A 461105-nucleotide genomic window follows, 5' to 3' on the forward strand; every position below is an offset into this window, starting at 1 on the left:
CCTGGGATAGGTCCTGGTCTCACTTCCAGGGTCCCCACAACAGATCAAGCCACATAACTGTTACCCACATTCAGAGAGTCTAGTTCAGTCCCATGCAGGTTCCTCAGCTGTCAGTCCATAGTCCATGGACTCCCAATAGCTCTGGTCAGATGGCTCTGTGGTTTTTCCCGTCATTATCTTGACTTCCCTTATGCACGTGATCATTTCTCCCTCTCTTTGAACTCCAGGAGCTCAGCCCAGTGTTTGGCTGTGGGTCACGGCAAAAATTGTTCATCAGGGAAATGCAAATCTAAATGACTCTGAGATACCATCTTATATCTATCAAAATAGCTAAGATCAAAAACACAGATGACAGCTTATGCTGGAGAGGATGTGAAGTAAGGGGAACACTCCTACATTGATGGTGGGAGTGCAAACTTATACAGAGCAATCATGCCACAAGGACATTTGCTCAACTATGTTCACACAAGCATTATTTTTTGGGGGAGGGGGTTCAAGACAGGGTTTCTCTGTAGCTTTAGAGGCTGTCCTGGAGCTTGCTCTGTAGACCAGGCTGGCCTGGAACCCACAGAGATCCGCCTGTCTCTGCCTCCTGAGTAATGGGATTAAAGGCATGTGCCACTCCTACCCGGTGCCAAAATTAAGTTAAGCATTTGGCAGACATTGGTGAGTTTTGATAGATATTAGTGACAGGCAGGAGAGAAAGAAGGATTCCAAGACATTCAAAGAACCCCCTCAATGATTGAGAGTGTGCTATTATTATTTTAATATACTCCTTGAGATTATATGTCCTTAACTATTTGTGATACATATGTAACTTTATTTTCTTGGTGTTCATATATATTGATTTAATAATTTTCCATTGTAAGAGAAAATTCACTAAAAATTCCAAGTTTTGGAATTTGTTTTTAATTTTAAACTTTATCCTTTATCTACTACTCTTACATTCTTATTCAGAGGCTCCCCATTTTGCTGCCACTAACCATGCCTCTCTATTACCCCTCAAAGAACACAAATCTGTACCACCAATGCATGCACCTTGTATTAGTGCATTTGCATTACAGTACACGAGTAAATGTCAGAGGACAACCTGCAGGGGTCTGTTCTTTTCGTCTGCCATGTGGAGCCTGGGCTTGGTGGCAAAAAGCTTTACCCCTTGAACCATCTCTGTAGCCCTAGTTTCCATTCTTGAAGTAACTATCACATGTGATTAACTTTAGAGGATAAATGAAACAACATGGTTCATGTGAGGTGAAAATTGGGCCAGAGGAAATGGAAAGTGTTTAGTTTTAAAAACAAGGAGATCAACATTTTAGCAGGTAAGGGAGCCCCTGTAATTGAAATGAACTGGACTTTATATCCTAAGAGTCTAGTAAGAAGGTTCCACGAGATTTCTGGGCAAGACAAAGAAGCTAGCAAACAATATAAGCAGAGAAGAGAAGGGATGTTTGGGGAGTGCCAAGCAGTTATAATACCAGAGACCAAGAAAAAAGAGGAAGTTAAGGCCACATTGTGGAGATACTCAAAAGTCATTGTCATCAATATGTCACCAGCTAGTGTGAGGTCTGGTCCTCTGTCCCTCAGAGAGCTATTATTTTCATTAACTCTGCCATATGCATATGTACTGCCTTTCCCTACCAAGTAAGATCCTTTGTCACATTGACTTAGATTTACAGCTTTACTTAATATATTGGTTGTTGAGTATAAATAAATTTCTGGGACTATATAGTTTCTTTTACATTTTATGTATAGATATCTATTATTGATGATATTAATATTGCATGATCAACCTTATAAAAACTTTGTTAATTATATGTTAGAGTGTATATTGTTTCTATAAATTGAATTGGTTAAATACTCTTACTTCCTTAGGACATTTCAAAAGATTTCTGTCTAGACATTTCAGTTTGAATACGGGCTAAATCAGAGCCTACTTTTTCAGATACTAATTCAACCATGGTGTACTGGAACTGCAGAGCCCTTAGTAACCATCTCTTCCCCCTTCCTCTCCATCGATCAGGTTATCTCAAAGTCACACAGCCATTTACTGGCGATGCCAAGGCTAAATCCTAGTTTGGTGTTACCTTTCTACCACCCAAAACCCTTTCTTATCTAAGTAAGTGACAAATGTAGAACACATAAAGGACAATGTATATTAGTTATTTAAAAACTTCATCTTATAGACCACAGTAAAATGTATCAAGCAGTTCTAAAATTCAGACACACTTGTGTACTTCTAGCAACAACATGACATGAGTCAACATGCTAAGTTTCTAATGGATCAGATATATTTATTACAAACCATATTCTCAAATTCCTCCCATCAAGACTTAAAGTTAACCTGTGACAGCATTGAGAAGAAATATAGGACACTTTTTACAGTAAAAGTATTTCCTTTTTTCCAAATGGCCACTTAGTCTCAGTGTAAAGTGGAACCTCCACAGATCAACCTGGGACTATATATTGAGGAGCATAGCCCAATACTTGGAGGCCTAGAAACAGCGGTGGCTATGTGATGTTAATAGCACATGTGGGTCATTTAGAATAATTAATTAATTGTTAGAATAGTAGTGTTTGGGCTTTACCTTAGGTCCCTGAGCTATTTCTTCTCAGGTTCTTGGTCACCCTAGCAGTGTCAGGTATGGGTTCCATCTTGTGGAGTCGGCCTTCAGTCCTATCATCAGACATTGGCTGGTTACTCTCACAAAATTTGTGCCACCATTGCACTAACGTAACTTGCAGGAAGGTTTGATGCTGGGCTGGCGTTTATATTTCTAGTGTGTGGAGCACCTTCCTAACCCAGAACTAATTTCAAGCTAATAATCACTTGCCACTGAAAATGTAGTTTCCTCCAAGGGTGTTTCACTGGGGAAACAAACTACTCTTAAAGGTAGGCTGCATGCCCAGCAGTTAATGGCCAACAGAAAATGAACCCAATGGCATCTTTGAAGTTTCCTTGCCTCATAATGTGGTGTCAGGGTTCTTCCTTCTTTTTTTTAAATTATCTTAATATTTTTACTTTATTTATATATTTTTCTTCTCTCTTTTTTATCTACTAAAGTCCTTTGCATAATATATTATTGTTTCCAGTTTAGTGGGGTTTTGTTGTTGTTGTTTTTTCAGTTAAAATTGTTTTTATTTATTTAAATTAGAAACAAGCTTACTTCACATCAATCCCACTCTCCTCCCCTCTTCCCCCGCAGCCCCCAACTCTCCAACCCTCCTACCCAATCCCCACCCTGCTCCCCAGGGAGGGTGAGGCCCTCAGTAGGGAATCTCTAAAGTCTGTCATATCATCCAGAGAAGGGCCTAGGCCCTCCCCCATGTGTCCAGGCTAAGAGAGCATCCCTCCATGTGGAATGGGCTCCCAAAGTCCATTTGAATGCCAGGGATAAATACCGATCTACTTCTCAAGGCCCCATAGATTGCCAAGGCCTCCTCACTGACACCCAAATTTAGGAGGTCAGAATAAGTCCTATTCTGGTCTCTCAGCCATCAGCCTGGGGGTCCATGGCCCCTTGTTCAGGTCAGTTGTTTCTGTGGGTTTCAGCAGCCTGGTCTTGACCCCTTTACTCATCACTCCTCCCTCTCTGCAACTAGGTTCCAGGAGTTCAGTTCAGTGTTTAGCTGTGGGTGTCTGCTTTTGTTACCATCAGCCACTAAATGAAGGCTCTAGGATGGCATATAAGGTAGTCCTCAATCTCATTATTGGGAAAGGGCTTTTAAGGTAGCCTCTCCACTATTGCTTAGATTGCCAGTTGGTGTCATCCTTGTAGATCTCTGGAAATCTCACTAGTGTCAGATCTCTCCTCAAACCTATAATGACTCCCTCTATTATGGTATCTCTCATCCTGCTCTCCTCTATTCTTCCCCTGACTCAACCTTCCTGCTCCCCCATGTCCTCCTCTCCTCTCCTCTTTTCTCTGTCTCTCCCTGCATCTCCTGAGAGGATTGGGAGCATGGGGGTGGGAGGACAATTTAGTGTTTGTTTGAGAGTGCAAATAAGTAGATCTGTTTCTTGTGCCTTCTCTTGGGCTTCTATTTTTCTTTGTTCAATATCAGTGTGTTAGCTTTTGTGTTATTTCATTATTATCCTATAGTAGCCTAATTGCTTTTTGACAGGAAGGGGAGGATGGATCTGAATGAGAGGAGAGGTAGGGAGGAGACAGAAGTAGAGAGAGGGTAAACTGTAATCCGGATATATTATGTGAGAGAAAAAAAATCCTATTTTCAATAAAAGAAAGAAAAAACAGCATATGTTGGGGTATTTCCCAAGATAAAATAGAATTAATCCTATTATCATTTAGAGCAAGGATCCTTTCTATTATTAATTCACCTCCAGGGCTCTGCTGTAAGTACTTAATTCTGGAGCCTTCTTTAGGGAAGAGCCTAAGATTTAACTCCAAAGTGAGAATCACACCCCTAGAGAAAGTAGCCAGGATTTAACTCCTTACTCTAACACAAACACACCAGGAAGCATGCGATATGTGCTCTAGTCCTTATAGAAATGTTTGATCAGTTCAGACTTCAAAAGAACAAAAGGAGCCCCCTGGGGGCGGGGGTAAAAAAGAAAACCTCAAAACCAAAAAAGGGCTCTAATCAGCAATTCACTTCAAAGCTCTCTACTGAGGGGTTTCTTTCTCACTCAAGGTTACAAAATACAACAAACAAGCAAGATAAAGCACAAATCAGGCTACGGAGAGGCTGCCTCTCACTTGGTAGGCCTTAGAGAACTTATTAATAGTTGAATGTCCTTTGTCCTCTTCCTCACTCTTGCCAGCCCTAAGGCTCCAAGCTGCTTGCTCTCTTCAGCTTGAGCAACAGGAGGTTGGGGAACTGAAAAGCCGCGGAACTAGAAGCGAAGTGGGCGGAGCGGACAGGGGGGGTAAGAGAAGCGGAGGACCGGTAGGCCTCGTTTCCAGGCCGCGGTCGCGGTCGCGAAGGGATGGAACCCCTACGTGTCCTGGAGCTCTACAGTGGCATTGGTGGCATGCACCACGCGCTGAGAGGTGAGAGCCGACAGAAAACTTTTCAGATTCCCTCCGGGCTGCAGGTTCCGGCTCACGCACCGCCGAGGGGCGGAGCGATGGGGCGGGACCTGGTAGTAGCCGACCTCGGTTGCCCTGGAAACCACCTCAGCGCCGCCCTGGTCCGCCCCTCAAGGCTGCGACTCCCCTACTCTGGCCCCAAGTTTTGTAGCCTAAGCCGCCTGGGAGCCCCAGAGTACTGTTTGTGAGGCAGGATTCTTGGGCCTGTGAAGTCAAATGAACCTAATTTGGTTCAAAGTTAAAGGACAAGGCGAGCCCTTTGTCCAGTGCCAAGACCCAAATTCTAGGCTGGCCGTCGCTGACCCCGGGGGAAGTCACGAAAACGGGACGGGGTGGGTTGGAGCAAGGCGATGATAACTACAATTCAAGATAGAAATTTTCAAGTACTAGGGTGTAGGGGAAACAAAAGGGGGAGGGACCATGGTTAAGTCTGTGGAAAGAAACGTGCCTTCTACAGGCCTACCCAGAAGCCAGAGAACTGGGATCAAATTTTGCAATAGTGCAACTTTGGCCTTACAGTTTCGAACCTGTTACTTGGTTTTAGATGTGTGAAATAGAACTTCCAGAAAGGGACCTCAAGAATCAAAGATGAAGTGCCTGACACATTGTAGCTATTTAGAAATTAGGTTGCTGTCAGCTTAATTTTGAGAGTAGTTTCTTTGTCATCTATCCTCTTCTTCCTGATATTGACTCACTAACAGTTATTTTGTGAACTCCATTGCCATATACTGTATGCTAGACACCTATATGTAGTGATAAACGTGGTGTGTGTGTGTGTGTTCTCAAGTTGCTAAGACAAGGACAAGACAGAAACTTCTCTGCTTCCCTTTTTAGTACCATGAGTAATGATAGGCTAAGAAGCATACAGTTTCTAGTAGTTTGTGCTTTTACATGCTTTTCAACAAATATTGATTTTTCAATCTATCCTAGGTTAGAAATATTACATGTTTTACTACTTTTTCTGATCTTTACATTCATTCATCATTAAAATTAAGCAAGCTAGAAAAACTTGTACTATCTGCCTTATTAATTTTGCACAGTCATAGAATGTTAGCATTTCCCCCCATACCTTGAAACTTCTTTAATTAACACAATTTAAAAGCCACTTAATACTTTACTATAAGCTATATAATACATTTTGAACTTGTAGATTTCTCCTAAGTTTTTTTCCCCAAACACAATGTGCTGCAAATAAATTCCTTAGTGTAAATCATGATTCTTTTTTTTTCTTAAAAATGTGCTTATGGATTTTGGATTAATTCATCCAACAATGAAGGTTAGAATCACAGTCGTTTCTTATCTGGACTATGAGCTCTGTTTTCTGGCTACCCAGCTGCCCTCCTGTCTAGGCTCAGTGGACTTGGTGGGCTTTCTGTGTTCCTTCACTCTTCCAAGTCCCTTCTTAGTTCTAGCCTTTACTTTTGCTGCTGTTGCCACTTGGGGTGTGGCATACACAGACTTTTCTGTGATAGCTTTTTTTTCCCCACCCATCTTATGTTAGTTAATATATGGCCTATTAAGAGATGCCTGCCCTGTTATCCAAAGCAACTTTTATACTCTCCCTATAACTTTGGTTTGAGGTTTGCTTGTAAAAGAGGTCTTGATCACATTAATGCAAATATTTTTCTAGTGTTTATCTGTTTGAGGAACTTTGGTTTTAAATTGATCTGTAATGAAATACACTCTGGTGTTTTCTAGTATTTTCTAGCTTATAAAGATTCGTAACAGTGACAGAAGGCTTTGGCTTTCATTATGTCAGGACCTGTTAGGACTCTAGTACGCTAGCATACTGGTAGACCCAGTATCTCAACTTAGGTCTGTTTATCAGATCTTTTAGCCATTCTGTGTTGCCATCATTGATTCCACTTACTAATGTATTTGAAGAAGAGCAGTAGTAAGAATGTTAAGCCGGGCGTTGGCGGCGCACGCCTTTAATCCCAGCACTCAGGAGGCAGAGGCAGGCGGAGCTCTATGAGTTCGATGCCAGCTTGGTCTACAGAGCCAGTTCTAGGACAGCCTCCAAAACAATACAGAGAAACCCTGTCTCAAAAAACAAAAAAAATGCTAAATTCCCATTTGTCTACTTCTAGACAATGCTTGCAATGAGACATTTTATTGTTGTAAATATGTATCTATACACAATACATACACACACCAAAATGTATCACTTTGTGTTTGAATGAACAGTTCAGCAGGAGCAATTGTGTTTATAAAGTCCTATAAGCATTACCAATATTAGTTTTCAAAACATTTTCAGTATCCCAGACACAAGCATTGCATCCACTTAAAAATATCTCTACACTCCCATCCCCTTTCCTCAAGCTACTGAAGTCTCCATTCTACTTTGGCCTATGAATTATCTATTCTAGATATTTCATAAGTAGAAACATCCAACTATCTCTTGATGTCTTGCTTATTTTAACACTTCATGTAATGTTCACAAAGCTCATCCATGTTGTAGTATGTGCTAATACCTCATTCTTTCTTATGGATGAATGATATATTGTTGTACATATAACAGTCTTGTTTATTTATTCTTTATTAGTAGATATTTAAATTTTTAGCCTATTTGCTATTATGAATAATGTCTCTCTGAATGCTGGTATATGAGTATCTGTTTGGATTCTTGCTTTGTATTCTCTTGGGTATATACTTAAGAATGGGCAAACTCCAAATGTGTTCTGCTTCAGTATCTTCTTCCACAAAATGAGAGCACGGAAATACCGCTATATCAGTAGGGAGTTGTAAGAGTATAAATTCATTTTTAAGAGGTATTTATTTATAGTCTTGGAGTTGGCTCAGGGGTCAAGAACACTTGTTCACCAAGCCAGAGGACCTGAGTTTAAACCCAGGCACCCATAGGCACCCATGGAAAAAGCTGGGCATGGTTACATGTACCTGAAGGCACAGCATTTTAAGGGGAAGACAGGTGGATCCCAAGAGCTCACTGGTCAGCTGAAAAGGACATCTGCTTCACTGAGGGCTGTGTCTCAAAGCAGTGGAAAGCAGTGAAGGAAGACACTGAATGCCCTGCTGTGGTCTCTGTGTGCTTGGACACATGCGGACAGACAGACAGACAGACAGACAGACTCACACACACACACACACACACACACACGAGCACACACATGCACACATGGACAAGGCATTTACATAGAACTTAAAATGTAGGAAGTACTCAATACATACGGAGCAACTTGTTAATCAGTCATAAAGTTACAGAAAGTTATTATGTATTGCTTAAAAATATCTATGGAAGAAATTGATAAATATTTGAAGTTGCCTGACTGTTGAAGGATATTTGATCACACTGTGAATGAACCCCAAGATTGTGTTATTTATTGGAATAACCTGTTTGTAGTTGTGGTGTGGCTCAGCCCTAGCACACACCTTTAATCCAAGAGTTTTCTGCTTGAATATTGTAAACAGGATTAAATAAAGTCAACCATAGGTCAACAGGCAGAACAAGCAACCAGTTAACAGGAAATAAGCATAAAATTATTAATTAAAAGCCCGTAGAGAGTAAGAGGGAGTCAAGAGGATAGATAGAGAGATGAATAGAAAGTAGAAGGGAGGTACTGTGAGTCTGGGGATATTTGATTGGGGGAGGGATGGATAGACAGACAAGACAGATTTCTAGGACAAATGCCGAGGAGGAAGGTCAGCTGGGTCTGAGCTAGCAGGCTTTCACTCCAGCATCTGGCTCCCAAGTCTTTATTGGTAAAATCAAGCAATTGAGATTTTGTTAAAAACAACACCTGGCCTTCCAATATCATGTCTTTCTTTGAGAGATAAAATCATGCCTTTAATTTGAAGTCAGATGAGTAATGATTGACTCCATAATGCTTGTGTGAAAATTTGGAAGTTATATAGTGTTTCTTAGTGTAGATGCCTTGTGAAAGTTAAGAAAAAGATGTAGGACGTATAAAGGTACTAGTAAACGTTTTCTCCCCCCCCCCACGTTAACTGGTTTCACTCTGGTGTTTCCTTACTGATAGAATAAGATCACAATTATGCTAACTTTATACATTTTGTACTATAGAGTTTGAAATTCCCACTTAATATTGATGAAAGGCATATGCTTCCAAAAAGAATTAACTGTTAAACAAACAGGACTCAGAATGATGAATTGAAACAGGATTTTCAGAGGTTAGTTTGGGAGATTTTTATGAGTGATGCCATAATTGTTTATATATTATATATGTTTTACACACACACACACCATGTGTGTGTCTGTGTGTGGGTGCTGGAGGAGGCCATTAGAGGTTGTTAGATTTCCTGGTGCTGGACTTACAGGGGATTGTGAGCCACACAACTTAGGTGCTATGAACTGAACAGAGGTTTTCTGGAAGAGTAGTAATTGCTCTAACCACTGAGCATCTCTCTAGCTCCTATAGTTTTATTTTATGGCAGTTTTAATAGTTAACTGGAGATGGAATACTATTTTGTGCTCTCCTATTTTTTACATTTGACTTTTACCTGAATATGTCAAACATTGTGAAAGTATTGATTATTGACAAAACATTGTAATATTTAACACAGAACATTGTAAATATTTTATACTGGTGGGACATTTACCAAATTGTTCTGTTCTCTCAACGCAAATTAACAAAAGACTCATTCAGAATCTTCGTTGTTGAAGTCTGTAATCGACTGGATCCCATTCATTTACATGACTTGTTCACTATTTACATAGTTTATTTCTTTTGAATTCTGCATGTAAACATTAATTGTTTTCCTGTCTGTAAAGGACTGTAAAGAACGTTAACTTTTTTTCTTTTCATTGAGCCAGTGGGATCAAGTCATGCATTGCTTTACCTTGCTTATGTGTGTGTTCACAGCCTAAAAGATGTGTTTCGAGGAGGAGCTTTTGTTGCTTATCTTTGGTATTTTCTTCTTATTTCTCAGGCTCATAACAAAAAGGCCATTGAATTCTTTTATTCACATATCAGAAAAGTTGTCTGTTTGCTTTGTACTGATTATAAAAGTAGTACATTTTCTGGGTCATGGTGGAGGATGCCTGTTATCCTAACTTTCGAATATGAGCCGGGGGAGCAAGAGTTTAAGGCTAGTCTGGGCTACATGGTGAGAGTATGTATGTCTATAAAGCCAATTTACACTTAATAAAGCAAACCAAGAAGCAGTTCATTCTTACTGTCTCTAAAAAATTGAATAGTACAAAGAGGAAAAGATGCTGTCTCCTTCAAATTTCATCACCTTCAAATTTCATCACGAAGATAGCCTCTGATAACATTTGCTGTTTTCCCTGTTGTGATATGCACAAACCACACACATAGACTTCAACGATTGGGCCATGACTCAGCAGGATATTCTGTAAAGCTTTGGCAGTGAACAGGATGGTTTTTACTTTGTATCAATAGATGTGGATTGTCTTTAAATGTATCTGTTCTCATACATGCATGCAGTTCACAAGTATATCTTCTCACACTTGTCCACATTTTTCTTTAGTACAAATTTCCAGGTAACTAGGTCTAATAACTAGAAAAATATGTAGACTGTAGGACTGAAAATATTACATGTTCCTTAAAAAACATCAGAGATATCATTTACTCACTGTATTTAGTGTCCACATATAGAAATAGGTTATGAGTTGGTCTGTGGTGAAGTTCCTGCTTCCATCTTGAAGAACCCTTCCTTCTTAACTCAGTTTAGGGCACCTGGGAAATGTTGATTAAAAGATTGTGTTTTTGTTGCAGATGTGTAGCTAGTTGATGAATCGGGTTGTTGTGCGGATAGGGTCCTGCCCTGGGAGCTGACATTTACAATGTATTTCCTCATAGGAGCAAAGATGTGTCAGTGAGCATTCACTGGAGTGGCTAGTAGGGGTGTTTTCTGCAAATGAGACTCACCCCAAACTAGTTGGCATAAAAGTCTTACATACAGACTCATTTAAAGGCTGCCTTTAAATTTGGGGTAGAACTTGAAGTAGTGACCCAGACCATGTCACCAGGAATTATTTCTTTATACATCTCAGTTTTACTCCATATGGATTAGCCACATGCACAGCCATCCTGGGTTTTTATGCTGGAGCTGGGGATTCAAATTCAAGCCCTCATGGTTTCAGAGCAAGCCCTCTTACCCAGTGTACCATCTCATGAGCTCCCAGTCTTCAACTGTGTAGTTAACAATATAGTTGTTAGCAAGGCAAATAGACAACAACAGTAAAGGAATTTTCCTCTTGCATTAGTTTTCTGCTTCTAACTGTGAATTTGACACCGAGGTCTTGGTCAAAGAATCACAGGTCATGGAAGATGATCTGAAGATCCACCCTCTTTTCGTAAATACTCATTGAATATTGGGGACAGACAGTTTTATTAGAAGTTTTTTGTTTGGACTATCTTCCTGCAAATTAGACAAAACAAGTAATACATATTTTTGGGGAAGGGCTACCCCGCCCCTTCCTGTTCTCTCTTGTCAGCCAATGGGTTGATAACAAGGCCAGGAAAATTTTGCTTTTCTCAGTGCTGTTCTGAGGTCATACTTTAGTCAGTTTTTACTTAATGTTTATAGTGGTGGTTAAAATACTTTAGTCAGTTTTTACTTAATGTTTATAGTAGTGGTTAAAGCCATCTAGTTACTGTTGCAAAAACTTTCTGCCTATGTAACTCTAAAATCTCATAAAAAATACTACTGAAATTTGTCTCTGAATAGTTACAGCTTAAATTTTCTCACTGGTCTAATTTCCTAGCTTTAATAATGATAAAAATTATACCACCACCATTACTATTTTGTCTGTAACTTTTTCAGATAAATGCTAAGTGGTGGGTGGGATTTTTAATAAATACCGAGTATCTCCTGTTGCTAGAGATTTTATTGACTCTGTTTCATTTATTTTTAATAGGAGTCCATTATGGGAACTGTTTTAAATATCCATTTCATTAACGAGGTAATTGAAGTTCAGAGGATTAGTACATTTATTTCCCAACACTGTGTAGCTTGTGAGAATTTCAACATGAATTTCCCTTCCACTGTTTGCCCACTGTGCAGTGCTGACTGCTTGCCAGGGTGTCTCTTGATGAGCCTGGTGTTTATAAACTCAGTATGGATGTCATCAGCCAAATGCAGCTGTTTACTTTTAAATTAAGATGACATTAGAGAGAAATTTAGGTCCTTAATTGCGCTGGTTTCGGGCTGAATGCTTACTACCCACCCATATGTGTATCATATCAGACCATGCAAATGTGGAATGTCCCTGTTGTCATCCATCATAGAGTCCCATTGGATGGAGGAGCTGTTTCAGATCAACTCTTAATTTCAGCTACCGATATTTAGATACAAAATTTTTAGGGGTAGTGTCTGCCCTGGGAAGTCAAGACTCCATAACCCTAAAGATAAGGATAGTGTCGGTGCTGTGTCACACTCTGTGGGCCTGACAAAACGGACTTTTGAGTGACCGTTCTCTGTTGATTTTCTGAGGACAGCTCCAGGGCAGCATGAGTATCAGACAGGAACAAGGTGGGTCTGGAAGGGGGGCTGTGGTGGCTGCTTCTTCACAGGAACACTTCATTCATTGAACTTTCCGAAACACTTCCGGGAAAAGAATTTTCGTGTCTCAATTTCCTTTCTCAAGTTCCCCTCAGAATTCATCCCTGCATTTTTGAACTGTGTTGTATTTTCTAATGTGACATCTTTACTTTTTATGCCTCTAAGCTTCCTCATGTGTTCCTTTTTATACGGTGACTTGTCATCTCTCTCTCCCATGACACTTCTTCATATCCTCTTTGTCTTTCTAAATTCTATTGAAAAATAATATTTAAGTTCTAAGATGCAGCGTTAAGGGTGTAATCAGATCTTACCCACATATCTCAGCATAGTCCTATGTGGTGTGACCTTCTGTACCAGTGGGGTGTTGGCAGCAGTACTCTAAGGAGGGCTTTGACCCAGAGAAACATGGTTGTCAGTTAGCTAAACTTGCAAGGCTTTCAGAGGAAATTAAGTGTATGTGTGTGTGGGGGGGGGTGTCTTGGGAGTGGGGAGGGTCTTAGTTTTCATTTTATGTGTCCAAATAATTACTTAACAGTGTCTAGAGTATAGATATATAAACAACTTCTAAGAAAAGCCAGGGAATATATTTGCTAATAGCAATAAAATCATTTGGAGGTAATTGTATGTATGTATGTATGTATGTATGTATGTATTTATGTATTTTGGGAGGCATGTGCTGCATGTCCATTTATGTGGGGTGTCTATTCTCACCCCTGTGTGGCTCCTGGGATCAAGTGAATATTGTCAGGCTCAGGTGGCAGAGGTACCTTTGCTATTGTCTCAGTGGCACCAGTTGACAAGTATTTTAAATTAGAAGTCTTTACAGGTCCACTTATACCCAGTGTTGTTATTCCCAATTAAGCTGTCACTCTGAATGAAAGAATAGACCTTGGATATACTCATCTGATCTACCAGTTCACAACTAGAGGTCAGTGTTAACATATCTACCTGATTAAATGTCTCAGGTGTGAGTTTGAGGTCATTCAAACATTTACCCAACATTTATCAGGGCCATATCAGAAAGTAGATGATAAAGAAAGACAAAAGTTCTTAAGCATCTATTTCAGCATGAACTGCTTAATTCTACATTTTAATTTAAAAACTTTTGATATTTCTCCCAGTAGTAACTATTCATGAGCAGTTTATCTATTAGGCATGGAATGATTTGCACCTTTTACTACCAGCTAAGTTCTTCCCTGCAGCTTCTCCAGAAGCCTCAATCAGAAAAAGAAGGAAACTATTGCCACTTAAAGGTAAACTTCAGTCTTCAGAAATGGAAACATAAATGTCCTTGTCATTTCCATATAGATCATACCTTACAACATTTACAACAGTGTACATTGTGTTTCTCTGACAAGAATGTCTCACCTTTTTAAAAAACTGCTTTCCTTTAGTAAATATGAAATCCAGAATATTAACTGAAATGTCATGGATGAAACCCATGCACAGCATTGGATTAAAGGCCAGAAAGCACATCCCCCGCTCCCTCTACTTCCAGAACCCTGCTTGGGTTCCTTTCCCAGTTCTAACTCCTTTGAGAATTACTTGGGGATCTCAAATGAGGGAGCTCACATGGCACAATTCTAGAGTATTCTTTCTACCTCTACATTTTCAACTTTGCATTTTCAAAACTTGTCTCTGCTGTTCAAAGGTTTTTGGAGCCTGTGGATTTAGAACATTTTATTAGAGAATATTAAGATGGCTTTCTTTGAAGTCCAGTTTAAGATGTTGCCAGAAACTGATCAGCTTGCTTTTTATATTGTTATACAGAGTTTAATTTTCCTAAGAAGCATAACTAAACATGCTTTAAATACCTAAACAATTTTTTTAAAAAATCAAGTTGAAGTTAGTATTAGTAATGATTTAGTACAGAATGAGCATCCCAATCTAAACAGAAAACTGTGAAATGTTCCAAAATCAAAGACTTTTTAACAGTCAACTTGAAGCTATAAGTGAAAAATTCCACTGGATCACATATAATTAGTTAGAGTAAAAAAAATGCCCAGAAACCAATTTTATATAAAATTATGGCCATCGAGTTGGTTCACCAGTGGCTCAATGAGTAGAGGCTTGCGCACATGTAATAAACCCTCAAGCTATCTTGCTATGTATATACAGATATTTCAAAATCTGAAACATGCCTGGATTTCAGACACTCTTCCTGTGTGTGTGTGTGTGTGTGTGTGTTTTCCTAAAAGAAACAACTTTTCTGATAGTGCAGTAGGTTCTAATTTATAACTATGTAAAGTGTGTGCCCAATCTCTGAGAGCAGTGCATTTACCATTGACTTTAAAACTGAGAATCACTTTTCAGTTCATCAGGTTTTGGATCTCCATGTGAAACACTCATTTGGAAGTTGCTTTTTGTCTGGTTTTATGTCCTCTGGGCATATAACACAAGAACACAAAATTACTTATTGACTATGATATGGATTCAGCACATGATTAGATTTTCAGTCAACCTGAAAAAAGATGAAAGTCATGCTAACTACCTCCAGGCCATCCCGCCTGCTTTGGTGGAGAACAGCTGCACCATGGAGATTGTCATCTATCTCATGTAACAAAGTTGAATTCTGAGTTCTCATAGTGGTCAGTGGCTAGAACTAGTAAGTGTTGTGATTTTTAAAATTAATCTTTGTATACCTTTTGGCTTAGAAACCTTTTTGCTTTAGGGATTGAAGTCTTTTGTGCTTTTAAGCAAGGATATAATTTGTAACCTCAACTATAGCCTAAATCAAGAAACTAGCAATTAAATTTAAAGTCAGTCAGAGGCAGCCACCTGTGGTTTTAAGAAGTCTAGTGCCAGTGTGTAAGACACAGAGGACTGTCATTTTCCACAGAAAGGAAGTACCTGTGGGATAGCTGAGTGATTTGGGCCTACTAGAAGCAATATTTACTTGGAGATGCTATGCCCCTGTTTTCTCTTTTCTAGGTTTCAGTGGCTTTCCAAACATAGGGGTCTATCTTTGTCTTTTGTTCTATGATCTGCACAAGGGCTTGCTTTGTGAGTTACTGCTCCTTGGACACTGATTTTCCTTCTCTTTAAATGTCTGGACCAAGTAAAGGGGATTGTTAGTTAACAAATGGCTACTAAAGAGAGCTGTTGGACCTACTGTGTTAACCAATGTTTAAAATTCCCCATGTTTTCTACTGATTTTGAACAATGTCTATGCATAATTGATTTTATACATGGTTTGAGGTAACAGGATGGTAGCCATGAGGTATAGCAACAGCCATACTTACAAAGTTCAAACTTTTAATTACAACCAAAGTACTTTCAGATTCTTTGAATCTGAAGCTGTATTGAGAATGTGTTTCCTTGGTAGCAAGATGTACCATAATATGAGTGTTTTATCTCCTCCTCTTCTTTCTAATGAATTTTTAAAAATTAAAAACAATCTTATTTTACATAAACTCCCAGTTTCCCCTCCAGTCCATCCTTCCATTTCCTTCACCATCCCCCCTTCCAACCCACCCCCCCATCCACTTCTCAGGTAGGGTGTGGCCTCCTCCCATGGGGGATCATCAAAGTCTGTCACATCATTTGGGGCAGGACCTAGGCCCTCCTCCATGTGTCTAGGCTGATATACTTTCTCAGTCTATCTCTTATGCTCTGTCAAATTTTTAGGCTCTGATGCTTTTACATTTGGACACCAATGAATTGACCTCATTTAAAAATTAAACTCTAAGCAGGCTGCTTCTGTTGTGTATGTTATATCTCAGTGAAGCTGTTATTACAAAATAAACTTACATTAAAAGCATTTTCAGTGGTATTGTGATTAAGCTTTTTCTTAATAAGAAAAGGTGGGAACATATGGCCATTTATTTATATAAAATTCTGAATAATAGGGCTTCTAGAGTGTATTATGTGTTCCTGTTTTTTTATTTAACTTGGAATAATGTGTTTGGCATAAACATGTGGCTTAATAAGAAAGGAAGGCTGTCATCTAAGAAAATTGAAGTCTTAGTCTTAGCACACAGCACGCTGCAGAGTTCACCTGGAAGTAGTGCTGGAAACCCTACTTCCTGCCTGCTCCTATGCCTGGTACTTTACTGTGGTCTGAGATCAAGCTGGGTAGCTAAGGAAGAAAGTCAGTGCAGTGCTGGATCCTGCTATTTCAGCTGTTCTTTATGGTGACCTGATATTGAAGACCTCTGAAGATATTCCATTTGTTATTACAGAAAGTCATATCCCTGCACATGTGGTGGCTGCTATTGATGTGAACACTGTTGCCAATGAAGTATACAAGCATAATTTTCCTCATACACACTTACTGGCAAAGACAATTGAAGTGAGTATATATTATCATTTTAATACATATAATAGCAGTGAAAATGCATGTTTCTAACAATTCCTAAATACTGGTTTCTTGTGGCTTACTTGGAAAATAAATCACAAAAATGAAAGTTTAAGAGAAGAGGAATGAATGTTTTAAATTCTATTAAAAGAGAGTAAATTATTTAAAAAAACTCACTTAAAGAGTGAGGTCAAGGTTTTGATCTCTGAAAGAAAAGATTGACAGGAACACACTTAACTTACAGATGCTTGATCCTGTAGTGACAGTAAACTTCAATGGTTCACATTCGGTTACTAGTTATGTAATACTTGCAGCACATGGTAACAGTATGGAAGGGGTTCTGGACTGTTACGTTTTGAATGCTCATCAACAAACTTGTCAGGGTTAATTTAGTTCACCTAACATGGGCTCTGATTTAAAAAGATTATGAGTAGTAGATGGCCAACACAAAATGAACTCAATGGTATTTTTGGAGATTTTGTCTTATAATGTTTTGACTGAACTACCTGAACTACTCTTTTTTTCTTTTTTCTTTTTTTTTTTTAGTTTGAGTTTGAGTTTTTTAAGTTTGAGCTTTGCTTATCTATATGGTTCCCAACTTCCATTTTTAGGTGTTTTGTATATGTGGTTTTTTTTTTAAAAAAACTTTTATTATTGGCCTGTTTTCTAAAGAGAAAGAATGCATGTAATTGGATGTTTAGGAAGGTGGGGAGGATCTGGGAGGACATGAGGGAGGGGGAATCATGCCCAGAATGAACTGATAAAAGAATTATTTTCAATAAAAATAAATAAGTAAAATATATTAACATAAACACCCCATTCTTTCCGTGTGTGTGTGTGTGTGTGTGTGTGTGTGTGTGTGTTATAGAGGTCTCATTTAAGGCTGAACACGGCACAGTCTCTTATTCTCTGCACTTTGACCAGTTATCGGTCTCTGTTAACCTCCATCTACTCCTCCATCTTCTCTGATGGGGCTTCAGAAATGCACTAATAATAATATATCATCAGGAATCCGTTTAGTACTGTGTCATTTTAGCAGAGTAATAGTAGTAGCTTCTCACCTAACACCCAAGACCTGTCTAGCTACAGATTTTTGACCCTGATTACAGTACAAGATATGGTAATACCTAATAATAGTGCAATTCATAAGCATCATGGCCAACTGGACTCAATATACTCTTCTCATCATGAAGGTAGCAGTATAAACACATTCAGAATAAAAATATCCAAAATATATAATTCTGAATTGATTCCACAAACGGATTTAGGTGTGTTCGGTTCCATAATTTCTGTGAGATAGCAAATGGTACCACTGGTTATTTTATTTATTTTTTTATTTTTAAATTAAAATTTAAATTAGCAACAAGGTTGCTTCACATGTCAATCCCAGGCCCCTCTTCCCTTTCCCTCCCCTCCTCCCACGCCCTCCTACCAACCCTCCCAATAGCCACTCATTTTCCAGGGAGGGTAAGGCCCTACATGGGGTGTCCATAGTCTGTCATTTCACTCAGGGCAAGGCCTAGACCCTCCCCCAAGAGTCCAGGATGAGAGTGCATCTCTCATTGTGGGATGGGCACCCAAAGTCCATTTGTATGCAAGGGATAAATAGTGATCTACTACCCAAGGCCTCCTCACTGACGCCCACATTCAGGGGGTCTTGATCAATCCCATGCTGGATTCCCAGCCATCAGTCTGGGATTCGAGAGGTAACCCTTGTTAGGTCAGCTGTTTCTGGGGGCTAAACCAGCCCAGTCTTAACCCCTTTGCTCATCAGTCCTCCCTCTCTGTCACTGGGTTCCTTGAGTTCAACTCAGTGTTTAGCTGTAGGAGTCTGCCTCTGCTTCCATCAGCCATGGAATAAAGGTTTTGTTTCCCAGACTCTCTGGCAGTAAGATTGTAGGCTGGCACTCCCCTGATTCATGTCTAAAATCCATAAATGAGTGAATACATACCATGTTTGTGTTTTTGTGACTGGGTTACCTCACTCAGGATGGTTTCTTCTAGTGCTATCCATTTGCCAGCAAATTTCAGGATTTCATTGTTTTTTTTTTTTTCTGCTGAATAGTACTCCATTGTGTAAATGTGCCACATTTTCTCTATCCACTCAGTTGAGGGGCATCTAGGTTACTTCCAAGTTCCGGCTATTACAAATAATGTTGCTATGAACATAGTGGAACAGATGCCCTTGTTGTATGAATGTGCATCCTTTGGGTATATGCTTAAGAGTGGAATTGCTGGGTCTTGTGGTAGGCTGATTCCTATTTTCCTGAGGAATCTCCATACTGATAACCAAAGTGGCTGTATGAATTGGCACTCCCATCAGCAGTGTAGGAGTGTTCCCCTTTCTCCACATCCTCTCCAGCATAAACTGTCATTGGTGTTTTTGATTTTAGCCATTCTGGCAGGAGTGAGATGGTATCTCAGAGTTGTTTTGATTTGCATTTCCTGGATAGCTAGGGATGTTGAGCACTTTCTCAAGTGCCTCTCAGCCATCTTAGTCTCCTCTATTGAGAATTCTCTATGTAGTTCTGTAGCCCACTTTTTAATTGGATCCTTTGGTGTTCTAGAGACTTGCTACTTGAGTTCTTTGTAAATTTTGGAGATCAGCCCTCTGTCAGATGTGGGGTTAGTGAATATCTTTTCCCATTCTGTGGGCTGCCTTTTTGTCTTTCTGACTGTGTCCTTTGCCTTACAGAAGCTTCTCAGTTTCAGGAGGTCCCATGTATTAATTGTTGACCTCAGTGTCTGTGCTACTGGTGTTATGTTCAGGAAGCAGTCTCCTGTACCAATTTGTTCAAGGGTACCACCCACTTTCCCTTCTAAGAGGTTCAGTGTGGCTGGATTTATGATGAGGTCTTTGATCCATTTGGACTTAAGTTTTGTCCAAATGGCGATAGACATGGATCTATCTGCATTCTTCTACAAGTGAGCATCCAGTTATGCCAGCACCATTTTTGAAGATGCTTTCTTTTTTCCATTGTATATTTTTAGCTTCTTTGTCGAAGATCAGATGCTCATACCTGTGTGGGTTAATATCAGGGTGTTCAATTCGATTCCATTGGTCTACTTGTCTATTTTTGTGCCAATACCAAACTGTTTTCAGGACTAGAGCTCTGTAATATAGCTTGAAGTCAGGGATGGTGATGCCTCTGTATGTTGTGTTGTTAAACGGGGCTGTTTTGGCTATCCTGAGTCTTTTGTTTTTCCATATAATGTTGAGAATTGTTCTTTCAAGTCTGTGAAGAATTTTGCTGGTATTTTAATAGGGATTGCATTGAATCTGTAGATTGCTTTTGGCAGGATTGCCATTTTTACTACATTGATCCTACCTATCCAAGAGCATGGGAGATCTTTCAATTTTCTGGTGTCTTCTTTAATTTCCTTCTTTAAAGACTCAAAGTTCTTGTGATACAGGTCTTTCACTAGTTTAGTTAGTGTTACCCCAAGGTATTTTATGTTGTTTGTGGCAATTGTAAAGGGTGATGTTTCTGTGATTTCTTTCTCAGCCCTTTTATCATCTGTATAAAGTAGGGCTACTGATTTTCTTGAGTTGATCTTGTATCCTGCCACTCTGCTGAAGGTGTTAATCAGCTGTAGGAGTTCCCTGGTAGAGTTTTTTGGATCACTTATGTAAACTATCATATCATTTGCAAATAGTGAAAGTTTGACCTTCTTCTCTTTTCTGCATCTAGTGAGATGATCATGTTATTTTTGTTTCTCAGCTTGTTTATATGGTGGATTACCTTGATGGATTTTCGTATGTTGATCCATCCCTGCATCCCTGGGATGAAACCTACTTGATCGTGGTGAATGATTGTTTTGATGTGTTCTTGGATTCGATTTGCCAGTATTTTATTGAGTATTTTTGCATCGATGTTCATGATGGATATTGGTCTGAAGTTCTCTTTCTTAGTTGTGTCTTTGTGTGGCTTGGGTATCAAGGTTATTGATGCCTCGTAGAAAGAGTTTGGCAAAGACTCTTCTGCTTCTATTGCATGGAATATTTTGAGAAGAATTGGTGTAAGCTGTTCTTTGAATTTCTGGTAGAATTCTGCACTGAGCCCATCTGGCCCTGGGCTTTGTTTGGTTGGGAGACTTTTGATGACTTCTTCTATTTCCATAGGGGTTATAGGTCTATTTAAATTGCTTATCTGTTCTTGATTTAATTTTGGCAAGTGATAGCTATCCAGAAAATTGTCCATTTCCATTAAATTTTCGAATTTTGTGGATTACAGGTTTTCAAAGTATGATCTGATGATTCTCTGAATTTCCTCAGAGTCCGTTGTTATGTCCCCCTTTTCATTTCTGATTTTGTTAATTTGTATGTTCACGCTCTGCTGTTTGTTAAGTTTGGAAAAAGGTTTGTCTATCTTGTTGATTTTCTCAAAGAACCAACTCTTCATTACATTGATTTTTTTGTATTGTTTTCCTAGTCTCTGCTTTATTGATTTCAGCCCTCAATTTGATTATTTCCTGGTGTCTACTCCTCCTGGGGCAATTTGCTTCTTTGTATTCTAGAGCTTTCAGCTGTGCTGTTAATTCTCTAGTATAACTATTCTCCAGTTTTTTCATGTGGGCACTTAGTGCTATGAACTTCTCCCGTAGCAGTGCTTTCAAAGTGTCCCATAGGTTTGGGTATGTTGTGTCTTCATTCTCATTGAATTCTAGGAAGTCTTTAATTTCTTTTTTATTTCTTCTTTGACCCAGGAGTGGTGCAATTGTGCATTATTCAATTTCCATGAGTTTGTAGGGTTTCTGCAATTGGTGTTGTTGTTGAATTCTAATTTTAACACATGGTGGTCTGATAAGATGCATGGAGCTATTCCAATTGTTTTGTACCTGTTGAGGTTTGATATGTTGCCAAATATGTGGTCGATTTTTGAGAATGTTCCAGGTGGCGCTGAGAAGCAGGTGTATTCTTTTTTATTTGGATGGAATGTTCTATAGATGTCTATTAATCCCAATTGGGTCATAACTTCTATTAGAATCTTTGCTTCTTTGTTAAGTTTCTGTCTGGTATTCCTGTCTAGTGGTGAAAGTGGGGTGTTAAAGTCTCCCACTATAAGTGTGTGGGGCTTTATATGTGATTTGAGTTTTAGTAATGTTTCTTTTATGAACGTGGATGCCTTTGTATTTGGGGCATAGGTGTTCAGAATTGAAACTTCATCTTGGTGGATTTCTCCTGTGATGAGTATATAATGACCTCCTTCATCTCTTTTGATTGATTTTATTTTACAGTCTAATTTGTTAGATATTAGGATTGCTACCCCAGCTTGTTTCTTGGGTCCATTTGATTGGAAAATCTTTTCCCAACCTTTAACTCTGAGGTAATGTCTGTCTTTGAGGCTGAGGTGTGTTTCTTGTATGCAGCAAAAGGATGGGTTCTGTCTTAGAATCCATTCTGCTAGCCTGTATCTTTTTATGGGCAAGTTAAGACCATTAATATTGAGGGATATTAATGACCATTGATTGCTCATTCTCCTCTGATTTGGAATGGTTGTTGTTGGTGGGATTATGTGTGGAATTCCACCCTCCTTTTTTTTTCTTTTCACTGTTGGTAAGGTGGGATTATCTAATGCCTATGTTTTTCTGGTTGTGGTTAACTTCCTTGGGTTGGAGTTTTCCTTCCAGAACTTTCTGTAGGGCTAGGTTAGTGGATATGTATTACTTGAGTCTTGTTTTGTCATGGAATATCTTGTTTTCTTCATCTAAAGTGATTGAAAGCTTTGCTGTGTATAGTAGTCTGGGCTGGCATCCATGTTCTCTTAGTGTTGGTAGCATATCTATCCAGGACCTTCTGGTTTTCAGAGTTTCCATGGAGAAGTCAGGTGTGATTCTGATAGGTTTGCCTTTATATGTTACTTGACCTTTTTCCTTAGCTGCTCTTAATATTCTTTCTTTATTCTGTATATTTGGGGTCTTGATTATTATGTGTCGAGGGGACTTTGTTTTTGTGGTCCACTCTATTTGGTGTTCCGTAGGCTTCTTGTACCTTAATTGGCATATATTTCTTTAGGTTGGGAAAGTTTTCTTCTATGATTTTGTTGAATATATTTTCTGCCCCTTTGAGGTGGTTTTCTTCACTTTCTTCTATACCTATTATTCTTAGGTTTGGTCTTTTCATGGTGTCCCATATTTCCTGGATGTTCTGTGTTAGGGATTTTTTGGACTTAAGATTTTCTTTGTTCAATGAATCAATTTCTCCTAGAGTATCTTCAACACCTGAGATTCTCTCTTCCATCTCTTGTTTTCTGTTGGTTATGCTTGCATCTGTAGTACCTGACCATTTGCCCAGCTTTTCTCTTCCCAGCCTTTTTTCAGATTGTGTTTTTTTTAATTGTCTCTATTTCAGTTTTCAACCCTTATACTGTTTGAATTGTTTCTTGCAGTTTTTGCTTTGTCTTTTTGTCCATTTGATTTATTTTTTTAATTTTTTGGTTTGTTTTTTCTTCCATTTGTTGCATTTTTAGTTTGTTTTGTCTTCCAGTTCTCGAATATTTGGTTTGCTTTTTCTTCCATTTCTTGCAGTTTTCCTTTGCTTTTTCTTTAATTTCTTGAATTTTTTTTGGTTTGTTTTTTCTTCCATTTCTTTGAGGGATTTTTCTATACCCTCTTTTAGGGCCTCTATCATTTTCATGAGGTTGTTTATAAGGTCATTCTCTTCTGCTTCATTTGCATTGCAATGTTGGAGTCTTGCTGGTGTGGAGTCTCTAGAATCTGGTGGTGTCATATTTGTTTTTCTGTTGCTGAGTGTGTTTTTGTATTGTCTCTTTCCCATCTCTTCTTCTAGTGGGTGCAGAAAGAGCCCCTTACTGGTCTGGTGGTTAGGAGAATGGAGTTCCCTTTTGGTGGGTGCAAGCAAGTCCAATACTCTGGTAGTTCTCCTCTTCCTGGTCCCTAGTCCTGGTCCCCTTGGTTCAAGAGAAGGCCAGGAATCTGGGGTGTGTGTTTCCCACCAGGAAAGGAGGCTCTGTAGCAGTCCCCAGGCAGTCCCCAGGCACTGCAAGACAGGCCCGGTTACAGGTCCCAGTTTGCCTGGTCCTGTTGGTAGAAGAGAAGGCCAGGTATCTGGAGTGTGTGGCTCCCCCCGGGAGGGGAGGCTCTGTAACAGTCCCCAGGCACTGGAAGGCAGGCCCGGATACAGGGCCTCGTTTTCCTTGTCCACTGGTTATTTTATTAAAAACTTCATTATAAAATCAATATTTAATATAAAATATAATAAATAAATATTTTAAATTAGATGTAACCAAATATAACTCAAATCACAAATTATCCGTATAGTACCCACTGAATGTTTTACTTTCAATAATTTAATATCCTGTCTGCTGTACTCTAAGAGAAATCATAAGAAACTATGTATATTTGGATCTGTTGAGATGCCCAGATATGTACAAATAGAAGTTTGAGGCATTCAAGCTTTAATTATATTTCCTTGTTAGCTTTAATAAATAATGGTAAACTATAATTATATAAAATTATTGGAAACAAGAAAAGGGTTGGGGAAAGCACTTCTAGCTCACTTGAAGGAGAATCAGTATATCAATGCATATGTTTGTAAGGGAATAAGACTATCTTTTTATTTTATAGTACAATCAAGAAATAACGTGTATGTGTGTGTGTGTGTGTGTGTGTGTATGATACATGACTTTTATGTATTCACATATTTATGCTACGAAATTGTTAAGTTGAGCAAATTGGCATATTCTTCTGTCTACATTCTTTCTTTGTGTGAGACTTCTGAGCAGGTACAAACTACATCACCATGCTGTACAATACATCACCCAAACTCACTCTGGTGGTTTACCTGAAGCTTGGTACTCCTCGACCACTATTTTTCAACCAGTTTACTTTTTGCCTGTATGAGTTTGACTTTTCACTTAACATGTGAGGTCATAAAAGTATTCCCCAGAATCTAACTTAAGAGAAAACACTGACTTACCTTGTGTCCCCGAGGATCCGCACGAAGGTGGAGGCTGTCACCTTGCTTAAGGTGTGAGGACACAGTGAGTGGGAGGCCAAGAAGTGGAAACGTGCGTGGTACTGAGAGATTGAGTAGGAAAATTCTCTAGGTCTCCTCCTCTCTCTAGCAGGTGATTTCTGATAAGCATATTTTCAAATGAAGAAATGAATTCATTTATAGTAAATGAACATTCTGGGACTAGGAAAATAATTAGTGTGCAAGAGCATGGTTATCCAGGCACAAGACCTTGACAGCAACTCCCTTCAGAGACTGGGAGACTATAGTCTTGACTGTGCACTGGGTCTGTCTTGAGGAAGGCAGCTTTCTCCAGAAAGCCTGCCAAAAGGTCATTATTGTCATCCATGGTCAGACTGAGATATTACACATAGGTTCATAACCAGCGGCAGAAAGCTGTAGATAAAGTCAAAGTACTCAGCTAATTTAGATAGCTAGTGAGAAGTCGCTGTGGCTAGTGTGTGAATGTCATGAGCAGATACTTCATTGAGCTTTTTCTTTGTTGTATACAACAATGCCTGCCATGTAAATGGTACTCACAAATAATAATGAGTTGATTCATAAAAATTGCTTAATGAACGAACATATTGTACTTACAAAGTGAACAGAGAAATACCAGGAAAATGCTGATAAAAGATGAAAGGGATTCAATGCTGACATTAGATAAATGATGAATTGGTAATTCGTGCATAAAACACCTTCACAGGGCAGGGCAGGATAAGAAATAGTCAGCTATAAGTTATCATTGTTTATCAACACTGTGCTACAAGATAGGAAAACTATTAACTTGTGAGTACAGACTCCATAGTTACAAATAAAACAAGAGCAAGTTGATCAAAAACACAGAAGGATGCTCTCAGTGCGCCCAAGATGGGCTTTCCTTAGAAGTGCACCAGTGTCAAAAGTAAGGATTCTATTGATATGGTTTAATGAGATCCTTGTTGAAAAGAAGAAAACTATGTCTGAAAGCCTTCATAAAATGTGGTGTCTTTTTCTGAACATTTTAATATTTTGTAGCAAAATTAGAAAAATAAGCACTTCTCAAGATTCATATGCTATTTCTTGGCCTTGTGCATGTCACTAACTTCTGATTCAGTAGAGACAGCTGACACATTCCCAAGCTAACTCACTCTTCACAGAATTCAGAGCATAAAATTTCCTGCTTTATCAAAACACTTAAGTGGGTTAGAGATTTGTTATAATAATTAGGGAGGTTGTGATACAGGACTATTCTTTTTACATTTCTGGCCAAGAGTGCTTAATGAGAATTGGCAAATCCCTAACATGTGTTTCTCATTGTTTGTCTTCTATGTGTACACACATATGTGTTTTTATATGCATGTGTAATTGGAACCAATTAGGTATCATTTTAATTAATCTTGTCCTCTTACAGTTACTCTGCTAAATTGGCAGTACTAAACTGACTATCCTGGTTGTTCATTATATCACACTTGAGAAACAGAGAAGTAAATTGATAAAGAGATGCTTAAAGAGTCCCCAGACCTTTGTCAAATATGGTCAATTACAAAGTAAAGTTTTACTTGGACCCAAAACAGTAGTGTTACACCCGAGACCTAGGGGAACAAGCATGGAGAAAGTCACTGTTTTTCCTAACAAGATTGCTTTGGGAAGTTGGTGTAACTGAAGCTGCACTGTGAAACCCTGTCTTAGGTAAACCTATGATTGCTGATGTCCTTAGTTCTAATTGTTTAATATTTTTCTCTTCATTCTATGTCTTTTTTCTTCCAAATGTTCATTCCTTAGGGTATCTCACTGGAAGAGTTTGATAAGCTATCTTTCAATATGATTTTAATGAGCCCCCCATGTCAACCATTTACAAGGTATGTATAATAAATATTTTCTATTGTGGAAAAGTATGTGCGGGTTGAGGGTATAACTCAGTGGCAAATACTTGCCTAGCATACATGAGGCCCTGCGTTCAAATCACAACACACACACATACACAGTTCACCACAAATAAGAAAAGAAAGGGGAGAGAAAGAGGAAAGAAAGGAGAAGACAAGAATGAAGAACTTTGAAGACCATAAGCTGCACTTTCATAGCTTTAGAATACTTTGTAAATGTACCCTTTCATTCACTCATATTTATAAATGAGCATCAAGCATAGGAATTGACAATTGTAATCAGAAGAGCAAGATAATTTGATCAACAGTGTGTAATACTATGTTATAGGTATATCCAAGGTACTTTATTTTGTTTCAAATTGCCTTCATTGCTTTTAACTGTTGAGCTTTTGAGCATTCAGAGCCAATTCTAATTAGTGAAACTTAATTTCCTTAAGAAATATTTCATGCCGGGCAGTGGTGGCGCACGCCTTTAATCCCAGCACTCGGGAGGCAGAGGCAGGCGGATCTCTGTGAGTTCAAGGCCGGGCTGGACCGACAGCCTCCAAAACAATACAGAGAAACCCTGTCTCGTAAAAACAAAAACAAAAAAAAAAAGAAATATTCCATTTGTATATTTCTTATGTAAAAAATTGAAAACTAGTTTAGCATGTGTTTGCAAATTGTGTATTTCTCAAAATTAACATTATAATTCAGGTTTTCTCATAGCCACAGTATAATTTCTCATTTTAGATTTATATAGTAACTGTTAACAATGTGTCCTAAGGAATCGTGTCTTAAACCAAATTCATTTTCTTTATTAAATAAAATATTTATTAAATAAATTATTTTAAGTAGCTATATTGATAGAGTCTTGTAGATTAGAAACTGAGTCACAGAAAAGTTAACTTCCCTATGACTATACAGTTAGACAAAGGTCAGAACCATTATTTATTAATAATTTATATATTTTGCATTAATGTTACTAGCTGAAGTACTATATGTAACAAATATTTTGATTTAGATGAATATTCTTATGCTATTTTTTAGCATCTTTGAACTTGAGGAAGCTAATCTTCCTAAAGGTTATTGTTCCCATATGCCATACAGTATGCTTGATACTGTACTTCCTGATCTTTGGAGTTTATCATTGAAAGGAATGACTCATAAATTAGTGTTATATGATTGTGACATTTGATACTGTGGGAACTGTGAAAGTGCCATGAGAACACTGAGGAGAAAGTGGCAAGTGTCATGCCCAGAGGGGAATTCTTCCAGAGTTGCCATCAGATTTGTGTCTGAAAGCGGGGTGGGGGTTTACAGAGAAGGCAGAGGACATTCCATATGAAGGTAGCTTTAAGCATATGGGAGAGTGTGGCCTAGTGTGCAGATAGCAGAATTCAGCTGAGTGTGTGTACTGCAGCAGTGCGCCCAGGATCTCCTCTCCTAGTCTTCACTGTATGTTAAACTGATTTCCCCTGCTGATGTCAGCACTGATCTATAGTTGTCATCTGAACTCTGGGTGGAAGAGACAATATAAAAGCTGAAGATTTCTGAGGAATCTGTTTAAGTCCATTTTAATCCCCAGCCATAAGCCTCAGACTCACTGATAGATTGACAGAGATGCCCTGTAGCTTAGGACCATGAAGCTACTGAGCGCTGAAGTGGAGACCCTGACCCTTTGATCCTGTTATTCAGACCCCATCCAAGTGTTCCTTCCTACTTGAACCTTGGCCATGCTGTGAACTTTGTCTGGTTGGTTTGCTAGCCCAGGGCTACGAGATTCCATGTGCTGACCCTAGGTTGTCTAAACCCTGAGATCAAGGGTCTGTTTACACAGGACAAGATTATCTCAGTATCTCTTATTGTCTAGTCTGCTGAAATGGTGGTTATCACCAGTGCCATCTGTCCCAGATTACTACATACCCAACCAGCTTGTTTTTCTTTCTTTTCTGTTTTGTTTCTTATGGTGAAGATCAACTTTTTAAAGTTCTCTTAGTTAACTAAGTCTTTTTGGTATCATATACAATTTTTGATAAACTTTTTTTGTGTTTTCTTTGCTTTTTTAGAATTGGCCTACAGGGGGATATGACTGATCCAAGGACTAATAGCTTCTTGTATATTCTAGATATTCTCCCAAGGTAAAATTTTAAATTTTGTAAAGTTACCTTAAATTTAAAACTGTGAGTATGGAAGGATGTTTGTCATTTTGTAGAGATTAGCAGCTGCCACATGCACCCTTCTTTTGTCGCAACTAATAAAATGACAATAAATGTTTCAAAGTGTCATGCTTGTCTCCATAGTGAGTGACAGAACTGTCAGTAACCAGTTTTGTTGCCTCTGTTTATTCAGTCTAGTCATGCAGATGTTGCCAGTGCTGGTGAACGCTGCCACCATGTCCACGTGGCAGCCAGTGGCTGAATGGCAGGCCTTGGAGTTGTGCTGTGCAAAATCCCCGAGAAAGTCACACTCTGAGAAGTCACTCTTCCAGTGTAAACTTTTTCAAATATACCATGCCTTGGGAAAAATGAATAAAATAGGATTTAAAATTCATTTAAAAAATCTAGAAAATTACTTAAACCTCCATTTCTCACAAGTTGTGATTTTGTTTTTACTTCTTTGTAATGAAATATTTGTATTTATGTCTGTTTCGGTTTTTAGATTACAAAAATTACCCAAGTATATTCTTTTAGAAAATGTTAAAGGATTTGAAGTATCATCTACAAGGTAAAAAAATATATTTGTCTTGCATATGTTAGATTGGGAAGAAGGTGTGGTCAGAGTGTAATATATGAAAGAAGATTTAAAAACTAAAATATTTCCTAAATTGCAAAAATAAATAAAATAAAATGCAATTTCTCAAGTAATGATTCTAAGTGGCTTGAGTAGAGTTGGGTCTTTCCTGGTGATGAAGTATTGTGTATGTAGTTATATAAGGATACCATATCTCAGCAAGGGCTGGGAGCTTTTCTCTCTGACTTCTTTTCTCTTTGCAGAGGGCTGCTGATACAAACGATAGAAGCCTGTGGCTTTCAGCATCAAGAGTTTCTATTATCTCCTTCCTCCGTAGGTACCACAATTACAAACCCTTACACAAGTGATCATTGACGGGCTTCCCCTGCTGGGAATTTGATGTAATAAACAAAGTAGATCTATTTTTAATATTCCATATATTGTTAAATTGGCTCAGACATGGCTCTTACTTTCTGAAGAATGTGTTACATGCTTGTTGATTTGCTTGTACATAAAATAGACTCATTAAGTTTCCTACATTTTTCTTTTGGAAAATAAACAATTGCAGGTTTTGAAAATAAATGGAGTCTTACATGTTTGAATTAGGTGTCCAGCATGACACAGTGCTTACAGTAATCCTAGATTGAAAGCAAAGTGGACATATTAATTATAATTCCTTTTTTTAAGATTTATTATGTATACAGTGTTCTGTCTGCATGTATTCCTGCAGACCAGAAGAGGGCACCAGATCTCATTACAGATGGTTGTGAGCCACCATGTGGTTGCTGGGAATTGAACTCAGGACCTCTGGAAGAGCAGCCAGTGCTCTTAACCTCTGAGCCATCTCTCCAGCCCTATAATTCCTTTTTGTTACATAACATTAGGTTGCAAACACTGGTTTCTTTTATTTCGGAATTCAAAGCATTTGTTATATGAAAGACTGGCTTTGTAAATGTTGCTGTGTTTGCCATTGTTCTTTTTAGTTTCTTATTATCATTAGCTGTATTATATAGTTCTTTGTTCACAAATGAAAAGAAAATCTAATTTAAAAATTTAATATATGAATTGTCAAAACTGACAGTGTAACTAACTGATCTCTTTAGCTTTATTTCAAATCATTGACTCTTCTAGAATATAGTAAATCCTCTTCTTTAAAAGTAAAAGTAGTAACAAGAATATGTGTATTTGAATTTAATGCTTTTACTACCATTACATTGTCAATAACAAATACAAAATGTCTCTATTTCTTCTTACTTGTGAATTATGACCCATGAATACATGAATTGGCTGGGATAACCATCATTCAATGAAAGGTGCAGAGCAGCAATGTAGCTGGCTTACATTCATCTGTAGAGAAGTCTTCCAAACATCAGTAGCAGCATTTGCTCTGGCAGACAAGAGGTTCATATCTCTCTGCCTATTTATGCTAGGTGCTGATGTTGCTACAAATCTCCCTGTTTCATATGGTAACTAACCTTTCTGTTTTGCTTGCAGCTTGGCATTCCAAACTCAAGGCTACGATATTTTCTCATCGCAAAGCTTCAGTCAGAGCCTTTACCTTTTCAAGCCCCTGGTCAGGTATTGCTGCTGCTGCTGCTGTTCTGTTTACTTGTGAATGAGTCTCAGTTCTCCAGTTTCTTCTCAGTAACTACTTAGGGCTTCTATAAACTATAGAGTTTATAATACAGGTCATCTTCATGTCCATTTCTAGGCCTCTGCTTCTCCTAGTGTTTACTTTTATCTCTCTCCTCTCTTTAGTTTACTTTTTCACTAAACTAAATAAAACTAAAACTCAAAAAGGCTTTGTAAGATTAAAAATTATCATTAATGTTGTTATCCCTTTTCTCCCCCATAACTTGAAGGACAGCTGACTTTTACATTTGTCATTTCTCTTCCCAGTTAAAGCCATCGATTACTTCTGCTAAAATGTAACATGCTGACTTTAAAATGGTCTGTTTAAACATATTTACTATACTTTCCCTGATGCCAATATTACTTAATTGGTTAAAATGTAGTGCTGATTAGTATAAGCTGATCATTAGTGTATATAAATTCTCAATTGCCAAGTTGGGGTTCTTGGTGAATAATTTTGTGTTCTCATAAGAAATGAGGGGAGAAACCTGAGTTTCAGTGGCTCAAAGAGCTTTGCTCTGCATAGCCATCACCAGTAGAGCTCAACAGCTAGTCAGTCTGCTAGTGAAGACCAGTTACTGTCTTGACTCTCCTGTGACAGATGTTCTTTCTCATACTGGACAGTTCCAGAAACAATGTAAAAAGTGTGTTAAGGAAGACTTAATCACTAAAAATTCCCTAGGTATTTTTCTCATTTGTAAAATAGAAGTTTATTCGAGATCATGAGTTTCCAAATCAAATCCTTCCCACTGCCCACCCCACCCCCATGGGACATACATATTCTTAGTGAAAAACACTGTTTTGTTTTACGTTTGAGGATGTTGCATTTCCTTTTTAAAGAAGCAGCTTGGTAATCTTTAGTTCTATGCACATTCTCCAATGCCAATATTGCTTTTTAAACTTCTTTTCCAGTTGTGCTTCTATGTTTATATATTGTGAGCTTTTCCATTAATAAGCATACCAAACAGGAATTTTGTGGAGTAAGTCCTCTGCAGCTTACTTTCTGTATGGCTTTATGATAAACAACTTCTGACAACTTATAAAAATACAAGCAAACCACAATGTCTGTCTTTTTAATGTCAACCTTATAGAGACTAAAAAGGTTTCCATGTGTTCTGTTGACACTATTGATTTATCTCTTATTTTAAATAAAACTTTTGACAGTTTGTGTTTTTTAATTTAATGCCAGATACTGATGGAGTTTCCTAAAATTGCAACTCTCCAGCCCCAAAGCAGTGCAGTACTTGCAGAAAATACATTAAGAGTGAAAAGACCTGAGCCAAGCACCTGCTTTGGTAGCAGCAGTACACAGCATCCCGGAAAAGATAGCATTCTTTTTAAGCTTGAAACTGCAGAAGAAATTGACAGGAAGCACCAGCAGGACAATGACCTGTCTGTGCAGATGCTAAAGGATTTTCTTGAAGATGAGAACACAAATCAGTACTTTTTACCACCGAAGTTACTGCTTCGATATGCTCTTTTACTAGATATTGTTAAGCCTACTTCCAGAAGGTCCATGTGCTTTACCAAAGGGTAAGTCTGAAAGCAGTTCTCTCCATTTTGTGTCTCAAATCATGCTTCGTAGCTTGTCTTTTAGCTTTTCTCAGAACAACAAGTGTTTGATCAAATGTTTATCTTAGACTGACTTCTTCCCTAATTGCCAGTAGAACAGGAGTGAGCATTCCTCATGCAGCACATTCTGGGCACCACCCACAAAGTGTTCCTGGAAGACAAGGTCATTTGTGAATGACCTTTGTACAACTTAGTTACTTGTCTTAACATGATTTCTGTAGTTCATGAATTGGTAATTTTACCACCTTTCTTTCTGTAAGACACATCAAACCTTACAGAGTGGTGTCTATCAGTGTATCAAAAGAAATTATATTTTAGTTTAAAGAAATAAAATTGAATCATCCAGTTACAATTTAAATCTAAAACTTAAATAAGTCTTTAAATGTATTCTCATGGTCCAAAATTCAAAAGTTACTAAGATTATAAAACTCCCTACTACATCTGTCTCTTGGACATCTAGTGTCTTTTCTTACCAGCCTTTGGTGTCAATGTACTACTCTACGGCCTCCCAAAGGTGTTATTGCTAATATTGCTTCCCAGGTTGAAAATAAAAGAACTTTTTCTTACCGTGGCAACAGTGGCCATGTTACTAATGTCCCAGTCACAAACTGAGACTTGATGCCACCAAAGTTTACTCTTGAGAGCCAGTGAGTTAATTGGGCTTCCTTCCGGAGCACAGGTGAGGGGTTACTTAAAGGAGTATGGGTACTCCTGAGCCCTGGCAGGCTGCACCTGGAAAGTCTTTTTTTTTTTTTTTTTTTTTGGTTTTTCGAGACAGGGTTTCTCTGTATTGTTTTGGAGGCTGTCCTGGAACTCTGTAGACCAGGCTGGCCTCGAACTCACAGAGATCCGCCTGCCTCTGCCTCCCGAGTGCTGGGATTAAAGGGATTAAAGGCGTGCGCCACCAACGCCCGGCTCCTGGAAAGTCTTTACCCAGTAGGGATGATGGCTTGCCTGTGTCTCACATGTGGGGGATCCCGTATCTAGTCTTCCCTGGACTGTGTACACTAATCTTCCCCAGTACCAAGTGCCATGAAGGCAGAGTCCACAGAACAGGCAGTAGGGAGCAGTGGATATGCAGGTGAAGTCTGTGACCCTCCCCACCCCTCCCCAGGATGCAGAAACAGTCAACAGGCCCAGCTGGAGGAATCTTTCATAAGAGGACACAGATGAATTTCCAAAATGGTGGCTTCTGGCTTAGAGGATAGTCACTCCTAGTCCTCTTTGGATATTGTTGCCATGGTAATATAAAAATCCTTTTTATGTTCATGGTAAAAGAGGATCATAATTTGTCTTATTGGTTACCTGTAGTTGAACATTTAGTGTTTTGCTTTGGGTTGTTTCTTGACTTATGACAAATTTTGACAATTAAAAAAAAATACTTAGAGCCAGGCGGTGGTGGCGCATGCCTTTAATCCCAGCACTCCGGAGGCAGAGGCAGGTGGATCTCTGTGAATTTGAGGCTGAGCTGGTCCGACAGCCTCCAAAACAATACAGAGAAACCCTGTCTCGTAAAACCCAAAAAAAAAAAAATACTTAGAATAATGGGGAAATTAGGCCTTTTAGGGAAAAAAAGCTAAAGATGTTGTCTCTATTTTGCTCATGTCTCTCAACTTCATTCATTGGGTAGGCAGTTGTGTGATGTGACAATTCAAACTTTTTGCCTGCTAGTTTTTAGTATGTGGAAAAGGAATTACTTTCCAATGGCCATGTAGACTTAGGATGATTTTATGATCTGCTCCCTTGCTTCTAGGGGAAAGAATTTATTACTTTAAAAAGACTCCACTCAGCTGTTGTCTGTTATGAAGTCCAATAGATTCTGTTTAGGACTCTCATAATATAGCACTTATCAGTTTTGTAATAAAAAGCAACCTTGATATTCCTTTGTAATAAAGATGACATAAAGGAAACCTTACTGTGGCAGTCTCTTCTGATAAAAATGGCACACACATGCATAACTGTGTACTGAATGTGAAAAGCCAGTGTGAAACAGTTATTTTCCCCTGGTGTACTTTTCTAGTCTGTAGTTTAAATCGTCCTTCTTGTGAAAAGAAAGTGCTCATGTGATGCAAAGCCAGCTAAGCAACAATAGAAAAATAATTCTATACTTTTCATTTCTGAAGGATCTTATACTTCTTATACAATTTTAAAACTAATTAATTCTTAAATGAAAATGATAGTAAAAGGATACTGGGCTAGTGAGAGTTAAACTCAGTGTCAGTGAGCCATGTCTGTGTAGAATTAGGGAGCCAGAGTTTTCACTGCTCAGAAGACTTATAATTCAGTCATTATAAAAATAATAGCAATATGATTTCATCGTTGCATTTGGTTTAATGTGGCAGGTAACTTTGTAATATAGTGTATACTTTCTAGCAGGTAGCATTGCAGATATGACATTAATACATCATTCAGTGGTGTTTGTACAGCTCAACTGCCACATTTAGTTTCTGAGTTTAAATAGAATTATGTCTTTTGTCTTATTTTAAATCACAAAGCATATTTATATGATATCATTAAAGTTGTTTCAGAAGAATATAAATGTATGTCATTCAAGAAATATTTTTTCATTTAAAATATTTTTTAGAAAGAGATCTTAGTGGATTCTCTGGTCAGTACAGTGTTTTCCATAAGCAGAAGGGCCAGAGTTAGAACCCCAGAACACATGTCAAATATAGCTAGGCATAGTGGTATGTGCCTGCAATCTCAGCTCTGGAGGAGTGAGACCAGCAGATCCCAGGGCCTTGCTGACTGACCAGTTTAACCTATTTGGTGTGTTTGATACCAGAGAGATCCTGTCTCCAGAAAACACTGGGCTGTGCTTCAGGCATGACACCCAGGGTTGTCCTTGGAACTTCACACACATGCGTGTGCATGCACACTTACATATACATAAACAGTCACACAGACTCACACATGGATACATACACAGAGGAGAGAAATTAAATTAAAATATGGATCTATGTATATTATTCATGGATTATATATTATTCATGTCAATTTTTCAGGTATGGAAGCTACATTGAAGGGACAGGCTCAGTGTTACAAACTGCAGAAGATGTACAGGTACCATGTATGTTTTTAAACCAAAACTTTCCATTTAATAACATTAATTTTCATATTTAATTTCAGAATATTAAAATAATTTTAAATGTTCAGCTGAGAGTGGCTATGTATGTTGATGATACATACACAATTTCTTTTCTGTGAGGTTATTCTTTTACTTACTGGTTTTCTTGTTAGCATTATGAAATTGACTTAATTTGACTCAGCTTCCTATATGTTTTTATAACTTCCAATTTATATATTTACTGATGTGTCTTGGTTTCCTGATCTGTTCAATGTGAGCCTTTCTTTTTCCAAGTCTGTTGCCATTATTGAGCCACTTGTACAGCTGCTGCATAGAGATGCACACTTGCACATTCTGCTACCTTGTGGCCTAGCAGATTGCTTGTCCACTGCTCTTAATGCAAAGTCTGGTCCTACAGTACTTCTTAATTTCTCATGCATTTTGTAACAGATTGAGAATGTCTTCAAATCGCTTAATGATTTGCCTCCGGAAGAAAAGATAGCTAAGTTGTCAACACTTAAACTACGATATTTCACACCTAGAGAAATTGCGAATCTCCAGGGATTTCCTCCAGAATTTGGTATGTGGAATCCATGTAGATCACGTCTTTCTTTCCTTTATTAAAGCTCTCAGAATTTCATTAGGAACTCACTTGTGTATTTTATGAATGAATTCTCCCTCCGTTCTGTGTGGCAGCTTTGGCGTTTTCCTACTGGTCTGCACTTCAGTCATGTCTCAGTCAGTTCCCTCCTGACCCTGTTTTTCCTCTAAGTCCAGTAATGAGTCAATCCACTCAGGCTGAGGTGCAATTACTAATTCCTTCAGGCAGTGGGTAGAACCCCCTTTCTATTTACATCTTTGTTTCCATAGGTCTGAACATGATCACTCTATATGAGATGGGGGGGGAATACCCTTCAATTGGCTTATTTTCCTGTTATTTTTATTAACTCAGGGCCTTAAGTATGCTACACCAAATTGCATTCCACTGCCCTTCCTTTTGTGTTTATTTTTATAATGAGACAGGTTCTGTTTAAGTTGACCAGGCCTACTTTTTAAAAACCCAAGTGGTCCTTGAAACTCATGATCCTCCTGCCTCAGCTCCCCGGTAGCTGGGATTACAGACTGTACCAGCAGGCTCGGCTAGGCTCCACTGTCATTTTCACAGTAAAGGGTAGTTAAGTTAGCCAGTTGTTGGGCAGGGGTTGTATTTGTGGTTGTTTTTTTACTTGGGCAAAGATACATTATCAGTTATTTGCCTTTGTTCTCTACTATAAGGAATGTAAGGGGCACTCAAGAGCTTCAGGGGATCTACAGCAGGGGAATGCACAAACAAAAGCAAAGATAGAGGGAAGACAAAGTCCTAACTCCACCGCAGTGCAGGAAATCCAGGGATTAGGGCCATGAAGTCTGCACACTGCCCTGTGTGCTTACAGTGACCCCAAGCCCTGCCCTGTCTCATTGTCACCAGCACTCTCAGCTCTAAGAGATCCATGTTTTCTTACAAGGGGGCTCAGATTCCCCATACCTGGCTAGACAGACAAAGGGAAAACTAGAGCTACCCAGCATGCCTCCAGGGCTGAGGAGGACGAAATCTAAGAATTTTGCTTGAGGATTTGAATACAGAAGGGAGACTTTTTTAAGTCCAGTACATTTGTAATATTGGTGAATGCTTGTAAGGTGAATAATGGCCAAAAGAGATTAGGTTTCTAAGTAATAAACCTCAGATGAGGTCTTGGAACCCAATCCTCTTGTCCACTGACAACAAGCTGGCTTTCCACTTAACTGCTCTCAGTATTTGCTTCTGTGAGCATAATCACAGCTACCAGGCTGATTTTCTACTCCCTGTCTTTTAAAAGTTTATCATTGTTGCAGTTTGTACTTACAAATGTAGCTGTGTGTGTGTGTGTGTGTGTGTGTGTGTGTGTGTGTGTGTGTGTGTGTGTGTGTAACAATAACAATTGAAAAAGAAAGACCATACTTTTTAAAGGGGAGAGGGATGGGGCATAGGAGAGGTAGATGGGAGGAAATAGAAGGCAAAATGCTGTAATTATATTCTGTTTTTTTAATTTAAGAAACCTTTTTTGGTCATCTCATTCGATCCTCAGTGTTTTAGAGACTGTTACTAAAGAAAAGCAGACTTGCCTTGTTTAGTACATGTCAGAAAGGGAGAAAATTGTAGGAGATGAGGGTTGGACTCAATTCTGGCTGCCAGGCTGCTTTCCTAGTTACTATTTTTTCATATTTTGAACCAGCATACTACTTAAAAGAAAGGCTATTGATTGTCTAATCAAAATGAGTTCCTAAGTCTCAGTACACTGACTATTTTACCTCTAGAGGTGTGGTCACCATGGTAATACTGAAACTCGGGAAGGGGTTTAGAGGGCCAGAGTTAGACCAAGCTACAATCTTTGTTCACCTACTCTACCTTAGAAAAACTTTTCTCTTTTACTTTACTTGTTTGTAAAATGTAGATAATTGTAACACCTATTTTATGAGGTATTATGGCAGTTGACTGAGTTAGTGTATTTAAATGCTTATATAATGTCCTAGGAAAATTATATTGATTTTAATTCTTAAGTTATAGAGAAATAATTTTAAGATACATATGTGCATCTGCCATGATGTGTGTGTATACATTGTAGGAATTGGTTCTCCGTTTTTACCATATGGGTCTCATGAACTCATGTCTTTAGGTAATGGCACTGAGCCATCTTGGTGGATCCAGAGATGGGTACTTTTCATTTTGTAAATTTCATGAATACCTTTTGTGTTTTGAAATTTGAGATAAAAACGATAGAATTCCTTGAGTTTTTTTCAAACACACACACACACATATATATGCATACATATATGTATGTACATATACATACATATGAAAAGTCTTAATTTTTATTCAATTTAATTTGTAACATTTTTTAGGTTAAAATATAATCACATCATTTTCCTCCTTCCCTTTCATCTCTTGAGCCCCTCCCATGTGTCCCTTCCTTGTTCTTTTTCAAATTCATGGCCTATTTTTTGTTATTGTTACATATTTTAAACTGTTGAATGTTCTTTTAAAATATATGATTGCTTGTGTTGACAATTTCTCCCAGATCCTATTATAGAACATGACACAGCTATCTTTCATGTGTGCTTCCAGCATTGACTGTGGGTACAAAAATGGACATGGTGTGAGCTTTTTGTCCCCTGGCAATAATGGATTCATATCGATCCTTCTGTTCATTTTGTCCTGGTGTCTTGTGACCGACAACTAACATGTCTGTGACTAGCTGGCTTTAGAAGAGAGACACAACCTTTCCTGGGAGAAAGCAGCCGCCTTGACCTTACACATTCTGTGTGGTTTTGTTTTTGAAGACTATCATTACTTTAATATATCTGTGCTTTTTAAAAATTACATTTTAACTTAGAAACTATAATTTTTCCATCACTTAGTTTGGATTTTAATATCTCTCTAAAATAAATTCTGTTTCTAAACTCACCCTTCCCTTTAGTGTAGTCTTAATATTGCGAAGGATCATTCCCTGAGATAGTGTAAAAGGTTATTTGTAAACACATTTGTTTCTCTAGTTTTTGGAACTAATCTTTGAGATTAGTAATGTGCTTACCTGTGGCTCACTATCTGTTGGATATAAGCTTTACAGTCATGCTTAATTGCAGATGACAGCTTTATTGAAGTAGCTATTGCTATCTTATTATACAGTTAATATAGAGTATAGTATTGGTGAAGCTACTTTACCTAATGAACCTTCATTACAAATATATGAAATTGTACTATTATTTTTAATTAATTTTATTTAAATTAAAAACAATCTTATTTTACATACCAATCCCAGGTCCCTCTCCCTCCACCAACGCTCCCATACACTCCTCAGGGAGGGTGAGGCCTACCATGAGGGATCATCAAAGTCTGTCACATTATTTGGGGCAGGACTTAGGACCTCCCCTGTGAATCTAGGCCAAGAGAGTTATCACTCCATAGTGAATGGGCTCCCAAAGCCCATTTGTGTACTAGAGAATGTTGGTTCCACTGCCAGAGGCCTCATAGACTGCCCAGATCCTGCAACTGACACCTACATTCAGGGGACCTGGTTCGGTTCTATGCTGGTTCCCCAGCTGTCAGGCTGGGGTCTGTGAACTCCCACTTTCTCAGGTCAGCTGTTTCTGTGGGTTTCCCCAGCATGGTCTTGACCCCATGCTCATCACACCAACCTATCTGCAACTGGATTCCAGGATTTTGGCTCAGTGTTTAGCTGTGGGTGTCTGCTTCTACTTCCATCAGCTACTGGATGAAGGCTCTAGGATGGCATTTAAGGTCATCAATCTCATAGGGGAAAGGTATTTAAGATAGCCTCTCCACTGTTGCTTAGATTGTTAGTTGGGGTCATCCTTGTGGATCTCTGAAGATTTCCCTAGTGCCAGATTTCTCTTTAAACCTATAATGCCCCCTCTATTACGGTACCTCATTCCTTGCTCTCTTCTGTTCTGACTCCTAGCTTGACCTTCCTGATCCCTCATGTTCTCCTCTCCCCTCCACTTCTCCTCTCCTCTTTCTCCTACCTTCCTTCTACTCCCCCCATGCTCCCAATTTACTCAGGAGATCTTGTCCCTTTTCCCTTCTCCGGGGGTAGGGAGTGGGCCATGTATGCCTCTCTTGGGTTCCTCTTATATCCTAACTTCTCTGGGGTTGTGGATTATAGGCTGCTTATCCTTTACTCTATGTATAATATCCACTTATGAGTGAGTACATGCCATCTTTTTCCTTCTGTGTCTGGGTTACTCAGGATGATTTCTTTTAGTTCCATCTATTTGCCTGTGAATTTCAAGATGTCATTGTGGTTTTTTCCCACTGAGTAGTACTCCATTGTGTGAATGTACCACATTTTTTTATCCATTTTTTGGTTGATGGGCATCTAGGTTGCTTCTAAGTTCTGGCTATCATAAATAATGCTTCTATGAGCATAGTTATTCTTAATGTTCTTTATTATTTCCTTTATCTTATTGTCTAGTTTTCCTTTGCTTCCCTTGTTATGCCAAATCACACTGAATAACTAAATCAGAGAAAATCAGTTTATGGAAGCAAACTATGAAAACCAACTATCTACAGAATATATAAAGAACGCTTACAACTCAGCAATAAAAAGAAAATAATCCAACATAAATATGTGAAATGATTTGAATGCACATTTCTTCAAAGAAGATAGACAAATAGCCAATAAACACATGAAAAGGCTGTTAAGCATCATTAGTTATTAGAGAAATGTAAGTAAAACCACAGTGAAATATTTCTTCATATTTACCAGTGAAGTGAAACAGTGCTAGCCTCTCTGCATGTATTAAAATAACATATGACTCAGCAGTTTTACCTCTAGATAAATATCCTAGAATAAGCTTCCACAATATATATATAATTATATATAATATCCCAAAGTAGAAACAACTCAAATGTTTACCATCGAATGAATGAAGTTTGTCTTATCCACTAAATATTATTAAGTAATAAATAGTAAGTACTGGAGTTTGCTATAATGTGAATAAACCTTAACAATATAACTGTAAGAAGACAGACATAAAAATATCCATTGATTGCATGTATAGGAAATTAGGGTAGCCAAATCTGTAGTGGCATCTAAAAGTAGAGGTTGGGAATGGACATAGACAAGGAACAGGGAGTGACAGCTGATGGGTATAAGGGTTTTTTTTTTATTTTGAAGTAATGAAAATGTTTTAGAACTCTATCCTAAAATGCATGAAGCATATACTTTAAAGTGTAAATTCCATGGTATGTAAAGTAGAGCTCTGTAAAAGTGTTGTTAAATAAATAAATTTACCAAGAAAAATAGGAGCAACCATTTTTCCAAAGTGTAATAGCACATAGTTCACCTCATTGTATTAACATTATAGCATGATGTTACACAGTATTCAGGCCTCCAAATTCTCATTTATTTGTAAAACTTCATGGTCATATTAGCAATTTGCCATCTTTTGTGTTTAGCTATGAGTATACTTTCTGAGTATTGTGTCCTTAGACAATTTATGCTTAACACAAGCACAACTACAGTGTCACAAGGTAATACATTGACTGTGCTATTGCCAAGAAGATGTGAATGTGTTTATAAAATGACCATTGTGCCTTTACTAAAAGGTATTTTTTATTTCTGGAAATTAGGATTGCAAGTGACTGTACTGTAAACATCACCTCTGTTTTCTAGGATTTCCCGAGAAGATAACAGTGAAGCAGCGTTACCGTCTCCTTGGCAACAGCCTCAATGTGCATGTAGTAGCAAAACTCATCACAATCCTGTGTGAATAATTTGGATGTACCTCTGAAAGGTGTTATAGTATCCCTCCAATTCTAGACAGTAATTCTAAAGTACTAATTTGAACTAATTCATATAAAATTTAACTAAATTATTTTAATAGCATTTTAGTGGGTAATTGGGAACTTACTCAATGCATTCAAATTGTTTTCTTAAATTTGTATCACTGTATTCCAAAAACTTCACTTTACTGTATCGCTTTATGGGAAAATATTTTTATAAAACTTTCAAATATGTATATTAAGTATCTTTCATATGCTACAAGCAAATTAAGAATGTTTAAATTTTTATATGTTTTTTAGTACTTTATAAAGTATGACATGAATAGTATAATGATCTTAGAAAATCATTTTTGTATGTTAATTTTAAAATTGTTTTATGTACAGAGAAACGAAGTGGTATGGACCTGGAAACATCATCCCTTCTGAGTAGCTTTCGTAGTGTTGGAAGATGCTATGCATGCTACTGGAAGGAAAACAATCGTCATTCTTAACTAGCCGTGACTGCAGGGAGCTATAATAATGGCCATCCTGTTAAGATGTGCCCATGAATGTTATGAGAATAACCAGCTGCTCTCTGATTTGATTTAAAGCCTGATCCATGAGATGGAACCCATGTCTGACACTGTTGTCTGGTTCAACAACCTGAGTCCAGATAGGTCATGGGCCCTAGGGGGTAACCTACTACTATTATTCTGATAAATTAACATAGTATTAAATGATTTCTGGTGGCTTATTGTTATATCTTAGATTAGTGTTCCCCTCAACACTCCTCAGGGAAGCTTTTTGCAGTAGATGGCAATACAGAACCCAAAACTGGTTAGCATGCAGAGACTTAGAGACTCGAATGCTCAGTCCTAAATGGGACAGATCACACTCCTCCCTGCCATGGCTCAGGGATCATTGCAGAAGAGGGAGCAGAAAGATTGTAAGTGTTTTCTAGGCACAGCAGGACAATGCACACGTGAACTCATAGCCGTTTGTGACAGCATGCACAACACCTGCATGAGCTTGAATCCCATACAGGGTTCCAGCATTGAGAGTGCTAAAGTGGGTATCAAGTCACATTCTAGCTGAGAAGCTATTGGCATTTGATAGCTGCTGGAAGAGAAAGGGTCGATTTTCTTCAAGGGTGTGATTCCTGGTATGCGGATCACACTCCAGGGCAGGCTTATACTCAAGAATATTCAACACAAATTGATTTTTTAAAAAGAAGATACAAAGTGAGGTATTGGGGAGGTGAATATGATTCAAATAAATTGTACACATTCTCAAAGAATTAGTATTTTAAAAAATAAAACATTGTTTTAAAATCTTACTGTTTGTTGTTAATTTGTCCTAACTGAAAACTAATTCTAATTCTAGTCTATTAAATGTTTTACTGAGTTCCAGTCTCTTTTAGACAAATACATACATTTTACACCAAATTATCATCATCCAAATAAGACATCAGTCTGAAGAACTGAAGAATATACTAGAAAAAATGCTCATAAATTCTTAATTATATTTTTGTCAAAAGGCCTCAGAAATGCAAGTGAATTATCTTCAATAATCCTTTTGTGTGTGTGTGTGTGTGTGTGTGTGTGTGTGTGTGTGTGTGTGTGACCGAGTCTCACTGTGGAACCCTGGTAGGCCTTGCTATGTAGAACAGTCTGGCTTCTAACTTAGAGGGATCCATCTCTCCCAACCTGAGAGCTAGAATTAAAGGCCAGTACTACTAAACCTGGCCTCTTCTTTAATCTTAATCTGAAGATAAAAACTCATTGTTCTGTCTTCATTTACACATCCTTCCTTCCTTCCTTCCTTCTAGTTTATTATTACCAGAGTGTTTTTTTCTGTGTCAGCCTTTGGGTTAATTTTGTCTGTCATTACAGCTTACTAGCAGGAGGGTATAGAAGAAAAGCTTTCCATCATTTCTATATGGTGCTACTCCATCCTTTGAAGTTGGGATTACAAGGTTTGCACTACCACACCTGGCTTTTAAGGAAGATGTGCCTAGTTGGTGGCATGAATGTGAGGAAAATGAGAGCAACTGAAGTACACCCCTAGACCAGTTTGGGCTTTTTTAAGAGGTAAATTTATTTGTTGGAGAAGATTTCCAGTTGCCCTTAACAGTCTGCATGCCTACTAAGCACCCATGTAATGATGGATGGTACTGAGCCCAATGCAGACAGCTCTAGTTGCACAGTTAGAGGGTAGAATTCTCTCAAAGAAATTACATCCTGTCTTTGACTTAAATCTGAACCTCATTCAGATCAGCATGTTATCTAGGAGAATTCTGAGGAGGAGAAATGAAACTATGGAGAATTAATCCTGGTTTAGTTTAGTTAGCTTAGCACATAATAAAACAGTTCAGCCAGCATCACACATGTGCTAAGTGATGCATTATTGTATCTCCATCCAAACCAGTTATTTTGCTTACTGTTTTGTTTTGACAACATGATTATGTAGAATCATGAAGTTTCCACGTATTCAAATGTGCTTTCCCATGTTGTTTATGTTGCTAACAGAAATATGGCTTATGCTGGCGTTGTACCTTAGTGACAGTGAGCTCAGTGAGAGATAAAGAATTTCCATGGAATTTGCCCTTCAACTGGGAGCTGCTTTAATTATGCAACTTTTAAGGACCATTGCCTATGGCTTTGAACTTGGAGTGAAAGTCACAGGCTGAGTAGTCTCTGGAAGGCTTCAATTATGATGGTTTGGATTATTCTTAAAAACCTGAACTTTGGGCCTCTTTTTTTGTTGTTGTTGTTTTGGTTTTTTTGTTGTTGTTGTTTTGTTTTGTTTTGTTTTTACGAGACAGGGTTTCTCTGTATTGTTTTGGAGGCTGTTGGTCCAGCCCGGCCTCGAACTCACAGAGATCCGCCTGCCTCTGCCTCCCGAGTGCTGGGATTAAAGGCGTGCCTTTGGGCCTCTTAACTAGCTCATCTTTCCTGTCTGCTTTTTCTGCCTATGCGCCCTCTACACAGTCATCATGTCAACTTGACAAGAGTCCCTGATCTGATTTTTTTCATCATTCGTGAACTATGTCTAGCATATACCTGTAATATGTCATTTGGAAGAAACCCCTACGTGGTTTACAATAAACACCACATACATTTTCCCTCTTTGCTACTAAAGATCTGAAATTTCTAATAGAAGATATTTTCTCTGGGTGTTTCTATTTCTATTGGGACTCTTGGGATATTTTGCTACAGGATATATACTCTTCAAAATACACAATAATGATTCAAACTATATCATCTTTTTGTGAGTTTTTAAAATTTAGTATCAATTTATCCTGCTTAATTTGCCTCAAGAATTAAAATATTCAACTGTATATCGTGCACACCTTTAATCCCAGCACTAGAGAGGCAGAGGCAGATGGATCTCTGTGAGTTCAAGACCAGTCTGGTCCACATGGTAAGTTCCAGGACAGCCAGGGCTATGTAGAAAGACCCTGTCCCAAAGGAAAAATTAAAATATTCTTTAAATACAGATATGTAGAATAATAAATATCCAAAGAAAATTCTTCCCCTTAGTACATACTAGGTGCACCTTTATGACCTCCATGTTAAAACTCAGGAGGCAAGGGCACTGTGGCACCTTGAAACCCAACATCCGTAGGAAAGAAAAGTCATGAGTGTGTTAGAGAGACCACCTTCAATGAGGAGAAAGTCTGTTCCTGTGGATTCCTGATAAGAAGCTAACCTTGAACATAGATATCAGAACCTCCAAAACAGCCCTGGGGAAGACTTCAGGCAAAGCTGGGTGGTGTCCAAGCAGGACTTGATCCATACACGGGGCAGATGTCAGCATCCCAGCCTAAATTATCAGAGAAACTCCTTAGAGACTATCAGCAGCTTTTAGATTTTAGACAAATAGCATAATATTTAGAATTTTAGAGCTCCGATATATGCATCTAATCAGATAGGACTATTTTTGTTATTTTGTTTCTAATTTAATTCTCAATTGTAAAATACAAAAATATAATATTTATACTAAGTACTGATTAATGAGATACTTGGAGAATTAGAATTCTAGTGTTTTGTTGACCTGGACTACAGCAAACTTACTTAGAAATAATTTAAAAAATTACTGCTTGTAAGCTTTACACATTACTTCTGAATTGACTGTTTTTGTCTAGAATGCCAGAATGTTGAGGGATTCTCTAGTGTCTCTAGAACATTAAGGTTCCTTTCCCGCCACCCCCTCACTGGTGAGAAAAGAAAATTCCTTTTTTCTTCCTTCCTTTTTTTTTTTTTTTTTTTTTTTTTGAGACAGGGTTTCTCTGTGTTAACAGCCCTAGCTGTCCTGGAACTCACTCTGTAGACCAGACTGACCTTGAACTCACAGAGATCTACCTGCCTCTGCCTCCCAAGTGCTGGGATGGGATTAAAGGTGTGTGCCACCACCCAGCAAGAAGAAATTCTTATGTAAGGAGTATGTGGTAGATATTTTCTCTCTGCCTTTTTTTTTTTTTTGTAACTTTTGGGTTATTTCTAGTCTTTTCTACTTACTTAGAGCATGGTTAAATTCCGAAGCCTCAAAAGGAAGCAGGATAGTGCTGGCCTATGGTACTTACAGTCAATACGGGGCACTGCCACTGTTAAAGTGTGTAGGAATTCTCCAGTATAGTGAATTTCATTGTGATATTTTGATACATGCGTATAAAAAAGCACTTAATTTACACCCTGCCCCCGCTGCCCTCCTTTCCCTGTCTTCTTTCTCTTAGCTTTAAATGCATTTGCTCAAGAAACAAACATGCGCTGTTTCGCCGTCTCCTTTCCCGTTGTCAAATAAATTTGTTTTGTATTTAACATAGCTTCTGAGTCTTCTTTTAGTTTCTAAAGAACTTTATCACACTCATTTATTGTGTCTTTATGTGTGTTCTTGAGTGCATGCACATTCCATGGAATGCTCATAAAGGTCAGAGGACGACTTGGCAGGAGTCACTTCTCTCCTGCCATGTGGGTCCTCGGGTTACTGGGCTCGGTAGCTGACTCATCTCGCTGGCCCTGAGTCTGACTTTCGGAGCATCCAATACTTCCCTCAAATACAGCACAGCTGATTCCTGAAGTTTCAGAAACTCTTATTCTCCCTATAAAAGGGAGCATAGACGATTTTACGAAAGCCAGAAGAGAGACTGTTGTCCCCAGAGAACTCTCTCCTCTTCACCCTTCACTGCTCTCAGTGTCTTCGCTTATGTGTACATGGTTTCATGGTTTCACCCTCTGCATTTGGATGGCATTTGGTGTCCGTTCGTACTGGGAAGGATTGAAATCATGAGTGGAAGTGGTTGTTTAGTTGGGCTGGTTCTATAATTAGAGGAGATCAGCTAGATGGGGAGAGAGACAGAAAAAGGGTGGCTCTGACTGCGCTCTTAACTGCCCTTGGAGATTTAGACTATCCCTCATTGTCGGGAGCACTTGTTTCTCAGATTCTCATCCTTTCTTACACCTCTTCTCTTTACTGATGACATTCAAATGAGTCCAGATCGGGCATTTCTAGAATCTTCATGCTAAGCATTTCTCAACTGGGATGGAAGCTGTCACATCAAATTTAGCAAGAGACAAAAAACCTAAACATTTTTATTTTAAAAATCAGTTTTTATGACTTCAGCAGTTCTCTTTTATGGTATGTTAGTTCTAGCCTACCAAGTTCACACCCCATATACTAAGGTCCTGGTCATTTCCTTTGCCATTAAAAGTTGCCTTTCAGGGAAAACTGTGATGAACGGAGATGCCTTATGCTCTCGAGAATATAAGTTGCCATGAGAGTGAGAGTGAAGATCTGTGTGCAAGGTGTATGTGTGCATAGAGTTCAACATCAGGTGTCTTCCTCTGCCTCTGCCACTCTATACCTTGGTTTTTGAGACCAGGACTCTCAATGAAATTGGAGCTCATCATTTTGACCAAACTGGCTGCCCTTGAGCAGTGATATCTGCCTGTTTCTACCTACTCCCCAACACTGGGGTCACAGGCACACATGTTGGCCTTTGAAAATGTGGGTGGTGAGGATCTGAACTCAGGTCCTTGTGCTTGTGCATCAAGGACTTCCTCATTCACTGAGCCAGCTCCTCAACCTACAGTGATGTTTTTAACACTTTCCCCCACACTATTTACCTAGTAGTACTGTCTCATAGAAAATACTCAAGTATTTGCTGAATGGATGTAACTATAGTGGAAACCCTACAAGGAGGGTATCACAATATGAAGTTTAAACTTAAAGCCTATTACTGTCACTTTTTCCATCTCCAGGTAGCCAAATTTAGTCATGTTTGGAACACATGACCATAAAAATAACCTCTATGATACGCTTTTGCTTTAGAGAGCATGACAGATAGAAACAAATCTTAAAATGCTGTGTTTTGATTTCTAGGCTTGACCAGAGAATGCAAATTCATCCTTGTTTCTCTCTCAGTATGATTTTAGACTATGTGTAAATGTAATTATATAATAAGACAAGAGGTAGCAGAACTCGGCCGATGGGAAGAGAAACACGAGCAGGCATTGGTTCCCATGGCTAGAGAAATGACAGTTACAAGATGTCTTTTGACATCTCCGCCACACAGAAAAGGGGTAACTCAGTGTCAGTAGTCCCCATCATACACCCTAGAAACAGAAGGCAGCTGAGGAGGCTCACTGCACTCTAGTCAGAACTACATCTTGTTTATAACACCAAGACGATGGCATCATCTGCTACCAGTGTGTCCAAAGCCCCATGGAGAAGCATCCAAGCACAGTTCTCCACTTCCCTGCCAGATTGCAGATCCTATGTCTGCTCAAGGGTTTTCAGCCGATTGTCATGTCAAAGGAATCAAACCACAGAGAAGCCTGACCCTGGAAGTCTTCCGCACTATGGTTCCGCACTATAGACTCTTGTCTATCAGAGTCATCAAGTTAGCCTGGCCAAGGAAGATGCTGCTTTAAAGCAGTAGCATCAATGAAACATTGAGACTCCCATCAGGACCAAATAAACCAGGCAGACCAAAATAACAAAAGCCCTGCAAAGTAAACTGCCATCAGAATAACAGTTCACGAATGTAAGCTAAGACCTCTGCAGTGAACATAAATATACAAATCACCTGCTAAAATAAAAGATTAAAGTGGGACCCAGTTGTATGGTGGTGTATGCCTGTAAATGCAACACTTGGTAGGCTGGGACAGGAGAATTACAGGTTTGGGGCCAGTCTGGCCTACAAAGGAACTTCCAGGCTACTCTGGGTTATAGGAAGAATTTGTCTCAAAACTACAACAATAAAATAGGACCCAGAGTCTCATAACATATAATAATCTGAAGTCAGGGACAATCACAATTTGAATGAGAAAGACATGAAAAGAGCAAGATATGCCAGATGCTGAGAAAATTAGTTAAGTTCCAGCTTCATTTCCATTGTGGTTTCACAGAACACAATCCCCTACCTCCTCACCTTTTTCCCTAGAGGACAAAGACTGCATCATTCCCTGTTCTGTACTCAGGACCCCTTTCTCAGCTGACAGCAGTGGGTGCCTAATAAATAATTGTCTGGTTACCTGATTTGAATATGAATGTGCTGGGTATCATTATTGTAATTTCTTTCATGACTTGGGGAAGTTTTTAATAATTCTATTAGTCAGCCAACACAGGAGGGACAAGCTGATGTTATTGGGAAAAGTATTTAATGCCAGAATCGTGTACAAGTCTTACAGGATTGTTTATGACTCTTCTAAACATAGGCTAGGAACTGTTGACAAAGCCTGATTTAGCAGTGCCTCTGTAATAAACATAGACTAAGCCACCATAAAGAAAACATCCAAAGGGGCAAAGGCTTTGCTTTATATAGATCTTAGAATAATGATACTGGGAAAGACTTAGAGGTGAGGTCATCCCATCCTTCTTCCTGCCCTTGATGACAACACCTTAAATCTTCCCACAGCTTGGTTCTGCACTTCAATTAACAAATCCCCTGACAAAGGCAGGCCTTTGGAAATCATTGGCCTTGTTAGGTCACCCCTATCATAAATCACATAGGCTAAGCATAGCGTCCTCTAAGATAAAGGTGTCTCTGTGAGCCCCATTTATGTGTATCTTCTTAATTAAAATCACAAGAGGTCTGAGGAGTGCCCAGGACCAGTGAAATTTGATCCCTCCATAGAGATACTCTCATTCTCTTGCCTCCTATCATCAAGTGTAGCATTTGTTGAAAATGTACTTAACCTTCTTTGAAAAAAAAAATCACATCCACTGCATTACTGCCTTCACTTAGTTATTCACGCTGGAGTCTAGGTGCAGGCATCTTCAGTTATAGTATAAATGGTGTCTATTTTCACTCCATTGTGAGAATTTGCGTAAAATAATAATTTTATCCTTTTAAGTTGGTGGGGAAAGGATTATTATGGGGAATCCACGGATGTGTCCACCAAAGATAAGCCTTACCTCAGTACTGCACACCTTCATCCAGCTTTGACTGGGTCCCTAGGAAGTGCTCTACTCCCAGCTGTAGCAGCAGGTACAGAGCTGTGTTATTTTCACCTGACTTTTATCCCAGAAGTTTGCATTTAGTTTGCTCTATGCCCTGTTTGTAAGAAATTCCTTACTCACAGTAATGGGAGACTGCCAGGACACGCTTATGTTTCTGGAACATGTTAACTGAGGAAGCCTATAGTACATGGCATGTTATCACACATGTCATCAACACCCCAGTGTTTGATACTGAAAACTTTATTCTCTTCCTTTTCCTCTCTAATTAGGAGTTTTGGGATTATCCTTGTATCTTTTTTTGGCAAGATTATTATGGGTTAAAAACAAAAGTATATCAACTCTCAATAATATATAACAATCTACTCGCTAGGGACCATTACTGCCAACACTGAGTTATCCACATGTAGTGATTAACTTGTGCTTCTTTCTTTATTTTCCCGGATGATAATTATGGCCACTATAGTAATGAGCATGGAGAACAAATGCAGGCATTATATTCTATGACTCAAGACTCAACACAAGAGAGGATTTGTTCCTTTTGTAGGTGATAATGCACTTCCCACGAAGTAAGCAAGTGAACAATTTTAAGCTAAATGCTTTTCCGTAATTATTTCATATTATCTTACATGGAAAATTAAGACAATTGGATCAATGCTGTATTTCCAAGAAATTTTGTAAAAAAAAAAAAAAATCACTGCAGTGGCATGTGTAAACATAAGGTTTTTAAAGTTTTTCTTTTAGTTATGTATGTATGCATGTGTGTCTATATGTGTCTGCATCGTCATGGGACATAGAAGAGCCATTAGATCACCTGAATTTGTAGCCTTGCAACATGAGTGCTGAGATTTGAATCCAGGCCCTTTGGAAGAGTAGAGCTCTTAATTGCTCAGCCATCTCTCTAGCCCCATACTTATAGTCTTAAAGCAATTCTATATCCCTAAAAAAAGACAATAAGTTAGCTCTTTTAAAAGTTAAAATAGACCATTCTAGTCACAATATTCCATTTAAAGACTAAAATCCTGGTTAGTTCTAATATTTTAAACAGATATGAAAATGGACTAAAAAACACACCAAAATTGAATGCCAGGAATAAAAGGCAATGGAAACTATCCCAGGTCTATGAGGGTCTTGTCAACTACTTCAAGTCACCTCTCCATCCAAACACTGTTTCCATGGCTTCCATACAGACAAATCTCTCCAGATAAATTCGTGAGACTGTCAGAAATCTCACATAAGGACTGCAACATCCATGCTGCCTGAGCGGCTCCCTGTGATGCCAGAAGGGTCAGCCGATGTTCTTCAACCTGGCACGTAAGCCTCCTTCCCATGTCTCCTTTACCCACTTTTCTCTGAGATGACGCTGCTGGACCAAGTGAACACTACTGTCTTAGTCTTCACACGCTTGACTTTGAGCATCTTTCCCAGTGAGAAGCATGTTGCTTTCCTGACAGTCTGCTGGGGCACAGTCTGTTCCATGTTGTCGTACCTGTCTGTATGATGCACCTTCTCTATTGCTCCGCAATTTGCATGGCAACTTTAAGCTAAAGAAGGCCATAAAGGTTACTTTTTTTTTGGAAACTTCCCTCATTTTTGAGGGCTTTCTGTATCTTCAGTGAGTGTCTGTTAAGGCTGTAAGACCTTAGACAGACACTCACAATAGAATTTGTAAGACAATAGAATTTGTATAGAACCCCCCCCCCCCAACTGACACCCACGTTCAGAGAGCCTAGTTTGATCTTGTGCAGGTTCCCCAGTTGTCATTTTGGGCTCCATGATCTCCTACTTGCTCAGGCCAGCTGTTTCTGTAGGTTTCTCCAACATGGTCTTGACCCCTCTGCTCACCACTCCCCCTTCTCTACTACTGGATTCCAGGAGTTCTGCTCAGGGTTTGGTTGTGTGTGAATCTCTACTTTTGCTTCTATTAGCTACTGGAGTTCTCACTTTTTTAATGAATAGAAAATACTATTTCTATTAACAAGTTATAAAATGAAAGATTTAGGATCGAAGGAAAAAATATTTTCTTAACAAGTACAACCACAGAAGGCAAAGAGGTAGAGTCACAGGAACTTTGAAGAGTGATGTGAGAAAAATAGAAATACAAGTAGAGTTACTTGTGTGATCATGAATGTGGGTGTCTTTAGAGGGAAAAGTTTGATTCAGCAACCCACAGAAGAAACGGGGATTTTTGAGCCTAAATTGGGCTCCACAGGCACACTGGAGTAACAAGGTTCTGGACTAGGCTACTTCTAGCTCTTTCCTATCCCATGTTAAGTGAGTGGGAGAAAGGAGACTCTAAGGCAGTTGAGGGGTAGAAGTTCCTCCCATTTGTTTCTTGGATGGATCTTTCCTTTTACAAATGTCCTCTGACTCTCTTAGTTATTTAATGACACACACCCTAGCCAAGTACAAAGCATGAATGTTACCTCCACAATGCTTCTGAGGGAGTATGATCTGGGTTGTGTTTTCAGTAGGTATTATTGCTAAAATATCTTTCTCACTGTCTGTCATTGGCTTGTTCACCATCACAGCCAGAGCCTCACATCATGTCTCTTTTCCTGTGCTCAAGCCTCTTACCCTGGACCTGAGACTTCTCTAAGCAGAGATGCTGTAGGAAGCAAACATGATCTTGCTCGTCTTTTCCCTGGAAAACTCTCATAGTCATCCATCCTTTCAGAGCTAAGTTCATTAAGTGGCGATTAAAGAAAGGTCCTCCTTGAGCCGGGCGGTGGTGGCGCACACCTTTAATCCCAGCACTCGGGAGGCAGAGGCAGGCGGATCTCTGTGAGTTCGAGGCTGGGCTGGACCGATAGCCTCCAAAACAATACAAAGAAACCCTGTCTCGAAAAAAACCAAAAAAAAAAAAAAAAAAAAGAAAGGTCCTCCTTGATATGACTTCTTTACCATGTTAAAATTTCATCTTCCACACAGATGCACACCAGCTTTCTGGAAGTTTTGTACCCCCTCAAACCTCCTAAAAACTTTATGTCCTCCATTTCTCTCTCTGAAGCTTCAAACCCCACTTTTCCTGAAGAAATACATTTAGACTCAAATGGGACTCCGAGCTAAACTTGCCCTGCCCTTCTTAACCATCATTACCTCACCCCTCTACTATAGTCTAATGTTTCATGGTGTGGTATGGTATGTATGGGGTGTGTCTGGTGTATGTGTGTATGTTGTGTATCCTTAACATGTTCTCATTACAATGGCCCTTTCTTGACCCCAAATCCACTTCCTGTGAAGTTCTTGTATATTGTTATTTACTCTCATGTACACTCTTGATGACCCCATAGGATTTTCATTTGTGAAAGATTAAGATTAAAAAGTAGAGGCAGAACTTGCAGTTTAGAACATAAAAGGAGATGAAGTGGTGTCACAGGAAAACGCCAACATTGTGCCAACATCTAGGGAAACTTAAAGACCAGAGAAAAAAGAAAGTCATTCAGCTTATTTAACACTCCACTTGGGGAAGAGAGAAAAGGGGACTGAGACATCTGTAAGAAAGACTGTGGGGCTAAAACTCCAAGAAGAAGGTGAGGCCAGAGGTGAGGGTGGGAGCAGAGGTTAAGACACCATAAATTATTGGTTTATTAGTGATGCTCTGACCATTTGCATGGAGCATTGGATCCCACCTGAGCTCCGTATAGCACCTGGTATCTTTGACAAAGCAAAGTACATTTGCAACTACTTGGCTAAAGACATGAAAGAGAACAGAGGCCAGTGAGTGTACGCCGAGAGGACAGCAAACACCATCAAGAACTTGGTCAGGACTAATCGTTTTATTTTAATGGATTAAAGATGTGTATGGGGGGGGGGTTCTTGGGTGTTTTAGGCAACAAATCTCACATTCAGTTCCTTTCCCCAGTATTTAGTCACTCCTAAAGCAAATCTTCCTTATTCAAGGGCCCAGCTGCTAGCACTGTGGTGACAAATCTGCTCCATCCTGTTTTGAGGCTCCTGTTTGGCCCCACTGTTCTTGAAGATTCTTAGACTGAAGTTAATCTTGCTTTCTATCTCTTAAGGTGGAGTTGTTATCTACGTTCCGGATCCCACGTGCCTTGTCTCCAGACAGCAGTTGACCTTTGTTCTACTCTCCGATCCCCAGCTCAGCTATTTTCTTCACTCAGAGTCCACGACGAATGGCTGTCTTTTGGAATTCACTCCATAAGGAGATCATGCCCTCCTACTTGTACCTAATGTTTTCTCACATTAAAATATGAACAACCACGAGTTCTGTATTTTGTTGTTAGTCTACTCATCTGTTTGTTTTGCTTTAAGGAACCTAACCCTGAGAGAAAGTGGAGAGTGAGGGATAAACTTTATCTGTTTATTAATATATGGCATGATAGCAACATTGCATATGTAGTGAGCAGTTCTTACACACCAGAGATTAAATGTGCTGTGCACTTTTATGACCCTTCAGTACTGTGATCCCTTTTCTGCCACATGAAAACGTGACGAAGAAATGAGTGGGGACCATGAACCTGGACCATGAGCCTCAGAACCCAAGCTTTTCCCATCAGCTGTAAGCCTTTGGAGGAAAGCACTTCCCCTTATTTTATACTACATTTATAGCTTCAGGAAGGTGACTGATACTTTTAGTAAATGCATTCTGGATTTGAGAGTAGACAGGGGTTTAGTTAGTTAGGCAAAGCTGGAATTGCATGGTTGTGGAGAGGAGGTCGTTCTGAAGGTCATGCATTGTAAAACGGTTTTGCTTTTGCTGGAGAACTCTGCATACAGCAAGGGAACAGACTGAGTGATAATATCCCAGAGTGCGCGATTGATTTTTATATTGCTTCCAGTGTCATTCGAAACAGAGAGTCTGACTTATCTATTGATTTGAGGAAACGCTGAGTCAATGAGCTGGATGTAAAATCCCCAACTCCTCATCAGAGGTCAGCCAGACCTTGAAAGAATTTGTCTAGGTTTTTTTTTCTAACATAAAAGATGTTTAAGAGTCACAGACCTAGATTGGAATTAGAATAAAGATTTTTACCTTGTTGAATAATAGGCACAATATTAAAATGGGAAAAATTCAGTAAAAGAGAGAGTTTTTAATTAAGATCATACAGGAGACTTTGGCCCTAGAGAGGTCTGCTGTGTCAGGGATGTTTAGGAAAAGTGTAATCAGACCTACAGAGTTGGAATTGTCCTCTGTACAGGAAAAGCCCAGCCTGCCTTATCATTGTCCAAACTTGCCGAATAGTTTCCATTGTCCAACTTCCCTCTTATCTCTGTGCCAGTGGTTAAACTTCAAGCGTTGGGTCGTTGAGTAACATCTATCTGTTATTATTTATGAGAAAGCTACTGGGTGCTTTTCATAGCATTCAGTACTAACATCAGTATTTCATATCATCCTTTTGTATGGTGGCTGTGGTGGTTTGGATGAAACTGTCTCCCACAGACCCACATATTTGGCCATTTCTTCCTCAGTTCCTCTCACTGTCTGGAGAGGTTCAGGAAGTGTAGCCTTGGTGGGAAAAGTACTGGAGGCAGGCTTTGAGAGTTTGAAGATTCCTACCATGGCCAGTTCTCCCCTCTGCTTGCAGTTCAAGACATGAGCTCCCGGCTTGCTGCTCCAGTCTCCATGCATGCCTGCTGTCATGCTTATCCACCATGATGTTGATGGGCATTTGTCTATCTGGGACCAGAAGCTCAAATAAACCCTTCCTTCTATTGATTGCCTTGGATATGGTTTATCACAGCAATGGAAAGCATTGTAAATACAGTGGCATTTACAAATATAAGACAAATTGTCTTTTTTTTTTTTTTTGGTTTTTCGAGGCAGGGTTTCTCTGTATTGTTTTGGAGCCTATCCTGGAACTTGCTCAGTAGACCAGGCTTGGTGTTGAACTCACAGAGATCCACCTGCCTCTGCCTCCCGAGTGCTGGGATTGAAGGCGTGCGCCACCACTGCCCAGCCCAAATTGTCATTTTTAAAAGGTAACAGCTTACACTCATTAGAGGTCATCTATTTTCAACATTCAATTCTATAAATCATACAAACAAGGTATCAAGTATTTATTATTTATCATAAATGTTCCCTCATGGTTTCTTACTGACAATGCCTTCCATTCAACCTTAGACATCTCCTGATTAGTTTCTATTAATGTAATTTTGTCTTTACTGTATTTTCATATTGAATTATACAGTCCGGAATCACCTACTGTAAGTCTTTTTTATGTCATTTATAGCTTATTACTTGAAAAATACTCTTAAACAAATGAATAGTTTTATACAGGTTGTTAAAAAATAACTGCAAGATATATATTTGGAAAGACTTGAATTTAGATATGTTAACTCTTAAATAACATTGGTTATCTAATAGCAAATGGTCAGTCCTGAAAACATACATGCAAGAAACATTGCAGGAAGAGCATAGCAGGATTGGAAGGCAGGAAAGCAGAAGGGGAAATGATGTAGTGGTATTGTAATTAAAGGCAGACAAAAGATTTGAACAGACAAATCACCAAATAAGATGTACAAGTGACACAGATAATAAAAAGATTTATAATATCTCCAATCGTTGGGAAACTACCACGTGAATCATAACGAGATACCACTGCATTCTAACTACAATGGCTAGAGGTCAAACCCCAACAATGCCAAGTGATGGGCAGAGTTTGGGACAACTAGAGTGCTTGGACATAATCCGAGGTTCTAAGAAAAGCAGCTTCATTTAGACTAATAAAGCTGTAACCATTTACCACATCTCAGCAATCACCTTTAATATTTACCAGAAAGAACCAGAATATGCGCATTGACACACAGACCTTCCAAAATGTTTGTAATGTTTTATTTATGATAATGCTGAACTGGAGCCCACTCAGTTTGGCTGATGACTAGATAGGCAAGCAAAGGCATGAAATACAATGAACTGCTTTTCTATAATAAGAGAATGCAATCCATGGTAAAACCAGCCAAAGGGGTAAACTCTAAAAGCACGGTTTAGTGAATGAATGGAAAACTAAATGCTATATAGTTCTGCCGTAGGAGCATCTCAGATGTGAGGCCAGTAGGTCACATTGTGAGACTATGTCTCAAAAAACAAAACAAGACAGCAACACCCAAACATGCAGGAGAAATTTGGAAGACTTTAAAACCAAAATAAAAGTAGTGAATATCTGAATAACATAGACAAAGTATGTTGTATACTATACTGTGCAATTATCTCTGACCACAGAGAATACATTTAATTATGTGCATATTAATCAATACAATGGTAATTACCAAGGGATAGCTTTAGAGTTGAGTTTTTAATGTGGTTGTTTCTCAAATTTTGTTTTGCTTTCTTTTGTATATGTTTTACTGTGTGTTCATGAAAGGCTATATCAGTAACTAATCAGGACCTCTCCAAATACAATATAACACACCCTTCACTATTCCAAGTAGTTCTTTTAATTTCCACACAGAATCAGAGAGGGACATGCATGGCCCATGCTCTCAAAATATGTCATTCAGCTGGAGAGTCCAGCCCAGTGTGGAAGCTGAGTAGTAGATTCTGTAGCCAGTCTATATGGCTTAGGAGAAGAGGAAAAGCCAGCAGTCCTGGGACCCAGAGATGGGGATTCACAGATGCTAGTGGTGTCAACAGTTTTCAGGAGATTCCCTGAGTTCCACCTCCTCAGGGATGCTATCCTGCCTGCTATGGTATGTATGTCCTTTTCCTCCAGTCTCTTTATGACTTCACCCTTTTATACCACTTATTTTATTTGAGAGTAGCCTGTACATTTATTTCTTTGCATTCTCTTTTTGTCTTCTTGCCCCAGAATTAAAATTCCTTTCATTAACTGACATTTCCCAATGCATAACACAGTCTCACATAACATAGGTATTCTAGAAAGATCAGCTCAGTGAAATAAAGTCCAATTAACTAAGAGTGAATTAGGAGGTAACAGTAAAGGTCTGAAAAAATTATTAGAAATTAACCTCTAAGAAAAATTTCCTGTCTGTCATAAGGGTGAATTGATAGAACCCAGGTAAATTTCAACATAGAGATTGGCACATAGCGAGCCCAGAACTGTAGCAACAACAAAGGCTAAATCCCCTCACCACAGCAATAGCATAAGACATACCCACTTCTTTGGCTCCATCTCTGATAATTTTATCTTTCTCTTTAGCAAAAAAAATATTTTACTTATTCAACCTTCTTGCTACTCTCTCATTTTTTTAGTCACATCCCAAGAACATTGGGGTTTGAACCAAAGGCCTAATCCTGAAATAATATACTTCTTAAAAAGTGTCTTAGGGTCTAGTAGTTTTGGAAATGTTTCAGTTCTGTGTGGTTTTGGATACAGCAAAATGATGAAATGCAATTTTGGATTAATGAAATTTTAGAATTTTTATGCTCAGCCTCAAATACTACATACTATATTGTATTCATATCTCTGTTTTAAGCTATTTTGTGTTTAAAATTATGTATATGCATGCAAGTATGTGCACATGTACAGGAGTTCACATCGACCAAAGGGTAAGAACTCCTTGGAGTTGGAGTTGTAGACAGACAGTTGTAATCTACTGGGGATACAACTATGGTCCTTTGGCAGAACAGTACATGCTCATAACCACTGAGCTGTCTCTCCAGCCATTACATCACATCTTTCTCTTAAAATAAACAACCAAATCTTTCACCATTTGATCTCAGTATCAACTTGGAGAAAAACCCACTTGAAATATATTTTCTTTTGTTTGTGTTAGTTGAATTATAGTGGTCAAAAAGTACAGGAGTCAAATACTGTCATATTTCTCCATTATATCAAATCATGCAGCTTTATTTGAGAAATTAATATTTTAAAAACTTAGATGGCAGTTCAAATTTTTTTTTCTGAGATTGTCTTTCTGTATTTTTGAGGACAATGAATTTAGATAAGAGACATCTTTTCTTTCCTTGAGATGGTCTATTTATTTATATATTTATTTAGTGTGGGGGGGGAGGGAGGGAGAGAAGGAAGGTGGGGGAATGGGGGAGGAACCTGGATCTTTGTGATTCCCCAAGTGGAAGAGAAAGAGAGGGAATCAGAAGGATGAACGTAAAGATCAGCAATCTGGGGCAAAGATGACTCTTCTCCAGAAACCTCTAGAAGACGACAAGCTATTCTTACAGTCAGTTCTGGTAGGTGCAGCTCCCTTGAGCTTCAGTTGATTTGGTCAAAGCCCATGTTGAACCAGAGCTCTGGGGAGGGCTTTGAGCTGCTGAGATAGAAAGATTGGGGGCAATGCTGTAGCTGTCTGCGGGGCCTGTAGGCCCTGGAGTTATGCCTCTTAGGAGTGTCCTGGGCTCTGGGAGCTTCGCTCTATCATGTGCAGCATCTACAGGCGGCAGAAACTCCAGACTATCTTTATTTTGATGTAAAAGTCACTGGAAAATACACATGGCCATGTTTCAGCTTTGCAGTTGAGTGACAGTAAGTGCCCATGCTGGTACTTCAACCATCACTGCTATTCCTCATCAGAGCCTTTCACCTCTCCAACGTGGATCTCCACATGCATGAAACAGTGAGCCCTCATTCTCCTGCACTCTGCTCTGTGGGAACCACCGTTCTCTTTCTGTATCTTAAAACTTGACTAATCCAGGACCTCCTAAGTAGAATCTTACAGGGTATTTTTCATTTGGAACTGCTAATTTACTATCTTCAGGGTTTATCCACTTTGTAGTGTGTGTCAAATTTTCTTTTTTTTTATGGCTGAAAGACATTCTATTGTACATTGGGTATGGCAGTGCAAATCTGTAGTTCCAGCACTAAGCTTGAAGCCAGCCTACCCTACATTATCACAATAAAATAACCCAAAATCCCATCGTCTGTGTGTGCCCCTTTTAACTGAGTCATCTGGGAATGAGTGCTTGTGTTAATTGTGTCTGTTGGAAGTAATACTCCTGTGAGCACAGCAGTGCAGGCATCTTGTTGAGTCCCTGTTTTCAATGATTCTATGTGTAAACCTGGAAGTGAAATCACTGGCTCAGATGCTAAGTGCTCACTGAATTTCTGAGGAACTTCTGTGCTGTTTGCTGGAACAATAGCACCATTTGTGGATGTTTGTAAGTCTTTTCTGGGGGGATGCCCATTCAGTTCCTTTGCTCGTTTTAAAAATTGTGTTGTTAGTTTTGCTGTTGAATTGTGGGAATTATTTTTAAATGCTGGATATTAATCTTTTGGTACTTATGGCTTCCAAATATTTCCTCCAATTCTTTGAGTATTTCTTCTGTGACAATTTCACATGCGTGCATCACACATTTTGATCATACTCACCCCCACTGCCCCTTCTATCTTCTCCTCACTGAGCCCCTTCTTTCTAACACGTTCCCTTCCTGTTTCCATGCCTTTCTGTGGATGTTCCCTGCTTCGTTTAGTTAGGGTAACCTACAGGAACATGGGTAGGGATTATTTTCCAGAGCGCAAGCACCTCCACAGTGGCTTCCCACTGATGAAAGGTAGTTCCCTCTGAAGTCACCTTTTAATTCTCTTGGAAAGTGTCCTTACTGGTGTGCAACAGCTTTGAATTTTGACATAGAATCTTTCTCTTCTGATTTCCTTTTCCTTTTACTGTTTTTATTTTTCTTGTTCAGGGACAAGAAATGATTCCAAATTCAGAGGCATTATTTCCCCCTGTTTTCTGCTATTAGTTTTTATAGTTTTAGTTCTTAAATTTAGGTCTTTGAGGAGCATTTAGCAGTAACATTTATGCATGATATTAGATAAAAAATCAATTTCTTTTGCAGAAATTCTATTTCTCCACCACTATTTGCCAAAAGCCTAGCGTCTTCCAACCAAGGACTCTTTCCGTGATGTTCCAAAGCTGCTGGTTACTGTTTCAAAGGTTAAACAAATACTGATTAAGTTGTGCATCACTTAAGGTAGATTTTGACCCCTTACGAGTTGAACAGTACTGGAGATCTAAGATCATTGACATTCCTCAGGAAGGGCAAAATAACTTAAGCCTCCTTGGAAAGCCCGGAAAGTTAAAGACTATTCTGCCGATCAAAGTACAGCCTCCTCCGGTTTGCCGCTCTCAAATCCCCAGACTCAGTTGGCTGGAGTGGTCTCCCTCTTGCCTGGCGAGCTGGGAGGCTGGTGAGGATCATGTCCTCACATTTTCTCTGGGTTTTTGCTACTTTTTTGATGATAGCCAAATTACATGGCGCAACCGGACAACTTGATCCAAAGCAACAGAAAAGGATTGCTGATCTCCACCAGTAAGTAGACACGTGGCTCATTTCTGCTAATGGACTCGGGTATGTCTGTCTGTCACAAGTAACCAGAGAAGCAGAGTGCAGTGTTTCTTGCGGAAAGCAGTGATGGTGGAAAGCAAACAGGGAGGAGAGTAGGCTGATATAGGAATTGTTTCTTATTCACAATTGTTCTCTGCCCACTTGCGAACGAGTCACATCTGCAGTTCCTGGGAATGATCATTAAGAAATTCTCAGAGATCGAACAATAGACAGACAGAGGAGATTTGGCTGGGTGGAATGCAAGGTGAAGCTATAGAAAGTTTATTGCTATTTAGCCAGAAACTGGTTTAAAATTTAAAACTAGATGTGCTAATTACTGATAAATTCTCTCGTTGAATTATATAGGCCTCGGATGACTACAGAGGGGGGAAACTTAGTGTTTCTTACAAGCTCTACTCAAAACATTGAATTTAGAACTGGATCGCTGGGAAAAGTCAAATTAAACAATGAAGACCTTGGTGAATGTATACATCAGGTAACACACTGGAAAGATGCAGATGTTGCTCTGTGTGTCCATCTGCTGTAACTTAGTTGTCCAGCTCAGGATTGGTTGGCACCTTGAGTCCTGAGTATAAGGAACACAACTGGAAGGAAGATAAGTTCTTAGAAAGAAATCATATGAAGGCTTCATGGTGGGGAGACAGGGATCAATTTCAGAAGAGGAGGCTCACTGTGCAGGGGTGCAGGGTTGGGCTCCACAGTCCAGAGCAGATCCAGAAAGCAAAACCCCAACTCCTCCACTGGGGAGAGAGATAAGGAGAGGACCAGACATTTTCTGCAGCACCTTTGCCACGGCAGAGGGATCACTCACTCTCATGCAGTGTTGAATGTTTCCAGTTCTCAGTATTGATGACAGCATGCTGTGTGTCAGTCATAAGGTTGGAGCCATTTTTCAAAGCTGTGTCTGGGTCACACACTGGTTATCGTTTGACTCTCAGGGCTTTCCCATGAAGGTGTTCATTATTACTCCACTTATGAGCTACAAGAGTGATTAAACCAACTTTTAATATCAAAAATGCACAATAAATGATTGGGGCAAGATTTAAAATTCAAAAAGTCTCATTCAAAACCATACATTGTTGTGGTATTGGGGACTGAACCCAGGATCTTTATGCACTAGGCAAGTCCTCTATCATTGAGTTACATCCCAGCCCATCGTGCTTCTTAATAATAAGCACCCTAAAATATTAGTATATCATGGGAATGCATATAGAAAAAGCATTGGTGTGTTGCTATAGAAGAGAGTTGATGGGATTGTGCCATGCCTATTTTGGCACAATATTATTATTGTTATTATTATTATTATTATTCTATGTGGCATTTCTCTGGTACTTATAACAGACAAGGCTTTAATGCTTGCTCCTGTAAGATGGAAATGTTCTTTCCCTACTGTTATTCATCTCCGTGTTCTCCATTTCTTTTAAAAATCAGATACAGAGAAACAAAGATGACATCATAGACTTAAAGAGGAATGCAACTGGTCTTCCTCAAAATATACTTAGTCAAGTCCATCAACTTAACTCCAAGGTAAGGCTAGCACACGCATCGCACACACTGTAAGAGCAAATGAGATCTTGTTAATCCGACTTTTTAAGTAATGCACTTTTCAGGTGATGTATTGACTCCATCCTATCTTTAGATGTATGCATTATAATTGTGAACTTTGGGGTTAAGTGGCATAAATGTAACTGAAAGGTAAAGGGTGGTGGCCGGCAGAAGGCAGGGACTTGTTGCAAGGCTTGGCTTTGCTGGTGTCCTGATAGCATCTTCTTTACCGATGGAGGGGGTTATCACTGCCATTTGTGCCACAATCACCACATAAAGGAAACAGTGAGTCAGCTTATCAGGCCTTTAAAAGTTTACATGGGGGGTGCGGGGACGGAGAGAATAGGATGGAAAGGAACCCGAGAAGGGAGGGAAACAAGGAGGGGGAAAGTGATGAGTGAAAACCAGAACAAAATGGCGTCCCAAGGGAGAAGCACAGCGAAGGTCAACACCACATGTGAGGTGTCTGAGCTAACTGACGCGTTCTCTTCTACAGCTCGTGGATCTTGAGAGAAATTTTCAGAGTTTGCAGCAGGTAAGTCCTGTGACTCGACATTCGCTGAAAATACGTAAACACCATTTCTAAGGTAGGAATGGCTGTTACTCCACTGCAACCCTAGTGCTCAGGAGATTGAACAGGAAGATTGAGAGTTTGAACCCAGCTTGTGGTATATAGTGAATTATAAACCAGCTTGGGATACATAGTGTGACCTTGCCTAAAAAAGAAAATTTAAACAAACAAAACAAATAAGTAACAAGCCGATAGTCTTAAGGGATAGATGGTCAATATCAAAGACTTGATTTTCCATTGATTCCTGTTCCAACTTATGTCCCCTAAGAGTTCCCTGTCCTCAGGCCCCTCCCCTAATGGCTCTCCATTAGTCATGCTGCTGTGGCCTTACGTGTATACTCTTAGACAGCTAGGGATCTCCCAGCTGTCATCAATAACTGGGATTCAAAAAGCCACACAGCCTCTTCACATTGAGCTGTGAATTCTGGGGGGTGTGCACAATGTTCTTAGTTTCCTTAAAACAAGCTGGTAATTCAGCTTGAAGCACTTCCCAGAGCAAACACCCTCCAACCTTGCCATGTATATGCAGTTTGCCTTCCTCGTGGGTAAATGACTAAGGCTTCTGTTGAAACCATAACCTTCTTCCCCCAAAATGTGTAGAACCTATTAGTACCTACAATTCCACATGACATTTTTTTGCAAGTTTCAATTAATAGTATCAGCTCTAATTGTCACAATTTATTTCCACGGCGATTCAAGCATTGTCTCCTACTTCGGGAGTTAAGTTTGATGAACAGGTTCATGCTCCCTTTTTATCCCTGACAATGGATTGCCCTCAGCCTTGTCTCTTCAGGGAATAGCTGTGCACAGTTGAGGGAGCAGGAAACAGAGTGTTGTGGAGCAAAGCAGCATGGGGGTTTTCTAACTTCTACAGTGCTTCCCAGATTCACTACTGGTCAAGAATCGAAGATTATGATCAAAATGAGTTTCTGCTGTCCCCTCCCCCGCCACTCAGGACGAGTTTTTAGCGATTTCAAGTGTCAGTTGTTTCCTGCTTTTGGATAGGACAAGGACTCCATGGTCAGCACAGTTGCTCTCCATTGTCTTCCTCCTGTTAGCTGATTTCCCTTCCCGCTAGCCACCCCCCCCCCAGTCTCTGGCATTTTAATCCCTGGATAGCATTGCTTTTGTTCGCCAGAAGACTCCTAAATTTGTGGCAAATGTTCTTAATAATGTCCTTTGATCCTTTAATGAACACAACTCATTGTGGTTCTGGAACAAAGACTAATCAAATGAGGGAAGAAAGCAGAGTTCATAATGAGACACACATGTAGTCCTGTGAGTCAGGACCACGGCAGAGAAAGAAAGGGCCGTGTAGGAAAGAGTGCTGGGCCAGCTGCTGACCTAGCTCTGAAATTACCCACAGACCCAAGTCGGTTTTCTCTGAACCTTTGGCTATACATGTATATGGATATAATGAACACTCTGACCCTGTTTCAAATGGAATTTTACTAAAGCCAATATAGTAAATTGCCCTGATTGCATCATTACTTGCCCTCTATGAAGCAGCTGCCTCTGCACCCCCAAGTCTTCACAAACTGTACAGCATTGAAAGTGGTAGCCGGCGAAGGGTGAGATCCCCTTGTGGGATCTACCTCTATGCGGACAAAGGTAGGCTTGTTTGCTGTGCTGGTCTAAAAGCAGTCAGGTGAGCGGAGGGCGGCAGGTGTATCTTAGCTGGCCACATTTCAAACAAAGGGGCTTGGAGAGAAAAGAGTTCAGTCATCTGAGCCAATGGCAGGAGGGGTGGTAATAAAAGATGATCAGTTTTCAAAGGCTTATCTAGAGGTGCCTGAGATAAGACCACTAGGCAAAAGGATGGAAATTTCCATTTCATTTTCTTAGTGCAATAGGAACATCCATTTCGATGTCCACACTTGAAAGCTTTATTCTTATGTAGCAGCATGCATTTTTTTCAGATGAATGATGCTTCTAAGGAACAGGGAGTCATCTCTCCATCCATGTCTAAAGTATGTTGTAGTGTTAGGGAAAATGAGCATGACTGATATTTTGACAGGAGAAATGACTTGAAGGGGAATGTGAGTCATTAGAGGAAGTCTGGAGGAAGCCCTGACCCCAACTGCAGCCTGCCCTGCAGTGTGTGCTGAGGACAAGTACCTTTCTCTCACTGACTTTGTTGCCCTGTTGTTTTTCAGAATGTCGAGAGGAAGGTTTGCAGTAGTAATCCCTGCCTCAATGGTGGCACCTGCGTCAACCTGCACAACTCCTTTTTCTGTGTCTGCCCTCCGCAGTGGGAGGTGAGTCACATTGTCTTTGACTTAAAAGTCAAAGACCTGCGGGCAGGTGAGTCAGCAGCGGTGTCTTTGTCCTCATTCAGACAGATCTAATTATCCACCAGTTTCTGAGATTCTGTGAACTCAGGGGTCAGAATGACTTGTGCCAAGTGGAGGTAAAGTTGACTATTTAACCCACTGAGTCCCGGGCCATCTAGAGCAGCTCTCTCAAATGGGTAGGTAAAAGGTAAGGCATGGTAGGGCTGTTAGCACGGACTTTAGCAATTCAGCACTGGAGAGCATGGACTCGGTCTTGGAGTACATATGGAATCACTCTTGACCCCTTTTGGCAGTAGTGAGGTCACTGCTAGCAGACATCAACACAAAGATCACCAAGTAGCTGTCCCAGGACTCTTCTATGGAAGAAGTCTCCTTGTGTGGCCACTGTGCTCTTGTGAGGAGCTCCTTCGTTCCACGAGGCGCAGTCTGAGCTCTAGAGCACTCTTAGCCCAAGTTTAATATTAGTAATGTTGTTATTTGGCTTTACCAAGGAGTTACCACCCACATATAAGTCATTAACATAGTATGTAAATATTATCTCATAAAAGCCCATGTCCTCTGGCACCTGACTGAGTTCTTTACATCTCTGCAGGGTCTTTTCTGCTCAGATGATGTTAACGAGTGTGTGATTTACTCGGGAACACCCTTTGGCTGCCAGAGTGGATCCACCTGTGTGAATACAATGGGGAGTTTCAGGTAACTTTTTTGAAAATATTATCATGTATTTCTGAAGGAGAACACCAAACGATAAAAGTATCAAAATTAATATCTATAGTACCAGAAAAACTAGGGGCCCCATAGGAATTACTTGACTTCTATTGAACATATCCATAGATATTTTTGCTCAAATCAATAAGAACCTTTCACTCCATGAAGAAATCATTTTGGCAGCATCTCTGAGGAAAAAGGTGACTGCCACAGAGCAGTCACCAGAGCATGGTGCAAGCTGAACTGATGCCTGAGCAAGAAACAGAGCCATAAAGACTCACTCTAGGTTAATAAACTCCACTCATGCAAACTTCTGCTAGACATATTTATAAATTCAATTATTGCAAAGCCCACAAGGACCTCTACCTTAAGTCTAATACTATGTGATCTGAGTTACCATAGGGCACCATGAGCTAAGGCATTTACAAAAGCCATGGCTTTGAAGCGACAACCAGTGAACTCATTTAAGGCCTTTGCTGTTTGGACTTTGGATCTAACTGAAAGATGCTGATGTCGCTGCTGTCATTCACCTGCTGGCTCCAGCTGATTCCCTTGAGAGCATCAGTTCATGGTTTCTGTTTATGGGCGTCTATCAAGCAGAAATTCACTTGGCGATATCAGTGACAACAGTCACAACTTGACTCCTAGCACATAGAATTGCTTGCCTCCCCAATATCCAGTAATGCCCTGGAGATTAGATAGGATTCCAATCCCCCTTTATCATCACTGTCCTTTGGTGTATTCTGTGCCAGTAGAGTGAAGACTGCATGGGTGGAACAGGGGCCATACACACAAGCCATTGCTATTGCTTTTCAGAGCATTCATTTTTACTTCTACCCCTGTAAAAGTGGAAAGGGGCCTGGGAGCCTGTAGCCTACACAATCCAGAACTCTCCATTGCATGTCAAGGATGAGACACACACAAGGGAAGGTGAAAGGAAGAGGGAGAGAATGAGAGAGTGAGAGACGGGGGAAGGAGAAAGGGAGACGAATAGTTGATTTGTTGAGAGCAGTTTCTCATTGGTAGTGTCCCTTTGCAAGGCAATATTAGACTTCTTCTTGTTCCCAGTGCAAAGGAAAGCACGGGAACTTCTTGTGACTCTGGGCTGTTTATTGTCTCTAGTCTCTACCCCTCATGGCTTTGTTGGGGAGCATCAGAGAGCAGAACATTTAACTATGCCCTCTTCTTGGTATGATAATAGTCTATGAGGCCTTGAGGATCCCACTGGGGCACGAGTATCTTAAGCACCCGAATTCAGGTGTATCCCACAATGTGTGTATGTGTGTGTGTGTTTTCCTGTGTGAGTATGCATACATGACTGTTAACAAACGAGCATCCATGTATATGGAAGCCAGAGAACAACCTCAGATGTCTCTCCTCAGATGCCATCTACCTAGTTTTTTTTTTTCTGTAAGGTTTATTATTATTTCATTTTATGTGCCTGGGTGCTTTGTCTATATGTACGTCTGTGCACCACCATGCATACCTGGTGCCCACAGAGGCCTAAGAGGAATTTTCTCCCTGAATTTGGAGTTACAGATGATTGTGAACTGCCTTATGGATGCTGGGAATCAGACCCAGGTACTCTGGAAGATCAGCAAGTGCTCTTAACTGCCTGCCCGTCTCTCTAGCCCCTCATCTTTTTTTTTTTTTTGAGGCAGGGTCTCTCATTGTTTTGGAAAAATGCCATGTAGATTAGGCCAGCTGTCCATCAAGACTCAGGGATCTCATGGCCCAAACCAAGATTGTAAGCACAAGCCACTGTGCCTACACCTTTTTAAACCAAGATTGTAAGCACAAGCCACTGTGCCTACACCTTTTTAAAAAATTGATTCTGAGCATGACATTGTGCTTACAAGACAAGTCACTGGCTAAGCCATTATCCTTGAGTAACAACTTGAAGGGATAAATTAGGGTACATAATGCTCATGCGTGCAAAATCTAGTTATTACTTTGTCAATTCGTATGTAATAAAACAATGAACGCTTACCCATTTTTTGAATTTTGCTAATTATGTGAGGTTAAAATGCTTAATAGTCAGTAATTCACTGAGGTCAGACGCCCTTTTGGGAAACCGCTGCACGGGTTTGATAAGGAAATCACGAGCCGCCGTTGAATGACCTGGATCTGCCGTGTGTGGGTGTGGTGGGCAGAGCCGGCTCCAGGGTGAGGCCAATTCAAGTTAAAAACTCCGTGGGTCAGTTTAGTTGGGGGAAATAGGATTCTTAACACTTAATCTTAACAAGGTCAGTAATGCATAATTAAAAATACCTTTGAGAAGAGGAGACATACGCAAGTACTGATGAGATGGGGGTCCCCGTTTCTTAGGCAATTTTGGGCGGGGTAAAAATTCTTCCTTAGAGCGGTGAGAGTAGGATAAGGTAAAACTATTGGCTTGCACTAATTCTTGTGCCTATGAGAGCTAATAGAAAGATGGTTTTTCTTTTGTTCATGTTACTGTTTCATCTTTATTGTAAACGTTGCTTCTGATTGTTTCCTGACTTGCTTTATATGTAACACAGCTCTTGGGGTCTGACATGGTGACATTGGTAGATGATGTATGTACTTAGCGTAGTAGCGCTACTATGCTTTCTAGGAAGAAAAGATGCTGTGTTTGTTCCCCAGGCACATGAAGCTGATTCGGCATATCTTATTTTATCTCCATATCATTAGTAGATTGTAAAGCATAATCCTGTTAGTTAAGTATTAAACTTATTATCTCTTTCAGTTACTTAGTATACTGATATTGAGCCATGGTCTCTAAAACAAGATATCTAAGACTATGGAAGGATAATTGGTATCTTCTCAATTGACTGGAAAGCCTAATTTTAGTCTGCTAGAATGAAGCCAACAATAAAAGGCTTTTGCAAGAACTAGTATGACACAGTTAGACATAGTTGCTGGGGGGGGTGATGACCTAATAGGATCCCTGGATCCTATGATAAAAGAAAACGGAGTCCTGATTTCAACACACACACTGTGATATGCACATACCCACACTCAAACCCACACATCATATACACACATACACACACAATAAATAAAATTTAAAAGAAAATTTTATCAAAGGCAGGAATATCAGTATGGTGGTTTTAAAACACATATGGCTTTTATTATTACTTCACAGGTATTTATATGATGATTTACCCTTTTCCTTCAAAAGTCATACTGGGTCACTTTGAAAACATACTTTACATGCAAATGCTGTTATATTAAAAAGACACAGTTGTAAATTCTTCATACTTACTTACTTTACCCATGAGAACAGAAATGTGACATGGAAAAATAATGGAGCTAGAGTAAAATGGATTTGAGTTTTGATTTGGCTTCTCTCAGATATTAGCTCTGGGGCTATAGGCAATGCATATCTGTAAAAAATAAGATTAAAGTATTTGCCTTTGAAAATCATGACAAGGAAGCCTGAAGTAGTTTACTTGGTTTAGTTTCTCCTCCTCGTCCTCCTCCTCTTATTATCTAAATTTAAATGAAAGAAGTCTACCGTGTATCTGGTTAAAAAGAGTCTAAGATTGGTGTATACACATCTCCAAGTGATTATAGTTAGGCAGAAGGCAGTGGGAACTAAGGAGAGAGGGTTGCCCTCGGGTACATGGCCACAATCTGCTCTGCCATCTTAAGTAATTTTCCAGTGATTAGGCCCTTAGCTGTAAGAGAAGCATACTACAGAATACTTGCTAGAGAGGAATGCTTTTAGAAGGGTCTTGAGTTAGTAGTAGGCAGAGGTGAACAGGAATATGTTTGTTCATGATTTTAATCCGAACTTAGTCCCTGGTGTTCCCAAACATTCAGATATTCCTTATATGGAAAATACAGTTAGAAAAACTTGTAATGATTGGTTCTGATATTTTTTTTACATGTCAAATGTATGGTTAAAACAGAAAAATATTTAGCAATGAATCAAATGCTTACATATGTATAAGAAATGCTCAGTGTTTCATGGAGCTACAGCAATAAATTCTTTTAATCTCAACTCATCGAACAGTACTTTCAAAGGTCAGATGTCTGTAAACCACGGGTGACATTGAGTGGTAATTCTCTGAGTTGATTTGCAAAGATAACATGTTCACTCAATGCTCTGCTTGGAGAACTGGAGAATTTTACTTGAAGGCTGCAGCTGACCAAGCTGCAGTTCTGGCTTATCATTAACAGTATCGGTTTGCAATGTGGATATTTCTTACTGATGCTAATAGACAGCTGATGGTAATAAAAACACAAACGCTGACACTGTGCTCTTGTATAACCAACAGATGTGACTGCACGCCTGATACATATGGACCCCAGTGTGCATCCAAATACAATGACTGTGAACAGGGCTCTAAGCAGCTCTGTGGGCATGGTATCTGCGAGGACTTAGAGCGAGTGCAACATGGACAGGTGTGTCCTTTCCCTCAGTGCTCCTTGTGGAAGCTATGGTCTTTCCACATCCTGTTGGTGACTCTGTACCAGCACGGGGCTGGGAGTGACCATACAGGTGAAGTCACTTCCATCCCTTCATAGGACATACACAGGCAAGGAGGGAGATGTCATATCCAGAAAAGAGGACTCAGAAAATAGAAAATAAGTCTGTCATGTAAAATATGAAGCTCCTTATTATTCCTTCACAAGTCCGTGAGGCCTGACACCTGACCTGTGGGTCTAACAGTGACAAGGAACGCAAACATTACGGGTTATCTTGTCAACAAGGCCACAACAATCCAGATGTCTGCAAACCATGGGTGACATTGGTGATTCTCTATGAGTTGATTTGCAGAGATAACATGTTCACTCAGTGCTCTGCTGGGAAAACTGGAGAACTGTATTGCTCTGGCCTTGAGTCCCTCCTCCCTCCATGAGTGGTGCAGACTTTATGGGTCTACATCTCTAGTGTCTCTCTCTGCTCTGGGTCCTGTATGTCTAGTGCTCAGGGTAGCCTGATCAGTTTTGCTTTTCATAAGAATTTTAGTTATTTATTCTTAACTAATTTTAAAATTTGTTATATGATAAAAAGAAGTTCCTTCTAGCAGTAGGGCAGTAGTGAAGGAATGAAGGAAGGGGTAGGGGAAAGAGAAGAACTTTTCAAAAAGGAAATGATTGTCTCAAGTCTGTGCCTACTTGGTGTTTATCCCTTTAAAAACGTAGCCAACTGAGTTCATTGACTTTAATTATAGCTCTTGATTATTGTTGCTCTCTCCTGGGCATCTTTGGGATAAATTATAGGATCCTCTGAAATAAAGATGTTCCCTTCTCCATGGTCTAGTCTAAATGCTTAAATCACATGGGAAAGAAAAGAACTCATTCAACTTGCCCGATGGAAATGTTAGTCAATAAACAGTTTGGGGTTTGGTGAGGTTCTCCATTCTTCCTGGTTGTTTACTTACTTTACTGTTTTCCTGCCAGGCACGGTTTAGCTGCATTTGTGAGGCTGGGTGGACAACGGCACCAAATGGCATCGCCTGCACAGAGGACAAAGATGAATGCAGCCTCCAACCTTCACCTTGTGCAGACCATGTGCAGTGTTTCAACACCCAAGGCTCTTTCTATTGTGGGGCCTGCCCAAAAGGTACATTGTTGTGGACATATCCTAGGCTCTGAATGCCACACAGATACAGTACCAGAATCAATTTCCCTCTACTAATGATGGATAAGAGGATCCTTATTTAGAAGTGTCTAAACCTAGCTACATGTCTTACACAAGATCATCTCACTGCTAGAGCAGGTCCCTGGTGGAGCTGTCAGGTGTGTCAAAGTGTTAACATCCTACCTTGGGGCACAACTAGACATAGAATTTGAAGGGTCTAATCTTGCATTGTGGTGGCTGTCAGCTGGATAGACCAGTGGTTAAAAGTCATGCACTATAACCCCACTTCTCCTACTGACTAGCTATCTGTAAATTTGGCTAAATTCCTTGACTATTTTGTGTCTCTCCTATAAATCAGAGTTCTTGCTTTTGTGTGTCCTTGAATATTCTATACCCTTGCTATAAATAGAGGTAGTCAGTTTTCTCAGACTTAAGGACTGAGTCTTTAAGGGAAGTCATTGTGTTAAGTTGCTGAAGAATCTGAGCCTGATACTCAGAGATGGCCCAAAGTTTGAATCCCAAGGTTCCTCTCTTATGACACAAGATCACCAATACCACTTGGCACAGATTTGTAGGGCATGCGTCATGAACAAAGCACTGTACTGGGATGTGGATTAGCAGTGACCCAGACTTCAGGGAGCTTATAGGACCACTTTCTACTTCTGGCTAGACTTAGAGAGTGGCTCATGGATGGAAGATCATAACAATAGCTATTTTCCCATGCAAATGCCATTAAAACGTCTAAGTATAGGCAAGTGTTACAATTCTACAGCTACAACAAATGCCAAGTCATGACAAGAGGACTGTTTACATTTTATATACGAGGAGTTGAGGCTTGGAGAGATTAAATAACTTCTCCAAGTACACAAAGCTTGCAGTAGGACAGATCCAAATCCAGGTCTGCCTGATCCTCGATGTGAGCTGAGCTGTAGCACATTCTGTTGCTGGCACACCAAGGCATGTGCGTACCTAGTGCTTTCAGTTAGAGATCTGTAGTTCAGTGAGTGCCTGCAGGTGCTGGGTTAGAACTAGCAAAGCTAAGGAGAAGGAAGAACCCCCCTCCTGTCTCTCGGGGGGGGGGAAACTTGCAAATAGTTGAATTCTCAAAGGTAATTTATGATGGCAATCTTTGAGTGATGGAAATCAGAAAAACAGATGGTTGAAATTAAAGAACAGGCAGTATGTGCTTAATTCTTCTTTTCCTTATTTGAAGAAAAAAACTAGACACAGAAACTTATTAGAAAGAAATTGAAAGAAAAGTTTTTGCTTTCAATCACTACATTTTCCCCAAGTTTTTTTCTATATGCTGCTTTTAAATGGAAGGAACGAGAAGAATACTTGTATAAAAGGGGAGCAAGGTACCATGTCTTGAAGATCATCATTAGGAGCAGAGTGCATTTCCATCAGCTAACCTATCCATGCTCAGACACGATAATTTCCTTGTCAGTATATGAAGGGATGACACACTTAGATTCACCATTATAAGTATGTTAAAGATTTGAAGAGGTTTAAATATGATATTCAGATAATGAATCATGAGAGTAATACTAATGTTATTATGATTGACCACAACACAAATATCTAAAGATGACTCCCTCCTGACCTTCGTCTCATCCTCCGTTTCCTTCGTTTGTAGAAACATAGGCACAGTTTTAAGCAATTCATAGTTTTATTAATATCCAATCAATAGTCTACAAGTGGACCCCATTTACCCATCACCTTGCCAAAATTAGATTATATACATTTAGAAAAATTTTTGGACAACCTTTTAGGAATCTCTCATTTTAATCTATAATTTTGTGCAGAACAAAATTTTCTTCATTAATTTTTATTACTCTTTAAATATTTAAATATTAATTAATTAACTTGTGTTTGGGGTATATTCCATAACATTCCTATTGAGGTCAGAGGGCAAACTGGAGTTAGTTCTCTCCTTCTATCATGTGGGTCCCAGAAGATAGCCTTAGTGGTAAGCATCTTTAACTACTGAGCCATGTTGCCAACCCAGAACTATTTTGTGAATATCTTAACTATCTGTATTTCTTCCTTGTTAACAGTGCTAATGTTGCAAATCTTCTCAATATTTTTTCTAGGCTGGCAAGGAAATGGTTATGAATGCCACGATATCAATGAATGTGAGGTAAACAATGGAGGCTGCTCTGTGGCTCCGTTTGTCCCCTGTCAGAACACGCCTGGATCTTTCGCCTGTGGGAACTGCCCACCAGGTACTGCACCAGGCTTCCTGATGCCACCCCTGCCAATACACTTCAAACAGAATCTGTGCTCACTTTAGAATGATTTCTAAGGAAAGGGAAGGAAAGGTCCAGAATGTTTAACTCAAGGTGTAGATTCAGCATGCAATAGTACAGCAAAGCAAGAAAGGAATAGAAAAATGTCAGCAGCGACAACAGTGAGAAAATACAGGATGGGGGAAATGCTTCTGTGAGAATCTTTTGATCCAGCACTCCAGTGTTACCATACATATGTATTTATTTAATACATGCACTTGCGGACTGCTCACAGACTAGGCTTGCAGCATTCATACATGTTAGTTTCCTTATCTTGCGGAAAGAGGTCATTCCGACTATCCCGTAGTTTAAGTAGAACTAATCTGCAAGAAGTTCTTGACATTGTTTCTCGGCTTCTGTGGGCTTTGTTCAGGTTTCAGCGGTGATGGAAAAGAGTGCAAACCCTTGGACATCTGCTTGATCAATAATGGAGGCTGCCACCCACAGGCACTCTGCACCTCAGCTCTTGGTATAGGTAATTACTCTCCCCTCTTTGTCCTTGGATATTTTAGTCAAATCCTCTCAACAATTCAATATTCTAAAAATAAGGGTTTTTTCTCCTTGAAATACCTTTGAGGCAGATAAAAGTCTCACTCTGTAACCCAGCTGACCTTGAACTCATATAATCCTCCTGCCTCAGCCTCGCAAGTGCTGGTGTTATAGGCATGAACTACCATTTACAACTGTCAAAATTCTGATTTTGACCTTCCATCAAGAATCCAAACCATCTCAAAACCCTATACATGTTGAAATGAGAACAGTCTGGTAGCTTTGAATGATTTATTTTGACTAGAAGTCGTTTCCCGTGATAATTAATCCAAATAATCAATTGATTTGTAAACAGGATGGAGAAAGGGAAAACATTCTTTTATGACTCTTATTTCTGTGCCATTGGCTGAAATTTGCCATCTGGCTACACCTGACAGCAGAGAAAATATAGCACGTATTTCAAGTATCATGGATCCAGCTAAAAGAAGGAGTTTACTTCTAGGAAAGGGAAAGTGAATCTTAATGTATCGTTTCTGCATGAAATAGGGCAAGCCCATCTGTACAGCAACACACCTGTCTGAGAATTGTATCATTGTATGTCCCAGCCAACAGCTGGTGGAATGTTTATGTACCCCAGCTCTGACAATCACAGCTGTCATTTTTTGTCTTGATACATTTTATAGCCAAGAGTTAATTGTTCTTTTCTTTTTATGTTGGTTTGAGACAGGGTTTCTCTGTGTGTATCCCTGGTTGTGCTAGAACTCACTCTGTAGACCAAGCTGGACTCAAACTCACAGAGATCCCCCTGCCTTTGCCTCCTAAGTACAGAGACTAAAGGTGTGTGCCACTACTACCTAGCTTATTGCTTGTTTCTTTTAAAATGTGCTTTTGTGTGACTAGTGAATAATACTGTTCACATTTTATTAATCACCTTTTCTATCTGCTCATTTGCTTCCTTATTAATTTGCAATTTTCATTTGTACTGAGGAAATCATCTCCACAGTACTTTTTTCATATCATGTTGTTATACTTTTGCACTGGTATTTTCTATTTCAAGGCTTAATAATTACAAAGAATAAATCCTCTTCTATTAAATAATATGTAACATTCCCTGATTTTTCAAATTTCCATTTTTATTTTTACTAATGCATATTTAATGTGCATATATGGATAAATATATATATATATTATATGTACACATGTTTTATATCATCTTTATCTTTTATCTCATTCATGTCATAATTATTAGTGGTACTGAAAGATTCAATCATTTTAATTTTTGACCAACTTCTTCCTTTGACTGTTTATATTGACATTGCTTGAGTTTTCTAACATGGAAGCAAAGAGCTTAGAAAAACTGTTGAAGAAACATTGGTGTTTGAATTTTATTACTATATTATTTTAATCTGTAGTTTCACTGAAAAAATCCTTTGAATGCCTTAAATTCATTTTTCAATGAAATAGTACGTAGGTATAGTCTGCATATGCATGTGCCTAGAACATGAAAGCTGCCCATTGCATGCTAACTCTGTGCTATAACTGGGGCCACATCCTTAAAGTTTCTCTTGACTCTTACAATCACAATGTGTATCCCTGGCCAGGACAATCTGCAAATGCTGTATTTTTGTCTGTGAAAATATAATTTTTTTTTTTGGTTTTTACGAGACAGGGTTTCTCTGTATTGTTTTGGAGGCTGTTGGTCCAGCCTGGCCTCGAACTCACAGAGATCCGCCTGCCTCTGCCTCCCAAGTGCTGGGATTAAAGGCGTGCGCCACCACCGCCCGGCGAAAATATAAATATTTATAGTAGTATCTGCTTATAGGGTTGTCTAGAGGATCAAGCGATCTTTCTATAAGTGTCGACACATACATATGTATATTACTTGCCACAGATACTGTTGCCATAAAACTCGTATTTTCTACTAATCTGATGAAGAAAACCCATCTTCCTTTTCACCTTCCTTTCTTATCTGTATGTAGCTCTAGATCATCTGTCATATGAGATGATAGCATGATTGCAAACATACATATAAGAAATTAGAAACATGGTGGAGTGCTTTAAGGTAAGATGGGGAAACAAAGATTTTCATCTTTTTTCCTCTTTATCTTGCCTGCCCATAGGAATAGATGCATTTGACCTTGATGGGTTCTTGTCTAGACACCAGAGTTGAGTTTCATGACAGTCTCTGAAACAAGGATCCCTACACTTACACATCCATTTTTATTTCTGGACAGGGTCTTTGCCAATCTGCACTTGTCCTCAGGGATATACAGGAAATGGTTTCGGGCCAAATGGATGTGTACCCTTCAGTAACATTTGCTCAAGTCACCCGTGTGTACATGGACAGTGCACAGTGAGTCTTGCTCCTCCTGGGGAGATTAAAACTTGGAAATAATCACTATTTAATTTGTATGATTCATAAGTTTAAAGATTATGATTCAAACTTTATGCTAAGGTCTCTCATTCACAGGTTACAGATAGGTAGTAACCAGTAAGCTGATTTTTTAAAGATTTATTTATTTGTGTGTGTGTGTGTGTGTATGTGTGTATGTGTGCCCTTGTATGGACTAGTGTGCATCACATGCATGTAGGTGTCTGCAGAGGCAAGAAGGTGTCATGTTTCCTAGACCTAGAACTAGAGGCAGTTGTGAGCTGCCTGGTATGGGTACTGGGAATTGAATCCCCGCCCTCTACAAAAGCACTAAGCCTTTATAACTTTGAGCTATATCTTCAGCCGTGACGTATTTTTTTTATCAGTGATTTTTAGAATATTAAGCAAACTCTATATTTTATGGGAACAAATATGACTAATTATACTTAGTAATTAATGAATTTCTCAACTGGAGAATATATGCTATAGTTTAATTCTTGTTAAATATACACCTTATGCTGTTGTTACTTTCCATGATTTGTGCTGGTTCTGTTATACAGTCTGCCCATTTGTTTTATAGTATGATGCATTTATTTTCTCCTTAGGACACATTATCTGGTTATTTCTGTAAGTGTGACTCAGGCTGGTCTGGAACCAACTGCACAGAAAACATTAATGAGTGTGTGAGCAACCCCTGTTTGAATGGAGGCACCTGTATCGATGGTATCAATGGCTTCACTTGTGACTGCACAAACTTCTGGACTGGGTATTACTGTCAAACACCCCAGAGAGGTATGGAAGACATCCCATCAACCGCAGATACTCTCAGCTTAGGGACCTTGTCTTCCAATAAGCCTGTTGCATATTTGCAAATGTAACCTGACTTCTTACCAGTTTAGGTGTTAAGACATAGATTTCTCCTTGCAGAGATAGCATAGAATTCACAAAGTAGAAATTTATAAACCTCGTTTTAAACAAGAAACATTTTCTTCAAAAATATTGTTAGTATTTTTCATGTTTGTTATATTCTTTCAGAATGTACCATTTACTTGGGACCTTCCCTTTTTGGTTTTCCTAGAGGGCCACTTCATGCATAGCAGGCATCTAATGTTCACAGAATACCCTTCGGCCTTATTTATCATTCTCCTATTTGCTGATGCCTTGGTTCTTCATCATCTCTTTAATCAAGGTTTAGCTTATTTTTCATTAATCTTCCATGAACATCCTTTATCCTATCCATATCACCATGTTTTTCTCTAGTTCCCTAGAAATTCTCTCATTCAAGCCAGGCAATTTTCTTTTGCTACTTAACTCCATGGACCACATGAGAATTACCACTTTTATTTGGGCTATTTCCCCTCATGAACTCCACAAATCCTTCCTTTATTTCCCATCCAGATGCATCTATTACTTCGACAGCACACTCAGGCTCCTCTAACTACTCCACCCTCTCTCTTCTTAATCCTGCGCTGGAATCAGTGCATTTACTGGGGTCTTACTGCATGTTTAAGGCAATGATAAAATATCGAAGCATAAAACATCGTCTCCTCCTCCTATCTCCTCACTGTATAGTCAGGGAGCTAAGTCTGCCATGGAACAGCAGGAAGGGGGCATGAGATGGCAGAACTAATTCTGTGATTGAATCACAGGGTAAAGTCTAGTTCATCAAGGTTTGGAGAATGGCAGCCAAAGAAAATAAAGGAGCCGAGTGAAGTTTGTAGACAAGGTGATGGGTATGAAATGGGCTGTGGATACAAAGCAGGGTGTGGCTTGATGTAAACTGAAAGGGATCAGAGAAGAGGAAATTTCAGAGTGGGAGATGCCTGGCCTCTTCCTTTTGAGAATCTATGAAAAGCATAGTTTATCTTTGTTTTTGTTTGTTTGTTTGTTTGTTTTCAGCTTGTGGAGGGATCCTCTCAGGGACACAAGGAAGCTTTGCCTACCAGAGCCCTAATGATACATATGTTCATGATATTAACTGTTTCTGGGTTGTCAGGACTGATGAGGAAAAGGTAAACGTAATCATTGTTGTCCATAACCAGATTTCATTTGTATGTCTAAAAATTCGATACATGAGGCATATATAATCATGTGTATATATACATATAGATTATTTATGATGATAATTCATATTGAATATTTGGTGAGTGCTAGACTTTGGGCTAGACACTTTGTTCATCTTTCTCTAACTTCATACATATTATTTTGAATAATCTTTATTTTACAATTGAAATAATAGAATATAAGAAGTTTTGTCATTTTTTAAATAGTACCTAGTTTATAAGAAGAATAGAAAAATATTCAAGTCAAGTTTGGTTCTAGAGTCCATTGTGGTTTTTTGTTTGTTTACCTCTGGTAAGGAAGGATTCCCAACATTGGGGGATCTAGCTTTTAGCCAGTAGTTAATCTGTAATACCATGCTTTCACTACAAAAGTAGTATTTGAAGATGACCACAGACCTCAGTGGACTATCATGAAATGGTGGCAATTGGTATTAAGATGATTCCTTAGGAAGCATTTGCTCTGTGCTTGATACCATGTGTCCCTTATACATCAGTGTACTTTAAACTCTAAAGCTAGGAATTATTAACCCATTTTATACATGCATAAAGGGGGTCTAGAGCTTTTGAGACATTTGTCTAATATGTGGGTTTTTAAATAACATACTTTTTTTAAAAAAAGAAACAGCCTCAGGCCATCTGATTCCAAAGTTCATGACTCTGAGCCCCTTCATGAACACTTCTGAACCCATGATTTCTATTTTCATCGTTCCTCAATACTCAGATTTCCAAAGTATTTCTTTTCAAGTAATTCTTAGACTTAAAGTGGTATGCCTTAATACATAAGATACTCTCTTGAAATACCATTCAATTTCCCCAGCAAAATAATGCTATAGAGAACATTGTGTGAGGGTCAGAAAATATTATTTTCCCTTAAGGAAGGACAGCCAGTTGTAGCTTGGTCATTACACAATAGAATAAATTCCAGAAAAGTTTCCCACTGGGTATGTTGTGTGAATTTCCTTCCTTCCATTTAGTTCTAGTGAATTCCATTTCCTGACATTGAAAATATATTTTTCCAAGGAAAAGATTTTATGTGAAAAAATTTATATGTATATTACCTTTTTAAGAAAATTTATTCCATTTTTCATGATATAATTTTATATATTCTTTTTATACATTTTCTATATTGTTTATATATAATAGAATAGAAAATATAAGCAACTAATTAATATTTATTTGATTTCCATTTAAATTGCTTCGAGTTAGAAAATAATATAATTAGAGGAAACATTAAAATTTCTAACATAGAATTTTCAAAACATCTAGAAATTATTTATCCTAGCTGAATACTAGTGTGATTTTAGATTCTGGTGAAAATTAAATCATAGCAGCCTTCTTTTATGTTAAATAGGGCTATCAATTTAAGATCTTCATGATATTCAAGATGTGCACTTGATGGCCCCATTCTACATTTGTGCTTAGTACTTTAAGCATTACCCTTGTCCTGCTTTCTTCTCTGGGCTGTTTGCATTTTGATGGTGTCCAGCCCCTGAAGGCCTTCCCCTGGCCCACTTACCCCACCCACACTGGAGTCTTAGCTAGGCTGAAAACCCTGTGGCATCAATGTGGCATGGGGGTAAACACATTCCACAGGTTCAGGGTAAATTCTCAGGAATGTAAATCTCAGACATTTGGACTGAAGGTATTTTTTTTTCAAATGACCATTTTTTTTTTTATTTAGAAACACTCCTGGCCATACACTTGATAGATTAGTCAGTTTGATCTATATTTATTTCATTAAGAGTTTTTTAAGTTGACTCGCAGTGTTAGTACATTTTTTGTGTGTGTGTGTGTAACACAATATGATCATGGTCATTTGATGATGCATGCAATATATAATGAATCGATTAGGGTAAGTAGCATTTCCATCTCCCCAGGGACTCTTTCATATTTCTATATGAATTAAAATTTGGTTTGAGTGATTTTAAAGTCAACCCTGTACATGTAGACTTGCTGCACACGTTGAGACTTGCACCACTAGGGCTCGGTGGTTCTACCTATCTCTTTATGCTTGCTTGGAACAATCAATTTGGCATTAACGTGGAAACGCTTTTATGCTCTTCCAGATTGTGCATATCACTTTCACGTTTTTTGACTTGGAATCGTCAAGTAACTGTCCCCGAGAGTTTCTTCAGATCCACGACGGAGACTCCTCAGCAGCTTTCCCACTCGGGAGATACTGTGGCTCCAAGCCCCCACAGGGGGTCCACAGCAGTGGCAACGCTCTCTATTTTCATCTCTTCTCTGAATACTTAAGGCGTGGGAGAGGCTTTGCAGCGAGGTGGGAGGCGAAGCAGCCCGGTGAGTGTGACCTGAGAAGGACGCAAAACAAACTTTCAGAATACTGTGGCGTTTGGGGGACCTAGAAATAATGCAACATTTCAGATAACCAGTTTAAGAACTAATAATGTTAGAATGAATTTGATTTTGAATTTAAGAACAGAAAAATTGGTATGTGTCACAAAGTTTAAAATGCATGAGTAGTAATGAGGGCCTTATTAAATTACAGGACAGAGTTTTGTGAGTTGTTTTAGTACATTTTATATTTGTATTAATTGTTTCAGAACTTAATACAATTTACCTTTAATGTATTTACTTCCTCTCATCCCCCTAATTTCTCTCAGGTCCACCGTTACCTTGCTCACTTCGTGTCACTTTCTTTTCTTTTCTTAAAAAAGTAATTCACCAAGTCCAGTTTGTGTTCCTGTACACTCCTAGAGGTGGAGCCGTCACTGGGGCTGTTGGAGTGACGGTCACCAAAAACCATCAAATCTGTGTTTCCTTTTACGACGCAGACTTTATATCCATTCAGAATGTGATTGGTTGCTCCATAACTGGTTCATCCTGCTTTGGCACCCATGAACTTACCGTGTTGTACTTACTGCAGTTTACAGGGTTCACAGATGAATCCCACCCCCCCAGTAGCCTGCATAGAACCTTCTAGAATTGTGAAATCTAGCCAACAGGGAGGAAACTTCCTCGATTTCTCCATGTCCTATGACGAAAGGATGTGCTGTCTTCATCAATAGGCTCTCACCACCAATCAGAAATACATTTTTATAACATCTACTAGTAAATTTACTACAAGAATGTCACTGGGGACATTGTCTGTTCATTTCTGTAATAGTCCTTATTTAAATGACCACTTGATAATTATTTTTCATTGTTCTTAGGTATTTGTTTGTTTTGTCCCTGTTTTGTTGTTGTTGTTTGCTTTTCTTTTCTGACATAGAGTCTCACTGTTTGGTTCCAGCAAGTCTGGAACTCACTTCATGGAGCAGGATGGCCCTGACCTCATGATCCTCCTGCCTCTGTCCTCCAAGTGATGGAGCTGAAAGTTTGTGCCACTAGACCCAGCTGTTCTTATATTATACTCAGTTGGGACTCGCCTTTTATAAGCTTTTATCTGGTAAGGTTTCATAGATTTCAGTTAAAGTTCAAAGATTCTTTTCTATTTTTCATGTACCATCATGTCATCTGTGAGGAAGAATATTGTTAATCTTTAGTATTTTTTGAACTTGTACATATTTACTTATTGCCTTGGCTAAAACCTGTAATATGGTGCTAAGATAAAGTAGGGAGTAGAGTATTTTGTCTTTTTCCTGACTACATAGGGTAAACATTGAGTATTTTTTTCATTGAACACAATGTTAAATGTAAATTTTTGTAGGTAACTTTTTATCAAACCAAGGGTATTTTCTCCTATTCCAATTTCTATATAGCATATGACTGAAAAGTTCAGGGTTATGGAATCTTAATTCGTTTATTTTGTGGGCCTGAATTTTGGAAAGGAGTCAGCCGATTCTGTAGTTCTTAGAAGGTCCAAGTGGTCTACTCAGTCAAAATGGGTCACTTGACCTTGATAAATTGAGCTCTTGTCTGAAATGTGAGACACTGGGTTTGAGCCCCAGCACTAAGGAAAACAGCCTTTGTCATATGGACAACAATATTTTCTTTTAGATGACAGTTGTATCAGACTGTTGCCCCTCTAATAAGTGTTCTTTTATGTCTATTGTCATCTCTCAGAGAAAGCCCTACAACAAAGCCAGGCAGGTGCTGACAGCTGTAGCCAATTCTTTAAAGTCACATTGTATTACTTCTGCCACTTTAGTGTGTTGAATCCATCTCAAACCTACTTACATTGAAGGTGAACTTTACTCTCTCCCACATTTAGAAAGCTTAACTTACTGTTGCTTTTATAATTTTCCTGAGATCGTGGCTTACAAGGTTTGGAAAGTGGTTTCTGGGAGGTGGAGGAAATTGATCCTCAGAGTAGGCTGGCTAGCTAGATGAACCAAACTGACAGACTCTAGGTTCAAGGGAGAAGGCTTGCCTCGATGTGTAAGGTGGTGTGTGATGAGAAAAACACATGAAGTTGAGCCCCGACCTCCGCAAACACACACACAGGTGTACATCATGCACTCACACCCCACAAAAATGCATGTTGATGTATGCACTGAAGTGAAGAATTTTACTGTTTTATCTTTATCCATATGTTTTAATGTATATTTTTACAGTATTCAGTCTAAGATATTTTCCTATTTTTATTTTGGTTTCTCAGTGACTGCTAATTACCGGTGTGGTCACTTAGTAATGAAGCAGTATACCAAGTATTTGGAATTGCTTCATGGACTAATGTTTTTATTTTGGTATTTCCAATAAGGTGAGGAAAAAACTTGTATTTTGCAATATTTGGATATGACCATCTATATATGTTAGCTTAGTCAATTTGTTCAGTAGCTTTGTTCAAATATTTTATTTCTCCAGTGACTTAAGATGTTTGCTCTACTGATGTGAGAACTGTACTGAGATACCAAGCAGTGATTATAGAGCTCATTTATTTTGTTCTGACAACTTTGCTTAATACATTTTATTTGATTTTCCTTTTCTAGTTATTTCAAACATTTATTTTTTTCCTCTTCCTTCTGTGTGTAGTGAGAATGTCTAAGAACCGCTCTCTGAGTAAATATCAGTTATACCTTGTTGGGCTAAGTATCGCTACCATGATGAGCATTAGAGGTCCAGAGTTGAGGCTGCAGTGTAACTTACTGCTCTTGCTGCCTGGAGTACCCCTGACAAGGATCATTCTAGTTCCTGGGATTTTTTCTCTTGCTGTTGTTGGTGTTCCTTATCTTTTTTGGTCATCAACTCCACACCAGCCCTATACAATATGGATTATTGATGTTTTATCGCCCCTCCAGGCTCTCTCCTCAGCCTGTTGATTGCTTCTTTTGGTGTGCTGAAACATTTTATTGTGATGTATCAGGTTTTCCTACTAATTATAGACTTTTGTTGCCTGTGTGTTTTTGGAATCATGTCTAAAGTGATTATTCAGATCTATCATATGGATCTTTCCTTCTAGCTTAATAGTGGTTTTACAGGGTCAGTCCATATATTTAAGTCATTTACACCATTTTGAGTTTGTATTTCCATAAGGTATGAAATAATGATCAAGTTCAATTCTTCTGCAAGTGGAGAACCAGCTCAATCAACATTTATGACGCAGGTTATCCTTTCTCTATTGATTGCTCTTAGCACCTTTTTCTAAACTCAGTCAAGTAAGAAACAGATTTATTTTTGTGTTTTCTATTCTAATACATAGAACTAGATGTCTGTTTACATACTACTAATATAGCTTTGATTAGAGCTGCTTTGTATTTTTTTTATCAAGTGCTGTGATATCTCTAGCTTTGTTCTTACTCAGGATTGTTTTACTCACTTGGAGTCTTTGTAGTTTAAATGAATTACAAGACCAATTTTCTGTTTCTATGGAAAATAGCACTGGAAATCCGAAGGAGGTGACATTGACTTTGTAGATCACCTTGGGTCCTAGGCTGTTTTTAAAATAATACTAATTCTTCTAATTTTGAGTGTATATCTTTCCATTTATTTGTATTTTACTCAATTTCACTTAGCAGTATTTTGTAGTTTTCCGTCTATAGATATTTCCACATTTTTGGTTAAATTCCTCATGAGGTGAATCACTTTTTGATGCTATTTTGAATGGGATTTTTTTAAAAAAAACTTCTTATTTTGGATAATTTATTATTAATATATGCATTGTTAATGAATAACCTGTAGCCTTCCTGAATTAGTTCATTAGCTTATTTTATTGATTTATTTTTGGTGGAGCCTTTAGGGATTTTTTCTGTATGTAAAAATACATCTCTTGCAGGTAGAGAGAAATTTGCATTCTATATAGGGTTATTTCACTTCATCTTCAAGCATACCCTTAAATACATGGCACCAGTATTCATTGGACCAACAGTCAGTCACTTTTATGCTCTCACCCTAGAAGAATATTATCACACATAAGATTTTAAATTTCCTTTCTGCCAGCCTTTAAATCTGCCCTCTCATTGTCTCTGTCCTCCGTAGTTTCTCTCTGGAAAGTCTATTGTAATACTTAGGCTGCCATGTCGTGCCTTCTAATATCCCTGCTGCCTCTCAATATAGACAAGGCTATGAATGTACTTCACTACTTTCTTCTTTTTAAGTGTAATTTATTTTCTTCAGTGCTTTCTTATTCTTACATTCCTTTCCCCCTTTCAATCAGTTCTTCTTTTTTTAAAAGCTTGATTCATTTGTTTACTTTCTTTTGGAAATTTTTGGAATGTCTAGGTATACAAGGTCCTGTTTCTGCTCTGTCCATGTAATGTTAAAAATCACTTACCCTGTAAAGATGTTTCTGTTGCAGATAGCACATTTTAATTTTTCCTCTGGTATTTTGTTTTTTTCATTTACTGATATTCATATATCCTGATTACAATTTCTCCTCTACTCCTTTTAGTTCCTCCCCTTCCATCTAGGTCCACTCCCTCTCTATCTCTCACAAGAACACAAACAGGGAATATAATATGATATGATATGATGTGATGTGATGTGGTATGGTGTGATATGATGATATGATAAAACACAAACTAACCATCAAAAAATTAAAATTGTCTTCAACAAGACAAACCAATAGAAGGAAAAGAACCCAAGAGAAGGCACAAAATAGAGGGTCAGTAATCCCATAAAAACACTAACCTTGGAACCATAATATTTATGCAGAGGACCTGGTACAGATCCATGCAGGCGGACACTGTGCATGCTTCCTCAGTGTCTGTGAGCTCATATGCTCTTTCATAATGTTGACTTAGAGAGCCATGTTTTCTTAGTGTCCTCCGTCCTGTCTGACTCTTGGATTATTTCTGCCTTTCTTTCCACGGGGTTCTCTGAGCCCTGAGGGGAGGGATTTGATTGAGATACCCAATTTATGGCTGAACGTTCTAAGTTCTCTAACTCTCTGCTTAATGTCTCATTGTGGGTCTCTGTATTTGTTCCCATTGACTGCAGGAAAAAGCTTCTCTGATGATGGTTAATCTACGAGTACAGAAGAATGTCATTAGGAGTCATTTTATTGATGCTTTTTTTTCCATTTTTAAGGACAGTAGTACTTGGTTTTCCCCTAGGTCTCTGGTCCATCTATTCTCTGGTTCTTGGTCTCCCAAGCAGTGCTGGGTGTGGGTTGCATCTCACGTAGTGTACCTTAAGTGAAATCAGACGTTGGTTGGCTACTCCCACAAGCTTTGTGCTACCATTGTCCTAGCATATCTTGCAGTCAGGACACCATTGTAGAGCAAAGAGTTTGTGGCTGGCTTGGTGTTACATTTCTCTTTCTGTAACTTGCAGAGTACTTTCCCATATTAAAGATGCTAGAACAAGGAGGAAGAAGATCTATGTAGGCACCAGCTCAACTTCCCCATGTTCAGCTGGCTGTGTAGGCACTATCTTTAGAAATGGGGTCTTGCCATAATTTATGTAGAGCAACCTACAGCTTTGTTAACAGCCTGGGTTGATCAGGACTCCTTTGACCAACAACTCAATTAGATGTAATCCAATCCGATACTAGAAACTTCATTTGGTGACAAGACATGTCCAGTTTTGGCTTTGTCTCCTAAGTTATTTGATGATTTCATTTAGATCTCCTACACACACACACACACACACACACACACACACACACACACACACAAGCACACAGGCACGCGTTAGGAAACTTCTATTGTATCAGGTTTTTACACTACTCACTAATTGGTCCTTAATTTTAGCTGTCTCTCCTTGTATTCCATTCCTCATCTCCCTCTTCTCTTTAGTCTCCTGTCCCCTCCCTGCCCCTACTGTTGCAACAAATACCTTGTATATTGGCCTTATTCCAACTTTGTCACTGTGCCTTTGGGATTGTTCAGTCAAAAAGCATGCATAAGGTTTTGCTATTTTATGTGACAAACTTATTTGCAGTGGTCATTATATATTCTTATAATAATGTGAGATGGTGACTATTTCTTCATAGCCAGTCTAGTAATTTGCTTTTAAAAAGTCTGAACATTTATCACTTGAGAGTAAAGAACCCTTAGCTGAGTGGTAGCAGAGATCCTGGACAATTTCCTACATGTACAAGGGACACCGGAATCTTTTCAGTGTACTCTTTCTCCGTATTACTGCTCTTTTTTGAAATTTTCTACATTGTGGGTGATAAACTGTTATATATTACATCTACATTTGATCTTTAACATTTTACATTGATTATATTATTTTACAAATTAAAAAGTTTTATACTCATAATAGATTTTTTTCATAGTAAAGTTTGTTTATTTATGGTTGAATGAGCCCCAAATTATTTGTTTTTTTTTTAATTTTATTTTCCAGTTTAAATTTAGATAAGAAACAAGGTTGCTTCACAAGTCAGTTCCAGGTCCCTCTCCCATTCCCTCCCTTCCTCCCGTGCCCTCCCCCCCCCCCCCCCCGTTATCCCCTCATTTATAATAGATTTTTTAGTTAAGTTTTACAAAATGTACTTTCATCTGATCTTGGATGTTCCCTGTGAGGAGAAATGAAAACTGTGTAACTAATTCTTTCAGGTTTTGCTTTGGTAATAAAAGCTTGGTCTGAGTAGTGTGTATAGTTACATGAATATCTTATTTTATGTACTTAAAGCATCACCTTAGAGCTGGGCGTTGGTGGCACACGCCTTTAATCCCAGCACTTGGGAGGCAGAGGCAGGAGGATCTCTGTGAGTTCGAGACCAGCCTAGTCTACAAGAGCTAGTTCCAGGACAGCCTCCAAAGTCACAGAGAAACCCTGTCTCGAAAACCCAAAAAAAAATCACCTTAGTTCATTTCTTTCTTAAGGTATTTTTATCAAAGTCTAGATTAGTTGGTATTTCTACTTTTTGATTCTATAGTAACATTTCTTACTAGTCATCACAAATTCTTTATTGAATAAATGTGACTATTAAAGAGAAAGTTTTCTTTATAACATTTCCAGTCATTGACCATCACATAAGGAATTGGCATGGTGTGCTGGAGATGTTGCCAGGAAGCCCCATTCAGTGCCCTACTTGCTTTATTCCTGAGACAGTGACTTAATCACTCTGTACATTTAAATGTCTACATTTATAAAGTGAACAATGTATTTATTTTATAATTTATATATCATATACTTTATATATGATTTATATAAGACAATTTATTTTGTAATATATAACATACAAATTTAATTTGTTATCGTATATGAAAATACTTCTCAAAAGAAAATTATGTGTTCCTTAACTGTTTTGAAATATAAAGTGTTCTGGTTTGTTGAAGGGTATAGGGCTGACAGAAGTTCCAGAATTTTTAGAGTTAATATATAGAAACTAATCTTGTAGGATAAAGAACTGAATCTATATTCACATTATTTATGTTTCAGAAGACTCATCTCTGTGTTTTAAATCACATAACTATACAATGTTCTGTAGGTACAGAGTTCCTGCATGGATGACTTGTTTACTTATTAGTTTGTAGTAGTTTATAGCTCGAAGGACTGTGCAATTTATGAGGGCCTCTTAGCCTAATTTCTTCACAGTTATGTAAAAGATCTTGCCTTCTGACAGCAGAGTCTATGAGAATTTTGTGTGAATTTAGCCCACATGTGAACTTGGTCATTTTCCTTCTTATTTCAGAGTGTGGGGGCACACTGACTGGTGATTATGGATCTATTACATCTCCGGGGTATCCTGGAAACTACCCTCCAGGAAGAGATTGTGTCTGGAACATTATAGTCAGCCCTGGATCCTTGATAACATTTACCTTTGGAACCTTGAGCCTGGAGAACCACAATGACTGCAGTAAAGATTACTTAGAGGTAAAAAAAAAAAAAGGAAAAAAACCCTACATTTAGATAGGCCATGGTTTGATGTGATTAGTGTTCAGGACATGGGTTAAAGATGCCCATGGATGGCCCAAGTTTGTTACCAATACTTAGATAGCTGATGCTAAATCCTTAATCTCAATCAGGCTAGTTTGTTAGTCCATTTCTAGGTCTGTCTTGAGTGTGGAAGAAACTGCCTTGCCTTTCCCCATCCCTAACTAGAGATTCAGGCTCCTGGAGTGGGAATAAATCCTGAGCAATGACTGTCTCCTACAACAAAGATTCCAATTTTTAGTCATCCAGGGCAAACCCTTAGGTTGTCCTGCCACTTGATTTTAGTGGCCCATAACAATTCTGTGAGAAGGATTGTCTGTGTTAAATCTCACTGGAAAATGTTGCAAATCTCCCTTAAGAGGAGCAGAGTCAGCCTGCTTTATCCCACATAGAGGAGGAAAGGGCCTGTTACATTCACATTCCATACACAATTAGATCCATCAAAAACGTTGCTCTCCACTTGTAGACTGGAAAGGTCAGTAAGGAGATTGAGTTCTTAGGTGCTTCCTGTACTTTTGTCACTGTAAATTTTAGCACCCTACAGCACTGCTAAAGAGTCAGTGAGCCTTTCTTAGCCCATTAGAGAAGGATGGAGTGCTGTGGAATTATTCATCAAGGATGAAGGATGCAGCTGCCAAGCAGGTCTCCAAAGCTGAAGTCATTAGTCATTAGCAGTGGTAATAATGGATTTGAAACCTTTGGGGATGACTCAAAGATCAGCTTCTCCTTGGAAAGTCTTAGCAAAATATCCTTTTAGAAGTTGGCAGTAAAAAGTGAGTTATTGTGAAATTAATATTCAATAAATTCTATCAAATTAAGATTAAAGTCTTTTTATTCTTACATATTAATTCCTGAACACCACATTATAGAAAGTATCAATCATCCAGACAATATTGAACTCCCTCTCATTCCTCATCAGTCTTTCAAGGAACTAGTTACAAGTAAAAAAAAATGAAGTAGCATTGCCCTATAAATTTTCTGTCAATGGAAAAATTAATTTGAGTAAATGAAATTGACCATATGAAAATATTCTTCAATTCACTCACTCCTTGGTGTTCTATATAGCATAGACTTTTGTAAATGTGTTAGAATTATTGAGCAGTCAATGTGATTTTATTCGATGCATAAAAAAGCCAACAAGGGTTTATAAGGAATGAAGATTACACAAGACCCCCCAGGTTTGAACCTCAGACCTGCTAAAATAAATGGAGAGTGAGGGGGAGAGGATAGGAGAGGAGAGGAGAGGAGAGGAGAGGAGAGGAGAGGAGAGGAGAGGAGAGGAGAGGAGAGGAGAGGAGAGGAGAGGAGAGGAGAGGAGAGGAGAGGAGAGGAGGAAACCATTGAATTGAGGTTACATTGGGGATGTAACCACTTTAGAATCCGGGTAGATGAAATGGTTCAGCTGGTTAAAGCACTTGTCCAGTAAGCCTGAGAACCTGAGTTTGATTACCAGATCTGACAATGGAAGGGGAGAACTATTTCATGATTGTTGTCCTCTGACCTCCATAAGAATGCTATGGCCCACAATACACATGCATGCTTATAGATACACACACATACCTCCATGAACACACACACACACAAAGTGTGTATACATTCATCTATACCTATAACTCACACAGACACTTTCACAAGCACCAAATTGACACACTTGATGAGAACATAGGAAAAGAGTTTACACAGATGGCATACAGTGTGCTACCGTATACAGTGCTGAATGACCATCTCAGCTGCGCTTCTAAAGCTATGTCTATCCTCTCCCTCCTGCATCTCTTCACAGCTTCATACTCACCCAAGTGACACAGCAGTTCACATCACTACTATTCAATCTCCTATTTCCTTTGAAATACTCATTTTCTTCTTCTAAATTACTAGGATTTCTTAATTTAGGGGACAGGGAACCATGAAAGAAAACACTAATTTTACATAATCATTTAAAAATCCAAAGCATGCATTCTGCTCCAGAGTTGAAATTCCAGCCGTAGATGAGGCATTTGACAGGACCGTGAAGACACATTCTTTACTGAACACTGTGTGTGAGTTATGCATATGACAGGGAAACTTCCTAAATGATAGATTTTGCTAATCCAGTACTTTAGATTTCTCTGTCTTGCTGCAATACCTAAATGACAGATTTTTCTGAAGCTTATGTCCCAAGAATTTTGGTTAGTGAGAACCTGACTGCTTCCAACATAATGGCTTATTCTTTTGTTTTAGATTCGAGACGGGCCTTTCCAGCAAGACCCCGTTCTCGGGAAATTCTGCACTTCTCTGTCTACCCCACCGCTCCAGACTACAGGCCCTGCTGCCAGAATTCATTTCCATTCTGATGCTGACATTACTGACAAAGGTTTCCACATCACCTATCTAACCACACCCTGTAAGTATCCTGCCCACACAGACTGACTGTACACTGGAAGTGTGGTGCTATGGTCACGGCAGCTTGCTGTGGTGATGCCTAAGATGAAGGCTTTCTTAGATTAGCGACATGCCTTCGTGAGTATGTCTCATACCACTTTAGACTCATTCTTCATCTCCACAATGTTAAGTACTATAGTACTCCTTAACCCTTCAATAATGGGATCCATATTAAGGGATCCATAATTGTAACAAATTCAGAACTTCAGTTCCCTAGTAGCATTACTGTTTTTTGTTGCATGCATTATTGTTTATGAAAACGGTGCAGCCTGTTTGAGAAACATCTAGCTTCATTCTTGGTTCAAGTCCAGTGCCCAGAAACCAACTTCCAGGAAGCTGTTCCAGTTCCTAGAGTTTGCTTCCATATACCTAGCTATGATGCTTTCAGTTACATTCATACCTGGAACAAAGAACAAAAATGAAATTCTCTATGATCTTCTTTAGAGAATTTTGCTTTTAACTCATGGGGTAAACACCTTGTGTATCTCTGTATCAGGAAAGATAGTAAGGATTCACATTGGTCCCCTTTTCCCATTGCTTTGGCTTCAGGCTGAATGCACGGCTATATACACACATGCATATATAATCTTATAATGAGCGGCATGGACTTACGCATGGTGTACAAAGCAGGGTGGTTATTTAAATGTAGGCACGAACTATAAAAGTTTTGAAAACTGAATCTGATATATCAAGCCAGAGGAATATCATCCCAATGACCATTCCTTCCCTCCTTTGTTCTCCTCAGCGGATCTGCACTGTGGAGGAAACTACACAAGCACGGAGGGTGTGATTCTCCTTCCTCCCCTGACTGGACCTTTCAATCGCAACAGGCAGTGTGTATATCTCATCACACAGCCCGAAGGAGAGAAAATAGACATCAGCTTTACCCACGTGGAGCTGGAGAGCCCGTCGGGCTGTACTCACACTTACATCGAGGTAACCTTTCCACCCACTTCCCCTTGTGGGACACCCATTACAGCTTTCACATTCTGCAGAGTGGTGGTATAGATCACCAGAGGGCTTGTCAGAAATGGCTCTGAACCAGCACCTTGGGGCGTGGGAAACTGCCAGGTGAAGCGAGAGTTCAACAACAAGTATTGTAGGGCGTCTAAAAGAATCTGTCTAACACAAACCCAAAGAGGTGAAACAAGAGCTTGATAAGGGAGCCAGGGAAGCACTAAAAGGAGAGTTGAAACCAGAGACTCATAATAGTGCTAAGTTATAAGCTGTACAATGGAGCTCTAATCACCAAGACACATGCAAGTTAGTGAACATAACTAGATTTACTGATAGGATTTGAATTTCAGATAGATTTCCTAGAGCAATTTTATACAACAGACATCACAACATAGAGAGTCAGATATTAGCTCAGATTGCCCAGCCAGTCTTGACACAGACTTATGCTAACTCATTAAATCCTCACATCCTTCTGTTTTAATCTCCGTAATCCAAGGCTTAGAGAAGTTAAGTTATTTGCCCATAATTGCTTAGTGAGTAGCAGTTTGAATTTAGGAGTCACACTGGTCTCTTGCAAGAACAGACTTGTAATAGTGTGCCTTTAACCACAGGAGTAGCTTAGACTTCCCTAGAGTGGATGGCTCTGTGAGTCCCACACCCTACTCTCAAGTCTCAGGAGACTGTGTAGGTAGGCATGGTAGTTGTCCAAGACAAGCACAAACATCACTGTGACATGAAGGAACTCTGCAGAGTTTCTGTGTATTCCTGAAGAGGTTCTTCTGTTGGCTATAGGATCTGTCAGCACATCTGGAATGATAGACCCTCTGTGTCTTTGAGGAGCAATCTCTGTGAGTTTCTACCCATCTAGCAAACTCCGTTAAATTGTTGTGTGGGGGGGAATCACAAAACTGGCCCTTAACAACTTAATTTTGTAGAGCAGAGTGGCTGAATACATTGTAGTTAGAAAGGTACTGGGCTAAATGATCTAACTTATTACTTAGTTCTGTGGTTAGAGGTCAGGGTAACTTTGGGCAGTTCTTTGAGTACTTCAGTTCCTACTTCAGTAAGATGCCTCATCTATTTCTGTAACGTTTGTGATAATAAAACCAAGAAAAGAAATGAGAAAAAGCCCTAAAGGTTATTACAAAGTATTATAAAAATATAAGGTCTTCTAGACCAAATTTTCACTTTTGCCCCAATCTTATCAGTTCAGAATCAGCCAGTAAGACTCTTCCATGTCTAGCCATACAAGTGTTTACATTCTTATGTGTGCACAACCTCATAAGGTTTTGATGGAAATTATAAAAGAACACACAGGTATGCATACATGCATACACATGCATGCACACACAGACACACATCTCAACTAAAGTTTTTACTTCTAAAGACACAATTGCCCATGGTTAGTGTGACATGGTTACAAAAAGATGAGTTCAAAGGGAGATTAACTTTTGGGTAATTTGTTCTTGCCTAAGAGAGATTTTAAACTGTATAGAACAATACGATAGATGTGACAGACACATCTTTCTGGAACACTAAGCCTTGTTTCTCATTAATATTTCATAAGTGGCTTAAGCCATCAGGACTACTCTAAATGAAGGACACAGGAGGTAGTAATGAAAGTTTACATTTTTATTCCAGAAAAATTGTAGGCTGAGTAAGAATGCCTATAGTGTATGACATTAAGTCTGAGGCTTAAAATAGGCTATAGAGGGAAAGGAATGGAATTTTATACCCCACACTCCACTCAGGGAAACTGGATCCTTACAGGAGAGGCTGGTGGAATGGGAGGGCATGCCTTCTAGAGAAACAGAAGGGTTTCTGGTTAACTCTTCCTTTTTAGAAATGTGCTGCATCCTTGCACAGCCTCAGGGGCCAGATCTGATTGGGATGGGGAGAGAATGAACAAAAGCAAACACACAAATGTGCAGAAGAGCCGGGCTCAGGTGTGCTGTGCTCTCTGATGGAGAAAATGAAGCCTCCCAGAAGTACAGCTTACTAATTATGTACAGTTGGGCAGAAAAGCAGGGTTATTGCATACAGGTGAACATGAGGTGTGTGATTATATACAAATAAACAAGGAAGCAGAACTATTATATACCAAGGGGTCAGGTTTAGTTGACCCCAGCAGGAGCAGTCTCTATAGGAGAGCAGCCTTCAGGCCGTAGATATCCACATGGAGAAAGCTGTGGTAGACATTCTCTGCACACACTGTCAGCATCTGCACATACACCAGAGCAAGGCTCTGCCATCCCTCTGAGCCTCATCCTGGGGGCAGACTTTGCCACTCTCCTGTGGGTCTAAGGCTACTGTTCTTGAGATGGCCACATCCATGTCAACAGCCCACATTCCCTCAGGATTTTACTTGCTTGGGACTTCCTCTACTCCCCATAGATATTGAAATAAATTCTGCCTGTATGACAAATTTTTAAAAAATATTTTTAAAAAATAATATAAAGAAGTCAGATGAAAGAAAGTATGGAGCTCTTGACTTCATCTCTGCTACAACGGGCATGAAATAACTTTTCTGGGTCTACAGGTAGGGAGTTAGCAATACGAACATCCAAGAGAAAGGGGATGCCAGGTACAGTGGCCAACACAGCCCTAGAGACTGAATGATATAAAATATGATACACCAAAAAAACAGGGACTAGAATCATAAAAGAGAAAAGAAATAATTAGGCAAGCATTAATCCTGTGTGGCCATACAAGCTGTGGTAAAGAGGTTGGGCTGTGTTCTGAGAGTCCGGGGAGACTACTAACAGGATCTTAGCACTGTGCCTGCCAGTGGTGGTCACCACCAAACAACGATAAGAATGATGGGAAGGAGAAAGGGAAGCTTGCATGCTGTGGTTTAGAATCAGGAGAGAAGATACTCTAGGAAAAATGGGTTGCATTGTCTTGATTTTTAGAAAGTAAATTTTAAAATCTGATAATTCTATTGATAGAGATATTGGAACCAATACTATTTTATGAAATCTTGTTTGCTCTTAAAATACTGAAATGCTGGCCACAAAGTAGTCAAACATGCTAATGAAGAATAAAAATCAATAGCCAAAAATAATGATGATGATAGTAATATAATTAGGCCATGCCTGATGTCACTCATCTTCTATCCCTTGCATACCATTCTTTTAATTGTGGTGAAGCCACAGTCCTTCCCCATTCATCTGTATTAGCTGAACATTGTTTTTAAGATCAAGTCCCTCTGCCACCAAGTTGTGGATCGGCCTGCAATTCAATTCACGGAGAGTCTGGTAACACATTTAATGCTACCATATGGTCAGATTTTGTTTTCAGCCCTTGGGTGGGGCAAAACTCCTAGTTTTAGCATATTTGGTTTGCTTTGATTTAAGCTCTCATACCTAAATGGATTTTAGAATTTGTAGTATAAAAACAAATCGGGATAGTTAGCACACAGAAATGCACATGTGTATTAAGGCTTGGCTTGGAGACCTGATCTATTCCAGATGTCAAAGTCTGCTGCTTACTCAGCTCTACAGTTTGCACTTAAAATTTCATATGAATTATATTTTATAGCCCTGTTAATCTTAGCTCTCTGCACAGGAAATAGTTCCTTTATAAGAACTTGGGTTTTAATGGGCAGTTTTTCTTTAGGAGCTAGTTCAACCTATAAATGCCATTTGCAATACTTCATAGGCTAAATATCCTGGGTTACTCATTATATCCTGGGACTCTGGGGTTCTGACATTCAGTCTTTACAAAATAAATAAATAAATCCTTGAGAGGCATACAGCAATACTCAGTTGGTGAAGAAGTTACCCTGCAAGCTAAAGGGTCCGTGTTGGATCCCTAAACAGTGTGGTGGCACACATTTGTAATCCCAGCACTGGGGTGTTCGGAACAGAAGGCTCCCTGAGGTCAGCCAGTTTAACCTCATTTGTAAGTTCCAGAGCAGGGAAAAACCCTATCTCAAAGGAGGTAGATGATGTTTCTGAGGATGACACCTTAAGGTGTCCTTTGACCTCCTCTTGTGCACTTACACACACACACACACACACACACACACACACACACACGAACCCTCACATACACATGTACCTGTGCAAACACAGGCACCCACGAACATACAGTGAAACAAAGTAAATCCTTGAGAACCCTGAGCCCTGGTCACAGAACACTGGCATCTAACACTGGCCCTGTGATCCCTTTGTAAATGTGACCACTAAATTAATGAATTTATTGTACTCCCCTGCAAATGAAAATTGCATGGCATACAAGACTTTTTAAAAGAAGAGAAACTTTGTTACTACAAACCCATTTTCAATATCAGTTATCTTTCTTCAGGTTGTGCTATAATAAGCAATTAATAACATTCCCCAGGCAAATAAAAAGTGATAACAAACAGAACATATCCCACGGTTCAGTACTGTGTTTATTTTCTGCCCCTGTCAACATTTTAGTTTGGGATCTGTTCTGCTTGAGGCTCTGCTGCTGTCTTCTAGGGCTTTAGCTTTGTAGAACCAGGCTCCTGGAAAGAATAAGCAGTGACTGAGTCACCCAATGACACCAGAGCCTCTATGAGGAAATAGGTTTGTCTTATCCTCAGGTCTGAGCAATTCCTGCAGTGAAGCTCACAGTCATGGGAAGGACTAAGTGTTAGTGCCCCATCGGGAGACATGACAAGTCTCACACAGAGAACAGATATTCAGTCCTCTCACATAAAAGAAGCCAGCGATCATGAAATACAAAACCATTTCTTCTAGTTTCCAAGCACAAAGAAGAGAGTTTGTTTGTTTTTTTTTTCTTTTTGATGAGAATATGAATTTACAAGTGCTAGGATATTAACTACAAATTGAATTTTGGGTCAGTTAGAGCATTTGATAAATTTTGTTCTAGTATCTCTGTTTAAAATGTGGTGGTTAAAGTATTCCTATGCCTGGGATCCAGGAGAAGTACAGGTTTTCAGAATTAATAATGTTTCCTTCCACAAGGAGAGAAACACTGCCAAAATCAATCGCACCTTCCAGGCTGAGTGCCCTTGAGGCCTGTAAGTTCCTCTTATGACATCTGGATGGCAGCTGCGTTCCCCTTGCTAATGTCCTTGAGTGTCACTGATCAGGACCCAGGGGACCAGCCCTCTTCAGCTTGCTCTGATGCTTTTCTTCCTTCTCGTCATCTTCTAATGGACTAATAGAAATGAGAGACAATGATCTCAGAGGAAGCAAACAGAACCCGAGGGATTAGAGGACAGGGCACTGTCTTCCTCGTGTTTCATGTATTTTAGTCTTCAAGAGCTGTCCCTGTTAAAGACCGAATTGTTAGATTACACACTTTCGCATTAACTGGCCAGCAGGAATTTGTCAAATACCGTAAGCACCTCCCTGCAGAAGGTTTTGTTTGGTCTGCTTGGTTGTCTTCTTTTTGCTAGATACTTGAAAGGACACTTTCTCTTCCCTCTGAGACTTTCCATTCTGTCAAATAGCATGACTTGACTTAAGTCTAAGAAATTTGTGTTGCAGATGTCAAGAGCTTAGAGTAAGGAACTGGAATGAGCCTGACTCAGTGAGACAGCATGTGATTAGCTCACATGGCCCAGCCTTTAAAACAGTTTTAGTTCTTATCTTCTCAGAGCGTCCTTGGCTATGGATCCACATGCACATCTGTCTGCATCGCAGATGTTCTTACAGTAGCATTTGCGGTATAAAACTGTGATGTATAGTGACCCTTCCAGACCTTCGTACTTCTACCAGTTTTGGATGAGAGGAACAATGTCACAATATCCCACCAACCTTTCCTTTACTACCCACTGCCCATAACCTAAACAATTCTCACCGACCTCAGCTTAAAAGACATGTCTCCTGAGCACCCCTTACCTCCCTGCACGCATCTTATTATCATTTTGCTATTCTGAAATGAAATTCCATCTACACAGATTCAACACATTATATACAAAACCATTAAGTTACGAGTGAAATTAAGGCAACAAAATTAAAACCACATTTATTGCTATGTGCGAGATGTCTGGACAAGTTTCGGTGTGAGATAGGACAGAGTCAGCTGTTTGTCTCCCACACTGCCAGGAATTCTCCTGAGTAAACTCAGGCCGATGTGGTGTGGACTGGTGACTGCTCTCTATGAAAAGTGAGAACCTCTTGCTAGCTATCAGGAAGGAAGAAAAAAAAACTACTTTTTTCATTTGTATTCTACTGGTCATCCTAGAAAATTGTGAATATTATGAATTTCTAAAAGTACTTTATGTTATATACATAAAACTGGACTAGATTAGTGCACAACAGCAAAACTTTCACCTAAGTGAAAATCACACAGGATATTAGAGAATCCTTGTGTGTGACTGTTACCTTTTGGACTGCCTAATGGTATGAATCTTAACTATTCTATACTCCTCATGCCCCCACCAACATCAGAATAATAGTTTTAAAAAATGCCCTCATGTTTTCCCAAATGCCTAATTATAGTGCCCACTGTGTTTAGCACAGGTTAAGTGACTGTGCTAAGCTCCGCTCCTGCACGAACATCACTTTTGCCACAGCTCCAGAGAATATCTGTGCCTGTCTCAAGTTTGTACTAGGGTACTCCGACACCACAGGGCCCGCTGCTTGCAGAGACCTTGATAGACCAATGGAGAGTAGATTAATATTGGGGGTGCTCCATCCTCCAGAATAACTTCATGGAACTAGAGTCTCTTGTATATTCTTTGTACAATTCCCAACTGTGGGGAGAATCTCCAGGGTTCTACCTTTAGAGATGTCAGAAATAACAAGAGTTCTTTAGTTGATGTTTTATTACCAGCAGTCTTGGGAAATTTCACTGCTGTCTTATAGATTCCTTTCCATCTCATTATCTAGGCTTAGATGTAGTAACTTACTAAGATTATTAAGTCAGGAGATAGATGACAGATGGGGACATGAACTGGGTCATTGACACAGTTTGTGGCTACTGCACTGGTTTAATTTTTATTACATGTATTTATTTGTTTGTGTATGTGTTGGGAGTTGCACTACAGCACGCATGTGAAATGGACAGACAGCTTGCAGGAATCAGTTCTCTACTTCCCCCATGTCAGTCCTGGGAAATCAGGCTTGGGTCCTCAGGCTTGGCACCAGTGCCTTTACCCACTGAGTCAGTGATCTGTAAATTTAGTTTTCTAGAACTATGTTTGGATTCTGTATGTATATTAATAAGTGAAATTGATCCATTTTTTTATTTTTTACTGTTTATGTTAGAATTTGATAGTAGAGAGTTGTGCCGGGACTGGGAGCCTTTGAATAAGTGATATGCGGGGATTATCTGTTCCTTAAAGGTTGAGAAGGACTTAGCAAATATACATCATCTTCTCATGGTGCTTCCTTCTCGGTGAAGGAACCAGGTAGCGATATTCCACTTGCCCATGATGCGGTATTCCTATTTCCCTTTTCTTCAGATCCTTTAGTAATTTATATAATTTTATGAAAATAATCTATCTTGAAAGTTCAAAGACTGGCAAAGAACTGTACAAAGAATTACAGTTAATTCATTGTATGTTTCTTTGACTCTGTGTTTGTAATGTTTATAATTTTTATTTCGTATACTTATACATATTTCTGATTTTCTCATTTGTCTAAAATTTGCTTTTGGTATCCCTGTTCTCAACCCTCCTTTTAAAAAGCTGTTCTTCAATTTATTGATGATCCTGCTTCCTTTTGTAATTATTAGGTTTAATTGTTAGTTTTTACATTTTCTTTTAATGGTTTTATTCCATTGTTAGTATTGATTCTCTAGGTTCTCTCTCCCTCTCTCTATATATCTCTTTCCTCATCCTTCCTCCTGACTTTTTTTTTTTGGTGATGAACACAGTTTATTGCTTTAGTTGCAGATTTAGTTGAACTTTCATCTTTTGATATGTTATATTCTTGGCTTTTGTTGTTTGGGGAAACTTTCTGCAGTTACAGATTTATTTCCTCTTTGATATTGTGGAAATTATTAGCACATTTTAAGAATATGTAGGTATGGACTGTATTGGCTAAATATTTTATCAATATTTGGTATCACTAGTTTGTGCTACTTCTAAATATTATATAACCACTACCTAAATTAAGGTTTTATTTATTTTGGATGTACTATTGGCTAGTCTCCAAATACTACCTGACTACTAAAGTGACTTTAGCAGTACAAATCCTTCTTTACTTTTCTGCTTAGGTTGGAGACCACAACAACTTACTTGGAAATATCTGTGGCAATGCAGCCCTGCCACCCATTAGATCATTATCTAACAAAGTATGGATCAGGCTGAGAATAGATGCTTTAACCCAGAGGGCAAGTTTCAGAGCTGACTATCAAGTTGGTAAGGAAACTTGTGCTTTCTTGTTTGTGTGCATGCATGTGTGAGTACGTGTGCATACTGTGTGTTCTGTGTGTGTGGGGGGGGTTCCCATGGAGGCCAATACATTGATATTGGATCTCTTCTTCTATTCTCTTCCACCTTATTGAGACAGGGTTCCTTACCCCCACCCCGAACCTAGAACTCTATGATTCAGCTAGATTGGCTGACCACTGAGCTCTCCCCATCCCCAACCATCCTAGAGCTGGGATTGCACACACACCATTGTATCAAGCTTCATGGGTGCTGGGGAACAGAATTCATACATATGCAGCAAGCAGACCCATGTTTTCATCCCTATCTATTTTTAAATTGTTTTACTATTATGTTACTATTTATGTTAATGGGCTTTTTGTCTAAACGAATGTCTGGGCACAGCATGTGTACCTGGTGCTCTCAGAGTCTACAAGATTCCCTGGGGTTGGAGTTGAAGCTGGTTGTAAACTGACACATGGGCACTGGGAATCAAACCCAGATCCTCTAAGAGCAGCCAGTGTTTTTAACTACTAGCCATCCCTCTAGCCCCTTAATGGTGCTTTTTACTTGTTTATTAATGTCAAATTTGCATTATTCTAACACAGAAAATATTCCCAAAAAAGTGTCACACTCTGATGTTTCTTTAAGCAGAGTTTGATTTGTAATGAAATTGAGGCCAAGAGTTCTTTATTTCTAAGAAAATATGGTTATCATTTTTCCATGTATAGCTTGTGGGGGTGAATTAACAGGAGAAGGAGTCATTCGCTCACCTTTTCATCCTAATGCATATCCTGGACAAAGAACCTGTAGGTGGACCATCTCCCAACCCTCAAAACAAATTGTTCTCCTCAACTTCACCGACTTCCAGATTTTAAATTCCCCCTGCGATACTGATTACATTGAGGTAAGAGTGAAGTATCATTGAATTCTACTAAAGGCATTATATGCTGTTTATATGAAAAGGACCATTGCTTGTACAGACCAATATCTCATAAATATAGACATGAAGTTTCCTAGCAGAATACTACTTAACAGAATGCAGTATGTACATGATTATATACCATGATGAAGGGAATTTTTACTAGCATGTGTAGAATATTATTATGTCCTAAAAATCAGTGAACATTATAGTACAGAATATAACAGTATATAAAATAAAAGACGATATATTCACTTAATAAAATACAAAACAGAAAAAAACCCACTTGACAGATTCTACCTGCTTGTTATAATAAAAACAGTTTTAAAAACTGTGGAAAGAGAAACTTTAATTTGATATAAGGCACCAAAAGCATACAGATACCATCATATACAGTGATGGGGGTATTAATGCTTCACCTCCATGATTGGTTGAAAAACAGGCATATCATCTCATCACTTCTGCTCAGCAATGTGCTGAAAACTCTTGTTAGAGCAATGACGCAAAATAAGATGCACCCTGAATGGAAACAAGAAATAAGACTTGTTCTACTCACAGTTCCAAAAAGTGACTGATTCTGCACCCCTCCACCACCACCTCCACACATATTGATTGTTTTACCACCAAGGGCGACAGTTTTCCAAAATAGATATCTCATAAAAAATTAACCTGGCTATATCTACTTTTCCTTAGGTTGGTGGCAGTTCTGTCTTAGGATCTCCTGGAAATGAAAAGTTTTGTGGCACAAACATACCATCCTTGTATACATCTCTGTATAATGTTCTCTATGTCACATTTGTGAAAAGTTCTTCTATGGAAAATCGTGGCTTCACGGCTAAGTACAGTACTGAGAATTTAGGTAGGAACATGTCTTCTCTCTCTTCCCATTTTATGCTGCTATCAGAATAAATGAGCAGTTAAACTAGGGATGTGTGTCTATGTGTATAAGGCCCTGGGTTCAATCTCCACCTCTGGAAACACGATTTCATACAATAAATGAATTATATAAAATCAATTATTCTGTGAAAATTATGATGTACACTTAAAAACAAAGACTGTACTTTCAACAAATACTTATCAATGGTTATCATGTATCCACTAATAAAAGAGAAGACTAAGTTATCATACATGGCAAACAAGAAGCAACAGTTTTCTTTTGTGCTTTTAATAAATTGTGATAAGCACATTTTATTTTGGGACCTGTGTACCTTATCCATTAACTGTTGTTATTATTGCTATTGTTATTATTTTAACAGAATGTGGAGAAGTTTTCACAGCAGCAATGGGAACCATTGAAAGTCCTGGTTACCCAAATATCTACCCAAGTGGTGTAAATTGTACTTGGCATATAGTAGTCCAGCAAGGCCAACTGATTCATTTGACGTTCGATTCATTTTATCTGGAGTTTCATTACAACTGCACAAATGACTACCTGGAAGTTTATGACACTGTTGCTCAGATATCTCTTGGGAGGTAAGAGTGCTCAGTTGTTTACGCTGAACTTTAAAACATAACATATAGACTTTTCGTACACAGATGAACAAAGTCAGTATGGCGCTTACATCGTTATATATATACATACATACATACATGTGTGTGTGTGTGTGTGTGTGTGTGTGTATTCTCAGGTCTGTGTTATAAATTGGCAACGTATTTTGACCTTGCATACAGTTATATTTTGAAATGAAGTACATGAAATAATAAGGCCTACCTTATTGAGAAATACATGATTTAGCATAGTTATCATTTCACTGGTAATAACACAAAATATCCACCTGATATATATTTTTAATGATATGATATGTCATCAACTATAGTCACCTTGCCATGTAATAGATATCTTGGGATGTTCTCTCCTTTCTATCTGACTTTTACCAACATCTTGCCTTCCTCCCCAGTTATCCTTAGGCTTTGATAAGCACCATTATATTATCTACTTTTTAAGAATCCATATATCAGTGATATCATGCGGTACTACTAATCCTATGCTTGGTTTATTTAGGTTAATATAATGGCCTCTAAATTTACCTACTTTGTTCTGAATGGCGAGATTGCATTCCTTATGAAATAGTGTTCTATGATATATATAACAGCGCCACATTTTCTTTATTCATTTATCTATGATGGGCACAGAGTGTTTCTATATCTTTGCTATTGTGCATAAAACAGTAATAAACACAAGAGTGCAGCTACCCCTTCAGTGTACTGCTTTAATTCCCTTCAGATATAATCTCAGTAGTAACATCACTTGACCATAAGATAGTTACATTTTCAACTTCTGAAGAGCTTCTAAATAGTTTTCCACAATGGTTCGTTCACATTCTCACTAACCATGCATATGGATTATTTTTTCTCTACATTCCCAACAACAACAACAAGAACAAAATCTCTTTTTTATAACAGCCATTATATCAAGATGAGTCTGTGATAGAGTTTGAATGAGAATAGCTCTATAGGCTCTTATGTTTTAATGCTCGGTTCTCAGTTAATGAAGCTATCTGGGGAGGATTTCAAGGTGTGGCCTTATTGAAGTAGGTTTGGCCTTGTTGGCAGAGAGGCATCACTAGGAGTGGGCTTTGATTTGAAGTTTAAAAAGCCCACTCCAGCCCCAGTGTTTTATTTCTCTGTGCCTGCTGTCTGTGGATCAGGGTATAAAAGGCTAAGCTACTACTCTAGCGCCATGCTGACTGTTCCTGCCATGGTAAGAATGGACTAACTCTGCAGCTGTGACCAAGCTCCCAGTTAAATGCTTTATTTTATGAGTTGCCCTGGTCATGATGTTTCTTCACAGCAATAGAACAGTAACTAAGACAGTGATAATATATCATTGTGGTCTTGAGTTTTCATTTCCTTGTTAATGAGCAAATAACTCTCATTTTTTTCATAGATTCATGACTCGTTTCTATGTCTTGTTAGAGATAATGCCCAAAATAATTGCCCATTATTTTGGTCAGATTATTTGTTTCCTGTCATCATTATTCCTCATATATCTTGGGTATTAACTGTTTCTCCAACATATAGTTTGCCAGTAATCCCCATTTTATGGGCTGAATCTGCATTCTGCTGGCTTCAGCTATGCAGAGGATTTGAAGGTTGCTAGAATCCCATGTGTCTTGGCTTGCCTGTGCTTTTGAGGTCATTTCTGTAGAAATCCTTGTCCAGATCCCTATCATAAGGTGTTCTTCCTGTGTCTCTAGTCTACTCACTTCACTTCCCACATTAACTCTTTAACACTCTTGGAGTTGATTTCATTTTTTAATTTGCCTGCATATGCATATTCATGTTTTCCAACATTTAGTATCACATAACTATGCAGAGTCTGTACCTCTATATATTGATTATTTCCAGACCTTCTAAGTCTGTGATACAGTTATAATTATTTTAATGTCTTTGCTCATTCAATGGTTATGTAATTACATACTATGTTTTAGTTGATTATTCCCTCTCATTATGAGTTACACTTTCCTGTTTCTTTTGTATTTGATGTGTGATAGGTTGTTAAGAATTTTTAACTTTATGTTTTAGGCACCAACGTACAGTTACTAACCTCTATGTAGCTGCTGGGAATTGAATTTATACCCTCTAGAAGAGCAGACTGTGCACATAACTGCTGAGTCATCTCTCCAGCCTACTTTTCAAACTTGTTATATATTCGTTTCTTTTTATCTATTAACTTTGTAAACTTTTCCCTTTTTAAGTTAGTCTCTACATTTCTTCCTTCTGTTTTTTCCGCTTCTCACCCTCTTTTGCTTCTTACCTTAGTCTTCCACCATTTGATTTTTTTCTTTTTCTTTTTTTAGAGTAATATCTGGGTACTTTTCACCATGACAAAAAATGCAATTTTTGCTGAGGGGAATAAACTTTAATGATCTTGTTTCTATTTAGGATACATGGCCATGTGTGCACATGTATTTGCTAATTTATCTGCCTTCAGTCTCAGTAAGATGGTAATTCTCTGATGATACTAAAATGCTAGTCTACACTAAACTTCAATTCTAATATTTCTCATATTCAACACTTAAGCTTATTTTTGTTCCATATTATTTTTTTCTCTCTGGTCCCAAGCATGCATTGGTTTGAGATTTCTATTTTTCTAGCCTTTTCTTCTTACACATATTTCTCAAGATAAAATATCATGGCATAATATCGTCATTTACTCTAGTTGTGTTTTAGGTATTACTAGAATAGACTTTCTGAGTAAACTTCCTTTGTTATGCAGGAACAATGATGTGGTTTACCAATTATACATTTACCTTTCCACAAGCCAGCTGTTTAAGGACAATAGGCAGCTTACACCAGAGGTCACTTTCCAGACACGGCGTTTAATGCTTTATACAGTATAATAACTGATGAAGATGTTATGAACTATGTGAAGTAGACAGAGAGAGTGAGGCAGAGCAATTGAGCTATGTGCCCAAAGTCATGATGCCCCGGGGTGACAAGACTGACTGGGGCTTGTGCTGGATGAGTTTAGGTGCATTGATCTTTTTATCACAGTTCCATTAACGAGTTCCTTAGAATGATAGTAGCAAGCTAATGCTGCCCCTGCTTAACTTCCCATTTATGTCAAGGCACTCAGCTGGACACACAACTCTTTCAGTCAGGGAATCATGAACATGCGTGTTTATGCTATTACTGAAATGTATTTGGTTTTAAGGTTGATAAGAAAGAGATAATAACCCATTATCATCTTTACATGTCCTAAATTTTTGGAATATCAGTTCAAATATACTATGTGTCTAAAAATCTGTTTATCTCTTCTTTCTTTGTTTGGAACAGATATTGTGGAAAATCCATCCCACCTTCTCTTACTAGCAGTTCCCATTCAATAAAGTTGATGTTTGTGTCCGACTCTGCCCTTTCACACGAAGGATTTTTAATCACATATGAAGCATTTGACGCATCATCAGGTAACACTGTTTCTATTGCAAATGAGATCTAATGTCCAAAACACAGAAATACCTGAAATAAAGTATAAAGACAATGCCAACCTTTTTAAAAATAGGGTAATGCCGCACTACCTGAGCTGTGTGCCTTTTTAGGGATTCTGGGCATTAATTTTTGTAGCATACTTATAAAGATACACGTCAGAGAAAAGTAGCATACAGCACATATCCACAGCAGGCACATGGTACCTCTACTTGTCAAGCATTGCACATGTCTGGGGCTGGATGTATTTTTTCTGGAAGTCTTGTGTCCAGCCATCTTTGAGGTATTCTTATCTACAGTTCTTCCTCCCATAATAAGTAAATAAAAAGTTCTCTCACTCCAAGTCCCTAGCTAGCTTTCCACTTTCTTCTCCTCCAGGGAGTTTGGTCACTGTGCTTTGATCCAGGCAAAAGTAGTTCAACTTCTATGTTGTGGAAGCTTGGCTTTAGAAAATGAGAGTACACGAGACTTGTGTGTGTTCATCTCTGGTGGAACTCCCTCTAGCAGATAGCTCCTTATCCAGCCCAAGCACATGGGGAGTCAAAGCCCAAGGATTTAAAGTATAGTGTGTTGTGTAATTGACATTTTTAACTGGGCCTTATTCAGGTGGTTAACAGCCAAAGACCAAAGTGGATTTCTCAGGAAATTACAGTGTGTGCGCAATTTTCCATACTTCTGTAGTTTCATCTCTCTCATATGTTTGGCCCTAAACCACAGTGAATATTAGATTTGGAGTAAGTCAGTTGAGCTTTGTAAGGCACAATTTTCTCATCTGTGTAATTAAAAGATTAGATGTGATGATCTTGGAAATGTTTTCTGGTTCTAATCCTCTATGAACATAATTTTAATTTGCTGCATGAATAAACTCATTGTATCTTAAGTAACACACAATTCAGGCAATGCCTCCTGGAAATAGCATGGAGATCTTCATAATAGTACACAAAATGAAACATAGGTCTGTAATGACTGAAATGCTTGTGTTAACACCACACCAGCTTGGAAGGCAGTATGAAGGGAAATGACAGCTGAGAGCCATTAACAGAACCTGGGGAGGAGGATGACAAATTTAAAACCTAATGAAATTGCTCAGAAAGATAAAACATAGGCGAAACTCACTAAAGTGAGCTAAACAGGAAGGAAACTGATAGGGAGACCAGAGTTTGGAGTAGGCTCAGCTACAACGTATGCTCAGAATGCGTGGATGGACTCAGTCTCTCCCAAACCCCTCTAACACAGAAGAACAAAGGAAAGAGAAGAAATGAGAGGGGAGAAAAGCCAAGCATTAGAAGAGAAGACACTGAAGGAGCAACTGCAAACACCCTCTGCCCTGCTTCCCCGTGTTAGTCATTACTCCAGCCCCTGCTTGGTTAAGAATAAGCTGAGTCACAGTCAAGGGAGCACATTCTTTCTGTCCCTTGACTGTTCACTGTGTGTCTGCCTTTTGCTGGATGAACTCATGGGACTGGTTAACACAGTCACACCATTTGAAATAGCAATCAGATGATGGGACCCAGAAAGTCATTAGGGTGGCTGGATTGCACGAGTTGCTGAGGCCGGCCCTGTGGTATGGCTCAGGGCACAGCTGGCTCAGAAGACTGGGACAGAGGTTAAGTGGGTGGTGCCCAGGCAGTTGGCTAGTGCTCCCAGGAGCCTTGGTGAAATGAACTGCTGCTGGAAGGACAGAGGTGAGGGCTGTTTTTTAGGGTAGCATGTTTTTTCTGGGTATTTTCTGAAGACTGAAATCATGTCAGACAAAAGCACCAGAGGACACCCAATCACTGGCCTGTAGGCTATTTTATTCCTCTGGCAAAAGTTATTTTTTGAATGGTGATGATAGTTTGGAGTGCTTAAGTCTAGTTCCTTAGCACAGCCCATAGACATTCCCCCCTGAATCTGTCCCGCCATCATTTGATAGAGTCAAAATTTCCAGATTTGAATCCAGTTACACTTCCATCTGTAGTTCCTGCCATAATGCCATGATGTCAGTCCTTAAATATGTGGTTTTTGGAGGAAGGAGATTGGCATGTTGCTCACACTCTCACTCTCTCCCTAAGCATTCTGCTGCAGCTCTCATTCAAATGTGTCTGGGCAGATAAAAACAAAAGACATAACAAAAATAATGGTGTTCAGCTGGGCAGTGGTAGTGCACGCCTTTAATCCCAGCACTTAGGTGGCAGAGGTAGGCAGATCTCTGTGAGTTCAAGACCAGCCTGATCTACAAGAGCTAGTTCCAGGACAGCCTCCAAAGCCACAGAGAAACCCTGTCTCAAAAAACCAAACCAAACCAAAACAACAACAACAACAACAACAACAAAAAACAGTGTTTGGTAGAAACTCATCAGAACTCCTTACCACTGTTTATAACTCTCAACATTTACTCTCATGAAATAGAAAATATTTAAATAATATAATTGGTATTCTTTACCATTTAAGTTGTAATCATATACTATTAACATCTATTACTTTATCCACTGATCAAATATAGAACTATTAAGATAGAAACTTCCAAGTATAAACAAGAGCAGAAATGAACTTAAACTTTAAGATTAAATGATATCTATTTAACAGTTACTCTTACTTTTCAAACTAATTCCTGATTCATTCATTAAAATGTGGAGTTGGAAGAAAACAAAAGAGTGGAAAGTATCAGAGTTTCCCTACAAATTTGGCCATCTTGTCAAGAAAGTACAAAGCACAGTCTACCTCCAATTAATCTTTGAATGAGGGAGATAGTAGTCTAGAATGCTGAATCTGTCATCTAGGAAAAAATAGCTCACTTGTTTAAGAGCCAAACTAAACAACCAGGTTTCACTATGGAGTCCATTTCTGTTGTCATTCACAACAGGGCCACAGTAGAACTGTGGTGAATGTTTCTTACTTTTTACAAAGAGAAGAGCTTCACAGTTATCCAGAGATGTGGCTAAGACTGGTCCAAAGTACAATATTATGAACAAATATAAATATAAAAAGGTGGATCCATTGGGATTTCCCACCCATCTAGTTGCTTCTTACACCCCATTGAGTATTTAGTGCTAATTTTCATCAGTCATCTTGGAATGATCCCAGAAAGAGAATGCATGAAGTTAAGAAATGATATCAAGAAGACCACAGGGAATTTATTCCAAGAAATGGGCAGAGAGGATTCTGTTCCTATTTTTAGATTTCAGTGTAGTAAGAACAACATTCTCAGATTCTAATGGTCATTTTAAAAAATCTTCAGAAAGAGGAGGTTGTCCTGTTATAAACTCAGTTATCAGAGTTCAGTTAGAAATTCTGATTAAGATCTAGAGTAAACTTTTACTGAGAAATTCAAGTGGATCTAATTGAGTTCATATTTATAGTTTATAAAAAACTATTACAGAATGGCATGATAAGTAATTTTGCTCATGTTTGAAGGTCCTATTCACTGTAGACTGAAAGTGAGGCCAAAGAGAGTCATAGTCAGTGACAGCTTGACCTGGACTTCCTTGGCAAGTGTCAGGCCTTGCTTGTATACCTCAATCTGAATCTGATATTACATGCCCAGATATTTTGTGGAAGTTACTTTTTCAAATGTATTAATCTCTTAAATAGTTTCATCTAGTAAATCTTAAATATTTTCTTATGTTTGTGTGTACAAATAGCCTAGCACGTCTCTTCTGGGTTTGTGTGTGTGTGAGCATGCTTGCATGCCCGTGCATGAGCAATCACTTATGTGTTGGTCCTTAGAATTAAAACAGTGCTTAACTGTCATATTTTTAGTCCCTTACTAGTCTAGGTTGACATTTCCTCTGTAGAAAAACTAGGAATTATAGGACTGTAGAGGTGGCTCAATGAACAAAGTGCCTGTTACATAGGCATGAGGACCAGAGTTCAAACCCCAGGTACCATGTAAAAAATAAAGCTAAGACTGATGTAATCTACACCTGTCTTCTCAGTGCTGGAGGGGTGTGGACAAGCCACATTCAGGCTAACACCAACAGCAAGCTTAGGGACTCTTTCTCAAAAACTAAGTGGAGAAGTGATCAAAGGAGAAATCTGACAGTCAACCTCTGCCTCTGCACAGACCCCCCCCACACACACAAGTGTACCTTCACACAAGAACACACTTGCACACATACACAAAAAACACAAATTAAAGAATTCAGGATTTGGAGAGTTCAAATTTTATCGTGTGTCCAAACTAAAAGAATTTTAAAACGTCATTTCAAACAGTCTCAGTCCTTTCCCTCTTTAACTAGAGGGGTTGTCTATGCTGTTTCACAGCACATGGAAAAGTAAAATGAGACATTCAGTGTAAAAATTGCATTTCGGGAGGGGAAGGATAGCTCAGTGATGTAGTGCCTGCTTGAGCTGAGATTCCTGCCACCTGTGTAAAAAAGCCAGGCATGATTGTGATCTCATGCACCTATGACCCTGGTGCTGGGAAGGCAGAGACAGGAGGATTCCTGGAGTCTGCTGGACAGCCAGCCTAGCAGAATCAGTGAGCTTTGGGTTCAGTGACAGACCCTGCTTCCAAAAAGTAAGGTGGAGAAGTGATGAAGGGAGCACTGGCATTGACCTTTGACCCTCTCATGCACACACAAGCATACACATGAGCATGTATGCACAGAGACACACAGATCATATAATAAGGAAAGGCCCATGGCCTTGCCAGATTTAAAATGGGACTGCTGATGCCCACTCAGTTCTATAACAGCTGCTCTGCTTGTATTCATGATCATTTGATGGGTCATCTGTGAGGACAAAGAAGAGGCTGATGGGCACTGGACCTATCTTCTCACAGAGAGTGCACACAATCTGTTCTTCTGCCTGGAAAAGTCTTTGTCCTTTTATGGTTAATGGGCTTCTGTTTCTTATCTAGGAAAAGTTTCCTTGTCAAAATTATGAGGACTTCCTCTGTGTGTCTTCTAGAAGTTTTATAGCTTGAGCTTTTAGATCTGTGATTCATCTTAATTTCCCAGTATGGTGTAAGTTAAGTTTCCAAGACCATTCATTTAAAAAATGATACTCAGCTGTGCAAGGAAGTGTCTTGGCCCCTATCTTCCCCAACTATACCCCTCCCCAGAATTCCCTTTAAGCCATTGCTGGCAGCAGTTGTCCATGTGCATTATGTCAGTGCTTCTGGGATGCCATGATGGCCACATGGGGCCTAATAGAAAAAGGACAGTCCAATATATAACATTACAGGTTCCTGCTCTATAAATATGTAGAGTGGCGATTTCTACAATGACATATCTTTTACAAAAGTTTTCTTTTGGTGACCTTAGAACCTTTGCATTACTGTACACATTTTAGAAACAACCTTTTGTTTTTTATCAATTTTTTTGCAATTGACTGTAATTCTATTAAATTCATAGATCAATTTGAGATTACAAGACATCTCAAATTATCTTCATTCCATATTTTTTGCACTGTGTAATTCATTCCATATTTAACTTGCTGTCTCTTCATATTTTCTCTGCTTTTAAATTCCTAGTGTTGACTCTCACATTTTCACTCAGCTCATCATGTGTAAATAGTCCCGTAACTTGCTTGACTGTCACCAGGGACTATACACTCTACACTGTTTCCTTTGTAGAACGATTTTTAATGACAGATTGAATTTCTTTGATGGATTGAGGTCACGAAAGCACTTTTTTCTTTTGGGTCAACCATAGCAGTTTGTGGCTGTGAACAAATTTGTCAAATTTATTTGCAGTTTTTGTGAATCTGGTCTTTTACTGATTGGAGACTCTATAGTAATTCTTCCTTTTTTGCTCTTTATTTCTATTCCATTTCACTTGATTTCAGTTCTCATCTATGTATTTCTCTTATTGTGTTATTTAATTTGTTTCTCTTGAGAGCTTGTCCAAAAGTTCTAGTAGATTGGGCATGAAGCTAGTCTTTGACTATAGAGTGGTGGTTTTCAGTCTTCTGTTGTATAGGGATTTCCTCAGATCCAGAGTACAAGTGGAACAGAGGGAAGGACACACGGTTGCCCACCTAGACAGACTCACTATAGCAGTCCTTACAGCAGATGGCCCTCAAGTCCTGTTTACTTTTCTTTTTCTTTGGATGAATATTAACTATTTTTTCTGGTTGGAGAGATGATTTGCTTTAAATATATGAATAACTGGCTAACACTAGAAACTATGTGTAAACTCATGGGTTTGTCAGTTATGTCCTAAATTCAATGTCCAGTTCATTAGTGTGATGAATTTTATCACTGGGTATGGGGCATTTAGGATAAGCCTTTTTCCATCCCTGTAGCATTCTCTCTCATCCTCACCCTTTCACCTTCATTCACTCACTCCTTTCTTGCCTCCTTTTTGGATAAACTGTCACTGTGAGTCCTCTCAATTAAGTAAAGCCTTGATTTTTCCAGTAAGCTCAAATGTTTGATAAATATTTATTACTTTAGGGGTCCACATAGATAGTAGAACCTATAACATTTTACATGTGTCCTTGTGTTCCCAATACTAATAATGCACCCCCTGCCTGATGATACATGGCACAATTGGGGAAATGTAACTTCACAGCCTCAGCATTTATTTCATTTGCAATAAAATATAATAGCTCATTCTCTCCTACAGCACGGTTAAACTAGACTTTCTTTGTAAAGCATCTCAGATTGTATGGGCATAAGGGAGTGATGGGTTGCTTATTGAACAGAGTCTGAAAAGACTGAACAGGCAAAATTCAAACGCACTGGAGCATTTGCTGTTTAAATTAGGATGCAGCCTTCCAGGTAGGCTGCTAATTATTTCATGGTAATAATTAAACATACTCTTCAAAATTACATTTTTCTTAGGCCCATTTTATTTTGAAATATAATGATGATTATTACCACACGTTTATGGCAAGGCGGACACTTTAGCTGCATCATCTCATTCTCTTAAAACAATTCCCAAAGTTAGTAGCCATCGCCATCACGGAAATGAGGGATCTGAGATAAGGAGATGAGTGGCTTGCTTGTTTCCGTAGTATGTCTGCACCTGAGACATACTATGTATAATGTTTTCCATTTTCTCTGTTTCTTTTCACAGTGTGCTTATATGACTATACAGATAATTCTGGGACACTCACCTCCCCGAACTTCCCTGAACGTTACACCAATAACCTGAATTGCGTCTACAGGATCACAGTGGGATTCAACCGACAGATTGCATTGAATTTTACAAACTTCGCCTTGGAGAACAAATTGGGGAAAAATTGTATCGATTTTGTGGAGATCAGGTGTGGGCTTTAATTTCATTATAACCTTTATTTTCATCAATCCCAGAAAAGATTAAAGGACACATGGAAAATTTTGTAAAGTTATCTTATACATCCTTTATTATAACATGAAATTTGTCCTTTTAAGCGTGATATAGAAGAAGAAATTGTAAAGATTTGATGATTATTTGAGATTTTATTTTCTTGATTTAAATTATGTTTACATGCATGTGTGTGAGTGTGGTTGTGTTCATGGAAGTATGATGCCTGTGGAGGCCAGAAGTGGGTGTTGAGTCCTCTGGAGTTGCAAGTGGTTGTGAGTTATCTGTTGTGAATACTGGGAATTGAATTCTGGTCCCCTGTAAGAGCAGTAAATAATCTTAACCACTGAACCATCTTCTTGACCCCTGATAGTTATCTCAAATTCTAACATCAGGAATATTTAGCAATAAACATCAGATTTTATTTAGGAATGAAACAGATATACTATTACTCCATAAAATGTGATACTTGCTATTGTTAAAATCTACTTTCGTTTCCATTGCTGTGATAAAATATTGACTAAAAGGAACTTAGGTGAGGAAGGCTTTATCAAAGTATACAATTTCAGGTTCTAGTCTGTCATAGCAGGTGAGCAAGGTGCTAGGAATTCAGCTAGTCATATACCACAGTCAAGAGCAAAAAGAAATGAATGCATGCATATTTCTTACTAGATTACTTCATTATTGTGCCCTGCTCTATTTCTCTGTGTCATATAGTTCAGGAACTGCTGCTTAGAGAATGATGTCACCTACAGTGGGCTGCACTCCCACAGACATGGCCACAGACCAACCCAGTAGTCTTATTAAGATTCCTATCCCAGACGATTCTGGGTTGTGTCAAGTTGATAATCAACACCTACCATCATAGTCAAGCACCTTCATTCTTTATGTAAAACCAATATAAGGATTTGGGTCTTTGCTGTTTATTTAACCTAATTATATCACTAGAATTACTGGTATAATAGCAACCTTACCTTGTTCTTAAATAATAAATCAAGAACTGTAAATTTCAGTGCTTGAAATTTTCTTTTACTACTTGTACTTGGAATAAATGTATTTAAAAATTATATCACTGGCAATGGTATATAAGTATATATCTACCTATATATACTCGTATATGATTACATCAAGTAATACTAGGCTGATTATTTTGGTAAGCCACTGTATCAAGTATTTTAGTTACCACTTCAAATTTGGAATCTTTCAATATATTATAATAAATTTTATTCTTTGCTATAAGGATACTAAATTAACAAATTATAGTTGAACCATATCATGCTAAACTGACATAATTTTATTTGATGGGAGGGGGAGTTTAAGAGTCTCACTCTATAGCCTGAGGTGGTTCAGAATTCACTAGATAGTCCAGGTTGCCCTCAAACTCACAGAAATCCTCCCAACTCAGCATACTGAGTGCTATGATTATAGGTGTGAGCTTTCATGCTCAGCTAAATTTTCTTAATTTATAACAATTAAGCACTTGGCATTAACATTCAATGGATCATCTTTTTAAAAAAAATACCTGTAGATTTGAAATCCTCCAAACTTCTTAGGAAAATAATTATTTCCACAATTGTCCCAAATATTACCAATATGTTATATTACATCTTGAAGATTTCTAAATCAGTACGAACTATGTAATATTTCTTTAAAATTAAAAATATTGGTTTATACTATGGATAACTGGTTCCATATTCTACCTTCTCTGGTCTATTTGCCAGAGGCTTTGAGAAAGTGAATCTCAAACACATCGTCTCTGAAACTGGTGTAAAGATGCCATACAAGCCATCAGAAACAGACACTCTTTACGAAGTCATTCAAAGTCTAGTCAGTAAAGAATAAGACCTAAGAACTTGACCTTGTGTTATTTAAAGCACCGTTTAGGTGCTGAGGAGATTGGCAGTTCATCTGCATCCCCATACTTTGAGTATGTTGAATGCTTATTGTGTGTTGCAAACTGGAACTTAATCCCTTTTCATTTCTGTACCTGTTACAGAGATGGAGGCTATGAAACTTCACCGCTCCTTGGAAGTTACTGTGGCTCAGTTTTGCCTCCTCTAATCATCTCTCACAGTAACAAGCTATGGATAAAGTTTCAGACTGACAGCTCAATCACAGACTTGGGTTTCTCAGCTTCCTGGGTTGGATCGTCAACGGGTATGTAGCAAAGATCAGGCTTTTTATTGGAGAAACCAAACTGATTGGTTTCTTCGCTGTCATGCCATCACCACTCATCAAGTAACTTTCCTCATTCTTTATAATAAATTCCAACATCACAAATGTCTTTGGATTAACTACAGCATATATTTTGAAGGAAGAGGAAAGTTATTGTTCCCCAGGAAATTTTATCAAGTTACTTGTCTTGAGTAAAAAAATGAAAGCCTGTCAATGTAAAGCAGAGCTTTACATGATATGCTCTGAGATGCTTTAAAGAGAAACACAGGTTGGGCATGGTGGTGAACTCTTCTAATCCCTACCCCAGCGAGGGAGGCAGGAGGATCCCAAGTTTGAGACCAGACTGGACTACAAAATGTGTTCTTGTCTCTGAAAGCCAAAAGCTTGAGGTGTGAGACTCGGTGATGGTAGAGCTCATGCTTACTGTGTGTGAGGCTCCGAGCTCCATCCCCAGCACTGGAGAGGTCGGCATAAAAAGAGGAGACAAGTTGCTTCAGGATGACTTAGCCAAGGCTAATCTCGCAAGAAGAAAAGACCATATTTCATTCACTTTTCCCCCTTGCAGGCTGTGGAGGCAATCTCACCACCTCCACAGGGCTGTTCACATCTCCCAACTACCCGATGCCCTACTACCACAGCTCTGAGTGCTACTGGCTGCTGGAAGCCAGCCACGGCAGCCCTTTCCTGCTGGAATTCCAAGACTTTCATCTGGAGCATCACCCCAACTGCACTCTGGATTACTTGGCCGTATGTATAATGAGTCTCTGTGCCATTTGATGCTCCCCTCTTACTCAGTGCACAAGATGCATTTAAAAATATTTTAAGATTCAAAAAGCAGCAAGATTTAAGAGGAGCATTCAAATAAACTATTTACACAAATTAAAACCTTAAGGAAATGTGAGGAAAAAATGACAATCTTCTACATAGAATGTACTGAGTGACTTGATACATTAATTATTTAAGATATTTTACTATTAACCAGAAAGATTTGGTAAAAATATCCTGAGTACTTATGGACTTTGTCCTGACTATATCTATAGGACTTTATATATATGTTGAAAATTCATTGAGGTCAATTACAATAGACAGTAAACTCATGTAGCTATATCGTTCTATAGTTCCTGTAATTCACCTTGCTCCTGTAGAATCCTGTAAATAAAGTGGGCTGAAGTTTCACAAATTATACATTTTAGAATAAAAAAATAAGACATATCACTTATGGTCTCAAAGTTTGTACTGGACTTCCATTTTGTGTGTTCAGATTTCAATCTCAGTTCACTTACTTATTGTCATACATTTCAGTTATTGCCCAAGTTTAGAGACACACTGATATAATTTAGGACTATTCCTTTGTTAAAGAATACATACATTTTGTCCCCATTTCTTTACCTAAAAGTCCTTTATGTTCATAGCTTTGACCATCTAATGTGCAAAATGTCTTATTAAAGGTTTACGATGGCCCAAGTACCAGTTCCCATCTGATAAGTAAACTCTGTGGAGACACCACACCAGCTCCCATCCGTTCCAACAGGGACAGCATATTGCTGAAGCTGAGGACAGATGAAGGGCAGCAAGGACGTGGCTTTGAAGTAAAATACTCGCAGAGTAAGTACAAATTCCAGCAGCACAGAATCCCCAGCTAACATTAACTAGTGGTTTGAGCCTTTGAAATTAGTCTCGGGTTCTTATGTGAAAACTTTGGAGTCATTAGAAGGAAAAATGCATACACATTAAACCCAATTTTATATCACTGAAGTGTCTGGTAGACCAGGAAACTCAGGATAGTTTTTGCTATGTAGACAGCTGTAGTTCAGCTTGGGGTCATGCAACACTCTATTGACTCCTGGTTCTCACTCATACCACATTTTACAATCCTTTAATGAGACATTGGTCCAGTGAACAAAGTAACCTCACAGCCTAGGTTCTCTCCTCTGTCTTAGTTTTACTAAATAGAGAAGCATGCGTTGGAAAGGTATGGTCTTTATTGTGGACCATATCTTTCCATTCCCTTTCTTACCCACTTACTCCACTAGGCATCTGCGTTTCTATGTATAGATTTGTTCTTCAGAAATTAATCATCATTTTATATACAAACAGCTTCTTTATGCTCCATGAGGTGTACCTGTTTGATTTAGCATGTGTTAGTCGCTTTAATTTTGTTATTGCTTTGCCTCTCTTTCTCTTGGTTATTATCAGGTTATTAAAGCCTCTCTTTTTTGTTTTGTTTTTTTTTCTCCTTCTAACAATTTTTATACACAGAGTATCAATCCTTACAGATAGAAGCAGAGGCTGGGGATGTGGATCAGTTGGTAGAGTACTCTTTTGGCATGAAGGTCTAAATTCCATCTCCAACATAAAACTAAGTGTAATAGCAGGTGTGTAGGATCCCAGTATTTGAGGAGCTGAGGCAGGAGGATCATAAGTTCAAGGTCATCCTTAAGTATGTAGCTAGTTCAATGCTAGCCTGTGCTACATGAGATCTTGTCACCCACCAAAAACAACCAAAACCAAAACAAAACCACTAAACACTTGCCATTTGAAATTGGAGAGTTTCTGGGCAGTGTGATTTGTGAGAAGTGAGAGTAACCTGTGTGGTGTTGGAACACAGACTGTTGCTTTGCCCTGACCTCCGAGCCTGTGATTCCTGTTGCCTATGGCCATACTCTCCCAAACATATCTAAAGCAAAAAAAATATCATTGAGAAATCCTCTGTTAACAAAAAAGTAGCCTAAAGACTTTCAGGAGAATTCACCTGGGTATCATGTCTGCAACAGAAATGGAAGAAACTGAAGGGTCATCCCAGAATCTTTAAGCGGGGCCACCACATTCAGTGTGGAGTAGAAAATAATCTAAGAACTACATTGCAGAGGCAGCACTCTCAAAGAAATGCTTATTTTATCATTTTCTTTTATGGAACATCACGAATAAAGAGAAAGAAAGTAATTTTTAAAAATATAAACAATGAGAAACGTTTACTTTGTTCAGGTCATTTTGATTGGTTGGATTTGGTGCTTAATCCCAGGGTTAAGCATAGCTTAGAGCTACTTGTGTGGTTTTAATGAAAATTGTTCATAATTTTATTTCTTCTTTCCTATTTGTGCTCCTTCTGTGCACTCGGAATTTCAAGATGAGTAACTTTGTTGAGACTCAGAAAGACAGCTGTATGTCCTAACTGTTACTTTTGTACCATTCACAAAGGCCATGTATTGCTAACTGCTGAGTTCAAAGATCAGAATGATCTTTTATTCCAAATGTTAAAGACTCACTACATGTTTCTAACTGAAGCAGAGAGATCAGAGTAGAGCCAAGTTATTTGTCAAACAATGTATAAGAACTAATGTCTATTTTAATATAGCTGTTCCATTTTCATGACAGTTTAATGCTTCAGTTCACCTAAATATTATTTCACATTTTTCTAAATGGAGACTCCTTCAGCTTAATAATGGCATGCCATGTATACATATATATTTTTTAATCTAGTGGGGAAAATCTTGATGTCTTCTTAAACAGGAATCTCATATGCATCTCAGAGACATTATGACATATGTGGAAGTTGTTCTTAAGACTTATGGCTGTTTTTTCCTTCCTCAGCATGTGACAATGTAGTAATAGTGAATAAAACCTATGGCATCTTGGAGAGCATAAATCATCCAAATCCCTATGACCTTAATCAGCGTTGTAACTGGACCATCCAAGCAACAACAGGCAACACTGTGAACTACACATTTCTGGAATTTGATGTAGAAGAGCATGTAAACTGCTCCCTGGATTATTTAGAGGTAAGTGTTCTGAAGCTCAATAAATAATTCTATCTTCATATCAAGCAAAAAAAAAAAACCAATGCTACCAGCGTTATATGAATGCGTGTGTTTCATGTCTCCCTTTGCACCATGTTAACCTTAATCTAAAATTATTACCTTGTTTGATCTCTATACATAAGAGAAGATGCTTGACCATGTTTAGTATCTGATTTTCCTGGTACTAAGTATTATTTTTATTTTTAAGTTCACTCAAGTCAATATTCCATTTGCAAAATAGACATTTTATTCATTATGAAAATAACCTTCTGTAATATTAATTCAAATTTCTTTGTGCAATCTTATGCAGTAAAAGTTGCTTTAGTATTATATGTAGACTATGAGGCAATGTAGAATATGAGGTAATCTGCTATTTTTATCATGGGAAATTTCATTTAAGAAAGTTGTTATGGCTTGTATATGGAACCTTTAAAAATTATTCTGTTTATTTTAGTATTAATATCCACACGTGTGAATATTAACTTAGATCCTGGTTTATACTCTCATGTGTCATGCGACCATTTCATTTAAACTATTGGCATATATTCGACATCTATTTTCTACGGTTAATAACATCACTTGTTGAGTCAGCTGACACATTACTTTCACTTACTTCTTTGCTGTTAGCATATGACACACTGCTGTGTCCACATCTGTTGCTTTCACTGGAAATCTTTTCTGAAGTGAAGGGGACCCACTCTGACTATATGGGCCATTTTTCCCAAGATTTCCACCAACTATATGACTATGACTTAGTGTAGTTTTTAAAGGTTACTAGAGCAAGGATGTAGCTAGTGGCAGAGTGCTTGCCTGGAATGTGCAAAGTCCCAGGTTCAATACTTGTTGCAAATATACATGATTTGTAATGTTTAGAAGTCTCCCCTGCAAAGATTTACCTAGCCAGCACTTGCAAGTTGAGGCCATATTCCCAGGTGAACAAACCTTGCAAACTTACCTAACTCTCTTTTACTAATGTGATTATACTGTTGTTTGAGATCACCATGCCTTTTCCAAGTACTTCATTAGCTTTAAAAACAAAGAAGTAAGAATATTCTTTTGAGAGACTTTTGCTTGGAGTCAAGAACATAAGGAGATTCCTTTGTTTTGGGGAAAGTTCTTAGGATTAACAAAAACAACAAAATCAAACAAAAGTTTACCCAGGTGTGGTGATTCATATCTGTAATCTAAGCACTTGGGAGGCTGGGGAAGGAGGATTGTCAACCTGAGGCCATCCTGAAACATAATAATAAGATTCTGTCACAGTAAAAAAGAGAACAATCAAGCAAACATAAAACACTTTTCATATGTAGAGAAAAAAGTGTGTAGAAATAGTATTCACACATCATAAAGCTATATATATACTAACTTCCTTAAGGAAAAATGATGCATTACACAGCAAATTTACAGGCATGAAGTTCTAATGGCATTTGTTGTTGTTTGGCTTTAGGTTTCAGAACAAGGTCTCCTACTGTAGGTCAGGTTAGCCAAGGTCGGTCTTGAGAGCCTATTTCTCTGTCTCCACTATTGAAATGTGGGGATTGTAGGTACAAATCATGACTAGCTTGTTAACAGTTTTAAGGTCCACTTAACTTCCCCTCAAGTTAGATGCCTCCAGGAGCTCAGGAGCTACCTTGTTTCTATTACATAACTGAAGTATTCGTTTCTCCACATATTAGATTTTATTCACGATTTAAATCGCAAGTTTTACCAGTTAGAACTCTCATCCTATCCTGAACTTGTAATTTCTTCAAGTTCTTCAACTTTGACTAAGTCCTTACCTTACAATGAGACTTTGTACAGATTTATGAAACTGAGATTAAATTGTCACAGCCATATTTCAGCTGTAGTTCGATGATAGTAATTAATGAGAAAGAGCTGAATTCCACACTAATCATTTTGTAAATTCCTACACATTCAGTCCAGTCCTACAGCTTTGGGCACCATGGTTGGTGCCCAATGCAATGGAAGTCGAATGTTGGGTGTGTAACAGACACCATGCTAAGTGGGCACCATGGCTGTAATCTGAGATGGTACAGTGCAGAGAGCTAAAGAGAAGAGGAAGGGAATGGACAGACCTTTATTTGGGAGGAAGAGTAGGGAGGAAATGAAATGAACATTCCCAGGAACTATGCCCACTTCTTTGGACAAGCCTGCGGATACAATGGTAACAAAAAAATCTCATCAGGTCATTTTTAGAGGTGCTTGAAAACTAGAATAAGAATACTTGTTCCAACAGCTACAAAACAACTCATTAGAAGCCCCTTGTGATGGTGGGCCTGTCACGTTCCAGGCCCGTCATTTCTCTTGTGCAACATTGATGGTGAAAGTGCAGAAAGACAGAATGAGAAACAAAAGTTCAGAAAAGCCTTCCAAAGAATGACACTATTGCCAGAGGGAAGAGAATCTTTTCCATTGCTATAAGCCAAGGGGCAAGACCAGAGTCATAGCTGCAGAGGCTGATCTGTGGCGGAAAATTTAAGAACCCAACCATTTAAGGAGAAAAAAAGCCACAAGCAGAAAATTCTAGCTTGCATTATTTTAATAACTTCTAGTTAAAAGTTTTTTTCCCCTTCAAGTGACTTAGCCAATTCCCCCAATGAGTGACAATTACTGGGCCCAGAAATCAATTATTTTGAAGTAATAAAACTGAAACTATAAAAAGACTGGATTAGATCCAGCCCAAACCTCACTGGGAAAGGAACCTACCTTTTATTATTTTATCCTCTGGCCAAAACAAAACACATGGCTTAGAAATGAGATCTCAGTGGGAGTACAGGGTGTTTTTTTAGGGAAGTTGGACATTGCCCATGCAGCTATATGAAGTCAGTCTCAAGGATTCAGTCTGTGTTTCATAACATGGTCTCATTTTTGTCCTGGGTCTCCATTTAGAAGACATTCCTAATAGGTGACTGAGGATACAGGGAGAAGCTGTAGATTTGGGAGAAATCAGCACACTAATGAGTAAATGCCCCTGGCAGGTGTGAAGGGTATTAGGTCAATGGGGGTAAGGGAGTCAATGTTGAGAAGAGGATGGAGGAAGGGGGTTGGTTCAGTGAAACAAAGAGGATTATGGGAGGTGTAATAGATTGTGATCAGAGTGGTCCAGGCAGGTAAGGGCTGTGACAGTTCCTTGGAGGATTAGTGTGATTGAACAGGGTTGTGTTGTGAATTAGCAGGGGGTAGATGGCCATGAGGAGACATGCTGTGCAGAAAGTGAGTGACTGGGTTCTTTGCCTCAAACCAGCATAGGAGACAAGGCCTCTTTTCTCTAACTCTCTCCTACATTTCTCTAACTGGTCCTCATGTGGCAAGCTTTCATGGGAGTCCCTCTCTACTTGTTCTTTTGCATGCCAGAGCGTCCTAAATGTGGCCCCAGAACTGGCTAGGACCCCCCACTAACCGGGACAGAGCTGCCTTCTCTGAGAGGACATTATCTGGTTAAAATGTTCCTGGTACTATAGGCAGAAGTTACATGAGGTTTATTACCACCCAAGTTATATCAAGATCTGTAATCACCCAGCTGCTTGTTAGGTCGATTGCTATAGCTGATAAGCTTCATGGCTTTTAAGTTTCATTTACCTAGGCTCATATAGTTTAAAAAAGTCCAAAAGGGCATTACTCCTAGTAAGTTATGTTTAAATATCTGGGCATTTCTTCACTTTATGATCCCCCTAAATCCACATTCACTACTCTTTAGAACATTATTTATTATCTATTACTTATGGGCTTTACAACTGTTTCAAAAATAATTGACAAAGAGTTGGAAGAATGAGGAGGTGGGAAGGGTATAGGAGGAAATGAGGGAAGGGAAATAATCAGAATATATTGTATGAAAAGAAATTATTTTCAATTAAAAATAATTGATAAAAATGTCACACAGGGTGGCACCTGTTTCAAATACTCTCATACACTGGTTTTAGTTTAAATGGATATATTGTTGAAAATTTGGGGGCTATCACTATTTAAATAAAACCCAGATTATTATAATAGCTACTATTTACTAAGCATGTATTATAGCTGGATAACACAGGAAATGTTCTCATTTTACAAATAAGAAGAGTTATATAGGTGTGAGTTTCCCATAGTAACTAAGTAATAAGAGGCAGGTGTGCTGAACACCAGGCACTGTGCCTTGGGCCAGTGCCGTTGACTGCAACACTTCTTCACAAATCATATATACTCTTTCCTAACTTTCCGTTACCTTCACAGAAATCATGAGAAAATAAATGCCCATGATCTACTCACATCTACTGTTCTGACACTGTTACCAAGAGGGATGGATGCTGTTTTCCCATGTCTTTCACAGAAATGGTCTTTTATTTTGATAATCATAATTTATTTGTATATGCTAAAATTACTTCAGTGTCTAATTCAGGGTATCAGCTGAAGTCCCTGTCAATCTTACTCATTTGTGAGATGTCAGAACAAAACTGTCCTATGTTTTGCAAACTGAAGGACATTTCCTATAGAACTTGGGCAGTTCTTCTAGCATTTGCTTTCGGCATCATAGTCACGACAGATGCATCTCACAGTAAGGCAAGCGAAAGGATTAGTAATGTTTGCTGTGGGATCGCAGATGTGAGGGGCATAACCCACAGAAGAGAGCCCAAGAGTCCAGGAAAGCCTGAAAGTGAACTCTCCATCGTCTTTCCTTTCCTTTTGTGAAGCTCTGTTGGGCTCCATGGCTGTTCCCATCTAAAACTGCAGTTTCTACATCCTTTTCCTTGCAGCTTCAACAGGAACACTGAAGTCATGACTGTGCAGTGTACTAACCTCAAGCACTTCCCATCAGTGGCTCAGCATTTAACACTTAGCAACAAAGGTGTGGGTCCAGCTTGCATACTCATGGGCAACTCTTGAGGTGGTGTGAGCAGCCCTCCTCACATGTGATATCTGTAAGCAATGGCAAACATTCTGAGCAGGGTCATGATTCTGCTGTCACTCTAAGATATTTGACAACAACCAAGAATTCACCATGATGACAAATTCTTTCTGTAATGAGTAAGTACTACAGAATAGAGTCAGAATAGAGTTCATTTATTCCTGGAGAGACTCGTGGAGAGATTTGTTTCGTGTAACTCACCTACCTCCTGAACTGAAATTCTGTCTCTTCCTCCAATTCAGAATCAAACTAACTCTCATCTCCCTCCACTGTGTCAAGTTCCTCCTTATCCGAAGGCATCACTTAGTCGACTCAGTCATCCTTTTACTTACTCTAACCATAACTTTAAAAACTAGGACCCTTTTCCTAGTTACAATAGACCACAGTGTTTAGCTGATTTGTACATGAGCTCATAAGCATAGTCAGAAAACTTCACAGGTTGGTCAAATTTCTTCAGTGTCTTCCCCTTTTGTTAACCTCCCACTCTCACATCATTTCTGACTCATGGGTATAACTTAATCTTTAATAATATGTCACTTACTTGGAATTTTCTTTTCTCTTTCTAGTCCTCCCCTTTAAAACAATACTTTTTCTCTTGACTTATCTTGAGATAGATGGCCTTCTATCTCACTTTAAAATCAGAGTCACCCAAATCTTAGGTTCACAACTGATGTATTCAGCTATTCTCATTCCTTATGGACAATTTGTCACTTGGTTCCAGTGTTTTGTTGCTCCCACAACAACTCTTCCTTTTACAGCAGTAGTACATCCAGAATAGCACTTGTCTTCACTTTCTGAGAAATAGGCATGCAAATAATTCAACAAGTCCTATTGTTTTGTCAAACCAAGATATCTAACAAGTACCCACATGGCTGACTGGTCTTCCAGTTGCCATTTCTGCAGATCATTTGGGTGCACCAGTATGGTGGTATCATGTTCCCTTTGTAGAGGCTGCAGTCTAGGAAGTGGAGAGGTGACTTAGTGGTCAAGAGCACAAATATGAGAGCCCGAGTTCAGATCCCACACCACACCTAAGAAAAGGTGGAAGACTCCTGCGGCAGATCACCAGGGTTTGCTGCCTTTCTGCCTAGCTGAGAAAAAACATGAACCTCAGGTTCGGTGAGAAAGGACACCTGATACTCACGACCACTTCATGTATGCACAGAGTTCTCACACATGTGCACAAACACACAGATAGGTAGATAGATAGATAGATGCATGCATGCATAATACATACATACATACATGGACACATAGATAGATACATAGATAGATAGATAGTAAGACAGAACTTTAAAGAAATTGTTGTCTCTATTGATTTTAAAAGTTACATTTAAACTGGCCATAAATCTAGCTGCATTCCAAAATCAACTAGTGATCTTATTCAACAGAAAAGCATTTTCCAAGACCCTACCTCAGATTTCACCAGAACCCAGAAGTATTCCAGCATACAAGACCCCTCTAGCCTTTGGCCAGTGCTAGAGATCACTGTAGCCCACTCTGTCATGACTGATAGCAATATCTTCATTTCAAAGCTCTGCTGGGAAGTTACAAGTGTTCTGATAGGCATCTTAGTATTTCTACCTTTGTGTACAATTAAATATTTTTCTTTAAAGTGAATCTCACTTTCCCATAGCTACAAGGGTGTTTGTGTTCACAGAAGGCCTTATAATGATGTTATTACAGCTATCACATTACATAAACAATGTCAGCTTGATGGTACAATGCTTGTATTCAAACTCTGAATTTTGATGCCTATACTTTTCCTATTTGGCATCTTTGTCACTGTAGTCTTTGTCTTAGAGTTTCGATCTCTATGATGAAAGACCATGACCAAAACAACTTGGGAATGAAAGAGGGTTACCATAGCACTACTCTTCACCACTGAAAGAAGTCATGGAGGAATTCAAACAGGGTAGGATCCTGGAGGCAGGAGCTGATGCAGAGGCCATGAAGGGTACTGATTATTGGCTTGCTCCCTCAGGCTTGCTCAGTCTGATTTCTTATAGAATCTAGGACCACCAACCCAAAGATGGACCCACCCACAATGGTCTGGGCTTTCCCCCATCAGTCACTAATTAAGAAAATGTCTTACAACCAGATCTTATGGAGATCTTTTCACAATTGAGGTTTCTTCCTTTCAGATGATGGTAGCTTGTGTCAAGCTGATGTACAACCAGCCAGCACAGTCTTCTATCCCATCCGTTCTGTCCCTTTCCCTTTTCAGCTTATGCCAGTGCCTACTGTCAAATGCGATTCTCTTGCATTTCTCTCCGGTGTGTAAAATCTCTTGCATCTCTTGCCAAATCCTTACTGCTGTCATCCTGCTCACCAGATGTTTATATCATTATATATTTCACTCTCATGTCCTCTTTTCAATTGCAAAATAACCACTATACCACAGAAACTTTCTATTGCAAAACAATGCATTTGAAATAAAGAATGGATTGAAGGACTCATCACCAATGTCCCTGAGTGCTCCAGTTTGATGCCACATTCCCTATATCTAAGTCCTAAGTAATGTTTCCCATTCCACAACTGTGAATCACATGGTATCATAATTACCCAATGCAGTGCTAGCTGCATTTGTGGAGAACTCATGTAGACTTGCTGATGCTTCATGCAGCAGTGTTTATTTTTTTCAATTATATCAGAGTCAAAACAGGTACTCTTAGTTTTCCACATAGTGATGCATGAACACAGACAGCAGGGAAGTCAATTCAGGGTACCCACATAGCTATATGCTACAGAAGTTGGTAGACGATTAACAGGAGCTTTGTGTTATAGTGAATTAGGGAAATGCTGAGTCAAACACAATTCAGTAGAGCTGGTTATTTTGCTTTTCCTTGGTTCTGTTACTTCTTCAAGCTGTGACTACCCTACTATGCACCATTCAGATGGCAGGATATATTTTAGACACCTAGACTGTGGAGATACAGCCGTTTATCATTAGTTTGTGTGTGTGTGTGTGTGTGTGTGTGTGTGTGTGTGTGTGTGTGTCATAATGGATGAAACAGATGCTACCATATCACACCCTCCACATCCATACTTACATACCCACCCCACAGGCTATAGTCTATAAGACAGTGTTTCTAACTATGATTAACAGATCTGGACACAGTGATGTCCCGATGTGTGGAGACCAGGGCTCCTCTGTGTGAATCTAAGCAGCCTGGTAATTGCAATCTCACTTCCTGGTTGGAGCAAAGCAGAGAAGCAAGGGAGACTCTGCCTGAGCAGCAATGGGACTGCCTCTCTTTGATCTGCAGGGCTCCTCCTTGCACACTTCCTGAGCAGATGAGTCACACTTCCTAGAACTGTCCTTCAGAGGAAGTCCGCTTCTAGGACTTCAGCATTCTGCTTATGGCCCAGAGAAGCAAGTAGGCCACCTGCCACTCACAATCGAGTGTAAGCAGCAGCTGTATGCCAGTCGTTCAGGTTCCTTCTTGACAGCTGCTGTGAGACACCAGCACTCTGCTAGGATAATCTAAACTCAGAGCTTTTAAGTGGAGCGACAGGGCTTTGTCATAAAGCAATCCAAGACACAAAATGATGACTCCAAATTATCAGGGTAAAATGTGATTTTTAAAAAAACTTTAAAAATTTAAGATATCTTTATTTTAATGTGATCCAAATTGTTTTGGGGGTGGGGAATGGTGTCTGATGGCATATACCTATAATCTAAGCACTCCAGGGGCTGAGGCAGGAGGATCAGTTTAAGGCCAGACTGCTACATAAAATCTTGTCTTTGGGGGATGGGGAAAAGCTGCTCTTTCTGACCATCCTCATGATGAGGAATTTTCAAGTGACTAATGTGCTATACTTGATGAAGAGGCACAAGTCCTCAAAAGACAGCCTGCCCTTGGGTTAAAAGAGCTATGGTTTCTGCTCTCCATATCCTCTCAGATTTGAAGCAAGGGATACAGATGACTAAGAACCAAGCCTATCAATTTTCTGAACTACCTATGAGCCACTTAAAAATCTTTTTGTGTGCTCACAGCTTGAGATTATTTCCCACAGCAGTTCCCTCTTGGTATGTCCCCACATCTTTTTTTCCACACTCAGGCCAAAGGCAGAAAAACACAGAAACATCTGCTCCCAGGCTCGCAGGCACACTGCACTGGTAGGACCACGTTTGCAAGCACGCTGCACTGGTAGGACCGTGTTTACAGACACGCTGCACTGGTAGGACCGTGTTTACAGACACGCTGCACTGGTAGGACCCTATTTGTAGGCACACTGCGTATGAGTGGGAAGGTGATGGTTGCAAGGCTGAATTTCAAATATTATGAATCCCAGTTGTGGATTTCTGTATACTTTTTAAAGTGAGGAAGGTTTTCAATTACAGCATTATAGGTGTTATAGCACATATATGCAATATACATTAGCTTTTTAGCTGACATGTAATCACTGCATTTTCATAACCATTTTAACCTATCTTGCAGGACCCCCCTCCGCTTTCTTTTCTCATGTTTAGAACATGTAGTGACATTTTAATTTCAGTTCTTATTTAACAGCCTTCCTCTTTCTGCTGTGGCAACTTGGGGAAGAGGCAGGTGCAAGCACTTTAGGCCTCTAAGGCTCAAGGCTCTATGATTTCATGTTTTTCTATCAACTAGACTTTTCTCTGTCCCAGAGTCCATCTGCAGCAGATGCAGAGACTTTTAGAAGACACAATAATATATTTTTAGAGAGTTTAGTGTTTCACTATGGCAAGACACTTGGCAGGAGGAAGGCTGCAGCTTATGGAATTAACCATTTATATATTCACAGGAGAGTATTCTTGGCTTTCAAAGCTTTTCCCTTCTCCCTGGGGAAGGAATTAAGCACACACTGCTTCAACAGTTGCTATAAAAACAATATTTATAGAAGATATTTAGCCCCTGAACTACTAATTTTTCATGAAGAATTATAATAATAATAAAAAGGTTGTTACCACGAAAAAGGAAATAATCAGGACAAAAATGGTTTCAAGATTATGCTGGAGCAGATTGCTTTCCATAACTACTTTTTAGGACAACAATGCTGATGTTTGATCCTGAGTGCAGAAACAAGATATGGAAATAGCAGAACATTTTTAGTGGGCCAGCTGGGTGTCTGACAACTGAGAGGAGTGTGAAATTCTAGCATAGGGAAAACATTACCAAGAAGTACTTATATTATGATGTCAATAGTTCCCCAAAATGAAGCATTAAAAATAAATTTATCTAATCAAAAAGAACACACAGTCATTGCAGGAGATTGAGAAAACATAGAAAAGCCTAGAGAAAACAAAAAATCAAGTCGTGCCACTACTAATAATATTTAACAGTATTTATTTCCTGTTCTCTTTTATGTTTATCTTGTTTTAATATTCATAGATTATCTCATGCATTCTACCTTATTATGACACTTTTCTGTGGGACATATCTATTATGTTTGTTATTTTCCATATTCTCATTCCATTACCACAGTGCAGCCTGCTGTGAGACATTTAGTATCCTTTCAATTTTCACTTTTCAAAACAATTCTGAGATAAACATCTATATAGTTAAACATTAGCCTAAATCCATGGTTATACACTGATCAAAAGAATAAAGCAAAGCAAGCAAAAAACCCAGCAAAAGAACCAAAATCAACCAGAAGTTTGGCTTCTGATGTAAGTGGTTCATAGAAAGCAGGATTTAAAACTAAATGCAGTAAGAGTAGATGGAGAACAGCCGGCCCACAGACAGGCCACTAAGCCATCTGGATTTCAGATAAACCTCTAATTCAAAGTGGTACAAAATAACTCGGAATGTGGTGTCCTGCTGGTCTCTCGCTCGCATGCAAAGCCTGGCATTATGAGTAATCATTGACTTTAGATGAGTATTTCACATTTCCTGTCCCACCTTAACAGCACATGGCAGCATGACTTTTCCTGTAGTGAGGAGATGTGTGTGAGCCTCTGACACCAGTGCACTATGAGTGAGTAGCTGCTTGTCAAGAGAGGCACCGAGCCTCCAAAGAGCCATGGTGGAGCGGTCTTGAGTGTATCCTACACTAACAGCCTTCTTCAACATTTGCCTAATTTACCTTCTGCTTCTCAATGATATATCCCCAACTCACCCTGGGTTTTTCCTATTCCTGATGACAACTTTGTATCTGACCAAAACCCTTCAAATTTAAAGTAACTTATAAAGGTCTCATGCTTACTAAGAAAATGTGTGTAAAACTTAACAACATCAACGGAGAGGGACCTGGAACTGACTTGTGAAGCAACCTTGTTTCTAATTTAAATTTAAATTTAAAAATAAATAATAAAAAAACCTTAACAACATCCATTAGGATTAATGTTGTACTTCAGATGTGAGATGTAGCTCAGAGGTGGAGGAGTACTTTCCCAGCCTGCACAGTTCCCTAGGATCATCTTCAGCACTGGGAAATTAATCAGTTGATGCCATAGGCATTCTACAGGGTCTTTGGGGGTGGGGGGTGCAGGTGTTTCAAGAATTCAGCAGCTCCAGCCTTCTCGTGTTCTAAGGCCAGCAGGAGCTGCAGGGTAGATAGGAGAAAGGTCACTAAAATAAGGAAAAGCACTTTTTGCTTCAGCATGCCTAATCCCTTCTCACCTCATCATGCTAGTCTCAGCCCCTTCTGATGTCCTCTTTCTTATTAGGCCACCCCCAGCCGCAATGGACCACACTTCTTCCTGCACACACACACACCTCCTTCACCACACACAGGATGATTTGCAGCTCGATCTACACCCAGAGTGTCAGGGATGGCTGCAGTGGCCACTCAAACCAAGGTTGCCACGGTAACACAATGCAAGAAAGGGCAATCCATCTCCAGGCTTGATTCATTTCTTCCCTGTCTTCTGAGCCAGTGACCATTCTAAGTGCTAAACATGAGTCAGCCTCAGCTGTCTAGACTCATATTTCATTTTGTAAAGTTACTTTTGGGTGATTTCTTTGGCGGAAAAAACCCTAATTTGGTTCCCTTTACATCTGACCAAAAGTTGAAGAACATTTCAAACGTGCTCTACATGTCAGGCCTTGTCATTTGTCACAAAGCTATAAGAACCATGTGACACCAAACTTACGCATTCATAAAGAAAGTTTAGATTCAAAAAAGTTAAGTAATTTCTTCCAGACTGTGTGCTAATCAAAATTCCTATAGCTAGACTGTTCCTGACTCTGGCCACGTTGACTATGGATGTCCTGACAAGGAAATGACTTGACTGCTTCCATCATTTAACTTGACTTCAAAAGCCTGTGTAAGAACTCCTCAGGAGTTTAATCAGCTTCCTTACATTGACTAGAGTCTCCCTTTATATAGAGAAATGGGAGTCTCTGCTGCATCTGAAAATTCTTCACAGCAGATAAATTATGTCAGCTCCCTCTTCAGATCTGAAGGAGTTGTCCTTGGAAGTTTCAAGATTTATATATAATAGGATGGAATTAAATTTTCCCAAGCTTATTCCAATTTTCATGGTATCATACAAGAAAGGCTTCCTTTACTTTCTCTGTCTTAAAATTAATCTTCTCCAATAGATAAAAGTGAGGTTTACTTCTAGACACACTTCAAGAAAATAAGAAAACATTACTTTTGATTATGGTTGTGGTTCAGTGGTACAGTGTGTGCCTAACCGGATTTGGACTTCAAGATCAGGGGGGAAAAGTAAAAAGGAAAGGAAAAATAGTACATAAAGAATGAATTCTGTGTTAATCTGAAGTAGAAAGGACTGCTTTAGTTGTCACATTCCTATTCTAAAGATTTAGGAAAATGTCTGTCTATTGACCTACTCACATGTGGCAGATATTTAATTACTATTTTCATTCATTATAGTCACAAATTTTCAAAGTTACCAAAGGGCATCATAAAACAAGTCAAAGAGGAGACCCTTGAAGACCAAATGTCTTGAAGAACATGTTCGTGAGAGTTCTTGGAGTTAGTGAAGGGGGGGGGCAGGATGCTGTGGTCAGAGCATGTAGCACGAGGCTCTGCTCACTTAGAACCCAATTTTCAGTGATTCTGAAAGTGCCCACCAAGCCAGGGGACTTTTTCGTTGGTTGGTTGGTTGGTTGGTTTTTAAAGATAGGATCTCTTTACACAGCCCTGGCTGTCCTGGAACCCACTATGTAGACAAGGCTGGCCTCAAACTCATGGAGATCCACCTGCCTCTGCCTTGCAAGTACTGGGATTAAAGGTGTGTGCCACCATACCTAAAAGTGGGGTGCTTTAATCTCCAGGCCAGTGAGATGGTTCAGTGAGTGAAGGCACTTGCCTCTAAGAGGGTGGCAACTTGAGTTTGATCCCTGGAAACCATGGAGGAAGGAGAGGATTAATCCCTCAACCTTGTCCTCTGACCTCCAGAAGTGCATCAACACACATGACCCCATACAAACATCACCCACACATATACACATGCAATGGAACAAAATTTAAAAAGCAAACAATCTTAAGTGGGTCGGTGAGACGGATCAGGAGATAAAAGGCACTTGCTGTGAATACCTGATGAGCTGATTTCAATTCCCAGAAGCCACATGATAGAAAGAGAGAATAGATTTCTGACACTTTTCTCTAACTTCTGCATGCATGACGTTTCACTTGCATTCCTGCACTCATGTACATGTATCATACACAAACTCACAATAGTAAAAAAAATAATCAAATTTTAAGGAGCCCTAATATCACAATAATTGGACTATCTCTGTCAGATGTTGATATGCTATATATGACTTCAACACTTTATCATCTGCTTTTGGGATCCTCAATATTGAGAGGGGCCCATGAATCACTTCATATTGTAACTGGAGTCTGAATTTGCTAATGATCTTCATGTTTGCACCTGGTTTTCATCCACACAGAGGAAGTAACCAGGTAGCCTGGCATGATGGGAAGTGTGGCCTGGTCAAGAAATTCCCTCTTCTCTGTGTGTCCCAAGAAGTGTAGAAATTTTTGTTGTTGTTGGAGTGGAGGTGAGGGACACTTGAACCACAAACATTATACATGAATTGTACTCCTAAAGGAAAAACTGAAAAGATGGACCGCAGAAGGCCTTATGATATACAGTTTCACATTTGAAAAGTGTTTGATGGCCAAAGTGGCAAAGTGAGAATCTTTTCAAGTATTTTAAGGAAAGAGTCTTTTAGTGATACAAGTTAGAACTCATATTCAAGGTGAGGAAATCTCACCCGTAGCTTTTAGTTTCCTACTTAGAACTTCTTAGTGGTTCTGTGGAGTAGATCCTGGACTTGGTGAAAGCAGAAGAACTCATGGTTTTTGCCAGGCCCAAAACAGCAAGTTTTCTGGTCGTGGCTATGAGTCACAGCTGGAATGTCCTGTGGTTAACATTCTGCACTGAAAACAGAATCAAGAGCAGCAAGACACCAACTGGTTTCCATGGTGACTGGCATTTGTGTACTTTGAAAAATGACTGTTACTTTTTGTGTGGTGAGTTTACTCAGGAATGAATTGTGGAGGTGACATTAGCCATCTGTGTGAATATAAGCAAAAAAATCTGATTTAATTAAATGTAAATGTTAAAAGGACATAAGACTGAGGGAATTGGGTGGGTTTTCCCCCCTCTGTCTAGTAGAAGTATTGTTGTACACTAATAAGTTCATTAATTTATCTGACATTTTATTTAAGGATTTTCAAATATGTCCACTTGATGTTTATTGTAATGTATCATTCCCTTCTTCCAAGATGATAAAGAACACTTAGTTGTCATTCATCAGTGTTTCCACAAACCCATCCTCCTTGGCCACCTGCCCAGTCCAGTCCAGTCCCACGCACAATGCGTTACTATAAGATCACTGGCTTGTGGCATTTAGGTGATCTTCTTTAGTGAAGAAATCCCATTAAAAGGAAAAAAATTCCTCTATCTCATGTAAAAGGACACAGCTCTTAATCCTGTTGAGCTAAGGAGAAAACCAATGCTCTATAATGTATTATAATATATAATGACCTCATATGGAATCACACACTATGTTCCTCGGCTTGCTGCTATCAAGGGCTTACTATAATCCACGGGGTTGAGGGTGCTTATAGTTATAAAGGAGTTTACCTTAAATTTTGCAGGTTAAAGATGAAGTAATTTCAGCTTTGGTCAGTAAACCACAACCCAAAGTTAGAATCTCTTGGGTTTAAAGACTTTAAGCTGAAAGACTTGTTTATTATATCAATATTGGGCAGCAGTGTATTTATTTTTGTATTCAGTTTCAAAGTAGACTTCATGCAATAAAATTGATGAAAACTCTGAAATTAAGAGAAATGCTCTTCAATGAGACAGTGACTCAGGAGCACTCCTAGTGCAGCCTGTCTTCCTCTTGCCCCTACCTCCAGCTTGCAGAGGACAGAGCCCAAGACTTGAAGTGAAGGGCTTTGGCTTTTGTTTCCTTTTTTCTGATTATCTTGTTGTGTTTGCTTGCTTGTTTTCTTCCTTCATTCCTTTCTTTCTTCCTTCCTTCCTTCCTTCCTCCCTCCCTCTCCTTTTCCTCCCCCCTCTCTCTTTCTTATCTTTCCTTTGCTTTCACTCTCCATCCTTCATGTGGTTTTTGTCAATATGTAGCATTCTCAAAGTTTCTATTACTGACATAAACACCATGTCCAAAAGCAACTTGGGGAGGAAAGAGTCATTTCCAACCCTCGGTTCCTCATCACAGTCCATCACTGAGGGAAGTCAGCAGGAACCAGAAGGCAGGAACTGGAAACAGAGGCCATAAAGGAATGCTGCTTACTGGCTTACTCTTCATGGCTTGCTCAGCCTGATTTCTTATAGCACCCAGGACCACCCGTCCAGGGATTGCACCACCCACTGTCAGCTGCTCCTTCCCACATCATTAATCAAGAAAATTCTCCCTCCCTAGGCTTACCAAGAAGCCAGTCTGGTGAGGGTATTTTCTTAATTGAGGGTCTATCTTCCCAAATGACTCTAGGATACGTCAAGTTTACATAAAACTAGCTAGTAATGTAGTATACTAGAAACTCAATAAGAAATGTAAGTTTTTAAAGTAAGAGTATTTATAAAAAAAGAAATAAATGTAAAATAATAAACCTGAGAAGTGAGTACTATCCTATTTGTTTACTTAAAACTCCTGGATTTAGTAACAAGTGGTGAGTGGCATATTGGATTCTGGTTCACATTTTAAATCTCTGCAGACCTTTCCCACATCTCACAAATATGATGAACAAATAGTTGAGAATTTGATGAGATAGACCAACATTCCGAAATCATGATTTGTTATGAACCTGAACAAGATGACACCTAGGTCCCCACTCTGCAGAATGACTTCAAAGTGATCCTTTACTGCTCAAAATTATTAGATTGATATTTACAATTGTATGATTCAAATTCTTACCTAACTCTACAGAAATAGTAGTACATGCTAAGTCCTTAAAGTAAATGCACTGATGGCAGAAACCAGAGTGTTCATTCACTGGATCTGTACTGGAATCCACCCTCATAATACTCTGCTTTTAACAGAGGGAAAGGAAATCCAGGAGTTGCCTGCTCCCTAATGAAACTCACAGTCAGTAGGGACAAGAGGATGCTGTGCCCATCAGTAGGAAGGGAGGGGTAAGAGGTGATGCTGTGCCCATCACTAGGAAGGGATGGGTAAGAGGATGCTGTGCCCATCACTAGGAAAGGAGGGATAAAAGGTGATGCTGTGCCCATCACTAGGAAGGGATGGGTAAGAGGTGATGCTTGGCCCATCACTAGGAAGGGAGGGGTAAGAGGATGCTGTGCCCATCACTAGGAAGAGAGGGGTAAGAGGTGATGCTGTACTCATCACTAGGAAGGGATGAGTAAGATGATGCTGTGCTCATCACTAGGAAGGGAGGGGTAAGAGGTGATGCTGTGCCCATCACTAGGAAGCGAGGGGATATGTCTGCCTGCATAGAAGGACAAGGGAAGTGCTAAGGTTTCTTTAGGCATGGTGGCTCACCCCTATAAACCAACCGCATGAAAACCTGAGGCAGGTGAATTGATAAAAGTTTAAGTCATCCTAGATTACATAGTGAATTTTAAGCCTTCCAGGGCTACAGAGGGAGACCCTGTCTCAAGAAAAACTAAAATAAAAACTTGAAGTGGGATGTTACATTCAAAGGTGAAAAAGATTCACATCTAATTATTGAAATTAGGAAAGGTATCATTGAAGTACCTTGTAAAATTTGGCTGTAAGGTTCTTATGTCTGAGTCAGTGTGTTTAAAGCACATATATCACATTTTAGTTAATAAAAGAACTTCATCAGTTTGAAAGTCATTGAGTCCATATTATCCATGTACTCATAGATGCACCAAATGTGCAGCCACTAAAACAATAGTACCCAGGGAGGGTTGAAGATAAAGGTCAGTGACAGAGTGCTTCCCAGCACAGGAGACAGGCCTGTCCTCAGTGGGAAAATATACTGGAAAGAAGAATCAGAGGACAGGCACAGTGGCCTTTAATCCCAGCACTCAGGAGGCAGAGGCAGGTGGATCTGAGTTCAAGGCCAGCCTGGTCTACAGAGTGAGCACCAGGACAGCCAGTACTATACAGAGAGATTCTCAAAAAAACAAAACAACAGCAACAAAGAAACAAAAACAACAACAACAAAAAATGTGCAGTGTTTTTACTTTGTGAAATTTCTCTTTGGTTTCAGCTCTATGATGGACCACAAAAGATAGGACGCTACTGTGGAGAAGGTATCCCCCCATCAGGAGCCACCACAGGCTCTAAGCTTCATGTACTGTTCTATACAGATGGCCTTCCTTCACCGAATGAAGGATTTAAGATGCAGTGGTTCGTTCATGGTAAGTCATGTGCTGATCTCGGTTGTATTAATAACTGTTAAAGTAGAAGTGATTCGGACAACTGCTTGAGCAGGTGGTACAATAATCTGCCTTAGAACAGACGCTTTACAAAGTGGCATGGGAGTCTCCCAGGCACAGTAGACAAGAAAGACTTAAGGCTCACCTTGACATTTGTCAGAGAAAGAATAATCAGGATAATGTAAAGAATGGGAGTCAGAATGGTCAGCAAAGGGAGGAAGGAAGGGCTGGGATGAGAGAAACAGCAGATAATTTGAGCTGGATGCTGGAGTCCAGGCTCATGCCTTGTATCTGCTAAATGGAGTAGGGACACATTGAAGCCCACCTACAAATGAGTGGTTGAAGAAGCAAGCAGAGGTGATTACTTCTCTAAAAGTCATTATTAACAAGAGAAATGAGTCTTCAAACTTGACCTCTTATGGGTCAATCTACAGGTGTATGGTCCCAGAGCAATGGTTTCAAAACGTAATCCCCAGTAACAGTAGCAATTTGAAGAACTTTATAAAAATGCAAATTCTTAGCCCCTTTCCTAGACCTACTGGATCATAAACTATGAAAGTAGGCCCAGAACAGTATCTTAATTGATCTCCCTGGTGATTAAGATTTAAAAGCTATTGATCTAGGATAATCCAACTTCCAAAGAGCATCAGAGCAGTAATTCCCAATCATGTAATCATGGTGTTAGGACTCATAGTGAATTTCAGTAAATTGAAGAGACATAGAATTGCAATGCTATACCAGAAGTCTATCAGATGCCTAAATTGTAATTCTCCTGTTAAAATCAGTGGAAAGAGCAAGTGAGATGTCTTAGTTGGTGAAGTGCTTGTCTCACAAGTATGAGAATGTAGTTAAATCCCTTAGCCCAAGCCAAGCACAATAGCATGCCCAGTGATGAAAAGATAGGAACTGAGGATGAGCAAAACCTTGGAGCTCACTGACCAGCTGGCCTAGCCTACTTGGCAGAATTCTAGATCAATGAGAGAGACCTTGTCTCAAACAAAAGGTGGGAAATCCCTAAGGACCAGTTCTCACCTCACTATTATACTCAGACCTCTACCTGCATGTGTATTCAGTATACATTCCTGGCATGAGAGTGCATAAGTAAATGCACACATAAACAAAGAAAGGGGGAAAGGGGAAGGAGAGAGAAGAAAGATACAGAGAGGGAGAGAGGGAGGGAGAGAGAGGAAAGAGAGGGAAAGAGAAGAGAAAAAGAGAGAGGGGAGAGAGGGAGGCAGCGAGAAGCGGGAGAGAGAAGGGAGAGATACAGTGCTTTTGCTAGCTGATATCTTTATTCAAGAGGCTGCTCGCCCTCCCCTCCAGGCTCCAGCCACACTGGCTACAGGCCACCCTAAAGTGTGTGATGGGATGGTCGTTACTGGCTGCACCCAGCTTACTGTATCATTGGTTCTTCTAGCCAACATGCCAAGTCCTCTGCTGAAAGCTCTAACGTCTTGTTGAGCCAAGATTTTTCTTTCACTTCTATTTGGAATCTATCTTCTTTTAAGAGAGTCAAAGACACTCTCTGTCTATTCTCTTTTCCTGTTTACTATTGCAAAAATTTCCCCATTTGCTGGAAATTGGCTAAACTCAGAGCCAGAGTTATGCAACAATATGTTACTAATTAGGGCCAAAACTGGGGAAAAAAATTAACTCTGCACTCACCACTATTTATAAATGGGACTTGACAATAATCTTCTGGAAGGAGATCATCAACAGTTTAAATCAATACAAAATTCATTGATGTCACGTGTTATCATCATGCCATACTTGTATGTCTTATGTCCTGCATCTGAACCATGTAATTTGACATGGCTAGAGGGGAGGAGTCAACAGAGTAAGTCAGGCAGAAGGCCTTCACTGGGAGTAGTACCCTGATTGTCTATTAGATAAAACCTGAAGACAAAAATTGTAAATTGTCATTCTTCCGATTATTAAAGCTATGAGTATTGGGGACTATTTTCATACCAGATACCATGCTGTGACTAGGAACACAAATCTATGTGCACACCCTGAAACTGTTCAATTCCCACAGCCATTTCACGAAAGGGAATACATTGAGCATGCAGATGAATATGCACAATTAAATCTGACAAGGGCTGAAGGAACATATTGAAGCAAATTGGATACTATTGGGACAAGCAGGCAGGCAGGTAGGCAGGTAGGCAGGCAGGGAAGTCTATGAAATTGCAACCTCTGAACTAAAACCTGAAGAATAAGCAGGTGCTATCTCACCAAATGGGAAGAGAAAGGAACCACCCAGTGATACAAGGATGCAGGGGGAGCAACAAGTCACAGGTGGTTAGAATCAAGGTCAAAGGGTAAAGCACTAAGGAGGCTAGAAAGCTGAGCAGTGGCTACCGCAAGCTGGCCCCATAAGGCGCAGACTCAAACCATAGAAGCCAGTGTCTTCCAACATGCCAGTCTTTTATTATTCATAAAAGCAGGTCTGGGTTAGAGTCCCCAAGGATGGAGGAGCATGACAAGTTGACTTAAAATACAGGATACAATACAAAATGCAAACTAAACATAGTCTCCATCACTAAACAACAGGAGCGTGTTTCAAGCACTGCAATGCTAGTCCATTTCATCACAGTGTTTCTCTCTCTCTCTCTGTCTCTCTGTCTCTCTGTCTCTCTGTCTCTCTCTCTCTCTGTCTCACACACACACACACACACACACACACACACACACACACACTGAAAATACTACAATGTCACCTGGTGACATAATCTGTGGGGCTCCCCCAGGTTTGTGCCGCCATCCTTGACTGAAATTCATCCTGCAGCATGTGACTCTCAGTCTTCACATGCAATACTGATACTCTTATATGTGTTTGTGTGTGCATGAGTGCATATAACACATCAGCAGACGAAAATCAAAGACAATTCTACATTGTCCCTCTGGGCTTGTGTTCAGAGTCAACAGAGGCTTCAAGATCCCTAGCCTGACCTGTCCCTAAGCATCTCTTCCTTGCCTGGCCAGGATGGGTGATGTTAAAGCTCTCTTTCCATTAGAATCAAATCACAGGAAGCCCTTTCCCCACTGGCTCCATTCCAGGCTATGCTATAAGAGCTCTCAGCAAAGCTTGTACAGCCCAATGACAATGACATCATTTCCTGAATACTGTGGCTCAGGAACCCTACACACTTCATTCATTTTGCTCAGTAATAAATAAATCCGTTTACCCAGTATGCCTTTTTGTCAACAGCACAAATCTTCTATTTTCTTTAAGAAAATGGATCTGCATGCAGGCTTTCTCTGTGGGTACATTTTGAAAGTGGCTCTGTGATTGCATGATAAAGCCCACACTGCAGCGCCCTTTATGCAGATCTTCAAAGAGAATCCCACCCTAAAAGAAAGAAATGGCCACGGCCAGCCGCCCTGCCTGGCTAATCGGTTCATAGAATTCAGCATTGACAGCATTGTCCAGAAGCTGAATTCTATCCTGGGAGCCTCAGTCTGGGCTGCTGAAGGGTGTATAGAGCTTTCCATAAGTTGTGTGAATAGGCGCTCCCAGCCAGCTGCACACACCCCTCCGCTCTCTCCCTGCCTCTCCTGCTCCTGGAGGCCTCTCCTCACTTGGCAGCATACAAACAAGGTCAAGGAGCTTTGTGAACAGAGAGCGACATTTGTAAAGGCAGCAGGCACTTCAGCTAGGGAGCCAGCAGGGGAAGAGCTAAGTGCCCTGTGAGCAGGAGGTGATGTCACCGTGGGCTTCCACAAAGGAAAGTGTGGCCTTTTCTTTGTGGAGATAGATGACATCATCCTCTCAGATGGGGGCTACTCCATTCTTTTTAGTTGTTAATGAGAGTTCTGGGACCCAAGAGTTTTCAGAAATTGGTTTGGGGGAACATTTTAAAACATTTTTCAAGACTCTCCATGAGTGATTAGATTTGAAAGATAGTGCCTCATTGGTTAACTGGACATTCAGGCCCTGCACCCCGAGTTTCTCCAAAATTTACTTTCTAAATGCTAGTCGGGAACCTCCGTAGGGTCAGCGATGATTCTTTTCAAACCTCATTCCAACTCTTGGTCAATAGCTTGTGGCTATTGTTGGTCTTTCAGGGGAATACCTTCTAATTTGACACTTTTATTTGTTTTTGTGACTTGGAATTGTGAGCTGGTCTTCTGGGAGCACTCAAGTTTTAACTGTTGTGATTCTGTGATTTTTTTTTCTTGCAAACATGGATGCTGGGTGTCTAGTTTCTTAGAGTGAATGAACTGGGCTCTGCACTGGTTGCAGAGGGATGGTACCCTGCATATATGATCCCTGTTTTAAAAACAAAACAGTCTTATTCTTTAGAATATATAGATAACAGCATCCCAACACAGCACAGGCACATGCAGTACACAGAAGATAGAATATCTCAGTATTCAATGCCATTGAGGAAATATTAGAAAATATCTTGAAAGACTCCAGAGGGGGCCGATAATGAACAGAAGCTTGAGAAACACTAAGCAAAGCACATGATAGTAACTCAGGTAGGACTGGCTATCCAATTGATAAAAGACAAGTGCAAAAAACTTACCATTTTTGCTGCCACTGGAGAAAGACCATAGACAGATTTTTTTTCTGTTGCTAGGGATGGATTTCAAGGCTTTGAACATGCTAGGCAACACTCTGTTGCTTTGTTCACTGCATCCCTAATCATCAGAAATGGATTTTATTTTGAGCACTGGGATAATAGGTGTATAGGGAAATGTAGTGACTTCACTGATGTACATTTTGCAATAATAATATAGACAGCTGGGACTTCACAGGCACACAGAGACAATGGCCTGAATTAAGAGCACTGGCTGCTCTTCCAGAGCACCTGGGTTCAGTTCTCAGCACCCATATGGCAGCTCACAACATGTAACTGCATGTCCAGGGGATCCAGTGCCCTCTGACCTCTGTAGCTGCCAGGCACATACGTGTGCACTGACATACCTGCAGGCAAAACACCCATACACATAAAAATACAACCTAAAACTAGATAGAGATAGATAGATAGATAGAGAGAGAGAGAGAGAGATAATAGATAGATAGATAGATAGATAGATAGATAGATAGATAGATAGATAGATATAGATGAGGATACAGAAATGCACACAAAGAGACAGAGATAGAGGGACTGTTGGGGAACTATAATAATAGAGCAAGGAGAAAGAACAGGAACAGAATTTGAGACAGCAGCTTATTAGGAGGCATGTGGAAACTGGGATAGGCAGACATGATGTCTTATGAGATGCCTATGCGTCTATGCAATGAAGAGGGCATTTTAGTCAGTCCAACGTCCCCACAGAAGATCACCTGGTGCTTGTTGCCACCAGTAACCATAGACAGGCAACCTGAAAGGAGACTGTACTTCTATGGAAATATGAGTTCCAATTTGAGCATGCAGAATTCAAGATCCTGTGAAATGATTGGAAGAAGTGTCCCTCAGGGCAATGTCTGTGTGCCTGCCAAAGTCAGGTAATGATCCAGGGTAGAAAGATGATGATGTGGTACATCTGGTGAATTCAGCACCATAAACATGATGGCTTTATTTTGTTTTGTTTTTTTTATGACCAAGACTTCTAAACTAAGAAGTACTACATTAGTCTTTGTCCCCAAGTGTACATAATCTAGTAAGGAAGGAACTTTGAAAGACAAACAGTTTAAACACCATATCTTAAGATATGTATGAAGATGTGACTATCCATACAGATAGTCCTGGAGGCCTGTGGATATGGAGGCCTGAAGCTGATGCTGGGAATAACCCTGAATTGTTCTTCCTCTTCTGCCTTACCCATTGACATAGGGTCCTCTTCAATCAAACCTAGAGCTTACTGATGTATCTGCTCATATATCTGCTCTTGCTAATCAACTTGCTTTGGAGATCCTGTCCTCTTCCTTCAGAGGCTAGAAATACTGTGCCTATCTGGCCTTTTTTTTTTTCAGATTTATTTAATTATCATGTATATAGTGTTCTGCATGCAAGTACACCTGCATGCCAGAAGAGGGCACCTCATTATTTAGATGGTTGTGAGCCACTGTGTGAGTGCTGGAAATTGAACTCAGAACCTCTGAAAGAGTAGCCAGTGTGTAAGTCCATTATGCATATCTTGTCATAACTCTTCTAAAGGATATTATTATTTTGTGTATTATGTGTCTGTAGTGTACATTGAAATATTGTATAAGTAAGATCTGCATATGGATGATGGAACCAACTACCTAAGTGTCATGCCAATGAAAACACCAAATAAACCTTGAACAGTGAAAAAAAAAAAAAAAGAGTAGCCAGTGCTCTTAACATTTGAGTCATTTCTCAAGGCCCCATGTGGGTTTCTAGGTATCCAAAATCCAGTCCTCGTGCAAGTGTTTTAAGCACTGTGTCATCTCCCTGGTCCACTACCATTGTTTTAAAAGCAGGGAGAGGAAGCTGTCAGGAAAGGATTACATTAGGAGAAATTGGAGAAATGGTGACAAAGGGGACCTGAGGGGAACCCGTGTGGACTGTCTACTGAAAGAGAAGGATACAGACTTGCAAAGTAAGCAGGCTAAGGGTCAAGGAGAGCTGCTGATGAGTCCTTAGAGCAAAGGAGAGGGAGGTGACACGGTCAGCACTGTAATGATTGCTACTGCAGAACCGCTGGCCGCGTTCTCTTTCCCTGATATGTCCTTCAAAGCTACAGCCTGGAAATCATATCTGCGTCTTCATGTTTGAACATTGTTTGGGGACCTATTAAATTAGTTCATGATTACTCTTTTGCATCTGTCTTGAGCCTTGTTTATTAATGGTGTTTGCAATGAAAGTGGTTTTATGAATTGTGGTCAGCAAAGACCCCAATCAACAAAACTGGCCTGTGCATCACCCGCTCTGGGAGAGCCCTTCCTTTCAGTTGGTGATGGAATTATTTTCCCAGTGTTACTTCCTGCTAAGCTCACTTGTGACCAAGGTACACCTCGCTCATGCACCGAACCAGCAAGTGACTGGAAAGATGAGAAAAGAGATGGAATCCTGTCATTGGTTTATGGTCATAGTGTGCTGTCACATAAATTGTTTGGTTTCGACAGAGGTGTTAGAAAAAGCAAAGGAAGAGCCACTACTTGGGTTCACATTCCAAGGAAGCTGTCTAGCAGCTCACTAAAATTTCCCCTCAGATATGCATACAACACACATAATGCAAACCTGTGTTCGTATTTTGCCCACTTTGATATTTTAGACTTCTGTTTTTGTGATACTCTAAAATATTTTTAGAGGTGAAGATTAGAAATGAATACTGCATTAGTACAGAACAAAGTTCTGAATTTTGGTTATGATGCCATAGTTGATTTTTTTTTATTTTGGCAAATTCTCAGTTGTATCTTCGTTCAAAACAAGTGAAAGTTGCTAATTTTAAAAATCTGTTTAATCAAGACAGACAGTGGTGCCTGTGTGTATTTCCAGATATTTAGGAGGCTGAGCAAGAACTCACTTGAGCTCATGATTTAAGGTTAACCCAGGGAATATTAGAGCAATCTTGTCTCAAAACCAAAGAAACAAACAAACAGCAAACAAATCTGTTTCTCAATAACACTGTTTTTGGAGTAATTCACTCAAAAAAGTTCTGGAGCTTGTTTTGCCTTAGGCTCAAGAGTTTTCATCGTGAGTACTGTGATCAGAAGTAATGGCAAACAGTGCAGATCTTTCACAATGAGTGGAAAAGCTAAATCACGGCCTTTTTGCCTCCTTGACAACAGCAGTAAACACACACACACACACACACACACACACACACACACACCGTTGACTTTTATCTAATGTTGGCTCTGAGTCTGTACAAAGGGCCGTTAGTGCCTTATATATCCCCATTCCCACATTGCTACTGTTTGAAAACATCTGAGTTCTATTTCCACTGCTGCTTATTCAAACCGTTATAAAACGGAAAAAAAATAACCCACAAACAATCATGACCTTCCAAAATCATATATTGCACAATTTGAAATATTCCTTGATTTGGGGCCAAAGGGAGAGTTTTCTCAAATCTTCTATTTGTGTTCTGGTTTCCTAGCAACAAAATCCTTGATAGCAATTGCACATTTTTTTCCCGGAAGATTCCAGCTTTTTATACAATGTGGAAAAGGCAACTACAAGTTATTTCTTTTCAACTTCAAATATTGTAACAAACACAAATGACCAAAATCACACATAATAGCCATTATGTTCAGTATGGACCATTTTTATCCATATTTCTTAACCATTAGGTATCTACTGATTCCTTTTATGTAAATATCACTGTGAACTAGGCAAAACTAACAATAGTCATCTTCTTCTCACCAAATAGAGTCTGTGGTGTAGGACAGAAATTATAGTGTAGCAGTTAGCAAACTTTTATATATGTATATACATAATGAGTGATACATGACACTTAGTTTCTAATGCTTTTTCTTCTCGTCATATAGGCTAAACAATGTAGGTTTAACCTCCTGAGAATAATTTTAAGTCTGTCTTTGGGAATTTTTAAACATTTAATTTATTTGTAGTATCCATTTATTTATGTGTGTAGTGTGTAGGTGCCTATACCATAGTGTGCATGTGGAGGTCAGAGGTCAACTTATGAGAGTCATATCTCTCTTTCCACCATGTTAGTCGCCAGCAAACCTTTGCCTGTAGAGCCACCTCTCAGACATTAAATCTATTTTAAGTTATTAATTATGACAAAATAAACTTATAAACTGCACTGACCTGTGAAAGTTAAGTTAAAATGTGATTAAATACTTAGAACACAGACTTTACTGGCATTTTGTTTATTCTTACTCTTGGTGTTTTTATTTAAAAATGATAATTTCAATGCACTGGATACTTTAAAATGTATCATATCTCCTTCTAATAATTCTATGAAAGAAGCAACACTGTCTCATATTGTAGAGGAAAATGACTGACGAATGGAAGTAACTAACTCAGACTCAGAAGTCCAGAGATGATGGTATCAGAACAAAGAAACCTTTGGCGTCTGGCACTGAAGTCTGTGCTTTAAGTAGTTGCCTGCTGTCTGAAATCAACAATTTCTCCTACATGTTTCATTGTGAAAAGGTGACACTACACTGTAATATAAAGAAATGCAGTAGCTAATGTTAAAAGAGAATTCTGTAACAGTAAACATTTTAAAGGAAATGTATAGAGCCTTCCCCCATGTAAGTTATGGTCTAGTTTTAAGAGTTCCCCACAACATTACACTATTCATTTTGTCTTTCATTTCAAGTAGCAATAAACCATGGAGTTCTGTGGTGAGGTCTCAGCACACTGTCAGGCAAAGGACTAGTGCAAACTCGCCAGGGTTAGTCTGTCTTTCCACACATCTTCTTTCAATGCATTGGTCACACTCATGCTTGCTAACAAGTGCTCCACCACTGAGCTGTGCTTCAGTCCTGTCCTGATCCATTTCCATAATGTTCTGTTGGAGTCACCACACATGACTGATGGAAGATATCTTGCAAGGAGGACTTGCCTTACAGTAAGAGTGGCTATAGCAGTCTTCAGAAAGGCTGGATTGGCTCAGCATAGAGTATGGAGTGGGCGAGTGTGCTGACTTTGCTATTTTGCTTCCCTTTAGAGAGGGACCTAGGTTGGCTGGCGGGCTTGCTATGGCCCTGGATGTAATATTAACATAAAGCAGTTTTGGGCTCCTCTATCCCTGTAACCACAATCTCTGTTGCCATCTTTCATGGTCTTTCCTCTTCTGTATGTCTGTCTCCAAAGTTCCCTCTTAGGGGACAGCCTAGTTGAACTTTAGTCCAACTGTAAGGTGTGGCCTCTCTTTGACTACATCTGTGGTGGTATCAACACCATCAGCATGGCCCTGCCTGTTTTTGTGCATTTTCTGGTATGGAACAACCTCCATGTGGAGCAAAGTTTGAGAACTGAGGGCAAAGAGAAAAGTAGATTTGGACAGAAATGGGTGAGGCAGAGCCCGAGGCTCCTTGAACTTCTCCCTAGAAAAAGTTGTCCAACACAATGACATTGAAGAATTGAAGGTTATGAAGACTTTAAAATAAAGTATGACTGTTGAATTTGCAAATGCATGAGGGCATGACTCCTCCATCTTTGCCTGCTCCTAGGGTTTTGTGATGTAGCTATTAGTAGCCTGTTGTATGGCTTTTTATTTTGGAAGACATTTATTCTATTTCCCTGATTTTATTTCCTTTGCAGACATTTTATACTACACTTGTTTAGAAATCTTAACTAATATCAAAACTGTCTGAGAGATAGAGAGGAGATAGATGATAAAGATAGACAGAATGAGTGCAATCGATGGATTGATTTATCCTAGAGAAGGGTACGCAGATAATTTCTACTGGGAAAACATTTCCAATCTAACTAGACATTCAAAATAGAAATGAGTAGATTAGAAAGAAGAGGGTACAGTTTATCACAATGAAAAGATGATGAGACTGAATATACTTCCCTGGGATAAAATGAAAGATGTTTATCCTTACGGACAGGAAATTAAACTTTATATAAAGTATGGTCAGCCCGGATTCATTTCTTTTACTGGTGTACTAAAGTGAAGTACTTCAATATTCAGACCTAGGACATGCTAGATAGATGTTGCTGTTGGCTTAATCGTGCATACCATGCATCATATAGCGATCCTGTCATTTTTTAGCTATAGGTAGCACTGATTTTGAAACTTCTGATTTTTTTTGTCCAAGTCACACACTTAATGATATGGATTTGTTTGGTTTGCTTTTGGTCTCTAGTATTAAAAACAGTTAACTTCTCTCTCTCTCTCTCTCTCTCTCTCTCTCTCTCTCTTTGTGTGTGTGTGTGTGTGTGTGACTATATAGAAATCAGTCAAAATGTATTATTACAAAGTGTGGAGTAGGAGTGATATTCACATGGAGGATGAAATTTTCTAGCTCTTAATGACTTCTTTAATCTTTTTTTAAGTCATTGTTTTACTCCTTGATTTCCCTTAATGGGGTGCTGGACCCAGGGTCTGTTGCTGGTTTCCTCAATGGTAGATCTTTTCTATTTCTAACCACATCCTTGTCTAACCATCATCTAATATCCAAGATAAATAGGAAGTCAGTACAAGATAAGGGAGGAAAACTTACACATCACCGTCTTTCCCATGTGACGCCCAGAGCCGTTGCCACCTCATGCCTGCCTGGGACTTTGGTTGCCTCATTTATGAGCAAAGGAATGAGATGTATTAACTTCTTGGGCTATTGTAATAAAGTACTCAGGGTAGGTGACTCAAGACAAAAGGAATTTATTTACTTTACTCTAAAAGGCACAGATCTAAACTCAAGATATTGGCAATGCCATTCCATGAAATGGTACCCTGGAGAAGAATCCTCCTCCCTCTCCAAGATTCTGTTGTCCGCTGGAAATTCTTGGTTTTCATGGTTTATAGCAGCTTTGACCTTAACTTCTACTTCTAACTTTATATGGTTGCCTCCTCTCAGTGTTGTGTTCACTTTCTTTCTTCTCATGAGGACATCAGTTATGTTAGATTTCAGCCGCACCCTAATCCAGTAACCTCTCTTTGAGGTGATAACATAGCAAAGACCTGCCTGTCACATGCTCAGGTTCCTGGTGGACACAAATCTGGGGAATGACTCTATTTACTCCAGGATGTTCTGTTCCACGACTTTGGATAACTCTTCTTCTGTGACTTTGTCCGTTTCTTTGTTTCTGTCTCCTTATTTCTTGCTTTTCCTTAGGAAAATCTCACATTTATTATCTCTGAAGTCACAGGCAAAGACAATCTCCCAAATTTGTTAGGACTGACCAGACTTTAGAATTTGTAGATTAATTTTCTAGGGAATATTTGTGGGTCAGCATTTATCTGTAAGAAAGAGGGCACAAGCTAGAATGATTATGGAATGAAGTAGAAAAGAGAACCAGGAAATACATTACCTTGTCATGGTTTGGACCTTCCCTAAATTCCCAGCTTTTCATTGCTAATTTCCATCAAACCACCCCTGCCACGTCCCTAGTTCTCCCTAGTTCTCTCTTGCCCTTCCTTCTCGTCCTGTTGCTGAACTTGCTTTCTTTTGAAGACAACTAAAATTTCTGTTCTTAACAGAACTCTCCAATACTGTTTCTGTTGCATTTGACATAAGCCATGAGTTTTAAAATTCCAGTACAGAGAATAAAATAAGGCTCTTCCATGGATAGTCTGCCTTCAAGCTTTTGTGCTTGTGTATTTTAAGTAAAATGAGTCAGCCAAATACAGGCAGAGGCACAAAGAGGCCTTTTTATGTGATAGAAGTAAATTGGCCTGACCGATGAGCCCATTTCAAGGTATTACAGAACAAAAGTCTGAATTTTTAGGTCACAGAAAGACTATTAAGTTACAAGTCGATATCCAGTTGAGTATGTGAACCTTCTCATCTTGTTGCGTTTAACATTTGTTTTTATCGTAGCTGTTGTTTTTACTGTATTCCAGCTCTCAGTCTTTCTACCATCAACTGCTGATTACTCACTCTCAGACGTGACCCTCAGGAAGTAGAGCATAGAGTGCGAGGGTACCCGGGAAACTGGCTTCCCAACTCCTTTTCCTCCAGCATTAGTGGGCTCTGGCCATGTTTGTTCCATCCCAGCACTGCTCCTGATGAATTGGCTTCTGGATTGTAGTGTTAGGAAAACACCAGATGTGAAGAGATGACAGTTTGAGTGATCCTGGGGCACAAGAGGATGAACTGAAAACTGGCCTAAGACCGAATACACATAGGAGACCCTTACTATATTTTCGTGCTACAATTTAAAAACTCATAGCTTGTCCTAGACAGAACACAAACAGAATTAGATGAGTTATTTCATGAACAGAATTTTTAATTATCTATCCAAATAGACAGACTTGGCAACAGCTTTCAACTTTTCCTTGTTGAGCGCTGTAGGGCAGCGTGCTTCCTGCTGATAAGGAAAATGCTTCCTTTCAGCTGATGACTGGGATTTGATTTGAAGGAGAATAAAATCAGATTATCAGTCACTGGTAAAGGTTTTCTAAAGATCGACTGTTTAAAACTGGAGAAACATGTGAGTGACTTCAAAGTCCTATTGTCCTGTTCAGTGGCTGCCTATGACATTAATGTATTGGACAGTGTCCGATTTGCCTCAAAGTCAATGACAAGATTTTTCTCTGCTTCCTTTTATCCAGGTTGCTGTGGTAATTCTTTGTTTAGTCAGTGAGCAGAGCAACCAAGAGGGTAGTGTCCATTGTGGTCCTTACGGTAGTACAGCCTGTCACTCTGGCATGGAGACAACACAGAATTAGGGCGGGGGTGTGTGTGCGTGCATCAGAATAACTGAAAATTTTTCCTAGAGGAATTCACTAAGTGACTTGAACTCACAGATCATCTCTAAAGTGAGCCTTGCACACCATTCTTGCCTATCTCCTGTAGATAGGTTAATGTGCTTATTAAAAGCATTTTGAAAACTGCACTGCCACATACATAAAAAGCACGCAACTTAATGAACAACGAATTTTGTATCTTTTCTCTATTGATAGCTAAATTATTAGCAAATAATTTTGCTGCTAGTCCCAAGATTTTTATAGTTTGTTCCCGTGCCTAGTAAAGTCTTGCTAGAAGACAATAAATAGTACAAGTCAAGCAACTGTTCTATTTAAGACACTTTTCCAGAAACCTTATTTTGACTCTTTTATTAACCTATATAACAACTCCCTGAGTTAGGGACTAGTATTCATGCAGCTGATCTAAAGATTAGGGATAGTAAATTATCCATGAAGTATCATAGTAGAATTGAAGTCCTCTTTGTCTAATGTCACAACCCATATTTAACCCATGTATTAGACTGTTTCCAAAAGGGTTTGACCTAACATGCTAATTAAACAGTTACAAATATTGTTCTCCCCATGAAAACCTTTGACAAACTGGGTGTAAGAAGTCACATCCCTGTTCTACTAAATTTGAAACTCTGGAAACTTTTTGTCATGCTCTTGTTCTCTCATTAGTTGATATTTTTGTCATGTCAGATTCTCCATGTGGAGCCCTGGCCTTTCCTAAGTCAATTTTCACCTATTTTAGTCACAAATTTCAAGTTATTAAAAACCTCCCTATTTCTTCTGTGTTTTGTTATTCATTCAACCACAAACACAGTGTGACTATACAATGGAATCACCTTCTGTGTTATTTCCAGGTAACTGTTGAGTCATGAATTTTTTTCATTTTCAGTGTTCTCTTCTAATCCCTTTCTATGATGTTAAGTCTCAAACACAGTGTTGCCAATCTCACAAACTATGACATGATTATTCATTTATTCTTGTTGGTATTAATATCATTTAGGAGCCAGGTGTAGTGGGGCACACCTTTGATCCCAGCACTCAGAGTGGCAGACAGATCTTTATGAGGTCAGCCTGGTCTATATAGTGAGTTCCAGGCTAGCCAAGGGTACATAATGAAACCCTATCTCAAAATTAAAAAAAAATGCAAAACCAAAATATGTGTAAAAACTCTAGAGGGCATCATTTACAGGCTACTTACTCTAGAAGCATGTACTTCCTGAGCTCAGGCAACACTGGGGCCTGTGCTATGTTCAAATATGGATATTTCCCTAAATTACAAGTGAGTGAAGCTATTCTGTTTACATGCTAGGGTTCTTGATAACCATTTTATCAAATAAACAACCCAGTGAGAAAGTCCTTTGAGAGAACGAGCTGGGAGCTCATGTATCTCATCTCTGCCTCTTAGGTTGAGTCCATCAGCCAATCATATCCATTATTTTAAAATCAGAGTTGACTCACTTAAGCCTCTGCATTACCTTTTCCCCATTGTGTTTTCCAATTGTTTTAGGTTTCTTTGTAAATTCCTTTGCACCTGCCAGGATAGTAACATCCTGCCCCCTCACTGGGTACTGAGATAATATCAGATTCTTGGCTCAAGTCCTGCTTTGAAAAAGCTAATCAATAAAGTATAGATATATATATAACTCACTTTTTTAAAAATAAAAACTTATTGAAATTAATCTTTGCAAATGAAAGAAAAAGCAATAATGTCTAATAGTGTAAATCCTAAAAATGTATGTTATATTCATGGATTTGTTTTCTAAGAGATTAATGTGCTTGTTCCCTGCAGCAATGCTTCTCCTAAGGCATATACCTAGTACTAATTCTTTCAGTAAGTGAACAAGCAAATGGAGGAAAATGGAAAACTATTTTGCTTTTTTTTAATTTAGAATAACAAAGATGTCATCACGTCCCTAACATAGTTAGCAGAATTGACTTTATTTTCTAGACATTTATGGTTTCTACCATAAATATTGCTAAATTCCATTTTTAATTTATATTTGATATGAACTTTGAAGTCAAATCTACTACCTTTTAATATGGTAAACTACAGAAGTAATGAGAACATGAAGAAAACAAAATTTGACAGAATTTTCAAGTTTTAACAGTCTTTCTCTTATTTTTTTTCCATAACAGTTTCCTAACAGGGAAATGATTTCCTAAAACTGAAAATATTAGAATTTCTCTTCAAAAACACACACACATCCTCAGTCACTATTGATAGAAGCATAAAATGATACACTTAAAAGCAATATTTCATTCCTATTATTAAGCAAACCTTTCTTATTCTTGGTCTTGAACTGTAGGAGAGGGTACTGTGGATCCACAGGGAGGTAACTGTGGCTTTCAAAGCCACACTGGAGTTAAGAAACTAATATCACCATCCCAGTGTACAGGTCACAGTTACCATCTTGCTAGGTGCAGAGAAATTTACAAGGAAACCTAAAACAACTGGAACAATGGGAAAATGTGATGCAGAGGCTTAGAGGAGTCAACTAGTTTAAAAATAAGTGGATTTGACTGGCTGATGCAGAGATGCACTATCTGAGCTCCTAGCTTCTTCTCTCAAAGGGTTTTCTCATATGGTTATCAAGAACCCTAGCATGTGAACATAGCACAGGCCCCAGTGTTGCCCTAGCTCAGGAAGTACCAATTTCTAGAGTAAACAGACTGTGAATGGTGCCCCCTAGAGTTGAGCAGGCATACTGAAGAATTGTGCAACTATGCTGGTTTTAGCTTCAGGAATATTTTCAGTGTGTTTTTTACAGTAGGAAAAATATTTCCTAATCTTTGATTATGCTTATTTTTAGAACATTCTCCACACTCTAAAATGCCAATGCTTAGTTTTAAATAGGTTATTTTTCAGAATGGGATTTCCCCTTCCCCCTCTCCCCCTAGAAATAAAAGGAGAAACATTAGAAGACTTAGGAAAGGTATTGCCTTGAGCTACAGATTTAAAGTCTGGGAATAAAAATTTCAAGTGGAAGTAGGAGAAAAGCATATGAAGAAGGTGCATTGTGGGAACTTTGAGACAGAATCAGGGGCTCGCTCCTTCCTGAGTCAATCTCAGGTGTTATAGGCCGGGCTCAACTTGCTGTGGAACTGACATTGACCTTGTCCCTCCTGATCTTGTCTCTGCCTCCCCTGCTGGGACTTCAGACATGCACCACCATGCCTGGATACAATCAGGTCCTTTATAGATTTGAAATTCTGCTGTTGATTCAGGACCTTGACTTCCAGAACCCACTGTCTTCCTCCTAGGGGTTTTCACCTAAAGCTAATAAAGAAAATCTAGGAATAAGATTTTCCTAGTAGGAAAATCTAGTAGGAATAAGAACTCAGAATTAATATAGGAATAAAATAATCATTATCTCAAAAGAATAAATTGAATAACTATGATTTCCCTCTCTTGCCTTTTTTGCTAGGGATTAAAGCCAGGGCATTGTATATACTCAGCATGTGTTTTACCACTTAGCTATAACCACACCCTTCTGCTTTATGATGGCAAGACTAAACTTTATTGTAACTTTTCTCCTATAGGAGGCATTGCACATCCTCCATCACCTTTGGTGAGATGAAAGTTTAAATATTTTCTGGCCACTGTTTACCACTTTGCACTAACTAAGCTTTTTTTTTGTGTTCAACAGGCTGTGGTGGGGAGGTGTCTGGAGTCACAGGCTCCTTCAGCAGCCCTGGGTACCCTAACAGCTATCCTCCCGACAAGGAGTGTATCTGGAACATTCGTGTGGCCCCAGGGAATATCATTCAGCTCACCATCCATGATTTTAATGTGGAATATCACCCAGACTGCAACTATGATGCCCTGGAGGTAGGAAGTCAAATCTTTTTTGTTGTTGTTGTTTTGTTTTTTTCTTTTTTTTTTTCAGTATATTACAAAATCTAGGGTAAAACTGGAGAGAGCCCACATTCATTCCAGTGGCTAGCCCTGTTCTATTCTTAGATGTTCTAACAAGTATCTCCTGTCTGTGGATAATGTTAGTAGACATATGGGATTAATATGCCAGTTGGATCTCTCTCCTAGTAGTGCCTGGGGGCCTTGGCCTGGACTGGTTTACTAGGAGGTAAGGAGAGCCAACAGCAATTGGGGAACAACGAGAGAAAAGAACCGGGAAGGGTTGCCTATGGAAGGAAGGAGTCACGGGGAGCAGGTTGGGTTTGGTCTCTTTCAGGGATGGAGAGGAGGCAATTCATTGGTCCCTTAACTGTGGCCCCTGTTGATAAAGACTGTGCTTGGGATTTTTAGCAGTTCACACTTCTACTTCTGGTCTGAAGAATCTCCCATAGAGAAAGCATTCTGCATTTGGAAGTCAGTGGGAAGATGGGCCCCAGCACACTGACCACCTGTGTATTGCTTTCATAACTGCAGCTGCTGCTGGGGTTTTGGCCACTGTTCTGCTAGAGGTTACAGCTACAGCTGCTATGGGGGGAGGGGGGTCTTTTAAGTCACTTAGTGTGGCCTTTATCTACAAAAAGGTCTTTGTAGATAAGGACTTTCCCATACTTCTTCAAGACTTTATCTCAGAAAATTAAGGCAACCTTTGAGAATTTTAGGCCTTAAAGTTGGTGATAATCAACTTCAGGATATATCAGCACATTGAATGATTTCTAGGCACACACACCTCAGCTATGGGGACTACTATTTCACATCATTCTACAGCTAATGGCGTGTAGACTTCATGAGGCTTGGCGTCTGGTTTGTCGTCTGCCCCCCCCACCCCGTATTCATAGTGCCAAATGCCTAGCAAAGAGTGAGCACCTGATATTTGTGAATGAGCAAAAGCATCCACAACTATGATTGACACTTGGTAACTCTGATTGACACATGGTAACAACACACATTTGGAGCACAATGATTGTACGCAACCACATTCACATTTGAATGTGAACAGTCCCATGCAAGAAAAGGAGGACTCTGTCCACATGTTATCGTTGTCAAAATCAAGTCTCACAGTTGTGGCCTTTTCTATGACCACCTGGATGGTGGCTGTTATAGGCATGGATGGCACCTGACGAAAGCTTCCAGTTTCATGTGTCACAGGGCATAGAAGTAGACCAAGGATACATGGTTATACATAGATGGAGAGACAGTTTTTAAGAAAAGGAAATGAGAGTGGGTTAGTGAGCTGAGGGAAAATCTAACTCTTGAGAGTAGTGGGTCCCAATGCTCATCACCTTCATAGGTCATATACACAGCTCAGGCCTCTCCCACACTTGTATTATTGTACCTGTTGTGCTCAGATCTGATGCAAAAGCAAAGAGTCTTTAATTTTACAAGTTAACTCGGGTTCCCTCAACCATCCAACACAGGAAGACCTGGAGCAGCAGTGGGGCAGGGAATATATTGGAGTAGAGCAAGGGGAGTGTCTGGGAGTCCACTAGTTACATAGCAACAGTCTCAGGATTGGTGTACCTCCGGGTTTGGGAAACCTGCCCTGAGTTAATTGGTCAGCTGTAGCTGCAAGAAGGTTGTTATTCCTAGAGGCCATTCCTCTGGATTCCAGTATTATCAGTGTAGCACATCCAGAGACCACCAGCTAACTTCTTCTTGGTTCCTTGCCACTTGGAGGGTAACTGGCTTCCTAGTGATTAGGACAAGGTTGGGCAAGGTTGGAGACTCAGCACATGCTGCTGAGTCAGGGGCCTATGTCTTGTTGGGTCTTTTCTGCAGCCTGTCATGGCTGCCAAAGTAGAGGGCTGGGCCCTTCAGTATATCCTGGACTTTCCTTGGGCAGGATCTCAGCTAGAAGGGGAAGAGTTTCAAGGCTTTCTCTGGCAACTGCTGTTTTCCATATGTTAAGGTTGATATAGTTTTCTCCAGTGAGAGCTCTCCTCCACAAATGGAAGGCCTATGAAATAAATTCATGAATTTGGTAGCCACTCACTACTTTATGGAAGCCCGGGTAAAGTGAAGATTGAAAATAGCAGAGAGGACTTTATAGGAAAACTTTAACCCTTAAAGATTATTTGGTAAGAAGAAATGGGGTTCTCGGGCCCTAGTGGTGGGTATAGTCATGAGGAATTACATTCAGCACCTCAGTTCCCTCTACAAGGAGGCAGTGGTGAGAAAAGGGAGGCCTTGAGTCAAATCTATATCCCTGTCTGTGGCAGTACTGCTACTGCTTCATGCCTCTGTACTGCTGGAGGAATGGTGTTTAGGAGAGGACATGGTGACTCCTGAAATTCACTCTTAAAGCTTGAAGAAAGCCCCATAGGATGCTGAAGTCATTTCCTCTACCAACAAGGATACTATTTGATTGCAGAAAACCCTTGACACTTGCAAAGGGCTGGCAGCTGATTTTCCGCAGCATTGCATGTGGTTCCAGGTTCCAAGCCCTTTCTTGTCATATTCCAGAGTACATGTGATTGGTGCCCACTTGGCAAAGTGTAAATGGATTCATTGTGCTTTGGGTCTTGTCACACCCATTACATGAGAAAGCAGAGACAAGGGGTGTTCTCTGTAAGCAGCCTCAAGAGCACAGGGACAAAATGAGAGACTCCAGGCAGCAAGCAGCACTTTTCGGGACAGGCAGACCTGTGCCAGATCAAAAATGTCTGTGACAAGAGGTGGCAGTCTGCTTGGATTTATGTTTAGTAGGACAAACGGACAATTCTGTGGGCTCCCAGCTTCTGCTAGGAGCACAATTTGAAGGACTATGTCAAGGTCGGGTGGCTATAAAAAATAATGCCTTGGTCTTTTCTCTGACAGTGCTCATCTGGGGGTGGGGGGGCAGCTCAGCTGGGGGGATCTGTAGTGAGTTGGCGTTGATAATAGCAGCGAGAGGAGGATTTTTTTTTAATTTTCTTTCTTTAGTCACTGATAATACATTGACTGTGTGTTTTTAAATCTGTTACCCAGATAGACGTACTCCAGAAACAAGGGTAACTTTCTCAACTTGTACACTTCTTATCCTACTGAACACAGTCAAGTAGGACTTACTGTCACTAGACACTGAACTGTCTGGGATCCACTGAATTTTACCAGGAGTGACCTTGTCCTTTAAAGAATTATTCTCTACAAAGTGGCCAGTTGCACAAAGCAACAGCCATAGAGCTACTCATAACCCTGGAATGCTGACTTGATCTTCAAAATAAATGGAGCTAACAGAGCAGAAAGCAATGTTCAGAACAGATTAAAACTACAGGCTTTGAAATACTCCCCATCCTGGGCATTTGCTAAAAACACACGTTAATCTCTGATCAGCGTACCATTTCTTCCCCCCACGGCGTTTAGTCACAAGCTGGAGTGCAATGAGTCACACCCTGAAATTCTTTCCATCCTTTCCCAGTTTGACCATGTGCTAACTATCAGTTTTATTTATGGGAACCAAAAATCACCATCCTGTTGTTTGGTTATGGAAATCCCAGGCTGATTTTGTTTCAGTCTCCAAGAAAGCTCTGGGCAGAGCCTGGGGAGGAAATCCCCACCCTGGTACAATAAAACAAGACAATTGCTTGATGTGGGCAGCTTGCACAGCCAGGGAGGGCCTCTCAGCAATGGTCATTTGTGAGCTGAGCCCAGAGCCAGGGGAGGCAAAGAATGTCCGAAGTGGTGGTATTTATTCTTTTGGAGCCTTCTAGGCCTAGCCAACTCACACCCATTATGTTTGTGATCTCAAGGGGATACATGAACAGGGAAAACAAAGATTATTTTGCCGATTTGTAAGTTTCTTTGTCAGCACTAAGGGCCAGTGCAATGTTCTCTGGGAATACATGCTGGGGACTGCGCTCTGGGCTGAGGTAGGGAGGACAGACATGAGAAAGAGTTCCTTAGCAAGATGAGCTTCCGTTCACATGCACATACATGGGAACAGGCAACAACGGAGGCTCTTCCCGAAGCCTGGCTTTTCATGGCACTTTCAGGGCCTCGCCAACAGCAAACATTAGTTCCTCCTAATGAAAATAAGCCCAGAGCAATTGCCTGCTTCATTCCTTTGCAATTACTGTGCTTGTGCTCAGCCCTCTGGGGGGAACAGCGGTTTCTTTTTCTTCAGTGGTTTCTGCCTGGCTGGGGGTGGGGGCATGTGGGGTTGGGGAGATAATCACACAAAAGAAATCATTATAGATTCAAGTCATATACTCACTCCTCCTCCAAAATGGGTTTCTTGTTCTCACTGTCTCCCCAGGGAACTCTTGAGTGAATTCCCTATCAGTCAGCTGAGGGCTCGAGGGTGAGCATGGAAGTGGGCTGGCGTGGGAGTGGGGGGGTGGTGGTGGGCAAGGGAGATTGCAGAGGAGCAGAGGAAAGAGGCTCAGCTTGGAGAGATGAGGGGTTGCAGCCCATGACGTCTCACCCAGAGATGCCTTCCTGGCTTTGACCCTGGAGGCTGTGAAGACTCAGACATCATTACACTTAAAAACTGTCCCCCAAAGTGCTCCGTCTTCTACAAAGCAACTCTGAGAAGACCTTAAAGATGGCAGTAGGGGTGCCAGTGTCTTCTCTTTAAGTTGTTATGTCCCCTCACCCCCAGTCCCACACATACCTCAGATAAGGAGTGTATGGCATGTGAGATCTCCTGGAGGTAGGGCTGAGGAAAGGAATCGCTTTCCAGCAGAATGTGCCACTGAGTTGAGGGATTCCAATCAGACATATAGTCAGGCAGACTTGGGGTGCCTGGGAGGGCTGCAGTCATGTGGGACAAACTTAGAGGGTTTCTACATGGGAGGTGGGAAATCCTGGCCATGCTCTTCAGAGCAGGCCTAGGAGACTGCACATCACTCCTGTGATGTCCAGAGTATCCTTCTGCAGGTTGTATTTGACTCCCTCTGAAGAAGCAAACCTGTTATGTTTGATTTCTAATCCTAATAAACATTCGATTTTCAGGGTAGATGGAATTTCCTAAAAGTGTAACTAGAAAATCAAAAGCCTTCGGTGAGCTCAATATTTATAAACAAAAATAACTTTCTCCTGAGACAAGACTTAGAAAATATGTCTTTATACTGTACTATATGCAATGTCTCTGTCAGAGAAAGCAAGACATCTCAGATATATGAAGAAGAATGAAAATATAAGGAAAGTTCTGGAATAATCTATGTGTTCTAACTTCACTGTTGCATCTAATGAAGCAAATAGGTATTTTATGAGTGACAGAAATTTTGTCTTCCTGAGGCAGAAGGGGTGCCTATAAACAGTTCAAATTTATAGTTCATCTCACCCAGGGAGACTGAGTACAGTCTCTAGTCATAATAGATTCTAAGAGTTGTTGCAAAACAGCAGCTCAAGAAGAAGCTGAAATGCCCATCTTTAAATTTTAACTGAAGTCCTTTTCTGTGCCTTGTTAGATCTATACAGGCCTTGATATTCACTCTCCAAGGATAGCCCAGCTGTGTTCCCGAACACCATCAGCAAGCCCCATGCGGCTCTCCAGCACTGACAATGAGCTAGCCGTCCGATTTAAGACTGACAGCAATTTAAATGGAAGAGGTTTCAATGCTTCATGGCGAGCAGTCCCTGGAGGTAAGTGATAAGGGAGACATCCTGAATTTGAATTTTACAAAATAATTGGAAGAAAGCGTGAGAGTTACACCCTGGTGACTTTGTAACTTCCTGAGTAACCAGTGTTGCTTTGACATATTGTCTTCCTTAAAAGTCCTGGTGGGTTACCTTTCTCAGGATATAAGTAGGCCAGCACTTGTAAGAGCAGAATTGCAGAGTCGTGATGATTGGAGAGACTCGTTTGCTGAACACATGACTAGTTCCTATTCCCCATGTCACAACTAAACATCAGTAAGTATCCAGTTACCTCATGCCATAGAGTAGACTTTGGATTCTTTGCAAATGTCAAAAGAAATAAGCATTAAATGTATCAAATCCAAAATTAAGTGTTGCAATAGTGATTTTCAGCCCAGGATCTTAGGTTGTCAAAATAAGTTGCTTGTGGCAGATTTTTAAAATTACACATTATATCACATTTTATTTTTAGCAGACACACACTATTTGTGGGGTTAGTAGTGTCATAGAATGGCTACTATATCCCAGGTACTTTTCTAGCTAATGAGGATTATCTAGTTTAATCTTTACAATTTACACTGTGAGAGAAGTCTATTGCACACCCTCATCTGACAAACTTGGAAGGGGAAGGAAGCTTAGAGAGCTTAGTGACTTCCCCAAGGTCCCATTGCTGTATGCTAGTGCAGAGATGTGACACAAGGCCACCTTAGGCCGCTTCCTTAATGCCAAGGCAGTGTGGAGCTATATGAAATCTGTCTTAGAGTGAATTACCTATTAATTTATATGTAGAGCATTCAGGTTAGCCCTGCTGCCAGCAAACACTGCTGAAATTACCTATCAGTTGCTCATGTTATCATAAATCCAAGGAACAATAGTTAACATTGATAGACTTTGCATTAACAGATATTTGATAATACTGTAAGAATTAAACACATCTTAAGTAATGTATTCTATCTGGAGTATTAACAATTTCAAAAGCAGACAATAAGTAATGTATAACGTTATATGCTGCTGGACTATCTAACATTTGAAAGGTGATTCTTAGAGTATGTGATGTAGAGAACAACAAAGGGATACCTTGTAGCCCGTGAAAGCATGAATTCATCTGTCTTTATTTTTGCTGTTATTTTTATTTTTTTGAGACATGATTATATTTAGACTGTGGTTACCTCAAAGTTTCCATACAGTGACAGATAACTTTGAACTTCCAATCCTCCTGTATCCACCTCTGGAATACTGGTGTTATAGGATGCATGACTATGCACAGTTTATGCAGTGCTGGGATTTGAACCCAGGTTCTTGTGCATGGTAGGCAAGCACTAACTGAATTATACCCTTAGCCAACATTATTATTTTAATTAACTTTTTTTTTTGGTTTTATGAGACAGGGTTTCTCTGTATTGTTTTGGAGGCTATTGGTCCAGCCCAGCCTTGAACTCACAGAGATCCGCCTACCTCTGCCTCCCGAGTGCAGGGAGTAAAGGCGTGCGCCACCACCGCCCAGCTATTTTAATTAACTTTTGACACCAACATTTATAGTATTTAAAGTATTTAACTCATATTATCCATGTCCCCTTATTTGTCTTGAAATGAATGAATTAATGTAGGTATTTAGTTCTTTAACGTTTTAACATAGAACCGACACAGTAGTCAAGCCTGGTAGGATTCTGTTCACCTGTGGTATTAGAACCAGAGGAGTTACAATTTTGTGTCGACGGGATTCCTCTCATGACTGAACTGGGTTTCCTTCTTGCAGGTTGTGGTGGGATTTTCCAGGTTCCTAGAGGGGAGATTCACTCTCCAAATTACCCCAATGGCTACAGAGCTAATACTGAGTGTTCTTGGGTCATTCAAGTTGAAAAACATCACCGTGTGCTCTTAAACATCACTGACTTCGACCTTGAAGCCGCAGATTCCTGTATTATGGTAAGTGGCACAAATTTCAAACATTGTTACTATTGAATGTGAGCTAATATTGAGGATGTACTTACTAGTTTGCATGTTTTCCGTGTCAGGTTGTAGGAGAGTCAATTCCTAGCAACTTTAAACGTAAGGACATTGTAGTTTTGTTTGTTTTTCTTAAAATCTGGTTATGGAGGTTTGTTCAGAAGCTGCATCCCTGATCTAGCATTATTAGCTTTTATTTTTATTTCACTTGACATCAAGAAATAGTTTCAATAGCTCTATCTCATTCTATTATCTGAGGAAAGAAAGAAGGGACAGTGTGTGCGTGTGCATATGTGTGCGTGCGTGCATGCGTGTGTGTGTGTGTGTGTGTGTGTGTGTGTGTGTGTGTAAAGGGGAATTTCTACAAAACCTCCTTATGGGCATGACTGGCCACAAACTAGAGCAGGGAAGCCCATTTGGAGACTCATCATAACTAGCTTAGATGGGTTATCATTAAGCTTCTGTGGTTCCTAGAGAGCTTTACTTTTCTTATAATCAGAATTTTTCAGTTTGCTACTTGAACAAATAAATACTCTGATAGGACCAAACAGGCTGGGAGATTGGGGTACAGAAAGGGACGCAGCTATTAGTGGATTTAATGATAAAGGATTGTTACAGCTACCAATGACTAAAGCTCTCTGACTTGAAATGAATACTTTGTAGTGAATGTAAGAATGGATAATGTTTTCTTCAACTTTGTACTTTAAAAAGTTTTGGTTACTGATTTTCAAGCAAAAGATTTTCCTTGTTCCTTTTGTTTATAGGTAGTTTGCGCTAATATAAACCAGACTTTCTTGGTTAATAAATCTTCCTATTTTAGCTTCCTGGCAGTTCCTTACATACATGCCAACTGGCTAGTTACTTTTGAACTTGACTCAAGAAAATCCAAGTTTTTCAGTGTTGCAAAATCACCAAGTGTCCATTTTAAGTATTATGTTACAAGGTTGGATCATTAGAAAAGTTCACTAGACTCTTGACTGTATACTTACCCCCTAACCAAGCCTTCAGAGTCCAAGTGGGCAAGGTAGTATATGTAGGACATCCACTCTCCTTAGTGCTAATTTGGACCAACTCTCCCGGAAAAGAGTATTTAAAATTGGATGACATTTAAAAACAGCTTTCTGAATGTAGCAATGTCTCATTTAATATGTGAAATGTGAACACAGTATTTGGAACAGTCTTTGCCCAAAAGGGTTTTGACCATTCAAAAAAGGTCAACAGTACTTGTGAAGGCTTTGGGAGCAATGATGACAATGAGCTCAGAGCCCAGTTAGGTGCAGGTCCTGAAAAAAACATTATTCCTAAAGTAAAATAAAGGTGCAATAGCCTCTACAGTGATGGCTTCCCAGCTTCAAGTCAACTTTGTGGTCCCCACAAATTTCAAGATAAAGGAGAGCAAAACTCATATTGTTTAGGTATGGGCACTGGGAGAAGCAATCTGAAGTTTTCTTTAAGGGGAGAGAGAATCATCCTAAACCCCCTGTATGTTTTCATGTGCAGTAGCCAGCAGCCTGTTGAAGGCATAAATGAGACACAGAAGAACAACGGGTAACAGAAGCAAACTTGATGTTATGCCCAATACTGAGGTCACCAGACACAGAAGATAAAATATTTTAATAAAGAATGGGAAACTATGCAAAGCCACATCACAGTCATAAAAAGAGAAAACTGAAAATTTTAGAATCCCCCCCAAAAACCCTACACTATCTAAATTAAAGACTCCAGAATAAGGGTGTTTGGGAAAATTAGATTAAGTAATGAAGTGAGAAGTGATGAACTGGAGGACAAGTCAGAATAATGAACACAAAGTAAGGCATAGGTGAACGAAAGACTAAAATACAGAAGAGGGGCTCAGACACATTAGGGATGTGTAGAAGAAGATCCTAGAAGAGAGAAAAGAACAAGCAGAATAAATAGAAAGGCATGTTTGCTTAAGAAAATCTTAAAGCAAGGGGAGGGGTGTAGAAAGACTGTCTGAAAATCCTGTAGACTAAATGCTGACTTTCTACAGCAATAATAAGAAGCAAGCCAACAAACAAAAGGCAAATGGAATTTAAGTTCTGCCTAAAGAAAGAAACCCTATAGGCTTGCAAAATTTATTTACAAGCAGAATATGAATGGATACAATTCAAAGAAGAGCCTTCGGTAGAAGTTAGGATGGGTTGGAAGCATATTGTCTACCCATAGACAGGGACAACAGCCCCTTCTCCACTTCCTCTTCCCTTAGCACTCACAGTGTAGACAAGTGGAGATACAGCTCCTCCTTGGCATATTCCCTGATCCCTAGAGCTCAGCACACAGCATCTGATCAGGTCAAAGCCCAGGTTAGAGGCATGCCCAACTTGGGTGTGTTTTCCTTCCTGTGCTCATGAAATGTTTTTTCCATGGACCTTGTGGACATACACAGATAAAAGTTTGTGTTAACTACTGACGTATCTCCATGCACAGCAGGGCTTGCTTAACCAACCATGGAAAGAGAGAATGGGCAAGAGGAAGCAAAACCTCAAACGGGATCTCATCAGATGTTGGAGGTGTGCGAGTAAATTGGCAGACAAGTTCTAGGAGGGATTCCACTTGGCAGAGACATCAGAACACAGCATATGATCATTTGAACATGTTGTCAGTATGAAGCAGCTGGAATAGCCTAGACAGTGGGCAGAAGGGTGCTCAGAAGCAGATATCCTGAAGCACTTGGCAAGTTATGATGTAACTAGTGAACTGCACCAACACGGAGAGACACTGTAGAGCATTGGCTTAGAGACCTGACTTTCTGGTAGGATGAAGCTGGTTCTATCTCAGATGTGGTCATTACTAGCTGTGCTGCTTGAGAAGAGTTTGGCATTCAGGTTTAGTCTCATTGACTGGACTAAGTTAATAGGGCGGGGGGTGCTATGCCGTATTATGACTTGGGTTATTTGAAAAGCCGTGTTTGCTGTCAAAGAGAAACTTTTGACTGTGGCCTTCAGCATGGTTCTGTTACTGATGGCTTATGTGGTTTCAGACAGGCATGTTCAACGAGCAGGAGAAGAGGCAGCATGCAATAATAGGAGGGTCAATGGGCTTAGGGATAAGCTGGGAGGCTCTCCATCTCTGACACTGGGCCCCAAATGCTTTAGATGCAAAAGTTTAAGAACCTCCCTAGTGGAATTCTACCTTAGTACCCTGCCATAATAGTCACAAGAAAGCAGCAGGGAGTGTGACTCATTTGGTTCTGGAAACTAGAAAATCTTTCACACTGGAGGTGACAGTTAAGTGACAGAGAGCACACAGTGAGGCAGGGGTAGGGGAGGCCGCCAGAGAGTGATAGGGAGGAAAATAGCAATGGATGTTAGAACAGAAAAAGGCAAAGACTTGTGCCTGGAGTTTAGACAGTTGTTAAGAAGCATGGAGACCTAAGCCAACAGAAGCCCTCCAAGTCAAATCCTTTTCCACGCTCTAGTTAAAAAGAAAATGAAATTATCTTATAGATAGATTCAGTACATTTTCCCACATAACAGAGGAATGACTTACTCAGGGCTACATTTTACAATGAGCATTGTAAGGAATGAGTTGGAAGAGAAAGAAAGAAGTTTCAATAAAGACCATTGAGAATCAGTGGGAATTGCTTGAGTGGTACAGTCTTATTCTGGGCAGTTGTCTTAGGAATGGAAAACAGGGACCATTCATACTAGAGACCTGTTAAGTTGAAAAACTCATGGGCCAATTATACAGTGGAAGATGAGTGGGTAATAGAGGGTGTGGGTGAAGAACAGGTCAATGACAGTGCCTTCACTGAGTAAAGAATTAAGCTAGCTGGGTTTGATAGGAAGCTTTTGTGTTTAATAGCTACCCTATAGGGTTCAGAGTTTAAGTTCAGTGTCAAGGTGGAGGGGTCTTATCTTAGTTAAAGATATTTATGTAATTGTATATGTATTTCTAGATCGGTAGTTCTCAAAGTCATGGGAGTAAGTGTGGTCACTTACAGGAAAACAGGGTAAATTCTTAGGGGTCATGACACCATTGAAGAGGCAAAGGAAAGGTCAGAGAACAGGAACTAAGTAGAATACCAGGGACATAGGAGAAGAAACAGAAAGAGTAGTCACAGAGAGACCTAGGGCAAAGTTTAAGGTTAAGAATGGGTGACCAAAGGTGTCACATTCAGCAGAAATGACAGCATAAGAAGGATGGAAACAGTCACTGGGTTTGATAGCCTTGTAAGTAAAAGGTCGGTGTGTGTAGTGGTGGAAGACTCTAGATCACATCAGGATAGAACTAGCCGGGCAGTGATGGTGCACACCTTTAATTCCAGCACTCGTGGGGCAGAGGCAGGCGGATCTCTGTGAGTTCAAGACCAGCCTGGTCTACAAGAGCTAGTTCCAGGACAGCCTCCAAAACAACACAGAGAAACCCAGTCTTGAAAAAAAATGAAGAATGTACACAACTTCTTGAGTGCTCCAAGAAATTATAGACATAAATGACATAGAAGGATAAAAGGTAATAACCCATGGATAAAAGTAACAAATAAAAATTATTTTAAAAGTCATAGGAAAACTATCTATCTATATCTATACACATAGATATAGATATATATCATAAAGATGAGATTCTTGTGAAGAAGGAGCAGCCAAATGCAAGAGACAAAGAAATTGTTGTAGTCCTGTTATCAATGCACAGCCTTGATGCACAGTATTATGGTTTGAATCTGAGGTATCGCCCAAAGGCCAATAATTTCAGCACTTGGTTTTAGCTTGTAGTACCATTTGGAGGGCTGTGGAGCCTTTGGGTGTTGGGGCAGGCCAGTGGAAGTAGGTTGCTATAGCATCCACACGAACGTGACACTTGGTTGCTTTCTGGTTGAGTTATCCAGCTCACATGCCCTTACCACCAGAGTCAAGCCCCTCCCCGACCATGCCCTTTCTGTTGTGATGAGCTGAAGTCACTGTGAAACCATCAGCCAGGTTAAGTCCTTCCTCCCTTCAGCTGGCCCTGTCAGGTATTATGTCACTGACACAAAATTAACTAACGCAAGGACCCCGAAGGGTCCTACAATTGTACATTATTAGATTGAGAAATTAGAACACATGACCTATTCTTTTCTGATTTATACATTTATGTTGTTAGTGGCACAAGCTTTGTATAAGCTAAGTCATCCTTTCTTATGTAATTTAGAAATTCCCTTACAACAATGTAACTAAGTATAAAAAAGACATACAGGTAAACTGGGAAAGAGACCTGCTGCACAGTCACCAACTACACTGGCTTAGGGGAACACGATGTCTGCAGAGGTTTGGAACCAGGCAGGGCAATGCTCTGGTGAGGCTGGAAACTTGGCTTTAAGATACAGTGAGTTGTCCAGGGACTCATGAAGGCCAGCATTGAGACCCCAGCCATTTGTCTCTATGGCCAGATGGATGCTGGATGTGAAATACACCCTGATGTCCAATATCTTACACAAGAACCTCTGTAGCTGAAGCCTGTACAAGGCCAATCATTCATGTTGGAGACACCAAAGGCAATTTCTTGCTCCTGTTGCTCAGAGTCATTAGCAAAGGGGAGAAAGCAGCAGCCAATGATGCTTTAAATAATGGTTGTATTCAGGGCATTTTTAGTAGAGCTCAAGTGTGCCATCAACACCACAGTTAACTGTGCTTACATGGGACAAGTCATCCTGTTTTTGTAAAAGATGTAGTCATTAGGATGATTATAGTGGAAGCATCAACAGTCTTAGAGTTAATAATGATTCAGGATGCTGAAGTCAGGACAGACTACAAATCATTTAGTGTCATCTCCTTAAAAATCTCCTTTAAAAAGTGACTGATAGGGTCTGGGCCAAGGTGCAGTACACAAAGGAAACCCTTATCATACTCCCTAAAGTAAGAATAAGTACTTTGGTAAAATGTAAAAGTTGACTTCTAGTCATGATGAACCTGGACTTGAACTATCACTGAAAGAAAAAAATGTTATAAATATAAATAGGGAGTGTAAAATGTCCTTGGTTAGAAATCAGCCTGTCTAGATTCCATTGACTGACAATCAGGCTGGTTGACTCTCATTCATTCATTCATTCATTCATTCACTCATGCACTGTTAGGTGCTGATTATGTGCATTCACTGCTAGGTCCTTGGTGTTGACTATGCCCTGAATGCCCTGAGGATCTTAGTTTGCTAAGGGCTCTGGGATGCTGGAAGGCTAGGGAGAGCATCCAGTTTGGACTCTCTGAGTCAAAAGAGGGAAAGGTGGGTGCAATGGACAGTAGGGACAACATCTTGTCAAATCTGACCCACGGGACCTCTCACATTCAGTCTCTGGAATGCAAGTCCACGGGCTTTGAGTGGCACCCTCACCTTTATGTTCTGTGTACACAGATGGCTGCTCATCTAGAAGGTAGGGTGGGCCCACAAACAGCCCGAGATGCAGCACTGGGCCTGAAGGCAAACTTCAGCATGCAGAGGAAACAAATTAAAAATTAAAAATAGAGCCAAAGGCCAAGTTAAAGGCTTCCTCCCTTTAGTGGTTTCTGTCAGATGTTTATCGCTGGGATGCACAATTAGCTAAGGTAATAAAGTAATAAACACTGCCCATCTCCTCTCATATAACCACAGCGGTCTGCACCCAAAGGCAGCAATGTGAAGCGTGAATGCCTAATAGACCAATGTGAGTAATGAGTGAATGAGTCTTTGCCATCTGTCTTCCTGCTGGGATCAGTGCATTTTAAGATTTGCCTAGGACACCTGTGGGATTGTGCCTCAATCCGCTCCCTCCTGGCACTATTATTGATATAGAACTTCATTACTCTGAGCCGCATGAGGACTTAGGAAGCATGACCCAGGTGGATTTTCTAGAACTTCATCCTGCCACAATGAAAACAAAGGGAAACCAATGTATCTTAAAACTTCTATTAAAATGGTGAGGGTACCACACAGAGCTGACCCGGAAGGTAGACTAGGAGTGGGGTGTCAACAAATGTGGTTGCAAGTCCATGCTTTCTGTTCTCCTGATTTCCAGCTTCCTGACCTCCTCTGTCTTAGGGGATGACACAGCATGAGTTAGGCAGCAGTGGGACCTGCTAACTAGGGAGTGGCTTTATGTGTCCAGCAGGGGAAAGTAGCTCCATCATGTTTTCTGTCCCGAAGGCTACGTGTTAAAGTGACCTCTAACTGCCGGTTTAATTGCTTCATTAGAATTTCTCTACTGAGCTTTAGATTCAGTCTGCAGTTCTTATTGATCTGGGAGAAAATGGTTGGGCTCAGCCTGAGAGAGGGAGGAGGGAGGAGGGGGGAAGGGGAGGGAGGAGGGAGGGCAGCTGAGGGGCACCCAGGGCCCCTGGAGGCTGACCTCTGTTTCCAGCAGCCTCTTTGCTCAGCGCAATGGAATGTCTGCCTTGTGAGAATCAGCGCAGATAAAAAGCAAGCAGAGTGCAGGCCCATCCTGCCCTTATTTGCAGGGAGGATACACTAAGCAGACAGAGCCGGGGCCTCAGGGGGCATGCGAAAGCTAACTGGTTTGGTTTTGTTCTGTTCTGAAGCTTTTGGTGACTATCTAGGAGAAAGGAAGCCAAGTGTCTGATCTGAATGGAAACAATCCAGATCCCCCAGCCTCACTCCAAGGCAGCAGAGCTCAGTGTTCATATTATCTGCCTACAACACCCAGCGTGCAACAGGGCAGGCACCAAATCCAGCATCCACAATTTGTCTTATTATTTTGTTTTGCCATGCAGTCCATGATATGTTTGCTTTTAAAAGGAGCCAAAGGAAGTAGGAATAACAGATGACTGAAGCTTCAGAGAGACAAAAGGAAAGGGCCTTTAAATATTTACTGTTTTACAAACGAATCCAGGCTAGTCACCCTTCCTTCCTCTCCCTTCCTCCTTAGTACCCCCCTTCTCTTTTCTCTCCCCTCTTATCTCCCTTCCTCCGTTATCCCCATCAAACATCTTAGTTTGCCCTGAGCTGCTTGAGTAAGGTCTTTGAAATGTTTGCTTTGCGATTCACTTTTGATAACCTGCTTAGCCGTTTCCATGCCCATGCCAAATCAATCTCCAGTAGCTGTGCCAAAGCAAAGGAAGGAGTTGAGCTGAAGCCAGGGCTCTCAGTTCCTGGGCCAGGGTATTTACCATGCTCAGAGTCTCTTTAAATGCTTCCTTTTTCAGGGGTCTCTAAGTCATGGTTTGCAGACACTGCAGGTTTTTACATCTCACAGTCTATGAAAATGTGAAGCGTGAGCCAGCTAGGGATAGTGTCGAACACGAGCACAGGAGCAGGAGTCCTGAAGTGCCATGTGACGGAGCAGTGTGCTGGGAAATGTCACTGCCCGGAAGTCCTGCTTCCTTTCTCTCTCCCCTCAAGAAAAGCGCTTGCAAGGACTCATGTTTCCACATCCTTCCCTGGTTCTATTTGTGACTAACAGCATGGACAATGTCCTGAGGGACTCCCCGTCTTTGTCATTTAGTACTTCCTCTATCTTGGAGCCAGATCTGAAGCTGGGGATTCCATTAGCGGCTGTGCTACTGTGTATAATGCAAGAGGGTGGCTCATGAGTTCTCTGTTCTCAAGGTTGATGTTGTACCTGGATATTGTATAGATGAATGACGTAACTGCGCCATGATATGGGACGGTTTTATTGTGCATAGGAGAGAGAAATTATCCAGAGGCATCTGTAAGAGTCCAGAGAGAAAGAGTAGACTGAACATGGCCAACAGACTGGACATGGCAAGTGTTGTCTGCAATGAGGGGAAAATATCAGTGGTAGAGAATAGGAAAGCATAGAGAGAATAGCAGGGGCCTAGAATGGTGCAAATAGCCAGGTTATAGGAAGGGGAGGGAAGGGCCAGGGGACTGGCACAGGAGCATTGAAATGTTTAACAAGTGCTTTGAGTGGGGGCTGAGGGAACCTGGAGGCTAACATGGAACTTGATTACTCTGAGAGGTACCAGAGGTACATGTTAATAGAGGATCTATTTGTCCCTTGTGCTGGAGGTGAGGGAAATGACTCCTCTTGGCAGAGGGGAACCAGCCTCACAAGTTTCTGAGGAATGCTGGCTGTCATCTAACCCCAGAAATCTTCCCACAGTCCAGGTTGAGCTCAATTCTGGATCTTTGGAGTGCCTTCTGAAGTTTGGGGAATTGGTTTCCTTTGGACCTGACAATTAGGAATTAGTTCTTTTACTACCTGAGTGTGTTCCCCTCCTCCACATCTCTGTCACCTTCTTAAGATTCAAAGCACTTGAAGCAGGAGGCCTGAGTTGCGGGAGTTAAAACTTAGTGAAGAGTGAGGACCAGGTGGCCAAATGAAGTCAGGGTGGCAGTGAGAGAGGAAGCTGGGTCAGAGACCTGTGATCAGGCCTGGGAAGGGAAATGTACAGTTTCTAGGGCACCAAGATCCAAGAGCACAGCGGTTTTAGCAGTCAGAGACATAAATTTTAGGTTTATTTACTAGCCTAGACACTGGGCTGTTTATTAGACTCCTCGTCAGGATTCCTGAGGGAACAGGAGAGATGAATTTGCCAGTGAGAATGAAGGCAAGGTGGGCGGTAAGCAGAAGCTTCCTCTTCCTGTCTTTTTATGTGAGCTTCTACCAAGCAATCCAGAATTTGAGTGAGTCTTCAGACCTCAAATGATCCACAGGAGGGTGTGTTCCACCTCAAACAATCCAACCAAGAAAAACCCCTCACACGTATGTCCAGATGATTGGCTTTTTATTAATTCCAGATAAAGTCAAGTTGACAGCCAAGATCACAGCCCCTAAGGATGCTTTGTTGCAGTTTTAAATGATCAGGAAGTTTCAACGATTATCTTTCCAAAAGGTCATGGGGATCACACTTAGCTTCACAGAATTCTGGCCTCTTAATATTTGAGCTGAGTGAATGCGACTTGATTTTATCTTTTCCCTTGGTTTAATGATAATCAGTAAGATGCCAGGAAGACAGGATTTATATTCCGTGCTGCTAGTAACTGTTTGATTCCAAATCACTTACATTTTCTAAGTCTCAAGTTTCCAAACTGCATAATGAAATGAGGCCATTAGAAGAACACACACACACACACACACACACACACACACACACACACACACTCACACACACACACAATGGTACTTATCAGTGCCCCATACTTGCATTCTGCTGTTACTACTAAGTCTCCCATTGTCACTACTTCTACCATGATTAGTCACACTATGTTAAAGGTCTTAGTTATCTTTTTACATTGTGGACCTTAGGAACCCAGAACTGAATTCAGAATCCTCAGCTCTTTGCTCACTATCACTATTAAATCACAAACAGCCCCCCCTTTGTGTTTAAATTCTTAAATTATAAGATATATAACTATTTTTCAGTCTTCGTTAAACCATCCTAATGAAATGCAGTTTTATGTATTAATTGGGTGTGTATACATATGGAGGTCAGGAAACGACTCATTTGAACTACGTCTCTCCTTCCTTCATGTGAGTGGCTCCCAGGGATCAAACTCCAGCCACCAGGCTTGTCTGCAGCTGTTTCTACCTGCTGAGCCATCTCGCCAGCCCCCACTTAACACATTTTGTTAGGGTGCAATTGCATTATTCCGCTTTTTCCCAAAAGATTTGCAAACAAGCCAAGGAAACAAAAGCATAGTGCCACAAATGGAAAGAAAATACTTGTACATTCCCAGCTTCTCTTCATGGAAAGCTCAACTTGGAGGTTTTAGAAGTAAAAGTTGTGTTACTGCCAAAGATGAAATTCATTTTTGCCCTGCAGTCATGAGCTTTGGTCCATAAGGAGTGACTGATATTTCCATCAGGCTGTCATGGGCCGTTTAATCATAGTGGGGGTGGGGGTCCTCCAGGCTAAAGCATTGATTGCTGCTGGCATCCACATCAGTGACGAATCCTTCAGTTCTCAAGGGTAGCCACCAGTGACTACTTATCTGATGTAGCCCACAAAGCTACAGGGCTGCTCACCTTGCCTTTTGTGTTTGGTTTCACACTTTGGAGACAGCACATGGCATAATGGCCGTCGCTGGGAGACTGAATTGAAAGATGACACAAAGCCAAGGCAGAAAAAAGTGATCAAGGCAAGATCCAAACACTAAAGCACCCAGAGGGAGCCTCCAGGCCTGAGGAGAAGAGACGGACTCAATAGATACATCAGAGAAGGCTGACAGCACACTGATCCACTGGGCTGGGAGGCAGAGGAGAGACGTAAAATGTTTTGTCATGAAAGATTTGTGCTATTTAATAGCTACCTGCTACACAAACAATATACCAGGAACTCTCTTAGTTCTTTTGACTTAATTCTTGTAATTCTCACACGTAACATTTGATAAAGACTACTATTAGTTCCATCTCACAGAGGAAGCGCCTGGACAATGATTAGGAAGCACAAGAAGGGGAACAAGTTGTCCCCTAAGACAGAAGCATCACCTCCATTATCGCAGTCCCATACTGAAGTTTGAATGATGCTGCGCTAAACAAGACTGTCTTTCCCTCTTAAAAAAGTCTGCTGTTAGCGCTTCAACAGCTCATACAGTTCATCAGTAAAAAATAATTTTCATCAACACATTATACACAGTAAATTAACAGACTGTCACTGTGTTTTCACAAACGGTCACTCTGTTAAGACTCTAAACATAGAGCCCCTCCTCCCGGAACTGCAAATGTCATCAGCTGAATGTCTCACTTGAATGACTTTTTTCCCTAATGCCACTTGGTATATGACAAGGGAGACATGTATTAACCTGACAATGGTTGACATTTACTCAAATCTCATGATATCGAAATATCAAATATGAAAATTCCCAATCCATTAGCTCAGTTCTTGCTCCTAGCTAGGGCTCGGAGTTTGGAAAGAACTGAGACATTGCAACTGGTCCTGTTTCCGAGATACTCGGGGCTGGAGGATGAGCACGAAACCCTTGGCCCACCTTATCCTTTCTCCTTCTCTCACAGTTTGAGGGAAAGGCATCTGGAGCTGAGTGTGCCCTGTGACAATACCCCTGCCATTCACTCCTTGGGTCCAGAATACAGTAAACCTGACATGACAGCAGTCACAGGGGACTCCTACCCCCTGTGAAGAGCTTCCTACTGTTGAGTCAGCTTTATTTTTTTTATTTTATTTTTTATAATCCACTTCATGAAGGAGAAGGCAGCATTTTCTTAAGGTTTTTCTCAACCCAGTCCTCTGTTCTGAGGAACTATAAACTGACATACGTTTGAGATTTGTACATCTCATATTTACTAGCTATTATGTGTCAGGTTCTGTACTTTTTCTTTCTTTTTACATACTTAAATTACATTCTGGCTTAGTAAATGTGTATGCTAGAATCTTATAATTTTACCCCATCCCCAGTCCTCTGAAAAGGATCCTCTTTCCCATAGAGATGTTTACCACTTAGCCATATCTGCCTATGCTTATTGAGAGCTGTGCTGGCTGGAGGCCATGAACATGGTGGTTGCTTTTTCTTTTGTGGATCCAGCTTCAAAACTCTTACTTCATTAATGTCACCTAGAAGAAAAGAGTAAGTTGAGAGTGTTGCCGTGTGTGTATTCTACTCTGGAATTAACCTACTTAAATATTGGGTTGAAAAAATCAATTCCCAAGTCTAGTGTTGGCAGCAGACTTCAGAATTACTTAGGTTATATGAATATAATATGCATATATCCAGCGGTGACACAATTTGCTAACTGTGCTTTGGGAGCTAAGTAGAAATAAGGGAACATGCATATTGATAGTTTCATGACAATAGACCTTTAAATAAGCAGAAACAGAGTTTCCCATATTTTCTTTCTTACAGTTTTTCCTTGTAGCTTTGCAAATTAAAATTTAAAATGCGAGAATGTTGTCTTAACATTGCAAATGTTGAAAGCACTCTCAAGTAGGATTGATATTTCATATGCACTTTTAAAATGCTGTCTAATTGCTAGTCTGAAGCTTTGAAATTTTACAAAATGATAATTAAGTATGCATTATTTATTTATTTAGCCAGTGTCTTACTATTGTAATCCAGGGTGGGCTTGAATCTATGATCTCCTACCGCAGTCTTCAAATTCTGCTGAAACCAGCACATGACAGACAATAAGTCAGCTATTACAAGTGGTTTTAAAAAGAAACAATGTTATGTAGAACTTGATGAGTGAAGACTCATGCTCACTAGCTATGTGATCTTGGATAAGTTACTAACTTCTTTTGGATAGGGCATAATTTCATAATAAGCATACTTATTCCACTTAATTTAAAAGCAATCACATGTTGTTCAAGAGTAATTTGAAACATTTGTAGTTATGCTTATGAAATTATAACACATGCACAGACAGACACACACACCTTTGATATGTTCTTAGTACAAAACCTCAATTCAAGGACAAGAATGGCTTGTGAAGAGAGGCTCAAGGAGGGATTGTTACATTGGGTTGGCCTATGGGCACATTTACTGGGGGTTCAACTTACTGATATAGGTACCAGCCCACTTTGGGTGGCATCATTCCCTAGGGAAAAGGCCCTGAGCTGCGTAAGAGTAGTCAAGCTGAGCACAAGCAAGGAAGGGGCTATGCTCTTTTCTTGAATGTGATGTGATTAGCTGTTTGAGGTTCCTGCCATGACTTCCCCACAATGACAGACTGTAAGCTGGAATTGTAAACTGAAACACTCCTCTTTCTTCCCTAAATTGATTGTCAGGTTATTTTATCACAGCAGCAGAAATGAAACTAGAACATTTTTTTTCAGTGTGGACTTGGAAAAGGTTCAAGTTTCTGTTCTTTTGGGAGTTAGTACATACTTCATAGAATCTAATACTTTACCAGAGTTTAAGAAATAGAACAAGTTGGGGGCTGGAGAGATAGCTCAGAGGTTAAGAGCACTCACTGGCTAGTCTTCCAGAAGTCCTGAGTTCAATTCCCAACAACCACATGGAGGCTCACAACCATCTATAATGAGATCCCATACCCTCTTCTGGCATGCATACACATAATAAATAATTTTTTATCATTTTTTATTTTAATTTTAAATAGCTTGTTTTACATGTCAATCCCAGTTCCCTCTCCCTCCCCTCTTCCCGCACTCCCCTTCCCCCCCTCCCTCCCACCCTATTGCCAAATCCTTCCACATAGGGGATATCTAGAGTCTGTCATTTTACTCTTGGTAGGGTCAAGGCACTCCATAATAAATAAATTTAAAAAAAGAAATAGAACAAATTAAGAGTTGAATTTGTGATGGTTTATATGTTGTTTTGACTATTGTTTGTCTAAAAGAAGCAATCATATCAGATGGGACACAATATTTATCAATATTTATTTATTCTGAATTTTTCATACATGGAAACAATTTATTTTGATCATAATTATCCATTATGTTCCTTCTTCCTCTTCCTGGATCCCTCCTCTCAGCCCACTCCCAATTTCAAGCCCTTTGTCCGTTTGCTTAATAACTGTATAAACTGTCAGGATGACTATTCCATGGTGTGGTGAAGAAGAAGGTTTTTTGTTTTGTTTTGTTTTGTTTTGCGTTTGATTTTTCGAGACAGGGTTTCTCTGTATTGTTTTGGAGGCTGTCCTGGAACTCACTCTGTAACTCTGTAGACCAAGCTGGCCTGGAACTCAGAGAGATTCATCTGCCTCTGCCTCCCCTCCCGAGTGCTGGGATTAAAGGCGTGTGCCACCATCGCCCGGCAAAAGGAGGTTTTTTTATAGACATAAGAAAGAGAACAGCCAGAGGCATCTAGAAGAATCCAGAATAGAGAAAAAGAACCATACTAAACATGGACAGTAGACAATGAGAGAGGAGAGAATAACAGGGAATAGAGGACAGAGGAAACGTAGTGAGAGACACAGGGGCAAAGCATAAAGAACGCATACTGAGGATAGCAGGGTTTTAAGGAGAGTGGGTGGCTGGGGGGATTTAGGGTAGGGTAGGGTAGTGGGTAAGAAGGGATAGCATGCTAGCATGCACTTTGAAATATGTAGCAGATACTTGTGATACTGAGTCTGGAGGCCAACATGAGCTTGGATATGCTGATGGGCAGCACAGGTAGCCATGTGTCCCTTCTGCCAGAGGTAAGGGAAATGGCTCCTTCTGGTAGACAGGAACCTGCTTCACAAGTTCCTGAAGAATTCTGACTTTTATCTAACCCTCAGAAATCCTCCTATATTACAGGCTGGGCTCATTTATGGACATTTGGAGTACCTTTTGGATTTGGGGAATTGGAGGTTATTTATTTATTTAGTTTTTGGCCTGAAAATAACCAGGGAGTATATGGCCACCATACATTTATGAGTATAGAGTTATACACTGAAGCACAAACGAGGTCCATTTTACTGAACGAAACTGATTCATACTTTTCCATTAGTCATCAGCTGCCAGTAGCCGCCCAGCTAGGGGGTGGAGCCTCTTGAGTCCCTCCCTTATCCATGTTGGGATATTGACTCCCTTGATTGTGTGCAGGTCTTGTGCAGGCAACCACAGCTGTGTGAGTTCACGGATGCAAAGGCCCAGTCATGTCCAGAAGACGCTGCTCTATGGCAGTCCTCCCTGTCCTCTGACTTTCACAGTCATATTTGCCACCCTCTTCCTGAATATACTCTGAGCTTAGGGGAGAAGGTGTGACACAGATGTCCTATGGCTGAAGACTCTCTGCAGAAAAAAGTGACTGGTCAAACTGATAGGAACTGAAAATCATATTTTGAATTGACAGAACATCATTCAATTTTCTGTCAATGTTTGTTGAATAAAAATCACTTTTAAAGTTTCATTTTCTGAATATTCGAATTTAAAATGTGAACATTAGATGAGGAAAGGGGGAGGGAGAAAGAGGTGCTGTTCTGGAGCCAGACTTACTTTGCATGTATTACTGTAAAACCCTGCTCCCTTTCTCTGAGGATTTAAATCCTATTGCCATCTGACTCCTGTGCTTGCACAAGTCAATTCAGAATACCCTCTCAAGCCTGCTTCTTTAACAGAATTCTGATTATAATCATGACTAAATTTTCCAAGTTATTTGTGAATACCTCCCTTACTTTAGGTCCCTGAATTTCTGTTATCTCCCCCAATTCTTCTAGCAAAATATAAATGACAATTAGTTTTGAATGAACTAGTCATAGTTTAATTTATTTCAGATACTTACTCTTATTATAACAATATATCAACCCTGTTCAACAGATATCTTTTATTGGACAAAATAGGAGTTTCAATCTAGACCCTAAAACCAAGTTTTTGGACTCAAAGTGACTTGTTCCTTCTTAGGAATTATGTAACTTATACATTACTTAAGACTGTCTATGAATTTGTTGATAAAGATATAGGTAGAGAACATTGTTGGATCACAATGAGGAAGGCTGAATCCAGTTTCTAACAGAGTATGTACTTTGTGGTAGCAAGTGTTACCTTGCAAACATAAGAGACAGTTCACCCCTGGTTTATACATAAAAGTGTTCAAGAATTCACGCTAGCTTAGAGTACCAAACAGATGTATAAGCTCTGGTTTTACAGAATGATGCAGAAATTTGGGGCACATATAATGTAAACTTTACTCCACTGGCACAGAAGATCTGTCAAAAGAGTTCCAGCACAGTACTGGTCAGAGATAGAACCCAATACATGACTTTGGATGAGGTAATTTCCTCAACCAAGCTACTCCCACTCACATAATTAGAAAAATTCTGTCGTTTTTCTTGCTCATTATCTATGAGCCTCTGAGGAGCAAAGAGTTCCAAGAATGTTGTATTTCTAACAATGCACGGTTGTTGTCTCTCACCTGTTTTGCTTTTGTGTTCAAATTTGCATCAAGCATTTTCAATACACATCATGGGCATGTACTCATGGGCATGAGAAAAATGAGGGCTCTGAGAAGGTCAGAACTTATAAAGGTAATAGTGATATTAGCAGAAAACCTCACATTGAAATCTAGAAATGACCAAATATTCAGACATGAACTTGGAACTCTACAACAAGAAAATGAAATGAAACCAATTGTTCTAGATCCAGCCAATGCAGTGTTTTACTGGTTCATTGATATGCAGATGGTCCACAGAATATGGGCCTTACAGATGTAAACTTACAGTACTGAGAGTTTTCTGTCTTCCATCTTTGTAGACATATGATGGCTCAAGTTCTGTAAATACCCGTGTCGCCAATGTGTGTGGAAGACAGAAGCCACCTAACTCCATCACCTCCTCAGGAAACAGCCTCTTTGTGAGATTCCAGTCTGGCTCTTCCAGACAGAGCAGGGGCTTCCGAGCTCAATTCAGACAAGGCAAGTATCCTGTGGGTCACCTGAGCCCTGGAGTGCTCTAATGATACCTGATTTTAAGAGTTGATCAGAGTTTCCAACTTAATATGCAAATGTTCAGATAGGAAGACTTACAAGTATTGTAGTTGTTCATACATTTATATATCTTTGTCTACCTTAAATTATGATGATGTCTCAGGAACTGTACATCTCTTAAGCAATGTGTTTTTAGAATAGTGTTTAATGGTACAGTACCAGTGATATAAAAAAAGTATTAGGCAAATTAATTTACCTAGTACCTATCCAAGGAGATACACAACTGTAAGACTTGTTTGTAATGCAGTTAGACTCTGTCTCCACAGAGTGGTTCACTTCGTTGCTGAATCCCATAGTTTCCTATTGTTTTTGTCCTCAGGTCACCACTTCTCAGTTTCCTCTCTCAAGCCTTTTCACCCATTGCCTTTCACCAGATTTTTCTCAGAGAATAATCTCTTGTTTTGCCATTCCCTTTTTTATTTAAATTAGAAACAATCTTATTTTATATATCAATCCCAGTTCCCTCTCCCTCCCATCCTCCCATGCCCCCACCCCCACACCTATCCCACTCCCTATCCATTCCCCAGGGAGAGTGAGGCCTTCCATGGGGGATCATCAAAGTCTGTCACATCATTTGGGTCAGGGCCTAGGCCCTCTCCCACGTATGTAGGCTGAGAGAGTCAGAGATTAATCTTTATCAAATTGGCAGACATGGAAGGAACCCAGAACTAGGAGGGATTATTAATTGGTCTGAAAGGGGCCATGTTTTTTATCTTGATGACTCAGATCATTTACTTCAAAAATCTTTTTAATTAAAAAATTGCACATGTGTTTATGTGTATGTGCCATGGTGTACATGTAGAGGTCAGAGGACAGCTTAGGGAGACTCAGCTCTCTCCTTTCGCCATGTGGATCTCAGGGATTGAACTCGTGTCTGTAGGCTTGATGGCAAGTGCTTTTACCCGTGGAGCCATCTCACTGGCCTCACTCAAATAAGGTTCGCCGGTTTAGTTGTCATGTGTCTATTAACATTCATACTAGTAGATGTGCTGGTACCGTATTAGTAAACAGTCCTAGATGGAGAGTGTTTCTGAGTCTGTCTCCCAAAGGTGCATTCTCAGAAACATTAGAGCAAGACAATAGTGTGCACGTCTACCATTCCCAGGGATTTCGAAGAAAAAGGAGTACTTAACATTATTTTTCTTTACACTTAATATGCCCTTAAGTGCTTCAGAATAAAAGTATGCTTTCATCCCTATGTGATCTTTTATAACAGCCCCCCTCAGACTTACCCACTCATGCTCCATCTTTTTCCCAAATAACTTGTAAGAGATGTACTCAGATCACAGAGACTCCTGGTATCTGTCCTTTCTCTGTGTGGCTTAGAAGATGAAAGCCAAGCCACTCCAACTGTTAAATTCAGTCCCCAAACCTGCCCTGACCCTTTTACAGTGTTGCTTGCAATATGGTTTAAGCCTCACAGGCTTCAGTCAAGACTACAGATATGGCCTTTCTCCATGTCGGGCTGCCCAGTCCCTGTACTCTTCTCCTCCTCTAGATCCTGGTTCAGTCTTGCTTTCTCTGGACACTGGGCACTCAAGAATGTAACACACTCTCCTCTCCTTGTTTCCATAGAGCACTGAGCTTCTCTGGTTAACTTGCAGTCACCTTTATAAATTGAGTGTTTTCTAGAGAAAATAAAGCTCATTTATAAACAAATCACCCTTCTTGTAACTTATGAGGAAGCAAAGTGAATCAAGACCAAAATATTGGTTGAATGATTCAGACAATTCACAACCACTTAAGCTGTTGTTCTATACCATGTCCCTACTTCCTGTCATTGAGAAATATTAAAACTGTGAAGTATTTTCTAATTACCTGATGCTTTATGTGCAGCTTCCCAAGCAGAGAGCTTTGTTGACCTGCATGTTGGAAATAAGAGCATTTTTCAGTCATCTAATAATTGTTTGGTGTCGTTGGTAGAAATCACAAGTGTATGACATATATGTTTGTGCTTCCCAGAATGTGGAGGCCACATCATCACCGACTCTTCTGATACTATTTCCTCTCCATTGTTCCCTGATAAATATCCAAACAATCAAAACTGTACCTGGATAATTGAAGCTCAACCTCCATGTAAGTAGCAAAAATAAAAGGGAGAGGAGTATGGGGCAAGGGACACCTTTGGGAGGCCTGGCTGTCAGTGGAGCGCTTACCTTTTCCATTTAACAGTTGATGACTGACCTCTTTTGTGGAAGTCCTGCTTCCTGGAATGCATGCAAACAGTCATTTTCTAGTCTAGTAAGCAAACATTTTTAAACTGATTCATATTAATTTAAAGGGATTTTTAAGGCTGGGTGTGGTAATTCTATCACTCTGGAGGCTAATCCAGAAGACTTATGAGTTGGAGACCAGTCAGAGCTCAACAGTAAGTTCAAGGTCAGCCTGAGTGATATATGGAGACCTTGTTTCTAAAAAAATCCAAGAGCTGGAGAGCTCAAAGTATAGCTTAGTGGACTAAATACCTACCTATAAGCACTGAAGCTCCGGGTTTGGTGCTCAGAACTACATGAATCAAGAGTGGTAGTATCAGTCTCCAAGCCTACAGAGAAACCCTGTCTCTATAAACAAAACAAAACAACAATGAAAAAAAGAGTGGTGGTACATGCTTGTCATTCCAACATACACTGAGGTAAGAGAATCAGAAGTTCAAGGTCACCTTCTATTCATATCCAGTTGGAGGCTAGTCTGGGATCAGTGAAAGTCTTGTCTCAAAAACAAACAAACAAGCAAACGAACAAGGAGAAAGGACTGAGGATGTGTCTCTTAGAATACTTCCTACCTATCATGCACAAAACCATAGGTTGGCCCCAGCACTGTTAAACAGTATTTGTGTATATCTTTGCTGTACTGGCAGGCATGTGAAATTGAGGTCATGAAAAAGTAATTGATAGACAAACAGCTCTTGATGTGTATTCCTGAGCATGGTACATGCTGAATGAATACATGAATATGAAGAATATAGTTTGGAGAAATAGCTTACAGTCAGAGGATATGATGTCACAAGCTATTGACCAGTAAAGGGGAAACTAATAGCAAAATCTAGTCTCTCCAACTGTGTACAGATTTATTAAATCCCAGAACAGGCCTAGAAGCACTCAATACGTGCTTACTTTCCTTTCTTTATGGAATCTGAGAATTCTATTACCTGACATGATAGTAGTCTGTCCACATTTTACAGGCAGAAAAAATGAGATGGCCCTTATAGACATGGCAGAATGGCTCCAAACAAAGCAATCCTGGTCCTATTATGAATCCCATTTCATTTGAACCCTGCCCTCCTTTAAAGTTTCCGAGAAGACTTTGTGATTTCAGACACAATATGGGAAAGTCATTAAATTTTCTGCTCTGCTCTCTTGTTAATGACCTGTGTGAAAAAAAAGTACAGTCACTTAGGCTAAGCAGGTCTCAGCATAAAATAATATACAAAAGAGCTGGGCTTAAATATTATTAAACTTAATTTAATTGTTATTTATTGTGAAGTAAAATTCCACAAATTGAGAGTATTTTGTGGCCATGCATGAGATGTGGGAGCCAGTGATATAATTCTTAGTCTTTGTGGATGGAGAGGGTGGAGCCCCAACAAAGCGGAGGAAGAGAAACCCCCTGCCTGGAGCCCAGCAGCTTTGTGCCTACTGGTTATTTTCTAATGAGCTGTGAAAACATCCAGATGAAAGTTCTCACTGCAAGGACAGCAACAGGAACAGATCCCTTTCTGAAGATTAGGGACGCTGGAGAGGACAACAAAAGGAAAATGTACCCAGGCACTTGCTGTCCCTTACACGATTCAAAGCTTTCTTGATGGATGATTCAGAAGCTCTAGGGCACTGGTTGTGACCCCTAAATAAGCTTGAGTGTGCTAGGAGGCGTGTTCTGTGGAAGAAGGATGTTTTTGTACAAGGAATCAGAAGAAATCTCAGTAAGGAATCAGAATCTAAGAAAACTAATCTGTGGAGGAAAATACTTAGGAGAGGAATACAACAATGGCTGGAAAACAAAACAAAACAAAAGCCTAAGGCTATATTTTCCAACAAGACAAGACATTTCCCAAAGGCTCTGAGATGAACTTACCCAAGTGTCCTGATTTACCACGACTGGCATTTGGGATTCTACAAGCATTTTCAAAAGCATGGATTCTGCTACTCTTCAAAGGAAGCCCTTTAAGCATGAGGCTGAGCCCTTAGCTCTGTTTACCCACCCCAGCCCTGTGCAAAGCTGCCAAATTCCTTGCTTCCCTGCTGGAAAACCCTCCTCTGAAAGTACCAGAGGCAAAAATCTCTCTGTTCTGCTTGCCAGTATTTTATTAAATAACCAACCCTCTTCTCTCTCTCTCTCTCTCTTTTTCTACAGTCAATCATATTGCCCTCTCCTTTAGCCACTTTCATCTTCAAGACAGTACAGATTGTACACAGGACTTTTTAGAAATTTTGGATGGCAAAGACTATGATGCACCTGTCCAAGGTACTAGAGACTCAATCATTTACATGTGTAGTCTTGGCAAGTATTGTGTGTGCGTGCGTGCGTGCGTGCGTGTGTGTGTGTGTGTGTGTGTGTGTGTTGGCATTCAAAGCTACAGTGTTTCCAATAAGCATAAAGAGCCTCAGAAGTCACATAAGAATAATCAGAGAGCAGGAAAGCAAGATAATGTGGGACTCATTTATGTTCAAAAACAGTTTGTATATTTCAGTTTGTTTCTAAAGTGCATGTTACAGATCCCAAATTATAATCTGAAGCAGTAATGAAACAAAGACCATTTCATCAGTAAACAGAAAATTCAGAAATTTCTGGCCAGTACTTTAAAATACTAGTTATGTTCCATTGGAAATGTTTTCTCTGTCTCCAGAGGAAGGAAAAGATTTTAAAATTAATTGATTTAATTAAAAATTCACCAATGTGTTTGCTAGGCATCCCAATAAGTTAAAATGTATGTGACATTGCTTTTAAAATGGTTCAGACAAAATAACCTTAGATGCATTCAGTTTTCTCTATGGGCATTTTGCCATGGGAGTGTCCCTCCTTCCACAGGAAAAGCTCTGTCAGAGGAGACTGCTTTGATTCCTGTGCCCATAATGGAGCACCAGGCATACCTCTCATTGTATTGTCTGAGATATTAATCCATTATACTGTACCGAAGACAAGGATGTGTGACATAACACACACTCTTACCCAACCACCTCCTGTGGAGTACTGTTCTAAGTACTCTGTAAGTGGGAACTCAGTCTTTATATCCTTGTGACATGAGTTTAGTTATTTCTAGTATGCCCCCTCTTCATATGGGGAAACTGAGTCACAGAGCCCCAAGTAAATTGTCTCAGGTTACATAACTAGTAACTGGCAAGCCGGTCGTCGAATCCATGTCACCTGATCCGCTGTCTCCTCTTCTCTATGACAATGTACTGAGAGTCTAAGTGCATTATTGTCTGGTCCCTACTTGGTTGGAAATATTTACTTGAGTTAGATTTGAAGTTTGGTCACATTAGCTTTTCCTCTGTCCCTCTATTTTTTTTTAAATCAGGTTTATAATTCATCCTGGTTATGCTTGTATCTAGAGTTTATCTTTAGTGGCCAGGCATTGTCTCAAACAGAACTCTGATGTAAGTGGTTCTCATTATGATTTCTTATGTGTGCCTGGTAAAGATACGTGTGGCCTCTGCCACGCCATTACTCACCTCCTTGTTACTCTTTTCATTCTTTAGGCCGTTACTGTGGCGCCTCCTTGCCCGGTCACATCATATCCTTTGGCAATGCCCTGACACTGAGGTTTGTGTCTGATTCTTTTGCCACGTTTCAGGGTTTCCATGCCTTCTATTCTGCATCAACATCAGGTGAGTAAGAGGCATTAACAGATGACTGCAGGGTTAGCGGCGTTGGATGGAAAGCTTTGGTTGGTTATTTAGGACTCTTTTAGTTTAAAGTTGGGAGCCAGTTTTCTGCAATTCCCTTCTTCATAATTTAATGTTGTGTAAATTCTCATAACCACAACATCTGTGAGTGAAGAGAACAGGCTGGAAACCGGGCTGACTTTAGCTACACCTTATAGTCCTGGAGACTTGTTCTCTAGGGTCACAGCAATGTGTTTGCCAAGGTGCTCCATGACTGACAGTTTGATGGAAGTTCATAGGGACACAGAGCTTCACGGTTAATCTGCATTTGATGGTAGGGTCAGGTAGGTCTGGATTGACAGGTCCCCTGTGTAGTGAGGCACACGGGTGGGGAAGGGACACAGTGCCATCCAGCACTGTGGTTCCTGGCCAAGAGGGGCTGTTACAGCCCAGGTTTGTGTATCAGTGCTCTCCTCACAGGGAAAAGCTGCAAAGTACCTTCTCTTCCAGGGAAAGCCTGAAAATCACCCTGACCATCAAAATCAAGTGGCTGCAGGAGTAAAAACAAGTTCCTTTAACCTACATTTCTAGTTCACAAGCAGAAAGACTTTGAGAAAAGGGTCCCCTCTGGTCTACCATACAGAAGAGCTCTTGGTTTTCTGGTTTTGGAATCTTCCCTCTATTACTATATGTGACACAGATTTATTGTTAATGTGAGATGAAAGTGCCATGTCCTTTGCATATGGCTCCAAGGCTCTTCCTCTTGTATCTTGTGGTATCCTTTATTTGGCCTTTGCTCTGAAGCTCCCTTTGTTTCTTTGACTTCCAGTTTGCGGTGGAACCTTGAACATAGCTCATGGAATCTTCAACAGCCCTGACTACCCAGCGGAGTACCATCCTAATGTGGAATGTGTCTGGAACATTGTCAGCTCTCCTGGAAACCAGCTACAGCTGTCCTTTCTGTAAGTCCTTTGCATGGGTGTGTTGTCTCGTGCTGGTGAGTCTGCAGGGAGGAAGCACTGTTACTGATAGGATGGGTAACCAGCATCCTGGTCCAAGCCATCGCCAGGTGTGGCGGTACACACCTTTAATCCTAGCACCCCTGTGTAGAGGCAGGCAAATAAATCTCTTTGAGTTTGAGACCAGCCTGGTCTACACAGCATGCTCCAGGACAGCCAGGGAGACATACAGACCCTGTGTCACAAAATTAAAAAGAAGAAAAAGAAAGAAAAGAACGAGCAAATATTTATTTACTGAAGATATGTTGGGGTATTTAAATTATCATTTTGAGTTCAAAGTCATATGCCATATTATATTGCACGTTATTGGAATCAGGTTGAAATCACTAATTCTTTCTTATTGTTGCTTTTCACATGTCCTCACTGTGCAGCCCACCGTGGCCTCAAATCTGTGATCCTTCTGCCTCACCTTGCCATGCAGGGATAACAGGCATGCGTGGCACTATCTGGTTGTTGATTTTGTCTTGAGAAGGATGTAAATTCTCCATGCTGGGAGAAGAACATTGTTTTCTGGCTCTTCCTCCTAGTCATGCCCGTCTGTGCAACAAGAACTGATTAAACTGCCATGGGGGGATGTTTGCGATCACCTTTGTTTTCACTGAAATTGTGACATTTCTTATGTCGCAGGAGATTAAACAAATATCCATACAATAATCTCCACATGGTGTGTGTTTCCATTCAGCAAATGCTAATCAGTACCTGGAGCACACCGTGGACATGTAATCCTTCCCAAGGGGTGCTTTACAGACAGTGGTGAGGGAGGAACACTCCTGTCTCAGGGATGAAGTCCAAGATCCTCCATGCAGCTTGTTCCGTGTAACTTGTCAAATGCATGAACCTCCTTTTTGGCCTTTTTCCTCCCACCTCTACCGTACTCATGTTGTTCACCCCTCCGACAGTCAATGGTTCCAGGAACAAGGTTAGATACTGGGCGTATCTAACTGCTCTCGGTTCTTGACAAATTTATTGAAAAATCAACTTCAAGATGCCAGTGAATTGAAGAAAGCTCAAAAGATTCACTCCCTCCTTAGGATATTAATGAACTTGAAGGACCCTGGTTATGTTAAGGATACTAAATTTTAAAATACATATTTCAAGACCATGACATAGCAGTGTTCTGTGAAGACTTTCAGTATTTGCTGTGTCTGAAGAATCTCCTGTGGTGCTTCAGAGACAAGCTCCCTTACCCCACCCACATTGGACTTCCTAGAGCTTAGGTGGGAAGAGGGAACTTCAACTGAAGACTTAGCCAGTGGGCGTGCCTTGCTAATCGATGTTGGCGGGCCCAGCCCCCTGCAGGCCTGAGCTACAGAGGAAAGGCAGCCTAGGTGGCAGTCTGTTAGCAGTCCTCCTTCTTGGTCTTTCCTTCAGTCCCTGCCTCCAGGTTCCTGCCCTGAGCCCCTACCTAGGTCTTTCCATATGAGGGACTGTAACCTATAAGCCGAATCAACTCTTTCCTTTTTAAGTTAGTTTTGGTGATGGTGTCTGTCACAGCAACAGAAAGCAAATGAGGACAGAAAGTGTCATCCATTTTCCCAGCTGACAGACAGTAAATATAATTACTGAATAGAGAACTCTTAGGGACTCCATTGATAACCTCACTCACCTGTGTGAAGTTTGACTCCTTTGTGTCACAGGCTTGAGTTTTATTGTTAAAGTGGCCATTGTAGACTGCAGCTGCTTTTGCTGTGTGTTAATGGTAATGAGAAAGGCTTTCTGGCAAGGCCTGGGAGTTACTTCTGCCCTCATCTAAAATACTCCCAGATGTGGAACTAGACCTCTTCCCTGGGGTGTGTCAGAAACATCTGAAACCCATCAAGTTCCAACAGAGGGTTTAGATTGTGGATGCTGTGGCGAAACTGAGCAGGGAGAAAAAAAAAATGGATAAATTATGGTTGGATTTGCAATGAAAAGGAGGGGGCAGAAATAAAACTTATTTATTCTATGCAACAGATATTCAAAGTAATGAACAGATATCGTACTTTATGCCAGCAGAAGGCTTTGAGGAAATGGTTGGTTTTGGTGGCTGAAATGAGATAATGGGAACCAGAAAGCAGATTATTTTTGTTGCACGTTATATTTTTACTGAAAGATCTTAGCCAAAGGGTAGATTTGCTTATAAAGTGTACCAGTCTGAAACAAAGACTTCCAAGAATAAAGCTTTTATAAGAAGTTTGGTCAGACTCTTTTAAGTATCACTGTTGTAATTCCTGATGGAAAGCCTTCCCTGTTGTTTCTCCCCGGAAGACAGTCTGATCATTAAGAAAGACCTTTCCTGTGTCATCTCCGGGATCACTGGTCAGAATTTTAACAAGCGTTTAGATCACCAGAGATACACTAAATTTCACGGCCAAAGTCAGTTGCTGTTTAGGGCTAGAGATTCTCCCCCCACCTCTGGAATATATATTTATCTATTTTTCATTGAAAAATATTTTTCATACATTATATTCTGATTTTGGTTCCCCTCCCCCAGCTCCTCCCAGCTCCTCCCCACTTCCCCACCAACCCAAATCCACATCTTCTTTTCTCTCATTAGAATACAGTCACTTAAAGTAATAATCATTATAAGTAAAATAAAAGCAAACAAGCCAGAGTAGCACAAAACTGACAGAAAAGAAAAACAAACAAACAAGCTGAAGGAGAAGCACAAACCGAATCTGAGACGCATGCGCACACAGAGGACCTGTAGACAGGAAATCCGGAATGTAACACATCAGCAAAGGATCTGCAGCGGAAGGAAAGAAATGTCCAGACAAAGCATGTGGGGCCCAGATTCTTTATTTCAGATGAGGTTTCAGGAGGTAGTAAGGTTGCTGGACCACACACCATGGCAGGGTAGGATGCTATGAGAGTGAGGCTGGGGAGTCGCCGCCCTCTGAGAGCAAAGAGGATTCACCTTTCTCTTTCCTCAGAAGCAGAGGAAAACAATTTCAGCATAGTTCACACCGGCCATAACACGAGTGTACTAAAACAGAGCCTGAATTATACTGCTTATCTTGTAGGTTTTGCATTTGCTTATTCCAAAGTTCCAAATAGTGTTTGTTTTCTTGTAAGAGTTTTATATCTCCAACATTTTGAGAACATATAAGAAAAAACTGTTAATTTCAGCATATGAAAAAGAAAGAAATTGAGTTCCTTTTTGTTACTTGAGAGGCAATAGCCAACATTTTCAGTATTGAACTGCTTTGGCCCATGAAGAACAGAAGAAGGATTTGGCTCCCCAAAACTGGTCAGGATAATCTCAAATTTATTCTATCAGTTCACTCTGTTACTTTTTGTTTGTTTGTTTCCAAATTAGATCCTTCCAGTTGGAGAACTCTCGAAACTGTAACAAGGATTTTGTGGAAATCCGAGAAGGAAACGCCACAGGCCGCTTGGTGGGACGATACTGTGGAAACTCTCTCCCTGGCAATTACTCATCCATCAAGGGACATACTCTGTGGATCAGATTTGTCTCTGATGGCTCAGGCAATGGCATGGGCTTCCAGGCCAGGTTCAATCAGAGTAAGTAGGTTTGTTACCATAATGGTTTCCAGAATGTATCCTACAAACTAGGAATGATGACAAAAGTTTCGGTAATATATTAACTAAGAATAATCTTATACTCAGCGTTCATTTCTCAGATTGCAGAATAATATACCAGAAAGACCCAACTATTATTGATGACTCACTCAAAGAAAGGAAATTGTGCTTGATGCTTTGAGTCTTCTTTTTAGGCTCCAATTTCCACCTGCTAGTAATGTTTATAATATCATGCGAATGGGCCTTTTAATACGGTCCTGGCAGATAAAGTTCTGTCAGACATGTTTCATTTACTATTTTAAATTTATTCCTAAAATTAAGACCTTTAGAATTATTTTTCGAGTCGGCTTATGCATTTAGATAAAAAATGTGGGCTGTTCTTCCAATTTAGATAAAATAGTAATTATTTTTATTCTTTAACTCAGTTTTTCCCATGACTGACTATTCTCTGTGTTGATTTACATATAGAATTTTAAAAGGAGAGAAAAATTCTTTTCTTTCATAAAACAAAGCAAAATTGGTAAAATACAATTAAGGTGTGAGATGACACTCCTACTCCCCAAGTCCCCTGGTGCCAGAGATGTCCTTTTCTCATGGGAAGCTGTCCCTTCTTTTCATACCCTGCAGCCAACTAAGGCTGCATTCAAGAGTCATCCTTCTCCAGGAGATAATAGCCCAGAAAACCAAAAGGGAAGCAGTATTTCTTTCAGTGGTCAGAAAAGAAATCCCAATCAATTAAAAGCCTATCCTTTCCAACTGTCTTGCCCTTTGTTTTTGTTTTCATCTAATTAAAGAACACTCTAAATAGGTCTGATTTACAATTCTGTTTTTCCTCCTAGTATTTGGCAATGATAATATTGTGGGAAGTCATGGGAAAATCGCATCTCCCTTATGGCCTGGAAGTTACCCCGATAACTCCAATTACATATGGACAGTAAATGTAAATGCATCTCAAATTATCCAGGCTAGAATTTTGAAGATAGACATGGAATTAACATCCGACTGCAATTTTGACAAATTAAAGGTAAGTTTCTTTATGAGGGGGGATGCTTATATATTTTGATGGATACTATTGAAAAAATAAGCTCAAATTCATACCTATTTAAATAAATAAAAGACATATGTAATGGTCCTATCATACCATAACTGCTGCCTCACTGTCATCTATATAAAATGATTTTTGTATTACATTTGTTATTTTCTATTCTACATAAAATGCGTTAGTTACTCTGTGAATTCCAGAGAACACTATCATGTCCCTGAAGCCACAATCCAACCACTCTTCTTGGAAGCTCAGTACTCAAAGTAGAAGTCAATGACTGTTGACATGATGCCCAATAGCTGTGGGAATAACTAGGATGTAATTTGAAATAAATAAGCTTAGTAGAGGATTTTTACAATGAATTATTTACAATTATTTGGAGATTATCACAAAATGTCTCTAAATAGGTAAGATAGTATTTTTAAGGCAGATGGAATAGATTAATAGATTTACTAAGTATTTTGAATATGGGAAGCTCCATAAGCTACAGTTCTTTCTTTGTTACTAATTCTTTTCTCTCTTAGAGTAAGACCCTCTGTACAATAGGTTGTACTTTCCCACCCACAGATTTGATTATAAGCAACTAAATATGATATAGCCCACAAGCATGTTTATTAGGATAATTCTGAATGGAGCTATATAGAACACTTTAAATTATTTATGGCAATATATTTAATGTGACTTTCTGTTTTAAATTGAAGTAAAGCATTTTCTTGAAATCCTTTCTATTCTGATAAAATTATAAACTACAAACCATCCTTTAAATTTCTCTTTTAATGAAGAAAAATATAGATAATTGGCTAGTTATGATGCTTTATTGTGTTTTTTTTTAACATGCAGATTTATGATGGGCGCGACATCCATTCCCGCCTGATCGGCACTTACTGCAGTAACCAGTTGTTGGAATATATTAGTTCCAGTAGAAACTCTATGACATTCCAGTTTTCTTCTGACTCTACCATCTCAGGGAAGGGATTCCTTCTGGAGTGGTTTGCAGTAGATGCTTCTCCTGCAGTTATTCCTACCATTGCTACAGGTGTGTTTGGGGTCTTTCTAAGACTCTCTGTCTATCTGTTTCTCTCTTCTTCTTCTTCTTCTTCTTCTTCTTCTTCTTCTTCTTCTTCTTCTTCTTCTTCTTCTTCTTCTTCTTCTTCTTCTTCTTCTTCTTCTTCTTCTTCTTCTTCTTCTTCTTCTGTGTGTGTGTGTGTGTGTGTGTGTGTGTGTGTGTGTGTTCACTGGTGCCCTAACATTCCAGAAGAGAGGTTGAGTTTCCTAGAGATGGAGTCACAATGGTTATGAACTGTCTGACATGGATATTGGGAACCCAATGCAGGTCTTCTGCAAGAGTAGAAAGTGCTTTTAACTGTGTATTATCTCTCAGCCCCAGAGTGCAACCATTTTTGAAATACTTCCAAGAGAAGGGCTTAAAGATGCTGCTTTTCCCCCTATAGGTTCTTGTGGAGGATATATGATGACAGGGGATACTCCTGTCCTTTTGTTCTCCCCGGGCTGGCCTGGGCAGTATGATAATCGTGTTGACTGTACATGGATCATCTATGCTCCTGGTTCTACTGTGGAACTCAACATTATCTCCATGGACATCGAATCTCAGCTAATGTGTGACTATGACAGACTCATCATAAGAGATGGTGAGAAACCATGTAGAAAGCACTGTTTAAACTCTTATGCACAGTTACAATTAGTTGCCTTTGTGCTTGTATACTAGCGCCACCACATTTTGTACAGAATTTCATAGATACTGTAACCAATAAAGCCATAAAATGGAGTAAATAGCTACAATGTTTAGAGAATGTAGGGAGAGTACTATATTACCTATCACAAAGTGTCAGGGATAACACATTCCTCAGAGAAAATAAAGGCCTTTTGAAGGGAGACACAGTCTGGAATTTCAAGCTATGCTAAATTTTTATTGATACAGTGAAAATAGATACTAACATTTGTATTTGTAGCCTTAAGATCCAAATTTAAAACCAGTAAGTATCTAAGATAGGCAATGTACCCATTTCTCCTAGATCTGTGGGTAGAAGAGTTAGAAATGAGAACGTTGTAGTGTTGCTATACATTGATGATGGGGCAGGAACCTTGAAACTATACAGTATACATGCAATTGCCCTTCCTACTATGCATCAACTAAGTACAAAAGGACAATTGGGAGGCCACATCCTTTATATCAGTGTTTCTCAGTGGCCCCCAGAATACCAATGTCTGCATCACCTGGAAATGTATATTGTCAATAACAGCAAAGGTGTTTGACTGTAATATTCAAGAAATTGCTTTCTTATAGTCCCATCTGTACAAAACCTCCCAGTGAGAAACATTGCTTGGTGGAGATGTGCATCTCAATCTATGGAGACTGGACGCTAAGAAATAATCAATCATACCCTCACAGACCTTCTGTCCTGTGAACAATTAACTTTCAGCACACATCCAGAATATCTCCTCTTTCCTGACATCAAGGCATCCCTGTATATACTAGATTTTATTTTTACAGTGTAATTAAATGGGTGCATCGTGGCACACATGAATCTGAGTGTTCACAATACAATTGAAACCTTTTAGAAATCTTCAGGAGGGAACTGTATTAATGGAGTAGCTTGCTTGTTCTTTAAAAATCACCATCGACTGAGTTGCTTGTCTTGCAAGCCTGGACGCTAAAGCACACTCCTTGGATGACCTGTGCAAGCCTGTTTTATCATCTGTGAAAGAGATGAATGCTGCTCCTGAGGTCTTTTCTCCCCCAGCAGCTTTTTATGACTATCTGAAAAGGCAATAGATGTAAAATTTGAACAAAAGTTCAAGAATTTTGTAGCTACAGAATCCTTTAAGCTTTGCTTTACTTAAGTAGACACTTCTGACATGTGTTCTATCCATTTTCTTGCTCATAGGGTGAGTTGAAAGAGCTCAAAAATTGTGCTTTGTGCCAAAACAACAAAAGCATTTAGATCAGTGGGGCAACTGATGCACATGGGTCTCTTTAGTTCACAACCATGAATAGATGGCTTATAGCTTCCTTCCTTCTTCATCTGTTTATTTGCTTCTTCAAAAAAAAGCACGTGTTGAGTACCTGTGTCAGTTGTTGGGTATTTTGGATATTTTGTCCTCTTGCACTGTGTTAAACTTCTATGGAATTAAAATTTACTTTCCTGTTATTTTATTTTTTTGGATTTTTGCCCCACTAGTTATTTTGCTTCTGATTGGTAGGCATGTTTGACATTCCAAAGCAAATATGCAAAGTCCATTGACCATAAAACAGTGACACAGACATCATGTGCAATTGGTCAGTCCTCATAAATCCTTGGCACATGGCCATAAAATGGCACAGGGTCCTGCAGCAATCTTGGTAAACAAGCCAGTCAATCTCCCAATTAGGATTCCTTTTTATTGTTTAAAACAAAATCATTCTCTTAAAGACAACACACATCAAATTTTATGTACTAAACATTCTCCAAAATATTTCATAGAACTATGCTGAACATAGCAAGTATTTTTTTGATAGAAGGGAAAGGATGAAAGGAATAAATGAGGGGAGGAAAGGAAGGAGAAGAGAGAGGGAGAGGAATATTATATGAGAAGTCAGTAATTCTGGACTTGGATATAGCTTAGTTGATAGGGTGCTTGCCTAGCATTCTAGAAGACCTTGGTTCAGTTCCCAGTGCCATACAGCCTTGTAATCCCAGCGCTCCCAAAACAGAGGTAGTGCATCAAAAGTTCTAGGTTATCCTCTGTTTGTTACCTTGTGGGTTCAAGGTGAGCCTGAAATAATCAGGACACTGTCTCAAAACCAAATATAAATCAACCAGTAATTCCTTCTTGTAGTCTCACTAGACATATCATCTTGTAGAGGAAGTTTGGGGTACCTAGAGTTAATCTGTCAGGGTTAGCGTCATTGTTGACTTCTGTGCTCTTACATATGGTAACCAAGCTTGCGTCCCTCATAAGACTCCTTCTCTGGTGATGATGACAATAATACCTATCTAACTGTTTTCATCAAGAAAAAAGTTAGAAACCATATGTAAGGCACTTAAAAGGGTTCATAGAAGCTGCTCAATAAATGTCAGGGTTTTATAATTTTAGTACCTGTTTCCACATCTCTAAGACAGTCAGGCTGGCCTAGGGAATCATCAGACTTTCTTCTAGGCCTGATATTTATGGTTCCCAGACTTATTTCCCCTTTAGAGATGGGTCTTTGGTCTAAAATTGGAATGTTTAGCATTTGCAAGTTTATCAAAATGCCCCAGAATTAGATTTGGAGACTAAAAAGATAAGTAAAGATTACTGTAGTTACTGAGTTGTGTAGCCACTGATGAACGAATTAAATAAATAATCATGTAGGGATAAGCACTGTTTCACCAGTCTGGGGTGGTATTTGGAAAATAAATAAAAATTAATAGGTAAAGCCCAGTGTCACTGAGAAGTAAAACATGTATTGCCATAAATGGACCAAAATTTTATAGCTAATAAATACAGAAAGTCAACAAAAATTCTGTTCCAAGCTTCTTGCAAAAGTTCATATTCATAATTGCCAGTGTATTGCTAATTACATAAAAGTAGAAACTGGCTTCTCAGCATTTTTAAAATTACACACACACACACACACACACACACACACACACACACACACGTTGCTGGTTATGTAAAAGAGCACATTTCTTTATTCTCAAATTCTTTCTCTCTTTTTTTTATAAGATTAAAATCTGCCAATTTTCTGTCTTTATCATTTTCCCAGCCTAGTCTGCTATAATCCCCTGTATCCCATTCAGCTTCTGGTTGAGATAGCTAACAATTGGTTTGTTGGACATGTATATCCAAAGGAAGCAATAAGAAAAGGGACCACAGATTGGCCTGACTCCCTTTTGTGTCTCCTCCTGGGAACCACACTTGCTGGGACCATCTTTATTCATCCTCCATATAACCATAGTTCTTTTACCACAAAGCAAACAAAATCTAAAAAGTAACAAAAATAAAATCATGTCTGGGCTGGGGAAATGCTCATATGAAGCTTCCTTACCTCCTAGTGAGCGACCTCTATGAACTCAGATCTAGGCTAGTTATCTTCAGCCATCACAGCAGCTGAGACGATAGCCTCTAACTCCCACTCATGTAAACATGGCCCTCCATCCCTTTCCAGCCTCAGCTCCCCTCTCTCTGAGTTTCAGTGCCAGGAAGAGCTGGCTGCCAGGTTTAGGAAGACAGAGAGACTTGTCCCAAAGGTTTTTAATGACAAGGGTTAAGAAAAGGGCAGGCAGGTCATGGCAAGTTGGAGCCAGGACGATGTGAAGTTGGCTGTCCCTCTTACTGAGAACACTATTATCTCCTGGGCACTTGGGTGTTCTGGGAAAAGCATGTGAGTAGTTTTGGCTGGGCTGCAAAAGATGGTGGAGTAGATTCTTAAGACTGTATTTTCACACTGACATTTTCCTTCTTTGGTCACAGGAGAAACTAACGTATCCCCAATCCTGGCTGTCCTGTGTGGCAGAGACATTCCCGGGCCCATCCGGTCAACTGGAGAGTACATGTATATCCGCTTCACCTCAGATGGCAGCATCACTGGAGCAGGCTTCAATGCCTCCTTTCACAAAAGTAATGTGGTCAAACGCTCGCCATTTAATTTCCTCCCCGCTCCTCTCTCTTCCTTTTCTCCTTCCTCTTCTCCTCTAGCTTTCTTCTCTCTCAATTCTTTCTGTCCTCCTCTTTTTTTCATGCATTTCTCCCTCCTCCCCCTTAGCCCCCTCTTTTCTTCCCTTCCCTTCCTCTCCCCTCCCCTCTGCTCTCCTCTCCTATCCACTTTCTCCCTAATTGCCCAAATCATTTTCCCATGCTAAGATATAAGTTTAAATCAAAAGTCACAGGTACCTACTACATCATGGTGCTAGGTACCAAGTCCGCACACAAACCAGAGTTGTCACTGTACAAGAGTGTCTCTTGTTCTTGGGTGTCTGAGTGGTACTTCCCACTTCTGTAAGAGGTGTGTTCATGGTAGACACAAGAAAAAGATATTTAAAATAGCTTTCACCCTAGCTAAGAGTTGGACCTGGAAGAGAATACATATCCATAGCCCATCTGAAGAACTATGGATAACATACTGTATCCCACTTAAGAAATAACCAGTAAACATGATACAGGAGACACGTTTATGAATGCTTTGAGTGTGATAGAAAGAGTCTGTAGGTCTTAAAATAGGGACTTGGTTAGTCAGAGGATGTGTGTAGTATATGAACTGCTTTATGTGTCATATAATTGAGATTTCTCAATACTTGACACCATGTGAAATCTCATAATAACATTGAAGTAAAGCTAGATTAACATTAAAGAAATTGTCTATGGAATATTGAAAGACAGTTATGTATGAAAAAATTAATTTTAAAATGGATTCTTAACCTAACATTAAAATTAATCTAGTAATTCCTTTCCTGCTTAGATATAGCTTTTATAAGGATGGAGCAATCATAGGAAAATGATCTACCTTACACTCAGTAGAAGCAGGCTGTGCAGAGGATCGAGATTGTGCTTTGGAATTAGAGCTCAAACAAATGTCTGTCTCTGCAATAACTTGTGTGAAGTTTCTTTATTTACTTGATGACAGGCTGCCTAGTACTTGACAATGACAACTTAAGGCCTGCTTCCCCACTCTTCCTCAACTCGCAATGTCTAATATATCATTAGCATCTCATTAGACAGATAGACAAAAAAGCAGATAGATAAATGATAGATGGATAGATGATTGATTGCTAGCTAGATGATAGATGGAAGGATGGACAGACAGTAGATTGCTAATTAGATGATAGATAGATAGATAGATAGATAGATGATAGATGCACAGATGATCTCCAAAGCCTTTCCATTCTTAAGTAGCAGAGTAAAGTCTGCTCTGCTTCTTATATAAGCTCACCAAGCTACTTTCTGAATTGTGCATGCTACCTCATCTAGCCTGAGTCCCAGTGATGGCCCTCTTATCACATCAAGCCTTTACACTGTTTTCTGGATTGCAATGTTTGTCTTCTCTGAGCTCACCCAGTTTCATTCCTTATTCCATCCAGGTCTCTGCTCAGATATTACCTCTCCAACTTCCCTAGCAACAGAGTACATCTTCCCCTCACTTTTCTTTCTTGAACTTACTACTATTTCACATGGTATATATTTACTTTTAACATGCCGTCCACCTCTGGAAAGCCAGTTTTTGTGAAAGCAAATGGTCCATTCTCCATGACTCAAATCTTAACTACAACGCTGTCAGTATCCAACAGTGTGTGCTCATTTAGTGGTTGTGCCTCTAATAATTTCTTATTCTTTGATCCCAGTTTCAAATTTCTCATCTGTTGCTTGCATTTTAAAAATCTCCAATTGGGGGGTGGGGAGAAAAGTATAAAAACCTCATTGTCAATATCATTTGAATAACCTACTTTTCTTTTTCCTCTTGGGAAGGCTGTGGCGGATATTTGCATGCAGACAGAGGGATTATCACATCCCCCAAGTACCCAGACACCTACATTCCCAATCTCAACTGCTCCTGGCATGTTCTGGTCCAGAGTGGTCTGACCATCGCTGTCCATTTTGAGCAACCTTTCCAGATTCAAAATAGAGACTCTTCTTGCAGCCAGGGGGATTACTTGGTGGTAGGTCATGCTTGTTACTTTTTGTGGTTAACTGTCTCTGCAGACTTAATTTCAGCATTCTTAGTATGCAAATTGGTAGGACCTTTAACATTCTTTTGCAATATAAAGGATATTGCATAATTTTAATCTCTTTCCAGCTAAGAAATGGACCAGATATCCATTCTCCACCCTTGGGACCCTCTGGAGGAAATGGTCGTTTCTGTGGAATTTATACTCCATCAACTCTGTTCACCTCAGACAATGAAATGTTTGTTCAGTTCATTTCTGATAATAGTAATGGTGGTCAAGGATTTAAGATCAGATATGAGGCAAAGAGTTTAGGTAAGTACTTCCCCTGAGAATTATATCTATTTTTTTCCTGAGATTGCTTGATTTTTGTTAAGATAGATTTTAGGAAAACAATGCCAAATTTTGTGTGGTAAAAGTTGTGACATTAATAAGAACATCTGCCTATGATCAACCTGGGACTTAGAGCCTGCTCCATACACTAACTATGCCCTACGATGCTTGTAAAGTGTAGCCATTTGTAGTTATCAGGTGAGTAAAAGAGGCTTTGGATTTTCTAAGTTGTTGGCTTTGTTTTATTTTGTTTTTTCTAATTACTGGCAAAGTGAATTCTCCAAATGAACTGATCTTCATGGACCCTGGAATCCTTACTCTTTCTGTAATGAAATGTCTTAGTTAAACTTAGTTACAGTAGCACAGTAAAGGCTTTGGGTGCCCCCTTCATCCTCATTTGTGTTCTTCCTTTGTAGTAAACACTGTTCTATGATTCTATTATTACTCATGTATTATTGTATTGCAGCAGCAGTCTTTCTACAATCACCCTTACTTACTTATGCTTACTTACAATTGTATTTAATTTTACTGTAATTATTTGATTTTCATGACAGTCACTTTTTAATAGCATTTAACTTAATGTCAGTGTAGACTAAACAGCACAACTAAATCTCCACTTGTCCCCTCAAATTCAATATCATGAATGATTATGTGACCTTAATCCTAGATTCTTGAAAATGCTTCAAAAGGTATATTGATTGTATTGGAAATGTTTTTGTTTGTTTGTTTTTGTTGTTATTGTTGCTATTACTGCTGCTGCTGCTGCTTGAAATCGGGTCTCATATAGCCCAAGGTAGCTGGAAATTCTCTCTGTATCTGAAGGCGACCTTGAATCCCTGATCCTCCTACTTTGACACTCCAAATACTGGAATTATAAGCATGTGTCACTGTGTCCAACAGAAATCTTGTGTTTTATTACACATTATCTCAGATGTGAGAGAATTCAGAATGGCAGCATCATTTTTTTATTTGGGAAACAGAAGGAAATAAAAAATTTTTATCAATCACCCCCCCCCAAAGCATTTAATAATTCATGCAAGGCCCAAGACAAGTAGTGTGTTCAGTCACCGCCTAATGCATTAAGCACTGGCTCGCAGGAAGCTGGTAACAGCTCTGAGGGCAGCTGTGCTGCTGTTCGAGGTTGGCATTTTCTCTTACATCCCTGCCTTCGTGTTGGGGATTCACAGTGAGTTTTGAATGGGCCGGTTTGACCTCCTGCAGGACCCAATTTCCTAGTTTGTTAATGCTAGGATTAGCCTTAATTCTGTGACAGTTCAAATGAGCTAAGTGTACTTTCTTCTTAGTTCCTTTCTAGGCCCATTGGTCATGCATCTATGCTAGTGGCCATTATCATCTCCCTGCCTTTCCTCGCACACATGACTGTCCTTAATATTAAGATCCAACAAAGGTCTTTTGTTTTAAAAATTATTTGGGGGCAGCCTCAAGAAATATGGTCATGCTTTGCTTGTCTCCCCGTACTTACTAAGGCAGACTTCTCCCCAGCTCTCTTCCCGTCGTGTCTGCATCATGCCATTTCCTATGTCTTAAATTATGTTTTGCTGAATAGCTCTTGGCATCACTTGCTGAGCTTTATATATACTATCTTTCCCCAGAGATTTTTCTCTCCACTGTAGTTGATTCATAGTTCTGTGGCTCTGTACTAAATGTCTTTTATTCTCACCTGATTAATTGGCTTGTTAATTAGTTAGCTAAACATTTATAAAGAGCTTCACATTGCACATGCTACCAAGTTCCATCAAGAGGCTCCACGCAATGAAGGAGAAAGACAAGCAGAGGCCGTTATTGTGCAACATAGTAGGTTCCAAATGGAAAAATGCTCCAGGATCTGTAACCACAGGGAGAAGTGTAGTTGGATGTTTTCTCTGTATCTCCTGGTTCCACTGGACCAGATTCTCTCCCTCCTGCTGGGTACCTGCTGATGCTTATGAAATAATTACTCAGAGACTAATATTAAAATTATAATTTTTGGCCAATGGTTCATGCTTATACTGACTAACTCTCACAATTAAATGAACCCGTTTCTATTAATGTGTATATTGCCACAAGGCTTACCAATAATGCTCTGGCATATTACTCCTTTGTTGAGTACATGGCGTCTCCCTGACTCCAACTTCATTCTCTCTGCATCTTTGTTTGGAATTCCCACCTAGCTATATCTTGCCTTTCCATTGGTCAAAACAGCTTTATTCATCTACCAATAAAAGCAACACATATTCACAGCATATAGAAGGACATTCCATATCAGGGAAGATATATCCAACTGATGGAATCATAGAAGAAAGGAGTGAGCAGAGATTTGTACTTTTGCAAAGAATTATGTAACATGAGACATCTCAGCATTAGAAGACAATTCACGATTTTTCAAGAATTTACTATGTTGGAGAATAGGGTCATAAGGAGATGATTATGGTGATGAACCACATGTGTATCGTGATGCTAAGGGCCATTAGAATGACCCAAAGATAAGTTTTAAATACTGAAAGGTTTAAATACAAAGTGCTACGGCTTGACCAGAACAGAAACATCAACATAGCTGCATGATTGGAAGAATGAAGGAAGAACCCAGATGAAAATGTAACTCAGGAAAACCTGCCACGTCCTGAACTAAGGCAATGTCAGTAAGAAGGTAGAAAAGAGTCCATGTTGAAAGATGTTATAAGTAGGGAATCCAGTGGATTTTCAGGTGGCTGGAAGGTGGGAATGGAGAGAGGGGATGAAGGAGCATGAGTAACAGCTAGGTGCACACAGGTGCCAGATTGATATATGTTCACCCTGAAATCCCTGAATTACATATTCTGAAAATGTCTGGTAGGCTGTTGAAAAAAAGGGATGAGAAGATTGGTCTAGCCTGGACTGACAGAGTGTGGGAAGAGCTGACAGATGCAAATGAATTTATTCTGAATAGTAACAAACAAGGGATTGAAAGTTGACATGACCCTGATTTACCTAGTAGCCATGAAAATGGAGGTTAGGTCAAATATAGGTAAACAATAAATGACTACTAAGGAGGCTAAAGACAGCCCAAGATGATTTGACTCCAGACTGCAAGAAGTTCTAACAAGTCAATCAACCTCGTAGAACTTCAGTTTATGTGTTCATGTGATGCTGCATATACTTTACATTATCATTTTGTTAGCTTTAATGAAAAGTAAATTTTTTAGTTAGAATAGACATTTTGGATGTGGGCATCGTGGTATGTGTCTATAATCCCAGCTCATGGGAGGTGGATCTAAGAGGTTTAACATTTCAAGGCAGCCTCAGTGACATAGACAGGGTTTAGCCAAGACTATCTCAAAAAGCAAACAAATGGGATAGAGAGATGGGTCAGTGGTTAAGAGTACTAGCTGTGCTAGCTGCATTTTCAGAGGACCTGGGTTCAATTTCCAGCACCCATATGACAGACCACAGTTGTCTGTAACTCTATTTCCAGAGAATCTGATATTCTCTTCTGGTCTCAAATGGCATCAAGCATTCATGTGGTGCATAGACATACTTGTAGACAAAAACACCCATACAAATAAGGTACAAAATGAAATCAAATTAAAAAACAAAAGAGCAACCCTGCCCTCACATACACACATTTCAAAAGAAAACACTTGACCTGGTGAAAAAAGCAGAATAGAGGGTTGACAGAATAAAGAGGGACATACATCGTAGCTCATTTTATAGGAAAGTCTAATTGTACTTGCTTAAAAGAGCATCAGGATAATTCAAATGAAAGGAAAAATAAAGACAAATTAACTGCACACAGCACTTGTGAGGCTGAATATATTCTCATTCTCCAGAATGTAGATTGATTTAACCTTTTCTTGGCAGCCTGTGGGGGCAACATCTACATCCATGGTGCTGATTCTGATGGACACGTGACCTCTCCGAACTATCCTGCTAATTATCCCCAGCATGCTGAATGCATTTGGATCTTAGAGGCACCTTCTGGGCAAAGTATACAGCTCCAGTTTGAAGATCAATTCAATATTGAAGAAACACCCAAGTAGGTCATCTACATTTTAATGTTCCTCTAACCCAAAGTTTATTTTTTTTAGCTGCCATATCCAAGACAACTTATTTCTTCTTTGCTCAGCGGGTACCCACTGCCCAAGAAAATATAGAGACAAAGAGATAAGTAAATGTCTGAAGCCTCAGTGCTTTGCCTGGCAACTACTCCCATGCTGACCTTCAACACATCCTCCAAGAGACACTGGGGGTGACTGTTCGAGACTGATGGCATTTTATTCTCCCTCCACAGGAAAAAATACAACCTCTGTTAGATAAGTATTTTTTCTTCGGCCTTATAGTGAGTGTCACAGATAATAAATACCTGCTTAGCAAATAATTTGTGTGGTGTGACGGTAGAGGCCACCAGTGCCACCAACAGCCCTGAAGCAAGCACTCTACAATTTCCCAGGCTCGTTTGCATCAGGATTCTTGAAGGGTCACAACTCAGAGAACATATATGACTCTGCTGAAAACCAAGGGAAACTATATAGTCTGTGAAAACAAAGCAAAATTATAAGCCGACACAGAGATCTATAGTTTCTTTTTTCTTTTATCTAAAATATTTCTGTATTTGCGTGAATGAATGCATGTCACAACAGAGCTACTGATCACCACTTTTGACACTGAACATGATATGTTTTTCCAGAAACTAGCATGGACTCTCTAAGTTTGACTTTATTAAGAAACATTAGTAAAAACTCATCTTCTTTTATAGGCATAGAGAGTGCAGCTGTGCCCCTCAGTAGCCATAATCATGGGACTTCCAAGAGAGGCTGATATTTCTCATGTGAAATATATGCAAGTAACATGTCTGACAAATTCTACTTTAGTTGAATCCATAGTCCATCTGAAATGACTTTTATGTTTGTAAGACAAAGCAGTGTATATAAAGAACTAGCTCCCATTTAAAAATGCCATAAAGTTTAAAGAGCCTCAGTTATGTTATCTTATAGTACAGAAATGATGACTAAATATTGTCATTGAATAAAGAAGTCTTGACTAACAACATAAGTCCAAGTAACTGTTTTTGTAACTGTGATCCTTTCTTTCTGTTAGCTGTTCTTCGAGCTACCTTGAATTGCGTGATGGAGCTGACTCAAATGCTCCTGTGCTTTCCAAATTGTGTGGGCACTCCTTGCCTAGTATCTGGGTATCCTCAAGAGAACTTATGTACCTGAAATTCCACACTGACAGTGGTTCCAGCTACATGGGATTCAAAGCCAAGTACTCCATAGGTAATGCTTTATTATCAAACCTGAAAACAGTGGTTTGAGGAAACACTGAAGCCTAACCACACTGTGCCTCTCACCTGCCTAATTTTAAGACTCAGAAGAAGGCTATGAAGAAACTCACAATGTCATCACCAGTTTTAAGTAATTTGTATTTTAACTTTAGTATTTTATATTTTTCCTAACTTGTGTATAGAAAGGTATTTTCAGTTATATCAAGCTTAGCTTCTATCTCTTACCATGAAATAGGTATACTATACTTGTAAATAATAAAATTTCTTGGTGGTTCAACAACTGCACTTGGACAATGACTTAGAACACCAAGCATCCATGGAATGGTTCAGCCTTTTCCTCCTGAATCTCTAATGCCAAGCCAGTCACTCGATGAAAAGCACATTATTCCCCTGGAGTTTGGTTTCTTTATTTTAAAAAATGAGCCATAATCATACATATTGCAGATTCACTTCAAGTATATAATACCTTATATCACATATAATTTAGTGTCTGGTGGGTCTGAACTCTTAGAAAATGTGTAAATCAGCAAAAACCCAGAAAGTCTAGTTTTAACAATATTTATTATGTGCAATTTACCTGATAGCCTAAGGTATATTGTGTGTAGGTTAATCTAAATATCACATCCAACTGATAAGAAATAACTCAGTAGGAATTTTTAAGCCCTGAGAGACTATTTACTTCAGTGCAGTATGTACTTAGTTAACCTAGAGAGGTAGATACCAGCAGTCACCAGTCAACCATAGCCCCTTCCAGAAGAGTGCAGACAGTGTTTGGAATCAGCAGCAGAGGGTACCAGGCAGGCCTTCTTACTCCACCAGTTGCTTCCTGGATGAAATTTACATACAAATAATAGCTCTTACATGCTGTCCCAGGAGAATGGATGTGATGTTACAGTATGTGACATGCCATAGTCATCTTCCATTTCTCACAATGAGTAGGCTTGAGGTGTTTTTCTTTCTATCAACAGTAGATTTCAAATATTAGGAAAGCTTTAAGCAAACATTTTCAGATTTTTACAACTTCTGTTAATGCTCACTTGGCTCCTAAAAGTTTAAATTATACTGGTTTCATTCTGTAATCCATAATAGAATATCATTCGTGTGTGTTTGTTTTTCAGCCTCCTGTGGAGGAACAGTCTCAGGGGAAAATGGAGTCATTGAGAGCATTGGATACCCAACCCTTCCCTATTCAAACAATGTGTTTTGTGAGTGGCATCTCCGGGGCCTCCCAGGACACTATCTTACCATCCGTTTTGAAGATTTTAATCTTCAGAGATCCCCTGGTTGTGCAAAAGACTTTGTGGAGATCTGGGAAAACCATACCTTTGGTCAGTGAAAATACTGCTTTCTTTGAGGGTGTTTGCTTCTTAATCAGTTTATTCAACCTCTGAAGTATCTTTGCTTCTGAGAAAGGCAAAGGCGTGTGTGTTGTCATCAGAGAAATGCAGATTCATGGGCCCTGGACAAGACCAGCAGTTCTTTTCCGTGATTCTAACAGATTACAATGGATGCTTATTATTGCTATAGCTGTTCTATATTCATCTTGGAGAGCACGCTGAAAAAGCCTTGTACTGGGATGCCTTCCTCCTCCTGTGGAGACCCCAATGTGCTGCATGTGGTTATTGGAAGAGTCTCCTGAAGCATAAGGAGAGGGAAGGACAGTGTGTATCATATAGCAGTATAAGAGGCACTTGGATTGCTTCTTTAACCTTGTGAGCAAGCCTTCCTCATTAGGCAGAGATAGACTTACCTAATTGGCTCTACTCTTTATACATCTGCATATATTTGAATATATTGACTTTTGTTCATGATTTTCATAACAGTGGTTGCCATGGACAAACGATTTTCTCTTAAGATATTTTTTTTGTACGTGCAAAACAATGTAAGTAAACACTGACAGAAATAAATCACCTGGGCATGTACATAATTAATTATTTGACTCTTACAGGCAATCTTTTGGGCAGATATTGTGGAAACTCCATTCCTGGCAGTGTCGACACTTCTAGCAATGTTGCTTCAGTCAGGTTTGTCACAGATGACTCTGTCACTGCCTCGGGATTTAGACTGCAGTTTGAGTCCAGCAGAGAAGGTGAGTTCAAAGACTTATTAGAAAAGGTACTAATCTCCTAGAGGATAGGCAGTACGCTAGGCACTGATATCGTAATAATTTGAAAAAGAAAATGTGATTCTGTCTTCTTGACTCTTATGAGGAGCTGAAAGCTAGATGCTAATAAACAGTCTTCAACTAATGAAAACTTAACGCTGGAATAAATGCTGCAAAGGAAAGTAACTGTATCATGAGAGATGCAGAGAGGAGACATGGCTTCTCTATAAAGCCCATCTTGAGAAACTGGTACATTGTAATGCCCTAGAGTTATCAAGAACTCATGTTCCTAAATGCCCTGATGAGCTCAGGTGAAATAAAGGTCATGCAGAAAAACAGAATATTGACTTTAGCTTTCCTAAGTTTGTTATATTTATTGGTTTTTACTACATCCTGGGCTCTGATAACAATTTTAGCGCTGCCAGTGGACTGCTTTCCATGGAAGCAAATGTTAAGTATTGACGGAGACAAGAACTGAATATAGATGTAAATATAAGAAGTCAAGAAATGAATACAGATGAACGTTCTCATACATGTGGAGACAAAAAAATGCGGCCAGTAATTTTGTCTAGATGGGTCATTAAGAACCAATTTTTAAAAGCATCTCTTGTGAAAAGAGATATTTTGATTTAATTTTTTCCTTTCTGTTTTTCAGAGTGTGGTGGGAATTTACGTGGCACTACTGGAACATTTACCTCTCCCCACTACCCAAACCCAAATCTTCATGCCTGGATCTGCGAGTGGACAATCACTGTACCAGAAAACAGGAGGGTTATCCTAACCTTTACCAACTTGAGGCTGGCCAACCATCCATCCTGCGACAATGAGCACCTCATAGTAAGTGTTCTCTGCAGGCCGGGCACTGTGTTCCATTGTGTCTGGAGGGTATTCACCAGACGTAGTAATATGAAAACTCAATCAAACTATTACCACTTATGTAAGTACATTTGAGACAAAATTCTGAGTAGCTTGCGTAGAACAGAATCACCACATACTGCTTTCAGAGACTGTCATCCATCACTGTATGCACAAAGGTTAAATGGGGGTTAAGTTTTCAGAGCAAACCATCACTGTATATGACAAAAGAGGATAAGCAGATCACAGCTAAGCACACAAACAAACTTCATCGGTCTCAGCACAAGCATCGATGAGGCTTACACAGATGAGTGGTCCTATATAATCTCATTTTCTGCTAGAGGTATTGAGAGACCCTAGGTAGAAAGACTGCCGTGTTGCCAACTTCAGGTGTGAGAGGCCTGTCCTCAGTATTCTTAGCTTCCCTCAGCTGAAGAAAGCAAATGAGTCCCATGAATATGAATATCAAATACGTTGTTGACTCTGAAGTATGTCTGACTGTGTGTGTGTGTGTGTGTGTATCAACATACATGTATGTATGATATACATGCATCCATATATGTACTTATCAATGTAGCTATGGGTAGATTAATAGACTACCAAGTGGCATTAATGTTACTATACTTCTCTACCCATCCTGTTCCCTTCTCCAGTCTTTTGTTTTGTTTTGTTTTCAAGACAGGGTGTCACTGTGTTACCCTGACTGTCCCGGGATTTGCTCTGTAGACCAGACTAGCCTCAAAGTCAGAGATATACCTGCCTCTTCCTCCTGTGTGCTGGTATTAAAGGCGTGTGCCACCATGCCTGGCCTCCTAAGTCTTTCTTATCTGAGTAAATAATAGTTCCAGTGGCTCAAGGAAACAATCTTAATGTTTATTTTGGAGTTATAATTCCTACAGCCATTGGTTGTGCCTTAGAAAATATCCAGCTCTAACATCTGTGTACCCTCTGCTACTGCACCATTCCTCACTTGGACTGTTCCATCAGTTCCTGATGGTCTCTGTCTCTAGCCTTGTCTTCCCACATTCTCAGCAAGGCAAACCAGGATAATGTTTCCCATCTAAACAGAATTGTGTTCAGAGTAGGAGTGTATACTAGTGGTAGGAAATTTGCCTGACATGTATAAAGCCCTGGGTTCAACCCTAAGCAATGGAAAAACAATGCTTTATCATATCATATATCATATCATATCATATCATATCATATCATTTTCTCTTTGAAAAAAATCTTCCAGTGACCTTTCATCTCATTCAGATGAATCCCAAACCTTAACAAGGTGCACCCAGGCAGATGGTACCTGCTGGCTCTCCCTCTCCTACCCCTATACCTTACCTGCCCCCACCCACTATGACCCAGCTGCCCTAGCTTCTCTTTTGTCCTTTGATTATGCTAACCAGCTCCAACATCAGGCCTTAACGGTGGATTATGGCCTCTATCTAGATTGTTAATCCTAACATGGCTGTCTGGTTATCTTTTCACTTCCTGTGGATCTCTATTCTAATGACTGATCCACACCATCTCACTAAGACCTTACGTGAAGCAAACCCCACCTTCACCTGGCCCTCCCCGTGTTGTTATTCCATAGCATTTCATGCCAGCTCTGAAGGCCAGAACTCAGTTTCCTTCAGTGAATCCCCAGTGGCCTCTGTACTCCTGGAGATAAAGGTTTAATGAATGAATTGTAGAAATAACATTGTTGGCTTAAAAAAAAAAATAAAACAAGCACCTTTGTTTTCAGTTTGTTTGCTGCTAAATAGTAAATTCCAAAGATTAAAGCCTCCCATGACATCCCCTCATCACTCTCTATTACCCTAAAATTACCTCAGTGAGCCTTCAGATTATTGTCTCAGTTCGAATAGCTAAAGTGCTGGAATGTTTTCCCCAGACACTCAGCATGAAACCAGCGTGTTTTTCATATATTTGAGAGTCAGGAAGTGCTGGGTTATGTTTTTGTTTCTCTTTTCTTTCTCTCTCTTTTTCTTTTGTTTTTTAGATTTTTTTTTTTTTGAGACAAGGTGTCAAGTAGCCCAGACTGCTTAGAACTTCAGCATGTAGCAGAGGATAACCTTGAATTTCTGATCCTCCAAATCTTCTTTCAGAATGTCACAATCCCTGGAATGCACCACGCATTTGTTTATAGAGTGCTGGGGATTGAACCCAGGTCCTGTGCATTCTAAATAACTGAATTACATCCCCACCACAGTGTTGTTCGTTTTTAAATTGCATTTTATTTATATCTTTATTGTGCATGTATGTTTATGGATGTGCACATGCTATATCACTCGTGTGAAGGTTAGGTTTGGTGACAGACACCTTAATACTCAGCCATTTTGTGGCCCAAAGTTGCTAGTTATAAAGCAACTTATACTATTACTTATTGCATGGGTATATAAACAAAGACATAGGAGAAAAAAAGATTAAACACTCCCCATGTACTATACTTTTATGTATTGGATGTCTTTCTGACTCCTGCATAATTTTATATAGCTTTAACAAAGCAATATAAATTCCTTTTAATACTAATTTAAAATGTTTTCTAATTAAGTATAATGGCAGTTTAGTGAACAGTATCTTAAAAGTTTAAAAAACAAAAAATACCTAATTTTTATATTCTACATACCTATTACTAAAATTTTCATGAATATGCTATTTCTTTTTTGCCCATTGAAATTATGTCTGTGATTTAAACCATGTTGAATTGAATGATTATTCAATTGATTTTACCACCTAAGACTGTATATGACCTATAGGAAAGATTAAATGAGTCACAGTTTTAGAACTCAAATAATAAAATAAAATTGATACTAATGGTCACAGATTGCAAAACTAATCCTTACTTATGACCTATCCACTCCTAATCATTGAAACCAGATGCATCTATTCTCCAGGATTCTAGCTATTTCCTGTAGTATTTATGCCATTATATCCAGCTAACATTCCTGTTCTGTACCTCTTCAGTTGGTTTGGGGTATTGTGGCCACCCTCTGTATTAGTCTGACACTGCTCAGCCATGTGTGGGGGGCTGTTTTCAGGGCTGCAGTGGGAATCAGCCAGCTTGCCCCTGGTTTGTACCTGATAGGGGGAGTGTGGATCGAGAAATCTCAGGTAAAGATGCTTAAGAGAAAGACAGAGACACAGGGTAGAGTCAATGAATACTGAATGCTCCAAGTTTATTCTTCACCATTCTTAAATACCTTAACCAAAAAGGGGAACATGGTATTATGTATACGGAACAAACAGACTTTCTTCCTCAATTCTCCAAAGATTGGGTAACCACACCTTAGATTCAATTTCTCATTATCTGGCCTTGAGGGTCAATAGTAACTCCTCATACCAAATCTGTTGTTATTTAGGTAAGACACCCAAGGCCAAGATCGAACATCCTACTGTAGCCATGCCTCAGACCTTTAGGTCTTATGACTTACTAAGGACAGTTTTTAAACTCTCTGACCATCTTTACAGGCCCCGAGACAGGGTGTCATCTACCCACACCCTACTAGAGAAACTGAGGAACTAGCTCCCTCCCATGAGATGTGCACACAGGGAACCCACAGTTTCCATATTCTGCCAGCTTCCCTACAAAGCACACATGTTATAGCTTCCACAGTCGTGGCCCTTTGATGTTCCAGCTGGGTGATTATGGAAACTGCATTCAAGTTAAGCCAGGCCCTGTTCTGTGGCCACATTTCCTTGAGCTTTTATGGATGTTAGTCACTAATTGTTCTACACATCTTCCGCCAAAGGCATACATGTCTATTTTTATCACCAACACCCTGCTGAAAATTCTTGTCCATCTGTGGCAATCCTGATGGGGGCTATTGTTTTGGGATTTCCCTGTACCATGATGTTTGTAGCCTCTTCATTCCCTTCTGGACTGGCCACCTGGCTTCATGATGCTGTACATTTCCTTTCTCAGTCAGTTTCCTGTTTTTCCATGAGACATATGCTCTTGTAACTCTCTAAGGACACAGAGTGTGGATGGTAACTGTTGAGTGTTCATGTAAGTCCTGCCGTGCCATTACCATTTGAATGCACATACTAAACTATTATAGAATCATCATTTGAAGCTTCTTCTTACTGCTGTTAAGTTTCATATTGTTTCCTTCGTGTTCCATCTCTATTTATATTGGTCTCTGCATTTCATATTCTATGGTTCCCCGGAGCCCTGGTTGGTTACCATTCGTATTTAAGAAAAATGTGCAAAAGCTGATGGGCAGTTCGGCACACATACTTGAACCTGGTAACTGGACTTTGTGGAAGTGAATAAATACAGACCTTGTCCAGTAATTAGCAATCTGCAACTATCACAGCTTCAGATCTTTCCTCATTTCTGTAGGGGGATGTCCAAATCCATCTCTGTAAAATATGTCTATGTCTTGTTGTTTACTTTGCCCTTTTATGCCAAGCAAGTGTTTGAATTGCCTTTTGCCCACCCTCTGTGTACTCGAATGCTTAGCCAAAAAGAAGGAAAGAAAACTTAAGATCTGCAAGTGGCATGGGAGCTTTAAGCACACTGTTGTTTGTTGAACACCACACCCAGCTGGACTGAACTTGAAACTCCTCCAAATCCAGCAACTGGTCTGATGACTCAGAAAGAGGAAATGAAAGGCTGCACCACACAGCGTGTGGGGTCATGAGACAAATGTCCGATTTTGTTCCTGCTCCTAACAACTCAGATCTTGTCTTGACTATCACGTGCCTGCTCCTTCCTTATGTCTTCTGAGGCTTGTAGTTTCTGCCCACAAAAGACCTTAGAGGACAAGCCCTGAGCTCACACTCTGGTTGCTTCTAACTGGAGAAAGGAGTCCGTACACTGGTGAATGCACATGTCGTTCCAGTTCTCTGCCACGGTCAGCTACATAAGAAGGAAGCAAAAACCATTGATCATTGCCTACAGCATGCCCCATCAGCCTTGTACTGGTTATAAATGCTTTCAATTCTGAGAACTCATTACCCATTCTTGTTCATGGCAGCATGAAATACGAATTGTATTTTGTTGTTTTGCTTTGTGGTTTACTATCAGAATTTTAATCCAAATTCAAATATTCCTAGTTCTTGGAGTTTCCACAAACTACAAATCTCCTTACTCTATTGTCTGCTTTTGGAAAATGGAGGCCTAGTCCATGCCTGAGAGGGAGAGGCATGGTGATGTTCAGATAAGATAATCTGAGTAGGCAATTAGCAGCCTCTGGCTTTGTGTCTGCACAAGAAATGATGGAAACCTTTCCTCTGGTCCTGTAGCTGGAAGGCATTTTAAACCAGAAACCCCCAAAGAGTTATGTTCACTCATTAATTACAGTAACAGGAAAAGCTTGCATCCCTTGGAGTAGAACTTGTCCTACTCCCTCAAAGCTTTTAAGCTGATATTTCCAATTGTGAGCCATTCAAATCCTTTTAAAGATTAGGAATATCAATTGCCGAGTAAATTCTACTTATTTATTTAGAAATGGTTCTGAGCACTGAAAAGCATTCACAAGGCTTTGTATAGAAGTTGTCACACTTTGCCAGTTGCAACAAAAGCTATTGATTGTATTTTGATACAAGTAAAAATCCAGTTTTTAAAAGTCAAATGAGTAAGAGCACATAATTATATTATAATCTCAAAAATAAAAACTAAAAAAAGTTAAATCAAATGACTAAGAATGTAGCTCTGAACCCATAAAGTATCAAGAAAGAGCCATTATATTTACAAAAAGGTAGATTTATGTTTTAAATAGCTTTTTAAGGGGCTCTGTGGTTCACAGCGTGTACTACTCTTGCAGAGGACTGGAGTTCAGTTCCCAGCACACACTTTGGGCAGTCACAACTGCCTGTGACTCCAGCTCCAGGCAAATCCAATGGCTCTGGCCTCCTGGCTCCTGCAAGCACCTGCACTCACATACACATAGCCACACCCAGATATGCACAAATACACCTAATTAAAAACAATACAGAAAAGTTTGTTTAAAAGTACTTCTCAAGGTATTTACAATAGATGAATGATTATACATTTGAAATCATCTAAGGCCAACTTTCAGTTTAAGTGGGTTAAAGCTTCCAAGGCACAATTAACGAAACTACATGTCAGCAAACTCTGAACTATAAAGAAGGCACAGCGGCACATTTATCTCACGTGAAGAGCAGGGTCTCCTCTTGCCAAGAGCAGAGTAGCCTCTTATTCGTGACCCATGGCAGGAGGACATTTACAAATCTTTCATATTCTTGACATGACCCTAAAACCAAAAAGTATGCTTGGGGCAGCTCAGTGACTTATAGACCTGGGGTAGGGCTGTTTCTGTTGACTGCGGTCTCTTTAGAAGGATGTGCGTCTGGGCTGTGGTGGTCATCTCCTGAGGGATATTGCAGCATAGCTACAAGTCAAACTATTTTTCTAACAGGTATTCAATGGCATTAGAAGTAACTCACCACAACTACAGAAACTGTGCAGTCGTGTGAATGTAACCAGCGAGTTCAGATCTACTGGAAACACAATGAAGGTCTTATTTTTCACCGATGGATCCCGGCCGTATGGAGGCTTCTCTGCTTCCTATACCTCCACTGAAGATGCAGGTGATGTAGGAGGCTGCAAACTCACCTCCCTCAGTCAGACTCACTCAGTGCCCCCCCAAACACTGCCCCAAACAGCCAAGCCTTCTGTTTTCTCTGGAATGGTCAAAGTATACCTGGGATCTTCAACCCAAGAGCAACATTTTTGAGTGAACAGAAAATCTGCTTTGTGGGGCGTTGGGGGAAGCAACCATTTTAGTTTCAGAAAAAAATGTGTATTGATTTTTTTATAACAAAATTTTATTAGATTTCTTTGTAGCAAGATTCCTTATAATACCACTGCTAGGACTGAATCTGAACCCACAGACTCTGATTCATTATTTTATATTCAAGAAAACTCCTACTTCCTAGATAACAGTACCACAGAGTAATTAATTCCACAGATAACTGAACACGTGTTATTGGTTTTTGTTCACCCACTTATATATGTATATTCAGTGAAAATAATAAGCCAGGCTGCATTTAGTATAGCTTATCCCAAAATTAAACAACATGTGGCTTGGATTATAAATATCCTCTGCCTTTTAGGTTTGGTGCCATTATCCAAGGGTTTTGTATTTTAGGAAGAATGAAAGTAAATACATCTTTAAAAAGTTGTTCATTTTATTGGTTTAGGAGACATTAATTACCATAAAAGAAAGAGTGGGTTTGTTTGCACTCTAGTGTTACATTATTTATTTGATGCAAATAATTATTGGATCAAACAAAATTGTTCATCAAAAACCACTATGACCTACCAGTGGTTTGTGCATTTTGTTCATTTTTCTAAGTTAAATACTGAATGAATAATATGTCTAAACTTGGAGATATTGATATGCAACTAAACCATAGCCATATTCTCCATTCCAGAAGCAAAATAAAGCGAAATCTTTCCTTCATGAACCCATTGACATTCTTCCTACAGTTTGTATGTCCTTTGTCTGCAGCCTGACTACATCTTGAAAACCAAACCCACTATTTATTATTTCATTCATTGTGCCTTGATTGTTGAAATCTTCTGTTAAAACATGGATCTTATTACTCTCTCTGTGCCTTTTATTGCCTTAGTGTGTGGTGGATCTCTTCCAAGTATCTCTGGTAGAAACTTCACTTCTCCTGGCTATAATGGAATCCGTGACTATGCAAAGAACCTAGACTGTGAATGGACTCTCAGTAATCCAAATCGGGAAAATTCATCCATTGTTATCCATTTTGTAACATTTTCCCTTGAACATCATCAAGACTGTGCACTTGATGTCCTTGAGTTTCGAGTGGGTGAGTTCAATCAAAGAATGTGTTTTATCACTTCTCTGCATATTCTTCTTATTCCTGGAGACAGCAGCAGGAGTCAAATGGCTACTGTCTCGGTACACAAGTTACAAGGGAGCGTTGTCAATGCAAAGCTAAATTCTGTATTCCCAGATAGGAAATGTGACCTAAGAACTGTGGGTGAAGAAGAGTTTCCATCGCAGGTGTCCTGCATGGACGCTCACCCGAATGGGTTCCAGTTAGTCTCTGTCCTATCAGTGTGCTCCACTAGTCCTTGGAAACTAAGCTTGGTGTCATCAGACACTGGCAGTCATTTTCTGAACTTGCAGAACTCATAGTGAGGTTGTTCAATTTTGGGGGGGCTTAGAAGTTTGAAAACCTCCCACACTGTACCAGTGTGGAGCAGCACATGGGAGCTGTTTGGGGAATATCCTCAAAGTCATTGCTTATTTTCCTTATAGAAAAGGATGAAGGCTTATCTGATGAACCATAATTCTCTTAAGAATTTTTTAAAACTTTGTGTTCATGGACAGTTGATGATTCCAGTTCCTTCTTAGAGTTCAAGTGTAGATGATGTAATGAGTGTCCCTCCATTGTCACACTGACACATCCTTCCTAGTCGACAGAGGAGGGAAATAGTATTATAGTGCTCATACTGTCAAATGTTGATTGTGTTCTCCTTAATTTCCAATGCTAAAGAAAAGAAAACTGAAAGTGGACAACTATAATAATCAGTGGTGTATATGTTATAGACGTATATTATATACTATATTATACATTATTATAGTCATTGTGTTATTTTAACACCTTTTATTTTAGGGGAGGAAGTTATTCTGCAAAGGTCTTTCATAAACCTTTGGATGGTAGAGAAATAGAGGAAATTGCAGAGAAGAGTAATAATCTTAGTGTCTTAGTGTGGCTACACAAATGATAACAGCAAGTAAGAATAAGTTGTGTCAATGCAGAAAATAATGGTATAATATCACATGTGGTGTTTATAATAGTGTGGTGTTGTCAGGGTGAGTAACATAAAATAAAATTTAAGAAATCAAATGGGTTATGGAATGCATTCCATCTCTATACTTTTAAAGATAATTTATATACATCCTTAAATAAAACAATGTAGTCCAGAGGTGCATCACAGCCACGCTACACCAAGGTCAACATTGGGAAGACCTGGCGGTTACTGATGGCCTCCTTTGAGAACATGGAAAGCAGGGCTTTTATGAAGGCCTTTGATACAATCTTGGGTCACAGACCATGGATTCTCTCTTTTTTTCTTTGAGACAGGGTTTCTCTGTGGCTTTGGAGGCTGTCCTGTAACTAGCTCTTGTAGACCAGGCTAGTCTTGAACTCACAGAGATCTGCCTGCCTCTGCCTCCCGAGTGCTGGAATTAAAGGCATGTGCACTACTGCTTGGCTAAGACCAGGGATTCTTGCACAAGAATCTTCCCCACTTTCTGAGGCCCATGGGTATAAACGTGGAAGTGGCTATTTGAGAATGCTTTCTGTGAAATGCTGATAAACACTACCTCTACCTGTTGTTAGGCCACTCATAGAATAAAGCAGGACAGCTGCATAGTGTTCAGTTTCAGTCAGTGAAACTCGGTCTTCTCTTCATGCCCCTGATTTACAGACAGTAGACCTGCTCTATTTCATTGATTTATAAGGTCAGTGGTGTCCATCTGACAGAACAAATAGGGAGCAGATAAATGTGCACTCTCCAGGTACTCTGTATGTGTTAACCAAATTTCTGGGAAAAGCAATCTTCATGAAATTTGTTCAACTCAACCCTGACAGTTCTTGACCCTAGTGCAGAATATTCTGTTCATTTCAGATGATCAAACGCAGTGAAGAATCTAGAAGTTTGGGCAATCATCACCTTTATTCTAAGAGTGTGTTTGTTATCGCTATTGGCATTACATTCCTCCCTTACGAAGCACACAGATAAAAGGGCTATTAAGTGATTGCATTTCTGTTTAGATACGTGAAAGTTTTGAAGACGTAGATTGGCAGTGATAGTAAAGGCATCTCTACACCCAAACAGTATGTCAGAGAACTCTTTGTGTGTAATTGACAGATTCTTTTGAAATGTCTGCTACTCTACCAAGATTGAAATGTATCAAGGAGTATCTTTTGTTTTTATTATTTGTTCCTATTAATAACTAAAGGTATTTGTCTGAAACCCTGTAAATAATGTCACTTGGCATAATATTTTGAACAGGTGATGCTGATGGGCCTCTGATAGAGAAGTTTTGCAGCTTGTCAGCACCAGCAGTACCCTTGGTTATCCCCTACTCTCAGGTGTGGATACATTTTGTCACCAATGAGCATGTAGAATATACTGGATTCAATATAGAATACTCCTTTACAGGTAAGCCTGAAAGATATCACATATAGCTTTATAGATTTATGTCTTACTATACAATAGTTTCCTTGATAATTTCAATAAAATATTTCAGGTTAAATTTTTAACTAGCTGTTACTGATACCAAGAAAAGAGTTTTATGAGGTTTTATATATTTGCCTTTATTCCAGGGACCCTACTATAGTCCTACAGTTTAACGACTTTGATCCCTACATTTCTCTGTGTAGACAATTCTGTTTTGTTTTGTTTTATATGGTTTGGCTTGGTCCCCAAGTTTGGTCTCAAATTTACATTGACATGTTTTCTCTTGTAAACCATTCTCACATTTTAGGATAAATCCTACATGGTCACAGTTTGTGTTTTATTCAGATTACTGCATATTTCTAATAATGTTGTTAGGCCTGCATGTGTGACGTTCAGAGTTTATATGTAGAAATTCAATCCAAGTTGAGTAACAGACTGCTTGTCTTGGTCACCAGAGCTTTTGTTGTTGTTTTTGTTGTTTTCTGCCTACTTTCACTAACATGACAATCCTTTCAGATTTGTGACTATGTTTCCTTTTGTGAAAGTCTAAAGTCACACTTCCTTTTCCTGCCTTGTCTCTAAAACCTTAATTCCCATCCTAAATCCTTATCTTCCTTAGAATCCTCTCTGTCTGCCACACTTTCTGTTTGGCATTGCTCCTCTGTGTTTGAGTGTACTTCTTGTTGACAGATTTTAGAATCCCACTTCTCTTTCTGTTGAGTTTGACTGTGAATCAACATACATTTTGCTATAGTCTTATGTACTGTTCTTCATGTTATAACCAAATGCAGACAGATTTTTTTCCTTTGGGCCACCAGCTCATAGAAAAACACACAGAGACATATTATTAATTATGAAAGCTTGGCCTTAGCTTAGGCTTGCCCCATTAGCTCTTAACTTAAATTAACCCATATCTTTTAACCCATGTTCTTTCATGTGGCTTGGTTACCTTTAATCTGAACTGACCTTCCTGCTTCCTTAACATCTGGCTGGCGACTCCTCCGTCTTTCTTCCCAGAGCTCTCTGTCCCCAGAAGTACCACATAGCCTCTTTCTGCCTATCTAATGGTCATTCATCTCTTTATTGAAGTCATCAGAAGGTACCTTGGCAAAAACACATCTTCACAGTGTGCAAAAAGATTATTCCAACTCAACCAAATGCATGGTTGAAGGAGGGAATAAGCTCAGACATAATATTCTTGTGCAAACATTAAATCCATTGGTTATTTTTTTACCCCATTGAAATAAGAGTCAGACAGAGAAGAAGCAGTGTTGCTTATGTTGAAAGGCAAATCATATGATGTTATAGACCTGTACCATATTTTTAACCTGCTACAATAATCTGCTCTTTGAAACCTAAGTGCTTGATATGAAATGATGATGTGTTTGATTATGGGGCTGATCATTTCTTCAGACTTACCTATATGTATCCATAGTCTGGTATTCTCAGGAAAGTCAATGCCTTTTCATTTGTCTATAGTACATTGTTAGCTATTCTGTGCCTAACTACTCTCCATTTACAGAAAGACAACCTACTAGTTTCTGCTGAGTTGAGGCTGTCTGTACTATGGAATTCTGTTTGGTGAACACTATTTGGAATTCAATTCATTTGTTTCTATTCTTCCACTGTAACTTTGCTCTCATTCAGGTTTTTATTTATTGACTAATTGATTGGCTGATTACGTTTTTACCAGAAAGTATGATGGTTATCATTAAGTATTATTTTGGCTCTGAGAGTATTTTCTTCTCTCTTATTTATGGTTTACAAATCTCATTTCAGATTGTGGTGGAATACAGACAGGAGAGAGTGGAGTGATATCAAGTCCTAACTATCCTAATGTTTATGCTAGATGGACCCAGTGTTCATGGCTGTTGGAAGCCCCAGAAGGACACATCATCACTGTGAGTTCTTATGGATGGATTACTAGATCATGGAAATGGTGTGTGTGTGTGTGAGTATGTGTATGTATGTGTGTGTGTGTGTGTGTGTGTGTGTGTGTACATGTGACTGTGTGTGAGTGTGTGTGTGTCTGTATTTATAAATAAGTTATTAGTATACGCTTTGGCTTTATAATCTGATAATTTTTTCTGTAAAATTACTTGTCTAGAGTATAGATCTACCAGTCTACAATCAATGAAGACTGTTTTCTTTTCTCAAATTAGGAAAACATGTATGTAGAAGGTAATTCAGCTTCCAGGAATTGGCAAGAAGTGTCTTTCTAGCCTACTGGTTGCTAGGGCTCTCCCAAATGACTCTACTACATGCTAAAAATAGACTCTCTCTAAATTCCAAAGAGAACTTTTAACAAGGAAAACAGAGTGAAGAGGAGAAAATAATTAAAGAGTCATAGATACAAAGCAATGCGAATCATGACAAAATGAAAGCATCTGTAGAAACTCTGTGTGCTGGAGGTGGATGGACTCCTTTACAGCTCAGGATGGCTCATCATGTCTCTTCTCTTCTGCAGCTCACATTTAATGACTTTCATCTTGAGGACGATCCAACTTGCTCTGCAGACGCGGTTACTGTCAGGAATGGTGGTTACCCTGAATCACCCGTCATAGGACGGTACTGTGGATGGTCAGTCCCTGGGCCAGTACAGTCTGGTTCCAACAAGCTTGTGGTGACTTTCACCACAAACCGTCTGGGGCAAAGTCGTGGATTTTATGCTACATGGAGCACAAGTACTTTAGGTAAAACAAACAAACAAAAAAACCTCCTCTATACTTATCATTTATTTTTCATAACTAATTTAAAGTGTAGTCATTCCATAGTACTGAAGGGCTCCAGGACTCCACTCAATAAACAAATCTAGAGGTGTTAAAATTCCTTGTGTGTGGTGCATGAGTGTCCTCCAGAACTTGTAATTCATAATACAATATAAATGCAATGTATATAGTTGTGATATACATATTGTTCAGGGGCTAATGACAAGAGACAGATAAATAGTCTCACTCTCAGCTAATGAGCAGAAATTTCAGAAAGCTAAGACACAGTCTACATAGTGTGTGTGTCTGTTGTCCCTAGAGACATGGTGTTTGATTGAGAAGTTTGAGGATAAAGGTGACCAGATGAAATCTATGGTTTGGGAAAAAATAAAGCTTGTAATTGACATTGAATCAAAAGATAATGGATGTGATTTGTTAAAGTAGCATTGTACCTATGAAATATGAACCTTGTGAAAATTCTCAGAAGCTACAAGTATTTGTATTGAATAGTTAGGATTTTAGTAAATCCTAACCATCACAGAACAGTTCTTTGTAGAGAGTTTACTAATATGAAGATCTCTATAGAATCTCTTCCATCTCCTCATTAAACCACTAACTACTCCTGAAGTCATCAGGGAGTTGGAGATGACCCACTGCCTCAAAAGCAAAGGATTGAGGCCATGTCCCTTCATTTAACCTCACTGTTTTCAATTCATCCTTTTCTTTGTTATGTCTTAGGTATGTGTTTTAAGGTTATAACAATAATTCTAGATTTTCTTTCTTTGTATTTCTGTGATTTATTCAGAACTGTCAATCACTTTTAACATGAGCCAGGTTACTTAGTGGGATGACTTTCCCCAGTTCTAAGAAGCCATTTTCTCTAGTTTGCTCTAGTAGACTAAAATTACAAGAGATTACACAGCTATATTCGTGTCTGTTTGTGGTAAGAAAGTATGGAGTAAGTGTGGCCTGGCTATCTATCTACCTGCTATACAGTCTCAAGGAAAGTAGAAAAGATGGTTTGTTTGGAGACAGAGTGGGGGTCTGTTGCTATAGTCTACAAGACTCAAATCAAGCACCTCAGCTGGGTTGTGTGGGTATCCCCAAACAGTGACGGCCTTCTGTTTTTAAAGCATTTCATATCTATGGGCCCCTACTTAGTTCCTGCACCAAAGATGAGTCAGACACAAGAAAAGATGAGTTATGACTTCACATTTAGAATATTCTGTAGCCATCTTTGGTCTCTAAATTTGATATTTTATCTTGAAGACTTACTATTTTTAATGGAAAATTTCCAGGTTGTGGTGGAACATTCCATTCAGATAATGGTACAATCAAATCTCCTCATTGGCCTCAGCCATTCCCCATGAACAGCAGATGCTCCTGGACAGCCATTACGCATGAGAGTAAACACTGGGAAATTAGCTTTGACGGCAATTTCCGAATCCCCAGCAGTGACAGCCAGTGTGGGAACAGCTTTGTGAAGGTCAGCGTCCTTGTTTGTTTAACCGGTTTTGTGAATATAAGCATTTTGGCTACAGAGGACTCAGTTGTTTCTCGAGGTGCAAAGAGTACAGTTTTACTGTTTGAGTTGCTTAGATGTGAAAGCAAGACTCCTCAACTGTTAAAAGATAAGATTTGAACCACCAAGTACATAGTGACCTGTAGTCTTCCATCTTCTGCTCTGGTTAGAGTGACTAAATGAAGGAGATGTTTTTCCTCTGACCTTCTTAAATTGTCATGGACATTGAAGGATGATTTTTTTTCCTCTTTCATTTTTTTCCTCCCTCATTCCTTCCCTCCTTTCTTCTTTCCATCCTTGCTTTTTCTCTCCCTTTATCTTCCTATTTTTGTCTTGCTTTGCTAAAAGAAAATAAAGTATAAACAGCATAAGGTCTCATCACAAGGAAAATTTAACATATGCTATAAAAATGACAGGAGATTGAAGTAGTCAATGATAACCTTTGTTCCAGATGTTAAGAGTCCCTACTGTGAAACAACCATGAGAGACCTGAATTAAGAAATGATGGTTCAGGAAGTTAGACAGGAGGCTTTCCTCTAAAGCAGCTTTCTCCCTCATACGGCACTGATTTTCACTTCCTATTGACACGGCCATCACTATATAATAAGTTCACTTTTGCATGCAGTACTGTATCACTGTAAAACTATGCCTTTCGGTGGAAAGACTCATTGGCCTAAGTCCTATTAGCCAGAAATATTTTCAACTCTTTCATACTTGTCACCCATATGTATTTTTATGATTTAATTTAATGTTTTAGTTTCAAAGTGCTTAACTATAAAATGAAGAGAATGATTCCTACTTCAATAGGGCTGTATTAAACATTAGAATATGACATAATAGTGTAAAAACTACCTAGTACTTGGGAATATAAAAAAAATCACCTAATGAATGGAAATGTCTTTTTAAAATCAATATTATTATTTCATATTATCTCTCAAATTGTTTTACTTCACATTGATATGTTCATCTTACTTAAATGAAAGTCTAATCCTTACAAAATATGCACATAATAAAATGGAATTAATATATACTGCTTTTAATTGCTTTTACCCCATAAAGAGAGCTCTCTTTTCATAAGGCGAGTCAACACAAAGTGTGCAAACTTACATGAAATCTTCTAAATTATTCGATGGGAAAAAGTCAATCAGTGAAACTGCCTGGGCTCATCCTTCCACTGGATAGAAGGGAAATCCTCTGAAAGTGTCATACAAGCCCAGTGCCAACAGAAAATGATACCAGTTGGTAACTGCCAAAAATAAGTAATGCAAGAAATACTATATTTCACTGAGTGTAAGACTTTCCATCGACAAGAATGTGATACCTGTGCTGTGATACTCTTGTTTATGCCAAAGGATGCTTTTGTGTAGATGGAAGTAATGAGGAAAGAGACCCAATGACAGCAAACTACCCGGAGTAGGCAGGTCCTTAGTGTCTCTAAGTCAAGGACTCTTTTCTTTGTCATAATTTAGCATCTTGAAAATTACTGTTAATATACAATGGAGAATTTTTAAATTCCTTTATAAAAGCAAGCTAAAGAAAACATCCATAAGGCACTTGCCATTAAAGATTGTTTAAGGGAACTTACTCTAACTACCCAGAATGGTATGGAAATGAACCTTGGAGCATAAAGAAGAAGGAATCAAGAAATGAGTAGAAAAGTGTGCATCTGGTTAGAATATACCTACACATAGAATATATGTTTATGAATTATATTTAGTGATTTAAACAAAAGCTTATAATGGTTATCTGACAATGAAAAGTAGTCAAGAAACATAAGTGGAGGTGTGGAGGTTGTATTTCGACACTCCCCTCAGAATGGCCCAGTGTGAATGCTGGAGTAGACTTCAGTGATCATATATGTACATTTTAACACCCAGAACAATAAATTATCAGAAAGGATATGAAGGCCTATGACAAACATTACATCTCAATAAAAGTGGGATATCTAGGAAATCAAGAAAAAACACACATGTGGATCAAAGAATACAAGAAGAAAACAGAGTGCAAATATGTGGTTTAAGTAACCAATTAAAATAGACAGATTAATGGAGTTAAACCATGATGCTTGTGGAAACAAACTCACTTCAAATCCAACCATACAGGCAGGTTAAAAGAAAAGGATATAAAGCCATAAAGCATGGAAACAGTAATTCTTTTACAAAGCAGCAATGACTATATTAGCTGCTAAAATTGAATCCAAAGCTTTAAAATATTGCTGTAGAAAAGAGACACCTTTCATGAGAATAGAACAATCATTCTACCAGGAAGATGAAATGAGACTAAATGTTCTTTCTTGAAACAATAGAACCAGAAAGGCGAGAAGCAAAGCTTGATAGAGCTATGAAGGTAGCTCTTCAGTCGGGTTAGGATTTCACCACTCTGCTCTCAATAGCTCATAGGGGAGCCAGCTAGACAATGCACCAGGACGCAAGGGAGCTCTGAAGCTGTGAAGCAATAGGATAAAACTGACAGATGTAAAGAAACCACACATCAGCAATAGCATAAGCATTTTGGATGTCTTTGTAACATGCCAGCATAGACCACACACTGAGATTAAAAAGAAAGTGAAACCTCAATAAATCAAAGAGCTAAACTGCAGAGAATATTTTCGCTGATGGTATAAACTACAAAGCCATAGCAAAAAAGGGCTGGCCTTCCACACAGCAGAATAAGCAGTCAGCTAAAACAGCTAGCCAGAATGAGCATAGGAATCGAGGTTTTAATCACTCCCCGAAATGGCATAATCAAGAGGTGAAAAGGGCAAACGTGTGGGCTCCTCCCATCTCACGCGTGGAAAGGTCAAGTAGTCAGCATAGAGGTGGCAGTGGTTCACAGCTGTGCGAGCCCCAAACAACAACAACAACAACAAAACGATAACGACAAAAACCAAACAAACAAAAACAGAAAATACCAAGGACTGAGTTAAAGTGGAAGAAAGCATTTTCAACTTTCTCCCTTCCCCTCACAAGAGGTCTTGGCAAAGGTGCCTGTGAAGGCTTCAGCTGGGGTCTGCTGAAAAAGAGACTCCCCAGGAAGGTGCCTGGGCTATGAATGCACCTCTGTATGAGAGTGTACTTGATCACCAGGGCCTGAATGGAGCATGTTAGCTCAGGAGGTGGACATAGGGCTTGGCAGGTTACCCTTTTATAACTGTCATTGGCCAGGACTAAAATTTCAGAAAGGATTTTTTTTTAAATTATTGAGTGCTCGATGTGGGCAAGCCAGTGAGTTTTTTTGTTTTGTTTTGTTTTTTTTATTTAAGTTAGAAACAAGGTTGTTTCATGTGCAGAAATAATTTTTTGACAAAGACAAAATACACTGTATGATACAATACACTGACATTTAACACCTAAAAATAACCCATGGGTCAAAGAAGAAGACTCAAAGGAATTTTAAAACCACATGGAAGGAAATCAAAGAAAATAAGATCAATCAAATATATAGATTATGGCAAAAACTTTAAGAGTAAATTGGTAACACTAAGGACTTTATGTACATTTTAAAAATAAAGTCAAAGCCAATAATTAAGAAAATAATTATGAAAATAAAAATTAATGAACTTGACAACAGGAATACAATAGGACAAATCAAGAAAATTGATAAATGCATTGCAAGGCTGACAAAAATCAAAAGTGCAACACAAATCACCAGTATCGGATAGGGATCTTAGTGAGAATTAAAAGAGAGATCGGGGTATTCCTGTGGACACTAAGAAGATTTTAGACTGTGCACAGCGCTCTCAGCTCACTTACACTAGTCACTTCTTTCAGACCATCACAGACTTACATGGTCAAAGGCGCATGTAGTAGGCAGGGTTACCTAAACTCGACCAATCAGAGGAAAACGTCACTGTCCAGCTCTACAAAAAACCAAACACAACCTCCTTAGGGCAACCAGGATGAAATAAACCACTTAAAAACCAGCTTTAAAATCATTCTCCAAAGAAAATATTCCAGATTTTTGTGTGACTTATTTAGTCTTCCTCTTTTTTTCCCTATAGAATTAAATACAATTATATTCGAGTCTAAACCTGTTAAAATATTGGCAGGTGAAAACTGATAGCATTAAGTCATGTTTTTTACCCCATCAGGTCTGGGGAGGAACCTTGAAGACCAATGATACTCTGTTAGCCACAAGCTGTGGGGATGTGGCTCCTAGTCCCATTGTCACAACAGGAAACGTATTCACTGCTGTCTTCCAGTCTGAGGAGATGCCAGGCCAGGGCTTCTCTGCATCCTTTGTAAGCCGTAAGTAGCACTGGAGTCTAAACCTTTGAGGAGGAGGGGCAGGTGCCTCAGACTGACTTGGGAACAGCGGGAATCAAGCCTCAGGTGCTGTCTACCTTTTCTGTTTTGTTGATGGAGAATCTTTTTTTTTTTTTTTTTTTTTTTTGGTTTTGGAGACAGGGTTTCTCTGTATTGTTTTGGAGGCTGTCCTGGAGCTCGCTCTGTAGACCAGGCTGGCCTCGAACTCACAGAGATCCACCTGCCTCTGCCTCCCGAGTGCTGGGATTAAAGGCGTGCGCCACTTAAATTGTCCTGTAACTCACTACATTGTCTGGACTGGCTGGTCAGCCAAGCCCCAGGGGTCTTCCTTATTCTCTCGCGCCACAGCTGGAATTCCAAGGGCACACCACGAAGCCTGACTTTGTTTTCACCTGGATTCTCACACTGAGCTCAGGTCCTCATGCTTGCAAGGCAAGCACTAGACAGACTGAGTCATTTCCCCAGGCCTGCAATTCACTTTCATATGTTTTGTTTCTTTACATGAACTATATTTAATCTTTGATAATTTATCTTCTTAAAAAGAGACTTGAAGGGTATTATGTGACAAAATATCTACTACTTGTCATCTAAAATTCCTTATGATATTCTAATCAGTTTTTATTTTGCTCCCATATAGAATTATAAATCATAGTTATTCTCTTGGTGTTCTTCCATTTGGAGTACTGCAAGAAATTTTCTGTAGAGGCTTCAAGAAAACGGCAGTCTTACGTCTTTCTCTTTATGAAATAGTTGCTCTGGATAATAATGACTATCCTGATGATGGGTTTTTTAAATCTATTCTTGTGTAGGATGTGGACGTAGGTTCACTGGCTCCACAGGTGACATCATTTCTCCAAACTTTCCAAAGCCATATGACAACAACATGAACTGCACCTACTTCATCGATGTTGAACCTCAGTCTCTGGTCATCCTGACCTTTGTGTCCTTCCGTTTGGAAGGTATGTCTATTCTTTTCCAAAAATTAATTAATTTTAACTGAGAAAGGTATATATCTACAGTGTTGATATAGGGCTTTGATAAAGATATTGATATAAGGATAGCTTACAGCATGACTATGCAAGTTAAAATACCTAATAATATACAATTTTGGTGGTGAGAACATCTAGAATCTATTTTCATAGCAATATTCAAATAGATGACACATCATTATTAATTATAATCTCCATGTTGTACAGAAGATATACTGGATTTATTCCTTTTGCAAGAATAAGGCTAAGTATTATGATCTTTGATAGACATCTCCCCATCCTTTAAGATAGTGACCACTGTTCTATTCTACAAGTTCAACTGCTTCAGATTTCACAGAGAAATGAGATTGTGTGCCTTTTGTTTTTCCTGTGTATGATTTTTTTCATTTAGCATAATGCCTTGAAATTTATTCATATTGCCATGAAATACAGTATTTCCTTTTCATAAAGAGAGAATAGTACTTCATTATGTTCATTCTCATTCAGCTGTCTGTATATGTGTGTCATTCTCTTTATTCATCAGGAGAAGAACTCTTGAGTTGATTTTTGCCTTGGCTATTATGAATAATTTTACAACAAACATGGAAGAATAGATTGGTTTTTACCACACTGACTTCATTTCCTCTGGGTGTGTGCCCAGGATTGGAATTGCTGAATAGTATAGGCCTATTTTTAACTTTTTGAGGGCCCTCTTTCTCATAATGGCTTCACCACTCTAAATACCCACATACTCACCATCACTCATCTCTTGTCTTTTGATAATAGCCAAAGATTCAATTTATTTCAAGCAAACAAAAAATAGTTAAGCCATTAATGAGAGACATGTAGGCAGAGTGTTCTAAAACCACCACTTGAAGACAATAATAACCATGTTCTGAATGGAAATATAAATGCAAATAAAATTACAAATAAAAATCTTTTTTATTTCCATACTGAGGACTGAACTTTGATCAGGAGCAGCAAACACCTACAACTAAGCTGCGATCACACCCATTACTTCTTGTTTGAAAACAGGATCTCACTAAACTGCCCAAGCTGATCTTGAACTCATATGCAAATCAAGCAGGCCTATAACTCCTGCTTCAGTCTTCAGATAAGCTGAGGTCATAGGCCTGGCTTCTTTCTGGTTTGTATAGAGCAAAAGGACCATTTTATATAATCCATCCAGAATTGAAAAGATAAAATAATAACTTTAAAGACACAGGCACCACATAAATTTGCTTAAACAAAATGCATCTGGAGCCTGTTATATTTTACATAGCATCTATTTTCTATTTTTTTTTACCAACATAGAGGATTAAACTGAAGGATATATTCCAAGTTTGTCAAGTGATCTACCTCTGAGCTAAGTCTCCAGGCCTACTTCACTTTTTGTTTTGAGATAAAGTCTAGATAATCAAATGGCCATGAATTTGCTCTATAGACTTAATGGCCTCAAACTTGCAATATGCCTCAGACTCCCAAGTAGCTGGAATTTTCAGGTCTATGCCATTATGTCAGGCTCATAGCTTTTAATTTATTCATTTTAAGGTATGCTCTACACACATGCATTTAAACATGCAAATCTACAATCAGACATCCACTGAAAATGATCCAGTGAGAGAAGCAATTGAGTCAGAATAGGCACTCAATCAATATTGAATGAATGAGTAGGTAGGGAAGATTAGAGTCAGCTCTGCTTCTATGAAATAGCACCATGAGGTATCCCTTCATCTAAGTTCTGTGATCTTCACCTCCTGACTTCTGATTCCTCAGTGGGAGGGTTCCTAAGCACATGCTCTGCTCATTTCCAATTCTAGAGTAAGGGCTGTTGGTAGATAAACAGTAAGGTTGGTTTACGCTAGATATTTTTGAAGACAAGAATAGAAAACTCTTCAAGTGGAGAGGTGTTTTCACCTACACTTGGTCATGATTATCATTTCTCATAAATCATATATTTACAGACAGCAATTAATTTGTAATTCTGTCAAGATGCTTCTGCATCTTCAAATCTGAAAGAATACATGCACAGTAGGCACATTGAACTAATGTGGGATCAAGAATCAAATCCAGCATTGGTAATGTTTCCCTGTATTGTGCAACTTAATAATCTTACACATTTTTGCTAACTAAAGGTATTTCTATAGTCAATGTGGTTGACTAAATAAAACAAACCTAACACAAAAGATTACATCCCATGATTCTGTTGTGTGAAAAGTTCAGAATAAAGAAATAATACACAAAGGAAGCAGTCTTGTGGGACTAGGACTGTAATACAAAGAGCAGAAGAGATAAGCATTGAGTGTCATTGGACACTGGTCCCTCTGTAGTGTGGTCAGAATGTAGAATTGGGAAGACTGTCACATCCTTAAAGTACTGTGGGAGTGTCAGCTGGGAACACCTTGCCAAAGAGCCTTTGGAGAAACCTGGAAGACATTCCTGTCTTAGTTCTGATAGTTCAAACTCTAAAATAGTGTTCTAATGAAATGAACTATTCACATATTTATGCATAAGGATGTATTTTTTACAATGAGTTTAGTCACTAGAGTCATAAGAAGGTTAAAACAATTTATTGATCATAAGGGTTTTATTGAGCATGGGTTGATAACTTTTACATTAGAACTTAATGTATCCATTGGTAAAATGTCTTAGAGGACTACATACTTACATATGATGCTGTTTCATGTTATTAAAACTCAGGTCACAGAAAGAGTGCTCCCATGACATTTGGAGAGCAGCACTCACCTACAAACACAAGTACACAGCAGCAGCAAACATTCCCTTAATGCTTTGAAAGTTGCTTTATGCTGTCTTGCAGGAAGGGAGGAGATCAAGCACCCCTTTTGCTTTAAATTAAAAGACAGTGTTGAGGCAAATTTACAATCACCAAAGCCCTGAAATTGATGTTTTCGTGAACATTGGAAAGGGCTGTCAGCAAACATCAAGGAATTTCTCATGGGTCTGCTCATGGGCACTCTATGTAAAGTTTTTCTTAAGAGCAGCACTAGTGACATTGTGAGCTGCATGGGTTTTTTGGGGGGGGGTGTTTTTGTTAGTTTATATTTTGTTTTTGTGGTAAGAGGGCTCAGAGTATGGGAATGGTCCCAGTGTATTAAAACCTGTTTAACAGCTTCTCTGGCTTCTATCTCATTCTCCAATGTTGTGGCAAAAATGTCTTCAGACACCACACCTCCCCTTGGAGGCAAGTTGCCTCTGGTTTATAATCCCTAGATAAATAGAATGATTCTATATGGGAAGGAAATTCTGAGTAACAACTGAATTTACTTATTATGGAGTTCTATATGCTTTCTCTTTTCTGTCCAGGTTTTGTCTGTTGGATACTATTATTTCATTTGGAACTAAAGTTACATATTGATATAGAAAACTATCTCTTAATATTGATTGTACTTTCTGAATCAATTACAGACCTGTAGTGTTTTATCTGTTTATAACATCATGTGTCTACAGCATTTCTGCTCTGATGTTGGTCATTCTGTGCTCTGTGTAGATCGCTCAGCCATCACTGGAAACTGTGATCATGATGGTTTGCACATCATCAAAGGTCACAACCTGTCTTCCACTCCTCTTGCGACCATATGTGGTTCTGAAGCCTTACATCCTCTCACTGTGAATGGCCCAGTGTTGCTTAACTTCTATTCTAACGCATATGCCACAGACTTTGGATTCAAGATTTCCTACAGAGTCACCAGTGAGTAACTATACTGATGTCATTTGGAATTGTTTTCTTGTATAATTCACATTAGAAGATTTTGTTATGATTCATCATATGTCACCAACTTAAAGATTCAGAGACATTAAGGGAAAAATGATCAATTAGGTACATGATACAAAGGTAGTTATTTTTCCTTAAAAACAAACCACTGGGGACTGTAGGGATGGCTCTGTGGGTAAAGCTCTTGCTGCTCTTTCAAGCAAGGTTTGGTTCCCAGTACTCACATGGCAGCTCACAATGCCCTCTTCTGGACTCTGTGGGCACTGTCTACATGTAATGCACATACAGACATGAAGGCACACACATATATGCATATTATTAAAATAGACACTTCCCCATCTGAAAATAAAACAGAATATTGAGGTTTATTTTGTAACAATGTGTTATCCAGCACAGCCATTTCACAAAACACAAAACTGTTCCTGGATCTGCTTTTCTTTGCGTGGTCACCTGTCACCTGAATAGCTAATGGTAGGAAATAAAATAGTTTCTCTTCAAATAAAGTAATCTACCCATCTACAGAGAACACCAAAACATGTATTTACACATGGAAAGAATCTCATGGTTTGTTCTCTGTCACTGATGTCTGGCTCCTGACCCTTGGCAACCAGAAAGCGTGATTCTGTGATATTTCCTAGGCCTGATTGCATCAATAAAATAGAAAACATATTCCCTCATGGTCTGGATAAAGAGGAAGGGGATTTGTTCTATTCTTAACTACTGCTTTGGAGAATTAAGCCCCTGATGTCTACTCTTATACTCATTTACCCCTTCTTTTCCTAAAGTATAGTTAGTGAGCACGGTTCAATCCCCCTTTCAGTGTCACTTAAAAAATGTTGCTGCTACTGGCTTCAAATCCTGGTAGCATGTGGAGAAGTTGTTCAGTCACTGATAAGTTTTCAGAGATTGTGTAATTGACAATGAGTGAAATAAAGCAGCTTCTACCCATGTGACATTTAATTTATGACTGCTATGTTCAGAGGTTTGAATGTATGAAGACTTTTTTTTGAGACAGGGTTTCTCTGTAGCTTTGGAGCCTGTCCTGGAACTCGCTCTGTAGACCAGGCTGACTTCAAATTCACAGAGATCCGCCTGCCTCTGCTTTCCAAGTGCTGGGATTAAAGGCATGTGCCACCAACGCCTTTTGGCACAGGAAAGAATCTGCCCTGCTAATGGGCAGATTTGAGACAAAACCAAACATACAAAAGCCCTAAATAACAGCCACAGATTGTATCTAATCTTGGTGATATGTTAGTGGAGAGTGTTCATTGGTAACTAAAGAAACATCACCAAAACTTACAAGCTTTGTATAATGTTAGAATTATAAAACAAATAAACACGCTCATGTGAATATGTTATCATGTGGGAACATCTGATCCTTGCTAGGTACAATCCATGGAAAAATGATACCTTATTAGTTATAATATGTTTTGTGATGATTATATTGTTGACTGCTTGGTATAACAAAGGGCTATGGGCTGTTAACGGCTGGAGTTAGAGCAGGGAGTGGGACAAATATCCTCGTGTTTATTGAATACAAATAACACAAATTTGAGCAAGTATAAGCTTTACTAATCTAACAACTAAATACTAATCTGTAGAACCTAAGAGTGTGGCATTTGACCTTTAACTGACTTCTAACATTTCACATATGACATTATATCCCTACCAGAGAGGACCTGTGCTGACTCGGGTTTCTACATTGCAGTCTTCCTCTATGAACAGAGCACACATGGAATTCTCCCCTGCCTTATCTGAGAATCCTGTTGCCATGCCATCACTCTGTCAACCTATCATTTAGAGTGAAGGGACAGACATGCCCAACATATAAAGTGTTTGTTCTTAGTGCTTTAATTCTGTTTTTTCCCCTTAGACTTCTTCCCCTCCAAAATGTGCTTAAAATATTCTTCTACTACATTTCTCTCTTTTTTCTCCTGCATGGGAAACTCGAAATGATTCATAAACACAGTGAAGGAGGTGTAGGTCATCTAAAGAACAATCAATATGAACTCTTACTGTTCTAGTAAACAATAGCTTAGACTATTCCCCCAAAATATTTGCCCATGTTATGAATAATAATCATTATATGCACATTTGCTTGTCTTCTGTTACAGCCTGTGGTGGAATCTACAATAAATCCACTGGGCTCATTAGGAGTCCTTCAGACTCATCCACCAGCTACCCCAACAATGTCTACTGTGTCTACAGCATCTCTGTAAGAAGCAACAGAGTGATTCTGCTTAGGTATGTAAGACACATTGCCTTAAGAAAATGTTTTCAGCTCTGATCACAGGAAAGCTACCTCACTTATGGCAAGTATGAGTTCTCACAGTGACCTGGCTGGAATCTAGAGAAAGGTAAAGGGGTTCCATATGGCAGGAAAGCCAACCAGCTGGCCTTCTACTCCTCCACCCAATCCAGGGGATTGAGATTGAAATGTTAGCTTGACCAGTTAAAACAGTCCTTGTAAATTCTCAACAGATTTAAGAGCTTTGTATAACAGCTGTCAAGCTACCAGCCCTCCTTACCATCAAAGAGGATACAAAGGACTAGGAAAAAAGTTGCCATTTGTTCAACATTTATTATACACAAGAAGCATTGTTCAACTCTTTCCTCAGATATTTTATTGTTCTGTTAAAACAGTCATGAGAAATATGTAAGCATACTTGTATATGTGTCAGGAAAAGGTCACACAGCTTCCTCAAAGTAACACATATTTAAATGAAGAGTGAAAATCTGAACCCACATCAGGTATACTTCTAGACCCATGTCCTGAGTAATTTTACCACCCTTTGTCTCTTGAAGATAAAACTTTATTCCACAAAGTTTATTTTTATTTATGAATCAAAGTAACTCTAAATTGTTGCCTTATGTGACATATATTTTGTCACTAGTAAATTATTTCTCTAATTCTACTTATTCCAAGTAAAACTGGTAAAGAGAATGCAGCCTCCATTGTCCAAAGGGATAGCATGCTAGTTTTCTTTCTCCTAAGATGGTTTATTTCCATCTCTTTAATTTCACTGATACCTAAAATGTTCAGCATGTAATAGGAAATCTCAAAGGCTGGTTGGTGGGCAGTATAGAGTTTTCCACATAGAACTTGAGAAGCTGGGACAATGGCTACTCGTCCGTCCCCTATTTGTCAATGATAGCTTCTCCCCCGATGATTATGCACTCTGAAGTTTACATTCAGCATTTTGTATGTCCGTTGGGTCCATGAAGTATAAAGCAGGACTCATCAAACTGGTTTAGCTCCACAAGAAGAAACAGCATGCCAATCCCTCCTGAGACTATTTGTGAAGAAAATGTGCTCCTGTAAGTTTTAGGATTAAAAGAACAAAATCTACCAGACTAGTAGGAGGAAGAGGCCAAAGAAAGAACCCATCCCAGAATGGAAGTATAGGCACAGCATGTGGTAGTGTTTGTTTCTTACATGTATAGGAATGTGCAGGCTGCTGTACCAACATGGCATGAGATAAATGGCACAACAAAAATTCTCATTGTTTTAGAGTCTGGGAGGCTCAAGATAGACAGTTTCAGCATCACATGACCATCCACTTTCTGATTCATAGAAGGAAGCCCCTCCTAGCTGTGCCAGATTTGTCTTTCAGTGGTAGAGGATGGGAGGCCATTCTCAGAGCTCATTCATAAGAACATCATTCCATTCTCAAAGATTGCTCTCGAATAACCCAGTCACCTCCAGGAGCCCTTACTTTATAACACTGTCAACTCAGAGTTAAGATTTCAGCATAGAAATTTGGAGAGAAACATCCAGATAATCATTGACAGAGACATAATATGTATGTAAAATGTACATACATGTTTCCATTTTCAGCCTGACCCTGGAGATCCATAGTCACATGCATTTTTGACAAATTATTTACAGTGTACCTTAATTCTATGAAACAGATAGTGTTACATGGATTGTGAAGAGGGACATACTAGTAAAGCAAAGCCTTCTACGTCGGCTCTGAAAATGGGCTGGACACACATGGGGAAGTGGGCTTTTCTAAGAATTTTCCATGCTTTTGGGGGGGGAGTCAAAACAGATTTGAGTGCCCCCTGAAAACTCAGATTCTTGTCATTCTTTTTAGATTCTTCTTCTGTAAAAAAATAAATAAATATGTTGTCTCTACCTAATAAAATCAAATCTGTCAAAAATAACAATTAAAAATAAATAAAAAATGTCATTGGACAGCATCTTCCTATTATTTTGCCATAATAATCTTCAAAGATAACAGCAAATGTTAGATTTGATGCAAGGGATCAAGAATTTATTTTGCCTGGATCTTCATCATTAGTTTGAAAACATTCATCTAACTAGCCAAAATCTTTTAGGGTACGACTCAGGGTTATTTTAGTGCTCATAAAAAGGAAATGTTTAGCTATTTGCTTTTTCATAATTATTCCATATTGCCATACTGTTCATTAAGTCTCCTAGTAAAAATTATTGAGTAGAACCAAACCTACCATATGGTTCCAAGATAAAAGTACATATGGGGTCTTCTTTTTGAGGGTATCTAGGAATAGTTACTTAAAGCACTTGGGAGGCAGAGGAGGCTAATTTCTGTGAATTCAAGTTCAGCTTAGTCTACACTACAAGTCCCAGGACCCTGTCTCAAACAAACAGACAGACAAACAAACGTGGCAGAGCACAGGCCTGGAATACAATATCAAGTAAGGCTATCACAGGAAAAGACAGGATGAATTTGTAGGGAAGGCTGGACGTGGTGGAAAGCAGCCCGAGGCATGCGGTTTAGCACTTTACTTCTCTGTGGTACCTGAGAAGACCCTTGGCCAACTGTGCTCACTCAGTGGCCAGGGCAGGTGGGAGCTTCACTCTTGTGTTTGCTCCTGTGGTCCTCACTGCAGCAGAAAGGCTGTATGTTAAAACAAGTAGTGCCTTACTCTCCGCTGGCATTTCTGTAGCCAGGGCAGGTCCTGTGTCCACACCAGGCTTCGGTGTGTGCACATTCAGTTATCCCAACCCAGTGCTAGGAAGGCAGGGCAGGGGCTGTGTCAGGAGCCTCCAGTCATCAATCCAGGGATCAATGTATGAACTTTTTTCTTTAGATCAGTTCAATGGCGCAACAGAATATAGTTCATTCCTTGTTATCACCACTTCATTTTTTATAAGAATCAAAATTACTCCATATTGTTATTTTATAAAACCATAACTTAATTGTTCTGAGGACACGCTGTATATCAGATGCAGCAATTTGGCTGTATCATATTGTTGCCTTTGGTGTTTCTATAAATTTCATTTTAAAAGAAGGAAACAAGAGACTTAACGAACCACAATCCAGCTATATAAACCAGAATTTCTTCTATTTGTCTTAGCATTCTTTATATAAATAAAAATAAGACAGCAATATTTTAGGTGAGATTAAAAAAACACCTAGCATGTTATTGGGGTGATAGCATAGGCCAACTTGTCAGTACTCATTCTTAGGAGCTATAGGCGGGTAATGGTAAGAAATGCTGGAAGGAGTCATGCTTCTTGAAGGTGTAGCCACCAGTAAGTTGTCTTGTTCAAGAAGGAACCCCCACCCATACTTAGGCAAACAACTCTGGTGAAATGCTATAGAACACAGCAAAAAAAGATGTGAACATAGTGACATGATTGCTGGAAACAGGAGGGGTTCAGAACGAGACAGGTGGGTGGGGGAGAGAAGATCAAACTATGTTATGTGTGCATGGAATTGTGGAAGAATAAAAAATTATCTAAAAAATGACCTCATTTGAACTTAGGCCTAGACTGTCTTGAAATGTAGAACTATATTTTATTCATCTTTACATCCCCAGCTCCTATCACAGTTATTAGTATATTACAGTTACCCAGCAAATATTGGCTTCACGTTTGAATACATTAGTAATGTCTCGCTTATAAGATTTCTTTCCAAGTGAAGCTTGAATACTGCGTTGTCAGTCTTTTGCTTTATAAGGACTGCAGGTTCTCATTTTAATTTTATAAGAACTACTGGTACACTTTTATGGGAATACCAAAGAGGGCATAAGTAATAACCAGATGTATTTTACAGGTTCAGTAATTTCGACGTGGCTCCCTCCTCCCTTTGCAACAATGACCACCTGAAAGTTTTCGATGGTCCTAGCATCGGAAGTCGGCCTCTTGGAACTTTCTGTGGTTCCAGTATTCCACAAAATCTTAAGAGCACCAATAACAGCTTGACCCTGCTGTTCAAGACAGATTCTTCTCAAACCGCAAGAGGTTGGGAATTACATTTCTGGGAGACATTAGGTGAGCATTTGAGACAAGAAACTCTTTTTCTTGTTATTCCTACTTTTCTGCTTTATTTAATCCCCTCCCCCAGCTAATCCCAGATGATTTTTATTTAAACAGAGGAAGGCTCATTGACTGTGGTCGCTTCATTCCTAGAGTGGTGAAGAGTCTTGAGAATGTATGTAATGATTTTATGACTGTAAAAAAGGAATGCTTTAATAGCCCAACAATCTCAGGAAGGAAAGAGGAACTTAGGCTAGAAGCCCAGATGGCCAATGCTCTAACTAGCACAAGTGGGAATGGAAATAAAGAAAGGATTGAAGTACCAAAGGTCTTTAGAAGGCCAAATACATCAGAAAAGTAGCATTTGGAGCATGCTGAGACATTACAAGGGAATGCAAGTTGAAGATGTGGCCTTAAGGGCAAGTTGTTGGATGATGTCACCTTTGTAACATCAGGTGCTGCCTAAGTGTATTCTTAGTGCAGGAAGAACACTGTATTTAGTTTGCCAGATTTGGAGCTGATGGGCCTGTCAAGTACATAAGTAGAGATATCTAAGAGATGGTTGAAAAGACATTTGGCCCAGATAGGGTGGTCTCAGAGTCATTGTGAGATGGCAGGATGGCTAAGTAGGAGGATAAAGTGAAACCAACAGCCCAGTTTATTGCCACTGCACATGAAAGATAATTATTATCTGTCTATGTGAGCACAGGAATGCCAGTCATTTAAAATAATCAGCTCTCTTGTTATACTAATTGTGTAAGTGGTGTAATTTTTATTTGACTCTGGGAAGTATTTTGATTTTTCCTTGAATATTGCTGTGACTAATGTTCTGAGATCTAACAGGTCTTCAAACATATCCCATTCTCTAAGAAGATTCAGAAAGACAGGACTTTCCCAGGTTTTCTCTTTGCCCATGGTCTGATTCACCTCCAACTCTATGACACGAAAACAGAGAATACCTTAAACTACATTTTCTATGTCATGTTTTTATGAATTTATTTTTAAAAATTATTTTATTTATTTATATGTGTGCCTATGTGCATGTGTCTGCATGAGTATATGTGCACATGTGTGTTCTGATATTCTCAGAGGCCACACAAAGGTACTTGGAGCTGCAGATATGGGTATCTGTGAGCTGCACCATGTGGGTGTTGGTATCCAAACTCTGTGTCTCAGGTTCTTGTGACTGAACAGCATGAGATCTTGACTATGGAGCCATCTCTGCAGCCCCATTAACACTTTCCTGGAGGGAAGGTTTTTCTTGTTTTATTTGTTTGTTTGTTTTTTGAAACAGGAGACAGGGTTTCTCTGTGGCTTTTAAGACTGTCCTGGAACTAGCTCTTGTAGACCAGGCTGGTCTCGAACTCACAGAGATCTGCCTGCCTCTGCCTCTCCAGTGCTGGGATTAAAGGCATGCACCACCACCACCCGGCTCATTTAATTTTTTTTCACCTCATCCATTTAAAACACCCCATCTTTTCTGTAAGAAGACAGCTACTCTCTGGATCAGACTGACTGCTTATTTCCAAGGCTATTGATCTGCCTGGAAAACAACCCCTTCTCTGGGTAAATAACTTATGTAACGAGGAGACCACTGTAGCCCTTGAATTTTCTGTTTAATTTTATCTCAACTAGATCCCTAAGTACATATTTTGCATTTTTACTGTTTAGATTATGCAGTTGATAATTTATGCATATCTGCTTTAATTTTCCAAAATTCAGTAAAATCAGCTTATTTACTTACAGTGCAGCATCTGCCTGTGTATTTGCTACTTTTGTATTTCTTGTCGATTGAGGGAATCTGGCGGAACTACCCTTCGTGGGTAATTAGTAAATAGATGGTGAAATTGAGTCTCCTTTCTTCTGTGGAGTTGTTGTTCAACTGGGGGTAGATGAAGGCAAAGCAAACGCCAGGAGCTGGCATCAACCATGACATAAACTTTCTCACATTTCCCATGAGTGTCACTACAACATGGGTAACTGAAGTGAAAGAAGGGAGTCAGAGAAATGATTGCACTGAGCTCCCGGACCCAGGAAAATGAAACTATCCAAAAAGATGAGCATTTTTCTGGACCAAGTACTCATCTTTTATCAGACCACCAATGGCTCTGAAATCCCACCCTTTCTGTGAGCTTGGCTGATGCGTGTCTGCTCCACAGGACAGAACTGACACAGAGTCTTTCATGACTGCTCATTATGTTACACACAGATCTTCCAGATACAGAGCTAGGTGTGCACATTTGGTACCATCGTCATTTCATTTTTCCTCTCTCTTTTCCCGAGTATATACTTTTATATACTCAGCTGTCATCCTAGCTCTCACTTTTACCCCTAAATGTACTTTACTAAATGCACAATACTAAACTTGGCCCAAAAAGGTTTTGGGGCATAGGGATCAATGAATAGCCCCAGAGACAATTAGGACTCCCTGATGTCCAGAGAGAGAAATGCCTGTCCCTGGAGAAAAAAAAAAAAAACTACATCAGGGACCTCAATGACCAGAATCACATGTTTAAGCTTCCTGCCTCCTGCTGGTCATAGGAAATATGTCGAGGATGGAGACCACTCCCTATCTGTCTTCCTTCACCTGGCTCCTTAGTCACGTGGGGGTGAGTCAGGCAGCATTAAGGGACTCAGGGACTGCTGTGAGAGAAAAGAATGAATACAAAACACATGTCTGGCCAGGACAGAATGAATCACAGGTCAAAAAAGGCAGGGGTGTGGCCAAAGGGAAAGAGTTGTGTGCCAGGCAGGATTCAGGTACCCAGGATGCAGGTGACTCATCATACCACTGCCTGTGATGGAGCTTTGGAGAAACCCTATCCTCTCTATGCTCAGTTTTTATCCACCAACGAAGATCAGCTTGAAATATTACCACTTTCTATCCCTTAAGAATCTATTAGAAATAACGTAGATTAGTTCCTGGACTATACCATAGCTGTCCTAAAATATGTTTTATAACTTAAGTCAAATCAGAACTTAAATTCTAATTAAATCCTAAGGCTTGTAGAGGCCTCTGATATAAATAAACGTTACTCCATCAATAGTGACTGTGTAAATGAATTGAAGAATAATAGGTAAATTATGCCTACTTTGAAATTACATTTATATGTATCTGATATTATATATTATGTAATATTATATATTATACCTATTTATTCTCACAATTGATTCACCACTCATAGAGTGAAGTTATTTTACAGGGAAGAGAATGGAATCCCTTTATTCCAGTTCAGGAGATACTAGATCTGATTCAATATTGGATTGCATGAGCTTTGTCTCTGGATCTGTTATCATATTCTTGGGAAACATCTCTCAAATGTGCCAAAAGTGCAGACAATGGAAGGGGTGGAAATAAAGTGGGAAGATAAAAAATGGTTGACTTCCAAAGGGGAAATGAAAACCAGAGGTTGCAGAGAGCCTGGGGCCACAGAAATGATGATCATGGTCTCAGCAAATGGAGGAGACTCTCACATGCCCACTTGAGAATTCCACTTCTAGTTATATTTAGCCTTCCCAGTTGTGGTGTCAAGTTTAAACTCAGAGAGGCACTCCGAAATTGTGTAGCGTGACAATAAAAGAATGCACTTTCAAATATTCACTGACATTAAAAGTGTGTGTGTGTGTGTGTGTGTGTGTGTGTGTGTGTGTGTGTGTGTGTGTGTGTGTGTGTGTGTGTAGGCACCCCTGAGCTGCTGGAGACAGGCTGCCAACTGCCCTGACTTCCAGAAGACAAGTGCAGTCAGATAGCTGGGTTATCAGTTGAATAATTTGATAAATCACTACTCACATAACTCTCAGGGAATCAAGGGTGGGTTATGACTTGAAAGCAGCCAGGGGATGTCTGGGTTTTTAATGTCATTTGCTTCCTTTTACAAAGCCTGAGAGTGAGATGAGCTGAAACTGTAAACCGATTTAAAGAAAGCTAGACTAACCCCTTGCAAACCTGCTTGTTTTCACTGTTGATTAACTGTCCCCTGAGGATAAAGCTAAACACAAGGGTATCTGCTGCTTATTCTTTGGGAACTCACTGAAAAGAGTATTTGCATTTGCATGTCTTAGAATGTGTGATTGGGATAAAGAAAGCAGCTAGTGCAGAGTTCATCAAAACCTTACAGAATCATGTAGGAGAGGAGTTAAATATTAGATAAAGCAAGGCAAAGGTTTTAATAAACATATCCCAGTATCATCTACATCCATTATTCTTTCTCCCTGCCTCCGAATGACTACATTTGCCCTAAGTCTGGAAGGATAGGATTGTCTGTCCTTGAGCAAATAGGGCAGATAGATGGCTTTTAGAAACCAAGCTATGTTCATCTTTTCATTTCATTCTGTTTTTAAATCATAAGATGCCAGTCCTGAATAGTACATTCATTTTTTATTATTGCTACATAATGCTACCACATAAAATAGTTACATATTTGTATATGGTGTATTTGGAACATAAATAGTATATAACCTTTATATATTTCTATTCATAGTCACATGTTATATAATATGTTAAATATGTGATATCTAAATACATATGACTTATTTAACATTTATATTAATAAAATTATACTTTGAATATAATTTATGCAGCTTACATAATTGTAAATATAGCAAGTATATGTATTTCATAGATATGAATATATATGGTAAAAACAACCATCTTGGTGTTGATAGAAAAATGTCACATCTGTCATCCTGGCTTTGCATGACATAAAGGTGAGGCCCAAACACAGTTAAGCACAGATATATAGGGAGTCTATCTATATTGTAATAAGTGATAATAAATCTGTATGACAAAATTAGTAGCCCCAAATTATGGGCTCCAATTTTGTGATTTTTTTATCCTAGGGTTCTGAAAAAAATGAAGGGATTTAGATATTTTATTCTGTTGGTATAACTCTGGTTGATACAACTGTCAAATAGTTGTGTTTAAAAGTGGGGGAACTAAGTCACAAGGGAATTAAATGACTTGTCAAGGTCACTTAGCAAGTTCCAAGAGGAGGGGAATGGATCTGTGTCACCGTCAAGTAGTATGACACCAGGGTAATGAAAGTTTAAAAATATCAGCTAAATATTTAGTATGAGATAACACATTAATGAAAACAAAAACTCCATTTCCTTATTTAAATTATTATTATAAACTATTGGTTGTAGGATTTTATTTTGTAAATTTCACCTCATATCATCATCAATTTTAAGACATCCAAGTAATGCATGACTATTGACTTTGATTTTCTTTAAACAGAATGTTTTCCTTTTTAAAACTTCTGCTTATATAATTGTTAGTAGTCAGCAAAATCATATCCCCTTTAAAAAGGGAGTGTGCTTATTAATATGTCCTGGACTCTACCTTTTATCCCTCTTCCCTTTGTGTTGTTACACAAATGATCTGTTATTTACTTTAGCTCTTACCTTACAGATTACATTACTCATCTGTTGCTTTGCTTCCCTGGTGTGGCCCCTGCAGACCAAAGAACATAACAGCCCACACAAGTTTATCTTGATGCGTAGAGTGAACAAGAACAGATGGCTTCATTTTCCCCACCAAACCCCTTTTTATATGGCTCTAAGTCTACAGCTGAATCAGTGAGCTCCAGGCACAGTGAGAGGCTCTATCTCAAGATATAATATGGAGAACAATTGTGAAAAACATTGGCCATTAGTTGCTGGTCTTCACAGGTGTGAATCATCACACACACACACACACACACACACACACAATTTTTTAAAAAATTTGCTAATAGCTATAAGTTGTGCAGCTACTCTTTATCAAATTGGGAAACTCTCCTTCTATTCCGAGTTTTCTGAGAGTTTTTATCATGGAGTTAGTTGTATTATATTCTATGAAATCCCTCCTAGGCACAGTAGGTTCTTCAGAAACCACGTTGAATTCTCAAGTGAGTTCACAACCCTGGATCAGTTGATACTGCAGCTGTGTAAGTCACACTGAGCTTTAACTCCAAACTAGGATTGTGAAGCTCAAGCCTGAGTTGTTGAAGAGAAGCCACCATGGCGTGCTCTGTCTTACTAGGGCACCGATTTTCAGATGCATTTGTGTCATGCTTCCAGTGCTTTTGACTGCCACCTCCAGCCACAAAGGGTACCAGGCAGCAGGGATATGCTAAAGGCAGGGTGATCATTCTCTGAAATGCAGCTGGTCACTAACCTCGAGAACAGCAAGAGTCCAGAGACAGAGAGATAGCATCCTAAAGACCTCAGGAAAGTGCCAGTCACAAAAGTGTCAGTCCTCACAATAACTTTGTGATAAGTTGTCTCCCTCCACTGAAGCCTCTTAAGATGTTTCTCCTAGATAGGGCAGCTATTTTTTCTCTTATCAAACAGATGCTGCCTTGTGCTTCACCCTGAAGTTTAATCATTCAGGGTTCAGTTACTGAGTTAATTAAGTAGATCTGGCTGGAAATCTCCCTGCTGAATGTGCGTTTATGTCTCCAGCAGGGTCCTCCACCCCAAACACTTTCTTTCTCTGGAGAAATCGCTCATTTGAGTTAAATGTTTCCAATTTACCATAGACTGCTACAGTGACATTTGTTCTTGGGTACAGGTCATCAAAGTGGCTCTGACAGAGTGTGACTGTTAAAGTAGGTGCTGGTGGATAAGCACTTTCTAAACGGTGGAACCATATGTGGTAACGGAAAAGATGATGGATTTGTGATGTTGAAGCAGAGCAATGTTGTGATGTCTTTATCAGAAGAAAAGGAACTTCTAAATACCAGTACAGAAAATAGAGATATTTTAATATATGGGACTCTTCCACAGTCACAGATCTTATTATGTCCTGTGACTGTAGATATTTGGGCACAGCAATGTGACTATAGCACTTTCTGACATTGCATCCTCATTTTGTTAAGATTACTGGTTGCTCGCCTCCAAGACATGCACATTTGAGTTTCCATCAACCTTAGGAGGAAATGAAATGTGGAAAAGTTGCACTGTAAAAATGGGGCATTATCTACAATTAGCATTTCCAAAACACTACAAACTTCTATCCACTCATATAATATCATTTTTTCTTTAAATTACTTGGCTATTTTGACCAGGGTTATCTGATAATATTGTTTAATATTAAGCAATGTTAGCTTCTCATCTTATTTGTTCTCTGTGTTTTATGAATTCTGTTCTCTATAGTAGTTTGATAACTCAAAGAAGTTTTCTGTCTCTCTCTCTGTCTCTCTGTCTCTCTCACTGTGTGTGTGTGTGTGTGTGTGTGTACGCGTGCGCATGTGTATGTGTGCTATTGCCACAGTGACACTGTGTAGCCAGCCATCCAGATGCCAGTTACTTATAACTAAAACATTTATTTTGATGACTTATGGGTGTGCAGAGTCACTTGCCCATCTCCATTCCAGGAATACCTACCTTATGGCATTACTTTTATTAGTAGTGGTATTGCTGCTGTTGAGTAGTAAGTGTGCATAATGCCATTCACTGTGAGAAGAGTCATCTCATCGTTCTTTAACATCTCATTTTTGAAGCTGATATATTAGGAGTAATGTACACTCAATTCCAAGGCTTCACTGTCTCTTGCCGATTGTCCGCTGTAGCAGTGGTCTCAGAGCTGGCGTCACCTCCTCTGGTCAACTTCTCCTTACACGTGATATGCTACTGCCAGACACAATTCCAGATTAAGTGATACCGCTACTTCTCTGATCAAAAAGCCTTTCAAAGAGCTGTCGTTTAGTTGTTATTACTTATCTAGAGGATTCAAGCTCATCCACAGCACCCACAGAGGGTGGTGGTACACAGAGCCTGTATCTTCAGCTCCAAGACATACAACTATGCAATCCTCTGGCCTTGACAGGCACTCACACATATGCAACTCTCACTCACATCTATAATAAATAAGAATAAAAATAAATCTTACCAAAAAAGGCTTTCAAGTGGATCCCCACCATCCATAGGATAAAATCAAAGGCTTTTCATGCCCTAGTCTTGAGCCTTGTTATGTCCCTTCATTTGCTTCGTGGTTTTTCAGAACAGAATTGTGCCTTCCTACACATACTTTTTGTTTAACATTGGACGAGGAGCTTCTTTCAGCCTAGACTAGATGATCTCAACCCTATTTCTACATGTTCTTATTCTATGCATGCTTAAGGCCCGAGTTGAATATGTTACTGGAGCATTATATAGCCTCATAGCAGCTAGTTGATGACTTCTTGCAAAATTAATTTTTTCCTTTCCCTTTTAGGGCATCTAATTCTCTTCACAGTATTATAATTATTCATATGTTATTTCTATGGATTTCAATCCTAAGTGTACTTCCTTGGAGGAAATATTAAATAAACATATATTTTCCATCTCTTTAATAATGTAATTGTTGCTTCCTGCTATGCAGGCCAAGAAGTTTACTTAATTGGTTTCTTTATGTAACAGCCCACAGCAGGGTAAAAGCTATTCAAGGCCCAGGTCTCTCTGCGTTCTGCAGGCGTGTTTCATGAGCTGATCCACCAGCAGTACACAGTGTGGCTATGTGCCGTGCTTATGTTTCAGATTCAATTTGACCTGTATACTAGAGGACTTAGCTTCTACCTTTTCCCCGGGTAGACATGCAGGCATCATTAGAGTACTCTGTGTCCTGTAATTTGGTTATGTATTACTAATTGTTGAATTTAAATGTACACTTTTCTCTAATGAAGTTCTTTTTTTTTTATGAAGTTCTTTTGTTCTCCAGTCTGTCTCCTCATGACTTGGTTTTGGAAAAGTGAAAAAATACAGAGAATGTAGTTTAATGTAAACTAGACTACAGAGCTAACAACCTCTTTCTGTCAGACTACTTAAATGAAAAATGGGTTGGGAGACAATTTTCTTAGAGGTAAATCTTCATAAATTCAATTTTTAGTTTTGGCAGTGTTCGCAAAAGTAGAACATAAGAGTCAGGCATGTGCACATTTTCCACCAGTTTTGTTATGCAAAATACTCAATTTTCAGAAAATTGAGTATTTCAAGGTTGGGAAAAGCTTGAATAAATCACATGAATAGTTTCAGAGAGGCACATGCATGTACCTTAATGTGGTGACTTGCTCTCAGATAACTATGCATGCTGAAAAGGAGGCAACTCCTGCGGGTTATGGGAATAAAAAGAGTAAGTGTTTTAGTTATGGTTTCTTTTGCTGTGAAGAGACACCATGACCACCGCAACTCTTATATAGGAAAAGCATTTAACTGGGGGGGGGGCTTGTATTTCCAGAGGTTTAGTCCATTCTCATCAAATTACCACAATAAGCAAGGAGCCAAGAAAAGCTGAGAAACGCATGTGCATTCCTGCCAATGCTTGGAAACCTTATTGTTCACAAATACATGGTAGAAAGTGTAATCTCCCCCTTTCAAAAGCCTTCCCCATGAAGTTAAGATCTTTTTGTTCGTCTGATGCATCTTTGTTTCCACAGGACCACAGAATGGATGTGGTGGATACCTGACAGATGACAACAATTCCTTTGTCTCTCCTGATTCTGACTCAAATGGATTCTATGACAAAGGTCTGAACTGCATATGGTACATAATTGCACCTGAAAACAAACTCATCAACCTCACCTTCACTAAGTTTGCTCTGGAGGCAGCATCAGGATGGGGAAGCTGCAACTACGATTATGTGAAGGTAAGACTGCTACACTGTAAGAATCTGTTCTAAAACACTGTGTTCCAGCTTACCATCTAGAAGTCTTCAAAATGGGAACACTGTTGCTCACAGTGGCTTCAGTGTATATCACAGGGGCTGGTTTCTTATTCAAGCTCCTGTTTGCTATCATGACTCAAACTTCAAGTGACTTCTCACATTCACTTCAAGATTCGGCTTTGTCCTGTTCACTGCCTTGTAAGGGGTGATCTATATGAAGACAGGTGCATGGAATGAGATTCTCAAAGGGATTTGACAATTCCTAATATAATTAACATCTGAAGTGCAAATAGAAACACCCCTTCATCCGTCTGGTTTTTTTTCTTCTGTTTATGTAGATGCCATCCAAAGCTTCCTAAAAAGTTCAGAGAATCATGCTTCCTTAGACAGCGTGAAGCCATACAGCCATGCTCCCATTCAGTTCTAGGAAAGGTACCCAGGGATGCAGTGGCAGGACCGAGATGAGGGGAGGAAAGAGATGAGTGAGAAAAGCCTGCGACAGCAAGGAGCAGAGCAGTGCACAGAAGTCAAGGGAAGATGATTTTCCAAGTGATGTGTGGGTGGCCGGTGCCCTTAGGCTGGGCTACGGGCCAAGAAAGGCTGTGCTGAAGAAAGTTATTTCACTGGATGAGAGAAGCATTTTAATAAGACGTTGGGACAGAAGCCAGTTGATCCGAGGGAGTTCATGAGGAACTAGAGATAACAAAGCCTGGTATGATGTGTGTCCATCCAAGCTCAATCCTTCTTTAAAATGAGACCCAAGTAGCCAGAACAGCTTAAGATGTTATTTAAAACCCTCTTCTCTAGGTTACCGAAAAGAAATAGGATTTGAATGCAGATAGTAGGTTGACTCAAACCCAGCTTTATTACCAAATAAGACTCTTAATTAACATGATTTCTTATCACTCTATTTAGTTTAAAATAATCATACAATAGTAGCAACTATGCAAGGCTATTTTGAGAATAAAAATTATGTGTATTAGGGTGTTGCACGTTATGTCATATAATAATTCATTGACCAGTTTAATTCCATTTCCCCCCTTTGGTTATTTCCAAGTATGCATAGAGATTGTGGAATTTCCTTTTCTTAAAAATACCAAAAATAAGGATAGACAAGAAGTCTCAACAGGTAAAAGCACTTGCTTCATAAGCCTCAACCCATAGTGAAAAGTAGTCCTTGGTATGCTGCAGCACGCATGCATACACCTATGCTTATATACATGCATGTCACACACACACACACACACACACACACACACACACACACACATACACACACACCACCACCACCAAAAACAACAACAACAACTAATGAATATTTTAAAAGTGATTCATCCAAAGAGTGGAAACTTAACTCATGTAAGATATCTTAGGTCCTGCAAGGAGGCAAATTTGTTGACTTGATTCTATTTTTTTTTCAAGACAGGGTTTCTCTGTAGCTTTTCAGCCTGTCCTGGAACTAGCTCTGTAGACCAGGCTGGCCTCGAACTCACAGAAATCTGTCTGCCTCTGCTTCCCCGGTGCTGGGATTAGAGGTGTGCACCACCACTTGATTCTTAAGAGAGATTCTGTGAGTGTGATTTGGTAATATATAAGAACGTGACCCTATGGACTTCCTAAAGCCATTTTGACAGAAATAGCAGCATCAAGAGGAATTGTTGTTTGCTAACTTCAAAATGAAATCTTGATATCTATCTATCTATATCTATCTATCTATCTATCTATCTATCTATCTATCTATCTATCTATCTATCACAAATAAGTGCTCTTTGGGGCTACTATCCTTTCCAGTTTTGGAACGCAGCTTTATCTACTGGCAACTTCCCCAGTAAGGAAAGCACTGGGAATGTGAAACTTGAAATGTCTTCATTAGAGAGATAGGCCTGTGCAATGAAAGGAACAACTTATTTCAGCTCATGGTTTGAGGACATATCTCATCATGGCTGAGAAGCCATGGCAGTAGGAGCATGTGTCAGCTGGTCACATTATGTCCGCAGTCAGAAAACAGAGAGGGATAAATTCTGTGCTCGGCTCATTTTCTCTATCTGTATTCAGTCCAGACCTCCAGGTCATGGGCTGGCACCACCCACATTTAGAGTGGGATCTTTCTAATTCAGTTAACCTAACCCAGAAACTCCCTCACAGACATGCTCAGAGGAGAGGCTGGTCCCCTAGGTCATTCTAGATCTTGTTAAGTTGATATCAATATTTACCGTCACCTTTTAAATCATCTATTAAATATTGTAATAAAAATCACACTCTATGAAAGCTAGGTTGACTCAGCACTCTGGATAGTGTGCAAGCCAGATTATACCATAAAGATTAAGTAACTGTTACTATGATAGTCTCTGGGTCTTGAATGCCCCACCAAAACGTAGCGGTTAAGAAGGCACATCTGCCAACATAGGGACTTGTTAGGAAGGTTGGTTACTGAGGACACCAACCTTTGAGAGGACACTCGAGCCCCAACCCCTCCTTTCTCTCTTTGTCACAGCTTCTATGCAGTATGCAACCTCCTCCAGTATGTCCTTCTGTCACGATGCTTTACCTCATTACAGGACCCAGACGACAAGCTCTGTAACTATGTCACTACAGAGATTAGTCATGCATGGACTGAGACCAGGAGACAAAGTATATCATTTTTTTTCTCTTGAGCTGATTTTTATAGGCATTGTGTCACAGTGATAAGGGATTCTAGGAAGTAAGGTGTGACTGGGTTATTGTTCAAGGCACCATAGACATGCAATTCCTATCCCAATGTCATGCAGGGTCTCCCACAGTGGAGATTTAGCATTGTCAGAGAACAGAAGAGAGATAGAAAGAATGTTGGGTTTGGTTGCACAGAAGTCTAGGAACCATGCCAGTAGTAACTCTGTATCTCCAATTCTTTGTGCGACTCTCACTTTAACTGTAATTGAATGACTGTCATGGTGCACAGGGCCACTTTCTATCCAGTGCTGGCTTCTCCCTCATACTTCCCTTCACATTTACCAGTCTTAATTTAAGACCCACGTCTGATCTTGTAGAGTGAGATCCAAGCTTCTTGGCATGAATTGGATGGTCTTTCACAACTCTCTCATACCCAACACACTTCTTTCTTTTACAGCACGTATTTCCCCTGCTGTATTTGACGTTTTTTATCTTTCTTTGTTCTTTTTTGTATTTTCCCATATGTATTTGTAAAAAATATTTACATAGAGAAATACATATATACATATGCTTACATTACTTTTTGCTCACTGGCCAGTGAGCACTGTGAAGGTACAGAGAGTGCTTTTATGCCTCTCCATACACACAAGACCCAACACAAGCCAGGCACGTGATACAAAACTGGAAAAGCTTTTGATAATCGTGAAGACCACAGTGGGTGTAATGAAACTCCATTTTTTTTATCAGAAAAAGTACATTGTCCTAAAGTTGCAACTCTTCTTTTCTGTAAATCGAGGGTGTTAGTTAGATTGCAGAACTCCACTTTTCCACTCTACAGGAATTGAAATTATTCATATAGGAGAGACAGTGCCATCTAGTGGTGAGTTTATTTACCCTTTAATTTTGAAATTCATCTTCATTTTATAACAATGTCAGAGAAGCACTGCTCTAAGATCTTTGATCTGATATGGTTCTGCTATGAGTTCATAATACAGAAACTCATTATTGAAGTATAATTAAGATCAGTGAAATATAAACAAAAACAAAACCTATGTTGTGTTTTAATACAGGGTTTGAGGGACATCTATCTAATCCATCACTATTTCCTTGGGTGTTTGTAAAAGACTGTGAGGGCCATGAATGGTTCTTGGTGCTGGACACACTTCTGAGCATAGCTCCATGCCTCTATTTGTGCAGTTCACATTCTTGCAGAGAGGGAGCCCAGTGAAAGAAAATAAGCAATAGAGAGGATACAGTTTGATTGCAGTAAAACTGCAGGATGCTACCGGAGGAGGGCAGGACTGTGTGGGGGTGGTCTCTCTGAGGAGGTGACTCACAAGCTGAGGCTCTATGTTTAGGAGTTATCAATCCTTCTAGAAAGAATGTGCCACCAAGGGAGGAGATTGCCAGAGGCAGTGAGGAGAGGGAGGCGAGAGGAGGCGTAGCATCTGTATTGGCCAGGGCTTCCAGAGGATGGTAAAGAGTGAAAACTCCGCATTAGGTGCAAGGTGTAGCTTTTCAGGAAGAACAAGAGCATAATCTAGGTCATCAGACACCTGGGCAGCACGGTGGAGAACTCTGTGGGTGCTCTCTGCAGCTGGTTCGCGTGATGAAGGCATGGGGAGGCGTGACATTGATGCAGATGCATTCAGAAGGCAGAAAGAAGCAGGTGTGGTTGTAGTGGGAATGGAGAAGAGTTAGGTATGACCGCAGTTTAGTCTTGCGCTGTTTGTTGAGACAGAGAAGGCTTGGGGAGAACATTTTAGGGAAGGGTGTGCCGTGACGTGAGCATGTCACCCTAGATTGTGTGTTAGAAACACAAACCTCGAACCCACATGCTAATGGTATCAGGGGAGCTTTGAGATATAATTGGGATTAGAAGAGGTCATGACAGTGGAGTTCCTAGGATGGTGTGATGACTTCATAAAAGAGGAAGCTAGTGCAGAACTATCCTGCCATCTCTTCGTATGATGCTTTCATGTCAGAAGGTGAGAAGGTCTTCATTGGAGTAGTCCTGGAATTTTGGACTTCTCAGTCTCCAGAACTGTCAAAATCAACTTACTTGCTAATAAATGACTTTGTCTACAGTACTCTGTAGACAATACAGACCAAGGAAGGTGGGTAGTGGGGGAATAATCAAAGAACTTCCTAGGTATTGATGAAACCACATGTGTTTCTGCCTTACATACTGTTAAAGTCTGGGAACACAGTGGGTGATGTAGGAGGCGAGACCTGAGGGAATCATAGAAAAGATACAGGGAAGAGTGGTCCAGCAAAGGAACGCAGATGCTATGGCTGTGAAGCAGGACTGAGCCTGGGATTCTCAAGGAACTCAGACAAGCCCACAGCCAGAAAGGAGACCCATGAGGTCTGGGGTGGGAGAAGAGCCCATTCCCTTAGGCCTGGACAACTGCTATCATGGGCATGGCCTTTGTATTAAGAGGGAGGAAGCAGTTAGGCAGCTCCTGGCCTGACTTCATTTTAGCAGCAAACTCTGGGTGACCTCCTGAGAGTAGAGTAAAGAGGAGAAACAAGAGTTTATGTATCCAGGAAGCCTCAGAAAGTGCCGTTGGTAATAATTCGGGCAGCAGAGATACTAGGAATAGTCTGAGGAGCCCACAGACATACTTTTTTAATTATATACTACTTTTCCTAAGAGAAAATATATTTGGCATCATACTGGGTTTTTACTGAAGGCCATTATAGTATTATCAATCTAAATTAAGGCTGTCTGTAAGAACACCAATATAGAGACCCTTAGTACTGACCTATGGTAACCTCACTGTAAAATAACAATTCCTCTATTAACTACTATAAATTCCCTTGTCTTCCAGATAGCAGATGGCATGAGCATAACCTCAAATTTAGGTGGAATTTTTTGCGGTTCCCAAATACCTGCCCCTTTTATCTCTTCGAGAAACTTCCTTACGTTCCAGTTTGTCTCTGATGTAACTTTTGAAAAAGGAGGATTTAATGCAACATATACCTTTGTGGACAGTAAGTTTTCTGACACATTATGAATACATGTGTCCTCAGGCACTGACAAGAATGCATGCTTATTATATCTAAATTAATTACAACTTCAGTGGATTATTAAACACACGTGGGCTTGCCTTTCCCTTTTCTTTAACAAAGCCACACTAAGCTGCCAGGCTAGACTTGAACTTCATCCTCCTGCCTCAAGCTTGTCAGGAGCTGGGATTGTAGCCCTGCCTCACCAGGGCATACACTCAATTCCTTAAAAGAATAATGAAATATTTCCTGTGGGCTGGGCTAGAGCACGGTTTTAAAGATGGTATGTATAATTAGACATGATTAAAACATCTGTATTTTTCCTTTCTCCTCTCCTCAGTGCTTTGTGGGGGAACACATGTTGCAACTTTGGCCCCACAAAACGCTTCATCACCTCATTTGTCAAACATCAGGCGTCCATTTTCCACCTGTACTTGGACCATTGAGGCTCCTCCCCACAAGCAGATCAAGATAACTGTGTGGGAATTACAGCTGACCTCACAAGACTGCTCACAGAACTACTTAGAACTTCAAGATTCACCACAGGTAAAGAGCTCAGGATAATGGCCATCACATCTGCAAACACTGGAAGTAATGAAGCCAACCTGAATAACGGCCCCAATACTTCTAGAATTGTATTGTTTTCACCAGGAGGCAAAGCCCTCCTTTCCATTATACTGAGAAAGTTAAATGTAGTCCTGTGGGAAAAAGGCTTTCAAAAATATCCCGTGTCTAAGAATCATCCAGGTATCTTGTTAAAAATGCACATTTCTAGGGCTCCCTTTAGACACGGAGTCATCTACATAACTCACATTAATCAAAGCGTGATGAACATGTCTTGTATTCTGCCACCAATCCCAGAGCACCATGGGCCACACCTGGAGAACCACATCTGTGGCTAGCAGGGTGTATACAGGGTGATCTGAAGGGATTCATACAAAATACAGGAAAACCAGCTGAGTCTGTTTGGTTTATTAGGGCTACACTTATGCCAGTCTGAGAGAACTAAAAAGGAGAAACAGAAACTGTTGAGGCCCAAGGAGATAAATATCCTAGTCTTAATTTCACATGGGCAAAGATGCTGAGACAACTGGTGTGTGAAAGACCCAGAGATTTGAGCAGCATCATATCCTCGGTAAATAGTTGGAACAAGGAGAGTAACAAGGTGGCCAGAGAAAATAATTAAATTCAGGGCTCATAGGCTGAGCTCATACCCTGAAACTATTGGGAAGCATTTGGATGGTCTCTGTAGTTGGGTAAACAGACAACTCTTTTACTCTCAGAAGGACATATTCAAGTGCCTGAGGCCTGGCAATAGCAGAGCTCTCCTCCTGAGTTTTCAGGGCCCTCCACATTACAAAACTAGGGTTCTCTGGTTCTTACACGTCCCTAGCTTGCTGGGGGAGACAAAAGTCTAGTTTGACTTGGTGTAGAGGGTCCGAGATGCGCACGCTAGAGAACAGCTGAATGTCGTGTAGATCCTAGAGACCAAGGTTATTCTTAGGCTCCTGAGGTGGTTGAGATACTGGGTTAGCAACATTCCACCAACAGTGACTGTCAGCACAGAGGTCCTATTTCCTAGCAGAAGCCCCACAAGAAGGACTTAGAGCCAAGTGAAATGAGACCCTTTGGGTCAAAGGTCTTTCAGTTTCCCATCCACTTTATGAGGCTGGAACAAGGGGGATCAGGGCAGATTCCTCATCAGCACATAAAGGGGTATGGGGGGAACTGAGGTACACAAGAGCAGACAAACTGGCTTCAAATCATACAAGTGAGGATGTTTAATGTGATGTCTGTAAAAATACTCGAAGCCTCTAAGGGTCTCAATGATGAGAAATATGTATTTCTCATCACTGAGCAATATGCTCAGACTGAATGAAGGAGAATACGGTGGACAAGCAGGGAATAAAGATGGTAACAGTAACAAAATGGTAGGTAGGCTGGGGGAAACTGGAACTCTCAAGGCACTCGAGAGTAGCAGGAAAAGCTAGTTGGAAGATCATGAAAGGCTTGTTTGGTGGGTGTGTGAACACTGGAGAAGGTGTAGGGTGGATAGCCAGCTCTGGAGTAGACAACCATATAAAGTGGAAATGAGTGTCACCCGTGTAAAGTTTAAAGTAAGGATGTTTAATGCACTGTCTGTAAAAATAGTCAAAGCCTCTAAGGGCTCAGAGCAAGCCTAGGGCGTAGAAGGTTACGATGAGCTAAGACACTACAGAGGGCCCATGCTGTCAGGAAGAACACCGAAGGACCCTCTCCACCACCCTACACCACTTTCACCCAGTGAACTGTGGAGAAAGCCTTCGTGAGACTGCTGGAGAGCTGAGATTCATATAAGACTACGAAGTTGAAAGTCTTGGGGTGTAAGCAATGCTGTTAAAGTTTAGAGGTCACAGCAGGCAAACTTGGGGTATGGCCAATACAGAAGACAGTGGGCTAAGGGTAGGTGTAGGAGCACAGACCAGTAACAGCAGTCTGGAAGCAGGGCTGGACCATGTGCCTTCAGACAGAGTCCAAGAGCCACGGTATTTCAGCCACATGCATAATGTGACAGGGGCTGCTGGGTGCTGCCTTTGGGGTACTTGCTTCTATCTGTAGAAATTATTAGACATTTACCCTGTGCATTGGAGAGGGAACAAGGGCTCCAAATTGCTGTTAGAGAGAACAGGGACATTATTAAGGGCATTAACAAGGATGACAGGGAAGGGAGTATTCTAGGGAGTACAACCAGGTCTGGGTAATCTAAACTGAATTCTAGACTGTGGGAGAAGTGGGATAACAGACCTGTAGGGTGCTCACACAGCCTTGCTCGGCTCCCAGCAAAACACAGGCTTTGGCTGTGATATGGCTTGAGAGGGAACGACCTCGTTTTCTGTAGAGAAGTGATCTGCTCATGGGCTTAGCAGACACTCTGCTCCTCCCTCTGCTGATGCAAGTGTTGCAGGACACTTGAGACACTAGCTGTTTTTCATGACTGGATACTAAAGTCACATGATACATACAGTTTGCTACCTGGTTTGGGTGCCCTCTTCTGAAACCAAATCTCAGGCAACGTGGCTTTTATTTCATTTCAGAGAAACGGCCCAGTGACTCAGTTCTGCGGTGCCAACTTTACAGCCTTGCCGGCCTTTTATTCTTCAACGAGGACTGCAGTTGTTGTTTTCAAATCTGAAGTTTTAAACACAAACTCGCGAGTGCATTTCACCTATCAGATTGCAGGTGAGCCGAACACTTGTTGTTTATGGGGAAAGCAAATTGATGACAGGAATTGCTGGAACTGACTGCTCTGACTACATCAGGTTTGGCTAACGTAACACATAGCCATCAGAAGTAAGATTCAACTGAGACTCGGGCCCACCTTAGCCAATTAAAAACCTAAGCTTTTCAAGGTATCTCCAGTAGCACATTCTTTGCTGAAGTTCACAGTTCAGCCATGTTTGGTGTGGCCCCAATGGTGGGAATCACTCTATCCTAGGAAATTATTTTGCAAGTAGCATGATTAATGAAAAAGTTACTTGCGTTTGGTGACTAAGAAATGTTTGCAGAGAATATTTCCAGTAAGGACTGTTTTGAACTTGATTAAAACTAAGGCAGCATTTGATTCAAAGACAGTTACTTCTGGGTTTTGTTTTACCAAAAGAAATGGTAAAAAGAAAAATGTGAATTTTATCAGAACTAACAGTTCACCAAAGGGAATCCTTATGCAGATAATGTCTAGAAAAAGTCTACATGTCAGTCAATGACTTCCCACAAGTGGGCAGGAGAGTCCAAAAGATGCTGCAGTGTTCTTCAAAGGGTGCTTGAATTTCACACTTTTCACATGGGGGCTTCCATATTAGCCAGGCACAGCACTGAAGCTGTGCATGTGTAATCCTCAGCATCTTAAATTCTTGGCATCTCTCAGTTCCCAGTTTTCACAAACATCAGCCAAGAGGCAGGAGTAGCTTCTGAACTTTGCTCAGATTCAGTAGACGTTAAACACTGAATTGTCAAGATGAAAGAATGCTAAATGTGTGGGTGTTCACATTAATTATGAGTATTGTTTTCTATCTTAGATTGCAACAGAGAATACAACCAAGGATATGGCAATCTGAAGAGTCCTGGGTGGCCTCAAGATTATGATAATAACCTGGACTGCATCATTATTCTCAGAGCCCCAGAGAACCACACTATTTCCCTCTTTTTCTATTGGTTTGAGCTGGAAGACTCAGTACAATGTCAGCATGATTTCTTGGAGGTAATATATATTTGAATGTAGTTTAAATGGATGATGTAAAAAAGATGGTGGATTGCCAAGAATTTTTCTATAGTGAAGTTAATCCAATATGTCTCTCTTGCTTTTGTTAAGTTAATCATTATTTTTTCATTCTATAAATGTATACTGAGCATATCCTAGTCTTAGTACTGGAAGTGGAGTATGGATGCCAGTGTCATAGTCAGTTGAAGCACCATTCAGGAAGGGAACAGAGAAGAGTTTTCAAGGAAGTTAGATCTGAGTTCTGACCTGCAGGATGAGTGGGACACCAAGGTGTCAATAACACCAGTTATGTGTGAAGGCTTTTACACACTGGTTCCCAGGGGCATTAAATGGGTGCCACACCTGTGTTCTGCCAACACTGAATCTAAAACTTCCCAACTGATCATGTGGCTATACAGAAAAGGCACTGAAAGATGTCCACAGCCTCCACACCTGACTCAAAGGTTTATTTATTTATTTATTTTGCTACTGCCTCTTTGATTGGGACCTTAAAAGCTTAATCACTATTTTAACTGTACATAGTTAGGGTAGAATATGATTTTGCAAACACGTATGTCATGCATATTAATCAACTCAGGGTAGTTAAAATTTCTGTGTTCGATTAGCTTTATATTCCAAATAAGCTCTCCAGAACTGTCTGATCTTTGTGGGATAAACAACTTTCAGGCTCATACTGCCCCTTCTGATGTTTCTTTTCCATCAGCTTCTTGTCTTCTGCTGTTTCTTAGCACTAACAGATTTCCTGTCTTTCTGGTCACCAGCTCATCCCCAGCTGTCTTGTTTCTGTACCCTCCTATCCCACCCACCCCCATGTGGTCCTCAACCTGAGGGAGAATGGTGTCCCAGGTGATGGTCTTTGCACGTGGATTCAGCTCCCACAAGCTTCCTGCTGGCTTGTTATGTAGGAAAGCTTTCCATAAAGAATTAAACTAAATCTGTTGTTAATCAGTAACCTTAACAAAGAGCGAATTCCCAGGGAAAGCTCATGTCTTCCTCATGGGATACTTTCCATGGCAGGAAATGAGAAGGAGGGAAGAAATGAAGACAGAGAAGCTATGCAGCTTGTGCTAGTCAGGGGTCCTGGGAAGTGAAGTCTTGCTTTTTAGCATTGGAATTATGCCTCCCAGACATCCTCCTCCATTCCAGAGAATGGATGAGGAACTTCCGGTTACATTCGCAGAGATAGGGAGCTACAACATGGCCTGAACATATCTGAGTCTGTTGCTCCTGAGGAGACAGTGTACAGGAAGCCCTAGTGTTCCGTTCAAGTTAACTATGGTGGGAATGGAAGTCTTTCATGAGGACTCTACATTGTATTGCTAGCAGATAGGGCCCTACTCCAGACCCTACTGGGAACACATGTACATCCAACTCCCTTTCTGATTTCCCAGATTTTCCTCTGCTCTGACCTACCCCATCCTCCTTAGAAACATGGATGTGGTAAGCTCTAAGCTTTATGTCTCTCCTCCTCAGTAGCAATTTAAAAGAGGATCCCAAGGAAAGCAAACTCAAAGTCAAGAGTACAGGGGTGGCAGGTCCCACCTTCCAACATTCTCAAACATAGCAGCTCTCCCAAGGCCTTGGAGATAACTAACCAGTCCGTTCCAGCCAGAGCCAATTTGTTTAAACATTTAGCAGAAGAACCAACAATATTCAAACACTTGCTGTTGCCTAGGTCTAGAAGAAGTCTACCCAGATCATTCACCTAGTGGTTGCAGCTAACATAGGCCAGCCAGGTTCTGAACTATGGAAGGGAAGGGGGACGGCTTCTCAGACTCTGGACATATAGATGCTAAAACCAGCTCTTCCATGCACTGCCTACTCATTGCCTGTAACCATTCACACATGAAGCCTCTAGAGTGCTCTGAGAACACTCGGCAGGAAGCATGATATAATGCTGAACTTGGACTCACAGGTGCTTACCCTCCCACCCTCATTTCCTGTTTCTCTTCCATACCTCAGAGGAAAAGAAACTCAATAGGGTCAGAAATATTATAGCTGCCTGGGGCGCTTTCCTTTTCCCACATGAAAAAGACCTGTTACTGAGCTATGGTGCACTCTGTACATTGCAACCACTTTATGCTTTTCCCACTACCTGCCGCTCTGCCAGGAATAGAGTATAACGACTGGAAACAGTCCAAACACTAGGTGCCCCCCCCAACACTCACTTTATATTCCTTAAAATTTCTGCACATAGAGTTTGTAGGGCCATGGCAGAGGCTGGGTGGTTTCAGCCAGAGGCTAGCCAGGTTCTGAACTATGGGAGGGAAGGAGGACAGCTTCTCAGACTAATATAGCACGCGGATGCCTGGTATTTCCATGGCTATAGTTCAACAGGTATTTTCTAAATTCCAATGCAAATGATGTGTGAGCTAACACTTCTTCCTCTACAAATCAAGGTGACTTCCTGTGTTTACAGAGACTCCTTCCTTCTCAGACATGTAAAGCTTCATTCCAGTATTCTGGAACCTGAACAATGGGAGTTTGAGGCGAATCTGAGCTAGGAGGAGACACTGTATCAAAAAACAAACACAACCCTTGCCTCATGTGTTAATGATAAATTGAAGCAGGGATAACATGGATGAGATAACTAATGACTGGTTTTAACAGGTAAGAAATGGCAGCACCAGCAGTTCACCGCTGCTTAACAAGTACTGTGGGAAACTACTGCCAAGCCCCATCTTCTCTCCGAGCAATGAACTGTATCTGAGGTTCAAGACCGATGTCTCAGTCACCTTCCCTGGATATGACATTATCTGGACCTCCTCTCCTTCTGGTAAGATACTCACTGTGAAGGAAGCCGCCGGAGTCTAGACACAGTGTCCACAGGAAATAGGATTTATAGATTTAAAAGGCCTTTACCACATTAGATCTGCACCTGATGGTTTTCTGGGAAAAATTCAAATTTTTAACACTGAAAGATCTAATCTTTCAAAATCCTACAATTATTTATCATTCTTATAAGACTGCAGTTTACATGTAGAAGGCGTGAGGATGTAAACATCCCCATATAAACTTTACCTCATTCTTCTGGTTTCATCACCAAGGAATTCTCTTTGAGAATTCAGTGAATGGAATTACAAGAAGGCTGAATCAGGAAGACATTTATGTGTGTACGAGCAGCTGCCTGTGTACACAGTGAGCAGCCCACTGGGTGTACACAGAAGCTCCTGATGGTATGCTCATAGGAGTAGCTGTGCCCTTCCTGGGTCCTGTCATTTGGTGGCAGTCCTGTATCAGAATTGCTTTTTCAGGGTGATAACCATCTTCCTGAATGTTTGCCTATTTATTAAGTAGCAGGAAATATAAGTCATGTGAGCACATTTAGCTCAAGAAAGGAGGGATATCTTCATGAAGGGTCTGTGATAGCTGAAAACCTATGCAATGCAAACATAAAAGGAATCTTTGAAGTGTACGCAGGGATAAGAAAGGTTCCCATGCAATAACCACGATACCGAAGTCTCTATACCCAAAGTCAGTCAGTAATAACTGCCCTAGTTGGAGACAAAGGGAGGAGGTGATGGGTGTGCTGGCGTTACAGGCCTGCAGTCCTCCACTTGAGAGGCTGAGGCCTGGAGGGGCTGTCACCCAACAGGAGAGTTTCTGCGTTGCCTGGCTACTTTTGCAGATTCTCTGCCCCCTTGAGAAGATGAAGCTGTCCCTTCCATTGCCTGCATGTGTGGGAAAGCAAACTGGGTGGTTTATATTTTGCTAAACAGTACCTTTTCCTATTCCTTCCTTGCAGGCTGTGGAGGGACTCTTTTCGGTGACGATGGTATCTTCTCCAGCCCTGGTTATCCTGGCAGCTACTCAAACAACACTCACTGTGAATGGGCCATCTTCGCTCCTTCTGGAAGACGAGTCACGGTCAGGTTTCCTTTTGTCAGTATTAACCCTCCAGGAGACTGTGCCCACAACTACCTCATTGTCTACGATGGGCCAGATGCCAGCTCACCATCCTTCGGACCATACTGTGGAACAGTGAGTAAAACAAACATTAGACTTTCACATGTGATTTTTAAACATTGACAGTAACAGTATAGGTACAAGTAAAAAACAAAAGTTGCATGACCGTGGTTTTCTATTTGGGACCATGAGCGCTATCTGGTGGTAGATATGTTATACTACACTCACCGCTGAAACCTATAGAATTAGGGCAATAGTTTCTAACTATTCTCTTTATTTACATGAGACTTTGAATCAAACTGGAAAAACATTATATCACTGGAAATCTATAGAATTAAAAATGTACACATTATTTTAAGATTTGTTGTAAAATTTTATTTTTAGAAATATCAGTAAGTACATCAAAAATTTAAAAGCTTGAGAATGCTACCTATTATTTCCAGAACTTTTCATTGACTGTATACACATATATGCATATTTTATACTGTTTAGTCACTTACCAATCTGTCATTAATATCTTACCACACCCACCGACTTAGATACGTTTTCAGTGTATCCTTTTCTATGTACCTGGGTATAGCCCTGGTTACTTAGCAGAGACCCTCTGCTCTCAACTTTTCATGACCACAGCGGCCACTCCAGGAAACATTTTGCTAACTATATCTTCACACAGGAAGTTGGTTACTTGGGGAGAAATTTTGATCTTGGGAGCAGTAGGCACCCTGTCACTGTTATGCCCAGGATAAAACAAAAGATATATCTTTTTTTTTAATGTTTGTATTGCTCCTGTGTAGTCCAGTGTCTTCCAAGCATTCAGCTCCATTTGATCCCACAGTGGACAGTCTGTGTTGCAGGAAGAAAAGTTTACTCTGTACTTCATAGTTGCAGGAGAACCGGGGCCTTAGGAGGCAGATAACTCCCATGTAGATCAGTGTCACATTAAATCTAAGTATAAACCTGGGCATGCTGGTGTTTTCAAAATATACTCCCTCCCATGTATAATTACTTTGCTCCTTTATTTCATTAAATGAAAGACATTACCAATTTATTTAATATTTCACAATGTTAACCCATAATATAAAGCATAGGAATAAAAGAAAAAATTGTAACATGTGCTCCTCCAGTAGCTAGCTTCTGTGTGATGATCTGCATACTCTTTATGTTGTGGTAAAGATGCACACCATTGTTTACACTCCATTCAGATATCTAGAAAATGAAAGAAAATTGGGACTTTATCATTACCTCCCCACCCATCACCTCTCAGCTTTCTGTCCCTGGGAGCATTTTTTTGTATTGATAAATACATTCTTTATTGACAAGTTACTTGTAGAAATATGTGTTGGTTCACTATTAGAACTTACAGAATGTAAACTCTATGATGCTTCTATAGGTAACACTTTAAGTAGGCTGACATTTCTAGAAATGTGTTCAGTTTGAAAAATAATCTCTCCCCCCTCCTTCAATTTTAGGACCTTAGGCTAGCTCCCTTCACAGCTTCATCAAATCAAGTCTTCATAAGATTTCATGCTGAGTATACAACACAGCCGTCCGGGTTCGAGATATTGTGGGACAGCTGAATCAGGAGAGACAAATCGTCAGATGCCACCCTGCCCAGAACTCTGCCTTCCTCATCCCCATCTCTGCCTGAGCCACCAAACATGAACTGAACTCCTATGAACTTTACCAGAGACAGTGTGGAACCAATTTTGTATACTTGGTGTCCTGAATACAGAGTATAACTTTGTTTGACTGAGCTGTACACACCATTTTAACTGGATGCCCCATTTAGTTGACAACTTTTAAGAAGTTCTTTAAAGGATGGACATTACCACGGGGCATATTGATATACATTTTACAAAGCTTTTGATACAAATACATGCATTGTTTTCACTACAAAAGCCAAAGTCAAGGTAGTAAATGTTACTGAAAATGATATATAGCTCTGTTGTCTTCATTTTTAACCCATTGCAACTTGGGTTTTCACTGTGGCTTGGGGTGGAAGAATTTTCTGTGACCTCTGAAACCGTTTTCCATCATGAGCTCTCCAGCTTCTAGTCCTGGCCATGCTGGGTCTCCCCCCTGACGACTCCCTGGACTCTGTGCTATTGTGGCCGTTGAATCTCTGTATATCATCTACTCCCTATTATTCATGGACCCGTAGTGCTAGAATGTCCCCGTTAACTTTTCTTACTTAGGTTGCACCTGTCAGGTATTTGTCGCAGTCATGCTTTCAGACACGAAGGATGCTCTTTTCTTCCTTCACATGTCTGTGGTAAGAAAGTGTTTATTCTGCTGACTTTTTTAGAAGGTTTCTTTTCATCACCCTGAAAAGGGCATGGTGGAACCAGCAGTAGGAGCCTTACAGAACCACCTACTTTGCAGAAAACCAGGAAGCAGAGCGCTAACAAGATGCTGCCCAAGGTTCTATGGCTTCCTCAGATAGCACCACCAGCTGGAGACAAAAGGTTCTGCAGCCTTTTAAACAGCGCCACCAGCTGGGGGCCAAAGGTTCTACAGCTTCCAAACAGCTCCAGGTGGGAACAGACTCAGGAGCCTGTCAGGCCATGTCAGACTCAAACCACAAGACATCAAATTTTCAGAAAAAAGCCTTTATCTCCATCACACGGCAGTTGTTTGGCTCGTTAACTTTACATGCACCCTCTCCACACCACCGGAGCCCTGCTGCCCTCCACGTTGTACTTGCCACAACAGAAGCGTCCGTCATACTTCTAGTCCCACAGCTATACCTTCAACTCATGCAGGCCATCAGTTCTTATTGGAAGTGTGTTTTACTTACCAACTTCATGCTTCCCTTTATGTTTGAAGCTACTACTGTAATACAAGAAATCAATGAATATTTGGTTGTAAAGCTTGTTATTTCTGTCTGTTTAAAAGTTGTTAGTGAAAGCAAAGTCTCAAAGAAATCATGTTCTAAGAAGGACCATGTTCTAGTTCTGAAGCACATTCTATATATTTCTGTTCAAGTCAAGACGAGAATATAGAGCATTTACTGTAGATGATCCTATTTATTATTATCACGTATAAAAGTGCACAGGCCCACAGAACAAAACCTTGCATATGCCAGCCTGTCCCCGAATAGTTGTTGGTATGAACAGTTCTAAATGGCAGGTGTGTTGGAGTTGTGTGTGAAGTCTTAGGGTGTGTGGCGCCTGTAGGGACCATCATCTCAGGTGCCTTAGCTTTTGCAGTACACTATGCAGCTTTGTCAGGAATGACAACACCCCACAGCACGCTGTGGCCTCCTGCTTTTCCGGATGGATAGCTAAGGCAGGTGCTTACTAGCTTTCTTTCTGCAAGAAAACCCAGGGCCTTCTGGAGATATCCATGGCCTCCAGCAGAGCAGATGACTTCATAAAAGGAAAGTTTCTACAGGTTAACTATGCAAAGTGAAGTCTTAAGACCTGCGCTGAATGAGAGAGTGTTGCCTCATGTAACTCTAACACTCAAATACCGGAGCAATTGTTTCTGTACAGAACTCACAGCTGCATCGATGAAATATTATCACCTTAAACAGCTCTGCTTCCATTAGCTATGCACATATCTCCAGTTTATGGGCAATGCTGTATTGGAAATACAGTAAAGCAGGATCCAAAGGGCCTTGACAAGCTGGAACAAGGAACCAATTGCAAGAAGACCAGAAATCAAAAGTGATACATCTATGATGATACATCGGATCCATCTGACTTTCTGGACACACTCGTGTCATTCATGACTGCACTCTTTCTCACATTCTGCACCTTTGCAATGCATTTAAGAAGAAAGAGCAAGATGATGCATTTGTCCCTAAAAAGGGAGCAAAGCAAAACCAGGGTCTTCGTGGAGATGAACCCTTTGGAAACTGAAGAATTCATTTCCTTTTGCTGTGCACACAGAGCTTATGCCTGACCACCTAAAAGCATCCCTTCAGCCTGGAACTTGGAAATGTTGCAGTGCTTTGCCTCCCTTTTTTAAAATAAGTTTTCAACTTTCCAAATACACAACAACATCGAGTATGCTTTCTTTAATTCTATAGCTACACTTCCTGGACATACTAGCATGCGTCTTAGAAAAGTGTGGGTCCCTCTAAGTGCAAATCACTCTTAACAGATACCATTGTTCTGTGGACACCAAGGAGATAAAGCTGGCTCTTTCTGGGGAACCCCCATCTCTCATCACTGGATCCACTTTGTAGTTTGTTCACTTATAAATATTTATTGAATGTCTGCCCTGTGACACACACTAAACACTGAGAAGAAAATGAAGACAGTCATAGTTTTCTATTAGCTGACATCTCTCTATAATACAGACTTCCCAGTTCCATCTTTCCTGGGTTCTTGTGTGTCCCTCCCCTCCCCTCCTCTCTTCTCTCATTTCCTCCCCTCCCTCATTCTTTTGGAATTAGACTTTCTTGGAATTGCCACTTTCCCAATAATGACACTTATTATTAATTCTGAAAGCTTGGTCTTAGTTTAGGCTTGTTCCCAAATAGCTCTTATAACTCAAATTAACCTGTTTCTATCAATCTACATTTTGGGTTTTACCTCTCTCCCATTCTGTATGCCTAACTTGTTCTGCCTTTCACTGGTGTCTCTCATGATCCTAGATTCCTCTCTAGTTCCTTTCTCTCCCTAGAAGTCCCACCTGTTCTCTCCTGCCTAGCTACTGGCCATTCTGCTCTTTATTAAATCAATCAGAAGATGCCTTTCACAACATGTGATCAAATCTCCTGCAACATCCTTTTCCCTCTCATCTTCCCTCATCTCTTCTGCTTTTCCCTCATGCCTCTCTTTTCCTTATTCCTTTTCCCATTATTTTTCAACAGTCTTTAAATGTAGCTTACATTGGTCTCAGCTTGTCCTGTAGCGTCAAACTAAACAACTTCCCAAGTGTTGGATTACGGGTACGTGCTATCATGCTCAGTCTCAAATTTTCTTATTTGGTGAAACTTACATTAAGTCAGCTCCTCGGAGAAAGTGTCAAGGACTTTTTTCCTGCTCATTCCCAGAGTGCTTCATTCTAAAGCGTCATTACCATCAATCAAAACCCAGGCAGGCAAATAGTTAGTTGGTATTTCCACTGGCATTCTAGTTCTTAGGACACCCCCCCCACACACACACTCTTTCCAGGCCCTAAATAGGAGACCATAAAGTCAAAATGTAAAATGCATGGGATGAGGTGGTGGCAGGCAGCCTTATCTTGAGTCAATGGAAAGTTGTACTCTGCATGGCTCTGAAGGAACTCAAGGGAAGTACAAATGTAGTTCAAAAAATAAAATAAAATGTAGAGAAAAGGAAGTGTCTGCTTTTTCAGAACTGAGAAACCCCCAAGGTCATAGATAAACCACTCACTTGAGGGGTAAATGGGAACTTACAGCATCCTATCTGAGATGGGGCAGGTCAGAAAACAAGATCCCACCATCAGCACCTCACCCTTTCCTGCCTCCTCGTGCTCCAGCAATAAGCAGCCATACAGAATTGGCAGCAGCTCTCTCACTCATTCCTCTGGGGTCCAACCTATTGTCTTACAGTCTGGGGGCAGGGGTGGCATTAGAGGGAACCAGCCTTCCACTGATCTCTGATCTCCCTCCCCCATTAACTAACTAGAGCTTGCTTTTAATAGCCAAGATAAAGTACAGTGTCTGGCCAGCGTGTCTCTGTTTGACCTCGAGGACCTGTCTGGGATACCTGTCTCAGAGGCTCATAGATTCTCATAGGGCCCTGTATGGTTGCTTGTTTTGTCAACCTGACATAAGCTAGAGTTATCTGGGAAGAGAAAACGCTGCCAGCAGATTCCCTGTAGGTAAGTCCGGGGGGACATTTTCTTGATTAATGATTGGTGTAGGGGGTCCACTTCACTGTGGGTGTTGTACCTCTGGGCCTGGGTATCGTAAGAAAGCAGGCTGAGCAAGCCATAGGGAGCAAGCCAGTAAGCAGCATCCCTTCATGGCCTGCGCTTCAGTTCCTGCCATGACTTCCTTGTCTGCTGAAGTGTGACCCTAGAATTGTAACATGAAATAACCCCTCTCCTCCCAAAGTTGCTTTTGGTCATGGTGTTTATCACAGCAAAAGAAATGCTGAGAGACAGGCTCAGTGGAATCTGTTGAGACTTGAGGCATTCTTGTGACAAACAATCTGATAAAAATGCAGGCCATGAAGCTCCAGGGAGAGAATTTTAGTGTAGCCCTTGCACTGTATCAGGCACAAACATTCCCCATGTGACATATATGATTCACCGGAACAGAAGGAACCATCACTCCCACCTTAAAGATGAGAAAAATATGTTATAGAAACAAATATGGACTTGTAGTGACAGAGTTGACATTCTAATCCCTGTAACCAGGGGGAAGAGAGTCTCCTATGTAGCCCAATGGACTAGACATGACTAATTAAATACGATAGTTGATCTGCAGCCATAGACCCATTGGAAAGTTTTTGAAGATGTATTTATCTCTTCTCTCTGTCTCTCTCTGTCTCTCTCTGTCTCTCTGTCTCTCTCTGTCTCTGTCTCTCTCTGTCTCTCTCTCTGTCTCTCTCTCTGTCTCTCTCTGTCTCTCTGTCTCTCTCTGTCTCTGTCTCTCTCTGTCTCTCTCTCTGTGTCTCTCTGTCTCTCTGTCTCTCTCTCTCTCTCTCTCTCTCTCTCTCTCTCTCTCTCTCTCTCTCTCTCTCTCTCTCTCTCTCTCTCGGTACTTTGTACAACAGAAGATATCTGATTCCCTAAGCTAGAGTTATAGGCTGCTGTGAGCTGCCCATGGGATCTGGGGCCTGAATTTCATTCCTCTGCAAGAGCAGCAAGTACCCTTAACCCTGGAGCCATCTCTCTAGTTTCTCCCCTGGAAAATCTGGTGGTGTTAAACAGAATGAAGAAATCATGTACTATTGTAATCCCAGCACTTAAGAGGCAGGGTTGTCACAAGTTCAAGGCCAGCCTTGGCTACCCAGTGAGTATAAGTCCTGTATAGGCCATATCGCAGAGTAAGTACTGGGTTCAGAGAGCTTCCTCGTAGGTGAGCACACCAACAGACCCAGGGACGGGTTTCCCACTTCCAGCCTATTTTTCAGACTCTTTTATTTTACATTTTAAAGACATAATTGTATTAGTTACCTTCACATCACCATGACAAAACACCTGGCAGGAACACTTTAGGAAAGGGAGGATTTATTTTGGTTCACAGTGTGAGATCTTCTCAGATAATCATGGTAGTGAAGATTCAGGGACAGCTGGCTCTTCATCTTCTGGTGGAACTCTGACATGGTTGAGGTTTATTTACTGTTTAGCATGTAACACTTACAGAGATTCCAGTTGCTTAAGACAAAGGTCAGAGGCAAAAACAGGCAGATATAGAAACCCCTGAGTCTCCAGCTGAGGACACGTGTTTTGGCAGAATTCTTGTCTTCAGAAACTTGATCATAATCTAGACCTTCACCAGGTTTGTGACAGCCACAGATTAAGAGGGATTCAGAGTAATAACGCGCCGTGGAAGGGTAGCCGCAATGAAAGATGCAAGACAAAGTTATTCTAACTGACTTCTGGATTTCCCAGTATTCAGCCCCTCACCCCTCAACACAAGCTACTCTCCATTCTTAATACCTACCCCTTTTCCAGAATAGCCGCTCTAAACTTCCCTGCTTCCGCCCACAGAGCTTTGTCCTTCAGCCAATCTACTGAGCATGCGCAGAATCTAGACCGCACGCACCTCGCTGGGTCCAATCCAGGTTTCAAACTCGAGGAAGATGGGCGTCCCTCGGCGTGGGGTGGAGTCTCTGAGCCTGAAAACGGGTCTGATTGGCCGGCCTCGGGGTTCACATTCTTCTGTGGGCCGAGCCTCGCCGGGAGCCAGGTCTAGGAAACAGTTCTCCTAATTTGGGAAGTGTCAGGACGGGAGGGGCGTGGGGGTTGGCCGGGTTTGGTGTGCGCCTGCGCCGATCGCCGGGACAGGGTGTGTTCCTTCTCCCAGATCCTGGTTTTTGGCTGATCGAGTGCATCGCTCGCCACCCGAGTTTCCCCTGCGGGCTCCCACGCACACCCGCCAGGGGTTGCCTTCTGCGGTAAGTGTGCGGGGTCCGGGCCCTTCCACTCAGGTTTCCGCCGCGATGCCCACTCTCCCCCAGGCAGCCCCGGAGAGTCCAGCTCTGGCCTCTGCCCTTCCCACCCCCTCCCGCCCCCACCTCCAACACTTTTGCCATTGCCCGCGTGCTTTGTTGTCCTTTGCTACAGAACATGTCTAAGTCACTGAAGAAGCTGGTGGAGGAGAGCAGGGAGAAGAACCAGCCGGAAGTGGACATGAGTGACAGGGGCATCTCCAGTATGTTGGACATCAACGGCTTGTGTAAGTTCTCAGAGGGTTGCTAAGTTTGCTAAGAACCTGCGATCCACTTGTTAGGTGCCTGGCTCGGAAAGTTTGCAAGCACAGTCGAGTTTGTTCTGCTGGGACTGGTAAACCAGTTGAGAAGCTCACAGGAGGCTTGCCGCAGTTCCTCATCAGCTGTTGAGGTGGTTTCATGGCTTCGAAGTCGATTTTCCATGCAGTGGCCCTTAATAACCACTTATATTTTTAATTCAGAAGTCACTTTTGACTCTCTATGCACCGTGAGCCGGTGGCACTCCAAACGTACACGCTTAGTAAGAATTCTTGGGCCAGGAGTATTTTCAGCATTTCCCCTTCATTAGTTTCTTCTGGGCCATTCTCATATTTGTGTTCAGGCTCCGCTCCCTCTCGTGCTCCAAGCTCATCACTTTACCTCCAGTTAAGTGTCGCGTTTAATCAGGGTGTTGCTTTCAGCCTTAAATTTGTGTGACGCCTACTCTATTGTATTAACTCATCTGAAAAACTCAGTGCAGGTGGGGATAGTCATGAATAACATGGCCTGTGTCCCTCTGGCCTCTCCACATCCAGATAGTTGTCACCGTGTGGGAATGTTGAACCAGTATTGCCACAATTAAAAAAAATCAAAAATCCAAGTTTTCATAATTGCTGAATGTTAGGAACATCTGGCATCTGAAAACACTTTCTGAGACACAACACTTCTGCAGGTTGCGTGTGAGTTCCTAAGACCAGTGGGTCTCAACCTTTGGGTGCCTATCAGGTTTCCTGCATATCACATATTTACATTATCATTCACAACAGTAGAAAAATTACGGTTACGAAGTAGCAACAAAATAATTTTAGGGTTTGGGGTCACCATAACATGAAGAACCGTATTAGAGGGTCCTGCCTTAGGAAGGTTGAGAACCGCTGTTTTAGACCCTCTTAGGATTTGACAGTTGACACTGGTGCCCCACATTCCTTGGTGGGACATACAAGGTCTGACTCTGACTGTAAGTGCCTCCCTTTTGTGAATCGAGCATCCAGATGATACCGATTAAGCGGCTCTGCTCGGGCCTGAGCCGTCAGGTCTTCCCACCTCGAGAGTCTGAGAGTCTGTTGTTTCCTCGTCCCCGGCCCTTTCCACGTGGGGTCTTATAACTTAGTGCCAAGAGTCAGCTTAGACATCACAGTCTATGAAAAGCCTTCTCTTTCTACCTCCTCCCGTGAAACCGGCTTTCCTTCAAGGTACATAGGCTGTAATTGATTTACTTTTAATCCAGTAGTCTCTCCTCCTCATTCGGATAGCAGGAGATTCAAAGCTGTGCAATATTAAAGCGCTTGTGAGAATAACGCCTGGAACACAGTAGCTACTCTAAAATGCTTGGTGAATGGAGCAAATGAGAGCCAGAGCAGATACAACAGCAGAGAATCAACTAGAGGAGCTGTCCGGAGGAGTTAAAGATGGCGAAGAGCTTCCTAGGCACAGGGAGAGTAAAAGCGAGTTTACTGTGAGTTTATTGTCTGCACTTGGGGTACAGAGGGCTGGGTATTGATACACTCAGGTAGAAGTGGAGTTGCAGACATCTTCCATTTGGTCGCCGTTATGAAGAGTCCTGCTTTGACATAAGTTTTAGCATCTTAGCATCTCAATCATGTCTTGACTTGCTCGATACATGTTGGTCTCTTGCAGTAAGGATGAGTTTGTGGTGATTTGGGCACTGAATTGGCGGTTGACGGTATAGACGCACTCCCATTGCTCTGGCCTAATCCTGGTGATCATGAGCTTTGTTTTGGGTCCTGCTGCCGTAGAGGAAGGAGAGGCTAAGTAGAAAGCAGGGAACCTGGCACATCTGTGCCCTGCACACCCCTTAGTTCTCTGCCTGTGGCATCCTTCCCCATGGACTGAAGTGTGAGTCAGAATTGGGCAGATCCGTTTTATATTGTTTTGGAAGACGAGAATGCATGTAATATTAACAAATGGCAAGAGTAGCTTAGCTATTTAAATTCAGCTCCATTATCTCTTTGAAGCCTTGGCTCTTACTGTAGAAGAAAAGATAGCCACTTGCTTCCTGAAAAAAAAAAAATGCTTCTGGCCTAACACTGGGGGATAATGAGCAACATCATTCTGAAGTTGTGGAAACCAGAAGCTAAGGGAGAACACTGGTACTTCTTGCAAAGATCTGTGGATGTTTGAAAATCTCACCCCCTCTGGTGATGTTGGGTTAAGGAAGGGCTGAATATATTGACCTCCTTCTGTCAGGACCCCCAAGAACTTGAAGATTCTAGAATGTTCCCTGGAAACCTGTAACTAAACTGGCTTTATCACTGGGCCAGAGCTCAGTGGTCAAGCATTTGTGTAGAATGTATGGCAGTTCTGGGGGTTCCTCCTCAGTACCACACAAACACATTGAAAGCAGCAATCAGTGGCATACAATGTGTGTGTTATATGTGTTTTATATGTTAGTATCCTGATTAAACACAGGAAACAAATTAGCTTGCATTCAGGGAGTGATGGTTTTGTATACTAAGCTTTCCTTTTTATTGCATTTACTTTAATTTCTAAACATAATTTAATGATTGAGATAAGAAGGGAGGATTTTTTGAAGCATTTATTTAGAAATGCTGGTATTCGTGTTTGGTAGGTTGAGATGTATGACTGTGATGAGTTCCTTTTTTTTTTTTTTTTTTTTTTTGAGACAGGGTCTCATGTAGTCCAGAATGGCCTGGAACTCAACTCATTTTGTAGCTAAGGAGGACCCTCCTGCTTCCATCTCCAAGTGCTGGTGTGTGCCCTCAACTCCTGGTTTATACTGTACTTGAGAAATGAATGCAGGGTTTCCTGCATGCTAGGCAGGCTCTATGCTAGGGTAGCCCCATCTTCAGCAAGGTTGCTTTTTGAAAGATGCTTTGAGCTTATATCAAAGTCTTTTGATGGGGAAGATTTCCAAGCAGGAGACCAGTGTTAGAAACATTCCACATTTTTCTGCCAGAGCAAAGGCTAGGGACACTCAGATCCTACCCTGGGAGATTCTTAGGAGTAAGAGCTTGAAGTTGGCTAGAGTGGTTTCAGATTCTTTATTTTCTGAACCTCAGGATACTTGTTGTTGGTTGAGAATTCAGCCTCCACCCCCAACCCCCAAGCTTCATAGGACTGGTTTGGTTTTAAATCCAGGAATGCATTTTGGATGCTAATGCCAGCAGAGAGGCAGTGAGGTGAGCCCAGATCACCCAACATGATTAGTTAGACATCAGTGAGGCATCCCTGCCCCATGTTGCTGTCTGTCGTGTGCTCCCTTTGAGACCAGATCATTCGGCACCTTTGTGACTTGGGTCACTCGCTATTCTTTTGAAGTTTGTTCTATTTCGCCATTTAAAATTCTTTTCTGCCTAACATGTTCTCCTTAAAGTTTCCAAGTGTGATCCTGCCCAAAGCCAAACAAACAAAAACAAGCTGTTTATTTTCATCAGGGAAAAACTCTCCCTAGAGCACCTGTCTTCACCTGCTTGATAAAATTGTGTTAAGGGTTCCCATATCAGCTTCCAAAAGGCCAAGGGTCCCAGCGGTGCTCAGGGACTTTGTAGGGGTTCTTTTTCTCCCTGCCATTTCCTCTATTTAAATTATGTCTTTTTAATATCTTCAAGTTTATTTTGCAGTGCTTAAAGCATTTTCAGCCTTTCTTTTTTGTTTTTCTGTTAGATTAAAATGTCTTCCAGCTAAATCTCTTAAGAATAAGCCATGGGGCTGGTGGGGGGGGGCTGTTTTTCCTAAAGCAATGGTTCTCAGTCTGTGGGTCTTATCCCTGAATGACCCTTTGAGATATTTACATTACAATTCTTTTTGTTTGCTTGTTTTCTGAGACAGGGTTTCTCTGTGTAGTCCTGACTATCCCCGGAACTCGCTCAATAGACCAGGCTGGTCTCAAACTCAGAGATCCTCATGCCTCTGCCTCCTAAGTGCTGAAATCAAAGGCATTTGCCACTACCGCCCAACTTACACTACAGTTCATAACAGTAGCAAACTTACAGTTATGAAGGAGCAGTGAAAATAATATTATGGTTGGGGTCACCACAACACGAGGAACTGTGTTAAAGGGTTGCAGCATGAGGAAGGTTGAGAACCACTGGTCTAAAGGGACACGCAAAATAAACAGCCAGGACCAAACAGCTTGTCTGTTAGGTCTGCTCTAGGTGGTCCTGTTGAGAAAGGATGCTGTCAATCTTAGCTATCTTTGGGGCAAATATCAGTGAGACCATGGAAGAATGAGCGTATTTTAGCTGTAATCTATTCAGGTCGTTCATTTTTTTTTTCCCTCCTGTAAGTTGGTGAACAGGCCCAGCTTGTGTCTGAAAATCTCAGGGATGCCCATTTCCTTTCCCTCTCCTGCTGTCCAGAGAACTGATGACATATCTCTCTAGTGACTCCATTCTTGTGTCACCTCCTCTGGGGCTGTGAAGAGGCTCATCTGTGCTCCTGTGGTTAGTGTAGTGTTGGGAAGGAGTTTATGAAATTAAAAGTGTTATGGCTTTTAGGTAAAAAATTTTTCTTTGAATTTTTTTTCATATAGTATATTCTGGTTATCCCTCCCTACCCACCCAACTCCACACCCTTTCTCTCATTAAAAAAAAAAAAATAAACATTCAAAGCAAAACTAACAGACAAACCCAGAAACTCATACATCAAGGCCAGATACTCCTGGACATGGGACCTACTCTGAAGTATGGTTAATATACCCACTGGAGAAAATGAGTTCTTCCTTTGAAAGCAAGTGTAAGTTGAAGATAGTTTCTTGCTTAGGAGTGGGAGTCTGTGTTCACTGCCTCTTCAGTGCTGGGGCCTCATCTGACTTGAACCTGTGTAGACTTTGTGTATTCTGGCATAGTCTGTGTGAGTTCCCATGTGTACTAGTCCTGTTGTGTCTGGAGGACACTGTTTTCTTGGAGTCATCTATCTGCTCTGGATAATATAATCATTCTACCTCCTTTGCCTCACTCCCTGAGCCCTGAGGGGAGGGGTTTATGAAGGCATCACATTTAGCACCGAGTACTGCAAAATCTGTGTGCACATTAATTATGCAGTTGTGGGTCTCTGAATGAGTTCCTATCTACTGCAAGAGGAAGTTTCTCTGATAATGGCTAAGCAAGGAACTGATCTATGCGTATGGCAGAGTGTTATTAGGAGCCATTTTATTGTATGTTCTTTTAGCAGAACACTGGTATTTGGTTTTCCCTTGGGCCAGTGGCCTGTCCAGTCTTAGGTTCTTGACCACCCAAAAGCAGCGTCAGGCATGGTTTCCATCTCATGGGCCTTAACCCCAACTATTTGTGCTTCTATCACACCAGCCTGTCTCCTTGGCAATTCACCCTTAAAAGGTTGCAGTGTTTGCAGCTGGACTGATGTTTGCCTTTCTCCTCTGGTAGCGTGCAGGGCACCTTCCAGTATCGTGAACACTATTCGGGAGGAGGAAGGGCTCCAGTTAGGCATCGGCACAACTTCTCCGTATTCAATGAGACACTCAGATGATGTCTTTTAGCAATAGAGTCTTACCATCAGGTTGTGGAGAACAACCAATAGACAGCAGTAGCCTGAGATAATTGTGAGTTTATCAGAGACTCAGATGTAACCCATCCCCGGCGCTGAAGTTTCACCTGGTAGTATCAGGTTTCCATATAGGGTCTTCTCTCCCCCATTCTTTGGTAATTCCACTTATTTTCTTTTCATATATGTTTTAGGAATCTTCTATAGTATAATGACTCCTAGTGTTAGTGTCCCTCCCTCATCCCTCTCTTTCATCTCCTCCTCATTTAATACTCCCACTCCAGTCCTTCTGTCCCTCCGTCATTCCCTAACAATATATTCTATTTCCCCTTCTTGGGAGATCTTCCTCTCCCCCAAGTCCCTTACTAGGTACCTAACCACTGTGGATTACAGCACACACACCAAAGACCTAAACACAAACATCCACACTTAAGAGAAAACTTAGAATATTTATCTTTGTGTTCTGGGTTTCCTCGCTCAGTATGATTTTTTTCTAGCTCTATCCAGTTAAATGGGAATTTCATAATCCTTTCTTTAAACAGCTGAGTAGTATTTCGTTGTGTAGATGTATCACACTTTCATTCTCTATTCATCAGTTGATGGGCATCTCAGCTATTTCTGGCTATTATGTATAGAGCAGCAATGAACATGGATGAGCAAATGTGTCTGTAGTAGAATATAGAGTCCTTTGGGTATGTGCCCAAGAGCGGTGTAGCCGGATCTTGAGATAGATCCCAGTTTTCCGAAGAACTACAACACGGATTTGCATAGTCCATAGTGGGCTCCCCCGAACCATAAGTGTTCCCTTTTCTTTGTGTCCTTACCCAGCTTGTGCTGTCCCCTGTCTTATTTATCTTTGACTGGTGTAAGATGAAATCCCAGAGCAGTTTTAATTTGCATTTCCCTGGTGGATAAGGATGTTGGATATTTCTTTTAACTTTTCTTGGCTATATTTGTGTTTTATCTCTTGAGAATTCTCTGCTTAGTTCTGTCCCGCATTTTTAAAATTGGGTTGTTTTCATGAGGTTGTTTTAGACTTAGTGAAGAAATTTGGAGGCATTGCGGTAAATAACAAATCAGGGAAGGTGAGCAGCAGCTGTGTCCCTCCAGAGAGGTTCCTCTCAAGTTTCTAGAGGGGAGAGTTTACAACCGTCAGGACAAGATACAACTTCCAAATGGTTTGTTTTGTTTTTATTTTGGATGAAGAATGACAAAAGAGAGAGAGAGAGAGAGAGAGAGAGAGAGAGAGAGAGAGAGAGAGAGAGAGAGAGAGAGAGAGAGAGAGAAAGTGTGACCTTTTGGTATCCCTGAGCTAGTAATGGCGTTTTCTATTTTTAAGTGTTTGATACTTGGGCTCCAATTATCAGTGACTTTTTGCTTTGTTTTGTAATTAGATTGTCTTTGGAGCCCAGGCTGGGCTTGAGTTTGTATCCCTCTGCTTCAGCTTCCCTATACACTAGCATGCCTAGCTGTGACATCGTAAGATTCTTCTTTTTTTATTATTAATTACAAGCTGGGATAAGTAGACAGATCAATAGGCTACTCTGAGCCCTGGCTTCCTTATGTATAAACAGAGAATATTTAGTCTTTCTTTCCTGGGGCCTGCAGGTGCCCAAATACTACTTTGCAATATAAAGGAAGTGCTTTAAAAGGAGTGCCCAGGATGCAAATGCATTCAGTCAGTAGCTGCTGCATAATATATGACATTTTGACTAATAGTTGGAAACGTGTCAAGTTTTTAAAATGTATTTGTGAATCTCAAGAAAACCTGCGCCACAGATTCATCACAGCTAAAGTCCTATGTATGCCCCACATTTACAGATTTATTTACTTGTATGTGAGTATGTGCATGTACGTATGTGTGTGTGTGTGTGTATGTATGTATGTATGTATGTGTATTGCTACCGCGCGTGTGTGTAAGTTAAAGGACAATTTGCTGGAGCTGGTTCTCGCTTCCTACCATGTGAGTCCGGGGACTGAACTCAGGTCCTCAGGCTCGGCGGCAAGTGTTATCCGCTGATCCATCTCGCCATTCCATGTTGTTATTTTTAAAATTGTTCTGCGATTGAGTATATGAAAATTGACAGCAGTGTTTATGACTCGGAAGTGTAAGGAAAGACATCTCCGGTGTGTTTCGCTCACTGGCCTCAGTTTCTCACCACCCAGGCACTGGCTACCCCATTCCTCACCGTCTTCAAAATCCCTAGAAGTCAGAGAGCTGTGTGCTGTGTGCCAGGTCAGGAGCAGCTGTGTCCTCGGACTCAAAAGTTCAGGGCTGTGATGGTCCAGGAACACATAGAGGGCAGCAAGGGGCAATCACAGGACTTTAGCTATGATGTGTTGGGGCTTGGGTTCTGTTGAGAATAACAAATGCACTTTAAAAACTTGGCAAGTTTTCAACTGTTATTTAAAATACTAGCAGCAGCTGACTGAGTACATTTTCATGCTGGACAGTATTCTCAGGGATTTCCTTTATATTGCATCTTCATCCAGTGATATATTCATATTTACTGTATTAAGACTATACAGCGTGGTGCTGAATAATAAAGCAGACTTCCCCACGAAGCGTCATGCTGCGCACTGCTTTGCTATTGTGTTAGGAGAATGAATCCGCGTGAGAGGTGGTGTGAATAACGGTTTAAAATAACCTTTGATACATTTCTATACTTTCCTGAAAGAAAACCTGGTCTCTGCATGTGAGATCTTCTAAGACACTGAGAATGATGGAGGTGACTTCATGGTTGAAAGGGGCCTCCTGCATCTTTGGTTAGGGAATTGGCATGGGTTGACTTATTTTTGAGTTTTCAAAGCAGACTGTGTAGTGGCTGAGGAATGGTCCTGCCGTGTCACAGTTTGAGCAGTAGGGGTCACTGTCGAGCTGCTTATAGAAGGTAGTGTCTCCTTGCGCCCTGCTGCTGCCTTGCTGGTTGGTTGCTTTGTAGGCATCTCGCTGCTCATTTTTGTACCACCAAATGGCACATCACCAGTGTCACCTGACAGGCGGGGTGAATCTCACCCATGGTAAGACTGCGGTCTGAAGCATCTTCCTTGTTGGTGCCTTCGAACCTGCTCACAAAAGGCAGGATTGGGTAGAATCTCCAGCTTCCATAGGGGGGTGGGGGTGGGAATGGGGGGTTATGCTTAATCATGTAATAGAGTGATTTGGATTTAGAGTGTTGGAAAAAATCAAAAAGAAAAATGCTATATTCTATTTTCTTAAGTTTCTAGGGCTACTATAATAAACTGCCCAAGACTGACTTCCTTCAACAACAGAGATGCAGTTTCTCCTAAGATGGCAGAGATGAGGCATTAGCAGGGTTCATTGCTCGAAGGCATCTCTGCTGGCTTGCGGGTGTCTGTCTTCTCCCTTTGTCCTCAGCTGGCCTTTCCTGGACCATGTTCACTCTGGTGTCTGTGTCCAGCTTCCTCTGCTCTTGAGGACAGTGATAGCTTGGATCAGGGCCATCCACGCTCTGTATTTTAACCCCTTTAACTCTGTAAAGTCTTACTCCAGGGACCTAGAGGTTCAGGCTCAGGCGGGGATTTGGGGCACATGATGGCATCTATGCCATCTGCTGTAGAGATTCTCACTGCAGTGTCCCCAAATGTTCTTGTTTCCCTGACACCAATGGGTGCACATGATCTTTGCCAGCCAAAAAGTACCAAGCCTGGTTGGATGATAAAGAGAAGAAAATAGTACATGATCTTCCAGGGCTGACTGGGGCTGTCCTGCCTTTCAAGGCTTTCAACTTCAGTTTTCTTTTGATTATTTTATTTTTTAAAAGTTTTCATGTAATACATTTTGGTCATATTCTCTCCCCTGCCCTAATGCCCTAATTACACTTAGATTCCTCCATCCACCCACCCAGCTTTATTTTATTCTCTCTCTCTCTCTCTCTCTCTCTCTCTCTCTCTCTCTCTCTCTCTCTCTCTCTCTCTCTCTCTCTCTCTCTCTCTCTCCCTCTCTCTTAATTCTTTTTTTTTTGTTGCTGGGGAGGGGGATTAGGGTTATTGGTACTTGAACTTGGGGCCTCCTGCATGCCAAACAGGTACTCTGCACTGAACTATATAGCCATAGTCACTTTCAAAATTTGTTTATTTGTAAGGTAGGATCTCAAGTAAGTAGCCCAGGTGGCTTGGACTTACTCTGTCACCCAGATAGCTCATGAACTTTACTGTGCTCCACTGGGCCTCCTGAGAGACAGATTAAAGGCCGGCCTCACCTATCTTGGTTCGGTTTCCTTCAGACCCTTATAGGCTTATAAAATATGTGCCTCCAGCCCGCTCAGCCACTTGTTTTTAAACAGTCATTACAGAGCGCTGTACTGGGGAAAGCACAGAAGCAGTGTAATCTCCATCGAGCAGAGCCAGCTGGCCTGTCCCTTGCTTTGGGGTTTCCCCAGCTGGCCTGTCCCTTGCTTTGGGGTTTCCTGAGAAACCACCCGTCCTCACTGAGTTTGATGAGCACATGTGAGTTGTATTGCTTATTGAATAACTTATTGTGTGATATTTTTTCTATTGTGTATCTTAATTCATATTTTTTTCCTGTCTTTAAACTTAGGACATGAGCTTGTGGCATTCTGTAGGTTAAGGGGCTAGAAAAGACTGTGTGTGCTGGGGAGATACTGGTTCCCATGCTGACAGAGTAAACCCAAATGACAGTGAATCATAATGACCTGTGTGTAGGTCTTGAACAGCGGTTCTCAACCTGTGGGTCATGACCCCTTGGGAGGTCGAGCCACCCTTTCAGAGGGGTCACCTAAGACCATCAGAAAACACAGATATTTGTGGTGCAGTTCACAACAGTAGCAGAACTACAGTTATGAAATAGCTATGAAAATAATTTTATGGCTGCAGTCACCACAACACGAGAAACTGTATTGAAGGGAAACAGCATTAGGAATGTTGGGAGCCACTGCTCTTGGAGATCTTTCTGTTCCTACGTGCTTCTCTGTGTTCTTTGGACTCAATAGTTTTTAATATTAGAAACGAACAGGGCCAGGTGAGTGGTATGTATCATCAGATCAGGTATCTCACTGGAAAGGGAATTGGATTTCTGGAAGAGTCGAGAACGGACATGACTGAGCCATGGGAGGAGAAGAAGGGAAGGGAAGAGGGGAGAGCAGCTAGACCAAGAGGGGCAGCCTGGACCAAGAGACTGGTCTAGAGCTTAGAGGAAAGGACCAGCTAACCCAAATAGCTGGATTATATAGGGAAGGACAGCCTAGTACCTGGGCTGGAGAAGGGAGTGGGGGTATGCCAGTGATATTCTGTAACAGATAGTGGTTCCAGGGATGCAGGGAGAACCAGTGTCTGCTTTGATATGTTAAATAGGCAACTCAGCCATTTGTACTCAGTTTCGAGATAATTACATAGGCTTCAATAAATAAATGGCAGCTTCAACAGTTTTCCTATGTTATAACATTTTTTTAATTATTATTTTTAAATTATTCTTGTTTTGAGATTATAATTACATTTTTTCCCTTCCCTTCCTCTGAACCAACCCATATACACCTTCTTGCTTTCTTTCAACTGTGGCCTTTTTTTCCTTGTTACATACGTGTGTGTGTGTGTGTGTGTGTGTGTGTGTGTGTGTGTGTGTTCCTAAATGCCTACGTACAACCTGCTCAGTTTGTATAATGTTGCTTGTATGTATGCTTTCAGGGCTGACCATCTACAATACAGCTGAACCTAGGGCTCTGGGGTCGTTGAAGAAGAGGGGCAGAAAGATTATAGAGCCAGAGGAATAGGGAGTTTGCTATGAGACTGGGAAGTCTATTTATGTCAGAGGCTACATCCATGAAGCTTCACCATTGTGACTGCCTAAACATGAGCTGAACAAGGACAACAAGAAACATGCTAACTTGGGAAGGGAAAAGCCCAGGAGGCCTTCTCCATAAACAAAAACTATGGGCAGCCAAGGAAGGCTGAGAATGGGAGGAATAGTCTTCCTCAGGAAAGAGCATACCAACTGGTTATTCAGTGCTAGATGGTCAGCCCTGAAAACATTTTTTCTTCCAGCTTTGAATGTTTAAGTCCTTAGGTCATGTCAGACTATTTACTTAACATATGTATTTGTTTTCTACAAGTTGTGCCCTTTGTTAAGATGATAACATGCAGCTGGGCAGTGGTGGTGCACACCTTTAATCCCAGCACTTGGGAGGCTGAGACTGATGGATCTTTGTGAGTTCGAAGCCAGCCTGGTCTACAAAGAGAGTTCCAGGACAGCCAGGGCTGTTACACAGAGAATCACTGTCTTGTAAAACAAAACAAAGCAAAACAACCAAAAAAAGATAACATGCCAAATATGTATGTATATGTGTGTGTACATATAAGCATTGTGTGTGTGTGTGTGTGTGTGTGTGTGTGTGTGTGTGTGTGTGTGTGTGTGCTTTCCCTAGACAGCCAAGCTAGCATGGAACTCACTATGTAGCCAGGCTGCTGTCAAACTCCTGAACCTCCTGTATCTTCCTCTGGCTGCTGGTATTACTAGCATGTCTCACCCTTCTTGACATGGGCTCACATTTATCATGGACCACTGTGTAAACTCTCTTACAGATTACTTTTTAAGCTCATTATCTATGTAATGATAATGATGATCCAGTTAATGGCTGGGGAAACACGCCAAGCAAGCCTAAGTAACAGCCAGTCTGGTAGAAGGATTTCAATCCAGGCCTCCAGAATCAAGGAGTCAGTCTTGGCTTCCTCTGTATCCTTGTTCCTCTGAACTTTTCTGGCAAGTTATGTGTAAATCTGTGGCAGAGAATAAAGTAAATGACTAATTGGGCAGGTGAACTTAATGCCTGATGCCAAGCTATTCCTGCCTGGATGAGCTAGTGGCTTCCTAACCATTTAGGAATGCATTCATGGATGCTGACCTACCCATGTTCATATCATTTGAGCTGAGGAAATTAGAACTCTTTCCCCCAAATGTTTGCACATGCCTTTTAAAAGATGCCGGCATAAACACCCAATTATAGACTGTGTGCTCTGTATTCAGAGCAATACAATTCCAGTGTTCATAGCAAAAGATAGCACATTGGCCGCACCTCAGGAGCCCCTCCCAGTCACCATCTATAGGCGGGGAAGTTTCCTATCCCAACTGGCTGGTCCCAGATGACCATTCTGAGGCTTATATTAGTTATTAATACAAGGTCGATAGCTCAGGCTTCTTACTAGCTAACTCTTACACTTAAATTCATCCATATTTCTTATCTTTGCTTTGCCACGTGGCTTGGTACCTTTCTTCAGTGCGGCATGCCCATCTTGCTTCTCCTCAAGACTGTCTTCTGACTCCACCTCTTCCTCTCCTCATTCCAGCATGCTGGCTGTCTCAGGCTCTTGCCCAGTCTCTGCCTGCCCAGCCATCAGCAAATCAGCCTTTTATTAATGATGAGAGCAACACATATTTCTACACAATGTGTACAAAACGATTAATCCACAGCAACCATCCCCTCAGGGAAGACCACTCTCCCACCTTAAGAAGCACAGATGAATGCTGCCTGTATTTGTATATGCCATTGGGGGTTAAAAAAAAAAAGCAAAACGGAAGAGGACAGTGCAGCGTGTCTTTCAGTGGCATGACTTTCCAGTTCAGTGTGCTTGTCAGTTGTCCGTATGCTTGTCGTTTGTAGCAGCTGGTTGTAGACACAGTCTGTCCAACCAGCCCACTCTGAATGGGCATTTGAGGAGTGCTTTGGTTTGGATCTGAAATGTCCCCAAAAGGTTTAGTTCCTGTCCTGGTGCTTTGGGGGAGGTGGTAGAAGCTTTAAGGTGCAAGTAGGCTGTAAGGGAGGCAGTCTTTGTGGCATGCCCTTTAAGGGGATTTTAGTGTGCAACGCTTTCTTCTTGGATTTTATTTCCCAACCAGGATCTTAGCAGGTTTGCTTCAGCCTCAAAGCAATGGACCGTGGACTGTCTTAGGCACTGTTCTATTGTTGTGAAGACACACCATGGTCAATGCAACCCTTATAAAGGAAAAACTTTAATTGAGGACCTTGCTTACAGTTTCCGAGACTTAGTGACTATCAGTGGCAGGGAGAATGGCAGTGTCTAGCACTGGAGCACTGGTTGGGAGGTACATCCTTATCTGCAGGCACCAGACAGAGAGAGACTGAGCCTGGCTTGGACTTTTGAAAGCCCCCCTTCTCCTCCCCCCAATGACACACTTCCTCCAACAAGGCCTTGCCTCCTGGGGGTCATTCTTATTCAAACCTCCTCAAGGGCCGAGCAGCAAGGAGCCTAAAGCTCCAGAATGTGAACCCAGGCCAACCTGTTCTGGAGTGTGTTCCATCAGTCCAGAAAACAGAGCTGCCTACCACAGGTAGGTACTCTCCAGGTAGGGCTGCTATAAACAGTGCTGCTGTGAGCATATGGAGGCACGTTTTGGTGAACATATGTGTGCACTTGTGTTGGTTAAATACCAAGGAGCAAATTGCTGAGTGGTGGAGTGTGCACCCATATGCTTTTGAAAATACAAAGTGAGAGTCATCAAAATAGGGGGAATCCTTGAGAAGTATATGGCTGGCCTATACTGAGCACTCTTAATGTATAGTAGGTTTTAAAAATGGCACCAGCCAAGCCAAACAAGGCACTTTCTGGAACATTGCCCTTTCCAAGCAAGCTTTTCACATCTCAGACCCATCTCTCTCTCTCTCTCTCTCTCTCTCTTTTTTTTTTTTTTTGGTTTTTACGAGACAGGGTTTCTCTGTATTGTTTCCGAGGCTGTCGGTCCAGCCCAGCCTCAAACTCACAGAGCTCTGCCTGCCTCTGCCTCCCGAGTGCTGGGATTAAAGGCGTGCGCCACCACCGCCCAGCTTCAGACCCCTCTCTTGAAAGTCTGTCTGATTACACAGGAGGCTTCCAAACACGGCTGTTCAATGGTGTCACCTGGGGAACTCCTAGGAGTGTGGTGTGCAGCCCATACCCCAGACCAAGAATTTTGAAGGTCTGAATGTGGCGCCAGTGTTGGGTTTTGCACTGAGAAGTAAGGTTTGTTTCTGTCCAGGCTAGTCTTATCACAGTTACTGTGACAAGCTCAGATATTCGCACCAGGATCCGCTTCTAGTTCTTCGGTCCTCTGGACGAGAATATCCTCTTTAATAGTTTCCGTGTGTTCTGGAGTGTCTTAGCTTCTTTCCCTGTTGCTGTTGTAAAATACCCTGAGAAAAGCAAGAAGGGAGAAGATTAACCCTGGCTCCCTATTGGGGTGACCAGAGCTTGTAGTAGTGAGCACTTGGCAACCAGGGTTGAAAGGCAGAGAGCTGTGCATGCAGGTATGTGTGCTCAGAGAGCCGTATATGTAGGCATGTGTGTTCAGAGAGCTGTGCATGCAGGCATGTGTGCTCAGAGAGCTGTATATGTAGGCACGTGTGCTCAGCTTACATTCTCTCTTCTATCCAGTACAGGACTCTCTGCCCAAGGAATACTATGTCTGATTTCTGTCCTATCTTTCATTGTAAAAAGTGTATGGGTTTTGCTTTCATTTCCATTTTTCTTTTTTTATATTTCAAGTTAGTTTTACTACTAAGACATTCTACCTTCTGTTGTCTCCAAAAATGTAATAGCTCATGAGTAGATGAGCCAGTTTAGCCCTCCTCCCCTCTGTACAGTCCCTCTACTGGGTCTCTAGAATTTCTGTCCTACCCAATCTTGAGTCTGTCTTGATAGGAAGCTCTTGGTAATTTTCCAGGTCATGGGCTAGACTTGTTGCACCCCTCAGTTCTAATGGGCCTTCCCCTGCTTTTGGAATGGACACCCATCCCTTCCTTGTTTCAACTGCTCTTCTATCCATCTGCTGAACTTTCTAATGGGTTTGGTTGACTCTCATGGTGTTCTTTGTTCTCAGGTTTGTGAGATACTGTTTTGTTTTCCTTTTCCATACCCATACTGATATCATTGATATTGCGGCCTTAGTTTCTCCCCATCTTCCTCTGTATTGGAATTTGTAAACTGAATTTTGTAGACTTTGAATTTTCTTTGTTTCATTATAATTTTCTTTGTTTTTTTAGAGTCATTAGTTTTTGTATGTGCCTGTGTGTGAGTGTCTGAATGTGTACAAGTGTGGTGTGTGTGTGTGTGTGTGTGTGTGTGTGTGTGATGGGTGGTTCTTGGGGAGCACGGAGGACAGTCTGCAGTACCTGGCTGTCTTTTTTCACCATGTGGCTTCTGGAAATTGCACTCAAGTCATCAGGTTTGGCAGGGAGCACTGTTAACTACCTGCTTATGTGTGTGCTTGAGTGTGCAGACTGAGCTCACGTGTTCAGGCTTGTTAGCAAGTGCTCTTACCCCCGAGCCACCCCACCTAGTTACTGTGCGCACTTGAGTGTGGGGACTGACAGTCCTTAAGATAAGTTGTGTTGTTGCCATCTTCCCAGAACTCTTTAACCTAGCAGAAGTAGGAGGTGGTTGATGGGCTTTCCTCCCTAGGCAGGCCCCGTGGTGCCATTTACTGCAGGCCCTATGCCACTCCCTCCCCTCCCTTCTGCCCCCTTCAAGACAGGCCCCTCGTTATATACTTCCCCTAAGATTTGGGGGCTGGGATCTTTTTCTCCAACCACTCAGCCTCCTGCTCTGTAGCACAGATTCTCTGCCATGAGGTTTCCTAAGTTCTTCTCTTTTTGCTGTGAGATAAAAGTTACTTGGAGTCCAGGATACACTTTGTACACAAGAGACTTTTAAATGATGTCTAGACGAAAACGCGGTTTTCTTTTATGTCAGAGACCAAGGCAGCCTTGGAAGTCTGTAAACATCTCTGTTTACTGACCTCAGTTTCTTTCTAGGATCCTTTGTGTGTAGCGTGGGGCACATGGCCGGCCGTTGGTAGTCTTAACTTGTTAAGTTGATGGAATGTGAAGTGTCTCTGTTTGTAAGGGGCCTAGATCACCTGCCTCAGTTTCTCTTGGTAAGAATTCACTGTACAGGCCATGGTTATGTTATGCTTTGTGCTCTCATGGTCAGTGTCTCAAGTTATTCTGATGTGAGCCTTTTATCTAGGAGATTCATCTAGAAGGCCCAATAGAACAGTAGTATTCCTAGAGTCCTTGCAGGTTGATGGTAAACACAGATCTGTACCCACCTATCTATCTATCTATCTATCTATCTATCTATCTATCTATCTATCTATCTATCTATCTATCTATCCTCAGCTTCTTGAAACACTGTAACTGTATTATCCTGTTTTCTTCTGGCAAAAGTTATTGCTGTCGAAAAGCCTGATGATAATCTCTTTTTTCATATGCAAATCATTGCTCTTTTTTTTCCCTAGGCACTGAGATTTTAACATTTTTCTTTAAGTCCAATAGTATTAGACTCCTGTGGCTGCTGTAACAAAGCACCACAAACCGGCTTCCTTAGAACATCAGAAAGGTATTCATTCCACTCTGGAATCCATAAATCAAGGTATCCACAAGACTATGCCCACCAGAAGCTGTAGGGGAAGGAGCTGGGTATTGGTATCTTCACCAAGTAGCTCAACCTCCCTCAAAAACATTACTACGGGAAGGGAGAAAAGTAAGTTTGGGTGGGGAAGACAAACTGTGGTTAATCCTCACTCTGCTGCTCACTTTCACCCATTCCTAGTTAGAACTGTAGCTTCTCTAGAGAAAGTAAGACTCAAGCTGTTATATTGATTCTCTCTGTGTTTCTTCAAGAACCTGTAGAGGTGACTGGAGGAGTGAGCTTTAACTAGAAGTTCATTGAGGTCTGAATTAATTCCTTTTGGTGCCATGCCCAGAGTGCCTGTGTCTTTAGGAAGGAAAAGTATTTTGGCTCACAGCTTCAGAAGCTTTAGTCCATCATCAAGGATAGTTTGTAGCAGTAGGAGCACAAGGAGGCTGGTCACACCACAGTGGTGCTCAGAAAAGTAGGGAAGGCAGTCAAGGAAAATCTGACTCCAAGGATCTATCTCCTCAAACTTCCACAGCATTCCACTGGAGACCAAGTGTTTGAACATGTGAACCTATGTGGAATAGTTCATATTCAAACCATAGCATTATATTTAATTAAGTATCTCAGCTTTACTTTTAGTCAGATGCCATTCCATGGTCCACTCTGCCTTTGTCCTTGATGTCGTCTTTGTTCAGATGAGAAAAAGTGTGGTTCCCCTCAGATGAAGGCTAATGTGTTTGTGTGTTTGTAATAGCCGGTGCAGACAGGCACTCAAGATCCTCATCATGACCCATCATTACATTTATATCTGCTAAGCTGAGTCCTGGTCTCTTTTGAAGATCGGGATGTGCAGGCTTGCATGGGGCAGGCATTAGGAGATGAAGAATCAAATACCTGAGTGCTGCGGATTTGATGGGAGTTTATGGACTTATCTGTGAGTTAAGAAGGACAGGCAAGTGGAAGAGATTGTGGCAGGGCTGTGGGAAAAGATGCATGTACAGAAGAAATCAAGTAGGGTGTGCTGCTGGCTGGAAGAACAGACCCATGTGGACTCGGTCTGTTATGAGGAGCACTGTTAGGATTTAATGTGTGTCTTCTCCTATAGGTGCATCTGTTTAAGTGTTTGGTCCCAAGATGGTGGTACTGTTTGTGCAGGTAGTAGAAATCTTAGCAGAGGGTGCTTAGCTGGAGGAAGTGTACCACTAGGGTTCTGCCATGGATGGTTTTTCCTGGATCCTTCTTCCTTCTTCTGCTTCCTGCGAATTGTTCTGCAACTCAGACTCTCCTCTGAGAACCACAAGGCTCTTGTGATGTTGGAAGTTCAAATTCCATCTCCTGATTCTTTATCCATGCAGGGGGCATGGCTTGCCTTTACCAGGGGAGTATGGACTGGGTTCAGGTGAGATATGTAGAAAAAAAGATGAAGTAAAGGCAGAGAGCTATAGCCCAGGGAGGGTAACCAATGAATAGCAATGTCAAGATCAGACTTGGTAATACAGAACCTCTGCCCCCAGGTATGCAACAGCAGCATGTTTGTCTGTGAGGTTCCACAAGGACTGAGAAACACTATGCTGCCTGGTGGTACTGATGGCTTCACTTCAGCAAGAAGTCACACTAGGGGACCTAAGCTCTCTTTTAACCTTTGCACGACAAACAGTTTAGTGAACTGAGGATGCTGTTAGTGGCACATGTGTATGTTGCATATTTGGGGGCAGCAAATAGTGTTACAAACCAACACTTGGGGATAGCTCATTTGGATAGCTTTAAAAAACTTCTGCCTACCAGCTCTGCAGCCATGAGCAAGTCATTTGACTTCTCCTGGCCTCATTTTCCTTGTCTGAATCTGGGAGAGGTGCAGGTAATTATTGTGACCATTCCTTTATAGGGTTGTTTTGAGGACTAGGTGAGTTAAAATTCTTAGATCTGTAAGCAGTTAGTATCATTATTAAACCAACACAGCATATTGATGTCATGGGTCCTGTACAAATATTAATTCCTCTTCCCTTCATTCCAGTCACAGAATTAAATAGTTTAATTCGGTCTTCCATTTTACCATGAGGAGTTTGTGCTCTGGGAGATCTGGTGGTTGTCCAGACTCTCATGGCATTAGGACATGGGCCTCTTGGGGGGATCTAGTGATTGTTTCGGGCTCTCACGGTGTTAGGACATGGACCTTACACTGCCTGAATCTGTACCATCTGCTTTCAGCTCAGGTCTTCTATGTAACTCTCATATTTTTTTCAAGATAGAATTTTTCCATTCAGGTTTATACTACTTTTATTATGATAAGATTTTCTACCATCTCATAAAGAATACTTGGCCAAGTGTGAATATTATCTTCCCAATTTAGAAACAATAAACTCAAGATTAAGAATTGAGAAACCAGGATGTAGTCTCAACTCTGATTCCAGTTCTCGGTGGACTCGCAGAAAAAAAATAACCAGCACAGGGATCTGGTGTTCTCAAATTTCAAATGTGTGAGTGTTTCCCCAAACTCCATGTGCCAGCAGTTTCATCCAGCTTCTGCAGTGGTGGGAAACAGGCCCTAAGAAGAGGTGACTAGACTTTGAAGTCACTCAGGAGAGTGAATGCCATCTTGGGTGTGCTAGTCTTCCTGAGAGAAGGTTGTTAGAAAACTGAATTGGCTCCTCAGGCCCTTCTGCTCTCCCTCTCTTGTCCTTCAGTTTCCTGCCATGGAATTATTCAGTCAGCAATCCTTATGTAGATTTGGGCCTTTGTGCATGAACCTTCTAGATTGTGGAAATAAATTATTGTTTTTAATTGAGATTATAATTACATCATTTCCCCCTTTCCTTTGTTCCCTCAAAGCCATTCTATGTACACCTCCCATTCTCTGTCACAAATTCATGACTTCTTTTTTCTTTATTTGAAATACCTAGTCCATAGCATTTGACTATAGCAACACAAAATGACCAAGATATAGATTCCTTAGGCTCCAGTATTCTGTAATTGTCCAGTTGCTTTTTTTGCTGTGATAAACACCATGACCAAATGCAAGTAGGACAGGAAAAGGGTCATTTATTCTTACAGACTACAGTCCATCATCAAGGAAAGCCAAGGCAGGAACTCCAGGCAGGAACTTGAAGCTGAAACCCCAGAGGAATGCTGCTTACCGACTCCATCTCTGGTTCCTCCTTCTGCAGCTCAGGCTCACCTGCCTAGGGATGGTATCACCCTGGGTAAGCTGGGTTCTCCAACAGTTAGGTAGTAATCAAGGAATATGCCCCACAGGTGTGCCTACAGGCCAGCTAATGTAGACAGTTCCTAAAATGAGGTTCCCGTTTCCCAGGAGACTCTAGTGTGGGACAAATTGACAAGAAAGCTAACCAGTGAAGTAGCTATAGTTTCTAAAAATACATGTTTACATTACACAAGTATAGCAGTTTATACAGAGAAGTTAGTTGACGCAAATAAGCAACACAAAAGGAAAGGGAGCGAAGTTGGAGATGGAGGGCAGATAAGAAATTATATTGATTCTTGACAATTTTCTTAATTGGAACTCTTTTAGGCATTTCTCTTTTAACAGGCTCTTCTATCCTGCACTCGTCTGTATTTCAGTCAGGTTCTCCTGAGAAACAGAAGTGGTCAGTTTTATACAGACATGTACAGACTTAGAATGAGATTTATTATCAGAGTTATAGAGGCTGAGGAATCACATGGTCTGCCATCCACAAGATGGGAAGCTAGAGACACAGGTGGTATAACCAGACTAAGACCGAAGGTCTGAGAGCCAGACAAAGGGGAGTGTCAGTGACATAATACCAGAGAAAGGGGAGTGGTCAGTGACATAATGCCAGAGAAAGGGGAGTGGTCAATGACATAATGCCAGAGAAAGGGGAGTGGTCAGTGACATAATGCCAGAGAAAGGGGAGTGGTCAGTGACATAATGCCAGAGAAAGGGGAGTGGTCAGTGACATAATGCCAGAGAAAGGGGAGTGGTCAGTGACATAATGCCAGAGAAAGGGGAGTGGTCAGTGACATAATCCAAGAGGAAGGGGAGTAGTCAGTGACATAATGCCAGAGGAAGGGGAGTGGTCAGTGACATAACCCCAGAGGAAGGGGAGTGGTCAGTGACATAACCCAAGAGGAAGGGGAGTGGTCAGTGACATAATGCCAGAGGAAGGGGAGTGGTCAGTGACATAATCCCAGAGGAAGGGGAGTGGTCAGTGACATAATCCCAGAGGAAGGGGAGTGGTCAGTGACATAATCCCAGAGAAAGGGGAGTGGTCAGTGATGTAATGCCAGAGAAAGGGGAGGAGTCAGCGACATAATCCCAGAGACTGAAGACTCAGCAGCCAGAAGCTGTCATGAGCAAGAGTGGGAATGGAGGAGCCAGCTCCAGAAGAGGGAACCCGCCCTTCCTCTTCATTCTCGCTCTGTTCTGACCCTGAACAAGTCAATTGTTGTTTGAAGTCCTGGCAAACCCCAAGCTCTCAGTTAGTGACCTGATCAGGATCTTTTCCTTGCTCCTGCAGTAGAAAGAGGTGTCACATTTCTACTCAGTTGTCATTTGTAATAATCTGAGTTCTTGTTGAATGAAGGACAAGTTAACCAGAGCAGATAAACCCTTTATATTAAATGGTAACCTTAGAAAAAAACTTACCAGTTTGCACACCTGCGTAATAATTAGCTGTGAAATGAAAAAAAAAAAGAAAAACCTTTCAAACCTTTCATACCACACTGATTTTTGTTTAAAGATTTAAATTATGAGCAGAATCCAAAACTAATGTTTTTATGATTCTGAGTGTGTTCAGTGAATATGTTTGAGTTATATCTCAGCATCTGACATTTTATTGTCTGTCTTCATTTTAATATATTGCAAGAGCCTGCATGCTTAAGAAGGGCTGAATCTGTGCTCTGCTACCAGGGGTGAAATAACTCCAGCTGGTGACATGGGCAAGAATTTTAATCTCACATCACAGAGCTGCAAAACTCAAGCTGGCCCTCACTGGTATTGGCAATTGGTCAGTGCCCACATTCTTGTGGCATCTTTGAGTCAAGGTTACTTAAGGCTGTCACAATTTCTGACCCATGGGACACCAAGGTGGAAAAAGTTTGGGGTCATCTTATATGCAAAGTTTAAAGGAATTCTTCGTTAACAACTTACAACTTTGAATGGTTTGTATTGACAGGGCAGTCTGTGTGCTCATCTGCAAATACGGTTGCTGTTCATAGTATAATGTTCAGAATTTGAACAGTGTCCCTTATTGTAAAACATGGTGACCATGTTGAATATCTGAGAAAGTATATTATTGATGTATCATGTTTCATTTTATACCACAAGAGCACCTAAGATTCAGTAAGCCATTTGTGTTCCAGTGATAGCAATGCCTCCCAGATGCTTTTGCTATGTATGGCACACAAGCCTCCAAAATGAACCAAAGTCCTGTTGTTGTGACCAAAATCACAGGAGTTTTTCCTGGGAAACCAATAAAGGCCAGTTCTGACCAGTGACAGAATTCGTGACCACTGTGAGCTCTGTGCCACTTTGTGTGTTTTCCAACCTTGCATTCTTTTCTTCTGGATGTAAATGTCACCCTGTGAAGCCAGAACTTCTCTCCCAGATGTAAAGTGCCACCAGAGGAATCATTTGCTTCCTAATTTCCCAACAGAAAGCCTTGGAGACAGCTCTTAGTGCACCACGTGATCATGATATGTGGGGTCACTTTGGAAATAACTCTAAAGTGTCATCATAGGTGTGGTGGCTTTACCCTGCTGATTTTTCTGTTCTCGCGTTATCTGTGATATGCTGAAGAAGAAGGAAAAACACAGAACCTGTTTTAAACAATAGCTGCTCTCCTGGAAATGGTGATTCTTTTCCAGGATTTTATTTGCCTGTGTATGTGTGGGTGGGTGGGGGGGGTAGTGCATATGTACATGTTTATTGCATGCATGCACATATGTATGTGTGCCTTGCAGGACAGAGGCTGATGTCAAGTGTCTTCGTTAATAGTTCACCCCTTATTTGTTGAGACAGGGCCTCTCAACAAAGCTGGGGCTCACTGACTGGTGAGAGATAGGGCTCTGCCTGTCTCCGTCCCACCCGTACCATTAGGTTTACAGACCCATGTCATGTAGATGCTAGGCTTCCAAACTTGGGTCCTCATGCTTGTTCAGCAAGCACACTACCAACTGATCTGTCTCTCCAGTCCCCTTCCCAGGAGTTTTCTATTAGTGTTTGTTTTCCTGAGTTTGCAGCCTTGAAATCCTGACTGAGCTCCTCCTGCTTCTCAACCTTCCCCACATTGCAACTCTGCAATCACAGCCTCTGTTAGATTCTGTAGCCTTTGTTTCCACATGTTCCCTGGAGCCAGCTCCAGCACATGATGTCCTGCAGGAAGGTATCTCCTGATGCTCCTCCCCTTACAGTGAGGAGCATCTTCTTACCTTACCTTTTCAGACCCCCTTCCTTCCCTTGAGTCTGTGAGCCTCTTCTACCAGCATGCTTTGTGTTCCTAAATTGGGTGACCACCCTGGGACAGCAGATGTAATCTGAGACCATCCCAGGCTAACTAGGATGGGCAATCAGAGCCACTTCTAAAAGATTAAGTGAATCATTGAAGTAGGGATTATTGGCTGGGGTTCTGTCAGTAAATATCTAGTGAGTGTCTAAATGAACCCTGCATTGTCTTTCTCATGAAATTATTGATCCTACCAACTCATCAGCATTTTCCCGCTTGTTCTCTTCTTAGTTATAGAATAGTTACACCCAGCAGCCTCTGTCTGTCCCTACCTCCCCACAAATACTTCCCTTCCAGTCATTTTGCTTCTCACTGCTTGTTTTGGTTTGATCTTATTTTCATTGTTTATCCAGCTAGCATTCCTTTCGTTCCTTTGATATAGGATCTCAATTTGTAACTCACTGTCCAGCCCAGGCTGGCCTGGACTTTGTAATATGCTGGTTTCCACTCTTGAGTCAGCCAGGATTACATGAATAAACTATTCTATTACATTCTTGCAGAGCTTGAGTTTTGGAAACTTGACAGGGTGACAAGGGAATGAACAAGGGGCAAACATACAGATAGGGGAAAGCTGGGATTGGGTGGTCTGGGCTCTCCGATGGAGAAGTAGCAGCATGCGTATTCCGTACATCTGAACAAGGAGGCAGGTTTAGCCAATTTGAATCTTCAGGCTGTAAACTTCCGGGGGGAAGAAAGCTATGGTGGACATTTTCTGCACACACTATCAACATTCATACTGGGACCAGAGGAAGGCTTTGCTATGCCTCTGAACCCCTCCTAGGGAAGGCTTTGCTACTTCCATGTGGCTGAGGCCCTGAGGTCCTCGATATGGCAGTGTGCATGTCAAACAGTATACATTCACCCAGGACTTCACAAGCTTGCTACAATACCTACCCGCAACGCTGTTTAAAGAGGTTGAAGGGGAAGAATAGTGAACGTACCGTAACATAACTTGTGGCACATTTTCATTCTTTTAGTTGAATTTTGATACAGAATCTGCAAATACCAGGGCAATCACACTTGAATATTGCTTTTGGACTACCAGGGCAATCACACTTGAATATTTCTTTTGGAATTTTGCTAGCAATTTGTCCCCAATGTTCAGGTGGAGCCTATGAATAGCAGAGCCCACCCTTAGAGTGTATTATTAACACAGCAGAAAGCCTTCCCGGGTGTGATTATGGTCAGCGAGGTACCAGGAGCAGGTCAGGGGATACAGCCTGTTTCCATTTCTTTGGCATGTTTAACAGGGTGCCTTTTGTAGTCTGAAATAACCCGTTCTATTGTGGCAAACCTTTTCTTCTCTCTTAGCACACAGTTGTCATATTAGAGTCACAATGAAGCCACCTTTCCCAAGTGATAGGGAGTGGCTGGTTGGATAAATACGTCCCTGTCACTTGGTCTGTCCCTGTCGTAGGCTTGGTGGGTTTCTCTTGATCCTGTCCGACTTAACTGCCTTCCCTGCAGACTCAGCCTGCAGCCCTTTGTTGCCCTAAACATTTTCCTCAAAGCTCTTTTATAAACTTTTTCTTTCCTGCTCTAATTTCCCTCTCTCCCACCTACTTTGGCTTGGAGCCCTGTAACAATAGTGAGAAAGGAAAATACATCCTAGTGGTGCAGTCAGGGGGAACAACAACTTATGATTAAAGAGACAGCTCAACTTTTCAGCTCTGCTGCCTTCTCGCCTGCTAAATGATGGCCGGAAGAACCGGATGAAATGATTGAAAAGAGTTGGCTTCTCCCAATTAAATCTGTCACTGTCAACCTTGTCCATCGTTAAGAAGAACAGATTGTTTCTCCCCTCCCTTTCTAATTAGTTACTTGTTGATATCTTAGGAAAAATTAAGGCAGAAGGAGATAGGAAAATTATCAATTTTCTTTTGCAATCAGAATTGATTCCTGTGACATTCAGATGTCAGCATGAGAGACTGCTATTTATCTGCTAGATTTAGTTTGCTCTTTCTTGGTAGTAAGACCTCTACGTTTTTTTCCTTGCTAATTAGTGATTGCCTGGAATACAGGCTGCATCTCCAGCTCTTCCTGTAGTAGATAGCTTGTATATGGAATGCCCACGAATGGGTAGACCATGTATACACTTTCAGAAGTGTCTAGAAGGAAGACTTGCTTTCTTTCCTCTTCCCTCTTCCTAGGAGGAACGGAGGTCTGATGGCTGACCTCAGTTAGTCAGCTGTTATTATGATGTATCTCTTCGTAGTTTGGGTTATTAAAATAAATACACTATAGGCTGGGTAGTTTAAACTCTTCGCAGCTCTGAAAGCTGACATGTTGATGGATCAGGTGCCAACAGATTTGGTGCCTCATGAGATCCCCTCTCTTGGTTTACAGAGGGTCACAATCTTGTCTGGTCCTCACTGGCTAGCGATGGCAGCAGGGATGTGGGGACGGCATCTGTCTTGTACTTCTTTGTCTAAAGGCACCAATCCCACTCAGGGAGGCTTCACCCTCATGGTCTAAGTGCTAAAGGCCCTACCTACCTTTAGGGATTAGTGCCTCAACACATGCATGGGAGAAGACAAACGTTTAGCCCATAACACGGTGAGGACCAAGCTTGGACTCCCAAGGGACCTCAGGACTGCTTGTGTATGTGCTGGAGAGGCTACTGCACAGCGGAATCCCTGGCACTTGTTATGTTCTCTCACCACGAAGCGGAGCATAATCCTAACAGATTCATCTGTGAGACTTGTCTGGTGCAAGGGAGGTTTTGGAGATTTTTGTCATGTCAGACTTATACACCTCTGAAACAGCGCACTACTTTATATAGTAGACAAGAAAATCTGAGCTCTTACCAGTAAAAAATGTGTGAGGGTTTCCACAGCATCCGCGATCTCAAATATCACGTGGGGCCACCGTGATGATTCCTCTTACAAACCCCAGGCATGCTCTAATCAGCCTTGATCTCTTTCCTCGCCAATGGTTCCTCTGAAATCATTCTATGGGACTGGAACAAGAACATTCAGGACTGACCTAGGGTGGAGTGTGGTCGGGCATGGCTAAGGAGACAGTAAGAGGGCATTTGGTGGCCGGGGACTGGGTATGGGTCAGCATCTGAGACCAATGAGGAGGGAGCCAGGTTAAGGGGTAGGAGAAGTTCTTGTCACAGAAATGCACTTGTTCTGTCCCCAGAGCCTGTCCCCCATTAGGACTGAATAAAGGCATAGGCCAAATGGTTCAGGAGGAGAGAGCAAGCATTGTGTCTATATTGACTCAGTACAGGGTTGTTTCTTACTTATATAGACACATTTGTTTCCAGACTATAAACCACCAGGAAGTGTGTGAGGGAGGAGTTTTAGTTCCAGGAGAACCCGAGTAAGCTTGTTTGGTACCTTTCATGTTTGAGTGGTCATGGCCACATAAACCTGGAGCTGTAGATCTGGGCCCTGGCATTCCAAGAGTCATTTTCAGTGATTTAGACCATTGCTGTCTAACAAATAATTAATGAAAATCATATGAGAAGTTTTGGGTTCTTTTGGTGGTCACAGTAGTTAGCAATGCCCATAGTCACTACCAGGTAGCTTGTGGGAGGGAAATGTGCCTCAGCTGGGAACTGAAAAACAAGCAAGTTTCTCACAGCCTTTCTCGCCCTCATGCTTCCTAGTTACAAAGAACAAAACTGATGGTGGAACCCTGTGGTAACAGGAAGACCCCAAGTGACAGGGCATTGTCACTGATGGGTAGGGAGCAGTTTGAATTCAGTTGGTATCATGCTTTGTCTGAAAGACATAGCCACACTCAGGTGGATCAATGGATGGGGGAGTCTAGGCAGAGGGATTTCATTCACAAGTGCTTTGCCTTGACATCTAGTGAGGGATACTTTTGGCTCACAGTTTTGGAGACTCAAGTCCAAGACTGTGCAAACCCATCAGTTTGGCCCTTTTCTGAAAGTTGTACATTATGGTGGAAGCACGTGTTAGACCAAATGCCCACATCCCAAAGCAGGAACTCCTTGGAACCATAGCAAGCACATAATGAAAAATGATCTCACCTGTAATTCTTAGTCACCAAGGTCATGAAAGTCAAGAACAGGAGATACCCTGAGATTAAAGGATACTGAGGAGGGTTGGCAGTGCCATGCAGTGTAAATTAAAATAAATGGGTTGTTTTTTGGATGGGAGCTGAGATTACACTTGGCCATGACCTTGGTTTTGATGGTCATGTAGGACACTCCCACTGGCCACCCCTATTCTCTATGTTTCTGCGTTAGCGACTTGGTCTCAGTGGACCACACTAGGAAGGCTTGTCCTTAGATTGTATTTCCAACTCCTCTATAACTGGAAACAGATCATTAAAAAACATAGCAAAGGTTATGCTTAGGGGCAGTGCATACTCACTATCTTCATAGCAAGCTGGGATATGTTCTTTCCATCTCTTTAAAAATTTTTGACTACATTAAAGAATGTACTTAGAGACAGAGTATTGGAGGAAAATTTAAACTAATATATATGTACACACACATTCACACACAAATGCAAAGACTTCTGAGCACCCTGTAGAATTTTAGAACCCAAAGTAGAACATGGCAAGTTCCTTTGGCAACACAGATAGATCTTCCATCATAAGTTTGGGAACTGGCAAGCAGTACACATTCCAAGTCAGTACTTAGACACATTAACTAAGTTATGTTTGGAGGAGGTCCGGGATAGGTTTTATCTAATCCTGCAATAATGTGCAGAGGAATCCAGGGTGGACAGTTCGGGTAGGGCTACACTCCTGGTGTGCCTACATCAGTTGGATATGAATCCAGTTTCTCTGCTGTCTGGGCCCCTCCTTCTGAGCTGCACCATATCGAGATGGATGGTTCAAGTTAGGCCAGCTGACCAGGCCACCATGGGAAGCTAAGTGGTCCTTGTAATGCTTGGTCCTGTGACATGAATCTCATTAGTTCCAACTTGCCCTGCTAATTGCACCATCCATTGCACAACGTCTTCATCTGGTCTAACTAACACTCAGAAGACAGCTTGTATGAGTCCTAGCTTGTATTCTGAGTGGTGGACACCTAAACCTTCGAAAATAATTTTGCAGCATAGCTGGAAGAGAAGGGAGTACAACTGTAAACATTCCTGACTGTTTTGTTCTTTCTTTTCCAGTCTCCTTGGCCCATATCACACAGCTGGTGCTCAGTCACAACAAGCTAACAAGTAAGTGAAGCTTCTCTGATGTTCCATCATGTCACCCTGCCGCTGATTCTGTTATTCCGTCCATTAAAGCAAGTAAGGATAAGTGATTGCTTGTGAAAAATATCGAAGTTTGTCTAGGTGACAGCAAAGATATGTGTGTCCCCCTCCTCCCTGTGTATCCTGTGCTTGCTTCTACTTGGAGAATTCTTTCCTATCCTGTAATCTGGTAGCTCCACCTAAGGTAGTAAGTGCTGTGGTGCCTGGCAATGCCTGGCTAGTAGCTGGCATTTCATGAGGAGATGATTGAGCTGGCTATGGCAGTGCCCAATTGTAGTTCTAGGAGGCTGAGGCAAGAGGTGTTCAAGTCCAGCCAAGGGTACAATCCGGGTCTCACCCACCCCCAACTCTCAACAACAAAACAAAACCATATTAGCATAAAAGTCATTTTCACCTATATTTTTTTCCTCTACTGGGGAAGATTTTGTTGTTGAATATGCTTTTTGTCCCTGCTTTATGGATGGAGAATACCTCACAAAATTGTATACATTGAACACATTTTCTCAGTTTTGGGGGGACTGGTTCCTGGGCCCCTTCCACAGGATTCTCTTGGACATCAGTGGTGTTTTGGAGTAATTCACACACAGTAGAATTAATATGTTTTAAAAGGAATATCGAAAGTGAATGATGGTCCATTTCCTTCTTGGTGCTAAGACTTTAAAGACTTTAATGGCCAAGACCCACTCTCCTTTCTCATTCCTAATTGACTGTCACTCCTTTCTGCTTGCCGTATTTCCTGCAGACTTGAATGATTTTCTAATCATGTGGGAAGCATTTGTTAGGGGACTTTCCGAGTCCAATGAACTTGAGCGGAATGTCGTGTTGAGGGATTTGTGTTGTGAATTTATGTGTGTATGTCCATTATACATAGCCGGAGGCAATGTCACCAAGCTGTTGAATATTGAGGATTAGGAGTGGCAGTGAAGGAGAGCCCTTCATGTGCTGGAAACAAGCTGATTAGCTCGCTTTTTAGACAAAGTGCACATGGGTAAGGAAAGGCAGAGTGACACCACGCCTGCGTGTAAGTGGCAGTGACCACAGAAGCTGAAAATGAGATCTACGCGTCATCCGTTATCTTCATTGTAACAGGCATTGTGCCGCTTGCCTTGTTTTTACAGCATCTCGTCTTGCTGTCCTCGGCCACCACCATTCCAGTTCAGAAGAGCTTTGCAATTGCTTTTGAAAAGTGCACTACGGCATGACCTCACAGTTCCCTAGGACTTTCCAGTAGGAACTCTTGACACTGAGTTTGCAGTTTATAAGAAGTGTGGGCCGATCCGTAGATCTTCTGTGTGTTCACTTACATTTACACAAGACAGCTGGGTGCGCCGCATTCTTACAGATCACTCATCCATCTAGCCTTTTAAAACGCATCCCAATAGCTGCCGCTTGCTTCTTTTACATATCTGCAGAGATCGAAGCGTTAGCAATAGACAGATCTGTCTCTTTCTCCAAGCCACATGTTTTTAGAGACAGTGGAGAGGTGTAAATGTGGTAGATTGTGATGGATTGACCGTGAAAGAATCCAAACTTCATCTTCCTTTCTTCCCCATTTGCTTCTTCTCCCTCCATCTGAGATGCTCTTGACCTAATCCAGTAAGCATTAATTAATCGTCTTGGTAGATTCTGCTTCAAGCCATCCTGTAGTGTCAGTGACACCAGATCTGTTCCACTAAGGTCAAATTAGCATCTTTTACTATTTTTCTGGCATTTAAATGAATGATTTTGGTGGGGTTTTTCAAGTGTTTATAGTAAATATGTCCATTTGATGGAAATATAAATATGCATTAAACGTTCATGGCTGAGCCCACCCTCCTGTCACTTTTTATTCTAATCAGTGTCTTTCACTTTCCATTGTTGTTTAATAAGGACTGGCTGACAAGGCGACTTTAAAATAAAATCACCGCGACTCAAAACATAAACCCCTCTGCACTGCTTCCTTTTATCTTGCTCAAGTATTTGTGTTTTTCTCCTAGTATGCCAATTACACTGCTCTCTGACATTTCTGCTTTCCTGCTTATGGGAGGAAATGACTAGCTTATTTAGAATAAACCGGGGTCTTGTTTGGGGACACCGTTTTTCTTCTAAGTTAACATCTGTAGAGACATCTGATCACTGTGACACTGGCTTGACAGCCCTTTTCCTATTGGAGGTTTTGACCTTGATAGATCCATGTAGGATAATATAATACAAGAGAGGTTATAAATACCCTAAGGTGGCCTTTAGTATCCCGACATTGTCCAGTATTTTTGTGCGCAGGGTTCATGTGTATAGGTACATGAACACATAGACACTGGAGGTTGAAGCCAGGTGTCTTCCTCATTTGTTTTCTGTTTACATTTTGCACCAGGTTCTCTCACTAACCCCGGGACTCACCTATTTGCCTAGGTTGGCTGGGTGTGGGAGAGGGGGCTGAAAGCCACTTGTGTCTACCTCTCCTACATGCTGGGATTACAGATGCATAAACCTCCATGCCGCTCTTTATTTGGGTGCTGGGATCTGGACTTGGGTCCTTATGCTTATACAGTCTAACTTTACTCCAGCCATCACCCCAGCCCTAGAATTGTATTTTAACTTTATATTTTCCCTGAACTCAGTCTTTCTTGATGTAGTTCTGAGTTTGGCTTCTTTCTAAGGAGCTATTGTTTGTTTGCAACACTGGGGATGAAACCCAGGGCTTTGTGCATCTGAGGCGAGCATTCTGCCAGTGTGAGCTACATTCCCGAGTCTATTAACAGAGATTCTTGAAGTCTTCACTAACTATGAAATAACAACAATGAAAAATCCAAGGCCCTTGCCAAGTGGTGGCGACACACCCCTTTAATCCTAGCACTCCGGAGGTAGAGGCAGGTGGATCTCTGTGAGTTCCAAGACAGCCTCCAAAGCTACAGAGAAGCCCTGTCTTGAAAAACAAAAAACAAAATACCAAGGCCCAAGGTCCAACCGTTGGAACTTCATTTCCATCACAAGGAAACTGTTTAAAAGTAAAGCTGGGATACCAGGGCTGTGTTGTTGCATTCTGATGAAGTCACCTAGGGAGTAACTTCCTCAGACTGCTTGAGTTTGTGGCCTCTTTAAGGAGGTGGGTGGAAGAGGAACAGGTTGCTCTTTTTCTTCTGTCTTTCTGCTGTGATGGGTAGGTATGAGCTGGGGACATCAGGGGCTCTTTCTGGCCCAAGGACCAGAGTTTCAGAATAAAGAAACATTAAGAAGTCACATTTGTTTATTTATTTTTATAGTTCTTCATTCTTGCTAGGGATGTGCTGTGCCCCTGAGCAAAACACCACCTACCTGTAAGCTTTTTTTTTTTTTAAACGAAGATCATTTCTGTATCTAGTTTAACCAGAGAAACTCATAGGAGTGCTCAAAGGAAGCAGACAGACAACAGGGAAGGCCTGAGAGGAAGCAGTGGACTGGAATTAGGTGGGGAGCACTTGGGACCAAGGGTTTCTTGGGGATGAGCTGGTGTAGCGTCTGCCACTGACTTTGGTCTTCCTCTCCTTGTTCTTATTTCAAACACACTGGATTTTAACACCCTGAAGGAACATTGCATTATGTCCTAGAATGTGACATGTACTCAGTCTGTATAGTCATGAATTTACTTCATCATTCAGGGATGCTGTGTTGTGGCCGTTCTAGAATATTCTAAAGTACTTGCATCTAGGGGAAGTTGGGATGGACACCACTCCAGGAATGCTTGTTACGCAACAACTTCCTGGGCTCAGCTTTCCTTCTGTACTCTATTTCTTGTTTGTTTGGTTTTTTTTGGGGGGGGGGTCGTGGCTTGGGCTCTTCTTTTTTCAGTCAAAATTAGCTCTCTCCCCTTCACCCTTCACGTGTGTGTGTGTGTGTGTGTGTGTGTGTGAGTGTGAGACTTGACATATCTTCTCATTTTGGATCCTACAGAAATACTCAAAGCATGTTGAGTATGAAGTAAGCGGCCATGCAATGCCAGTTGGGGAGTAGATTGGCTAGGTGGCTAAGTGCTAATCTTCAGCAGTCTGGGAGGCCTCGCCAAGGACCTGCCTGCTGGGACCAACGAATACAGTAAGAAGAGAGACAAGTGTTTATCACAGTTGTCTGTCCCCGAGTACCTTTGCCATGACCTTCACAAAGCCATCCTCTGTGAGTGCTAGCTTTGGATCTTGTCCAGCCTGGCTTCTTAATTTGGTCCCCATGTTTGGGAGATGTTAGAGCATTCTTGAAAAGAATTTCTGTGGGAGATGATCATTCTAACGCTTGTCCACTAGAGGTCACTGTTGAGACACACATTTGATTCCAGTACCCCCAGGTCGGCTACCTAAGATTGAAAAACAAGTTTATGTTGTCAGAAGAAATGTTTTTGGCAGCTCTCTGGCTTGGCTTTGTACCACAGGGCATGTTGCTGTTGCCATTTACATAGTGCAGCTTTGTTACATTTACAATAGATCTTTATCAAAGGAGGTATTTGGTTTTTATGTTTGGTTGTTAAAACTGAAATATATATTCAGTACCACACAGTTTTTTTTTCACTGTTTATTATTGCTGCTTTCTTGAGTAAGGAACAGTTCTTCTTTCCCCAATATGTCTAAATAGAAGGAAATGTGTTATTTTATACACTCTTTTGTACAAGGTGTATTTGAGATTTTTCTATAGCAAGTACGTTCAACATACACAGTCTGTGATCAGATGTTAATTTACAAATCAGTATGAGAATTGGGAAATATTTGTGCTGCCTGCATTCATACTGACTTTTACTCTAATAAATGATACTGTGTTGGGAAGAATACAATGAGTTATGACAAGGGCTTCCTTCAACCTGAGTGAGGAAAGGCTTTAGGCATTAGTGTTCAACATGACACTTTTCTAATTTTGGAAAGTGGTCCTTTATGAACACCTGTCTGTAGATCCTGCAAGCAGCTTAAATAAAACAACAGCATGTTTCAGTGTACAGCACTACATGCCGAGCACAGAGCCTTCATCAGTTTGAGCAGTGACCTCGGATCACAACTCTTATCTTTGCAACACTGAGCAGCCCTCTGTTTTGGACAGTGTTCCCTAAATGCGTGTTTCTCAATGAAATGGCGTTGTTGAATGCTTTGAACTTTTAGCTGTCATGTGGGGCTTTTCCTGAGGTATTGCCAGTTATGGCTGCAGTTTTGGGTCTTAGCTGTGAGCTGTATCTTGTCATTTAATGCATTGGAAATGGCTAGTCCGAGAGTAAACCCAAGTATTATGGCCAGATACGAGTTTTGAAAAAGTGATTTCCCACTAGTGATAGCTTAGATGTGAATCTGAAATTATAGTGAACAAGAAAATGGTAGGATATTGTCTTTAGTAATTTCATTGTTTTTTAAGCCAAGGGTGATGTTCTGAATACATAGTTAGGACAATGCTTGTAAATTTTCTGTAGAGCAATAGACTATGTACCACCAGTATCATTGTAAACAAAATGAGCAGGCTAAAGATGAAAACACAGCTTCTAAAAATGTGCAGGTCCAGCTTTAAAGAAGAAAATGGAGCAGGTTTTAAAAGTGGGATTAAACTGAAAACCTTTCCCATAGTCACAATGGGTTGTTGGATGAGCGAGAACAATTAACGGTCCCAATTCCAAGTAATGACCTTCACCACTCTCTCAAGACCTTGCTGCTCCTAGGTAGCTAGTTATTCCCTCTTTCATAGCTTGCTTGTCATCCGTATGCAAAAATCCCGGCTCCTGGCTTGGATGAGATTAAAGTATGGGGGGGGGGATATGCAAAATAAATCTCCTGTGCCATGAATTTATCTTGTGACAATATCAAAACAACTTGCTGTTTGCATTTTAACAGAGCACAACTGTATTTATAATGCAGAGGCTTTGATCAATAGCTTATTTTTTTAATTAGTGCACATTTATCAGTTTGTTATTGTGCCACCGTTTGAAAGATTGGAGTTGAAAAAGTATGCACATAGTATTTTTGAACCTGACAGCTATTAATTAAACAATATCTCCCTGTTGGTCCCGGTAGTCAGGTTACCTTGAAAAATTGCTTGCAGCTGACAGTGTGCTGTTATTTTTGGCTTCAGTAAGCAGGCATGTGAGGTCATCACGTGTGAGAGTGGTCCAGCCCGAGGCCAGGCCACAGGCAGTGGGTGCAGTGAATGGAGGTTGCTATCAGTGACATCCTTCAGCTGATGGGCCTTGATCCCTTAGGTACCTATGCTGTTGACTTCTGTGACATCTCACCCTTAGCTAATGGGCCACATTTCTTTTGGTACCCTGGCTGCTGGCTCCACCTCCCCCAATTGTACCTATTTTAGTATCCTTTTTCTTGGGACCTTGTTCTATGCTAAAAAGAAGCTAACTAAAATGTAACATTAATTCTCCAGTGGTATGGCTTTAAATGGGAGGGCATCAATCATAACAGCTTTAGAATGGTGGTAGGCTGTGGGTAGAGGAGCCTGTTACTTTCCAAATCATAGCTAGCCCATCCTAGGGGTTTCTTTGAACAGTTTTTCTTTCTCTTTACAGTTAAATGTCTGTCAAATGGAAGTGACTTAATAGCAAAATAGGATATGTATATAGTGTTGTCTAATGTCCTAGGTTCATGAGCCAGCCAAGGTTAAATTAAGCACAACACACACACACACACACACACACACACACACACACACACACACACGAGGGGGGCATAGAAAGAGTATGTATATAGCCTAGGATGTGCATTATATATTATATAAGTATGTGCATCTTTAAAAGGTTTTTTAACTATCTTAAATCATTGAGTTATTTATTATCATTATTATTTAAGAATCAAAGGAAAGCTGATCATAACCCTGGAGAAATGCACATGGTACTTGTGATTTTCCTGGCCTTGGGTCCTGCTCTGCCCATCCATCAGTTCTTTAAGCTCATGCATCTCTGGCTTGGAAACTCCAGGGTGGAGGAAAAACTGATGCTGTTTCTCCAAGAAAGTTCCCCAGAACTTTAAAAAGATGATTTTCAAAGAGCTTAAATTTACATTTCAAAATAAGGATTTGTTATCCTTATTCCCCCTCCCCAGCCTTGAGTGAAATGTGGTTCTACATATATATGTATGCATGTGTTTTTAAGTAATAAAATGCTTGTAAATGTTTTCCCTTTCCCTGTCACTTAGCCTATTAGGACAGAATTGCCCATGTGATTAATTGCCAGTTATCAGACTTTTGACCTTATAGTCAATCGGAACTGTCTTTTGTGTAATTTTTTTTAAATTCTGTTTTTCTTTCTGTATGTGCCTTGTTCTACTTATGTTATTGTTTTCATCTCTGAAGTTCTGGTCCCTCGTTCTGAAACCTGCCATCCTTCAGAAAGCTTAACTGAACTCCCATCATTTCCATGAAGCCGTCTTCTCCCTCAGAATGAGCCATGACTGTGCGGCATGTAAATAGAAGTCTATCGGGTTGTGAAGGGCAACAGCCCACATAAGAAATTAACTGAGAATTAAGTGAGACAGGAGATACCATTCATGAAACCAAACTCTCCATCAAGTGGAGGAATTAGACTTTCTGTGGTTAAATAATTGGGTGAGAAGGGGCTGCCCCTTCCTGCTGCCCGAGTCTCTGCATTACCATGTCCGTGGCTGTTTCTCTGAGTGATTCATGTGTGCAGTTTAACTGTCCTAGGCATGTGAAATCCAGTGCTCCTTGGAACCAAGCATTTCTGTGACTCTAGATCTTTCCTTGTTTCAATTGCACGAGGGGCAGTTGCCAAGGTTGGAGGGCAGGCCTTACATCTAGAGGAGTTTGAAACCACTGGCTGGGTTGTATGTATTTTTGTATCTGTGGTGTCTTCCTCTACTTCTCTTTCCTTCCCTGCTCATAGAATTGCCCTTTTCTTCAGCCTCTAAACATATGCTCTGATAGCAAAAGAAGCAACCCCATGGGCCTTGTATTGAAGTAATTCTCAACTGTAAAGGAAGACAGAAAGTATTTGCAAAGTGTGTCCCAAGCATGTGTTGAAGGTTTAAGTACTGTCTGCTTCTCACTGTTAGCAAACATACATGAACCATACATGTGTTCATATACTATACTATATACACTATACTATATACACTATACTATATATACTTTATAAATTATGCTATATATATTATACTATATACACTATACTATACTCTGTATACTATACTATATATACCATACTTTATAAGCTATACTATATATACTATCCTATGTATACTGTACTATATATATTATACTCTCTACATAATAAAGCATGCACATTAAAGAAGCTAAGCAGCTTTTTTATGCCTCCAGCTTGCTTCCTCTGTCCATGGAGGACCTTGTGTTTTTGTTGCTCTTTTCTGATGTTTCTCTTGATATTTCTGAACTTCTGGGGCATTTTCTTAGCAGGACCGCTGTTCTTTTCTTCCCTTTCCCTAGGTGTCACTTCTTCCCCACATCTCTGAGTGCCATTTTTTTCTCTTTTGAGTGTTAATTGTTCTACCCAACTCCCAAATTAAAGCTATCTGCTGATGTGTGACTGAATTAGTAGAGAAACCAGAACCAAGTATAATTAGGAATGTGTTCCCCAGCAGGACCTGGGGTTTCTAAGTCCTCTTGAAGACATCACGGACCTGTCTGTGCTTTCCTTTCTGCTAAGATAGTGCAGGCTCCAGGCACTGACTAAGTTGTATCTGCTCAGAAGGGAAGCTGTCCATCCCCGTTGGCTCTTTAGGAGTCTGGTTGTACATGCACACTTTTCATAGGTCAGGGACATACATTTTTGCATGTTTGGTTTCATATTACAAAGTCCACCTTATTGCTTATTTGTACCATTTCCTCCTAATTTTTACATAACCGATTGTTCAAAATGCTGAGAGAGGGAGACCGTATTTGGGTGTCTGTGCAGCGATTAACTAGGGGATTTTTTTTCCTTTTTTGGTTCATAAAACTACTTAAGTTATAGAATCCTAAGGAGGCCCATGAAATGTGTGTGCCCCTGGGCATACGTGATCTGTAAATCCTTGTTGATTAACCACAGGTGAGATTACTGTAGTTACCTGTAAGTCTACTTAATATTTGGGGAGATGGTGGCCGTCATTAAGGTGGAGGCTTAAATACTTTGTGGATTTTTATTTTTACCTTGAGGGACATCTAGAACCTTTTAAATGAAAACTTGCCTCAGTGTTTCATAAACTTTATGTTTTTAAATAACCTGTAAGTACTGTAATTCACTGCTTTAATAGCTGCTTTGGAGGAAATCCCATAAAACCTGTGAAGCCGAACGTGATTAGTGTACTTCTGAACTTCAAACTCACACAGTAATATATAATTACTTCATTATCCACCTTGCGGTTTTGGCCGGAAAACAATGGTAATTAATCACCATAAGTACAAATGACCTTTTTTATTTGCATATAAAATTCTGAGGAGCATAAGTATTTGCATGTGAGAGTGAAGATCTTTTTACACAGAATCACGGGGATGGCATCGAAGGCTAGGATTCCTGGTTTGCTGTAGGAATTGGCACGTACATTATGAGCCTAGACATTGCCTATGAAGGGAGTAGGGACTGTTTTCTAGCTGTGATGGGTAAGGATTAAAGGCCATAAAAGCCCAGAGTGTGAAAAATAAGACCATGCTGGGCGGTGATGGCACACACATGGAGAGACAGGGGCAAGTGGATCTCTGTGAGTTCGAAGCCAGACTGGGCTACAAAGTGAGTTTCAAGAAAGCCAAGGCTGTTTGTTACATAGAGAAACTCTGTCTTACCCACTCCCAAAACAAACAAAAACATAAGACAACATATTTTCATTCAATTTGGCAGTAGCCAGAATACTTATTTTAAAATTTTTGTTGGTGTGTATGTGTGTGTGTGTATGTCTGTGTATGTGTGTGTATGTTTGTGTGTGTGTGTGTATGTGTGTGTATGTGTGTGTACGTGTGTGTGTATGTCTGTGTATGTGTGTATGTGTGTGTGTATGTCTGTGTATGTGTGTATGTGTGTGTATGTATGTCTGTGTGTGTGTGTGTGTGTGTGCGCTGGGGTACACTTGCCATGGTGTGCATGTGGAGATCAGAGTACAACCTTGTGGAGACAGTTCTCTCCTTCTACCTTTATGTGGGCTCTGTGAGGATCACTCTCAGCCCTTTAGGGTTCCGTGCAAGTGCTTCACCCCCAAAGTGCTGCCCCCACCACACATTTTTATTGTTTTCAAAAACAGTGCTGTTTGCTGTAATTTGCTTTGATCTCCTCCAGTGTGATATTGGTGGGGCTGTTGGGTCTGGGTTAGGTGCTACCTTGTGTCCCCAGCAATGGACACAGTTCCGCCTTACACCTCAGCAGGCATGTGCACGCCATGCCTGCTGCTCTCAGCCCCGTGCTGTGTTGCCGGCACATGGCCCGTGAGGTGCGTGCAGCTCTCCCTCTGCATGTCCTGTGGGAATTTGCATTCCATCAGTGGCTTCCCATAAAGGAGGTTAAAGTTGAGCCATGAATCTGCTTCTTCAAAAACTGTATGAGGGCTGGGTCCCCTGGGCTCTGTATCCCAGCCCAGCAATCACTGGAGCTTAAGACAGCTTGTGGTGCTTCTGCAAAAGTCGTCACTGCATAGCTCTCACCACCTCGAAGTTTGGTGGTGGGGGGTGGGAGAAGGTCATCTCCGGATTTTATGCCTTGCTTCTCTGATGGAAACCCACATGTTCTGTGCTGCTCCTGGCTTCCTGGCAGCGTGGGTGTTAACATGGTGCACGGTCTATTAACTGCCCTTCCGGAGCTATAGGAGAACCACTGCCAGTACTAACCATATGGCTCCAAAGACCAATGCATGGCCTCCTGACCCCACCGTGGGCTGCACCCAGGCAGAGCTCCCATCCTTATGTTTTGCATTATGCCTGCTGTTCCCAGAGCCTGCCACTCTTCACAGTTTTCTTTGTTAGTCTTGGGGGGGGGGGGATGCAAAATGCTTTGCTCAAAAAGCCCCTAGAACTACTGTCCCACACAAGCCAGTATGTCTGCATGATATGTCTTCATCTATCCAACATGCTGTGGTCAGATCATGGGGGTGTTGGACTACAATACCTGAACTGTCTCTACAGGACCGACTTGCTCATGGTGAATTTGCTCCTGGGTGACTTAATTCAGTGACTAGAGGATTTCTACGTTTGTGTGATGTTTATCCTACCCACCACTGTTTTCACCAGGAAAATCTCTGTTGGAGAAGCAGGAGTTGACTAGAAATGTTGTTCCGGTAGCATCCAGGTTGGGTGCGTTGGTCTCAAAATATTTTTATTTTTTTTCTTCCTTTTTTCACTTTTCATCAATCCTCAGGCTCACTCTTAATTTGGGTAAGATTTCTTATACTACTATCACTGTAATTGTGTGAAATAAGGTTATAGGCATTGAAGAAGTGATGTTAATAGAACCAATAGATTGAAAATTTTCCAAACTAGAAAAAGTTTTCTACCAACAACAGCATTGACATCTCCTGGAACTGATGGGAAATGTAGATTCCCAGGCCATCCCCCTGCCACTGAGATAAAAATCTAGGCCACTCCATCTATGAATCTTTTGATGCTCAAGATTTATACCCTATGTCTTAAGATGCGCAGCCCTAGAGCAGTACCGCCCAATAGAACACTCTGTAGAGGTGGAAATAAGAAACAATAGGAACCACAAACCTCATGGGATTCCCTAGCTCTTCCCAGTATCGCAAATAATGAAAAGTACAGTGGAGACAACTTAAAGAAGAAATGTTTCTTTTCCTAGGTGGTTTCAGTGGTTTTCAGTTTGTCCTAGTGGGGAAGGCATGGTGGAGTGACTCAGTTCATGGCGACAGGAGCATGTGGCATAGCTTTACTTGGCTGTGGACCAGGAAGTAGAGAGAGTGGGATTTGAACCAGGGACTGCGCTGTCGTCTTCAAAGCCTACCCTCAGTGACCTACCAGGCCCCACCTCTTCAACACTCCACAGCCTCCCCAAACAGTGGCACCAGCCAGGAAACAAGGCTCAAACATGAGCCTGCGAGGTCTTTTATTATTATTTTTCAGTTTGACTAATCTAGCTTTAAACATCCATATAAAATAGTGGTTACCCACTGGCCAGCTTGGCTCCAGAGAAATCTTGTTACTGTATGGATAAACTCCTAAAATGTTTTAAGATACATGATCAGTCACAGAATTACTAATTTTCCATCATAGAACTGAATTCTCTAAGAGTGGAGCCCCTGTTGCTGTGATGTAGTTTGTCTTACTTCTCCTTTTGCTGCTTGCCAGCTAGTTGAATAAAACCCTTCCGAAGAGTCACTGATTGGCTATGTAGCTTCTGCTGATTGTAAATATAAAATGGTGTGGGTAGAGAGATGGCTCAGTAGTTACGAACACTGACTGCTCTTGCAGAGGACCTGGGTCTGATTCTCAGCACCCACGTGGCAGCTCACAACTGTCTGTGACTCCAGTTCAAGGGGACCTGATGCCCTCTTCTGGCCTCCACAGGCATCACGTGATGCCTGCACATACATGCAGACAAACTATCCACACGCAAAAAATTTAAAACTATGTATAGCATAGTGATAAAATGTCCTCTTAGTCATACTCCTCCTCAGGAGTAGAATTAGTTACTGATTGCTTGCAGCTGGAGCTCTAGCCCATGGGGTGTAGAGAGAGGGAAGTATATAGTATGGGGCTTCTTGTCCAAGGAAGTCTTCTATGGTGGCCTTGAGCTTTGTAGTTCTTGAACTTGCCATCCTCCTGTCTTAGTCCGTTAAGTAGTGGTATTATTACAGTTGTGTAACACTATGCTGGCTCTGATGGAGTACCCTCAAAGATAAGCTAATGGGACCTTTAAGTCCCTCAGGGCTTCTTGTGGAACGTTCCAGATACTTTGGAGAATATTGTCTGAATTGCTGAGTCTGAGCCAGAATATGAGCTAGATAGATCTCTAAGATAGCCAGAATATGAGATAGACGGGCCTCTAAGACAATGTTCAGGTTTTTTGTTTGGTTTGGTTTTGTTTTCATTAAGTAAAACTCAAAAGGAAGAAACAGGGATGTGCTGTGTTGGTTTTTCTGAGATTGTTAGCAATCCCAGAAAGTACTCCTCAAACAGGCCCTGGGCTTAATATCTGGGCTGAAAGGATCCCTAGAGGTGGTGTAGTTTTCCTACAGAGTGTGACCTTGGGGAGCCTAGGAACAGCAGAGAACAGTTATGGCCTTCCTCCCAAATTTAGCAAATGAATTCTCAAAATTAGAGGAACTGTCACTGACAAGACAGAAAATGCTACTAAGTTCCTTGTGACAAGCAAAGTTCTACATGACTGAGCATCCTAATTGGGGACCCCAGTGTTGCATTATTTAAGTCTGTTATCATTGATTTTCACAATACTTCTTCTCAGACTCATAGAATGTTAACAGCAGGTAGAAGAGGATTTAAAATAACTACAATCCAGCTTTCTCATTCTACTCTTGAGGGAAAGGAGTCCCAGAGAGGTTATCTATGAAGTACCAGTGAGGACAGGGAAGAATTGGGAGGTGTCTGAGTCAGCCTGTGATGTCTTTGACCAGATTCCGTAGTGTTCCTCTGCTGCTTCTGTGTGCACAATTCTGCATTGTCTATTGACCCAATGCTCACAGATCGTGTGCTGCACAGGCAGATGGAGCAGGATTTCTGAGTGGTTATAAAGGACACATTGATCTACACTGTTTAATTATATTCTCTTTTAAATTTGTATAAATTGTATATTTTTGTTGGGGTGTGTGTGTCTGTGTGTCTGTGTGCTCATACTCATATGCTATGTTACAGGTCAGAGGAGAACCTCTACAGTCACTCCTTACATCATGTGGAGGCCCTGGAGCTCAGGGCTGCCATCGGTTCTCATGTGTCTTACATGACATCATGTGACTCCCCAAGGATTTAATACACATTATCAGCCTTGGCGAGTGCCTTTAACTTCTAAGCCACCTCCCCATTATGTTTTCAAGGGCTCTTTTTGCTAATGTGTCACAATGGATGCCTTGGAATCAAGGAGAGTTTCCCTCCCCCCCCCCCCCCCGTTCTGTGCCTAATTTTTTTATTTTTTTAATTTATTTATATTTTTAATTTTAGAAACAATCTTATTTTACATATCACTCCCCCCATTCCATTGCCCTCCCATCCTCCCTGCCCTCCACTGCCCCCCCCAACCCACACTCCACTGGCTCCCCAAGGATAGTGAAGCCGTCAAAGCCCATCATACCATTTAGGGGAGGGCCTAGGCCCTCTTTCGTGTATCTGGGCTGCAATAGTACTGCTCCATAGGGAATGGGCTCCCAAAGTCCATTGTGCACTATGGATAATCACTGGCTCCGCTGTTAGAGGTCCCATAGACTGCCCTGGCCTCCTAGCTGGCACCCACATTCAGAGGGCTTGGTTCGAGGAGAGGCTTTTGACTGGTGAAATTTTGCAACCACCTTTTCATAATGATTGGGATGGTCTGTGCTATGTGTGCACATGATTTATTCACCACAGCTTTGTATTGCTAACCGTTTACATTTGTCATGGTTTTGTTGGGATTAGCTGGCTTTCCAAATACTGGCTCCGTTTCCACATTAGACTATGACAAGCCTTCTTTTGTAACTTTCTTTAAATAGCAGAGCAAAGCCCTTTCTTTATCCACAGCTTCACTATGCTAGACGTCAAGAGTACAGCCCCCTGCACTTGGTTAGCAGTCTCTGAATTTTGGTTGTCCAGCTAAGTCTGAATGTTCTTCTTTCTATTTTTGCCATGGCTGATAAAACATACTGTAGTTTACCGGGAAATAATAGCTGTGCATTTGCTTCTTGGCTTCCAGTGTGAATGGAGTCTCACCACAACACATTCAAATGCACACCAAAAGGCTGAGAGAAGTTTGGTGAATTGAATGTGGGTTATTGTTTGTGTCCACTAAACAAAGTCCTAAATCACATTTAACATAATTGGTGGTTTTAAATTGGACCACTTTAGCAAGGAGAGTGAAATAATCTCTCATCCTGTCAAAGAGGCGATACCTTTAGACCAGCATTTAATTGCATTGGCAGAGTGAGTTTGGGGAGGCGGCAGTAATTCTGGCCACATTATTCTTGGTTTGTGGCTAAATTGAGATCATCATTTTCTCTTGGTTTCAGTAACTTTCTTTATTGCTCTTCAAGCTAATCAGATCACTGTAGTGAGAGGAGGCTTCCTGGTAGCTCCAGGGTGGACAAGGGAAAAGGGCTAGGTCTCAGGTATCTGCCCCTCACTTTGGGCTGTGGGGGGAAACATGTGACCCTCAGGGTAAAGTTTGATGATGTTCTCGTAATTGCTTATATAAAATGAACACCACTTATTTACATGAAAATGTATACATCTAAAATATGCTTTTGCAGTCACTTTGCACAAGCTAGGCTCTTAGTTATTTGTGTTAGTATCCACAAGTCACTCTGGAATGCTTCCCAGCTGCCTAGACTATTCCATAAGATACTGGTGACTTTGTCTCCATCCACTTTGGGAGGTAATGCCAGGCGCAATCAAGGGACCACTGGCGCCTGCCTGTGGCTCTATACACACCAAGCTTCGTCTTTCACGTCCCTCCTTCCACTGAAAGCATTTCCTTTTCATTGTCCCAAGTAGTCCCTCTTAAAGAAATTAGGCCACAGGGCTGGAGAGATGGCTCATCCGGTAAAGGCTAGGCTTACAACCAAAATCATAGAAATTAGGCCACTGATACCTGGGGTATTTCTCAGTGTGGAAAATAGTGACTCAGAGTGAACATGAACAGTATACCTCTCTTTACTTTGTGTTGCCTGGGAGTTACCAAGTGCTGTTCTTGGAATGGCTATCCGGATCCATATCTCAGATGTTTGGGATTTTCATACAGCCGTGCAAGGGTCCTGAGTACAAGCATTTCCAGTTGTGAGTTTAGACTTAATCCAGAGTCAGTGGGGCTGGCCAGCAAAGTGACTTTCCCAGCCTTTGGGGACAGAAGGAGACAAGAGAGCTGCTGGAGTGGGGGGTGAATGTTCTGATATGAGGCATGGCCCACTCGCTTGTGCCAGATCCAAGGCCACGTTGAAATTTTTAGTGATCCGGAAAGCTTGGAAAGCATAGTTTCCATGAACCATGGACAAGCTCCATGTGTTTGCTTATAGAAAATTAAATAGTAAGTAGGATAGATAAGTGGCAATATATTGAAAAGGTCCCCCCTCCTCTCTCTCTTTTGCTACCAATTTGAAGTGGAACATTTGTCCCTCACTGTCATTGGGGGTTGGATAAAAGAACTCTGGTTTACAAAATTCAGGGATTCTCAAGTCCCTTATGTAAAAGGGCACAGTATATGCACATAACCTATACACATTCTCCATGCTCTTTGAATTATTGCTAGATTACATTTATCTACTAAGAAGCAAATGCTTGTTAAACTTCATTGTTTAGGAAGTAACAACAAGAAAAGATCTGCTATATAAAGTCAGGATAGATGCAGTATTTTCTCTTTGGTTGATTGAGTCCTACATATGATTTAATAATAAGTAAACCCAGACTATACATGAATTAGTTGCTTACCTTGGAGAGCCATGATACTTCCATTTGAAAGGAAAAGGTGCTGCTGGTATTTTGTGCATCCTGGGCTCAACATTTTGTCTTCAAAGTAGCAGATACTAAGGGTTGGCAATACTTTTGAGACTTTTAAAATTTGTATTCACAGGCGTAGATCACAGGTAAGGAGACCCCTTGAGGGTCCCAAGTGGTTATCTTCACCTGCATACTACACTACTGTTCACAGCATGCTGCTGCATCGGCTCATTAAATTTCCACATAAGAATGTGTTGATCTGACTCTGATGTCGTGTGTGTGTGTGTGTGAGTGTGTGTGCACATGCACGCACGTGCGTGTACGCTTCTATGTGTATCAAAGCACATTACTCCAAAGGACAAAATTAGGAAGGAGGAACATTGAGTTTAAACTGTGATTGAGTTCAATGTTGACAATGACAGTTTCTGGGGTACGGGATTATTGAAGAAGTTAGAATGTACCCTCATTCATTCCGGATGACCGTCTACTGCTGGAGACTTGTGGCAAGGAAGGGTGTGCTGTGTACTGTTTTCGGAGAGGCTGATGGTGGTGTGGGGCATCCTCCCTTCATTTCTGCTTCCACCCTCTCTGTTTACCTGAAACAAACCATGCAGGGTAATTTTATCTAATTGCATAAAGGAAACACTCCAACTTCTTCCACTTGGTCATGAATTGTTACCCACGGAAATAAGTAAGTCTACAAAATGTAAATCAGACCTGTATGTGGGCAGCACTGGAGTTGGAACTCAACTTGGATTTGAAAGGATGAGTGGCTAGCATCCCTTGCTCTTGAATTCACATGCTGTGTCTCTATTCCCATAGCCGTGCCCCCAAATGTAGCAGAACTGAAGAACTTGGAGGTGCTTAACTTCTTCAATAACCAGATTGAGGAACTACCCACCCAGATCAGCAGCCTGCAGAAACTCAAACATCTGAACCTGGGGTGAGTATTGAACCAGCTTGAAGAAATGACCACCAGGTAGAGAGGTAAAGGCAATGCAGGGTGTGGGCAAGCAAGGGGCAGCATTTATATGATCAGCACATAGAAGTGGATTTCTAGTTGCTTTTTATGTTTCAGGCTTGAGAAAAGGCTACTGTTTTAATGTTTCCTTTTAGTGCATATCTAGTTGAGAACTAATGGAGAAGCTAATTGTTAGCACAATAAGGAAGTTATTTTTCAAGATATTTTGTTCCCAGTAAAATTTTATTTCTGTTCTGCTGGCTAAGGAACGACTGATTTGCATAGCATTAATTATCCAGATAAGCGCACTACCATTGGATTGTTTTCTCTGTGTATAACATAGAAGTAGTTTGGAAAACACATGCCTTCCGTGCAGTGGACCGTCGTGTTGTGCTCTGATTTCTTGCCATTGTTCTGTGTTGTGGGTGTAGGGAACAATCCTACGTTTTCACACTGAGGTGAAGAATGGGGAGTGATCCAGCTGAAGTTGCAGAACTAAGCATCAGTGAATGGTAATAGGGCCTTGTATCCGTGTGTATTGCTTTGGCAACTTTCAGATTTCTTGTGCCAGCACTTGACCCTGTCCATGTTTGTGAGGCGGAGAGGGCAGGATTCAGCACTTTCCTTACACAGAGAGGCAGTCAACCTCTTCACAATGGATTAAGCCATTTGCTCCTGATTACCCCGGACTTCGGTGGCCGAGTGGGGTGGAGACCTTCATTGATTTGGGTCCATCAGACCCCATGGATGGCAATTGGAACTTAGGCTTTTGAATTCCATCTTCACTGCCCTAGCTGTTAGCTGAATGTTAGTCCATTTGTGTTTCCATCTGGGTGCAAGCCAATCCGTTCATTAAATTGTAGCCACTGGATGTTACAGTTATATCAGTGAGCTATGTGGCAAGAGAAGTATGCTAGGTGCTTGTCAGTCTGATAGGGAGTTTATGCAACAGTTGCTAGTCCATTCTTTCTATCAGGGGCTTGGTTGGGCACTCTTGTTTTGAAGCTCGGTTTGGATAAGAGACCAGCTTTATAAGATCTGTGAGCATCTGCTTGCTAATGTGTGAGAGGAAGCGGAGTGAAAGAATGAGCAGCCTCCCTTCAAATGAGTTTTCCCTCGCTTTGCTCACACTGGCTTCCCATCATGAAACAGGAAAGGAAGGGTTATGCATTTGGTTCTCAAGTTTGAAAATTATTAGGTTCTGGTACTGGGGAGATTTCTCAGTGGGGAAGAGTGCTTGGTTTGAAACCAGCATGGACTGGGTCCAAATCCCCAGCACCCATGTAAAAACCAGGATTGGCCTTGTCTCAGCGCTGGGGGGTGTAGAGATAGATACAGGTAAATCCCGGGAGCTTGCTGGTTAGGTAGCCTAGCCAAAAATGGCAAGCATTAGGTTTGGTGAGAGAATTTGTCTAAAAAAATGAGGTATAGAGTGATTAAGGAAGACACACATTATGTATCTTTTCTTTGTCTGGTCTGCACAGGGACACATACAGGTATGTACATAAACCACACACACACACACACACACACACACACACACACATACACACACACGCACACACAGCCTATTAAGTTGTATGGTCAATTAGTGTGCAAAATGGTAATGATATGTATCTTTACTGCTAAGTTGTTCATTTGTAAAGTTATACATATAAAATATATGTATATATATGTTACTATATTATATACACTTCTATTAGTATATTATAAGGATAGTAATGCACAATGGATATTTGAATAACATGTAATTAGAAACATGACCTAATATGTCAGTCAGAGCACAGCATTAATGATAATTATTATTAATGTTTCATTAATTTGTTCATTTAATTCTTGACTCTATAAGTACTTTTTCTAGGTCAGTATTGCTGATGGCAATCAAGAATAAATGCCATGGTTTGGACCTTGTGGTTGGGGCAGGGCACTCTGTCAGTGAACATAGTAGGGTCGCAGCTGTGCTGGGGTTGATGGAACCAGAGACATGAAAAGCATTTGCCTATTGATGGGGATCTCACAAGGCTTCACACAAGATGAACACTGGAACCCACACAATTCATGCAAATGAGTTTCTGACCTAGACAACTAAGCAGGCATCTCAGATTAAGAGAGGGACACATTTCAAAACTCAGAGAACTACAAATTCTAGGGTGTTCATTGACATTCACTGGTGTGACTGAATGTAAAATGTGAGGCATATGGCGGTCAGGTGATGGCTAGCCAGGCACTTGGGAATGCCTGCTGTTTACCTGTTTACCTTGCTGAATTCCAGCTGGCCACCAGGTACCATTTTAGGTAATAACAATCCGACTGTCATAGAGCTCATACTATAGTGGGGACACCAGTAGTAAACAAATAGGCACCAGTGATTGCAGGCCGTATCTCCCTGGTGATTAAGGAATTTGTCCTGCAGAGTAGTGGGTATGAAGTGAGAGCAGTTTTGTATGAAAGCTCAGTGTGAAGAGGGCTAATGGGAGTTGGGATAGAGGTCCAGAGGCCAGTGGGAAGTCACCCTTTGTGTCTCAGGTGATCTGAATCAGCGACAGTGGAGGAAAGGATGGGGACGGAGAGATTTAATTCGAAAACTATATAGAAGAAACTTTCCCAAGACAGTTCTGTGTTGGGCAGCTAGCGTGGATTTTGAGATGGAGACCCATTTGGGAAGAACATGAACTCAGGCTTGGTTCAGTTGAGTTTGTGCTGTCTTAGGACAGAAGGGTAAACTTGAAGAACATGCACCTTAGTTACACCCTTGCCCTTTTGAAATTGTTTGCACTTTTGGCTCTAAGTTTATTGATTATGTAAAACTTCCAGTGTTAAAATTTAATATATCCATAGAAATTGCTATTTAAACAAAACTTTCAGTTATTTGGGAAAGGAATTAAGATGGGTTTCAGTAAAGGAGTTTTTGTTCTTGAATGTCATAAAGACTTATACATGCACATTAAGGCCAGGGGAAGGCAGGTTGGAGAGGCCTGCTTGCCATAAGCAGGTAGAATGAAAGTATGCACTTGGGAGACCATAAGCACAGGGGTTAGGTCGCATGCATTCACAGTCCGGAAGACACCCAGCCAAACAAATTTTGAGTTATCTAGTATTTGCTGTTTGTTATGGTGATTGCAAGACACGCAAGAACTGTAGGCCAGCTTGTAAAAGAAAGTTTTGACCTGTTCTTAATTTTTAAAGTATAGTGCATTGTGTATTGTGTATTTTACAAGCAATGAAAAGCCATGAATGTTCAAGGTTTGCAGGGTAATAGGTTTTGGACTCACGTCACTGTAAAGGACTACATTCAACTGTTCTGAACTGTCAGCCTCGTTTGTTGCTAGAATCCATCTTGTCAGCATTTGGCAGTTAGTGAACCAGATGGAAGGCCTGACAGAGATGCACTTCACAGACTGTGACATCATAGGAACGCTTATGCACCCTCTGTTTTGCGAGTAGAACAGAAAATTGTTTTGCCTTGAGTAAAATCAGCTTGGGACCCCCTCCACCTGAGACTTGTAAATCCACTTTTCTCTTGGGTTCCCTTTTGCTCAATCATTTCTCATAAGGCCTAGTTGGTAGAGTTGGACAACATTATATCTCTTATTAGAATGGTCAATGATTGAATTGATTTTCAGTGTCACAGTCTCTCCTCACATCGAGTGTCTGTCAGCTTTCACTGAATTGTTTTTAAGCTGACTTTTAAGTATTCTCAAAGACAGTGGCAATAAGAAAAATAAAGGTCTTGAAGGATAAAGACAGTATCACAGTTTTCTTTTAGATTTTATATACATATACATACATGTGTGTGTGCGTGTGTGTGTGTGTGCGTGCGTGCGTGCGTGCGTGCGTGTGTGTGTGTAATTTGCTTCTCTGTTGTTGTTATGAGATTCTAGCCAAAAGCAACTAGGTGACTAAAAGGTTTTATTTGGCCTATAAGTTGTTTTAGTCTATTGTTAGGGGCAGCCAAGGCAGGAACTAGAGCAGAAACTAGTGGGAAAGCCTGCTTACTAGCTTGCTTCCTTGCTTCCTCTGAGTTCTTTTTTTTTTTTTTTTTTTTTTTTGGTTTTTACGAGACAGGATTTCTCTGTATTGTTTCAGAGGTTATCGGTCCAGCCCGGCCTCGAACTCACAGAGATCCCACCTGCCTCTGCCTCCCAAGTGCTGGGATTAAAGGCGTGCACCACCACCGCCCGGCTCCTCTGAGTTCTTTAGAGGAAGAACTTTCTTATACAGTTCAGGCCCAACCACATGGGGATGGCAAGACCCATAATATCTGGGCATTCTTATACCAACCAGCAAAGAGGAAAGTGTCCCCACAGACATGCTGATAGGTCAGTCTGATAGAAGGGATTCTTCAGTGAAGACTCCCCTTTCTCAGGTGTGTCTAGATGACAACTAACATTAGCCACCACATATATATGCACACAGTGCACACATATAGATATGGAATATGTATCATAAAGTTTGCCATCTTAACCTTTTTGTAGCATTCTGTTTTACACTACTACAGATGAAATCTTCAGAAGTTTCTTGTCTTGCAAATCTGAAACGACAAAATTTCCCTTCCTCTGTCCCAGGCCCTGGCAACCAACATTCTAACTGGAGCTAATTCTGATCATTAGTATAATTGTTCAGTAGGAAGCTGTTTTCCCCCTCCCATTAAAATGAATGAATGAATGATATAAAGTGAATACCTGTAATGCATGCTTTGAATTCTTGTTTGCATATGCTTAAGGAAGTTTCTTTTCAGGCAGACAGGTATTTTGTGCATTCATATGTAGAGTGGTATTCAAGTTTTCCTGTTGCAGGAAGTGATAAGTAAAAATTTTCGTACATTTCATGAGATGGGTTATCTGAATAAAATGATTAACTGAGCTTAGTATGTGTTATCTCATATGTGAGATAAAATATGAACGTCCTCTCAGTGGTGTAAAGTGATATTCAGTTATTCAGAAATAAGTTCAAGAGATTATTACATACCATAGTAACTAGAATTAACAATATTTGCTGTATTTGAAAGTTGCTCAGAGACTAGATTTGTGTGTATTTGCATTCCTAATATACTCTCAGCACATGCAGAATGCTCATGAGATTAGGTATATGTTAAATATCTTAATGTGGTGTTTCCTCCATTGTGTCAATATTTCCCAACAGCATGTTGCATATACCATTAGTGTGGCAATTTCTTTTTGTCAATTAAATTATATGAATAAAATGAAAAATCAAGTAGCATTCCATGAATGCAGAATCATGGCAGGCTTTGGGGCTTTCATCCTGTTGAGCTAGGTTTGCACTGTTTCCAATGTTGCATGTGAAGGTGTGCTTTGCGGGAGGTGACGTGTTCCTTCTGTCCCCAAACTTCAGCATGAACAGGTTGAACACACTGCCTCGAGGATTCGGCTCTCTCCCAGCTCTGGAGGTCCTGGACTTGACCTACAACAACCTGAACGAACATTCTCTCCCCGGGAACTTCTTCTACCTCAGTGAGAAACTTTTGATTCTGTAAATCTCTTTAACACAGTACTTTGGTTCTATGAGTGAACATTTATTTGCTAGTGCCAAAACTCTTAAGAGAAATTATGAGATATATGTATATAGTTCCATCACAGAGTCCTTTGGAATATTCCTTCACTGTTCTGCAGGATTTATATTTGATGTATAGGTGGCTGACACCACTGGGCAGAAGCAGACTTAGTAATGTCATATTAACTTTCCAAGAGAGATTTTGTTCCTCAATGAGATCAAGTCTCCCATTTAGCTAAGATTTTTTTATTTTCTCCTTAAAAGAGTACAAAAGGAAACAAAGAAAAGGTTTTCCCTGGTTTCTATTAATTCTCTGCAATGCACTGCTCAAAGATACTCCAGAAAATTGTTTTTTTTTAAATCCATTCTCAAGCTGCTAACAGAATTCTTTAAATGTCCATCTAGCTTGGATTCTTATTTAGGTTTTGAAGAGCTCTCCTTGCCGTAGACTGATTCTGTCTCATATATAACCATTATGGAATTGCTTATCACAGCCGGTCACATGTTATCTTTTCATATTATTTTTGCTATAGATGTATACAAAAATTAGGATAGCTGGTAGCCCAGTGGCTTAGGAAACACTCAGGGAAGAGCTATATGTTAAGTTAGTAGTCTGCTCCTGTGAAGGGTGACTTCCGTGTCCTGTGGAACTCTGTTGGTGATGCTCTGTAGATACAAGTTTCTGCGGAACTCCACTTACAGTGTTCTGGGCACTTATTTACATTACTCATTTACTCTTGAGAAAGTGTCTCACTATATAGCCTTGCCTGGTCCGGGTCTTGCTATAAAGACCAGTCTGGCGGCACACTGTGGCAGTTCCCCTTACCTTAACCTCTTGTCACAGTGCCCACACTAGAAAATCTGCCACTTCTGAACCAGCCTATAAAATGTAACTTTTTACTTCCTTTTCATGCCCTCTGCCAGACATTCTGAAGCACAAGCAACCAATTCTAAATTGTTTTCTTAAGCCACAGAGGAGATTGTTTTTGTTATCTGTGTTAACATGCAATTCTGTCATTTTTTTTCCATGTTAGAATGTAATTAGGTATCTGTTAAGCCAATTTTTAAAGTACATCTAATTAAACTTCCTTCGTTGTTGTTGTTGATAGCTATTTAAGGATTTTAGCATTCAGTGACTGGGATCGTGCCATCATTTTATAATCTGTGCATGAAATGACTTTCGGTATTCTGCTTGCTTTAGGCATTAATCTCTTTAATCCACGTCCTCATTTTAGCACCTTTGTCTTCATATAGTCTCATCATTAAAGTGATAAAAGAAAAGTGACAGTAATCAGACTAATTATGGAAATGATAAGTCACGATGGTGTCCCTCAGTGGAAAGCCCTTCATGTATTCTCAACATTGCTGTATTTGTATAAGAAAGTTCTCGGCTGACGTGGATCCCTTTGGATGGAAGAGCCCTTTGCTCTGGATTCGGATGTGGGTGGCCATGTGGTCCTGCTTTCTCTTGAAATGCAAATGGTATAATAAATGTGAAACTGAAGTAATAGAAAAAAAATAGCCATGTTCTCTGAAAGCATCGGAACTGTGCCAAACTCTGTGGAATGCTCAGAGTTGTTAATTGTGTTACTCCTCTTGGATACAGATGTTTTCCTGGACATACCAGCACTACCATCAACCAGTAAATCTAGGGTTGACCTGCTTGTTATTATAGTGAGCCCTGGGTATGTCACAGGCTTTTCACCAAGCTAGGGTTATTAATCAAAGCTGACTCCCTTGCATTGATCAGACCTGGATTCCATGCCACCCTGTTTATATATTGCTGTTTAATTTGCAGCCACCCTGCGTGCACTCTATCTAAGTGACAACGATTTTGAAATCCTGCCTCCAGATATTGGGAAGCTCACAAAGTTGCAGATAGTAAGTAATTTATCTAAATTCTTAGAAAAATCAATTCACTTCTGCAGCCCCTGTAGGAGTCGAATCAAGTCAATTTGAGCAGGAGTGAGGTTTGTTTTGCAGGAACGAACCACTGCTCCTGCTTCTGTTTCTTGTTTAGCCTCAGACACTTTTAAATGAATTGAAAGGATTGAGCCTGCAAGGAAGAGAGGGCATTGGGTGAGGGTGTGAGTTTCTGTTGAGCACCTCTTTATGAAAAATTGTCTTGACAGCTCCCTGTTGTTGTGTATTTAGCTCAGCCTCAGGGATAATGACCTGATCTCACTGCCGAAGGAAATCGGCGAGCTCACCCAGCTGAAGGAGCTCCACATTCAGGGAAACCGCCTGACCGTTCTGCCTCCAGAGCTAGGTAAGGTTGCTTGTCAGCAGTCTTAGGGCTGGGTTTAATTCATAATTACCCCAGTGTTGCAACTGTGGTCAGCCTCTCTCCTCTCCGCTGCCCCGGGCACCCCATTCTGATCAAATTAGGGCCCTTTGTCATTGGCAGGAGCCTAGGTATTATGAATTGACTTTCTGTGCTACAGCTGTAGGGGGCAGCATTTCAGAAATTGCTGATGGCAGGATGGGGGGTGGCCTAGGACAGGGTGGTGTAGTTGGAGGAGCATGGGGTTAGAAGTAAGAACTTCCTTTAGAGTTCCTTGTGTACTTTCTCAGTAAGCTTTCCTGGTTCTCACTGAGTTAGTAATAGCGTTTGTCAAAGCAGTGCTCATAATCTCTCTTTTTTTTTCCCACACCCAAAAATTTTTCACCCACTAGATAAAATGTCTTTATTATAGTTACCTGAAAATGCCTTTTCCAGTGGTGGATTTGGTTCTGCCTGATACCATCTCCAGTGAAAATTATTAAATGTATACTTATTGGTAACTCTTTTGGACTTGTTCCTGGTGGCTAACTTTCCGTTTTCTCTGTGGTCCTGAGTAGGTGTCTCTCCTCTCTCCTCCCCCTCTCGTAACCATGAACCCACAGTTTGACTGCTGAGGTGACACTGCCCTTCTGCAAAAAGGTCATGAATGGCACAGACTTAGAATCCCAGCACTTGGGAAATGGAGGCAGGACAATTATGAGCCACCCTGGGTCACACATGAGGCCTTTCTTTTTTTTTTCGAGGCAGAGTTTCTCTGTATTGTTTTAGAGGCTGTCCTGGAACTCGCTCTGCAGACCAGGCTAAAACAGAAACAATAAAACCTTTAAGGTTTCTGGCTTCTCAGTGCCTCTTATCTCTTCTATCCTTTGACCCATATGACTTTCTTTTTTTTCTTTTTTTTTTCTTTTTTTTTTTGGTTTTACGAGACAGGGTTTCTCTGTTTTGGAGGCTGTCGGTCCAGCCTGGCCTTGAACTCACAGAGATCCGCCTGCCTCTGCCTCCCGAGTGCTGGGATTAAAGGCGTGCGCCACCAACGCCCGGCCCATATGACTTTCTTAAATTAATACTGTTTCTCCATTATTTGTTGCTCTACACCAAAATAGCACATTCAACAATCAAACAAACAAAAAATCTTATTTGACTCGCATTTGTTGGAGAGAACCATTCTACAACAGGACTGATGGTTTTCAAAGGTCATCTATTACAAATGTGAATATAAGATTCCATGAAAGTAAGAGCATGTCACATCTGTTTCCCTCTGTCCCCTCCATGCTCACTCATGCCATTGCCAGGCAGAAGGTATCGTTTTAAACAAAACCTACTGAATGAGCTAGCGAAGTGTTGATCTTAGATACTAAGGTATTAGGAAGGTTGCAGGCACAATTGAGTTCTGTCTAGAGTTGTGCTCCCAGCACAGAGGCCACCAGCCACAAGTCAGATGTCTCACAGTTCTGTGGGTTGTCACACGGGAGACCACAGTTCTGAAGCAAAGTACTGTATGAAAGAAAAGCAGAAGCCTGGAGAGATGGCCCAGCAGTTAAGAGCATTGCTGCTCTTCCAGAGGACTTCAGTTTGGTTCCCAGCACCTATGTCAGATGGTTCACAACTACCTGTGACTTCAGCTCCAGAGAGGCCAACTTTCATGCAGGAACCGACATTCATGCGGTGTACTCTCACACAGACACAGGAATATACATTGAAAAAAAAAAAGCTTTAAAGACAGGTGTCACTTGATCTCATGGGATGAATCCCACTTCACCCCCACTTCCCCATCTCCTTCCGCCCCTGTGTTGGAGTTAGGAATCTGATTTTGTTTATGCATTTTTGGGAGCCAGGTTTTCTTTGGAAGGAACAAAGTATTGGAGTCAAAACGAATCTATCTTTCTTTCCTCTTTCTTTTCTTGGTCATATAAGCTTGTAAACATGGCAGCTGAGATGCTGAGTAGGAGACTCCCAGGTTCAAGGCCAGCCTGGGGTTCATAGATCCTGTCTGGGAAAAGAAAAGTTCAAAGAGGATGGCATTTAGTGAAAATTTTCTAAGATGAAACAACTCTCTTAAGGAAAAACTTGGGACAATAATTGTTAACCATGGATTTTAGCATTAGCAATACTTGGGGACATTTTACAGACCATAAATAACTCACCTCCTCCTACACTATTGAATCAAAACTCCATGTGTGAGACGGATCCTTGTGTAACAGGCTGAAGCTCACTCAGTGCTATTGACGTGTGTCTTCGGTTGGTGTGATTAGTAAGACTGGAAAAAGCAAATATGCATGCGGTTGTCATTTTACTTGCTTTTCCAATTCTTCAAGCAATATGGTAATGTAAAGTAGGCTAAGGAATTCATTTATTGGATAATTTTATTAGAAAAGTACCTCATTGAAACCAGAATGGACCTATCTATGTATTTTTAAGTCTTATTCCTTTTATAGTTTACATATATTCTATTGCCACCACATTTTTCTGACAGTTCCTTTAAACTATCCAATAGCAACATGTGCATATTTTTTGCTTAGGAAAAGAATTGTAAAACTCCTTGCATGACTTCACTTCCTCTATCCATACCTAGAAAACAGTGTCCATGTCTGTCTGGTGGACGTTTTTCCTACTCTGAAGTGAATACTTTAGTTTGAAATAGGTAACAAACTTTTCCCAAACCTTAGTTACTAATCTAAAACAGCGATGGAGACTCTGAGGTACCTATTTTTGAGCAGTGGTTGTTTTAAAAGCCAAGGACAACATACTACTGGCAATAGAATAATAGCTAGTAAGGCCTTGCATGCCAGAGCACCACGGTAAGTAAGTACTTTCTCATGCCATCTCTCCTTCACTTATGAAAGTGGTGAACAGACCTTCTAGAGATGGAGAAACTGAGGCTCAGGGAGGGTTTGTGACATGCCCGTTAGGGCACAGCTAGCGTGAGTCACAGTGGCTGTACTTGAACCTGTCAGTCTGTTCTCTAGCCCCCATGCTGACCACCGTGATGGGCGGCTACTCACCTGTATGGCAGGAAGAAGATTCCTGGACATGCACTTCCGCGTTTGAACCAAAAGACAGCAACCCTTCAAGATGGTGCAGGAGGAAGTTTGAGACGGAAAGGCTAATTGCATGGCAGGCTTTGCTGGTCCGTGGGTGAGGCTGGAGTGTTATACAAAGTGTGCCTGAGATGGGCTTTGGAAAATGAATTGCTCTCTTGTTGTTTCATACCAAGCCATTTGCATTGTCTGTGTGATTCTTGCCTCCTGGTAAGCCAGCACTGCAGTAGCGATGGCTTCCATTTGTGCACAGATGCCATGTGACCATCCAAAGCCCTTTCTCTCATTCAGCCCATCCATTCTGTCTCTGTGGTATCCACTGGATGCAGGTTTGCCCTGAGTATGATTTAAAATGTGTGCATTGATTTTCTTTTGGTCTATTTTTTACATAAGCAAGGTAAGTATTCCTGAGACTTTTTGTGAAAATCTTTTCAAATAAACCCAGAGTTTGTTATTTGAAACCTCATCAGTGAGAGAACTGCAGCCAGACAAAGGAATACAGATGAGTTCTGACTTGTTCAATCCAAGGACATAGAGGAATATAGCAAAATGAAAGTCAGGGGCTTGCTTGGAATTCTGTGACTTTTCTTTTCCTTGCATATGTTACTTAGTTTTGGTTTCTAAACCGTTTAAAACACTTGCTTCCATGCCAGTCTATATACCTTGTAGACTCATGGTTTGAACACTTAATACTCAGTTTGTGGTACCATTCCAAGCAGTGAAGCCTTTCAGGGATAGGACCTGGCTGACAGAATTAGGCCACCAAGGGGAGGGGTGTCTTTGAAGATTTTAACCACTCTTTCTATCCAGCTCTCTCTGCTTCTTAGTCTATTGCCATCTGACTGCCATTGTCATCATAGAGAACTGAAATACCTTTGAAACCAGGAGCCAAAATAAGCCTTTCTCCCTTCAGCTCTTTCTGTTAAGTAATTTCTCAGCATGATTCAAAAATAATATCTCTAGATCATTATATATGAATTGGGAATTGAGTCTCCTCATTTATGCATTCAAACACTTATTAATTTCCTTCTTTAGACCATTTGATTTTTAATTCCAAGGGACTTACCTTCCCAAGAAGTAGAATTTGCTTGCCAAACAAGCCCATGTTTTGCATATTTGCTAGGGATCGTAAGAGGGAAGGAAAGAGGCATACAGACAATTGACAAAGACAGAGAAAGCTAGGTAAGTACGTAGAGATGCTGTATCACGTGGTGTTGGAAATCAAGCCTGAGCAAAATGCTGTGCTTTGGGAAAAGCATCTGAGAATGCATCACCTATAGTGTGTTTAATTGAGACCTAAAGGAGGGAAGGAGGCTCCCAGAGGGATCAGCGGTGGTGGGGTCCTGATATGTCTTCTGTGGGGGAAATAACAGAAAAAGTTACAGAATGTAGCAGAGGTGGGGAGTGGGGGCAGAGGTATTCAGGAGAGAACCTTCTAGGCTGCGTTAGTGCTTTTTAGTTGCTGTGATAAATACCGTGACCAAAAGTGACTTAAAGGAGAAAGGGCTTCACACTTTTAACTTACACTTCCAGAAGGATAGTCCGTTATGACAGGGAAGGCATGGCACAGGGGCAGGGTCAGGAAGACAGCTGGTCACATTTTTCAAATTTCACACAGGAAGCAGGGAGAGAACAGGAAGTAGGGCAGAACTATAAACCTCCAAACCTTCCTTCCCATAGTATAGTACTCTCTCCAGGCAGACTCTACCTCCTAAAGGTTTCATAACCTCCCCAATAGTGTCACCAATTGGAGGCTGCATGTTCAAATACAAATGGGAAAGCCATTGTCAGAATTCTGGCTTCTCCTCCAAGTGAGGTGGTTTCCATAGACACCTGTAGCCTACCAGTTCTCCACCTGTGGGCCGTGACCCCTTTGGGGGTTATGTATCAGATATCCTGCACATCAGATAATTTACATTATGATTCATAACAGTAACAAAATTATAGTTATGATAGCAATGAGATAATTTTATGATTGGGGTCACCACAACGTGAGGAACCGTATTAAAGGGTGACAGCATTAGGAAGGTTGAGAACCACTACTCTAGCCAAACCATCAGAATGTGTAAATTTCTTACCTTGAGTGGTCAGAACATGTAGGGGGGTGGCTGGATAGGTTGGGATTGCCAGTGTGAGCTGGGATCTCTAAATGGAGAGCCATCCTAGATTACATGGATGAGTTCAGAGGTGGCAGGGGAAGGAAGGTGACCCCAAGAGGTTGGGGTCTTGGTGGATGGGGTTGTGAGCTGAGGAGTGCAGGCAGTAGGGCACAGATTGCCACTAAAGCGTCCGGAAAGAATGCAACCCTGTTCACACCTTGACTTCCGCTTTGTTACTTGGAGCTTTGGACTTGTGAGCTCTGAACTGCAAGGGAGCTGATACCTGCTACCCCAGGCTGATTGCTGCTTGTGGCTGTTTGTTACAGCTGTGCTAGGAGACCGACACAAGTGGGGACGCAAAGGATGATGGAGCTGTGGCAGGATCTGGCTAAGGATGGGGACGGTGTCTTGGCACTTGTCTCCTTTCTCGGGGTTCCTTGGTGAGAGCCATATCTGGCTTCTAGACCATCATGGAACCTTCCTTCTGCATTTATCACATAGGCATTGCCATTGGAGAGAAAAAATCACATTGCTGATGTGGGTATATCACGGAAGGTACATTGTATGTCTGTGCAGCCTGTGGGGTGTGTATGTGGCAGTGTCAGGGATGCCTGGGGTGAGCAGGTTCAGTGTCCCACAGTATGTGATGGGGAGTGTTAGTATGTTTTATTACAATACCTGGGAGCATTGTATGTATACTTTCTAACTTACTTGAAAAAGGTGAAGATGAATATGGATCCCTTCCAGAGAATAAGTGTCACTGTTTGAGTCTTCCCTCTCATTTGTAGTGTCCAGAATGGACAGGATTACAAACACTGCTTCATCTAATCTAATTTTTCTGTATTAAAACTTTTTCTTTCTTGTGGACATTTACAGGCAAAGGAATAAATTTTTCTTGAGGTAGGCAGGGAGAACACTGATTGTTTAGTCAGTAAATTCACTGAATACAAATGTCTTCTCTTATTGTCACTTGCCAATGGCTGTTCAGAAAATATGATTATTTGGGTCTTCATCTTGAGATAAGGCTCACCACCCCAATTCTTTGCTCTGGGACTTAAGACACACAGTTTTTGTCTTCTATATCTGAGGTAACGTAGTACACACATCATAGTTTGGTTTTATGGATTTCCAAGTTAATCCACATGAACAATTAGCCATTGAGGCTAGAGAGTAATCCCACTTGGTAAAGTACTTGTTGCATAAGTCTGAGGACCTGAGTTAAGATCAGCATCAGCATGAAAACAGAGCATAGTGGCATGCACCTATAACCTTGCCACCAGGTGAGGACAGACCCAGGTGGGTGGGTCACTGGTATTTTCTAGCCAGCTAGTGAGCTCTAGATTCGGTGAGAGACCCTGTCTCATCAAAGCAAGCACCAGATATATAGATGTCATGTAAGAGCACCTTCACAACTGTATGTGCACAGGATCATGCCTATGCACAACACACATGCATGCACATACAGAGAACAGATTTTTCATGCAAGAAACCTGACCTCTGTGGCCATAGTTTACACAGAGGATACCCTGTGTGTTGACTATCTTGGTTGTCAGCTTAACTAAATCTAGAATTAACTAAACCCCAAAAGGTTAGGTATATCCATAAGGGATTTTTTTCTTAATTAAATCATTTGAGGTGGGAAGACAAACTTATAATCTAGGTCTTCTGAAGTGCAACAATCCACCTTTCATCTTGGCCACACTTTCTGGTAGCCTAAATAGAGGACTTGAAAGGACAAGTTCTCTCTTTTCCTGCTTTCTCTTATTCTCACTGGCACATCCATCCCTTCACAAGCCTACTTCTTTGGACCATCTGAGACATCTGGCTTTGTGGACTAAACAACTACTGGATTCTTGGACTTTCCACTGGTAGATAGCCATGGTTGGACTAGCTGGACCTTGGCAAATAGATCCTTTTTATAGATAGATTCATCCTATCAGTTCTGTTCCTTTAGAGGACACAACTAATAAAGATTTGGTACCAGAAGTGGTCCTAGAGCAGCAGAAGTCTTAGGGTGAGTTTTTAAGTATCTGTAGTAGCTCTTCCAATTTGCTTCCACCCATAGTTACTGAAGTCTCTCTGAGAAGCTTAGAGAGTATTGAAAGCCTGTGTTGTGAACTAGTTTTGCAAAGTTGTGGGGACAAATGCCTTGAGATTGAATCAAGGAGTGAGATACTGTGGGTGACAGTAGCCTAACTCATGTGAGCTTGTCTCAGCCCCAGCTCCTGTCTCCACATAGGTGAATTTGATAAAGAAAACCACCTGTGAATCACTTGCAAATCTGAATAACAGCTGACTCTCTTCCATCTATATTGTTATCTCTAGTTTACCAGAATTGTTACTCAGGCTGCCTTCATTGTTTGTCTCTGGTCAGATGAATATTACCCAACAGGCACTAGTGTGTGTGAGTGTGTGTGTGTTACATTTAAATATATGAAATTAAAATTTTATTTTATTTCGTGTTTAATTTAACTTTTGGGGAGACAACCTCAAGGTAGCCTAGCCTGGCCACACTCACAGCTTCAAAAATGCTAATTAACAAATAATTTTTAATATCATCAAAAATAATCATCCTGGTCAGGTGGTGGTAGCACATACCTTTAATCTCAGTGCTCAGGAGGCAAAGGTAGGCAGATCTCTGAGTTCGAGGACAGCTTGGTCTATAAAGCAAGTTCAGGACAGGCTCCAAAGCTACACACAGAGAAACCCTGTCTTGACAAAACAAAAAACAAATATAATTGTTACTATCCTGTTATTTACTAGATACTTAGATGGTTTCATATATTTAGTTTATGAATGCTGATGGGTAGAGTTTCATCTAGATGGTAGTTAGAATTATGCAATTAGACACTCTTCATATCAAACTCCCTTGTAGAAAAGTCAAGAATGTCCCTTGAGACCTTAAGGAACTCATGTTGTTTCTTCTGTCCTGCCTGGTACATTTATGTCACTGTTACCTATGCATACTTGAGTTGGCAGATCTTGCCATTACTGTCTGACTTGGGTGTCTGTCTCCACACAGAGGCAGGTAATGATGGCACCTAGCCGTCACCCAATGATGGGGGCTCCATGCAATGACTCTTTCCTTACTCTCCTTGGCATTATTTTTTCTTCTATTTCTTTTCTCTGTCCTTCAGAAGAGGCAAAGACTAATTCTGGCCTTCATGCCCCCCGTAGGAAGTCTGCAACAACAAACAAAAACAACAACAAAAAACACATTACTAAAGGCATAGATGGTCTCGAGAGACATGACAAAGGAAATTTGGAAAGGCATAGTATTGCAGTTTGGGTTTAAAATGTGCCCACTGATGTATGTGTTGAATGCTAGATGGGAAGCTACACTAACTTTAAGGGTTAGTGTAAGTTGGGCACAGGGGCTGGCTCTTGTAGTCCCTGGTTGTGGCAGCCTCTGCTTCCTGCTACCACCATGCACTCTGTCCTACCTTCCCAATAATGAATGACAGAGAGCTTCCAGAACCACGAGCCTAAATGATTCTTTTCTCTTATGAATTTTTGCTGTGAGGTGTTTGTCATAGTGACACAAAAGTAGCTGAGACACACAGGTAAGTGGGTTGAGGTTTCCTAAGATGATCAAGGGAGAAAAAAAGAGACAAGAAATGAGCCAAGAAGTTCCTGAGCATCTGTGTATATTGCTCTTTTTTATATGCTAAATATTTTCTCATTTAAAAATTACTTAAGTTTTTCTGTATTACTCTGAAGAATCCATAAGGAACATAAGAAAAGAGATTGATATCTATTAAATATATGAATGTGTCTACTCAGTTTTATACATGTCATTTCACTTGAACTTCCAACAACCAGGTGAAATTGGGGTGTTTCTCCTCATTTAGTGGGTGAGTAGCAGAAAGCTCTGGGAGGTTGAATGACATGCAAGGACCCATGGGAGGTGTTATGATTTAAACCTGAAATTACCCCCACAGACTCATATATTTGAACACGTGGTCCCTGTGGGTGGCATTGTTTGGGAAGTTTGTAGACATGAGTCCTAGCTGGTGAAATTGGGCCACTAAGAAGAGGCATGAAGGTTACACACACTTGTGGTTCTGACCTGTTTTCTGCTTCCTGATCAGCCACAATGTGAGAAGCAACAGTCACAGGCTCGTACTACTAAAGACATTGCTGTTCCATTGTGCCCTCACTTCCATAACAGACTGTGTCATTCAAAACTCTGAGCACAAGTAGACCTCTTCTCCCTTAAGTTTCTTCTGTCAAGTATTTTGTCATAGCCATGAGAAAAGTAGACTAATACAAGGAGTCAGGCCACTGTGTGCAGTTAAGTTCACCAGGTTGAGAAAAGTAGAATCCGGGACTGTTGGCTTCTTTGCTTTATGCTTTTTTTAGAGCTGAATAACATATAAGTTGGTGTATATAAAGAACATCTTATTTTTAAAAACTCTACAAATTAATGAAGATACTGTAAAAGACCTAATGTTATGTCTGTGAAATGATTGGTATGTGACTTGATGCGGATGAAGAGATATGCCACCAAATGACAAAGGCTGCTTTGCTGTCTGTCTCCCTCCCTCCCCCCTTTCCCTCCTTCTGTGCCCCCAATAACTTCTTTCAAATGTGTTAATTATGTATACGTATGTGTGGGTGTGTGCAGTTACGTGAAGGTTCCAGAAGAGAGCGTCAGACCATTCCTGGAACTGGAGTTACAGGCAGGTTTAGCCACACACACAGGTGATAAGAACTGAACTCATTCATCTACAGGAGCAACCGCATGTTCCTAACCACTGCAAAGATTTTCTTTCTGCCAAAAGCCATATCACTTGTTACTTGTATATGTAACAGAGTTGATTACTCACACTTTAAGGCTATTTTTAAACTTAATAGAATTACACAATATCTTAGTTTTTAACCCAATTATCTCTATTTACAAAACTGTCTCCTAAACTCTCAGTTCTGTATTCTTTGGAAGGAGAGCTTTCTGGCCTCTTTGTAAGGTTGACTCCAAAACGGACTGTGACTTGCCCCATCATTGCCTGAGTCATTGAAATAGTTTGTTGTTCAAAGGATCTGATTTTTAGTTCAGATCTCTGGGTTTCAAAAGTAAGTGTTCCTCCTGGTAGTTTATAAACATGCTGATAGTGAGCCAATGAAGAGGTTTAATGTGCCATTAGATGACAGATTGTAATGATCCCAAATATGTTCCCTAATTTCATTTTTTAAAGAAAAGAGAGTGCAAGGAATAAAAAAAATTGCCAAACTTTGAATTTTGCCTTGGATGGTACTGCTGGCTGGCTCTTACATGTTATTCCTGTTGGTAATATATCTTTCACCAGACTTCACAAAAAGTCATGTTTCATATCTTTTGATTCCCCGTGGTCTTAGTGGATAATCAAAAATGACCCCCTCTCAAGCCTCCTCCATGATATTTTTTAACAAGTCCCACTTTATATATTCTGTTCCAGTGAATCATTGGCCCCAGAAAATACTTTAAGCATGGATTTTAAAAACTGCTAAGTGAGCTGTATTTCTACCTGGTGAGTTACTACCTTAAAGGGAGTGGGAAGCCGTATCATGGCAAACGTTCCCGCTGTGCAGTGTAAATTTCAGGAGGCATGTCAGGTTCAGTGTGATTGAACACGTGCATCAATCTGTGTTAGCACCAGCTGGTAAAGCATGCCACTGTTTGCAGTGGGCATCCTTTGATTTAATAGGACACTAAATGTGTTCTTGCCCTGGGAGAAATGCCGGCAGTAACCAAGCTCCCCGATTTAATTTTTGTTATTCCACAGGCATGTCTGTAAACACAGTTCTTACTCCCTGAGTACATATACAATGTCTCCTAGCTACATGGCATCTCTTTCCAAAGCATCTCCCGTATCTTCCTCCTAGCTGAAGACAATGAGCAATGCTATGCTCAGTCTGACCTCAAATGGTATTACAAATGGGATACCAGAGCTGAGAATGGAGTAGGATGGGAATGTCTGCCCTTCATATTGGCAACACCAGGATTCTAGTGATGAAGCCCAAAGCATGCTTTATCGTAACTCCTCACAGATCAGCTTTTATTTAGACCTTTCTGGGACCCAAGAGGTGTTCATCAGGGTTCTAGTCTCCTACACTGACTGCTCTGGGATGAGCGCATCTAAATGTGCCGTGTGTACTTAAGTTGAGTTGAAGGTGCTGGTCTGCAATGCTAATGAGAAGGCCTGGGCTTGTACTAGGCTTGTACCTCTTCGGACAGCCATGCCCATTCTTCTTTTTCACACTCGTTTCTGTGTAGGATGTATTCCTCCGCACTTTCATACCAGTTTCTGTATAGGCCGTGTTCCTAACGTCTGCCAGTTTGGGTGGACAGTTGTTAAGGGAAACATTTTTTCCCCTCTGATAACAGAAATCTCTGGAAGAAGGAAGTAATGAAGCAAATGTTTAAACATTGCAAGACAGAAATGACAATTAGTGTCTCCGTCTGCAGGACTGTAGTAGGCTCCCCTGTGGCTCACCTGTTGTCTTCCTTATTTCTCACCTGGGTTGCTGTGTACATTCTGCTTCCTTAGTCTAAAAGTCCCAGCCTCTCTTGAGGCCAACATGAACCCATCAGTGGAAAACCCCTCCTCTGACTGCCTGGGACAGGCTGAAGTCCAAATACAGACACCATAAAGCTATTGTATAAAATTACCTTCAGGCTGTGTCTGTGGTGGCTATCAAATATAAATGAATTAATTTTAGATGTGGGCTGACTCCTAAGATATCTCATTATGTAAATGCAAACCTCTGAAATCTGAAACAAATGTGAAATCTAAGACATTTCTGAACCCGGGGATTTCAGATGAGGGCTCCTCAACCTCAAGCAGCCTCCTCCTTGCTCCTTCCAGTCAGTTTTCCACACTGGGGAGGGTGCTCTTTTGAAACCACAAATAGGATGCAATCACCTGTGTCCTAGTGTTTTTATTGCTGTGAGGCGACACCATGGCCACAGCAACTCTTACAAAGGAAAACATTTAATTGACAGGGTTCACGTGCAGTTTCAGAGGTTCAGTCCATTATTATCATGGTGGGGAGCATGGCAGACATGATCCTGGCTACATCTTGATATGCAGGCCACAGGAAGTTGACTAAGACATGGGGCAGTATCCTGAGCATAGAAAACCTCAAAGCCTGTGGCACAGTGACACTTCCTCCATCAAGGCCATACCCACTCCAACAAAGCCACACTTCCTAATAGTGCCACTCCCTATGAGATTATGGGGGCCGATTACATTCAAACTACCACACCTTAGAATCTCTCTGTCTCCGTCCGTCCGTCTGTCTTGTTTGTGTGTGTGTGTGTGTGTGTGTGTGTGTGTGTGTGTCTTGGGTGGGGATATTTGGGTGCTCAAACCTTGCATCATTGAATGGCTCTTACCTAGACGAAAGCCGTTGCTCCCTCTCCAGCCTGCATGGCAATGTCCGGTGCTAGGAAGGCCAGCTAGAGGGAGGAAGGGTCAGCTCAGTGTCAGCATTGTTTCTCTGTCTTCTCTAGCAGTGGTGTGTGGTGTTTTAGCAATACTCTTAACCCCAGTTCTCGGAAGACTTTCTATTTCTCCTAGTGTCTGATGGTAAATTTAGTATCTCAAAACTCTTGTGTGTACCCTTTAAGCTGATATGTAGTATCTAAATCAATGCGGTCTGTGTTTGTTTGCTATAGTTGAAATTTGCATTTCTTCTCTCCTTCCTACCACTTTTGATTGGTCCAGATGGGACTTTATTAATGTTTTAGTCATTTCAGAGAACTGGCATTGTAGTTTGAGTTTCTTTACACCATGTTTGGCTTCTTATTAATTTCTTTTTTTTTCTCCTTATTCTCAGTTCAATTCTGTTTGATTTGTTTGTTTGTTTGTTTTTTTAGCTTTGGGCAAAAAACTAGATTTTTTTTCCATGCCTGTTCTAAAAATAAGCATTTAGAGATATAAGAATTTCCCTTCTGCCATATTAACTTCATGTTGCATATTCTGTATTTTCATTATCTTTCAATTTAAAATAGTTTCTAATTCCCCTTCTGATTCCTTCTTTGAGTTTTTAATTCTTTCAAAACTGAGAGTTTTGGCTTTTTCAGATTTGCCATTTCTGAGAGTTTTTATTACTGATTTCAGGCTTACAGTGATGCAGAATTTCTAGTCTATATCTCTTTAACCCTTAAAAGCCCATTGATTGATTTGTTTTATGGCCTATTACATAGTAGACAACATGGATAAATAAATAAATGACATAAGTATGTATATATAATTTAAATTAAAGCAATTAATTATTAGGTAGGGTCTCATGTAGTCCAGGCTGCTCTCAGATTTCTTATGTAACCAAGGGTATTTGAACTTCTGAGCTTCCCGATTCCCTCTCCCTATTACTAGGCTTGCAGAAATGCACCACTGCCTGGCAGGTACACCACAGACCAAGCTCCATCCCAGCCCGACACATTGTGTCTCTCACTTTGGGAACTCTGTTATTGTTGTCCTTTGTTGGATTAAGCTGAAGTCCAGTGAAGAGTAACTTTACTTGCAAGCAATGTCATTCTTTCAAGGCATGTTTCTAATGCTTGATAGAGTCAATCCATGCATACTAGCTTCCTCTGTGTGGCCATGTTTACAGTGAGGGCTCTGCGTTCAGGATGGTCTGGGCATAGTTTCTGATCCTCCCCAAACTGTGGCAATGATTCAGTTACATTTATCTGGAGTTGTTCCTCCATGGTGAGTTTTGCTTTGCTTCCCTAGATTTGAGGGCACTTGTAGTAGACATCAATGTTGTTTGGTCAGTGACTCGGTGAAATCCCTCTGTGGCTCTGGTGGGTTTTTTGTTTTGTTTTGTTTCTTCCTTCTAGCTCTTTTCTTTTTGCAGCCTTGCTTCCTCTGTAGATGTGTTAGGATTTCCGTCCTTTCAACTCAGCCATGCCATGTTGTCTGATCTGTCACTTCAGGTATAACTACCTAGAAACAGCTGTGGGAGAAAACAGTGATGAATATGGGGTTGCCCCAGAGTATCTCCTTTTTTTTTTTAATGGGTCTACTTCCAAGCTGCATCTTTACTGATACCTAGAAGCACTTAGTACATTATTGTCTAGTTACTCACCAACCTAGATGCCGAAATCTGAACTCATTTTGATATCCGCCTGTGTGGAGAACAGTGACATAGTGTGTTTTTCTTACCTGTTTACAAAACCTCCAGAAGTTATTCTTTCAACCCTGCATTTCCCTCTCATGTTTTAACCCCCAGGATAATCTCTGGGTCTTCATTGCTTCTTAAGTCATCTCTTCGCCATTATACCTAAGACCTTGTTAGTTTTCTAAGAAGCATTGTGCTCCAACCCAAGTGGCTTAAATATCGGAAGCTGAGCTCTCCTTTGGAAGGCTGCAGGTTCATATTGAAGGCTGGGTCTTTCTGGGTATTGGTGTTGTAGAAGGAGAATTGTCCCATGCCTCTTTTCTTTGTCCATGGAAGACCTTTTCCTCTGTCCTCCTCCCTGTGCCTTCACTACACCTTTCCATCTATATCCAAATGTCTTCCTCTCCTCTGGGGACCATGGAGACTGGATTAATGTCCACTCAGAGGACACCGTGTTAAATAAATCAGCTCCATAAAGTCCCTGTCTTCAAATACAACCATATTCTGAGATAATGAACCTTATATAAATTTGTGGGAAGCAGAACTAAGCAGTTCTCTTCTGCCTTACATTTTGCTTACAGATTGCTGTCTGTAGCAGTATTTGATGCCCCTTGATAGAGTACCATTGTTTAGTCCCTTTAAACAGCTCCTGGCTATATCTTAAGCCATTATTGTTAATTATCAGAAGATGTTGGTTCTTTTGAGAAACCCGTGAAACCATAAGTACATTTCCACTTTGGGAAGCTTTATGTGTAATTTGGGAACTATTAAGGTGCCCCATAATTACCCACGTAGCCTTTGGCATGACATTTCTCCCCCAAGCAGTCCTGTGTTAACTTTTTATTTTCGGTTCTTTTAGCCAACTGGTAGCCTACTGCCCTTCATGTAAAGCTGCAGGTTCATGTGCAGTGTGCAAATGAAGATTAGTAATTAAACCCCCATACATGAATGCATTGTACTGAGTAAAGAGCCGCAAGAAGGGAAATCTATCACTCACTTGATCCCTTCCCTTTCAAATCCAGTTCATGGGGTAAAGTGGTAGATGGTCATTTATTAAGCTTTAAAAGGGAGTTGGCTTTTCCTCTTACATTTAAAAGGTTATGTGCTACAACCTGAGACAAATAAATCACAATTCACTACAACAACTGGTTAGGTGTCAGTTATATAAATTGCTGGTGAAACACTAAGTCTGTCACTTCATGTGTTCTGACCATTTAGCAATTGGAACAGTGTTAAGAGAGAGGGCTGACTGGAAACCACAGAAGCAAATGTAGTGGCACATGCAATTAACAAGATCAATGGTCAGTGTCAAAGGTTCATTGTTTGGTCATTTCAGTTGACTGACTCGACTGAAAGCAATTGCTATCCCAAAGACTTGGCTAGCTGTGATTTGTTGTAAGAGGATGCAGAAAATGAGTTGCCCAACTCGACATCCAAGGGAATGTTCTTTCTCAGCTTTCTGTGTTCCTAGGACAGCGACTAAAGGATGAGGCTTGCTTGCATGATCATAGGTGGGAGGTAAGAGGTTATTTACTTGGGCAAAGGCAATTTACCAGTGGCTACCACTGAATATGACTCCTTTCTCCTACCAATTATTAACTTTCTGCAGCTCCTTAGGGAGGTGTGTTCTGTTGTGTATGAATGAAATTTTCTGGTCTGTGTTGTTTCTTTAACAGTTCTTTGAACACCAGTTTGTCACAAATTGGTGTTTTCTTGCCCATTGGATTGCTCACTGTCAGTTCTTAGCCATAATGTTGACTACAGCTTTTTTTGTTCGCTCGCAGTTATAGCTAGTAGAACTGTCTTGGCTGTTATTTGCTTGGATCTTTCATGAATCTGGTCATCTGGGGGTGGGGGTGGCTAATCGACAGGTGAGTGCTTTCATTATAAATGACTTCGCCTGAGATTCATGTGTTAGGAAAACAAAAGCTCTCTAATCCTATGTATGCTGATGGTGTTTGAAATGGAGCCCCGTGAGAAGTACCGTTAGATGGGATCTTGTAGGTCCAGGTGGGATTAATGGCTTTATAAAGAGAAAGAGAAGAGAGGAGCAGGAAGAGGGAAAGAAAACAGAGGAAGAAAAAGAAGCAGAAGGAGGAGCAGCAGATATCCTTGCTTTCTTACTGTGCAATGCTCTCTGCCATGGGATGATGTAGCAGGGGGCCCCCATCGCTTGCCTACATCTTGATATGAACTTCCCAGTTTCCAGAAAGGTGACAAAAACATCTTCTTTATAAATTGTCCAGCCTATGATGCTGTATTTTATAGCAGCAGAAAATAAAATGCATGACCTGGGTTCATCTCACTTGTATGTCTGTGGGCTTACATTGCTGTCAGTGAAGACACCATGTTGGTTCCAGTGACCTCTTACTTTTCAGGGTGCCCTGAGCCCTGCTTATGTGGTGGCCCCTTCAGACGAATCCACAGCTTATATCTCATGTGCACAAGCCATATACTCAGGTACCCAGGCTCTTTGAATGTTTTGATTTAATTTGCACTTCTAGTGACCCATTGGCCAAAGGAATGGTCACAGTTACCCAGGATGCAAAGTATGTGGTGGTGAGGGGAGGATGGGGTTATTGGAGCTGTTTCAATAACCACGTTGGACATAAACAATGAATTAATGCCATACAGTAAGAAGGAAGAAGCCCGGGTTCACCCAAATTCTTGTTTATTAGGATCCAGTACCCCTTGATTATCCCAAAAGTTTGCTATCTTTTTCTTTATTTTGATTTTTGGCGCTTTTTGAAACAAGGTCCTGCTAGAAAGCCCAGGTGTGGTAGTCTCTCTATAGCCCAAACTATGGTAATCACTAAGTAGCCCATACTTGGTAGTCATCAAGTAGCCCAATCTGACATCTAATTCTTAGCCTTCTAAGGACTGGGATTGCAGGTGTGCATAACAATACCCAGCACTTGTAAGAAGAAAATTTCTTTGTGGCTGCTATGGCTAGGGAAGGGAGTTATAAACAGATAACTGGTATGCAGCTAGCTTTTCTCTGCTGCCTCACACTTCCTCCCTCACCCACTACACACCGCTCTAGTGCCAGTATCTAGGTATAAGGACTAACCCGTTTTCTTGCACCTTGCCTCTTCTTCTTTGTCTCTCTCTGCCTGTCTGTTTCTCTCTCTTCCTCCCCCTCTTTGTCTGTCTGTCTGTCTGTCTCTCTTTCTCTCTCTCCCTCCCCCTCTTTGTCTGTCTGTCTGTTTCTCTCTGTGTGTCTGTCTGTCTCTGTCTGTCTGTCTGTCTGTCTGTCTGTCTGTCTTTCTGTGTATATGTGTACATGTGTGCATGCAGGTGCCAATCATGTGTTGTGCAGGGGCCAAAGATCAATGTTGATTGGAATTATTGTTCTCCACCTGGTTTTTTGGAGACAGTCTCTTACTGAATGTGAAGCTTATTCATTCATCTAAACTGGCTTCCAGAGTTTCAGAGATCCACCTGTCTGCTCTTGTCTGGCATTAGGATTACCCAGCTTTTACATGGTGTGATGATTTGAATAGGTATGGCCTCCAAAAATTCATGTGTTTGAATTCTGGACCATAGGGAGTGGCACTATCAGGAGGTATGGCCTTGTTGGAGTAGGTGTGGTGTGGCCTTGTCATAGGAAGTATGTCACTGAGGAGGCAGGCTTTGAGGTCTCATATATACTCAAGCCATGCTGAGTGATACAGTTGCTTCCGCTGCCTGTGGATCAAGATGTAGAACTCTCAACTCCATCTCCAAAACCATGTCTGCCTGTATGCCTCCATGAAGATAACACGCTCAACCTCTGAAACTGTGAGCCAGCCCCAATTAAATGTTTTCCTTTTTAAGAGTTGCCATGGTCATAGTGTCTCGTCACAGCAATGGAAACTCTAACTAACTCACATTCCCATGCTTATATGAACAAACACCACTGAACTATCTCTCCAGCCCTTCCTTTAACTTTTCATTGTCTTTTGAGAAAACCAACAGGAAGGTAGCCACTGTCAAGCAGAGTGTGACAGGAGAAAGATTTGGAAGTATGTTTCAGGTATTGTAATATCACTAATCATGTTTACTAGCCTCCTGTAATAATCAAAACATACACATTTGTACATTTTCTGTGCCAAGACACAAATACAGTCATTTTACTCCACTTATTGTAACATGAGGCAACAACTGGCATAGATTTTGTCAGCAGAGCCTTAAAGCTGGAAGCAGCTCAATAAATGAAAGGGGGCATTATGATTCATTGTAAGAGTCTATACAGGGAGGCGCCCATCACTGTATTAGTTTATTTTTGCTACTACAATAGACTGTCTGAACTCGGTAGCTAAAACTAGTTAATTTTTGTATAGTTCTGGAGGCAAGTTCACAAGTCAGCTTCATTGAGGGGGAGTCAAGGTGTTACCTCTTCAGTAAGGTAGATGTTTGCCGACTGTTTTCCCCATGTGGTGGGCCCAGATCTCATCCTCCAATAGGCAGGCTGCACTTGTGTGGGCCTCGGTTTACTTTCAGAACTTGGCTCTGAGGTTTGATTCAGAATGTAGGTGTACATGTGACAAATTTTTATTATTCATATTGGGACAAAATGAAATTTATATTGCTTTCCTCCCTCTTTCTATATATTGATATTATGATTAATAGCTTTTGACATAAAACTATGTTGACATATGAGTCCATGGTGACGTATTGCGTCAGCAGTGTTATGCGTTTAGCTTTTCTAACAGGAGTAGGTTACTGGGATTACTAGCTCCATGTTCTATACCTAAGTCATCAGCCAAAGATGTCATGTCCAGAAATATCACCAAAATGTCAGCCACAGAAGTTGCTCTCAAATCATCTCTTAGAGCAGCTTTGCGTCTTCCTTCCGTGCCGTTCTGAAATGTGAAGTTGGTTAAAGACGGGGAGCCCTAAGCTATTTCTTTCCTGGCAGAGATACCAGATGGATGTTGAATGAAGTCCAGTTCTTCGTTTTTCCTTCGGATAATTTTTTGAGTTTGTGGTGGTGATGGGGATCTTTATCAGTACGTCCTTCCTCCCCCAGCTCTCCACAGCTCCCTACAGCCCGGCAGCAGCCTGGTTGCCTTGGTACCTGTTCCTGAAGGCTGTCTCGCAGCAAAATGTGGTTGTTTAAATAGCACGACTTGTCAGCTAAAAGTAGAAGTCATTAGCACAACACCGTTTGGCTAGGGGTGTCTTCAATACTGTTTAAAATTCTTATTTTGTCACTTTACTGTTTACTCGTGGTGCCATAGGAGATTTCAGGGTGGGTTCCCAGGATGGAGCTAGGGTAAGGAATGTGAAAATTCTCCCTGAGGGTCTCCTGAAATTTAGGCCCAAATTGACGGCCTCCATGGACTATTTACTGGGTTTGTAGACATGTCAACTTGGATGTTCCAGCGCCACTGGTACCTATATCATGGGCATTGCTTACCTGCACTTAGCTGTGGTCCATCCCTGAACAGCTCTGTGCTGTTGCCAAAGAAAAAGAAATCACCGCAGGTTTGTGTTTGAACTTCAATTGGCCAAAAACGACTTCTTTTTTTTTTTAACCTGAGAAAAAATAGGGTATTTGTTTTTAGTTTAGTAGAAAAGTTGAATTGGATGCTTTGGGTAGGTGTATAATCATTTACCTCCATCCAAACTATCAGGGCCAAATAATTATATCAAAATGTGCAACCAGGTGGAACATCTTCACTTTCTGCCCAGGTGAGTGGACTCTCAAGTCCTAGACAGCTGTCATTGCAGGTAAGAGCGGAGGGTCCTGGTGCTCTCTGCCTGGTAGACAGAAAAAGCCCTCTGTTGTGAGGGTTTCTGTTAATTAGTTCCTTGAAACACCTTCCTCATTAACCGGGATGCAGTGTCAGGGAAAACAATCGTGGAGTTCAGAGTGCTGGTTTGACAACAGGAAAACAACTTGAGGTATCCAAGTATGTCATCTTGTTTGTAGAGAAGGTCACACACAGCTCCTTCCTGCTGGGAGATCTTGTTTTGTCATTAGGGGATTTGACTTGCTTTGAAACTTCGGTTCACTTCCCCCTTTACACACAGAGATAGAGGAGGAAGATTATTTTTAGACATTAAATATCTTACGGTTTTGTTTGCTAATCTGTTGTTGTTTTGTTGGTTTTTGTTTTGTTTTGGTAGAGTAAGTAGGAAAGGGACAAAAAGGAAAAGTATTTTATTTTTATTCACTTGGCAATTTTAGGTGCACACGCGTACACGCACAATACACACACACACACACACACACACACACACACACACACACACAATTTTGGGCATTTCTGTGTCCTGTTACACCCTCACATCCCCTTCTTCTCTCTCCCTGCAGCCCTCTTCTTCCAAAAGATACCCTACTTGGCTATCTTTTCTTTTTTGACCCACTAAGCTTAATTATGTTTTCTTTCATGAACCCCAATGGGCGTTATTTCCTGGGACATGACACCCTCTCTCCCAGCACCCCATTAACTGTTTACATTTCCCCCAGTAAGGGAACAAAAGGAGGCCTTGAGTGAGTGGAGATGATAAGAGGTGGAGTGTGGAAGGGGTGGCAGATACTGTGGGTAGAAAGACTACTTAACTTTTGAACTCACTAAATAGTTTGAAAAAAACGTATGTTATTTTATAGATTTAAAAACACAGGAAGCTAAAAATAGTTCACTCAATACTCTACCACTCCAAGTAACAATTATTTATATTTTGCTGATCAATACTTAATAAATGTCAAGACAGAAAATGAAGAAGTAGTATATATTATTTAGACTAATAAACTGTTTAACTTAGCAAATGTTACCAAAGGTAAGAAAGGAAAATCAAATCAAATTTCTAAAATTTTCCTACTTAACTAAGAATGTTAGCATTTTTAATTCCCAGAGCATTAATGTAAAGATAGAAATTCTAGAATATTGAATTACAATTTATTTCAAACTGTAGACTCATTGATCTTTATATAAGAATGTTGTTTCATTGGTTGGATTCAGTTATCCATAGGTGTTTTATCCAAAATGGCTCGTGTTTTATACCCTGTGCTATTCAGAGTACCTGAGGCTGGGTTAGTTAAAAAACAGAGATTCATTTCCACAGCAATGGAGCCTAAGAAGTCCTTCATCAAAGCTCTATTAGGCTTGGTGTCTGGTGAGGACTGCTCTCTGCTTCCAAGATGGTGACTTCCTGTTGAATGTTAAGAGAGGCATCCTATTATGTCTTTACTCTGTTGGTAGCAGAAGAGCAAGAGGGATGAATCCCTCCCTCAGGCCTCTTTGTAAGGGCACAGGGTCCTACCCACAGGCACTCCACTTTCGCTTTTGAATTAACTCCCTAAGGCCTCCCCTCTTACTTAACACTGTTAATTGGTGGCTGAGTTTCAACATGAATTTCAGAAGACATGGAAACATGCAATACGTAACATTTGAGAATATTTGTTCTTTGTTTATTTGAGAGATAATATGTCCGAGTATAAAAATATTGTGTCACTGGGTGGTGGTGGTGCACACCTTTAATCCCAGGAGGCAGAGGCCGGCAGATAGCTGTGAGTTCAAGGTCAACCAACCTGGTCTACGGAGTGAGTTTCAGGATAGGCTCCAAAGCAACACAGAGAAACCCTGCCCCCCCCCAAATAAATGTCTGTGTCACTGTGAATTTTGCTAAAGCAGTATCAGAAGCCATCTTGATTATCTTAGTAGCTTGCACTTTTAACTCAGATGCCCATGGATGTTTATTCTCATCCACATACAGTCATAATATTTATCCATGTGTTCTTTCTTGCACTTACTCTTTTCCTTACACACATGCACTCACACACACATACTGTGTAAAAGCATAGTAACCATAATATTATAAAGGAATCATTGCCACGTGAAGACTCAAGCACCAACTACACAGATCAATAAAAAGACCTTCAGAGCCTAGAAAGTGCCTTGTGGTCTTCTTGCAGTCATTGGAAAGGTCTTCCTTTCTACATATGTGTAATTTCAGCAGTGTCTTTTAGTGTTTTGTTTTGTTTTGCTAGTTTTGAATCTCATATAAAGCCCTATCATCCAGCATGCATTCTGTCTTCTTTCATTTGGCATTATGACTTGTGATCTATCCATATTGTTGCCTGAGGCTATGTTTCATTCGTTTTCATTGCTCCCATGATATGAGTTATCTATTTACCAGCTCCAGTTCTCATTCAGATGACATATTTGCTTAAGCAACAGCCCTGTCACTTTTCATACATTCTCTGCTTTGGGACTAGTAGCAAAATTAGAGACTCTTGGTATGCTGCTGTGGGACCCCTGCACACCCTTTGAATGGCTGTTCCTTCTCTAGCAATGAGAAATTGTTTCTAACACTCACGGGGCTTCTCTAGAGATGCCCACGGTTATCCTCGCCTTCCTTCCAGCAAGCTGGAAATTTTAGATCTTAGGACTTCTACAAAAACTCACTTGAGAGACCTTCATTATTGTCACTACAGTCTGTATCATGTTCAAACTCTTAAGAGCTGCTTGTAGCATGAGAGCTTTCCCCTATTCTCTTCTAAATTTCTCTTCACTCAACTAGTGCTCATTATAGTTGTGGTAATGCGAACGTGACCATTTGTTTTCTTGTCTAAGTGTTATATTATGGATAAATTCCCTCTTACCAGAATTGAGGAAGGGTGACATAGAAAAATCATTATCCATTTCATTTTTTCTAAGTTATATTAGGATAAATGCACAATAAAGTAAAATCTATAGATGACGCATCTTTTAGTACAACCTAATTCAGCTGTCTTTGACCCTCTCCACCCAGTATCTTTTCCTCTACCTTTCTGAGTTCATCTTCTGGCTGGACCATCTCTTGACTGTCTTGACTTAGCCCTGACACCTGCCAATGTCCCTGAAACCTCTTATTCTTTTTTGACTTGAGTTATCGCAAATAAGTGCTTTTACCAGAGGGGGTAAATTATGGTATGAGGCTAACTTTATGTTCCTTTATAGGTTTTTAATATCAGGGAATGGAGAATTATTGTGTGCTGTTTCTGAGTATGAGCTTAATATTGTCATTCATCATCAAAGGGCATCTGAAAACTGCCATCGGGGCTCCTGCACAAATTCTTCTTTGAACTGTAGTGAGGTGCTCTTTGTTCTTCTGTGTGTAATTTGGGGCCAATGTGGCATTCCCCTAAAGATAAAGCCATTGCTTTTCAAAGGGCGTAGTCGTTCTCTAAAACATAGACACATGTTAAGGATTTTAAGTGACAGCTTTACTTTTGAAGAAATATTTTATCTGCAGAATGAAAAATAAAAGTGGATATTTTATAATTAAGAAGATATTTAGCCTTTATATCTGACTGCATCCTTTTCTCTCTAGCCCAACAGAAAGGTGCCCACAAGTGAACATTCCAACAAGAATAATGAAGTCAGATTCTCATGCACTGTGCTCTCTCAGCCCAAATCACTCCAATTAATATGATATATAATCTTGTTTAAATACATTTATTAGTACCTTAAGTATTTAAAATAATGTGCTCAGGTACCTCGATTTCCTTTATCTGCTATTGCCAATAAATAGTTTCTAATTGTCCTTCCAATAAATATTATATAGGCCCATACCTCTTTTTTTCCTTTTATTGAAAATAGACCTTATTCTCATATAATATATCCTGATTACAGCTTCCCCTCCCTCTACTCATCCTTATGGGTAAGTTATCCATTTCTTTTAGATTTTTCAATTTGGTGGATTACAGGTTTATAAGTTAGTCTTTAGGATTCTTTGGACTTCCTTGGTGTCTGTTATTGTGTCCCCCCCTTTTCATCTCTAATTTTGTAAATTTGGGTTTTCCCCCTCTGCATTTTAGATAATTTGTCTAAGACTTCTCAGCCCTATTGAGTCTCTCAAGGAAGCAACTCTTTATTCCATTGATTCTTTGTATTTTTTTAGTTTCCATTTTATTGATTTCTGATCTTTGTTTGATCATTTGTTGTCATCTCTTCCTTTTGTGTGTGATTTTCCTTTTTGCTAGAACTTTTGAGTGTGCTGTTAAGTTGCTGTATTAGATCTGTCCAATTCTTTATGTATATACACACTTTATGCTCCAACCTTTACTTCATAGAACATCCTTTATTGTGTCCTGTAAGCTTGGGTATGTTGTGTATTCAGTTTCATTCAATTCTCGAATGTCTTTAATTTCTGTCTTGCCCTCTCCCTCCTTTTTCTAAACATTCAGTATCGAGTTGTACAGTTAGCATGAGTTTGCAAGCTTTCTGTTGCTTCTGTTGTTGATACTATCCAGCTTTCATCCATGGTGCTCTGATAGGATGTGGGATTATGGCTAAAATGTGTTTTTAGGTATTGGGAGCTGACACTTAGCAGTGGGGGTAGAATAGGAGTGGAGGAAACCTAGGGGGTTCACAGAAAGAAGGAAAGCAGTGTGGCCCACCAGGATCTGCTTAGTCCCCAGGGAATGGGGACAGAGAGTAAGGAGAGGTCTGTTCTAACACTGATCCTGTCCAGTCTCTATACAAGACATTGGTTTGAATTTCAGCTCTATCCCTTGCTGGCTCTGGGGCTTTTCTGCATGAGGAAGCCCTTTCTTGGCCTTGATTTTCTTAACTGTAAAGCACCTCCTCTAATGTGCACTTAACTTTTGAGCCCTGCGCTTATACCGAAACTGCCTGGGTTGGACTCTGGTTCATTCATGTCAAATGTACCTTCCTTAGTCTTGAGTTATAGATAGTCATTTAAAGCAAGCATTTTTTTTTCTTTTTGCCTGCTCAATGAGAGACACTGCAGAGGACCCAGTTGGGCATGGTGACATGATTTAGGGGCACAGGCACACATCTTTCTAAGCAAGCCTTAGAGAGCCTGCGGGGACAGAAGCTTGAAGTGGTACCAGGCATTGTGCTTAACAAGACCTTTGTACCTCTGCCCTGGGAACTTACTTACCTTAGGGTTTCTAGCGCTGTGATGAGACATTATGACCAAAAAAACAAGTTTAGCTTACACTTCCACATTGTAGTCTACCACTGAAGGAAACAAGGATAGGAACTCAAACAGAGCAGGGACCTGAAACCAGGAGCTGATGCAGAGATCATGGAAGGGTGCTGCTTACCGGCTTGCTCCCCTGGCTTGCCCAAATCTGCTTTCTTTTAGAACCCAGGACCACCAACCCTTGGGTTGATACCACCCATGATGAGATTGGCCTTCCCCCATCAGTCACTAACTAAGAAAATTCCTTGCAGCCAGGTCTTATGGAGGCGTTTCCTGAATTGAGATTGCCTCCTTTCAGATAACTTGTGCCAAGTTTACATAAAACTATCCAGGATGGAAAGATAGTCATCAAAAGAGTTGTGAGACACAGTGAGTGTTAGAAAGCAAACAAGTGCCGAGGAAAGGAATGGGGACCAGCCTTCAGTGAAGTCACCACCTGAAGAGGCAACAATAAAAGAGTTGAATTTGATCAGAAAACTGAGAAAATGGGTTCAGGATCAAGAAAGACAGAAGTAAACTTAGATGAACTCAAGCCACGTGTCATCTGATGGAAAGTGATTTACAAGATGACTCTGGACTGTTCTTGTGGTGATCTTGAATGACATTGTATTTTAAGGAGTAGTTGTTTAAAATTTAAGCCATGACTCTGAGCCCTTTATGGAGTGAACCCCAGGTTTTTCCACTGACGGTTCTAAATGATGTCAGCTAAGAGACTTGGCCCTTGAAAGCTCTTCCTTCACAGTTTGTAGCTTCAAACCAAGCAAGAAAATTCCTTTAGCTCTCCATATGCTCAGTATTAAATAAATAGGAATAACATATAAAATGCCTCATGGAAAGAATTGGTTCACTGTTTGAAGCTGTTATTTTGGTCAAAGCAAAGATTCATATCCTGTCAAAGTGCTGAGGGTAAGGAGAGAGTGCTCAGCTCTAAATGGGACATCTTTCATCACCCACTCAGAGGCCCAGAGAACATTGCTGAAGAGGGGGTGGAAAGAACGCAGGAGCCAGAGGATGGGGAGGAGTCCACTACAAAGTGCCACCATCTTCTCGAAATGACATGTCCACTGTCGTCATGAACACAGCAACTGTGCAACTGTGACCACCCACACAACACAAGACCTGTGCACATTCATGTGCACGTGAGCTCTCTCTCTCTCTCTCTCTCTCTCTCTCTCTCTCTCTCTCTCTCTCTCTCTCACTCACTCACTCACTCACTCACACACACACACACACCATGAAACTGATCTAGGAAGGAGATGGTTAGCAAGAGGAGGGGGTGATATGAGGAGGTAATGGTGGGGGATTGAAAAAATTATTTTTTCCGATGCCTGTGTTAAGGTGGAGATGATCAGGAATTCCAGAATGATCAGAGTTTAGAAAATACTAGTAGCCAGCTGGGATTTGGGGTTGGCAAGGCTGTGAAAACCAGTTGCAACCAGAAAAGTTAGTTGTAAGTGCTAATGCTTGGAACCAAGCCGGAATTCGACTCATTCAAGCTTGGGGTTATTTTTTCCCCCATAAGTAAACTGAGCTTCAGAGACACCTTCACACGGTGAAGATGCTTTTGTAATTGTTGATTGTTTTCTTCTTGAGTAGTGTATGATAGTGCTTTCTTTTTTTGTTTATTGTTACCGTGACAGTATTTCATATTTTTAACCTGAAGCAGTTGGCTTTCTCAAAATACTGAAAACAAATTCATGATGTAATGGTGTAATCATTCTCACCCACATCCAAAATTGTGGTAGAACTCCGTTTTCTCTGTGCTATTTATAGCATTGCTTTTTTTTTAATGTTAGGATTCATAAATTATCAAAGTAAATCCATGAGAGGTGTGGTAGACTCTTCTTCCTTGAGTCGAATACTTGCTTTGCATTCATATTTCTTATGCCTTACTGTTAAAAGTTTTCCACTGTATTACTGGTTGTCTTTGTATTCTGCTTGAATATGGATCAACACTAAAGAATAAGGTAATGTCTGTTTATATTAGTGTATTAGTGACTTTTACATAGTTGTAACCAAAATACCTGTGAGAATAACTTAGAGGAAGAAGCTTTACTTGGATTCATAGTTGCTGAGGGTTTATTGTCCTGGGTGCCCACCCTGCCTCTCCCAGCAACTTTTGGTTCCATGTGATTGAACAGAACACTATGGTAGACAGGGCAGGGAGGATCAAGTATAGAATAGGGGTGGGAGGTTAGAGACCAAGTTATACTCTCAAAAGTATATCTCTCTCTACTCCCAGGGACCTACTTCCCCAACCTAAGCCCCACCTCCTAAAGTTTCCATAGCCTCTTTCAGTAGTGCTGACACCTAGAGGCCAGGTGTCATCAGATAAGCCTGTGAGCAGTTTCTTATTCAGATCATAATAATTTATAGATGCTTATTACCTTTTGTCACACAGGAAGCAAAAGGCTATAGTTGTCTCTATGAGTGGAAACTTAAAGTTCCATTTTAAAAGACAAGAGTCCAGTACTCTGCTGTAGTGTGTAGTTTTTGTTTTCATTACGTTTTTAAGTGGATTTCTATGTTTGTGCATCTGTGTTTATGTACACAGGACATATAACATTATTCCATCACTGCCTTTTTTTAAGTTAATCTTATTAATACTAATAAGTGAATAATCAGTGAAAATATGTTTAATCAACACTTCTTAAAATTCATTGTTAATATATAGCCTAAAAATGATTTTTTTGCTTGTGAAAATTATAATTCACTGAAAATTAAGTTACAATTATTACAGTCTTACCTGTAGACTTAGCAATTGTGTCACTCACCATTGTTAATTATCTTAGTACATATTTTATGTGACACGATGTCCACACTCTTATCATCCACAGCCTCTGCAGAGAATATAACACATAGCACCAAGGTAATAAAAATATAAGCTCTCGAGCATGAAGCAAAGCCGAAACAAGCCATTTTTACATATAACTTAAGTTTAGGTTCTGTGTAGTTGGCTGATCCCTGACTTAACCTTTAATAAAATTGGATTCAAGGGTATTTATATATAAATAAAAAATAAAGTTAATTTTATTCTCTGCTTCCTTATGAGAAAGCGCCGTGAGCTGCGTTATAGTGACCCTCGAACTTCAGCCTCCATCTTATTGGCTGAAGCACAGCCCAGCTTCTTCTTGGGAAAGTGTATATGAGGTCAGACATGGGGAAAAGTAAGTTTTTGCCATTGGGAACATTATTGAGGTGATTATTGCTCAGATTAAGGGATCATATTCAAACCTGTTGCATTATTCTGTATTTGTTTGGCATTTTATCTCCTCTGATGTTATCTAGTAAATTATTTCCCCCTTCTACATATTTTGGAAATTAAATTTGATAACATCCCTACATTAAAGGGTTCTGCCACTGAACACAATTCTAGATGGTAGTCTTGAAGCAATGTGGCAGTTAGTACATGTCTGTCTGTGCAGGAAGCTGCAGGTTAAAGGTCAAAGTCTGGCCTTAGGCACCTGAAGTCTTCTGGGTTCTTTTTAGTCAGGTCTGACCACTGCCTTCTGTTGGTTCCCAGATCTTTGTTAGATATAAGGACCACTGAGGAAGTAGAACCACCCTTACTTCCCTAAGAAAGGAACATTCAAAACTGCCACACACACATTCAGGGTCTCTCAAAGGTGTAAAATGCTTTCCAAGTGTGAGTCACAACATTTCTCTGCAATATTACAGAGGGTTCCATTTGAAAAATAAATGGATGAATATAGAATATGCCAGCATCCAGGAGTTCCAGACTTTCCCTAGAACACCACAGTCCTACTATGCTGTGTTTACCATCCACACCCTACCCTAGGAGACTTCTCTGCCCTGCCTTCTCAAGACTCAAACTCATCTCTTTTGTCTTTCCCTGCTAATGAAGAGTCACCCAGGATATTTCTAAGTTCCTTATCTCTGTATGTTGATTATAAGTGAGACTCCCTAATGAAATTATATTATTTTAAAGGTAATATCTTATTCAGCCTACAAATTACATGCAATATAATTCATTTAAAAAGCATATACATTACCAGATTACATAAAAGTATCATATCTCTGTGTTACGACTATTGCATAGGGAATCATTTGTCCGTATGATTGTGGCCTGAAAATATTCAATATTCTGTCCTGTTAATAAAATTGTGTCATAATCCTGGAAGCTGTTCATGAATTTAATGGAATCTCTGTCAAGTTCCAACAATACCTTTTATAGAAAAAAAAGAAAAATTCTGAAATTCACATGAAATGCTAGTGGCCACAAATGGACAAAACAATGCTGAAAAAGAACAAATTTAGATGACTTATACTTTATAAATTTAAAACAGGAATGAAGTTACAGTAATTAAAATAGAGAAGGAAGGGCAAGGGGTGTGGCTCAGGGACACAGCTCTTGACTTGTATGAACAAGACCCTGGGTTCTAGCCCCACTGCAAAAATCAAATAAAATAGAGGGTGATGTCATTATTTCAGATACAAACCAGTGGGGTAGAGAACCCTTACCCAAACTCTCATGTACATGGTTGAATGGCTTTTACTTATATTATTAACTCACTAATTACTCAAATTAATGATTTCATTGTGGCATTTGCATACACAAGTGGGTCATGGTTGGAAAATCCCCACTCTTCCTATGACCTTCTCTTATCTCTGTCTTCCTGCTAGATACCTTCTCTTTTGAGAAGTCTTTCTACTTTTGAGTGAACTTTTTTGCACCTCCCTAACACACACACACACACACACACACACACACACACACACACACGAAAGTATGTGAAATACTTGCTTTTCTGTGTCTGGTATATTTCCTTTAGTTGAGTTACTACCAGTCCAATTTCATTCTTTATGACTGAGTACTACTCCCTATATGTATTATAAGTTTATGATGTATATTGTTTTATCAGTTCATCAGTTGGCACACTGATTTTATAGACTTAATATTAAGACTAAAGCCACAGCAAGTATGGGTATGCAGGCCTGTCTTCTGTGTAGTGTAGTGTATTTCCTTCAGGTGTCTACCCAGCTGTACTATATGTTCAGCTAGATTATGTAGTAGGTCTATTTATTCATTTCTTTAAGGAAGCTCCATAAGGTTTTTCATGGTGTCTTCTTACACACAGTGTATGAAGCTCCTGTCCTCCCTCACAAGTATTGGAAGTTCTGAACAGGATTCAACCTCTTTACTCATCATCACTGAAATGTATATCAAAACTGCATTGAAATTCCACCTCACCATAGTCTTGTCAAAAAATAAAAATAAAAAAGAAATAAACAAATGCTGCTTGAGGGATTCTTTTTGAGACAACGTTTCTCTGGCTGTCCTGTAGCTCATTGTGTAGACCAGGCTGCCCTTGAACTCACAGAGATCTGCCTGCCTTTGCCCCCCCGAGTGCTGGGATTAAAAACATGCACCACCACATCTCGCTAGGAATTTTTTAAATGAGAACTGTACAATGGAGGAAAGTCAACTCTTTCCAGAAATGATGCTGTGAAGATTGTATGTTCACAAACAAAAGAAAAGAAGTCGAACTCTTACCTACCAACACTAGCAAACACCAAAATGGGTCAAAGGTTGAAATGAAGACCTGTGTCTAATTTAGGGTCCTTATTGCTGCAATGAAACACCATGAGGAAAGCAATTTGGGGAGGAAGGGTTTTGTTCAGCTTACTTTTCCACATCAGAATTCATCATTAAAGGAAGTCAGGACAGGAACTAAAGCAGGACAGAAATCTGGAGGGAGCTGCTGATGCAGAGGCCATGAAGGGGTACTGCTTACTGGTTTGTTCAACATGACTTGCTCATGCTCTTTTATAGAACCCAGGATCACCTGCCCAAGGATGGGACCACCCACATGGGCTGGGCCATCCACATCAATTACTAATGAAGAAAAATGGCCTTCAGACTTGTGTATGGCCCAATGTTAGGGAGGCATTTTCTTAATTGATGTTGTCTCCTCTCAGCTGACTTTAGCTTGTGTCCAGTTGACATAAAACTAACCAGGACAATCTGCAACTAACATTAAAACTCTCCAGTGATAACATAAGGCAAAAGCTTCATGACGTTGGCTTCGGTGATCTTTGGATATGATTCCAAAGACATAGATAACAAAAGAGGAAATAGAAAAATTGAACTCTCTGAAAAACAAAAGTGTATGTCCAAAGACAGACGGTATCATCGGGAGTGACAGAAAATGCCGCAATCCCAGTATTGAGATTCACTTGAACTGAGGAGTTCCAGAGTGGCTTGGGAAGCATGGCAAGACTGGGGAAAGAGAAAGGGAAGACAGTGAAAAGGTCCCCTGCAGAATGGGAGAAAGTACTTGTAACTGATATATCCCTCAATCCCTAAACAGCATAGAAATGTGAAGTATTAGTGATCCCATCATCGAATTATAACCAATTAGTAACATAAGTGCATTTAATTCTGTTTTTCTCTATCTGTATGCATATATTTTATGTGTATATTCTGTTCTTTCTTCCTACTATGTCTACATGCATGGTCTTGTAGAAATTAAGATTGTTTTCTGAGTTTTGCAGCCTACTTTTCAGCCTTCAATATTATGTCATGACCATGAGCCCATGTCATTAAATTTTATTTGGAAACATTTTAAATCCTGTGACTCCATATTATGCCATGTATGAGTGTTTCATAATTTATTAACCAAGTCTTAGATATTAAGCTCTGTCTAGTTGTCCAGGGAGAATGCAAGCAATACTTAAATTGAAATTTTATATTATTAAATCTTTCAGAATAGTTTTGCTTACTATCTTCACCACTATGCAAATTCCTTAGTCAAATCACCTGAACATTTCAATAGCCTTTGAGAAAACAGGTACAGAATGGTGTTCTAACCAGCAATACAGAGAAAAATTCCATTTCTAGAACCCTGGTCACATGGAATTACACCATTCTGATAGAATACATATGGTTTAAAAGGCTAAATGTGTCCCATGGGCTGGTGGTACTATTTTGGAAGGTTCTGGAAGCTGGGAGATAAAGTCAAGCTGGAGGTAGTAGGTCACTAAAGGTGGGTCCCTGGCTGATTCCTGTCTTGCTGTCTGTTTCCGTTCCTGTCATGGTGTGAATGGGCATTTTCTAAAGGCCTTCCCCACTGTAACCAATTGAATCTTCTGAAACCTCAAGCTGAAACACATCCTTCCTCCTTGAAGTTGTTTCTGTCTGGGACTATTGTTTTTGTCTGGTACTAACTACTCAGAAGTAAAGGCTGGAGGACATTCTTAGAAGAGAAAAACAAATGGTTTCTATTACTTATGTAAGAAAGCAGTTAAGTGACAGTCGTGAATACTAAATTCTGCTGTTAAGGGTTTTTCCTGAGGTAGTATGCTAACTTGATGTTAAAGGAACTATAGACATTTCTGTTGTTAAGGAAAAAGTCCTATATATCTAAGTTAAATGGATGTGGTGAAAATGGGTTGATAGCAGCTGTATCAATTCTATAAAAGTGGTTATGCAGAAACATATTATTCAATATATGCTGTTTATATTGCTTTAATAAATGACTTCTCTCTGGGTTTCCACATTACCAGAGACTTCTTTAGGATTGGCATTTCTGGCTTCTCAAGAGGTTGGAAGGAAACCTTCAGTAGCCCCAAGAGCAAGCGCTTTTGAATAGGAGGATCAAGCCACGGCCAGTGCTCTTGGGAAAGTCAGTCAATAAGATGTAACAGAACACTATTGATTAGCAATCTCTCAGACTTCAAAGAAACAAAATACAATCATGATTTCTAAACAGCATTATAACCTTACTTTGTTTTGAGATGGGGTCTTGTTATCTAACCTAGGTGGGCCTGGAACTCCCTTTGTTGCCCAAGAAAGGTCTTCTTGCCTCTGGCTCCTAGGTGCTGAGAGTACACGCATGCGTGCAGCACCTTATCACTGTTCTTGATCACTGATCCTTGAGACTCTAAGAGAAGGACCATAGGAAGAATGGCACTTTGCAGTTTACATGTCAATTATTCGAGGGAACTAGATAAATGTTTGTCAAATGCACATGGTAGGTTTCACGTAAAATAGTAAGGAAAGCATGTTCTATAATCCTATGGTTCTTTGCATTCCATAGAACCAGCTCATGGACAGTCCTGGGTACTCATCCTCAATGCCCACCGATGATTATTTTCACTTGGTGGACAGGGAAACTGAAGCTCTGCATAGCACTGGATGTGTCCAGTCTCCTGGTCTCTAAGTCAGTGAATGGTGTGTGTTAAACAGAATCTAAGACCACTGAGCTTTTCTCTATAAGATCTGACATCATGTGAACACTACAAGAGAAATCTGTCAAGCAGAAATTGTATTGCTTCCCATGTTTAGAAGAATGATAAGGAGGTCCTAAACAAATGCAAGGTTTAGAACATGAATTATTCATTAATGACCATATCCACCTGCAAAATGAAGCCACTGAGGTGGTGTTCATTGGGGATGCTCACTGCTCTATTGCTAGGTAATCATACCTGCAAGTGAGCAATAGCTCCTCCTGTCCCATATTACTCTGGGCCACAGATATGAAATGGCCGAGAAGAGTGTGAGACGGAAACAATGTAAAATGTGATTTTTCTTTATTGGGAAAAGCTTCTGCACCTATTTGCACCAGCACACACACACATAAATCAGGAGCTGCTTTTGTTGGATCCATTTGGCTGTGTGTGTGTGTGTTGGGGGGGAGAGGTCGTGTGTTTTGTAATCTTTTAAAATTTAGATTACACCCTTTCCCTGGACTAGCTGGGCAGAATAACTGTTTATTTTAGCATACATGATAAAGCTTCCATGCATTGCCCAAGAAAGGCTAAACAGACAACTGGCAGAATGATGGTGTGGCCTTGCATTCCCTGCAGAATAAATTTGAGAGCTGTCAGGCGACATCCTGCCTTATTTTAATTGTGCTCAGAAAGAGAAGCAACCTGAAACCCAGATTCTCAGCCCATTTCGAGCCTGATAGACAGTTGTCTGTAGCAGACTGAATGGGCCACTAGTGTGGTGGTCACAGTAATGGGAAGATGCCCTCTCTAATACGAGGCTCTTCTTTGTAACAGTTAACATGCACTGCGTATTTTGAATTTGTTTTTGACAAATTCTCTTTCAATGTCCTTTCATCTCTTCATCTTTAATCTTCTTCAAATTATGAAAATTAGCCACACTTGCTACAACATTACGTTCTTGAAAGGGAAAATATGCTCTCCCTTTTCCTGCTGGTTCACATCTGTGTCTCACCTTAATTTTTCCTGTTTGAGGAAACCAACATTAATATCTTGTGATGTATCCCTTTCTTCTTTTTATTTTACACATAAAGTTTAATTATAAACGCATCAATAAAAAAGAACTGAAAACAGAGCAACTTTTCATAGTCAGCCAGCTATAATCACACATTTCTATAATTACCAGGGTTTCACATTGTAATGAAAATTATAGAGATTTATATGTATAGCCTTTATACGGGACAGCTGTAAACACAGCTTTTATTTTGTGTTGTCATTATTTGTCACTAGATTGCTTGTGGAAATTCAGTTCCAGAGGGGTGGGGTAGGATGGGGTGGGGGTCCAGCTTCTGATGTTCATGGGTTCCTTAATTCCATCATGAGCATCAGTTACCTAGTCTTGGGTAGACATGGGATCTGAATGATAGAATCCCTAGTCAGCCATGCTTTTCCAGTTTAGCCTTGTTAGACTGTGGCCTTAGATTTTTATGAGTGAGGGAGAACCTGACTTTCAGAGTACATTAATTTAAAAGCTCTCCGTGGCATCATTGTGAAATTGGGGAGGGAGGAAATGCCATTTTGATGACGTGAAAAATTTACCCAGCTCTTCCCCCCTCGCCATGCTTCCTATATGATAAACAGTGCTCCCACCCACATGTGTCAGGATCTTGAGTTCTCAGGAAGAATTTTCACAGTGTGATTACGGGAAACAACCAATTTCCATAAGTGAAAATGAGCATGCTTATTAATGGGGCCTTGGTTGCCTACTGCATTCAATCACATCTATAACCAGCAAGGCGAATGATTGTATTGCATGATTTAGAGTTTACACAATTACCACCTCACAGCCAAGCTGGCTGTACTGGAAGCTGGGAAAGAAGCATATGTGGTCCCTTTTGCAGGTAATAAAATGGAAAATCCAATTTGCAATTGCAGAATAAGCCTCTGAGTGATAGATGATCTTCATAGCAGCATCGGTCAGAGGGTCACCGCTAATCAAGGTGCTGCCTGGCTTCCCCAGTGGCCTGCACCTCCCGACTGAGGAGTGAGCGAAGTGAGTTTGTGTCTGGGAGCCAGCCAGCGCCAGCCAGCGTATCTGTAGATGCACCACTTTGGAGCCTATTAGATCCTCTTTGTCACAGTGCTTAATCCTGCTGCCTGGTCCTTGTTAGAACACCACCAGAGCACTGCTCAGCCTTCTAATAAAGGGGCCAGGGAGGGCTCCTCGCTGGATGCACTGAAGCGTGCAGTGTGAGGGCGATTGCAAGCTGACTGACAGCGGGATGAGTTGCTGCCTGCATGCTATTACTTAAAAGGGAACACACCCCAGACAGCTGACAGACGAGCTTCGCCAAGGCGATGGGAACTTGTTGCTAGGCCAATATGAGACAGGTGTCATCTTTTCTCACAGCATAATGGGCCATCTTCACTCTAATTATATTAGCCCTCTTCTGAAATTGCTGCATGCCAGGCTGGTGCAGAGTGAGGTAAGAGAACCCAGAGACAGCTCACTGGGCGGATTGCAGCTACACAGAAGCAGGGATTGTGTTAACGACCAGTGACATTAAGTTGAAAAACAAAAGATGCTCATCCCATCATGCCAGGCTCCCATGATAATTCTGAAGAGATGTTGTTCTTTTAGAATCACCTGTAATTTCCATCCTGGTCCCAGGTAATTGATTCCTCCTTCAAGATTTATTGTGGAAAGTCTACGTGGTCTTCATTGTCCTTGCATCAAAAAGGAAGCTGATATTTTGTTTTTCTCTTCAGTGAACTTGAACCATTCTTTTCCATCTCTCCCTTCCCACCCTCCCCCTTCATCCTGGACTGTGAGGCCCCTGTGTATTTGCTTCAGCAGCACTGTTTAATACTAAAATGAGCAAAAGATAAGGGTGTAGGGTAACTCAGATCTCCCTCTCCACTCCTCAGCACAGAGAGCAGCACAGCAGAATGGATTCAAAGTGATGGAAATGATGGTGCTGATGAATAATAACCCATGGTCTCTCTGCTTCCTCTCACTCTCACACATCAGGGTATGACTCCTTTTCCCCGAAGGGAGCATGTCTAGCTTACATTCGGCGTCTCCTCTGTGCTCCAGTTAGCAGAAGTCGTTAGCAATCCTCTGTGCCTCTCCTGTCTCCACTGACAGCACTAAATAGAGACATCACTGGGGACTGACAGATCTCCAGGGGGCTGTGGGCTTCAATCAGAAGGGTATGGCTGACCTTTCTTGGCATTATTCCCTTAGGTTTGTCTTCCAAGTGTGGCAGTGAGGGAACATGGGTTTTTAGTGCATTATTTTGAGAAGCTTGCAGTCAAAGACTGCAGGGTTTGTATGGCACTGTCAAGTAGTTAACCAGAGGCTGTGCCATGCTTTAATGGGTGGCGGTTGGCAGGAGACTTATTTCCTGCAGAAATGTGTACCTGGATCTTAAGTTCAAGGATGCCAAGTTGAAAGTTTGTTTGTATCACACTTTTTTTTTTTGTCATAGAGCCTCTTTGTAAACCAGGCTAGCCTCGAACTCATAATCATCCTGCCTCAGTCTTTTTCCCTAGGATTGTTGATATGAATCATGATGCCAACTTGTCCTTGTGTGTTCAGGTTACTGGGGCAAGCCTTAGAACCCAGCAGAAGGGAGCTGGTGATATCATCCCAAGAAAGAAGCCAGCCCCCTTTCCTCCCTGCCTGTGTCAATCAAATTTGAATTTTGAGTAACTGCCGCTGGTCCAAGGCATCTTCCTCAGCCTTTGCCATTATCTGCGTGCTCTCACACTGACCAAAGGCCCTGATGATGCAGCACAGTCAGAAATCCTTCGTGCTTCAAGCACAGCTCTTTCTTTGGAATTCCCTGCTCCTCTTTGCCAAGTGATGGAAGCCCATTTTATAATCCCATTTTCCCTGTCTAAACCACACACTCAAAGGAAGCCATTGATGTCACCTTAATTCATGGTAATGCGCGTGTGATGCAATGTCCTGGATGCCTGGGCTGCAGAACAGAACTGCACCAAGTGAAATTCACTTGTATTTCCCAGCAGGGTGATTGGCATTTGAGTCAGAAAGGGAAGAGAGTTCTCACAGAATTCCCTCTGACTGGAGGAGTCCCTTTTGTTTAGAAATCTGCTCATACCTAATTCAATCAATTGTAATATTTACCATCTCATCCCCTCCACCTCTATGTTAGTATACACATTCATCTCCAGCAATGTTACTTGTTTCATAGTTGACTCCCAGACTGGGTGAGTAGGAAGGATTTAGATGCAGGAAGATGACAATATGTCAGCTTGGGTTACATTTCAGACATGTGTGCTACAGGGGTTTGTTCACCTGTAGCAAGGACCTCATCTTCACTTATTAGTGAATTGTTACTGTAGTGACTGTTACCTGGTACAGGGGACCTTTGATAGATGGCTGTGTATCCAAAGGACAGTGGTTAGAGTATATATTGTTCATGGAAGATATAACACATAATATGGACTTACCTTTAAAAATTTTTATCACCCTCATATTTAGGATAAGGGAACTCTAGAGGAAAAGTGAGAGAGTGATTTGGGAGAGATGACATAGGAATTTAAAACCCAAGCCATAAGAGGAAACCAGAGTTAACAGAAAAACGTAAACAAAAGATTAGGCTCACCCTTAGGACTGTCGAAATCACTCGCTCCCTGAAGTACATATAATGAACACAGAGATGAGTGGCGTCCGCAACAGGATCAGGCGCTGCTTAGCTGAGGATCATATTTGCAACTTTAGAACTTCCATTTATTCCAGGAAGCTCCAGACTCATGATTTAGAGAATCAAGCTCATTAATTTTCCAAGTGATGTAAAAGCTGACTGATGATGTTTAATCATTAAGATGAGGAAATTGACAACATTGATAATCTTGGAGAGCAATGTATCTGCTTATTTTTGCACTTTACACCAACAAAATCAGTTTCTTTGGAAAGATGTGATGAATTGCTTCTCTAATATTTTGCAGTATGTCTTCTTTAAAAGTTATTTGTAAGCTTGTAATGATTTATTTTGTTTTTCATTTATTTTTGAGATTTGAATGTAATTACAAAGTTTCTTCCTTTCCCACTTCTGAATCCTCCGTGGCATCTTTTTTCGGTAATATTTTTCTTCCTCTGTTTTTATAACAAAATGGAAAGAATCTTCGTTATAAGAAGAGGCAATTGTATCCACGTCCTAGTAAAAGTGTTTGGAGCTGGAGAGATGGAATACATATCCTGTATGCATGGGGATCTCAGTTCAAATTCCTAACACTATATACAAAGCTGGGCATGGGAAAGTGGTGCGTTCTTACAATCCTTACACTGGGGAGGGACAACATCATAGGGACTGTGTGGCCAGTCGAATCAGTTACCTCCAGCCAGGTTCAGTGAGAGATGCTCTGTGGAAAGTAAGGTGGGGAGTGAGGAAGACACCCAGCATTGGCATCTAGTCTACACACACATGCTTGTGTGCACGCGTGCGCACAGATCCCCCCCACACTGGTGTACACTACACATCACAAAGGAAAATTACTTTCTGTTGTTTGTTCCTTCATTCCCAGTGCTCAGATGAACTGGGAAATTATCTGTGTTGGCCTACTTGCATCTCAAGAATATATTTTCATTGTACTTACCATCAATTCTGAAAAAATGCCAGTAATGCCTCAGAACAGGACAACAGTGTCACTTGAAGTATCTTGAGAAGGGTAATTACTGATAGTCTCTGTTCCAACAGCCCTGAACTGTAGACTGCAAGACTGAAATTGGACTTGCATAGTGAAACTCTCAGTAAAGGCCTGTGGGGACTATCCAGGTGAAGCCACGCCCATTCCTGCTGTGAAAGTACTGTCTTTGGTGTTATCTTCCTTAGACTGGCAGATGGGAGGAAGTGCCTTCACATTTCCTTTTCCATTCTTGAGGATACCAAAAGTTGGGGCCAGGAGAGCAGACTGATCATAAGCAGGTGATACACAGGTGGGGGGCGACTTACTGGCTTCAGTGCTCCATTAACATGCATTATTGATCTAGATGGACACACAGATGGAGTGTTTTGGCCACAGAGAGAAAACGGGGCTTGGAACCAGCTTCAGATTCCTGTGCTGACATTTTTCTGATCTTGGGCATATTAGTTCATTCACCCAAATTTCCATTTCCTCACCTATAAAGTGATGTTAATAACTGGCCTTGGGGATTGCTAGAAAATTAAACAAGGAAGTAATTTTCTAGGTAATTTGTAAACTGATTAGAGTGTTACAAGTGTTTAGCCTCCATCATCACCATGTTAATGCACTCACTTAGAGCTGATTTTCGATGTGTTCATCATACATGAGTGATAGATACAGGGTAACACGGCTAGTGTAATGTGCTGCTGTTGCTTCACTAGGTTTTGAGCTTGATGAAGAAAGTTCTGCTCATCTTATTTGACTTAGATCCACTAGCCACTAGTGTTATCAGGGAGTTTCAATGTTATCTCTTCCCTCAATCTTTTTTTATAGAGAATAACTGTGTTTTTAATTATGTGTCTGGGTGGGTATGTTCAGGGGCAAATATGTCCGTGGCTTTGAATGTAGGGTACCCTTAGAAGGCACAATCTCCTTTAACTCCTGGAACTGGAGTTAAAGGAGATTGTGAGCCACGTTTTGTGGGTGTGGGGAACCAAAACTGGGCTCTCAGCAAGAGCAGTGTACTGTCCTAACTGCTGAGCCATCATTCCTGTCTGTCTTTCAATCTTGAGCAGACTTTTAGTCTCTATAGTAAAACCTATACTGGATAAAGCATCTCCTCAGATTGGTGCTTATGAAGCTTCTGTTTCTTCTCCTCCTTCCCTCCCTTCCCTTCTTCCCCTTCTTTCCCTCCCTCCCTCCCTCTCTCTCTTCCTTACTCCCTCCATTTGGTATCAGTTTCTTGAATCAGGGGATCACCATCAACATTGCTTATGTGTACCAGTAAGTCTGGGCTAAGAGCTTTAAAAAATAATACAAAAATAACTTATGAGTGCATAAGGGTTTCTTCATGCTTACCTTTTTGGGTGATAGAACCTTCAGTTTCTTTTTGTGTCTCGTCATTTTTTTTTTTCAGGCAACTTGGATTTAACGGGTCAGAAGCAGGTCTTCAAAGCAGAGAACAACCCTTGGGTTACCCCAATTGCCGATCAGTTCCAGCTTGGTGTGTCCCATGTTTTTGAATATATCCGCTCTGAAACCTACAAGTAGTAAGTAAACTGTGCTTTTCTAAAACAGCCAACTGATTTTTTAAATATTTTTAAATATTTAAATGTGTTTTTAAAAATCATCTTGGAATGTTTTTCTGAAAACTACAAATGGTAATTGTCTTTGATATGTGTACACTAATTTTTACTTGACATGTTCAAGGGCATTTTTGCCAATTCTGTGTAGAGAATTTTTAAGGTATTAAATTGGTTGAATATCCATGATACTCCAGGAACTCCAGACGCATTAAGGCCAGAGCACCCTTTCATTATTCTGGGTAGGAGAATTTACAAGTGTTCTGAGGAACCTTGTTAAGCCATTTACTTATAAAATCTGTGGAGAATACCATGACAGCATCTTCCATTGCTTAGAGGGTTTTACTGTAGTGGGATAACAAGCTCCTGTGGAAACAGGACAGCCGGAAAGTGAGGAGGGAAAAGAAGAAAGAACCAGCCAGCTTAGATCATGGCTTCACTGTATCTCAACTCCCCCCTTACAATTAAGGGGGACCATGGGAAGCCCCTCCCATGATACCTAGTTATCCCCACTTTTCTCTTCCTCCATGTATTAGGGTTCACAGGGATCCTCCCACCTCCTGCCTGCTAGAGCTCTGTCTTCTGTCTTCTGTCATGTTTCCATCTTACCCTAGCTCCTAGTTCCTAAGATGTTCATTTGCAGTCTTCCAGCAGGGGCGCTGTGGAGAAGACTATGCTAAATAGAAAGCTAAATACATTAAAGCATTGGGATAGAATGTAGCTCAGTGGCAGAGTGGCCCCAGAAGGCAGAATTGACATAGAAGTTGACAAAATGGAAGCACTTCCTTGTAGGTAAAGCAACTGCAACATGCTTTTTTAGATAATACTGAGACATTCATGAGGCAAGCCCTCAGAATAAGGTACATGTAGAGTACGTTATTGTGTAGGGACTGAACAGGTATGTGCAATGATTATAGATACAGGATTTTTAAAAATGCAAATATAGCTGAGCCTTAGAAGTTGTTTAGATAATGAAAACGTGTGAAAATTTAATTGCAGTTTAACAGATTATTTTATGCTTCTTGGTAATTATTGCTATCATGCTTTTTTTTTCCCTTGCTCACAGCTGATAATTTCTGTTACCAAATGCAAAGCTATGAGACCATTTATTTGTGGTAATATTCGGAAAAGTACCCACACCAGCCTGTATTAATCCAGATGTATGAGAACTTTCATATGTGGTATTCGGAAAAGTACCCACACCAGCCTGTATTAATCCAGATGTATGAGAACTTTCATATGTGGTATTCGGAAAAGTACCCACACCAGCCTGTATTAATCCAGATGTAGAGGAAACATTGCTTTTCATTCTAGTTAACAACTTTTGATTTACTCTTAATTAATTTATGATTTGCAGAAGATTAGTATTCATTATGTATGAAAGTGCTACTAAGTTGAATTTCATTTATAAAGATTAACTTGTGAGTCCCTGGGGTTTGTGGTACCTCAGAGTCATTATTAGGCAATTAATCACCATTATACATCCTATAAATGGATTCAATTGATTTAAGCCATAGTTAGGATTCTGGATAAAGAAGAGGTAAATTGTTTGCTTAGTTCACTGGTAGTTATTTGAAACTTAATACATGATAAATTTAATCAGTAACATATACCTACATGTATGAGAGAGAAAGAGAGAGAGAGAGAGAGAGAGAGAGAGAGAGAGAGAGAGAGAGAGAGAGAGAGAGAGAGAGAATATATATATTCTCAAGAAGGATAGGCTGGCCGAGCGGTGGTGGCGCACGCCTTTAATCCCAGCACTCGGGAGGCAGAGGCAGGCGGATCTCTGTTGAGTTCGAGACCGGGCTAGACCGACAGCCTCCAAAACAACACAGAGAAACCCTGTCTCATAAAAAACAGAAAACAAAAAACAAAAAAAAACCAAGGCTGCCTGGCCACCAAGTCCCAGGACATCACCTCTTTCCATTTCCCCAGTACTGAAATCACAGGCATAAGTGGTTCTTCTTTGTGAGTGCTGGGACTTCTCAGCGTCATGCTTGCCAGAGAGCACTTTACCAACTATAATTTCTCCCCAGCCATCCTTATAATTACTAATAATTACTTCTTTGTATCTTTCACTTGAGCTGATGTATCCTATCTCCTCTATTTAAAAGTACTTGTGGGGTTACATATATGTACCTATGTTAATATATTAATATATGATCATGTATTAAAGACACATGTACACATATGAAAGCATAATTTGATTTCAGCTTTTGAAATTTGAAGTCTCCCCCTTTTTCCCCCTATCCATTTCATCTTTTACCTAGGTGAAAGCAGGAAAGGATTAGAGAACATTCCAGAGGGTGTTGTTTTCATGCTGGTCCTTGAAAAACTTTCCCAGTACCCTTGGTATTTTTAAGCCCATTCTCAGGCTGGTCTGGATATAGGGAAGTGACAACCGAGAGACTGGATCATCTGATTTACCGGCTCTGGTGGACTATGAGAAGAGACATGGGTGCTTAGATGAACAGGGAATTAATTTGGTGCTTGGGAAGAAATGAAACCCTAGGTACTTGGAGAGGATTTCACTTGTGCAGAAAGGAACTTGATCAGCGAAGCAGGAAGAAGAGCAATAAGTGTTGGCAGCTAGGATGCTGATTTGTTGTTTTCAGTGTGTGTGTGTGTGTGTGTGTGTGTGTGTGTGTGTGTGTGTGTGTGTCTGTGTCTGTGTATGTTTATGACACACATGTAGAGGTCAGAGGACAACTCTTAACGAATGGGTTCTCTCCTGTTATACTCCAGTAATTGAATTCCAGCTGTTAGATCTGGGTACAATCACCTCTTCCCAGTGAGCCAACCCATGAGCCATCTCACCAGTCCTGCCTGCCACATGGCTCTTCAGAGGTGGTCTGAGGGATACACTTTGGGCTTTCATCGGCTCTTAGCCATTTCTCAGGTGGAGACGGCTCTGTGTTCACCCGTCTTCTTCCCTCAAGGAGAACATACTGACTGTTGTCATTGCATTACCCATTATGTCTCATTCCCCTGTTAATATAAAACGAGTGGCTGAGTCTGGAGTTAGGGAACACATTTCAAAACTGGTAGCATTTCCATTCTGTGTTGAGTCACGCATCACCTTTTAACTCTTTAGGATAATACAGATCAACAACCTATTTGTTTCTATTTGACTCCTTTTATTTCTGTAGAATTTTGATGAACTCATTGCTGCTTGTTACATTTCCAGAAGGTAGATTTTTTTTCCCTGCTGCAGGAGCAGCCCAGTTGAAGTCAGAGCCCTTGACAAGATCCACTGTGAAAGGTAGTAGCTCACACTTCCCACATTTTCATCTAGGCGTGCACACAGCGACGGTAGCCATTTTAAAAGCTGACAAGTTCACTCTTTATCAACAAACTAACAAAAGAAGACATTTGACAAATGCTGGGCTGAAAGTGTGTTAGTTGAAAGAGGCCTTTGGAACATGGGTGTCCCCATGAAGGGTGTAATTTGCAGTGCTTGGCAAACCCACATCCTCATTCCCAGCCTGTCACAAAAGATGCTTCTTCCTCATTCTTCTACCATGTGGAAACATTCCTCCTCAGGGCATTCTTCATTCATATGAGTAAATGGAAACAGAGCTTGTGGGCTGGTGGGCAATTATGAAAAAATGCCAAGCATTTATTTCTCTTCACTAGGAATCCAGCAAAAACAGTCATCTTGTTTGATTTATGAGGACTAGTTATTTTATCTGCATGTAGAATTAAAACAAAGTTACCTTTCCTTTTGCACTGTGGGCAAACCTGTCCCCGGGTATAATGGACATAAATGGGCTTTATTAATCAGCTACCACATCTTCTAATAGCTGCTGAATCAGTAGCCTAGAAGTTCTTTAAGTCAGTAATGCAACTGGTACCCAGTTTGTGGCCCCTTACCAAAGCATCTGGAAGCCAGTCTGTGGATCCTTATCAAAGCATCTGGTACCCAGTCTGTGGATCCTTACCAATTCACCTGGTACCCAGTCTGTGGCCCCTTACCTGTGCATATGGTACCCAGTCTGTGGATCCTTACCAAAGCATCTGGTACCCAGACTGTGGATCCTTACCAATTCATCTGGTACCCAGTCTGTGGATCCTTACCAAAGCATCTGGTACCCAGACTGTGGATCCTTACCAATTCATCTGGTACCCAGTCTGTGGATCCTTACCAAAGCATATGGAAGCCAGTCTGTGGATCCTTACCAATTCATCTGGTACCCAGACTGTGGATCCTTACCAATTCATCTGGTACCCAGTCTGTGAATCCTTACCAAAGCATCTGGTACCCAGACTGTTGCCCCTTACCTATGCATCTGGAATTCAGACTGTGACCCCTTACCTCAGCATCTAGAATTCAGAATGTGGGCTCTTTGACTATAAAATAACCATGTGTAGCAGGAAATCACATCTAAACAAAACTCAAGCCTTTGAGGTTTTTCTGGGTTATTGTAAGTGGATATGCAAAGCTAGCAGTTGGTTTTATGAATATTTTCAGAAAGACCAGGGAGAAAGTTGAACCATCAGGACCTTTTGTTTCCCACCATGAATTTTACACACTGGTAATCAGTATGCAGAACATTGTAGACCTTTTTTTTTAGTTGTATCTGAAAATAACTCCAATTAAGCCACATGAAAACAATATTTCTGTACAGTAGATGTGAGCAAGAAGGACCATTTTTCCCCTTAAAGCTTTGACATAGAGATTGTTTTTAATCTTGAAAGTTGAGTGTATTCTATTCCTAGTCATTTATATTTCTTTTACAGTTGCTACATATATATGGTTGGCTTCCTATTTATGTTTCATAAATATATCGTTATATTTTCCCCCATAATATACAATGAGGTTCAAACTTTTGACACATCTAGTCCAGTTTGTTTGCATATATGTTACCTTTAACGAGGATTGCTACAGCCAGCCAGTGGTAGCACACACTTTTCATCCCAGCACTCTGAAAGCAGAGATAGGTAAATATCTGTAAGCTCAAGGCCAGCCTGGTCTTTAGAGATTCTTCCAGGATGACCAGGGCTACACAGTGAAACCCTGTCTCAAAAAACAAGCAAACCAAGAAAAAGAGGGGTTGCTACAAAGTATCAAAGAAAAAAGAGAAAGCCATTAAAGGTATTATATTTTGGGCAGCATTGTATCACATCTCTTCACTTTTGTCAAGGAACAGCAACAAAGTCAAAAGGGAGAGACCTTCAGGACATATAGATGGAGTTAGGAGGCCATTGTATATCAAACCTCAGACAAGTTGCAACTGACCCTTCCTCCCATCCAAGTTGACCTTTGAGAAGTTTTTAAACCTTGCTGATCTGCACAAGGGACCCATCCCCTCAAACCACCCAGAGCCTGGGACTGCATGTCCACCTGTTCTTACCAAACGGTGTGCCTATGCAAGCACCAACCATAACCCTTCACTAACAAGTGATGCACTACTTATATCTGTTTGGGGTTAACTTGTAGACAAAGACATATATGCAGGTACAAACTAAATCCTCTTGTGTGACTCGAAACTCAGTGTTCAGCATGGATTTGGGCACATTAGAAGAAGGAACAGTTCTACTTTCCATAGGCAGCTCTGATCTACTATGTTCTATCCACTATGATGTTCTGTGTGCTATGGACCCACAATGATGGGGCCAAGCAGTGTGGACTCTACCCCCTTGAAACTGTGAACCAGAATAAATCTTTTCGCCCTTTAAGTTGATTTTCTCAGGCATAGTGATGGGGAAATGACAGCTGTAGAGGTGAATCTAAGCCACAGATCTGCTCTGACCTCAGATTTCAAGATAGCCCCCCCCCCCCCAGTTTTTTCTTCTGAGAGATGAATCTAAGCTACAGATCTACTCTGACCTCAGATATCAAGATAGCCCCTCCCCCAGTTTTTTCTTCTGAAAGGTGATTCTAAGCTACAGATCTGCTCTGACCTCAGATTTCAAGATAGCCGCCCCCCCAGTTTTTTCTTCTGAGAGGTGAATCTAAGCTACAGATCTACTCTGAACCTCAGATTTCAAGATAGCCCCTCAGTTTGTTCTTCCCACTTGGTGTCCGCGAGTTGGTACGTTGTACCAGTATGTGTCTCTCATAAATGAATAAAGCAGAATAGTTTATAACTGCCAGAGAGAAAAACAAAGGAACATAATGATACCTCCGAGAGTTAAGAGTCCTCATGGTATTGGTAGCTGTGAGGGTTGGTTTCAAGAACAAAGAGTCAATCATTTGAAAGCATAAAAGCATGACATCATTACCATCTTTCTTAAATTTTAATAGCCTCCTTGTTGTAAAACTTCCAATATTGCTTGCAGAGCGGAGTGATGACTCAGCAATTAAGAGCCCTCTCTTAGAATACCTAGGTTTGGGTCCCAGAACCTACAGGGTGGCATACAATAGCCTGTAACTCCAGGTCCATGGGATCATACAATCATTTTGGTCTCTGCAGGCTCCTGCACACGTGGGCACATGAACTCACCAAAGTAAACACCCATGTACATTAAATTAATAAATGCATAGATGAATCTTTTTTAAAAAGATTGTATGAATCTAGTTTCCTGAATGATGATCCCATTTCTCTCTAAATAAATGTAACTCTCTTACAGTGTGACTAAGTTTGTTTTGTTCTAAGATGACAGATTTAAATCATAAAATCCCATAGCTTTTATTTTTCTCCACATAGCAAATGGACTGTGAGCACAGAGTTCAAGAATGTTGATGTAACATTGACTGTCAAACTTTGACTTAGTTGCCCAACTCTTTCTGCACCATAGTTGTTAATTGTACTACTAAATTAGTACTTTCCCTTCAAGTGTAACAGGAGAAATATAAGCTGTTTGAAGAAGAATATGTTTTCCTCTAATTTTTTTTGGAAGATCACTTAATATGTTTTGCATTTGGTGAATGTTTTTTCTCTCTGCTGTGTCTTAGAACTATTAAGTTTCACACATAACTAATATTCTTTCTTTGGGCATATTCACAATTTAGTCTGTAGCAGGTTTTTCTTCTATTCTTTTAAAGATGTTTATGAAGATCTTGTTTTCTATACTCTTGTGTAAAGTGATTCAGGTTTTTATAAAGAAAGGTGCTTTCCGTTTGACATTTCCTATGCCCTGATATTTTGTGAGTGACATTTGACATTCTCCACCCACTACAGCTATGAAACCCAAAAGTGACCCTTCCTACAATTAAAAGTACCAGCCTTTTGAGTCTTGCTGATGTTTTAGGTTGTATCTATACAGGATGCCACTTGATAATATCCTATTTCATAATGCTTTCTGTCTTACGTGCTTAGACAGAAATCCGGACTGTGGAAATGGTCCTTTCTGATGCCCGCGTTGACTCTTGTGGTGTTTCCTCAGGTCGGCTAGTGTAGTTGGGCCTTGAGGGCACTGCTTTCCTGATATTCTGCAGGGATCTGGTGGCACCAAGGTTGACAAGAGGTGAAGCTCTGTTCTTTGTAACTTTTCTCCATGATTCCTGCAGCTGTCATTAGAGATTCCCGGTTAACCACTCGAGGACCAAGGTGGGGCACGCAACTGCTCTATCAGTGAAGAGACATTTATTCTGAACTTTGCCCACAGAGGGCATAGACTTAACATTTGAAAGTGTGGAGTAGCCTCTTCTCCTCCCACCTCCTTCTTTTCCCCTTTCAATTCTTCTCCCTCTCTTTTCTTGTCTCCCATCCCATTCTTGTTTTCCCAGCCTGTCCCACCTCCTTTTCCTCTCCTTTCTTCTCTTTCTTCTTTCCTTCTTCCTCTCCTCTCTCCTCTTCCTCTCTGCTTCAGTCTCCTCTCCATCCTCCATTCCTTCCTTCTTCTCCTCTTCCTGCTTCTTCCTCCTTCTCTTTCTCCTTCTTTCTGTCCTTTTGCTTCAGTGTCCCTCCCCTATCCCTTTCTCTCTCCCCTTCACCCTCTCTCTTGACTGTTGATCTCCTGACTGGACAGTGAGCACGTATGTAGCCTGTGGTGTGTGGCATGCCACACTATGATATCAATTTAAGATTAGTAAAATATAAAAAATTCCTCACACTTGTCAGAAAGAAAATACACACCAACTAGATTCTCTCCACATTCCCTAAAGGAAATATGTTAGGTGACTTCCTATTCAAGAGGAACTGTTTTGAGTTCCTCTTGACATAATCACATTGACCTATAAGATATTGGCATCTTCAGTGACAAAGATAGCCCTGCATATTGATAATCTTTCTCAGCCTCCCCAATCTTAGCACGCAATGCTTGATGCTTTCTATCCAACTACAATGAAGTATTGCTTGAATTTGCTTTTTTTATTTGAGAGATAAATTAAAAAGTGGCACTTTTATAATCAAACTAAACTGCCTCTAGTTTCTGTTCTCTACACAGTTGTATCTTATTTTATTGCATGCTAAGTTTTTACTGAACTTCAATCTCTTATTCTGGTTGGGCATTGTTGGAGGTGCTATTTATTTATTACTATTATTTTTGTCAGTTAAGTGTTCTTTGTTGTCAGGCATTTGGGATCAGAGTGAATTATGTTATGAAAGAAGTTTCAATCAACTTTATCAGACAAAAATCTTAAATATATGTTATATTCACAGGCTTTTGTCAGGGTTCCAATTTATTCCTCAAGCATCAGGGAGATAATTTTTTATGTTTTATTCTGTTGTGCTTGTATATTGTTTCACATGTGATTTTAAGATTTATGTTTTCAAAAATGTTTGTGGTAAAGACGATAGCTTCCCCCTATTATAGTTATTTTTAACTAGCTTCACAATAGCAATATGTGAAGCCCATATTAGTATTGTAATAATTCTCTTATCTTTAAAAATCTTCAATATGCAAGCATATACTTCAGTCTCTGCTAAATTAGACAGTAGTTATTTAGTGGTTGGATCAGTTACCGTTGAGAGTTTGGGTTATTTTGCATGGCAAGTTAAATGAGTAGCTACTCTGGTTTTTAAAAATTATTATTATTTTGCATTTTCACAGAGGTTTCTTCCCTGATAATTTTACCTTTATTATTGCCATTAGCTTACTGGCATTGGCATCTGGCTTACCATAATGGAAGCCAGAATTTACAGGCCAGCTATCAATGGGGTTGGTCAGGAGGGAGGGTCTGTTGTAGCCTGTTGCCCTGGTATGTGGATTCCTCTCTTCCCTGCTGTGTGGGTGGGTTCTTCCTTGCACCCTGCTGGATGGTTGGCTCTCTTTCCATGCTTCTCTTCACCTATTTTTCCCTCTATGAACTTCTGCCTCTGTGACCTTTTTTTTTTTTTTAAATAAGACCAGTCCTGCTAGGTTTAGACCTATCTTAATGGTGTTGTTTTAACTTGATTTCTTCTATAACAATCCTGTGTCCAAATATGTTCACATTCTGAATTTAGGGTATGATTTAGTAGATCCTCAACAAATAATATGGCTTATGGGAGAGAACATTCCTCCCCACCCCATAGCACTGTTGCTATTCAAATGCCACAAAATGGCATGTGACTCTCCATTAGCTCATCCTACCATCTCCTCTCTGTTCTCCATTGCTTTCCCACCCGTGCCTCCTCAGCTTGACTTTCAGAGTGCTGTGTCCCTTCAGAGCACTGCATTCATCCTATTTTGTTACAAGATGACTCCCACAAGGTTTTGATGCAGGCAAATGGTTTAGTGTCTCATTATTAAGCTTTTAAAGTATAAACCTTGTCAAAATCCAAGCTGGAGCCCATGCCATACAGAGGGATACTCTCTCAGCCTAGATACACAGGGGAGGGTCTAGGCCCTTCTCCAAATGATATGACAGACTTTGAAAATCCCCCATGGAAGGCCTCATCCTCCCTGGGGAGCAGAAAGAGGGTAGGATAGGGGATCAGTGGGGGGCAGGGGAGGTGGGGAGGGAACTGGGATTGGCATGTAAAGCCAGTTTATTTCTAATTTAAATTTAAAAAAAAAGATCGTATTATGTAACCCAATCCTTTTCCTTCTGGCTCTTGAGTTCTGGGATTATAGATAGGTATTTGTCACTATACCTGACTAAAATTTTGCTAGAAAAAAAAATCCATGCTGACCTGAATTTGAAGGTACCTTATGAATGATAGGAAACTAAGAGAATCCCCATCTTTGACTAGAGGATTCAAGAGGGAGAATTTCATGCCCACTGGACACCATTTTGTTTCCTATATAAGGAATATATTAGTTTCTTTTCTTGTCCCAATGACCAAGTATCTGGTAGACAACATAAGAGGAAACATGTTTTGGTTAAGATTTGGTTTCTGGGATGCCAGTCTATCATAATACAGGGACCATGGCAGAGCAAAGCAGTTCACAGCATGTTGGCCAAGGAGCAGAAATGGTTACCATGCTTGCCTGACTGGCTTTCTCCTTTGTTCTTTATAACTCTGCTCAGGTTCCAGCCTGTGAGACTGACACCACTTCCATTTAGGGTGTGTCCTAACCCTTTAGTCTTCTGTAGAAGTGCTATAACAGGTATGCCTGCAGGTGTCCCTCCAACAATCTCCTAGTTTCTAAATAAAGCAAGTTGACCACACCAATGCCACAAAGAGAAAGATTCAGTCTGTAGGGCCATTGTGTCACTTGAACACTCCCAGTAGACATGGATTCCTGTTTCTGGCGGTGTTTTCAGCCTTATCTGACACCCATTGGATTTTCTCCTGTAAGTGCAAAGGCAGCAGTCTGTCTCAGCTTGGACTCCCAGTACTCATAACTGGAGCCCTCATACTTTTAAAAGTCATCATTCACACTTTGACTTATGAGATCCCTGGGTGAATGGCCAAAATCAAGAGCACTATAGAGTTCTTTTCTCCTTTTACTAAATGACTTTGCTTTCCTAACACGGTCATTTCAAAATTAGAGGACTTATAATTTTCATGATTTCATGAAGTCACAGTGATTCTGCTGTGAAACCTGAAGATGTGAAACAGAAGAAAGTCTCTGGAAAGTGCTTCTCTTTATCTAGTTATTTAATGGTAGGTTTACATTTTAAGTCAAGAAACAACACATGAATTTTAAGGAGAATAATTATAGCCTATGTTAATCTTAGAGGTAGCTTCAAGGAAGAGGTGGAGAAATAATTCAGTCTCTAAAGTGCTTAATAACCTAAATTCAAGCCCCAGAACACACATTAAAAAGGAATGGTTCACACAGTTAATCCCAGCACTTGGGAGGCAAAGGCAGGCAGATCTGTGTGAATTTGAGGCCAGCCTGGTCTGCAAAGGGAGTTCAAGGACAGCAAGGGTTCTGTTACAAAGAGATCTCTCTTAAACAAAACAAAAAAGAACAAAAGGCTGGGTGAGATTCTTTGCCCTGCCTTATAATAAGTAGATGCCTGGAGCTTTGTAGATAACCAGCCTATCACACTAGGTAAGTTCCCAGGGCAGTGAGAGGCTATGCCTCAAAAACAAGGCAGATAACACCTGAGAAACAGTAACCATGATGGACCTTTGGCCTCTACATACTCATATGAACATATATACACACAACTCCCCGCCACACACACACACACACACACACACACACACACACACACACACACACACTGTGGCTTCTATCTCAATTCTGCATTGATGAATGACCTCACCAAACCTATGCATCTTTAGTAAGGTAGTTTCTAACAATATCTTCTTTTAGGGTCATTCCAGCAACTATTTCTGAGTTCTTTATTCTGGAAAACATGGCTTATTATTATACCAACTCATTATTTTTTAAACATAGTTTAATTCTTGGTTTTAACACCCAATCCATATTTCCTTTATTGATTTTTTTTTAGCAAAGGAAGACAATGATGATCCCAAATATAAATTGTTACAGGAAAATGAATACAAGATAAAATTACCAGATCAACCTTTTTATTCTATACTTTATGGAATATCTAATATATGTTTGGCAGTAACTTATTCTTACACATGAATTCCTGACACTTTCGATTCGTCAGACTTATTAATCAATGCAGTCAGCACCAGAGCAATTTTATGAGACTTACCAGTCATCAAAAATTTATTATCAGATAAATCAAAGAAACAACGAGCATCTTAATAGGGTAGAGAAAGAGGCATGTAAAGGACCATTTAAGGCTGTGCTTTTTGTCAGTTGTGTGTGATATTTACAACCAGTATCTGAGAACTTATTCATAATTTCACACATGCAGTCAGCAGGGCAATCGGTATCTTCTCAGGCACAGCATTTCTGCTTTTCTCCAGAAGAATATTATTCTTGGCTTAATTATGAACCTCAGAATGCTGAATAAACTGGAGATAGGAAGCATCATTTCCAGTGTGGTACAGGCATAAGATCTGTCCTGCCTTCTGAATTTCATCACAGAATGACTGGAGTTGGGCCTTAGGGCATGGCAGCAAAGGCACAAGAAGGAAGGGGTGGTATTCAAATTGCCTTCCATGTAGATATATTTCCTATGTTCCTTCTGAACAATGGAAGCTGACTTTGATTTACTGGATTTTGATGTTCTTTGGAAGGTGTAATTAAAGATTTGGCTCTGTGGTGTGACATGAGCTACTTGGAAAGGGAATTCTCTGTTATCCCCAACCCTGTCTTGAATGAATCAGTACCTCGTGATCCTCAGGACAGTGGGACGATGGCAGTTGGACCCAGCTGGCATGACAGAGCCTTTATGCAGAGCCGCTGGGGCTGTACCTAGGATAGCAGGGCTATGACATATCCCGTGATAGATACCTACCTTCTACCACAGATCTTCATGTAGGCTGAGTTCTCTGCTTATAGTGTTCTCTGTTTCCATCTTCCTATGGAATGCTCAGTTATTCAGTTTTCAGCCTGAATTGAACCTCGCTGGAGCCATTGCTACCTGTCTGCTGTAGGGCTCTTTTAATATTTCTTCAGGGCCTTTTCTTGGTAGCAATCTTCATGATGGCTATAATAATTGCTATAATATGTAAATGTTTGCCAGGTACCAGACTTACTTCTTATTATTGTGTTACTATTCATTGCTGTGAATATTTTTTTTCTGATTTTTCAAGACAGGATTTCTTTGCGTGGCTCTGTAGACCAGGCTGCCCTTGAACTCACAGAGGTCTGCCTGCCTCTGCTTACCAAGTGCTGCGATTAAAGGCGTGCACCATCACCACCTGGCTCTTGCCAGCATTTTGTTTGTTCATTGATGGAGGACTCCCTAGGACTGTGTAGTATGTGGATATGTGTGTAAGCCCATGGAGTATTTCTGAGGGACACACAATAATTAGAGGGGAAAAACCTACAAAAAATAGTTAATGTAGTAAGGGGTGAGCACATTCTTGTCACCTTCTTGTAAATGTAGATTCCCAGGGGACATTTCCTACCATTTAAAGACCACACTAGGTGGGAGTAAGGAATGTGGAGTGGAAGTGTCGGTCCTGTTTTCCTTTTCTCATTTAGTGTTGGGGGCTGTAAGCTAAGATGAAATATGTTTGTGTGAGATGATAAGCATTTTAAATCTGTTCCTATGTGTGCTTGATAAAAACTGCCTGAGTGGTGATCTTTTAATAGCATGTGTCTTGCAACTAGCAAATTTATTTTGGTACCAAATGCTAGATAGCTCTAAAGGCATGTAAATCTTGTCAGTAAAAGTTTTGTTTGATAATACTTAAAAGTCTTAGAACTCTCTTTTTTAAGTCTCTTGAAGGGAGGCTCTGCTTTCTTTCACTTTTCTAAGTTTAATTAACGTGATGTGGCAACGAGAAAACTACTAGCCATGAAGTAAAATCTCTATAAATTTTACACAGAAATATAATCAGACAAGATATAATTACAAATGGTGGAAACTGCTCCTCAAAGCCCATCAGGTGAACAGCTTTTCCAGGGTGACTTTGGTTTCACTGTGGTTCGGAAGTGAAAAACTAAAGAACCCTGAACAACTTTCACTAAGAAAGTTCAGAACAGGAGGCACCGACTCCTGCCCCCAAGGTTTTTCTCTTCCTTTGTTAATACCGAAGCAGATAGTGTGTGACAGACAGGTTTAGTTCCAGTTGCACGTACAGCAGAGAAGCGACATTCCTCGACCTTCACCTATACTGTAGACTCCCAAGGATCTGCATTTATGGGCTTCGTCTCCCATGCAGGCTTGGCTCAGAGATGTTGGCAGCGATCTCAGCTTGCAGATGTGAAACAATCACAGGAAAAAACAAAACAGCTGATAGGTGAGGCCTGTGACAGAGCCAGGCTTTGAATTCAGCCTCTCCTGTTTAAAAAACTCCTTTCCAAGTGTCCTTCTTTCCCTGAAGTAGAAACTAGTACCCAAATGCAAAACAGTAAGACCCAAAGCACATATCCCAAATGAACCTCTTCCTTCATCCTGTTTTAGAATACTATCTAGGGAGGGATAAAGGAATGATGCCAGTCTGCTATGGTTTTAGATGAGGTTGCCCCTCAGTGGGGAACATAACTAGATCCTGAGGACCCTGACCTAATCAGTGTTTTCATCTGTTGATGTGAAGATTCATAATTTGGTAGCGTCACTAGGAGGTGGTAGAACTCCTTAGCTGGGGCCTGGCTGGAGAAAGTGAGTCACTCAGGGCATTTCCCTGGGACTTTAATCTGGCTCCAGGCTCCCTAGCTCCATCTCTCTGCTTCCTGACTGTCATGAGGTGAGCAGCCTCCTTTACTTCTGCCCCCCTGATGCCTCTGCACAAACCTATAGCAATAGAGCAGATGAATGATGGACAGGAACCTCAAACTAATGCAGAACAAGTATTTTCTCCTTTAATTTTTTTTCTCAGCTATTTGGTCACAGTGACTAAAAGTGTGTTACACGTCTTCATAGGAAGTCACTGTGTAGAGATTACTGGGAGGTTTATAATTACTTGGCTCATCTGCTTCTGAAAAAGTTCACTGTCTTGAAGAGCCATATGCTTTCTGCTGTACTTGAAGATGAATGTGCTAGGGGTCCACAACAGGATCTCCCTTGCTCCATCTTTAGTTCCCAAAGTCCACCCTTCCATAATTCACCCTGAATTTGATTTAGCCTGCTTTTTTTTTTTTTTTTTTTTTTTTTTGGTTTTACGAGACAGGGTTTCTCTGTTTTGTTTTGGAGGCTGTCAGTCCAGCCCGGCCTCGAACTCACAGAGATCCGCCTGCCTCTGCCTCCCGAGTGCTGGGATTAAAGGCGTGCGCCACCACCGCCCGGCTTAGCCTGCTCTTATGTGGGTTGTTTTCATGCAATAGGTAAAGAACAATTTTCTGTCTGGTTATACTCTCTGGCTCAATGGGTATGTGTACATTAATTGTAGGTACATGGTTGTATTTTGTAGTTGACTTACGTCGTTAAGATATGCTCTGTTTGTGCATAAGTTTGGAAATTGTGTGTGTGTGTGTGTGTAAGAAAGAGAGAAAGGGAGTCTTTAGGTACATGAGGGTATACATGTGTGTAATTGATTATGGAGGCCAGAGGACCCCCTCAGGTTTTGACCCTCCCTAGGCACTGTCTGCTTTGTTTAAGGTGTTATCTCTCAGTAGGACTTGGAGAGAGCCTTGAGGCTCACAGATTCTGCTAAATCAGCTGGCCAGCAAACTTTAAGGATCCTCTTGCCTTCACCTTCCCAGCACTGGAATTACAAGTGTTTCGTACTGGGCCTGGATGTTTAACTGGATGCTTGTGATAGAACCCAGGGCCTTGTGATCGTCCAGTAAGTACTTCCCTGACTGAACCATCATCAGCTGAGTGTACGACTGTTCTGTAGCAGACTTGCTTTCTCTTCTGAATTTCATAATGAACATCTGGTATCCGATTGTTTTACAGGGAGTAAATACACGTAAAGAATCTTCACACAATTTCTTCTTTGTTCTTTGTGTCTTTGTCTTCTTATTAGCTGTAGACCTCACTTTTAATTTTCTTGCCATAGCAAAGAAATGATTATTCTCCAAGTGTCCTCTTTCCTTGAAGTGAAAAATAGCATTAGAATGCAAAAATTCAGACCCCAAAGAACATTTCTCAAGTGAGCCTCATGAATAGTGCTGTGTGGCATGAGGTCTGCCAGATGTTTGAGTGATAAAATACGAAAGTTGTCATATATTCAGAGGACTGTCCATTCACAATGATTTCTCCCATTTCCTCTTTGTCTGAGTCTTTTTTTTTTCATTATCAGAATGTATTTTTCTAGGCCCTACATCAAATTATGTATTTACATGAATACTGCCCTTCCGCAGGGACAGGTTGACTTGGCAAGGACAGGGCTCTTAAAGAAAACTGCTACCCCACCTCTCTCAGTAGCAAACAATAGCTTTTTAGTGGTGAGCCATGGTGTCTGCCTCATCTCTTCATGCTGAAGTTTGCCTTGAATTGTGCCTTAAATTTGCACAGGGACATGTATATTTATGTGTGGGGCTACCTTGTTCTGTGTGGAAGACACTGTTCATTGTATCCACCCACTGTCTCTGGCTCCACAGTCCTTCCATTTTATTTCCTACAATGATTCCTGAACCTTGGGAAAGGGAAATATGATAAACATACCCTATTTAGGGTTAAGCATTCCTCAGTCTTATTCTCTGCATTTTGGCCACGTATGAGTCTTTGTGTTATTTAACACCTACTGCAAATATAAGCGTCTCTAATAAGGGTTAAAAGATGCATTAGTCAGTGGACATAATGGTAAGTCATTAGGAGTCAGTTGAATATTATGTTCACTTGACAGAATTGGGTTCTACCCTGGGGTCTGTGACCTGCCTACCACAAGGTTCTTAGCTTGAAAATGGTCTCAGGTATGGTTTTCATCTTCTGCAGCAGGATTTAAATCTAATAAGAAAGTGACTGGTTACTCCATGATGTCTATGCCGCTGGTACACCAGTGAGCATGTCTTTCCAGGCCAGACATTTTTATAGCTCACAGAATTCACAGAACTGATGATTATTTTCTCTTCTGGTAGTATACATAGCACCTTCCACCACTATAAACGATAGTCATTAGGAGTGAGGTTTCTATGTTCATACCAGCTTGATAGCTCTAAGTTCTGGGACTCAAGTATGCGGTATCTTCATTGGTAATGTGTTACTGTCAGGTTCTGAAGGTGCCAACAGTATTGTCAATGGCGTGTAATGTTTGGGGGTCTATGAAATTCATTCTAGCCAACTCTGAAAGAAGTAGCCAATTCATGGCATTGGGCCTTTAAGTTGTTACCCTATAGTGTCTACTATGGGTATTTTAACTGCATGTGTATGTATGTATGTGTATACACACACACACACACACACACACACACACACACAAGATTCTACAGTAGTGGGTAAGTCTCCATGTGCTTTTTCAGAAAGCTTTTTAGGTTTATTCATTCCTCCCAATATTCCTCTGGCTGGGCCCTACCTTCAAAACATAATGCTACCTAAAATAGTAGTTCTCCATCAGCTGGAGAACAAGGTCTAAGACTCTTTATCAGCCTAGAAGAGACAACTCAGATCCAAACATACCACAAGGCAGAAAAAGCACCCAGATCCTGTACTATAAACCTGAGAATGTAGATGGGGAAAGTACAAGGAATTCTCTCAGCCACTGCTCAGTCTGCAGGAACTTGGGCCTCCTGATCCATATTGAGAAGGAGCTGTATCCTCCAGTAGATGATGTTATTAATCCCAAACTACTGTCACCTGTGGAACAGCCTAACCTGTTGAATCAGGGACACAAAATTTGCGGAATGATAATTGCTTTAAAATACTTGGCTTGTTTCCTTGTGGAAGAATCCCATCATTGCATAGCTCCAGACTTAGTATTACATTTTCTTACAGATTGGATTAATGTCTGTGTTACTACAAAACTTCTCTTAATTGAATTTTCATTGTTAATTAAGTGTTTCAACAGAGGGGTGGCATTTTATAGTTCTCCTAAAATGAATAGTGGGAATTCCTCTTTGTTATGCACACCAGGGAGGAAGAGAGGAGCGCAGGAAGCTGAAGGAAAGTAGAGAGAGAAGAATTAGAGCTAGAACTAAGGGAGGGTTCCTCCTTTTGAGGCTGCATGTGGTTTAATGAACAAATGCTACTGCCTCCCTTATGAATGAGATGCAGCCACTGTGTTGAAACTGTTGAACCCCAGCCATCTGTAGCCTGTTTCTGGCCAGTGAGCCTTTGCAGGTTCTAGAGGTGTATCTTTTCCAGCAATGCTTGGGGACCTGTTGTATAACTAAAGCTTGCCTTGAACTAATGATCCTCCTGCTTCAGCCTCCCAAGCCTTGAGATTATTCTAAGTGTGCACCATATGCCCAGCTGGAACAGTCATTGTTTTTAACCATAAGATATCTGACTATCCACAAAAGAAGAATGCACCAATTGTGAAATGCCTTGATGCTACTTGGGCATGACTCTGGGGAAGGAGACCTCTGACATTTTGGATATTTTGATAGCCTCAGGAGGCAGGCAGAATTTATGTACAATATGGACCTTTAGGGGATACAAGTAGTTAGTCTGGGTTCAAACTGCAATCTTACCTTCCATCATACTGGAGCTGTGACTTTTCTTTTTAATTGAACATATCTACTGGAGGATACTTGGCCTACAATAATCCACATATTTAAAGTGTACAGTTTAATGTCATACTCCTGGGACAGCTGACTGAATCAGATAGGTACATGTTCATCAACCCCCAGACTTTCTTTCCTCACATGACCAAAAAAGGTCCCTCTTACACCCCTGTACTTCTGTCCACCCATATTTGTAGGTATCACAAAGCTACTTTGACTACACAATAGTTTAGATTTTTATTGAAACTTTTACATACATTATATCCCGAACTTGCTTTCCCCTACTTCAATGCCTCCCAGATCCTTCTTACCTCCCCATCCACCCCACTCCATGCTGTCTACTTCAATGCCTCCCAGATCCTTCTTACCTCCACCCCACTCCATGTTGTCTCTCTCTCTTTAGAAATCAAACAAACAAGCAACCAAAAGAGAACAAAAAGAAAAAAGTTACAAGAAACACACATGTAAAATCCATAAAAACACAAGTCAGAAACCATAATACATAGGCAAAAGAGCAGTAAGAGAGAAAAAGGAAGGATGGAGGAAGGGAGGGAGGGAGGACTCTCCCCAAAGCAATGAGACCAAAATGTCTACAAAAATTCTATTGAGTTTGTTTGTTGTTGGCCATCTACTGCTAGGCATGGGTCTACCCTTAAGTTTGGTTAGTATATCCACTGATACTTCTAATCTGTTAGTTGCAGATATCTTCTTCTTGATTTGGTCTGGGAACCTATGTCTACTCCTCTCTCTCAGTGCTGGGATCCCATCTGGCTTGAACTTGTGCAAACCCTGTGCATATTGCTATAGTCTCTGTGAGTTCATATGTGCATCATCCCTGTAGTGTCTGGAAGACAAGACTGTTTTCTTAGAGTCATCCATCTTGTTTGTATCACAATTCACAGCAGTAGCAAAATTACATAAAAATAATTTTATGTTCAGGGCTCACCACAGCGTGAAGAACTGTATTAAAGGGTCACACGGCATTAGGAAGGTTGAGAATCACAGGTCTGCGTTAGTTCACATCTGCTGCCAGATGAAGTTCCTCTGATGATGTTGTGTTCCTGTAGCGGAACAATAGTCTTCGGTTTTCCCTAGTCCTGTGACCTATCCAGCGTAAGGTTGATGGCCACCTCAGCCGTGACAGGTACGTATCACATCTCACGTCCCGTCTGAGAGCGGGTGGTCACTCCCACGACATTTGTGCCGCTGTTGCACCAGCGTATCCTGCAAGCAGGTCACCACTGTAGACTGAAGGATTAGTTTTGCCTTTTCCCTCTAGTCACATACAGAACACATTCTAATACCAGGAACACTGGTCAGTAGGGCTGAAGGATCTAGTCAGGCACCAGCTGTGTTCAACAAGATGATGTAGGTGTTGTCTTCTGCAATAGGGCCTTACCAAAAACTTGTGGAGCCACCTAATAATCTTGGCAATGGCCCAAGACAGTTGATGTTTTCTGTTTTTACAGAAGTCAGGCTCTTTTTCAGTATCCTTTTTTGAGAGTCATTTATTGCTGTTCCGTGTATCAGGAATCATCTCTTTATGGTTTTAGTACCTATTTATCTGATTAATAGTGACAGTGAGTTTTTACAAGCATATTTATATCATTTATTAAATTTTTGTGAAGATTTTCCCAAGATTTTACTAGTATAGTATATTCTTTATTATCACGTACTGAGATTCATTATATCTTATATATACATATTTTAGTATTTCTACCCACATTCATATGTTAGAATTCTGGCACAGGAGTTGATAGAACAAGGAGAAGGCCTTAGGTATGTTAAAGGCTAAGGCAGCTCCCTGATGAGAGTTATTAGTATTAGCGACCTTCCCCCTTGTGCTCCCTAAGCTACTCCCTAATACAGATCTAAAAACAAAACCAAATAAATAACCAGAAGAAAGCAAAGGGACCAAGGTAAGTTAGGAAGACATTGACATGGAAGGTGCATCCAGTCTCCTGTGCATTGGCTTTGATATTTCTAAATACCTCTAGGTGAGGAGAGCTCTAGGTGGAAAGTGGTTCTGTGGAAGGATCAGAGCTCAGTTTCCTTACGCCATGCATCTGAGGAATCCAAGCTTTGACTGCAAACTGGATTTTCAACCTCACATTGTGCCCAGGACATTGCAGCTGGAGGTGGTGCTTACCTCTGAGCCTCATACTTTGGACAGTTAGAATCTTTGTCCATCAGCCCATGTCTGAATTGCCTAGTGCATCAATTCAGGTATGCATTATTCCCAGCTTTGAGGTTCTAGTATGTCAGAAATAGAGTGCTTCATTTTGAATCTTTCCATGGAAAGGTACCTTTAGCATGTACAGCAAGCTCACTGAACAGGGATGGGTATTTGTCCTGCAGGCACACAGTCAAATTTGTGAACTTGAAATACGCTTACCTTTACCTCCTTAGTTTATTCTAGTATAAGCAATAGAAATAAACCTACAACATGATCAGCTTTAGAAAACAGTTCATTGAATAGACTTATATTATGTACCCAGGTAGAAGCAGCTTCGTTTCAATATTAGTTTTATAATATAAAAATGGACCCAGACAATGTTTGAGAAAAGCTCCAAACTCCATTTTATTTTTTAAAAAATCATAAAATTCTTTAAGAATTTCATAGTATATTTTGATCATATCTATCCTTCATTCCTCCCCCTAATTCCTCCTAGATCAGTTCCAACATCCCTATGCCCATCCAGTTGATGTCCTTTTTTTTTTTTAATAACTCATCAGGTCCAATTTATGTGTATTCTTGAGTTCAAAACCATCTAATAGAGTATGGTTGACATAGTAAGAGCTATGCCCTTAAAGAAAACCACACACCCCCACCCTGCCCTGCATACCCAGAAGCCATCAGCTGTCCTTAGCTCCTTGGTTAGCTATGGAGGCTTATGAACCCTCCTAATCCATGTTAAAATATTGACCCACTGATCTTGTGCAGGCAACCATAGCTGCTGTGAGTTCATGAGTGCAACAGTCCTGTCTTGTCCAGACCACAGTGTTGTACTTTGGTATTCCCTGAGCTCTGGTTCTTACTGTGTTTTGATCCTCTTCTCTAATGGTTCCTGAGTCTTGGCAGTGCAGTTGATGCAAATGTCCCCTGTGTGACTGAATGCTGTGCTGACATTTCCTTTCTGCTCTGGGGCCAGCTGTGAGTTTCTGCTTTAACAAACTCATTTTCTAATCAACTTATCAGGAGTCTATGAACTAGTACTAGGAGTTGGTACAAACCATCATATTTGCAATGTTTTGACGTTGGACGTGCAAATAAATCATGAAGGGGGGGATAAGGTGACCTTTTCTATGAATACAGTGTGTAGTGTTTTGAAAGAAAATGGTCCCCAAATGGAATGGCATGGTTAGGAGCTGTGGCCTTGTTGGAGCAGATGTTGCCTTGTTGGAGGAAGTGTGTCACTGTGGGGATGGGCTTTGAGGATGCATCTATGCCCAAGCCACACCCTTGTCTTAGATCACTTCCTGTTGCCTGTGGGATCAAGATGTAACCTGTCATCAGGTTACTTTTACCTCTCCTAGCACTTGAGTAAGTTGACAGTTGTGTTAATAGTCATTTCACTAATGTCCTTGTATTTCAGGAGGCTTAGTAACCATGTGGAAAGTGGAGGAGATTATAGCATATTTTATTTTTTATTTTCTTTGTGTTATAGTACTGATTGCAATGTTTTGAGGATTAAGTAGAGAAAACATATAGAAAGTGCTCGCTGGTTCATTGGTAAGTATGCAGTCACTGTAAGAGTGAGCAAACATCGGGACCTGATGTGTAACTCTAGTAAAGGGAATTATATTTAAGAAAGTTTAAGAACACAACACAGAATCTAAGCCCAGACACCCTCACTCTTAACTTTTATTCCTTATTTTTCATTATCTATAATGAAAATAGTTAGAAAAACAAGTCTTAGAAATGCTTACCACAGTCAGGTTTGGATTTCAAACTAGAAAGACAGCCCAAGTATATTTTATCTTTGATAAATGTCAGTTTCTTCCTTGAGATCAAGACAGACCCCTCGTCTTGTGGTTCAATGGTCATGAAACAGCATCCCAAGCATGGACCACAGGAAAAGCTCCCTATGTGCCCATTGGTAGGTTGTTTATCCGTGTAGTCACATCCTTAGTCACAGCAGGACGTGAGCACTTGTGTCTTTACCCTTCCTTTGATCTGCCATGTACATTTATATGCATATGACTTGTTCTGAATCTTTCTGTGTTATTTTGAAAGGCATAGATAAGATTTCGTATTTCAAATTGTATCCTTGAAAATAGTTTGGCGTCAGAATCTTGGGTATAGGAATGCATTTGGCAGGGAGTCTGCAATTTGTTTCTAGTAGGCAGTAGATTCTAGCTGTAGAGTGAAACGACTTATAAAATTAATCTGTAACACTCACAGGCAAAGTGCTGAAGAGATCAAAATTAATCTTTAAAAGTACCAGACAAAAAGGCAGATAGCCTAGACTCAAAAGATAGTGGTATTCATGGAAGGGACAATTAATTATTTAATTCCAAGGACACATTATAGTCTACAAATATATATCAAGTTCACAATTGACTACCTATTTTATGTGGCAGAATACCAGCTTTGCATATTTATTAAAATTATTCATAACTGCATAGCTGCCTAGATGAACTGTTGAGGTCTTGTTCTGCCCCCAGTATTTTATTTTGTCCATTTTATCATGGCATGAGACCAGACATTTGTCTAAATTTCACAGTATCTGTGGAGTATTTCAGCATCAGCATCTCCTAAATCCAAATTTTATCATTTCTATTTTGTTTAGTATGATTTTGTACTTAAGACTTTTTAAAAACAGTAAATTTCTGTGAAAAAATCAGTTTCTTATCTTTAAAGAATAAGCTTTGAACAAAAAAATCTTTATTTTTGAAATATATGATTAGTAATTAGGTGTCAAATACTCTTTCTTACCTAAAAATATGGGATGGTGAGTTCTGAAGACAGTTGGCTTTCGATTCATATTCTGAACCTATGACATTATTTGTTAAACTTGTGTGTGTGTGTGTGTGTGTGTGTGTGTGTCCTTGCATACTCCCATTTACACTTATAACAGAGTACAGAGGAGAAGGCCAGTGTCCTGCTCTGTCACTTTCTGTCTCATTCTTTCGAGATGAAACCTTTGACTGAGCCTGGAACTAGGCTGTCAGTAACCCCAGTGACCCTGCTGTTAGCACATCTACAGCCCCAGTGTGCATTTGAACACACCTACTTTTTTCTGTGGGTGGCTGGAGATTCAGACTCAGGTCCTCACGCTTGTACAGAAAACACTTTTGTCCATTGATCCATCTCTCCAGTCCACCGTCAGAACTTTTGACATCAATTAATAATTATAGGTCCCTGAGAACTGAGTTGGGCATGTGGTAATCATTTAATAAATAGTAGTTGCTGATGGAAACAGATGCAAACCCACAGTCAAACAATGGGCAGAGCTCAGAGAATCTGCAGAAGAGGGAAAGAAAGGATTGTAGGAGCCAGAAGGGTCAAGGACACCACAAGAAAACTCATAGAATCAACTAAGCTGGGCTCATAGGGCTGACAGAGACTGAACCAGCATGGGACTGACATAGGCCCTCTACATATATGTTACAGTTGTATAGCTTGGTCCTGTTATGGTACTCCTGACAATGTGAACAGAGGCTGTCTGACTCTTTTACTGGCTTTTGAGACCCTTCTTCTCATACTAAATCAACTGTACAGCCTTAGTACATGGGGTGGTGCTTAGTCTTACTGCAACTTGATATGCCATGTTTTGTTGATACTCATTGGAGACCTGACCTTTCCTAAACAGAAATGGAGGAGGAGTGGATTAGGGGAATGGTAACAAAGAGGATTGGGGGGGTCGGGGACTGGGGGAGTTATGTAAAATAAGTAAGTAAATTTACTTTTAAAAATTAAAAGTAAAATAGTTGCTGCATTAAGTGACAATAATATTGCATCATAGAATGTCACAGGAAGTGTGGGCTAGAGTTTAGGAAAAGATATGTGACAAAACAGTATTTTTCTCTAATATTGTCTTTCTAAATTGAAAGACCAGACAAAACTGTTCATTATTAATGTAGTAGTGAAGCAGCGGTGAGAGACACCTCAGATAATGCAGTTGGATGCCTTCTCTTTGCATAGATGGAATGCAACTCCCTGTGGGAAGTGCCCCCTTCAGGACTACCCAACCAGAAGAGGGGACTAACTAGCTGTCCTAGCACACAGCTTAGTTCCCAGACTGCACCAAAACTCTGTCTTATTCACAAGAAGCATTGAACTCCTAGGTGTGGTGATTGTTTCAAGAGCTAAGATGTGGCCGGTATTTAACACTTCCCTGATCCTTTGACTTGGTCTTCTTGTCACTGTTGGCCTTCCAGAGGTGGCTCTCCACATAATCAAGAACCGGCAGCTCACTCCACCATCAGGGCAGGTAAGCAGCTCCAGATGAGTTGCTAAGTGGGCTGGGAACTATAGCTGCAGATAGGAAGACACAGGACATGCAGAGTATCCGAACTAGAGTCCCTAGAATTTCCCTGGGGTCCTCATAAATGTCTAAGATTGAAATGAAGCCTTTCTTCCTTATAAAACAGTCATGTGTTACAAGGAACTGCATTCAATGCTTCTATGCTGTATGTTTTAGTGGATTCTATAAAATTCTCAATAAAGGAAAGGCCAGTGATAAACAGTGTTTGCAGTGGTAGATTTAACCCAAGTCCTTTCTGTGGTCCCTGGAGCATACAGCAGGTTCACTAACTACTTTTCTTTGATGCACCCCTTTACCTGTCACCTCTGAAAAAGGTCCCACTGCCACCAGGGCAGTCTCTCAGAGTCAGTAACTGAACTGTGCCTGGCTCTGGGACTAGCTTGTCCCTGAGTAGGAATCTGAAAAGATGTGATTTTGTCTATTAAACGACATGTGCTTAGGAGTGTCTCTTCCAGCGTGGCTGCGGTTTTATATTCAAGGTTAAAGTGAAAAGATTGTCGTCACACCCATTTGCGCAGTGTATAGTGAAGTCCTGTGTCTTCTGTATTTTGCTGGTGACCATGTGGGAAATTAAGAAAGACCAGTGATGACCTTCGCCTGCTGACGACACAAGTTCTTGTTCTGCACAGTGAGTGGCTCTCCCTGTGACCTTTTTGGCTGTCGTTATAGTCTCCCAGCCCACAGAGAGAGTCTCCTGCACCATACAATGGAGAGATAATAGTCAGGCTTGTTCCACGGAGTGGTTTTGAGGCTTAATTGAAGAATATTTTTGACCCATTATCAAGAGCATTAGGAGGAAATGTTCAAAGAGATTTGCTGCAGCTCCTTCAATTGAAGAAAGTAGATACCCAAATAAGCAAATTATAACCTTAAGTAGTCATCCATCTTTATGTTCAGTCCCTTCATCTTTGCAGAATAAAGACTCCTCTCTTTGCTCTGAGGGAGAGGTGGGAGGGGCAGAACGAGACCGAGCACCACAAATGACTCCCCTCCCCCAGCAAGACACCTAGCACTCTTGTTTAGAAACGGAAGACTTTGAATGGACTGTCCTGAATAAATTTATCACTGTGCTGTTAACTCTGTCTGCCAGGCTGCCATGGCACATACAGATCTGGTTGAAAGATATTTCAGGGAGTTAGGCATCGTGAAGCAGAAACAACAGTCTGAGGCATGAATGGGCTTTTCTAAACAGCATTATTTCTGGCTCCTTTCTGTTTTTATACCAAGCAAACACGCTCTCATCCTTTCAGACGTAGAAAAGTTATTTCTTACTGAAGGATTGCAGAGGGATGCCCCCCTCCAGTTATTATTACCACTGGCAACTCCTCACACCATCAGTCCTGGATTATATAGTCAAATTTAATCTCATCTTTAACTTCACAGAGTATTTAATGTCATCTTGTGCCTGATTTCTTTGATGATATTATCTTTTAATTTTAAGATGGCAGAACAAAAATACAACCTAATTTTTTTCTTTAATTAAAGTAAGTCTGTATGAATCAGCATACGAATGATCAGAGTGTCACACTGATTGAAGTTTGGAAGCTTCTTTGCTTTAAACAGAAACAGAGTTTCAACCACATTTCCACTTATCGATTCTTCTTCATTCCTGCATTCTGAGATGTCTAAAAATGGGTATCAAGCCACCAAAAAAACACTTGTAAGCCTATGATTAAATTTTGCCATGATTAAGATACTCACAGGTCAGTTAAGGGCTCTGAGAAGCTAGACAGTGCACGTCACAGGAAGTGGACAGGTCACAGTGTAACTCTGCTGGGAAAGGAACCATAGACAGTTTTATAGAGTCCTAAGAGGTCACGGTACCTATTCCTGAAACTTTAGAGTATTTAGTAATCATGAACTTACTACTTCAGTCATCAGAAATTTATTTATAGATTCACCAGTTTTCTTGGGGAGACACGGTAGCTGTAGATATTGTGAGCCCAGGGGTAAGATGATGTCTGAGCTCCCATTGTGTCAAGCCTGTGTAAATATAAGAAACAATCTGATTGCTACATGAGGTCTTAGCATTGCAAAACAGTATGAATTTTTGTGTAAATTGTGTAATATTCAGAAAAGTTGTATTGTTCAAAGACTTTTCAGGACGGTTACCTTTAGCTAGCTTTAAGAGGCTCCTATGGAAATGGAAGATGTCCATTTTGTGGGTATCCAGAAGAAAAAGAAATGATAGAAATGATAGTTTATGGGGCTCAGATATTCTAAAAGCCCATTTACTAGATAGATGACTAGACACAGGATAGGGCAAAGAATGGAATTTTAAAAATGTCACTGGACTTGAAAGAGAACAAAAAAAAAAGTTCTACAGGGGGCCTTAAGATTATGCAGCATGAAAACCAAAGGCATATGGCAAACCTCCAGGACTGTTCCAGAAACGATGCTCAGCTGAGAAGCTTAGCGCTTGATTGCTTAGTTGCTTGGGGAATACATGACAAGAACTGGGGTTCCATTGAAGGGCCAGACTTGCAAGAACTCACAGAAGCAGAGCATGCAAAGTGGCCATGTTCTCAGTGAAGAGCCCCTGGGAGCTAGTGAGCACGTGACCAAATGAGTGTATGTTGTGGTTGTGTAAAAAAAAAAAAAAATCATGCATTATCATGTTCTCTATCCTCTTCGAAACTGGGAACTTATTTGAGAGTGAATGTGGGGAGTGCATTCATGCCAGTGCATTACTACTTGGCATGGTGATGACAACACCAGCCAAAAATACTCAGGTAGCATGTCTCCATGTTGATGGAGCCCTCTGATACCTGGTAGTAATGAGCAGAAATCCTGTCTGGAGGAACAGTTTTAAAACCCAGCAATTTCAAGACCTCTACAGATTCAGTTCATGTGAAGTTACCATGAGGAAGTATCAGCCCTCTGAAGATTTCCAAGCAGGAAAGCAGAAGTTAATGTTTACAAGATTCAGCACCAACAGTAAAAGACAAATGTAGATCTCCCATGCCTTACAACACCAAGGTGTCGGATCCTGAATATAGAAAATGCATAAAATACATATATTTAACAATTGAGCAAGGATGAGACCATCAAATCAGCCAGATTTTAAAAATTAACTGGATAGAATCATTGAGTTGAAAAGTATAATAATGGAATTGTAGTTACTTTTCTACTTGCTGTGACAATAGTGGTTTAGCAAGGAGGAGGGTATTTAGGCTCACAGTTGAATGTACAGTCATGGAGAAGTCATGACTGAGGTGTGAACCAGCTGGTGACATTTCCTCCATAGGAAGTACTGACAAGGATTCTGTCATTTAGCTTGTGTTGAGTCTAGAACTCCATCAAGCTTGTGTTCAGAATGATTCTTCCCTAGGTTAAACCTTTCTGGAAACAGCCTCATATACTTGCCCAGAGGTGTGTTGTCATGGCGATTGCATATTTAGTCAAGTTGGCAGTGACTATTATCCATTATACATGATGGTTTAAAACTCATATATTAAGTATACGTTTACATGCAGCTAAAGAGAGATTGGTCTGGAAGATCATGAAAAAAATGTTCATCATGAAAGAACGAGGAAAAACAGAGAAATTAAAACATGGGGGATGATAGAATGCAAGGTCTTCACACATTATTTGAAATTCCAGAACACTACAGGATTGAACATAGAGTTTATGAAGAACTACGAGGGATTACTTTCATGCTGATAATTATACTTGCCTCAGTGTTATTATGGGCCCAGCTATTATAGATACAGCTCTCTGAATCAGACACAGAGGCTTTGTGTCTTGGGCCCCAACAAGCCACATGGGGTTCATGTGCTTGTTGTCCAAGGGATGAGAGTAGCCCACAATGAGCACTGGGCCTGCACAAGTTCAAGGCGATGGGATCCTACTACTAAAGATGGAAATGAACACCCTAACCAAGACGCTATCTCCAATTGATACTTAGTTGCAAAAGAAATGCTAATTTTTTTCAATGGAGTCTCATTGGGCATATAAATAACATTTAAGGGTAGGCCTCAGGCCTAGTAGTAGGTGGCCAACACACAATGAGCCCAGTAGTATTTATGTAGACAGTTGTGTCTTATGTTGCTTGTTTGGACATTTTTTAATCTAATTGGTCATTTGCTTATATGTATTGTGGTTTCCAATTTTGTGTTTTTATGAGTTTTAAGTGTGTGCATGTGTCAGTGTTTCTTGTGTTTTCCACTGGTTATTGTTTTATTCTAGTTTGTTTGCCTATTTGTTTTTCTAAAGAGAGAAAGAGAATGGAGATGGGTGAGTGAGAAGATAAGAGGATTGTGGACATATTGAGGGAGGGGAGCCATGATCTGAATGTATTGTGTGAAAACGTGTTTTTCAATAATGAAAATAAAGTGGACTATTCTAGAGGCAGATCTTACCCTTAGCATCCTAGACTTGCCCTCTGCTCAAAGTAGCAACCATCTGTATCTTCCAAACATCTTTTGAAAATTATTCTAGAATTACATGGCCATTGCCTCTGCCCATAAAGCACACAAAAGTATGTGTCCCTTGAAGATAGATTCTCCAGTGGCAGAGGCCATGTGATTAAGGTTTAAAGAGTTGAAGATTTTCACCGATTTTAAGCATTGGAACCCTCAGAAGATGTACATCACATAGCTAGTGACATAGTTAAATATATATTGAGGTCAATCACATTGGAACCATAGGCCCAAAACAAAACAAGAGACATTAAAAGTAACCAGTGAGGAAAAGTAGAACCTGGCAAACACATTTGACTGGTTTTTTTGTTTGTTTGTTTTGGTTGGTTGGTTTTGTTTGTTTGGAATAGTGAAGAATCAAAAATAAAATAAGACATTTTAGGAGAAACTAAAGTAGGAAACATGGGATGTCTTATCATGTAGACATCAAGGCCTCTTATGAAGCTGTGGTAACCAAGATGGTATGGTAGTGCCATGCATAATGTGGGCATAGATAAAGGACCAGTAGGAAAGGACAGAAAGTGTGTCGCACACTGATGTGGCAGTCTCCTCCTGGACGGAATGAGGATTGAAGATGTATGGGAGAGGTTAGGCCAATAAATGACACAATTGCAAGATGGCACATGTAAAGTGGCAAAATGAAACCCGGTCCCAACACATGGAAGTGTTCTATGTGTATGAAATATTGGAATACTTAAGTCATGAACGAACTTGTTTAAAGGAAAGGAAAACTATAGAACATTCAAAGAACCAAAAAGAGGAAGCATGTATTTGTCTTGTTGGCATTTCTGGCTGTTAAACTAGTAGGTGCTCTACCATTGAGTTTCATCTCCAGCCCTGGGAATTTCTTTTGGCTCACATACTGAAGAAATATTTCTTGCCCTGAGGATAACAAATAAACAACAAAATAAAAATCTTAAAGGAGTCGGGCATTGGTGGCACATGTCTTTAATCCCAGCACTCGGGAGGCAGAGGCAGGCGGATCTCTGTGAGTTTGAGGCCAGCCTAGTCTATAGAACGAGTTTCAGGACAGCTTCCAAAGCAATACAGAGAAACCCTGGAAAAAAATTTAAAGGAAACACTGACAAATTCAGCAACATTAAAATATATATTTCCCCTCTTCTAAGGATACCACAGTAAATTAAAATTAGCTGCAACTGGAAGAGTGGATCACAATTTCAATGATAATAATGTTCCGTCTAAAACACTAAGAAATTCAGTTCCTTTCTTGTACAGTTTGATTTTCTCATAGCACAAGCAGCATGAGCCAACCATGGTCCAAAAATATTAAATAGAAGATTCCAGAAAGAACTCATTAGTTTAAAATTGCATGCTGTTCTAAGTAGTGTGCTGAAATGTCACTCTGTCCTTCCCAGAATGTGAGTCATCCCTTTGTCTGGCATATCCATGGTAAATATACTAAACATCCGTTAGCCACTTAGTACATTATTGGTTATCAGAGAGCTGTCAGGCCTCCACAGTATTTGTGTTCAAGTAACCTTTACAGAATAGCCTAACATTGTCCACCTCACTCCATCCCATCACTGAGGCAAGATACCATCTCATATCATCATAAAAGTGTCTGCAGTGTGTAAGAAATTCTGAACGGGGAAGGGAGTGCATTCACACCACTTAAAGTTAGTATATTGTGACAGTTACCCTGTTATTTGTTGATCACTTACCATGTCTTATTCATAAATTAAATAACTATCATTGATATATATGTGTTTATAGGGAAAAGTATGATAATTAGATATATGGATAACGGATGGATGGATGATAGATAGATAGAAATTATTCATAGTTTTGTCCATTCACCAGTGGTCTTCATTAGAGAATGACTACTGTGTGCTATAAGTAAAATAAAAATTGGCACAACATATGCACAGACTTAAAAAAAAAGAACAGGAAGCATGATGGGCTAATATTCAGGAGAAATAATCAACCTTTCTATTAAACAGGATGCTATGAAATAAATCCACAATGCTGTTTTATACCTACTCAATGGGAAAGTAAGTTTGAATAGTGCCATTTGTAAGCAAGGATATGGGGCTACAAGAACTCTCATATTCTCTCTGTCTCCTTGTCTTTAACAACCCAGGCAGAAAAATACAGTCTAAATTCTCCTAAATTACATTGAACACAAGGAGAAGGTTATTTAACAAGAATTATGTATGTATTTTTAAATCACTTTTTAAGCTGTATCTGGATACACATTGACTATTCAGACAAAAGTCTTTTGTATTTCAATGAAAAAATTGCAAGCAGAGAAAAACCTAAGGTGTACATTTGAGTTTTTGTTTATTATATGATTTTGTTTTGTTTTGTTTGTACACAGGCTATCACTGTTTAGTCTAGACTGGCCTGGAATTCAGTATGTAGCCTAGACTTATCTAAAATTCACACTTCCCCTGCATCAACATCCCGAGTGTGTGGATTGTAGGTTCACACACACACACACACACACACACACACACACACACACACACAAGCTGTGTGACTTTGTTTTTCTTTGTTTTCCCTTTTGTTGTTGTTATTATTTCCTAGAATATTCCAAAGAGAACTCAAAGGAGTGGCCCTTTAAGGCAACCTTTCTCAACTTTCAACGAATGACCCCTGAGAAAGTTTTATATGAACCTTTTCTTAGAGGTGTCTGAAACAGGAATACAAATCCAGCATTTTTAATAATAATAAAGAGGTCTATTTTGAAACAAGTGTTTAGTATACACATAATTTTATTACTTACTAAAGATGAAAGTGAATACTAAAAAGGTGAATGTGATCTTTTGAACATAAAAATTTAATCTTGGCAGAATATTTGATACCAACGGTCATAGCAGCTTCAGCGTTTTACACAGTGGATCAGTCCTCCAATTTGATAATTACAAGTGCTGACAAATGACTTTACTTAAATATATAGTAGGAAACGACAGAACTATGGTGGAGCCATTTCAGAAATCACCGCAATTCTGTCCTAATCTCAAGCCAAGATTCACTGAATGATGTTGTTGTTGTTGTTAATGAAAATCAAGTCAGAACCCAAACAGCCATTTTAAAATCAAACATTCTAACACAACACAATCCAGTTTTATAGTCACTGAGGATTGAAAATAGGGAACTATTAACTTTTGGTTTTTCCATAATTAAATTTAGTCCCTAGGTTTATAAACTGTGAAACTTTCTGTGTACAATGAAGACACCCATAACATAGAATGGTCTTAAATCAGAGCTGTGTTGCCTCAGGCAGCGTTCCTTGGCGAGTAGGTAATAGTGTTCACGGTGTGAAAGTATGCATTTGGCTACAGCCAAGTTTCTCGTGAACCTCCACGCACAGTCAGTCATGCCGTCCTTTATGGAGTTGTGACCCATAATTTAGGAAGTTGAGTTCTGGTGTATCTGGCTTGATATGGCTGTAATTCAAACTGACAAGTTTTCAAACAGAACAAGGTGCCAGTCATCACCTTCTGTGGAGGAAAAGCTTATTTGCCTCCTTGCTTTGGAGATTTCAGACTCTGGTTTCTTGGCTGTGTTGCTCTGGGGCCTTAGTGAGGTGGCTCTTGGTGATAGAGGTTCAGTTAAGCAGCTTATCTCATGAAGCAAAACGAGGACTAAGAAGGAACAAGGGCCCCGTCCCCTTTCCCCTACAAAGGTCATGTCTCAGGGATGTAGCTTTCTTTCAGGGGCTCCTGCAGGTGCCACCATCTCCCAGCAGCACTGTGGGCTGGAAACAAAGACCTTTGGTTCCCTCCTAGACCTTTGGAGGACACAGCACCTGGGGCCTTCTGGGAACACAACACCGGGCGCCTTCAGGGGACACAGCACAGAAGCAAGACATCCAGTGATTGGGATACAGGGGAAAACACCAACCATTAAAATTCGTAGAGTTTAGCAGGAAGATAAATTACCCCCACAAAATCCAATTATCTCCTTAAAGAATCTCTAAGAGTTGTACCTTACCATAGACCATGGGAAAGGAATCAATGTCATGGATACAGAGCCTTCTAGAAAGATGAAGTCTGCAGTGGTCACGGAATACACAGCTCATACAAGAACACACAGAAATCTAGAAGAATAAAATCGAACCCAAAGTGGTACTTTCTATTGGCTCTGATGAAGTTGTTGTGATAATATTTTTTAAATGAGGGGAAAAGCTAAAAATCAAACTTGGACATTGTCTACACTGATAATGTTGCCTAACTTTAAATTCTTAGTTTCCAAATAATTTCCAATTTCTAGTGAGTGGCATATATCCATGTTGTTATTACCTAACAGCCTGCTTATTAAAACTCTTAATGCTTGGAGAAGAGTAGACATTCATGTAACATTCCCTAACTAGCAAGAAAAACCTTTTTGGAAAGAAATTTCCCAGCTTTGGTTTTAAATACCTGTCAAATTTTGAGGCAGGAGGAGACTAGGTATGCATCAATGTTTCTGCCTGGAAGTCTCATAACCTCTCTGAGAGATTAATGTGATTATTGCTGGGTTCCATGTTCTCTGTCAGCTAAGTATATGCACTTGTCATTCATATTTTGTTGTCAGCTTGTTGGGCTGACAGAAAAAAAATCATCTCTGAGGAGTAAAGGACCAGTGTGACATATCTGCATATTTTCAACATTTGAAGAGAACTCTTTTTCCTGGAGACTATATGGCTCTTCTCTTTTTATGGCACCATGGACCAACACAGTCAGCTGTCAAGCTCTCGGGCTCTTATTTTTGTTTCTACTCATTAACTAATTTTGTTGATTAAATACTATAAGAAACAAGGAATTTAAAAACAAACAGCAAAATAGCATATCTCAAAACTGTTTTCTTTAAAACTACATAATATTCTGACTTGTTAAAATATCATGTATGTGGAGTGTGTGTGTGTGTGTGTGCGTGTGCGTGTTTTCATGCATGCCTGTGCGTGGTGTACATGAACATGTGTGCACACATGTATGTAAGGCCAGAAATTGATAGTGATTATCTTTCTCTTTTGATGTTCGCCTTTCTTTTTGAGATGAGTTTCTTCTCTGACCTTAGGGCTTCTGTGTTGGGCATGAAACTCAGGTCCTCATGCTTATACAGCAAGCATTTTACCAACTCAGCCATCTCTCTGGCCCATCCTTCTGTCCTGGAAAGCCTGCGTGTGGAGGTGCTGGTGGAACCATGCTTACTTCTGTTAGATATGTCAGTCCTTTTTGACCCCTTTACTTCAAGTACATGACTCTGGGTGCTGGTGTTCACACAGATAGTCAAGGATGCATCATGGAAAGGAGTTTGAGGACAAATGTTACCTGTTTAAATATTTTGCTTTTACACAATTTTACTAAACAGACACCTTGAGATAAAATAAAATTCATCTACTGCTTGCCTTGTTTTATACATTGTGAGCTAATCCTCTTATCTAACAAGTCAATAGAAGCTTAATCTCATTTGTAATAACAACAGTTGGAAACAGCAGAGTGCCCAGCAGTATGGGGTGGGGAAATGAGGCAGAGAGATGAGTGAATGCTGGCACAACCAGTTAAAGCTGGGTTGTTACCCACTGCTTAATGACTTTGACAATTTCATAACATAGATTTAAAAGGCAGGCTGCATACCTATTTCTAAATACATATTTGTATAGAAAAGAAAAACTTTGAAGACTATCCCTCCATGGTAACAATAGTTTTCTGACAGAGTATGAGTTTTAGTCTTTCTGATCAGAGTTTTTTAAGTTTTTTTCTAACTTGAGGCAACCTGATAATTTTTATTTTTACCTAATTTATCTAATAACATTTTACTTTTGGGGGGGACAGTCCTTCAAAACAGTATTTTTGTGTAACAGCCTTGTCTGTCCAGGAATTTGCTTTGTAGACCAGACTGGCCTCAAACTCACAGAGATCTACCGACCTCTGCCTCCCTAGTGCTGGGATTAAAAGCGTGTGCCACAACGCCCAACATTTTACTTTTAATAATTTACTATTTGACAAATAACTAACAAGTATTCAAATAAATATCCAAAATTAGAAAAACATTAGGGGAAAATGAACCTCCTATTTTCCATATATTTAGCCCATCTGCATTAGGTGTAGTTATTATATATTAATAAATATAGGTATTTTACTATATAAACATATGTGACACATACTATAATTAGGTACTTTAGGATGCAAATGCTCGGATAAGCCCTGAATGTAAGTTTTCAGGCAGATAAAAACCATAATCACCCCTACTTTACAGGTCAGAGACCAAAGTTGTCATCAAATGTAATGCTAAAAGAACCCAGCTTTAAACTGGGGCCTCTCTCAGCCCCAAACTCAAATTCTCAGTAGTTACCCTTTCTTCTCTTTGGTTTTTAAATGCAACTATTTGGTAGCAATAACTTTCCCTCCATCCATTTCTTGTCTTCTGTTCCTCATTGTAGAAACACATGCACATTTCATTGCACCGAGTGTATTGTATAATAAATACAAAATGCTTCTCTCTGGTTAGAAAAGACCTGGGCACACTTGGCCTGTGTCAGCGGTCATTATTATAAATTCACAGTAGCTGATTCCAGTTTTAATTTATGTATTTAGAAATACTAGAAGTAAGCCAAATGAATAAATCATAGAAAAGCATTTGTGTTTGAGTGTCACACTCACACTCTCAATACAGGTCATGTGAAGTCACGGAACAGGATGTGGGAAGGACATTGTTCAGGCAGAATCATGCCAACAGTAGAGGCATCCTTGAGTGCTGGTATCATACAGGGTATCAGCGAATTTCTGTCTTGCCAGTCCCAAACAATCCTTAGATTTTCAGAATGTATATTCTAGGTTTGAGAAGATGGTTTCAGTTAGTAAAGTTGTCCCCTTGCAAGCATGAAGACCTGAGTTCATATCCCCAGTGCCCACATAAAAAGCCAGGTGTGGGGGTGTGAACCTGTAATTCCTGTACTGGATGGTGAAGAGACAAAAACAGGTAACCCTGGGGCTGTAAAGCCTACCCATTCAATGAGCTCAAGGTCAATGAGAGACCCTGCCTCAAACAATAAGGTAGGGGATAATCAAGGAAGACTACTAACATTGTCTTCTGGCCTCCACAGGCACATACACAGGCTGGTACACCCACATGCTTACATATCACACACACACACACACACACACACACACACACACACGTACACACTAAAAAAATCTTCATGTTTCTATTGTCAATACACAGACAATTCAGTCCTGTCTGACAGTGAGTGTCTTCTTGGTGCACTTTTAATGGAGTATACTTAACATTTATTGAATTGTAACAAAAATTATCTAACAAATCCTCAGTATTTGTGGCCAAAGAGTCCTTGATGCACTGACTACTTCACTCGTGTGGATTTTGAAATGCAGTTGTCATCTGGGCCATTGTTAGAGATGATGAATCTGCAAATGTTTAGAAAAATGTCCTTTTTTGTTTGTTTGTTTCTGTTCCTGCCACACACTGATCCGAGTCTGTCCTGCGTGGGCAGGAGAGGGAAATCCTGTTACTACAGCACAGAGCATACAATGGTTTTTATTTTTGTGTTTTACTCATACAACGCACATGGTGTATTGTTTTGTGCGAAGAATCACATGTAGGAGTGTGAGAGCTATTTGTAATCCAACTTTCCTAATTGTGTATCCTTCAGTACATCCCTGAAGAATTCTCTTTATTTTAAAATGGAGACTGCTGGTAGCCTAGAGAGCCCAAAGGCTTGTTTATGAAAATCAGGTACTATGGACGACAGTCTCTTAAGGATGCAAATTAGTCCTGCCCTTTTTGCACTTGCCCTCTGAGCAGCGTGCTATTTGAACCAGCCCATGTTTTGTTGTTTGTTGTGGTGATTCCAAGTTTATCTCTCTGTTCCTACTTTTCTCCTGCCTATTTCTAGCTTTTCCATTTATATCCTGCTTACCTTTAGATAAAAATTTATAGGAAAGCTAATTAATAGATATTCTTAGTTTTATATATACATATGCGTTTACATATAATGCATTCATTAGCATAAACATGCCAGATGCATGAGTTGATGAATTTTCTTTTTTAATAGAAGTGTTATATTCATACAAATAATTCATGGAACTTAAGTGTGTGTGTGTGTGTGTGTGTGCGCGCGCGCGCATGCGCACATGAGCATGTATGCTTCATGGTGGGAATGTGGAAAACAACTAGGAAAGTCGTTTTTTTCCCTCTACCACATGGATCCCAGGGACTGAACTCTGGTTGTCAGGCTAGACAGCAGTGCCTTTACCTGCTGAGTCATCTTGCCACCCACCCCTCCCTGAGTTTTATCTGTTCTATAACCATGGTACAGAACCTTCCCAACAGCTCATGAAGTTTTTCTGTGCTTGAGAGTGGCTTCTCTTTCCTGGTGGGGCTTAGTTGTCTTACCTTAGGGCAGATGAATCTCTTTTACCTACAGCCTCGGAGTAGACTTTTGGAGCTAACTTCCTAATGACATGCTTCTAGAATGGAAGAGAGTTTACATTATTCCCTGTATGCATTTCCCTGTTGGGTTTTGGTTTAGGTTTTTGGGTTGTTGTTTGTTTTGCTTTTTCTAATGCCTCTATTCACATTCCCAAGTGGTACCTGAAGTATGGGAATCCATGGTTTAGTTCCCTGTGCTGTATATTCATGTAAGGGTCTTTATAAAATTTATAAAATCCTGAATGCTTTTTCTGAAATATATGTTACATTACCTGGTCCCCATCACTACCCAGAATTCATTTAGTTTTGTGTACAAAAACACTTTCCTCACCCAGAATGCAGCAAAAACATAGTAAAAGTGTGAATGAATAACAGTGCTAGCATATTCTCAACAGCAAATCAGTCATTTCTTTGATAGGACAACGGGTGTTTTTGCCTATTTACTTCATTGTTTTTCTTCTGTGGGCAAGCACCTGATTCTTGGTTAGTACAAAACTATCCATCCATATTTTAGTTCAAGTCAGTTATTCCCAAAGCTGCCTGTAGCTACATACAGTGCTCATAACTAAGGGTTTTGAGCTTGTATTCAGGGTTGCCAGCCACTGTTTTATTTCTGATGTTGAGTCTGTACCTAAGCCTCCTCGGGAACAGCATGCGCAGTGAGCTCTACCCATAGGAAGAGTTTCGGAAGGTGTGTAAACTGCTATGCGTTCACCTTCACCTCTGTATTTACTCTTCGATTTTGCTTTATGAGCACAACAGCAAACTGTCACTATTTGCTGTAAATTGAAGCTTTTAATAACTATGTCTGCTCTACAACATTTGTCAGCTTTGAATATTCTGTCAGTAGAAAATAAAAATAGCAGGGTACCCAGCGGCAGTGACACTCAGGATTTATCTGCTTATGCAAAAAGAAGGTAAAAAGTATAATCTCGAAGGATGTGCATTTGGCATTCTTCCTTCAAATAGTGTAAATCTGAACTGACTCTCCCTCAAATATATTTTCTATGAAAAGTTACCCAAATCAATGAATGGGAAAGTTCCATCACTAAGTATAGAGTCCTCTTAACCTGGAAGAAGAAATGAGAAAAGTTGCCTCAGACCATCCATTCAAGCATCCATGCTTTGTTTGACTCCCATCAGAAAGAGGTTATGTAAATACATAAAAAGAAGCATGATAGCTCAGTAGTAAAAATGTGGATGCATCTAGCATTTAAATTTTTAAACTTTTTCACAGTAAAAATTCATGCACACAAGGCCATCCTGATATGTGACAATAAAAAATTAATTTATCTAATAAAGAGGATTCAAGTAAATCAAATCAAATTCCACACTCTACATATTTGTTTGTAAATTGTGTCAGTTATAAATATTAAAACCTTGAGTGAAATATATAGTATGAAAAATTCACAGCTTTTTTACTTTTGAGATAAAAACATTAAAAAAAAAGTTTTCCAAGTGTCTTTATTGGTGCTGCCTTGCAGTTTTTTAGTTTAGACCCTGTTCATAGCCTACACTTCTTGATTTTCTGTCTGTCTCCTTGAAGGACTTACTTCTCAAAAGATAATTTTGCATTAGCTTTAATAGTAGGAATGAGGCTGTGTGTAGGACCTATTAGTTGCCGTATTTGATAAGCGTTAACACTCAACACTGTTTTGAGTAGGAACAAAATGTCAAAGGTGTCCTTAACTGTGTAACTGTTGAGTCTTGGTTTAAACTTCTGTCCTTACTGATTAATAGGATCACGTGATCCTGTATTGACACATTTGCAAATACAGTTTTAAAAGGAACCACAATAAGCTAAAGAGTGTGTCTCTACTCTTAGGAAATGCTTATACCCAAATGTTTTAATTTTGCTTGCTATTATAGTTATTCTATCCTCCCAGACTGTGCCTGAGGGAAAGGGCGAATTAATTATTGTCTGAATTAATAAGATAATTGCATATATGTAATTGTACAAGTATTCTACAATCGTGCTTCTTGCTGATGAGAAAGGCCTGATCAAAACCTTCCTTTACAAGGAGTGGAACTTGAAAAGAGTTTCAGATGACAGGATGTATTATTTTGTTTGGTCGGTTGCTTTCCTAAACAAAAATCCCAGTCTGATAATGTCATCTACTTCTGAGAGTGACAAATTGAGAGTTTACTATGCTACTATATTTTAATAGCTTTTTGTTTGTTTGTTTGTTTTTAAAAAGCTAAATCGCCTCATGTCTCAGAAAATCTTACTCCAGGCAAAACTAGAAGAGTAATTTCTAGTAAAATATTAATAATTTGTGAAGGCAGTTGGGTATGTTCTATCTGCAGAGATAGTTTACATGGAGTTTTGTGAAGAACTCTGCTCTGTCTAACCTCTGACAAAATCCCTGACCTCTAAGAACCCAGAGAGAAGGTAGGATTTCACTCTGGCATGCTCCTATCTTGACTTGCAGAATAAAGGCAACAAGTTAGTTAAATTCCTTTCTTTTGTTGTTGTGTCTCCTCATAACTGTTTTCTGTTAAAGTGTCTCTTGTAGCTCTGATTTTAGTAGCTTTTAGGATTTACTGAATGAACTATGTCTTTCAGGCACAATAACTTCTTTGTAAAATACTGATAATATTCTTCCCTTTGAATGTGGTTCTCATTTTTAATTTTGTTAATTGATTTGGAAAAGGAAGTTATCCAAGTTGTTTGCATACAGAAGAAATAAGATTCATATCTCAGAAGGAGAGTAATTTAATTCTAAGTCCGACGAACATGTCTTTGCGATTCACAAGGGCCACTTCTTATCTGCATTTTCTTAGGCTATTTGCTTTGCTTGTAATAAAAGGGGGTGAAAAACCTTTTTAGGTTTTAATCTGCATTGATGTTCCAGAAATAAATTAAAAATAAAGATGAGGTTGTTTAAATCTCTGTTCATACAACTCTCATTTTTTAAAAGACGTATTTAAATGCATTTCCTGCACCTGTCTAAACATCTCAGAATCAAATCATTTTCTAAAACATCCATCGGGAAGAGGAAAATGAATCCTGTGTATGACAAGAGTCTCTTAGTGAATGGATGAAAAATTGTATGTCATAACTGTAGAAAAATTATTTAACATTCTTCGGCTTCCTGTTCTTAATAGGGTAAGCAGTGCTAAGAGTTAAAAAACAGTCTTGGTTTTCAGCAGTAATATCTGAGTTACAGAAACTCTTTGTTCCAAACCTTCTGAATGTATTCCAGGTACATTTCATTCTTTGGAAGACAATGATGAGAAGTAAAAGAATGAACAACCAAATTTGCCATTTAATTTCAGAAAAAAAAAAGAATTTTTGTTGTTTGTGTCAGCCATCTGGTTACCTTGCTCCTTCACTGTGGCTTCCTCTTTGCTTTCTCAGATGAGCTAGAGACTCAGCTAAGGGGAGGTTTCAGGTATCCACAGCTGTGTCTACAGTGTGTAGACTTGTGACAAGGTTTTTACTTGATTTCTCAAGCTGTTCAAAGGAGCGAGGCAAGACAGTCTTTGAAAATGTAAAGGTAGAATTGACTCAAAGTAGCACCATATAGAAGTAGGCACGCCATCCATTCCTGTTCCTGCCTGTGTGTGAATGCTTGGGTCAATACGTGTTTTAGTAGCTTTCTTTTTATTCAGCATAGTACTTTTATTGATTATTTGATAATTTCACATAATATACACCCATCACACTCATTCCCAATCCTTCCGGGTACGCCCTCCATACCTTTGAGAACTTCCTGAAAGAAAAAAAAAATGCCAAGTTCAATTTGTGTTGCAAGTATACTTACTCATTGGAACATAGTCAAACTCCCAGTAGCAGGCCCCTTAGAGAAAACTGAGTCCTTCCCCACCCCCACCCCCACTAGAAGCTATCAACTGTGGAGAGCTAGATTTCAGCATCCCTTTCACAAATTTTAAGAGTTCTGTTCAGTTGCTTCCTGTCTAGACTGTTTTCTTTGAGCAGGTGGGGGTGGGAATCACAGAGATCTGCTTTAAGTCTCACTCCCCTGTGAGTCTGCAGTGATTAGTACCACTGCAGAAGAAGTGTGGGTTAGCACTTCATTTCTTTTCTTGACCTAATGTGGTTATAGCATGTTTCATTTGTCTACTCAAAATTGATGGGTATTTAGTTTGCTCCTACTTGTAAAGGGAAAAGCCTTCCTGCCAGCCTGGTTCCAGAGCCGCATCAGTCCCAAGTAAACACACAGGAGGCTATATTAATTATGAAGCTGTTGGCCTTGCTTGTTTCTTACTGGCTAGCTCTGACTTAAGTATTTACCCCATAATTGTTAATCTAAGTATTTCTCATACTGGAGCAAAGTTTCCGGGCTTCTTATCCCTATGGCAGTTACATCTTGACTCCCTGTGTTTCTCCTACCCAGAGTCCTCCTGGAATCCTAGTCCCACCTATCTTGCTTCCCTATTGGCCAACAGTGCTATATTGACATATACACAGGACTTCCCCCATCACTACTTTATATCATAATTGTGAGTAATGTTAAACTTGTATACAAGAGTTTATATAGACATGTTTTCGTTTGTGTTGGGTGTGTACCTAAAGGTATAATGCTGGATTTTATGTATAGGTGGGTTACACTATGCATGTGTGTGCATATATATGTATATACATAAATGTGGATATGTTCATATAGGCATACACATATTGGGTGCATGTGTGCATACATGTGGAAGCTAGAGGTTGACCTCTGATGCCGTCCTCTGTAGTTCTTCATGTTAGTTTTTAAGGCAGAGTGTCTCTGAACCTGGAGCTCTGTAACTGTCAAGGTTGGTTTGGCAGGGAGCCCCAGATACCCTCCTGTGTCTGCTTCCACACTTAGCTTTTTAGACAGGTGCTGAGAGTCTGAAATCAGGTCTTCATACTTTCTCAGCAAGCAGCTTATCTACTGAGCCATTTTTCCTACCCTCATTAACTGAGTTTTTTACTATAGTCATCTTATTGGTGGTATAACATCTCACTGTGGTTTTGACTTGTATTTCCCTAACAGCACCGATGCTACGCATCTTTTCAACGTGCATACTTGGGTGTTTTGAATATATAGTATTTTACATGCAAATGCTCACTAGGATAGTACCTTTGGAGACAAATATTCAGAAGAATCAAGTAATATGCCATGTCTATAGCAACCCCTGAAACTGGAAAAGGTTTTGAGTCATAGCTCTGTGGCATACAGAGTGAAGGAAGAAAACAATGAATGCAGTCTTTGGAGCACTGTGGTAGGAGTGTAGAGTGGGCCCCTGGGAACCTAAAGGTATGAGGGTTTGACTCTGCTCAAGAGAGGGAGCGATGCAAAAAGTAGCCACCTGGGGAAGTCTAGACTCCTCTGCAGTTACTGTTCAGCCATTGAATCAAGAAGTGGGCCTTACAGATAAAAAGGCATGGCTCCTCACATGACCTTTCTTGGCAGGTAGTTTTCTGCCACAGGCCAGGACAGCATTCTTGACCTGGTGTCTTTCAACTTCCTTTACCTTCCCATCTAGGAGACAGGCTTCCTCTCAAGTAAGATGGTGCATAATAGGACAAAACCCCGGGAATAAGAGCTGGTCTCCTATGGGAGACTGCTAAGGTGCTGTGGTCTTTATTGTGGTGTGGTTTAATTTTGAATGCATGTGAGCATCTCCCTCCCCTCCCCCCACTCTATTTTGCCAGCTTTATATCTGAGTGGAAAATCCTGTTAGACAAAAAAAAGTTTAATTTAGTATCTTCAACTCATAAAATATAACATGACCTTCCTAGCTCTTTACATGTGTGAAAGAGAATCTCTTTTGAAGGAAACAAATGTGTTATTGCTGTTTGCCTACAATGAGGTGTTTCAATGATCAAGGGTTTTAAAAACTTAATTATTATCCTTTCTTTTTCTAGTATCTCTTTTGATAGTTTTACAGGAAAATACTGTCTTCGATGAAGCATGCAAATAAAATCACCTTTCATACTAAATCTTATGCTCAGCCCTGCTGCCACTTATGGACACTACAGGATTGCTTCACAGAGATGGATAGTAGAAATGACTTGTGACGACTTTGAGTAGCCCAAAGCTTTATTTACGCTTTCTGAATTTGCAACTCTGACATGATGCTTTGGAAAGTCATGGAACATGATTCTTCCCTATAGGCCATGGCATTGGGTGGCTTAAAAAACACACAGATCTGTAGCAAGTGTCTATAATACCATTACTTCTTTTTCCTAAGATAACTGAAGAAGGGTACTAGAAAATCAAAGCTGTTAAATGTTCTCTTGAATTTTATTTTTCATAGTTAAAATTGGATGAGGAATACAGGGTTTTCCGAAATGCTCTTGGGAAAAGTCAGTTCTCATCGTATGTCCCGGACTAATCCTCGCTCGATTATTTCTTCTGGCATAAGTGCAGTTTGACCTACCCTAACTTGTAATGTGTGTGTACTTCCAGAGACCCCTGTTATTGACACCACTGAGGAAACTTTCGTCCTTTCCACTTGCTGTATCTCCATATTGTTCGCCTGGTACGCTCCTTGCCTCTTTCTTCTTTCTAAAGCTCCACTGGCATGTAAAATCAAAACACTGTGCATGGCCATTAGTGTGCCGACTTTAGACACCCACAACGTCTATCTGCTTTAGATCCCAGACTGACCTCTTAACTGTATGACCTTGAGAAAGTCCTTGAATGTTTGTGTATTGGTTTCCTACTTTATATGTGGCATCTGTGAGCACCGGCACGTCCTTGGACTGCTATGATATGTAGCTAGTCCTAAAAAGTAAACTTGCAACTATTAAGAAAGAAGAAGGGGGACAGGGGAGGGGGGAGGGAGAGAAAACGTGGATTGACACGTAAAATGAGCTTGTTTCTAATTTAAATTTTTAAAAAAAGAAAAGAAAAAGCCAAGGGAGTTGCTGGGGACATGTTTAGTGGGTGCGGGTGCTTGCTATACATGCATGAAGAACTGAGTTCGAATCCCAAGCACTAGCATTAGAAGTCAGGCATGTCTGCTTATGGGCTTATAACGTCAGTGCTGTAGAAGGTTGAGATGGGAGGATGACAGTTCTCTGGAACTCTCTGGTCACCTGGCCAGTTCCCAGTTCTGTAAGAGACCCTGCCTCAAGGTACTAAGGAGGCCAGTGATAGAGCAGGACTCCCAACTTCTTCCTCTGACCTTCTTCCTTGTGCATGGGCCCATATGCCTGCACACACATATGCACATCACGTATGGCATGACAAATTATTTGATGAAGATAAAATAAAGGGGATACACATAAAGTACACAGTGACGTCCCAGGCATCTGGTAAACAGTAATTGTATGACTATTGATTACTTCCTTCTATCCACTTAGTAGAATGGGAAATTTAAAGTTAGGCTCATGAATATGCCAAGAAACATTGTCACTGAGGCAACACATCATGTTTAAAACATGGGCTTCCCAGCTGGAGAAATGGCTCAGCAGTTAAGAGAATTTGCTGGCCTTGCAGAGGATCAGAGTTCAGGTCCCAGTCCCCCTGTGAGGCGATTCAAACTATCTGTAATTCCAGCGCTAGGAGAATTGACACATTTTCTGGCCTCCAAGGACAATACTATTCACTTGCACACACATCCCTAGATAGAAACACACACATACATATAATTAAAAATAAATTATTTTAAAGCATTCGGGCTTCTTGTGTAACTGGTAGGTTATCCATTATTGGGATGTATCATGCTAACCTGCTGATAGTAGTTACCCTGGCTGACAGAACTTAGCTGGTAGCACTTGGCTCTAAGACTTGTTCTTGGATTTTCACATTTTGACTTCTTCCTAAAGTGTTAGTATTACATGGTGTAGATTAGTAGCAGGAAGCAAGAAGAGTTAGCCATCTTCCCCAGAGTAATGCAGTCAGTAAAGATAGTGCTGTGAGTTACCAGTTATTTCTGAACTACTTGAAGTTGTTGAATATGAGTAACCATGATACAAATGTTGTCATTTGAATTCTTGAATGAATAAAGACTTTATTAGTTTGCTTTCTATTTCTTTGATAAAACTCCATGAGTAAAAGTAGCTTAGGAAGGAAAGTTTTGATTTGGCTTATAGTTCCTAATTAGAGTCCATCATTGAGGGAAGCCAAGGCAGGAAGTGAAGCAGAGACCACGGAGGAGCATTGCTTACGGGATTGATCCCCATGACTTTCTCAGGCTGCTTTCTTATACCACCTAGGATCACCCGCTCAGAGGTGGCACTACCTATAGTGGGCTGCCCCCCAATATCAATCATCAGTCAAGAAAATGCTTCCATAGACTTGCCTGCAGGCCAGTCTGATAGATGCTGTTAAGTGTTCCTCTTCCCAGATAACTCTATCTTTTGTTAACTTGACAAAAAAAAATGAACCAGCACAATGAGCCCAGCTTCAGAAGACCCACCCACACAGGAAAGACATCAGCCCTTCCATGCCCCAAACTCCAGCGAGCCCAGCTTCAGGTGAGATTGGGTCTCTGGCGGGGACATCCCCCATCCCCTGCCCAACACCCATCCCCTCGATCTTCCGGGGTCTGCCTCTGGCATCCAGAAGACCCGCCCACACAGGAAAGACATCAGCCCTTCCAGGCCCCAAACTCCAGTGAGCCTAGCTTTAGAAGACCCGCCCACACAGGAAAGACATCAGCCCTTCCAGGCCCCAAACTCCGGCATCCCCAGCTTCAGCTTCAGGAAGGAAGGAGACCAGTGGAGACAGAAAGACCCCAGCAGCACCCACTGGAAGAAGAGATGGGAAGAAGACAGAATAAGAGCTCACTCAGCAATAGAAAGAACAACATGACACCACCAGAATCTAGGGAACCAACACCAGCAAGACCTGAAAAGCACTACATAGTCGAAGCAGAGGAGACAGACCTTAAAGATTATTTTATGAAGATGATAGAGACCCTCAAAGAAGAAACGAGGAAATCCCTTAAAGAATTAGAAGAAAAAACAAACAAAAAAATCTATGAAATGGGGGGAAAAATTCAAGAAATAAACAAATCTCTGAAAGAATCTAAAGAGCACCAAGAAAAAACAACCACACCAATGAAGGAAACAACTCAAACAGTTGAAGGATTGAAAGCTGAATTAGAAATGATAAAGAAAACACAGAACGAGGGGATGCTGGAAATAGAAAAGCTGGGTAAACGATCAGGAACTACAGATGCAAGTATCACCAATAGAATACAAGAGCTAGAAGAGAGAATCTCAGGTGTTGAAGACTCATTAGAGGATATAGAGTCATCAAGCAAAGAAAATCTCAAAACTAACAAATCCTTAACACAAAATATCCAGGAAAAATGGGACATCGTGAAGAAGCCAAACCTGAGAATAATAGGTATAGAAGAAGGAGAAGAAATACAACTCAAAGGTACAGAAAACATATTCAACAAAATCATAGAAGAAAACTTCCCTAATCTAAAGAAAGATATGCCTATGAAAATACAAGAATCTTACAGAACACCAAATAGGCTGGACCAGAAAAAGTCACCTCGCCATATAATAATCAAAACATCAAACCTACAGAATAAAGAGAAAATATTAAGAGCAGCTAAAGAAAAAGGCCAAGTAACATACAAAGGCAGACCCATCCGAATTACACCTGACTTCTCAATGGAAACAATGATAGCCATAATATCCTGGATAGATGTCCTACACACGCTAAGGGAACAAGGATGCCAGCCCAGACTACTATATCCAGCAAAGCTTTCAATTACGATAGATGGAGAAAACAAAATATTCCATGACAAAGCCAGATTTAAACAATACGTATCCATGAATCCATCTCTACAGAAAGTGCTAGAAGGAAAACCTAGACCCAACGAAGATAACTACACTCACAAAGACACAGGCAATATATAATCCCACTTTACATAACACCAAAAGAAAAAGGGAGGAGAAACTACACAAAATAGCTTCACTACCAATAAATCAAACACAAACAAGAATCATCAATCAATGGTCATTAATATCCCTCAATGTCAACGGCCTCAACTTGCCTATAAAAAGACACAGACTAGCAGAATGGATACGAAGACAGAACCCTTCCTTCTGCTGCATACAAAAAACACATCTCAACATCAAAGACAGATGTTATCTCAGAGTAAAGGGTTAGGAAAAGATCTTCCAATCAAACGGTCCCAAGAAACAAGCGGGTGTAGCAATCCTAATATCTAACAAACTAGACTTCAAATTAAAATCAATCAAAAGAGATGAAGAAGGACACTTCATATTCATCAAAGGAAAAGTACATCAAGATGATGTCTCAGTTTTAAACATCTACGCCCCAAATACAAAGGCACCTACATTCGTGAAAAAAAATTACTAAAGCTCAAAATGCACATTAAAATCTCACACAGTGATAGTAGGAGACTTCAACACTCTGCTCTCACCGCTAGACAGAACCTCCAGACAGAAACTTAACAAAGAAACAAAAGAACTAATAGAAGTTATGACCCAACTGGGTTTAACAGACATCTATAGAACATTCCACCGAAACACAAAGGGATATACCTTCTTCTCGGCGCCACATGGAACCTTCTCTAAAATTGACCACATAATAGAAAACAGCAAATCTCCACAGATACAAAAAAAATTGGAATAACCCCCTGTATCTTATCAGACCACCATGCATTAAAATTAGAATTCAACAATAACACAAATTGCAGAAACCCTACAAACTCACGGAAATTAAACAATGCACAATTGTACCATCCCTAGGTAAAGGAAGGAATAAAAAAAGAAATTAAAGACTTCCTGGAATTCAATGAGAATGAAGACACAACATACACAAACTTATGAGACACTTTGAAAGCAGTGCTGAGAGGAAAATTTATAGCACTAAGTGCCCACATGAAGAAACTGGAGAACAGTCATACTGGAGAATTAATAGCACAGCTGAATGTTCTAGAACAAAAAGAAGCTGACTCATCCAGGAGGAGCAAACTCCAGGAAATAATCAAATTGAAGGCTGAAATCAATCAAGTAGAAACCAGGAAAACACTGAGAAGAATCAATGAAACAAAGAGTTGGTTCTTTGAGAAAATCAACAAAATAGGCAAACCTCTGTCCAAACTATTCAAAAGACAGAGAGAGAGCATGCTAATTAACAAAATCAGAAATGAAAAAGGGGATATAACAATGGACTCTGAGGAAATCCAGAGAATCATCAGGGCATACTTTGAAAATCTGTACTACACAAAATTTGAAAATTTAAAAGAAATGGACAATTTCCTGGATAGATATCACTTGCCAAAATTAAATTAAGATCAGATAAACATGCTAAGCAAACATATAACACTTAATGAAATAGAAGCAGTCATCAAAAGTCTCCAAAACAAAAAAAGCCCAGGCCCAGATGGCTTCAGTGCAGAATTCTACTAGAAATTCAAAGAAGAGCTAATTCCAATACTCCTCAAAGTATTCCACACAATAGAAGCAGGCTCACTGCCAAACTCTTTTTACGAGGCTACAATTACCGTGGTACCCAAGCCACACAAAGACACAACTAAGAAAGAGAACTATAGACCAATTTCCCTCATGAACATCGATGCAAAAATACTCAATAAAATACTCGCAAACTGGATTCAAGAACACATCAGAAAAATCATCCACCATGGTCAAGTAGGCTTCATCCCAGGAATGCAGGGATGGTTCAACATTAGAAAATCTATAAATGTAATCCACCATATAAACAAACTGTGAAAGAAAAACCACATGATCATCTCACTAGATGCTGAAAAAGTCTTTGACAAAATCCAGCACCCCTTCATGATAAAGGTCCTAGTTAGATCAGGGATAACAGGAACATACCTGAATATAATAAAAGCAATATACAGTAAACCAACAGCTAACATCAAACTAAATGGAGAGAAACTCAATGCAATTCCTCTAAAATCAGGTACAAGACAAGGCTGTCCACTCTCTCCATATCTCTTCAATATTGTACTTGAAGTTCTAGCTACAGCAATAAGACAACAAAAGGAGATAAAGGGGATACAAATAGGAAAAGAAGAAGTCAAACTTTCACTATTTGCAGATGATATGATAGTTTACATAAGTGACCTGAAAAACTCCGCAAGGAAACTCCTAGAGCTGATAAACACCTTCAGCAATGTGGCAGGATACAAAGTAAACTCAAAAAAATCAGTGGTCCTATGATATACAGATGATGAAGAGACTGAGAAAGAAATCAGAGAAACATCACCCTTTACAGTAGCCATAAACAGCATCAAATATCTGGGGATAATGTTAACCAAGGAAGTGAAAGACTTGTATATCAAGAACTTTGAGTCTTTAAAGAAAGAAATCAATGAGGATACCAGAAAATGGAAAGATCTCCCATGCTCTTGGATTGGTAGGAGCAACATAATAAAAATGGCAATCTTGCCAAAAGCAGTCTACAGATTCAATGCAATCCCTATCAAAATTCCATCACAATTCTTCAAGGACCTGGAAAGAACAATAATCAACTTTATATGGAAAAACAAAAGGCCCAGGATAGCCAAAACAACCCTATACAATAAAGGAACTTCAGGAGGCATCACCATACCTGACTTCAAGCTCTATTATAGAGCTATAGTCCTGAAAACAGCTTGTTATTGGCACAAAAATAGGCAGGTAGACCAATGGAACTGAATTGAAAACCCTGATTTTAACCCATACACCTATGAACACTTGATTTTTGACAAAGAAACTAAAACTATACAATGGAAATAAGAAAGCATCTTCAACAAATGGTGCTGGCATAACTGGGTACTGGTATGCAGAAGACTGCAGATAGATCCATGTTTATCGTCTTATACAAAACTTAAGTCCAAATGGATCAAAGATCTCAACATAAATCCAGCCACGCTGAAACTTTTAGAAGAGAAAGTGGGAAATACTCTTCCTGACCACTTCCTGAACAGAACACCAGAGGCACAAACACTGAGATCGACAATTAACAAATGATAATGAACTTGATGTCTATAACCATCCGGGGTCTTCATCCAGTGACTGATGGAAGCAGAGGCAAACACCCACAGTTAAGCACTGATCTGAACCCAAGGAACCCAGTGACAGAGAAAGAGGAGTGATGAGCAAATTGGCAAAGAATGGGCTGGCAAAACCAGCAGAGACAGCTGATCTGAACAGGGGAGAGCTCTTGGACCCCAGACCGACAGCTGGGAGGCCAGCATGGGACTGATCTGGACCCCCCCGAATGTGAGTGTCAGTGAGGAGGCCTGGGCCACCTATGGGACCCTGAGCAGTGGATCATTGTTTATCCCTGGAATACAAACAGACATCGTGTGCCCATAGCATAAAGAGGGATGCTCTCTTAGCCTGGACTCTTAGGAGAGTGCCTGGAGCCTACCCTGAGTGAAATGACAGACTCTAGATATCTCCTATGTGGAAGGAATTGGCAATAGGGTGGGAGGCTGTGGGGGGATGGGGGTGCGGGAGGAGGGGAGGGAGCTGGAACTGGGATTGACCTGTAAAACAAGCTATTTAAAATTAAAATAAAAAAATTTTAAAAAAGATAATAGAAGTCCACTATATATTTGTTCCCATCCAGATTTCTTGAATTATATGTGTGTATTTATATATGTATACATAGTATGTATAGAGTACATAATATATATATTCATTACCATTTATGAAGCTTTTGTTCACAAAATACTAAGCTCCCTAGTTTAATGATATATTTATTATATAAACATTATTCACATATGCAACATTCTTGTATGTCTGTGTTTATGGCATGTGAAAATATATGTGTGCATGTTCTCGTGTCTGTGTAGATGTGTCTGTGTAGGTATGAGTGGGTGGGTGTCTGTGCACATGGCATGTGGAGGCTGCATGACTTCCTACTCAGTCACTCCACTCCTTATTTATTGAGGCATTGTATCTTGCTGCTGAACCTGTAACTTGTTGTTTTGACTAGTGTAGCTATCCAGCTTGCTTGGTGGAACTCCTGTCACTGCCTCCCATATTCTGAGATGGCAGGTGGCCTGCCATACCCACGTAGATTTTAGGTCAATTCAGAGGAGCCAAACATCAGCCCTCATACTTGACCTGCCAATGCTTTAATTGCTAAGTCATCTCTTCTGGACCTGGAAAATAATGTTTAACTCTTCAAGTATTGATTAGAAATCAACACTGTGTGTGTGTGTGTTGTGCATGTTTTATTTCAGAGTCTTCCTATGTAGCCTAAGACGTCTTTAAACTTGAGTTCGTCTTGCTTCAGTCTCTCTGGTGCTGGGATTACAGTTGTGCACCATTATGCCTAGTTCTAGAAATCAACTCTTGTCGTGTAACTTTTGACACAGTGTTGGCAGTTCTTTTCTCAGTATCAGATTACATCTGCTAGTCTGTTCTAGAAATCATCATTCCTGTGCTTGACATTTTCCAGACAGATCTCTGTAGTCCTCGTGACTGGGCATTATTGGAATGGCTTCTATTTTGTGTTGTGATTCTTATTACCGTAGTTCTGTCCAGCTCTGTGGCTATCTGTGTGAGTGGATTCTGTTATCCTTCACACGGCTGTAAGTTCCCATAAATCTCCATATATATATATATATATATATATATATATATATGTATATATATATATATAACTCTGTTGTCTTCTGAGTAGACTAAGCAATAGGTATTTGTACTTCTCAAAAAGGACTTTCTTACATTTCATTTCTTAAAATTAACAACTTCATTGTAAATATTGAGGATTTTGTTTGGACCGATTATTTAAAGAGTAAGCATGAAATTGTACTATATGTAAATTCCATACCAGATGGTAAAAATGGGAAATGGAGCATACAAATTTGAAATGACCAAGAATTCTGTGTAAAATTGAAATGCAAAATTTAGAAGGATATGTTCATTGGAATGCTTCTCCTTTTTGACAACAGGTTAAACAGTTTGACATAGTAGACTGTTATCACAATCCTTTTGAGAATATTATAAATTGTACTCCAAGAATAATGCTATAAATTACACATGGCCTTGATGTCCTTCTCAAGCCAAGAATAATATTTCTTTGTTTACTTTCCACATGAAAATATGCCACCCAGGACATAATTAATGGTTGGAAATTTTAAGACAAAAGAAACTGGCTCATTCCTCGGCGTGCAGTTGACAGTTATTGAAAAATTATTGACAAAAAAGATTAGAGACCCAAATTCTAATAGTGGAATATATCTCTATAGCTAACCAGAGTCCATTGTCCAATGCAGGCATAGATAAGCTTCCTATCTCTACAATGTTCTCCATGATTTTGCAGATATTTTATTCTTCTGTGACTTCTATACTTGTTTAGTTTGGTTTTCTGGACTTTTCCAGCCATGTCCCCTTCACTCACTTCGTTTCTTCTCCATATTTGCCTGTTTCTTTTGCTCATCTCACTGCTTAAAGTAAAAGTGAATATTGATATAATTCTCTGTTACCAGGTAAAATACTAGACGACAGAATAAAAATTTTACTGCAATCTGGCAGATGCCGTGACCATCATTCCCCTTTCCCGATCCAAGGAAAATCAAGGGCAGGCTGTTACTGCACATCTATGTGGTCAATATTACAAAGTTAGCTGTGCCTTAGGTTGTCAGCAGGGAAAGAAGTCACTGAACCAAGTTTCAGACCTTATAGCCAACACACTAAGGTATTTATTCCAGGACGTGCCCCCTCTTGAACCTTGGCCATGTGAACCGATTTGTGAGCCTTATTCCACCCAGCTCTAAAGTGCATGTCACCCACATCCCTCATATCCCATCCTGTTCTAAGAAAAGGTTCCTCAGTCTGTCCTTCCTACCTCCCCTTAGATACAGGCAGAAGGTCAACTTTAACACCCCTCTACATCCTCCCCTGGCCGCAGGAAAGTGGTCCTGGGTTATCAAAGCACATGTGGCTCTCATTGGTTCAGGGCCCAGGTCCATGGGTACCAGTGCCTGTAGCACAATTAGTCAGGCTTTTCGTGGTTGGGCAGAAGGCTCAATGGGCAAAATGCTTGTTGCACAAATGTGAGAACCTGAATTCAGATGCCAGGAACATGCATACAAGCCCGATGTGGTAATCCCAAAGCATCTCAAAGGAGATGGGAGGTAGAGACAAGAGAATTCCCAGAAGCTTGCAGGCAGCTAACCTGGTGTCAACAGCAGTGATCACATCATGTACTGTACAAAGTGGAAAAGTGAGAACTGACTCCTGAAGTAGTCCTCTGACCTCCACATATTGGCCATGATGTGTACACACACATTCATGTGTCTACATGCGTACACACAGGAAATGTGCAATTAAAAAGAAAGTATTTCATCCTTTGTACAACCCTACTCTGAGAAGCAGGGGCTTGTACTCACAGTGGGAATCTGGCAGAATTTCAGAGAACTCGGACCATGCTCAACCCACCCCTACATCCTAGCTTTATGGTTGTGCCAATAAAGATGAGGTTGCTACAGCCAGCACTATATATAGGATAGTGTATGATTATGATTGTGGGTATAGCATTCTTAAACTCTTTGAAGCCACTTTTGAGAAGATCCTGGCAACCTTAACCATTAGCTGGTGCTGGTTATCCTGTCTGGTCACCCTTCTGTGGGTATGAGAGCTCTATATTCATGGTGGCCATTGTGGAAAGTTATTAAGCTCTCTTGCCTAATATTAGTTCTTGGGTTCTCTAGCTCCAGCACTGACTATGTGCTTATTTAACATTTGCAAGAGCCTTTCTCCCATGTGATCCAAAGGTGCCTAAAGAGTCACATACATGGTGCTCAAATAGCCAGCGAAATGCCAAGAATTATTTCTTGGAGATAAGGGTAGGGTGGGGAGTGCATAGCAAGAAACATCAATACAATCTTAAATTAAAAGTTCAAAGGAGGCCAGGAGATGGCTAAGTCTAATAAACTGCTTGCTGCATAAACACAAGGGCCCACTTTGATCCTGAGAGACCTTGGAGCCCAGGCTGGGGAAGCAGAGATAGGCAGATTCCTGGAGTTGACTGGTTGCCACCCAGTCTAGTCCAGTCAACGACTTCCAGGTTCCTTCCATGAGAGATCCTGTCTCAAAAACTCAGAGAGACTGACAGAGAAGGACACCCGATGTCCCCACTGGCCTCCCATGTCTGTAGGCACAGTTAGGAATGTGCACACTCTAAATTTACAACTCCAGATGTGCAGAGTCCAGCATGCATGTGTTCTTCTCTCTCTGCTCTCTTTCCCCTCACTCCCACTCTCCTTCCTTTGCCCTTTCTTTTCCGGATTCTCCTAACTTCGGTTCACCTCCCACAGAAGGCTTTGGTGTTTTTAAAGTAACTTTGGTCTATAACTTTTTCAGATGCCCAGTGCTCCATTGGCTCCCATTAATGTGAAGTGGGGGTATTAAACCTTTCTAAAATATATTATCTCATTGATATGAAAAACCTACAACTTCTGGGCTCTTATTCTAAACTGGCTGTTGAGATAAAACATGGGCTGACTGAGTTGCTTCTAGGTGCTGAGCCAAGTGTCTGCATGAATTGCACTGTTTCCATAAATATTTCCAGGCACAGACAGGTAGATGCAACGGGAAGGACCCGAACAAATCCTTAGGATGCCAATATTGTCACAGGGTCTCCACGCAGAATGGAGTTGTATGACAAAGTGTTTCCCTGGCGATTTGGCTGCAGATGAAAGTGTCTTCAGCAATAAAACTCTGTGCTTAAGTCTCAGCCCTGGGCACTCATCAGTCAGCACCTGACACATCAAGGATCTCCTTTACTGTATTAGTTAATGTGTTGGCAGAAATATGGGAAGCATTGTTATTCCCCTCAATTTCAGTGCATGGATTTCCCCCCCTACCTTTAAACACATTAATTTTACAAAAATATTTTGCAGCCTGCTAATCAATAGGATTAGAACAGTGATAAAAAGTTTGTTATTGCAGGGGTCTTCTTTGTCACCAATACTAGAACACTCGTAACAATAATGACCATCTGAGCAGCCTCTGGGGGAAATGTAAAGGTTGGTAAGGCAATTAGTGATGAGGCCAGCTGTAATTATAGTAGCTGGATGAAATGCCTACAGCTTTAAGGATTAACACATAGTTATTTAACAGGTCAATGTCTCACATGACTTTAGTCACACTTCATATTACAGGCACACCTTTATTAACAATGGTGTTTTATAACTTAATAATTTTTCCATAATGAGTTCAGAAGTTCCATTTGCATGTTCTCAAAGAAATAATGTACCCCATACATTACCACTCATTGGCGGGAGCAGTCCTTCAGGATCCCAAGCAGGGAAGTGTTCGAGATTGTTCTACATTTAAAGACACTTACGATAATGACATCATTTTACACTGCATTCTATTATTTCTGGTAGTGCCAAGCCTGAATTTCACAAAGTCACTGAGAAAACAGCTAAGACAATGAATCACAAGAATTCTCACCCATTTAATACGCTTGAATTATCCAGTGAAGTTCACGTCATTTGTTAAGTTGTTAAAGCCATCAGTTGCTGGAGTTTGCCTTGTCCTTTGTCCTTCCCCCTCCCTTCCTGCCAAGCTTCCCTGCATGTCAAGAGCTATTACATAAACCGCTTTGAACCGTGTTTATTTTAATGGCATGTGGTGTGCTTTTGCTTTGGGTTTGCAAAGCTCCCATGTGTCCTCACCTCTGGGCATCCATTTCCATTTCAGGGAACATGGTCTCACCCCATTCCCAGATGAGCTCTCCTAGAGCTCCTGTGAGAACACCCCCAGTTCCTGTCCTTGTGTGGAAAAGAGAAACTAACATGCAAAGATTGATGACTTTACAGCCCACACTGTGCTAGTTCATACTTGTCATTTTCATAAAGGTTTTATTTGAAATCATAGACCCACTGGGGTTTCAGTTTTGCAAAGTCTTCCGAGGCCACAATGTGATTCTAGAGGAAAATTAGGCCAGGGAGATCTGCGTAAGACTCAAGGAGGTTAATAGGCATGAAGTCAAACCAAACAGAAATAAAGAAGGAACATGTTATTTTCAGGGGGCCTGGGAAGCCCCAGTAAGGCTGTTTCCTGGTTGTTGTACATCAGGAGCTCCCCAGGGAGGGGTCCAGCTCTCTGCAATTCCCAAACAGTACAGACCAAAGAAACCCCTGTGGAAGAACATGTAAACGTGCTAAATATGCAAGTATGAATTGAAATATAAACATAGACTAAGAACCTAGGTGATCCCACTGCTATGGCTACCACACAAATTTTATCAGGGTAGAAGCAATCATATGCTGAAAAGGTTTGCCAGCTGTAATGTACCATACAAATGTAATATGTAAGGTTCCTATCTTTTGTTCTTTGGTTTTTTTTTTTGGTTTGGTTTTTGGTTTTGGAAACATAATGTTTGTTCAATAGGGACATGTGAACACACTTCTTCCTGTTTATTTAATCTTCCTATTCTGTTCTCCTCTACTAAGAACACTTTTTCTTTCTTAGTATTTATTTATTTGCTTATTTATTTATTTACACAGTATTTGGTGCTGACTGCAGAAATGTGGTCTGTGACTGACTTGAGTTCTCATTTCAAGGGTTTACACTGGTTAAATATGCTTTGTCTTAAAAGTGTGTGTGTGTTTGTGTGTGTGTGTGTGTGTGCATGGTGTATGCATGTTTGCACATGTGTGTGAGTGAGTGCAGAAGCTAGGAGTTGATGCTGGATGTCTTCCTCAATTGCTTCCTCATACTATTTTTTGAGCCAGGGTTTCTCACCAAACTTGGATCTTGCCATTCATCCAAACTGACTGACCCGTGAGTCCCCAGGATATTGCTGTCTTCATCCCTGTAGTTCTGGGATTACAGACTTATATCCACCATGCCTGGCTTCTTACATGGGCCCTAGGGATCTGAACTTGTTTTTCATAACAAGCCTTTTAAGCACCAAGCCATCTCCCCTTGCCCTGCTTGTACTGTCTCCTAAATGGTTGGTATCAGTAGAATAGCTGGAGTTGGTTTTTCATGTATTAATGTAATACAATAGTGTTACCTGTGTATTTGCTGCTTTGGGCTCAATTTTCTAGAGAAGTCTAGCCTTTTAATCAAAAGCCACCAGGTAGCCAAGTTCACCAAAAAAAGTTCTCAGCTGTACAGATAATGAACGCCCTATATAATTTGTCGAGCATTGTGAAGCCCTGGGTTCTATCTTATCACTTATATGGAGGGAGATGGGGAGAGAGAAAGACTAATAAAATGTATAGTGTTACTACATTACTCATTTATTCAGTGTTTATGGCTCCCATTGTTTTCCTTGGAAATATCAGAGAATATAAAACAGTGCACTTCATCATGAAAGTGAATTCTGTTGGGGAGTAAGAATAAATGGATGCATGCATACTATGTTGGACGGTGGTAAAGGTGTGGGAAAGAAGATTGCTAACTAACACATGGTGATGGGGAAGGCCTCAGATACCTGAAGGGTATGCAGAAACTTAGAGGAACGATGCTTCCTGGCAGAGGAATCAGCAAGTGCTCCCACCCTAGGAAAAGCAGGCACCTGCAGAGGTAACTGAGGAACCGTGCAGGAAGGAGACCAAGCAGGTGTCATGGAACACAACGTGGAGGTCTCTTGCACCACTGGGAAGATCTTGGCCACTGTGCACAAAGAGTCAGGAAGCAATTCTCATATTTTGAAGAGAGTGACTACTTTCTATCTTTAAATTAAAAAAAAAATCTCTGGTACAAGCAGGGAAAGAGAGAAAACAAATTGAAAGGAGTTGCAATTGCCTGGGCAGGAGAAGTGGCAGCTGCAGGAATGATGAGATTTGCAAAGTGCTAGTCGTGTATTTGAAGGGGAGGCTGACGGAATCTGCCAGTGGGTTTGATGTGGGATGGGAGAGGAGGACGGGAGTCAGGGATGACTTTGCACACTATGTGACCAATTTTCAGACTGAATTAGGCCTTGCTAAAATGGGGGCTTCTGGAAGAGAAGCAGGTTTGAGGGAGGGGGCAGCAAGAAATGGTTAAGGGTGAGCTGCCTCCAGACATCCAAGTGGAGATGCTCTGTAGGCAGGTGGCTGCAGGAGTCTGGGGGCGGGATGGAGATCTTGGCTGGGGATTGAGATGTGTTGGTTGCTAGTCATGAATCTGGAGGAGATCATGGTAGGAGTGAGTGTAAAGACAAGTCATCCACACACTGAATCCTCAGGCACCATGGAGAGGAGAGAGACTGGCACAGGAAACGGGAGGGGCCGCTAGTGACAAAAGTAAGACCAGCAGAAAATAGTGTTAGAGAAGTCAGTCAAATCCAGGACTTCCAGAATGTGGGCATAGTTGCTCTTGGTGATCAGAGAGAGCTAAGATCAAGAGATAGCCTTTAGGAATAGGGATGCAGAAGTCTTACTGAAGCCCAGATCTGTCTTTGGTGAGGACACACTGGCTTAATTGGGATGAGTCTAGGGTTGTTCTAGGTAGAATCAATGGCAGTTACTGGAGGAGGATACTGAGTGTTTCATATGGCAGCAATGTAGTGGATCTGTGTGAAGGTAGGTGCCCAGCTGAGAGGAAATCAAATGGAGTCTGTGGGCCACAGGACAGTTGTTCCCAGGCTAGCCTCAGATTCCCTGACTCCAATGGTTTTCCTGCCTCAGAGTTGAATGTGGCTGGGACTACAGGCACATTACCATGATGCCTGGCAAAAGGGCTAGGATCCTGGATATCTATCATAAAGGGACTTCTGACCTCTGAAACTCATCCAGTGTGAAAGAAAAGATGACGGCACTGGGATCCACATTCAGGTCTGTAGACTGGTTTGTGGTTTTCGGTTCTTTGTTCTCCTGCTGGTGAGTGGAAGCCAGAATCTTTGCTACATCTGAGCTACAGCCATAGTGTTCGGTGGAATAGGATTCATGGGTAGAGACAGAAGGGGGCCTGGATAGGGCAGGAAGTGCAGTATTGGAAAAGTCTGTAGAATGACTGGCTAGCAGAGGGACAGGGAGAGAGACAGAGACTATGGATGTGTGAGCTGAAGAAGCAGCATAAGGTAGCAAAGAGCACAGGGGCTGTCGACGATAATCCATGCAGACCCCTCTCGTATTCCTACATCAAGAGAAGCTGGCCAGGCACCCTCAGAAGCACCCACTTCGCCCTCTTCAATACAGCACGGTGTGTGCGTCCATTCCCCTGTCACTCACTGGTCGTGACTGCTGCTTTCAGTTGAAGGTTATCATAGACAGAGCTGCTGTGGATCATCTTTTTATGGATGTACATTTTCTGAACTAGTTGTTCTGCATAAGTTAGCAGGCGAAGGCTTCACTGTTAGCTAGAACAAATAGAAAGTAAAAATCAAGTAAGAACGCACAGCCTTGACACAGCCCTGACAAGTCACAGAACACAGCAAACTTTTGATAGACAACATCTGTGGATTAGGTTCCTCCAAAGACTACATGAAAGAAATAAGTCACCTCTAAGCCTCATATCAGATCACACACCCTTTGAATTAGGGTGGCATTCTGCCACCTGGTAATAAAAACACATCCCTGCACATGTTTATTCCGTGGGAGTCGAACACCGTTTAATGTAATGGACACATTAAGGAAACTTGGAACATAAGGTGCAGAGGCAACAAGACTAGGCTTCTAAGAAGCACTTAGTTGTGTGTGAAATTTGTTAAAAGAAAACACTGGAAGGTGATATAGAACTCTACTCAAATAATTCCCATATGTCTTAAATACAACACATACTGGGAGATGCACTTGGTTGGTTCAAGGAAACATGTTTTTACATCCGCTGTTTGGATTGCTCTGGCATATGCCTCCATTACTTTTGCAGAACTGCTGGAGATGAATTCTATTAGCCTACACTCTCTGTCCCAGAGCAAAAAATTCTTCATTTCCTTCCAACAGGCAAGAAGCAAAAGCCCTAATGCCATCTTTTGTTCATTCTTGTCTGTGATGGAGTTAATTGTGTTGTTGCCCATCTTGCCCCATTCGCTGTCTGGCTTCCTAGCACCATGTGCCAGCACTGTGCAGTGAAAGGTGTACATGGGCACAGACTGCAGAGTTGTGGTTCACTTGGTTGAAGCTACCTGATCAATAGAGGGTGTTAAAAAAGACAGATTGAGCATTAGTGTGAGATCCCATACTGCTGTCATCTGTCTTTCAAGTTAATGAAAATTAGGAGTATAGAGGAGAAAACCAGTTGGAGATGCCTCGAACCAGGTGGCAGTCAATAGTTGGCATAGATACCCAGTCGATTCCAGTTACCCTTCAGTGCCCCGGGGTCATGACCAACCCACAAAAAGATGCCTGCTCACTGTCACAACTTTTTCTGAAGATACAAAAAGAATCTGAGCATAGAAAGGCAGGGAAAGCCCATGAGGTCCTGGAGTTGAGAAGTTAGTGGACAGCCTCCTGACCCTATTGTCACCTTGCTTCTGCTTTAAAACCTCCAGCAACCTGAGACTTACTACCTTGGCATAATCACTATAGGACTCATGTGCTTTCCAGAACATGCACCAAGAAAGACACCTTCCCAAGCCATTGGTGTGCTGCCATTCTTCCATGACCAGATGAAAGACTTAAAAACAAACCATCCCCACAAGCAGGAGCAGCCTTAGAGTGGTAATAACCTTGGTTGGTTTTCTTACATATCATCCCCAGATAAAGACATGTGGCAGATATCAGAAGCATTTTGTCTCCTTTCATTTTAACAGACAAATAATACTTTAGTCGTTGTTTCCCTGTCTAGTGCCCATGTTGTCTTCAGTAGCCCTGACACACAAAGATGGCTGTGTTCTCATATTTGGTATAGGCTGCACTTTTAAAAAGCCCATTGTACATATGTGTGTATGTGCATATTTTCTTATATATGTATGCATATATATGTACATGCATATATAGGAAAACACTATGCACATAAAATAAAAATAAATCCTTTTTAAAAACGAAATAAGAGTATATTTTAAAAGTCTCAGAGATTTTTAAAAACACTTTGAACTTATCATTAATAAACCAAGGATGGACATGTTACCTCCAATGAAAAGAGAACACTGAACTAGTAAGACCAAAGAGTTTTAAAAGGCTTTGCATCCTTGGTAGTTTCAGAAAGCAATTTGTTTTCCAAAGTTTATAGAGAACACTAAACCTTGTGTTTTATTTATTGTCTGGCAGAATTTGATCTGGTCTCTGTTGTGTGTGTAATAGAGATACAAAAGGAAAGAGAGAATAAGTGGTGTTTTTCCCATTGTCTTTAGAAGGCAATGATAGGTAGCATAGGTGCACTTTCAGTAGGTCCTAAGAGTGTGACAGACAATGGCAGTGAGTTATTTTCCACACATCCCTTTTAGGATGGGGCTCATGCTGAGAGAGGGCTCTGAAGAACTTGTCAGTTGAGGCAGGAGCGAATTAGATGTGTGGATTAGATATGTGGATGGATTCCAGCAGCACCTCCTGGCCACATTCACCTTGAGCATCAGTTTAGATGACCCCCACCCCTTCATCCCGCTCATTTGACTCAAGTCAAACTTTCAAACAGATGTTGTGGACCCTACTAAGGTACATGTGCCAACTGTGGGGGCCTGAAGTGGGAACAGGAAACATCAAGATCAAGGAAAGAGTCCTGGGCTCATAGTGGGCCACAACTTGGTACAGGACAAAAGCCGGTCTTTCCTGGCGGTGCAAGCAAAAGACTTGGGGATTCTGTGAATTGTCACACCAGGTGAATTTCTCTTTTTCTTTTCTGGCCTGGGAACATTTAAAAACCCAAATGACTATTCTTGCTTTTACATGAAAATGGCCAAACACACCAAAAAAGGGAGCTGCGATTAGTGGTGGTGGGCCATCTGGGATTGGAAGTGTTATAGGGCACAAGATAGGGGTCCTCGGGTTGAAAAGTGTAGTTATCCCTTTGAAAAAACCTTTCTGCTTTGTTTCTTCTTCCTGTGATGCTCATGGCTACACACTCAGCGGAGGTCCCGATGGTGCACTGTGAGCTGTCGCTGCATACCAGCCATGGTAGCTGGACCTCGTACTGGGGCACCCCAGCTTGTTTTTGCCTTAAATCCCCTCTGTTCTCTGAGTCCATCCCTCCAGAGAACTGCTCTGCCTGGGCCTTATCAGCAACGACCGTAGCTTTCTTGTGTGAACCTTGCTTCTTATGTTTGCATGGACACCACAGTCTTCTTTGTAATGGCTGAATCAATCATTTTGCTGGCAGCTAGTGGGATGTTAATTATGAGCAGAACAATAGGGCTCCTGAAATACAAATGTATTTATTATTTTTGGTTTAAAAAAAGTAAGTAGCTATGAAACAGGAAAGAAAACTTTTTTTCAGAAAGTGGTAGCACATTGAATTCATTGTGATGAGGGTTGAAACTATTATATGAGGAAGGGCTTAGAGAATCTCTTATTATTACTTCCTGGTAAAGAAGGGATTGAGTTTGGGCTATTTCAGTGCAAAGAAAAAATATGGTGCTTATTAAATGTGAGATGATACATTCGCAGAATATCTAACTCTGATTGTATTCTAATTTAACTGCATACTGTGTCCCAGGTTGGGGAATTATTCTAACAAGTGCTACCCGGGATGAATTGTTTTCAATTAAATGCATCATAGCCACTATAAAAGAAATCATGAAACACACCTGTAGCGTGGGCCCATGCAGTGAGCAAAGCTTCCCAGCACACAAAGGGATGGATGGGTTGGGGGTCATCTGTCAGAAGCTGGCTTTCAGTATTACCTGCCTCTTTCCCCTCAACTTTTACATTAATGAGGCATAGAGGCAAAGGCCAGAAGAGGCTTCACAGAGCTGGATGATGCAAGATTGATGTCACTGGCTCACTTAGAACAAAGGAAGGAAGGGAGCTAACAGATGCTTCGGCACTGGGAGGATGGTACACACCCATTGTGAAACTGCTTTAAAACGAAGAAGGGGAGATGATCTGCATTACTAGCAAAGTGGAAAATTACAGGGAACCCGAAATCTTCCTCATTACTTCACATGGGAATGGGCTGGATTGCTTGGGCAGGACTGTGGAGGCAGGCAAGATTCCAAGCCGACATTCTAGAATAATCTTTAACAAGTAAACAGAAATACTCACAAAATTTTTTGATGGGTTCCATCTTTAATGTGTTCTTTCTCTCAACATTAAGTCATGCATAATTTCTTCTTAAATAGCTGGCTGCCACATAAGAATTTGTCTGTTACAACCCAGTCATCATCCATGAGTTCAGTGTGTCTGACAGAAACATCAACTTCCTTTTTAGGTTTTACTTGAGGTGCAGCAAGGCAGCAACTCCCCAGTTCTGTGAGAGACTTATGGACCATTCTCAGCAAACATTATTCCTAAGATTTTTAAAAAATTTTTATTTTTACATTCCTGCCCCAATTCCCCTTCCCTTCTCTACCCTCTTCCCACTCTCCCGTCCTTCCCCCATCCCACCTCCCATCTGCTCCTCAGATAAGGTAAGGCCTCCCCTAAGATGTCAACTAAGTCTGTCCCATCACCTCGTTGAGGCAGGACCAAGCAACCCCCCTACAATATCTGGGCTGAGCACGGTGTCTCTTCGTAGAGAATGGGCTCCACAAAGTCAGTTTATACATTATAGTTAGATCTTGGTCCGACTGCCAGTGGCCTCATATACTGCCTAAACCACACCATTGTCACCTGTATTCAGGGCTTCTAGCTCAGTCCAATGCTGGTTCCCTAGTTGATAGTACAGAGTCAGTGATCTCTTAATAGCTCTGGTCAGCTGATTCTTTGGGTTTCCCTATCATGGTCTTGACTCCTTTGTTCATATTATTGCTTCTCACTCACTTCAGTTGTACTCCAAAGGTTGGCCCAATGGTTATAGATCTCCTCATCTACTTCTGTTTCTGGTAGAGGGTTCTAGCTTCTCTGTGGGTGTGGATTGTAGGCTGAATATCCTTTGCTTTATGTCTGGTATCCATTTATGAGTGAGTACATACTATATTTGTCTTTCTGGATCTGGGTTACATTGCTCAGGATGGTTTTTACTAGTTCTGTCCATTTTCTTTCAAACTTAAAGTTGTCATTATTTCTTACCACTGAGTAGTACTTCATTGTGTAAATACACCACATTTTCTTTATCTGTTCTTATGTTGAGGGGCAACTAGGCTGTTTCTAAGATCTGGCTGATGAGAATAATGCTGCTATGAACATAGTTGAGCAAATGTTCTTATGGTGTGAGTGTGCCTCCTTTGGGTATGTACCCCAAAGTGGTATTACAGGATCTTGAGGTAGGTAGATTCCTAATTTTCTGAGAAATCAACATACTGTGGCTATACAAGTTTACACTCCCACCAGCAATGGAGGAGTATTCACCTTGCTTCACATCCTCTCCTGCTGTCATCCATGTTTTTGATCTTAGCCATTCTGATTGGTGTAAGATGGTATCTAATAGTAGTTTTGATATGCATTTCCTTGATGACTAAGGATGTTGAGCATTTCCTTAAGTGTCTTTCAGTCATTTGAGATTCTTCTGTTGAGAATTCTCTGTTTAGGTCTGTATACCACTTTTTAATTGGGTTATTTGGTAACTTGGTGTCTAGTTTTTTGAGTTCTTTGTATATTTTGGAGATCAACCCTCTGTCAGATGTGGGGTTGGTGAAGATCTTTTCTCATTCTGTAGGCTGGCATTTGATCTTGTTGACTGTGTCCTTTGCTTTATAGAAGCTTCTCAATCTCAGTAGAAGAATTTATTTATTGTTGCTGTTAGTGCCTGTGTTATTGGTGTTCTATTTATGAAGTGATCTCCTGTGCCAATGTGTTCAACTGTACTTCCCACTTTCACTTCTATGCATTTCAGTGTGGCTGGATTTATGTTGAGGTCTCTGATCATTTGGAGTTGAGTTTTGTGCATGGAGATAGACATGGATCTATCTGCAGTCTTCTACATGCTAGCATCCAGTTCTGTCAGCACCATTTGTTGAAGATGCTTTCTTTTTTCCATTTTTTATTTTTAGCTTCTTTGTTAAAAATCAGGTGTCCATAGGTGTGTGGGTTAATATCAGGGTCTTCTATTCGGTTCCATTGGTCTACCTGTCTGTTTTTATGCCACTATCCAGCTGTTTTCAATCCTATAGCTCTGTAGTAGTTTAAAGTCAGGGATAGTGATGCCTCCAGATGTTCCTTTATTTTACAGAGTTCTTTTGGCTATCCTGGAGTATGTTTTTTCATATGAAATTTAGTATTGTTCTTTTGAGGTCTATAAAGAATTGTGTTGGGATTTTGATGGGAATTGCATTGAATCTGTAGAATGCTTTTGGCCAGATTGCCATTTTTACTGTGTTAATCCTGCCTATCCATGAGCATGGGAGATCTGTCCATTTTCTGATATCCTCTTATATTCCGTTCTTCCAAGACTTAAAGTTCTTGTCATACAGGTCTTTCACTTGTTTAGTTAGAATGACCACAAGATATTTTATGTTGTTTGTGGCTATTGTGAAGGATGATGTTTGTCTAATTTAATTCTCAGCCTGTTTGTCATCTGTATATAAGAGGGCTACTGATTTCTTTAAATTAATCTTGTATCCCACTACTTTATTGAAGGTGTTTATCAGCTGTATGAGTTCCCTGGCATTGTTTTTGGAGTCACATATGTGTACTATCATATCATCAGCAAATTCCTAGGGAATGTTTAAGCAGAGACACCAACAGGTATATAAACTTGATGGCATCATGGCAGAACTAGCTGTGCTCAAGGAAATAATTATGCTCTAATGAGCCATTCGAAGTCCCTAAAACCTGTTTCAGTTATACTAGAGTTGACTTTCCCAACACTTTTTCTTGCTTCCAAGGTAGGAATAGTTCAAGACTAGCACGTATTTAAGGAGGGATTACACTTATTAAATCTAATCTCTCTTTGCATATTACTCAACTTGTTCCCCATCATTTGAAACCTATCGTGCAGCAATTCAGTGACCTCAATTCTCCCTCTCATGAACAGGAGAGGAAATCCCTGTGCACTTCCAGAGTCTCAGTCCTTCTCTGTGTGTCCTACTTCTGCTGAAGGATACTCTGTCGTAGATCCAGATGGGCACTGTGGCTGTGGCGAAGGGATAAAGAAAGTAGAGTCAATCATACTGGTCTCCTTTGCAGCATCAGCAGTGCCTGGTATTGTGTACATACATGCTGGGTCCGTAGACATGTGTTCTTGTGTGTGTTTCCATGTATCTGTGTGTGTTCAAGTGTGTTCACATTTACTTGAGGGCAGGTATGTGCACAGGTTCACATGTGTCTATGTGGAGGCCAAAGGTTAACATCAGGTGTTTTCCTTAATTGCTCTCCACTTGGTTTTCTGAGGTAGGGTCCTTTGTTGAACCTGTTGCTCACTGGTCTGGTAGGCTAGCTAGCCAACTTGCTTTGAGGATCATGAGTGGGCTGCCACACCAGCCTAGTTTTTATTTTATGTGGGTTCTGAAGATCCAAAATCTGTTCCTCCTGCTTGCGCAAGTGCCTTGCACACTGAGCCACAGCTCCAGCCCTTACCAGCTGGACATTCTGCCGGACAGTGGAACATACCCAGTGCATCGCTTCAGGGTGTCAGCTGTGCTCCATCCAGCAGGGAAACACATTTGAGGAAAAAATAGCAGGTCCTGAATAGCACCCAAATAAAAAAGAAACAGAAAAAGCTTTTTATAAACTTATTTCCCCTCTTTTAATGAAGAAAAATAATCCCCTTTGGGGAACCTGTTGAATATTTTTTTGAAAGATCAAGCAGTAAGATTTAATTAATAAAATGTAAGAATTAATAAAAAGAGGGAAGATGAAAACTTACATATTTGAAAACAACGCTGTCAAACTTCCCATGTGGAACATAAAAGCCAGTGGTCTCTTTACCCCTGTAACTTCACACTCTGGAATGGAAAGTCATTTGTGCACAGCATAATATAATTAATTATTTTTGTTTGTTTTTGAGAACAGATGTGCATCATGTGTTGACAAATGCCTTTCCTACCTGTCTTGTGGAGATTTATTAAGTCCGTATCTCATGTAGCACAAAATAAAAAACAAATGTCGAACTTTTTGCACCCGGATTATTCTATTTAATAAGTGAAACAGAAATGTAACTTACTTAGGAGGGGGAAAATTGTGTGTGATAGCTCACAAAAGGTTAAAGCAGAGGCAGATGTAAAAGTTTTCAAAACCATTACCTAACTCCTAGGACATTTTCTCCAAACTGCTAATTAATGTAATGTTGGATTCATATATTGAGATGTTTAATCAATTGGCAGATTGTTGTCAATAAATATGTGTCTTAAGTGGTTTGTAATGGACAGGATAATGAAGTATCTTCTAACTGCCAGGGCTATTGGGAATCATCTCCCTCCCTCCTGGGCACTTTGCCATGCGTAATTCATCTCCTTCGAATTTAGACAGGATGCCCTTCATTAGTGCTTCCCTTACTTCTGGATGGAAAGTCCAGAGAGGCAGAAAGCAAGTTTCATTTTTCTGCCAGCAGTTTGCCAAGCAACATGAGGCAGAAAGGATGGTTACCGATAATATTAGTGATATTAGTAGTGGCTGTGTTTCTTAAGCAGTTGTATGCTGGCCTGTGCTCAGGACTGTGGCTCCCTCTCCTCCCAGCCTCTCTCTGAAAAAAAGCCACTGCTTTTCAACCTCTTAGATTCCCTTCTGTCTCTAGTACCTTGGCCTTGCCTCTCTCACCCTGATAACAGTTTACATAGATAATACATCTGACTCCACATAGTTAAATTGCTATGATTTCCCCAGTATACCATAGTGGAGAATGCAAAGAAACAGAGTCATCATTGGATGAATTCGGTAGATAAATGTTGCCCCTGGTGACATTCAAGAATAGGACAAATAGGTGTTGACATCTGCATGGAAATCCTGTGAACTGTCAGCTCTACCTGCAGACCAATGGAAGTGTGCAGCATGAATGACTCATTCTATAAGCCAACGGGGCTTTATAAAATAGCAAGTAATTCTTTGCAAAGCCTCCAAAGTAAACAAAACAAAAGCCAGTTTCACCTCAATTTGCACAAAAATTGCATCTCTGGAATAACTAGTTTATGTACACAATGGGTAGTAAATGGCTTTTGTTTGTATATCAAACATTTGAATTCTGCTAACTTAAGTTCTGATTTCCAAACAATTATAGGCAGGGTTTTCATCTATATTGATTGATATTCTGTGGGACTCTGAGATGTCCTGCAACCTGAAAGACCATTCAGTGTCTTGCTCTGGAAACACATCATTATATCATAAATCCTTGCAACACCACAAGCTTCCCTAGAAAGTTGCAGAAAGTTTCCAAGGGAGTATAGCCATCTGTGAGACAAGGGCAGTTTGAACCTGAAATGGGAGCTTGGGCTCATGCTTTAAGTGCTTATCCTAACCTGGTGGCACTATTTTGTGTGACAGGAACCTGTAGAAGGTAGAGCTGGATGGAAGAAGTAGATCACATGGAACAGGCCTTTGAAAGTTCTGTTACATTCACCCCTGGTTTCTGCTTCATTCTCTATGTACTGGTCCACACTGCTGTGAATAGTCCCACCACCCACTCCTGCTGCCATGAACTGAGGTCCACCATGCCTTTTCTACCATGATGAATTGAAGCCCTCTGTGAGCTGAAATAATGCCTCCCTTCCTTACAGTGCTTCAGTCAGGTGTTGTAGTCATGGTGATAAAAAATAACAAACCTAGACACCATGTTGTTCATATACGACAACTGGAGAAAGCTCCAGTTCTTTCTCAAGGACACAGAGGCAAAAAGTAGACTTGGGATTCGGACTGAGTTGGACCTAACCCACCATCCCCTCCTCCTGGGTGCATCAAGACAGGCCCATCGTTGCCACGGTAGAACCCAAGTGATCTGTGGATGGTCTCAAATAATTATGAGACGAGCTAATTGCAGAATACCATGCACCCATGGTTTATTAACCTCCATGCCTGGATTCCTTGTAGATGGTGCCTAATGCAGTTATGTTGAATCCCTTTACAAGATCAAGGAAGCCTAATCTTGGCCCTTTCTTCACATCTCCCAGCCTATGAGAAACAGAGCCCAGTTCGAAACTCAACTGTGTCTCCCAGGTCAGAGTTCTTTCCCCTGGTCCTGAGAGATAGAATGGATACTAATAAGGAAGGACTATATCTACCATGCTAATACTATGTACCCACCTCTTCTTCAACTCTCACTGCTTTCTCCAACATTACCTAAGTAAAGTGATCACAAGGGTATCGACCAATTAAGGTCATTTTTATTACATTTAAATCTATTGATTTTTGAGTGCACATGTGGTATGTAAGTAGGCATGTGTGTGCCACAGCCCAGGTTTGGAGGCCAAAGACAATTTTGAGAGTCAGTTCTCTCCTTCCACTATGTGAGCCCTGGGGATCAAACTCACATCATTTGACTTAGTGACTGGTACCTTTATGTAGCAACCTTGCTGTCCCTCATTTGTTCAGTTTTTGAGACCAGGAGAAGAAGGCACTATCATAGCCGGATACTGGTGCTGGTTGCCTACGGATGCCCATTTCAGGTTCTTTTAAAACAAAAAGGTACTCAGTGAGGTAACCGATAACCACTGAGGCACATGCACATACCTGACCTAGTTAAATAGTGTGTAGCTCCCAGTGAGGGCACACTAGGGCGCCCTGCCCTCTTCAGTGTCCTTGCAACCATCTTGGGAAGATGGTAAGTTTGCTGTTTTGAGATCATTCCCAGTTTTAGAAGTACATGGCCCAGTCTTTTCATGAGGCAAGGACTAGTGGGTCTTTTTATGAGAGTAAGCAAGGGTAGACTTCAGGGGATGTCAACAGACCCCCAGGGGACAACAGACCCCCAGGGGACTACAACAATCCCCCAGGGGACAAAAGAGTCTGCTTCCTCCCTCAAATACCAACCATTCCCTCCTGGAAATAGGACAAAAGAAGTCTTTTTTCACCCCCTATTCAAAGCTTGTACTGAAAGAGTGCAAAGGTCTACTTCTGCCTGAATTCACCCAAGCCTCTGCTCTTGTCTTTGTGTGTTGTATTAATAAATACTATGTAGCTAATGTTCCCATCTGGTAGGGCAGAGAAAAAAAAGTAGAAAATAATGAAGTTGCAGTTTCATCACTCCAATACTGATGAAGGTGATACCCATTTGGCATGGGAGAAAGGTGGGTCTTTATTTTAGAGTTCTTAATTAAGAACCGCCAAGTGACAAATATTAATTAGGGAGCTAGCTGTATCCTTCAGTTTCATGGTGTATGTCTTCTTATGAACCTGTGAAGGGAGTTGAGTCTCAGGCTCTTTTAATCAATCAGCCTTCGGAACAATTATCTGTGAAGTATACTTGGTGTGTACTGGACCAAGCTTAGCAGACGGGGATTTATAAGGTGTTGTCTTTGCCTTCAGAACTTCCACCTAATTGTGGAGTGTGCACAGAGAGCTGGTATTTCAGCCAGAGTGTGCCCTGAGCACTATGAGTGGGGTAAGAGAAGTGTAAGGTAAAAGGGCAGGAGAGTCAGGTATCTTTCCTAAGTAGTCATGACTTTTTTTTTTTCATCCATGTGAACATCTAGTAGGATTCTGGGCCTCTTCCCCAAAGTTATACTTTTAAATCCTGGCCTAAGCAATGGGAAGGTATCTTTTTCGCAAGAGTAGTCTGCTAAGTTGGAATTCGGGAAGAAACTGAGAATCGTGGGCAGAAATTGTCAAAGTGAAAAGAGCTAGGCTCTAATTAGGGAGGGATGGGATTCCCAATGGGTAAAGAGTAGTAAGCAACCCACAGAGATGGATGGAAACAACAAGCTAATGGGTCAAGAATGGACATAATGGAGCAGTGTTGGGGTGTCAGTTTAGGTTTTAGTCTCTCTACCAGTACTTGTGACACTGCTTACACAAGGGGTGTAGTCACACAGAGGCATGCACACCCTGCTGCAGCTTCCTAGCACCTCATCAGGGGTGATGGTTAAGAGGGGATTTGGGGGCCCGTGAGCACCTTCCATGATCACACAGTTTGTTAATAAAGTGGTGCCTAGAGCAAATACTATGAGGAACTATGAGGGACTTCAAAACCTCTCTTCACACCAAGTCCTAAAACTCTTTTTGACATTGATGTGTCCAGACACACTGAATTCTGGTTTTTGGAATCCCTAGTAACTGAAGAGGGATTGTGTGAAGATGAAGTTATAACTTAATACCTTCCCTTCTGGATATAGTGTTCACAGTCACAAGGTTTTTCTCAAGCTCAGTATGTAATCTAATGCACAGTTATCTAGCAGTTTTATACCTGGTTGCCCAGTGCTTTGAATTGTGTCTGTAATGTTTCAGATCTCTTAAGCCATGCACTAGTGTGCCCTGGGTCATCTCCTGCAGTGTTCTGAGTCTAGAAGCCTGCAGCTCTCCGTGTACCTTCACAGCCTTGCGTACTCCTGCCATCTCTTGTAAAGTATCTAAAAGTGCTCTCATCAGGGTCCTTTAGCTTTGAGCCTAGGACAAGCTCACTTGTGAGGGCCTATCCTTTAGATACCTAGATTCATCCTGGGAAGCTGAGTTTGATATGTTTCTTTCCTCAACCCCTGCTACTGCTGTTTTGGTTTCCCTGTATCTAGTCTCGCTGAGTACCAGCTCTCATTCATGTTATACCTATGTGTATTTGTATGAACTGTCTCTTGCCCTCACTTTCCGTCTTTTAAATCTAAACATTTGAAGCTATCTTTTCTACAGCTGAACTATTTAACTATGATCTTCCAGACCTTATGGCTTTAGACATCTGATGGTGCAGACCTGATGCCATGGTTCTGACCTGCTTGAATATAACAACAAATAAAGTTTCATTCAGAGAAGAAGCCTTGCAACTAGTGGACCTGTGATCTTTGTCGTGTGGATGAAGTGACAGCTGGTGGAAGTCAGGTCTCCTCTTCCACCATGTGTGTTCTGGGGTGGGGGTCAGTGCTAGGTTGTCAGATCCTAAGTCATCCTGGTAGCCACTTCTTTCAACTTCAGAGTTTAAGGAATTGCACTACCCTCCTGTCATCATTGTCAACCTAGAACTGAAATTCAATGGCCTCTAGTGAAAGGGAATTAAGCATAGACACACTCTTCCACTCTTCCCTAGGGAGGTCTGCATGCCAGTAGGGATGCATCTGTCTGGAGGTGGGGAGGGGGGCTGCTCAGGCTGTTTTTGAAGAGATGTAGATATGGGAATAAAAATGTATTCTCCACCCCTCTGTCACGTGTCTCAGGAAGAAAGCATAGTAAGATGAATTCCTGCAGTACGTTTGCCTGTGTGCATTTCAGTTCATTGAGTGGGATTCCCTAAGAAGGTGCATTCCCAGCCAAGTCTGCCCTAAAAAGTTGCCCATGATGGAGTGCCAAGATCTTTGATACCTCTAGGTGCTGTTTTCTTATTCTTAATATTTTTAGATTCTTCTCTAGCACCCTGGCCAACAGAATCAAAGCTAGAAGTCCCATGAAAACTAACCACACTCAGTTTCTGGTGGTAATAGGCTGAATCCCCATTTGCAGTCAGAGCAAGAGAGTCTGCTGGCGTTTATATCCAGAGAGCTGATGCTTGGCATGAATCCATGAGGGCTCCATGCCTTTGTGCTGGCCAGTGATCTCCAAGCCGTGGCAGCAATGTGGTCCCCTGGGATATCACAGCCTACCTACAAGCAGCTCCAAGGCACAGAGGCATATGGAAATTCTACTCTCATGCCTAATATACAGCAAGCCAAATGAATTTTTCATATTGGCTTAAAAAGAAGAAGAAATGGAAGCATCCCAGCTTTTCTTTGCTTATGTGCCTTTTGGAGTTAGTGTCCTTTGATGCAGCCAGAGGGGGAGGCCTGTAATGTAAGCACAGAGTGGTGTTTGCAAGTGTGAGCTATAGGAGAAGCAATGATGCTTTTGGAAACATTATCCTTGGTGCTGAATTGAACAAAGAGTTATTACTGCAACAACAACAACAAAAAGAACCCCTACCCAGTAACGCATTGTTAATACTCTGAGATTTGGGCCTGGAGAACTGTACTGTGAATGGGGTGGGAGATAAATAGAGAGGAAAATGACAAATTAAAGGAACAAATAGCCAGGAGAAAGGAGAAGAGGGAGGACTGCCTGCTGGCACCAGGAGAGGAGAACACATAACCAGTGTCTGATGCATTTCCTTAGGAATCGGTGTGTTTGCAAATTGCTGCAGTGCATCTTAGCAGAATGTAATCTGAGTAACGAAGAGCTGACTAGCACACATAGTTGGATAAATTCCCTCAGTAGTCCTGAAATATAACAGAGCAAGGAACAGTATAATGAAAAATAACAGAGAGAGTAGCTAGGGGCTTAACTTATGATCAGTGTTCATTACAACAAATGACACTTTCACTGCAGAGTTACCATAAAGATTATTGACTCTTACATAATGTGGGTCCCATCTGAATAGATTCCAGAACAGCTTAGCCCATGAATGGGAGGGCTGGAGCAGGATGAGGGCTGGAGATGCACCCAATCCCCTCCTCATGATTTCAGTTAGTGTTGGTGTGCTGCCCATTCAGACTCCTGGACAGAGCCTTCAGCGTGGAGGACTCCCCTAGTGCTTTGGGCTCTGCCTAGGGTGGTTATGTCATACTCAGAGAAGAGCAGCCTCAAAGAGTGACTGAACTTGTCGGGTGTTTTATTTCTAAGGACCTTCTGTGTATTCTCCAACATTTCCTATTTTCCTCAGGCATACATAATACAGCATCTTTTAAAATATCTCTCTGGAAAGAAACTTGTGTTTTGTGTAAAACTTTGTGCAGACGAACATAAGGCATTTTGCAATTCTGTGGTATCACCCAAGTTTAGAATGGACAAGCCCAGTTCTAAGCACAGTGTTTGGCAGCCTGGATTTTTTAGTACCTGTTTAGTGTCTGCTAAATACTCAGTACTTGGTGTTATTTCATCCTCATGACAGCCCCATGATGTATTAACTGCTAATCTCAATCGTAGCTTACAGAAGAGAAAGACCTCTCAGAGGGGTTGAGTGACTTGCCCATAGTTACTCAGTTACCAAGAACTATAAATGACTTACAGAATGACGTTCTTGAGTTTGCTGTAAGTTAGCTTCTATGCAAACACTGAACATGGAGGAAGATGTCATATCCCATGCTGTCTTCTCTCTCTAGGCATACCATGCACTAAGTGTATCTAGGTTTCTCTGCTTCAAACCAGAATCTACAAGGCAATTGAGTACAGCATGTTGTACATTTGCATGTTGGGACTGGGGGTATAGAGTCAGTTTTCAGAATTCTCACCTCACAAGCATGAGAACCTAAATTCAGTCCTCAGCATCCACATAAAAAGCCAGCCAGGATGGCAAGCACTTGTAATCTCAGTGCTGGAGAGATGGATACCTAAGACTACCCTAATTGCTGATCCCTAGATCCCAATGAGAAACCCTGTCTCAAAGAATTAAGGTCAAGGTAGATGATTCCTGAATAACAATACCCAAGATTATTCTCTGGCCTCTCCATGTACATATCACATGCATGAGCATACATATACGTACATCTGCATATCACACATAAACACACACACAAACACACACACACACTCACACACACATACTCAACTTAATGAAAAGTGACCTCCTAAAAGAGTACTCCTTGTTGGGATTAGACAGACAGCATACATTCATACTTTGGGGGCACAAACCACCTATTGTCACAAGAATGAGGGAAAAGACCTGTATGGATAATCTACACAAGCAAACCTTGGATCTTACCCTTCTTTTAATTTTCAGGTTTTTGACTTGGTTTTGTTTTGGGGTGTGAGGTTCATGGTGAAAATACTTCACCAAGAAATAGAAATTTTAAAATAGTGAGCTTTGATGTACACAGCAGATTTCATGTTTGTGTCCAACATCATCTAAAGCCTCTTTTTTTCCCTCCTGAAGCTTGACTATAATGTCTCATCTTGTTCTGTAGGAGCTGCTTTCTGTTTTATAGACTCTCCACAACTGGAGTTGATGGTTCCCAAATGTGGATTATTGCATTTGTATGTTCCTTCTTTGTGTGTGTTGCCGTTGAGCTCTTCTGTCCTGTGCCTTCGTAGAGCTGGAAGAAGCTTCCACACCACGCCCCTCCCCTCGTGCCTCTGGCGTCTCCACCTCACACTTTTACTCCACCTCACATTCGCCATCTGCACATAGAATGTTCTAACACCTTCCAGGGGTGTTTTGTGGGTGAGATCTTAGATGAAACACTTGAGATTCTTGGATGCAAGGGGCTGTTGTGACAAGTTTCAGCTCTTTCCTGCCCACCCACAGCCACAGTTTTTGCCTGTTGGGGGCATCAGCCACACACAGAAAAAAAAGTCCTGAGAGTCAGCCCCTCCTCACAGTGTTTCTCTGGGTCTCCTCACAGGTTCCTTACTGGTGTCTGGGATCCTCTAGCAGATCTTGGTGTGCAGCCAGCCTAGCCCTATAACCATCTTGGTTTTAGCCTTTTTTTCTTCTGTAGACTGTAAGTTTCTCTGACACTCTTAAAATTCTGATTTAAAAAAATAGAAAAATATATGATAAACAATTTTCTGAGTAGATCAAGGCTTGAAGTATCTTATAAACTTCCTTTTGAGGGTGCTTCTTCCCTTAAAATCAAAATATGCAAGCCAAGACTAAAAGGAAGGTGAAATCTGAAGATTCATTTTTTAAGCTGTCATATCTTCAGATTCCCATCACAATGGTGCCTTGACTGCAGTACATCTGTCTTTCTTCTTACTCCTGATAGAACCCCTGGTCCACCAAAAGCTTGACTCATGCCCTGCTGACGCTGTCCTTCCATCTCCAGCCAGTGTTCAAAAGGTGGGACCTGAGATGGAAAAGCAGTGACTTGAGTTGCCATGTTTCAGAGATACCAGTGACCACATCCAAGACAGGTTAGAGGAGGAGCCTGGCTATGACAGGGACATGGCAGAACATACCTGCTGCCTCTTTGTACTTTGCTTGAAGTCCCCTGGGTGGCAGCCTGTGGATGAACCACCATAGATAGTCTGCAGCCAAAGACATTCTGGTTTTGAGTACCAAAGATGTTTTGTTGTTTGGTTTTGCTCTTGGTTTTATCTTTGCAGTCTGTAAGTAGAAGTGATTTATCTCACCAAAACTCCTTGAATGCTGAAGAAAAAAAAATACCGCATTGTTTTATAAGTGGTAGGGATCGTGTCATGATATAACCTAGCACAGAGTGGACCTTTGAGGTGTCAGCCCTATGACATTTCTTTAATGTGCCTTGGTTAAGTGAATTTGATAATGGAAGTGCTGTTCAAGTTCCATAAAGTACATGTTATAGGTTGACTCCCAAATATCACCCACAGGCTCTTGTTTTGAAGAGTCTCCCACAGGCTCTTGTTTTGAAGTGTCTCCCATAAGCTCTTGTTTTGAAGTGTCCCCCACAGACACTTGTTCCCCCATGTGATGGCACAGTTGGGAGGCTATGAAACCTTAAAGAATCAGACCCTAGCTGAAGGAAGGGGGGCACTATGTGCAAGCATATTAAGGTTATACCCAGCCACTGGTTCCTGCCAGACTGTCTGCTTCCTGTCTACCATGGTGTAAATAGTTGTCCATCACACGCACACCCTCTCCATCATTCTGTCCTCTAGCCAATCCATATTTGCTGGTGGCTGTTGGGTACTAGGCACAGGAACTAGAAAAGGAAAGGTAACTTAGACATAATCTTATTTCCATCTGGAATGTCATTCCAATTGTTGGATGCTTTTGATGATCCTAGTAATGCTATGCCTGCTTTCACCCGATCAGCAGACATTTACAGTATGTCTGTAGAACACCGCCAGGCAGCCATTGTTTTTCTCACCACTGGCCACATACCTGACAAGAATCACTTACAGGAAGATGGACTTGGCTCACAGTTTAAGGGAATATTCCATCATTGTGGAAAAGGCTTGTTGGTAGGAATGGTTCAAGGCTGTAGGCAGAAGCTTGAGGCTGCTTGTTCACATTTCTGTGGATCAGGAGGCAAAGAGACCTGTCTTTGTCCTTGTTCCCCTTTTTGTCCAGTCCAAGACCCCAGCCCCTGAGATGTTGCTTCTCACATTAACATGGGTCTTTCCCACTCAGTGAAACCGCTCTGGAAACAGCTCCACAAACATTCTAAGAGCTGTTTCCTAATGAGTCTAAATCAGTCAAGTGGACAATGAGAATTGACCATCACAGCCAGGTATGGAGGGGACGAAAGAAGACAGACAGGTTCCTACCCTCTATGAATTATTCCTCTGTTGGGTAAGGCAAGAAGCAACAGTAATCATATAAACAGCCTAATGTTATTGTGATACACAGTAAACAGGAAGCTTATGCCATCAATAAAAATGTTGTTCAAGAAGACCTAGCTGGGGAAATCACACTTGAAGTAGCACAGAGTGACAGTATCAGTACTCAGCTGTCCTGAGAGGGCAAGGAGCACAAAGCCCAAGAAGAAGAGGTGACCTTGTAGTAGGAGCAGCTAGTAGGTTTCAGGCACATCATGGTCTATGAGCTCAATTAGTATCATTGGGCCCAATCCCTCTCTGTATTTCAGTTCTGCTTTGTCTGTGGCAGTTTCTCTCCTAGGCAGTCCTTTGTCACACTAGGCTAGTGTGGGGTACAAATCTGGGTTCTTCTCATCCTTAACTGAACAAAAAGGGCATTTCTTCCCTCCACAGCTCAGCCCCGAGGCCTGTTTCTCTTGCTGACTGTCATGAACCACCTGCTCACTTGTCATCCAGGTAGTTTAGCCAAGGTGCAAGACACCCTGACTGGCTTAGGCTGAACTGAGTCACATGACACCCCCCCCCAAAGCCTTCAGCATCCCCAGAGTTGACTGTGTTCTCATTAAGGTATTTAAGCTCCTGGTGCCTCTGTTTCTTCATCTGTCAATGAGCGTGGTGATGGTACCTTTCTAGGGGAGAACTAGGGAAGAGCTCCAGACAGGGAAGGACCAGTGTCAGAGGCAGCAAGAACCTAGGATGGGAGCAGCGAGGGAAGTTGTACTGCCTAGTTTTATGTCAACTTGATGCAAGCTAGAGTCATCAGAGAGGAGCGAACCTCAATTGAGAAAATGCCTCCATAAGATGTCTGTATGGCATTTTCTTAATTAGTGATCTTTGGGGGAAGGCCCAGCCCATTGTAGGTGGTTCCATCTGGTGACCCGAGGCTGTAAAAGAAAGCAGGCTGAGCAAGCCATGAGGAGCAGGCTAGTAAGCAGCACCCCTCCATGGCCTTTGCATCACCTTCTGCCTCCAGGTTCCTGTCCTGCAAAACCCTTCCCTCGATGCTTTTAATGATGAACTGTCATATGGAACTATGTGCAAAATAAACCCTTTCCGAGTTGTTTTTAGCCATGGTATTTCATCACGGCGAAGGTAACCCTGACTAAGGCAAGTGATGGCCAAGTTTGGGGAGCTGACCAGGGGCTGGAACATGCAGGCATGAGTCCATGTATGCAGGACAAGAGTAGCACTGTGCTTGATGCCTCTGGATGTAGCATCCTTCTCTTGGGTGTGTATAGACTACAGCTTGCTGGTCCCTGCTGCCTTTCTCTGGAGGTTCAGAGTTCCCCCACTGCCTACACGGAATCTACTTTTTCCACTGGTAACCACTGTTTTTGAGGACAGGGTCTCTTTCCATCTTTGTGAGTGTGTGTTATGGTCAAGCTCACTGGCTTAGGGACTATGCTGGTGCTATTTTTGGATGACTTGTCATGTCCCTGCTTTGATTCACTCTATTGATTTATCATTTAACACACAAAGAACAATCTTATTTCCCATATATTCAGGTTTTAGAGTGGTGCCTCAGCATTGGTCCAACTACCATAATCTCTTCATATACTTGGTAATTTTGTAGTGGCAGAATGTGAAGTTTAAGGTGATTTATAAAATAGGAACAAAATGTCTCAATAGCTTATGGTATCTTACTTTATTAGCACCTAGTTGTCCATGTTCCAAACTCTCTTTGGAAAATTACCATTTAACTTTTAAAGTCAGACTCAAGTTATTGGGTTTTCGTTATAGTGAATTTAAGGAGTAATTTTGAAATGAGTAAATTACTCTTGGGGTGGGGGTGGGGGGTGGGGTCCCTTCAGGTATAGTGTTTGTCAGGAAATGAGCCTGTTTGGGAAACTACCCAGTGTCCTTGGCTTCTTTCCTTTCACCTTTAAGTTGAGTTTGAAAATTGCAACATTTAGCACTTTGCAATTTAATTTAAAAGGATTCCCTATTTTCTTAAATGCTTAAGCAGCGGAGCAAGTTGCAGCTATTGATTTTTCCCTGCATGTATTCCGTGAAAGCCCTCTCTGCTCCTTCCCCAGGGACCATACCTCCTGAACTGCATGCTTGCCGGTGACAGCTTGGGCTTCTGATACATAACCAAAGACTTTGCCTAATATCCTTTCAACTGCTTGGGGAATTTTTATTAAGTAAAAGCATCATTAGAGTAGACAGGATGATGAAGTTTAATGAACATCTCCTGTACATGGTGGTGTTGTTTTTGCTCTTTCCCGAATCTACTCTTCTCCCCTCTGGTGGGGCAGAGAGTGAGGTTGGAATGTATGGAATGTTTTCAATTCTGCCTTCTATTATATATTGTATTTTGACATAGCCTCACATCTGTGTTCAAGCATCTGTATTCCTTTGGGCTGTTTGTATAGATGCTACTTACATGTATATGTTTGTACATTCTTTTTACACTGCGTTGGGAACAGTGAATATTGGGAGAAATGATGGTGAGTATGGGAAAGACCATATTGCTGCTAGTGAAATTGTGTGGAAGCATCTCAGAAAAAAAATCATAGTGTTTTGAATTAATGAGACTTCTCCTAGGAATAGGAGAATAGTTACATGTTTTTTTCTTCAGGACTCAGCAATTTATGTGCTAAGATTCTGTCACCATCCCCTCATCGCTGCTAGATGGGATAAATAAAGATACTGCAAATGCTTATTAATAATCCAGCCTTCACACTTTGTCCACAAATTTATTTGCAGCAATGTTAAATTTAGCATCCTACCATCAGATTACAGATTACAAGCAAAATTACTTCTCATTATTTTTGCTGGCCATCTACTTAGGTTTTAAAATTGGTTCTTTTCTTGGTCTGTATAAGGACTTTCCATGGAAACACCCAAAACAACAGTAGGGAGGCATATGACACACGCAAAAGACTTCAGAACAGCATATTGCACCTCGCATATACCTGGCATTCCAAAACACAATATTTACATGGCACACAATGTGTTTCTAGTGTGCCTTGAGTATACAGAATACAAAAGAAGTGAAGTTTGCATTCCCCACTCTCCAGAAGAATACATGGTCCTCTTAAGAAAACAAGAGTAGAGAGTCGGGAACGACGTAAGACAAGATAACTTAGTCAGGTTTGAACTTTGGAGTAATTGTCTGGGATGACCCAGCCCTGAAGTTGGAGAGTGTCAGTTTTCTCATTTGGATAAGAAGGATAACAGCAGGACCTACTTCAGTGGGCAGCTGTGACAGTGGATAACTAGTTCATGGAAGCTACAGTGCAATGAACACGGTGTCATCAAGGCCTTCTGCTGATGCCTTGAAATAATGAGCCAAGAGCAGGAGTCACTGTGTCAGCAAGGACTTAATGGTGAGAGCCTAGTAAATCCCACAGTACTTCCTTTGTGAAGACAGAATAAAGATGAAGACAAGAGAAAGCTGAGGAAGCCTCAAAAGAAGACTCAAAGCTGACTTTCAGAAAGGACCCAGGCCAGCATTCAGCAATAACACAGATCATCCAAAACAAAACAAGCACAGAGACCTAAATGAATGATAGCTGATAAGACAGTAATATCAGGCCTCACATAGACTTAACATTTTTTCTCTTTTGTATGTGTATATGCATGGGTTGTCCATGTGTGTGGGTACGTGTATGTGTACATGTACACGGAGATGCAAGGTTGTCACTGAGTATTTTCCTCTGTTGTCCTCCTAATTTACTGAGACAGGTTTTCTCAGTTGAACTCAGATCTCTGTACTTCAAATAGTCTAATTAGCCAGCTTGTTCTGGTGGTCTGCCATATCCTCTTTTTAACCATTGGAATTACATTCCACCACCTTTACATGGGTTCCAAAGATCTGAACTTCTGTACTAATGTTTATCCACAAAGTGCTTTTTAACCCAGAGCTATCTTCCCAGCCCCAACTTTTATCCAAATACCTTAATGTGATTGTGTCAGTCTTGACTGCCTTCTAGATCCAGTCTCCAGGATGTTGCTAGAATCCCTTGGAGGAGGCTCTTTGGAGATGCTCTCTCACTTGCTTTGTTACATGTTGTAGCTGATTCTCTGGGTGGCTTGAAGAGGCCAATGACTTGGAAAGCTCTGATGTAGTCATTGGAGCTGTAAAATTAGATGACCTCTCTGTGGAAGAGGATACAAAGAAATAAAAGCAGAGACATGGGACAAAAGAGGTCACCAGAGAGGCGCTGGAAGGATTCCAGGACCATGCTCTATAGCCAAGAGAAAACTCCCAGGAAGGAGTGAAGGAGTGGGGTGGTCCCTAGTGGTCTTCATGTGGCAGCACTGTAGGAATGAGGTGCTTGTAGCAGGAGACTGCAGAAAACGTATGGGTTTGTCTGACCGAAAGTGTCCCGTTGAGTAGAACTCATATTTCAGTAATGGAAAACCACACACATCTCATCATGCTTAATGAAAACTACTAATGGGTAGTTGTTTTCAGTTTCATGGACTTGGTATGGAGCATGTACAACTAGTTTAATAACATACTTCAATAAAGCTGCTTTTAAAGGTAGGGTCCTGGTGACAACAGCAGTCTGTGAGATCTTTTCCTAATGGCTTCCCTAGAGAAGGTCCTCCCAGGGCATCTTCTGCTGGTAGCTCAGGGCATGGCCTACTCCTTTCACTCTTGGTCTTCACAGATGAGGGTGCAGGACCCTTGTGTTCCTGAGTAAGGTGGTTCTGAGAGAACCCACAGGCCGACTGTACATTTGAAACTGACTAGGCTTGCTCTAGGCCTGCTCATCAGGCTCCTGAGAGTAATGAACCCTTCCCTGTCACTTTAGAGTGTCCTTCGTTGTGGTGGAATTTTTTCAAACTCATTGACTTTCTCCCTTCTATCTTCTACAAACCTTAGATTGCAGAGGTGAGATTTTCTAGGACTCTTTGCAAAAGGTACATCTTCTCCCCCACTTTCCAGCTTGCTTGAGCACTGTGGCCACTAGTTACTGTAACCTCATAGGTAATCTTGAACCAGATTCTCTGTCAACACTGTCAAATTGATGCCTGCTGGAGCCCTTCCAAGTAGTGGGACCGAAGGACACATGGTCACTATATAGGTTTCAGATCATACTTCTGGTATATCAGCAGAGAGGAGAGAGAGAGAGAGAGAGAGAGAGAGAGAGAGAGAGAGAGAGAGAGAGAGGGAGGGAGGGAGGGAGGGAGGGAGGGAGGGAGGGAGGGAGGGAGAGAGAGAGAGAGAGAGAGAGAGAGAGAGAGAGAGAGAGAGAGAGAGAGAGTTTGTGTGTGTGTGTAAGGGCTAGGTAGCCTGAGTCATGAGTTTGTGAGATATTAAAGCTGGAGAAGGCCATTAGAGCATCTATTATGTGCCAACATGGACAGGATCATTTCTGCATTTCTAGCTCCATCTTTCCTGGAGCCCTCCAAGGTTACAGAGAAACTTCATCTTCATCTTGTAGATGAGAACATCAGACTGTGGTGACTTAGTGGCATTTCCAAGGCCAAGTAGCATTTGAAACTGAACGTGGAACAGAATAAAGAGATGTATACAACAGCTGGCTCCCTTCTCCAGGAACCTACAGTCCTGGGTACAGGGAGGTGCTTCACAGAGGCAATGTCTTGGAAGTGACAGAGTGCTTGGGGCTGAGGGCTGGCTGGGGTCTGCTTGGGTGCAAAAAATGGGAAGAAATGGGAAAAGTGGAGGAGGCTGGATTCTGTAAGACCCTAAACTTTAGGACCTAACAGAAGGATTACAATGTCATCACCTGTGCAATTAGCTGTTTGTCACACTTAGCAAATGTATGTCGCCCTGGGTAATAAGTAGTATAACCAAAAATGATACCCAAGAATTCGGACCCTGAGATATGTGTCGTTACTGCCCTGCCACAGCCTCATTTCTCAGTGAGGATAGGTGCTCAGGATAAGGCTGACTCTCATCTGCCCACATAGCTGGAGGAATTAAAGGATCACACAGGGGACAGAGGCATCATCCAGCCCTTCGGTGACTCACTGAGGAAGTGGGGCAATGCATTTAGCTCAGCCATGGTTGCTTTCTTCAAAGAGAATTAAAACCTTTCTTCTACAGTGTTTAGAGCATTGTCATGGATAGAAAACAGCTTGTTATTTTTCAACAAAAACCCCTAATGAAATAAGATAATCATGTGATTATCTCTATTTAATCATTCTGAGCAAAACTCCACATCATAAGCCCTAGTTTTCGCAAGTGTTTTCTGCCTACTTCCAATAGATTTGCCATGGTGCCCACCTTACAGCTACCCTGTAAGGAGAGTCATTTACAGGGGAAGAAACTGAGGCATGGCAAAGGGTGGGTGTATGTGAAAGCTGACCATTGGCTCAGAGTCAACACTGATTAAGGGTCAAAACTCAGGTTGCATCTGCAGTGACTGCCGAGCCCTTTGTGGTGAGTTGCTATGAAGCCCTGGGAAGTCTAGGCACACACAGTGTGATCCGAGTATAAAAGGCGGCAATTAAAGCACTGGAACATTCCTGCTCTTTCTCTAAAGGAAGGAGAGCCTTGATGAGTGCCACATGGCTTTTGTATCTCATTCGGGCTGACTTTTATGGATCCCCACCCCTCTAGGGAACGTCCTGCTTGCCCATGTTGTTCACTTCATTCAGGCCATGCCTGTCAAGTCCCTTGTCATAGTTGAGCTCTCTTAATCCCCCCATCACCTTTTGTTGTAGATATGCCTTTGTTAATACTGAAGTGGATTTGAGTTTCCATGTTCTATTAGTTACCCTTTCTGGTTGCTATGACAGACACAATTTAAAGGAGGAAGGATTTATTTTGCCTCTTGATTTCAGGAGATGCCAACCCAACATGATATAGTCATGGTTTGGATCACCCTTTGATGATAAGGAAGCAAAGCTAACCCCAGGGTATAATTCTAAAGACCTCCTCCCAATGGCCTACATCTTCCAGCTAAGTCCCATGTCTCAATAGTTCTGTAGACATGCCCCCCAAAAATCCATACTATTATCTAAGGATCGAGGGTTCAAACACAACCTATGAGGGCATTTCTCATTCACACCCCAAACACACGTGGATGAACAGTATTGTTTCTGTTGGTTTTTCTAATCCATCAAGTCTGATGTTGTCTAAGTTTGAGCATGTGTATTTCTTTTTCCATTGTGGGGATAAGAGGTTGTAAAACAGAGGGAAAATATAAGTAAGCAGTGTAACAGATGATCCAAAGACAAGGGTGTCCTTGTGAGTGCACAGGACAGAGTCAGAGCTTGGCTCTGGGCCATGCTAGAGGTCCTCAGAGATGAGAGGCCTCTAGGGGAGCCTGGGGGCCCTGAACATGGAGTATATGGCCTTGGCTAAAGAGATCACAGAGACTGTTTGGTACAAAAGTATGTTTCTGAATGCAAATTAAGGTGAGGAATAGGATGGCTAGTCTGCTTTGGCTCCGTGTCTTTCTGTTTATTGTCTCTGGGAAAGATTCTGGGAAGGAAATACATAGGCAGAGATATTGACAGCATGGGAATTGGGAGACAGAACTGAGGCTGGGCTTGCTCTGTGCACCATTAAAAACCTTTAGTTCTTTCTGGGTTATAGGACCCCAGGTGTCCAGGCCACTCTGACCATTATGTTAGTACAAAGCTCTCTACGCTCCTAATTGCTACAGAGCTTAAGCCTATCTGCAGGCTCCCTTGTAACTTGTACAGATATATGTCGCCTCCTTGACACAAGAGAATAGCTGTCCCTTTTACCTGCAGAGCAGTTCCAGCACCTGGCTCTGAGGTCCATCTTCTATGAGCTGTGAACTCTGAACTCTCAGCTCTGTGAGGGCAGACCTCTCCATCACCACTGTTGGAACAACCAGTTTCTAAACTGACACCTGGGAGCCTACAGAAGAGAGGACATAATGTTACCTACTGAAGCACTAGCGCCTGGCTTGCCACCTACCCAGGGGACAACTCCATTTACAGGATCCTTCCCTCAGCTTGTGAGCCAGAGTGTTGTTGCAAATCAAGAGCTTCCTTGTGTTCATCACTGTGTGTAGCCATATAGTATTGGCATCAAAACTGGGAGAAAGGGGCAAGAGGTATAGCTCAGTGGTAAAGCGCTTTGTCTAGCATGCCTGTGGTCCTGGACTCGTCCTCCACAATGTACAGTAAATAAATCAGTAAGTAAATAGACACACAAACAAACCTTTATAAGAATGGATGTGGCCGGGCGGTGGTGGCGCACGCCTTTAATCCCAGCACTCGGGAGGCAATGGCAGGCGGATCTCTGTGAGTTCGAGACCAGCCTGGTCTACAAGAGCTAATTCCAGGACAGTTTCCAAAGCCACAGAGAAACCCTGTCTCAAAAAAAAAACAAACAAACAAAAAAGAATGGATGTGAGTCTGGGTAGGCATTAGAATCAGTGATTCCTTACACAGAGAGGTGAGTCTCTTGGCTGACTTTCATCCCATTAGTAAAAAGCAGGTGCAACCGAGGCCAAGCCTTTCCTCTAGAGATACTGAGAACTGAGGTACATGGAACTCTCTGGAAGACACAGTTACATTAACAAGGGGAGTTAAGGCTGAGCTCTATTTATTTTAGGGTGACTTTAATTTTGTTTAATCAGAATTACTCATAAATTATGGATTAATTACTATCTGCCGCTCAGTTAAATCCTTTTGGCAATGGATGCTATCCACTGTAATTGTGGGGCACTTTGTCAACATTTAATCAGCAGTACTTATTAATGTGGCATTGATGTGTGGTGACCATCCCCACACTATCAATCACAGATGAGCAGCCATCAAGATCTCCAACAGCATTGCTCTTAGTCACATTAACTGGCCGCGGGCTTTTAGGCCAAGCATTGGTACCCACTCCTCACAAAATGGGTACTCTGTCTCTCCAGTTCAATGAGTCCTTTGTCCTTGTAGACAGAAACACTCTCAGTCTTTGGAACACTGTTCTGGAAGGGCTTTGTGAACATGGCCCATGTTTGCAGCCCTGAAGACCCCTTCCTCTGCATGTACCCTGTCAAGGAAGTGTGACATACCAAGAACCTTGTCTGTGATAGAAAACCATAGCACAGGGTGTATACACATACATGCATGTCTATACATGCATATGTAAAATCATTAATTCTTACAGTGGTTGTGGCAGAGTAAGCAGAACATTTTTTGCCTTGTTGAACATATCTGGTGATTGAATATTTAAAGTTCTTCCTAAAGAAACTTAGACTAGTAAACAACGCTCATGACTTTACCTTCTCTCTCTCTGTCTCTCTCTAGCCTCTACGGCAGACACATGCAAGCGAACCCAGAACCCCCAAAGAAGAATAACGACAAATCAAAAAAGATCAGCCGGAAACCCCTAGCAGCCAAGAACAAATAAGGAGCAGATACTTTGGGTTCTGGCCTCCTCTCTGACTCTTCTGGCCTTCCTTGCTCTGTCTCAAATAAATACAGTGTGCTTGTGCCTACTTTTAAAAAAGAAGGAAGGAAGGGGAAGGAAAGAAGGAAGAGAAAGAAAGAAAGAAAGAAAGAAAGAAAGAAAGAAAGAAAGAAAGAAAGAAAGAAAGAAAGAAAGGAAAGACTCTTTTCCATCTTTCCTCTCAGTGCTTAAGTGCAACCTCACCTTTGAACTTTTGAAATTCTTGTGGTAGGTGGTACATTTTTATAAAGTCTTAAATCCATTCCCATTTGTTTCCTTAAAATTGCCAAAGGCAGGAAACAAAGCTCTCATTCTCCTGCAAATTCCATGGTAGGCACAGGTTTCAGTTCCTTGAATAAACGTCACAAGACTTCTTATTATCAAAAGAATAATTAAAATCATGTAACCACTTAAATGTCACAGTTAACACTTTTAACACTTTTCATTCTTTCTGTTTATTCACATAACTCATTATTGTGCCTTATTAAAAATATCTTCCTTCACCGCCAAGCTATTATGTTCATTTAACTCCAAAATGATTTTAATAAAATCTTGAATTTATATCACACGTTTCTTCTTGACTAAAATAAAAAATAACCTAGTATTGTGGTATACACATTTTTATTACTCCCTCCCCCCAAAACAAATTTTACCTCATCTAACTTTATTGATTGTAGATGATGATCTATGGATCTTATCATGAAAGAAATAAAAATTTAAATCATTGTTAACTTTCCTCTCACATCAGTTTGTCGGGTTTTCTTTTTCTTCTTCTCCTTTGAAGACTGTTTCTAAATTAAGAAGGAAGAGAAAAACAAATCTCTAGGAGATTCTGCCAGAGGATTTTGGAAAGCAGTATTCTTTCACCAAAGGAAACTGACTTTTGCCAGTGAGTGCTAGACAAGGGCTATGAAATAACATAAAGAAAAACTCAAGTGAGTTTTTTGTCACTGGAGAGAATCTGTTCACATCGAAGCATCCTCCTAAGAGACCGGTGCCAAGGAAGTTATACAAATGTCCACGATCTATACCACACCCTGCCCCATGGACACCACCTTGGCAGAGTCATTAAGCAACCATTTATTGAGCATCTGCAATAGGCAGTTTTCCTTCTCACCATCAGGGGTGTGTGTAGAGATGAAAATAAACCCAAAGACAAGTTTTGTGAGAGCACCTGGAGACCTTACGACAAAAGACAGGTAAGATAAAATACACTCTCAGTGGGCTCTGGGAGAAAGACCCAACTCTTTCCCTTGCAATATCTGTCATCCATTTCCCAGCTGTACCCTAAGCTAGGCAGAGTCAGAATAAAAGGCCTTGAATTCATGTGGTCATGGATTTCTTATCTCAGCGGAAGGCACTGCATTTCAAAGTCTTATTTCCAGTTAATACCCTGGGAACCGTTGCCCATAGGAGAGGAAAGCTGCAGCTACCATACTCCATTCCAGGCTCTAGATGGTGATGCTTGCAGGAGCAGAGTTTGCTTCACTGTGGATTTTCTTAATTATTATTTTAATGATAATTGTGAAATTGTAGAAGAAAGAACAATGTCACCATTATTGTTGAAAGACGTGGTCATCGACAATTAAATTAGCAGCAAAGTAGTAGTAAAAACAGCAGCATGAAAGTTTGTAAGAAATTTCTCTTTCAAAAGATGAGATGTCTAGATAGGAATATGGCGAAACATTTAAATTTGGTAAGAGGCAATATCTGCCCAAAGCATGAAGATGTAAAGAGGCAAAAACTGACTAGTAATCAAAAAATACATATCAAAAGTAAGCAATGTATAACAATGAGAAATGAGCAAATATTTTGAGGTGGGCATTAAATGTTAGAGGAGTAATATGAGGTAAGCATTCTTATATACTGCCACAGGGAATATAAATTTCCTCGAGATTGGGTGTAGACTTTAATAATACACATTTAGAAAGCCCTAAAATTATGTACTTCCAGACAACAATTTTTACGTTCAAGGATTTATCCTGAAAGCACTGCCAGAGGACAGACAAAAAGCTGTGTTGGAGGATTTCCCTGGTAGCATGGTGTCCATGGTTAAATGTAGGGGGAAGTCAAGAGACCCAGTGGAAGAATTGCAGAGTAGCCACAGTCAATGAACAACATCTAATGACAGTGGTGTATGTGTGTGTATAGGGGGGGCCTAATTAAATCAACTGGATAAATAACAAAAAGAACTTTAAATTTTGAAAAATAAATACTTTATTTAAAAAATAATTTTATTTTAAAAAGTTGTGTTTGTCGTATGTGCATGTAAAACTAGATGGAAGAGGTTGATAAATTATCCCTGTATTGTGAACTTAGATTCATTTTTAGCCTGAGTCTATGCTTTTAAACCTCTATAACTGCCATGTAACTTGTAATCAAAAAACATCAAATGTGTATGTTGGTATATTATTATATATAACATAATCCAGAAAATAAGATCATGTATTTAAAGCATAATATAAAATGTCATTTTAGCATTTTTTGTTACCAAGATGGATTTCCACATCTTTAAAAAAAAGATTTCTTTTATTATTTATGTATGTGTATGTGTGCAGGTGCATATATCTACGAGAGCCCACAGACACCAGAATCAGACCTCCTGGAGCTGGAATTACAGATGGTTTTGAATCTCTCCTGTGGGTGCTGAGCAATGAACTGTCATCCTCTGAAAGAACAACCAGCATCCTTAACTAGTGAGATAACTCTCCAGCCCCCATGTCTCCTTGTGTTCTGTGTACTTGTTATCTAGATAACAACAACAACAAAATCACAGCACAAAAAGTAGCCTTTGAACAAATAAAACTCAGCTCTGAAATCAGCTCTGCCAACTATTCATGCCTTGCAGTTATTCATGGCACTTTTGCTGGTAAGCATTTTTATGACCTAAAATTAGGTCTTACTCATTTATATACATAGGTTTTCCCTTACTATATACACCAATATGTTATATTCCATATATGGGGTATAGTTCCCCATCAGTAACATTTCAGAAAATTTCCCTGCTCTTTAGGAATGTGACATTTCTATCAAGACTGCATACAAGTATATTGTGACATTAACTCTTAGTCATGCTTATCTGGTATATAATAAACATTGGGATTTATTGTCATTGCTGTTTTACTCTTTCCTGTTGGGAATAATGTTACTTATTTGTTGAGGGCCTTTCATATATCAGGCATTTTACTGACATTGCTTTCTTTCATTCCTGATCAGTGGTAGAACATGTGATCTCAGAGAAATTAAGGAACTTCCCTCAAGGATGTACAGCTAGCAAATGGTAGCAGAAGAGTATCATGGAATGTTCTTTGGCTCATAGGTGCATGTGCTTTCAAAGCCCATATTGCCCCTCCAGTGCCAATCAAGCTTCCTGGGCAGTGGTTCTCAACCTTCCTAATGCTGCAGCCCTTTAATACGGGTCTTCATGTTGCAGTGACCCCCAACCATATAATTATTTTTATTGCTACTCTATAACTATAATTTTGTTGCTGTTATGATTCTTAATGCAAATATCTGGTAGAATACCTGATATGTAGCCTCTATGGGGTCATGACCCACCAGTTTAGAGCCACTGTTCTTGGGTCTGCCATAGGCAGTACACCCTGCTACTTGGAGTATCTGCTTTTGTGATGCTGAGATGTTTATTTTTTTATCCCATCCAAGTCCATGACATTGATTCTACCCCCATCTGTCAGTGTTGGACCTTTAATTTTATTGTCTTTTCCTCATGTTGGCTAGATGGCAAGATGTCTTTATTGGCTATGCGATATTGTGTCCAAAGCAGAGAAACTTCACTCTAGAGAACCTTTGCTCTCTCTCTCCTCATCTAGAAAGGTACTAATTCCAGTGATACCCCATGAAAGAAGCATAATACTTCCAAGCCTAAAGGGATTGAAATTCCTAAAACATGCAAAGTGACTCTGGGGATCATTTCCTAGCTTTGAATGATCAGACCATTTGGAAAACTGTTTTTACAAGTTCAGTCAGAAATGGAGAAGAAAACCCATCATATCCATATATCCATCAGGGCGTCCTCACATGGAGCATAGTCCTTTAGCATATTATACTTCAAATATTACTGCATGAAATAAATGCTGTTTCCACTGGCTATTTCTAGTATCCTATTTCTTCTAAGCACTCATACATTATGGGATGTGTAGAGGCCTTCTGAAGAATCTGACATGTCTGAAAAGGCATGTATACCTAAAAACTGAGAGGGAATTAAGGAATCAAGGTCAGGACAAAATGAAGTGTTATTACAAAAGGCCTTGAACTAGAATGACTTGTCATCAACCACTGAGGCAGTGTATCAGTTCCTCCAAAGGCAGTGGAGCAAGCTGTAAATCATGTATCTGATAGTACACTGTCCCTGGAAGTTGAGACTTGTTCTCACCCTCCACCCAATACAGACACACACACACACACACACACACATCTCTCTCTCTCTCTCTCTCTCTCTCTCTCTCTCTCTCTCTCTCTCTCTCTCTCTCTCTCTCTCTCCATATCATCCTAACTTTCAGACTCAGGCCAATTTACCAATCTAAGGACCCCATACTGACACTACTATTCCACGCACTCCTAAACTGGCACATTCTGTACACAGATGTTGTCAGCAAAACCAACTTGTTTCAGCTCAGGAAGAAAGTGTTACCATGACTAACAGCTGCAAGTAGGGGTGGGGAGCACAATCCATTCATAACTCCTCCAGAGTGCCACCAAAATATGCCTGCTTGCAACACTCAGCCACAGTCCCGTTGCTTGTGTGGCTGCTTGCTGCATTTCAGTTTTAACAAAGAGCTATTGGAGTCACCATACACAATGCAGCAGCGAGACCAAGGCTGGGACTAAAGGAGGCTTTGCCTGAAGACTTTGCCTTAGATTCCAGATTATCTAACCATTCAGCCACTCTAGCTTTGATGGAGGTGTGGGTTAAGAGGCATCATCCAGTAAGTTTCAATGACAAGACAGTTCATGTAAGACCTGATAGTCTGGATGAGAAGTTGTTTTTATTGCAGGTGTGAAGAAGCACAGAGATGAAGACATTGGGATCGGCTGGTTGGAAAAGTCTACAGAGGAATTCAACATCATTGTGGCTGGAGATGTTTAGATGAGTGCAAAGTTTGACTTTTCTTGGTTGCATCTCACTTGCCTTAATTGGATTGAATTATTAATCCCTACCCCACAATATTCAGTTCACCTAATGCTTGAGAATGTGACTTTATTTGGAAAAGTCTTTGCATATGTAATAAGATAAGGGAAATGAATTCCTCTTGGGTTAAAATAGGCCATAACCAGTGACTGGTATCTTTATAAGAAATATGTGATGACAGAGACACAGGAAAGTCACGTGACAATGAAGACCGAGCCTGAAGTGATGATGCTGCTACAAACCTAAGGATGCTAAGCAGTATCCTCAGCTTGAAAAGGCAAGGAAGGATCATATTCTAGAAACTTCAGAGGGAACATGGTTATACTGACTGTTGGTCAGCCTTTCTTTGCTGGCACAAAATACCCAAGAGAAAACAATTTACAATGAAGAATGATTTATTACTGATTCACACATTTGTTCAGCTAGCTCTGTTATTTCTAAGATATAGGGAGGCAAAACAACATGGAGAGCAAGCTGTTCAACCCGTGGCAGTTAGAAAGTGAGAAAAATATAGATTGGGTAGATAGGTGATGCATACATGGATGGATGGATAGATAGATAGATAGATAGATAGATAGATAGATAGATAGATAGATAGATAGGTAGGTAGGTAGGTAGGTAGGTAGGTAGGTAGATAGATAGATAGATAGATAGATAGATAGATAGATAGATAGATAGATGCTATAATCCCAGAACAATATACTCCCGTTGCTTGCTTCATTGAACTAGGCCCTACCTAGTTATATTTCTATAACTTCTTATCCTACTTTACTTTTCTGCTGTTTTGATAAAACACCATTACCATGAGTAGCTTAGAGAAGGGAAGGGTTTATTTGGCTTACAGGTTATGATCTATCATCAAAAAAAGCCAAGGCAGGAACTCAGGCAGGATCTTGAAACAGAAACCAGGATTAACATTGCTTACTGGCTTCCTCAGCCATATTTCTTATACAGCCATGACCCACCTATTTAGGGATGGTCCTGCCACAGTGGATTGAGCTCTCCTATATCAATTAGCAATGAACAAAATGCCTCGCAGTCATGGCCACAGCCCAAACTTACCTAGACAATTCTTCAATTTGTTAGCTAAAGCTAACTATGACACCTCCTAATAATACTATTATGAATACACCCATGGATTAATTAAATTTCCCATGGTACTGTGACCTATCAGTAATTGGATGCACCAGCTGGGACCAAATTTCCAACACATGAGCCTTTTAAGGGAACACTTCAGATCCAAAAAGTAAGATCATCTCCAAAACTTAGAGAATAGGTATCCACTTTTTTTTTTTGGTTTTACGTGACAGGGTTTCTCTGTATTGTTTTGGAGGCTGTCAGTCCAGCCCGGCCTCGAACTCACAGAGATCCACCTGCCTCTGCCTCCCGAGTGCTGGGATTAAAGGTGTGCGCCACCACTGCCCAGTGGTATCCACTGTTTTAAACTGCTATATCCGTGGAACTTAGTGCCTGTGGAAAACAAATACTAACAGATGTATTCAACACAGAGCAGACCAAGAAATGCGTAGCCAGCAGTGACTGCCTTGTACTCAGAATAAAGAAACAGAACTACCCAAAACTACCTGAACTTTCCATTCTGTTGTGTGTGGCCAGCTTCCATGAACCAGTCTATCAGTCTGGACAGTGTCTGTCTGGGGCACCTGAAGGAAAGGCCTCCCCCAGCTCCAGCCTTGGGCATCTCCCCACTTGAGAGCTGAAGGATTCCTGCTTCCCCGGGTAGCTTGCACTGCTTCAGCAAAGTCAAGAATGGAATTCCGTCTTTCAAGACAATAACAACTTTTCTGTTATCTCATTAAACAACTCTCATTTCTTTATAGGTGGTGGGTGACAGTCTGTATTCATACTAAGGCTATAAACAAAGGCAAAAGGAATCAATATGAAGTTTTGCTTTTCTAAGATGCCTAAATTATTTTTGTTGTCAGCTGGGAAAGGCTTAATTTACACACTTTTACGAAGGGAGTAATAAGCGCTTATCTTGTTGCCCCCTCAAGTTTTACAATAGGTTATAATAATAGGTGCATCTTGTTCACCTGAAGAATATTTGTTGAATATATGTTAAATATGAGTTATGTATTCTTAAATTATCTCAACAAGAATATGTCAGTACAGCAGAGATTGGCCCTGGGTACAGAGCTCAGGGACTTTCTTTTAAAAAAAGAAATTGGCATAAATGAAGCATTTAGAATAAGTAAATGCATAGAATTATACCCTTTTAAAGAAATTGACACAGAGGAAGTATTTAGAATAAATAGACACATAAAACTTCAATTTAATTTTCTTTGTAATATTTAATGATATGGTAGTGTTCATAGCCCTTTTCCCTGTCTTCTGGCTCTTACATACTTCGAGTCCCCTCTTCCACAAGATTCCCTGAGCCTTAGAGGGAGTGGTGTAAGTGACTTGTTTAAGGGTGGGCCCATATCCATTGCTTACTTTTCTCTATCTTAGGCATCTGTGAGTGTCTGCATCCACCACTGTTAGCTTTTGCTGTGGGTTTGAATGCATTAATAATAAACTCAGAGTCACCAGTGTTGTGTGGTGCCACATTAAGAAAAGATGTCAAAGCACATCCCCTTGCTATCACTTAACCAAGGATAAGTCCAGATTTGAATTCTCTACTCCACTCTCCCTTGTCTTCCATCCTTCTGTGTTTGTATATGTCTATATATGTGCCTGCCCAAAGGCCATCTTGTAAATCTGCCCCTGTGCCTGTGCCTTTTTCTGTCCCTATGTGTCTCTGTATATTGAACAACACAGAAAACATCACATGGGAAGGAATGATGGACGCTTTACAGAAAGCTTTGAGTTTTACAAGTGTCTAAGTCACTGACACCAACTGACCCCAACTTACCCAAACAACCAACAGTATTACAAACATCATTGTTTATCAAACATACTTTGAGCATTTATCACCATAAATCACTCATTTATAAGGCCATTTTAATCCAGTTTCTATTTCCAGAAAATGATTATCATAACAAACATTACTCTTGGGTCAGGGTCATAGAAGAGTACATAACTTCTAACTAGAGCTATGCAGTAGCTTAAGGTGTAAAAACTGACTACATAGGAAATCCAAGGCAAGTCAGGTTGACTATTATTGTTCTATTAAAGGCAAGTTAAACAAACAGGCTGCGTACACAGTAGAATAACCTCAAGGTGTCTTATTGTTAACTCTGACTCTGTGGTCCAGCAAAGTTTCAGTCTTAGAATGTAAGAGTTGTTTTTTATCATGCATTGCCGCAGACTATAAGGACAGGCTTGTCTCTGGCTGTGGGTAAAACTGTAAGTATTTGGGAGACAGTATGTGCTGTGTCAGCTTAGTCAGCAGCCAGAAACCTGCTCCTAGAACTTGAAATTGTCAATGCATTCTCTAAAACAGTTTTTAGTGAATTCTTACTGAATGGTCATATACAGACACTACCCTAACTATGGAGAGGACCACTTAAATGAAGCAGGAGCAGCCTTGCCCTTTTGCAACATAAAATCTAGTCCAGTGAAGGAAACCATTGAGAAACTAATATTCACATAAATAGTTATGGAATTACAAATTCTAAACTCCTCCTAACGGGAAAACTTCAGTAGTATAACGAGCAATAATAAGGACTAAATAAGATTAGAATATCATGTAACTTGAGATCACCATAATAAGCAAAATAAACCAGACTCAGAAGGACAAATATTGCATGATTTATTTCACTTGTGAATCCTAGATCTTCTGTAGATATATGAATGTCTCTTTATCTCCCTCTTTCTTTCTCCCTCCCTCCTCTCTCTGGCTTGTATATGGCATCAAAGCAGAAGGAAGACTGGGAAGGAAAGAGACTAGCCAGACAGGAATAGGGGCTATAAAGTCCACCAGTGTCTGCTACTACACATCTGATACTGTTCCCAGATACAGAGAACAGTGAAGAATAAGCACAGGATTTCCTCAACAACCTTACAGGGTTTGGAATTTATCACAAATACAAAATGAATCCCTTGAAGCAACCAAAGAATAAGAGGAATGAGATCCCAAATAGATAGTTAAAGGTCCCTGGGAGAGGTAGAGCAGAGGAGGATCCCATGGCCTTAACATGTGTAATAGAGCTTCAGCAAGCCACTTTGCTGTGTGGATACCTCAGTGAACAGTACCAGTGTTTACCTCTGCTAGCAAAATGTTACCCATTGTATCTCATAGCAGTGGTACACAACTCATACTGAAGAAGCTTGAAGGATTCAGGGACCAGAAGGGCAGTACTTAATTTGATTTTTGGAAAGGGGCTCTTTGTTTTAACCACCAACTTTATTTTTTAATTTTTAAAGACTTATTTATATTTTATGTATATGGGTATTTTGCCTATGTGTGTATCTGTGCATCTGATGTGTGTGCCTGGTGCCCACAAAAAACAGAAGAGTACATTGAATCCCTGGAACTGGAGTTACAGAGGGTTATTAACTGCCATGTGGTTGCTGGTAGCCCAGGTCCTCTGAACATCTTTCCAGCCCCTTAACCACCACCTTTTTGAAAAAGGTAATAAGTTGCATCTCTCCATGCAGAGTAATTGGCACAGATTAAGTTCACCATTGTGCCAACATTAAGAAACTGTTATATAATCAGGACTGTCATAGCTGAAGAGGTAGCCTGGCAATTAAGACCTCATGCTTCTCTACCAGGGGACACAAATTTGTTTCCAAACATCCTTCCTGGACAGCACATAACTACCTATAACTCCAGCTCAGGGGATCCAACACTCTCTTTGTGCCTCTGTGGCTACCCACTCACAACATATACACATAGAGAGACACATTTTTTTTAAACAGGGCTACCCCATAACACTAAAATGAAAGTAGATATCAAACTATCATGCCATAGTAGTCAATGGGCATTCTGTAAATAAATACAGGTTACCTCTTCAGTCAATCTACTGTAGTCAAAACTTTGAGAAATAAAATAGTGTCACAATCTTATCCTTGTCTCCTGTTCTGTTCAGCCAAAGCCATTACGAAAGCCAAATTCTGGAGACTCTTAAGGTATTGCTCTGGCATGTCTTTGCCAATCCATTCATTTGGTAGATTGGAAAAGAAAGGCTCCTAGAGTTAGAGGAATGCCTTCACATCCAAGAGCCATATCACAAGTGAGTGACAAATTCAGGGCTAGAATCTAGGTTCCCAGGTATGATATCAATGATCATTTAAATA

General features: G+C 40.5%; 3 protein-coding genes across 11 annotated transcripts; all 3 read left to right on the plus strand.

Annotated features, from left to right (window-relative positions):
* Positions 1-4873: 4873 nt before the first annotated feature.
* Trdmt1 (tRNA aspartic acid methyltransferase 1) lies at positions 4874-54665 on the plus strand. Of its 8 annotated transcripts, XR_005880735.1 has the most exons (13): positions 4874-5009; positions 16736-16845; positions 26591-26667; positions 28740-28811; positions 29332-29397; positions 29667-29736; positions 30898-30981; positions 32225-32568; positions 35613-35670; positions 36125-36254; positions 40684-40936; positions 41887-42007; positions 42381-43311. XR_005880735.1 is itself a non-coding variant. In XM_040755465.1 (12 exons), exons 1-11 carry the CDS (start codon positions 4946-4948, stop codon positions 41985-41987), a joined length of 1176 nt encoding a protein of 391 aa, XP_040611399.1. In that variant the 5' UTR covers positions 4875-4945; the 3' UTR covers positions 41988-42007; positions 42381-43311. The 8 variants fall into 8 exon arrangements, 6 of the variants coding, with proteins under 6 accessions (XP_040611397.1, XP_040611400.1, XP_040611402.1 ...); XR_005880734.1 differs by having other exon boundaries at positions 41887-43311; XM_040755465.1 differs by lacking the exon at positions 40684-40936 and having other exon boundaries at positions 4875-5009.
* A 10639-nt stretch (positions 54666-65304) lies between these two features.
* On the plus strand, positions 65305-262741 carry Cubn (cubilin). Its single transcript, XM_040755469.1, has 64 exons — positions 65305-65392; positions 65938-66039; positions 66668-66771; positions 71049-71175; positions 72178-72340; positions 74452-74583; positions 75020-75121; positions 77370-77488; positions 78112-78298; positions 79406-79518; positions 81636-81870; positions 89555-89736; positions 92014-92176; positions 92960-93150; positions 101332-101476; positions 102217-102392; positions 103101-103266; positions 103664-103880; positions 107187-107317; positions 114344-114533; positions 116550-116710; positions 117294-117475; positions 118177-118333; positions 120320-120507; positions 138020-138170; positions 155099-155280; positions 160752-160926; positions 162677-162846; positions 179904-180063; positions 182098-182211; positions 184486-184596; positions 185832-185960; positions 186787-186919; positions 190275-190480; positions 191338-191522; positions 192381-192576; positions 192992-193189; positions 196995-197141; positions 198984-199174; positions 199312-199495; positions 203351-203525; positions 204587-204765; positions 205892-206101; positions 206722-206862; positions 207533-207714; positions 214110-214281; positions 215326-215532; positions 217751-217900; positions 219698-219819; positions 220386-220611; positions 221925-222112; positions 226239-226395; positions 227223-227372; positions 230890-231090; positions 233229-233358; positions 237159-237376; positions 246757-246965; positions 252467-252629; positions 252985-253190; positions 255719-255863; positions 256700-256881; positions 259513-259678; positions 260648-260883; positions 262278-262741. Exons 1-64 carry the CDS (start codon positions 65381-65383, stop codon positions 262383-262385), a joined length of 10500 nt encoding a protein of 3499 aa, XP_040611403.1. The 5' UTR covers positions 65305-65380; the 3' UTR covers positions 262386-262741.
* Positions 262742-268682: 5941 nt separating this feature from the next.
* On the plus strand, positions 268683-451496 carry Rsu1 (Ras suppressor protein 1). 2 transcript variants are annotated; one of them, XM_005081260.4, is made up of 9 exons: positions 268688-268853; positions 269023-269134; positions 297625-297675; positions 315037-315157; positions 320528-320646; positions 322485-322567; positions 322841-322955; positions 363395-363527; positions 450613-451496. In XM_005081260.4, the coding sequence occupies exons 2-9, from the start codon at positions 269026-269028 to the stop codon at positions 450713-450715; spliced, it is 834 nt and encodes a 277-aa protein (XP_005081317.1). In that variant the 5' UTR covers positions 268688-268853; positions 269023-269025; the 3' UTR covers positions 450716-451496. The 2 variants fall into 2 exon arrangements, with proteins under 2 accessions (XP_040611404.1, XP_005081317.1); XM_040755470.1 differs by lacking the exon at positions 363395-363527 and having other exon boundaries at positions 268683-268853.
* Positions 451497-461105: the final 9609 nt, after the last annotated feature.

The sequence above is a fragment of the Mesocricetus auratus genome, unplaced genomic scaffold (assembly GCF_017639785.1).
Source record: "Mesocricetus auratus isolate SY011 unplaced genomic scaffold, BCM_Maur_2.0 Super-Scaffold_100013, whole genome shotgun sequence".
In the NCBI taxonomy this organism is placed as follows: Eukaryota; Metazoa; Chordata; class Mammalia; order Rodentia; family Cricetidae; genus Mesocricetus; species Mesocricetus auratus.

Coding starts and splice junctions, on each gene's coding strand:
- Trdmt1 (XM_040755463.1), top strand. CDS start 4,946: ATGGAACCCCTACGTGTCCTGGAGCTCTACAGTGGCATTGGTGGCATG. Junction 5,010..16,735: donor CATGCACCACGCGCTGAGAG/GTGAGAGCCGAC, acceptor TTGTTATTACAG/AAAGTCATATCCCTGCACAT. Junction 29,737..30,897: donor TTCTATTATCTCCTTCCTCC/GTAGGTACCACA, acceptor TTTTGCTTGCAG/CTTGGCATTCCAAACTCAAG.
- Cubn (XM_040755469.1), top strand. Junction 81,871..89,554: donor GTGGGAGGCGAAGCAGCCCG/GTGAGTGTGACC, acceptor TTCTTATTTCAG/AGTGTGGGGGCACACTGACT. Junction 199,496..203,350: donor ATATGAGGCAAAGAGTTTAG/GTAAGTACTTCC, acceptor TTTTCTTGGCAG/CCTGTGGGGGCAACATCTAC.
- Rsu1 (XM_005081260.4), top strand. CDS start 269,026: ATGTCTAAGTCACTGAAGAAGCTGGTGGAGGAGAGCAGGGAGAAGAAC. Junction 322,956..363,394: donor CGTTCTGCCTCCAGAGCTAG/GTAAGGTTGCTT, acceptor TTTTTTTTTCAG/GCAACTTGGATTTAACGGGT. Junction 363,528..450,612: donor CGCTCTGAAACCTACAAGTA/GTAAGTAAACTG, acceptor GTCTCTCTCTAG/CCTCTACGGCAGACACATGC.